Genomic DNA, 576716 nt, shown 5'->3' with positions numbered 1-576716 from the left:
CTTGCCAGCTGTGTGACTTTGGGCAAGTCACTTAACTTCTCTGTGCCTCATATACCTCATCTGTAAAATGGGGATTCAAACTGTGAGCCCCACATGGGACAACCTGATCACCTTGTATCCCCCCAGCACTTAAAACAGTGCTTTGCACATAGTAATAGACACAGCATGGTTTAGTGGAAAGAGCCTGGGCTTGGGAGTCAGTGGTCGTGGGTTCTAATCCCGGCTCCGCCACTTGTCTGCTGTGTGACCTTGGGCAAGTCACTTAACTTCTCTGTGCCTCAGTTACCTCATCTGTAAAAATGGGGATTAAAAAAAAATGTGAGCCCCACGTGGGACAATCTGATTACCCTCTATCTTCCCCAGCGCTTAGAACAGTGCTCTACACATAGTAAGCGCTTAACAAATACCATAATAATAAGTGCCTCCTGTTGGCTCCATATTGTCCTAAAAGCTTGAATGGACATAGTAGATAATAGGAGAAGCAGCAAGGCCTAGTGGATAAAGCATGGGCCTGGGAGTCAGAGGACCTGGCTTCTAATCTCTGCTCCACCACTTACCTGCTATGTGACCTTGTTGGGCAAATCACTCAACTTCTCTTTACTTCAGTTACCTCCTCTATAAAATAGGGATTAAGTCTGTGAGCCCTCTGTGGAACAAGGATTGTGGCCAAGCTGATTACCTTTGTATTTACCCCAGTGCTTAGCATGGTGCCTGACAAATAGTAGTCGCCTAACAAGAACCAAAAAACCATGGCATCTAACCCATGATACTTTGTAAAACTGGCTTAGGTGAGGCAAGCAATGTTTAGGACACCTTTTAAGACCCTCCTTCCCTGTCAGGGTGAGGTGTGTGTTCCTAAATAGGGCTGCTCAGACTCAGAAGCAAAACTCCTACAGGCAGCCAGAAGTGCCAAGAGGTTGAGTGGGGTTCTATGGGAGTTGAAGGAATCCCACTCCAGGTAGAACCATGGCTCACTGGAAAGAGTACGGGCTTTGGAGTCAGAGGTCATGGGTTTGAACCCCCGCTCTATCACTTGTCAGCTGTGTGACTTTGGGCAAGTCACTTAACTTCTCGGTGCCTCAGTTACCTCATCTGTAAAATGGGGATTAAGACTGTGAGCCCCACGTGGGACAACCTGATTCCCCTGTGTTTACCCCAGTGCTTAGAACAGTGCTCGGCACATAGTAAGCGCTTAACAAATACCAACATTATTATTATTATTATTATTAGAAGCCAGCAGTCTTGTGATGAGCCACCCCAGGTACTGTGCAAATCTGAGAGTAGCCAGCATGGGTCATCACGTGGCTAGTGTTGCTCATTAATAATAATTTTAGTATTAAGTACTTTCTTTGTGCCAAACACTGAAGTAGACACAAGCTCATAAGATTAGACACAGCCCCTGTCCCCGCTGGGACTTACAGTCTAAAGGGGGAAAGAGAACAGGTATTGAATCCCTGTTTTGCAGATGAGGAAACTGAAGTACAGAGAAGTTAAGTGATTTGCCCAAGGTCACATGGTAGGCAAGTGAGGGAGTTGGGATTAGAACCTATGTCCTATAACTCCTAGGCCCATGATTTTTTCCCTTGGGCCATGGTGCTTCAGAGTCTCAGAAGTTGAACAAAAGATCATCTTAACCTAAATCATCCTATCCTTGGAAAATCAGGCCAGAACTTTCCCAGCCAACTTCAGCAGGTAGGACTTTGGTTTTAATATGGCGGTTGAAATATATATCAATGCCCTTTTGTTTCTCTCCTCCTTCAGATTCTGGGGCTCTGAAGGATCAACATAATAGTGACCTCTTTGGGTTTTAGAGATACTCCTAGAGCACATCAGAATTATGTGAACAAAGATCCCCTTGCAGATATATATAATGGAATTAAAATGGAAGGCTTGTTCCAACAAAAGTAAGGCTTAGACTAGGAGAAAACAGTTGCTAAACACAATTAGTCTGCAGACTCTTGCTAAGATTCTGAAACTGGTTCATCCGAAGATGAGAGAGTATTCAGTTGGGTTTTCAATCAGGCACTTACAAGGAAAACAATATTTTGAATAGCTCCCCAGGGATCGAATTGTCAGAGTGACAACCAGGGCTAAATTATGTAAATTTACCCATCTGAAATAACTAGAATTGTGGAAATATAATGTCAAATGTCTGCATTTTTTTCCCTTTGTAATGAACTACACACCATAGCCTTTCTATTGAACTGTTCTGGGGTTTTTTCCTACCAACCTTGAGAAATGGAGCACAGCTTTGATAATCTTGCAACTACAAGGCAAAACCAGACAATGTTTACATAATGTGTGAGTTTGAGAATACATTAGTTTAAATCGATTTCTTTGTTCAAAATTTGTCCATTCAGATTGCTGTATAACTCCTATAGATGTCAAATATTGTTCAGCCAAACCAGAGTCATCCAGAAAAAATACTGTTAATTTCAAAAGATTGAATTTGATATTTTGGTATGTAAATCCTTCAATACGAAGACCACAAAGTGCCCCAGCCCACTCATAATGATTTAAAATTTGAATCAGTGTTTCTATCAGTGAAAATGTATGGCTGTTTGAATGATTTCTTGAGCTTTAAGCTCTGTTGAATCGTTTGGCAAACATTAATTTCACATGGCAATGGAGAGGGCACCCAAACCAGAAAATAGAATGTGTAAGATTTCTCTCTATGAAGAAAAAGTCTTTCTTGTGGCCACGCATTTTAAATTGAGTGCCACTTTGGATGTTCTTGCTATATAGTTTTCTTCTCTGTTTGACTGAAACTGGTGGCAGAAACAAGCAAGCAATTATTGAACAGCACACCAGCCTCCCACAACTCCATGATTTGTAACAGACCCTGTGGGCTTCCTAAGAATTCATCTCTCATGCCACTAGAGCCCCCAAGTGGGCTGGGGGGATTTCTTCATTCATTCAATAGTATTTATTGAGCGCTTACTATGTGCAGAGCACTGTACTAAGCGCTTGGGATGAACAAGTCGGCAACAGATAGAGACAGTCCCTGCCGTTTGACGGGCTTACAGTCTAATCAGGGGAGACGGACAGACAAGAACAATGGCACTAAACAGCGTCAAGGGGAAGAACATCTCGTAAAAACAATGGCAACTAAATAGAATCAAGGCGATGTACAATTCATTAACAAAATAAATAGGGTAATGAAAATATATACAGTTGAGCGGACAAGTACAGTGCTGTGGGGATGGGAAGGGAGAGGTGGTTGGTTATTGGTCTCCAAACTCTTATTTGGGGAGGGTCTTGTAGGGGATTCTGGCCTTCCCCTCCTCTTACCAGGACACCCAGAGCTGCCAGGAGCTCCTCTAGACTGTAAGCTCATTGTGGGCAAGGAATGTGGCTATCAACTCTATTGTATTGTACTCTCCCAGGTGCTTAGTACAGTGCTCTGCACACAGTAGGTACTCAGTAGGTACCACTGATGGATTGAGACAGACCAGAGAGTAGGGGAGAGAGCTACTGGTATTCCCAGCCCTCCCTATTCCACCTGTGTCACCACTGTGGCGTTGCATAGCTATGGAGAATATAATAATAATAATAATGGCATTTTTAAGCACTTACTATGTGCCAGGCACTGTACTAAGGGCTGTGGTGTATACAAGGAATAGAGTTGAACACAGTCCCTGTCCCTTGTGGGGCTCACAGACTCAATACCCACTTTACAGATGAGGTAACTGAGGCACAGAGAAATGAAATGACTTGCCGAAGGTCACAGAGCAGGTAAGCGGCATAGCATGGATTAAAATCCATGACTTTCTGACTCCCAGGCCTGTGCTTTATCCACTATACCATGCTGCTTCTCTTACTGTTTCTATAGCAGGGTCCCCCTGATGTGGGTTCACCCTGGGCTTCCTGCTGTAATAGCCCTGACTCCCACTGGTTCTTTGGCCATGGAGAGTTCAGGGGATAAAGGACTGGGGACTGAGCCATGATCCAAACTCTCTTCCCTGAATTGTGGGTCCTGGGACCCCATGGTTGGAGTCCCCTGGGCTAAAATGAGGCATTCATCATATCCATAATTTTTTTGAGGCTCCATTGGCTGAACATCAACAGACTGACCCCTCTCCCAGACAGGTGCTTAGCATCAACTCTTTCAGAGACTTAAGCAAACACACCAAAGAAATTTATGCCTCTTTTTAAACAAAAAATAGAATCCTGATGGATAAGCAATTTGACCATGTTTGCTTGATAAGAACCACTAGGAACGAAATGCTTTTGTCATTAGGGAAATACTGTTACTGAATTGAGACCAAAATCTCCCTGGGAGCAGTCCATCTGGGGAGAGTAGATCTATGGAACTGAAGATTCAAGGAGGAGGATGATGACAAGGGGAATTCATTTGTATCTGAAATCAGACACTGCCATGAAGTTTTGTCTGACAAATCTAATGCTTCCTCAGATCTAGTAAAAATTATACTTGGATTACTGGTTATGCACTTACTATGTGCAAAGCACCTAGATAAATGCTGGAGTAGAGAAACAATAATCAGGTCGGACACCTTCAATATCCCACATGGGACCCGCAGTCAGAGGAAGGGAGGGAGAACAGGTATTTAGCCTCCATCTTACAGATGAGGAAACAGAGACACAGAGAAGTTAAATGACTTGCCCATGGTCCCACAACAGGCAAGTTGCAAAGCTACTTGGACTAGAACCCAAGTCCTCTGACTCCCAGGGCCATACTCTCTCCACTAGGCAGCATGTGGTCTCTACTGAATTCAGCGAATCTCCTTGAACAGCTTACTTCCTTGTGTTTTAGCTGTTCCGTCTAAGGGTAGATGCTAGACATAGCAATTCTTTCTAACAGTAGTTTTTGGAGATCACACAAGTTTTAGTATTCAGAGACTGAATTCTAGATGGAAATATTTCCTTTAAGGTCTGCCCTTCTGAAGAGCAAACAGCTTAGCAGCACCCTGCAGGGAGCAAGAAAAATGGCATAAACATTCATGTCGAAACACAAAGATTCCCATGTCACAATGAAATATGGATCTAATACTGGTGCAGTCTAATAAATTATGTATTACAAATATAGATGAATGTCAAAGGTGCACCACTACATGCAGTGTTCCATCACAAGTAAATTTTGCAGTTTTCAAACCAAAATGTAGCTGGATTCATCCTTATCAATAATAAAATATCACATGGAATATTTTGCAATTCCTGAACAAATCTTTCCAGGAGGTAACCTTTAATTGCAGACTAAGGGCTAAAATGGAAGTCCTGAGTATCTTTACTTTGATCAATGTCAGTATGGTATCATTATGGACTTTATGAAAAAGGTCACTGTCTCTGGGAAATGTGATGATCAATAGAAACAGTGTGGTATAGTGGAAAGAGCCACAGGCTAGAGAGTCAGAGGAGGTGGCTTCAAATCCCAGTTCTTCCACTTTCCTGTTGGGTGACCTTGGACAAGTCACTTTGCTCCTCTGTGCTTCAGTTTCCTCATCCGTAAAAGGGGGAATTAAATCCTATTCCTCCTACTTAAATGGTGAGCCCCATGTGAGGTAGGGACTGACTCTTGTTACTACCCCAGTGTTCAGTTCAGGGCTGGAGCATAGTAAGTGCTTAATAAACACCTCTGAAAATAATTTGAACTCCAGTTGCTTTAGTTCATTTAATGAATCACATAGGGAAACACTGCAGTCTTTACAGGATTTGAGGGCAATGGGTATTGACTTCAAAATAAGAGTAACATCTTGCATATTTTGGGAGATTTAATTTTTCCAAATGCTTTCACATTAATTATCCCATTTTATCCTTACCACTTCCCTGTGAGGGGGAGAAAAGAAAGTATTATTGATCCCATTTTACAGATGAGAAGATTGCCAAAGTTACTCAGCAGTGGTAGAGGTGGGATTAGAGCTGTGATCACCTGACTCACAAAAAACATGTTCTTTCCAGTAGGCCCCACTAGCAGGCCAATGGGATTTCTTTGTAAGCTCATTGTCTGATTATGACCCTTTAAGCATATTTCTGCACCAAGACATGGACTGAAATAATTACAGAGAGTTTCTGCAAATTGACTTATCCCCCTTGTCTCATGGGGAGTGAGCTCTGTGTTGATTTTGAGCAGAACATAGATGTTAAACCAGCCAAAAGCTCTTGGAGCAAAAATAGAATGTTTACCCAGTTCCATAGACAAATAGGGGATAAGCACATAAAACTTGCAACAAAGAAATGAAAACACAGATGAAATATTAAACCAAAAAAATCAAAAGCCATCATTGCTATCCCCCTTTAGAGACTGATGCTATCTCTCTGCTCTTCATCTAGATAGCAACTGGACCAATTTTCAATTTTTCCTCTCCACCCTTTACTCCTATTAAGTTTTCACAGAAAACAAATTGACCATGTTCAGCCGTATTTCTGTTTGATCAGTGGTATTTACTGAGCACTTACTGGTTTGGTGGAAAGAGCAGGGACCTGGGAGTCAGGAGAGCACTATAATAAGGATTTGGGAGAGTTCAATAGAGTTAAGGCACGATGCCTGCCCTTACAGTGCAGTGAGAAGTTCACAATCTAGTGTTAGCTCTAAATGTTCCCTTTCCTTTATTAATACCAGGGAACGAATATACTCTATTTTTAACTGGAAATTAATTTTAACCCAAGTCATATTTAAGTGCATGCTCACTTCTTGCACTTTAAAATAAGAACTAATGGTATTAAGTGCTTACTATGTGTTAAGCACTGGAAGAGATACAAGATATTCAGGTCAGACACGGTCCTTGTTTTACTCACAATTCTAGTAGGAGGGAGAATAAGGCATTTTATCCCCATTATATTGATGAGAAAACTGAGGCACAGAGAAGTTAAGCGACTTGCCCAAGATCACTTATAGCAAGCAAATAGCAGAGCTGGGACTAGAATGTAGATCTCCTGATTCCCAGGCTACTGCTCTTTTTACCAAGCCAGAAAGAGAGAAGTCAAAGGTGGCAGAGTCTAGAGAGAGTTACAGTTTGGTGAGCTTTGAGAAGTAGAAAGTATGAGTCGAGGAGTAGCCGGTAAAGAAAGGTGATATGTAATCAATCAATCATTCGTATTTATTGAGTGCTTACTATGTGCAGAGCACTGTATTAAGTGTTTGGGAGAGTACTGCAGAAATAGCAGACACATTCCATAACAAGCTTCTAAGATGGAGAAAGCTGGTGGAGAGTCTTGAAGCCAATGGTAGGAGGTTTTTGTTTCATATGGAGGTAGATGGGTGTCCACTGGAGAGTTTTGAGGAGTCCAGATGTGTGCCAAGCAATGCATCAGGAAAGTCATCCATTTGACAGTACATATGAAAGACTGAAGCAGGGAGAAGTAGAGGCTGGGAGACCAGAGAGGAGGCTGCTTCAGTAGTCCAACTGTGAAATGACAAGAGCTTAGACCAGGCACCCAGATGGGTATGAAAGTTTTCTGAGTGATGGAAAGATGGGGATTTGAGATCCAGAAACTCTTCTTCCATCTAGGGTTAGATTTGTCATTTTGCATCACATAGGCTCTAAGCTTAGTTTTGCCCAGTCATAACAACAACATTAACAAAGTATAACCGCTGTTAGGGTGAACACTGGCACTCTCGTTTAATAATAGAGAAGGTTTTTTGTTCTTTTCCTGAAAATTTGCTGTCAACCTTCTCAGTCCAGGGTCTATAAACCGTCACTACACCCTGCCACTATCACTCTCTTAATAGTTCCATATCTATCAACTCTGTTAAATTGTACTCTCCCAAGCACTTAGTATTTTTTAATGGTACTAAAGTGCTTACTATGTGCCAGGCACTGTCCTAAGTGCTGGGGTAGGTAAAGAATAATCACCTTGGACACAATTCATGTCCCACATGGGGCTCACAATCTTAATCCCCATTTTACAGATGAGGTAACTGAGGCACAGAGAAGTTAAATGACTTGCCCAAGGTCACAAAGCAGACACGTGGCATTTGCAGGCTAGACCCCAGGTTCTTCTTACCCCCAGGCCTGTACTCTATCACTAGCCCACACTAATTAGTATAGCACTCTGCACCCGGTAAGTGCTCAATAAATACGATCAATTTAATTAAGCCGCATCTCTTAGAGGGCCAGTTCTGCCCTATCGTTGTTCAACTAAAAATCAAACTCTGTGCTCTGAGAGAACAATTTACCTTCGCAGCCACAGGAATGTTCCGTTTTAGTGGATGTCGTCAAAATTTGGTATTTCTTCAAGTAAACACTAGGGGGCATAAAAAACTCAATAAAGAGAAACTAAAATCAGCCTACGATATCAGATAAAAATCACTCAATTTGTGGAATTTATACATCTTAGTGTTTCAGTCAAACAGACCTGAGCTGGGGGTAGTGGCTGAGGTCAGTCAGGTTGAAGGTGCTCTGTTCCAGAATCATTCTTAACAATCAGTCATATCACTCACTGGGAAATTGATAGTGATAACTGGCTAGAGGATTTAATCCCAGAACTCTGCAGACTCTAGACTGTAAAGTCAATGTGGGCAGGGAACATGTCTACCAAATCTGTACTATTGTGCTCTCCCATGTGCTTAGTACACTGCTCTGCAAAGTGCTCAATAAATATGATTGATTATGTTTTCTTGAGTGAGGCTTGATAAACCTGATGCTAGAGTCCCAAAGATAGTCACTCCCAAAGCCAGATTCTGTAATAGGAAACATTCTGTTTCTCCATGTTTTTAATTTCTGAAATCCTGAGAGTCTTCCCCTCATACCTTCTCCAAGAAATCAGCCAAGAAAAGAAACAAATTCACACTCTAATCACTCTTCCCTGAAACATTCCCTGGGTAAAACTGCACAGTTTTCTTGGACATTTTCACTTTTAACAAGGCCCTTTTCTTTTGCCTTGATTGTAGTATAGTGATTATAAGCACAGAAGAGAGGAGGAAAAGGGGGCAATTTCAATATGACTGAGTGTGAAGAAGCCAGGAGCAAAGGGGCAAGGAGATACAACTAGAACCAGTTGATTCTATTGGAGACTTTGGAGCTTGGTCTCATTTCTGCTTTTCTACATCTCCTTTAGCTGATAATCTTTAAAAAAAATTTCCCCTGGAGGCTTCATTTTTCCTGACCTATTAACTTTCTGTGTTACACATGTCAGAGGAATGAAGATCTGCTCCATCATCTCTCTCTTTGGGAGAAAATAGGCACTGTTCATTCTGCCCCATATCTATCCCAGGTTACCCAAATGGGCACCTACCTGAGCTGGGGGTGGTGGCTGAGGTCAGTCAGGTTGAAGGTATCCCATCTCACAATCACTTTCTGAAATCAATTTCAGAAAGAGGCTTGTTCCAAACCCTGCAGTCATTTCTCTAAACCTCCCCCACAGAGTAAACACTTTTTCCCCTTAGTGTGGGCCAGCACCATGTGCCACCACATATGGTAATGTTCTTGAGTATCTTAGGTAATTTCTAAGGTATGTTAGGTAAATGTTACCAAAATATGGAACAGCTGTGTGAGGGCCTAGTCAAGCCCCAGGTGATCACATCTTCACCTGCTGCTATGCTGCCTGGGCCGGCTGGGGAAATCAGAACCTGACTTCAAGATTTTGTATTTTGGTTTAGCTTGAAAGAGGTTTTTATCTTAGGAAAGGAAGAGATTCCCACTTCATAGCTAATTTTCCTGCAGAGTGTTTTAGCTGGAAGTGCCAAAGCAGGGTCTGGTGAAGATTAAGTGTTGATTAGTAGATGCAATTAGTATCTGGACAGAAATGGCCCATGATGGCTCTGGGTTGTTGGCAGAAGCATCCCTATTGCATCCCTATTGGCTGCTAATGCCAACAGTGTACACACATGGGCCAAGCAGTACATTTTTCAGGACCAGCTCAGCCTGGTGTCAGTGTCAGTTCAACAAACCACACGGATGCAAACGGTTGTAACATCAATCCCAAAAATTAATTAATTAATCCTGATGCTTTCAAACTCCACAACATCACTAAAATCTGTCCTTTCCTCTCCAACCAAACTGCTACCACATTAATCCAAGCATTTATCCTATCTATCCCACCTTGCATCAGCCTCCCTGCTGTCCTCCCTGCCTCCTGTTTCTTCCCACTCCAGTCCATACTCACTCTGCTCCTCCTATCATGTTTTTATAAAAACATTCAGTCCATGTTTCCCTCCTCCTCAAGAACCTCCAGTGGTTGCCCATCCACCTCTGCTTCAAACAGAAACTTCTTACCATTGGCTTTAAAGTGCTCAATCACCTTGCTCTCTCCTACTACAACTCAGCCTGCACACTTTGCTCCTCTAATGCCAACCTACTCACTGTACCTCAATCTCATCTATCTCACTGCTGACCTCTCACCCACATCCTGCCTCTGGCCTAAAATGCCCTCCCTCTTCATATCTGACAGACAATTACTCTACCCTAACTTCAAAGCCTTATTAAAGACCCATCTCCTCTATGAGGCCTTCCCTAAATTCTCTTTTCCTTATCTTCAACTCCCTTCTGTGTTGCCCTTACTCCCTTTATTCATTCCCCCTCCCAGGCCCACAGCACTTATGTACATATCTGGAATTTTATTTATATTAATGTCTGTCTCCCCCTCTAGACTATAAGCTCACTGTGGGTAGGGAATGTGTCTATTACATTGTTATATTGTACTCTGTCAAATGCTTAGTACAGTGTTTTGTACATAGTAAGCACTCGATAAATACAATTGGCTGACTGACTTAGTCAGAGGACTCCCTGCTCTTCCACTTGTCTGCTGTGTAACCTTGGATAAGTCACTTAACTTCTCTGTGCTTCACTTACCTCATCTAATAATAATAATAATGTTGGTATTTGTTAAGCGCTTACTATGTGCCGAGCACTGTTCTAAGCGCTGGGGTAGACATAGGGGAATCAGGTTGTCCCACGTAAAATGGGGATTAAGATTGTGAGCCCCTTGAGGAACATGGACTGGTACATATGAACCGCTTAACAAATGCCACTAAAAAAATAATCATCACTGCCCCTATCGGGAGAAGAATGGAGTTCAGAAAGTGTATTTTGCCCTTGAAATATTAAAAGGGGAATGATAGTTTTGTAAACCAACAACCGTACAATGTACTGGAACTAGTCATGCCCCTTAGTGAAAGAGAGAAAACTGGTTTTGCAAAGTTGGAATTTCCACATCCAGATTTACACAAGTCCTTTTTGAGGTTCTGCTTTCGTGGCTGGCTAATGAAGCCTGTTTGAGATGTATTTGTGGAGCAACACCTAGTGGCCACTCTTGAGTTAACAGGTGGTTAAGATCCTCCAAATATCGTCCCAGAACTGCCAAGTCTAAATCTTTTTTCTTTAAAGATTAATTGAAAATGTTAATTGCCATTGAAGAGAATTAGAGCATTTAATTCTGGGGATTTTCATACTTACCAACTCCTTGATGGCTATCTTGAGGACTTCTGATGCTTGTAAACTATTGAAATAGAAGAGCATCAGAGTCCATTCTACCAGCTTTCAAGGTGCTAACTGTGGCACAAAATTGTGAAAAATGCTGAAGCTATTCCTCAACCATGCTTTGGTCCACTGGTGAAAATTGTAGTATTGGCAATAATAATAATAACTGTAGTATTTAGTATCGCTAAGGTCTTAGACTGTAAGCCCGTCATTGGGCAGAGATTGTCTCTATCTGTTGCCGAATTGTACATTCCAAGAACTTAGTACAGTGCTCTGCACATAGTAAGCGCTCAATAAATACTATTGAATGAATATAAAGCTCTAAGATAATCAGGTCCTGTACCACAGGGGGTTTACAGTCTAAGAGGGAGGGAAAACAGGCAACTTTATACAGAAGGCAACTGTTGGCACAGTGAAGTGACATCCAAATTCACACAGCAGTCAAGTGGCAGAGCTGGGATTAGAACTCAGATCTTCTGACTCCCAGACCTGTACTCTATCTGTGGGTACAGTGGGTCAGCACCTTGTCCTTAGCTCCTGGGAAAGTACAACAGAAACAAAAGAGAAATTACTTGCCCAAAGGGAGCTTACAATCTAATAATTATGCTTTGCATACTACTGAATTTAGGAACCAAAAGCCAAGAGTCCCCAGATTAAACATTTGTTAAACCATTTCAATAGGTATTTCAATTAGCCTGACCAACTCTGGAACATATGTTCAAAGTCCTCTGTTAGTACATTAAAGAATTTGAACAGGATCTGAAATTCAGTAAAGAAAATATTTGGAAAAGCATTACTTAGGCATGAGGGGTTGGGAGATTTAGTAAAATGTTACAAGTCACTATTTCTGAAAGGAAAAGGGAAATCATACCAAAAAGTCCAGAAATGTTTACAAAGTTGGGGAAAGAATAAGCACAAACTGCACCAGAAATTCAAGTCATATGTCATAAATAATTTTTGCACTAACTGAAGAGCTAGGTAAGGCAGTCTTCTGAGGTACTCTTTTTCTTTCTATTCATGTCTCATTTTTTACAACTACACTTTCATTCCTAGGAAGTGGTTCAAAAAGATATTACATACATATTTTTCTACTCAGTAAAACTTGTCCTCTTCATATTTTCTGCAACATTGCTCAATGTATACATGCAGGAGACTATTATGGTTTTTGCCTGTTCAAAGCAGATATAGACCAGGAATCAAGCTGTCATTCCCAGGTGGCATATATTAATTTCTCCTGGCTATACCTGACTCTGTGCTGAGGTAATTGAAAGTCTGACTGCCTCATGTGGAATAAAAATTTGTATAATTTTTGCTGTCAGATTCAGACAGCTAGTCACACATTCAAGGGTTATCAGCTGTCTGTATTTTCATTTTTAAGTCCTTAGCAATCTGATTGACTTTTCTTGCAATCTGATTGACTTATCAGTGTGAAGGTCACCTGTGCTGCCAAATGAATTTAAAATTTAAAAATCCTTATATTTTCAAACGTTTGGCCTCTCAGGTTATTTTTCTAGGCTTTTAGAAGTTTCAGATTTTGCCATTAACTTCTAAACAGCATCCTTAAATTCTAGATGTGGCCAACTTCCACTAATCTGCTTGGAGAAGCAGTGGAAAGGGCACCTGGGTTCTAATTCCAGCTCTGTCATCTGCCTATTGTTGTGATTTTGGGCAAGTCACTTAACTTCTCTGTGCCTCAGTTTCCATTTCTGTAAAATAGGGATTAAAAGTGGTTCTCCCTTCCCCTTCACCCGTGAGCCTCATGTGGGCCAGGGACTGTGTCTGACCCAATTATATTGTTTCTACCACAGCTCATAGTACAGTGCTTGGCACAGAGCAAACATTTCACAAATACAACAATAATTTACTGGATCCAACTGGATCCCTGGGTCACACATCATCCAAGGCACACATCCCTGCAAACTAAGGGGCAAAGATTAATTTGCACTTAAACTTTCAATGTAGTCCATAAAGCTCCATCCTCTAGGATGTATGTTAAGCCAAAGTTCCCAGGGGTTCAAGATATCCAGTAAAAAAGGCTGAGAATTGCCAAAAGCAGGAATGGAACCTCCAACCCTTGTTCTTTATTTTAACCTTTGCATATCCTTTCTCAAAGCTGTGTGGGAAATGTTGTAAGAAAAGTAGTGTGCCATTTAGCAGAAATGGCCTGATGAATTGTCAGAATAAAATACAGAGCAGTGCAAGTACTTAAGTTACCTTGAAAGAGAGGGGATTGCGTTTCTTCAAGGTGATTATTTATTATTTATTATTATTAGTAATAATAATATTTGTTAAGCACTTACTATGTGCCTGGCACTGCACTAAATGCTGGAGTGGATATAAGCAAATTGAGTAGAACACAGTCCCAGTCCAACATGGGGCTCACAGTCTTAATCCCCATTTGACAAATGAGGTAACTGAGGCACAGAGTAGTGAAGTGACTTACCCAAGATCACACAGCAGTTTGTCCCTCTTTATTGCTGTATTGAACCTTCCCAAGCACCTACTACAGTGCTCTGCACACAGTAAGTGCTCAATAAATATAATTGAATCAATGACTGAAGTGGCAGAGCCTGGAGTAATAATAATAATAATGTTGGTATTTGTTAAGCACTTACTATGTGCCGAGCACTGTTCTAAGCGCTGGGGTAGACACATGGGAATCAGGTTGTCCCACGTGGGGCTCACAGTCTTAATCCCCATTTTACAGATGAGGTAACTGAGGCACCGAGAAGTTAAGTGACTTGCCCAAAGTCACACAGCTGACAAGTGGTAGAGCCGGGGTTCGAACCCATGACCTCTGATTCCAAAGCCCGTGCTCTTTCCAGTGAGCCATGCTGCTTCTCAGATCCTGTGACCTTTTGACTCCCAGGGCTGTGGTCTATCCACTAGGCCATGCTGCTTCCCCCAACTCATTTCCCACTTCTTAGCTCCTCCGGGGCTTTGAAAAGTTCTTGGGTGACTTACTGTCAGCTCAAACAGGAGAAGCTGCCTGTATGTACAGTCATCGCTTCACAGCTCAGTAAGGGGAATACTACCACTACCTTATGTTATCAGCCAGTTACATTTGACTTGCTAATGTGCAGATCTACCCACAACCCTCCTTGCCCTAGGGGTAATTTCACAACCTACCACGCGTTGCCTCTGTTCAAGGCATCTTAAACTCCATAACAAAGCCAAGCGTAGACTTGAAGTATTTAAATACTGAGTGCTCTTCTGACTCAGTCCAGTACTACACCTTGCTGCCTCTGGTTGGACCCCGTTGTAAAGGACTCAAGAAAAGTGAGGGCAAGTAGGAGCAAACTATTTTCTCAGTTGACTTCTTTCAACAGTTGGAACATGTGGAAGGAGGCTTTGAAGTGAAGATTTAATTTTCAGCTTTTATTGCTGTCCTCTCCTATCCTCCATAGTGGAAAAAAAAACCAAAAACATGTGCTCCTCCCTGGATTTTAGAACAAATGTGTTGTGCTGTACTTCACTCCTTAAGGCTGTTCCAGATAGGGATCATTTTATTATTTGTCTTGTTCAGGGGCTGATGTTGCCAGGAAATGTGCTTTTTCATTGCAAACTAATTAAGAAATTTCATTAGATCCACATGATCGCTAACCATTAAATTCTTTCCTCTATCAGGAACAAAGAGAAAATCTTAAAACCATTTGGCGCAAAGGAGCCATTAGGGGAGGGGAAGGGGAGGAACACCAGTGGGGAAGAAGTTTAGCAGTATCTGGAATATGTGGAATGAGAACCATCTTCACTGGGTAGAGTTTCTTCTGGCAGTAAAAGGACTTGTGAAAGTCTAATGAAGACCTATCACCCCCTGAAGTGGAATTTATACGTGGAAGAGGTGGGTTGCAAGGGTTTTTTTTTCCTGCTACCTAGTGGCTAAATTGAATCCTCACCAGGGGTGGGCAACAGGCCTGACTTGGACGTCGAAGAAGAAAAATGAGAGTGTCCACCCTCTCTGGTGTGGGTGTTCATTTACCCGGTGAACCCACCTCCATCTCTCCCTATAGTCTACCCCTTTCAGTCCCTCCACTACCTGCACCTTTAAATAAAGTTGTCCCATTTTCCCTCAGTTCTCTCCCACCACTTGTCCCCTAATCTGCTTCCTGCTCCCCACCATCTCCCTGCCTACAGTCAAAAGATCAATCATATTTATTGAGTGTTTACTATGTACAGAGCACTCTACTAAGTGTATGGGAGAAGGTCGGCAAGGAGGCTGATGCAGTAATCAAGGAGGGTTAGGATTTGTGCTTGGATTAATGTGGTAGCAGTTTGGATGGAGAGAAAAGGGTGGATTTTAGCCATGTTATGGAAGTGGCACCAACAGGATTTAGAGATAGATTGATTATGTGGGTTGAATGAGAGAGGAGTCAAGGATAACACCAAGGTTATGGGCTTGTGAGACTGGAAGGGTGGTGGGGCTATCTACAATGGTGGGAAAGACAGGAAGTGAACAGGTTTTGGGTGAGAAGATTAGGAGTTCTGATTTGGACATGTTAAATTTGAGGCAAGGGAAGGACGTCCAAGTAGAGATGATTTGAAGGCAGGAGGACTAGGCTGAAGAGAGAGAGAGATATCAGGCCTGGAGCTTTAGACTTGGAAATCATCCCCATAGAAATGGCAGTTGAATGAGTGAATGAGTTCTAGAAGGGAGTGGGTATAGAAGGAGACTAGAAAGGGTCCCAGAACTGAACCTTAAGGGACACCCACAGTTAGGGGGTGGGAGGCAGAGGAGGAGCCTGTGAAATCAGTGGCCAGAGAGAGGAAGAAAACCAGGAGAGGAGAGTGTGGGTGAAGCCGAGGTTGGATAACGTTTCCAAGAGGAGGGAGGGGTCGACAATGTCGAAGGCAGCTGAGAGGTGGAGTATGATTAGGTTGGAAATACTTGTTTCACTGTCATGGCCACAGCCACCCTTCCCTTCTTGAGGCCTAGGCCTCTCTGAGGCACAGGGACAGAGTGACCTGGAATGAGTGAGGAGGATTGGAAGAAGCCTGCTATCCCCGCTCCCATCCTGCCCAGCCAGGCCCCCCCATCTGCGGTAGTCCTGGGGCTGCACAGGGGTCCAGCAGTGCTGTCAAGCAAGTAAAAAGAAAAGGGAAGAAAGGGAGGAGCAGGGGGTTGAGGGAGGCAGATCTGGGGGCCGGGGGAGTGCCAGAGTCAGAAAGAAATGAGGAGAAAAACAAATCCTTGGTGGGGCAAGGGGGAAGAGGTTTAAGGAAGTAGTGGACGGGGGCAATGCTGGAGGAGAGGGGGGTGGGGAACATCTGGGTTACCTGGTCAAAACAACTATTTTACTCCTACTAGGGAAAAGTTGGCTACATGACTGGGGAACTTCCACAGCTGAGTCTAATAGCTAGCTTGTTTTCATCTGGCACTCAGGCACACCCACTAATTTGCATAACACCCTCGTGCTCATTTCTCTGGACAATAGCGTCAAAACCAACAAAGGTTGAGGGAGGTGGGAAGAGGCTACCAAATTCTGAAGAGCCCTTTGCCCAGAGGGCATGAACCTGGAAGATGTGGGCTAAAATAACTCTAGAGTGAAAGATAAAAGAAATCACCTGAAGTGATTGGGTTGTCTAGAAGGGACTCATTCATTCAATCGGATTTTTTTTGAGTGTTTACTGTCTGCAGAGCACTGTACTAAGTGCTTGGAAAGCACAATTTGGCAAATGATAGGCCTGAGGAGGTAGAGACAGTGAGATTGTAGTTAATTCAGCGAGTTCTTTTTATCTATGAAGGAGTGGGCTGATTTTCAAGGATAAACCTATTTTTGTGGTTTGCCTCTGTGCTTGTAGCAAGAGAGTTATGTTAAGTGGTAGAAGTTCTTCCTCTTTTATCTAAAATCAGTCTCAGGGGATGGAATGAAAGCAGGGACTGCTATTCTGAGTTTGTGCTACCAATGGATTGAATTTATTGAGCCCTCACTGTGTGTAGAACACTGAACTAAACACATGGGAGAGTACAATATAACAGGTTTGGTAGACATGCTCCCTGCTTGCAAAGAGCTTAGAGTTGAGAGGGGGAATGGTGAAAAGACTCCTAACTGGTACCATCTAAGGGAGATCTGCTGCCACTGTGGATCCAGGACCCGTGCACCTGTTTAGAGGTCAGTAATGTGGTGGGTTATCGGTCCTGGGTGGGTGACAATTACTGAAGTTGTTAACTTTTTGACTTTACAGTCCTCTAGACTTTAAACTCATTGCGGTCAGGGAACGTGTCCATCAACTCTGCTATACTGTACTCCCAACCCCTTTGTCCAGTGCTCTGCACACAGTAAGAACTCAATTAATACAATTGATTGATGTAGGAAATGACTAGTATGGAGTGAGTATCTCACTGATTTTTGATCTGTTTTTTCTAAGAGCCAATAAGCCTTGGTTATTTCATCTCTGCAGTTGACGTGTGCATTGTGCCAGGTTTCTCAGTGGAGGTTTGCTCCAGGGGTCAGGAGGGACTCCAGGGTGAGGCCCAGCTCCTCCAGTGATGGCAGATGGGTTTCAAAGGCTTGTAATATAAACTCAAAGTCAGAATGTCATTACTACATGGAGATGATTAAATTTCTCTTGTGAATCCTTTCAATCTGGTGTGTCCTTTTTCTCAGGAGTTGCTCTCTATCCGGTGTCCAACAATGATCTATCCTGGATTGATTTTTGAGTGTTGCCTTCTCAAAGCTTCTATGTTTCCTCTATTTTTGTGGTAACCTGGGTTTTTGACAAAAGCTTAGCGAAAGATTCATTTTACTTAGTGAACTCGGTTTGAACCCCAAGCTCAGTCCACTAATTATTCTGCTGAAATTGGAGACTTTGCACTGATATTTCTTAACTTCTGAGCTTGTGTCATTCTTACTGAGTTGAGGGAGTGCCTGGGTGCTGTTCTGCTCTGTGCCCCACCCCCCCCAACAATTTCTGTCTGTTCTTATCACAGAATAAATCAGTTCCTGAAGCATAAGTGATAATGTTCATTAGCATGGTTTCTTCCACAATGTAATACTTATCATTCTCCCCCATATTGTTGCTATTTGATTTGCAAACCTAGTAGATAGATTCTTAATTTTTTTTAGACCTTCTTAATGTCCTCTTACAACATCAATTGCTCCTTTGAGCAAACTAAATCGCTCGGCATGTGCCTAGTTTCTAGTTTTATCATTCTAGAAGAAATAATTTTGCCAACATATTTCGTGAAATGGAGGAAATTTATCCAGCTTGCTAAGACAAACAACAAGCAACCTCAGTCACAGGAGGATTAGCATTTATTTATCAGTCACAGCTGAGGCACATAAGTGGCGTATGTAACCCATAAACTCTAGGGTTATTTAGGGGCTGAAATTCCTGTGGCTTTGGGGAAAGACGAAAAGGAAAATATTCTGTTCAGTTCATGGTTATGACACTCAGCATGAGAAGTAGGGAGGCCACGTGGAAAGAGCACAGACCTGGGAGTCAGAGGACCTGGTTTCTAATTCCTGCTCTACCAATTGCTTGTAATGTGATTTTTTTGGTGGGGGGAAACAAGTCATTCAATAATAATTATGGCATTTGTTAAGTGCTTACTATATGCCAGGCACTGTATTAAGCACTGGGGTGGACACAAGCAAATCGGGTTGGACACAGTCCTTGTCCCATGTGGAGCTCACAATCACAATCCCCATTTTACTGATGAGGTAACTGAGGCACAGAGAATTTAAGTGACTTGCCCAAGGTCACATAGCAGACAAGTGGCAGAGCCAGGATTAGAGCCTGTGGCCTTATAACTGCCAGGCCTGTGCTCTATTCATTATTTATTCATTCTTTCAATAGTATTTATTGAGTGCTTACTATGTGCAGAACACTGTACTAAGTGCTTGGAATGTACAATTCGGCAACAGATGGAGACAATCCCTGCCCATTGATGGGCTTACAGTCTAATTGACCATGCTCCTCAATAATGAAATGGGAAATTAAATACTTGTTCTCCCTCCTTCTTAGACTGTGAGCCTTATATGGGACAGGGACTGTTGTGCTCAACCTGATTATCTGGTTGCTACCTCAGTGCTTAGATCAGTGCTTGAAACCTAGTCATCATGTAATAAATAATAAGTAGACTGGGATTCTGGTACATCTTAAAAAGGAGTTGTGTGAGATAAATTCATATTCCTGGGCTTTCAATTAATCGTATTTATTAAGCACTTACTGTGTGCAGAGCACTGTAGTAAGTGTTTGGGAGAGTACAAAATAATATAATCAAACTGGTAGACATGTTCCCTGCCCACAACAAGCTGAGGGGGAGATAGACATTAATATAAATAAATTAAGGATATGTACATAAGTGCTGTGGGGCTGACAGATGAATCAAAAGAGCTAGGGCAATGCAGAAGAGAATGGGAAAAGAGAAGTGGGGGTGGCTAGCATGCTACTGATTATCCACTCATGTCTCTTTCTTTCTTTTGGAGCATCTGTGCTCTTTCAAGCATTCATGCCCAATTCCTATACATCCCCACCTACCCAATTCATGATAACAAGGAATTTCTGTGTAATTAATTTCAAGTACTGGATATTAAAAATTCAGAGAGATATTTCCTGGTAGAGACAACCCTAGTCAGTTAACTCCCAGATCACTCTCCGATGTTGTGCCTCTGCCTCTTTGGGGTTCTTATCACTGTGGCTGTCATTTCAGGAATAATAAATAACTACAATTGTGGGTTTTCCAAGACTGGTGGGGTACTTTCAAGATAATCAGGTTGGATACCGTCCCTGTCCCACCTGGAGCTCACAGTCTAAGGGGCAAGGGGAACAGGTATTGAATCCCTATTTTAGTGGTGAGGAAACTGAGGTATAGAGAAATTGTTATGCCCAAGGTCACACAAAAGACAAGTGGTGAAGCTAGCATTAAAACGCAGGTCCTCTGACTCAGGCCGGTGCTCTTTCCACTAAATCCTAATGCTCCTATCTCGGGACTGGCCACAGTGCCCCTGCTGCCTGAGAGGAAGGAGACAGGGTTTTGGGGTGACAGTGGCAACCCAGTAGAGGTATGTGAGGGAACAAAGCTTGGCAATTGTGCCATCTGGAGTCTTGGCCCCAATACCTAGGCGGACACTAGAGTTTCTTTCCAGTATATTCACTCGTGCCAGAATACCCATGTTTGAATAGATCATGGTGGCCAGACAGGAAACAGCGTGGGCCATCAGGAAATAGCTTAGGGTAGCCTCAGAAGAAACTGTGGGCCCGTGTACAGCCTGGGACACAGACTCAAGTGGAGTTCTCCTTAGTGGGGTTCTGTAAGAATGCCACCCCCAGGTTCTAGGAGAAAAGGGGTACCTGTGAGCCCAAGACTTTTAGTTTTCTGGATGCTCTTGCTGCTTTTATGGTCTTCAGAGGCACACGGGTGTGAGGGGTGAATCTGCCTGAGCTCAGTGCTGGCCCTTTCCCAGGCAGCACATTGCTGGTCCTGGGTCGCCAGGGTCTTTTTGTTTAATTGGTGCAATATTTTGCATCTGACATAGTTCCAAAAAGCCACTTTCCTGTTTTTTAAAAAAAGATTGCTCACATTAACCCAACACTTCCATTTCTCCTCTTGTCTTTGGGTCATTAGGAAATAAGGGCTAAATATTCAGGGATATGATTAAGATGATAACCTAAAGAGCCACAAACTCTGTGTTTAATACCTAGGTGTGTCTTCCCCCGCCTCTGAGGCTGATGGGAACTGATGACTTTGAGTACTGAACTTGAAGGTGAATCCTGGAGCTCCCTTTACAATGAACCATGTGGCGTTTTCCCTCCATCAGCCAATTGCCAGCAAGCCCATCTGTTTGTGTCTCTGCCACTTAGTGTCCGGCAATATGTGTAACACACTGAAGTCATATGACCTTCAGGCCATTTATATAGAAAAATTGGTAAGGGAACTTGAGTTCTTAGGGCCCCAGTGGATTGATTTGTGTTTATAAATTGGTCCCAGGGGCTGAACCGGACAGAGGCAGGACAGGCAGGGGTTACTGGGTTTGAGCCAAGCAGCTTTGGGCGGAAACTGGGTAGGAGCGTGTCGGCGAAGTGGAAATAAAGGATTTCTGTGAGCTGCTCAGCTGGGCACGACTGACAACCCTCTGGGCTCTGTCTAACAAAGATTCAGGGCTGGAACAGCTGCCCCCTTTTACACAAGGATTTACATCAGACAGGCGATCACTCTCTCCACTTTCAAATCATATGCACATCTCCACCAAGAGGCCTTCCCCAACTATGCCCTCATTTCCTCTACTCCATTTCCCTTCTGTGTTGCCCTTGTATTTGTACACTTTATTCACCCCACCCTCAACCCCACAGCATTTATGTACTTATCCATAATTTATTTATATTAATGTCTGTCTCCTCTTCTGGACTGGAAGCTTCTTGTGGGCAGGGAATATGTCTACCAACTCTGTTACATCGTTCTCTCCCAAGGGCTTAGTACAGTGCTCTGCACACAGTAAGTGCTCAGTACATATGATTGATTGATTATCCAGCCCTGGCAGGAGAGAAGACAGAGAACTCCCTCCCGACTGGAAGTGATCAAATAATTCCAGAGGGGAAATATGGTCTCAGGAAATGAGAGCTTCAGAATTCCTGAGCCCTAGCTAGTACCCCTTCGCATATTCACTTTAATTCCTTGCCCACTAAGTGTCCCAAGGTGACCCTGGGGTACCGACCATCTCAAGGTCAAATGCTATCTTGTGACCTCCTGAGCCAGCAGACGGAACTCGGAAGCGAGGGTGGGACACTGCCCCCACACTCGAAACTGCCAGATTGACAGCCTAAACTAGGAATACAGAAGGTGCCTCTCACCCCCGTGCCAATCAAATTAGGAATGGAGGAGGGGGGAGGGCAGAGATTGGATAAACTGAGGCCAGAAACTGGAATGGCATAAGGGCACAGGTGATAAATACCTGCCGCTTCTAACCTTCTGTGCAGAGGAATGGGACTTGCAGCAGCCGACCGCAAGTCGCCTCTGTCCAGAGCATGAGAAGGCCACTCTACCTGCACCAAGTGAGGAGCCGTGGGATGGGTGAGTGTCCTGTCCTGCTGGTTGGAAGCCAGATGCTTCACCATGGGTATGTAACGTTTAAATAGATTTGATGTCTAAGTGGGTGCCTCCCCAGTGGAGCGTGAATATGGTGGGAGCTAGCCGCCTCACCAAGTGCGAGTAACCATAAGTGGGTAATGCAAAACTGGATTTAATGCATAAGTGTATGTAACTAATAAGTGTATGTAACTCATAAGTGTATGTAACTCATTAGTGTTAAATGCATAAGTGTATTTAATGCAAAGGTGGATTCCTCCTGGGTGGGGTGAACACATGGTGGGAGCCAGCCGCCTCACCACGTTGTGAGTAAATCATAAGTGGGCTTGGGTGTCCGGCCACACGCAAGTAACATACCAGTGTATTCCTCCCATTAGGGAAGCTTTAACACCATATTTTTCCCAAAAGGGAAGGCTGATTTGTCTCGTCTAAATAATTAATTCAATTCGCCCTGAGGAATAAATTCTATACGAAACTCAGGTTTTCCATCGCTGGCCTCTCTCTCCCTCTTTCTCTCTCGCCATGCCAATTCTGAAAGAACCTGTCAGTGACGACAGGTGACACTAAGTCAATCAATCTTTTCCCCACTTTGTAAGATGAGTCTGTTGATTCTTCCCTCTGAGTTGCGCTGAGAATATTAAGGAAGTGATCCAACTGGTAAACTCTTGGCCCATGGAGAACTGGTAAAAGTTAATTGGGACGGCTTAGTTTTAAGGGTGATTCAGCTCAGGACCCTGGGGTTTCTACAACTTTGGCAAAGTTTCATAGGACTTAATGATGAAAATGGAGTACCTGCATGAAAGAATGGATTCTAGTTCCAGTGTTTAGGGGTCTGGAACAGTGACCTTAATTTCCCTGGGTGAGCCTGCGATCCATCCAGTCTCCCTGGGGTCCTCAATCCAGATTCTCTGAATCTGCTGGGCCCAAACTGATTCCAGGAAGTTTTGGTGGAAGTGGAGCTTCCTGAGGATCTAAACTGAGGAACACTGTGCTCAGATAAATTTCAACTAGATGTTTCTGGCTCCCATTTCAACTTTGTCTAGAAGGGCACAGTGAACTTGATAGAGTTTTCTGGAGTCAAACAGCCCCTTCTATGATTCAGTGATCATTACTTTATTTTGTGTTTTCACCCGTTTTTATTCTTGATCCATGTGTTTCTGATTCATGTAGTTTTGACTCACTAAACTGTAGTTTGTGGACAAGGATCCCTTAGAGTCCATCTTGTTTAACTCAGAACCAGATGCTTCATCTTCCCTGGAGGAAATAGATTTTGAATCTTAGAAGGTTGATTTTTTTTTGTTGTTGTTATTTGACATTCATTTCAGCAGTTGGAGGATTTTCAGGGTGCAAAATAGGCCCTCTTTGATTCTGGGTCAGGAACAACATATGGCGTTGGTAGACAATGTTCCCGGCCAGGATCCAGCATGACAGAGCAGACCAGGCTCTCGAATAATAATTATGGTACTTGTTAAGCACCTACTATGTGCCAAGCACTGTTCTGAGCACTGAAATAGATATAAATTAAGCAGGTTAGACACAGTCCTTGTCTCACATAGGGCTTACACTTTTAATTCCCATTTTACAGTGAGGCAACTGAGGCCCAGAGAAGTTAAGTGACTTGCCCAAAGTCACACAGCAGAAATGCAGCAGAGCTGGGGTTAGAACCATGTCTTTCTGACTCCCAGGCCTGTACTCTATCTGCTAGACCATAAGAGCCTCATCGAGGCTGAGTATGACCTGTGGAAGACTTAAGTTCCAATCATTATCATCAGTGATATTTATTGAGTGCTTACTGTGTGCAGAACACTGTACTAAGAGCTTTGGAGAATACAACACAACTGGATTTACAGTTTAGAGGAAGAAGGTTCCAATCTAGTGGGGTCAGGAGGATTGGCCAACCTGAGGTTGAGCCTGGCCCTCCATAGGTAAAGTGCCAGGGCATACACAGGCTTAAGTGTCTCCTCCAACTCTCTCCTTCTTTCTATTCTGCCTCTTATCTCGCTGAAAAGCAGTGCGGCCTAGTGGAAAGAACATGGGCCTGAGAGTTAGGGGACCTGATTCTAATCCTAGCTCTGGCACCTCTCTGCTCTGTGTCTTTGGGCAAGTCACTTAACTTCTCTGGGCCTCAGTTTCTTCATCTGTAAAATGGGGATTAAATACCTGTTCTTCCTTCACCTTAAACTGTGAGTTTCATGTGGGACAGGGACTATGTCCAACCTGATTATCATGTATTTATTCCAGTGCTTGGCACAAAGAAAGTGCTTTATAAGTGTCATGATCATTATTCTATGGCACCACCCCCAAACCCAAACCTCATCCCTCCCAAAATAGCCTGCTACCTGTACCTCTTTCATGACTCTTCTGTCTCCGACCTATTGCCCATGTATTTCCCCTGCATGGTATTCTCTCTCTTCAATCAATCAGTGATATTTATTGAGTGCTTACTAAGTGCAGATCACTGTACTAAGCATTGCGAGAGTACAATACAACAGAATTAGAAGACATGTTCCCTGCCGACAATGAACTTATAGTCTCCCTTCTCAACAACCACAAGCCATGTTCCCCTATCTTCAAACTCTTCCTTAAAAACATCTCTTCCAAAAAGCCCTTCCTGATTAATCCCCCATGGTCTGACTTAAACCTTCTAATCAGCTACCCTTAACATTCCTGAATATAAATCCTTACTATTTATTTGCCTATTTTTGTGTTTATCATTTTTATTTCTCTGCTCTTGCTCTTTTGTCTACTGTGTGTTGGCAATTTTGAGTCTGCCTTATCTTTCTCATTAGGGACTGGGCAGGCACAGTTGTGCCTTTTATATGGTAATGCTCATAAGAGCCTACTAAAACGGTCAGCAGCCAGGAGGTTCATTCATTCAATTGTATTTATTGAGTGCTTAGGGTGTGCAGAGCACTATGCTAAGCACTTGGGAGAGTGCAATATAACAAATGCTTAAGAAAGGTTCCTGTAGGTGATGATTTGTCCTTTGATCGTTGTGTCAGTAGACTTAAGTGGAGGAATATCAGGACCCCACTGGAAACACCATTCATATCTGCCACACCTTACATAAGAGAAGTGAAGTCACCTAGAACAGAGCTCAGGGCTATTACCTGTTCTAGCCCATTTCTGGTTTGATGGAGATCAAACCCCAATGTTCCTTGGACTCTTGATCTGGAGAAGCAGGTTAGAAGCACAGGGCAGTTTCAGGCTGCAACATTTTGGCTAGCCAGAACTCTAATGGGTTGCCCTCCTTCCTATCTGGGCTTCCTTGGGCCTGGGGTGGGGAGTTGAGATGGTGCAAGGAGGTGATCAGCAGCTCCCAACAAGCAGGCAGGGAAGTCTCTAACCCACCTGAGATTCCTGGTTCCAGCATTTCCTAGAAAGAACCATGCTTTGATCTTCCATCTGTAGCTGAGGTTGGCTAGATCAGGTTTTAGGCCAGTTGAACTGAGGCAGGTTGGTGGAGTACAAAGAGCATGATTCTGGAAGCTGGAGAACGTGGGGTTTAGTCCTATCTCTACAACTTTAGTTATTTAACCTCTCTATGCCTCGATTTCTCAGTATGTAAAATGGGGAAAGAATACCTGCCTTTCCCTACCTTAGAGGTGTTAGGAGGACAAAATTAAGTGACAAAGAAGCTAGGCATTTGGGAATAAGAACACCAAATTGAATGAAGGTGGCTATTATCATTGTTATTATTACTAATAATAATAACCCACACTTCTGTGGGTTGGCTCAAGCCAGGGCTCAAGATTTTGGCCTACAGTAGTCTTTGGGCTATAAGACTGTAGATCAAAAATATCTGTATTCAGTGCTTGGATTCCTCAGTCAGTGCTTGGATTCCTCAGTCAAGCTCAGAGGCAAGTGTTAAGAATCTCAGCTCCCCATTCTCACATTCTGTAAAGATTGGCTAGGCCTCTCCGTGCCTACTTCTACTGGAATGGTAATTGACATTCATTCATTCGATAGTATTTATTGAGCGCTTACTATGTGCAGAGCACTGTACTAAGCGCTTGGAATGTACAATTGGGCAACAGATAGAGACAATCCCTGCCCAATGACGGTCTCACAGTCTAATCGGGGGAGACGGACAGCAGAACAGCAGAACAGAACAAAACAAAAACAAGACAACATTATCACAATAAATAGAATCAAGGAGATGTACACCTCATTAACAAAATAAATAGGGTAATAAATAATATATACAAATGAGCACAGTGCTGAGGGGAGGGGAAGGGGGAAGGGGGAGGAGCAGAGGATGGGGTGGGGAGGGGAGGGGGAGCAGAGAGAGGGGGCTCAACTGAAGGGAGGGGAAGGGAGAAGGGGGAGGAGCAGAGGGTGGAGGGGGAGCAGAGAGGATAAGGGGGGGCTCAGTCTGGGAAGGCCTCTTAGAGGAGGTGAGCTCTCAGTAGAGCTTTGAAGAGGGGAAGAGAGTTAGTTTGGCGGACTTGAGGAGGGAGGGCATTCCAGGACAGCGGTAGGATGTGGGCAGGGGGTCGACGGTGGGCTAGGCATGAACAGGCGACAGTGAGGAGGTGAGTGGCAGAGAAGTGGGGTGTACAGAGTAGGCAGTAGAAAAGAGAGAAGGGAGGTGAGGTAGGAGGGGGCAAGGTGATGGAGAGCTTTGAAGCCAAGAGTGAGGAGTTTTTGTTTTGTGCAGAGGTTGATAGGCAACCACTGGAGGTTTTTAAGGAGGGGAGTAACATGCCCAGAGCGTTTCTGTAGGAAGATGATCCGGGCAGCGGAATGAAGAATAGACGGAGTGGGGAGAGACAGGAGGAAGGGAGATCAGAGAGAAGGTTTACACAATAATCCAGTCAGAATATTATGTGAGCAACATTATTATGAGAGCATAATATTATTATAATATTATAAAATAATTATAATATTATTAGAGCAATATTATTATACACATGGTATGTGTATAATACTTGGAGCAGTTAAGATGAAATGCCCTCTGGAATCCCAAGGTGGTATGCTGCTGTTCATTAAAGTGTCGGGTTCCCTAGAAATTGGCACTGAATCAGAGGCGTGTCCTAATATATTTCTGTTGATCTTGTTAATCCTATTGATTCTCATCTCACCCTAAGTCCCACAGCACTTATGTATATGGGAAAATCAGCATGGCTTAGTGGAAAGAGCACAGGCCTTGGGCGTCAGAGGACCTGGGTTCTAATTCCAGCTCTGCCAATTGTTTGCTGTGTGACCCTGGGCAAGTCACTTAACTCTCTGTACCTGTTTCCTTAACTGTAAAATGAGGATTAAATTCTACCCTCTCCGATGTAGACTGTGAGTCCCATATGGAGCAGGGAGTGTGTCCAACCTGATAAACTTGTATCAACCCCAGTGCTTAGAGCAATGCTTTGCACATAGTATGTCCTTAAGTACCATAAAAAACCATCATTGATATTAATGTCTGTCTCAACCTGTCTCAACCTGTCTCAAGACTGTAAACTTCTTGTGGGCAGGGAATGTGTATACCAACTCTGTTGTACCTTACTCTCCAAAGCACATAGTACATAGTTTGGCATCAAGTAAGCACCCAATAAGTACAATTGGTTGATTGATTAATATTATATTTGGGTCCCAGAGACTTGAGCTGAGAGCACAATGGCAAGATGATGGGAGTTAATTGAATCTGTTCATCTCCCCAGTGAGTTCGCTGAACACGGAAACAAGATCCATGAAGAAAAAATGAATAGCTAGGGCATCTGTTAAGCACTTATTGTATGTCAATCTCTCTTCTAAGCAATGGATGAGAAGTTATATTGGACACAATCCCTGTCCCACAGGGGTCTCACAGTCAAAGTAGGAGGGAGAACAGGTGTGAATCCCCATTTTGCAGATGAGGAAACTGAGACTCAGAGAGTGGTGGAGCCAAGATTAAAACCCAGGTCCTCTGACTTCCAAACCTGGGCTATTTCTACCCAGTCATGCTGCTCTTGATATTTTCTCCTATGAAGACAGAAAGTCTTTGTTACGGATGTTCAGAATTTTTGAAGTCTTTGTTCCTAGCTTCCTGTTTAGATGGCTTTAAGAGACTTGGAGCTAGATTTATTTGAGAAGTTACTGGGTGTTCTGTTATGGAAATTGGAAAAGATAATGATTATAGTAGCCATTTTACAAATACAGAACCTAGTCTATCAACAAGCCACTCCTCTTTTGTATAATAACTGTTACTTGGGAATAGCCTTGCATGAGAAGCAGCATAGGCTAGTAGAACTCGGGCCTGAGAGTTAGAGGACCTGAGTTCTAATTTCAGGTCCATCACTTGTCTGTTGTCATCCTTGCACTTGAATTTGTACCTTTAGCCACCCCTCTTAGCCTCACAGCCCTTCTGTACACATCTACAATTTATTTATATTCATAGTTGTCTCCCCCTTTAGACTGGAAACTCATTTTGGACAGGGAATATGTATACTAAATCTGTTTTACCATACTCTCCCAAGTGCTTAGTGTAGTGCTCTGCACACAGTAAGTGCTCAATAAATATGATTGCTGTGTGACCTTAGGCAAGTCATTTAACTTCTCTGTGCCACCATTCCTTCATCTGCAAAACAGGGATTCAATACCTGTTCGCCCTCCTACTTGCACTGTGAGCCCCACCGGGGATCTGATCATCTTGTGTCTACCCTAGTGCTTAAAACAGTGCGTGGCACATAGTAAGCACTCAAATAACACAGTTCTTATCGGATGTATTTCTATTATGTTTCTCTCTCTGCTGGTTATATTACTGGACTGGGTTTAATTCTCCCCCTCCTCTAGCTTTCCTGTTGGAAAGCCATTTGGACTTAGATTCTTCTAGCACTTTAGGGGATCTGGACAGGTGTCTCCACAGAGAGGGCTGTCTTTCTTCCTCTCTTTTGGATCTGAGGTTGTCTGAGGGGAGATGAGATCCCTGTACAGTCCTTCATGACCTTGGAATAAACTGGAATCAGCCAAGGGATCCCTGCTTAATGTTTCCGAGGTATCAAAATCACTCAGTGGAGCCAGGGTCCATGCTATAATGGGAGTCACCATCTTCCACAAGGTCCACAGGCAGGTCTCCTCGCAGGAATCCATTTCTCCTCCTTGCCCAATTGAGGCCTTGTCTATGCCTCAATTTCTTCATCTGTAAAATGGAGGATCAGTACCTGTGCTTCCTCCCTTTAAGAGTGGGAACCCCCATGTGAGACAGGGACCATTTCTGATCTGATTATCTTGTCTCTAATCCAGTACTTAGAACATAGTAACTGCTCAACACATATCACAATTATTATCAGTCACAAGAATGGTATCAAGTCCATCTCCTCTCTCTAGCCTGCCCAGTGGTTTGCCTTCCCCTTTATGGAATTTGGTATATGTTGTGAGTAAGGGACAAACATATCTTAGGGTGTTGAAATTGGGCCAATTCCTCATCCAAGAGTTTGGAAATGAAGGGTAAAAATTGCCATCCTAGCAGCCCAGCCTTTCTTGCCTTACCCCATCCACCCCCTGGTGGTAGGCTCATCTTGGTCTTCCCTCCTTCCCAAATTCTCTTCAAATTAAGTAATGACTTGTTAGAATAATGACTTGTTAGAACAATCAGTTATGCCAAGAATTTGTGAGCACCTGCATGGAAGTAGGTACTGCTACAGAGTGAAAAAAAAGCCACCATCGGAAATGGGTACTGTTAGGGGAGGGGGAAAAGAATAATTAAATAAGGAAAGTGGAAAATCTGGCCTCAAGTGAGTGGGAGGGCTACAGTTTTATGGAGTTAAGACATTTGAAAGCTTCCATGCCTCTGACCTGTTGAAGGATCCAGTGGCACAGAAATATGACTGTTAATAATTTGAGGTTATAGTTGGGTAACCCTGAAATTAAGGTTCTAGTAGAAAAATGGATTTGCTGTCCAGTTTAGTAATGTTTTAAAAATGTCTTCTTCTTCTTCTTCTTCCTTGTTTGATTCCTTCTGTTCTGCCCCATGCTTTAGTCTTACAAGTTTTCCCTCTCCTCTCCTACCCCCACCTCATGCCTGATGCATGAGACTGCTTTCCTGTTCTCTGTCAGATAAACAATTGGCACCTTGTAAGCCTCACTTGAAAGTTCATTTTTCTTTGTCAGCTGCAGAGAGATGATCCCTTTCTGCTTCAGACAATGAGTGAGGAGATCCTTTCTGCTGCAGAGTCCTCGGGGCCTCCTCTACTCCACCCCACGCTTCACTGACTCTACTTGTCAAACTTGAATTGCAGGAATAGTGTGGGAGCCCTCTCTTGGGTTCCGCCTCTTGGGCAGGATACTTTTGGCAGTGATCACATACACACACACACACACACACACACACACACACACACAGAGCACCAAGGTGTGCCTGGAGGCAAGGAGTTTCAAAGGAAGTGCAGCCAGGCAGGTTGAACCCACCCTAATCCTATGCCTCCTACCTTTGTGACCTGTAATCTGGGTGGCCATAGTATACCTATTTTTATTTATCTTTTGGGCCTGCTCTCAGATGAGGAATCAAAGTTAGAGCTGTTAAGAGGCCCGTGGAAAACTGAGGGGTTTTAGGAGCAGGCGATGTTCATACAGTTCCTACCCTGCCTGTACAGTTCCCAGAGGTGGGAAAGCCTGTGGAAACTGAGGCTTGGTGCTCCTGGAAATGTGGCCCACGGGCAGCCGCAGGATGGCATGGGCCCAGTTCAACTGTGACATGAAAGAGTTGCTTTTCTCATGCGCTAAATCTTCCTCTTCCCAGAAAAGAGTTTGTCCCTATAGACACTGTCCCACGAGGTCTTATTTGTGAAGTGGTAGTGTGACCTTTTCTGAGGCTGCATTTTGAAAAAAAAGGTAAAAAAATTGGGTTGTGATTAGCCAGATAATGAACACCATCTGCTTTTAATCAGCTCCTTCCTGTTCTCCCTGTCCTCCCCCTTCTAATATTAACGGAAACAGATTTGAATTCTGGAAAGAGGGATTCTGGAAAATGATTGGATATTTACTAGGTGAAAAGTGAAATTGCACAGGCATTTCATAGGGTTTGGTACTTGACAGGTGCAATTTTTCTTCCCCATGTGTTGCATGCCTCTGTTTTATAAACCAATACGACTGTTGGCATGGAAGAATACCAGTTGAGGGGTGAGGGGCACACTCAGGCATGAATGCTTAAATCTACTGGACTGAATTATTTGTAGCCCAATAAAGTAAATTGCACTGGGAGAAAGAGAACCAAGAGCCTGAAAGCATCTTCTACTCCCCAGTAAGCCTTGTGGAAATACTAAATAAATACCTTGCAGAGAGAGAAAAACGCCACCTTATTCTTCTTCAGAAAGGTTCTGTCAGAAAGTAACTAACCATTTGAAAGGGTGTCCTTTTGAAAAAGAATCCACCCATTCAAGGGCTCAAATATGGTTTTGTTTTGTGGTGAGTACACTTTATTCAGACCTATCAGTGATATTTATTGAGGATTACAGGTTGCAGAACACTGTACTAAGCACTTGGGAGAGTCCAAAAAGTTGATAGATATGAGCAGATCTCTGCCCTCTAGGAGCTTATCTGATGGACATTGATGGATAGTAGTGTTTCCAAACTTCATCAATCACTGTCACTCACTGTGGGGATTCAATACCCTGTTCATTCAATCATATTTTCTCCTTCACACTTAGACTGAGCCCAGTGTGAGACAGGGACTGAGTCTGACCTGATTATATTGTATCTTCCCCATCATCACTTCCACACTTGACCTCATGAAAATGCTGTAGCATATCATGTCTATTACCTTGCCATTGAAATGAGCATTGCTCAGTGACTTAGAGGGGAAAAGTTGACCCCACTGGATTATAAGCTAACTCCTTGTGAGTAGTGATAGAGTCTACCAAATTTCATTCATTCATTCAATAGTATTTATTGAGCGCTTACTATGTGCAGAGCACTGTACTAAGCGCTTGGAATGAACAAGTCGGCAACAGATAGAGACGGTCCCTGCCGTTTGACGGGCTTACGGTCTAATCGGGGGAGACGGACAGACAAGAACAATGGCAATAAATAGAGTCAAGGGGAAGAACATCTCATAAAAACAATGGCAACTAAATAGAATCAAGGCGATGTACATTTCATTAACAAAATAAATAGGGTAATAAATATATACAGTTGAGCAGACGAGTACAGTGCTGAGGGGATGGGAAGGGAGAGGAGGAGGAGCAGAGGGAAATGGGGGGAAAAGAGGGTTAAGCTGCGGAGAGGTGAAGGGGGGGGTGGTAGAGGGAGAAGAGGAGCTCAGTCAGGGAAGGCCTCTTGGAGGAGGTGAGTTTTAAGTAGGGTTTTGAAGAGGGGAAGAGAATCAGTTTGGCGGAGGTGAGGAGGGAGGGCGTTCCAGGACCAACTATATTGTAATTCACCAAGCGTATAGTACAATGTCCTGCACAGAGGAAGTATTCAATAAATATGATTGATTTAGCTCTACCACCAGTAGGACATGCTTTTGAGTTGTTTTTGCTGTGATGGTGACTGGTAACCCCTGCCTCTAGTGACACACACTGCAGGAATGCTGCTTGGGGAGGAAAGATGCACTCTGTGGTCCCAAAAGAGAAGGTCTAAGACCCCAATAATAGCAGACACCACTACTACTTCACCATTTTGCAGCTATCATTGAGTTTGATGCCATGTGGCTTATTAAGTTTTTTGGTTTTTTCAGGGTGAAGGGAGGGAAAAGCAAGCGCAAAACAGAGAACAACAGTACAATAAAAATTCTCCACAATTTGGCTGGTGCAAGAAAATCACGGGAGCATCAGAACTGGGTATATCACAGGCAAGGGGGGTAGTTTCAAAGAACTACACAGTGTCATGAGACTTCTACCTCCAGGCAAATTTCAAATGTCTGATCAGAATACTTGTTTGACTGGGAAACTAATCCATAGCCATCTGTCCTAGAAAGGCAGAAGTGGACTAGATGACCTCTCAAGGTTCTTTGTAGCCTAGTGAGTCCCACATCTAAGATTTACAGACAGTCTCTTAGAGCTGATTTGTGCTTCAGTATCATTTATTACAGTATGCCTTTCTTTCCATGACAGTGTAGTTTGCCAACCTTTCAAAGGCTTTGACTCAACGTGAGCTAAGCACATCTCAACCTGAGGGCAAAGTGAAGGCATTCCTTTGGACTACCAGTCAACTTGTTCCAGAGTGTCCACGGAGACCTCTTGCTATCTTTCTTATTCCTATTGCTCTAAGCATTCCCCCCACCATCCCCACAATGATCAGAAATTTTAAACTTTTAAAAGTCCTTTTTTTTTCTGGGTTTGGGTTATGCCCAGTCCAAGAGACAGGCAAAGGCTGGGAGCCGTGTTTTATAATTTGGCTGTAACTTCCCAGCAGTACCTCTGTGCCTCACAAATACTGGTGATAAGACTTTTATGATTCTGATGTGTCTTGGGTACAAGTAGTGAAGCCTCTAAAACCAGGGCCTGCAGAGCCTGAGAGAAGGATTATGGCTGCCATTTTTCAATGAAAAGGGACTGTGGAGTGTGGGAGCAGGATTCCCAGTGTGGTTTCTCCTGGCTGAGCCAAGGATGGAAAACTCTCACAGACTTACTCTGTTCTCCCAACAATAACTTGTGAGATTCATGAATTTTATTTTCAATCCTTTTCCTTCTGGTTTTAAGGAGACTGCTAACTACTCCAAAGTGTATTTTTCACTGGAAATTTTGAGGTTTCTTTAAAATGGATTGAGGATGAAAAACATTGTGTGCTCAAGTTTATCCCGGCTGTCTCCAAACCACATGCTTTGGAATTAAAACAAGTCAAGTCATTTTCTTCATACTTGGTATAAGAGTGGTTTATTTCAGGGTGATCCACAGTAGAAATCAAACTGTAGTGGAATGCTTTTTCATTTTTAAAGGGACATAGGTCTTGTGTATATAAACAATGGGTCATCATAATTTCCTGATAAAAGGGCCTGCCGCTTGAGTCCAAACTGGCTTTAGTGTCAGACAGGGTTGAGATTTTTTCCTTTTTGTTTATAATTTCCATTATGTAATGACATGAATGTAAACTCAAATTCTTGTTCTGATAATGGTCAGCTGCTGATAGACAATTAAGGAGAAGCAGAAGAATTTGTGTTTAAAAATGACAGGTTTGATTTTTTTTTTTAAAGCATAAAGTCAAACACCAGGAATGCTTGATGCTAACAACACCTTTTAAAATATCATCAAGTGAGCAAATCTACCCTAGATTCAGCTTCATTGATCTCCTAAAGTCAAGATAAACAAGATCAAGATGACGGCCACTTCTTTTTTTAAATATTGAAATTCTTTTCTCAAGGAATGAACTTTATAGAGTACTCTGCCCAGTTCTACACAAGTATTTGGAAAGCTGGATTCCACCCACCATAAGGTGGAAGAAGAGATGGGCAAGAAGGTTTGTGCAAACATCCCTTGGATTTCCCAGTGAGAATTAATGAGTACAATGGGAGAGCGTCTCATGTTTATCCTGTCATTATTGTTGTGGCTCCTGGAGAAGCAGGCCAATGAAGCCTCAGTAGTCACTGCCCTGGGAGGGGACACTTGCCCCTTTTTCCTCTTTTCTTTCATCTACATTACTTCACTCACACCTCAGAGGAGTGGAGTCAGCAAACATGGACCAACAATTATTTTCTAGGCTACGTTGGCTGACTGTATTGCACGCCTATAAATAGAGGCCTTTATCCTTGTTGTGTTGGATGTGTCTACAAAGTTGCTAGATTGGCATTCTATGGTTTGGTTGAACCCAGCTGGATTGAAGGATAAGAGAAAGAGAAGCAGCATTTAATGGAAAGAGAATGGGCCAGGAAGTCAGAGGTCCTGGGTCCTAATCCCAGCTCTGCTAATTGCTTGCTGTGTGACCTTGGCAAGTAACTTAATTTCTCTATCCCTCAGTTGGCCTGTTCTCCCTCCTACGTAGGCTGTGGGCCCCTTGAGGGACAGATTCTGTGTCCAACCTAATTAACTTGTATCTACCCCAGTTCTTGAACAGTATTTGTCACATAGTGAGTGCTTAATAAATGCCATTTAAAAAAAAAGAAGAAGGGCAGAGGGGGGCACTTTCCCCATCAGCATGAAATGCACACTTTCATTCAATTGGGGTATAATTACCAAAAAATTCACTACTTGGGGCACTAGGCCAAGAATCCATTGCTGTTAGCCAATAGTGCATGTCATTTTCTCTAAGAATATCTGCTCTATATAAATCAGATTGCATATAGACATAAATTGCTTTACCTATAAGAGATTGCTCTTTGGGTGTTTCTAGTTGTACACTGTTATAGTGCTTTGTCATCATTGATGGTATTTACTGAGTGCTTACTTTGTGCAGAGCACTGTACTAAACAGTTGCGGGAGTAAAATACAACCAAGTTGATGGACATGTTCTTTGCCTACAGTGAACTTAAGGTCTTGAGGGGTGTTTGAATAAAGGATTTGATTCCTTTGGGTTGGTCACATGGCTTTCTTCAGCCTATATCAGTTTATCTGTTTAGTTGAAAATGGTAAGTATTTATGAAAGCTTGTATGAATTTATATTTATAATGGTTATATTCTTCCCCACTTGAGCATTTTTTGTCTTGTTTAATGTGTTTGCAGCAAGAGCAGTCTTTATGAAAGCTCTCAGTGGGTGAGCCCTCAGAGTGAAGCCTTCTCATTGAGCCAGTAATTTTCTGGGCTTGGACTTTATCATCTTCAATACCTTTGCTGATATTTGTATGATATTTGCTAAGCACTTAATATGTGTCAAGAACTCTACTAAGTCCTGGGACAGGTGCAAGATAATCAGGTCAGCACAGTCCCTATCCCATATAGGGCTCGTAGTTTTATGGGGAGGGAGAACAGGTGTGCAATCCCCATTTTACAGATGTGGAAACTGAGGCACATAGAAATGAAGTGATCTACCCAAAGTCACACACTAATCTAACTAACTCAACCAATCAATGGTTTTTATTGAATGCCTGTTATATGTAAGGCATTTTAGTAAGCCCTGGAGAAAGGACAACAAAAGCAAGATGTGGTTTCCCTGTTAAATTCTGGGTTACCTACTAGATTCTGTAGGGGCAAGAAGGAGTTAGGGGGAATTTTGACTATTTGATTCTCTCCTCACATAGAAATTCCCACGAGGAAGAAACTAAGCAAGGAGATTTTGGTCCCTTTCCAGAGATTACCAACAGGGATCTTTCTAAGAAATTCTCATTGGTTCACTGGTTATCATAAATGCTAAATTATTGGCTGCTTTTGGTTACCATCCATTGTGCGCAATCTTTGGGCTCTCTGAAATCCCTGGGCTTTGACAGGAAAGGTATGCGGCTCAGTTAAACATTACTCTCCCAGGATTTTCCAGGTGACAAACAAATCAGACATTTTAGTTCTAACTCATGTAAAACTGATTATTTCCATTTAAAGTTGAAATCACCAATTTAGAATGTATTCCTCTGGTTTCATCAGTGGCCTGGTGGGATGAACATTCCATTATTACAGTGCTCATGGAAACAGTGAGAAGTCTAAGATGATATCAACTCAGGCCACATGGGAAGTGAATAGAGTGGACAAAACGTAGCAGATTTTGGAAATAATGCTGGCCTTGGCCGAGGCGATTATTTTATATTTGACCTTTCTATGATTATCCTGAAAGGTGTGGTAGGTGCTCTGAGGGCACTGAAGTTTCAATGAGTTCAAGGCCTTTCTTCTAAAATCTACTAGCTTATTCTAGCCTGCAAGATAGTCTTAGAAACAGTGAAGTAGAAGTCACATGAGAGACAATCTTGTGATATTATCCATTAGTTATACAATTGTGTTTAGAGTCAACACTGCTATGACTGAACAATGCTCTGTTGTTCTTAGAAAACAACTCTGGCAGAACATCTTTCACTTCCCAGAGAAAGTATCTGCAGTTAGCCGTCCATTTGTGGGTTTAGCAAGAATGTTTTCTGCAGACAGGGATGAAGTACTCAGTTCTGTGGTTTTGCAGCAAAATCCAAATTGTATATTCCCAGGGTGAGGGTTCCAAGAGGGCAACCTGGGGTGGATCTTGTCTGAACACTTCTCTGTACCCTTTTCAAGCACAGAGGGGCGGGGTGTGTGTGTGTGTGTGTGTGTGTGTGTGTGCGCATTTGTGTGGAGAAGAGGAATAATGAGAAAGGAAGGCGTGAAGGCAGTGTTAGTGTCACAGACTGATCATTTCTCTCTTTTTTGATTACAATTCCCTGGGGAGCAATATTGTCCCCAGACCATCAATGACATGAAAGCTTCAGTTTCCATGAGCCTTGCATCCTCCTCCATAGTAGCCCGTGTATGTTTTGGGGGTGGAACATTGTGGAACATTCCTGGTGATAGTGGGGGTTGAGAGGGAACACATTTCGGCCTGATAGCATTTGTGGCAGGGGACCGCGCCTTGAATCACCTGGCAGGAAGTTCAAGGTGAGGAGCCCCAACTCCTGAGGTAGTTGGGGAGCAGACCAAGAGGGGAATGACAGCACAGGATGCTGATTCTGGATTTCCAAGATCCATCTGCTCCTCATCCACAGAGTGACACTAATGTAGCTTGGGAAGAAGACTAATGTGACCTTCATTGACAGGCCTGGGTGAGAGAGAGAGAGTTCCAGAAAGAGAAATCAAAGCCAAGATGGGGAAAAAAGAAACCATTGAATTCTCTGCAAAATTGCCTTCCCCCAGAGGTGATAGAATATGGAATTCATTACTACAGGAAGTTGTTCAGGCCAAAAACAGCAGCAGGTCAAGAGTGTAGATTAACTCATGGATGCACATTCCATGGTGGATTTTTAGTGGGGGGAAGTCAGAGATGTTAGATATTATTTCTCAACAGGTTTGATATTAAATGGGGCAAACTCACTCTTCTGCTCCAACCACCCTGATGTTTGTGTTGGAGACAGAGTACCAGATGGACATTCTTTGTTCAGAACAAGCTAAGGGTAAAGATTTGATAGGGAATTTTTTTTCCCCTCTTGCATATTGTTGTTTCCATTGCCACAGCCTTTCACAGGAATTTTGATTCTGTAGATTCTCCGTGTCATTCACCACCCCCCCGAGACTGTTCTGTGCCCCCTTTAACCTTTAGGGCTTCCACCAAGTTAGAGTGAGTCCTATACACTTAAAAATTACATTGGTGCCTTTATTGGGCCACATCCCATTCTTCGGAATTCACCCCCCTACTCTGTGGCTCTTTGTTGGTAACACTGGATATCAGTTCTTCCTGCTCTCCTTTTCTGGATTTGAGCAGGCTTAGCCTGTGTTGGATTGAAACCTGAACAGCCTGCTATACCTGCCATCAGAATTCAGAAAAGAAGCCTCACCTGGTTGCGGTTAATCTCCCCCAATCATAACTAGACACTCTAAAATTAGTAACAAGGAAGTGTAGTATGGGGGAAAAAAGGGTGGAATTGGCCAACTGCTTTTCCCAGGCCCCTGAGCAAACTGGAATGGAACACAGACTGCTGCCTTTAATGAAATCTGAGAGAGCAGCTAAACAAATGTCAAGTTTAACATTAATGTATTTAGAAAACTCACAAGGATTATTTCTTTTAAATCTATTTTGTAAACTGCCAGCTAGATGGCCTCCCAGAGTTGTTCTTAATTCTTTCTGTATTGCAGATGATGATTATTCCCTGGAGAAAACAAAACATCCTCTTATTGATAAGCCAGAAAGACAGGTCATGAAAATGGACATTTAGAGGAAGACTAGAATTTAAGGGTAAACTAAAATTAAAAGAGGGTCTTGAGAAGCATATGGGAAGGATGTGACAATTAAACCCTTGATAAGTGAAATTCTCCTTTCTCATTACACTAACCCCTTACCGTCTCCTTTGTGAAGCTGGACAGAGGATCATCGAGACAGTCATAACCAATCGTAGGAATCAATTGCCTTCTTGTTGGCTGGTGATAGAATAAGTCATTATTTACAGTTTCCTCTCAGAAGAGTAAAGTAGCTGTGGTTCAACCTGATTATCTTGTATCTACTCCAGCACTTAGTGAAGTACCTGGCACATAGTAAGTGCTTAACAAATACTATTATTAATATTGTTCATGTTGCAGGGTATATTTTTTGCACAATTTAATCACATAGCTGATGAACCACAACTACTTTACTTTTCTGAGAGCCCCAAAAGATCCTGGACTTTTGTTACCCCAATAACAAGCTCCTGGGCTTGAAGGGAAGAAGCATGGCATAGTGGAAAGAGCACAGATCTGGGTTCTGATGTTGGCTCAGCACCTCTGCTTCAGTTTTCTCACCTGTAAAAGGGGTATTCACTGCTTCTCCTCCCTCCTACTTAGACTATGAGCCCTATCTGGGACAGAGACTATATCCCACCTGGTTAACTTGTAACTATCCCAGTTCTTAGTTTAGTGTTTGGCACATAATAAAGGCTTAATAATATTTTTATTAGTATTATTATATTTGTTTACTATGTGTCAAGCACTGTTATGAGGGTTAGGGTAGATGCAAGTTAATAAAATTGGACACTACCCCTGTTCTACATGAGGCTCACAGTCTGAGGGAGAAATAATTTTTTTAAAATTAATATTAAAGGATGTGTTGTTGTGGATCTGAGGAGAGAATGACAATCTTCATGCTAAAGCTTTCTTTTCCTGGAAGATCCTGAATTCCAAGGAAAAACTGTAGAATTAGATGAAGGTTTTCCCAGACACTTTGCATTGCATTTGACTTTAATTAAAGTCACATGGTTAAAACTCTCAACTACTCCTGGGAAACCTGGGGGCTAATGTTCTTTTCACATAGCTTTCTTTTTATGAAGTAATTTCCTGTTTCCCCCTTTAAAATATGATAATAAGGCTGAAGGCACCCTTGACCTTGGGTGCCTGACAGAATATCACCCACTTAGCAAACTAGTGTCACTTGACATCTTTAACTTGACATATGAATTATGTAGTGGGTCAAGAATTTCCTTTTCCTTTTTCCCACCAGCAAACATTCCCTGGATCCCAGGGACCACCTGCAGAATGTCTCCAGGGAGGGGAAAATGCAGTATATACCCTGAGAGCCAGGAGATGGTCATACATACTATTTCTGCCTGGGCTTGCATGGACTCGGTCTGCTGATTATCAGTGTTACCAAGAGGCCTCATGAAAGTCACAGACTTGTCCAGTTAAGGTTTTCTTCTGTACTCCAAGTTGCAAAGTTCAGTATGAGGTGATTATCACTTGGCTAAAATGCCTTTGGCTCATACTTCATAGTATGGGCATATTTTTTAAAAATGAATTTTCTAATAATAATTGTGGTATTTAAGTGCTTACACTGTGCAAAGCACTGTATGAAACTCAGGGGTAGATAAAAATTATTCAGGTCAGACACAGTCCCTGCCCTACCTGGGGCTTCACACTCTGAGTCTTTCGATCAGGGTGCATCCTGACTGTCCATAGAACCTACGTGATCGAAAAGAAATCCTGTCATTTGGACCCCGAGCCAATGCTTGTCAATCTCTCTGTGTTAGTTTGTAACTGAGAGAACTCTTTCATTTAGGTTGAAAATGAGGCTTTTTTTAAAAACAGTATTTGTTCAACTCTCACTATGTTCCATGCACTGTTCTTAGTTCTAAGGGAGATACAAACTAACCAGTTTGGATACAGTCCTTGGGGCTCAAAGTCTAAATCCCTATTTTACAGATGAAGTAAGGGAGGCATAGAGGAGCTGAGTGACTTGCCTGAGGTCACACAGCAGTCAAGTGACAGAGTCAATATTAAAACCCAGGTCATTTTGACTCCTAGGGTTTATCAATTAGTCCACACTTCTTCCTAATGTTTGATGTCTAACATTTAGCTCTGGCTCTTACATATGTGGATTTTTATTTATTGAGATTCATTGAGCTACTTTCCATTGTTTGATCAAAATCAAACCACTCCAGTAGGTCATTCGAGGAAAGGTGCCAGTTAGAGCCACCCACACCTGGTTTAAGACATAAAATGAATATTCGAACTTGGCCCGCTTCTTACTACCTGGTGACTTGGTAGTAGAATCTGTGCCTTCCTTCAGGAGATTTTGATTCCATGATGTTCAACCCATGAAGCAGGGTTTATTTATTAGAATGTGGTTGCAAGAAGCCACAATTCAAGGGCTGTTGAAATCTATTTCCTTGCTCATGGCACTAGCAGAAGTATTATCCTGGTCCTTATTTTCTACACAGTGCCAAAAATCACGGTCTGCTCCATATCACTCTGTTACTGGGCTGCCAATGGACCGTATGTCACAACCGATGATTTCTTTATGGTGTTTAAGCACCTGCTATGTACCAGCCACTCTACTAAGTGCTGGGGTAGATACAAGCTATTCAGGTTGGACACAGTCCATGTCCCACATAGAGCTCACAGTCAATCTCCATTTTACAGATGAGGTAACAGAGATGCAGAGAAGTTCAGTGACTTGCCCAAGGTCACAGAGCAGAAAAGTGATGGAGCTGGGATTAGAACCCAGGTCCTTCTGACTCCTAGGGTTGGGTTCTATCCATTAGGCCACACTGCTTTTCAGTGTTTCATCTCAGTGTGATGTTTCAAAGACACATTTAGGAACTTTACAAATGTTGGAAGAGCTGCTGGAGGATTTGCAAATCCATTTCCAGTGTAGATTTGATCATCTTGCCATTGGTCAATGGACGTACTCACTGGTAACAGCCTATGACTTTCATCTTGTACTTGATGCTTCATTCCAGTCTCTCCTCACTAACCCGCAGTGAAGCCAATTTAGGACAGTGAGGAAAAACTGAGTAAGGATACCCCATACCTTAGAAAATTGATAACATATGCAGATAGATGTTGATTTTCTTTTTTTAGCTTCCATTTATACAGCTAGTTGAAACCACACCCTTTGTTACATTCTTTCCAAAAACAATATGGCAGGAGAGAACTCAGAAATGATTGTACTGGGGTGTGGGGAAATGTCCTGAACAACTTATCACTATAAGAAGTTCAGAAAATAAGCTAAATCGTTTAGTCTAGCATGAGACTGAAATTGGGGGCTCCAGCTTTTGTTCTGAGCGTGGGAGAGGACAGGGGTCAGGGCTTTTGGGTTGGAGTGGGGAATGTACACGAGTAAAATGAGCCATAGTTACATCCAGGGACAAAGAGGTGTGGACACAGACATAGGGAGGTGGAGAACAGACACATACACAGCTGTGGTACTTAAGCACTTACTATAGGCTAAGCACTGGGGTAGATATGTTAGATAAAGGGCAAGCAGAGGAATTGTTTGAGATTTGGTGTGGAGTCCTGGCTGGGCCAGGTCAGAAGTACATACTGAGGCAGCTGGGCACAGGGGAATGGGGGCAGGTCTGGGAAGTGGGGACCCTGGAGTCCCCAGATTTATTAATAATAATAATAATAATTCTGGTATTTGCTAAGCATTTACTATGTGGTAAGCACTGTGCAAAGTTCTGGGGTAAGTACAAGTTAATCGGGTTGGACACAGTCGCTGTCTCACATAAGGCTCACAGCTTTAATCCCCATTTTACAGGTGAGGTAATTGAGGCACAGAAAAGTGAAGTGACTTGCCCAAGGTCACACAGCACACAAGTGGCAAAGTCAGGATTAGAACCCAGGTTCTTCTGAATCCCAGGCCCAGGCTCTAACCATTAGACTACACTGCTTTTTTATGCCACTTGTCTACTGTGAGACCTTGGGGGAATCATTTGCCCTTTTTGTACGTTAGTTATTCCATCTGCAAAATGGGGATAACTGCCTTTCCCTGCCTCCTAGGGATGTTGTGAAGGCAAAAATGACTGAAGTAATGTGAAGGTGTTTGGGAAATAAAAGCACTGCATAAAATCAAAGGTTTTGTGAGAAGCAGCATGGTCTTGTGGAAAGAGCCCAGGGCTGGATGGTTGGACACCAGGGTTCTAATCCCAACTCTATCATTTGCATGCTGTGTGACCTTGGGCAAAGACTTGCCATCTGTGTGTCTGTTTCCTTATCTGTAAAGTGGGCATTGATACCTGTCTTCCCTCACCCTGAGAATGTGAGCCCCATGTGGGACAGAGACTGTTTAACTTGATTATCCTGTGTCTTCTTATGGTATGTAATTAAAACACACATACTATATGATTATAGCTGGGGTTCTGTTGAAATTCAGCACCTTCCTTCCTGGGCACCTGCCTACCCACTCTGTTATATTGTACTCTTCTAAGCACTTAGTGCAGTGTTCTGCACACAGAAAGCACTAAATAAAAATAATTGATTGAAAGGAGTAGCATAAGGAGACCAAAAAGCTGTTGGAGATGAAGCTCATGTTTCCTCAGTTCTAATTTCATAAGGGTGAAATGCTGTCTTCTCTCCCCACCCCACCAAAGTGGTCCTCTCTGCCTGGAATGAATATTTGTCTTTCCTTTCTATTTTTCTCACCTTCCTACTTTTGCAAGAGAAACTTGTGAAAAATGAAATCGCCAAAAGATGGGCAATGCTGAATGGAGAAGGACACCCAAGGGGCATGAATAATGGATAACAGGAGAGTCAAGAGCTAATGTTTGTTTTCTTCCTCAACAGAGGAAATTAGAGGTTGAAATTCTCAGAGAGGTTTAAATATCTAAACAGTGCATGTGGTTCTGTTCCCTTAGCTGACCAAGTTAATGCAGGATGTTTGCATTTTTGTTGAAATATCTGCCAATCTAAGGTTCTTCTGCCTCTTATGCTTCCAGCACCAATGCTACCCAACTTCTTAATAGCCTCCAGACCTGAGGATAGAAGTGCAAATCTGTTATATTTACTGGGAAAGGCAAGCTTTAAAACAATTGTGTTAAAAACCTAAATTCTCCCTCATATCTAGTTTAGGGAAACAGGAATTCTTGGGTTGTGATTTTAAGAACCAAACCTAGAAAAAGTCAACAATCTGTTCTAAGACTAGAGGAGTGGAGCTTCCCTTTGGAGTAGAACTGATTTAATGAATAATTAAAATTAATCTGTAGAAAACCACAGGGCAGCAGATATCCCTCAGGACACTTCTCTTGTTTGCCCTGGCCTAGTCCTGCTGTTCCATAGGCAGACCTTGGGCATCAGAGTTCCATTTGTGTTCCCTCGCCTTGAACATTCCAGCCCTGTGGGAAACTAGGGAAGCAGTGTTGCTTAGTGAATAAAGTGTGGGCCTAGGAGTCAGAAGGACCTAGGTTTTAATCCCGACTCCACCACTTTCCTGCTGTGTGACTTTGGGCAAGTCACTTAACTCCTCTGTACCTCATCTGTAAAATAGGGATTTAGACCGTGTGCCCCATGTGGGACATGGACTGTCGACAACCTGATTATCTTGTATCCCAGTGCTTAGAGCAGTGCCCAGCACATATTAAGTGCTTAAATGCTTTTAAAAAGCAAAACAAAAAACAAAAGCTTTGCATGTTTTATGACTAATATTTAGGAAACACCTGAACTGCTGGAAGCAAAAAGTGGCCCCACTTAAATGGTAAAGCCCCAGGAATTACAGAACCCCAGCAACATCAGGGTAAATTTATTTTTCTGTTAGCTGCGCTACGGAGATGGCCAGAGAGAGCAATGCTATTGAAGTATGCCACAGGCAGGGCTGTGCAGCTCAACTAGGTGATTAGCACAAATGCCATAAAGTGTGATATACTCTTGGAGTTGGCTGAAGGCGGAGCTGGTTACTTTTGACCCCAGCAATCTGTTGATTTTCTTTTTTTAATGACATTTGTTAAGCATTTACTATGTGCTAGGCACTGTACTGGGCTAGATATAAGCTAAACAGGGTGGACACAGTCCATATCCCATGTGGGGCTCATAGTTTAAATCCCCATATCACAGATGAGGTAACTGAGGCACAGAGAAGTTAAGTGACTTGCCCAAGGTCATACAGCAGACAAGTGGCGGAGTTGGGGTTAGAACCCAGGTCCTTCTTACTCCTTGGCCCAGGCTCTATCCACTAGGCCACACTGCTTCTCCAGTTGCTTCTCTGTTGATTGTGCCGGGTCCAACAGGTCAGTGGGTTCCATTGGGGTGGGATGAAGATCCCTCCCAACAAGTGGCACTCCAGGCATCCCTGACTATCAGGAAGGTCAGGAAGGTTGCAATTTGCATCATGATTTCCCATACCCTGATCATAGGAGAAGAGTCAGAATCTGAAGAAAATAAACCTGAATGAAGCAGCTTGGCCTAGTGGAAAGAATACATGACTAAGAGTCAGGAGACCTGGGTTCTATTCCTGGACCCACCGTTTGCCTGCTGTAACCTTGGGTGAGTCTCTTTGAGTCACTTTGCCTCAGTTTCCTCATCTATACAATGGGGATTCAGTACTTATCCTTTTGACTGTGAGCCCTGTGTGGGACTGGGGCCCTTTCGATTTGATTATCTTATATTTCTCACAGTGCTTAGTAGAATGTTCATCACATAGTAAGTACTTAACTAATACCTCATTATTATTGTTGTTGTTATCACTGCTGTTATTATCTTGCGAGGTCCTATAGCATAACTACATAGGGATGTGGTCGGTGATGGTGAAGGAATGGATAAATAAGAGGAATAGGAATATAGTCTTTGATCAAGAACTGATGAATAAAGATCTTTTGTCTTGGGAATATGATACACCTCTGATGAACCCGAGAGTATTGATATGGACTATTCATTTAAATCGTATGCTCACAAAAGCTTAGTATAATAATCTGAGTATAGTGGGTGCTCAATAAACACCATTGATGATTAACCTATTTCTCAGATGGCTAAGCTCTGATATTTTTATTCATTTAGTTTCTGTTCAGCATTGAAGAGACCATCACCTGAAGCTATCCAGGGATACCTGTGTAACAGCTATAAAAAAAAACAGTGACCTCCCCATTACATTAACAATATGAAATGGCCGCATTGTTTACTAGCCAGACGGTCCTACACTGAACGTCCACGAGTAAATATCTAACAATGAACTGTACCAAGAATATGAAGCGCAAAATTTGTTTCTTAGCCTACAAAAATACATTTTGAAATAAATTGACCACATTGGTGGATGGGATGCTATACTATCTTTCTTCAGGCTGTTTCCTTGAATTACCACTAGGTGACAGTCAAAGCAAAACTATCTTACAATATGCCATCTCATTATTTATTATGTAAAAGTAGTTTAATGTAGTGGTTGTCAAGCAAATTTTGTATTTAAATTTTTAGTACCCTGAATACTGCTGTTCACCCAATAAACTAGAAGACTCCCTTCTGTACATGTCCATAAGGTATTTATATTAATGCCTGTCTCCCCCACCAGACTGTATGCCCCTTGTGGGCAGGAAACATTTTTACCAACTGTATTGTAGTGTACTTTCCCAAGTGCTTAGTACAGAGCTCTGCACAAAGTAAGTGCTCAAACACCATTGATTAATTTTAAATATAAATGGTCTTCCTTAAGAGAAATGGCTCTCACTTGATTGCCCTGATTGTGTGTGTTTGTGTGTGTATGTGTGTGTGCATGCACGTGTGTATGCATGCACAGTGCAGTGAGTGTGATGAAAAGGAATCTGCAGGTGTTCATGTAGCATCTCCAAATTCCTGATTTTTTTTCACCTAGATGCATAATGAGATCTTTGAATAGTCAGATTGGACTAATTTAGAGCTCCCCCTTAATTGGACAAATGGTGGGCGGCAAAGAGGGGATTTAAGGACATATCTAGGAAAGACGTGAGTGAGAAATGGTGCTAGCAATTTCAGAATAACTAGAATAATATAACAAGATATCCCCTTTATTCTGCTGCTAATTCAGAATACTGGCATTTCTGCTAAAGCAGGGCAGTTGTGTTCTTGAAGAACATACTGTTCCTGAAAAATTGTATTACATGAACCATTGATTCATTGGGATTTAGTGAGTTACATGGTAGGTGGTTTGAAGATTCAACCATGATATATCCTAGGTTAGAGCCACCCCATGATACAGCAAAAATATTTGATGCCTTACCCCATGCGGTCTCCCAACCAGCCCCAGTGACTGGATGAGCACTTCAGGTAAATAAATCCCTCCCACCTCCTCCCTACCTAGTCTGAGATCAATCAATCAATTGTATTTATTGAGTACTTACTGTGTGCAAAAAACTGTACTAAGCACTTGGAGGCGTACAGTATAACAGAGTTAATAGACACACTCCCTGCCCACAACTAGCTTAAGGTGTAGATCATTACGAGACAGGATCTTCAAGGAAATTGTGCTACAATGTGTGCCAAATTTTCTAAGTATTGGAGAGACCTCCTATACAGATAGCCAAAGAAGTGGTTGAACTTACTATAGAAATGGAAAATTCAGCTGTCAATACATTAGTTGGGCTCCATACAGAGAAATTGCCCAAGGATGACCTCATCAAATGTCAGCAATTGAATGCAATATTATGAGATGCCGAAACCGATGAAGAGATAATTATGGTTTCTCCACCACCCCAAATTATTGGGGTTTGAAGAGTCTTGCATAAATTTTCAAGAAAGCAGATGAATTTATAAAAAGATCAGAGAGAGAGAGGAGTTCAAAATTCCACAGAGGTGATCAGGAGTTTGCCAGCTCCATGATGATGCTTTAAGAAGCGCTGTTTGATGTTCAGAATACTTTTGGTATGTATTAAGCACCTACTAGGTGCTAAGTGCTGAGCTAGGTAGATGATAATCAGATCAGACAGTGTCCCTGCCCACGCAGAACTTACAACTTGAGGTAGGGAGGGCAGGTATTTATTTTATCCCCATTTTACAGATGAGAAATGGAGGCCCAGAAAAAGGATGGTGAAGTGACTTTGCTCAAGGTTGCATGGCCACCCAGTGGTGGAAATGGCATTCAAACTTGGGTCTCCTGCCTTTTTTCACTGAGACACGCTGATAACCTAAATTGAGCAGATTCTTCACTAATGTTGTAAAACCTCTACCACATCCAGCAGAATAAGTTCTTATTTCTGCAGCAGTAGTACAAATAGCATTTATTAGTCACTCATTGCAATGCACTATACTGAGCCCTTGAAAAGCAGCCCAGCCTAGTGGAAGGTCTGCCACTCACCTGCTGTGTGATCTTGGGCAAAACACTTAACTTTCTTTGCACCTTAGTTTACTCACAAGACTGAGCCCCATGAGGGATAGGGACTATGTCCAACCTGATTCATTCATTCAATAGTATTTGTTGAACACTTACTATATGCAGAGCACTATACTAAGTGCTTGGAATGTACAATTCAGCAACAGATAGAGACAATCCCTGCCCAATGGCAGGCTTACGGTCTTTGTATCTATCTACCCCAGTGCTTAGAATGGTGTTTGGCACATAGTAAGCACTTAACTAAAACCATAAAAAAGAAAAGGATTTCCTACCCACAAGAATCTTATGGCCTAAGATGAGGGGACCAAAAGTGTTTTCAGAGTAATCAAAATATATAATTAAATATACAATTGAATAAATCTGTGTATGTATTTACATACAGTTTGGCATATATACATATATGTGCTAGGCTGTAAGATCCTTCTGGGTGCGTATCGAGTCTGTCAACTCTATCCCAGCTCTGCCACGTATCTGCTATGTGACCTTGGGCAAGTTACTTTTCTGTTCCTCTGTTTCTTCATCTATAAAATGAGCATTCAATGCATGTTCTCTCTCCACTTTAGTCCTTGAGCCCCATAATAGACCGGATTATCATGTATCTGCCTCAGGACTTAATACAGTGCTTGGTACATAGTAAGCACTTAACAAATACCAAAGGTTTTGAGGATTGGAGAGATGTGTACTAAGCAGCACATCCAGTAGATGATTTGAGCCATGGTGGGTCATGTAGATTGGAGAAGGGGGAGTCTGGAGAGGGGAAGGACACTGAGTAGGCTGATATGATAGTCTTACCAAGATTTGACATGAGATTTGATTAGAGAGCTGTTTAGGTGGAGAGAAACTTCCTGCAGAGACTCAATCACAATTTCAAGTCAGACAAGTTAATAATAATTACTGTGGTATTTAAACACTTACAACATGCCAAGCACTGTACTGGTGTTGGGGTAGATACAAGCATATCAGGTCCCACATGAGGATCCCAGTTTGTCCAAGGCAATACTGGTATTGAATTCCCATTTTGCAGGTGAGGGAACAGAGGCATAGAGAAGTTAGTGACTTGCCCAAGGTTACACAGCAGACAAATGGCAGAGCTGGGATGAGAACGCAGGTCCTCTGACTCCTAGGCCCGGGTTTTTCACTAGGCCACGTTGCTTGTATGTTATGATTCAAAATAATTTAGTAAACATGGAACAACAGTCTAATGACCATTTGTACTGGGCGGCACCAGAGCCTGCGTAGACTACCTGTCCCCCTTATGTCAATTGTAACGGAATACCGAAGAAAGAGGCGGATATTGCCAGGTTGACAGTTTATTTAAAGTGGAGTGCAGTGGGGCTTACCTACAGAACAGTCCATGGCGCCCGGAGGACTTGGAGAGATCATACCTCACCCTCCCCCAGCATGCACTGCCTTATATCCCCTCTAGTTTGCCAAGAACAAAAGGGGCCCTGTTTAGGGGGGCATCGGCCACCTGGTTCAATGCTCCCTTCCAGATATCCCTGGGGCCTCAAGGTTCGCGAGGTGGTATGTCCTTGGCGGTGGGCGGTCATTCACCATACGGTCTTGTTAATGCCATGGTGCCTACTTCCTCCGGCAGGTCTGTCTTCCTCCCACCCAGGGTTGGCACTACGCCAGTGCTGTGCACTTAATAAGGCAGGATGGAGTGGGAGTCAGCCTTGACTGTGCTAGCCCAAATGTTTTCAATGGAGTCTGACCATACACCATTGCAGTACACAATGTTTGGGGATTCCCATATTACTTTTCCATGGGTTTTTGAATGGAAGGTGATTAATAAGATGGAAGTCTATGGGAAACATAACCCAGAAAGGGAATTATTCACAGTCCAACCACATTCTCAAGGACTGTAATCCAGTTGTATCATGGGGCATAGCTGTATTTTAATAACATCCAACATTAACTGAATGATTTGCATCCTTGTCACTCACGGCTGTTTTGCTGCATTAACTACTGAAAACACAAAGACCTCTGTGGAACAATGAAGTTCAGAAGGGTGATTGAATGGAGACTAGGTGGCACAACAGCATTATTGCCTTGACTAATGCCATATGCATTTGCACTACTGATTATTCCTTCACAGAATCTTTTTGCACCAATTTGTGGATGGTGCTAAATCAATCAATTAGTAGCATTTATTGAGCCCTTACTATGTGCAGAGCACTGTACTAAATGTTTGGGAGAGTACAATACAATAGAGTGAGTGGACACAATCCCTGCCCTGAAGGAACTTGCACTCTGAAGGCTCGTGCTGTGGAAAGAACTTTCTTTATTTCTTCCATTGTGTTGCATTCAAATTGTGTAATGAAATCATGTCTCGTTGATGAGCTATTTGTTACTATAAAAAAGCTGGCTCTTTAAGAAGAAAAACTTTGAGGAGGTCATCGCTTGATTGTGATGATTTTAGTAAATCAGACCACTTTCACTCCCCGCCCACCTCCATAATTCCTCTCTCTGTGCCATTTAATGAGTAAAAAGTAATACAGGCAAACCTCTTGGAGTCAAGAAAGATTTAGGTCAGACATATGATGGCTTTAATTATCAACTGTGCACATTTTCGGCTCTTAAAATCTTTTGTGAAATCCGCAGACTGACTGCCTCAGGTAACTACTTTATTATTGAACTGACTTGGAGAGGACCTCTACAGGGAGAAATTATAATTGGAAGTGTCATCCTAAACTTTTATCCTAAAAGACATGATCCTGGGCATGAAGCCAAGATCCCCATATATTTAGTATATTTTAAAATATTTGAACAAGGAAGGAGGCTGTGATGTCAAATTTAATGTGCAGTGCACTCTTGAGACAACATTTTCAAAGGTAAGGCACATACTAGGTAATAAAGATTGTTTTAATGATATTTTGGAAAAAATCTCATGAAAAAGTGCCTACTCAGAATGTCAGTGCAAGAAGAGGTGGCTTTTAATAAGCCACTGGTCAGAATTATTTGGCATTATGTGGGGGATGGACAGGTGGAATCGTGGCCTGTTTTTGGAAAGGGTACTAAGCATGGATTTTACAGCCTGTTCTCATGGAAAGAACATCAGTCTGGAAATTGGAAGACCTGGCTCCTACTATGACCTTGAGTGAGTTGCATCATCACTCCAGGCCTCAGTTTCCTCATCTGTATAATAGAAGCAATGATCCCTGCCTTTTCCTACCTCACAGGAATGCTGGGCAAATAAAATGGAGGTAAAAGCACTTTGGGAATGAAGCTATACTAATTCAAAGCATTAATAAAATATCTCACAGTTGCTATTTTACTCAGATAATTGGGTTATATAGATGAGTTCATTTGGCAATTTTGGTCTAGCTAAATTAAAATGTTTCCAAATAAGCCCACGACTTTATGGTGTTTTGAAGAGAGTTGGAACACAAGGCATCTGGCCTGCAATCCCAAGCCACCATGATCCGTCCAACTTCTCTGTGGGTTGAAATATTGGGAGACTGAGCCAGAAGGCAACGAATGAGGTTAGAGATGAACCATGAATTTATTGTGGATATTCTTTTCTGAAGCAGTTGACCTGATCCAACACAGGGGCAAAGGGGCCTGGGGAGAAGTGAAGGATGTCCTCTGAGTGCGGTGTCCCAGGCTTAGGTGTATGTGGGTCTTACACATATCTACATGCTGCTGGGTAGGGTTGGGCAACTGGCAAAAGAAGTAGAAGCTTTCTGTTTTTTGTGGGTGCTGTATAAAGTGCTGCCCAGTGCATGAATTTATTCTGGTGATTGGCCTGGCTGACTCAAACAGGGAAATGAGATGGAGGACCACCCCATAACTGGATTTTCCTTTCCTTTGCATAGTTCTGTTCCTTTTGGAGCCATCAGATAGGTGATTTTTAAAAAATGATACTCGTTAAACACTTTCATTCAGTTGTATTTATTAAGCGTTTACTGTGTGCAGAGCGCTGTACCAAGCACTTGGGAAAGTACAATACAACAATAAACAGTGACATTCCCTGTCCACAATGAGTCCACAGTCTTGAGTGGGGGATGGGAAATGGACACTTAATATATGCCAACAATGTATTAGTTGATTTGTACCTTACACAGTTTACTTGTCTCTATGTTGATGGATAAATAAGGGGCTTCCTGTCAAACAATAATATTTTTTAAGAACTTACTCCATGAGCAGCACTGTATTAAGCATTTGGGCAAAAGCTATATCATTAATAGACCTGTTTCCTGCCTTCAAAGAGCTTATGAACTAGTGGTTTTCCTGTTTATTATTATCTTTGGGTGATGACCGGCTTAGTCCCTAACTTTGAAGTTTCTCCTCTTGTCTCTGAATGTAGGGCTCTAATAATGATAACAATTATTGTGTTAAGTACTCTGTATGGAACACTATGCTAAGCATTAGGGTAGATAAAAGATAATCAGCTCTCACACAGTCCTTGTCCCACTTGGGGCACACAGTCTAATGGGGAGGAAGCGCAGGCATTTTATTCCCATTTTAGAGATAAGGAAGCTGAGGCAGAAAGTTAAATGACTTGCTCAATCACCCAGCAGACAAGTGACTGAAAGGGATTAGAAACCAGGCTTGCTGTCCACAGTGACCATTGAAGAGTGGCTACCACTAAGAGATTGAAAGTTACAACTCGAATAGTTATGGCTGCATTGCTGATAGAGAAGCAACAATGAAACCATGAAACTGAGCTACAGATAGAGAGGCTCAATGAGAGTGATCCCTGGGGAGGGAGAAATTGGAGAATGACAGAGCAAGGATGATGAAGGTGGACAGGAACCAGGACTCTGGCTGTGCTCAGCTAGGAGCAGGGTTGTTACCATCCCTCAGGGCAGCCAGATATTAAAGTGCCAGATGGAAGCCCAGCTATAGAGACTTCCCATGGGGACTTTCCTACCTTCCTGGTTCAGTCAATCATCAATAGTAGTTATTGAGCACTTACTGTGTGGAGTCCTCTGCACTAGGCACTTGGGAGAATAGGCAAGTTGCTTGACCTCAGGGAGTTTTCAGTCTATCAGGAAAGACAAATACTAAAATAAATTAATGGTAGGAGGAAGCAGTGAAATTCAAAAAACTGGACTTTAGTGCTTTTGAGGGATGAGTAGCCAAGTGCTTAAGGAGTGAAGATTCAATTTGATAGGTGACAGAATGGGGAGATGAAAGATTAGTCAGGGAAGACTTCCTGGAGGAGATGTGATTTTATTAGGGTTTTTGAAGGGAGGTAATATAGACTGCTGGAAAGAGCATGGGCCTGGGAGTCGGCAGGTTGGCGGGGGGTAGAGCATGAAGGTCTATGTTCTAATTCCGGTTTTGCCACTTGTCTGTTGCGTGACCTTGGGCAAGTCACTTAATTCCTCTACACCTAAGTTTCCTTTTCTGTAAAATAGGGAAGCAATATCTGTTTTCTCTCAGTCAATTGATCAATCACACAATGGTATTTATTGAGTGTTTACTATGTGCAGAGCACTGTACTAAGTGCTTGGGAGAGTACAATACAGAAGAATTAGCAGACACATTCCCTGCCCATAATGAGCTTACAGCCTAGAGGAGGAGACAGACATTAATATAGATAAATAATTTAAAATATATAGTTTATATTATAAATTCATGTGGATAAGGAATGTGTATACCCACTTTTTTGCATTAGTCTCTCTCAAATGCTTAGGACAGTGCTTTGCACACGTGAAGCACTCCAATAAATTCCAAATATTGGTTTATCTACCCCAGTGTTTAGTACAATGTTTGGCACATAGTAACCACTTAACATTATTAGTAGTAGTAATAGCAGTAGTAAAATAGGGGGAGTAAAGCACCCCTTTAGTAGAATGTGAGTTGTTCCTTGTTGAACTGCTTCAGACAGGTTTCGGGAGACATATTCACCATATTTCTCTGGGCATTGATACTTTCTACCTGACTCATCATCTGGTTCCATAGCTTTGTGGCCTTGTCCTGTAATTGTTGTACACAGCCTGGGAATTCTTTGTGCTCACATAGTGATGTAGTGAGAATCTGTGGTAATGGGCCCATTATTGTATTGTGCCCCTTGGGATGTGGTGTAAACCAGATAATTCAGCCATGCCTATTGGGTAACAGTGATGGTTTTAATAATTATGGAATTTTTTAAGCATTTACTGTGCACTTACCAGGCTCTGTTCTAAGTTCTTGGGTATATGCAAGTAAATCAGGTACACATAGTCCCTGTCCCACAAGGGAGAACAGGTCTTGAACCCCCATTTTGCAGATGAGGAGACAGAAGCACAGAGAAGTGAAGTGACTTGACCATGGTTACACAGTAGACCAGTGGTGGAGCTAGGATTGGAACCTAGGTCCTCTGACTCCCAGGCCTGGGCTCTCTCCCACTAGGGCATGCTGCTCCTCGATAGTATTTTTAAGTGTCCACTGTGTGCAGAGCACTGTACTACACACTGGGAAAGAGTTTAAAAGTAAGAGTAAGACATGTTCTTTGAGGTACTCGTAACTGCATGGTTTTGGAGTTCCATTATTCCCCTCCTGGATAATCAGCATGTTTTAAAGGTAGGACAGAACCCTACATTTCATGCCCATCCTATTCATTTCCAACTGTCTGATCACCTTAGCCCCAAACATGTTGGGATAAATTATTTATACTAATGTCCGTCTCTCCTAGACTACATGCTCATTATGGTCAGGGAACATTCTTGCTAATTCTGTTATATTGTGCTCTCCCAAGTGCTTAGTACAGTGCTGTGCACATAGTAAGCACTCAGTAAACACCAATGATTGATTGTTTCCTGGAGGTCATGGTTCATGTGCTTTTCAGCCATCTTTCTCAATTTTCTTCATGAAGATGGGTGATGATGGTGGCATCTCTATAATACTGTTACTTTCCTCTGCATTCTATATGATGAGGAAAAAATCCATTCAGTTGTCTGAACAAAGCATCATTAAGTCTCAGCAAGTGTGCCCTCAGGTCCAGGGACTAATGAGTTCCTCATGACTCTAACTGTGGTAGTAACTTTCTTGAAAACTGGAAGGAAGGCTGGAAAGCTAGGAGTTGTCCTGCCAAACTCTATTTGGCTCTTCTACTCTGGGGACTTGCTTTCATAGCATATTGGAGAAGCAGCATAGCTCAGTGGAAAGAGCACAGGCTTGGGAGTCAGCGGTCATGGGTTCTAAACCCGGCTCCACCAGTTGTCAGCTGTGTGACGTTGGGCAAGTCACTTAACTTCTCTGACCTTCAGTTGCCTCATTTATAAAATGGGCATTAAGACTGTGATGGGACAACCTGATAACCTTGTATCTCCCCCAGTGCTTAGAACAGTGCGTGGCACATAGTAAGTGCTTAACAAATACCGTCATTATTATATCTGACCACTGTGGGTGTCTAGGATCCTATTGGCTCCACAACTGAACCCCCTTGAATCAAGAAGGTTCCAATCCCAACACAAGCAAAGCGAGCGATGGAATCTTCACCAACTGGTCACTTAGTGTTTGACCTAACCCATATCTCATAATGACTCCATAACCAGGCAGATGGGACTCCAGACAGCACTTGTAATTCTGAATGTCACATATGAACTTGAAAAAACACACACACTGTTTTTCATTCTGATCACACCAGGTGTAATCAGCGGTAGACACTAATTCATGTTAAAGGGTTTTCCTTTTTTAGCAATTATTCCATGAGGTATACTTAGTACCTGTATCCCTTAATCATAAAATTATGTAAATGCAAGAGCTACTTTCCAGCCCATCATCTGTCTTTGAAGCTCAAGACCTGAAGCATGGGTCTATTTACCCCCTAAGCACTTTGATGCTCTTTCCATCCCCCAACCTCACAGCACTTACATAACTAGTCTTATACTTTGCTGCTTCCCCTATCTGTAATTTATTTTAATGTCTGTCTCCCCCACTAGATTGTAAATTCCTAGAGAGTAGGGATTGGATTGTCCCTACTGACATTATTTACTTTTCCAAGCATTTAGTACGGTACTCTGCTCTCAATAAGCACTCAATAAAAACCATTAATTGACTGATGCTTGAGCAGTGCCTTTCATTCAACCTCATACAAATGGAAAACTGTGGGTTAAAGGAGTTGATTATTAGGGTAGCATCATAAAAGAAGATTTCTTCAAACCAAGTGGAAAGAAAAAGCAAACACTTTTTAGTCTTTGAACCATCCTCAGAGACAGTTTTCTATTTTAATCCAACTGATTTTGAACTAATTGGCTACTTTTGAATTAATATGATGAATTAACTGCTGTTAACATTATAGATCTCTGCAGCATTGGGATTATGCAAATGTAATTACAGAATATGTCATTTCTAAACTTTTGGCTACTCTGACCTCTAAAAGTCATTTATATTTACTAGGCAGGGTCTTCAGGGGCCACTGCTCTGCCTTTCTCTTGCCTGGGTGGGAGGAGGAGGAAGAGGGTCACTTTGCCAACCCCAGGAAGGGGACCCAATGCCTTTCTTGATTCCATTAAAGCCTTGTGGGCTACTATTGTATCAAATTTAAGCCAGTTCATTCTTGCTGCTGCAATTCCTTTAACTTTGATTTTTTGAGCTCACTTCAGAACATTATATTCTCTGAAAGTTAAATAATGTATCAGCAAAGCTCCATGGAATGGATCACTCAGCCATGTGCAGGGAGATTTTATTCAGTCTTATTAAATCAAACAGTCAGAATGCCAGGTGTTCCTCAGCGTTGTTTTCTGCATGGATTGGATCTTCCAAATACTTATGGCTGAGTGCAGGGAGGCTACCTCCAACCAGGCTTGAATAACTCAGAGCACAGTTATATTCACTTGCAGAACTCTATTTCAGTCCTCTCCATCCCTCAACTCTTTCTCTCCTAGTCTCACCTGCCTTTTTAGAACCATATACATGTAAAAAATTGAATCTCACCTCAACCAACTCTACCTCTTCCCTGATTAAGGCAGACACTGGATCATAGGGGCCTGCCCACAAAGCTTAATCAATCAATCAAAGGCATTTATTGAGGGCTTATGGTGGACAGAGCATTGTGCTCAGTGCTTGGGAGAGTACAGTGCCACCAAATTGGTAGATGTATTCCTGGACCACAAGAGCTTATAGTCTAGAGCCTTTTGCACCTAAATTTAGAGGCTTTATGAGCATCTAGCCTAAAGGAATGATAACAGTCCTTGTTAGAACCACAAAATTCCTAATTTATCGTCCGATGTGAGAGGATGCAGAAACTGGGGCAGGCATTGAGTTTGGATGGGCTTTTATACCTCAGATGTTTTTGAAACTTAGAGTACCAGGAATACTATTTGGAGATTGGTCAGAATTTCTAAAACTGCACGTCTCATAAATGCTCAGGGGCAATGTCTGATTTGCTTAGAGTGTATCTACCCTATTTCTTGACTCAGTGCTTGGCTCATTATGCTTAATAAATACCACAGTTATTATTATGAACAATAAATAGTATTTTTGAACACCCTTGGATGTGTAGAGCACTGTACTTAGCTCTTAAAAGAATACAAAGGTGGTAAATACAAAATCCCCATCCATAATGAGCTTAAAACTAAATGGGAAGACAGACAGAAATGTTAATGAAGATAATAGCATTGAAGAAATATCATTGGAGAAAACATTTTCTCAGGTCTTCTTTCAAGCACTTGCTTGTCATTTTATACTTCTCAATAATGATACTGGTATTTGTTAAGCGCGTACGGTGTGCCAAGCACTGTACTAAGCACTGGAAAGTGCCTTGTGCATACATTGGGGCAATAAATGCTATGACTACTATAAAAAAGTATTTAGGAGGAAAAAGAGAAGGGAAAGATAGGTAACTAAATGAGTGCTTAGGAAGAGGATCCAGGATGCAGTGTATAGACTGAAGAGGTGGAAACTTGAAGGCAAAAAAATCAGTGAGGTGAATGATTGTCATTTTAGTCAGTTGTAAGGATGAGGGTTCTTTGGGTGGAAAGGAAGGAGCAGATCTGAGAAACATTGTAAGGGACCCAAAGCAAATCCAAGGGTGATTGGTGGAAGAAGAGCTAATGCATGGGACTCATATGGAATGGTCCAGAGGTGTTAGAAGAGAACCAAGTGCATCCCAGGTTAGTGAAACCAAGGCAAAATTGAATTTCAACCGATCAGCAGTATTTTTGAGGGCAGAGTACTGTACTAAATGCTTGGGAGAGTACAGTGGGAGAAGATATGATCCCTGTCCTTAATGATTTTATAATCCAGAAGGGAAGAAAGACCTAAAATAATTTACAGATAGGAAGAAGAAATACTCAAATGGTAGAGTAAGTGAAAGGAATATGTACAAAAGTGTCATGGGAACTAGTGAGAGCCAAAGTGCTCCGAAGGAACCAAAGTGCTGAGATTCATTCATTCATTCATTCATATTTATTGAGCACTTACTGTGTGCAGAGCATTGTACTAAGCCATGTGGGAGAGTACAATATAGCAATAAACAGAGAAATTCCCTGCCCACAATGAACTTACAGTCTAGAGGAGGGGACAGACATTAGTATAAATAAATTACAGATATGTATAGAAATGCTCTGGATCTGGGATATGGGGGATGAATGAAGGGAGCAAGTCAAGACAATGCAGAATGGAGAGGGAGAAGAGGAAAGGAGGGCTAAGTCAGGGAAGGCCTCTTGGAGGAGAGGTGCCTTTTAATAAGGCTTTGAAGGGGGAGAGAGTAATTGTCAGATTCAAGGAGGGAGGTCATTCCAGGCAGACATAGGATGTGGGCGAGAGGTTGGCAGCAAGGTAGATGAGATAGAGGTACAGTGAGAAGGTTAGCTTTAGGTAAGTGAAGTATGTGGACTGGGTTGAGTAGGAGAGTAGCAAGCTGAGATAGGAGAGGGCAAGGTGATTGAGTGCTTTAAAGCCAATGGTGAGAAGATGATAATTAGGGAGATGATAATTAGGGAGGATGTTTCTGAAAGTGAGGAGAGATCGAAAGGGTTTTGAGCATCTGAAAAATCATTTGGATCCGGGTGTGTTATACTGGTTGGGTTGGTCCCTTATGACCTTGACTTCATATTTAGTTTACTGCCCCATACGTTAAATCATAGCATTAAGTGGCTGCTTTTATTGAACAATGTAGGGGAGTTCTCTGGGTTTTTCATCTATGTTCTCTCTTTTCTAACATGTTCTTTTCTTCTGGGTTTCAGTACCCACGTTGGTCGATTTGCTTTTCAGCAGCAGTGTTATGTTCTACAAAAATCTATTTATTTCCTACTGATTATTTTTTTTTGGTGGGCTCTCAGCTAAATTTTCTTTGGAGTTTATCTACACACTCCATCTGGATTCGGTTGAATGCTGGAAACTATTAGTCTTAAATGGGTGACACCCTGTAAAACAGCAGTGAGCTTCAAAAACACCATTTGCTGTTCCATGTGAGCATTGTCGACATGCAGAGAAAATATCAAGACACATGGCAAAATACATGATTAGAAATATAAAGGTTGACTGAAGCAACATTACATAGCTGTGGAACAAATGTTGTCTGAAATTAGCCTCTGAGATCAACAGGATATAAATACTGTAAGTGCTTTGCTAGCTGGCAAAGTCTAGAAATTTATAATGAAAAGTGTTAGTTGTTCATGCAGCAGATTTTTTTTTTCTGAAGAATACTGTAGAGCCCCAAAAAGGAAATACACAATCAGCCAGTTAGGGTGTACCATCATTTGAAACTCTCTTGGTCTGGTTTGATTGCAGTTTCTGGAAGCCTCTTCTCCCTGGGTCAGTAAGAGTCCTTAATATAGCAAATATCAGCTCACCTGCTCTTTGCAAATTGGAGGCACTGCATTCAGTAAAGGTTTGCCCCTAGCATTTGTTCACAAAGGTTTTCTTTGCAATCCTCTAGTTCATTTGATGGTGATTGTTTTACATTCCTAGAAATGCTTCATGCTCAAAATGGCAAGAACCCAGAGGTTGTTTTTGTTTTTTGTTTTTTGTTTTAATCAGGAGAGCTGCAGAACCATTTCTGATTTTTTCTTAAGCAGGTTGTTGTGCAGCCCATAATGACATGGATGTAGACAGGAATCACATTTATCAACTCTGTTATACTTTCCCAAGAGTTTAGTACAGTACTTTGCCCGCAGTATGTGCTCAAAAAATAGTATCGATTGATTGATGGAGTGCAGGATTTCCTACAATAATGATAATAATTGTGGTACTTGTTGAGTGCTTACTATGTGCCAACCTCTTTTCTAAGTGCTGGGATAGATACAAGGTATCAGGTTGGATACATTCCTTGCACCACATGGGACACATACTCTTAATCCTCATTTTACAGATGAGGTAACTGAAGCCCAGAAAAGTTAAGTGACTTGCCCAAGGTCACATAGCAGACATGTGGTGGATCTGGGATTAGAACCCAGGTCCTGAACTCCAAGTCTTGAGTTTCTTGCCTCACAAGCTGCTTTAGGTATCCTACTGTCTTCCATTCTTTTCACATGAGTTACCCAGCAGGATGGTACACATTGCTGATTAGCTGACTGTTTCAGGACTTCATGGTGGGTAATTTTGTCCTGCCATTTAGTTTTGGGTATAATTCATAGATGGTGCTGGTGAAGCTGCTCCAGAAGCTGTATGTGTCTTCTGTACTATATGTCTTATCACCATATAGGATGTTGGATACAGCTTTATAGACTTCCCACTTAATAACTGTGATATTTAAATCCTTACAATGTGCCAAGCCCTGGGGTAGATAAAACTAATCAGGTCAGATACATTTTATTAGTACTTTTTAGAGTCCCAGCCTGTTAAATGCTTTGTTTAAGTGAATGAACCCAATATAGAAATTTAGGTGTTGCTCTCTGCCCTTTTCTTGAATTAGTCATCCTTCAGAGATCATATCTGAAGGGTCACACCTAGGTCTGATGTCACATTAGGATTCAGGTAGACAAAGCTATGTTCTTTAATATCCTGTTCAGAAGAATTCTGGCTAGAATCTCACCTGCAATGATAATAATAATTATAATAATGGTGTTTTTAGGTGCCTACTACATGCCAAACACTGTCCTAAGTGCTGGGGTAGATACAAGATAATTAGGTCAGTCACAGTCAAAGTAGAGGGAAGAACAGGAATTTCCTCCCCATTTTACAGATGAAGAAACTGAGGTACAGAGAAGTGAAGTAACTTGTCCAACAGATACAGTAGTGGAACCAGAATTATAGCCCAGATTCTCTGACTCCCAGGCCCAGGCTCTTTCCAGTAGGCCATGCTGCTTCCCTGGAAATGAGAAATGGAAAGCACATTCTCCTGTAGTTTCCAGTTAACTCACTCCCTTTATCTTCATGAAAATGGTGATTATAGTGATTACCCTGTATCTCCCCCAGTGCTTAGAACAGTGCTCTGCACATAGTAAGCGCTTAACAAATACCAACATTATTACTATTATCTTTGAAGTCTAGTAGCATCACCATTATGGTGGTATCTTTGAAATCTAGTAGTATCACCACAGTGTTTTATATGCTGAGAAAAAGTTCGTATAAGTGCTCCTGGAAAACAGAAATCCACGTGGTGCTCAGAGACATTCATTCATTCATCCAATAGTATTTATTGAGCGCTTACTATGTGCAGAGCACTGTACTAAGCGCTTGGAATGTACAAATCGGCAACAGATAGAGACAGTCGCTGCCCATTGATGGGCTTACAGTCTAATCGGGGGAGACAGACAGGCAAAAACAATAGCAATAAATAGAATCAAGGGGATGTACATCTCATTAACAAAATACATAGGGTAATAAAAAATATGTACAATTGAGCGGACGAGCACAGTGCTGAGGGGAGGCGAAGGGAGAGGGGGAGGAGCAGAGGGAAAGGGTGGGGGGAATGGAGGCTTAGCTGAGGGGAGGTGAAGGGGGTGAAGAGGGGCAGCAGAGGGAGCAGAGGGAAAAGGGGAAGCTCAGTCTGGGAAGACCTCTTGGAGGAGATGAGCTCTAAGTAGGGCTTTGAAGAGGGGAAGAGACATCCGGGAAGCCTAATTTGAATAAGGAACCTCGGCTACAAGTATAACCATACTCAACACATGGGCACCTGTCAGACTGTGGGTACGACCAAGAGCCACATCAAGACTGGTTTGACAAAAGTGGAAAAAAAATCTAATGAAAATAGAAACCAGCGAGACCCACAACAAGATGCACAACTTGGGCTAAGAAACTTATAAAGCTAGTGGCAGGATGCCAAAACTGAAGAAATCCAGGGACAATGCAGATCGCCACCAAAATAAGGACTATTCATTGCTGAAATCTGTGGCCCCATGTCTACCCTTAAAGACCACTGAAGAGTTCAGATTGAACCACCGTCATCATGGATAAAGAAGGGACCCTACACAGATTGGCAGGGGTGCTAATCTGAGCTCTTGCCCATGCCTTCCATCACTGAGATGGAGATCCTTCTGGACATAGAAAATTGGCCAAAAGTAAAGGTATGACCTTAGCCCCAACTTCTGAGGAAGTAACTCCTGCAGTCCAAGTCAAGGAAAAATGTGGAGCACCCAGAGCAAGGACGTTCCTATAGAAGTCTTCAAACATGGGATCCCAGGCAGATCCTACAGCCTACTTAAAAGGGAGCATGGGCCAGGGTGGAGAGTGGAGTAGTAGAAGAGCTCTCATTGGAGGAGAGTAAGGCGAGGCTCTTAAGCTTCTGGAGAACAGTTCCTGAAAAAGAAACCTCAGCTAACTGGGAGGACAAAATGAAAGCAATAAAGACCCATCCAGGCAAGTTGGAAAGGAACAGTAGGAAGAGAGAAGAGGGCCAACTAGGGAGGGGGTGAGACGAGAGAAAAACTAAAGATGATCATAAATTCACATAATATGAGGCACTTTCATACCCCTTTGTTAGGATGGAGAATATTGTTTTTTCCCCCAGGTTTCCTCATATAATTGTGTTTACCAGGCTGACATCCTTCAGTTTCCACTTTGGAAAGGAAAGTAGTGGATGATGTTAGAGAGGTGAATTAAGTCTCCTATATTGTGTTCTTCCTCTTGGGCTTATCTGTTTTAAAATTACATGATGGGGAGAGAAAGGGACTTTTTGTTTCTGAATTTTGAGCCTTGATTTGGGACATTGGAGATGTTTTCAATTATTATTACTTTTTTTTTAATTTAAGAAACTCCTGAGGGAAAGTCTGGAGAGGATGAGATGAAGACTGGCTGCCAGCCGTTCTCTGGGAGGGAGATGGGCTGCTGGAGCCTAACCAATAAAAGTGACCGTAAAATACTTTACAAAGTTAATGGGTTATAGGAATACCAAATCATAACACTAAGAATATTTGAGCTACCCAAGTTCTAGGAATTAGCAAACAATTCTTAAGTCTGCCTGGAACAGTAAACTGAACTCATACATGCTGAAGCTACACAGTCAAATGTGAAAGGCCATAGAAGAAATTCTTTTACTTTGGCAACTTGGAATTCAACAATTGGGATTTTTTTTTCTGAATGATATGGTCAGGAAAAATCTTCCAAAAGGCTTGGTCCCATTCTAATGGACCCTATTGTAAAACCAGTCCCTGGTTGATGATGAGGATAAAAAATGGGAACTTGGTTGTCTGTAAAACCATCATTAGCTCAGGCTCTTGTCTCTCTCCTCCTGTGAACAATCCTGATGAGGTTTTTGTAACCATATCATGATAGAGGTTGCCTCAGTTGCCCTTCGAGAGGCACGTTGAATATTTCTCCTTCTGGATTAGAGTGTGTTGGAAGGGGAGGGAGATAAATAGGTCAGTTTGGAATCCAGTGTAGAAGAATCCTTTTGTTTCATCCTCATCCTGGTGCTCTTTGTTGAAAATTGCTCCTCAGCCTACACAGCATCTGGGTAGCGGGTTGTGAAATGAACATCAGAGTATTCCAATGCATCTCAGTTAGTCTTACACCCAGAAGTTGCTTTTTTTTTTTTTGCTTTGCTTTGTTTAGTAGAACAGAAATTCATTTTTAGACATCCCATCTTGGAACATATATTTTCATTTCCATTGGGGAGGGAGGGCAAGATGTTCCCTAAGCACTTTATTAAGGATTCTTTCAGAAATGAGTCATTACTTTGTGTTTACCCTGCCCAATGAAGACCTGCACTGCCATGCTGCTTCCCCAACACCATGTTGCAGCGTGGCGCAGTGGAAAGAGCACGGGCTTTGGAGTCAGGGCTCATGAGTTCGAATCCCAGCTCTGCCACTTGTCAGCTGTGTGACTGTGGGCAAGTCACTTAACTTCTCTGTGCCTCAGTTCCCTCATCTGTAAAATGGGGGTTAAGACTGTGAGCCCCACGTGGGACAACCTGATTCCCCTGTGTTTACCCCAGCGCTTAGAACAGTGCTCTGCACATAGTAAGCGCTTAACAAATACCAACATTATTATTATGTGCTTCCTGGGGGAAACAGCCTTAGCTTAGTGGCAAGGGCACAGGCCTGTGAGTCAGAGGACCTGGGTTCTAATCCCAGCTCTGCTACTTGCCTTCTGTGGGACTTTGGGCAAGTCATTTAATGTCTCTGTGCCTCCATTTCCTCCTCTGTAAAATGGGGGTAAAATCCCTTTTCTACTCTACCCAGTTAGGCTGTGAACCCCATATGCATCAAGGAATGTGTCTCCCCAGGGCTTTGCACATAGTAAGCACTTAAGAAATATAATTATTATTATTGGGTGGGGGCAGGAATGCTCAGCCATCCATTTTCCCTGATCTTAAAGAAATACTCTAATAATAAAATTTTCCTTCCTGTGTGCTGCCTGCTGCCCTTCCTGTGTGTCTGCTTCAGAGCCTTAAAAAAGAAAAAGCAGCATGAAGTATCAGGCCTAAAAGTGGAATATAGCAAGATCCTCAGATGAAGCGATTTGTGTGAGCTTAAAGTGCTGTAAATGATCACCAACACTGATACCATCTGAGCAACTCACCCACCAAGTGCAACCCTCTTCAAATTTAACAGATTAATTATAGCCGCTCTCCTGGAATAGCAAATCTGAGAACTGCTGCAGACTCTTGAGTGATTTGAGATTTTTTTTTTTTTAGAAAGTTTCATCTCAGAAGAAAATAGCATGTCCTCAGGTTACCCATGGAGAAAGCTAGAATTAATTCCAGCTTGTTCTGGAAAATTCTTCAGCTGATTGGTCTCCCAGCCTATAAGCAGGTGTCCTGTCTGGTTCTGCAGGATGTAGTCAACTCTGAAGGGGGTGGTGAAAAACATCACCTGCTCCTCTTCCCCCTGCCAAGAACAAGAGGACACCCCATTAAGCCCAGGTCTAGCCGGCACTTTCTTCTCTCCCTCCTGTGGATGATAGAACATGGTCCTAGAGGCTAAAGGGACTTTCTGACTCTTTATTATCTTCCCAGGAAGCTCTGGTTTCTTGTCATTGAGGGAGAAAGAGTACCAGGTTAACCACTTTCTCTCCAGAATAAATATTCTGGACCAGCGGCCTAGTTTGTCCTACCTTGCGAGCTTGCATTTTAGGATTTCATGGTATGAAATCAACAATTTTATGGAGAGAAATAAAAAATTACGTTCTTAATGGTCACCTTGGTGCAATTTAAAGTCTAAACCAATGCCCCGGCATGCCCTCTGTGTGTGAGACCAGCAGATCTCTCTGCACCCAAGCTTGGCTGCAGAAGCGGAGGAGGATGGACCAAGGTGTGCCTGCTGATGCCTAGGTGGGGAACCCAAAGAGGTCTTGGGTCAGATAAGCTAGTGGGAAGTCTCCTCAGAATAGACCACTAAAAGGAGGAGAGTTAGGTGAGATGGTAACTTTACAGGGTAGACCTCTCTCCTTCCCTCCCTTCTTCCATCTCTCCCTCTTTCCTTTCCTCCCTTGCTCCCTTCCTTTCTCTTTCCCTTCCTTCCTCCCTCCCCCCACCCACCCACATCCGACAGACCACAGCTCTTCCCACTTCTTCCAACAAATCTTCCCTGATTAATGTCCCAGCACCCAAGCCATATAATCTCTTCAGTCAATTCTAGCCCTACAGACCTATTTATATTCTCCCTTGCCCTCCTCTATAAATGTTAATAGAGGTGGTACTCTAGACTGTAAGCGTGCTGTGGACCAGGAATGTGACCTTTAAGTCTCTCCTTAGGCCCCCTGTTCCTCCCCCTCCCCCATCCCTAACCCCCAATGATCTGGCCACCTACTTCATCACAAAAATTAACACAATCAGGTCTGAGCTCCCCAAAGTCACCCCTCTCCCTCCTGCCTCCCCCCCAACCCTCTCCCCTACTTTACCATCCTTCCCTGCAGTATCCTCAGAGGAGTTCTCCTCCCTCCTCGCAAGTGCCACCCCCTCCACCTGTGCCTCAGACCCCATTTCCACTCACCTTATAAAAAACATCACCCCTGCCCTCCTCCCCTCCTTAACTTCTATCTTTAACCACTCACTCTCCAATGGCTTCTTCCCCTCTGCCTTCAAACATGCCCATGTCTCCCCCAACCTAAAAAAACCCTCTCTCGACCCCACTTCCCCTTCCCAGTTATCGCCCTATCTTCCTACTACCCTTCCTTTCCAAGATCCTGGAACGAGTCGTCTACACCCGCTGCTTAGAATTCCTTAACTCCCATTCTGTCCTGGACCCCCTCCAATCTGGCTTTTGTCCCCTCCACTCTACCAAGACTGCTCTCTCTAAGGTCACCCATGACCTCCTTCTTGCCAAATCCAATGGCTCCTACTCTATTCTAATCCTTCTTGACCTGTCAGCTGCCTTTGACACTGTCAACCATCCCCTTCTCCTCCACACCTTATCTCACCTTGGCTTCACAGACTCCGTCCTCTCCTGGTTTTCCTCTTATCTCTCTGGCCGGTCATTCTCGGTCTCCTTCGCAGGTTCCTCCTCCCCTTCCCACCCTTTAACTGTTGGAGTTCCTCAAGGGTCAGTTCTTGGCCCTCTTCTGTTCTCCATATACACTCACTCCCTGAGTGAACTCATCCGCTCTCACGGCTTCAACTATCATCTCTATGCAGATGACACACAGATCTACATCTCTGCCCCTGTCCTCTCCCCCTCCTTTCAGACTCATATCTCCTCCTGCCTTCAAGACGTCTCTACCTGGATATCTGCCCGCCACCTAAAACTCAACATGACCAAAACTGAGCTCCTCATCTTCCCTCCCAAGCCCAGTCCTCTCCCTGACGTCCCTATCACCGTGGATGGTACGACCATTCTTCCCGTCTCTCAGGTCCGCAACCTCAGTGTCATCTTTGACTCGGCTCTCTCGTTCACCCCACACATCCAATCCGTTACCAAAACCTGCCGGTCTCACCTCTATAATATCGCCAAGATCTGCCCATTCCTCTCCAACCAAACAGCTATTTTACTGCTACAGACTCTCGTAATATCCCGGCTGGATTATTGTGTCAGCCTTCTCTCTGATCTCCCTTCCTCCTGTCTCTCCCCACTCCAGTCTATTCTTCATTCCGCTGCCCGGCTCATTTTCCTGCAGAAACGCTTTGGGCATGTCACTCCCCTTCTTAAAAACCTCCAGTGGTTGCCTATCAACCTCCGCACAAAACAAAAACTTCTCACTCTAGGCTTCAAGGCTCTCCATCACCTTGCCCCTTCCTACCTCTCCTCCCTTCTCTCTTTCTACTGCCCACCCCGCACACTCTGCTCCTCTGCCACCCACCTCCTCACTGTCCCCCATTCTCACCTATCCTGCCATTGACCCCTGGGCCATGTCCCCCCGCGGTCCTGGAATGTCCTCCCTCCTCACCTCTGCCAAACTAATTCTCTTCCCCTCTTCAAAACCCTACTTAAAGCTCACTTCCTCCAGGAAGCCTTCCAGACTGAGCTCCCCTTTTCCCTCTGCTCCCTCTGCCCCCCCTTTACCTCTCCGCAGCTAAACCCTCTTCTCCCCCCTTTCCCTCTGCTCCTTCCCCTCTCCCGTCCCATCCCCTCAGCACTGTACTCGCCCACTCAACTGTATATATCTTCATTACCCTATTTATTTTGCTAATGAGATGTACATCACCTTGATTCTATTTATTTGCTATTGTTTTAATGAGGTGTTCTTCCCCTTGATTCTATTTATTGCCATCATTCTTGCCTGTCTCCCCTGATTAGACTGTAAGCCTGTCAAAGGGCAGGGACTGTATCTGTTACCGAATTGTACATTCCAAGCGCTTAGTACAGTGCTCTGCACATAGTAAGCACTCAATAAATACTATTGAATGAATGAATGAACTCTATTGTATTGTACTGTCCCAAGCACTTAGTACAGTGTTCTGCACATAGTAAGCTCTCAATAAATGCCATTTATCTAAGAGCCTACTATATGTCAAGGACTGGGGTAAATGCAGTACAATCATTAATGTGTACTCAGTTATTTATTTTGACCACTCCAGTTGAATACCCTTTTATGTTTAGCTCTCCTGTTAATCTGAGCTCCTTCTGGGCAGGTAAGGTGTCACTCCTTTCATTTTCCTAGGACTCCCGATGCCTAGGACTTGTCACTATACACAGAGTAGGTGCTCAGTAAATGCTATTAATATAACTAGTACTTCAGTCTTCAAGGAGCTTAGAGCACCATTCATGGGTTTTGTACATGTAATTTTCACATGCTTTTTGCACTGGGCTGCACTCCTGCCTGCTTACTTGTGCCACCCATTATCCCAGAGGGAAGAACTCGGAGGCACCAAGAGTGCAGTGGCACTGCCAAAATCACCAGCCCTTTAATCAATTCCTTCATGCAAGTTTTCAGTCCCCAAATCTTGGTGATAGTAATTCCATTATTTAAGATGGAAGACTACTGCATCAGCATCATCAAGTTGGAGAACGTTTTATTTTAAGGAACTGAATTTGAATGTATTAAAGTTTTAGCTCCAAGGCCACTTATTGTCTAACATTGAAAATCTTTTGATGATAGAGACATTTACTCTGCTTATCTATTAGCATAGAATGAAAACTCTTTTTTTCTTCAGATAAGTGGTCCTCAGGCTTTTCAGCAGAACAGAGTCTCCATAGACTTCCCAGAAAGGGAAGAGATGGACGGGACAGTCACCCTATCCCTGACTGTGCCATATCTCATATGCTCCTCTGTCTATATGTCTGTCTCTCTCTCCCTTCCCTCCTACACTTCCTCCTCCTCTTCTCTCTTCTCAAAATCTTCAATGGCCATCATTTTCCTCCACATCAAAGCAAAAATTTCACTGGCTTCAAGGTTCTTCACCAATTGTCTCCATCTTACAAATCAGTTCTCTGCACCAGCAACTCCCCAACCCACACTCTCTTCTCCTCCCAGACTCACTTCCTCACTTCCCTCAATCTTGCCTCTCCTGTTCCCTGTCCTCCATTTATACCCTCCTCCTTTAAACCTGACAGATCACAACTCTTTCTAGCATCAAAACCCTCCTGAACGGCCACCTTCTTTGGGATATATTTTCTGATTTCTTCCCCACCTTGGATCATGTTTTTCTAACAGCACTTCTTCATTACAGTCCCCAAAGCACTTATGTACATATAAAATCTATATACTCTACTGTTTATTTACTTATCCATCTTTCCTTACTTTTGTAATTCTCAAATCAATCTGTTTTTCCACCCAACTATAGCTAATTTGCTTCTTCCTGCTTCATCTGTTGGACTGTAAATTCCTTGAGGGTAGGAATCATGTCCTTTACCTACATTATACCAAGCACTTACTTCAGTGCCCAGCACTCAGTAGGGACACAGTAATACTTATGATAGATTGATGTTAAGAGCAGGTGTGTATGACAGCAGCCCATCCTCAACACAGAGCCAGAAGTATGCCTGAGGACATGTGAGTTAAGGGAAGGGCTGAGGGCAAGAAATCTTACCTCCCTTTCCTCTCCTCAAGAGTGAAAGTTCCCAGAAGTAGCAAAGGAACCATATGTCATCTGTCAGTCCACTACAGTCCAGCTTGCCTTTTGAGGAGGGACCATTCAAATAACTTAGTGATATGGTGGAGGGAGGGGGTGGGGAGGGGAGGGGGGTGCCTAAGGGCATGTATTCCTGGTGTGTCTCCAAGAAATTCCACATGACTCTTTTGAGTAGAGGGCTAGTCCAAGTGGAAAGAGTTGGAATTTCTCTTCATAGTTCTTGTGTGACTGGATTTCTTAGGGTGGGTCAATTTTTGGAAGACCCCCACATGGCCAGGATCTCTGGGGTCCTCCATGACATGTGACACATAATATCCCACGTTTTGCAACCTTTGGAATCTGGGGAGTCTCTGATAGTTGGCACCAAGGCCTTTGCCTGGAGTTGTCTGACAACTCCTTGTAATCTAGGTGAGCACTATCATTTTAGTACGTTGACTCTGTTATTTAAGGAGGTTAATAATTCCTTGCACTGTGTGTAGATCTAATTATACTGTTTATCCCAGTGCATAGCACAGTGCTCATCACATGGATACCCCTTCATGAATTCCATAACTAACCTCTACTAGAGATAGAGAGACTGAGAACCTCCAGGTCTCCAATGACCAGAAGCATTAGGAAGCCTCAAGTTAGATGGACCAGTTGGGTACTCCAATGACTACACTGATCCAGGCTCAAGGACTGTGGAGAGGAGTTGGACCCAAACAAGGGGACTGCCATACCCACCATGGAAACCTTAAAACCTCAGTGTGACTTCCGAGAGTCTTTCATGAGGTGGAACACAGAGGCAGGGACCCATAGGTTATCCGTTAAAATATTTTGAGAAGGAAGAGAAGGGAAGAACATCGCTCTAAAAAATCCTTTGCCTGAGTCAAAGAAGATTTTGTCATCAATTTGTTTTAAACTGCACGGATGTGTTACACACACATATGCATGCTCACACACATATCGAAATTTATACAGATCTAAATATGTATTTCTTGGTAGTTAAGTGCTTAATATATATCAGACACACTACTAAATGTTGGTGTAGAGTCAAACTAATCAGGTTGGACACAGTCCCTGTCCTACAGGGGGATCACAGTCTTAATCCCTATTTTACAGATAAAGTAACTAAAGCACAGAGAAGTTAAGTGACTTGCTCATGGTCACACAGCAGACCAGTGGCAGAGCTGATAGAACCCAGATCCTCCCACTCCTAGGCCTGGGGTCTTTCCACTAGGCCATGATTATCACAAGCTCCTCTAGGTGCACCTATATTAAGAAATTGAGACTCCTTGATGAATAATAGTTGTGATAATGTGGCTTTTAATGCTTTTTTTTTAAACTCATGATGACTGGGAAAATACTAATGTAATACAGTGTTTTATGAACTAAAATTAACATAGGGGTTCTTAAAATTGAATCCTTCCCTCCTTCTTATTTTAAGTAGTTATTGATGGGGATTCTAACCATCTCCCTATCACAATCTACCTATACATTTATACTCAGGCAGGATTTTTCATGAACACTGCTGAGATAAAAGTCTGTGTCCTAAATGAGTGCTGGTAACTGGAGTGTTCTCTATTGAAATTAAATTTGGATGCTTAAAGGGAGGACAGAAAATCCACTGGATAGATTGTTTGCCGCATATCACTAGGTTGATTGGCGCAATTGCCCAGGACGTGGAGTTCTGGCACTGTACTATAAGTGTTTACTATGGACTTGATGATAATGCAGCTTTGCAAGTAGTACTGAAAACTAACCAGCCAATTTTCTCCTAGGACATATGTTGGTAGCAAAATGAAGGAAATCAGCATGTTTTCTATATGGCCAGTCAAACTTGTATTCCTGTAGGCTGTTTCTAGGGCTCAAATATTGGCATCCATTGTGATGTGGAGAAAATCAGAAGGTTAAGAACAGAACAAAGCTGAAAAGTTTTGTTTTTTTAAAAAAGACATTTTGAAATATATTAAAGATCTGTCCATAAAATACTTGTAAATAGTGCAAGATTCTTATCAGGAAATTATTCATTGGTCATTTTTAATCTTAAAGATCAGTGATAGGGATATTTTTAAGAAAATCAACTCTTGGGAAATGTATATTGGGAACACATGGAGTTTTTGTTCACCTTGAGGTTATTTCTTTGCCAACTTCATTAAATAGAAATATATTTTTGTCTGGATGAAGAAAATACATTCTCTATTCTGTGTGTTTTGTTTTCTTGGGGGGGGTTGGGGGGGCTTTTTTGGCTTTGTTCCCTGCCTACCCTTCCCCCAACAAGAGCAAAAGAAATCCACAGTCCTACTTTCAGACTTTGCGTAGGGTCTCCATTCACCTCATTAAGGACAAGAAGCAGAGGATGGTAATGCTTGATCTTTCAGGCCCTGACTTTGGCCATTAAACTTGATTTTCTTTAGCAGTGCAAGTTAATAACTCAAAGAATTATTTCTTGCTCTGTCTTCCAAGGTTGCGACATAACCCCACCCCAGCAGCAGAGGTCATAAATGTGAGTGAATAAGGGACTATCAGGAGACCAGATCTGTAGCTTGGCAGGAATGGATTGTGTTGAGAACAAATCTCTCACTGTGCTCTGCAAAATGAGTGAATCTCTTCTCCAGTGTTCCAGGGCCTCTGTGTGTAAACGACTAGTAACATCACTAGATAGCAGTAAAATCTGGCATCTCCTTTTTTGGTAGAATGAAACACCAAGCTTCCTTCCAATTTAAATCATCTGGGTGAATTTGCAGCTGAGCTGACACTGTCCATGAGGTGTTCTTCAACTTGGCAAGTTAAAGCAAAAACTCTCTACTCTTACATTACATGTACAAGCTCAAGATGAAAAAAAATCAGGTTTCTGCCAATTCTATGAATGTCGTGCTGTAGCATCTTCCAGTCTACTTAAATATATATCTGCCACCAAGGATCATTCCAGAAAAGGGAAGAAAAGTTAGTCATGTCCCACTGAAAATAATACCTTGTTTCTTCCCCTACCTGCAATTTATTTTAGTATCTGTCTACCCCACTAGATTATAAACTCCTTGAGCATACTCTTAGTACAGTATGCCACACATGGAAATTGCTCAGATACCACTGGTTGAGTGGAAGCCAAAAAAATCCAACACTCTATCCCCTCCCCTCCAACTTATGATGTTAATTTAAGTCCAATAATGAAGGTTCCTGATTTGGGTGCCCCAAGAATTATAATTTACTGAATCAATCCATTAGTCTTACACATTGAACACTTACTGTGTGCAGAACCCTGTTCTAAGCACTTGGGAAAGTACAGTACAACAGAGTTGACAGATGTAATTTCTGTCCCCAAGAACCTGACAGTCTTCAGGGGGAGACACACATTAAAATAGGGTGAGGGGAAATAGTAAATGACAGATGTATAATTAGCAAACTGAATTTGGAGGAAACAGGCCTCAAAATGAAAATAAATGAAAATACACATCTACTAAGCAGGGGTCCACATGTAACACTGCTTCTTATTTCTGTTTGCTTCTCTGACCCAAGTTCTTTCCCTTTACAGGACATTTTCCCCAAATGATAATGTTCAGCTAATAGAGAATTCCTAAGTTTGAAGGACAGTCTCTGATGCAGTCCATTGACTCCTGATTTCATTTAAACTGCAATTCATTATTTTCTTCCTGTGCTCATTCAAGAACCCATTGTTCATTACTCTTTCATCACTGTATGATTGGAACAATTTGTATCTGTCGCTTGTACATTGGTCAAATAATGAAATGATCATTTGTGCATCTACATGGTATTTTACATGTATTTTTCACAGTGGTAATTCTCTTTGTGGGGGTCATTTTTAGCCTCTGGGAACAAATGGTGATCTCGTTCCAGCATTTAGTAGTGGGTAATATTTTCAACTACCAAAGCCACTTGTTTCATTCCTGGCACCTGCACACACACAAGATGATAAAATCACTTGGTTCCTCTGTAAACCAAACCAGAACCTCTCATGAAAATGCTTTTCTGTTACAGAAAGAGAGAAAAGAAAGGAAAAGGAAGGATAACTTTCTAGTTACGGTGAAGGAGAGCAGAGCACCCAGCATAAAAATATTCAAGTGAATGTGAGCTCTGAGGAGGCTGGCAAGGTTATGATTTCCTTGAAAAGTCAAGAGTTGAGGAGAATAAACTAATTATTATGACATCAAATAGACAGGAACAAGACTGCTGGTTGGCAAATTCATTTTCTTTTTGAAAATCTCTTTCTATTCAATTAATTAAAAAGACATATATTTATGCTCTCCAAATATCACATATTATTATGTAAAGGTTGAGTTGGCCATTATGTTAGAAAAGGTCATAGCCTGATTTTTTTTAAATGCTGAAGTGACATACTGTCTTTCCTGGAATCTTCAAAATTATAATTTGATTTGAACTCTGTATCTTACCTGCACCCCAGATCAAAGCAGTACGTGCTGTACTTTTCAAAGGAGGTGTCCATAGGTGACAGTTTCAATTTACTCTTGTTCTTTGGACAGTTGTGCTGTGAATAATTTAGGTAAAGCAGATGATTTGGGACCCTTACTTCAGAAGAATAAATTTATTCTGCAAGGCCACTAAAGAAATTTTCCATAACCATTTATGAAGTAACTGGGGCAATCCTCTCAGGCCCACATGAGAGGACGTCATTTGGCAAAGCTGCAAAGAGTTTTACAGTTCAAAAATAGAGGTCGGCCAAGTTCCAGGTGAAGCCTTTTCAGGTGAATGTCAGAAATTGGCTAGTGAGGGAACTTTAGGGTTGGTACAGAGAAGCAATGTGGCTTAGTGGATAGAGCATGGGCCTGGAAGTCAAAGGAGCTGGCTTCTAATCCCATCTCCCCCACTTTTCTGCTGTGTGACCTTGAGCAAATCACTTCTCTGTGCCTCAGTTCCCTCATCTGTAAGATGGGGACAAAGACTGTGAGCCCTAAGTAGGGCAGGGACTGTGTACAACCTAATTAGTTTATATCTACCCTAGTGCTTAGTTCAGTGCTTAGCACATAGGAAGTGCTTAACAAATACCACAATTATTATTATTACTATTTCTAGTACCTCTTGTATTGGCTGAGATAGGCTGACCACTAAGAATCCAGATAGGAATATTGGTGAGGCTTTGCTTCTTTGACATACCTTTGTTCCAGCCTGCCCCGTTCCAGTTTCCCTTTGTGCCCACTTGCTATTCCTCTTCTCTTCCAGGTGAAGTGCTAAAATGAAGGCAGCAAACAGAACAATTTCTTTTCTAGTTTTATGGTATTTGTTATGCACTTACTATGTGATAAGCACCTTTATAAGTGCTGGGATAGATCAAAATCAATCAGTTCGGGCACAGTCCCTAACCCACTCACTGGAGCTCACTGTCTAAAAATCTTCTTTTTCTTAAGAATTGAAGATTAAGCGGGGGCTGCAGGTGGGAAACAAACTCAGTTTTAGAGCAGAAAACATTTGACCAGAAATACATCACTAATATCTGTGGATTAGAGATATGTTTGGGACTAATTATTTTTGAAAGCAGTGCTGAGCAGGGTGAATGGAATACAGTTTTCAGTGGATGCAAACATTAGGAATTTAAGCAGTCTCTATCCATTCAACTGATGACTAAAATAGTAGGGAAGCAGCGTGGCCTAGTGAAAAGAGCAAGAACCTGGGAGTCAAAGGACCTGGGTTCTAATCCCAAATCTACTATTTATATGCTATGTGACATGGGGCAAGCCACTTAACTTCTCTGGACCTCGGTTTCCCCATCTGTCAAATAGGGATTAAATCCTACTCTCTCTTATTTAGACCATGAGCTCCGTATGAGACAGGAACTGTATCCAACTTGAATATCTTCTCTGTACTATGTGCTTAGTATAGTGCTTAACACACAGTAAGCACTTAATACTATTGAAAGAAAAAGTCACTGAGGTTTATTTGCAGTAAATGTAGATTGAAAAGATGTTTACATTCCAGGTACCATCTCATTATTTAGGAGGAGAGGGCTAGTTTTTAGACCTTTCTACTGTAAAAAATGAAAAGGACAACTGTTCAGTTATCTGCATAATTCAGGATATTCAGGGAAAAAGATCTATTTTCCCTTCTTCATCAGTAGCCAGAGTAATACCATCGAACGTTTTGGAAAAAACCTGATTTTCATAGGTCAACACAAGTCACATCTGACTGCTAAGTGCCTATGTTTTGAGAGAAGGCAGTGAAAGTATTTTTAGTTTATTTTTAGACCTTGTATGCTTTTTTTCATGGTATTTGTAAAATGCTTACTGTGTGCCAGAGACTGTACTAAGTGCTGAGGTATGTACAAACTAATCAGGTTGGACACAGTCCCTGTTGCACATGGGGCTCAAAGTTTTAATCCCCATTCTACAGATGAGGGAACTGAGGCACAGAGTAGTAAAGTGAATTTGCCCAAGGTCACCCAGTAGACAAGTGGCAGAGCTGGGATTGGAACCCAAGTCCTCTGACTCCCCAGCCCATGCTCCTTCCACTAGGCCACTTTGTTTCTCACATATTAGGAGAAATTGTTTGCATCCCAAGGAAGAGGTGGCCCATGATTTGGTAAGGGATCTGGTAGCAAAATGAAAGACTGTATTCTGATGTTGATGACAATGTTCTAGGATATTTATGAATAAAAGCAAAACCAATATTTTTCAATCCCAGGGGATAAAGGCATTTAAATAAATTACAGATGGGAGGAAATAAAAGAGAATCTAAAAAAAACCCATAATCCCTCACTTCCTAATGTATTTAGGTGTCACAGAAATGCTGAAATGATAGTTGGAAAGAATAAAATGGTTGACTAGAGATTAATTGAGAAGATGTGATTTTGGAAGGGCTTTGAAGATGAGGAGAACTGTGGTCTGGCAGATATGAAAGGGAATGAAGTTACAGGTGGTAGGGAGGATGTGAGCAAGGGGTCAATGATAGAAGAATCAAGGAGGCACAGTGAGCAGGTTAACTTGAGAGGAATGAAGTGCATGAGCTAGGATATAGTGGAAGAAGAGAACTGATTAAGTGCCTTAAACCTGATAGAAGTGTTTGATGCAGAGAGGATTGGCCCACCATTGGCACGCTGCAGGCTTTCGAGGAGTGGGGAGATTTGTGCTAAACAGTATTCCAAATTATCCTGGCAGCAGAGTGAAGTAACCCTTTGTGTTATTCCAGTCTTTTATTGATATTGGAGGTCATGAGATTCTAAGGCATTTTTTTTGTTGGTGGTGGTAGGATGAGGAATTAAGTATGGTGAACTTACTAGTGAACAGGAGGTTTAGGTGACCATAGAAATAAATGGAGAAACTGGAATTCACCAATTTGCAAATCCTGTCATCATATTGGCCTGTTTCCTCCAGGGCCAGATGAACTATCTGTGGGCTTCAGGCTATGCACTTTCATGTGGTCCACTGACCTATGTGGTAACATTTCATCAGTTTGATGTCATGATGTCACACTTGATAGAATGCCATTGGATTGGCTAGTCCTTGAACTCTTTCTCAGCTCTTCAAGAGGATGAGGACAGGTGCTGGACCCCTCTTCTCCATCCAGCGTTCCCAAGGGAAACCTGCCTCGGGGCTCAGTGCTTTCTGGAAGCCCAAGTGCAGAGAGACACAGCAACAGATCCTTACTTCAGCAACAGCCAGAGACCTACCTCGGCAGAGCCTAGGTCCTGTGCGTCAGCTCTGCCCCAAAATGTGGCTCCTTCATCACAGATCTTCCTGCCCTCCTTCCCTCCCTCCTGGAAGAATTCATTACCCTTTCAACAGGAGAATGAATTGTTTCAAAAAAAGTCTATCCAATTTTCAAAAAGAATGTAATTGAGAATTTGAGCTTGCATTTTTTTATTTTGATGTATTACATGATGATTTTCACTAGTTGGAAGGGCTTTCCCCCAACTATTTCTCATAGATGTGTTCATTCTTCTTAGCTGTGCTCCATTAGGCAATAGTAAGTTAGCTTTGACACATATACAGATCATATTTATAAAACCAGAGACAGAGCACTACAGGAGACACACCGGTATTAGAGACATAAAGGCAGAATCTGCAGAAACATAATGCTTCTGTATATTAAAAAATCACCTTGCTCTTAAGGAGATGCAGCTGAGTAACAATCCATGAAAGCACACCACGAGAAAGTTGTATTGGCTCTTGAATTGTACGAGCAGCTGTCAGGGATCCCCTTCTCTGCTCTCTCCCAGAGATTGTGCTCTTGGCTATATGGAAGAACATGGTTCAGAAAAAGGGACAGAACTCTTCAATAAATTGTACTGTATCATATTAGCTTCTTTCTGATGTTAGCAATTTTCCAACATACTCTATTACCAATTACTGACACTAATATACCATGAAATTCAGTTGTATGATGTAGGGTACAACTCAACCCCCATTTCAGGGGTTTCTTACCTATAGTCCTGAATGAGCCATTAGCAGTGTCACTGAACAGAAGAAAACTCATTCACTTCTTGCAGTGTTTCCCCCTAACCCTCTGGCAATAAGTGACCTATTACATTGGGGCCCAGGTTGAATTCCCTAGATATGTCTGGTTACAGGTGTATGAAATGTGGCTTACTTTTAATGGACAAAATCAGGTCTCTATGGAGTCCCACTCACACCACCTCATCTGTTTTTTCAATTTACATTTCAGACTCCCTGCAGTTTCTCCCTCTTTGGCATGCCAAACACTGGCTGAAAGATCACTTGCCCAAGCTCCAGGTTCTATTTTCTAAAGCCACTCCATAGTAAAGGAGAAAGCAGTCGACACAGTCTCCTTTCTTGAGGATCACTCTGTTGACCCTACAAGATGACATCTTCTGTGACTTGTTTCCAAGGGACAGCTGAAACTCATTTAAGTGTCCACTATGTTATTTTGTGACTAAGGTGAGGGAGATGGACCACTTTCCCATGATAAGCAATCTGGCTTCATTTGCATGTCTGATAGCCCTTTTGTTGATGCCCGAGGTTTGCCCTCCTAAACAACTTGAGGTAGAATAAATCATACAATCTCAGGCAGATACCCATTTAACCTGCTTTGGGAGCAAGTTCACATGTATGTGCCAGCACAGGCCCTGTTCCTGTTTTGTTGCTGACCTGTCCAAAGGTCCAGTATATGACAAATGCTGGACCATTTCATCCCGATCACTCAAGCCACTGCTCCAGAGTTATACACTCTCTGTTTCCTGGTGTATCTGCCATTGAAACAGAGAGAAGGATGAACTAGGAGAATGTTGGGACCAGAAGGCAGCAGTATTGGAACCAACATGGGGTTTGGATTCACGGAATGACCTGGTCTTGAACAGACTAGTAATTCAGATAGGAAGCAGTGAGACATATAGGAAAGAACACAAGACTGGGAGTCAGAGGACCTGGATTCTAATCTCAGCTCTGCCACTTGCCTGCAGTGTGATCTTGGCTAAGTAACTTCCCTATGCTTTAGTTTCCTCATCTATAAGGTGGAGATTTAATACCTGGGTTTCTCATGGAGACCAATTCTGACACCTCAAGGAGTTCCATATGCATCCTGGACAGGTTAGGCTCAAACCAAAATGGCAAGACAGGATCACAGACAGTGAAGTCAGTCCCCTAGCACTGAAATCCTTCCAACTCCAGCACAATTCACTCTGTGGGATATGAGAAGAGAATGGACACCAGTAGGATATCCAAAAGTTTGCTTTATTGTGAGCTGAAATTGGGGTACTGAAAGCAAGGAGGAAAGAGGGATTGTTTTAAGAAAACAGAAAAAACAAAACCTCAGTCAGTACTGCCTCTCACCTGTAAACTGAGTCAGTTGCTGCAGATCAACAAATGTGGGGCACTGCAACTAAAGAAGGAGTAGCTCTTTTTGAGCAGAAACTTCTTTAGGATCATTAGGTATGAAGGTGAAAACAAAAACAACAAAATCCATCTTCGCATTAGGACTGTGGTGCCACGTTGGCCTTTCCAGGCACACACATGTGCCTGTAGCTAAATTTCACTATGAGTGGTTTCACTTTCAAATGAGAAGAATTACTACATATAAATGTATGGTTTTAAATGAGTACCAAGTACCAGCTACCTCCATGGAGCAGACTACAATAATTTGCTTTTCTATTCTGTGAGAAACAGTGCTTGCACAAAATGTTTGTTTAATAAATTGTATCATCTTGCCTTGGATATGTGCTGTCCTCTGATGATGAGACCCTATCCATGAGTGGGAGGGTGGCTGAAAAGATTGATGTGGGACAGATCTGCCCTCATTGTGGACTAATGTTTGGGTGCCACATAGGGCCAGTATCTATTTTTGAGCTTGCTTCTTACTCAAGGAAAGAGACCTTTATCTTGATTGCTGTCTACCAGGCTGTTTTACCTTCGGCAGCTGTCTCCCAGCTGCACACTTCTATGTCACGTTCTATCAGTCAATCAGCGGTATTTACTGAGTGCTTACTGTTTGCAGAGCACTATATTAAGTACTTGGAAGAATCCAGTTCAAGAGAGTTGGTAGACATAATTCTTGCCCACCAAGAGCTTACACTCTAGAGGAGTAGCTCAAACAAAGAGCCAGCAGCTACTAACTTCCTTTCATAGGTGTTTAGAGAGTTGTTTTGGTGAGACTGGAGGTGGTACTCCAGTTAAAAACAGTTTGCAGCTGGTTGGACCTGATTATGTGGGATGGGATATTATTATTAGTTATTATTATTACTGTTGTATTTGTTAAGTGCTTACTATGTGTCAAACACTAAGTCCTGGGGTAGATTCAAGTTAATCAGGTTGGCACAGTCCCTGTCCCACATGGGGCTCACCATCTAAGTAGAAGGGAGAACAAATATTTAATCCCCAATTTACTGTTGAGGAAACTGAGGCCCAGAGAAATTAAATGACTTGCCCAAGGTCACACAGCAAACAATTGGCAGAGTAGGATTATAACCTAGATGCTCTGACTCAGACCAGTGCTCTTTCTAGTAGGAATGTGTCGGTTATATTGTTGTGTTGTATTCTCCCAAGTGCTTAGTACAGTGCGCTGCACACAGTAAGCTCTCAATAAATGCACATATAGGCCATGTTGTTTCTCCAAGAGGAAATTTTAAGCAGATCCAGTATTAATTAATAATTCCCAATCCTCATTTCTATAGCTCCTAGGACTCATCTGTACATCCCCTAGGCCATCAAGAGGTAAACAGAGTGGTATTTTTGAAAAACTATTTGCATTGCTTCTGTTATGGCAGTGTTTGTTCAACAGCTTGTAGGGCAATTTTTAATAATTACTCCACCCTTCTTTATTTAGATATTGGTGAGTATTAGGAATCTGTCTCAGAATCCATGAAATCCACATCAGAGGTCTGATTCTTTGGACTTAATACAGTTATGTTATCTTTGGGGGAGATCTTGATTTCATTCAGTCACCAATCTAGGCTGCTGAGCCAGCAGGAACACTTCTCAAATAAACTTGGTAAGGCGTATAGAGGAAGAGATTAGGAGGATGCTTTTGTATTAGTTGCTTAGGGGCAGTGCTAGCCTCCAGCTAGACTGCAGGCTTCTTCTGGCAGGGGACATGACTGCCAACTGTACTGTATTGTACTCTCTCAAGCACCTAGAACAGTACCATTGATTGATTATAGCTCCCAAATCCAACAACATCCAACCTTACCGAGAATGAGTCCTGGAAATACCAGCCTGCAAAGTAGCGGGGTTAGCTGGTAAGAGGAAAATCAGTGATGGGAAGAAGTGGTTGTTGGTGATGGGTTTCATTATTGGGAGGGAACTTCTCCCAAACTTCAATGGGCTTCAGACATTCAACCACATGCATGAGGAAAAATTGGCCAACCCACCCCTGCTGTGTGGTCTCCTTATTTTAAATTGCAAGTACAAAAGGTGAAACAGTCATCATATACAAAATTATGTGGAAGAGCATTTCAATACAGTTGCCACCGTCTTACTGTTGGCACCCTGGGCAACTTAGCTCCAAGACTCCAACTTAAGCTTCCCTCTTTAAGAGGAGTCACGCAGTGTCATCTTTCGGGGGGCCCATGCCAGCAGCCATGAGGTGCCCTGAGGCAGTTGCTTACCTTGCTAATTGTCTGAAGCTGGTTTTGTCATAGTTCCGCAAGGTGGTCTAGTGGAAAGAGCACAGCCAGGAGAGTCAGAGGACCTGGGTTCTAATCCTGATTCCACCATGTTGGCTGTGACACCTTGAGTATGTCACTTAACTTCCTGTGCCTCAGTTACCTCATCTGTAAAATGGGGATTAAGATTGTGAGTCCCAAGTGGGACATTGACCAGGTTTGACCTGATTATTTCACATCTACTCCAGCACTTAGTTCAGTGAATGGCACAAAGTAAGCACTTAACAAAAACTGTTTATTAAAAAAAAAGTGAGAAGACCAAACTCTTAAGGCCAAGTCAGGGGCTCGGGAGGTAGGTAGTCATGGCCATTATGAAAATAAGAGATTCTTTTCTGTGGTCTAAAACAATTTGCTTATGGGCATGAAAGAGGGCTTTTATTACTAAAAGCACCTTTTTTAAGTCTAGAAACTCCTAGTTGGGTTAGAATCCAGCCATATGATGACAGAGAGTCCAGGGCAGAGTTCCTGGGATTTAGCACTGCCATCAGATCACTGTACGCAACCCTGACTTAAGATATACTGGGAAGCTGTATTCTAGGACCTTGTCTTTTAATTATTCATTAATGTCTTCCTTCTGTTCCTTATTTAAGTTCTTAAATATGCTTTGTGTAGATGTCACTTCTACCAAGATGATGAATTCCCACACTGACCATTATTCAGTTTTGTTGGAAATTAAGCTTGAGGTTAACTTTTTATACCCCAGGAGCCCTTCTTTCTCACAGCGGCTGTTTAATTCTTTCAAGTCCAATATCCATTCTAAAAATATGATTCCAGCTTGACCCAAGATGACTCTGAGACCAGCTCATTAAGTACTTGGAGATTTAATAGATGATTATCACTTTAAAATCATGTAATACCCATGTCTGGGAAATCTGAAAGCAGTTCATTTACACACTCCAAATTCCACCGCCCCCGATCTACTTGATCACCCTGCAGCCATGAATCTAGAAAGAAGCTGGATTTGTTGTGGACAGAGAATCTGTGTTGCTTCTATTTTACTTTCCCAAGTGCTTAGTACAGAGCACTGTACCCAGTAGGTGATCAATAAGTACCATTACTGCTGCTGTGGCCCACAGTTATAAGAAAGCTTTGGAACAGACTAAACTTTATGTTCCTTGTAAGCAGGGAACATGTTTACCATCTGTTGTTTTGTGCCCTTCCAAGTGCTTAGTACAGTGCTCTGAACACATTAATCACTCAAATATCACTGATTGATTGAACAGCTCAGCTGACCTCCTTATATCACCACTGCCAGTTTGTCACAAAATACCCTCAAACAGAGCAGTTGTCAGAATGATGATGTATACTTATTATTTCTCCCCAAATAACACGGCCAGGAAGTAGAGGATACTGCACCTGAGAGAAAACCCAATCAGACTTAACTCTCAAAACTTCATTGCTTTAAAAAACACGACTTGGCTAAAAAATCAAATTCAGTTTGGAGACTTAGAATAATGCACCCAGGAAGAATTATTTACCTCACACATGTGTGGTACTCGGGGTGCCACTTTTTTTTTGAATGTGGGAATGAATGGAAGCAGAGTTGGCAGGAGACAGCCAGAAACTGTGCTGAGACTGAAATGAGACAGACCCAAATGGCCAAGACAGCACATGCTGTTCACAAAAATAATAATAATAATTATGTTACTTGTTAAGTGCTTACTATGTGCCAAGCACTGTTCTAAGCTCTGGGGTAGAAACAAGTTAATCAGGTCAGGCACAGTCCCTGTCCCACATGGGGCTCGCAGTCTCGATTCCCATTTTACAGATGAGGTAACTGAGACCCAGAGAAGTGAAGTAACTTGCCCAAGGTCACACTGCAGACATGTGGCAGAACTGGTATTAGAACACAGGTCCTTCTGACTCCCAAGCCCGAGCTCTATCCACTAAACCACACCACAATGTAGTGGGGCCCTGACCATTTTTTTCCCCAGCTGTAAATTATTTTCATGTCTTTGGTATTGTGCTCTCGCAAGCAATTAGTACAGTGCTCTGCATTGTCAGATTGATTGGCAGGGATAAGTGTGACGTACAAATCATAAGCACTATAATCAATCATATTTTTTGAGCCCTTATTGTATGCAGAGCACTGTGCTAAGTGCCTGGGAGAGTACAATATCATATAACAGAAACATTCCCTCATTCCTTCAGTATAGGTTCTCAGTCCTAAATTCTCAGTCATTCCTCTAGAAGAGACTCTTATCATTTCCTCTACCATCTGTGGTATTTAATAATAATTGTGGTATTCATTAAGCACTGTGCCAGGCACTGTACTAAGCACTGGAGTAGATACAAGCTAATTGGTTTGGGCACAGTCCCTGTCCCTCATAGGGCTCACATTCTTTATCCCCATTTTACAGATGAGGTAACTGAGTCACAGAGAAGTGAAGTGACTTGCCTAAGATCACACAGCAGACAACTGGGCAGAGCCAAGATTAGAACCCCGGTCCTTCTGACTCCCAGGCCAGTGCCCTATCAATGATGCCACACTGCTTCTCTACCATTTAAGTACTTACCCTCAGAGCCATCTTTCTAGTCTCTTTTTCCTCCTATTTGTAAATATTTTTTATCTTTCTCCCCTGGCTAGAGGGTAAGCTTCCTTTCTCATATTCATCCAAGCACACAGCACAGGGCTCTGTACCCTGTCTGTGATGAAGAAATACTATTAATTGATCCATGTTTGGCCGCCCCTGTCATATACCAATAATGAAATGCTTTTCCTTTCCTGAACCTCCACTTTCCCCTTCTAGTATCCAGGATACAACAGCAAGCGGCGTAAAGCATCTCCTTCTAATGTAGACTGGACAACGAGTAGCACCTTCCAAATCATGATTCCCATGTTGAGTTTGTCACTTTTAATATTTGCTTTTTCCCCTTTCCCATCTGCTCAGTCTCTCCCAAACATTTGGTGATCTTGCAGCCCATTTTATTTCTATTTTGCTTTCCACCCGGTCCCTGGCTGAGCGCCTGATAGAAAGTGCCAAAAGCTCACTTTGATGAGGACTAACACATTTGCACATCAAATTTTGATTCACTTTTGATTTCATCACAACACATCATTAACAAAACCCACATTTTGACTTATAAAAAGAGGCAGGAAAAGCTTCGGGGAGAAAAGCCTTTCTAGCACTTAAAAGAGTCATAGGACATTTTGAGAGTGGTCTCAGTGGGTGGTGATGTCAGAGTCTTGGGGTGGGGGCTCCCTGTTGCCCCCTTTTCTCCCAGTAGAGCTCAAAGATTGTGAAAGGAAGACTGGTGATGACCATTAGTTTTGTCCCATTTGGAATCATGGCTAAAATGGAAATTTCTCCTGGAAAATCCCATTGGACATTATGTCACTTCGGGTATAGGCATGTCTGGTGACTCTTGAAGTGATCTGCCATCACGCTGTTGCTTAGCTCCTTAGACATTTGCTCCCCAGTTTTAAAAAATCATCCTCGTAATTACCATCTCCTCCTCCTCTTCTCTATTGATTTGCTGTAGCCAATGATGAGTAATACTGGAAGGGGGCTTTAGATGGAGGAAATACCCATGGAAAAATTTGTGAACGCACATTTCAATATCCTTCAGGGCAAACTCCACTGGCAATGCAACCTCTTGCTTCCAATGCTTAGGTCAGCATGGGGTCTTTTGGTGTTTGGGAGCACTCCATGCCATGTCTGTAAGGCCATCATTCCCTGGTGACACCCAAGTACTCCCGAGGCTAGAGATAAAGATGATAAACATTGTCCATCAGAATCTTTCTTGCATCAGATGCCTGTGAACGACCCTTTATTTATTTGTCCCCAATGCAGAAGGATATGTTGGTTTCCCGATGTGATTTTCATGTGTCTTAAATCCTCATTCACTGTTGACAGTTTCTAGGACTAGAAAAATGACCAGCTCATATACACAAACATAAAAGCAGTATGAATCAACGAGAAGCGACAACACTGTAGAGCAGGCATTCAGTCAGAGCATAGGGCTGATGGGGCCAACTCTAAGCTGCTAGGGTTATTGAGTGACAGCACCAGGGGAAGGCGATGAGAAGAGCTGAAACCAGGGATGATGTTTTCAGTGGTTGGAAGATAAGCACAATCTAGGAGAATAACATTCAGGCCATTTTGGTTGGGAGAACATTTTTCAGGGTTATATTTGTGATTCATTTCTTGCCAAGCAAGTAATGATGGTTTCAGGTCTGACTAAGTGATCTTTGAAAGAGACCTTATTTGATCTGCAAGAGGCCTCTTAGGAAGAGGGGAGGCTGCCCCAGAGAGTTGCTCCGTTTGCACTGGCAGGTGAGAAAGAGAGTCATTACTAAGAACCAATCACAGACAGCAGAGAGAAGCATGCTCTTTGTTTCTGATTCTGTGGCTTTTTCCTTGATCCTCTAAGATGGATGTCAATTACACAGTAAGGAGTCATGAATGGCACTTCATAGGTCAAGTGTTTCATCTTGTGGGATTCATCTTGTGGGATTTTCAAGAGGATTAAGTACCTCTGAATGGACATAGCAAAGGCAAATCAGTCAGTTGTATTATTGAGCGCTTACTCTATGCAGAGCACGGTACTAAGCACTTGGGAGAGTACAATACAACAGTGTTGGTTAGACATGTGCCCTGCCCAAAATGAGTTTAACAGTCCAAATGACCAAGTATCTTGACTTACCACACACTGTTGTGTACATGAATCTCCATTTCTTTATTTGTAAATAATGTGTAATTTAATGTGATGTAATATGTAATGTGAATAAGTGGGTGGAGTTTTTGTAACTGATCTAAGGGCTAGATCAGGGGCATAAGATAGAGAGAAATTGTAACTCTGCCCCAAGACAATGGGACCCTGAGGGTCTGATGCCCTCAGTAGAAATCAAACAGGTTCCTACACTTCCAGTGCTAATAATCAATCAGCTGTATTTATTAAGTGCTATCTCTGTGCAAAGCACTGTATCAAGCAGAGAAGCAATGTGGCTTAGTGGAAAGAGCACGGGCTTGGGAGTCAGAGGTCGTGGGTTCTAATACTGGCTCTGTCATTTATTAGCTGTATAACTGGGCAAATCACTTAACTTCTCTGTACCTCAGTTACCTCATCTGTAAAATGGGCATCAAGACCGTAAGCCCCACATGGGGCAACCTGATTATCTTGTCTCTAGTACAGCACTTAGAACAGTGCTTGGCACATAGTAAGTGCTTAACAAATATCATCATCATTATTATTGTCAAACACTTAATAATAATAATAATGTTGGTATTTGTTAAGCGCTTACTATGTGCAGAGCACTGTTCTAAGCGCTGGGGGTGATACAGGGTAATCAGGTTGTCCCACATGAGGCTCACAGTTAATCCCCATTTTACAGATGAGGCAACTGAGGCACAGAGACGTTAAGTGACTTGCCCAAAGTCACACAGCTGACAAGTGGCAGAGCCGGGAGTCGAACACATAACCTCTGACTCTGAAGCCCAGGCTCATTCCACTGAGCCACGCTGCACTTGTGAGAGTACAATTCATTAAATAACCCCTGCCCACATGGAAATTACAAACTAGAAGAGACAAACACTAAAAGAAATTATGGATGGATATGTTCATAAGTGCTGTAGGCCTGGGGTAAAAATAGGAGTGCTTCCGGGTTACAGATCCAAGTGCATAAGATGACACAGAAAAGAGGGTAAATAAGGAAATTGAATATTTACTCAGGGAAGGCTTCTTGGAGGAGATGTGATTTTTAGGATGGCTTTAAAGGTGGGAGAGTAGTGGTCTTTCAGACATGAAGGGGGAGAAAGTTCCAGGCCAGAGAGATGATATGGGCAAGGGTTCAGCCTTAAGAGAGACATGATGGAGGTATAGTGAATGGGTTTGTGTTATGAGAGTGAAGTGTGCAGGTTGGATTTTAATAGGAGAACAGGGAGATAGGATAGGAGGGGAAGAGCTGAGTTCCCTACCATTGGACAAGTTGGGTTTTTAATTTTTTTTTTCCATTTGGAAACTAGGTACCATTTCAGCACATTCCAAAGCACAATACTAAAAAAAATGCAGCATCAATAATAATTCCAGTCCTACTGATGGGGTCCATACTTTAATGAAGTTTAGGAAATCCACATAATAATGATGGTATTTGTTAAGTGCTTACAATGTGCCAAGTACTGTTCTAAGCACTGGGATAGATACAAGGTAATCAGGTTGTCCCATGTGGGGCTCACAATCTTAACCCCCATTTTACGGATGAGGGAACTGAGGCATAGAGAAGTTAAGTGACATGCCCAAGGTCACAGCAGACAAGTGGCAGAGCAGGGATTAGAACCCATGACCTCTGACTCCCAAGCCCCTGCTCTTTCCACTAAGCCACACTGCTTCATTTGTCTGCTGTTTCCACCACATCTTCAGGCCTTTGTAGTAGCCTCACATTGGAATTCTGCTTCCCTCATCAAGATGTGAGGTTTCCCAAATTTTAGCCATAGCTAGAAGTTCCTTTATGTATTTCCCCTTGTAAACATTGTTATTATTCAGCTCTCTCTCATTGGAATCACCAAGATCCTTTCAAGGTTCATTAAACTGTAATACCCAAATGTGGTTTGATAGAATAGCCACATCATATATCAAAGGATATGCAAGTTCCTCTGCTTTAGTTTATTCTTTCACAAAGTCATCAGAGCCATTAAGAAGAAAAAGTATCTGACTGTTAAATTAAAAGAGGATTAATCAATAATATCAACTTGATCTGTGTGTATCTTACTCTGGAGATAATGGGCTTTAGAGTAATTATTTTGTTTGTTGGGAGCCCAATTTTAATTGTTGCCTCTATTTTTGAAATAATCTCCTACTGTATGATTTTACTTACATCGATCAATTCTTTGGTTTGCCGTGAAATGACAACCCATTCTCAGGACTAGGACGTGGTTAATTAAATTGTTTTCCATTAGACATAAATGGAGCTGATTGATGAAGCCAAAAATGAGGCAGGATTTGGAACCGGAAAGGAGAGGCTTGAAGACTTGTTCATTTCAGAGAATAAAATGTGGATTTTGCTTGGGGAAAAATTGGTTATTTTTTTTCCTAAATACTTATAGGTCCAATCTTGGGGATGAGGGGATGGTTTTTGGTTCTTTTCAAATGATTAGGCCAAATGAAAATCATAACCTCGTAAGGTTTTTCCTGATTTGTTATAGCAGTGGTGAGACAAGAATAACATGTTTAGAGACTGGGCTCAGGTCAAGTACCACATCCAGCTTCCTGACCCAACCTGGCAGCATATTGTCTGTGTCATTCTGTCTGTCGAGTGGCAGACTGGGACATAAACAACCAAGTTTTGGAGTGGAATTCTGTCATCTAGTTTAGAAGTCCTGCTCACTTCAACACAGCTGGCTTCTACGTGAGAAGCATGGGGGACTGAAGCCTATCCAGACAGCTGCTGCATGGTGAGCTGAAATAGTCTGAGTTTACAGAGAAGGGATAGGGGAGATGCCTTATGTTTGATGTAGTAGAAAACCAGTTTGGTATGCTGCACTTCTCGAGCAGCACTTTCCACTTTTGAGTTGGAAGAGTATTGTGAGCGACTAAGGCAAACTGAAAATAGCTTCAGGTGTGCAAAAACAGGCATCTCATTACCACAAAGGAGAATTTTGTTTGTGTGTGGGGGCAGGGGGGAGACATGGATGGGACTGTCAAAACCGCATCTGCGACTTTAGCGCTCCTGTACATATGGATGAATTTCACCACTAATGGCACCATCTTTGAACTTTATCTTTCTTTTTCTCTCTCGATCACTTTCTCTTTCTCTTTTTCTCTCAATCAGTCAATGCTGCACATTAAGCATCACTGTTTGTAAATGCTTGAGAGAATATAATTGAGGAAGAAATTTAACACATAGTTCCCCCAAGAAACTTACCATGTAGTGGAGAAGACAGACATGAAGTCATGAAAAACCAGGAGGAAAATGTGGCCAAATAGTAGATTATTAAAATATGTACAAAAGGCTATGAGAAGTGAGTCCAAAAGTGTTAAGATGGTGCAGAGAGATGGAGGTGATAGTAGAGAGGATGTGACCTGGGGAGCAGAAAAAAATCAATTAGGAAATGCCTCCTGTAGGCATTGGGATCTCAGAAGGGTTTCGAAGTTGGGATGAGCTGTAAACTGGAGGATTTTTAAAGTGTGTGCGTAGGTGTTTGTGTGTGTGGGGATGTTACAGGAGCTACAGTCAGGAAGTAAGACATGAGTTAGGGTTCACACAGGGGACAGCAAGAGTGAGACCAGTGAGAAAGTGAGTTTGGGAGGAAGGGAGTGTTTGAGTTGGAGGTGTAGAAAGAGAAAAAAATGGTTAAGTGAGAGAGAGTAGGGAATGGGTGAGCTAATGGTGTGCCTTAGGGCCAATTGTAAAGGGCTCAGTGACCTAGAGGGCCATTGATTGCTTGAGAAGTGATGCTATCATTGGTTACTAGGGTCTTGAACAATTCTCCAAACAAATCAGATTAGGTTTGCCACATGGGGATTGGCCTGGGCAAGAGGCACTCTCATTTCTCTGCAACAGCACTGGTGACCAGCTAGTCTACTAAAAGGATGTATTTTTTTAGCCACTTTGGGAGTAGTCATTTGAATTTACATCCACATCTACTAAAACCAACTCCTGAATTCCAGAGGCAGGCAAATTACAACTGTTGTGATTTTTAAAAAGTGAAAGAACCCTTAGCTGACTCAATTGTCAAAACCCTCATTAGGGCATGGGTGATCGTTGATTGGACCAATCCCATCAAAGCAGAGATGATTTATCGATGACTGACCCTCAGGCATTTGTTGTAGATAGTTCCTATCCTCGTGGATCTTATAATCCCTTTGGCAAAACAAGATGAAAGCAAGTATACAATACACAAGCTAGCAAAAATAGCAGGCAACAGAGACAGAAACATATAGAATCTTTCAGTACAATCTCAAAAGTGATTAAATATAATCGAGATAACAAAGTACTGGGGGTGAGCTGGAAGCTATATGCTCCACAGCACTCAGCACATGGTTGCTTACTAATTCATTAACCAGTGATATTTATTGAGAGGTTACCGTATGCACATCCCTGCACTAAGCACTTGGGAGAGTACAAGAGAGCAAGTAGCTATGATCCTTGCACTCCAAGTTTTAATAAATTTTGAGTAATAACCTAGATGCATAGTTACAGTATATAGTGACATTTACTGTTTTGAAATAAGATGTGTGTTTTATATGGCTAGTAGTAAAGAAATTCATGTATTCAGAGCTTCTTTTTGTTGCCTTCCTTTAGGATGTGCATCAGTGTGAACATGTGAATGCTATTTGATCAAGATAAAATTATCAGTTAGGGATAGGGTTTCAAATCCAATCTTCCTTCCTAGCTCCAAGATGGTAGTCAAATATAGTTTGGAGAGCAGAAACAACTTCACTCCATGTGTGCACTAGGCAGGGAAACTGCCACTGGATTTTAAGCTACCAACCTGGTAGGACCACTAACCAACTCAAGCTCTCACTCCCTTCCCTCTCACTAGACTGACTGCAGCTTCATTCCTGTCTTTACTGCTTGGATCCCAGCCACGGGGGGTTTATCATCAGTCCAGATCTGACAGTGATCCCTAAAGTTGGAGTTGCTGATTTTCATCTGTGGCTGCAGCCAGGTTTAAATCTTTTCTGCATCCAGTGAGTCTCAGCACTGAGCATGCAGAGGCATTATTGGATTATTAAATCAATGACACTGAGGCCATTAGTCACACTTATCTGCATTACCTGACACTCTGATGATGTTCTATTTTTACTTTCCTCCTGATAATATCCCAGAGGAACTGAAATTATGGCCAGAAAATTAATTTCTTTGCATCTGGGCAAGGAGTTGGAGAACAGACAATCATCCTACACTGGACACTGTAAATCTCCAGTGTTGTTCGGCTTAACTATAAAGTAAAAGCTTGGACAAAACTTTACATTTCCCTCACTCTTTGTCTGCATTGTCAAGCTTCCTCACCAGATTCCTAGGAAATCCAGTGAGGTTTCTCCAGTGGGGCAAGACCGAGAAACAAAAAACCTAACAGCCAAAGGGCTCTGGTCTACGAAATTCAAAGAAGTGTAGCAGAGTGGCACCAGGGAAGATAAAGAAGTGCTAATATTTGGGATAAATTACCAGTGGGTCTTGTGGATCTCATCAAGACATCCTACACTTTTGCAAAATTCTCATTTTGGAGATGTGTTTCCCTCTGGACTAGTACAGTTTAGGAAAAAGGGAAAAGCCAAGGTAGTTGGAGATCCCCTTTGACAAGGAGGTTCTCTTTTGTGCAAGCAAATGAATACCTGGGAAACTAGTGGTTCACTTTTGAACATTCAAGCCCTGGTCACTACAGAGCATCATTGAAGCCCAGGCCCTCCCGGTAAATGTCAAAGTCAGTCTCCATACCTGGCTGACCAAAGATAAACCCTTCATGTTGGGCATGTTTCTGTCTCAGCCTCCACCATGCAGGTAGAGCCTGGCCTGTGAGTGGGAAGCCTGGGTCAGGGTAAACAAAATGCGAAATGAAAGTAGAAAATTATCCACTTCAGATAGCTGACTGTATGGTTCAAGTCCTGCCAGTTGAACTTACTTCCTCAGGATTAAAATGTCTCTTATTCAGAAATCATCCAACTCTCTGATAGAAAGTTAAGGTTGCAGGAGAACAAAACTGAGAGTCTCTTAACAAAGACGTCAGTTAGCAAAGTACTGGATCCCATTGGCAAACCCCAACTGGAACAACGGGGTTTAATGTTAGGCAAGCTTTCATCAAAAAGACTTCAATGAAACATATTCTCAGTTAAGAATGTTCACTTCAGAGTGCGGTACTCCCAAATTCACCCCGTTAATTAGTATGTTTTTCTCCCTGTCGCACAATTGCCTCTCCTACTTTGTTTTTAAAAAATCTATCATGGGTATGTGTGTGTGTGTATGTAAGTGTACAGAATCAGAAATTTCTTCAGATGCATCAACTGCCTGGTATAATAATGGCCACTCTTGCTAGTTTTTTCATAATCTAGAGTGAAAGGAGAACTATTTGCTCTTCAGAGGACACCTGCTTAGTGACCAACTCCTTGTACAGATTCTGTACAAAGTAGGGGCTAATAGACCAGAATCAGACAAATCCCTTCAGATAGCTCAAGCATGGGGCAATCTCAGATCTGAGTTAACATGGGCCTAATGATTCTAGTTTTATTTCCCTCAATAATCCTCATTTTTGACTTTCACTTTCTACATCCAGTTCTTAGTGTGTTCCTTCCACTCCAAACTTTTGCTTTACCTTGATGATGTCCCCTGGCATGAATATTATGTTTCAGATGGGTGAAAGCAATCCTGCTCCTTTCATCTCAAATTCTAAAGATGTTTACCCTCCATTTATAGTGTAATGGAGTCATAATAATAATTAAGGTATTTGTTAAGGACTTACTATGTGCCAGGCACTGTATTAAGCGCTGGGTGGGTACAAGTAATTCGGGTTGGAAACAATCCCTGTCCCATGTGGGGCTCACAGTCTCAAACCCCATTTTATAGATGAGGTAACTGAGGCCCAGAGAAGTGAAGTGACTTGCCCAAGGTACTATTTTACCAAGACTGAGGTAAGGTATTAAGGACAAGGCAGAATGTAGGCCTGATCCACGATCAACCAACTGATTGGAAAACTTTTGACTAGTGATGACACTAGATCTCTATTTGTTGAAAGGAGTTTCTCATTTGATTCGTCTGGAGAAAGACCGAACTGTGCAAATTAATCAGTGACATTTTTTGAGGGCATACTGTGTGCAGAACACTGCAGTGAGAGCTTGGAAGAGTACACTAGAGATAGTAGCATGATTCCTGCCTTCAAGAAGCTTACAATCTAGCTGGGTAGATTGAAATTAAAATAAGTTGCAGGTATGGGAAGAAACAGAGTAGAAAAATGTGAACATGAATGCTTTTGGGGTAGGGTGAGAATCCAAGTACTCAGTGGGGATGGACTTTAGTGCATGTGTGACACAGAAGAAAGGGAGAGTAGGGTAGAGAAATGAGGGAGGGAAGATAGGATTTTAGTAGGGTTGTGAAGGTGTGGAAAGTGGTGTCTGTTGGATATGATGGGAGAGGAAGTTTCAGGAAGGAGAGAGGACATGAGCAACGGATAGACAGTGAGAAAATTCAGATGGAGGGACTGTGAGTAAGTTGGTAATTGTCCCGTGGAAGAGAAGGATATTTTGAGGGGGAATCCGTCTCTCCAGTTCTGCCTTCTAGCTAAGTCCTGGAAACCAGGACATCAGGATGTTCTCTTTCTTGACAGATAATATTTCTGGTTCCCTGGCCCATAGTCACATCCTCACAATATTTGCTGCTGCTTAGAGCAGTTTCCAGATGCTAATCAAAAACTGGCAAGATGCGTAGCAGCAACATTGGTCCATCAACTAAACTCAGCTATAGGCATGCTGAAACATCCAGTCTCCCGGCAAAAAATGGTTCAGCAATCTACCAATTGATAATTATTCAGCACCTTCTAAATGCTGAGTACTGTGCTATTCTGTACTGTTCAGTGCTTAGAACAGTGTTTGGCACATAGTACGCTCTTAACAAATACCAGCATTATTATTATTACTAAGAGCTTAGGAGAGCACAATAAGTAGACCTGATAAACTGCACCACTGAGCACAAGGAGATTAATGTAATTTATTTTAGTGTTGCTCTTCCCACCTCAGATTGTAAGCTCACTGATGGCAGGGCTAATGTCTACTATCCCTACTGTACTCTCCCAAATACTTAAGGGAGTGCTCTTTGTGCAAAGTGCTCAATAAATACTGTTGAATGACCGATCATTCCCCCACCCTTCTTCCCTGGGGGCTTGAATTGGTTAAGATTTACTGCTGCCTTTAACTGACCTTTGCCCCCTTTGAGGTTTTGCTCTGGACTTGGCACCCATCAAAATATATTTATTTGCTCTCATTGTATGACTTTCATAGGCCAGTTTGGGGAAATTGCAGAAACCCCTCAGCTTCACCTGTCATTCTCAAAATCAGATTTGAAATCATGAAATAGCAAACAGGAAGCCTTTTCTCATCATTATTCCAGCTGCTCAATTACTTTTCTCGACAGGCCACATGGAGAATAGAAACCAAAAATCTGCTCATAATCTCTTTGCTGCAATGAATGGGTATGCTCATTTGAAAAAGGGCCTGAAAAAGAACAAATTTGGCAGAGAGAGAATAGGAGGGTGAATGTTCTCCAGGGAGAGAAGTGTGCTTTCCTTTCTGTTATTTGTAAGCACTTAGAAATTATCCATTACCTGACCCAGTGATAGCCAATGTTGCCTACTGTGGGAAGGTGGCTGTTTTGGAAGATGTGTCTTTTAGCCACGTGATTTGTTTAAGCTTCGTAATTAATTTTAAACTAGGAGCAAACATTCATGCTAAGTGTGCCAAAAACCCAGCAGGAAAGCAGAAAGACTCTAGGAGCCCAGCAGTTGAAAAACTTCCACTTAAAATAACATGTGACAATAATAGAGATCAAGCCCCAAGTCCTCTCAAGGCATAAGGAGTGCCAAGAGAATTCAAGGGATTAGTATTAAAATAGAATCCATTGTCGCAAATGTAAAGCTAGTGATGAGAATTATGAAAGAGGTCTATTTTGACAGATCTACTGGTAAAAAATGGAATAACTGGTAGTTGATGAAAATGAAGAGCTTGTGGTGAAGGCGATTCAAGTGTACATTTAAAGAGTTATGATCTGTTGAGGGTTATCTTACCCCTCCATTTTGTCTCTCTTGCAATTTTTAAAAGTAGCTTTTACCACACAATCTAATAGCTTTTTTTTTTTTCCCCGGATGGACTCCAGTGGTGATAGTGTAGAAAACAACAGCAACACAGTTAACTAATAAACTCTATTCCGCGCCCCGTCCTGACATCATTAATGGCACCTTCAGTCCTGCTTTGACAAACACACAAGTCTGTAACGGGTGTCTCATTCTGTGTAATGAGCAGAAAGAGAAGGGCACTTAGATGGAGACTTGGTGGGCAGGAAGAGGATAAGAGTGAGTCCAGGAAATTACTTTTTGTTACCTAGGCTAGGAAAAAACCTGAATATTTGTGAATTGATTTCTTCTAGGCAGAAATTACCAAAATCAAAAAGGTGCATTTTTTAAAATTAGAACTCCAGCTCTAAAAGTTTCTTGTGTTCTTCTCCAGGCAGCCACGTGTCCGGTTTCATTCTTGACCAGTTTTCAACCAGTCTATTTCCTAATTGGTGCTTTTTATACCTCAATCTCATCTTTGTCACTGCCAACCCCTTCCCCGTGGCTTCCCTTTGTCCTGGAACTTCCTCCCCCTTCACATCCAATAGCCCATCTCTCTTTGCCACCTTCAAAACCCTTCTCAAATCACATCTCCTCCAAAAGACCTACCCTGACTCTGCTTTCATTTCCCCTATCTGCTCTCTCCACTATGTCGCCTATGCACTTGACTGTGTACCCCTTAAGTACATGGATACTCACCCCAGCCCCAAAGAACTTATGTAAATATTTTTATACTCTACTCTTTCCCGTTTGCCTAATCTATTTTAATATCTGCTTCCCTCTCTAGACTGTAAGCCCCTTGTGGGCAGGAATCGGATCTGCCAACTCTGTTGTGTTGAATTTGAGAAGCAGTGTGGCTTAGTGGAAAGAGCACGGGCTTGGGAGTCAGAGGTCATGGGTTCGAATGCCGACCCCACCACTTGTCAGATGTATGACTTTAGGCAAGTCACTTAACTTCTCTGGTCCTCTGTTCCTTCATCTGTAAAATGGGGATGAAGACTGTGAGCCCCACATGGGACAACCTATTAAACTTGTTAACCTCCTCCAGCGCTTAGAACAGTGCTCGGCACTTAACAAATACCATCATTATTATTATTATTATTATTATTCCCAAGAGTTTAGTACAGTGCTCTGCACTCAGCAAGTGCTCACTAAATACCATTGATTGGTATGAATATGGTACTGGGAATCTTTGAGGCTGGTATTTATAATTACAGGGTCCAGGCTCCCTCTTTCTCGGGTCCTGCCCTTTGAGTCCCATGGTTCAGACGTGGCACCCTCTGTATCAAGAGACCCAGAAGGCAGAGGCCATGGTACTGCTGAGTTTCAAGGGTCCACATGGCATCATGTTCTGTGGCAGGAAGAGGCAGGCAGGAGCAGAAAGGGGGAAGCTGAGATTCCTAGACAATTTCTAGTTGACCTCAAGGACCCCAACACCCCTCCCCGCGCCCCTCTGCTCTTGGGTTTGCACACCGTTCAGGCATTGATCCTTCTGGCAGGACCTAGCTATAGACCAAACAAATGCTGCAACTAATGTCCAGTTATCTTACAGAATGTAAAATTGTCAATAAAAAGTTTGCAAGTCAATACATTTCTCATGCTATTGATAAAATCATTCTTAGCAGTTAGCCATGCCAGTGTCTTGTAATCCTATTGTACTCTCCCAAGTGTCAGGTACACTGCTATGGACACTTAGGTGCTGGATAAATGCCACTGATTGATTCCCAACGGGTGTGGTTTGCAGGGCAGGTCTGAAATAGAGGAGTGGACAGAGATATTAGGGGGAGAGAGGGGAAGAGATTAAAAGGGAAAGAGAGAAAAAAAGAGGAGGGAAGAAGGAATAAGGGGGCAGAGAGATGTGGAAAGCTGAGGGGTGTTTCACCAGGACACTTGTTATGCTGTTCACCTCTACTACCCTCCCACTGCCCTCTGGGCCACTGGTTTCCACTACTGTAAAAAAACCCCCAGCCATCCTTAGGCCAAAATGTAATAATAATGGTATTTGAGTGCTTTCTATGTTCCAGGCACTATACAATGCACTGGGATAGGTACAAGCTAATCACACTGGGCACAATCCATGTCCAATGAGGGGCTCACAGTCTTAATCCCTGTTTTATAGATGAGGTAACTGAGGTTCAGAGAAGTGCAGTGACTTGCCTAAGGTCACACAGCAGACAAGTGGTAGAGCTGGGATTAGAACCCAGTTGGTCTTGACTGCCAGGTCAGGGCTCTTTCCATTAGGTCACACTGCTTCCCATAGCACTTACTATGTGCCAAGTATTATCCTTCCCATCTCACAATCCCGCATCCTCGGTGTCATCCTTGACTCTGCTCTCTCATTCACCCCACACATCCAATCCATCACCAAAACCTGCTGGTCGCACCTTCACAACATCACCAAGATCCGCCCCTTCCTCTCCACCCAAACTGCTACCTTGCTGGTACAATCTCTCATAATATCCCGACTCGACTACTGCATCAGCCTCCTTTCTGATCTCCCATCCTCCTGTCTCTCCCCACTTCAGTCTATACTTCATTCCGCTGCCTGGATTATCTTTCTGCAGAAAGGCTCTGGGCATGTCATTCCCCTCCTCAAAAATCTCCAGTGGTGGCCAATCAACCTTGGCTTGAAGCAAAAACTACTCATTATTGGCTTCAAAGCTCTCCATCACCTTGCCCCCTCTTACCTCACCTCCCTTCTCTCCATCTACAGCCCACCCCATACATTCCACTCCTCTGCCACTAAGCTCCTCACTGTGCCTTGTTCTCGCCTGTCCCACCGTCGACCCCTGGCCCATGTCCTACTCTCACCTGGAATGCCCTCCCTCCTCACATCCGCCAAACTAACTCTCTTCCCCTCTTCAAAGCCCTACTGAGAGCTCACCTCCTCCAGGAGACCTTCCCAGACTGAGCCCTCCCTTTCCTTCTGCTCCTCCTCCCCTCCCCATTGCCCCTACTGCTCTACCCCCTTCCCTTCCCCACAGCATTTGTAAATATTTTTACATATTTATTGCTCTATTTATTAATGATGTGCATTTATCTATGGTTCAATTTATTTTGATGGTAGTGATGCCTGTCTACTTGTTTTGTTTTGTTGTCTCTCTCTCCCCCTTCTAGACTGTGAGCCTGTGGCTCAGTGGAAAGAGCACGGGCTTTGGAGTCAGAGGTCATGAGTTCGAATCCCTGCTCTGCCACTTGTCATCTGTGTGACTGTGGGCAAGTCACTTAACTTCTCTGTACCTCAGTTACACATCTGTAAAATGGGGGTTAAGACTGTGAGCCCCACGTGGGACAACCTGATTACCCTGTGTCTACCCCAGCGCTTAGAACAGTGCTCTGCACATAGTAAGCGCTTAACAAATACCAACATTATTATTATTATTGTTGGGTAGGGATTGTCTCTACCTGTTGCCAAATTGTACTTCCCAAGCACTTAGTACAGTGATCTGCACATAGTAAGTGCTCAATAAATACAATTTAATAAATGATTATTATGCTAAACTGTGGGGTAGATACAAGATAAACAGAGTGGGTAGACTCCCTGTTCCACATGAGGCTCCCAGTCTAAGAAGGAGGGAGAGCACATATTTAATCCCCATTTTACAGATAAGGAAACTGGGTCACCGAGAAGTTAAGTGACTTGTCCAAGGTCACACAGCAGGGAGATGGTGAGTCCCATGTGGGACGAGGACTGGGTCTAACCTGGCTATCTTGTAACTACCCCAGGGCTTAGGAAAGTGCTTGACACATAGTAAACACTTAACAAATATCATTATGATTATGATTATTATTAAGTAGTGAAGTCAGAATTAAAACCCAAGCCCTCAGGCTTCCAGGCCCATGCTCTTTCCAGCAGGCTGCCCAGTTTCTCTACTTCCAGGAATGGGCTGGAAGAATCAATTCTGCAGAAGGATGAGTGGAGGTAAGGAGTGGGTGCTGCCAACCACCCCACACCATCTCCTGAACTCGGTAGTTGGAGTCAGGGGTGGGGGTGTCCATCACTGCCCAGACACATGCCCCTTCCCCTCAAAACTGGTATGTAGTTGTCAGAACTCCCAAAAATTTGCTCTTAAAAAAGAGCCAGTCCTGCTGATAGTGGCAGCTGTGGCCATCGCAGCTTGTGCCCCCTCCAGAGGGTGGGAGAAGATGGGTGGCTTCCTTCCCCTCTGCTCCTCTTCCTGCTGCCCCATGGTGGCTACTAGCCTGCTGCTTTGAGGGTTCTTCCCTGCTACTCCAGCCAAAAGCAGGGTGCATGTCGGCCTTGCCTTAAGCCCTTCAAATGGCAGGGCAGAACTCCCAGAATCTTCCATCAGGTGACCCGACTAATACCCCAATATTAATTTGATCTTCTTGCAACAGTGAAATGATGTTATTCCTTGGATGTAGTAGGTATTGTATTTTTTAGTGCTTTCTGTGTGCACAGCACTGAATGAAGCACAGGGACAGAATACCCAGATGAAAGTTAGACATGGTCCCTGTCACTTGTGGGGTTCACAGTCTAAAAGTCTTTGTAAAGCACCAGCATTGATTCAAGATATTCAAGTTGCATCTGCCATGCTCCTCAAAAGGGAAACTTTACTCCTGCAATTCCCAGTCCCTTAAAAATAACCTCCAGTAAGTTTCTTTATGCAATATAACCTTGAGTTGTTTTGACTCCAACCTGAGGAAAAAGAAAAAAGTAGTAGGATTGGATAGTCAAGGGCTTCTGATTCAAAAGACCTTTGGTTGATGGACACTTATCTTTTCTTTATTAGAGTTTTCTGTTCTCAAACACTTATCTGCTCTTCAGAAAGATTTTGAACCATCTTTCGAGAAGTGTTTGATCAGGCAGGCCTGTACTGTGGGGAGATGAATGTAAATGTTCTTTTCTCTTCCCTCTTGTCCCTCCCTTCCTCTGTCCTCATTCACACCCTTTTCTCACCTTTCTTTCCATTTCTTTTCTTCTCCCTCCCCCTTCTTCCACTAGACTGTAAAATCCTTAATAATAATAATAATGTTGGTTTTTGTTAAGTGCTTACTATGTGCCGAGCACTGTTCTAAGCACTGGGGTATTCATTCATTCATTCATTCAATAGTATTTATTGAGCGCTTACTATGTGCAGAGCACTGTACTAAGCGCTTGGAATGAACAAGTCGGCAACAGATAGAGACAGTCCCTGCCGTTTGACGGGCTTACAGTCTAATCGGAGGAGACGGACAGACAAGAACAATGGCAATAAACAGAGTCAAGGGGAAGAACATCTCGTAAAAACAATGGCAACTAAATAGAATCAAGGCGATGTACAATTCATTAACAAAATAAATAGGGTAACGAAAATATATACAGTTGAGCGGACGAGTACAGTGCTGTGGGGATGGGAAGGGAGAGGTGGAGGAGCAGAGGGAAAAGGGGGAAATGAGGGTTTAGCTGCGGAGAGGTAAAGGGGGGATGGCAGAGGGAGTAGAGGGAGAAGAGGAGCTCAGTCTGGGAACGCCTCTTGGAGGAGGTGAGTTTTAAGTAGGGTTTTGAAGAGGGAAAGAGAATCAGTTTGGCGGAGGTGAGGAGGGAGGGCTTTCCAGGACCGCGGGAGGACGTGACCCAGGGGTCGACGGCGGGACAGGCAAGACCGAGGGACGGTGAGGAGGTGGGCGGCAGAGGAGCGGAGCGTGCGGGGTGGGCGGTAGAAAGAGAGAAGGGAGAAGAGGTAGGAAGGGGCAAGGTGATGGAGAGCCTCGAAGCCTAGAGTGAGGAGTTTTTGTTTGGAGCGGAGGTTGATAGGCAACCACTGGAGTTGTTTAAGAAGGGGAGTGACATGCCCAGATCGTTTCTGCAGGAAGATGAGCCGGGCAGCGGAGTGAAGAATAGACCGGAGCGGGGCGAGAGAGGAGGAAGGGAGGTCAGAGAGAAGGCTGACACAGTAGTCTAGCCGGGATATAACGAGAGCCTGTAGCAGTAAGGTAGCCGTTTGGGTGGAGAGGAAAGGGCGGATCTTGGCGATATTGTAGAGGTGAAACTGGCAGGTCTTGGTAACGGATAGGATGTGTGGGGTGAACGAGAGAGACGAGTCAAGGATGACACCGAGATTGCGGGCCTGAGAGACAGGAAGGATGGTCGTGCCATCAACGGTGATAGAGAAGTCTGGGAGAGGACCGGGTTTGGGAGGGAAGATGAGGAGCTCAGTCTTGCTCATGTTGAGTTTTAGGTGGCGGGCTGACATCCAGGTGGAGACATCCCGGAGGCAGGAGGAGATGCGAGCCTGAAGGGAGGGGGAGAGGACAGGGGCGGAGATGTAGATCTGCGTGTCATCTGCGTAGAGATGGTAGTCAAAGCCGTGAGACCGAATGAGTTCACCGAGGGAGGGAGTGTAAATGCAGAACAGAAGAGGGCCAAGAACTGACCCTTGAGGAACTCCAACAGTTAAAGGATGGGAGGGGGAGGAGGCTCCAGCGAAGGAGACCGAGAATGACCGGCCAGAGAGGTAAGAGGAGAACCAGGAGAGGACAGAGTCCGTGAAGCCAAGGTGAGATAAGGTATGGAGGAGGAGGGGATGGTCGACAGTGTCAAAGGCAGCAGAGAGGTCAAGGAGGATTAGAATGGAGTAGGAGCCATTGGATTTGGCAAGAAGGAGGTCATGGGTGACCTTAGAGAGAGCAGTCTCGGTAGAGCGGAGGGGACGGAAGCCAGATTGGAGGGGGTCTAGGAGAGAATGGGAGTTAAGGAATTCTAACTCTAATCTAAGGAATCTAAGCATCGATTGTAGACGACTCATTCTAGGATTTTGGAAAGGAAGGGTAGTAGGGAGATAGGACGATAACTGGAGGGGGAAGTGGGGTCAAGAGCGGGTTTTTTTAGGATGGGGGAGACGTGGGCATGTTTAAAGGCAGAGGGGAAGGAGCCCTTGGGGTAGATACAGGGTAATCAGGTTGTCCCACATGAGGTTCACAGTCTTAATCCCCATTTTACAGATGAGGTAACTGAGGCACCGAGAAGTTAAGTGACTTGCCCAAAGTCACACAGCTGACAGGTGGTGGAACTGGGATTAGAACCCATGACCGCTGATACCTAAGACCATGCTCTTTCCACTGAGTCACACTGCTTCTGACTGAGCCATGCTGCTTCTCCTTGTGGGCAGGTATTATGTCTACCAAAGCTATTGTGCTGTACTTTCCAAATGCTTAGTGCGGTGATGTGCACACAGTAAATGCTCAATAAAAACCATTGATTGATTGTTTCCTATCCCTTCCTTTTCCTTCCTTTTCTCTTGCACCTCTTCCCCTTCTCTTCCCTCCCCTCCATTGACCCCTTTCCTCACCTTTCCTTCTTTCCCTTTCCCTCTTCCACTGGCAGCAACAGGAAGCACAGTGTTATCATTTTATGCCTCCTTCCACAACATAACACACTGCATGCATCACATTATGCATACCCAATATGATGTCATGGTTCATAAGGGAGTCCAATAAAATGGAGTAGCCCTAAGTCCCTGGTGGGATGTGTGAGGGGAGTGGGGGTGTGGGGAGGAGTTAATTTGACCCAGTTGCTACCTAGCAGGCATACCCAGGAGGAGTCCATCAGTCAATTACATTTACTGAGAGCTTACTGTGTGCAGAGCACTATACTGAGCATTTGGGAGAGTACAGTATAACAGACACATTCCCTGCCCACAGCGAACTTACAGAGGAGAATTCAGTGTTTAAAGCCATTATCTTCATAATGAAATAATTCTATGAAAATGTGTTGAAATAGTATGATTGACTCTGTTCGAACTACTCAAAGGATTCATTTCTTTCGGCTCTTCTGTCAGAAAAGATTTCAGACCCCATTCCATACTATCGCCAGTCAGGAGACTAGTCTTTTCCTTCATGCCCTATTCTCCTCTCCTCCGGAGGGAGCCCGGTCACATGACCCATGTTCAAGCAGAGTATTCAAAATGGGGCCCCACTTACTATGGGCATTACATGGTTATTTCAGTTTAAAGTCAATTGGAAGCCCCCTCTTGCCTTCTGAAATCCATGCCATGATAGCAATCTTCACGCTCCAGCCCAGATCTGTAATTTCAAAGTTTATTAAATGACTGCTACTGTGGAGGCTCCTCACGGATACATTTCAGTGACCAGAGAGAGAGAGGGATTCGATCAACAACGGCTGTGGTTTTCCCACACATGAACTTGGAATGAAACTGCCTGAGGGAGACAAATGTTTTCTCTGATACAGCTGTTCCTCCCTTCAGGTAATTGCAGTTGTGCCAGGAAGCACTCCTGAGTGAATTGAACATGCAAATCTATGCACGTGGACATGCTTCCCAGGTGTGTGCAGTTAAAGAAAAACAGAATATTTGTATTTTAAAATGTGTCTTCTGTTACAGGACTGTTTGTAGGTTTGGCAGGTGAAATGGCTATAAGATACGTGTTGTTCTTCCCTCTGAGACTGTGAGTTTAATGTGGGACTGAGTCTGATCTGATTGCCTTATGCTGCCTCAGTGTTTTACATATAGTGAAGTGCTTAATAAATAGCACAACTAAATAAGTGGCAGTGTGGCCTAGGAGAAAGAAATATAATTGTGAGGGAAATTAACACTTGGATAAGCATATGAGGCTTTCTTCCTAGTATTTTTGAGAACATGAATTATTTTGTAAGCATTTTCAAAGTACACAACTCACATTGACACAAAAGGTTGTGATGGTTTGGAGCAATAATGGTCCAATAGGCAAACTTGTCCCCTCTCAGGATCGCACCTGGAGAGTTTTCAGTACTTAACTACTCTCAGCTACAGGAAGGAGAGTCAAGCAGAGGCATACCCATTCCACTCCTAGCTTAGGCAGTCAAACTCACCTGTGTTGGGCAGCTACAGCATGGGAGAGAGTCAAGCAAGGGCAGAGACTCAAGTTTAATGCACAGAAGAAGGCAGTGGTAAACCTCTTCTGTATTTTTACCAAGAAAACCCTATGGATACTCTACCAGAATGATTTGCAGGTGGGGTGTTCTGGGAGAGATATGTCCATGGAGTCACTGTGGGTTGGAGACAACTTGACAGCATAAGACAAGACAAGAGGCAAGCTTGTTACTGTCTAGTAAGTAATCTGCTGATGAGAGCTTAATAAATAAAATGATGACTTGATAGATAACCAGGGAAATTATTAAAGCTTGTCATGACAATAATACAAGGATTAAAGATTCCTAATAGTTCACAAAGACACAAAACATCCTGGAGAGTTAATGCTTTCAGGGAATGGGTCTGTCTGTACTGAGAAGCATGAGGAAATTATGACCATATAAATGCCAAATTAGGTTTATAAAACTCTTTACAAGGAGAAATCCTTCCTCAGCAATTCAGTGAAGGGGTTCAACAGCAGTTATTTCATTTCTACTGAGGAGGATCCTTAAATTACAGACTGTATCCACTCCAGAGTATTATTTGTTCCTCTCCCCTTATATCCGGCTCACCCATCTTACTCATTGTGTCTGGAACTCACCTCTCTCACCGCTGACCTCTTGCCCACACTGTCTCTTCTGCCTGGAACTCCCTCTCCCTTCAAATCCAGAAGACCACTGCTCTCCCTATTTTCAAAGCCCTTTTGAAATCACTGCTCCTCCAGGAGGCCTTCCTTGATTAATCTCTCATCTCCCCATTTGACATCATCTAAGCACTTTGATATTTTACCTCCTCTCTCATAGCACTTATGTGTACTTTAAATTCTATTGCTTCCTCCTACCTATGATTTATTTTGGTGTCTGTCTCCTCCACTGGATTATAGGATCCTTGAGGGCAGGCCTCATGTTTCCTAACTCTATGGTTCTCTCCCAAGCACTTGGTACCATGCTCTTTCACAGAGTAAGCATCAATAAATACTATTAGCTTATCATTAGTATTATCATTTTATTGGTAACATGCTGTAGCAGTACTCCCTGCTTCTGAGGAACACATTCCCAAAATAGCCCAAGATTTTCATTGGCCATAATGAACATTTTGTGAATCACTCTAATTTACCCCTTTGCTCTACAAATGGCAAATGGGAATAGAATAAAGCTTGTTCATTGGCAGAGATACCATAACCACAATCCTATGTTCTCTTCATAAATCCATTTCTTTTCTTGGCCAAGGGTAAGCATGGCCTCTGTGGCTATTTAACTGGCATTTGAAACAATAATTGGGAATAAAATCTCCTCAGCATTTTTGAGCCAGACTGCAGAATAAAGAGTCAGGGTTAGACATCCTAATTAATTTCCTTCCTGGCTTCAATATAGGTTAGGCCTGCCAGAGTGAAAACCTAACTTATATCGATCGTAAATTTTCTGCCACCTCCAATATTACAGCCAGGGTCTTAAATCTGTACTATTGTACTGTGTGCTACGCTGATGACTAATTATCTAGTTTAAAGATTTGGTCTAAAGTTGTTTCAGACACAAGGTAGAATGAAAGAGAAGCCTACAGAGTTACTCTCTTCCATTTTGAAATACTCACCAAGGAAGCAACCCCCGAATGGAAGTTTCTTACAACTCATTCCCTAGAAATCTTGCTTCCCTGGGTCTGGAAAAGTCCATTTCCTCTTGTCTGTAGTGGAAATGAAGATAGCAGCCAATTCCTTAAATAGAACTTCCCCTAATAGGTACCTACTCACTGTCCCTTACTCTGGTCTCACCCACCATCAACCCCTTGCTCACACTTTCTCCTACCAGAAACTCCCTCCCCTTGCATTCATTCATTCATTCAATTGTATTTATTGAGCACTTACTATGTGCAGAGCACTGTACTAAATGCTTAGAATGTACAATTCAGCAACAGTTAGAGACAATCCCTGCCCAACAACGTGCTCACTGTCTTAACCGGGGAGACAACATATTTAACAGACCACTTCTCTCCCCATCTTCAAAACCCTATTGAAATCTTATCTCCTCCAGAAAGACATCCGTGCCAAAACTCTCACCCAACCCCACCCTATTTTCCCTTCCTACCTCCTCACCTATGTACTTAGCCCACCCCCTGAACATTTAGACATCCCTCCATCCCCACCTCCAAAGCACTCATGTACATGTCAATCTCCTCTGTTAAATTATGAACTCCATGAGATAGAGTCTACCAACTGTATTGTACTTTCCCAGGTGCTTATTGCAATGTTTTGCCCATAGTAATACCATTGATTACCACTGAGGTCTCAGGAAGTACATCGTCAAGGTTTGTGGATTTGACTGTAATATTTAATTAAATAATCATTCTCCAGTTCTTTCCTGAATACTCTGTGATATACTGTTCTCCAGTTCCACATTTCTAACTCCTATTCTTTTTACCCAATATCCAATTTTACCCAATTTTATATCTCCAGAAAGTTAGTTCGGCTTTATCATTCCTTTACCACAACAGCTCTGTAGATATCTGGGATCTTTGTTCTGAAGTCTAAGCTCTCAGTTGTCAAAAAGGGCACATCTAATAAAATTCCTATCCATATAATGCTTAATTACTCTCATTTTCCAGCTGATCTGATGTGTTTAATGTGAGTTATGTAAATTTCTCATGTGAATGAAGGGGTTTTGACAGTCTGATTTACCTTCCAGGCATACTAAAACTAAATCATTTTCTCTTCTCATCTCTGGAAATTTTGACTGTTTGGGTGGCGTTCGATTATTAATGGCTGACATATATTTAAGCTCCAGGGTGAGTGTAAAGATATTTTAAATTTCACCTACTTAAGATGTCACTATTTCCACGCGGATGAATTTCTATTTGAAACCAGAAAAATTTACCAAATGAATGAATTATTTGTAGAGCCTAAACAATATTAAAACCCTAATATTGAGAATAAACAAATCCCAAACAAACCCTGGAATGGATAAATGAATGCATTTCTGAAGACAGATCAAATACAGATAGAAGGTACCTAGGGACTGTTTTACTGTGAATTTTTGCACTGTTTTCAATGGACCTTGTAATAGCGGAAAAGTATTAAATCTGATTTACTGGAGAGGATTTGTGTGTCATTCCGTCTCATAGGTTCTTCACACAGGGAACCACCTCCCCCACCTCTTTCAACCCAATAACAGTAATTCAGGACACAGTTTAATACTTGGTTGAAGAGGCTGCAGCTTCATTGAGGCATTTACAAGCAACCAAACAGTAAAATAATACAACCATGCAGCATTCCAAAAGGATTAACAACACAAAAATCAATTATTATTCTAAACAGGTCAGTAGAGTACAGCCAAAGTGCCTGGGGTGAATTGAGGATTGATTCTGCAGTGCACCCAGCCCAGACAGACAATTTTCTCCCTGTGTAGCTATGATTCTCAGCAACCCAGGTACAGCGGCGTGAACAAGCATTTGCTTCCTTAGTCTCCTTTCCCTGAATCTATTTGCCATTGTTTTATGCATTGAATAACACCTTAGCTGCATGATTATATGAGTGTAGCCCTTTTCTCTTCAAAGGTGTACTAGTGAGTATGCATGTATGTAGATAGCATAGCGTCTGAAATGAATCAATCGATCACATCCTCTAATCTGTAAGGTTCTTGAGGAATAGGGATTACATCTACCATCTCTGTTGTATTGTACTCTCCCAAATGATGACGATGATAGTATTTGTTAAGCGCTTACTACGTGCCAAGCCCTGTTCTAAGCCCTGGGGTAGATATAAGGTAATCAGCTTGTCCCACGTGAGGCTCACAATCTTAATCCCCGTTTTACAGATGAGGTAACTGAGGCACAGATATGTTAAGTGACTTGCCCAAAGTCACACAGCTGACAATTGACAGAACTGGGATTAGAGCCCAAGACCTTTGGCTCACAAGCCCGTGCTCTTTCCACTAAGCCAGGCTGCTTCAAGTGCTTAGTAGAGTGTTCTGAACACAGTAACCCCTAAAGAAATACCATTGACCAATTAATTGCCTGTGTGCAGAGCATTGTTCTAAGCATTTGAGAGAGTAAAAAAGTAGCATGGCTCAGTGGAAAGAGCCCGGGCTTTGGAGTCAGAGGTCATGAGTTCGAATCCCAGCTCTGCCACTTGTCAGCTGTGTGACTGTGGGCAAGTCACTTAACTTCTCTGTGCCTCAGTTACCTTATCTGTAAAATGGGGATTAAGAGTGTGAGCCCCACGTGGGACATCCTGATTCCCCTGTGTCTACCCCAGCGCTTAGAACAGTGCTCGGCACATAGTAAGCGCTTAACAAATACCAACATTATTATTATTATTATTATTAGAATACACAATCTGTGCCCTCAAAAGTTTACAGTCTAGCAAGGAAGATAGACTCCTAAATAAATGACAAGTAGAAGGAGGAAAAGGCACAAGTCTTATATGCTCTAAGTGCTTACAGGGGCTGTGGAAACTGAAGTGCTTAGGTTTGGGGGGACTGACTGAAGAGGCAGGTGGGGAGATCAGAGATTACTTGGATGTCTCCTGAAGGAAATACGATCTCAGAAAGGCTTTGAAAATGGAAAGAGTCATGATCTATCAGATATTAAGAGGGGGAGTTCCACGAAGCTCCAGGTCAGGAATGGGAGGGATGAGAATGAAGCACAATGAGTAGGTTAGTTTGAGAGGAACATAGGTTATAAGTTGGGATGTAGTGAACAAAGAGAATGGATAAATAGGAGGGAGAAAGCTGACTGAGTGGTATTTGTCAAGCCTTTTACTATGTGCTAAGCACTATACTAAGCAGTATGGGCAGAGAGAAGTATGAACTGAAAAGGGCAAAGGCTGGATGCAGGGAGATTAGTGAGGATGCTGAAGCAGTAGTCAAGCCAGTATACGAATAGTGCCTGGACTAGTGTGATGGCCATCTGGATGAAGTGAAAGGGTGGATTCTGAAAATGTTGAGGAGGAAAAAGCAACAGGATTTGGTAATGAACTGAATGTAAGGATTGAAAAAGGAGTCAAGGACAAGGTAAAGGTGCTGCTTTTAAATACGGGAGAATTGTCAACTCAATAGTCAATAGTCAGAATAGTCAACAGAATTTTACCATTAGGGGAAAATAAGGTGGAGACGATGATTTGGTTGGAAAGATTAAGAGCTCCACTTTAAATAAATTCAGCTTGAAACTGGGGTAGTGGACAAGCTCCCCAAGGAAGAGTGTGTAAATTCAGAAGAGAAGGGAACCCAGACCAGAATCTTGAGAGACACCCTCAGTGAAGGGGTGGGAGGCAGAGGAAGAGCCTGTGAAACATGAAGGATAGGTCAGAAGGATAAGAGGAGGGTGAGTCAGTAAAGTCAAGGTTAGAGAGTGTTTCCAGAAGAAGTGAGTGGTCTACTATATTGAAGGGCAGCCAGGAAGTTGAGGAGGATGAGAATGGAGCAGAGTCCTTTGGATGTGGTAAGAAGAAGGTCATTGATGAGCTTAGAGATAGCTGTCTTAGTAGAGTGGAGAGGGCAGAACCAGATGTATAGGAGCAAGAATGGAAATGGAGGAGTTAAATGGGAAGCAGCATGGCCTAATGGAATGACCACAGACCTTTCATTCATTCATTTAATCATATTTATTAAGTGCTTACTGTGTGTAGAGCACTATACTAAGTGCTTGGGAGAGACCAATAAAACAAAAAGTGGCAATCCCTGCGTACAATGAGCTCACAGTCTAGAGGTAGTGAGACAGACATCAATACAAATAAATAGACCTGGAAATCAGAGGACCTGTGTTCTAAACCCAGATCTACCACTTGCCTGCTGTGACCTTGGGCAAATCACTGAACTTCTCTGTGCCTCAGTCTTTTCAATTGTAAAATGGAAATGCAGTATCTGTCACCCTCCCACTTTGACAGTGAGCCCCACATGGGCAGGGGTGGTGTTCAACCTGATTATCTTTGCATCTACCCGAGGGCTTAGAACAGTGCCCAACACATAGTAAATGCTTAACAAATACCATGATAATAATAAAAGAAAGCAAAGGCCTAATTCTGAATGTGCCACTGATTTTGCGAAGTTATCTCAGTCTCGCTCTGCTTTCTCTGCTTAAAAATGATTTTTATGAAACCCTTTGGAATATAGTTTGATTAAAAATATTCCAGGTTTATACCATTATTGTGTTGTTTGGCTGAACACATTTATAATTTGTCTGATTAATTCATAAAGGATGTAAAGAAAACTGCAATTCTTGAACATGACATCACTTTGCAAAGGCATTCCTGGCTACAGTGTGTAGCAACACTTTCACTAATTGGATATTTTAGTGGGAAATCTTAAATTAGAAAAAAATTTAAAATTAAATTGCTATCTCTGCTTCAGTCTTAATTTCCACTTCATATTTCACTTCCATTGTAACTGTTTAAACAAGAAAGCTAAATTGTGAGTTATAAAATATTCCCATTTTCATTTATTATTATAAAATAAAAAGTCATCTGGCCAGACTTATTTAATAGATTTGGAATAAATAATATATTCCCCAAGTAACACCAACAAATCTACCAGTTTCATACTTTGACCAGTTAATTTTCCAGCTCCTCAATTCATGGCAATCTTGAGACAAGGGCATTTCTTTTTTTAAGTGTGTTGTATTGATATTTAAGGATAGAACCCATAAGAATCAATTTTGTCATTGTTCACCAAATTATGTAAATTATCCCTTTTGAAGTGTAACATAAATACCTATAGAAATCCTACCCCAGCAAAATGAGGTAAAGAACAATACTGAACCAACAATACTGAAAATGCCATTAAGCCTGACAAACTTGAACAGTTAATGCTGTTATTCATCAAGTAGCTCAGTCAATCAATCAATGGTATTTATTGAGGACTTACTGTGTGCAGAGCACGGTACTAAGCTCTTGGGGAGAGTACAACAAAATAGGCGTTGGTAGAAAGATCCCTGCCCTCGAGGAGCTTACAGTCTAATGAAGAAACTGACAAGGCAGTTGTTTTATGATTTTGTAAGACTGAGTTAAAGTGGGTCTGTTGGGTTCTAGCCTTGACTTGATGATGATGATGATGGAATCTTGGTCAAGGAGCTTCAGGGCAGGCTAATTAAGAGCCTTTATGAAGTTATTGATTACTGTGATAGTAATTAGAGCCACTAATTCTCTCTTATCCCTGCCAGTCAATTTCTTCCTGGGGCACAGAATGCAGCAAGTGAGTAGGCCGAAGGAGTGCAACCCGTTGCGAGGGTTGGCTCTTGGTCCCTGAATAAATCCCTGAACACCTCTCGTGCAGCCCCAATTTCTCCATATTCATTACCCTTCCCTATTATTTGGTGTTTTGGAGCTAAGGTACTAAATTAATCCAAAATAACTCCCGATTTTTTCCTTCTAGAAAGGGTCCCAGAATCAATTAACCATCCTCCATTGATGGTATTTTGAGCACTTACTGTGTTGAGAGCACCGTACTAAGCCTTTGGGAGAGTACAGTACATCAGAGTTGGTAGATATATTCCCTGCCTACAACAAGCTTACAGTCTAGAGGGGGACACAGATGTTAATACTCCAAAATTCCTGAGCTCTGTCCAAGACTACTGTGAGATGGAAGGATGGACTCTGGCGAGAATGGCAACATTCCTCAATGATATTGGACCTGGAGAGAAGAACTGGTGACTCTTCCAAAATATCGGGTGGTGATAGGGGCAGGATGACTTTTCAGAACTTTCTCCTTGAACTTTTCATTTCCTAACAAAGTGGTGGCTCTCTCTCTGATGACTACCGCCCGTACTGAAGGCTGAGAACACAATGAGGATGTATAAAAAGAGTAATCTGTCCATCAACAATAGTTAGAGGTTTACCACAGTAAAAGCTGATCTGTCTGGCAGTAGGCACTCAAATATAACAACAACTTCCAGTCAGGAGACTAGCCTGAAATAGGATGGGTGAGAAATGGGAAAAATAAAAGTATACTGCGTAAATAAGTCCTTATGTTGACAGACTATGTCCTCTGACCTAACAAAGGGAATTATGTCTCTTCAATAAGAATGTGTCAAGCTGCAGGGATGCCTATGTGCTGGTTGTCTGGACTGAGAAACCAGAGGCCGATCATCACAGCACAAGGGGTATCCCTCAAAGAGCCCCTTCCATGTGTTTTCCCCCTCACTGCCTTTAGACTGTAAGCTCATTCTGGGCAGGGAATGTGTCTGTTCATTGTTGTAGAGTACTCGCCCAAGCGCATAGTACAGTGCTCTACATACAGTAAGTGCTCAACAAATATGTCTGACTAACTGAACAGTGATCCCAATGCATTCCTATGCAAAAATACTCATCATGCACATATTTGTACAGATGCTATGGTATAGCTTTTCTCAACCAGCAATAGATGTAGAGACATCTTGCTTCCAGTTTCCTCTAGAGATATAGCTTGGGAATTTTTGACCCAGAGCCACAAAGATCTCATAGGCTTCCTTCATACCTACGTATCTGCCATTTCTTGTTCAAAGATCATCATCATTATCTCCTTCTATTACTGCCTACAAATCAATAGCATTGAACAAGATATTAGAACTTCAAAGAAAAGACATAATGTCTGCCCTTTTAAGGAGCTTACAGTCCAATAGAGGAAACTAGACCAGTGAACATAAATTCAACCTAGGTTTTATTTTCAGAATGATAATATGCTTTTCGGTGATTTCCTACTCTGGATGTAGGTTGTGACTGAAAAGATCAGTGAGTGACCTATGTACACATTGCTCTTCTACATATTTTGGTGTGTCCCTGCACTCCCTATTTACAGGCTTTGGCATTTATTGAAACTGTTTCACTCAAGCTTAGGTGAGTACAATACAATAGAGTTGATAGAGTCCCTGCCCTCGAGGAGCCTACAGTCTAAAAAGGTAGATCCCTGCCCCCTTTCTATCCATTGCATGCAAAATGAAAATTTGGCATTTATAGAGTCAACTTGTGCAGAGGCTTAGATCCAGTGGTGAGAAGCTTTTGTCAGATGTAAAGAGAAATGGGTAACCATTGGATGTTTTTGAAGAGGGGAGAGGTGTATTTGGAATGGTGTTTTAAGATGATAGTGAAGCAACTATAGGTAGAATAAGTTGAAGAAGGGAGAAGCTTGAGTAAATAACTAACTTTATCTATGCACCTCTCACTTGTGAATTTATCCAAACTCTTCTTGAAACTACTGATATTTTTGTCCTGCACAATACCCTAGGGAAATGTTCCATATTTTTGCCACCTGATAAGTAAAGATATCCTGGTTTTTTGTCTTTTTCAAGTGCTTGTTCATCCTGCTGTGGGATTCAGTGAACAAAATCCATAACCTTCGTTATGTTGCAGACTTCACTCATGCCCCACCCAGTCATTTTTCCAGCCTGAAGAGATTTGATGTTTTTACTCCAACCTCATATGAAAACTTCATCATTCAACTTATCAGTTTGTTACCTTTTGTGTTTTCTACATCTTTAAAACCTCTCTAGTTCTCAAGTTCAGAGATTCTTTGGAGCTTTGCTGATAGTGTTTCTACTGATGATGATGATAATTATTGTTAATAATGGTGGTATTTGTTAAACATTGAATATGTGACAGGGAGTGTACTAAGTGCTGAGGTAAATACCAGATAATCAGGTTGGACACCATCTCTGTCTCACAAAGGCTCACAGTCTTAATCCCCAGATGAGGTAACTGCGACACAAAGAAGTTAGATGACTTGCTCAAGGTCACACAGCAGACAAGAGTCAGAGATGGGATTAAAACCCTCATCCTCTGAATTCCAGATCTGTGTTCTTTCCACTAGGCCACATGGCTTCTCTGATTTTGATTATTATAAAGGCCCCTGTCAGGAATAATGGATAAGCTTTGGTCTTAGACTTCAAGGCCAAGAACCTGTGGAGAAGAATCAATTGGAATACTAGTGTTTGTGTGGCACCAGTTGCCTTCTCTGGTCTATGCAGGTCATGTTCCCACAGGCAGAAGAGGAACCAGAGAGCAGCACATTGCAAAGTATTTTTTGATTGGAGGGCCCAGTTATGGGCAAGGCAAACACAGCAAAGCACCAATGCTGTGCTGTGGACCAGGGACCAGGAGTTTGTTGCTTGGTAGCTGCTGCAGTTTTTGCTGCCCCTGTTAGCCAGAAAAATTTCAGAATTTCTCCTGGGTCTGTCCAACTCATGGAATGCCACGGGTGGTTCTTTGGTCAGAAAGTTTCACCGCTGATGGCCTAGCCCCATCAGACAAAACTGGGGGTAGAACCCAGGTCTCCTGATTCCCAAAACTCTGCTGTTTCCACTGGACTAACAGTAGAGTGAATTGTTTTTAGTAGGGACTCGTGATACATGACTATTTCCCAGGACAGGGCAAATTGATTGGTACAAGGTAGCACTGAGCTATTTTATAGCACCGGGTAGACCATTGACTGTATTTAGCTTTACAGAGGTACTTGAGCTGTCTGTCATTAGTAACATCTAAAAATAACAGAGCAGAGAGCCGAATTCCCTACATTGCCATAGATGGTGGTGGTGATAATGAAATGCTGCCAAGGAGATTTAATAGAGTGATCTTGGGTAGTGGCAGATAAGTAAAGAACAGAGAAATGGTTGCCCATTTGGGTTTGGCATGCAATTTTTCATAATGCTGAGCTCTACACATCCCCCAGACTCTGAATAGTTTGGGATTAAGAAGGCTGCAGTAGAACACACAACCCATTAAAGTAGTTGCTACCAATAGTTTTTTCTCTTGTTTAAACGGTTCTAACTTCTGGTTGCTAGAGATGTTTTATTTAATTCAACCATGTAAATTAGCAAGAGCCCAGAGCCAGGAAGAAATGAGGCTGAACCTAAAGGAAATCAGGAGTTGAGTAAGGACATGATTAGAAGTTCTGCAGATAAAAAGCTCAATAAAAAAATGGAACTAAAGTCAACCAGTAGTGCTGCTGCTTCTCATTACTCTCACATGCATCTTTTCTTTGTTATTGGCTGGATAAGCATGGAAGAAGTCTGAGATTCAGAAAAATCTCTCTGCAAAGCTGTTTTAGTTTGCATGAAGTAGGTTCTGATTATTTTCTCTCCTCCACTTTCATTCTGGGGGTCCCTGTTGTCTTTAATATCAGATTACTGTATAGTGTCTTAAAGAATGCATTGAATTGCAGTGTAAGCATAAACTCCCTCATTAACACCATCTACAACTCTGAAAATGTTTAGTCTCAGGGACAAAGTTAGTGATAGTCTGTTTTCAGTTCTATGTGCTATTAGACTAATCTACCGTACAGCATTAAATTTCACAGGGAAGAAAGATAAATGATTGGAAGTCCTGAGCCACCTATGTACAATATGCCTTCTGCCCAGGATTCTAGGTCACTATTTTCTTTTTCATAGTGACATTTTGGAAGTAGGAATCAAAAATCTTGAAGGAGAGTACATGAGAATGTTTGAGTGCCATGAGAGCAGAAATGCTGAAGTTTTTGTTGAAAAAGGAAAGATAAATAATCCATGAAACTGGGGCCTGCCAGGAGGATGGTTGGAGAGTTTATAGTGATAGCCCATGGAGTTGTTTCTCTGTTCTTTTCGGGGAGTGAGAGATAGGTTGAAGGGGTCTGAAGCCAGAGGCAGTCCTGCAGGAAACCCTAGAAGAGTTCAGCATGGGTAAGGCTCTGGGACACTTAGGCATTGCTTATTTATTATTAACTCAACTTTCCCTCCCTCTCACATGGATATTGAAAGGATTATGAACATGTTAGCATTTTAATTTCCTAATTTTCCTGCCTGCTTCCGGCTATTCTAAATAATGGCACCATACTTCTATAAAATGAGCATGAGGGAAGAAACTAGTATAAATCTCTAAAATGGATGTGGGAACATAATAATAAAATAGAGGTAAATAACGCAGAGGAGTTATATATGCCTTCCTGTTGGCTCTGAAATAAGATTCAGACAGCAAAAAGGGAATTATCAAGACAACATTTAGGAAAGAAGAGGAGGAACTGGTAAAATATCCAAAATTATACTGCAGAGTAAGTGTTCTCAGTAAATCAGCACACAGAACCTATCTAAGTTATGTACTCATTAACTATAACAGGCTCTCGAGCTTTAACAGACCAAAGCCCACCATATTGCACAAACATACATTAAGCTATTCTCTGCATGGATTAAGGGCCCAAAACTGCCCTGCTCTCAGATTTTGAATGAGCATCAACCAAGCAGCCTCCACTTCTCCGAAGGAGTCATGCCAGCTTTCTGATATTAATAAAGCTTGCTGACCATTTGGGGCCCATGTGCCCCCCTTTCTAAAAGGAGTACCTGTTGGGAAAAGTATCCTAATTATGATCATTATAGTGGAAAAGACAGTATGCAGAGGTCCTCTGTAATGAAGTTCCCATTCTAGCATCTGCCCCTCGCTTGCCCCACAGTCCTCTCTCATTCTTCTCTCATCACTACCCTCATTAACGCAGAGACAGGCAATTGGACAACAAATAGGTGGCCCACCCTGTGCTGAGAAGAATGTGGCCACTGGGGCAGATGGTAAGCAGAACAAACAGCTTGATAGGCAAAGGGACACAATACAGAATGGCCGTTACTCTACCTTAATTAGATGTAAGAGCTTCAACCTTCTTCTAGTAGAGCATCCAAAAATAGTATCCAAATGTCCTGAAAGTATGACAAGGCAAGTGATGTGCTGACTAATATGCTGTTATCACCCTGGTTTCATCTGTAAATGAGTTGTGCTGCTGCATCACCCTTCCAAGCTTTTTGAGTTTCATTTTTCCAGAAAGTAGGGGGCAAGGACATGCTGACCTATGGTAGATGAGGAGTCATGTTGTCCCCTGAATCTCCAGAGGAAGTGGGCCCTTCCGTAGCCCAAAGTCTCTCTGTGGGATGCAGGGCCCTTCTGCCAGAGGGGTTCTGCTCTGATCCTATTCGCCTGGGCTCTTTTCCTCCACTCGATACAAGCCTGGCAGAGGACCTAGGTTGCTTATTGATTTCTGTCACTATTGCCAGTGTGTCCGCTCTCACACATCAGCTGCTTTTACACACCTGGTGGCTTTTTGAAATACTTATAGAACTACTTATAGAAATGCTATCAAGTTCCCTTCTCCTTTGCTATCATCAAAGATTTGACCACATGATTCTTGAAACCAAGTTGACCTTCAAGTGCTGCATTCTTCCTATTTTAAAAGAGATTGCATTCTGAAAAAAGGAAAAAGCTCATCAAAAATGGATGATGGTAGTAGAGACGTGACCTCAGTATTTTCCTCCCAAACGTCACTCCTGGTAAGACCCCTGTCACTACAGAGGGCCATGGTGAAGCAACGTGATCTAGCGGAAAGAGCATGGCCCTGGGAGTCATGGGACCTGGGTCCTAATTCCTACTCTGCCATTTGCCTTCTGTGTGACCTTGGGCAAGTCACTTAACTTCTTTGTGCCTCAGTTTTCTCATCTGTAAAATGGGGGTTCAGTGCCTGTCCTCCCTTTTACTTAGATGATGACCCCCTGTGGAACAGGGATCGTGTCTGACCTGATGAACCTGGCCTAGTGCTAAATACAGAGCTTGCCACGTAGTAAATAACTAACTAGGGAACCGCCTAGTGGAAAGAGCATGGGTTTGGGAGTCAGATGACCTGGCTTCTAATCCTGGCTCTATTACTTGTCTGCTATGTGACCTTTGGAAAGTCACCTAACTTCTCTGAGCCTCAGTTATCTCATCTGTAAAATAGAGATTAAGACTGTAAGGCCCATATGGGATATGGACTGTACCCAACTTTGCATCTACTTCAGCACTTAGTACAATGCCTGACTCATTTTAAATCCTTAATGAATACCATTAAAAAAAAGCAACAAAAAAGCAACATGATTATTATTATTATAGTTACTGATATTATGGTGAAGAATCTTCAACTTCTACTTTAGAGCAAAGGTTCTTCCTTGGACTTTTCATGGCCCTTTTTTACCCACCTCTCCTTCCCCCGCAATACCTGTCCACCAAAACTAAGTGTGGCAAAATTCTTCATCCTATTGAGGACGGGAGAATGCTTTGTGTGGGAACAGAGGCTCACTGCCTCTGCTAAGAGGTAAAGTACTGTACATATCAACAGTCAGAACGCAAGATACCTTCCTGGCCTAGGAAAAGTCATGGCGAAGGGCTTAGAAAGATCAGCTCTGCCCCTATTCTCAGCAAAATGACTGTGCAGTGCTCTTCAACTCTCTTCTCCACAACCAAAATTGAAGAATCTTTCTCCCCATTGGTTCCTAAGTCTCCTGCCTCTGCCTCACAGAGAGGCTTGGGTCTGGTATCCAGCATTCCAAGATCTTTTCCATAGAAAAATGTCCTGATGGAAGTGACTTCACCTCGGCCAGAGGAAGAGAGGTTGAGAGAAGCTCAGAGGGTTGGGCAGGTGGGATCTAGGGATCATGTGGGGGAAAAGTTGGAAAAAGAAGTAGGCAGAGTCAAAGATAAGAGTCTAGAGAAAGAAGAATATGGTGCTGATCAAGTTGGGGAGAAGTTTTGCTGCTATCACCAACACCCCACAGTAGTTTGGAGCACTGCTGTTCCAGGCCTTATCACTTCCTGAGTCCCGAGATCTTCCCCATATACCTCTGGAGGATTTGAGAAACACTGCTGTAGAGCTTTATTGATCCAGGATTTGCTCATTTGCCTGCCCACTGGAGATGAGCAAATTTGATTTCCTGTTCCCTCATGAGATGAACAAGATTTTCTACATGATCTATTTTCAGGTTCTCTAAACACACTATATTTGAAATTTGAAAATGAATTTTGAGTCAACTAAGCTCTCTTGGATTTTGAATGCAAACCTCTCAAAATAGATTGATTTGGGCATCTTTTCTTTCCAAGGTTTAAGTCACTTACTAAGTCAGGAACCTGTTCAGATGCCAAGAAACATCAGAGACAAGTATATGTATTTGTTCCCTCATACCAAGTCTCACCTCTTTTTACTGTGCTGGATTGAGATGTGATAGCTGCATTTTATGGATTTGGGTAGGGTGTGAGGTGAGGGAGCAGGAAAGAGAGAGAGGAAAGATAGAGTGTAATAAAGACAGGTCAAAGAGTGGACGCACCATGGCCTAGTGAATAGAGCAAGGGCATGGGGGTCAGAAGGATCTGGGTTCTAATCCTGGCTCCACCCATTTGTCTGCTGTGTGACCCTGGACAAGTCACTTCACTTCCTTGGGCCTCAGTTACCTCATCTGTAAAATGGAGAATTAAGACTGTGAGCCCCATGTGGGTCATGGACTATGTCCAACTTGATCTACTTTTATCTGCCCCAAATGCTTAAAACAGTGCCTGGTACATAGTAAGCATTTAACAAATACCATAAAAAAATGACACCAGCAATGTTGAACTCTCCCTCTCTCCATCTCTCTTACCCATCATGCTTGGGACCCTTTGCGCTCTGGAAAGGAGCCAGATGCAAATGAGTTGGAAAGTCTCTCCCCCACCTTTGATTTCTCCTTTTGGTGCTCAAAGTGTTAGTCTAACTTTACCACCTCGTTCTGGCAGAAGAGGGTCAAAACAAAGTCTCAGATCCTGTTCTTCTCTCTCCAGGCTCAGTAGCAAAAGTGTAAAGAAACAAGAGAACATACCCACCATGGGTTGAGCAGCTGCCAAAAATGCTGGAGTCGCAGCTTGTCCCTTCTTTTAGTTTTGTTTTTTAAAAAAAATTATAGGTAGTCCTCATCCAGGAGTGGGAAAAAGATGGATTGAAATAAAAGAAAAAGAGAAATTAAAGCAGTTTGAGAATATAGTCTATGATTTCTCTGCCCTTTATTTCACATGGCAAACCCTATCTTTAGATGATATTCTTCCTTGGCATTTCACTACATAAAGAAGAGGAAGTAACATCACCAGGGAAGATTGAAGGGGAGTTTAAAGGACCTTCTTACCCAGGCCCCCTGTTTAAGCCAATATTACCTGTTACAGTATTGGCATAAGCAAATGTCTTTTGAGCATTTCCCAAGTGCAAAGAGAAGAGATAAACTGCTTTTTAATAGATTTTTTTAATTTACTTTTAAACCATGACTCACCAAGGGGAAATTTTAGGATTGTGTACAATTTCAAAGATGTCATTCTCATTGCAATTCCCTTCCTCTGAGGCTCTCTGCTGCTGCTGCTGCTGCTGCTGTTAGGGTTATGGGATCACACTCCCAGTCTTCAGGGTCTCATCGGCCTGGGAGTCAGAGGACCTGGGTTCTAAATCCAGCTCTGCCTCTGGCCTGCTATGTGAATTTGGGCAAGTAACTTGACTTCTCTGGGCCTCAGTTTCCACATCTGTAAAATGAGGATTAAATACCTGTTATCCTTTCTGCTTAGTCCCACATGGGGCTGTGTCTGACCCAGTGATTTTTATATCTACCCCAGTGCTTAGTACCATGCTGGGCACACAGTAAGCATTTCACAAATACCACAATTATTATTATTATAATATTTGTTTAGAGGACAACTTGGTGTCATCCTTCTTTTTAAAGAGTTGAAATAAATTGAACAAAATAATTCAACTCCACTCTGCTTCCTGTAATCACTATCTGCATTTTTCTGATGGATGCTTGTGTTTGTTTTCTGTGATTTACATGACCTGACACCTCATGTAATGAGCTTCCCAGTGCAAACGCCATTTGTGATATTCTGTGAAGCGCTCATCTATCATTTGAGGACCTTATAAGTGCTGGGGTCATGAATTCAATCAGTAAAATGTTGCAGGGTGTAATTAATTACATTTTTTTCCAAACTGCCGTACAACTCTTCTCTTAAAACGTGATGAAAGTGATATTTTTTCATAACACTTCTTCAATAAATACAGAGCTTATTTGTGTAATCAATCATGTTAACTTTAGAATGTTTTTAGCATATTCCAGCATGTCTCAGTTGAAACTTTCAAATGCAGACTTCTACCATACCGGCAGCTCCTTAGTTGCCTAGTTAGTCCTAGCTCTTTTGGAAGTTCTTTGAAACAGCATATTAGCAGCTGCATATGCAGTTGTCTTCCCAGCTACAGATTGTAATAGGTTGTTTAAGCTGATAAATAGCACCTGCATTTTCACACCCCACCTTTCCACACAGGGCAGAATCTGAAAGTTAGGTACTATAGCAACCTTAGGCAAGGTTAGTGCTTCTAACAGTCCTGTTGGGGTCATTCAGTTTTTCTTTGCACCCTTATGGTGCACAGATTCTATTTGCTTACTTAGCAGTGAATGGAAAACACATTTTGCATTTTCAGATTTTTGCAGACAAAAATGTAGTAACCCAGGTGAACTCCAATGTTTGGATCCAGCACAGCGCATCACATTTGGAGAATGAGGTTCATTATGTGGAGATTAAGAAATAAAATATACAGTATCTGGAATTTGGAAGGAAAGGGAAGCCCATAAATACCTTAGTGCAGAATGTATTACAGTGAATTCTTTAGTTGCTATTATTATGTTAATGAGTTCTCTGTTATCCTGCAAAGGTCTCTGAGAGTCTTTTCTATTGGCTATCAAGGCAAAGCAAAACAAAACATGCTGAAATGGTGAAGAATGCTCAATGATGGAAAACCTCTAATGTTAAGCGAATCAATTTCACTTCAGGTGAGGAAGATGAGTATTTCCTCAATACCATTTGTATCATTAAAATTCAGAAGGAGAAATAAAAGTGAGTGAAAGAGAGGAAACGGATGTGGACAAAAACATTAGAACGGGGAAACTATTGAAATTCCCACCTGGTGGACCAGTCCAGAATCGTTTCCTCTTCTATTAAGCTGCTGCGGTGGATGCTTGGAAATCTGGTCTTTACTTGGTATGAGTTCCTCAAGCCATGGGGGTCATGGTTGGTCCATTCCATTGATTATCTGCATGAGAATATGAAAAGGTCCCCTTTTCTTGACCAGTTCATAGAATATCATTACCATAATAGGTTTTTCTTTTCTCTCTGCCTGGTATATGTATTCTAGTGGCAAAATGGCAAATATCCCGATGTGGAGATAATGACCTCGCTTCTTCCATGCTCATAGGAATACCCATTTTCAGCTCCTTCTCCTCCTCCATGCTGATTTTTACTTACAGACTCCACGTGAACCCATACAAAGTGCTCAGTGACTATTGATTAGCAAGAGTGGGGATTGTGGTTAGAGAAAAATGCTTCTATGTCTCTCTTTCCGATCAAGAAAAAACAATGTAATCTTTTATTGGGAAGAATTTGCTGCTGGTGTAACTGACTGCCATATGGTATAAAAGCATATCAGAAAAAATCAATATGTTACAGTCCTCATCTCTATGGAAATTTTATCCCAAGGTGGTAATGGGGTAAAGTGAGAGGCACTGGATCATATCAAGGAACCAATCCTTGGTATTTATTGAGCGCTAATTGTGTATAGAGCACTGTACTAAGTGCTTGAGAGAATGTGAGCCTCTTGTGGGACAGGGACTGTGTCTGACTTTATCTTGTTTCTACCCCAGCTCTTAGCACAGTGCTTGGCTTGTAATAACCACTTAAATACCACAATTACTATTATTAGAACGATAGAATAGGTCGCTAAGCAAGAGATCCCAGGGGAGATGGACTGTAGAAATAAAAACTTTACCTAACCCTCTGACTTGGGCTGGCTCCTTGCTGCATAAAAGGAAGTAGAGGTTTTGAAATTATCCAACTAATTTGGTGTGGAAAGTCAGCTGTATTATTAACTAATCTAGGTGGATTTTTTTTTTTGACCTGAACTCTCTGGATGGGATGTTACATGAATCAATTTAACTAGATAATTGCTAGGTCTCCTCTTCACTTTGTGTTAGACTGGCATAGGCAGAGAGCAATGAATGTTGCTCTTGGCATATTCTGCCTATTCAGTCACATTCTCTGGATTAATTGCATGGACCATGACTTAACCAGATGTTGATAGGAAATAGGAATCTTCAAAGTGGTAGCAAAATAGGAAGGGGAGTTACAGAAACCATGACCATGGGACAGACAATCTGTAAGAAATCAGACCGAACGCTCCAAGCCTTAGGTCCAAAGAATAAAGCAGAAAAAATCATTCAGGAGACCAATTGGTCCCTATGATTTGCTCCACACTGCAGTGTCAGCTGCATCTGTGATTCCCCCCCTTCCCAGGACCCAAGGCAGCACAGCCTAGTGTCAGGAGCACGGGCTTGGAAGTCAGAAGACATGGGTTCTAATCCTGACTCTGCCACTTGTCTGCTGCATGACCTTGGGCAAATCACTTCACTTCGCGGTGCCTCAGTTACCTCATCTGTAAAATGGGGATTGAGACTGTGAGCCCAACATAGGAAAAAAGACTGTATCCAACCTGAGTATCCTGTATCTACCCCAGTGCTTCAAACAGTGCTTGGCACATAATAAGTGCTTAACAAATGCCATTATTATCATTATTAAGCAAGTCAGGTAAGCATCTGTGGTCCCATAGGCCCAACTAAGAACAGTTGAGCTCAGCTCTTCCCAGCTGGAAGTTACTTTTTGTCTGACTATTTCTGGCTAATCAGAGCCAGATTTTCTCGTCCATATGCAAGTGTGACTCTTTGGAGTCTGCCAAGGTCAGTCAAACCAGTGTAGATGTATGCAAATATCAATCACCTGCAGGCCTTCTTCACCAAGTTGCTGACTAGGGAGAGCCTAGCTCATGATGAGCTCACTGGGTTCAGCTTATCCCTTTCCAACCCAAAGAGGTAAGGAAAGCCTTTTTGTGGATGCTTGTGGTGTTTGTTAAACTCTTACTAAATGCTGGGATAAATATGAGACACAAGACACAGCCCCTATCTCACATGGGTCACAGTCTAAAGGGGAGGGAGAACACATATTGAGTCCCCATTTTACAGATGAGGAAACAGAGGCACAGAGTGGTTAAATGACTAGCCCAAGGTCACACAGTAGGCCAAATGGTAGAGCTGGGTCTGAGACCCAGGTTTCCTGACTCCCGGGCCCATGCTCTTTCAATTTCCTAAAACCTCTTCTAAGTCCACATCTTCCCTCTCCTCAGAAACCTCCAATGGTTGCCCATCCACCTCTGCATCAGAAATTCCTTTACATTGGTTTTAAGGCACTTAATCAGATCTCCTTGTCCTACCTTATGTTTCTTATCTCCTACTATAACCCCACCTACATACTTTGAGCTTCTAATACCAACCTGCTCACTGTACATCAGTCTTGTCTTTCTTGCCAACACACCCGTGCCCACATCCCTCCCACCCCAGCCTGAAACTCCCTACTTCTTCATATCCAACAGTTCACCACTCTCCCCAGCTGCAAACCCCTCTAAAATCTTATCTCCTCCAAGAGGTCTTCCCTTAATAAGCCCTTGATTCCCCTATTTGCCCTTCCTTCTGCATTGCCTGTGCACTCAGGCATGTATTTTTAAGCACTTGGATTCTCACCCCATGCCCACAGTACTTATGTACATATCCATCTATAATTTATTTTAATGTCTCTCTGCCCCTCTAGTCTGCAGGATCCTCATGGGCAGGGATTGTGTTTACCAACCCTAATGTATCTCTGCAGGATCCTCATGGGCAGGGATTGTGTTTACCAACCCTAATGTATCCTCCCAAGTGCTTAGCACAGTGCTCTGCCCACAGTAAACCCTCAGTAAATACCTCTGAGTGATTTCCACTATGCAATGCTGCTTCTCAGTGATTTGCAACTACAATTCCCTTCTCTTAATGGGACCATAAAAATAATTACATTTTCCTCCCAAATCCATGGGAAAATCTTTTTCAAAAGAAGCAAATTGAAACTCAAGGGATTTTTCTCAATCACAAGAAAATTGAGGAGTTGTGGATTGATCTAATTTACGGATAAATGGTCTCAAACAGGTGTTAAAGAACAACACTAACAGGCAACATTGTGTCTACCTACTGGGCAGCGACTTTGAATCCTCCTCTGGGGCACCATCTGGGCCACTTAAGACCATGATTTTTTTAAAACAGAAACGTATGCTTCTCTTCTCTGTTTTATCTGCAGGCTTTTAATCTATAACAAAGGTTTGAAATGGGTTGGCAAGGAAGATCAAGCAGTTGGACCAGAGAAGGAGAAAAGGAGCTGATTTTAGGGAGGAATGTTTATGAGTCAGGCTACAGGTTTACTGTGTTTGTAGTTTTACAATCCCATTTTGTAGTTAATATTGGAGAGCAGTTTCTTTTCTGCAGTGAAGTTTGTCTTTTAAGGTACTAACAGACTTATGGGAACCAAATCAGAGAGACACATATCAGAAAGAAATCACAGGACTAGAATTGCCTACAAACCATCCCAAACCAGTACTTGATTATTGTGGTCTTAAAAAGATCCTGAGCAGATTTTATAGCCTTCCCTGGAATAACTCATCTGAGGCAAAATATTCTGCCCAGCCTTTCCCAGTATCCAATCTAAGCACTTCCTTCACTAAATTCAGTCTGTTCCCTCTCCTGCTGAACAAATAGACTCCTTGAAGGCAGGGTTTGTGTCTAGCAACTCTATTTTATTGTCCTCTCCAAGAACTTGGTACAGTGCTCTACCCAAAAGTGCTCAGTAAATACCATTGCTTCAGTGATCATTTGCTCTAATCAGATCCATCCCCTCCTAGCCCTTCCTATTGTTAAGCCTGCTCCAATTCCCTCAGACATCTTCTCCAGTCTATAGAGTCCAAATCCTTTAACTTCTCATTGATATAATCATTTTTCTGTTCAATTATTTGTATGGTTCTTTTTGGACCAGCTCTCAGGTCTACATAACTCACTTTAACTTGGGCCTCCAACCCAGACATAATATTCTTATGTAAATCTGAACAATAAGAAGAATGAGAAGATAAACCATTTCAGCAGTAACATCTGCCACTGTCCAGAGAAGAGGTCAATGAAACACTGTTGCCTCACTCTTTCTGCCTTCAGTCCCTGCCTACTTCAATGCATACTCCATGCTGCTGCCCATATCTTCTTCTGGAAACATCACTCAACACATCTCTCCTCTTCTCAGAACAATTCAATTGTTTCTCATTTTCCTCCATATCAAGCCAAGATTCTCTACCATTGGTTTTAAGACTCTCCACCATTGGTTTTAAGACTCTCCATCAGCTCTCTTTCTTATCAGTTCTCCTCACCCTGTACCCTGCTCATTCTCTTCACTCCTCCCAAGTCCACCTCCTGGCAGTACTCTGCTCTTGTCTCATCTATCCTCGACAGCTTGCTCATGTTGTCCTCTGGGTCTGGAACTCCTTCACCCGCAAATCCTCCAGATCTTGGCGCTCACCACCATTAAAGACCGCCTGCAATCCTACAATCTCAGCTCCTCAAACAAGCCTTCCCTGACTTAGGTATTAATTCGTCATGATCCTGAGCACTTGTATATTCATACTGGATATTTTATGTCCATTTCCCCAATTAGAGTGATAGCTCTTTGTGGGGCAGAGAACATGCCTCATGCTTCTGTTGCATCTCCTAAAGCACTTTATACAGTGCACTGCCCTCAGTAGATGTTCAATAAATATCATTATTACTACTACCACCACCCCAACGTCAACAGGTGATGGTTTGTATTCATTCTTCCTTGGTAATAGTTCCAAATCGCTTCTGCCAGGTGGCACTTTCTAGGGCCTTTTAGTCCATTACTAAGGAGCAGTAGTGACCACATCACCCTTCCTGGAGATACCAAGGCACAGTGAGACTAAACCTAAGCATGGGGCACCGTGCTCCCTGCATGACGCGATGAGAGGACACTTGCTGCAAGGTGGAAGGTTGATGAGGCCTTGGGAAGAGTCAGTCAGCCCAACTCTGATTTATTTATATTTTCTATTTAAGGTGACCATTGCTGAAAATTCCAAGACAAGAAACCCGTAGTTAAGCCAGTCCACATCATCATCCTCCTACTGGGTCACAGATATGTTCGAAAATGTGGAGCATCAACCCCAAGTCACTTATTCAGGAACTGAACTCTGCAAGGCTGCCAGGAGTCGTTTAGACGTCCTAGAAAAAGGCATCAAGATATGGTAAGCTTTAATGTATTTCTAATTCCCCATCCCTATGTCGTCATCATGCATTTAGTGACTGACAGTGTGCATAATTACTAGCTGTACACAAGCTCATCAGTTAACAAACTACCAACACCTAAAAGGTCCTTTCAGTGTTTTGTACCCAAGAGATCCAGTGTCTCTTCCACTCAGGGCTCCAGATGATGGAAATCATTTTGCTTTGGGATGCAAACAAAAATAAACAGTGGAAATTACCTAAAACAGCTACATCAGAAAATCTTCAGTCCAATCCAGTATACACATTTGCATCGGAGAAAGCAGAGACTAAGGTTAAAATAGCACACAGGACCCTTCTGTCTCTTCGTGTCACAAGTGTGACTGGAATTGTTATCTAGGGAATAAAAGGAGCAATTGCTACTGAAATTTGGGGTCAGCATGATGAGGCTCTAAAATTTTGCTGCTGGTGGGAGGAGATTTTTAAGGTGAGATGTGTCCTCTTGATTGCTTGACTGGTCCAGGAGTCTGCTTGATGTCAGCTGTTATTGTTAATGGCATTTGTTAAGCACTTACTGTGTGCCAGGCACTCTTCTAAGCACTGTCCCCCTTTCGCCTGGGGACAGGGAGCTAGCCCCCAATCCTCCCCATCCTGGCTGGCCACCAACCTGCCTGAATCCTGGGGGCTGCTCTAAGTCACTCACTACCATGGTAGAGTAGGTTAACAGCTTGGTAGGATGGAAAACGTGGAGTTGCTGCTTCTTGGTCAGATTAATGTTAATGCCACATAGGCTGGGGATCCAGGGTTTGCTACAGCTCATTTTCCTATTGTCCTGGGAAGATCCTACTAGTCTGTATGAGCCCAGGATCAGTGTGTGAAAACTGGAAGTGGCTAGAAATTCCTTCTCAAAGCTCTCACAAATTGCCCCATAAAATAATAATAATGGTACTTGTTAAGCCCTTATTATGTGTCAAGCACTGTTCTAAGTGCTGGGGTAGATACAAGTTTTTCAGGTTGAACACATTAATCAAGTTGAACATAGTCGCTGTCCCATATGGGGCTCACACTCTTAATCCCCATTTTACAGATGAGGTAACTGAAGCCCTGAGAAGTTAAGTGACTCTTACAAAGTCACACAGCAGACATGTGGCGGAGCCGGGATTAGAACCTGGATCCTTCTGACTCCAAGGCCCGTGCCCTAACCACTGAGTCATGCACCAATCCCCCAAAATGCATTTCAGACCATTTCCAGATGGTTATACAGCACTTCTGTGTTGGCAACTCCATGAAATGGGTCACTTGGATCATCAGAGCCTGGCCCAGGGGGACCAGAGGTTCTCCTCTAAAACCAAACCCTAAGACAATGGATGCTGCCATCAGGGTTCTTGGGTCCGGCTCAGAGATGGAACTAGTGCCTCTTGGTTTCAAAAATATGAGTCTGATCTGTATAAGGCAATTCCTGTTTCAAATATCTGGGCAGTGAGAGGAAAGCCTGTCCAGGATCATGTCAGGAGGAAATGGAATTTTCTTCCGAAAATACATCTGCATAACCACCTGTGCTTCTTTCAGGAGCTGGGAGGGAGGGGTTTTTGAGCTCAAAAAGAGGTACTTGTGAGTGATGGTCCTTTCTCTTTATTCAGAAGGCATGGAGGAAAAGAATGAACTATTAATCAGCCCAGTCATAGATATATTCTCTCTCCTGCTCTCTCTCTGTATACTTAAAGAGTGATTGACAGATAAAGCAAAGGTATGCAAAATTATTCAACAGCTCTTCAGAACAGCAAACAGGTATTATTTACCAAATATCAGAGGTGTTTTGTTTACAGAGATGAAACAAGCCTGTGTGTTTTCTGAGTCATTTCCATTATGGAGTTCTTTTTAAATCCTTGACCACTCTAGGGATGACTTTGTTTTGCCACATGCACCATCAGTTATCTGGCCAAATCTGAATGCAATGCTACATTTTGGAAACCAAATATCATATAAAGAAGAAATCATGTACCATGGGAAATGCTGAAGTTTGAATCACTTTAAAACACTGAAAAGTCAAACTAAAAGTTCAACTAAACTCTGTCCTGAAACTCAACCCAACTAGCTTTTCCTTGTGAGCAAGGAGCATGTCCACCAACTCTGAAGTATTGTACTTTCCCAAGCACTTATTGCAGTGCTCTTCCCACCGTAAACACTCAATAAATGCCATTGAATAATTGATGATCAGTTTTTGGGTTATCCAGGGCCAGGTTGAACTCCATGTGCCATTGTTCTTGTCTGTCCGTCTCCCCCGATTAGACTGTAAGCCCGTCAAACGGCAGGGACTGTCTCTATCTGTTGCCGATTTGTTCATTCCAAGCGCTTAGTACAGTGCTCTGCACAGAGTAAGCGCTCAATAAATACTATTGAATGAATGAATGGTGGGGCAGTTGGCCTAGTGGAAAGAACCTGGGACTGAGAGTCAGAGGCCTTGGTTTCTAATTGCAGCTCTTCCACTGGCTTGCTGTGTGACCCTGGGCAAGTTGGTTAATCTCTCTGGGCTTCACTTTGCTTGGGAAACTTGGGTTGATAGATTGGTGAGTTTGGTTTGGGATAGGGACTGTACCCGATCTATACCTGTATCCACTTTAATCCACAGCACATTGCCAACATTTAGTAGATGTCATAATTATTACTATTGATATCATCGGAAGGCCTAAGGAAAGGTAACTAACCTTCTTGCTTTATCTGGCTCTCATTTCACCCACCTCTAATCCCTTGCTCACACCATTCCCCCTGACCTGGAGCCCCTGCCTCCCACAAATCCACCAGACCTCAGCAACTCCCTACCTTCAACACCCTCCTGAAATTCCACCTCTTCCAGCAAGGCTTCTCAATCAATTCCCTCTATCCTGAGTCATATAAACCCAACGACCCTCTGTACCACTTGTGCTTTTGTTCCCAACCCCTGGATTTATGCATATTCAGTTGTATATTCAGTTATTTACTCTGATTTGTTTTGTTATTTATTTCACCCCATCTGATGTTTGTTCTTCCTACTGCTCTGTTGGTCACAGTAGGTATAAATATGTCATATGCCTCTCCCATTAGACTGGAAGCTTCTTGTGGGTAGGGAATATATCAATTACTTCTGTTGTACTTTCCCAAGTGATTAATAAGGTGCATTGCTCCCAATAGAGACTCAGTAAATACTACTCTGCTTTATGCATAGTTTCTGTATATGGATCTGGTAACTCTTTGACAAGCTAGCTTGTATCTACCACAGTGTTTAGCATGAAGTAAGTGCTTACCTAATACCGTGGAGTATTCATAATGATAATAATCATAATTATTGATACTCCATGGTATTTGTTGATTATAATTGATTACCTCTCTGATTAGCATGTATAGTGAAGTTGCCCTTTAGTTAGATCACAATGTTAGCAGTGAGACTGCATTCATGAATGTGTATCTCTGCGAGAGAGTGAGAGAGAGAGAATCTCTCTCACAGGTTTATGTGAATGCCAAGATTAATATCAAATCTATATTGGTAAAATGACAGCAGGAAAGAAATAGAGACTCTGGGATTGAATGAAATGAAGTGAAAGTTGCAAATCTATAGTGGCTGCTATACTATGAGAAGTTAGTGAGTCTCCTTTCTTTACAAGGCTATAGAGCTTAAATCTAAGGTTACATAGAAGCATCTAGTCTTTCAGCTGGGGAAATGAACCTTTAAATTGCAGTGAGTGATTGTTTCAGTGCTGAAAAATCCCCCATGCAATAAGCAAGCCCGGCACCTATATTGTACTAGACATAATTTGTTGATATGTTGTCAGAAAACTCAACTTGAACATTTTTTTAGGATTTGCCATCAAGCACTGAATTTGAAAACCAGTCCTCCTAAACGGCATCCTAACCCTGCCAGAGTGGGAAGCCACTGAGTACCACCCTTGATTGGGCTGGACAACATTATGGCTCCCCCTTGTGTTGAGTGAAATCAAACACAGCACCCTCCTTTCCCTCACCAGGGCTGATTCTTTGCATTATACTAAAGCGGACCCACAAGAAATCAGTCAAAGATATTTGTTGAGCATTTCCTGTGTGTGAAGCACTGTATTAAATGCTTGGGAGAGTACAGTACAACAGAGTTGATACAAACATTCCGGCCCACATTGTGCTTACAGACTTTATTAAACCCCTGCTATAATAATGATGGTATTTGTTAAGCACTTACTATGTCAAGCACTGTTATAAGTGCTAGGGTAGCTACAACCTAATCAAGTTGGTCACAGTGCATGTCCCAAATGGGGCTCTCAATCTAATATCCCTGTTTTACAGATGAGGTAACTGAGGCCCAAAGAAGTTAAGTAACTCGCCCAGAGTCACACTGCAGACAAGTGGCAGAGCTGGGATTAGAACCTATGACCTTCTGACTCCCAGACCTATGATAGGAAACAGGGGGATTCACCCCAAAATTTCCATTGAGATCACTCTTGTCTGTGAGTGCAACAACTAATGCAGCGATGTGATCAGAGCAGGCTCCTGGGCCTGTAACAACCAGTCTTCCCTATGATCTTATTTATCACCTTGTAGAATTACCCCAGCACAGACTGGGTGGCCACCGATGGCCCTCCTGGATACCGGATGAAGAGGTGCTCAGGACATGGCAGTATAGCATAATGATGTCTTGTCTTATGCTGCCAAATCATCTCCGAACCATAGCGATTCCATGGACACATCTCTCCCAGAACACCCCACTCTTTATCTGCAGTTGTTACGGTAGTGTACCCATAGAGTTTTCTTGGTAAAAATATAGAAGTGATTTATCACTGCCTTCTTCCATGCGGTCAACTCAAGACTTTGCCCTCGACTCTCTTCCATGCCGCTGCTGCCCAGCACGTGTGAGTTTTGACTTGTTAACGGATTGCCTTCCACTCACTAGCCACTGGCCAAGCTAGGAATGGAATGGGTCTGCCTCTGCTTGACTTTCCCTCTCATAGCCAAGACTGGCAGAGTACTGAAAACTCTCCAGATGCAATTCTGAGAGGGCGATAATGATGTCACCCACACCATTTTACAGGAGTCTGTCCAAGGCCACCTGACACCCACTAGACTGTAAACTCTTTCGGGGTAGGAATCAGATCTACCAACCATTATATTTTACCCTCCAAAGAGCTTAATACAGTGCTCTGCACAAAGAAAGCACTAAGTAAATACCACTGATTGATTGATTGAACCTAGAGCCTATCTTCATTACTGCTACTGCTAACTAACTGCAGGGTCAAAGGAAGAGTTTTATCTCTTTAACTTTCAAGGATCACTGAATCTACTATAAAAGCAACACATGGAACAAAAGAGGGGAAGTTCGATGGCTGAATCATGTTGCTAAATGCATGTCCTGAAAGTCTGCATAAACAAGAAGCATTTATACTGACTCTGACTTGTGTGACTATGTTCATTAACTTTTTAAATCATGGAAACAGCTACCATACAGGCATATTGGTATGATATTGGCAAAAATAAAAGTAGTTTCAGTGAACAAGAAGTAAATCATTTCAGATGATAAAGATCCCAAGTACTGCAAAATCTCAATATAGTGTTCTCAAGGGACGACCAAAACCCATTTGCTATTTTGGAAGTTCTTAATGCTGATAATGACCTCAATTTGAACACACTGAGCTATGCGTCTATCCAAAACCACACATCCCATCCAACACTGCTATCTCTGTCCATATCCCCAATCCCCAAGCACTAATGCTGCCTTTTAAAAAGGAATACATGTAGCCCTTCACTCTCCTGTCTTCTCCTCCCACACTGAACACATCCATCCTACTCCTCCTTGCTAGGAAGCAAGATTTGCAAAAGAAACAAGTAAAGTTTCTGATTTATTCCCTTTACTTTCATCTCCATTTTATGAACAGGAAAAGTGTTGGTCTCCTGAGGTTGGTTTGAGGAGATTTGCCTGACACAAAAGCATTTTGTTTACCTAAGAGAGAAACTGAAATCCTTCTCAGTAGGGAGTATAGTTAGATGTTTAAGCACACAATCATTGGTGAAGTCAAATAACAGTTTCTTCCTGAGTAATTAAGAAAGAAACAAAAAAAAACTTTGTAAAGTGGAACTTAATCCATAGATGCTTTGATGCTTTATGCAGATTTCCTTTTTATTTACCGAAGGTGGCATGTAATTAGTGCCAAATTTCTGTGTCAAGTGTGATTCTTGCTTTGTTTCCAAGGCCCAGGTTGCCTGGTGATGCATGAGTATGGTTTTTTCATGTTGGAATATTCATTTTCAGGATTCTTTCTCCCAAACTAACATTGTGCTTTTATTAGAAGACAACATCGTGGATGATGAAATTCACTTATGAGTGTGTACATGTGGTCAAAAAGGCCAATGTGGGACCCACAATCCTGGCCACACTGTGCACACCAAAAAGCTGTCCCTCATTGTGTTGTCATGTTTAATGTTTGTTTGCTGAAGCTGATTTTTCTTTTGCCTCCTAGTTTCTTGTTCCTTATGAAGCTCTTTGCTCAAAATCAGCCATTTCTTCCTGGATAGCTAGGCACCCTGGTGATCTATCCTCTGCAACTGACTCCCAGTTTTCAGCAGAGATGCAGCATTATCTGAAGTTTTGTTTTACCTCCATGTTGCCCTTAAGCATTTCCTCTGCCTTCCTTGCTTTTGGTATACTAATTTCAGCTCTCCATCTAGTAGTTTGGGAATCCTGAGACTGCTTAGTCTTCCCACAGCTACACTGTGTTAGATAAGCATAGCTTTGATGGTAGGAGACTGACTACATTCCAGAACTTCTTGTCTTGACATTTGATAATGAATCTGACCCATATATGACACTGAAGGATCCAGTTGTGATGTCTATATGTTATCCAGCTCCCACAGCCATACAGAAGGTTGGACAACACTACCACCTTGTAGAGCTTTAACTTGGTCTGGAGCCTGATACCTCATTCATTCACCCATTCATTCAATCATATTTACTGAGTACTTACTGTGTGCAGAGCACGATACTAAGTGCATGGAAAATACAATTCAGCAACAAAGAGAGGCAATCCCTACCCAGAGTGGGCTCATAGTCTAGATCTTGTTGTCATCACACACAAAAAACACCTCCCGAAGGATGTTCTGAACTTCTTCACTGGGTTTTCTACTTTCTTGTCTATCATCGCGCTACCTCCTCATCTATCTTGGAATCATTGGTCAACACACTGCCTGTGTAAACAAAATGCTTTCGGAAACATTCTCTGCATTGCCAGTATGAATTTTTGGTTGTGTGGATGGCTTCCATGGTGCAGGTTGATCACCAAATCTCAAATATCAGTAGAAAGACCTATTTATTTTCAAGTTTTTCTTGGGTGATAGGAAGGGTACTGATCTGTAGGAGTCTGATACATTACCGTGGTCCACAGATGCAGTCTTGAAGTCTCTTCCACCTCTAAGAGCTAGGAGAGTGGTGGTGGTAGAAGAGGCCTGACAAAACAAGCTTGCTATTTCTGATGTGTTAATGTATCCAAAGTGAGTGTTGTCACTTCTAAAAAAGGCAGTGACTAAGGTCTTAATCAGTACTCTCCAATCAAAGCCACCAAAAGGCAATATTTCTTGCCTCCTGCTACTTAACCCTAGAAATCAGCAGGTAGAGGCAGGCAGTTAATGATCTGCAATCACCAATGGATTCTGAGGGTTTTCTTTATGGAAATATTCTGAGTGATTGGAAAAGACCATTGGGTGGAGATAGGGCAATCAGAGGAATTTACCCCCAAGGCCCAATCAACTAATCAGTCCATGATTCCCCACTAAGTGCTCAATACAGCAAGTAAAACTGGCTAGTCCAGCCCTCTGGAAGTTCAGTTTCCTAAAGGAACAGCACTGTAACAAACAATTCAGGATTGATTAAAGGACATAGTGACACTCTTACAAATCATCAAAACCCAACACTGTGTCGGGATGATCAGCACACAAGTAACCGATTTTTATGCATTAACTGTAGTATTTAAAGCTTCTCACAACTGTTAGGACTGAAGAAGACCCTGTAGGTTGCTGATGGCCATACATTACACTTAAATTTTTCCACAGAGGTACAGGAAAAAAGTTTTCATGCACAGAAATTTGTTCTCATGAGCAGTTAGGACTCTGAAGCTTTAATGAGAAACCGTCCTGGCGGGAGAGTTGACTAGTGTTTTTTAATGATGTCCTTAATAATAGAAAAACAGGATGCATCCCTTCAAAAGGTTAAAACTTTTTATTAATAATAATAGCACTTTTATTCCCCAAGAAATTTCATGTAACAGCTCATTTTTGTGGTCATAACATCTCTGTGAGGTATGGAAAGATGGATTGTATTATTCCCATTTTGTAAATGAGGAATGGATGCGCAGAAAGATTAAGTGGCTTATTCTAGATCACATAGGTGATGACTGGTAGAGGTGGTTCTAAGACTTGGGTCTTGGGACTCACTGACCCATGCTCTTTCCTCTTTACCTCTTGCCTCCCTAAGATAGAGTCCTATTCCAGAGGGGTGCATCTATTAGTTTAACAAAAATGTAGAAAACAATTTTCAGTAGGCCAATGTACAGATCCATTAGGCCCTGAGTACCCAGCATACCATGATGACATCAGGTTCCATTTGGCTGAAGTACACTGATCTCACACAATCCACTTGCTTCGGAGTTAGTTGTAGTATTTACTAGGCATGTAATAATAATAATAATAATGGTATTTGTTAAGTACTTACTATGCATCAAGCACTGTTCTAAGCGCTGGGGTAGATATAAGCTAACCAGGTTAGACACACTACCTGTCCCACATGGGACTCACAGTTTTATTCCCCATTTTACAGATGAGGTAACTGGGGCACAGAGAAGTGAAGTGACTTGCCCAAGGTCACACAGACAAGTGGTAGAGTAGGGATTAGAACTCAGGTCCTTCTGACTCACAGGCCCATGTTCTATCCACTAGGCCACGCTGCTTCTTGCTATGTGTCAAGCACTGTGCCAAGCACCGGGGGTATACAAATCCACAGAGGTGGAAGTAAGCTGGAATAGAACAGAATGGGGTTCTATTAAGGCACTAAGTGCCAGGATGGTGATCTGACACTAATTATGTGAAAGTTCTGAGTGGGGCCAGTGCAGTCAGCTGGACCAGATCTGAAGGAATTCTGGCACCACATTCATGCTGTGTAAGTTGGCAACAGGAGTCCTGGTGGAGGGAAGTGCTCAGGGCTGAAAATAAGAAGACAAAAGCATCCTGCTCCGTATCTCTTGCAGACAGGGGAAGACCTACTGAAATCCAGGCTGTTCATTGTGAAACTGGAGAAATGGCCACCCCCTAAATGCACCTTGTGTGCATGGAGAGAACTGTCCTTTGTATAGCAAAAGAAACAGCTTGACCTAGTGGAAAGAGTCAGGGCCTGGGAGTCAGAGGACTTGGCCTCTAATCCCAGTTCCTCCACGTGTCTGCTGTGTGACCTTGAGCAAATGACTTCACTTTTCTCAACCTCAGTTTCCTCATCTGTAAAATTGGGGTTCAATACCTATTTATCCTCCATATTTAGACTGTGAGCCCCCTGATTATCTTGTATCTACCCCAGTGCTTAGTACAGTGCTTGGCACACAGTAAGTGTTTAAGAAACCCACAATTATTATTAAGATATCCCTGTTGATGGTGAGATTACATTAATGGGTAGGTGTATTGTTTAAAAGCAGTCTCTTCCAAACTGCATCCATAAGAATCTAGTTACGGTCATTTTCTAGCCTCTTACCTCGTCATCTGAGCCATCCATCCTTTTATAGGGCCATTCAGATCCCAGGGGCTACTGAATGCCACTGCTGTCTCTTTTGCAGTAGCAGAAGGTCATTAGGTGGCCTGGCAGCATATGGGAAAGTGGAAGCCACTGTTTGGCTGCTCTCAGTTTACCATGAGACCCACCTTGGGACATGCTCTGAATGATCTATTCATTTCTCATCATTCCAATTGAAACTCAAGACCCTCTGGTTCCCAATCTATAACCTTCACGGGAGAATGAAATACCCATGCCAATTACCCGAGATAGGGCTTTATACACTCATTCCCTCTCAATATACTTTACAGTAGAAATAACTCATGAAAAAAAGATTCACCTTCCTCTGAGCAATGTCAGGAAAGTCACTGGTTGCAAAAAAAAAGCTGGATCCTAGCTGAAGTCAGAAAAAGACCAGTGCCTCTGAGCCCTCTTGGCTCTTGTGACCTTGGCCTCTCATCCAGGGAAAGCTCCATCCTAGCCATTATCTTCCTCAAAATTGCTTAGGCTAGAGAAAGTTAGCAAGACCTCATCTCTCCCAGAGTCAAAGAGCAAGTCTTAAAGAACATGTCTAGGAAGACACATTCTTTCTTGACTCAGAAGTAGGGTTCAGCTTCCAACAACCGCTGACTCCTCTACAGCTCTCGGGATTTCTGGTCATTTTGGAAGTTAGAAAGCCACCAAAGGATGGAAAATGACATCCTTTGCTCCAAGTCCCATGTGCAGATCTTTTTATTTTTAATTGGTATTTTTTAAGCACTTACTGTGTGCCAGGCACTGTACTTAGCAATGGGGTAGATTCAAGTTTAATCAGGTCACTGTCCATGTCCCACATAGGACTCTCTGACGTATTCCCCATTTAAAGATGCAGTAACTAAGAGACAGAGAAGTTAAGCGACTTCCCCAAGATCACACAGCAGACAAGTAGTGAAGCTGGGATTAGAGCCAGGTCCTCTGACTCCCAGCCCCATGCTCTATCCACTAGGCCATGCTGCTTCTCATGAAACATTTTAACAGATCATTGCAGTGCTTTATCACCTCCAATAATTGACTATTGCAATTTTCTCTTTTGGAAGAGGCTCAGAGGTCCTCAGCAAGGATAGAGTCAGTATAGAGTCAGCACCATTGTCCAGATGATAGCTATTTTGTCAACCCAATTTTCTGCCCACTGAATTGATTGGGAAGTTGAATTGGGTAATGACTGTGTGCTATATGCTCTTATAGCAGTAGTAGCCTCATGAAGGTGAGAGAGCATGAGCCTGGGAGTCAGAAGGTCATGGGTTCTAATTCCAGCTCCGCCACTTGTCTGCTGTGTGACCTTGGGCAAGTCACTTCACTTCTCTGTGCCTCAGTTCACTCATCTGTAAAACGGGGATTGAGATTGTGAGCCCCCATGGGACAGGAACTGTGTCCAACCCGATTTGCTTGTGTTCATTTATTCATTCATTCATTCATTCATTCGTATTTATTGAGCGCTGTGTGCAGAGCACGGTACTAAGCACTTGGAAAGTACAATTCGGCAACACAGTGCCTGGCACATAGTAAGCACTAAACAAATACAACTAATATTATTATTATTAATTGCTGATCTTTTAATGAAACTGATGGGAAACTGCTGGTTTTAAGTATGTGTCTCAGGTTCATCTAGCCCTAAGACTATAAGGATGGTTAAAAATGCCCCCTGCTGGTTATCTCCGTCAAGAAAATGCTGCTGGGATGTGCTTGAGTTTCACACTGGAGAAACTTAGGGCTGCTGCTGCTTCCAGCAAGAAACTTGCAGTCTCAGTCGGTTAGCTCCAGGTAAGCAGGATTTCATTTTGCTCTCCCTATCATCATCCTGCTCATATCTTTTTTTTAAAATTTGGATTGTTATCCCTGTCCCTTCTTCCACCACTGTCCCCACCCTCCTCCCTCTTATCTCAGGCCTGTCCACCTCACTTTGACTTCCAATCACTGAAAGTCCCCATCCCCACAGCCTTTGTCTTTGGAAGCCCCGGGAGTAGGGGCAAAGGATAAAGCAGTGGGAGAGAGTTGCAGGACAGGAACAGAAATGGAGCAGAAAGAGAATAATAATGATGATGATCTTTTATTAAGCACATAATACTTAATACTCTAAGAAGTGTAGGATTCAATACAAGATGATCAAATTTGACACAGTCCTTCTCCCCTATGGGGTTCACACCCTAAAAGGGAGGGAGAACATGTCTTGAAACTTCCTCTGACAGATGAGGAAACCGAGACACAGAGGAATTAAGTGGTTTGCCCACTGTCATACATACAGCAGGCAAGTAGCAGAGCTGGGATTAGAATCCTGTTTTTCTGACTCCCAGGCCCATTCTCTTTCCATAATAATAATAATAATGTTGGTATTTGTTAAACACTTACTATGTGCAAAGCACTGTTCTAAGCGCTGGGGTAGATACAGGATAATCAGGTTGTCCCACATGGGACTCACAGTTAATCCCCATTTTACAGATGAGGTAACTGAGGCACAGAGAAGTGAAGTGCCTTGCCCATAGTCACACAGCTAAGTGGCAGAGCTGGGATTCGAACCCATGACCTCTGACTCCCAAGCCCAAGCTCTTTCCACCGAGCCACGCTGCTTCTCTCTGGGACATGCAAGGGCCACAAAGGATTAGGGGACAAATTGCTAAAAAATTAAAGCAAGAATGATGGGGAAGATGAGGCATGTGGGGATAGGATCAGAGGGAACTGGGAAAGAAAAAGAAATACCTGAGGACATCAGACCTCTGCAGAGAAATTCTCCCTGGCAGAGGCAAGTCACCTGGTCTGATCTGGTACCTGAGGCTATGTATCTGCTGCTTGGATAATAACTGTGGCATTTCTTAAGTGCTTCCTATGTGCCAAGCACTTTATTAAGAGTTAAGGTAGATACAAGATAATGAGGTGGGACCAAACCCTACCCCCCATGGGGCTCACAGGTAATGAACCCCTATTTTACAGATGAGGATAGTGAGGCCTGGACTTGCCCAAAGTCATACAGCAGGCAAGTAACAGAGTGGGGTTTAGGAGCCAGGTCCTCTGACTCCCAGGCCCATGGTCTTTCCACTATGCCACGACCCAATCAATCACACTCTGAGGATTATTTGATCAAGCACAAACTCTGCTTTTTAGGTGCTTACAGCCAAACTTTGGCCTAGCCAAGGTATTTTTTAATCAGTTCCTTTTAGTTTAAGCTTGATTTTAGTGAATACAAAAAATGCCTTTCTGAACACATATTTCTTGGGGTAAATACCTAAACTCCTTCTCTATTTAAAAGTCACAAAAGTCTCCCTGTACTGTAATTTAAACTCTACTGCCACTCCAAAAGTGTATCAAACTTTTGCATATCTTTAGATATAACTGTACTTCCAAACTCTGTAGTTTTAACAACATTTCCTTTGTACAGCTCTTATAAAGGCTAGTGTATTACTGAGATAGAATAGTCAAATATTGTGCTTTCTGTGATGGAAGTAGGCCCTGATATTTAAAAAGACCTCAAGAACTACCATTTTTCTGTTCTCACAACTTAATCTTCTTTTCTTTTTAAGATATCATTTTCATGATGGTAAAATGGATGCATGGTATACTTTTGGGACTCTTAGAATGAGCAGCAAAGTTCAACAATGCCATGAGCTGCCTACTTTGCTAGCTGGGAGGTCTGGAAGATTGCAGGAGAAATTGATTCTACTCCCCACCAAGTCCCCTCTTAAAGTCCTTGACTGCCCACAGACCTACCCTCCCAGTAGTTGCCCTGGGTGTCAGAGGACTTGGGTTCATAATCGCAGCTCTGTCATATGCCTGCTATGTGATCTTGGGCAAATCATTTAACTTCACTGGACCTCAGTTTCCCCATCTGTTAAATGGGGATTCAATAACTGTTCTCCCTCCTATTTAAACTGCGGGCCACGTATAGGCCAGGAAGTGTGTTTGACATCTTGTGTCCTTCTCAATGTTTAGCACAGTGCATGTCACTTAGTAAGCATTTAACAAATACCACTATTATTATTATCAAGGGCTGAGAGGGCTTATGGCAAACTACAAGGGACTACTGAGCCCAGGTTTTCCGAGACACTCCTGCTAATCCAAGCAACTTCTGTAAATGAGTAAACCTAATCAGATTGCAGATATATTTTCTTCGCTGTTTTCATGCACTGTTGGTGAGTAGAGCAAAAGGTTGATAGATGACCAGGTAACTGTAATGCATGTAGACTCTGACCCCAGGGTAGAGTAACAACATCCATACAGCTGTAATTATATTAGAAAGATAAATTCTTTCTGATCAGTGATGACATTGTCCTTGGTCAAAGTATTCATTCCTATCAATTTATACACGCATGACCTATTCCGTTTCTCTTTCCTCACGCATGCATATTTATTGCAGCTATCACAACAAGAAATCCATCCTCTGTTATCTCTTCGTTTTGATGGAGCGCAAAACTTTAGGGTGCATCTTTCTTCTGAGAGTTCCACTGAGCAGTTCAATGTCACCGAGCACACAGGAATGTTTTATATTCTTCTGGCTCAGCACCTTAATCACTTGTGGATGGAAATCCTCAAGACTTGATGTCTCTGAGTGTAAGAGGTGATCAGTAGCAGATGTTCTACAGTATGAGTTTTTAAGGACCATTATGTCATACACACCATTGTCCTTTGCCCCCAGAGGTGAAGGAGGGGAGCACAATTCATCAATCATTCATATTTATTGAACATTTACTATGTGCAGAACACTGTACTAAGTGTTTGGGAGAGTACAAATCAAAAGAGTTGGTAGACATAGTTCCCTGCCCACAAGGAGCTTACAGTCTAGAGAGGGGGACAGACATTAAAATAAACTATAGATATATGCATCAGTGCTGTGAGGCTTAGGATGGGGTGAATATCAAGTGTCTAAAGGGCACCTATCCAGGTGCCTAGGTGAGGCAGAAGCGAGAGCGAGTAGGGGAAATGAGAGCTTAGTTGGGGAAGGCCTTTTGGAAGAGATGTGATTTTAAGAAAGCTTTGAAGATAGGGAAAGTGGTGGTCTGTCTTTTTATGAAACAGGAAGGAGTTCCAGGCCAGAGGAAGGACATGAGCAAGGGGCCAACTGTGAGATAGATGAGATTGAGGTACAGTGAGTAGGTTGGCATTTGATGGAGCAAAGTATGCGGGCTTGGTTGAAGTAGGAAATCTGCCAGGTAAGATAGGAGGGGGTGAGGTGAGTGGGTGCTTTAAAACCATTGGTAAGTGTTGGCACATACTAAGTGCTTAGTAAGTACCATTGTATAATAATAATAATAAGAGCTACTCAAATTTCTGTGCAGATAAGAGGCAAGAATGGCATGCAGGGAGGAATGAGTGGCCATATAGGTAGCCACCCCTACCAACATGTCCTCCTGGCTTCCAGCACTCCCTAGAGGGGCAGAAAGGTTAATGACTTCTCCAATGTCACAAAGAAAGAGGCAGCACTGGCATCAAAAGATCTTTTATTTTGAGTCCAGATAATTCTCAGACCTTCAGACAGCCCACCCTGCCAATTCTGTAACGTTGTTTTCCCACCTCAAAGGAGGTGTGTGAAACTGAGCTGAAAAAATTCTTCGAGATCTGAAGGTAAATGAAGCAGCTCCAGCATGGCCTAGCGGACAGAGCGTGGGCCTGGGTCATACAAGGTCATGGGTTGTAATATCCGGTCCACCACTTGTCTGCTGGCTGACCTTGGGCAAATCGCTTCATTTCTCTGTGCCTCAGTTCCCTTATCCGTAAAACGGGGATTGAGACTGTGAGCCCCGTGGGGGACAGGGACTGAGTCAACCTGATTTGCTTGTATCCACCTCAGCGCTTAGTACAGTGCCTGGCACACAGTAAGTGCTTAACAAATACTGCTATCATTATTATTATTATTATCGTTATTATTACATCTCTGCCCTCACGATCGCTGTTGGCTCCTACACAAGTGTGTCCACTATTAATATCAGAAAAAGTAATAATAATAATAATAATGTTGGCATTTGTTAAGCACTTACTAAGTGCAGAGCACTGTTCTAAGTGCTGGGGTAGATACAGGGGAATCAAGTTGTCCCACGTGAGGCTCACAGTCTTCATCCCCATTTTACAGATGAGGTAACTGAAGCACAGAGAAGTTAAGTGACTCGCCCACAGTCACACAGCTGACAAGTGGTGGAGCCAGGATTCGAACCCATGACCTCTGACTCCCAAGCCCGGGTTCTTTCCACTGAGCCACGCTGCTTCCCAGTGTGGAAGTATGCACTAGAGAAGTAGCATGACCCACTGGAAAGGCTTGGGAGTCAGAGGTCATGGGTTCTAATCCCGGCTCTGGCACTTGTCAGCTATGTGACTTTGGGTAAGTCACTTAACTTCTCCATGTCTCAGTTACCTCATCTGTAAAGTGGGGATTAAGAATGTGAGCCCCACGACAACCTGATTACCTCGTATCTCCCCCAGGGCTTAGAACAGTGCTTGGCACATAGCGCTTAACAAATGCCATTGTTATTATTATTATTTTTGGAGAGGAGTGAAGTTATCAAAGATTCTTGAAGAATAGGTTTTTTGGTAATTGTTTTTTTGAACATTCCAAGGCAAAGAAACTCCACACCAAGCTTATTCCCAATTAGATGTGGTGTATTGGGAACTCTGTAGTCACATAAGCCATTTCCTCAGGAAGACTGGCTCTTAATTTGCATTGCTTTTTTAACCTTATATGCTCAGTGGGCCTAAACGGGGCTTCTTTCTTTTTGAATTAAATGTAATCAGGCTGAGCAGTGAGGAAGAAATGATGAATGGGGACATCACTTTGGAAAACACGTATCTCATGACTGCTTATCTCAATGACATAAGAGGACTTAAATCCAGTAGGGGAAAGGAAATAGAGCCTCAGAAATTCTTGGAAAGGAACAGAAATTCTTGATCAATAACTGAGGTTGCTAAATTTGGTAAAACTTTGGTTCACATACTGGAGAGAGATGGAAATGAATAGGAACAATTAAGACTTCGCTTCTAATTTAAGGGGCATGGTTAAAGTCCTGATGTGGCATCTGCAGTTGGACAGTTATGGGCAAATAGTCGATTTTACTGCAATGCTAAAACATTTTTATATTTGGTTTCTCTTATTATATTTAGAATCTCAGTAGTAGTAATAATAATGCAGTGGAGGGCACTGTACTAAATGCTGGGAAAGAGTACAATGGTGAGAACAAGACATGGTCCCTGACCCTCATGGAGCTCACATTCTAACTGTATAAGAGAAGTGACTGGCAATAGTTACATGAGGAGAGATAAAATAATGAAATACAAAAACAACATAAAATGTAGGGACAACTACATACAACAATCCCTCTCAAGAGTGCACCTGGAGAGTCTCCATTCATTCATTCATTCATTCAATAGTATTTATTGAGCATTTATTATGTGCAGAGTACTGTACTAAGCACTTGGAATGTACAATTGGGCAACAGATAGAGACAATCCCTGCCCCATGATGGGCTCAAGTCTAAACAGGGGAGACAGACAGCAAAGTAAAGCAGAACGAAGCAAGTCAACATCATCAAGATAAATAGAATCAGGGGTATGTACACCTCATTAACAAAATGAACAAAATGAATAGGGTAATAAATAATATATACAAATGAGCACAGTGCGGAGGGGAAGGGGGAAAGGGGAAGAGCAGAGGGAAAGGGGGAGCTCAGTCTGGGAAGGCCTCTTGGAAGAGATGAGCCCTCAGTAGGGCTTTATAGGCATCAACGGGAGACAGTGAGGAGGTGAGCAGCAGAGGAGTGGAGTGTATGGGGTGGGCAGTAGGAAGAGAGAAGGGAGGTGAGGTAGGAGGGGCAAGGTGATGGAAGTCAAGAGTGAGAAGTTTATGTTTCTTGCGGAGATTGATGGGCAACCACGGGAGGTTTTTAAGGAGGGGAGTGACATGCCCAGAGCGTTTCTGTAGGAAGATGATCCAGGCAGCAGAATGAAGAATAGACTGGAGTGGGGAGAGACAGGAGGAAGGGAGATCAGAGAGAAGGCTGACACAATAATCCAGTCGGGATATTATGAGAGCTTGTACCAGCATGATAGGCATTTGGATGGAGAGGAAAGGGCAGATTTTGGAGATACTGTAAAGGTGAGACCAGCAGGTGTTGGTGACAGATTGGATGTTTGGGGTGAATGAGAGAGCTGAGTCAAGGATGACACCAAGGTTGCGGGCCTGTGAGACGGAAAGGATGGTCGTGCCGTCCACAGCGACAGGGAAGTCAGGGAGAGGACAGGGCTTGGGAGGGAAGATAAGGAGCTCAGTTTTAGACATGTTGAGTTTTAGGTGGCAGGCAGACATCCAGGTGGAGACTTCTTGGAGGCAGGAGGAACTATGAGCCTGGAGGGAGGAGGAGAGAACAGAGGAGGAGATGTAGATTTGGGTGTCATCTGCATAGAGATGATAGTTGAAGCCATGGGAGCAAATGAGTTCACCAAAGGAGTGAATATAGATGGAGAGCAGAAAAGGGCCAAGAACTGACCCAATACTGTACCAGGCTCAACTAGGGATGGAGAGTCAAGCAGAAGCATACCCATTCCATTCCTAGCTTGGTTAGTAGCTACTGAGTGGAAGGCAATCCGCAACAAATCCAAACTCGCCTGGGTAGCAGCAGCACGGGAGAGAGTCGAAGGCAAACACTCAAGTTTACCACCAGGTAGAAGGCAGTGGTAAACCACTCTGTATAGCTATCAAGAAAACGCTGTGTATACACTACCAGAATGATTGCAGATGGAGTTGGGATGTTCTGGAACAGAGGTGTCCTAAGAGTAGCTATGGGTCAGAGACAGCTCAACAGCATAAGACATACAATAAAAATAAAATCTGTAACATACTGTGACTAGAGAAACAAAATTTCAGGCTCCTTATGCCTCAGAGTCCATTTCACCCGTAGCCACAGCAACTGCTGCCATGCGAAGCTGCAGCCTTACTAAGGTTTTGTGGAAGCCGTGTGCTGCAGCTCTTTTTTGGGCTGCTTTTCTCTTTCCCATCAGGGTTAGTACAAGGCAACAAGTTACATGTAAATATGCAGAAGTGTATATGTATCTGTTTGGACAAATGGGGTAGAAGATAAATACTTTATACTTCATTTCACTGCCTTCAATCAGTTGATGATATTTAGTGAGGACCTGTTATGAACAAAGCACTATGCTAAACAATTGAGAGAGCGCACTAGAAAGGTCAAAGGCACAATCCTGGCTTACTTTGTTTGCAGCCCTAGAAAAACCTGAATCCTCTCAGAAATAGGCAAGTCTCCCACTCCTAATGTGTAGCCCTTTTTCCGGATTCTTAGTTCACAAATAAATATCATATCATTATCCTTATATTCATTCATTCAACCGTATTTATTGAGCTCTTACTGTGTGCAAAGCACTGTATTAAGCTCTTAAGCACTGTACTAATATTTGCAAGTAATTAGGAAGACGAACTTTCCATCTACAGCTGAGCAATCTGCCCTTGTGGCTTAGTGAATGTGTACTTCACTCAATTTGCACAAAGCAATGCTAGCCTCAGAGGTTGCATATACAGTTTCCAATTCCAAAGACCTGGCTTTGCTACTCTGCTACTCTGAGTTAATGGTGCCAAGTCAGTGTTATGCGCTTTTCATCATGCTGTCAACACACTCTTTGTCAGAGCTTCTGGTCGGTAGCGATTGCTTCCCCATTAGTTGGCTCAGTTGAATATGCTAGAAGAGTAGACTGGAGAGTTTGGGATTTATAGCACTCGAATGGCTGGCCTCATAAGTACTTGCCAGTCATTAGTTGTCCATAAAATACTGATTCTGGCAAACGGCCATCTGGCCTAGGTCCTAAGGCTCACTCTGGAGGAGTTTTGAATAGGAGAATGTTGCAGTGCTCAAGCTCTGACATGTGTTGGGAAGGTCCTCAACATCAGCAACCCCATCATCGTCATGTTGAGTCTCTTTTCCAGAGCTGCCAAATACACTACTATCCATCCTTGGGTGAAGTGATGGGGAAAGCACATGCTCTTAACCTCTGTTCAAAGAAGACACACAAGTACTTCAAACCAAAAATCTGTCCTTGGACAGCAGCAGCAGCTGGCCCTGTCTTCCCCTCACCTTCCCTAACTCCCCTCTCCCCTCCTCCATCCCATCCCATCCCTCTCTTTTGCCCATTCTCTCCCCTGTCCCTCCCTCCTCTCTTTCCCTCTCCCCCTCCCACCCCTTCCCTCTTCTTTCCCTATTTCCTTCTCCTCCTCTCCAGGACCTCTCCTTCAGGTGAAGTCAGAGGGGAGGCAGAGCAGATGGCAAAATTGACAATAGTAGGAGTCCTCCACCACAGCTATAAACAATACTTTTACCATTCCCCTAATCAATCTGTGCAAAGACACTATGGTAGGAAGAGGTAAAATATGCTATCACTACTTCTCAAATTAGGGATGACTCCCTGCTCCCAGCCTTTTCTTCATCATTGGAGAGTAATGTGCTGTAGCTGTGTTTCGTTTTACATCATTTTGTGTGTGGTTGAGGCTAGGATGTATCCCATTGTTAATAATATTACCTCAGTTACACTTTCTTGCATGTTGTGAGTTTCAACTGCCTTTTTCCTTTTACAGCATAAAGTATGGTTTAAATATCTCTTGGATTTATCAAATTAGGCCTCTCCCTGAATGGTTAAGGTAATCCATGATCTACTGTGCCTCTTCAAATGGAGTCTTCAGTAGCATCCTCAAAAAATGGAGCAGCAATTCCTAACTGGTATGCCACACCAACCTCTGAGACTTGGGAACCTTCTTGGGGGTCCCTGGGGATTTGGGGACACCATCCACCACCTTGGACTCCATTGGCCATTGTGCTCTCACATGGCTCCATAGCATCAAAAATGGGTTAGCACCACAAAGGCTTTTTGTCAACCAGTAGATTGCAGTCATTCTAGCAATAACATTTGAGTTCTTAACATGTGCAGAGCACTGTACTACACTTAGAATTACTGACATGCTTCCAACTCTCAATGAATTTATAATCTAATGAGGGAGACAGACTCCAATTTTACAACTAGGCAGAATGAAGAATACAAGATTATATATAAAAGTGCTGTGGAAGAGGTTGTGAGTCCCCAAGTACTTAGCTGGCCCAAAGTTCAGATGTGGAAGTTTAGAGACATAAGGTGGGGTGATTTGAAATTAACTGGTGAGGAGGTGTGATCTTTAGAAGGGCTGTGGAGATGGGGAGAGCTGTCAGATATGAAGGGGAAAGGAATTCTTTTCAGTAGAGAGAGCCTGAGGAAGAGTTCAGTGGCTGGAGGGATGAGGCAAAATGAGTTGTTTGGTTTAAGAGGAACAAAGAGAGTAAGATGGGGTGTAATGGGAAAAGAGAGTAGATAAGAAGGAGTTAGAGAGCTGATTGAGTATCTTAAATCCACTTATCAGTAGTTCCTGCTTGATGCAGAGAGGAATGAGCTATTGGAGGAATCTTGGGGTCTGGCAGGATCAGGCCTGCAGTGGGTCAGGCTGGGGATGCCCTGGGGTGCAATCCTACCATGTGGATACTCTCTGCAGGGTTTACAAGTGTCCTTTAAAAAGAGCCCAGAAAAGGACTTCTGCCATTAACCAGCAGGACACCTGCACCTGTAAAGAATTTTCTCTCTCATCCAGTGACGAGTCATATCACAGAGGAGAAAGAAGGGAGGGGACAGGAAGGCTTCTCTCACCTCTACCTCACTAAGAAGGGCAAAATGGAAGTCACTGAATTTTCAGTGTGCAGTAGTACCTGTTTTCTCCAAAAGAACTGATTTGGGCAGACTGTAAAAGAATTTATTCTTAACTTCCATAGTTGCGAGATAAGTTACCCTCCCTTCTCCCCATGCTGCTTCCACTCATAACCCCAGGAAGATGTCATTGTCTTCTTGAATACAAGACAGGGCAGAGATGAAAGTCACATCATATAATAATAATAATGGTAAGTGTACTTACTCCATGATTATATTTCTCCACATATGCACTTGTTCCATTAGGCTGCTGAGATTTGTAGGTCAGGCAGCTTATTGGAACAACTGGGCATGGGTAGAGCCATTCATGCCCATTGACTTCTAGAGTGGAATCCCTCAAACAAGGAGATCCAGGGGTGGGGCTGATCCAGCCCAAACCTTGGATGAGTTTGCATTGCTCTCCACTCAACCTGGCCTCCGTTCCTGGGGCTCTGGTCCAAAATGGGGCCAGCCTTCCCAGACCCTGCAGAGTTGGATTTGCCTGGTGCCGTCTGCTGCTACATGACCCGTTTCCCTGCCAACCATACAATGATGGCAGACTTTTTAGCTGTGCAGGACCCTAGCAAAGGCCATTTAACTGCTTATCTCCTGCTCCCCTGTTCATACAATTCCAGAAAAAGATCCTGGTTGGGAAAGGCAATGAATTGCAGAAGGAGTGTGCCACACTGGTGGCTGAGAGAGGTAACAGCATGTGTTGGTGACTCAAAAATCTACAACCACCAGCTCTAATTTCCCTTCTATCTCTCTGCCAGGTGAAATTCCACAATTCCTTTGTAACTGTTAATTTTATACCATTAGTTTTATACAATACCAACATATTTAAAACAGTGAGTGTTCTGACAAAAAGGAGCTGAATAGAGTTTGGTTGGGGATATTTTACTAAACAGCCCAAATAAAAAAATTAACCCCAGGTGTCTTCAAAAAGCCTCAATTAACATTTTATATTTAAGAATCCATTGCCAATTCTAGAACAGTTTAAGATTGCATCAAATATGTTTATTCTTTGCAGAAAAAGGCTTTGTTGCTGTAATATTTTAAAGTCAAACTTAGGATCTAACACTTAAATACTACTTAAACCCTGGAAGGTAGGCTTTGGTATTTCTCTTGCTTGCCAGCTACTGGGAGCCTACTTGTGTTTTCCTGAGGACACGTAAATTCTTTGTAGTAAGGCAGTGCTTTAATACGATGATGGTGGAAGATCCTGAACTGACAGAGGCAAGATTTAGGGTTCAGCATCAAGTGGGCTGGTGATACAGTGATTTACCTGGTGTTTGTTGTGTTTGGCTGATCAAAATCTTCATGGGGACTCTCTCAGTATGGCAGTGCATCCATCCATCCATCAGTCAGTGGTATTTATTGAGTGCTTATTGGTTGTGGGGAACTGTATTAAAAGCGCTTGGGAGAATACAGTACAATATAGTAAGTAAACACGATTCTTGCCCTTAAGGAGCCTATAGTCCAGTACAGCAGAAAAGGGATCATGGATAGTCCTACCTTGAGAGAAAGAATCTTTGAGGTGGAAGTTTCCCTTGAAACCTTTGTTACTACTGACATGTATTTTGACTGGACTACATAGATTAAAGTTTTTCAAACCATAATTTTCTAGTGAATAAAAAATGTAGTTCACGCCAGCTGGTAAAATGCTTTTTTTTAATAATGGCTCTCATAAGAGCAAAATGTTTTCAGTTTTAATCATTCCAAAGCTATTACTTTTTCACCTTTCTTGTTTCTTCTTTTTATATTTTTCTAAAGTAACAATAAGAATAGGTTTTTCATTTTATAATGGAAAATTCACCGGGAAAAGCTAGTGAGTGCTCCAGTCCCTTAATCCTTCCCTCTTTTTAGGAAGAAATTTAGGAATTGATGAGGGCCAAGCCTAGGCATAATAAGAGAGCCGAATTTGTCCTGCACCATGCATTTCGTGAGTAAAATCATTCAATTGTATTTGTTTAGAGCTTTCTATGTGCAAAGCACTGTACTAAGCGCTTGGGAGAGTGCAATATAACAATAAACAGACACATTCCTGGGAGATCCAAATCACTCAGTTCAGCATCTTTTGGAACTCAACTTCCACTGTAGCTAAGAACTCACATCCATTCATTTCTCACAACAACCCCGGAGCGTTGTTTCCTAAAAAAGAAGGACTCAGAGGAATGCAGAGTGAGAATTTTCCCTTTGCAGCTCCAGAGATCAGAGTAGGTACCGCAAAGGAAGAGATGGGAAATGTGCCCCCTCCATCCCTTTCTTGGCCTCCACTCTCTGAGTTGGTGTTGAACCTTGCCCAGTGTTCATGGATCCTTCTGCATGGCACATGGGGTAGCTTCTTAAGGAAGTGGAGGGGTGACTGCAATCCCACCAGCAGAATCACAGCTGTGGAAGCAGTTTGCCTTAGTGGATAGAGCACAGGTCTGGAAATCAGAAGGACCTGGATTCTAATCCCAGCTCTACAACATGCCTACTATGTGACCTTGGCCAAGTCACTTCACTTCTATGGTCTTCAGTTACCTCATCTGTAAAATGGGTATTAAGAGTGTGAGCCCCATGTGGGACAGGGACTGGGTCCAGCTGGATCAGAGGAGCAGCATGGTCTAATGGCAAGAGTACGGACTTGGGAGTCAGAGGTCATGGATTCTAATTCTGGCTCCACCACTTGTCTGCTGTGTGACCTTGGGCAAGTTGCTTCACTTCTCTGTTCCTCAGTTACCTCATCTGTAAAATAAAGATTGAGACTGTGAGCTCCACATGGGACAGCCTAATTACTTTGTATTTATCCCAATGCTTAGAACAGTGCTTGGCACATAGTAAGCGCTTAACAAATACCATAATTATCATTATTATTATTATTAATTTGTATCTACTCCAGGGCTTAGAACGGTGCTTGGCACATAGTAAGCACTTAACAAGTACTGTAATTATTAATCACTGGGCCCATGTATCCTCCAGCCCTCCTACCCCTTGTGCCCTACAGGGAGTGTGTGGTTTTCAGACATAGCCAGAATGCTCAAGTATGACTCTTTCCTCTCTTGTAATCTATTTAAATGTCTATCTTCCCCTGTAGACTGTAAGCTCCTTATGGACATGGATTGGGTCTAGTATTTTCCCAAGCACTTAATACAGTGTCTTGCACACAATAAACACTCAATAAATACCATTGATCGACTGATTTTTAAAAAAATGGTACTTGTTAAGTGCATACTATGTTCCAGGCACTGTTCCGGGAGTAGGTACAAGCTAATCAGGTTGGACACGATTTGTGTTCCACATGAGGTTCACAGACTTAGTCCCCATTTTACAGATGAGGTAATTGAGGCACAGAGAAGTTGAGCAACTTGCCCAACATCACAAACCAAACAATTGGCAGAGCTGAGATTAGAACTCAGGTCCTCTGACTCCCAGGCCTGGGCTCTTTCAATTAGGCAACATTGCTCTAAAAATACCAGCATTATTATCTTGACTGAGATATCCCTGGATGTTGGTTTAGACAAAGGGAAGCCAAAATTAACTTGGGGGTGGTCAACTGTGTTATGTTCCATAATGGGGATGGAGAGACTTGTTAAAGCCATTCACAATATTTAACAGTGAAATCTGACTGGAATGTCACTCCTCTGGACAGGGCCAACCCTCAGGACAGCCCGTCACCCTCACGGTGGCTTGAGATTGGGCTGTGCCCAGTTGGGCAGTTTGTAGTTAGTAAAGTGAGTTGTGGTCATTTTCTACCAGCAGTTCAGATTTTGTGACTGAGCACGATGGGGAAACACTCTCAACACCCCATTTCCTGAGGAAATTACAGACCAGGTCAGCAGCACCTCCAGTGTAGTGGTGAGCACTCAGACTTGGACATTGTGTCTGTGGAAGTTTTCTTGTTTTTCTCCTTTTAGCCATAGGATTCTGTAACAGGAGCATGATTTCTCCACTAGGTGAAAAATTCAAACTCATGTGGATATCAGAAATGAATTGGGAGAATTTGGGAGATTAAAAATATCTACCGTAATGTTTAGCAGTGGATGTATACAGTGTGTCTATTTGTCACCTGTTTTTGGGGTTAGGGAAGTAGCATGACCTAGTGGAAGGAGCATGGGCCTGGAGTCAAAGGACCTGGGTTCTAATCCTGGCTCCATAATTTACCTGCTGTGTGACCTTATACAAGTCACGATTTATCTTTGCCTCAGTTCCCTCATCTGCAAAATGAGAATTTAATACCTCTTCTCCCTCCAACTAATCAATCAATTCTATTTACTGAGCACCTACTGTGTGCAGAGTACTGTACTAAGCACTTGGAAGAGTACAATATAAGAATATAACAGAGTTGTTAGACACATACCCTGTCCAGAATGAGCTTACAGTCTACGTAGATTATGAGCTTCATGTGGGACCTGATTATCTTGTGCCAACCCCAGAGGGTAGTACAGTGCTTGGCACATGGTAAGTACTTAACAAATGCTACAATTATTATTATCATTATCATTAGAATCATTATTTTGTTGAGCACCCATGGGAATCTTGAACCTGCTTCACAACCAGTCCCTGAAATTCGACCTCTGGCCTTAGCTAAAGGCCTGACTCGACTATAGAAAGAAACAGTTCCAAGATTTTCCACAAGATACTTAAAGAAAGCAAACCATCTGTCCAAAGTAAGCAGGTAGCCACAATCCACCTCCACATTCTCAGGATGGAACTGACGGCTCCTGAGCAACAACACCCACCACAAGAGCCAGGGGCACAGAGGCCAAGTGAATTCAGCTCTGTATAAAGGGTTGTGTACAGAGGCCTTGGTGAAAGGCCTTTGAACAGCTTCTTGTTCACTGCAGTAGATGGGGCTGGGAACAAAATAAAATATAAGGGGCTTTATCCCAGGAAGCAGGAAGCCAGTGACCAAACTGTTCTTGTGAATTGCCCCCAGGCCTACTTCTCTTCAGCAAGTTCAGTCGTGATGGGGCACATGGCCATTTTTTTGTGATTGTGGCACTGCCTTGCTGTTCATAAGAGCTTGAGACATGCCATTTTATGTCAGACTGTTTGTCCACCCACACAATATTCTATCCCCAAGGGCTTCAGAAGGATGATTTGGAAGAACCAAGTTGGGGGGTATTTTCTAGCTGGCATCATGAATGAATCTGTGGGTACACCATCAGAAAGCTAAAAACTCATCATGTTTATTCTCAGAGTGTTGGGTTTGATCATTTTCCCTGAATATTTTTTTCAAAAATCTGAACTCGCCCTACATCTAATATTTGTGCTAAGAATAGTTGGAGCCCTATATGACTGTGGAGGAAAACGATACAATGCCTACAGAAGCAACAGGTGTTTAAAACAGTCCCGAAGGTCTTTTTAGGTAAGTGTGTTGGTGCACAATGATAAACCTGAGAAATGAAGTTGGGTTTTGGCAGAGAGAGCTGAAAGTCAGAAATGAAAAGTTTTAGAGATCAATCAATGACTCGCCTCCTGAAATAATTATGACCATTATTGAAAATGATTTTCCTTTCTGGGGCATTTTCAATCCCTCTCTTAGAAGCTTCTAATTTTCTTTTTTGCCCTTTTCCTTTTCATTTTACTAGCAATTATCTATAACTGCAGCTGAAGTGCCAAGAATCCAAGACATTATTCTTGCAGGTGGAAAGTACTCAATCTAAGACAGACACCCAAATGACTCGAGGCAGGCCTGGGCCACCCAGGTAGTGGTGGCTTTTGGAACAATTCTCTCCAAACTGTCTGGCATTGTGGTGCCCATGGGGAAGTCCTCCTTCAAACCCTTCCTTTTTCCTGATCCTTCTCATCCTCTCCAATGGCCATATGAGGAACTGTGGCTCCCATAGGGTCATGAGATGTCAGTGGCAGCAGACATGCTTCACTCTATGGATGTCTTAAGGTCGCCACTGTTGTACGTGGGTCTTCCTCTCACCGCAGTCATAAAAGGAGCATCCAATCTATATTCATCATCTCCAAGTTGGTCTTTTCTGTCCCTTGCACACCTGCACACCCTTGGTTTACTAAAACTACTCTTTGAAGCCTGCAAATTCCTTCTTGTGCTCCAAATAAGAATAAATATAACCCAGTTTGAAACCACAAAAATGAACTACCCTCCCCACCCTCTGCTTGCACACCCATCTTCAGATTGCTTCATATAAATCAGCTCTGCTGACTAAATGTGAAGTGTGTTGAAATAGTGTACTTGTTTTGGATCAGTTCACAACCAGATTGCTTTTATTTTCTTTCATAAGACGTTGAGATTGGAGATGTATGGACATGTTACCCTTTATGTTCACATCTGCCTTGCTAACAGGAGAAAAATGGTTTTTTGGCTTTGCAAGCATTTTCCCAATTATTCTACTAAAATGGTTTGGATGAGACACTGCCGCTTCAAATAATTAGCTGAAACATTAAACTGGCAAGAGCTTTTAGTTTGTTTGTTTCCTTGAGAAAAATCGGTGCCTTGAATTGATATCATGTAATGTAAGTTTTCATCTGATGAAATGTCCTGATTCTAGATTACACGATCCATTATGTGGTATTAGTTGCACTGGGCAAATTTTTTTAGCTGGTGAATGGGAGAGTACAGGGGCCATCATGGGCCATTGTGAAGTCATGTAGAGGCCAGTGTTCTTTCCCCTTTGTGTTTATAACTCCAATTATCCCTCTGGGAAATGCCAGGTTTTGAGGACACTCCTTGGTCAGCAGATGGGGGAAGACAAGGAAGTTTTCAGATTTTGCATACAATATCTCTGTGCAAAGTAGTTTTGTTCTCCCCAACTGAGACCCATAAAAAGTGGCTCCCTATTGTGACATCGAGTATATGACACCCCTCTCCTCCAATTTAGGTGAAGCACAATTTGTCAGAGGCTATTTTACCTGGGCAATTGATTACAGTTGCCCCTTACAACTTATCTGAGAGGCTGTTCCCCACTTTAACAACTGTCTTATGGCCTTAAGGGGAGCATGAAACACATAGGAAAATAACCACTGGTGACCAAGTAAGCTATTGGAAAAAGAATCTTCTTCCCTAGGGATATTTAAGAATGGAAGAGAGACCCTTCTCCCTGAGACATCTTAAGGGCAATCTGCCAGAGGCAGGCAGTTGAAGGAGTTTGTCCTGGAGAATTATAAAATCTTAGTATCTGAGGACTGAGATAAATCTCCAGATAGGAACTACTGCAACTGCCTGCTTCTATTGTAGATACTATCTGGAGATTCTTTTCAGGCTTTGGATCCTAAGAATCTATAATTCTTCTCATCCCTGCTCTGTGAGCTACTGGTTTCCTGACAATAGTTAAGGATAGGCCCACTGATATGCACAAGTTGATATAGTTCATATTTGAAAGGCTAAAGCCTTGCTAATAGAAGTGGTTTCTAAGCAGATAGATGCCCATCTAATTACTACTAATATCTTAACTTTAAAATGGTCACTATCTAAAGATATGAAACCCACTGCTTGAAATTTTGAACCCAAGAGATTAGCAATATTGGCTCAGTTAGTTTTCCCTTACAAGTTAATTCTAGGAAGCAGGGAGAACTTGTTCTTCATTTCTGAACCCTAAGAAGTTCTTTGATTTTCTTTTAGTTACCAAGATGCTCCTCTTCCCCTACATTTTCTGTTCCTCTATCTTGCACAAGTCATGTTCACTCGAATGGTGGATCAATCACCGTAATAGCAGTTGTCTCCAAGGTTTATTAATGTTTTCCAACTCGGTTTCTATTTTCCTACTAATAACCCTTCCTCTGGAGCCATTTGCAGGGCACTGTAATAATTCACTATGGCAAACTTTCCATCTGAATTCTGTAGAATAATTAGTAGGCTGTGTAGCCTGGTAGGAACAAGTTTTTTTTTTATCCTTTCAACCAGTTCCGATTGGAGTTGATTTCCCTGCTGGCCCGTCTTTATGAAGCAAGTACCAAAAAAAAAAAATCAAGGTATTGTATGTATAGAGCAAATGAAACTGCCTGCAGGTGTTTTGAAGGAAAACATCTACTTTGCTTCCTGTGTTGGTGCTTGGGCCTGCAATAACCATATTTCTCAAAGCTAATTGGAGAAGCTGAAAAAACTCAATTATCAGAGACTTTGCAAATCAAGACAAAAGATTGTCTCTAAACAGCACCCCACCCATTGGGAAAGTTTGAGGAATAGGTGGGGATGGAGAAAGGACAGAGGTGATTGGGGATTGGAGTGAACTTCTTCTCCACTAGTTTTTGGAAGGTTCACAAGACTAAAGTGGCTGAAATCTTTTCTTAAGATATATTGGAAATGGCTCTTCCAAAGTGGGGCACTTTTGCATGCACAGTGTGAACACTTCAGGGTGAGAGAATAATTGAGATTTATAGGGAAAAGGAGTGGGAGGATAGGTAGCAGAGTAATTGAGCTTTCAGCACTATCTGAAAGATAAGAGCGAGAAAGTGATGACAAGGGAATGGAGAGGGGGTGAAAATATTTTCAGAGTAGGGTAAAGAAGTTATTGCATTTGCAATCAGATACTGAAACTGCCCATAGCCCAATTAGTCTGCAATTCACAAGAATTTATTACCAATGATTGCATCAGGAGAAGATGGAAAGTGGGTTTGGGGGTCAGATTTAGTCCCCTCTAGGCTGCCTATACCATCTAAGATAACTTTGTTTTCTTACCAACTCTTCCTGCTATTAGGGTTGTGGAGATCACAGTTTAATTTCACCAACAGTTAAGTGCTAATGTTTGTCTTCTACTTATTGTTAGTGGATAATGGGAGAGTATGTCTTTGAAACACTTTCCTAGATAACCATTCACCCACTCTCCAATGGCAAATAACATTTTTTCCCTGACAAAGAGTAAAGATAGATTATTTCCACACTAGATGCCCATTTCTTCTCTGTTGGAAGGATAGGGAGTCTTGCAGATTCAAGTTTGTCCCAAGATCCTGCAGCATTACTATAAAATCCAGGAAAGGAACCAAGGAATTCATTTTTTAAAAAATGGTCCTTGTACAGATCCCATGGTGGGGCCCCACTTAGCTACAATTTTCCATCCTGAAAATAGTAGTTTATGTCTATCTTTAACTGATGTCCTATTTCTGTTCCTTTTCCTATTCCATTTTTGGTTTTGCCTCTATCTATGGCTTTCTAATAATAATAATAATTATGGTATTTGTTAAGTGCTTACTATGTGCCAAGCACTGTTCTAAACACTGGGATAGACACAAGATAATCAGTCCCATGTGGAGCTCACAGTTTTCATCTCCATTTTAAAGATGAGGTAACTGAGGCATAGAGAAATTAAGTGGCTTGCCCAAGGTCACACAGCAGACAAGTGGCAGAGCCAGAATTAGAACCCACGTCTTCTGACTCCCAAACCTGTGCTCTTTCCCCCGTTTCCTCCTGCCTTTTTCATTGTTGAACACATGCAGTAGTAGGTGGTTTGTTCAGAGTTCACACTTCCTTAAATCAGTCTTACACATGAAAATAATTGTGGTATTTGTCAAGTGCTTATAATGTACCAAGCATTGTATCAGGCACTTAGATAGGCACAAGATAATCTGGTTGAACAGTCTCTGTCCCACTTGTGCTCACAATCTAAGTGGGAGGGAGTATAGTCATTGAATTCCCATTTTCCAGATGAGGAAGCTGAGGCATAGAGATGTTAAGTGGCCAGGCAAGTGGCAGAGAGGGGAATAGAACCCTGGCCCTCTGACTTCTGGGCCCGTGCTCTTTCCATTAGGCCATGCTGTTTCTCTGCATATGTGCAGTAGATAGTATTTAGGGAAGAAACCCTCACAGATGATTTTGAAAGATGTATACCTATTGAAGAGAGGGCAAGTGGGTAAACATTTTGCATTTTATTGGAAAGATTATTTTAAATAGGTGATGTTTTATAAATTAAATATAATTTTATTATTATTATGAGGTACTTGTGGCAGAGTAAACATGCAAAGAGTTTTTGTTTCCTAAGAATTTCTGAGTAATACTGAGAACAATACTAAACAGTCAGAACATTGATGTTTGTACCTGAACAATGAAAGATTCTCTAAAGAATGGCTATGGCCCATTCTTTGCAAAGTTTCTATTTAAGAAGTTAGCCTTTTATTCTGGTGGAGGAGTCACACCTGAAAGTAGCATGGGAAAGAGATGAATAAAGGGCCAGATGAAAAATAAGGACTTAGTAATCGCATGAGTAGTGGCTTTCTTCAAACTTTACATTGTGTTGTGGAGCAAAATCATGTTAACTTATTTTGTCACCCTTTTTATTCTTATGAATATTTCTGGAGTTCCTTTGTCAGTTTTTTTTCTATTATTTTGGTATTTCTAAGGCACAGAATGTGCCATGCATGTAAGCCTATAGTCAAACAGTGAATCAAAATCTGAATAAGAAATAAGATTCTGAGCATTATCATAGAGAAGCTGTTGAGACCTGAAAGAATGTCTATCCAAGCCCAATATCATCACTCATCTAAGTTGCCATCCTTTGATGTAGGAATCTCTGCTATGGATTCCTGTTTACTTCTTATTCAAGTAAAAGGCATTTTAGTGCAACTTTCTAAATTAGTCTGCCTCTATAATAAGAAATTTTAATGAGCAATTGGACTAAGGCAGATAATGAACTGAGAGACAAAGACTTTTGAATCATGAAAGAGTAGGTTGAGATGGAAGGAGTATAAACCCTTACTTCTTTGTAATCAAAATAATTTCAGCTCCTCACTAGATTGCAGGTGTCTTGTCTACCAACTTCACTGAACTGTATTCCAAGTATTTAGTGCAATGCTTTGAACATAGTAAGTGTTCAATAATTATCACTGACTGATTGTTATTTGTTAAGCACGTACTATCAGCTAAGCACTGGAGTACCCACAATTCAATCAGATCAGACACAGTCCCTTGCCCACAGAGGGCTCTCTGTCCAAATTATTGAAAAACTGGAATAAGAAAGCAGGCCTTTGGTGTTCACTTTTTTGGGAAAAGCCATTATGGGCTGCCTAGAGAAACTTGAAAGGGTTACTACTTCTACTGTCGCTTCTACTATTATTATTGCTACTTTAGCATCCCAAGCTGTCTCTCCGCTGATAAATCTACCCAGCTATGCCAAAAAAAAAGACAGTGAGAATGAAGGGGCCTGGTGGCTTCCTTATAAGATAGTTCTCCCCTTGTGATGCAGGGGGTCCTCTAATCATTTTATCATTTTAATAAGAGCTCTGAGAGAGCAAGATTGGAGGGGAAGATAGGGCTAAGGTTAATATTCCATAAAATATTTAAGATGTTTTACTATTCTTGGAAGCCTTGTCCAAGCAAGAAGTATTTTTCCACCTCATTACAGCTGAGTTTGGTTGTAACACTCTACATAATCAAACAGGATATTCACTTGCAGAAACAGATCCTTATTTAGGAGTCCAGTGTAAACAGCCTGTGAAGTATGTGAGAATGTTGTTATTAAATAATAATAATAATAATAACTGTATTTAAGTATTTACTATGTTGCCAAGCACTGTATTAAATGCTGGGGTGGATACAAGATAATCAGGTCCCACAAGGGGCTCACATGGGTCTTGACAGGGTAAATGTGGAAACAAGGGGATAGAGCATGGGCCTGGGAATCAGAAGGACCCCTGTTCTAATCCCTGTTTTGCCACTTGCCTGCTGTGTGACCCTGGGCAAGTCACTTAACTTCTCTGTGCCTCAGCTACCCCATTTGTAAAATGGAGATTAAGACTGTGAGACCCATGTGGGACAGGGGCTTTGTCCAGCCTGATTAGCTTGTACCTATCCCAGTGCTTAGTACAGTGCCTGGCACACAGAAAGAACTTAACAAATACTTTAAAAGAAAAAAAAGGCCACAGCTATATCAATGGCATAGTTTTACAGCATCTTTTCTTAATGACTGTTGGGTTTGTTTACTTGCTTTCCTTAGCAAACTGTTCATTCATTCATTCATTCATTCATTCATTCATTCAGCCATATTTACTGAGCGCTTACTGGGTGCAGAACACTGTACTAGGTGTTTGGAAAGTACAATTCAGCAATAAAGAGAGACAATCTCTGCCCATACTGGTTTTACAGTCTAGAAGGGGGAAGATGGACCACAAAACAAGTAAAACAGGCATCAATATAAATAGAATTATAGATATATACATAAGGGCTGTGGGGCAGGAGGGGAGGAAGATAAAAGGGAGAGATTCGAAGTAACACGTAGTGGAGGAGGAGCTGAAGAAAAGGGGGCCAGACAAAGTCGGGGTACCTGATACATCAACCTGTTCAAGGAAACCAGTAATAATAATAATAATGTTGGTTTTGTTAAGCGCTTACTATGTGCCGAGCACTGTTCTAGGCGCTGGGGGAGATACAGGGTAATCAGGTTGTCCCACGTGAGGCTCACAATTAATCCCCATTTTACAGATGAGGGAACTGAGGCACAGAGAAGTTAAGTGACTTGCCCACAGTCACACAGCTGACAAGTGGCAGAGCTGGGAGTCGAACTCATGACCTCTGACTCCGAAGCCCAGGCTCTTTTCCACTGAGCCGTAGCTGGGCAGTGTGGCTTCTATCCATCTTCTACCACCACTTGCACCACTGCTTCCAAATTTCCTCTCCATTGCACTCTGACCTTCTGACTCTCTACTCAACAGAATCAGGAAGGATCCAGGGTACCAAAGTGGCATTGGAATGGGAGGATGGCATGAAGGGGATTCAGAATCCAGTGAGTTTTCCCTCATTGGATGGAATTCAAGTCTGCTTTGCTCCCTAAATAAGGACCAATGTCAGCCCTCTGGTATTTCAGACCACTAAAGGAAGGTGTGGAATGAGCTCTTTCCAGACTCAGTTGAGGATTCTGTATGGTCAGCTATGACTGAACCAAACTTCCAGAGTAAAATCTAACTGCTGGGCTAGTAAGGAATCAAAATTAGGATCTAATTAATAACATAAAAGGGAAGGATGGCAACAGAGAATACCAGAGACCAGCTGTGCAAAGTCACATTTACAACTCCTGAAACTGAAAACTTTCATGACCAAGCTCAAGACTTATGCCATGTTTGACCTGAGAATGTTGAGCAGGGAAGAAATTGAGAAACAGGGTATAGACTAAAATCACCTGTAGGTTAAGTTCAGACCCAAATTAACCCCCATAACTTCCTTTCAACCCCAAATATAGCTTGGAAAGAGAGAGAAATACATTACTGCATGCCGATCTTTCCAGCTGGATCTCTGGGAAAACCAATGGGATCTTCCCTATTTAGCCCCTAGTTTAGCCTAGTTTAGCTCTGCCTCCAGAGTGGGTGGCCCTTTCCACCCTAATGGTAATAGTTATGGTTCTTGTTAGTGCTTGCTATGTGCCAAGCACTGTTCTAAGCACTGGGGTAAATACAAGTTAATAAAAATGGACACAGTCCTTGTCCCACATGAGGCTCATACTCTTAATCCCCATTTTACAGGTGAAGTACCTGAGGCTCAGAGAAGTTAAGTGATTTGCACTTAGGGTCACACGGTAGGTCTTACTGACTGAGTGACCAGATCCCTCCCAAGATATCCCACTGACACTGGAGAGTTCTAGCAGGCCTGAGGAAGCCTGTGACTTCCTTCTTTAACAGTGGGATGAAAGCACACTTGTCTGCTGTGTGACCTTGGGCAAGTCACTTCACTTCTCTTTGCTTGTTACCTACTTAGACTGTGAGTCCCATGTGGGACAGGAACTGTGTCCAACCCAATTGCCTTGTATCTACTCCAGTGCTTAGTAAAGTGACTAGTACATAGGAAGCACTTAAAAAGTACCATAAAAAAGGTGGGGCAGAACCACACAGAAGTGAGAGAGGCAGGTTATGCAGGCAGTGCCAGAAGGGCTCCGAAATGTTTACCAGAACTTCCTGCTAAGAACACTTGAGAGTGGGAGTAGAGGAACCCAAGTTCCTTTACTTTCACTGGGTCACTTTCCTACTTGGCTCCGTGGAACTTCCGTGAGCCACGCAGCCCAGGTGCAGACCAGTCCACTGAGTTAATAATAACAGTGGTATTGGTTAAGCACTTTCAATGTGCCAAGCCCTGTAGTAAGCACTGGAGTAGGAACAAGGTAATGAGATCAGATGCATAGGACTTACAATCTTAAGTAGGAGGGAGAACAAGTAATGAATTTTCATTTTGTAAATGAGGAAACTGAGGCCCAGAGAACCTAAGTGATTTGTCCAAGGTCACAAAACAAGTGACTGAGTCAGGAGTAGAACCCAGTGCCTCTGACTTCCAGACGGATGCCTGTACTTGGCCGGTACTTAGTAAAGTGCTTGGCACATACTAAGCACTTAACAAATTCCACATTTATTATTGTTACTGTGGTTTTTAGCAACAACCCTTTAGACCTTCCATTACAGTGTTTCTATTTCAGAGGGGTTTATTTTATGTTTAAATTATGTTTAAATAATCCTGAATGATAGTTGCTACATTTAAATATTTTTATTGCTTCAAGTTTTCACCATTGGGTAATTGTAATTCACCATTGGATTAAAATAAAAGTAATTTACTTTTACTAATTAATTTGCAGTCTAAAACTCCAAAGGGATTTGGTGTGAGCATCTGACATAATAATAATAATGTTGGTATTTGTTAAGCGCTTACTATGTGCAGAGCACTGTTCTAAGCGCTGGGGAAGACACAGGGGAATCAGGTTGTCCCACGTGGGGCTCACAGTCTTAATCCCCATTTTACAGATGAGGGAACTGAGGCACAGAGAAGTTAAGTGACTTGCCCACAGTCACACAGCTGACAAGCAGTGTGACTCCACAAGGATGAAATTCAGACCTAAATCAATAAGGATTATTTGGTAGAAAGATGTGGATGAAATCCATAAAACAGATAAGAGTTCTCCAAAACAAGTAGTCACTAGGAGCTGGGTACTCCTATGTTTCATTCTGCATATATTGCTGAATAATATAAACGTGGAATGTATACAAAGATTTTTGAGAAGATAATTTGAAAACCTGTTCCCCCAAGCATTTTTAGGGGGGGTTACATGTATTCTGGCAAACAATCAAAGAAATTAAATATAGGACGGGGGGGATGTTTTATTAAGTCATTGTCTTGATTTTTGAAGAACTGAATTTGCTTTATTGTATGAGAATGATTTTGGGTGGCAGGTGGTTTGTGACTTTGATTAAATACTGCTGTCCCTAGGTTGAGTTTACCAAGTCAGTTATTGCAAGATCAATAAATATTAATCAGTTATCTCCACAGATTGCCCTTTTCAGCACCACTTCTCAAGAGGCAAAATGGTGAGATAGGCCCAGGGAGCACAACCTGAAGGAGAGAGGCCATCATGGAGGGAAGTGGGCCGGGGGTAGTGGTACTAGCCATCTCCTGGATATGAGGAAACAACTGTCTTAAGTCTAATTGGCTGAGGGAGAGAGCAGAGCTGAGGTCTGAGTAGCCTCCTCACCCTTTACAGAAGTTTCATGGGACAGAAGCATTATTTGAGAACTCCAGAGAATTTTTCAAATCTGCCAACCTCAGATTCCTAAATATAGCTGGGTGAGCACTCCTAAACTTTTCCTTCCTAAATGCAGGAGAGCCTTTTCTGAGTCCAAAAGTAACCTCTCGAGTAATTGATATTCTTAGGATTTTGGACAGAGCCTGGAGATAAAACTGTGCAGCACTCATGGGCGACTTTGTCCTTAATGCAAAGTCATAGGACTATCACTGACACTATTCCCTCAGGGCGGATTTAATATATGGTATAGCCAGAGTCTGCTGATCTTGGAGATATTTGGGCTGAGGCTCATTTTACATCTAAAAGCCCTGGAGGGCTCACTACTATGACAATTAGTCTTGGGGAAGACTCTCCAGGACAGACCAGGGGAGAAGCAGCTCAGTTGCAACATCTTTAAAAGCGAGATCCTGAAAATGTCATATCTAGTGGCCTAAAGAAAAATTCATTGCCATTAGCAAAACATTTCACTCTTTCCCATCTCTTTCGGGCCCATATCTTCTTGTGGGGCATGGAGTCAGAAGCAAAAGGCAGAAAAGAAAAGGCAGAAAAGAAAAGGCAAGAAATCAAGAAACCTGGAACTATTTAGATGATTTAAACCTATAATTCTTTTTCATAAATACTTTGAAGTTATCTACAAGAAATTTACTGGAGAAAACGTGGGTGAGTGGAGAAAATGATTTGTCGGTATATAATACTGTTTTTCTCAACCCCACCTGCAAATGAGAATTTTTTTTTTACCAGTTCACAAGATTTCCTTGGAGTTTTTTTGGCCAGGAATCTGCTTAACAAATTTCTTTAAATGACAATGAAGAGGAAGAGAATTTTGTCCAGTTGTGCCACATTGCAGATTTTTCTTGTCTGAGCAAGAACTAGAATGTATCCCAGAGAAAACTGTGCAGGGTTGTTTCTTCTTGGGGTTATTTGAGCCTTAATTCCTAAAATAAATACAAATTGTGACTTTAATTGCTTGTACCCGCTTTGAAGTCCATTTGGAAGTAATTGCACTCCATTTAACTAATCCCAAAAATTGAAATCAATCAGTCAATCAATTGTACTTATTGAGTGCTTACTGTGTATTAAGCATTTGGGAGAGTACAACACAATGACATAACAGACACATTCCCTGCCCACAACAAACTTACAGTCTAGAGGGGGAGATAGACATTTATATTAAAATAAATAAATTATGGATCTGTACATAAGTGCTGTGAGGCTGGGGCAGGGGAACTGGTGGTGAATAAAGAGAGCAAGTCAGGGCCATGCAGAAGGGAATGGGAAAAGAGGAAATGAGGACTTAGTCAGGGAAGGCCTCTTGGAGGAGATGTGCCTTTAATAAGACTTTGAAGTGGCCGGGGGGGAAGGAGGGGAGAGTAACTGCCTGTTGGATATGAAAAGGGAGGGCATTCCAGGCCAGAGGCAGGACTTGGGCAAGGGGTCAGCAGCAAGATAGATGAGATCAAGGTACAGTGAGTAGGTTGGCATTAGAGGAGCGAAGTGTGCGGACTGGGTTGTTGGATTGTAGTAAGAGAGTAGCGAGATAAGGTAGGAGGGAGCAAGGTGATTGAATGCTTTAAAGCTGATGGTAAGGAGTTTCTGTTCGATGCGGCGGTGGATGGACAACTGCTGGAGGTTCTTGAGGAGTGGAGAAACACAGACTGAACAGCTTTATAAAAAATGATCCAGGCAACAGAGTGAAGTATGGAAGCATTTAGTACAGTGCTCTACACATAGTAAGCACTCAATAAATACAGTTGGTTGATTGGAAGTAAACTGGTAATATGTATAGAATGTATGTTTGGGGGGGGGGTTTCAATGAGGGAGTGATGCACTCAAAGTGAAAGTTATCTGTATAGAGCATCTCATCCTGTTATGTGTCTGTGAAACTCAAGTCAGGGGTTTAAAATGACAGTGCTTCTCTCAGCTCACCTTAGGGACATTTTGCAGGAGACCTGCTTTTGTCTTTCATAACACTGAACATTTAGATCATCCCACAGATCATTAAATTACTTACTGGACTGTTATAATCATATTTGTATACCGATACATATGTCACTATTCTCTTTGGGTAATGGGCTTTAATGACACTACAGCTTCTTTCATAAATCATGGACGTTTATGAGATAATGGAGGAGAAACATATAATTTTGATCAAGTAAAATGAAAGGTGAATGTACATATTCTACAAAGCACGTCTAATGGTCTAAATTAATTCTATTGCTTTCTCTGCATATCCCCTAAATGATAAAATAAATATTGCACCTGGTCTTTAAAAAGCAAATAAACCAATAATAGGAGGAATTTCCAATAGTAAGCCATCAGCTCTAATGAACTGTAAACAAGTAATAAACATACCTCACTTCTTGTAGCCTTTGCACTAATATCAGATTTAATGGAAATCAATGTCCACTAAATGAATTTGTGATCTCCTCCTTAGACGTTGACTTGGAAAATTTTAATATCCTACGAATCTGATGCCCACCAGCAACACCTAGTTCTCTGATAAAAAGAGCAAATTAGGGAAGAAAGAGGGAAATTATTTACACCATGAATTATTAACTATTTCATGGTTTAAGAAGTTTATTCCCACTGAAACTAAAGAGTTCAACTAGACCACATCATCAATATTATCACCAATGTTGAAATATATTGAGTGGCTACTGTATACAGAACACTTTTACTGGGTCACGCACAAAGATGTGTAGGTTGACAATCACTGGAAATGTAATAGAGTTGATGGAAAATAATTGTGTTAGAATGAGCGACATATGAAGATGAAGAGAACCCTGGCTTTCTTTCTCTTACTGAACTTGCCTCAGGGTAATTAATGACAGGTTTTGTATCTGGATGGAAAAAGCACTGACATCTTACAATGTCATCTGAGGGATCCATTATCCATTTTACTGAGTCCCTTTTTGGACAGGGAATGAAAACCTGTGGACTCCAGGCCACTCCTTCATCCATTTCAGCCTTAATTTTAATGGACTTATTATATTACATTTGGAGTTCACTTCGAAGTATGAATACATCAAAAGGAATTCATTATTTTGAAGTGATAAGATAGGGCCTGGAAGAATTAGAGCACAGTGGTTTCCACGATTGGTGAGTGATATGAATGGGAATGTCAACGTCACAAATCACTTACAAGAGATATGGAGGTGCATGTTCTATTTCTCATCCAATGGGTAATATTTTTTTCCATTTTTTTTGAACCAATGCTATATAGTAAGAGTACTGAAGCAGCGTGGTCTAGTGGAAAGAGCATGGATCTGGGAGTCAGAGGACCCATGTTCTAATCTCAGCTCTACCTTGGTCTGCTCTATAACCATGGGCAAATCACTTAGCTTATCTATGCCTCAGTTTCCTCATCTGTAAAATGGGAATTCAATACCTGTTTTTCCTCCCGCTTGGACTGTGAGTACCAAGTGGGACAAGGACTGTGTCTAACCTGATTATTGTTTGTCTACCCCAGCATTTAGTAAAGCATTCAGCAAATAATAAGGGCATAACAAATGCCACCCTTATTACTGTAATCCTGAAATTGGCATTAAGTAAAGCCTTCACATCCCATAAAGAGTCCAGCCAAAATGAGTTTCCTGGTCAAAGCAGAGTATTTCTATTAAATGTCAAACCCAAGTGTCTGGGAAAGAGAGAGGCACTGAAATGGGGTGAGGCTCTACCCACAGAGTTCAGGCTCTGAATTTGACAGAATTTTGGATGGACTGGTCTTTGAATTTGACTGGCAGAACTAATGCACGATTTGGGGTTTTCAAGAAAAAGAGAAGGCAAGCTGTTCCTTTCAAACTGATTCCTAAGGTTGAGGTTAAGCATGTGGGAAGCAGAGGGTCAGATTCTCGCATCCCTCCCTCCATTTTTCTCATAACCCCTTGCCACTATTCCTTGGGAGCCTGCAAAACACTAAAGGCTGGCAGCTGCTGGGTAGGACTGGGGACAGAGTCTGTGAACCAGCATTATCTGGGGCAGATTGAGAAAACTGATTCATTGATTCACTGTCCTGTCTCTGTAGCAAAATCAAAATCTGAATCACACCCCTTATATGTCCTCATCAGCACAGCCCCAAGACAGGCAGAGTATTGAGTGTGCTAGAGAGACCCCTTCTAAGGCATTGTTTAGGAGGGAGTGCAAATTTAGCCACAGAGGGCACCGCTTCCATTTTTGAAGAGTATCATGAACCCTGTTCTCCCAAAATCCCAGTGTGGTTTTAGACCTTCACATGGCCTACTAGGTGTGATCTTTACAGCTTGCCACATCTAGGAGATGATCAGAGAACAAGGAGCAGGGCCTCTGTCCTGTTTTCCCAGACCTTCCAGAAGCATCTGTCAAGTCTGACAGCCCTGAGATATTTACCATAATCCTAGGTTTCTTCATGAGGATTTGGCTTCATGAGGGCTAAAGGTGGCTGATTTAACCTTTTCCTCATCCCTTTTGCAGTATACAGGGTCAGCCATATCAAAATCACTTTATACAGACCAAAGTGAGGGCACAAAGCGTCTAGAAACTGGTGTTAAAACATGTTTCTTCAAAATTAACAGGACCATGTTTATCCTTGAATGCTCAAGGAGCATCACAGAGGAACATCCTGATATTATTAACTGTGCTCAGGAAGCTTGTGGTTCCTCACGCTATCCCAGCCCTGAATATGAAGAGTTCATATTATAGTTATTATTATATTCATTATAACAATTATAAACAATTGTTTAAACAAAGCAAAACAATTATAATTCATGTTTCAGGATTAGCAAAGACCTATGGTCTAATCATAATCTTGAAGAAGATATTAGTTATATACGAGTCTGCATTTGGAAATCTCTATACAAACTCTGAAGTGCTAACTGGTGATGCAGATCTTAAAATTTTCTGAATTGTACTTCCCGGGCAACACACGGCCCACTGGTGCACAAATAGACAAGGAAGCAGAAAATGGAATCAAGAAAACTAGCATGTCCTTTGGAGCCTGACAGACAGAATCGAAAGTCTACAGGGCTGTTCTAAATGGCTAGGAGACCCACACCTGCACTAGATATCCCATCTGAGCTCTTGAGCGGTTTCATGCCACAGTCACCCTGAACAGCACAGTGAGGGATGAGTGCATATGATCTGGGCACAGAATGTCAGGGACTCTTTCCAACTATCCAGAATCCAAAAGATATCATTCCCAGAGCTGTATCTTCTCTGAACACCAAGTATATAGCTGTCCTCAAGTGAGAGGTGAGAAGCAGCATGGCCTAGTGGAAAGAGCATGAATCGGGGATTCAGGAGACCTGGATTCTAATCCTAGCTCTGCCACTTCCCTGCTGTTTAACCTTGGGTGAGTTATTTAAACTTCTTTGTGCCTCAATTTCTTTATTTGTAAAATGGGGATTAAATACCATTTCTTCCTTCTATTAGATTATGGGCTTCATGCAGGACAAGGATTGTATCCAACCTGGTTATCTTGGGTCTATTTCAGCACTTAGTACAGTGCTTGGCACAGAATAAGTGCTTAACAAATTTCACCATTATTATTATTACTGCTAATAATACTAATACTAATAATAATAAAGTGACCCCCCCCCAAATCTAAGGATTAACTTAAGCCACATACTTTTAGAGGGTCAAACAGAAGAGTCATGAGTGTTCCTAGTTTGTGAGAAACAGTGCAAGACACAAAATATAGTGGCTCTTTTGCACTCCTAGGGAATGCAGAGTAAACACTCACTGCTGAGTCCAGGACCAGGTCACATGAACCAGTGCTCAGCCAGCCACAGGGAGAGACAAGAACAGACCCAGAGAAAATACGGCCCATTTGTGGCCTTCAGCATTTTGGGAAGCTGCATATATTAACATTATTTGGCCTACTGTCTCTGTGAGGAAACTCTGGGGGACTATAAAGCCATGCTAATTTCAGAAAGCGGACCTAAAGTAAGGATAAGTTCTAGAAACAAAGGAAAATGTTTTAGAAAGATGCTCTAAATGTTCGAAGTAGAACAAAACCCCACTTCATTTAAATATTTCATGGACATTAGCCATAATGTTATGCAGTTAAGGGGAGGTTGAGAAACATCTCATTTTAAATTATTTTTGTTTCATAGCTGATAGCTTTAATCTATTTTATATATAAAGTAGTTTCAATGCCCTGTTTATCTGAGTTGACAACAGACAGAACAATAGAGAGTTTAGCCGAGTTTTGTGTTTGCAGACTACTTAAATTAATTAACAGTAATCTCTTTTCGATGTCTGCTAGAATATCAGCCTAGAGATGAGTCTCCAAGACTTAATAATGAACATGCATAATTAATTATGCAAAAGCACATGGGAAAGGAGATATCATCATCCAATCAGCATATGTGATTTGGACTTGTGTTTTTCTTAAGTGTTTCTCATTATTTAATCCTTTGGTGGCCTTTTCCAGGATTACAGTAGTGTCAACCTAGTCAAGGGCTTTTTAGAGAAATTTATTCTCAATATGTATCACAGACTAGCCACAAATTACCTTCTATATGCTTGGCTGGATAAAAATATTATATTAGTGAATAGTAGAATATTTTGAAGGCCAATAAGAACCACACAACTGTCATTTAGCTCCCATTTCTGTAAAGAATAATGATTGGATGGGATTAGAAAGACAAAAAGAGTGAAGTGTTGAAAAGATTCCATCTGTTTGCACTGTCTGCCATGACTTATTTTAACTTAGCTTTTTGATGGCAGTGGCCAAGGCTTTCATCAGTTCGTGTGGACACTAGTGCATTGAGGGTGCTGTGGATCGGAGCAAGTTTCCTTAGCTGACCAGATGCCACAGAGACTCCAGAGGAGAAGATGGTGGGGGGACCTGTGGGATGATGGGAAGGCCATGATAAACAGGCACTGCTACTTTTTCTTGCAAATAGAGAAGACCATTGCAGAATGCTGGGCTGTTATTTCACCATGATTAAGTTGAGTTGTGTGTCCAGTGTGGATTGAGTCCCCAAACACTTTCTTTTCCTTACCTGAGTATAACTCCATCAACCTTCCGCTCGATCCTCTCTTACCCACTTGTCAGCATGGGCATACACAGGCGCTTATCATCACTTGTCATGTTACTACCTCTAACTTCACCAATTCTGAAATTCCCCTCTCAGACTATAATCACCTAATTGGCTTTCTCCCCCCCACACACCTACCTTGGAAAATGGTCCACTTCTGCCACAAAGACCTTCAATCTCTTGAACCCCTCCCCAAAACCCAGACCATCCTGCTCTGGACTCCTTATCCAACCTCCCTTCTTTTGATGCAGATATCCACACCCTCAACTCCCTTGCTCCCCCTACGGCCCCTGTCAATCACACACCACAGCCAACCCCTAGCTCTGGATCACCTCCTCAGTACACCTCCCCTGCTCCTGTGCTTGTTCCCTGGAGTACTGCTGGTAGAAATAAAGGCATCAGGTCAACTCTGGCCATCTCAAATTCATCACTTGCTGTAACTCTGCTCTCTCTCATCTCCTCTTGGCAGTACTTCTCCACCCTATTGACACCCATGTCCAATGAACTCACAAACTATTCCAGACTTTAACTCTCTGCTGAAGTCCCCAATACCCCCACCTCGCTCCTCTCTAGCTTCTAATGACTTTGCCAACTACTTTCTTGACAAAATTGGAACCATCAGGTATCCAAAATCTCCCCCTCACTTCCCTATCTCCCTCCTATGTCCTCATCCACTCTCTCATCTTTCTTGGCCATCTCTCAAGAAGAGATCTCCTGTCTGTTTTGGAGATCTACCTCCTTCTCCATGTGTGCCTCCCACTCCAAACTTTCAAACCTTATAAAAACCCTCACACTTACTCTTCTTCCCTCCCTGACAATTATATTCAATAGCTCACCCTCTGATGGCTCCTTTCACTCTGATTTCAAACACACCTGTCCTGTCCAGGCTTCTTGTATGAGTTGTAAACGTCTGCTGCTTCCATTTCTCTCTTCTAACTCTCTCCTTCACCCTATACAATCTGGCTTTCAGGCAATTTCGCCTCACTCCACTGTGATCATTCTTTCCAAAGACACCAGTGATATTCTTCTTGCCAAAACTAGAGGACTCTATTTGGTTTTCACCTCTTTGATCCCTCGATTCTTCCCTCCTCCTGAAAACATTATTTAACCTTTCTTTTCCTGACACAAGCAGCGTGGCTCATTGGAAAGAGCCCGGGCTTGGGCGTCAGAGGTCATGGGTTCAAATCCCGGCTCGGCCACTTGTCAGCTGTGTGACTTTGGGCAAGTCACTTAACTTCTCTGTGCCTCAGTTACCCCATCTGTAAAATGGGCACTAAGACTGTGAGCCCCACGTGGGACAACCCGATCCCTTGTATCCTCCCCAGTGCTTAGAACAGTGCATTGCCCATAGTAAGCACTTAACAAATGCCATCATTATTATTATTATTTACCTTCTTGTTCTCCTCTTACTCTTCTGCACAATCCTTCTCAATCTCTTTGGCTTTTCCTCTGCGTCCCACTCCCTAACTGTGGGCAACTCTCAAGGGTCTGTACTGGGTCCCCTTCTCTTATCAAACTACATTCACTCCTTTGCACGGCTCATCCGCTCCCACAACTTCAATCACCCATATCTATGCAGATGACCTACAAATCTACCTTGCTAGCCCTGACCTGTCTCCTTTTCTTCAATCTCACATTTCCACCTGCCTTCAAAGCACCTCTACATGGACTACAAGCTCCTTATGGGCAGAGAGAGGGTCTACCACCTTTCTTATCTTGTACTCTCCCAAGCATTTAGAACAGTGCTCTGCACTCAATAATGCAATTGATTGAAATATGATTCATGTCCCAACAGCACCTCAAGATGAACATGTCCAAAGTTCATCTTCCCTCCCAAATCCTCTGCTCCACCTAATTCTTCCATCACAGTTGACAACACCACCATCCTCCCTATCTTTCAAGCTTGCACCCTAATATTTATCCTTAACTCTTCCCTCTCTTTTACCCCTCATATTAGTTCTGTCACCAAATCCTTTCAGTTCTTCTTCTGTAGCATTTCCAGACCCTGCCTCTTTCCTATCTATTCCAACTGCCACTACGGGGTCCACACACTTGTCATATCCCGCCTTGGCATAATAGCCATAATAGCCATACCGTAATCAGCCTCGTTGCTGATTTCCCTGCTTCAAGCCCCTCCCCTCTCTAGTCCTCACTTCACTGCTGCTTTGATCATTTTTCTACAACATGCTTCAGTACACATCTCCCCACTCCTCAAAAATCTCCAATTACTGCCTATTCATTTACAAATTAAGCAAAAATTCTTGACCATCAGCTTTAAGCTCCCTTCTCTTTACCTATTGTCACTCTTCTGTCCACAGCACTTGACACACTTCGCTTCTCTCAAGCCAACCTACTCACAGTGCTTTGTTTTCTCCTCTCCTGCAACTGTACTCTTAGTCGTTGTCTCCCTCCCCCCGGAACACCCTTTCCCTACTCTTCCCATCTTCATAACCATTTTGAAATCACATTTCTCCCAAGAGGTCTTCCCCAATTAATCTCTCATCTCCCTGCCTTTTATCCTTCCCAGCTGCACTTAATTCCTTGGAGAATGTATGTGCATATCTTTATATTCTGTCCCTTTATTTCATCTATTGTTGTCATTTATTTTAGTATCTGTCATCCCAGATTGTCCTCCCAGATAGATTTTAAACTTATTGAGGGCAGGAATCATGTCTACTGATTCTTTTGTATCTCCCTAGTGCTTAGTACAATGTTTGCAAACAATGGACAGCAAATAAATAATTTCACTAAGAATGAATCATAATTTAATGACCAAAATTTAGTGAGGCTTGGGAAAGTCTTAAAATGAGTTCACTGTATCAGTGCTTAGAACAGTGTTTGGCACATTGTAAGAGCATAACACATACCTTAATTATTATTCATGTACCATAAAATGCCTGCTTCATATAATTTTCATAGGGAAAATGGGATCTCAGTTCAGTAAAGGACAAAATGAGATCTTTCTGTTATTCCTCTGTCCCTCCCTAAGATAGCTTACCCAAGCTTGTTTCTATTTTCCCAGTGGGGGAATTACAGTTAGAACCAATTCACAGTTAGAACCTTTCTTTGACAGTGAGGAAATATCATATTAATTATGTTATTAATTGTTTAATCTGTGCCACAGAATGTGCTAACCCGGGGTAGATACAAGGTAATCAGATCAGGCACAGTTCCAGTTCCACAGAAAGTTCCCAATTTAAGAGGCAAGGAGAGCAGGTGTTTTCTCCCCATTTTACAGATGAGGAAACTGAGGCACAGAGAGGTTGAATAACCTGCTCAAGTGCAACACCTTTAAAACATAATCAGAGAAAGCTTCCCTTGCCTCAGCCAAAGGAAAAAAGAAATGACAGGGAAAGGGAAAGAGAAAGGAGAGGGGGAGGAAGAAGAGAGGGAGGAAAAGAACAAGTAAGGATGGAAGAGGAGGACAGAACATCTGAAAACAACACATTTCTGTAAAGCCCTGAAGATAGCAATGATATTCTGGCTTGAAATTCATCTTAATGAGCAAAATCCAACCATTGGAACAGGGTGCAGATGAAAGTGACAGATGGGATCATTTAAAGTTTAAGCTTTCCTCCTATGTTTCTCTGAATGAGAAAGATCCAACTTTTTGATCATTTATTTTTGCTCAGTTGTAATATTCTGTTGCCTAAAGAAGATTGAACATCTAATACCACATTAATATGCTATTGGCATCCTTCTTTTTTCATATCCTGTATATTGATTGTAAAGTCTTCCAGGGAGACTGATAGTTTTAATATATTACAGTTTCTCACCTTCAAATGAATTTGATAACAGTGACTTAGACCCAGATATTTTATTCTATAAGCAGGATCTGGCAGCAAAGGTGTATTATTTTGCTTTGCTGTTCCTGAAACTCAAGGTCTGGTGATCTTATTTTCAGAGAAAACTAATTATATCTTATTTAGGGGGGATTCATTCCCTGCTTGGGAAGATAGATCACTGAAACTATATCATCTCTAGGGAGAGAAATCAAACCTCTCTTCTCAACTCCCCAATCTGTTCCACTCCACAACACACCAGAGAGTGACACACTAGGTGAAGTTGTTAAATCTATAACTGATAGATAAATCAATCAATCATAAATGCCCCAAACCCAGGCTTTTTAGGTGTATGGCAAAGGAAAAATCAAACTGCTCCTCATGCATTCAACAAATCTGCAAAACTACCTTTCAGATAATTGTCTCAAGTACTGGCCATTGCCGAGTCTTAAATATTCACAACTATTCAGTAGTGGGTAGCTCATCTCAAAGCTGACCCTTGTCTTTTAAATGATTTCATTTTAATAAGGCCCACATTAAGGATGTTAGTATTTCTGATGGTCAATTAACCATAGAGGCAGAAGAATTTGATGGAGAATAGCAGTTCTTTGTGAAAGTTTGCTGAGTTTTATGGGTCCATGGGCTTTCTGGCTCACATCGCTTATTTTTGCTGGGCCCATTAAAAAGTTAGGAATTAAAGTTTATACCATAAAAGAAAGTTTCATCATTAAAATAATGATTTCAAACTTGGAGTTTGTTATTACAGCATAAGGTTAAAAGATTGTGGTGTGAATCTTAATGTTCTTCTTTCAGTTGGAGGAGTAAGTACGCTATCTCTCCTAATTCTCTGAACCCTGGAACTTCATTTGTCTCCATGTTCAATAATAAAAATAATGGTATTAAGTGCTTACTATGTGCCAAGCACTGTTTCAAGTGCAGAGGTAGATACAACATAATCAGGTGAGCCACAGTTCCTGTCCCTCATGGGGCTCACAGTCTAATGGGGAGAAAGAACAGATATTTAATCCCCATTTTACAAACGAGGAAACTGGAGGCCCAGTGAAGTGAATTGCACAAGGTCAAACAGCAGGCAGGTGGTAGAGCTGGGACTGGACCCAGGTTCTCTGACTCCCAAGCCTTTGCTCTTTCCATTAGGTCACACTTGTTCTTTGTTGCCCTTGTTTACCTCAGACAAAACCTTGAGCTGTAGCTGTCCCCAGTCTGATTTGGAGAAGGATATTACTGATTATGGAATTCTTATCCTAGCAGTATATTGCAGGTCATTCATGAGAACTATTAATTAGTATTGTTTTTACTCATGACCCTGTAAAGGAAATTTCCTCTAAATCTTTTTATCTTTTTGGGATTTCCCCATATTTTCTCTCTTCTTAATCTATTTAAAATAATAGTAGGATAGTGATACTTTTCTCTTTATAAGTAGGAAACTTTATGATCATTTCAGTGTTCAAGGTCTTCACATCTTCCCCTCCCCTTCTGACCCTTAAAGAGACCCTGGAGAACAAGAGAAGAAACAAATGGTTATTGCTAAACCATTTCCTGGCTTAATGTTCACCATTGGAGAGCAAATGTTTTAAAGCTGGGCTAGTATCCCAGTTTAAACATTTGTATATTACTTGCTTTCAGCAAAACATCTCAAAAGGCTTTTTTTGAAGGGTGGTTGGGGGTATTTCTTCTGTATTGCTCATTTATCCTTTTGTGCCTGGATAATCTGCATCTTAAACCTCTGGAAAAGAAATAAGGTTTGCATTCCCTAACCTTTTAAAAAGTAACATTTAATGTTTTGAGCATTACTACTATACTAGGACCTATAAAGAATTAATTAATTGGAATAAATATAATTGTCACTTATGAGCAAAGAAGAAAGTGGTTCCCGAGTTGGTTAAGAGTGTTGAGAAGCAATTTTCCCTCTGAGAGATTTATTTTGTGTTGTGGTATCAGAACCTTTCAGATGGCTCTCATTATCACTAACCACCCCCTTCCTTTCTTGAATGCACTTTGGAGATCTTCCCAATTGCAGAGACTGGAGTAAATTGGGTTCACCAAAAAACAGGATAAAGGATTTGGGGTGTTATTTACTGGCAAATGGAAAGGCTCTTCTGCTCACTGGTTTGATGGTCCATAATAATAATAATAATAATGTTGGTATTTGTTAAGCATTTACTACATGCAGAGCACTGTTCTAAGCGCTGGGGGAGATACAGGGGAATGAGGTTGTCCCACGTGAGGCTCACAGTCTTCATCCCCATTTTACAGATGAGGGAACCGAGGCACAGAGAAGTCAAGTGACTTGCCCACAGTCACACAGCTGACAAGTGGCAGAGCTGGGATTCGAACCCATGACCTCTGACTCCCAAGCCCGGGCTCTTTCCACTGAGCCACGCTGTCCATATTGTATCTACCTCGGCACTTAGCTGTGCCTGGCACATAGTATGTGCTTAATAATAATGTCGGTATTTGTTAAGCGCTTACTCTGTGCAGAGCACTGTTCTAAGCGCTGAGGTAGATACAGGGTGATCAGGTTGTCCCACGTGAGGCTCACAGTTAATCCCCATTTTACAGATGAGGCAACTGAGGCACAGAGAAGTGAAGTGACTTGCCCACAGTCACACAGCTGCCAAGTGGCAGAGCTGGGATTCAAACCCATGACCTCTTACTCCCAAGCCCTTAACAAGTGCCATTAAAAAAAGTTAGAAAGTTGTATGTTGGTACTGACGTTCTCTTAGTTCTTATGTTGTTCTTATAAATGGGGCTTGGTTCTTGAACAAAAGCTGGATACCCTATTTTTACCAAAATTACCCAGAATTGTGGCCTCAATCAATTATAAATAATAATAATAATAATAATGATGATGGTAAGTGCTTACTCTGTGCCAGGCACTATACTAAGGGCTGGGGTAGATACAAGGAAGTCGGGTTGGACACCGTCCCTGTCCCACTTGGGGCTTGCATTCTTAATCCCCATTTTTCAGATGAGATGAATAAGGCCCAGAGAAGTGAAGTGACTTGTCCAAGGTCACACAGCAGAGAAGGGGTGGAGCCGGGATTAAAACCCATGACCTGACTCCCAGGCCCATGCTCTATCCACTAAGCCAAGCTGCTTCTCCAAGTACAAGCCCAAAATCAATCATGTACCAATTTTGTGTACAAATATAAGCCTAGTGGGCTTACAATCAAAATAAATAGACCACAAACAGAAGGATCCATGCAATTGAAAACTATTTTCAGTGGCGGAAATGGCTTCAAGCCCAGGCTGATTCCAAGTTCTATGAAGACAAAAAGGATAGTTTCAGGAACAGTGTGCTACTTTGAAAAGCCATGTGAGATTATGTTGGCAGACGTTCAGCCCAGTAAAATCTAGCCACTGGGCTTTGGTTCTGACCTAAAAGAAGAGAAGGACAGGAGCAGCAGTATGGCATACTACCTTTGCAGTTGTTTTTAGCCTTTCGTGTGCTCCTGGGTTGGGTTCCTCTCAGAATGAACTCTAAGTGTTCCTGAGAGACTTGTTCCTCTTTAGCATGCTTTATTTAGGTTTGGTTTCAGGGTAGAAAACCAATCTTCTACTCACAGTATTTTATCTAAGGAGCAGACTATTCACTAGAGAAAGTGATAGACCTTGAAGGAAGATAAGAAAATGGAGTTTTTGCAAAATGCACAATGGGAAAATTCTTACGTTAAAGTAGTTTTTCCCCCTTGTTTCTTTTGTACTATCTGGCATTTTAGAGCATCGGGCATTTTATAAAATTAGTGTTGGATTAAACAGTGTTTTTCAGTTGATTTTGAACACGAAGTTATGTGGTGAAATAAGTGACTGATTTTACTTCAATATGCTAAGTTATTGAGATGGCAGATAATTCTTCACTTTACCATATTGCACCTGACAGAACTTATAGGATGTGTCTGTATGGGGCAAGTGTTTTTTGAAAGAGAAACTTATGGATGAAAAATGTGTTTTTACCCAGAATCTCCATGGGGCCCAGCTCATACTAAGTGCCTAATTAATATTGGAGGGGATTGGGCCATGTTCCCTGCCTAGGCAGGCTTGATATCAACATGCCTGCCTGGCAGACAGACAGACAGACAGACTGGGCATTTCAGGACTTTTCTCTTACTCCTCTTTGTGCCTGGATAATCCTCTTCATGACATGGGGAGAGAGGGAGAAAGGAGGGACCCTCACTTCTTGCCATCAGTTGACCAATCAATCATATTTATTGAGACACTTTAAAACAAATTACAGATAGGGGAAATAGAGTTTAAGATATGTACATAAGTGCTGTGGGACTGAGGAGAGTATCACAGTGCTTAAAGGATACAAAGCCAAGTGCATAGTTAATGCAGAGGTCAAGACAGATAGGGGGAATGAGGGCTTAGTATTATCATTAGGATTATTACAGTATCTATACAGCCCTAGAGTATTATAGCAGGGAATAGAATTTGCTTAGACAGCTGCCAGCGCCCAGGGAACTGGAGCCCGTGGGTTTTTTGAGGGAGAGTGCTACAAGAAGTGGATTCAATTGTTAAGGAGACCAGGGCAGGTGGAAATATTAAAATTTTGACTTCCTATACAGTTTTTGAATTCTCCAAGTGCTTTCACATGTCTTAGAACACTTTAGTCCTCCAACACTGGGAGGTAGGGAAAGGCACGTATTATTGTCCCTGTTGTACAGAGGGGGGAAACTGGGGCTTGTTGTGGTTAAATAGCTTGCTCCAAGTAGCCCAGCAGACATGTGGGAGAGGTGGGATTTGAACCTGAGTGCTCTGACTTCTAGACCCATACTCTTTCCATAAAGTTGAATCTTTGGGTCAGGGCTAGGACAGAGCAATGAGAAGGGAATGGAATTAATTCAGCTCAGGTTTTCCTCATTCATTTTGGTCCTGTTGTGTCAACCTTATTTACTTAAATGAACTAAGTGAATGAAGCTTCATGTAAAGGCCAACTTAACATGATTGGGGGTTTCCTCTGCAGCCCATCCATTTACTGTTAGATCAGGGAGGACATGGGTTCCCTCTTGGCCCAGGCCCCTGCTACCTTCCCCTCCATCTCCAAAGTGTAGCTGAGATGGGATCATCCTTTGAGATGAGGGAGAAAGGGAATGGCTCGTGGCTTAGTGGTTAAAACACAGCCTTGAGAGTCAGAAGTACTGGGGTTCTAATTCCAGCTCTGCTAAATGTCTGCTATGTGACCTTGGGTGAGCCACTTCATTTCTCTGGGCCTCAGTTACCACATCTGTAAAATGGGATTAAGAATGTGAGTCCCATATGGGATAAGGATTGTGTCCAACCTGATTGACTTGTATCTACCCCAGTACTTAGAACAGTGCTTGGTACATAGTAAGTGCTTAACAAGTTCTATAATAATAATAACTATTATTATTATATTGTTTTGCCTCAGAATAGAGTTTTTACATAATGTAAAAAGAAGGAGATTTTGGGTTTCCTTTTTGTTCAACTTGGCTCTCATCCTGGTCTCTGTACCAATGATTTAAGCTATTTAGGAATTACTTTTGAGAGAAGTCTGAACCCTGAGTTCTGGTATGTCTGGCCCCCTTAAAGTCCTGCCCTGTTGTGGTGATGGCAAAGACTATCTTTGACTAAGGAAATACAAATGTTTCAGCAGCTTCTCAGATCATTATGTTCTGGGGTAAGCCCTATTTAGGACTCCAGTGTATCCTGACTAGGATCACTGAATCCCATTTATTCAGTGTTGGATTGAATTGTGGAACTTTCACAAATATTAAAATGCCAACCTCATTAGGATTTACAACCAAGATATTCTTGATGAAAGCACAGTGTGGCATAATGGAAAGAGCATGGACCTGGGAGTCAGAGGACCTGGGTTCTAATCCTGACCATACCACCTATCTGCTGTCTCAGCTTGGTCAAGTCACTTATCTGTGCTTCAGTTTTCTCATCTGTAAAATGGTGATTCAATGTCTGTTCATCCCTCCAACTTAGAAAGTGAGCCCTATGTGGGGGACAGAAACTGTGCCCAACCTGATTATCATCATCAGTGATATTTATTGAGTACTTACTATGTGCAAAGCACTATACTAAGTGCTTCGGAGAGTACAATACAACAGAGTTGGCAGACACACTCCCAGCCCACAACAAGCTTACAGTCTAGAAGGGGAAGTGGATATTAATATAAATAATTTATAAATATAATTTAGAGATTATCCACCCCAATACTTGGAATGGTGCTTGCTTGACTCATAGTAAGTGCTTACCAAATATTCCCCCACCCCCCCCCAAAAAAAATACCCAAGCCACCTTAAAAAGGTGAGCTGACAGGTTCATTTTCAGCAAAAAATTGTCTAGGTGAAGGGCTGAGATCAAAGCCTTTTCATCTCCTGCACATTTAGGCATTGGCTGCCTCCCATTCAAAATCCCTGAACCTTCCTTTGATTCTTGTCCAATGTCTTTAACTCTAACCCGCTTCTTACATTTTACCTAGGTTCAATTAATATTTTTTTATCATGACCCTCTTTAGATTCTTCCTCAAAAGGTAGATCTCTTTTAAGGTGACTTTCCAGAGAAAAATATATCACAATTGTATTTTTCAAAGTTGATTTCTGTCAGCTAATTCAATTCTTCAGTCTTTGGAGTGTTTTTTAATGTCACCTTGGGAAAGAAAGTTTTTGAAAATGCACATAGAAAGTGCTACTTTTACTTTGACACTCTGACCTTATAAGGAATTTCATTATGCTCTCCCAAAGTTCTTAAAGTGTCCCATCTTGTTAAATATTAATTTTCATTTAGTATGACATGTATGACTCCCTTTAAATTCATTTCATTTTTTTCTCCAAATTATTTTTACAAGAAGGAATGAATCCCTCAAAGCCCATCTGCTGAAAGGAAATGTTTTTTCTTTAATAAAATTTGACCCATACATCTGCCTCCTCTAAGCCCTTTATGTTTGTTTCAAAAATGATTTTCAGTCATCAAACTTTATAATTCAAGGAGAACCAGGGCTCCCACAGTGTCTGGTGAATTGAGATTTCACTTTCTTCTCTTTTTCTCTTACTGAGTTTCGAGGAGACTCCACCGCCACCATAAAACTAGAAAAACATAAACCCAGCATGGAATTTTAAAAATTCAAATGAACGTGGGGACTTTTAGGTTAGATATTAGTCTGACATCACTTTTTCTGTCATCACTTTTAACCTCACTTTCATTCTACCAGAAAGCTTTGGGTGACTATTAAATTTTGAAGTTATAACCCTAATTCAAGCTCTTCCTTCTGGTGGTGGTTCACGTTGAACAATTGGTGTGGAGTTGCATGCTTCTTCAGCCTGTTCTCTTCCCTGAAATTGGGTGGAAGTTTGCTCTTGGGATAGTAAAGAGGGTAACCACCACACTCTAGTTCCTAGGACCTTTTGGTGCCCCTGTCACAAATCGGGTGCTGAGTTGGAGGGACCTTTGACCTCCTTATCTCTTTTCCATCCTCTCTAAATGTTCAGGATTCTGGCAGGACCAAAGGTTTAGTGCTAGAACCAAGACATTTTTCTGAGCCACCAATCTCAGTCAGAGAATGGGATTTAGATAGTAATTGTGGGGCTTATTAAGGGTTTGACATTAATAATCACCCCACTCTCAATCCCCCAGCACTTTTGTATATATGTGCATACTTATGCACTTAATAATAATAATGCTACTTGTTAAGTACTTACTATGTGCCAGGCACAGTACTAAACACTGGGGTGGATATAAGCAAATTGGGTTGGACACAGTCCCTGTCCCACATAAGGCTCACAGTCTCAACCCCCATTTTACAAATGAGGTACCTGAGGCAGAGAGAAGTGAAGTGAGTTGTCCAAGGTCACACGGCAAACAAGTGGTAGAGTCAGCATTAGAACTCATGACCTTCTGACTCTTAGTTCCTTGCTCTATCCACTACACCATGCTGTGTAAATATGTACATATTCATAATTTATTTATGTTAATGTCTGTCCTGGGCTCCAGACTGTAACTCCTTGGCCCGGAACATGTCACCAAATCTGTTGTACTGTACTCTCCCAAGTGCTTAGAAAAATGCTCTACACTCAATAAGTGCTCAGTAAAACCATTGTTTGCTTAATATGCTAAGCCCTCTACTTGGTAAGGAGCAGGGTAGATTTTGGTGATATTGTGAAGGTTGCATTGACAGGACTTGGTGACAGATTAACTATGTGGGTTGAATGAAAGAGATGAGTCGAAGACATCACCAAGGTTATGGTCTTGTGCGATAAAGAGGGTGGTGGTGTCTACAGTGATGGGAAAGTCAAGCTGGAGGATAGGGTTTGGGTAGGAATATAAGGAGTTCTCTTTTGGACATGTTAATTTGAGGTGTCGGCAGAGAATCCTGAAGAAAGACTGCAACAGGCATTAAGGGTCTTTTCAGTGCCAAAGATTCCCTTCCATTTGCATTTGCCCCCTTCTCTCCCAGTTGTTTCAGCTCTAGGCCTGCTTGATGGTCTCTGGATGTTCTTGATTACTTGATTAACTCAAGGCAAGCACTTCACAACACAACTTATTCCCTTATGTTCCTCCCTCCTGTCTTCTGAAAAAGTAGCTGAAGATAAAATGAAACTACTCCTTGATCTAATCAGGACCCCTGGCCCCACTGTTCAGTGAGATTTAATCATCTAAAGAACAAAGAAGGTCCAGGCCTAGATGGGAAAACCCCATTGGACTTATTGCTGCCTATCCTTCCTCTCCTGGTTCTCCTCTTATCTCTCTGGCCGATCATTCTCGGTCTCCTTCGCGGGCTCCTCCTCCCCATCCCATCCTCTAACTGTTGGGGTTCCTCAAGGGTCAGTTCTTGGCCCTCTTCTGTTCTCCATATACACTCACTCCCTTCGTGAACTCATTCGCGCTCACGGCTTCAACTATCATCTCTATGCAGATGACGCACAGATCTACATCTCTGCCCCGTCCTCTCCCTCTCCCTTCAGGCCCGTATCTCCTCCTGCCTCCAAGGCTTCTCTACCTGGATGTCTGCCCGCCACCTAAAACTCAACATGGCCAAAACTGAGCTCTTCATCTTCCCTCCCAAGCCCAGTCCTCTTTCTGACTTCCCTATCACTGTGGATGGTATGACCATCCTTTCCGTCTCTCAGGCCCGCAACCTCGGTGTCATCTTTGACTCTGCTATCTCATTCACCCCACACATCCAATCCGTCACCAAGACCTGCCGGTCTCACCTTTATAATATCGCCAAGATCCGCCCTTTCCTCTCCACCCAAACGGCTATCTTACTGTTACAGGCTCTCATAATATCCCAGCTGGATTATTGTGTCAGCCTTCTCTCTGATCTCCCTTCCTCCTGTCTCTCCCCACTCCAGTCTATTCTTCATTCCGCTGCCTGGCTCATCTTCCTGCAGAAACGCTCCGGGCATGCCACTCCCCTTCTTAAAAACCTCCAGTGGTTGCCTATCGACCAGCGCACGAAAAAAACTTCTCACTCTAGGTTTCAAGGCTCTCCATCACCTTGCCCCCTCCTACCTCTCCTCCCTTCTCTCTTTCCACTACCCACCCCGCATGCTCCATTTCTCTGCCACCCACCTCCTCACCATCCCCCGTTCTCGCCTATCCCGCCGTCGATCCTCAGGCCACGTCCTCCCATGGTCCTGGAATGCCCTCCCTCCTCACCTCCAAACTAATTCTCTTCCCCTCTTCAAAACCCTACTTAGAGTTCACGTCCTCCAAGAGGCCTTCCCAGACTGAGCTTCCCCTTTTCCCTCTGCTCCCTCTGTTCCCCCTCTACCTCCCCCTTCACCTCCCCTCAGCTAAGCCCTCTTTTCCCCACTTTCCCTCTGCTCCTCCCCCTCTCCCTTCCCCTCCCCTCAGTACTGTGCTCGACCGCTCAGTTGTATATACTTTCATTACCTTATTTATTTTGTTAATGAGATGTACATCACCTTGATTCTATTTATTGCTATTGTTTAATGAGATGTTCATCCCCTTGATTCTATTTATTGCTATTGTTTTTGTCTGTCTGTCTCCCCCGATTAGACTGTAAGCCCGTCAATGGGCAGGGACTGTCTCTATCTGTTGCCGATTTGTCCATTCCAAGTGCTTAGTACAGTGCTCTGCACATAGTAATCGCTCAATAAATACTATTGAATGAATGAATAAATGAATAATGTATTTATCCTGTATTGTACTCTTCTGATTAATTTAAATGCTGACCCAAATGTATATAATCACCCATCCTATATCGACTGGATTACTGCATCAGCCTCCTTTCTGCCCTCCCAACCTCCTGTCTCTCCCCACTCCAGTCCATACTTCACTCTGCTGCCCGGATTATCTTTCTATAAAAACGTTCTAGACATGTCACAGCCCCCCTCCTCAAAAATCTTCAGTGGTTGCCTGTATCAAGCAAAAACCTTTATATCAAGCAAAAAACTCCTCACTGTTGGCTTCAAAGCTCTCCATCACCTTGTCCCCTCTTACCTCACTTCCCTTCTCTCCGTCTACATCCCAGCCCACTCACTCCACTTTGTCACTGAACCTCGTTCTCACCCATCCTACCATCAATCCCAGCCCATGTCTTAGCTCTGGCCTGGAGCCCCCTCCCTCCTCAAATCTGCCAAACAATCACACTCCCCCCCTTCAAAGCCCTTTCCTTCTGCCCCTTGCCTCCAGGGATGTGAAAAGGTCATGACCTCATGGCTGGGCTTGGACAGCACTAGTGTGATACTTTTCTAGAGAGGGTTCCCCTCCCCTTGGGTCAGCCAGCAAAAGGAGAATCCCCGACCACCCCGAAGGAGGGAAGGAGGGAATTGATGGAGGTTAATCAGGTCACCCCTATCAAAGAACTTGAAGGACATGGCAATCTATATATATTTGTATCATCATATTCCCTGGGGATATCATTGCACCTGGAGAGTTTCCAGTACCTTATCAGTATGGATACACTTCCAGAACGGTTATAGTTGGAGAGTGGGGTGTTCTGGGGGAGATGTGTCATGAAGTCTCTGTGGATTGGAAATGACTCAACAGCATAAAACAAAAGATAGTGTCATATATATTTATATAGTGACATATATATTTATATAGTTATATATATTTATGTGTAGTCATATATTTACATATATACACATATAGTAAGGACAAAAGGAAGTAGGGGAATCTAACAAATCTATAATGCAAAACAGTGAAATGTATTGTTATCCTTTAGGGAAGATGTACCCTTACTGCATTTTCTGCATTTTTACTGTGCTTCTGAAACCGGGTGGATGTTCCATATTATTTACAATGGCAATGGTGGTGAATTTTTTTCTTGGACTGTGTCTAAAAATGTGAACTGGACAAAGCACTCTAGAATCTGGTGGTAAACTTTATTGTGTCAGTATGAACCAGAGGTGGCCCGACGCAGCTCCTGAGCCCTAGGCAGCTGTTTATCACTTGCTGGGTGGCTCGTACACCTTTGCTCCCTTATTTAGTTTCCTGGGGTGCCGGCAGCAGCGGGCCCTATGGTGCCTCTCTTCCAGCTATTTTGACAGTGGCGGTAATCCATCAATCCATTATATTTAGCATTTATAATGTGCCAAGCCCTGTGCTAAGCACTTGGTAGAGTACAGTAGATTTAGTAGACTCATCCCCTGCCCTCAAGGAGCTTACAGTTTAGCAGAGTGCCACCTCACCCTCCTAGCTCTGGTTTGGGGAGGGGTGTGACACCCAGTTTCCTGAGCCGAGCATCTATTCGCCATTTCACTTTAAAAAGCTTTGTAATTTGCAGCTCTTGACCATATTGTGGTTTTGGTTTATGGCTCTTCAGTTCATCATCAGTGATATTTATTGAGCACTTACTGCATGCAGAGCACTGTACTCAGTGCTTGGGAGAGTATGATGCAACAGCTTGGTACAATGAGGCTTGGTCACCTCTGGTACAGATGCTCAACCCAGTAGCTAAGGTGTAATTATCCTGCTACATCTGTTTTGTATTCCTATATAATTTCCTCCTCAGTATTATTCAGTGGAAAGAGCATGGGCTTGGGAGCCAGAGGTCATGGTTCTAATCCCAGTTCTGCACTTGTCAGCTGTGTGACATTGGGCAAATCACTTTACTTCTCTGGGCCTCAGTTCCCTCATCTGTAAAATGGGGATTAAGACTGTGAGCCCCATGTGGGATCACCTTGTATCCCCCCAGTGCTTAGAACAGTGCTTTGCACATAGTAAGCACTTAACAAATGCCATCATTATTATTAATACATGTATTATTAATAATAATACTTTGCTGTTATTATTATTTTTATTTTTATGGTATTTAAATGCTTACTCTGTGTCAAGCACTGTTCAAAGTAGTGGGGTAGATACAAATTAATTAGGTTGGACACAGTATCTGTCCAACAAGGGGGGTCACAGTCTAAGTAGGAGGAAGTAGGGTTTTAACCCCATTTTACATATGAGGTAACTGAGGCATAGGGAAGTCAAGTGACTTGTCCCGGGTCACACAGCAGGCAATAGCAATAACTGTGGGCAGAGAAAGTATCTGTTTATTCTTATATTCTACTCTCCCAAGAGCTTAGTACAATGCTTTGCACAGAGAAAACACTCAATAACTATGATTGAAGGAATGAATGAATGAATGAATTGGTGAAGCAGGGATTAGAACCCAGGGCTACTGACTCCCAGGCCCATGCTCTTTCCGTTAAATCATGCTGCTTCTCTTTACTGCCCCTAGATTTTGCCCTGTGGTTATTTTGCCTTGACTTACTGTAGTTTGGAAAGTAGTGTATGTCTTGAAACTGCTACTTAAGGGTGAAAAGGAACCAAAATGGGGAAAATCCATCATAAATGAAAGGATGATACTTGTTTAGAACATTCAGAAATAATGACTCTCTCGGGAACACTGTCTCTGTGTGCATCTTGTCTCTTTTAGTATATAATTCATTTAGAATATGCATTAGACTAACATTTATCATGTCTTTTAATTCTCCTATGGTAGCACTCAGGATCAGTTTTAGACCAGCACATGTCTTCATTTCATAAAGCAAAATAAATAAACCTGGGATGTAATTTTTAAAAAATTTATACTACTGCTGAGAGTGATGGATTGAACAGACCAAAATCCCTTTATAGTGTTAAAGCTGGAATTTCAAAACACAGTGCTTTCATTAAACAGCGCAGTTCATTCAATTTGGAGAGACAGACATAAAAAGAAACAAATTGACTCAATGGTTTTCATGCTTTGAATCACTGGGACAAAATTGCCTATTATTGGGAGTGTAAATGTCTTGAAAATATAAGATTCAGCTGAAAATATGGGGTGGAGGAAAATGGTCAGGATAAGTGAAGAAGACTTCAATTTGCTTAGGGTGATACGGCTCTGCATAAATAGCATCAGTGCTTGTGTCTCCAGCTTCCTTAGGCATTCATTTCCATGCTGTCGGCTTTTATTTTAAAGGGTCCCGGTCACCTTTGAAATACTTCCCAGGTATGTCCTAAATTGCACCTTACAGTAGGCACAGCCTCTATGGAAGATGAACTAGTATTAGAGTTGATTTCCCCTAAGGGATTCTCTAAGACCAGAGGCATTTTGCTGTTTTGTTACATAAGGAGATCATAAGAAATAACTGCTCATAATGCACTGATGTAATTGCAGAGCTTTGAACGCAAAGACAACTGACCTTTTAGTTTCCAGAATCATCAACTTTTCTGTGGCCACATTATCTGCATGGAAGGATGATTCTCAAAAAATTAGAAAAATCACCACCACTCTACTCTAGAAAAAAACAAAACCCCTGCTAAAGACTGCTGAGTCCTCCTCCTTTTCCAAGTTATTTCCAAATGATAAAAGTAAAAAAAGCTCTCCTTGTCTCGCAGAAACAAGTCAATAGAAAACTTAAGAACTTGCAATTCAGCAAATTACCTCCCTTCGTCTCTTAGCCCCTCATCTCCCCAAATTAGTGCCATCAATCCTCTAGCTTTAGGGTATTAGCTCATCAGCAACTGACAAGACCATGCTCTTTCTCTGCAAGTTCCAGGACTGCACTTTTAGTGGTCGAGGCTAACTATGAAGCAGCTAACATTAGCCACTGTCAAGAGGGGATGGCAGAGTGGATGACACCACAAGTCCGTTTCCATACACCAATTCTTATCTCCTGATTTCAAATTATCATTTCAACCTTTAGTGACAAATGATAAATGATTGCATTTCATTCTAAATACCCTTGGGGTTTATGGAATCTGGGAGGCACCAACTTATCTTTCACTGGGCCAACTTGCCGATGGAATGGACAGACCTGTAGCCTCCCAGTGATGTTTTATTTTTTGCAAGTAACCAGCACGTGAATGGGAGAATAAGCAGTCCAAGATGAGGTTTCCCTAACTGAACACTTCTGAACATTTCCCTGGGGGTTTGCCACGGTCACTTCATTATAATGGTGAGCTTTTTCCCTCTGGGTTGGTGCTACTTTCCCATCTGTATCAACTTTTCAGAACTTTGTTTTTCTCCAGAGTCTTTCTGGGCTTAAATTTTTCATTGAGCTAAAAAACACAGTTACCTTGTTGCTTTGGAACGATTCTATTTTGTAAATATGGGAGATAGTAAAAAGTAAAAAAAAAACAGGGCTGAAACAGCATCTGACCAACAATATTTGAAAATATCATAAAGTGGATGACCTCCTTTAGAGGGGAGGGAACTAGAATAAGACCTTTTCCTTAAAGGCAAAAGAACAAAGACATTTTCTCAACCATTGCTGGTTGGGTGGACCAGCCCTGAGGATGGTACTGAAGGAGAAGAGAAAGAAAGAAAGAAGGGAACCAAGGTTTTACAAGAACAGAAGGAGATACTTGCAGTTGGGAAGGGAAAGATCGATTTGTCCTCCTCCAGTCTACTGCTTCCTGCCCTCCCAAGAGCAGATAGTCTACCTGACTGACCTGATCCAGTGCTGGAAGGCAGAAGCTCTTTACACTTCTCCCTCACAACTTTGTTCCTCTTGGTTACTCTACAGGGCCCTGGATTGAGGAGTGTTGCAGGGAGGTGGTGTATGGGGACATGTCCTGAGTGGGAGTGGGTTCTTTGAATTAAGGCAGGAGGAATATATGAGGAAGACATATATGATTAAGAGGTCTTTCCTATGTGAGCCCTTGTGGAACATCAACATCATCATCCTCATCATTATGAGAAGCAGCATGGCAGAGTGGATCAAGCACAGGCCTGGGAGTCAGAGGTCATGGATTCTAATGCCGGTTCCGCCACTTGTCTGCTCTGTGGTCTTGGGTAAGTCACTTCACTTCTCTGTGCCTCGGCTACCTCATCTGTAAAATGGGGATTAAGACTGTGAGCTCTATGAGAGACAGGGACGGTGTCCAAAATGGATTTGCTTGTATCCTCTCCAGCGCTTAGTACAGTGCCTGGCACATAGTAAATGCTTAATGAATACCATAATTATTTTTATTATTATCATCATTAATGGCATTTGAGTACTTACAGAACACTGTATTAAGTGCTTGGGAGAGTACAACAGAGTTAGTCAGCCAGTTAGTCACTCGCATTTCTTGAGCGCTTATTGAGCACATGGCGCTGTACTAAGTTCTTGAAAGAGTACAATATAACTACAGACACATACCCTGCCCACCCTAGCATACAGTCCAGAGGGAGAGACAGATATTTATATAAATAAGGTTTAATATGTAATTTAAAGATATGTATGTAAGTGCTATGGGATTGAAGGTGGGAGAGGGCAAATATCAAATGCCCAAAGATCACAGATCCAACACAGAACACAGACGGGAGAGGGAGCAGAGGAAAAGAAGGCTTAGTTGGGGAAGGTCCCTTGGAGCAGATGTGACCTGGGAAGCAGCGTAGCTCAGTGGAAAGAGCCCGGGCTTGGGAGTCGGAGGTCACGAGTTTGAATCCCGGCTCTGCCACTTGTCAGCTATGTGACTGTGGGCAAGACACGGAAACTTCTCAGTTACCTCATCTGTAAAATGGGGATGAAGACTGTGAGCCCCACGTGGGACAAACTGATAACCCTGTATCTCCCCCAGCACTTAGAACAGTGCTCTGCACATAGTAAGCGCCTAACAAATACAAACATTATTATTATTAGAGGAAGGATGTGGGCCTTTGTAGAAGATTGGTGAGGTGAGTTAGGAGTGGCTGAGCTGACTGAGTGCTTTAAAGCCAAAGGTAAGGCTTTGATACTGAGGTGGATGGACAACTACTGGAAATTCTTGAGGAGACATTGGCTGAATTTTTTTTAGAAAAATGATCCAGGCAGCAGAGCGAAATTTGGACTGAAGTGGGGAGAGATAGGAGGCAGGGAGGAGGCAGAAGCAGTAGTCAAGGCAGAATAGGATGTGCTTGGATCAGTGTGGTAGCAGTTTGGTTGGACAGGAAAGGGCAGAATTTATCAATGCTGTGAGGATAGAACCAACAGGAATTAGTGACAGATTTGAATATGTGGGTTGAACGAGAGAAATGAGTCGAGGATATCACCAAGGTTATAGGCTTGTGAGACAGAGGATGGTGCTGCTGTCTAAAGTGATGGGAAAATTGGGGGAGGACAGGATTTGGGTGGGACTAGGAGTTCTGTTTTGGGCATGTTAAATTTAAGGTGTCAGGCGGACATCCTGTTGAGAGACTGCAATAAGTATTATAACATGACAATAGACATTAAGTATCTTTTCAGTGCCAAAGGTCTTGTTCCAATCAAGAACACAATCAGTAGACATTATTGGAAACCTTGGCCAAATACGGAAATGCCTCATTTTCCTTCTCTGTGTCTAATCTCAGGGCCAAGGTTTGTCAACCTTTTTGGGCAGAAGAGCCACACAAAATGCACAGTAACTCTTCAGAGTTTTCTAAGAGCCAGTCAAGTTACAGACATGTGTGATAGGGAGGTGAGTGGTATTGTCTACAGCAATGAGAAAGACTGGGACACATATTCTGTCCCTCATGGACTTCCTTGCTGGAATTAGAAGACAGTGCAGTGAGAAGCAGTGTGGACTAGTGAAAAGAGCACTGAAAGTGGAAAGAGACCTGAGTTCTAATCCCACCTTTGCCTCTCACCTGCTGGGTGACCCTGGGCAAGTCACTTAACTTCCCTGGGCCTCCTCCAGTTTCCTCATCTGTAAAATGGGGGTGAAATACCTGTTCCCAATTCTTTCTCAGACTGTGAGCCCCAGTTGGGCCAGGGCACTGTGTGTCTGACCTGATTAACAGGTAATGTGGGAAGCAGAATGTCCTGGTGGATAAAGCATGGGCTTAGGAGACTGAAAGACTGGCTGGGTTTTAATTCTGGCTCCACCACTTGTCTGCTGTGTGATTATGGGTAAGTCACTTAACTTCTCTGTACTTCAGTGACCTCACCTGTCAAGTGGGGATTAAGACTGTGAGCCCCATGTGGGACAGGGACTGTGTCCAACCTGATTAGCTTGTGACTACCCCAGCGCTTAGCGTGGTGCTTGGCACATAGTAAGTGCCAAATACAAATACATTATTATTAGCACCTAACAAATAATTAACAAATACAAATGTATTACATTTGTAAAAATGTAAAAACAAATGTATTAACAAATACATTATTATTAGCTACCCCATTGCTTAGTGCTGTGCTTGGCACACAGTATGTGCTTAACAAATACCACAATTATTATTGTTATTAAGACTGCAGGAGTAGAGCTTCTAAAAACCTAGGAAACTGGGGGACCCTGGTGGCAAGATCCTAGGACTAGTAATCTGGTGACTTAATTTCCAGTCCCAGTTCTGCCACTGGCCTGCTATGTGAATTTGAGCAAGTCACAGTAACAACCTCTCTGGTCCTAACTTTTCTGAGCTTCAGTCTCCTCATCTGTAAAATGGTGATAAATGATTGTGAGCTATGTGTCCCTCCCTCTGTTTCTTTGTGGATCACATATTGCAGTCTACCTTTAGCTACTCCAGCACAGCCTTCCCTAAATCCTTCTTTCCTCTTCCCCCACTCCCTTCTGCATCACCTTGATGTGCTCCCTTTATTTACCACCCCCTCCCAGCCCCACAGCACTTATATACATATCTGTAATTTATATTAATGTTTCTCCCCCTCTAGACTGTAAACTCATCGTGGGCAGGGAATATTGTTATACTATACTCTCCCAAGCTCTTAGTAGAGTGCTCTGCACACAGCAAGTGCTCAATAAATGATTGATCAAATAGTAAATGCTTAATAAATGCTGTATTATCATCATCCCTTTAAGGGTCATCCTATAGATAAACGTATCTACCCCAGTGTTTAGCACCTATTAAGTGTTTAATAAACACTTTAAGGAGTAGCTGATACTGATAGTAAAGTAGAGCAGTGTGGCTCAGTGGATAGAGCACAAGCCTGGGACTCAGAAGGACCTGGGTTCTAATCCTGGCTCGGCCATATGTCTGCTGTGCGTCCTTGGACAAGTCACTTAACTACTCTGGGCCTCAGTTACCTCAGCCGTTAAGTGGGGATCAAGGCTGTGAGCTCCATGTGGGACAGGTATTATATTCAACCTGATTAACTTATATCATTTTCCCCAGTGCTTAGAACAGTGCTTGGCACAGAGTAAGGGCTTAACAAGTACCATAATTATTGATAGATGACATTGTTATCTATCCCAGTGCTTAGCACATAGTGTTTAACAAAAGCTTTAATAATAATAATTATGGTATTTGTTAAGGGTTTACTACGTGCCAAGCACTGTTCTAAGCGGTGGGGTAGATGCCGGGTAATCAGGTTGTCCCACATGGGATTCACAGTTTGAATCCCCATTTTACAGATGAAGTAACTGAGGCCCAGAGAAGTGAAGTGACTTGCCCAACATCACACAACAGACAAGTGGCGGAGTCGGAATTAGAACCCACGACCTCTGACTCCTAAACCCGTGCTCTTTCCACTAAGCCAGGAGGCACAATCCCTTCCCATGGCTAAATGGACTCTGGATCTGCATGTACAATGAGCAGGGGATTAAGTCAAACAAAGAGGAGCCTTTAAATATGCACTGTGTCCATGTCCCTTACAGCCAGACCGTGAGCCAGTGTGGGGCAGGGATTGTCTCTATATGTTGCCGAACTATACATTCCAAGCGCTTAGAACAGTGCTCTGCACACAGTAAGCACTCAAGTGGCTCCGTGGAAAGAGCCTGGGCTTGGGAGTCAGAGGTCATAGGTTCTAATCCCTGCTCCGCCACTTAGCTGTGTGACCTTGGGCAAGTCACTTCTCTTCTCTGGGCCACAGTTCCCTCATCTGTAAAATGGGGATGAAGACTGTGAGCCCCACATGGGACAACCTGATTACCTTGTATCTACCCCAGCACTTAGAACAGTGCTTGGCACATAGTAAGCGCTTAACAAATAGCAACATCATTATTAAACACGATTGAATGAACAGCATGGCTCAGTGGAAAGAGCCTGGGCTTGGGAGTCAGAGGTCATGGGTTCGAATCCCGGCTCTGCCGCTTACCAGCTGAGTGACTTTGGGCAAGTCACTTCACTTCTCTGTGCCTCAGTTACCTCATCTGTAAAATGGGGATTAAAACTGTGAGCCCTACGTGGGACAACTTGATCACCTTGTATCCCCCCTAGCACTTAGTGCTTTGGGAAGCAGCGTGGTTGAGTGGAAAGAGCCAGGGCTTGGGAGTCAGAGGTCATGGGTTCAAATCCTGCTCTGCCACTTGTCAGCTGTGTGTCTGTGGGCAAGTCACTTAACTTCTCTGTGCCTCAGTTACCTCATCTGTAAAATGGAGATGAAGACTGAACCTCACGTGGGACAACCTGATTACCCTGTATCTTCCCCAGTGCTTAGAACAGTGCTCTGCACATAGTAAGCCCTTAACAAATACCAACATTCTTATTAATCTCCATTTTCCAGATGAGGTAACTCAGGCACAGAGAAGTGAAGTGACTCGCCCAAAGTCACACAGTTGACATGTGAGGGACACGGGATTAGAAGCCCGTGCTCTTTCCACTGAGCCACTGCGGAAGGTGGATTTCAACATCAAGGGGGAATGACATTTCATTCATTCAATAGTATTTATTGAGCGCTTACTATGTGCAGAGCACTGTACTAAGCGCTTGGAATGAACAAGTCGGCAACAGATACAGTCCCTGCCGTTTGACGGGCTTACAGTCTAATCGGGGGAGACGGACAGACGAGAACAATGACAATAGATAGAGTCGAGGGGAAGAACATCTCGTAAAAACAATGGCAACTAAATAGAATCGAGGCGATGTACATTTCATTAACAAAATAAATAGGGTAATGAAAATATATACAGTTGAGCAGACGAGTACAGTGCTGAGGGAATGGGAAGGGAGAGGGGGAGGAGCAGAGGGAAAGGGGGAAAAGAGGGTTTAGCTGCGGAGAGGTGAAGGGGGGTGGTAGAGGGAGTAGAGGGAGAAGAGGAGCTCAGTCTGGGAAGGCCTCTTGGAGGAGGTGAGTTTTAAGTAGGGTTTTGAAGAGGGGAAGAGAATCAGTTTGGCGGAGGTGAGGAGGGAGGGCGTTCCAGGACTGCGGGAGGACTTGGCCCGGGGTCGACGGCGGGATAGGCGAGACCGAGGGACGGTGAGGAGGTGGGCAGTGGAAAGAGAGAAGGGAGGAAGGTAAAAGCAGCGTGGCTCAGTGGAAAGAGCACGGGCTTTGGAGTCAGGGCTCATGAGTTCAAATCCCAGCTCTGCCACTTGTCAGCTGGGTGACTGTGGGCAAGTCACTTCACTTCTCTGGGCCTCAGTTCCCTCATCTGTAAAATGGGGATGAAGACTGTGAGCCCCACGGGGGACAACCTGATTCCCCTGTGTCTACCCCAGCGCTTAGAATAGTGCTCTGCACATAGTAAGCGCTTAACAAATACCAACATTATTATTATTATTAAAAAATGGTGGTATTTGTTAAACGCTTACTATGTGGAAAGCATTGGGGGAATACAAGGTGATCAGGTTGTCCCCCGTGGGGCTCACAGTTTTCATCCCCATTTTCCAGATGAGGGAACCGAGGCACCGAGAAGTGAAGTGACTTGCCCCCAGTCCCCCAGCTGACAAGTGGCGGAGGCGGGATTCGAACCCATGACCTCTGCCTCCCCAGCCCGGGCTCTTTCCACCGAGCCACGCTGCTTCTCGGGGCAAGGGGATAGAGAGCGTTTTGGGCGGGGCTGCAGGGTTGGCAGCTGGGGATTCGGGGGCGGAGCCGGGCTCCCTCCCGAAGCTCGTTGGGCCGCCGGGCGGCTTCTCGGTCGGGCAAAGGGCAGGGTTCGCCGGGGGCGGGGCGAGGAGCACGTGGGCTGCACGGGGGCGGGGCCTGGGCCGGGGGGCGGGGACTGGACACGAAGGCGTATCAGAGGCGGGGATGGGGGCGGGGTCTGGGCTCGGGGACCTATCAGAGCTCGGGGGCGGGGCCTGAGCCGGGGGCGTTGTCGGGGGCGGGGCCTGGACAGGGGGGCGTATCAGAGGCGGGTTCGGGGGCGGGGCCTGGGTATGAGGGCCTATCAGGGATCGGGGGCGTGGTTTGAGGGCGGGGCCTGGACACGGGGGCGTATCAGAGGCGGGGACAGGGGCGGGGCCTGGACGCGAGGACCTATCAGGGCTCGGGGGCGGGTCCGGGGGCGGGGCCTGGGCCCTCGGGAGGAGGCAATGGGAGAGTCGGGAAGCGAGTGGGCACGGGGATCGCGGAGCGGACCCCGCAGTAAATGAGCGAGGAGGGGGAGGGCGTGAGGGCAGGTTCCATCCGGAGGGAGCAAGGGCGGAGGGATTCTGCCCTCTCTCAATCTCCCTAAGTGGGTCCCAGCGTGTTCGGGAAGGAGGGAGCGAGACTGGGAAGAAGGGAGGGCGCTGCAGCGCTGAGGCTGCCGGGAAGGAAGGAAAAAGGGAAAGCGGCAGGAGCAGCAGGAGGAGCAGCAGCAGGAGCAGCAGCAGCAGCAGGAGTAGCAGGAGCAGCAGGAGCTGCAGGAGCTGCAGGAGCTGGAGCAGGAGGAGCAGCATTAGCAGCAAAAGCCGCGCCTGGAGTTGGAGCCACCGCGGCAGCGCAGTCCGCCCCAAATCATGGAGGCGACGGCCGAGCGGGGGGGTGGGGTCCCCCGACTTCTCCCCGAGTGGCGCCCCAGTTGGGAATCGGCGTAATGAGCCGGGATTCCCCCCTCCCGCCGGGAACATGGATGATAAATCCAACAAGCTGCTCCTGGCTCTGGTGATGATCTTTCTGTTCGCGGTCATCGTCTTGCAGTACGTCTGCCCGGGCACGGAATGCCAGCTCCTGCGGTTGCAAGCCTTCAGCTCCTCCATAGCCGACCCGTACCGGGCGGAAGACGAGACCCCGGCCAGATTCGTCCCCCGATTTAATTTCAGCGAAGATGACCTCCTGCGGAAGGTGGATTTCAACATCAAGGGGGATGACCTGATCGTCTTCCTCCACATCCAGAAGACGGGAGGCACCACTTTCGGTCGCCATCTGGTCAGGAACATCCAGCTGGAGCAGCCCTGCGAGTGCAAAGCCGGACAGAAGAAATGCACTTGTCACCGGCCGGGGAAACGGGAGACCTGGCTCTTCTCCAGGTTTTCCACCGGCTGGAGCTGTGGATTGCACGCGGACTGGACCGAGCTCACCAACTGCGTCCCCTCCGTGGTGGACAACAAAAAAGAAGTCAAGCTGAGACCCACCAGGTGAGCGCCCTCCCTCCCCCTCTCCCCCTGACGCCAGCTTTTCCAACTTTTCTGGGAGGGTGGTAGGGTTTAATAATCATCATAATAATGCTGGAATTTGTTAAGCGCTTACTATGTGCAGAGCCCTCTTCTAAGAGCTGGGGGAGATACAGGGTAATAATAATAATAATAATGTTGGAATTTGTTAAGCGCTTACTATGTGCAGAGCACTGTTCTAAGCGCTGGAGTAGATACAGGGTAATAATAATAATGTGGGAATTTGTTAAGCCCTTACTATGTGCAGAGCCCTCTTCTAAGCGCTGGGGGAGATACAGGGTAATAATAATAATGTGGGAATTTGTTAAGCGCTTACTATGTGCAGAGCACTGTTGTAAGCGCTGGAATAGATAAAGGGTAATAATAATAATGTTGGAATTTGTTAAGCGCTTACTATGTGCAGAGCCCTCTTCTAAGTGCTGGGGGAGATTCAGGGTAATAATAATAATGTGGGAATTTGTTAAGCGCTTACTATGTGCAGAGCACTCTTCTAAGCGCTGGAGTAGATACAGGGTAATAATAATAATGTTGGAATTTGTTAAGCGCTTACTATGTGCAGAGCCCTCTTCTAAGCGCTGGGGGAGATACAGGGTAATAATAATAATAATAATGTTGGATTTGTTAAGCGCTTACTATGTGCAGAGCACTCTTCTAAGCGCTGGGGGAGATAGAGGGGAATCAGCTTGTCCCACGTGAGGCTCACAGTTAATCCCCACTTTACAGATGAGGTAGCTGAGGCACAGAGAAGTTAAGCGACTTGCTCAAGGTCACACAGCTGCCAAGTGGCAGAGCCGGGATTCGAACCCATGACCTCCGACTGCCAAGCCCAGGCTCTTTCCACTGAGCCTCGCTGCTTCTCTCTCAGGTTGTCCCACGTGGGGCTCACAGCCTTCATCCCCATTTTCCAGATGAGGTAACTGAGGCACCGCGAAGTGAGGTGACTTGCCCACAGTCACCCAGCTGACAAGTGGCAGAGTCGGAATTGGAACCCATGACCTCTGACTCCCAAGCCCGGGCTCTTTCCAGTGAGCCACGCTGGCTGAACCCCAACTGCCTTTCCGGGGGGGTGGGGTGGGGTGTTCCAGTTTCCCCAGGCCTGGCCTCACCCCTGGAGACGTGCATCTTGCATCACATGAAAGATGCAAAGTCCATTTTACCAAAAGCAACTGCAGAGCTCCACGTGCTTGGGAAGAAACTGCTTTTAGACCACCGCAGTCATTGTTCCTGCTCTCTACTCTTGCCTCCCAACCTCCCGTTATCTCTCTACTCCCCCCGAAAAATACTCAGTTTAAAAGGCTGGGACCCGAGGGGAGGGAGAAAGATCAGCCTCATCTCTAAAACGATTCGAGCCTTTTCTTGCTTCTCAGTTGTCACAGTGACTTGTCACAATGTGATACTGCAGTAGAACAGCTACTTAGCGTAGAGAAGAGAGGGCTGTCTGAACGAGTTAAATGCCGTTGTGGCACAGCCTGACCCAAATTTCAGAGAACGTGTTTTTTTTTTAAAGGGAGCTTATCAGATTTTATGAAAAGCGTGGCCTCCCCCCTCCCCATAATTTGATATTTGCTGTAGGTGTTTCTGGACAGTGCTGAAAATAGCTTGCAGTTTCGGCCGCCCCTCATGCAGTGCTGCTGTGAAACCGTAGTTATTTGTCATAAAGCTTTTGGTCGTGATGCAGAAAGGTACCCAGATCTAAGCAAGCTTTCCTAAGAAACCACTAAATTATTTAGCTATGTTATATTTGAAAAATCTAGCACAACATAAAACTTTCAGTATGCCCTACTTGACGTACAAGCTCCATCGGGCCAATTGGGAAGGATGGGCAAGTTAGGATTCTTTGAATAAAGTTCCCCTCTCTTGTGAAAATCAATCGCATTGGAATTGATCAATGAAGAAATTAGGTAGTGAGTTGCATTTAAAGAGAATGGATTCCTTACACTCTGTTCCCATACTCATGTTCGACACGACTTCGGAAAGGTGGTTTTATATTGCTTGGTTGGTTTTTCCCTTTCGGAGGTTAGAGGATGTACTGTATTTCATGATGCCCATTGTTAGTGTTTTGCAAAACAAGCTCCCTCGGGAAAATATTTGCATGGTTGTCAGTGAGCTCCACGTTAGTATAGCTGACTGAGGGCCCAAGTGCCATGAATTTTTTGGCTCATTAGACTCATATTGGCACAAATGTAAGAAGTGGGGGGGGGGGGGAAGTGTCCTTTACCGGTAGCTCTAGTATTACCATCTTCCCTCCGTCTCGCCCTTTCCCGTTTGTTACTTCTCTTGTCTTGCGTAATGGTTCATTAGTTTACATAACAGATGACGAACTTGATATTCAGTCTAGGGTGAACCTTATTTTCCTTCTTGTGAAGTGATAGGGAGCTTTTGGGAAACTGAGGTGCTTCTTCCTCCCCTCCAGATTTGATTTCATTCTTTATATGATCTTAGAATTTTTCAGCGAGATTGGTTTTTGTCTTTTCAGCTAAGGTGTGGACACTTTAAATGTCTGTACCTTGCCCGTTTAAAATATTAGTAAATGATTGTCGTACTGCTCTGCCGAAACAGTCGCGTGACATGTCAGAAGTTATTAATTGTAAATAAAGTCTTTCAGGCAGAAATAGAGTTCTGCAGATATGGTCTTAGGAGAAAAAGAAAAATGAAACCTCAACAAAAGCAGCAGTGACTTGCAGCCTGGGTCACGTTTCTGTCCAAAGTGTTCTAATGCATTTAAACAACATACACATTAGCTTGAGGTATGTGTTGCAAATGCAGCCCCACATTATTCATATGACATATATTATTTATTAGCAGACCCAAGAAGAAATAAGGCAAACCCACAAATCTTTTGTTATGGTTAGTTCAACTGGTAGGGACCTTAAAGTGGAGGTGCTAATGGATAGCCCAAATCTAGGCCACAATTTATTTGGAAAGGAATTATATGAGAGTACTTCTTTTGTAAAGGGTGACCCGACACTGCCATCTAGTAGGGGAAAAAAAAGCTTCTATCATCTTCCTCTGTCAAAGAAGAACCCCGTCTAAAAATTGGTAGAGTTCACACTTTGGGAGAAAAGTTGAAATTTATAGGGAAAAACATCCCCTTCCAAGTTATGTTTTAAACTCTTGAGGAATATAATGTTACTGTTTGAGCCCTCCAGGATTCTGAAGCATTCTCCCTTAAGAAATTAATTTTATTTGCTCTGACAATATGTAAACCATACTCCTGGAACTAGAAATTGGAGACTAAGGGCTACCCAAATGTGCTAATTGGAGTCCTGACCCTCTAAAGGACCGAGAGCCCTACCGATGTAGAACAACAGAATAAGCCACTGTTTCCTCCTTACCCTGCAATTTCCAATATTTGAGCACCCTCACTTACTGTTAGCATCTTAGCTTCCTTCCTTGAGGGCACTGACTCTTCACCTAGATGTTTCAAGTAAATCAGGGGATAACCAAATCCTTAGATGCAAAATAAATGCTGATTGAAGACAGTGGTCACACTGCTTGTCACAGAGCATAGTGCCTTGCTGGCAAAAACTTCGAGACATTCATTGTGGATGCATTTTAAAACACATATTTAGAAATTGTAGTTCAGAGATCCTCCAACGTTATGTGGGATTGAGAAATGAGACCTGTTCTAATATTGGTCTTGAAAATATTTCTGAAAATCACTGCCTCAGTTCCCTCAGTTCAACAGTTCAACAGTTCAACTATTGTTAACTCTTGGAATGTGTGAGGACCTCAGGTTTAGGTGTGGAAACTTCTTTCATTCTCATGCTGGTTCTCCAGATACCCTGCTAGAAGACACCTACCCAGGTCATAATTTTTAAGGACTTAAAATGCACCTCATGTTAAATTCATTAAAAACATATAGTGCTCTAGTTAATTTCTGATCTACCAAGATTGGCCCTCCTCCAAGGAAAAGCAGAAGGACAGGGAGGAGAGTTGGACAGGCAAGGTTTGGGCAGAATCAATCGTATTTATTGACCATTTACTATGTGCAGTGCACTGTACTAAGCACTTGGGAGATTACAATATAACAGAGTTGGTAGACACATTCCCTCCCCTTGATGACCTTACAGTCTAGAGGGGGAGGCCGACATCAATATAAATTACGGATACGTGCATGAGTGCTGTAGGGCTGAGGGAGGGGTGAATGAAGCGTACAAATTCAAGTCTGAGGATGATACAAGGCAGTGGGAGAAGAGGAAATGAGGGCTTAGTTGGGGAAGGCCTCTTGGAAGAGACGTATTTTAAATAAGGCTTTGAAGGTGAGGAGAGTTAATGTCTGTCAGATATGAAGAGGGAGGGCTTTCCAGACCAGAGGTAGGATGTGGGAGAGAAACAACGGCAAGGTAGACGAGATGAAGGTACAGGGTGCAGGTTGGCATTAGAGGAGTGAAGTGTGCAGGCTGGGTCATAGTAGGAAAGGAGTGAGGAAAGGTAGGTTAGGCATTGAGTGCTTTAAAGCCGATGGTAAGGGAGAAGTGGTGGGAGACCCCATTCATGCTACCACTCTATTGTATACTCCCAAGCGTGTAGTACAGTATTCTGCACACAGTAAGCACTCAAACACCATTGATTGATTTTTTGATTGATCGAGTCCTTGAGAGAGGTCCAGATAGAGGCTGGTGTGGCTAGATCTTTCACTAACTCCCAGTCTATCCTCTCTCAGATGGTATTTCTTGAGTGATTACTGTGTGCAGAGTACTGTACTAAGCACACTGTAGAGTGCAATACAACAGAGCTGGTAAACATGTTCCTGGCCTCCCTCCTGCGATGACTGTGACCACTGGCTTCCTTTTCCCCTGTCCAACATTTCCTGTCCAACATTATCCAACATTTGATCGGGGCTCCTTAGACAAGTGTATTAAAGTGAAGGTAATTAGTAAACATATAGTGTCAGTTTGGCGGCTGGTATCAGAGAGGAGCTGAAACATCTCACATGGGAAGGAGCCACCTTTGCTTTTGAAAAGTTGGTTCCACTTACTTGATAAGGAGCAAAGGACACACCTACAACATCCTGATAAACCTCCAGCCCATCGTGTGTATTTTGATGACTGAAGGTGTAGCCGGCAGACTTGTTGGGGTTGTGGACCGTCAAAGGCAGGAAGGCTAGTCATGCAGTAGGAATGTCTCTCTGCCGACTGTGCATTTCTATTACTGTATTTGATAACAGTACTGTAGTCTCTTCTTTTCAGTGGTTGGTTGTCTTGGTTGAGGTGGAGCATTCACTTTGCACACATCTGTAAAGCAACAACATTTAGTATCACCTCATGAAAATGAAGCAGCTGAAACTGGCCATATTCAAACATATATTGAGTGCTTAGTGTGGGCAAAATACTGTACTGTATCTGGGAGAGTACAATATAACAACAAACACATTCCCTGCCCAGAATGAGCTCAAATGATCTTTTATCCCAAGAAGGGATCAACTATCAACTCTACGCAGATGACACTCAAATTTACATCTCCTCCCCTGTTCTCTCCCCCTCCCTCCAGGCTCGTATCTCCTCCTGCCTCCAGGACGTCTCCATCTGGATGTCTGCCCGCCACCTAAAACTCAACTTGTCTAAAACTGAGCTCCTTATCTTCCCTCCCAAACCCTGTCCTCTCCCTGACTTCCCTGTCACTGTGGATGGCACTATGATCTTACTTGATTCACAGGCCCACAACCTTGGTGTCATCCTTGACTCTGCTGTCATTCACCCCACACATCCAATCCGTCACCAACACCTGCCCGTCTCACCTTCACAATATCACCAAGATCCTCCCTTTCCTCTCCATCCAAACTGCTACTGTGCTGGCACAAGCTGTCATAATGTCCTGACTGGATTATTGTGTCAGCCTCCTCTCTGATCTCCCTTCCTCCTGTCTCTCCCTTTCATTCGTTCAATAGTATTTATTGAGTGCTTACTATGTGCAGAGCACTCTACTAAGCACTTGGAATGTACAATTCGGCAACAGCTAGAGACAATCCCTGCCCCAAAACAGGCTCACAGTCTATTCTTCATTCCGCTGCCCGGATCATCTTCCTACAGAAATGCTCTGGGCATGTCACTCCCCTCCTCAAAAACCTCCAGTTGCCTATCAACCTTTGTATGAAACAAAAACTCCTCATTCTTGGCTTCAAAGCTCACCATCACCTTGCCCCCGCCTACCTCACCTCCCTTCTCTTTCTAGTGCCCAGCCCATACACTCCGCTCCTCTGTCGCTCACCTCCTCACAGTCCCCTGTTCACGCCTGTCCTGCCGTCGACCCCTGGCCCATGTCCTGTCGCAGTCCTGGAAAGCTCTCCCTCCTCACATCCGCCAAATTAACTCTCTTCCCCTCTTCGAAGCCCTACTGAGAGCTCACCTCCTCCAAGAGGCCTTCCCAGACTGAGCCCTCCTTTCCCCTCTGCTCCTCCTCCCCTTCCCTTCCCCCCCCTCCCGCCCTCTGCGCGTGGCTCAGTGGAAAGAGCCCGGGCTTGGGAGTCAGAGTTCATGGGTTTGAATCCCGGCTCTGCCACTTGGCAGCTGTGTGACTGTGGGCAAGTCACTTAACTTCTCTGTGCCTCAGTTCCCTCATCTGTAAAATGGGGATTAACTGTGAGCCTCATGTGGGACAACCTGATGACCCTGTATCTACCCCAGCGCTTAGAACAGTGCTCTGCACATAGTAAGCGCTTAACAAATACCAACATTATTATTATTATTATTATTCCCCTCCCCTCAGCACTGTGCTTATTTGTATATATTATTTATTACCCTATTTATTTTGTTAATGAAGTGTATATCTCCATGATTCTATTTATCTTGATGATGTTTGTTTTGTTCTGTTTTGCTTTTCTCTCTCCCCCGTTTAGACTGTGAGCCTGTTACTGGGCAGGGATTGTCTCTCTCTGTTGCCGAATTGTACATTCCAAGCACTTACTACAGTGCTTTGCAGATAGTAAGAGCTCAATAAATACTATTGAATGAATTAGCCAGATGGCACAGAGGACAGATGGAATTAGTGGTTCATGAAAATCTCAGATTGGGACAGGCAGCCTGAGGAATTCAAAATGTTTTATTTTAGGTGATTGTTATTAATAGTTTTGTCAATGCAGCTAATGTTTCATCATGTGGAGTAATTAAACATTTTGCCTTTGCTTGAGGACATTAAAGTGGTCTGCTTTTTGAAGGTGTAGGTTGAAAAATGATTATTGGAGAAAGCAGTGGGGTTTGTTTCTGTGTGGTTTTCATTTGGAGGTTTATATGGTTTCTTTGGAGTGTATTATTTAGATTTACATTTGTGGGTGTGTGTGTAATACAGAGTAAACAAATTTATTGTCCAAAATTTTGGGGAGGTGGTGGTCCAGGAATTCCCTCTCTCTTCGACCTGGAGTGACAGGTGGGTGAGAGAGCTGAACCACTGCATTTCTTTTTTTCATCTCTTTTGCCCTAGGCTCAGAGCTGCGGTTTGGAAAGGGAATATTGGTATCCCCTCACTAATCTAAAGAGAAGTGCTTGGATGAGGGAGCCTGAACCCCACCCCAGACTCAGAAGTTCCCAGCATCATATCCCACATTTTTACTTCTCAGGAGAAAAAAATATAGGGCAACTGCAATTCAGATACTATATCTCCTCTGGCAGACGATCTCCCCTCACCTTCAAAGCCTGATTACGGGCACATCTCCTCCAAGAGGCCTTCCCTGACTAGGCCCTCATTTCTTCTTTGTCACCCTTGTACTTGGGTTTGCATCCTGTATTTATCCCTCCTTATGTACATATGTACATATCCATAATTGATTTATTTGTATTAATGTCTGCCTCTCCTTCTAGACAGTAAGCTCACTGTGGGCAGGGAATGTCTACCAACTCTTTTATACTGTATGCTCCCAAATGCTTAGTAACGTGCTCTGCATCCAGTAAGCACTCATTAAATTGAGTGATTGAGATAATATTCAAATATGTAAGAATTGTTTGGGGATGCAAAGGTATGGTCAAGAGCTATGTAGGTATTGCAAACATGAATTTATCCACCCAGAAATATGTTGCACCTGTTTGCATATGGCTTGTGGAAGGAGGAGTGTTGAACAGGTAGAGTTTAGTTGATATTTTAGCTAATCTATACCTACACTGTCCCATTTCATTGCACGATACATGAATCTGGTGCATGATACTAATCACATCCATATAACTACTGCATTAGATGCATAATGTTATCATTTACACCATAATGAAACAATGCAGCAGGTTAAAATGCTGGGCAGTTGAAAGACCATTGTTCAACATGCCCTAGGAAGCAAAATGTGCTCATTGATCTTTTTTGAAGTTACGGTTTAAGATCATTTTCCTTGATCTTTTCCATCTTAGTGAATAATAAACATGCTTAATAATACATCTCCTCTTACAGATTTACCTGTGGTTGCAATGGCAGTGTAGGTCTAAACATTGGTAAAATACTAGCAAAATAGCTTTTATAGGGATATTAGATATGGGACTTAAATTATTCAGAGCATCTTTATTTTGTTCCATTTGTTGTTTTTGCCATTTTCCATCCAAGAACAACATTGCAGTCCTTTGACAAATTTCAGCGAGCTACCGTTAAGAAATCTGTCTTGTATATTGGCCTCAATTCTCTTTGCTTTTTCGGAGTTATTACACATATTAAAATATATTCACAAGTGGTACTTAATAATTGAATTGCACTCGGGCAGACACCCTATAAATTTGTATCTAAATTTATAAACTTATAAATCTATAGGGCAATAGTTTTGAGCTTGTTGACTTATCAAATGAGTTCTGAGCCCAGATGTATCTCCAATTGATGTGTACTTTTATGATATAAAATGGGTAGAGCTTCCAAACTTGAGTCTCAGCTGTGAAGGATTTTAACCAAGATTAATTTGCTCCTTATTTATTTAATCTGAATTGTCAAGAATCATGTTCTCCACTGATGTAAATGTCTACCAAAAAGACTTATTAGTAAATGTGATTGCTTTTTAAATGTGACGTGCAGAGATGCCCTGGCATGCCTATGAGACTTGGTCTGTTTCTTGTGAACAGTTCACTGCCTAATGAATCACTTCAATGTACTTTTCTGAAGGAAAGCAGAGCAATTTAAATGTGCAGTGCATTGATTTACATCAAATGGATTAGGCCTCTGTGTGCAATCCCCTGCATTAATTTACTTTCCCCAGCAACTGTAATAATAAAGATAGCCCTTCAGTACCGTCTCAGTTCAAATTAACTCATGTAGATCATTGCAGTTTTACTAGAAACTGGAATAATACCTAGCTGCAGGAAATCAATTCCGGAGCGGTCCCCTTGAAAATGGTTATGTTTGCTAATATAGAGCCCATCTAGCTGGAGGCTTTGAGGAGGATCCCTGGGTAACAGAGGTTCTAGTCTATTTTTTTCCAAATGAGCTCCTTGAAGAATAGTATTGTCATTTAGGGTCTGGTAAAGAATACAGGGTTCAGCTCAATCAGTTCATTCAATGGAATTTCAATAGGGTCAATTTCAAACCCACTTTTATTCTGGGTGATCTGTGCCAGCAGAGTTTATAGAAGATGAGGAATTAACTGGGCATCAGCTAGGTATCAGAGATTTGTTTGATAAAGAACATTTGTTTTATGGTGTTTATGAAAGTCATTTTGAAATCTAGCAAACAAGACTTTTTAATTTCATACATTGAGATCATGGGCTTAAAGACATGAGGAAAGGGAAGTATGATGACCTCTTAATCCTGATTTTTAAAAACTGATGTTGGAAATTTAGTGTGACCTAAATAAAAATCAGAATTTTAGGAGTCTCTTAAACTTTTCCTGTTTATATATGTGGTGGCTTTGAGTTCTGAAATATATTGATGAGCTACATCCCAACATGACAGTCAAAAATATTGCAAGTTCTGAATATGAATTTCGTGCACCATTTGCATGTTCTCAATTCAGTAAGGAACAGTAGAAGAACTTGCTGTTAAATAACTGCAGCATCATTTTGTACAAATGTTTGACTTCCTAGCTGTTATTGTAGCAGGAAAGATTTTTCTGTCAAATTACCAGTATATATTTCATTAATATTTACGAAGTCAACAGACAAATATTACTAATAGGCAAAGACCTTTACTTTTGGTGTCTTTATGAGAGTGAATAGATTTGAAGAATTCTAAATTACCAGCTATTAATTGAGCAGTTAATGCCAATGAACTGTTTTATCACTATTTCTATTTGACTACTTTGTGCTAATGTTTTACGTTTAGTGATTTCCAACAGATACATACTGTCTTGGATCTGTTTTTTAAATTGAAAGCCAACTGCCAACATTCTTTTTCTTAGCATTTTTTTCTTCTCAAACCTTCACTTTATTTTTAAATGAAATTTAAATCACTGTGACTCTGTGAAAGTATAATTCTATGGCTGTTTTTTTCATTTTAGGACATATTCATGGACAGGAAAGATTTCTGGCTAATTTAAAGTCTTTGTAAAGATAAGACTAATAAGTGCTTACTATGTACCAAGCACTGAACTAAGCAATGGAGTGGATATAAGATAATCAGGTCAGACACAGCTCTGCCTTATATGGAGTTCACAGTCTAAGTAGGAGGGAGTAGGGTTTAATCCCCATTTTAAAGATGAGGAAATTGAGGCACAGAAAGATTAAGTGACTTGCCCAAGGTCACAAACAGATGAGTGGCAGAGCCATGATCAGAACCCAGGTCCTCTGACTCCCAGGCCCACACTCTTTCTACTAGGCCATGCTAATTCCCTAAAAAGAGTCATGTTGGTGATGGTTGGGTGCCACTGATACTTCTTGAGGATGCCAGACAAGGAGGTGCTCATGATGTCACTTGTTAGGCCGGGCATGAACTACCACTCCTCAGGCCATCTGAAGCTAGTGCATTTCTTTGAGATGATCTCCTCCCCGCTCCGTTCCCATTTGCTGTAGAGCTTTTGCATTCTGCTTCCAGATTTCTTTGAAAATGGGTACCTCTTTTGAGTTGCAGAACTCAGAAATGGGAGCTGGAGCCTTTAAATTTTAAAATACTGGATATAAGTTTCCAGGTCTGTATCCTTACCAGACTGGGAACTGACCAGTTGGAAACAGGGCTGTCTGATATAAAACCGGGTGACTGGCCATATTAGGGGGTAGGTTTTGGTTTGTCTCAAGTAAATGAAACTTTGTTTTATTTTTCATTCCCATTTAACAATCAGATAAAGCTTTGTCAAACCCATGTTTATGGGGGCAGAAATTTTTTTTCAGAATTCTTGGGTAACCCAGCTCAGTGAGGGTGGGGAATGTGCCCGTTATATTGTATTCTCCCAAGGGCTTAGTGCAACGCTTTTCACACAGTAAACAATCAGTAAAAATGATTAATTAGCAGTGCAAGTTGTACTTCTTCCATTGGTTGTCATTATTTTAACAGGAAGGCCCGTTCAGGTGTGAGAGAAGTAAAGAGGAATACTGACAGGAATAGGCAGCAGAAGGTAGAGGTCTCCCATAGAAAATCATCCCCAAATGCCTCCTATTCATATCAACAAAGATGCCCCTGGTACAGCAGGAGCAGCAGGTGTGAGGGTGATGAACAAGCAGCATGGCCTAGTGGAAAGAGCTGGAGGACTTGAGGATTGGAGGACCTGGTTTTTTAAACCTGGTTCTGAAACTTGTCTGCTCTGTGACCTTGGGCAAGTCATTTAACTTCCTTTTGCCAGTTTTCTCATCTGTAAGATGGGTTTTAAATACCTGTTCTCTTTAAAGTATATATTATGTTGTATTAATGCCTGTCTCCCCCTCTAGACTGTAAGCTCATTGTGGTCAGGGAATGTCTGTCAACTCTGTATTGAATTCTTCCAAGTACTTAGTACAGGGCTCTGCACATAGTAAGCACTCGAATACCATGGATGTTGTTCTCCCTCCTCCTTAGACTGTGGGGCCCATGTGGGAAAATGACTGCTTCCAATGTGATTATTTTGTTTTTTTCCTCCAGGGCTTAGTACAGTGTTAAACATAGCAAACAGCGTGGTCTAGTGATTAGAGCATAGGCCTGGGAGTCAGAAGGACCTGGGTTCTAATCCCAGCTCTGCCACTTGTCTTCTGCATGCCCCTGGGCAAGTCAGTTCACTTCCCTGTGCCTCAATTATCTCATCTTCAAAATGGGGATTAAGATGGTGAGTCTCTTATGGGACAGGGACTGTGTCCAACCTGATTAGCTTGTAACTACCCCGGCCCTTAGAACAGTGCCTGGCACATAGTAAATGCATAACAAATACCATAAAATAAAATAGCAAGCACTTAGCATGCAGTGGCTGTTGGAGTATTTAACACCCAGAATTGTTGTCAGAGATGAGACAGTTTATGGTCACCAGCTATTGTAATTCCATCCACCTGTGTCTTCCTAAAGGAAACAGAAGAATTAGCAGAAATACTTTAAAAAAAATCTGAGTGACATATTTTAATGGTGCTTGGGAGGAGGGGGCAACAGGGGATTCCGAGGACCCATTCCAGTGTCCAAAACTGGACCTAGAGGGACCCTTAGTTCCTTAAAACCCTTGTATTTGAGTGAGAAGTGGGTCTTGAAACCTTCCCCATTGGTTAGATGTGGAAGGCCTTTAAATAGCCCACTTCCCCTAACGCTTAAAAGTGAAATTTAACCAAGTGCAAGTAGTATTCATTCATTCAGTAGTATTTTTGAATGATACTGAGATACATCCAGCATGGAACATGATTACATTATATCTGTCCTTCAGCCAGTTCTGAAAGAAGATGCTTCAGATCACTGTTAATAGAGGTGAGCTGCACATTAGGGCCTGAAAGAAATTAAGTTGCGAACAATGAAGAATTTTAGTAAAAATTAAAAATGTGATCCATAAGACTTCTTCATTTCATTCATTCAATAATATTTATTGAGTGCTTACTATGTGCGGAGCACTGTACTAAGTGCTTGGAATGTACAATTTGGCAACAGATAGAGACAATCCCTGCACAATGACGGGCTCACAGTCTAATCTGGGTAGACAGACCACAGAGCAAAACAGAACAAAACAAAAACAAGACAACATTATCAAGATAAATAGAATCATTGATGTTCACTGATATCATCATCTGCATTGGTCAGTGCCAGAATAACTGTTTCATTTCTTGTGTGTGAATAGTTTTGGTACCTCTATGCAAGGCTTTGCTAAATGCCCAATTCTGGTTATTTGTATAATGGACCGTGGAAACCTGCTGCTTTACATACAGTATGTTAAGAGTAATGGGTAGCATCAGCTCATTCAGGCATTATTGAAATGAATCATATTGAAATGAGTAATATGTACCGGGCTGTTTATGAATAATTAATTCAGAGGTTTTCTTAAATGGACATGTAGAAATGATTTAATTTACTCCCTGAACACTCTGCAGAATTAATGGAAGATAATTACACTGACTAATATAGGACTGTGAAGCCAAAGCAGCATCTCCTCTTCAAGAATGACTATTTGAAGAATGTTACATGCGTATTTCTTTGTTGTATAGGATGTGGTTTGCATCCAACCCCATCGATATGCACTTTTTAGTTAGAGGTAATGTGAAAATTAATATAGAAAATTAGCACTTCTTGTACTCTTCCAGCAATGAATTGGCATTTACATATTTTGTGATTGTATATTCACTCTCTCTACATTTATAGAAGTAAATAGCTACAACTCTGGGATATTCAGCAGTTGAAATCTGAATCACTAGATAGGAATTTGTTAGAAACCAGCAAGGTAGCTTACTTGTTGGGGAACCCAGCCATTCCAACTTTAAACCACAAATGATGGCTGTGGGCAGGGAAACTCTGCCAACTCTGTATTATATGCTTAGTACAGTGTGAGAAGCAGCATGGCCTAGTGGGTAGAGCACAGACCTGGGAGTCAGAAGGACCTGGGTTCTAATCCTGGCTCCATCACTTGTGAGCTGTGACCTTGAGCAAGTCACTTCATTTCCCTTTGCCTCAGTTACCTCATCTGTCAAATGGGATTAAGACAGTGAGCCCCATGTGGAACAGGGACTGTGTCCATCCAACCTGATTTGCCTGTATCCACCCCAGCACTTAGTACAATGCCTGGAACCTTGTAAGGACTTAACACATACCACAATTATAATTGCAGTGCTTTGCACATAGTAAATGCTCAATAAATACCACAGCATGGCTCAGTGGAAAGGGCACGGGCTTTGGAGTCAGAGGTCATGGGTTCGAATCCCAGCTCTGCCACTTGTCAGCTGTATGACTGTGGGCAAGTCACTTAACTTCTCTGTGCCTCATTTACCTCATTTGTAAAATGGGGATTGAGACTGTGAGCCCCACCTGGGACAACCTGATTCCCTTGTGTCTATCCCAGTGCTTAGAACAGTGCTCTGCACATAGTAAGCACTTAATAAATACCAACATTATTATTATTGATAGATGGCCCAAACTGACTATATTTCAGCTGTTGCTGACATTAGGATAGATCTACATCTAGAAGGTATCATCATGTTAATGTCAGTATTTGGTGACAATAACAATTAAGGAAAAATTCTTGTTTCTTATGCAGTTGCTCGTGTATTTTTAATTTCTACTTTTAAAGAGAAAAGCCTTTTAAAAGATCACTATTTGCATATCTGCAGCATTGAGAATTTTTTTCCTGTTCCTTGAAAGATCATTAGTAAGATGCTCAGAAACCTTGGTGTCATGAAATCCATTAGAATGCAACTCAGATTGCAGCCCATCATCCCACTCAGGAGGAGGCATACTTTTGATGTGATAGAGCTAAATGGATGCAGCTAAAATAAGCTGTTTAATGCAGTAAAATCAGCTCCGCTCTTCTGTGAGGTTGGGCTAGATTTTGGAAATTTTGCCTAAACCCACTGTATCCACTGTACAAAGATGTTCATAATTTTTCACTGTCAAACGAAATGTTCCATCAGACCGGTGAAGATTTGTATACTCTGGGGGAAGCAGGGTGACCTGGTGGACAGAGGACGGTCCTGGGAGTCAGAGGGCCCGAGTTCTAATTCTGGCTTTTCCTCTTGCCTGCTTTATGACCTTGGACAGTGTGATTGAGTCTGTTTTCTCATCTTGAAAAATGGGATTCTCTACCTGTTTTCTTTTTCATGTAGACTGTGAGCCTTATGTGAGACAGACTGTGTCTGACCTGATTATCTTGTACCTAACCCAGCGTATATTATAGTGCATGGCACGTAGGAAGCACTTAACCAATACCACTATTATTATTATCATCAGCAACAATTTCATATCTCTTTTTGTAGTGATTGGTTATGAATAAAAGTGGTATTCTTCCTACTTCCATTTGAAAATACTGTTAATATTTTTATTCTTTTTTGTTCAAGGAAGCATGTCCAAATATCCAAGAATAGAATCTACGTGTCTCAGATCATGAGCTAAGGGTGGGGGGAGAAATTACCCTTAGAGATTGCTGGAATCGGTTTATCTCCTCAAAGGAATGGAATCCACTGAAAAATGAGGCTTTGAGAAATGCCTAGGAAAGAATTATGAGTAAGAGGGAGTGGCTGATTTTATTGTGGGAATTGTCAGCATCATACCCCGGCATATATTGAAGAGCTCTCTCTTCGTGCTGAGGTAGCGCTACTACATGAAGCTGTTGAAGCAGTCACACTTCCTTCTAGGAATCAACAGTATGATATGGACATTAGAAATTCTCACATGTTGCATAGGACTGCTCTAGAAAAGCTTCATTTTATGATAATGGTATTTTTAAAGTGCTTATGGCATGCTAAGCATTGAGGTTGATACAAGTTTTCTTTACTGCTGAGGGAAAAGCTATTCCGTGGAAGTCTCCAACATCCTGTCCTGTATGTAGATTATTCTAGGATTTTGGTAATAATACTGGTATTAAAACACTTAATAGGTACCAAGCACTGTACCAAGCACTGAGGTAGATACAAAATAATGAGGTCAGTCTCTGTCCCACACAGTGCTCAAAGTCTAAATAGGAGGGAGTACAAGTATTGAATCCCCATTTTAGAGAAGAGGAAACTTAGGCACAGAGAAGTTAAGTGACTGCCTAGGTGACCCAGCAGACAAATTGAAGAGCCAAAATTAGAACCTAAATCTTTCTAACTCCCAGGCCCTAGCTCTTTCCATTAGGCCACACTACTTCTCAGCTTTGATGAGAAAAATTGAAAGAGGATTTCAGAGGGAAGAAATCCCTAGGTTGACATTAGAGGAGCGAAGTGTGTCACACAGTGTGACACTACTGTGTCAGCCTTCTCTCTGACCTCCCTTCCTCCTCTCTCGCCCCGCTCCGGTCTATTCTTCACTCCGCTGCCCGGCTCATCTTCCTGCAGAAACGATCTGGGCATGTCACTCCCCTTCTTAAACAACTCCAGTGGTTGCCTATCGACCTCCGCTCCAAACAAAAACTCCTCACTCTAGGCTTCAAGGCTCTCCATCACCTTGCCCCTTCCTACCTCTCCTCCCTTCTCTCTTTCTACCGCCCACCCCGCACGCTCCGCTCCTCTGCCGCCCACCTCCTCGCCGTCCCTCGGTCTCGCCTATCCCGCCGTCGACCCCTGGGTCACGTCCTCCCGCGGTCCTGGAACGCCCTCCCTCCTCACCTCCGCCAAACTGATTCTCTTTCCCTCTTCAAAACCTTACTTAAAAATCACCTCCTCCAAGAGGCCTTCCCAGACTGAGCTCCTCTTCCCCCTCTACTCCCTCTGCCATCCCCCCTTTACCTCTCCGCAGCTTAACCCTCTTTTTCCCCTTTTCCCTCTGCTCCTCCACCTCTCCCTTCCCATCCCCACAGCACTGTACCCGTCCGCTCAACTGTATATATTTTCGTTACCCTATTTATTTTGTTAATGAATTGTACATCGCCTTGATTCTATTTAGTTGCCATTGTTTTTACGAGATGTTCTTCCCCTTGACGCTGTTTAGTGCCATTGTTCTTGTCTGTCCGTCTCCCCCGATTAGACTGTAAGCCCGTCAAACGGCAGGGACTGTCTCTATCTGTTGCCGACTTGTTCATCCCAAGCGCTTAGTACAGTGCTCTGCACATAGTAAGCGCTCAATAAATACAATTGAATGAATGAATGAAGTGTGCTGGCTGGGTTCTAGTAGGAAATCAGGGAGGTAAAATAGGAGGGAACAATGTGATTGAATGCTTTAAAGCCTGTGATAAGGAGTTTCGAGTAGAATTGTGAGTAGAAGGGATTTTATAAGCAAGCTTTCAAGACCTTTCAAATTAGTTGGATTCTTAAGAAGTGCAGTGGACAATATTTCTGAGACAGGAGTAAAGAGGAAAAATCTTCTGTTGTCCTTAATTGCAAAAGAAGCTTCCTGGGTGTGTACTAGATATATTGGATCAGTTTATAGTAAAGTATTTCTAGTAAGAAACAATGGAAGAAGTAAAAATATTTTCAAGGAAACAATAATTTGTTGTTTATATGGAGTTGACTATTTGAAGTATTTGAAGTATGCAGAAATGTGTGGGTGGTGGGAGGGGCTAGTGGGATTTAGCCCAATAATTTAGTATTTTAAATGTATTATTTGGCATATCTCGGTTTCCTTTGGCCAAGGCCTCCCTATACCCACATTTCCCTACTTCTGTGTCCCTATCTGCTTCCACTCTAAGCACCATCTTCCTAAAAGGGTCTGTGTTTTCTTGGATCCACCTGTTTCCTACTCTCTCTCTTGCACAGGTTACCAGCAGGTCTTATTTTCTCTCACATACTTAATGTCACCCGATTAAACCTGATTATTTTTTATCATGGTGTATCTTTAATATGTAAGGGAAACTCAAGTCAAAAATGTAACTCCAACAAAAACGTCTGAGAAGCAGCATGGCCTAGTGGAAAGAGCATGGGTCTGGGAGTCAAGGGACCCCACTTGCCTGTTATATGACCTTGGACAAGTCACTCAATTTATCTGGGTTGCAGTTTACTCATCTGTAAACAGGGGATAAAATGTCTTCTCTCCCACTCCTTTAGACTGTAATCTCTATGTGGGACAGGAACTCTGCCATATCTGTTGCATTTTATCTATCCTAGCACAGTATATAAGTGCTAACATTATTATTATTATTATTTTACCTATACATAAGGCAAAGCAAACTGAAGTGGCACTGGTAGTTGGGACTTTTGATTTGGACAGGGATTGTGTCTACCAACTCTGTTGTAGTGTACACTCCCAAGCTCTTAGTACAGTGCTCTGCACAAAGTAAGCACTCAATAAATGTTATTGACTGATTCATCATATTAATATGGTTGTGTTTGGGAAAGTTGAATGGGCTATTTGCAGGTCATAGAAGAGAAAAGTAGGTTTATCAAGGGGATGACTTCTCCATGTCCTAATTACCAGTTCTCCCTATGAGTTGAGTTGTGACAAACATCAGAGATAGTTATCTTACTGTCCTTAGACCTCTCTATCCAATGCTCCATTTAATTTTTTAAGACATGTAAGCCCTCTTGTACTTATCTGAAACCATCTCCATGACTAATGCTTCTAGAGGCATAGCAGAAATTAGGAGATGGTCCACAGGGACCTGGTATTAATCAGCAACAGGACCAAGTGAACTTTCTTAACCCTAGTGAGAAATAAGCTTCTCTTGGTTTTAGATATGTAAAATGCTCATTGATTTCTGAGAAGTTTCATGGGGCCCAGAAAGATACATACAGCATCTGTAATGTTACCCAAGTTTAAGGTAACCACCTTCTTAGAATTCTCCAAAACCTGATCCTTCCCAAGTATCTGTTTTCTAATCTTTAAATGATCGTAGCAACTTCAGACTCTTTTCAAGGTTGTAATAAGCTAGATGCATAGCTTGAATTCAAGGTGCCGAAGACACTGAGCCACTTTTTTTAAAGAGTTATTCGTCATTATATTCTTTTGAGAGTGGCTAAGTTTGGGTACTATTTCCATTTTACAGATGGAAAAACCGAGGTTCAGAAAGGTGAAATGAGGTATATCGAATGCTGTAGTTAGGAAACTAACTCATGCCTTTTGTTGTCCACTCCAGCAGAATCCCGGTGGGTGAGCTGTTAGCTTGAATTTTCTAATGCCCTTTGCAAATATGATGTGCTGTACAACTACTCAGTTGTAATAAGAATATGCTTTTTAGATTTTGGGCTAATTTGACATTGCTTTACTTCCCCAGCCATCAGTAATACTCAGATTTTGCTTTGGCCATTTTTTAGTGTCCTGGTTACCCGTTCTTCCTGTGAAGTGACTTAAGATGCAAACTCCAGATGGAGTCGTCATTTGTCCACAGCCCTATTTATCCACTGCTCCTTTGAAATTTTCCAATAAGAAAGATAAGCAGATATTTGTCTGAGTTTGGAAAGGGCAGTTGGACCAGTTGTGCAGTTGAGCCTTGGCACGCATGCACCAGGTTCCCATGAGTCTCAGACATTTAATGGTTACCTAACATTTGCATTATCAAGCTTTGGATATTCTGATGGAAGCCCTGGATTATTAGTGATCTTAATGTAACATCACTTCCCCTCCTAGTTTCTACCCTGATTTAGATTTGTAGAGTGGTGCTGAGGTTCAACTCCTATGTAATCCCTGTAGGATTTTATAAGGTCATAGTTTGCTTCTGGAGATGAAGGTCCACTGAAGAACGGGGCTTTAAAGCAGCAATGGGTTTTACCTGGGGAATAGTTACTGTAAAGATTCTTGTCATCTAGAGCTTGTGTATGCTATGCTTTGTGCTTTAGGGAAAACATTACAGTTTTGTAGAAATTCGGCCACCTCAGCATGAATGTTTTCTGATAAGAAGAGATGGGAGTTTTGTAGCATATTAAGACAGGACCTCAAAGGGACTATTACCTTCAGTGATGGTTTGTTTAGGAAATGACTGGGCTGGAATATGGAATGATGAGATGCAGTATCATTCCGCTCTCTGCATCAGCTTGCCCAGGGACCTTGGACCTTGGACAAATAATTAAATTTCTCCATCTCTCAATTCCCTTATTGGTGACATCTGCCTAATAGTACCGCCTTACTACCCACTCCTCAGGAATGCTAGGCTAATGATTAGAAATGACCTGAAAAGGATGTTGAGATCTCTAGAGAATATATATATCATTCAGATGAAGGCCTCTTCATCCACTCCCCTAGAGAAAACTTTTATATGCAATGAGAACCAACTATTTATAACCCTTTAAGGCCAACCCATTTGCGAGGAAAAGAACCATTCTAGTGTCAGTAGGGACAGGAGAAAGGTTATCAAAGAAAGAGAGTTTCTTCTGGTTGCCGGGAGCAATTGAAAATGCTGGTCCATTTTTGGAAAAATTCCATTGTACTGTGGCTTGAATTGTTTTGGAAAATGGTTACTTTAAAGATATGGGTAATTCATTGAGTTTGAAAAAGGAACCTGAAGAGGAACATATTCATAATAATGGTAGCATTTAAGTGCTTATTTTATGCCAAACACTGTACTAAGTGTTGGGGTAGGTGGTACGAGATAATCAGTTTGGACATAGTCCCTTGTCTCTCATGGAGCTCCCAGTCTAAGTAGGGAGAACAGACATTTAATCTTTATTTCATAGATGAAGAAACTGAGGCACAAAGAAGTTAAGTGGCTTGCCCAAGTTATAAAAAATGCGTTTATCCTCAGTTATCCAGGTAATTCCATGCAAAACTGTCTAGCGGTCAATGCTGCTTTTGGCTAGGAAAGATATATAGCCAAAGCCTCCCTAACTGGCACCTTCCCAATCAGAAATATCTAGAAACAGGCACTTCTGAGGTCCCTTTATGGTAAAACCTGGTCATTGGTCTTTTAGGAGAAGGAGTTACCAGTGACTGAGTCCTCGCCAGCCTGGGATACAGCTCCCATGAGGAATATGCATAAATTATCCGCTGAACTGATAAACTACTTGGCTTTCTGCTAATGTGATTAGCAAACAAAACTTTCCCTAATGTGATCTGTAAACTGCTTTCTTCCACTAACATAGACCTTTTTCGAACTAGATCCTTCTGTGTGATTGTGCAGCATTTGCTGACTCATTTTCTGACATATAGGACTACCTGCATTTCCCAAGCATGGAGGATGCCAGATAGAAAAATATTGCCCTCTTTTAAAAAAATTATGGTGTATGAATGGAGTCTATTTTTCTATGTAGAAACTTTTCTGCATTTTTCATTTCAAAGCCCCATCCATAAATTAGAACATAGAATGCCTATGTATATGTAATAATAGACTTGGGTTCTAATCCTGCCTCCACCATTGGTCTGCTGTGTGACTTTGGACAAGTCACTTAAGTTTTCTTGGCCTCAGTTTCCTCATCTGTAAATTGGGAATTCAATACCTGTTTTCTCTCCCAATTGGGCTGGGCTGGGAATCTAAGCAGCGTGGCTCAGTGGAAAGACCACGGGCTTGGGAGAGAGGTCTTGGTTTCTAATCCTGGCTCCACCATTTGTCAGCTGTGTGACTCTGGGCAAGTGACTTAACTTCTCTGTACCTCAGTTACCTCATCTGGAAAATGGGGATTAAGACTGTGAGCCCCACGTGGGACAACCTGATTATCTTGTATCTACCTCAGCACTTAGAACAGTGCTTGGCACATAGTAAGTGCTTAACAAATACCATCATTATTACTGAGAAAGCAGCATGGCTTAGTGGAAAGAGCATGGACTTGGGAATCAAATTGTGGGTTCTAATCCTGGCTCTGCCACTTACCAGCTGTGTGACTTTGGGGAAGCCACTTAACTTGTCTGTGCCTCAGTTCTCTCACCTGTAAAATGGGGATTGACTGTGAGCCCCACGCGGGGCAACCTCATTAACTGGTATTTACCCCCAGCGCTTAAAACAGTGCTTGGAACATAGTAAGTGCTTAACAAATACCATTATTATTACAGTTGTTATTATTAATGAACAAAATATGCACTTAACAAATACCATTATTATTATTATTGTTATTATTATTAACGAACCAAATAATTTCCCATTTTAAAATACTCTTCTACATCCAACTATGGATCAGTAGATTTTGGAGATAAGAGGATGTGAAATCTGGAATAATTTATTTACACATATGTCAAAAGGAAGATATATAACCTTTGCTGAATTGTTAAATTAGAGGGGATTGTCTAAAATTGCTGGGTTAGATGCTTTCTTCTAAAAGAAATCTTAACTGTGTTACTGAAAGTCACACAGTGAGAGAGGGAGGAAGAGTCTGTGTGCAGAGCCCCATGTTAAGCACTTGGCAAAACATGGGCAGGGTTGGTGGTGGGAGAGATGAGACTGAGGTACAGAAAGTAGGCTGGTGTTAGAGGAGTGAAGTGTGCTGATTGGGTTGTAGTAGGAGATCAGCAAGATGAGTTAGGTAGGGGAAGGACTGACAGAGGATTATTGTTGTTATTATTAGACTGCAGTATCAAAAGAAACTGGTGTGTGGTGTTGGTCCAAGTGCAATTGTCATAATTCTCATAATGTGAGTTTTCCTTAATGTAGGGTTTTTCAACAATAGTGTAGCTTCCGGGTTATTGGAGAACTGATCATAATTTACGCCTAGAACAAGTCAAGATAGCCAAATAAGCCATTTTCTGTATTCTAAAATAAAACCTTTATAACCAGTATTGGCTTATTCAAAATGGGGTATAATATAAAGAAACTGCTATTCTCTAAATAACTGTTGTTTAGTGAAAGCATTGGGTAATCAGAACCCAGTTAATTTCAAGATCTTTAGATCACCTGTAAATGACATTTACTTGACAAATCTTATTCCTATAATCTGGTTCTGTATTTCTGTTTTCTTTTAGTTGGCTTTTCATTACTTATGAAGACCCTCTAGGAAAATTGCAGATGGGATTTTGTACCCCAGTGCTTTCTACATTTGTAAAAAATGGAAAAAAAGAATACTTTCTTGTACAATTTTGTTTGGGTAGAATCATCCGTGACTCTTCCTGTGTTGACAGTAATACTTTTATGGACCTGTGACCGAAAGGGAAACTTTAAATGGTTTGGCCATTTAATTTCATACCTTTGACGTGGGGTGGCCTAGTGGAAAGAGCACTGGACCTGGGAGTCAGAAGACTTGGGTTCTAATCCTGCCTCCACCATTGGTCTGCTGTGTGACTTTGGACAAGTCACTTAACTTTTCTTGGCCTCAGTTTCCTCATCTGTAAATTGGGAATTCAATACCTGTTCTCTCTCCCAGTTGGGCTGGGAGTCCCATGTGGGATAGGGACTCTGATCAACTTAGTTTTCTTGTATCTACCACAGCACTTAATGCAGGGCTTGGAACATACTAAGCACTTAAGAAGTACTGTTATTATTATTACTAGATCCTAGACCAGCTCTGAGCTGGGATGATCTCATTTATTATTTCAAGGGAATATGCTTCCCTCTGGTGAAACATCTGTACTTGAAATATTACTTCTTTGCATATTTTTGAAACCCAGTCTCTGAGGACCTATTTCAGTTGGGGCTTGGCTGTATTTGGGGGATAATGCAGAGCCTAATTCTTTATCCTGACATTGGGTGGAGTATGTTTTCGTCTTCCTTCAATTTATCAATTTATATTAGGGATTACCCTTTGCTCTTCTTCTCAGAAGTTTTTTGTAAGCTGACTAAAATTCTGTGTTTAAGGCCTTAGATTCTCCAGAGAGGGATGCTGCAAGGATCAATCAAACATAAGCCAGAGATTTTAAGGGCTAAATTATGCCTTTCAGGGTGTTCAAGTAGCTTTCATTCATTTCACTAGGATGGCCTCACACCTGATAGACATTTGTTTGATGAAATACCACCCAAACTACTCACTCTTCCTCTTCATAGATGTCCTGAAATCTGAGCTTCAAAATTGCCATTTAGAAATTACTTTAGAAAATGGGGAAAATGGTATGACTTTGACTTTCCGGAATTTGCTGATGGAAGATCAAAGGCCTAAGACATTATGCCTTCAAGGTTGTTTTTGTTTTAGGGGGTGGGGACAGCTGGTTAAATAAATTCTCTTCTCTCCTCACTATATTTGTTTGCCAGCTCCCACAGAGGTCTAGAATTAGCAGTACACCAAAATTAACACTGGTATTCCAAGGGGGACTCCATGAAAAGACCTGAGCTTAAACAGAGATCTTTCTCTCTCAGTCCTGGTAGCTAATACTCACTGGACCTTCTGAGGAATACCAGAGAAGAGAGATTCAGAAGAAAAAGCAATTTGGAATAGAGCATAGGGATATCATGAGACTTTGTTATTAACTGTTTTTCTAGGAACTAGCTGTTTTTGGCTGGAAGGGAAGAGCTGAACTTTGGCTGGTTGACAGTTTGTTATATTGTACTCTCCCAAGTCCTTCAACAGTACTTTGCACACAGTAAGTGCTCAGTAAATATGATTTAATGAATGAATGAATACACACCCCTGTTGCCAGGGCAGCTTTAGGGTATCTAGGGACTTCCCTGGCAGTTTGGGTCATGCCACCATAGTCTCAAGGTTATCTGGTGTAGGTTGAGATAATCCTCCAGATGCTGACATGGTTCCAAAGTTCACCTAGCGAACCTGATGGTTTAGAGAAGTCCCAGGGGTTTTTGTTGAAAAAGGGCCTTATGTGGACTTCCCTAAGCTTTCCAGATCCCATGTGGGCTCAGAATGCTCTCTGATGTTGGGGAGGGCGGTGAACATGAGAGAGGGAACCACTGAAATAGGAGCCTCCTGGGTGACACAGGTTCTAAAACTGCTCAGGGATCCAGAGAGGGCCCTGTCGTGGTGGTCCAGCGTGATGAAACTGCAGCCTTCACACTGGAGCCAGTCTGTATATCATATGGATGATGATTTTGCCCCCTATGCCTGAAACATCTAGTTAAAAACACATGGATGACGATTTTGCACCCTACCCATGAAACATCTAGTTAAAACACTGGGTTTTATCGCATTGCATTTTGTTCTAATAGCAACAGTAGAAATGGTATTTACTAAGTGCTCACTGTGTGTGAAACACGTTGCTCAGTCCCGGATAATTACAACTCCCTACAGATTATACCAGTCCTGTTCCAGATTCTCAACCTAAATGGGGATAAACAGATCCAAAGGACGATGCTGGTGAAATACAAAGCCACAGTAAATAACAGAATCCACCACCCAAGATCATGTCAAACAAAGTAGCTGAAAGTTCCTCACCCTCTTCAGGGCTCCATCCGCATTCTGGTGGCTTAGTGGATAGAGCACGGGCCTAGAAGTCAGAAGGACCTAAATTCTAATCCTGGCTCCACCACTTGACAGCTGGGTGACCTTGAGCAAGTCACTTCACTTCTCTATGCCTCAGTTACCTCATCTTTAAAATGGGGATTGAGACCATGAGCCTCTTGTGGGAAAGGCACTGTGTCCAAACCAATTAACTTGTATCCACCCCAGTGCTTAGTACTGTGCCTGGCACATAGTAACACTTAACAAATACTAAAAAAATCCCGCAACATTCTTTGATTATGAAAATCTGGGATTAATGTCCATCTCCCCATTTCCCCTCTAGATTGTAAGCTCATTCTGGACAAAGAACATGTTCACCAACTCTTATATTTTACTCTCCCAGACGTTAGTATAGTACTCTGCACACAGTAAGTGTTCAATAAAGACTATTGATTGAGTATACCCGGCGTTGATTGGGGCTGAAGATTCCCATGGTCCAGTGGGGGTTCCGTTCCTTGGTGTGTTGGGGTACAATGAGGCTGGTTGGCTGCAGGGACCCTGGAGATCTTGGTATATTGGAGCTCTGCTAGTGCCCACCCCCACTGGGAACTTTAGGAAAGTGCCTCTTCTAGCCATCTGCAAATGTTTTCTACAGAGTGCTTAGCTTGTTGATTTTTTGGATGCAGTGATGGTATATGTAGATGTAGAAGTAATAATAATTGCAATATTAAATTTTTACTGCATTCCAAACTCTGGAGTAAATATAGGATTATCATGTCAGTTGCAGTTCCTGCCCTATGTGAGGCTTACAGTCTAAATAGGAGGGAGGTCATGTATGAATCCCCATTTTACAGCTGAGGAAACAGAGGCACAGGGAATGTTAAGTGACTAGTCCAAGGTCAAACAGCAGGCAAGTGGTAGAGCTGGGGTCCTCCAACTTCCAAGCTCGTGCTCTTTTCATTGTACTTTTCACTGTTTCTTCAGTAGCAGTTTGAAACCTCTATCTTCCTCAGTTCATTTCCATCAGAGTTGTCAACTTTTCTTTGGATTCAGGAAAGTAGACAGCATGATCTAGTGAAAACCTGTGATGGAAGGCAGAGGAGCGGCCCTTAATCCTGACTTGTCCTTAGTCCTGCTTTGTGAGGGTTAGGCAAGTTACTTAACCTTTCTGTGCTTTGCTTCCTCCATTTGTAAAATAGGGATGATGATGATACCTAGCCCTCTGTACTGTTCAGGAGGGGTGTGAGGATTCAGTGAGATGAATGATTTGCAGGTTGAGTTCTTTGGAAAGGCATGATTATAAATTCAATGGATCATGTTTAAGTTTTGCTAGGGTCGCAAAAGGTAGGGCCCTTACACATATGTAAAGACCCTGAAAGTATTGTCTCATGCTGTCCCAGGTGCCTAGTACAGTGCTCGTACACAACACTCAATAAATACCATTGATCAATTTATTACAGGATATGGTTGTGAATTTTAGACCAACCAGGAGACAACACAAACTAATGAAATTACAAAATCATTCATCTAGAGAGTGACAGTCAGTTTGAGCAACAAGATCAACCAAACTTGTGAATCTGATAACCAAATTATTTTTTTTTATTTTATTTTATGGCATTTAAGTGCTTTATCTTGTCACACACTGTTCTAAGTGCTGGGGTAGGTACAAGTTAATCAGGTTGGACACAGACCCTGTCCCGCACAGGATTCACAGTTTAGAGATGAGGTAACTGAGGCACAGGGAAGTTAAGTGACTTGCCCAAGGTCACACAGCAGACAAGCAGTAGAGTTGGGGGGCAAGTATGGTATGAGCGAGGGCACCACACATTCAACTCTTAAACCCTCCAACCCATTCCTTGCACCATCTCCCTTAACACTCAATCAATGGTATTTATTGAGCATGTACTACATGCAGAGCACTATAGTAGAAGCTTGGGAGAGTACATTACCACAGAATTAGCAGACCAGAATAGTGTCCTTACTGTACTTCTTTCATGTCAAATCTTTCTCTTATCTGCAGTCTACTCTGGCTCATCAACCCCAAGTTATTCTGGTCATACCATCCACCACAATCCCCTCACTCTCCCCTATACTTACACATCTGAAAGTTTAAGGCATTTAGTAAATCCACTGCCATTACCAAGAGACAGCAAGGGTTGATAGATATTTCATTTTATGAGGACAGAGATTGTGTCTTATATTTCCCCTCTATCCTCCTACACCTTGATCATCATTTGTGTACTTGAATAAAGCAGATGTTTGATAAGCCAAATTAGGGAACTTTACCTTCATGATTGGCATCTTTTAGACTGTGAGCCCGTTGTTGGGCAGGGATTGTCTCTATCTGTTGCTGAATTGTACATTCCAAGCGCTTAGTACAGTGCTCTGCAGACAGTAAGCGCTCAATAAATACGATTGAATGAAGTATTTTTAGTGCTCACTTATTTGTGTGGTTGTGTGTGCATGCACATATATACGTGCGTAGAAATAAGTCTCTTGGAGAGGGTAGCAAATGGCCCATTTTGAGAGGGCAAGGTGCCCCCCATCCTGAAATGTGTAGCCTTCCCTTCCTTGTTTAAAAAAAACAACACTTTTCTCTGCCAGGGTTCTTGAACGTCCTTCTTTTCTGGCTGTGAAAACTGTACCCCTGCCTCCAGGATGAAAAACTTGCTACCAATAATCCATGAGTTCATTGTACTGCTCCTGGATTATGGAAATGTGATCCATCTCTGCCCAGTTCTCCAGCACAATCCTACCTTTTGTTCCAGGAACTTCCATTGACTTCAGAAAGAGCTCTCAGCAGGCCAGTTGCAGGCCTATGGAACTCTGAACCTGGCAAAGATAGGTGGAAATTCCAGGCATTTAACAGTTTGCATGCCAGGATCAAACTGGCCACTTGGTTGAGACTCTGCTGAACCCCCACTCTGCAGCTACCCTGTCCTGAGATTGGTTCAGGGCTCCAACCTGTATTTTCAAGTATTTATTATTAGTAGTAGTAGTATTGTACTTGTTAAGCACTTACTATGTGCCAAGCATTGTGAGCAAGCAGCATGACCTAGTGAATAGAGCATGGAACTGGAAGTCAGAAGGTCCTGGTTTCAAATCCCGGCTTTGCCACTTGTCTCCTGTGTGATCTTGATCAAGTCACTTAACTTCTCATTGTGTCAGTTCCCTCATCTATAAAATAGGGATTACGACTGTGAGTCCATATGGAAAAAGGACTGTGTCCAACCCGATCATCTTATATCTACCCTAGTGTCTGGTACAAAGTAAGCACTTAACAAATATTACAATTATTATTATCATGCATGGTGGTAGATACAAGTCAGTCAGGTTGGACACAGTCCCTGTCCCACATAGGGCTCATAGTCTTAATCCCCATTTTACAGATGAGGTAACTGAGGCCCAGAGAAGTGAAGTGACTTGCCTAAGGTCACATAGCAGACATGTGGGGGAGCTGGGATTAGAACCCAGGTCCTTCTGACTCCCAGACCCCTGTGCTTTATCCAGCAAGCCATGCTGCTTTTCCTGAAGAGACCTGGATCTAGTTGTCTCAGGAATCCCCTCGGGTGCTTAAAGCCACCATGGGAATTCCTTGTAAAAGGCACACTGACTTTGCCAGAACCCAGAGGGGATCCAATCAGCAGCTCACTTTGAACTGACTCCTCACTGCTTGGGAACTTACTATTATCAGGAATCCAACTGATGCTACAGCAGCCTTATTTTTCAGACTGCCAAGCAGGACCCACCATGCTACCTAAACTTTTCTAACCCTGGCACTCAGGTGAATTAGGTTGGCAGGGAGATAAAGCTGGTACCCTCATTCCCATCCAATTGATGGTGTCTCCAGCAGAAAAGAAAATGGGGAACAGTATGTCTTACCTTTAGAAGGGAAGTTTAAATTTGCTTAATCAGGTGGTGTGAGCAATTAGGAAACTTAAGTAGTAGGGATTGAAAAAGAAGCAGCATGGCTTAGTGGGAAGAGCATGGGCTTGGGCATCAGAGGTTGTGAGTTCTAATCCTGGCTCTGCTGCTCATCAGCTGTATGACTTTGGGTAAGTCACTTAACTTCTCTGTGCCTCAGTTCTCTCAGCTGTAAAATGTGGATTAAGATTGTGAGCCCTATATGGGACAATCTGATTACCTTGTACCTACCCCAGTGTTTAGAACAGTGCTTGGCACATAGTAAGTACTTAACAAATACCATTATTACTATTATTATGAAGAAGAAGAATTGCCTCTCTTGGTGACTGAAATGAAATGAGAGTATATATGGTCAGAGTCTGTGCATTGTTTTACCTCAGTTATTAGGGGTGAGCAGCATTGCTTTAGAGAATGGAAGTAACACAATGGAGGAGGCAATCAGAAATTGGGGAATTGGGGGAGAGCAGTTTTCCTCACTCTGATAGTTTTCCGGATATGATTCTGGGGCTCCTTTCTGATCAGAAATATAGAATGGGCAATTTTCTCTCTGGTGGGTATATCTTTTACTACTGTATATTTATGTGGATGCGCCCAGTGAGTCAAGTAGAAGATGTGTGCCATTTGCTGTTTTCTTTCAGGCAATCTGGTTCCCAGAATGCCATTCAGACCAGGGTCAGGATGGACCTAAATGGTCCTTAGCTGGACCAGGTTCCCCCAGTTTAACTTCCACCCCTGGGTCTCCCTCCATCTTCTCCCAGCCCCCAGCAGATTCATCTGATCTAAGATATTGGGATCAGAGTAGGAGCAGCCTTCTAAACCTATCTTTTAAGGGTAAGCCTGGACAGGATTCTGTCTCAATGATAGCAATTATACTAATTATTTCAGGAGTTTTATACCGTGGATTATAGTCGTTTGCTGTTGATTTTTTTTTCTTTTAGTAGGCTTGACTGAAAGAAACCACTCATTTTGTTAAATGCCATGTCAATTTTGATAGAACAGAGAAACATTTGACAATGTTGATGCTGAAAAATTCTCTTGGTCCCCTCTGTAAAATGAATTGGTACCAGCTTGGCTTTCAAGCAAATGGCCATAACTCAGTTGGCTTTTTTCAAGTCCATTGCCCTAGAGAAGCCAGGGTTTTTGAATGGGCTCAAGCTGAGGCCAATTCATTTCACAGAGGGGACCAACAACATTTTTAAGCAGGTCAGGCTAGGGTTTTAGAATCATAACTGGTGGGGGGGGTGTTACTTTGCCATTCCCCTGCAGTATTTGATATACATACAGATTTTTTCAGCCTTGAAAGACAAAAACTATTTGGCAGATCAGGTTAAATTTCAGTTAAGCCAAAAAACAAAGCCATAAATAACTGAAAATGGTCCCTCCTCAGGTGAGCTTGGATTTTAAATAGTGCTGCTCTGTGATTTCTGTCCATGCTGGAGCCCACACATCTTTCAGAGAAGGCAGTAAGCTGGTTTATGTGTGCTTGTCAGCTTGGAAAAAAAAAATTGATTACTAGGTATCAACCCAGTGGATTTAATAATGCCCTGGTCCAATGGAGAAGTTGGGCATTTGTGGAAACACCATTGTTAAAATGATATCATGGTGGTATTAAGTGCTTTCTATGCGCCAGTCATTGTATTGAGTGTTGGAATCGATACAAGCAAGTTGGATTGGACACAGTCCCTGTCCTGCATGGGGCTTACAGTCTTAATCCCCATTTGACAAATGAAACTGAGGCACTGAGAAGTGAAGTGACTTGTCCAAGGTCACACAGCAAACAAGTGGCAGAGCTAGGATTAGAACCCAGGTTCTGCTAACACACAGGTCCATGCTCTATCCACTAGGCCATGCTATACTGTAAACTTGTTGTGGGCAGGGAATGTGTCTATTTTGTTATATTGTACTTTCCCAAGCACTTAGTATAGGCTCTGCACATGGTAAGCACTTAAAAAATAAAATTGATTGACTGATTGTGTGATGTCACTGTCATAAGTATGAGAATGGTGAGGTGATTAATAGCGCGTTTTCCTCAGGAAAGCAGAACTGTATAAAAACCCTTGTTTTTTCATTAGGGTGGATGATTCCATCTTTTTCTGAATAAGGTGGTGAGTCAAGCAATTTATTTTGTATAGTGAACGTGTTCCTTGAGTGATCTTAAATAACAAACAGTACCCCAGAAGAGCCATTTGCTACAAAATAGGTGTGATTCCAAATGGGGCTTTTAAAACTTTTTTTTATGTAAACCTTAAGCCACAGTTTTGAATTGGTATGATCAGTGTAGCACCCCTGTAATCGAAAGATCAAATTTCATTTTTTGGAGCTGGATAAAGCGTTTTACTTTGATTTTTACTCATCAAAATAAGTACTGCCCTGCCTCCCCAATGTGATGAAGTTGGAAATAAGAGAATAAGCTTAAGAGCAAATCCATTGGGAAGGAAAGGGTATGTTTCTGTTACTAGAAATAGGTGAACTATTTATGCACTATTTAATTTCAGAATTCTTGAATGAATGAGAATGTGTGATATGAATTCTGTTGCCGAATTGTACAATCCAAGCGCTTAGTACAGTGCTCTGCACATAGTAAGTGCTCAATAAATACTATTGAATATGAATGACTTTCGGTACCTGAAAAGGAAATTTGGAGTGACGATAATTCTAATTTACCACCATTCTTATAGTGGTTTGGATGTTAATCATACTTCGAACTGCTGAAATTCTGACATGTGGTGCATTGGCTTTCTAAGCACACTGTACAATCAATCAGTGGTATTTATTAAGTGCTTACTGTGGACTGTAAGCTCGTCGTGGGAAGGGAACATAATAATAATGTTGGTATTTGTTAAGCGCTTACTATGTGCCGAGCACCGTTCTAAGCACTGGGGTAGACACAAGGGAATGAGGTTGTCCCACGTGGGGCTCATAGTCTTAATCCCCATTTTACAGATGAGGTAACTGAGGCACAGAGAAGTGAAGTGACTTGCCCAAAGTCACACAACTGACAAGTGGCCGAGCTGGGAGTCGAACTCACGACCTCTGACTCCGAAGCCCAGGCTCTTTTCCACTGAGCCACGCTGCTTCCCAACATGCCTACCAACTCTATTATATTGTACTCTGCCAAACCTTAGTACAGTGTTCTGCACACAATAAGTGCTCCATAAATGCATTTGATTGTGTGCAGTATTGTACATTCCAAGCGCTTAGTATAGTGCTCAGCACTTAGTAAGTGCTCAATAAATTCTGTTGAATGAATGAGTATTGCACCAAATGTTTGGCAGATTAGAATACAGTAGGATTGTAGAGCGCAAAGAAGGTTGTAGGAAGCAGTTGCCTGTCTGCTATAATGCTAATTGCCAAGTTTAAACCACAAAATGGACAACAAGCATTTTTGTCTTTAGTTAAATTTGTTGCCAAGAAAAATAATGGAAACTACAGAAGAGCAAAAGTATTGCAGTTGGGGTGGTCTGGATTGCTCATTTGCGAGAAGCAGCAAGCCGTAGTGGATAGAGCATGCGCCTGGGAGTCAGAAGGTCATGGGTTCTAATTCCAGCTCCACCTCTTGTCTATGCCACCTTGGGCAAGTCACTACACTTCTCTGGGCCTCAGTGACCTCATCTGTACATGAGGGATTGAGACTGTGAGCCCCATGTGGGACAGGGACTGTGTCCAATCCAATATGCTTGCATCCAACCAGCATTTAGTACAGTGCCTGGCATATATTAAGTGCTTAACAAATGCTAAAATGATTATTATTTTAAACCACCCAGCACTACCACAACTTGGACTCAAAGGGCCAATCCATATTCACAAATTTCAGCTGAACAAAGCTTAAAATAGGTTGGGACAACAGAGCTGAGTAAAGACATATGGTGTTTGTTTCCCTTTTTAAATTTCAGCCGTGTGAAACTCTTTGGGCACCATTAATTCCCCTTTGGCATGCAGTGAATGTAAAGGTGACCAGAAGTCCCAGTTTGCAAGGGGCAGTCAGATCTGTGGTAGGATTGAACTCCTCAGCAGCTGAGGTGGCAGTTTTTACTGCTGAAGAAGAGAAAAGTTCAGCGCCTGATCAACTCACCTTGAGGTGGCCAATAGAAGTTTCTGGCACTCCTGGATGATGCACTGCCCAAAATTCCCACTGCCAAAGTTGAGCCTGGGTAGAACTGTGAGGCAGCTCTGGTGCGGAAGTTACTGAAGCCAGTAGCAGGGCCAATGTGGTACTGGGCCAAACAGCTATTCTATAAGAAAAGCAAAAATCAACCATTAATGAATTGAAATACCAATACTGGGATTTCAGGATCACAAGCCCCACAAAGTTCATTAATTTTAATTTTGGAAATCCTCAACAGAAACGTTAAATTTCTGGTCCTGTCATGTTTCCTGTCAGTGAGAGGGCTTTCCTGTTTTATTCCTGTATTAGAATGATTCTTTCTTAGGGTTATGTTTGTCTCTAGGATGGAAGGGAAAATATTTCCCTTTGGCAAGTTTCCCAGGATCCTTCGGCCTTTGATTCGGGTAAATACATTTTGTGTATTGATGCAGTTCAGTCAATTGAATAAATCAGCAGGTGTTTTGAATACTGTATTTCAGGCGTCTTTTACGATCGGCCCGTTAGGAAGGGAAAAAGAACGATTCTACAGAAACAGTACTGCTGCTTCCCAAAACTGGAGAGAAAAAATTGTGCTTGCCTAGAGGCACAGGGGTTGTGTCTGAATTGTTTACCTTGAATCTACCCCATAGTTCAGCCCACTGCCTAACTTGTAATAAGGGCTAAATAAATGTCATCATCATAATATAATAATGATGGTATTTAAGTGCTTACTATGTATCAAGCACTGTTTTAAGCACTGGGGTAGATGCAAGTTAATCAGGTTGCCCCAGGTGGGTTGCTCAGTCTTAATCCCCATTTTACAGATGAGGTAACTGAGGCACAGAGAAGTTAAGTGACTTGCCCAAAGTCACACAGCTGATAAGTGGCAGAGCTGAGATTAGAACCCATGACCTCTGACTCCCGAGTCACGCTGCTTCTCCATTTGTCAGGGTCTTTCATGTTCCACTGGAATATTTTTCATTTTAGCTCATCAGTGACAGAGTAGCTCTGATTTTCTCAGCGTGATGCTCCACGTAGTGGTTTAGGGAAACACACTGGGAAATCCCCAGCATTAAGGCTTGAGAGCTGGGTGGGAGTCAGGAGGCTTTAAGAGAAAAAGCTTGTTTATCTACAGAGGGCACAGACGCATACACGCCCCCTGCCCACCCCCCCCTCCCAGCCCCCCAGTTCATCGGGTTCTGGAACTTCTCAAATCCAAAAGACCTAACAGTTCCATCCCTTCCCTCTCCATTCAGTCATATTTATTGAACACCTACTCTGTTCATAGCACTGTACTGAGCATTTGGGAGAGTATAATATAGCAGTAGACACAACAGAACCCTGCTCCATCATTTGAGTATGTAATAAAAGTTGCTATGACCTCCTAACATCATTTAAAAAAACTGAAGAGACTTAAGGATCTAGTACAAGGTAATGAATCCTCTCTCGGTCATGCCTGGAGAGTTTCCAATACTCTGCCAGCCTCGACTATGGGAGGGAGAGTCAACCAGAGGCATATCCATTCCGTTCCTAGCTTGGGCAGTAGCTAATGAGTAGAAGGCAATCTTTGCTACAAGTCAAAACTCACCTGTGCTGGGCAGCAGTAGGGGAGAGAGCCGAGGGTGGAGACTCAAGTTTACTGCATGGAGGGAGGCGAAGGTAAACCACTTCTGTATTTTTACCATGAAAATTCTGTGGATACACTACCAGAATGATGGAGGTGGGGCATTCTGGGAGAGATGTGTCCTTGGTGTTGCTATGGGTCGGAGACAACTCGACGGCATAAGGCAAGGTAATGACTGGGATAATCCTCATGCTTGAAGACCTAAATCTGAGTACTCCTCTTTCACTTAGGTCTTGCCCAAGCAAGAAATTATGCTGATATTTTTCATCTCCTTTTCTCAACTCCTTATCTTCCTCTTAAACCAGTTTTTGTTCTTTGTGTCCCTTCATTCGTAATCAATCCCATTACTTCCCCTGCAATCAGTATGTAATCTCAATTAAAATCTTAAACTGGTTCCAGCTCCTCCATCCCATACAGGATACTGATGAACTAAACTTCTGCACCCCATTTTTAAAAAATAAAATAATTTATTTCCTAAATCCGTGGCACCAAAATTATATATGTGGTCAGTGTAAATGAACCAATTTAAAAGTAAAATGTAGCTGCAGCATTCCTCTTTGCCTGCTCTCCCATGTGATAAATTCAGGTACTTTTCAGAAAAGGTAATGAGTTGGTAGAGGGCACTTTTAAATTTCTTTGCTTAAAGTCCACAAGCCATTTATGTAGTGTAAAACTGAGCTGGAGGAGAATTGAGTCATTTTTCTTTTATATCTAAAGTCTGTTGTGCGTGCCAATAGTTTTCCCTTCACATTGATCATTGAAAAGCTTACCGCTTTTCAGTCTCAATGAAACTGGATCCTTGGGTTTCAAATGAAGTTACCTTCTTATATTGCTTAATAGCCCTTAGGAATACATAGGGAGGCATTTTCCTGTGTGGCAGTCTTTTGAAGCTCTCATCCGTGGATATCCTGTAATGGAACATGTCATTGGAGTTGATGTGAGTAGATGTCTCCACAGCTGCAGTATCTTTCCCGATGTGCTACGTGCTGTGTAGTTTGGTTCACACTCTTTCAGATCTGAACCCCACCCCACCATCTGTGGTTGTGTGTGAAGCACCCAGAAGGAAGATAAATGCCTGCTGGGACGCTGCCGTTACTAACTGCAGATTCACTCGTGGTATCTTGTGTGGTGGAATCCTAAAATTAGCTAGCTAACGTGAGCAGTGAGGATCGCAGTGGCTACGGAGTTGGCAACCGCCTACAGGTCCGTGATGCCAAGGCACGTGTTTTGCACTGTACCACTGACACGGTCATAAATGGGTTTTTTATGTTAAATCTTTGGTGCGTCTTGCAATGTGCTACATCCCTGCCTGCCCACAGTGGCACCCACTACCCCAGTGACTAGGAACTCCTCGAGGGCAAGGATCATGTCTACTTACTGATCTGTGCTCCCAAGCACTTTGTACAGTGCTCTTTACAGACTAAGCTCTCAATAAATACCATTGATCGATTGTTTGGATGAGTGGGTATAAGTGGTGCTGAGCAAGCAAATTGCTAGCTCTATAATCAATCCTCCATCGTTTACAGTGGAAAACTCCATCAAGATGATTGGGGAATTCCAGAGTTATGCTGGGTGTGCTGTAGAGGCAGTTGAACCCCCTAGTGGGATACACAAATTGATCTGACCTCCTTGAAGAACCTATACTAGAACCAGTTTCAACTCCCTGGCCTGTCCTGGTTCAAGTCAAACTGACCCAAACCCCTTGGGCTGTGGACATAACCATGTGGGTCACAGGTCTTTGTCATATATTAGCTCCATCCTTAAATGTGGCATGATAAAGAGCATGTCCCAGAAGAAGATAAAACAATCCATGAAATCACAGGCGTCCCTATTAACCGAGGTGCTGACTCTTTAATTGAAGCCATTTGAAGACATCAGTTAAAATATCTGCAATTAGATAAGAATAAATGCTTTCACACTTTCATATAATTTTCCTATTTCTATGGCATTTTTTCAGTCCTTTCCCTTGTAGGTCATATGATTATTATTAGGGCAGACATGAAATGCCCTGTACAGTTTACTTAGTCACTGGCAATTAAACACTAATGTTACAGTCAGTTCTTCTGAAACCAATGTTGCCACAAAAATTGTGCTCCCCAAAACAGGTCTTGCTCACTGGTAGTCACTTGAATTACAGGGCTCAAACTGGGTGTTCTCAGATCTAACATCTTTCTTCCTGTCTGCTGCCCTCCCCACGCCAACGTTTTTTTTTGGGGGGGGGGGGAGGGCGCGGGCAGAGTAGGTAGGTAGAGGGAAAGGAAGTAAAAGGCCCAGCAAGGGGGCAAAGGGATTTGGAAATACTTCCAAAGATGGCATTGTAAGGGAGGAGTATCCCGGAGCTCTCTTCCTTTTATTTTTCATTCCTCTCTCTCATTCATTGCTGACACAGCATAGGATTTTATTCAAGAGCAGCCAAGTCTTGATTTGCTATTTTACTTATCTGATGAACAGCAATAAAACAGAAGGGAGTGGTGAATGATTTTGTAGCAATAGAATCCATAATGCATGGGCCCATCTACTGGTCTACAATTTGTTTTCTCATAGGTTCAGAATGTATTGCTTTGCCAAATAGAACAGGTCAGCCTTTTACCAGGGTGCGGGAGGGTGCTGGGGAAGCAATTCACACCTCACTTTGCCTTCATCCTATACTGGCCACAGAGTGGAACCTGTTTGACTTCTTATGCGAGGAACCATGGTAGTATTGGAGTGTTCCTTGTGGTTAAAGCTAGGGCCGCAAAACTCTTTAGAGGTATCCTTTGGGATAGGAGGTTGAAGGCCAATGCCACAACCGTTAGGCATTCCACACTGATAATTAAACATCGCGGTGTATGCCTTGTACTCCAGGATTCTTGATTTGTATTGGTTTAGTGAAGCAATCTGTTAGGGAGCAGACAGCTGCTGAGGCATTGCCGTCTTTAGTGAAGTTTATTTAAATGCCTTTTTATGACATCCTTTATCTCTGAAATGGAGTTTTCAAATATTGCTTTTTGTGGTATCATTAGACATTTGCTGGGTTTTTATATCCGGATTGGGAATGGCCCAGGACCTCGATGAAACATTTCCTCGTTCTCGGTATTAAAGATGCAACATAAAAGTAAATTGTATTTTTATTGTACATGGTATTGAGCCTCTAGCACCTTATTGAAAATATTTTAGGATTCGACAATGGGATCGCATTTTCCCTCTTTGATATACATGTCAAAGATCTCATTTCATTTGAATTAACATTTCGTGCAGTTATTTGAGATGCCGTTTGGCTTCTAGTGGTATTGTAAGTGCCATCTGTATTTTGCAATCATTTCCAGTCATTATTTAAACAAACGAAAAAGAAGTAAGGACACACTATTCAAAGCCCAAGTGTGCCATCGCTTGAAAATACACATTGAGCATGAGCTATAAGTGATGGCTGCAGCTTTGGAAGCAGCAGTTATTTTAAAGAAATTCATTATATGGGGAGGAGAGCCTTTTGCTAGAGGAGTCTTTACCTCCCAACTCCCAAATAGATTTGGTTTTTCTTTAAGCTAACACAGTACCCTTCATTCCCAAGTATGGGACCTGGGAATAGAGGGGTTAAGTTGGTCCATTTCCTTATTGTTGACATGCTCAGTAAGAAGGCATTAATAATAATAACAGTAGAAATTATGGTATTTAAGGGCTTACTATGTTCCAGGCACTGTACTAAGCACTAGGGTGGATTCAATTGTTCATTTATTCATTAATTCAGTTGTATTTATTGAGCGCTTACTGTGTGCAGAGCACTGTACTAAGCACTTGGAAAGTACAATTTGGCAACAGATAAATGCAATTCTTACCCAACAACGGGTTAACAGTCTAGAAGGGAGAGACAGACAACAAAACAGAACAAGTAGGCAGGCATCAATAGCATCAAATTGCATCATATGCATCATATGGTGGATACAACCATTTTGGGTTGAACACAGTTTCTGTCCCACATGGGGCTCACAGTCTCAATTATCATGGCACAGATGAGGTAACTGAGGCTCAGAGAAGTGAAGTGACTTGCCCAGGATCACACAGCATCCAAGTAGCGGAGGCGGAATTAGAACCCATGACCTTCTGACTTCTAGGCCCTGCTCTGTCCACTGAGGCATGCTGCTTCTCTGCATTGGTTTAAACCAGTAGCCTGAGAACAATGGGTTGTTTTGAGTAGATAATCCTGATTGATTAATTTGAATTTCATAATTCTAAGTAGCCTCTCCAATCCAGGTAACACATTTTTGCCTATAAGGACTAAAATTTTCAAGTCACGTTTCAGAATTAGGGCTAATCTATATAACAGTATTAAAATTCCACTAAGCCAGACTGATGTTCTCTTCAGTTCAGTATGCTGGCTGTCTCCAACTGTGGCATCAGGACGCTTAAAGGAACAGAATGGTGACTACCCTTCTGGACCTCCATAATGATTAAGAAGGCCCATCCAACATGTGTAACTGTTTTTTTTTAATTTCCAAATATCAGCATATTCTCCATACATACATATTTATCATAACTAATAGTAGCTTTAATTTTTCCAACTTTTGTCCCTTAAACCACAGTCAACTTCCTTCCTGCCTGTCCAACTTACTTTGTTGTTGAAAAAAAACAAACAAAAAACCCCCCAAAACCCCAACCAAAAAAGGAACCCAAAACTTTTACATAGTGTTTTTGGAAAGTCACTTTTTAAGCTTCATTGTGTGGTCCCTCCTCCTGGCATTGGAGGATTGCTTGCACTGATTGTGTTGCCGTATCCATTCCCTTCTTGATTCTTTGAGCTTTAGTCATGTCCTTGTTTAGTCTGAGTCTTTCTAGTCTGTAAAGCCCTAATTTGTTCAGTTTGTCCAGCTAGAGAAGCTGTTTCCTCTTCCTCCTTCATCTTGTTTTTCTTTTCCCTGGACCATCTCTACAGGAAAACAGTGTGGCCTATTGGAAAGAGCCTCGATCCTCCTACTTAAATTGTGAGCCCCATGTGGTACTTGATTGTCTTTCATCTACCCCAACTCTTAGTACAGCGCTTGGCACACAGTAAGTGCATAGCAAGTACTACAATTATTATAATTCTCTCCAATTTCTCATGTTCTTCTGTCCGAGTGGCTACCTTAGCTGCAGTCTGTATATCAGGCATGGATATAGCATGGCAAAACTCATCCTTTAGTTTGTTTTTTCTCCCCTTACTGATGATGCCCCACATTTTGTTGGCCTCCTTGGCGGCTGCTGTGTGTGGGGTCAGTGATTTGAGAAAAGAGTTGACAATTACTTCATGTGGGGATGGTCTGGATGGCTTTTCCATCCATTTATTAACCTGTATTTGCTCATTCTGAAGCTCATCAGCCACTTTTCTGCCCTTTCAACTTCCCAAGCTATTCCCACAATCTATCCTTATCAGTACAGCATTTGGAAGAGCAGAGTGTCTTTCACCTGCAGACTGGAGAATTTCACAAGGTCTGTCATCTTCCCACCGATTTGAAAAACCTGAATTAATCTCTGGATACTCCAGATTAGCTGATCCAGTTCCGATCTTTCTATCTCAAATACCCTGACCTCCCCATATCCCAGCAATCAATCAGTAGTATCTATTGAGTGCTTGCTATGTACAGAGCACTGTACTAATCACTTTGGAAAGTACAGCAGTGTTGCCTAGTGGAAAGAGCACGGTTCTGAGAATGAGGACTTGAGTTCTAACCCAACTCTACTACATGTCTGTTGTGTGACCTTGGGCAAGTCATTTAACTTCTCTGTACCTTAGTTACCTCATCTGTAAAATGGGGATTAAGACTGTGAGCCCCATGTGAGACTGTGTCCAACCTGATTATCTTGTATCTACCCCAGTGCTTAGGACAGTGTTTGGCACACAGCAAGAGCTTAACAAATACCACAATTATTATTTTTATTTGTACAACAAAGTTGGTAGACATGGTCTCTGCCCACAAGGAGTTTATAGTCTATAGGGGGAGATATTGAAGGTATTTAATTTCTATTTTGCTGATGAGTTAACTGAGGCTCCCAAAGTCACACAGAAGGTAAGTGACAGAGTCAGAATTAGAACCCAGGTCCTCTGACTCTCAGATCCAGGCTCTTTCCAATAGGCCACACTGTTTTCCTGTGGAGATGGTCCAGGAAAGGAAAAATAAGATTTTTTTTGGATTTGGATTGGATTTGGCAATTTTTATGATATTAAAATACATTAGGAATAGAGGAAATAGTAGAGAATAAAACATCTACATAAGTATTGTGGGACTGGGATGAGTATCAAAGCCATTAACAGCCAAGTGTGTAGTTAACATTGGGGAGGGCAGATAGGGGAAATCAAGGTCTTAGTGTGGGAAGGCGTTTTGGAGAAGCTGTGATTTTAGGAGGGTTTTGAAGGTGAGAAGAGTGGTGGACTTTCGGATATGAAGGAGGAGGGATTTCTAGGCCTAAGAGAGAACATGGGCAAGGGGTTGATGGAAGGAGAGATAAGATCGAGGTACAGAAGAATACGTTGGTATTAGATGAGTGAAATGGGCAGGTTGGGTTGTAGTAGGAGATCAGTGAGATGGAGAAAGCTGGTTGAGTTCTTTAAAACTAATGGTAAGGAGTTTGATGTGGAGGTGGATGGACAATTATTGGAGGTTTATGAGGGGTGGGGAGATATGGAGTAAATCGTTTTTCAGAAAAATGACCTGGGCAGCAGAGTGAAGTAGGCACTGAAAATGGGAGAGATAGGATGTAGTAAGATTAGCAAGGTTGCTGATGCAGTGGTAAATATGGGAAATGGGTACTTGGAGAGGAAAAGGCAGATTCTAGAGATGTTGGAAAGGTAGATTCGACAGGATTTCTTGACACCTTGAATGTGTAGGTTGAGAGAGATGAGTCAAGGAGAATGCCAGGTTTCAAGCTTGTGAGACATGGAGGATAGTGGTAAGATGATAGCAAAGTCAAGGGGAGGACAGAGCTTGGATAGGAAAATGAGGTGTTCTGTTTTGAATATGTTTGAGATGTCAGTGGGGCATCCAAGGAAAAATGGCTTGAAGGCCGGAGGAAATGGGAGACTAGAAAGCAGGAGGGAGGTCAGGACTGGAGAAGTAGATTTGGCAGTCATCCACAAAAGAGATATTAGTTAAAGCATGAGAGCGAATGAGTTCTCCAAGAAAGTGAGTGTAGATGGAGAATAGAAAGGGACCCAGACCACCGTTAAAAGTTGGGAGGCAGAAGAGGAGCCTGTGAAAGAGAATGAGAAGTAGTGGTCAGAGAGATAAGAGGACTAGGAGAGGATAGTGTGGCTGTAGCCAAGTTTAGGTAGTGTTTCGGGGAGAAAGGGGTTATCCACAGTGAAGGCAGCAGAAAGGTTGAGGAGGATTAGTAGGAGTAGTGGTCATTGGATTTGGCAAGAAGGAGGTCATTGGTGACCTTAAAGAAGGTTGTTTCATGGAGTGGAAGGGGCCAAAGCCAGGTGACAGAAATTGAGAGAATTGGAGGAGAGGAAGTGAAGGCAGCAAGTGTAGACAACTCCCCTGAGGAGTTTGGAGAGAAATGGTAGGAGAGAGATGGGGTGATAACTGGAGGGTGCTTTGGGATCTTTTTTAGATTAGGGGATACGTGGACATGCTGCAAAGCATTGCGGAGGAAGCCATTGGAAAGTGAGAAGTTGGTGGTTGGGGCGGGAAGAAGGAAGGGGGCAGTTGCTCTGATAAGTCTAGAATAATAATTATAATTATGATATTCATTAAGCACTTGCTATGTGTCAGACACTGTACTAAGCCCTGGGGTAGATACAAGCAAATCAGGTTCCACAGGGATGGGCTCAGAAGCACTGGTGGAGGAGGTAAATTGAGAGGAGGCAAGAGTAGGAGTATCTTGGGATACTGCTGGGAAATATGGGAAAGTCAAGGAGGGGGCTGGAGAAGGAAGGGACTATAGAGGAGCAGGGGATATTGTAGAGACTTCGCCTAATGGTTTCAATTTTATTGACGAAATGCAGGAGGAAGAGTCGAAGGTGTGGAGGACAGCATTGTTTGAGGAGGGAGTTAAGAAGCAACTGCTGTGGGCAGTGAGCAGGGGAGTCAGTGAGGATGGAGAAGTCAAAACCTATTGTAGTAGCATGTCCTAGTGGATAGAGCACAGGTCTCGGAGTCGAAGTCCTGGGTTCTAATCCCAGCTCCTCCACTTGTCCGCTGTGTGACTTTGGCAAGTCACTTCACTTCTGTGCCTCAGTGACCTCATCTGTAAAATGGGGATTAAAACTGTGGGCCCCATGTGGGACGGGGACTGCGTCCAACCTGGTTATCTTGTATCTATCCCAGCACTAGTACAGTGTAGTAAGTGTTTAACAAATACCATTAAAAAATTAATTGTTGGAGTACTTCCTCTCCATTCCCAGCTTTTGTGTTTCACTTTATGCTTTTCTGGTCTCACGGACATCACTGCTTGGAGTGCCATCCTGTGGGCCTCCCAGGGGCAGTCTAGAGCTGCTCTCCTACCCCCTGAGCTGGTGGAGAAATGGTCAGGGGAGAACAGAGAGGGGCCAGAAATAGTCTTGTGGCAAAGAGAGAAGCAGCCAAAGAGAGAAGTGACCCAAAAAGATGGCCAGTCAAGCCACCCCACAGAGATGGCAGAGGCCCAGTCCTTCCTGCTTAATGAGCTGCTAATGACCTTCCAGCTGGACCCATTAGCTAGTCTCTCAACTTTTTTACCTTGCTCTTTAGAGCAAGCATTAGTGAAACACTAAGAGGGCCAAATGTAGCCTAGCATGATAAGGAGGTAAAGGCAGGCAGCCTGGAAAAACTGTTCCCCTTAATTCTGGGTATTCATTCAAAAATGATAAGCGCTCATTGTAATTTTACAGACAGAGTTTCTCTCTTTAGGGAATACAGTTAGGTTGATAGGTGTCTGCAGTTCTGTGTTCCAAACCATTGAGGGTAATGCTTAAAAACAGTTTGTCAGGGAGTATATAGTTAAGGGAGAGGAAAATATAGTGTGTCAACCCCAGTAAGACGAAAGTTCCATCAGGAGTGCTGTTCAGAGGTGTGAGCATCTACTTGCAGCTGAAACAGATATTTCTAATGAAAACTGAAATGCTTAATGTTAAAGATTGAAATGATTTTGTCCTATTAAGGAATTGGGAGGCATAAAATGGACTAGAGGATATTTTCTTATGTTTTTTTCACAGTGAGTATAAGATTTTTGAATATGTTTTGCAGCCAACAAATAAACTACTGACCAAATCAAGATGTGTGTAAGATGCAGGTGAGAGCACAATGCATGAGTTTTGTATCTGCATTTGTGTGAAAATATAAACCAACTTATTGTGTGCAGAGCACTGTGCTAAACGCTGGAGAGAATTCACTCTGAGTTGATAGACACATTCACTGCCTCAGTGAGTTTATATTGTGTGATTCAGAGTTTTCAAAGATTGGCACATTTTTCCAGGTGGTTTTATTTGAAAGCAACCAAAATAATCAAAAAGGGAGAACAGCTTCAGTATAAGGCAAGATGATAAAGTTTGGCATTTCTCAGGCTATAAAGATGAAGGGGCATGACAGAAGTTTATGAAATCACTAAAGATTTTGACCAGCTAGAGAAGCTACCCATTGAACTTGAAGTTGGTGTGTTGAAGATCATAGAGCCAAAAACTTGGTTTCCTGAAGATAGTAATAATAATAATAATGGCATTTAAGCGCTTACTATGTGCCGAGCACTGTTCTAAGCTCTGGGGTAGATACAAGGTAATCAGGTTGTCCCACGTGGGGCTCACAGTCTTAAACTCCATTTGGCAGATGAGTTAACTGAGGCACAGAGGCATAGATACATCAAGTTACTTGCCCAGAGTCACACAGCTGATCAGTGGCAGAGCTGGGGGGGTTAGAACCCATGATCTCTGATTCCCTACTCTATCCATTAAGCCATGCTGCTTCTCTAAAGATAAGAATCTTATCTCTGAAGATAAGAATGGCTGACTGTTTTCATTGGATGTCCAAATCTCCATTGTCCTTTTAACCAATCAATCATATTTTTTGAGGACTTACTGTGTACAGAGCACTGTACTAAGCACTTATGAGACTACAGTGTAACAGAGTTGGTAGATGTTCCCTGGAGAGAGGAAAATAAATCAGACAAATATACATGGGAGCTAAGAAGAGTGGTAAATTCAAAAATGATAGCAATAGGTGAAGGAATGACATGGATCAGCGTGCTGGAAAATTAATTAGGAAGCATGTTGGAAATGGAATTTTAGGAGGGATTTGAAGGTGGGGAAAGAAAATTACAAAAATAAGTTTAGATTGAAGGGTGGAGATGTGGAGTGAGTTTGGGATGTGGGGAAAGTTGGAGGGCCAGGAAAGACCAAACCACCCCAAATCTCTCCCTCCCAGGGCTCTGTTCCCCTCCCTCAGCCCAGAGTCCCTGAGGGACTGTGCACTTGGAGTGGGGAAATAGGACACCAGGTCATCAATGGGCAATCAGTGATAGGCTTTTAAGTGGAAAAGAAAGTTCATTGCAGGTGTGAATGAAGCAGTTGATACAATTGATGACCCCTGTTGAAAGGAAGGGGACAGGAATTTGTACTGAGCAAGTTGTTTCAGGCCAAACATCAGGTGTTTTTTTAAATTGTATTTGTCAAGCACTGTTCTAGAAGCTAGAGTAGATTCAAGTTAATCAAGTTGAACAGAGTCCTTGTCCCACAAAGGGCTCACAGACTAAATAAGAGGGAGAACAAGTATTTCATCCCCATTTTACAGTTGAGGAAACTAAGGCATGGATGGAGAAGCTAAATGATTTTTCCCAAGGTCAAACAGCAGACAAATAGAGCTGGGATTAGAACCCAGGCCCTTGGTCTTTTATTAGGTCACATTGTTTCCCTGGATTTGATTAAATTAATGGGTGAAAAGTTCACCCTTACTGTTTTAAAACAAGTTACCATTAAACGTATGTTGCTTGTTGAATCCATCTAAAGATACTTGTAAGCCAGGGGCTGGGAACAGCTTAATCATATTTCTTCTGCATGTTCTGGAAAGGTGGGTCAAAGATTGAAATAAACTTGGATTGTTGATTCTTGTTATCGATTAAAATATTCACTTGTTGCTGGGGAAGCTGAAGCATAAATTCCACTTGAAGGATTTTATGATATGTTCATTGTGTGAAAGCGCAAAAAGAGTTTTCAGAAGTACAGAGAAAATGCTGGGTCAGTGGCCGCTGCATTCATACACTGCCAAGAGTTCTTGCCCCTAAACAGCAGTATTTCTTTCTCAGTACATGAAATCAAAGGGCAAAAAAAGCCAGTCACTTGTATACAAGATATAGGTACATAAATAATTCGTGGATAGCCACATTTAAGAGGCAATTAAAAATACAGTAAGCAAATGCTCCATATGGTCCCTTCTGTGCAGGGGAAGGGTGGATTAGCATCAGGCAGTGGAGGGACACTGCTGCAAGCTGAGTGACGATAATAATAATGGTGGTAATTAAGCCCATACTATGGACTCAGCTATGAGACTGAAGTAGCTGGGCAGAAGGATAATACAGCCCTCGATTCAGTCCTGTTCCCGGATGCTTCCCTGTCTCCGGCACAACCTGAAAGAGGCTAGTGATTTTTCCTTAATGGGGGCATTGAGCTGAGTGATCATGGGCAGGAGACTGGCTGCCATTCAGCATCCCAGAAAGCCGTTGCAGGTCTGTTACCTCTGTTACCCTCCATCAAGACAAGGCTAGAATAACCACACTGGAAAGGATGTAGAGCCTTGTGGCCTAGTCAGAGACTTTCCATATTGTGCTGCTTCAGCTGGCCACTAAAGGTCAGGGAGGCAGCTTGCAGTCATTCACAGTGGTCTCAGAGTTGGCAGGCCTGGGCTCTTGGAGACATGGGCAACCCCCCAAGGCCCATCTGTGTCATCAACTTTTGAAGTTTGATAAACATTGCAGTCATCATAATTGTGATATTTAAGCACTTAATATGTGTCAAGCACGGTACTAAGTGCTGGGGTAGAGCCACGATAATCAGGTCCCAAATGGGGCTCACAGTCTAAGTAGGTGGGAGAACAGGTATTGAATCTCCATTTTTCAGATGAGGGAACTGAGCACAGAGAAGTTAAGTGGTTTGCCCAAGGTCACACAGCAGGCAAGTGGAGGAGTCTGGATTAGAACCCAGGTTCTCCGATGCCCAGGCCCAGGCTCTGTCAGCTGCTTCTCAATCCATGTGTCCCTGCTTTTGTCAGTTGGTACAAGTCCTCACTCTTCAGCCATATTCATCATATTTTGAGCTACTCTAGGGTTCAGCAGTGTTTAAAATAATCATGGTATTTGTTATGTGCTTAAAATCCTCCAGTGGTTGCCTATCAACCTCCGCATGGAACAAAAGCTTCTCACTCTGGGCTTCAAGGCTCTCCATCACCTTGCCCCCTCCTACCTCTCTTCCCTTCTCTCTTTCTATTGCTCACCCCGCACACTCCGTTCCTCTGCCGCACCTCCTCACCGTCCCCCGTTCACCCCTATCCCGCCGTCGACCTCTGGCCCATGTCCTACCACTGTCTTGGAATGCCCTCCCTCCTCACCTCCGCCAAACTAACTCTCTTCCCCTCTTCAAAGCCCTATTGAGAGCTCGCCTCCTCCAAGAGGCCTTCCCAGACTGAGCTTCCCCTTTTCCCTCTGCTGCCTCTCTGCCCCCCCTTCACCTCCCCTCAGCTAAGCCCCCTTTCCCCCCTTTCCCTCTGCTCCTTCCCCATCCCTCCCCTTCCCCTCAGCACTGCTCATTTGTATATGTTTTTATTACCCTATTTATTTTGTTAATGAGGTGTATATCCCCTTGATTCTATTTATCGTGATTAAGTTGTCTTGTTTTTTGTCCATCTGTCTCCCCCGATTAGACTGTAAGCCCATCAGTGGGCAGGGATTGTTTCTATTGGTTGCCGAATTGTAAATTCCAAGCACTTAGTACAGTGCTCTGCACATAGTAAGCGCTCAATAAATACTATTGAATGAATATGTGACAAACACAGAATTAGCACTGGGGTAAATACAAGGTAATCAGGTTGAGCACAGTCTGTCCCATCTGAGGCTTGAAGTTTAAGTGGTTGGGGGAGAAAACAGGTATTTAACCCCTGTTTTACAGATGAGAGAATTGAGGCGCAGAGGTGCAGAATGATCAGCCCAAGGACACACAGCAGGCAAATATCAGAGCCAGGATTAGAGTCGAGGTCTCCTGCTTCTCTGACTTTGCAAATAGGACTGCAACTAATTTCGCCAACATCTGAAATAATGTTGTTTTCTTTCAGTTTTCCAATCTGTGAGGCATGTAAACTGCCCTTAAGTCTTCTCTCCAAAGATTAAAAATCACCTGAAGGCAGGCTAAAGGTTTGACAGTATCTTTGTCCTAGAAACAGTTTGAGTTGCTCCAAACTGTAGATGCTGATATTCCTTCATTGAAAATACTGTTTTAGCTTGTCATCCTCCACCAGTGGTTTTGCAAGCAATGTAAAGATACTCCTGCTGCATTTTTTTTTATTTTTTACCACATTCTGGAAAAAAATTTGTCCCAGAAATAGCAGAACAAAGCTCTGTTTTGAGGCTTGTTTTCTGATCAGTAGTGATTATTTGGTAGTGGAAAAAATAAAATCACTTAGGTGAAGTCCAGACTTGATTTGTTGTGCAATTCACAGAAGGACTCTCAGAATTTCTGGCTTCAGTGGTCCCATAAGCCTCAATATGTGACACGGTTTTAGGGATGATTTGTACTCTCCCGAAAGCTTAGTACAGTGCTGTGCACACAACAGGTGCTCAATAAGTACAGTTGGTTGATCTTCCATGACTTCAATGGTACATCTATGTGAAGGCTTCCTAGATGATAAAGGACTTTAGAATCCCACTTTCCACCCGCAGCTACATCTAGGAAATGACTTTCAGGAGGTTGCAATCATCTCTCCCTGATCGCTTGAGTGTTCCTAGGAAGGCAAATTGGATTTTCACAAGCACCTGGAATGCTCTAGATTGAATCCATTTCTTTCCACTTGGCAACACTTTCTTGCCGAGCACTCATTGGCTGGAGTTGGTCTTGATACTTTGGGATAAATCATTCATGACACTGTTTAAATGGTTTTCTTCCAGTAAATAGTTTTCACCGTAAACAATCTTCACAGTGGTGAAAACACTATTTTGAATTACTCTGTTCATAAAATTGAATAAAAAAGTCAATAAGGAGTTGTATTGTCAGTGCTACCAACCAGTGGATGGGACATCTAAAAATTACCCTGCAACTATGATCCCAAGTATGTGGATGATGATGGTAATAAATAACTTGGGAGTCCAAGTAGGTGGATCAGGGACTGAAGATGAATTCCTTCTTTCTCCTTTTCAATTTCATTCATCATATTTATTGAGCTCTTACTGTGTGCAGAGCACTGTACTAAACACTTGGGCGAGTACAGTACAACAGTAAGTCACATTTCCTGCCCACAGTGGTCTTACAGTCTAGAGTCAGGGAGGCAGACATTGATACGAATAAAATAAATATGTACTTAGAAACAGCATGGCTCAGTGGAAAGGCACGGGCTTTGGAGTCAGAGGTCATGGGTTTGAATCCTGGCTCTGCCACTTGTCAGCTGTGTGACTGTGCGCAATTCACTTAACTTCTCTGTGCCTCAGATACTTCATCTGTAAAATGGGGATTAAGACTGTGAGCCTCAGGTGGGGCAACCTGATTACCTTGTATCTACCCCAGCGTTTAGAACAGTGCTCTGCACATAGTACGTGCTTAATAAATACCAACATTATTATTATTATTATTGTTACTTAAAGTGTTGTGGGGCTGGGAGTGGGAAAGATCAAAGGGAGCAAGTCAGGGCAATGCCGAAGGGAGTGGGAGATGAGGAAAACTTTCTCTCTCCCCATCTCTGACTTTGGCACCCCTTCTTCTCTAGGGTCTCTGGGCCGCGTTTAGCACAAGAAACTGGTTTGCAGATTTTTGGTGGGCTATGTCTTTTCAATGTATTCACTAAGCATAACCACTCAGAGAGTTGGGTGAGCTTGCAAAAGATTGAGGCTCTTCATTAGTCATCACTTATTTCAGGAAATCTGAAATTGTTCGAGAACATCCTAAGGATTTTACATTTCACTGAACATTTTGAAGCAGGAAGAATAATGGGAGGATTGGAAAAACTGAAAGTGCAATGGGGCTTTAAGTAGAGTTGTGAGAAGTCTGCAGAAGGCTGAGCAGGAATTAAGTGGTGTGGGCTATTTGCATATTGATCATGAGTGAAAGCCTAGCTGAGAATGCACTGCTAAATGACAAAATCAATCCTGCCTAGAGCAAGGAGGGTCTATAGTAATTATTCCAGCCAGCCATTTTGCCTTTCTCTCTAAAAATGCTTCTGGTGGTGGCATGTTTGATCCTGGGGCATTTCCTGAGCAGAGGTGTATACAACTTTCCCCATCTTCGCTTGAAACTTTCAGTAACATTGCAGGATGTCTTGGATATTTTACTCAGACTTCTTCATGGTTGGTTGGAGTTGTGGTGATGTTAATGGTCTCTTTGGTTGCGACCAGTGAATTAGCTTCTGTCCTGAGTCTTCATGACCCAGAACCTGAATGAAGAAATTGATTCTAGTACTAGTGGTTTGTGCAGCGCCACTTTCACTCTTGTACCCACTGGGACCTTCAGAACTCAGTGCCAGGTTTTAGAGTCACAGAAAGACGACAATGATGTCTCCTCACTAAAATGGACACTCAATACAAACTGTGGGATATGATGAGCTGATGCAGTCTTGAAGATTGGAAATAAATAAACCCACACAAAGAACTTTTTGCCACCTCATTGACTCTCCCTCTGTGCTGCTCACACTTAGTAGCAATGATACAACTGAGGGCAGTGAGTATTGAAAGAGGAAAGCATTGACTGCATTTTGGTTTTGATTAAGTTCTTATTTTCCTTCTGCCCGGCTTTTTTCACTTGGGTCAGAAGGGAGGGGAAATCTGACCTAATTTGTTTTATGCCTATGGGCTTGGGTTAATTTGCATGACTGATCTAATATGCAGTTCAGGGGCATCGAGCCAAATGTTTTCACAGTATTAGTTTCTTTGCAAAATGCTGTGTATGTGTTTGAATGCAGTGCCCACCACTTCGTTGTTATGGTGGTTAAGTTGCACAAAATCTAGTAAAATATATATATGGCACTTTATGGAATGTCAAGAAAACCCTATATGAAATATCATATTTTTGTCACCATGAAGCTAACTGGTCTCATTGCCCCTTTGGGAGGTTCCCAGCCTAACATAAAATGTGTTGCAAATGTTTCTGACTGCAAGGACCAGAGCTATGGTGCACTGTTGTGTGGAGTCATAGCTCTCAAGTCCTCCCCAAGGCTGAGGACATTTGGAAACCTTTGATCAAAGTGTGTAAAAAAGAGATATTTCATCGATCCCCTGGACACTTTTTGCTTTTTGAAGGAAAGGACTGCATGGGGGGCGGTGGGGAGTACTTCACTGGAACCTGGCTACCGCAACCCAAATTTATCTTAATACCTGTCTCCTCCACTAGAGAGGGTTGAGATTGTGTCTTCCAACTATCGTCAACATTGTCTTGGAAGATAATTTACATCCCGGTATATTAATTGCTGACTCATCTTGATCATTTCCTTTTGTGTCATGATAAACTTCCTCACTCTAGGCTTCAAGGCTCTCCATCACCTTGCCCCTTCCTACCTCTCCTCCCTTCTCTCTTTCTACCGCCCACCCCGCACGCTCCGCTCCTCTGCCGCCCACCTCCTCGCCATCCCTCGGTCTCGCCTATCCCGCCGTCGACCCCTGGGTCACGTCCTCCCGCGGTCCTGGAACGCCCTCCCTCCTCACCTCCGCCAAACTGATTCTCTTTCCCTCTTCAAAACCTTACTTAAAAATCACCTCCTCCAAGAGGCCTTCCCAGACTGAGCTCCTCTTCCCCCTCTACTCCCTCTGCCATCCCCCCTTTACCTCTCCGCAGCTAAAGCCTCATTTTCCCCTTTTCCCTCTGCTCCTCCACCTCTCCCTTCCCATCCCCACAGCACTGTACCCGTCCGCTCAACTGTATATATTTTCGTTACCCTATTTATTTTGTTAATGAATTGTACATCGCCTTGATTCTATTTAGTTGCCATTGTTTTTATGAGATGTTCTTCCCCTTGACGCTGTTTAGTGCCATTGTTCTTGTCTGTCCGTCTCCCCCGATTAGACTGTGAGCCCGTCAAACGGCAGGGACTGTCTCTATCTGTTGCCGACTTGTTCATCCCAAGCGCTTAGTACAGTGCTCTGCACATAGTAAGCGCTCAATAAATACTATTGAATGAATGAATGAATAATGTGGTTTGAAAATAACTTCGTCCTGTTTTTTATATTTTTAAATTTTCTTCTTTCTGCCTCAGTTACCTCATCTGTAAAATGGAGATTAAGACTGTTAGTCCCATATGGGGCAGGGACTGTATCCACCTGATTAGCTTGTATCTACACCAGTGCTTAGTACAGTGCCTGGCACATAGTAAGTGCTTAACAAAGACCATTAAATACCACCCCCCCCCCAAAAAAAACTCCCAAAACCAAAACTCAAAACCAAAAAAAAAAAAAGCCAAGGTCTTTATTAGCAGTATTAATTGGTCAAGGTCTTTCTCTGACAGTTGTTTTAGAAAAGTTGGATCCATCTACTTGTGGATTTTCAAATGTTTAAAATCCTGTAAATATTTTTATACATTTGAGACTGTAAAAATACAAATCTTTGTTTAGCTTCGGTCTCACAATCTAAGGTTAAGTAGTGTAACCATGGCCACTATCTTTTAGTGCATCATTATGACAGTTGAAGTGGATAGTAAATAAAACTGATTTTGTGAGGAAATGAGGGTGAGGCACATCTTAATAATAAATGTGTTTTTTCTTAGTGCTTACTATATGCCAAATACTGTGCTAAGATATAAGATAATCAGATCAAACACAGTCCCTGCCTTATATAGGAGCACAATCTTCCCCATTTTATAGATTAAAATGCTGAGGCACAGGGAAGGTAAGTGATATGCCCAAGGTCACACAGCAGATCTTCTGCTCTTTCCTCTAAACCGTGCTGCTTCTTGTGATCTTTAAATTGGTTATTTAGATGCAGCTGTTGTTGAAATGATGTATTTCCCTCAGAATCTAGTCCTCCCCAAGGCTGAGGACATTTGGAAACCTTTGATGAAAGTGTGTGAAAAAGAGACATTTCATCGATCCCCTGGACACTTTTTGCTTTTTGAAGGAAAGGACTGCATGGGGGGCGGTGGGAAGTACTTCACTGGAACTCGGCTACTGCAACCCAAATTTATCTTAATACCTGTCTCCTCCACTAGAGAGGGTTGAGATTGTGTCTTCCAACTTGGAGAAGCAGCCGTGGCTTAGTGGATAAAGCATGGGCCTGGGAATCAGACGGATCTGGTTTCTAATCCCAACTCTGCTACTTGTCTGCTGTGTCACCCTGGACAAGTCACCTCACTTCTCTGTGCCTCCGTTATGTCTCTGTAAAAGGGAGATAAACACTATGAGCCCTATGTGGGAAAGGGACTGTGTCCAACCTGATGAGCTTATACTTACCCCTGCACGTAGAACAGTGCTTGACACATAGAGTTTAATATGCCATCATTATTATTCTGTGCTCTCCCACTTAGTTCAGTGTTTTGCACACAATGAGCACTTGATAAATCCCACTGGGTGTTTGACACAGTCCCCAGAGTGCCTTCATTATCTTAGGGATGATCTTGGTCAAGGTCACCAGGAGTCCCAGAGGTGGCAGGCAAAGAAGGGGGAAGGCTGCAATGACTACTGCTCTAGGCTGCTTTTCAGGAGCAGAGCTTGCTCCTGCAGCCACAGATATTGTCCATGCTACTTTGGCCAGAGTGGGTTGTGACAGTGTATGTTTTGAGACAATTCCCTTGGCAGAATGGCGGTCAGAATTGCATGACCGCTTCCCCCAAATTAGGACATGTAGTCACCTTGGGCGGTGGGCAGAAAACCAGTCTCAACTTCACATCATATTCTTTGATCTGGTATACTTCATGATTTGGGGGAATGGAAATTTTGGGTGAGTAACTTGTGTTTCTTTGCCCTTGGGAACATTTCACATAGGGGGCCTGGATTCTATTTTCCACTGCCCTTTTTTCTTAATGGCATTTAAGTGCTTACTATATGCCAGGCAGTGTTCTAAGTGCTGGAGTATATACCAAGATTGGATACAGTCAGTGTCCCACATGGGACTCACAATCTTCATCTTCGTTTTATAGCTGAGGTAACTGAGGCGCAGCGAAGTTAAGTAACTTGCCCAAGGTCCCACACCAGACAAGTGGCAGAGCAGGGATTAGAACCCAGGTTGTGACTTCTGGACCTGTGATCTAGCTATTAGGCCACATGGCTTCTCTAGTCTTTTGCTGTCACCTGTGCTAAGTAGCCTACAAAAAGAAGAAATAATATATAACCAACCTTGGGACCTCCAAAAGCCCAGACCCTCCCTCTTCCCTCTGCCACTTTCCCCTACCCATGCACCACCCTTCTAGTCTCCCAACTACTCCTCACTCCACCTTTTCTTTGCAATGCCTCTTCACAATCTTCCCTCACCCATCTTCCCAGAAACCCTGAAGTGGAAGAACCCCAGCCTACAATCAGTCAATGATATTTATTGAGCACTTTGCACAGGACACTGTTCTCTGTACTTGGGAGAGAACAATAGAGTTGGTACACAAAGTTTGTCAGCCCATTTTTCACTCATCTTGTAGTCCATATATTTCACTTACATTGGATGGTCTTCCTTTTGGAGGTATGTGTTGTGTTGGTGTAAGTGTGAAGATGCATCCCCCAAGGACATAAGTTCCCCTTCCCCATCTCCATCAGCGCCCCCACCAACTTTCCCTCCATTGAAGATAATTAGTGAGTGCTTACTGTGTACAGAGCACTTTCCCAAGCACTTGGGAATACAGTACAGTACAGTTGATAGGCATGTTCCCTGCCCACAAGAAGCTTACAGTCTAGAGGGGTAGATAGACATTAAAATAATTTTCAGCTATGTATGTAAGTGCTATGGGGCTGAGGGTGGTGTGAATAAAGGATACAAATCCAAGTGCATATTTATATACTATTGCTGCCTTCTACCTGTAATTTATTTTAGCATTTGTCTGCCCCAACTGGATTGTAAGCTTCTTGAAGGCAGGGGTTATAACTACTAATTCTATTGTACATTCCTAAGCACTTAGTACCATCCTCTGCACACAGTAAGTGCTTAATAAATACTATAAATTGATTCTGTTTCCTGGTCATCCAATCTGAGTCAGTCCAACCATACAATTGAAATATTCCTCATGCTCTTTATATTTCTGTTTTTTGTACTTTTTGATCTCTTTAAGTTTCCTCTGTTGATGTTTTTGATAAACAAGGAAGTCCAATAAAAATATTTTTCACTGCACAGCTGTTGGTGCCTTAGGGGTGAGTAACTTATCACTGTGCTGAAGGAGGAAATATACCCAGATGAAGAGCCCAGCTCACCGGTACAATTTCAGATCTTGGTCCTGTAAAGGGACACCTCTAAACTAGTCAAAGGGGGTGTGTTTGATTTTTAACTGAACAAGGGCAAAAGGTGACTAGTTGTAGCTACCACTTTATCGGATCTCATGAGATGGTGACCCCCTGCATTCACTTAGAGAGCTTTCTCTTCAGAACATGTGTAAGCATCTGTCCTTTCATACACACAGATGGGCCTAAACATCCGTCCACTCCTTCTGAGGACAGATGCTCATTCCCCTGAAGGAGGATGATGTTGTAGCATTATTTATTTTACCGAACACGCATTTTTCTCATGTTTGAAAAACAGCTGATCCTTTTTTTTTTTAATGATACCAGAGAAGGAGATCTACTTTTTTGAGAAAGAGGGATAAGGCTGGAAGCAAATTACAATTGCTTCAAGGTCTGTTCCAGCATAAATTTTTAACTGATTTTTTTTTTCCATGTTGTGAGGGAAAACCTTGTGGCATTCCACCCACAGCAGCTAAAGGCTCTCTACTGCTAATTTTCTTTGCAGACCCTGTTCATTTTGTTATCCTTGGGGCAATAGGAAATAAACTTCCCATGTCCTATGTAAGATTTGTCAACAGACCTAATCCCCTCCCTGTAGGCTGCCAAGCTGTTGAGTTCCAGCATTCAAGTGCTTAAGTTTGTAATCTTGAACGTCATAATTTCCAGTTTGAGCTTCTGCAGGGACCTTTCTTGATTCACTTTTCTACTAAGACGGCATTTTCATTGGCCATATGCTCGTCCAGAAGGACTCGTGCCTCAGGCCCTTTCCATTCATCCCCATAAAGACATTTTAGGAGAGTGTCAGTTGTTTACTGAAGGTGGATTTGACTTTTAATTTACTAAGAAAAAATAAACCACTCTACTTTTGCACTTAGTGACCTTTCTGAGGCATGCACCCTTCAAATTCAAACGGAGAAGGAGCGTGGCTCAGTGGAAAGAGCATGGGCTTTGGAGTCAGGGCTCATGAGTTCGAATCGCAGCTCTGCCACTTGTTGGCTGTGTGACTGTGGGCAAGTCACTTAACTTCTCTGTGCCTCAGTTCCCTCATCTGTAAAATGGGGATTAAGACTGTGAGCCCCATGTGGGACAACCTGATTCCCCTATGTCTACCCCAGTGCTTAGAACAGTGCTCGGCACATAGTGAGCACTAAACAAATACCAACATTATTATTAAATTGTCAAGAATCATTTATGTATTGTTATACCTCACGCCCACGCTTTGTAGAGGTCATAAAATATTTGAAGTCACGTTAGGGATACCATAGAGGGAGGGGAGAACACATCTATCTGTGGAATGAGTGGATTGTCACTTTTGTCTGGTAAATTTACAGGTCTGCCATCAGTGTGTTGCAAAGTAAAATGTCAACCTTGTCAGAGATGGAAATGACTTATCCAAGCTGAATGCTCTCGTAGACCAGGAAGAGCCACTCTGAAGAATCAGAGGAGTCCCTGGCATTCTAGAAAGTGTCTCTTGGTAAATCAGTTATGCTTGCAACTGAAGTTAAAGAACTCTTCAACCCTCTCTGGTGGACCATTCCATCCTGAGTTTGATGGCCACTTGGCTCCCTCTGTACAAACTAGCCACCTCAGGCTTGGAGGGTGGATGCCCTGCTGGTGGACTAAACTCAATCCTTATCTTTTTCTCAAAAGACAGGTACTTTGAAAAATTTTGAACTTGAGGCTGGTGCAGACAAATGACTGACTTTTTTTTATCTGGGCTGCGAATCTTGATCCCTGTGATTATCTGTCTCTATCTCAGGATCTACTAGTATCAACAGAGAAATAACTGGTGCTCTAAGTGATCATGTTTTAAATAACTGAAATTTATTTCTTAAAAGCAGCACATAAAGCATTTCCCTGGTGATGGGAGAGTTATGAATAACATAAACTTGTAACTACAAGGATGGATGGGATCTCAAGAACCCACCTAGCATATTTCCCTGGCATCACGTACATCATCCTAGACATTTATCCTAACTGCAGCAGGGAATAAGATTCCACAACCGTCTTCATTCCTTCATTGACAGTCTTCGCCAATCCACTCTTAACAAGTGTTTCTTTTTCTAGTTGTTTTAAACTCTCTTCTTCATGTTTGAGCCTTAGAAAACATGGAGAACAGCAATTGTACATTATGATTAGACTATTATTCTAATTATTAGAATATTATTTCATATACTGATGTCTTTCTATCCCTAATTCAAGAGGTCTCTTTGCTGTCTTGGTTATCAGACATAGACTGTGAACAGAGCTTCCTCCAACATTGGTTCATTACTTATTGCTTTAATCCTAGTCCAGTGCAGAAGAGTTTAGCTTGTTGTGCACAGGGAATGTGTCTACCAATTCTGTTGTACTCTCCCAAGCACTTAGTACAGTGTTCTGTACTGCATTCAATAAATACCATTGATGATGGTATCACTGGGCCGGATCGTTGGGCCATGTCACCAAACAGTGTGTGTTCTCTCCTTAGGGTGGTTGTATCTTGGAGTAGCTTGTAACCTTGAATATATGAGTACTCTTGATATACAGGGATAAACAAATATATTTTTCTACTCACCAGTGACAAGTGAAAAATCCAAGTATATGAGCCTCCATTTTAATCTTAATCCCAATGTTTCCTTAACAAATCCAGCCAGTGTCAAAGACGATCAACTAGGAGAGTTGATTATCTCACCTTTGGTAATTTTATTTGCCTGATAACCTAAACCAATATTTATTTGTTGAGCCCTGTCAATATGTCACTTTAAAATTCAAGGCTTATGACATTCTTGTAAGCATTTGGTTAAGTGTAGCTATAGGTGGAATACTTTAAGACAATAATAATGTTGGTATTTGTTAAGCCTTTACTATGTGCAGAGCACTGTTCTAGGTGCTGGGGTAGATATAGGGTAATCAGGTCATCCCATGTGAGGCTCACAGTTAATCCCCATTTTACAGGTAAGGAAACTGAGGCACAGAGAAGTTAAGTGACTTGCCCACAGTCACACAGCTGCCAAGTGGCAGAGCCCGGGAGTCGAACCCATGACCTCTGACTCCCAAGCCCAGGCTCTTTCCACTGAGCCACGCTGCTTCCCCAATAATAATGTTGGTATTTGTTAAGCACTTACTATGTGCAGAGCACTGTTCTAAGCGCTGGGGGAGATACAGGGTCATCAGGTTGTCCCACGTGAGGCTCACAGTTAATCCCCATTTTACTGATGAGGTAACTGAGGCACAGAGAAGTTAAGTGACTTGCCCACAGTCACACAGCTGACAAGTGGCAGAGCCGGTAGTCGAACCCATGACCTCCGACTCCGAAGCCCAGGCTCTTTCCACTGAGCCACACTACCAGGACATGGTACTTTTTTAGCAGGTAAAGAGAAATTTTAAGATTACCAGAGTTAATTGAACTTGTTAGAAACAGAAGGAATTTCTTTTCCATTTACCATTCCATGAAGTAAATCCCAAAGAAGATTACTTACTTGCAGAATTCTCCGAGTATATCGGGGATTGGTTGATTTAAAGCGATGAATCTTCCAAAGGCAATTCCCAATTCTTTTCCCTCATAACCAATCAGTTGAATTTATTGAGCACCACCTGTAGTAGGTGCTTGAGGACCTGGGTTCTAATCCTAGCTCCTTCATCTGTGTGACCTCGGGCAAGTCACTTAACTTCTGTATGCCTCAGTTACCTCATGTGGAATATAGACTGGATCCAACCTGATTATATTGTATTTACCCAGCGCTGTGTACAATGCTTGCAACATAGTAAGTGCTTAACAAATGCCATTAAAAACAAACATATGTCCCATGCCCTCAAATTAAAGTGTAAGCTAAGTGCTTAGTATAGTGCTGTGGATGCAGTAAGTAGTTATTAAATGCCAGCAATTGATATAAACTCGTTATGATCAGGGAGTATGTTTTGTGGTTTTTGTACTTTCCCCAGCCCCTAGTTCAGTGCATTGCATTCAGTGGCTGTTCAATAAATACTAGTACTATTACTCAAGTAACTTACTATCTTTCTTGAGGGAGGAACAAACAGTGTTGGTAGCCCTCCTAAGAATTCAATTCAGACCATTTTGGTATAAATGATCAATTTCAGGAAGCCTGGACTTGAGTAGAACATATTGTTTCACATGTTATTTCACAATGGATGTCTTCTAGCAATAACTAGCCACTGGCATGCTTAGTGCAGTTATTTTTAAACTGCCAAATTAGCAATAACCTATAGTAAACCATTTATTATGCTGTGAAATTACATTGTTTATGCATTTGTTTTTAATATTACATTTCTATTATCTCCCAAAATTATTTTCTCAATATGGAAAAAATAATTTTTAATAGGTAGTAAATTCGGTTCTGTTTTGGGGTGATGTTGGGGTGATGGTGGGGAAATCTGGGAGATCTTTTTATTAAGTTTTTTGTCATATAGAAGACAATGTAACATGTTAAACACTAATTGTGATTTTTGATGTCATTTCTACTTTTCAGTTCAGAGAAGGGCTGTTTAGTTTTTCAAGGGAAGTGCACATTGAAATTCTGAATGTGGAAAAGCAGACTCTTGCCCTGTTTTGCTGCCATATTTTCAGTTCTTAATTATAGATACTTGATAGGCAAATGGTGCTTTAAATACTTTGTAAGTTATCTGGATGTGGCCTTAGGGAATAGCTTGAAGTGTAATGAACCACTTAATTCATACTGAGTTAAATTTAAAGGTCAACACCTTATGCGTTTGAAAAGAGGAATATTTACTAATCTGAGTATTCTCCAACTCCATGGAAAAAGAAAGCTTTCACTGAAGTACATATTGTAAATTGTAAATGATTTTTTTATCTTATTATATCTTTTCAGAGATGGTCCTTCCTCATTATTTTACCTTTCAGGTTTCCATCAGGTAATTTTATTCTGATAATTTACTTCTTTTTATGTTGAAACTTTGGATATGAGAAGAAGAGATTAGGAATTTTCTTTTGATGCCACAATACAAAAGAAGATCCAGTAGCAGTACTTACATGAAACCATTCTCCCTTCTTCTCTCCTTTAGTTTCCTGTCAGTGGACAGGAGAAGTGATTATGTCTCTTCCCCCCACTTCAATAAAGAATGAATCAGCAAAGCTGCTTTTGGCATTTATTACCTGGAGTTGGTCCAATGTTCACTCTGCTGTGCTCAGGCATCTTGGCCTTCCTAACTTTACTTTCAAAATTGCTGAACGTATAGTTTCCAGGCTAAGCATATCTGAGGTTCTAAAATTGGGGCAACCTTTTCCAATCTCTGTTATGAGGCCCCAAAATACAAGCGGTTTAATGGGATGAGCACTAAACAGGAATAAGAACCTCACCCTTTTGCTCCCAAATCCAGTTAAATCATTTTTATGTGTGTGTCTCCCCATGTTGTTTGATTGGGGGATGACACTGATCATCAGCACAGAATGTTTGAGATCACGGAAACCCCGCCATCAAATGCCACATGTCCAGGTTATTAGATAGTGACCTGTGAAATGTTTTACAGGGAGTCAACTGGTCCTTCTTTTGTATTTGATGAGGTAGGGAAGAAGGAACCTGGATCTTTGGGAATGGCTTAGGTATTGACTGTCTTGGGAATATCAAGGAAAAAGCAAGACTGGTGGGGATGTAGCAGAATTGGGGCAACAGCCAAGAAGTAAAGGCAAGACCGTACGTACAGCTGGTTCACAGAGAGTTGGAGGGGAATTGGAGAACATGGCTTTTTTCTTTAATGAGTGAGATATGCTTCTTGTGATCTTTCAATTGGTTATTTAGATGCAGCTGTTGTTGAAATGATGTATTTCCCTCAGAATCTAGTTCTCCCCACTGTGAACCTGCTGTAGTGGACTGACTTTTCCAGCTCTGCCTCTTGTTATAGTGGTGAATCTCTGCCTGCCTGCCTGCCCCCATATGGGACAGAGAGCTCTCCAGTGGATTTTATGACACTGTCCAAATAATAGCATAGTGACTACTGCTCTGTTTCTAGCAAGTTGCTAGGGGCAGGTAGCAACTTCTCATGTCTATCTCACCCCTGAGCCCTTTCCCACATCCTTCCTTTGACCTGGAAGACCCTCCTTCTCCATATACACCAGACCACCATTCTCCCCACTTTCAAAGCCTTGTTAAAATCACATTTCCTTTGAGGCCTTCCCCAATTAAGCCCTCTTTTCCCTGACTCCCTTTCCCTTCAGCCTTATGCACTTGGATCTGTGCGCATTGAGCACTTGATATTCACCCCACCCTCAGCCCCTCAGCACATATATATATATATATATATCCATAATTTGTTTATATTAATATCTGCCTCTCCCTCTAGGCTGTAAGCTCCTTAAGGAACAAGAGCGTATGTACCAACTCTGTTTTATTGACCTCTCCCACACACTTATTACAATGCTCTGCACACAGTAACCACTCAATAAATACCATTTATTGCTTGGCCTCTAGTGATGTGTACTGGAGGCAACACACTGCCTTGGACTTTTGTTTACGTGTGCACAGAAACTGAGGGGAAACATTCTGTACCTAACTTTTCCCTGCCACTTTTCTCTTTTTCTCCTGATCTCTTTTCCTCCCCCCCTTCCTCTTTTCCTCTTGCTCTCTCCTCGCCACCTGCCCCCACTATGTAAATCCCCAAACCCTGCACTTTGTAGGTTTATATCAATCTACTATTTAATCAAGAATGGAAAAGTGGGATCATTATGACTGGAGAACAGGGTAACTAATTATTTTAAGCTGTGATCTGTGGCCCATATATTAGTACAGTGTGTGGATGAGTTTATTGACATAGAAAGGAAACACATTCTTAAAACTGTTCATGATTTCAGTTTGAAAGCCAGGTGTATTCCTTTTGTCCACAGGCAGTGAATGGGGAAGAAAATCAAGTCCAAAGGGCGGCTGAGTGTGTGTTTTGAAGCAGGTATTAATGTGGACAGTGTCAGAATTTGGCAGGATGTCTGAACTGGTTATTTCCAGTATGTCCTGATATGCACCTGACTTATAAACTCCTTGTGGGACAAGATCCTGTCTTTCTCCTCCTTCCTTCTCTTCCTCACCTCTCTTCTTCCTCTTCCTCTTCTTCTTCTACTGTACTCTTCCAAGTGCTTAGGGTCTTGAACACCAGAGATGCTCAATAAACACTATTGAAAACATTAAAAATCTCTATGAATAGCTCTGGAGGTGGAGTCTGTATGATATTGTGGTTAAACTTTAAGGATAGAAAGGTTTCTTTTGTTCTGTTTTCTTGATTTATCTTGGACTCTGCTGTATGTCTTCAGGCAATCCCATTCAGCACAGGCCAATTATCATTACAAATGATGTATTCAGGAGATGACTCCTGAATGGCGAAAGAGCTTATCACATAATAATTTTGTCAGACTTCCCAGGGACTAAACCAAATGGTCTTAACTGTACATATTTCCACTTCAGATAGGTGGCTTTGATAACATATGGCTAGAAGTGTTGGAAAATTTCTAGAAGAGTATTTGCTTTCCTATTCCAACTATATTTTAATAAAGTGATAGCATACATTAAACTTGGCATTTTATGAAATTACCAGGGAAAATTGAAGATAGTTGCTCCCCAAAGCATTTGATAAAATATAAAAAGGCCAGAAGGAATGAATGATTCACTTCTCAACTGTCAGCCATGGGGAAAGAGGGGGTGAGGTGCTGTTCGTGATATAAAAATCTGTTCATCAGTGTTCAAACCTGTCAAAACAATCACTTCATCTTGTTAATTTTAGTGAGTTATTGAGTCAAAAGTAAATTATAAAGATTTGTATGGGAGAGGAAAATAGTATTTTTTTAATGAGGGCTTTTATTAGCTAGATTTTTTTTGGAGTGGATTTTCTATATTTCTGGTATGAAAAAGGGAACATGATCTAGTTACAGAACAAAGAGTGATAATGATCATTAGTCCAGTCCTGCTTAAATAGATTTTAATTTTGTAATTGAATTGTCGACATTACTATAGACCCTAGGTAGTCAGTTATCTCCCAAACATGTGGATATAGTAACTGCATTCAGTTATCTTGATTTAGCATTAATAGGCTAGCATTTTAGCCTTTGAAATTGGCAGCAAATAGTTGAGGGACATTTGCTGTGTTTTCAAAAAGATATGTCTAAAGGAATTAATGCTTCAAATAAAATCTCTAAGCACATTTTAGCAAAAATTGGTTCCACAATTAACAGAAATAGAAAGCTGGACTACTTATGCAGTCCCTGGAGTGTAGTTAATTTATCAGTCAATTCTTACTTCAAAATGTGATTATAATTGTGTATTTAATTGTGTGTGTGTGTGTGTGTGCATATTGGTATCCTGGGGATACCTGTGAACGTTTTATGGGCTTTGGTTTCACAAAACACACATTTGCCCATATTTGCATCCCAGTCACTGGATGGCCTTGACTTTTTCCATCTGGGATCTCCTATGTTGTCCTGGGCCAAGCTTCCATGAGCAGAATGACACTGCCTGGAGACCTTGGGAACCCAGAGATTTTGGAAACCCAGAGGTCGTGGCCTTTGCTTTTGGTGGGAAGTGGAGGTTGAGTTCCAGTGTGCCCTGGGACAATCCGAGAATGTGTGGTGATGACCCAAGATGAAAGCCCCCCAGGCCCAGCTAAGAGGTTCTGTTTCATGCATGCGCACACACAAATACACCTCCCCCCAACACAATCATTTTCCATCAAAAAACCAATGATCCAAACTAACCAGACTGAGGCTAATTTTAATGGTTGAAAATTTGAAAGATTGACTGTAACTGGACTATTTTAAGCAAGTCTGTGTAGAATTTTCCTGGGTTTCCATACCTTTTTCAGTGGGATGGAAAGCAGGAGAAAGGGAGATTATAATAATGTTGGATTTGTTAAGCGCTTACTATGGGCAGAGCACTGTTCTAAGTGCTGTGGTAAAAACAGGGTAATCAGGTTGTCCCACGTGAGGCTCACAGTTAATCCCCATTTTACAGATGAGGAAACTGAGGCACAGAGAAGTTGTGTCTTGCCCATAGTCACACAGCTGACAAGCGGCAGAGCCGGGATTCGAACCCATGACCTCTGACTCCCAAACCTGGGCTCTTTCCACTGAGCCACGCTACTTCTCTATAATGTTGGTATTTGTTAAGCGCTTACTATGTGCAGAGCACTGTTCTAAGCACTGGGGTAGACACAGGGGAATCAGGTTGTCCCACGTGGGGCTCACAGTCTCAATCCCCATTTTACAGATGAGGTAACTGAGGCGAAGAGAAGTTAAGTGACTTGCCCACAATCACACAGCTGACAAGTGGCAGAGCCGGGATTCGAACCCATGACCTCTTGACTCCAAAGCCCATGCTCTTTCCACTGAGCCACGCTGCTTCTCTCCCAATTAGCTCCAGGTTACACAAAATGTTAATTCATAAAACAGATATTTGGATGCTTATTTTTGTATTTACAGCATGTTTGCCATAACAAGTATTTTAATTATGTGTCTTGGATGGAGCATTGTGAGGAATTAGGGGTGGCCTTCCGACAGCACACGTCTGTTTGGACAAAGCTCTATGTAGCATTGGAAGGAATGGTTTTGTACACATGGTTTTGAAAGTATGGCGTGAATCAAGGCATGAATACTACAACAGTGCAATTTCTCCTTAACAAGAGGATTTTTCAGGATGCATTTTCTGTATTGTAGAACTAATGACAAGGAGTCCCATATCCATATTTACTATGTGCCTAATATGTGCAGAGCACTGTACTAGAGCTTGGGAGAGTACAGTCCAACAGAATTGGTAGAGACATTCCCTGCTCACAAGAAGCTTACAGTGTAGAGGGGGAGGCAAACAATAAGTAGAACTAAATTACAGTTGTGTACATAAATGCTGCAGGGCAGAGGGTAGGGCGAACTCTCTCAAGTTGAAAGGATACAGATCCAAGTGCATAGGTGATGCAGAAGGGATTGGGGCTATAGGGGAAAAGAGGGTTTAATTGGGGAAGGCCCTTTAAGGACCAGGTTGTTGACAGATTTTAAAAATCTGCAAAAAAGCAAAGTCTCTTGGATTCGATTGCAAAAGTTGAAAGTGGCTCGGTATAGTAAATGTACGTGTTAAGAAGTAACACAGAACAAAACAGATCCTTCAGCTTCTACAGTGAAGTGCTAACATTTGGCATTCACTCGGCTCCTGAAAAATAGCTTTAGTCCTTTTCAAATATATAAAATTTCCCTATAAGGAGGTGCCATGACTTACACTGAGCATAATAATTTCTTGGGGTGCTCAATATGTTTGTTGAAATCATGTTCCCTAACTCCCTCATAGGATTGTATCTCAGAGGAAACACACATTTTGGGAAGAAATGAATGCATTGGGTCCTCTAGTTTCTCAAATGTATGGTTTTGCTTGATGGATAAACATTGTAGATATGATTTATATACTCAGAGTTCCTGTTCAGTTAAAAAATACTCAAGTACTCCTTAGTTTTATAGTAAGAAGCATAGGTGATTCTGGTTATAATGAACCAGATTTGAGACAGTCTTTGAGACAGTCTTGTTATGGGCAGGGATTGTGTCTGCTAATTCTGTTGTATTTACTCTCAAGCACTTAGTACAGTGCTCTGCACATTGTAAGTGCTCAGTAAATACCAATGGTTGTCCATTATCCAGATCAGACCCTTTCTGCTATTGTTCCTTGTCTTCCTGCTTGAGAGATGGGCAGAGGTGTTTGTAACCTAGAATTATTTAGATTCCTTATAGTCAGGATACCTTCGCATTTCAAATTGGAGAATTATTCCTGTGTTGCCTAAAGGAATGAAAGCACAAATCATTTTGTAATCAAGAATCACTACAAGAAATTTATTGTAAATTATAGCTGAAAGAAAAACAAGGTCTGAAAGGCTATTTTTATCTTTAGCTCCGTTTCAATGACTTGCTGAGCTTTATCGGTGGGACTTTAATGAAGAAGGAAAATCTCATAAGAAGATCTCAGAATCCATTTGTTTTACACATATCTAGTTCCCAATTTTTTTTCTAGTTAGCACATACATCTCAAGGACAAGAGGTCTTTCTCTTTTCCTCCTTTAAGATGTGATAGTAGAAATATTTATCTGACTCATGTAAACAGAGACACTTGTGTACTTTGGAGAAGAAAAGACATTTCCAAAATGAATGCATTTTCCAAATTGCAGTTTCCCCTCTGCCTGTTGTTCTGACTGGCTTTTTGTTTGGTCTTGGATTTTGAAGAGGATCCTGCTCCAAGAAGATATGGGACTTGATACTATTTTAGGCTCATTTCCCAGATTCCTGCAGGTCCTCAGTGGCAATTTAAAGAGACAAGGAGTGTGTGAGATTCCTCTGACACTAAACTGTAAATGAATATGAGTTTTCATCTTGGATCTTGTATCTGTATTTTGGGAGCTATGAGGCTTATTCATCTTTTCAGTTCCCTGGAGCTTCTGGCCTCTGTTCATTGAAATAGCATTCCGACAATCAACTGAAATATACATCATAAAGGAGTAGAGCCAGGAATGGGAAAACACAGCGGTTGCAACTGTGGTATTTGTACCCACGGTGGTTTGCTAAGAATGATAAAGGAGACTATTGCTCTCTTCAGGTAGAAAGAGCCTGGCATTTCAAACAGAAAATCGTGCTCATTGTGTTTCCATTTACTTGGTAAGAAGCCCAATGCTGATGTCAAAAATAATCGTTCCACGAGCACCACCACCATAATAGCTACCTTAAAGAAGGAAGTCACATTGCAAGGGATCTGGAATTGAAGTGCTATTAAATCAGGCAGATATGAGGATAGATGACTTATGAACTTCTCATTTTCCAGGAAACCATATTCACCAAGTTCCTCAGCATAAAAACCGGTATCCCTTAGAGATGGTATGATGTGCAGATGGTATGAATAGCATAATTGGATTCAGTTATTTGTAGATTACAGGTGTTCAGAATCATCACTGAGGGAAGGATAGAAAGGAACAGAAGGTTGTTAGTGAGCAGCACGGCATAATGGATAGAGCACGGGCCTGGTAGTCAGTAGGTTGTGGGGGCTCCACCAGTTGTTGGCTGTGCGACCTTGGGCAAGTCAGTTCACTTCTCCATGCTTCAGGTATCTCATCTGTAAAATGGGGATTGTGACTGTGAGCCGCATGAAGTATAGGGATTGTTGTCTAACCTGATTTTGTTTATATCCACCCCAGTGCTTAGTACAGTGCCTGACACATAGTAGACACTTAACAAATACCAAAATTATTATTATTATTAGAATGTGACTTTCTTCTCCTCCGGTTCCACCATTTTGGGACAGAAGTCATGGCATTTCTTGATTTATCTTTGATCTTCCCACTGTAAACCCCCAGCAACCATTTCAGGCCTTCTGCCCTGCATAAGCACTTCAGTACTCATGACCCCCATAGCACCTATGTGCCTGTCTTATCTACTCTATTACTTTCTTCTAACTCTGATTTATATAAGTGTCTGTCTCCCCTGCTATATTATAAGATCCTTGAAGACAGGGATCTTGTATAATAATTCATTTTGTCCTCTCCTAAGCACTTAGTACAGCAGGCGCTCAATAAATGTTATCGATTGAATCTCTCCAACTAAAATGAGCCCCATCAGCAGCCAACACATCTGCTTTCAGTGACTGACTTCTCATTCCTCCACATCCTCAGAGGGTGTAATTAGAATAGGGAATTTTCCCCTATAGAGAGTTAATGAAACAGTCTCAGATCTTTTCTGGTATATGAAGCAGATTTACCTCTGAAGCAGGTTGAGTGTTTTAGACAAGTGGGTTGAAGAAGCAAGTGATCATTAGCAAGGGATGTGTTTTTCTTTTCTGTTTGCACCTTTGGCCTCCACTAATCCAGAACTGATGGGATTGGAATTGTATTCTGAGCCCCTCCCAACTCAAACAGAATCAGCGAGGGAGGCTTTAGGCAAGCATCACTGCTTTGAAAACACAATGACCAAATGGCATGTTGGCAGATGGACAAATATTGTGGGGGAAAGGCAAGGATGACTAGATTGCTGCTTGGCAAAATCCGTTTGCTACAAGAATTCCCCTTTACTCCCAGTTTACATGAGCTAGTGCTATTAGTTCCAGATTTATAATTAGAGCTGCAGGAGCATTGCTAATGGTGAACAAATTCTGCTTTCTCAACTGGGTTCTAATTCAAAGGAAATTTGTTTGCATCCCTTCTGTTTTCTGGAACAACCACATTCTTCTACATCCTTCATCCCATAGCACTTGGTGACACCCTCCCAAACCTCTACTCCATAGCACTTGGGTTCATATCGTCATCATCTATCCCTTTCTCCTATCTCTGATTTATTTTAACATCTCTTCCTCTCCCAACTCCCAAATGGTAAACTCTGGTAGGCCAGGAAGAGTGTCCATTAATTCTGTGGTACTCTCCTCAGCGCTGAGTACAGTGCTGTGCAAGTAGTAGGTATTATTGGTCATTGGCAGGACACAGGGGCCTGAGTGAGAGTGTGTGGACACTCAGTGAAAACTATCATCTAAACTGATGAGTGACTCAAGCCCTTGTTACGCTGGTGGTAGGATACTGGTGAGCAGAGCTCAAACTTCCAAAGGGTAGGGGGTCAGATATGGTACTCTGCTGTATTTTCAGGGAATATCTGTGCAAGAAATTCTCTTTCTAAGATACTCCCCCGTCATGGATGCTGCCTGGACAGCAGCAGCAACAGCATATTCAATCAAAGGCAGCCACCAAATTAGTGCCTTTCAGTCCACCAGGTAGATATAAATATTATGACCTTAATGCTCAAATTTTCCTTTTACTGCATTCCACAAGTGAACAAAGTTGGATTATTTTTTAATATAGATCATTTCTGTGATGGATAGTGTTTATGTATTTGCCTTTCAAACCTGGGCTGCAGCTTCTGAGGCTTGTCTGTGGAGTGGACTGCTTTATGGATTTGTCCATTTCATTTGTGAACAAACCCAGAAGCTAGAAAATTTCTTTTCTTGGAACCTTCTTGAAACCACAGGCTAGATTTTGCAGGCTCCTGGCTCAGCTTGCTCAACCTGACTTGCCGTTTGATGCCTTTTCCCTTACGGGCCATTTTTCTCTCAATGTTCACAGCACTTTACTCCGATGTGTTCAAAATTTAACGATGATTAATTTTTCAGATGCAGTACTTTAAATTTGAAATAAGAACCCCAAACTATGGAGCTTAGCTCACGATTTTTAATTTAAGTGCTGGTTTTGCAGCTGTGGTACACTTCACATTCTTTAACTGATGAGATGAACAAATGAGTTAACCATAAATCAAAGCACAGTACAGGAGGGAGAATGTGCTTGCTCAGGTGGGTGAGTATTTTATCTAGATAATCTGCTGATGGTTGCTGGAGTAGCTTGAAAAAGCCACTATTGCTATGCCGGAAGGAACAAGTTTGCTGAAAAGATTTCCCCAAATTGCAGGAATCTTACCAGTTCTAACAACGATCTCCCATTATCCCAGTAGCATTAGGGTTTATTTGATGCTCGTTATTTTTTCATCACAGTTCAGCTTCAGCCTAGAACTCAAAAGCTTCTCTGTGGGCTTATGCGGCAGAGCATGGGACTGGGAGTCGGGAGATCTGGGTTCTAGTAATAATAACTGTGGTATTTTGTTATGTACGTACTATGTGCCAGGCCATATACTAACTAAGCACTGGGGTAGATGCAATTTATTTAAAGTGGACACAGTCCCTGTGGCACATGGAGCTCACAATCTGAGTAGAGGGAGTAGGATTTAATTCCCATTTTACAGGTGAGGAAACTGAGGCATAGAGAAGTTAAATATCTTGCCCAAGGTGATATAGTGGATAAGTGATGGAGCTGGGATTAGAACCCAGGTCCTCTGACTCCCAGGCCTGTGCTTTTTCCAGTGGACCATGCTACTTCCCAGTGTGGGAATTTCACTAATTCCACTGGCCTGCCCTGTGACTTTGGGCAAGACTTGAAGCTCTCTGGGCTGCAACTACCCCACCTTTCATTCAATCAGTTGTATTTATTGAGCGATTATGTGTGCAGAGCACTGTACTAAGCGCATGTACACCTCTGAAATGGAGTGAAATATCTGCTTATTCTTCCTCAACCACTCCAAAATTTTTTTTGTTTGTCTCACACTGCTACTCCTCAAGCACCTGGTAGAGTGCACAGCACCAAATGGGTGTGCTTCATCTTTTAGCTTGTGGACTCTGGGTGGGTCAGAGATGGTGTCTGTAATGATGATCATATATTGACCCCAGCTGCAGCAAACAGCCATTATGTACCTCATGCCAAGTTCATTGTCTGGGTCCCCCATAGACTCTTGTCCCCCCAGTCTAGCAACCATCTCTCAGCATCCTGGAGGTGTCGGGGGCGGGGGGGGAGGGGAGTGAAGAGAGAGATAGAGAATAAATATAAATCGGTGTCAGCATCCTGCACTCAGGTCTCACATCTTATCTCTCAGGGTTTATGTGAGCAGGTGAGAGCAGTGTTGTTCACTTCCGTAGTAACCACTGGTATGTTCAAACCCTTGGTGTATATTTTCAAATGAGTCACTTGTCAAATAAAAATTAATGTCTTTGGTACTGCACATATCGGCTAATAGGTGGTCAGCTTCACCTTGATCTCCGTGGGGTGTTTGGACAGCTTTCAGTTGGTGCCACAAGTCTGCTTCACAATTGTGTCTGCTAGTCTCCACCCTTTACCCACCATCCCATCCCTGTCTTGGGGCACTGATTCCTCTAGAGAAAGTCCTCTATCAGGGCTGTGTCAACATTAACCCCTTCTCTCCCAAACTTAACAAATCTTCAACCTAGCTCTAGACTTCTCTGGACCTTGGCAGAGTCACAGAGTTCAAACATGGCATGATCTTGAAATAGAAATTTGCATGTTTGGGACCAATTCAAATTCTTTGTATTTGATCTCTTTGAAACCCACAAATTACAAGATTTGATAGCTGAAATGTCAACCAATGGTATTTGAGTGCTTACTGGGTGCACAGTACTGAACTGAGTATAGCAGTTGAAAGACACAATGCCTGCCCACAAGAAATTTGCAGTGTACTGTGGGAGATAGACATGAAATTAGACAAAGGATATGGGAAATAATAGCGTATAAGAGTATTTACATAAGTATTTTGGGGTTGGGAGTGAATATCCAAGTAGCTAAGGGGTACACAGCCAAATTCATATTTGATACGGAGATTAGGACCAGTAGGGGAAATAAAGGGCTTAGTCTGGGAAGGCCTCTTGGTGGAGATGTGATTTTAGTAGGGTTTTGAAAGTGGGGGTAGTTGTTGACGGTCACATATGAAGAGGGGAGGCAGTTCCAGGTCCAAGGGAGAATGTGGACAAGGGGTTGGGGGCGAGTCAGATGAGAGTAGGTTTGTGTTATAGGAGTGGAGTGTGCAGGCTGGGTTATATTAGGAAATCAGTTAGTAGGAGGGAAAGAGCTGATCCAGTGCCTTAAACACAGTGGTGAGGAATTTCTGTTTAATGTGCAGATGAGTGGGCAATCATTGGAGGATTTTTAGAAGTGGGAAGATAGAGACTGAAAAGTTTTTCAGAAAAATTATTGGGGCAGCAATGTGAAGTATAGATTAGAGAAGGGAGAGATAGGGTGCAGGGAAGTCAGCGAGAAGGCTGATGAAGTAGTCAAGGTAGGAAATGATGAGTACTAGTTTCAGCATGGTAGCAATCTGGAGAGGAAAGGGTGGATTCTAGAGTTGTTGTGAAGGGAAAACCAACTGGATTTCTTGACAGATTAAATGTGTGGGTTGAATGAGAGAGTTGAGGATAATGCCCAATTTACAAACCTGAGAGTCAGGGAGGCTAGTGGTGCTGTCTGCAGTGATTTGCTAAGTTGGGGAGGACAGAGTTTGGGTGGGAAGATGAGGCGTTCTGTTTGGGCATGTAAAATTTGAGGAGTTGTAGTGACAGTCGTGTAGAAATGTCCTTAGGGCAGAAGGAAATGTGAAACTGGAGAGGAGAGAGGTCAGGTCTGGAGATGTAGATTTGGGAACCATCCCCATAGGTATAGTAGTTGAAGCTGAGGGATTGAAAATGAGTTCTCCAAAGCTGTGGATGTTGATGGAGAATGTTAATGTGGAAGGTGAAAAATACACACAGTAGTGCTCGATAAATTTCAGCAATCAAAAATATACTTGGTTTATACCTGGGTTGGATCTATATTACATTGATATAAAAATCATACTTCCTGATTTATTTCTGAAATTGAACTTAAATTCATGTATGGGCTCACCATCCTCTTCAAATAAGAATATCTAGAAGAACTAGGTCATTTGGCACTGATCACAGTGAAGATTCATTATCTTTATTATTATATTTTATTTATTATTATTTTATTATCTTTATTCACTTGATGATTTGCAAAGAAATTGTATATCAAGAGGAGAAACTATTATTTCCATTAAATATAAGTGTAGTTAACTGTATCTGAGTTGCCATTCTTCATGAAAAAGTAGAATGGTATGAGTTATGATTGTCTTCTAGATAAGAATTTATTGTAGGTTCAGAGAAGGAATCTTTAAAGGAAAAGTGAATTCCCTCTAGTAGTTCAGGTAGGGAGTTCTAATGAATTGTGTGACATAATCACCTCTGGTGTGACAGAACCTTCCTAAGGGAATATGATCATCAAGGGATGAATCCCACAATGAGTTTTGCTGTTCAGTGAACTGTGTTTGTTGATATGTGATGACTTCCACCTGCATCTACGTAGCTAATTTATCTGGTTTAGGATAATAATAATAATAATGGTATTTGTTAAGCGCTTACTTTATGCCAAGCACTCTTCTAAGCACTGGGGTAGATGCAAGGTAATCACTTTGTTCTAGGTGGGGCTCAAAGTCTTAATCCCCAGTTTAAAGATGAGGGAACTGAGGCACAGAGAAGTTAACTGGCTTGCCCAAGGTCACACAGCAGACAAGTGGCAGAGCCGGGATAAGAACCTATGTCTTCTGACTCCCAGGCCCATGTTTTTTCCACTAAGCCACGCTGCTTCTTGTGTCTTTATGTGTCCTGCCTCTGGTCTGGAACACCATCCCTCTTCATTCATATTCAACAGACAATTACTCTGTCCACTTTCAAAGCCTTATTGAAGGCACATTTTCACCAAGAGGCCTTCCCTGACTAAGGACTCATTTTCTCTTTTCCCACTCCCTTCTGCATTGCCCTTGTTTGGTCCCTTTATTCACCCCTCCCTCAGCATCACACATAGGTAATTTATTTATTTGTATTAATGCCTCTCTCCCTTTCTAGACTGTGAACTGCTTGTGGGCAGAGACTATGTCTACCAACTATGTTATACAGTACTCTCCTAAGAGCTTAGTACAGTTCTCTGCTCATAGTTAAGTGCTCAATAAATATGATTGATTTGGTCAATTGATTCGATATATACCATTCAGTGTCAGAACTCTCCAACCCCAACCCTCTCTCAGTTTCTTCTCAGAGTTCCGGGCAATAGAAAGGATGATTTCCTGATAGTTTTGAACAACACTCAATTAGAAGTGATAATGAAAAGCCATTATGGTAGAAAAAATTTGGTTGCCATGTCAGATATGTACAGTTTTGAGGACAGTTAGTGAGAAACTGTTTGGTAATTAGGGTCCAATTGGCTAAAAAAAGAATGGTGCGAAAATACAGAAGTTGGAATTAAGTTTCATATAATTGCTTCAAAAATATCTAAATATCCGTTGACACCACAGAGATGTGAAAATCTGGGCAATTGCCTGCTTAGACGATGCATTGTACGTTTTCTAGATGCCTGATTTCCAAAATTTCCCAACTTTTATGCTGTCAAATTTATAAAAGGCAAAGAAAGTGAATTAATTTCTTCCTCTAACAATACTCTGATGTGCATAACACCCACACTCAGAAGGAACCATTAAAAGATGATATTTAAGGCTGATATTCAGTATTTATGGCTTTTCAAACACTGAATTTTTGCACTGTTTTAAGTTTTAACATGTTTCAATTCATGGCACAGCTTCAATTATAACATTCAGGAGCAGAATTCTTGGCCTCATAATATTCTTCAGGAAAATAGAATATGATTTTTGACAATATCCTTCCTTTGTGAGACATGTACCCAATTGCTGCAAATTGGGGCTTTTCAAGAGGATGTTCAGAAGTGTTAACAGCAAAAGAATCATATCTCTGGCAAGGGAAACCTGCATTAACAGGATCTTTCTTAAACAATGAATAATTATGTAAAAATTGCACAATCTCATTTGAGACCTTTTTTAATAAATCTAGCTGACTTGTTAATGCCCCATGGAATTTGATATGGTCAAGAGACTTCATGCATCTTTCTGCATAAAAGCATGGGCTCATTATTTCTGTTAAGTTGGGAGTTATATGAAAGTTCAATTAAAATCCCAGGCTTGAGACTTGGTGTGCATGTGCAGTGGTTTGAATAACTTTCCCATTTTTTAGCAGGAGTATCTAATCAAGAATATGTACTGCTGCAGGCATCAATATGGCTTTGTTCATTATCCAAGTGATAATACGAAACTAGCAAATCACGCCATCTTGTTGCCCACTTTGGGTTTACATTCTTTTAAGGCTTTGATCTGGCCTCGTATTGGGGGCTTCATTTGGGGCAGGAAAAGCAAGAAACATCCCCCAACCCCAGAGCATGTATATAAATGTTCTTATTCTTTACTATTTTAATATGTCTTCTGCAGACTGTAAACTTCTTGTATTGTACTTGCCCAAGCACTTAGTGCTCTGTACCCAGTAAATGCTCAAAAAATACAATTGACTTGGTTGATAAGAAAGGGTGAAGTGTGTGTGTCTGCCTGAGGAGTGCGTACAGTTAGCGCAGGACTTTTTTTTCTAGGTGCAGTGAAGAAAATGCAGCACAGAGTGGCAGTGAGAAGGGTTGGATTACCCTGGGGGCTCATGGGAATGAAGCCCAAGCACCTCAAGCTAAAAGAGAAGGAGCAAATCCTAGAGATATTGTGGCAGAAAAATTGGAAGGATTTAGTAACAGAATTGTGAGGGTTGAATGTGAGAAAGGAGTTGGGAAATGCCAAGGTTATGGGCTCAAGAGACGGTGAGGATATCGGTGTTGTTGGCTGTAATAAAGTTGAGAGAAGTTGGGTGGAATGATAAAGAGTTCTTTTATGGACTTACTGAACTTGAGATGTCAGTGGGCCATCCATGTAGCGATGTCCTCGAGGCAGAAGATGCAAGATTGCAGAGGACAGAGTTCAGGCCTGGCAAAATAGATTTGGAAGTCATCCCCATACATATGGTAGTTGAAGCTATGAGAGTTGGAGTGAGTCTAAAGTGAAAATAAGGGCATCTCGGATAGAGCTTTGAGAAACACCTGCTGTTAGAGAGTGGGAGAGAGAGGAGATGCTGGTGAAAGACACAGGGAAGAATTGGCCAGAGGGGCAGAGTCAAACCAGGAGGGAACTGTGTCACTAAAACCAAGGTTAGATAGTGTTTCTATGGGAAAGGAGAAATCCACAGTTTGAAGAAACCTGAGCGGTAAAGGACAGTTGGGTTACAGTCTGTAAGATTTGGCAAGAAGGAAATTTTTGGTGATGGTGGAGAGAACAGCCTCATTGGAGTGAAGAGGACAGAATTCAATTTTTAGAGTCGAGAAGGAGGTTGGCATATTCATTCATTCAATAGTATTTATGTGCAGAGCACTGTACTAAGTGCTTGGAATGTAAAATTTGGCAACAGATAGAGACAATCCCTACCCAGTGATGGGCTCACAGTCTAAACAGGGGAGACAGACAGCAAAGCAAAGCAAAACAGAACAAAACAAAACAAGACATCATCAAGATAAATAGAATCAAGGAGATATACACCTCATTAAAATAAATAAGGTAATATATAATATATACAAATAAGCACAGTGTGGAGGGGAATGGGGAAGAACAGAGGGTGGAGGGAAGGGAGGGGAGGGGGAGCAGAGGGAAAGGAGGGACTCAGTCTGGGAAGGCCTTCTGGAGGAGGTGAGCTCTCAGTAGGGCTTTGAAGAGGGGAAGAGAGTTAGTTGGGCGGAGGTGAGGAGGTAGGACATTCCAGGACAGCGGTAGGACGTGGGCCAGGGATCGATGGCGGGATAGGCGTGAACCAGGGACCGTGAGGAGGTGAACAGCAGAGGAGTGGAGTGTACGGGGCGGTCAGTAGAAAGAAGGGAAATGAGGTAGAAGGGGGCAAGGTGATGGAGAGATTTGAAGCCAAGAATGAGGAGTTTTTGTGTCGTGAGAAGGTTGATGGCAACCACTGTAGGTTTTTGAGGAGGGGAGTGACATGCCCAGAGCATTTCTGTAGGAAGATGATCGGGGCAGCGGAATGAAGAATAGACTGGATTAGGGAGAGACAGGAGGAAGGGAGATCAGAGAGGAGGCTGACACAATAATCCACTCGAGATATTATGAGAGCTTGTGCCAGCACAATAGCAGTTAGGATGGAGAGGAAAGGGCAGATCTTGGTGATATTGTGCAAGTGAGACTGGCAGGTGTTGGTGACGGATTGGATGTGTGGGGTGAATGAGAGAACTGACACCAAATTTGTGGGTCTGTGAGACAGGAAAGATGATAGTGCTGTCCACAGTGACAGGAAAGTCAGGGAGAGGACAGGGTTTGAGAGGGAAGATAAGGAGCTCAGTTTTAGAGATGTTGAGTTTTAGGTGGCGGGCAGACATCCAGGTAGAGACGTCCTGGAGGCAGGAGATACGACCCTGGAGGGAAGAAGAGAGAACAGGGGAAGAGATGTAGATTTGAAGAAGAAGAAGTGGCATGGAAGAATTGGAGGCAGCAGGGGTATTCATCCAGTTCAAGAAGTTTGGACAGGAGTAGGACAGTATTGGAGGGTGTAGTGGGATACCGAGAAATTTTTTTTCTCTTAATAGGAAAGGGGAAATATGGGTTTATATGAAAGCAGAAGGGAAGGAGCCATTAGAGCATGAATGGTTACAGATGGAAGTCAGAGTGGGAAATAGAGTGGATGCAAGTGGTTTTAGAAGGTGAAAGATTGGGATCAGAGACAGTAGAAGGGGTAGCCTTTAAAGTGGGCAGGAAATGTCTCTTTGAGATGGCTGAGGAGGATGTGGGAGTGTATGTGGTAGGTGGAAAGGAAGTGGGGAAGTGAAAGGTAAAGTTGGGACAGCTCAGACATGATTTCCATTTGGTTAGCAAAGTAGCAAAGTCATCAGAGGTGAAAGGACTTGGGGAGGTGGGAACGTCAGCACCTCAGGAAGGAGTTTAATTCTGGAACCCGTTCGGGGGCCATGGGCATGGGAGCTAAGGAAGTGGGAAAAGTAATGTGGCTGTACTTTGTCTTTCTCTTAGGCAATAGCTATATTTTTGTGAGACTCATCTTGCAGAGTGACATAGGATGAAGCTGATTTCCACTTGGCCAGTGAAGGGAGATTGGAATTAAATGTTTTTGACATTTAGACTAAGCCCAGTGGAATGCTAGAACACATCGGCTTTCTAGTTTTTCAAGCTTTCATCAGTGTCTCAAAAATTTGACCATAGGCGTTAGAGAAAAGTCTTTAGACTTCTAGACTTTTAGGCTTATGAAGACCTTTAGACTGTAAACTCTTTGGGCAGAGAATGTATCTTTTATATTGTTATATTGTACTCTCCCAAGTGCTTAGTACAGTGCTGTGTACAGAGTAAGCCCTCAATAAATATGATTGACTCACCGACTGACTGAAATGAGACCTTGAGTGATTTTCTCCCACCCGCCCAAAGCAAACAAAGTGGGTGAATTCTCACCAGCTTCCTTTGAGCAGGCTCTGGTTATCGAACAATACAGAGTAGAGAATCTTGAAGAATGCATTCATTCATTCATTCAATAGTATTTATTGAGCGCTTACTATGTACAGAGCACTGTACTAAGCGCTTGGAATGAACAAGTCGGCAACAGATAGAGACAGTCCCTGCCGTTTGACGGGCTTACGGTCTAATCGGGGGAGACGGACAGACGAGAACAATGGCAATAAATAGAGTCAAGGGGAAGAACATCTCGTAAAAACAATGGCAACTAAATAGAATCGAGGCGATGTACATTTCATTAACAAAATAAATAGGGTAATGAAAATATATACAGTTAAGCGGACGAGTACAGTGCTGAGGGGATGGGAAGGGAGAGGGGGAGGAGCAGAGGGAAAGGGGGGGGAAAAGAGGGTTAAGCTGCGGAGACGTGAAGGGGGAGTGGTAGAGGGAGTAGAGGGAGAAGAGGAGCTCAGCCTGGGAAGGCCTCTTGGAGGAGGTGAGTTTTAAGTAGGGTTTTGAAGAGGGGAAGAGAATCAATTTGGTGGAGGTGAGGAGGGAGGGCGTTCCAGGACCGCGGGAGGACGTGGCCCAGGGGTCGACGGCGGGATAGGCGAGACCGAGGGACGGTGAGGAGGTGGGTGGCAGAGGAGCGGAGCGTGCGGGGTGGGCGGTAGAGAGAAGGGAGGAGAGGTAGGAAGGGGCAAGGTGATGTAGAGCCTTGAAGCCTAGAGTGAAGAGTTTTTGTTTGGAGCGGAGGTTGATAGGCAACCACTGGAGTTGTTTAAGAAGGGGAGTGACATGCCCAGATCATTTCCCACTCTAGGAAATGCCCCCTCTAGGCTCCAGGCACCTGCTCCATGTGTAAATGTATGACTGCTCTGGGCACCTGATCCACATGTCAAGGTGCCTGCTGATGGGAAAATGCGGGGTTAGAGGAACAAAAGGACGATTGGGTGGTTAGATGAAGTTTGGGACAGCCCAACGAGGCCTGGGAAGGGCCGAACTCAGGGCCATTTCTCTGCCGTCTTCAACCTGGCACCTCCCCCAACACACCCATCTCCTATCCTGGAACTAGAGGCCTAGTCCCGAGCAGGACAGGAAGGGCCCAGGTCCACTGGGCTCTGTCTTGGGCTTCCTCCCTCTCAGCCTCTGGCCTCCCCTCCAGCCTGCTGGAGGCTTCTTGGGTTCCTGGCCAGGAAACCGTGAAGCAGTGTCCCAAGGAAGCTGGAGCTCCATCATCCCCAGCCGGGTCCTCCAGCCTTCCCAAGACCTATTCTGGGCCCAAGAATATTGTTGTATTATATTCTCCCAGGCGCTTAATATGGTGCTCTGCACACAGTAAGCACTCATTAAATGCGATAGAATGAATATGATTGAATGAATGAAAGTCATTGTTCCACACCAGGAATTGATGCAAGAAAAATAAAGAGCTTGCCTTCAGTTAGTGAGCTCAAAGGGTTCTGTAAACATCTGGAAAAAACTGATACAGAATTGAAGCGATTAGCTTCAGCAGTTAGCCTTTGGAGGCAGAGGATCCAGGCCACAAAGTAAGGCAGTAATCACTTCTCTTCTTTACCCTTCCTTCTAAAAGTTGTCCTTGATGAGCTGGATGTCAGCTGCGGAAATCTGAAGCTGAATCCCGATACTCCTAATGCAGGGGCAGTGTTGCAAATAACGATCATTACATGTTTGCTTGGTGAAATTTAAATAGCTGAAGATATTGTTCACAGAACAGTCTACTGGTAAAAGAATTTATGATAATGAAAATGATGTCTTTGTCTAAGTATGGCAATATACAGCAATAAAAACCATAATTACTGTAGAATAAACCACATTAGACCCAATAGTCACTTAATTATCGAATGCATATACTCGTCGTAAAAAAGCAAGTGCTTCCAGGAGAAAAATAGGTATTATCTCTTTTCGCACACATGTTAATTGCTCACAGTGAAGTCATTAATTAAACAATGAATCTTTACTGAATAGGGTTGGATTATTTAAGGCACAAAACAGACGTTTGAAAGTAGATAGCATGTATTCTGGAGTGGTGTGGGGAGAGGGGGAGAAGGATCTGTACAGGTGGTTTTGAGTCCATGCATCTATGGAACCCATAGACACGTCAGTCATAGTACAGAAAGTGTGCAAAGAGTTGACTGAAGGATAGGTGTGGATGCCTTCCTTCACTCATCCTCCCCTTCTCTCCCTGTCAGTGCTGCAGTGTGAGGGGCTCTACCCTGCCTACAGTAGAAGCACTAAAGGAAAAGAATAATAGTGAATGTAAGGACAGTCCCATAATAAAGCTTTCCTTCTCAAAATTATTGAATCAGCATCACTGCTTGCAGCTAAATCACAGGGAAGGCAAGGTATTTCCCATTAGATTATCTTGGCTAGGTGACACATCTGTCAGTATAGTGAAGTTCCACACAATGGCATCGAATGGGTCTTTGAGTTGGAAACATCTGTATTAGTAAGAACTGGATTATTTCTAATTTTTCCATTGAATTTTGATGCTATTGGAGAGAATATATACGTGTTACTTGAATTTCCTGAACGTAGTGATAATTTTTTGGCGTGTTTCTTGGGATGAGGTCAGTGGGGGAGAAAGAGGTGATTTTTTTTCTTCTCTGTTATTCAGGAGAGTTATTTTCAGGCAATTACTGGAGAAACAGTACCTGAATCGCAAATCACAATTATAGTTTGCCCATGGAATGAATTATTAGGAGTAATCTCATTTCTTAGATTTAAAGAGTTAGTGTTTCTATATGAAGCTAGATGATTTAAGAAATTGAAGCAGTAACGAGTAAATTGTCTTTTTCTTGTACTGTGAAGCGCTTTATAGGCATTTTAAGTTTTCCTTTAAATATGAATTTATAATGCTATTTCTGTGCACTTGAAGGCCCATGGACTTCTCTTTGCTTTGGGGAATACTAAATGACTGTTCATTTTTCACATACAGACTCTTCTAATGGAACTTGACATTTGGTTTGGATTCAATATTTTAAAAATCTAGAGTAAATATAGGATTACCAGAGAGAGAGAGGAATGTTGTTTCCATTTAGTTGTTTTTCTATCACCTAAGCATATGAGTCCTCACCCTCCCTCTCCTTCTTGCTCTGTAGCATTTATGTGCATCTCTGTAAATTCTGTTATCCCCCATCACAAACACACACCTGTAATTTATCTTAGTGTCCTTTTCCCCACCACATTACAAGCACCTTGAGGGCAAGGATCATGTGTAGTAACTCTGTACTCTCTCAATTACTACAGTGCTCTGCACAGAGTAAGTGCTCAGAAAATACTATTGATATCCTGTCTTTCTGTCAGTCCATTAACTGGTGGTATTTATTGAACATCTACTTAGTGCTAGGCACTGAACTAAGGCTTGGGAGAATATGGTGTTGGTATCTTCCATCGTGAGACTCTGGACCAAGAATCTGCACAGAAGAAATGATTATAGCGATAGAGGTATATGCAGCAGAATTCACTGTTTATCTTCCTGCTAGCTGCTGTGATGGCAAACTGGAATGTGCTGGAACTTGGTTCCTGAAAAAACAAAAACTGCAGGAACAGTTACTGTGTTAGGGAAATTAATTTGTGGCAGCTGTAGGCTACAGTTTGCCACTGTTCCACCCCATTCAGCTGGTGGGAGAAGGTGCCCCCCATTTACGCCTGCTTCAGGCTGTGGCGCCAACTCACCCCCACCATCTCTTGCTCTGTGACTGCCCAGCCTGGCTTCTCCCATTTTTGCCTATCCCCATTGGCTGCTGCATGCCTTGAGTTAGCCCATATAACTTAACAGACATCTCCAGTGGTCACCCTGATGGCCGGGTGAATCTTCAGAGCCAGTTTGAAAAAGGTCAGGAGTCTCTAACTACAGGTACAAAGGAGGGAAGGAATTTACCTCAGCTTTCTTCCACTGAAATGCTTCCTCAGAATACCTAGATATTGTTGTGATGAAGGGAATTTTCACTTTCACCCCTGCCTCTAGTTTTGTTCCCCCAGGGCATATTATAAAATGAACAAATAGCTGGGTGGGAACACAGCCTTTTGCCAAGTGGATGTGGAGGTGGTGGTGTTTTTTTTGCTTGTTTTTGTGTTTTTTTAAAGATGCAGGACAGTAAAAATAATTGTGGTATTGAAGTGCTTACTATGTGCAGTGCTTGGGAACTGCACCAAGATCTTGGGTAGATACAAGACATCAGGTCAGACCTACAGTCACTATTCCACATAGGGCTCACAATCTAAGTAAGAGGGAGAGCAAGTATTGAATCCCCATTTTAAAGATAAGGAAGCTGAGGCACAGGGAAATTGTGACTTGCCTAAGGTATCGCAGCAGGTACATGGCAGAACTGGCATTAGGACCCAGGTCCTCTGCCTCCCAGACCTATGCTTTTTCCACTAGGCCATGTTGGTTCTCTTTTTTGCATTTTCCACATACAGCTGACATTGTTATTGCACTGTGCAGTCAGTTAACCTGGTGGCCACTGCTGAAGTCTTTGCCACTCACGGTAGCCAGCTATTTTTCAGGATTTCTCCTGTACATGTCCTCTTTGCAGACCACCCACGGTGGTTCTCTGGTCTTAAACCTACACCACACATAGCATTGCTCCAATGGGCAGTTCTTGGACTGGAACCCAGCTCTCTTGATTCCCAGGGCAGTTCTCTTTCCACTGGACTACAGCAGCACTACGTAGGGGTGTATAGTAGTAAGACAAAGATTTGCTGCCCTTGAGGAACCTATAATTCAGTGGTGCATTCAGACAAAAAAGTATTTCCACATAGTGAAGCAGGAATAAGGATAAAAAGCAGGAAATAGTATGTACACATTAGGATAACGGTTGAACACATAATGGATTGCACATATAAATAAAATAAATACAGAAATGTGTAAGTGTGTAGATGAACACTGAGAGTAGGGAATTTAGGCTAACACAACTGGGGTGAGGTGAATTAATCAGGGAAGGTCTCCTGATGTTTTAAAAATGTATTTAGAAGAGCGTTCTTAAATGATACTGAAGCCAGGATAGTGGATTATTGGCTCCCGTCTGAGCTTTCTGGCCAAACCAGAGAGTCAGTGTTAGAGCTCACTTTCAACTTGTGTTTTTGGAGCAGTTTTATATCTAGGAGTGCCAGTTTATTCATTTACTAATAAAACATTGACTTGAGCATTCGCCACCCCATGCTAAGTGTCTCTACAATAATGCAGCCATCTATTTCCCCACGCCTCCTGGCAGAAGCTATGTTTCTAAAGTATAGATGTCATCAATTTGCCAAGACGTTTTAACTGCCCTTGATGGTTCCCAGAGGTTCCTCTCTCCAGGCAACCATGGGCTTATCAGTTTCATGAGGGACACTTACTAGAAAAGCTAATGAAGACACCTTCGCCTCCCATTTGATCACGGTGCCATGATCCCTTGAGAACAGCAATTACTTTTCACTGTGATTATCCTTTCACTTGCATAAGGCTTTATTAATTTATTAAGCTACTCTAATCTGTGGAGGTTGTAAGTGACCTAGAGCCACATGGAAGGTATAAAGCAGTGAAGACTGTATTCTGGAAAGATCCAGGGAAGATATTTTCTTCCTTTGGAGATATTCTTGCTAGAGTTGAGAGCTACTTGATAATATTGTAAAAAATGTGAGGTTGCAACAGATACAGTTCCATTGGGGCCAGAGTTTCCTCCTCAGTGAAAAGAGAAACAATTTAACAAATACACTTTTATGAGTATTGATTTTCCAGTTCAAATTTTTTTAGTTCAGGGAAATGTGATTCATGTTTAAAAAAAGGTCAAATATTTACCTTAGCTAATTTTTTTTGATATTGGGCCCCTCGCTCCCATCCCAAGAACTGTCAGTGCTGTGGTGAACTCAGATTTTGTGTGGCAAAGTGTATTTTAGAAGGGGAATTGGCTGAGCACCAATTAAGATGTTTACAACTTGAGGTTTCCCAGCATGGTTTGAGATTAGGTAACAGGGGCAGATGGTATTATTTAAAGGAATTAGGGGAAAAATCAGCCTATTTTGTTTTATCTAATTGCTGCCCAATTTTACTCTTCGCACTACCAAGGTAATACAAGCAATTTTACTTCTCGTATATTTTTCCACAAGAGTGGCCTTTGCAAGGCATAAATGACACAAGGTGAGCAAACTGCTTATTAAGGTAAGACCATGAAGGCCCAATTTTTAAAAGGTTAAGATGTACTAGAAAGTATCAGTGCATCCCAAAAATCATTAACAGTGTATGAAATGCGCAGACTGGTATTTTCAAAGGCCACACTAACCTTTTCAAGCGTGGAACATGTTAAAAGGAATAGATTTCCACCCCCATTTTAGGGGAAGAATTCTGTTGTAGACACTGAATTTTATTTGCTTAGAAGTAGCCTTTCTGCAGAGCCAAACCAAAAGAAATACAATTTTCAGTGAGTTTCTTAAAATATTTAGTAGGAAGCATTGTGGGCATTAAAAGAAGGACACAAATGACTGGAAGTGTTGTGGTGCTAAGGGCAATGATAGAGAAGGCAATATCCAGCTATTTGCTCCCATTGATTAGGTATTTTTATGTAAATTCTTCATTTTTAATAACTGAAGTCTAAATTTTGCCAATTTTTTTGTCCCCCCTTTCCATGTAATTAGTTTAACATTGCAATTTGCATAATTGTCACCATACTTTGTGCTTTCCGGTTGTGTGTTTTTCAATTGTAATGGTAAACAGCAAAGTTTCCATAAAGTGTGCATGCAAGTGTGTGATATAAAATTCTCAAATCATTTAGAAAACTTTGTCTTCACTTCTACAATGAGCTTATTCTGCAGTTGAAAACCCAGTGTTCCAAACCCATTTCCTCCAAAGATCAAATTAACAAGTGGTCTTCAGTTGACCAAAGAAGAATCCTATAGGCCTCGAAACTCAAGAAAGTAATGATGAAACCATTAAGATTGTAGAAAGAGGAACCAAATGGAGAAATCTCTATTAAATGTCAATTAATAATATTTCCCTTCCGACCATAACTTCCTACTTTAAGTAGGGGAGATTAAGGTATCCTGGCAAATGGGAAAAAGCCTCCACAGTCTGTTGGTCTTTGTTGTTGTTTTTAATGGTATTTGCTGAACATTTACTTTGAGTCAGGCACTGTAATAAACGCTGGGGTAGATACAAGATAATGAGGGTGGGCACAGGCCCTGCCCCACACAGGGCTCACAGTGCCAGGGCTTGAAGCAGCCACAAATATTCATTCATTCAGTCGTATATATTGAGTGCTTACTGTGTGCAGAGCACTGTACCAAGTCCTTGGGAGAGTATAATTCAACAATAAACGGTCACATTCCCAGCCCACAATGAGCTTAGAGTCTACAGTCCGGGAGGCAGACATCAATACAAATAAATAAAATTACAGATATGTACATAAGTGCTGTGGGGCTGGGATGGGGGGAAGAGCAAAGGGAGCAGGTCAGATCAACAGAAGGAAGTGGGAGGTAAGGAAAAGGGGGGATTAGTTTGGGAAGGCCTCTTGGAGGAGATGTGCCTTCAATAAAACAGGGAAGCGGGGAGGAGTAATTGTTGGATTTGAGGAGGGAGGGCTTTCCAGCCGAGGCAGGAGGAGGGCTAGGGGTCGGTGATGAGACAGGCGAGACTGAGGCACAGTGAAAAGGTTAGCACTAGAAGAGTGAAGAGTGCGAGCTGGGTTGTAGAAAGAGAGATGCAAGATGAGGTAGGAGGGGGAAAGGTGGTGGAGTGCTTTAAAGCCAAGAGTGAGGAGTTTTTGTAGGATTCAAATAAAATAGTGACTGTTATAATAAGCAGGCAAAATGAGGGAAAGGAAGCAACTGCAGCCTAGTTCTGGGTCTGGCGAGTCATTGGCGTTAAGATACCGGAAAATGGCCTGGTGTGGTAGTAGTCTGTTGCCCTGAATGAATGGGGGAATGGGTAGCTGCCACTGCAGCCATTAGGATATCCAGGTAAAATATGGGGCCGGGATTGCTTTGAGGCTTTGTATTATTCTTCTCCTGCTCTTTCTCATTTTCCTCTCCTTCCAGGCCCCTTGGACTGCCACCTCCTGCCCTGGCCCCCCCAGAGCCCTCCAGCCCTTGAGGGCAGGATTGCATAATGCAGGGAGGACTAGCGCTTGTGAACTGGGATGTGGTTAATAATAATAATAATGGTGGTATTTGTTAAGCACTTACTATGTGCAAAACACTGTTCTAAGCCCTGAGGGGATACAGGTGATCAGGTTGTCCCATGTAGGGCTCACAGTTTTAATCCCCATTTTGCAGGTGAGGTAACTGAGGCCCAGAGAAGTTAAAGTGATTTGCCCAAAGTCACCCAGCTGGCAAGTGGCGGAGCTGGGATTAGAATCTATGACCTCTGACTCCCAAGCCTGGGTGGATGGATGAGAGATTGGTTCGTAGATGGCCAACCTGACATAGAGACCTCTGGTATTCACAGGTTACCCATCCTGATCCCAAGTGTCTGCAGCAGTTGGGCAGGATGAGTAAGAGTTGATTGTGGTGGTGGTGACGGTGTGGTTACAGGGTAGATAGATCTGGATTTGGATCTGGATTTGTGAGGTCTCTGATCCTTGTCCTGGCTAACTCAGGTGTTATTCCTTTATGAGCCTTATGACTAGGTGTAGGCTTTCAGATGTTCATGCAGGTTATGCCTACACAGAACCTTTGTAGAAAAGATCTGTATAAGAGGAAGTTGTTATATGGTGATTTTCTGAAGATGTTTGCAGTACAGGCAAATATTTAGAAAATGTTGGCTGTGTTCTGAGTCGCCTGGAGTGGATTTGAGTCAAATTTTTCATGACCCCACAATCTGCCCCAGATTTCCTGTGGATTTCAATGGTTCTGCCTTCTCTGAAAGCTCTCTTGAGGTGTACAACATAACCCAGTGCAGACCTACACAAGCCCCTGGACCCTCAGTATCATTGAGCCAAAAATCCATGGTTGGATTTCCCCACTTTTGGAAAGGGGGCTGATTTCAGAAATTATCAGAATTGCACCTGATTGGTCTGTCTAAAATTAGGGCGAGATACAGGTGAGGAGAGAGAATACAGTAGAATGGTCAGGGAGAAGATGATAATGCTGGATGTAACAGGGCACCTGTGGGAGCAGACTGGCTGGGAGGAATTGCAGTTGGTTGTAGGAGCCAGCTGCACCTGAGTCAAGTCTCCACAATTCCCAGAGACTGTGGCCTAGGAGACCAAGCCCTGTGAGATAAGAAACCAAGGGAGTCCACTATTTTCATATAGTGGATGGGTATTGGTTACCAGAAACTCTTGTTTTTGGCCAAACAACACCCCTCTTGCTGCCTCTCTTTCAACTAAAGGAAGAGGAATTCAATAGTATTTATAGATGGGCGGTGAAGAGTGACAGGAGACTTAGTTTCTGCTTATTCCTCTCTCAGATCTCTGGACTGTGTCTTTTACCTGGCTATTTTGTGGACAATCTTGGTAACCATCACAACTAGAAATAGGGTGGCTCTGTCTCGGGGGAAATGGAGGACCATGTGAGAGTCAGATGCAAGAATCACCAACCTCTTTCTAGATGGAATAGTCTAGGGAGTAAATGAGTAGATGTCCAGTTAACAAGGGACATCTTTCTCTCTCTCTTTCTCTGTCTCTTTCTCTCACTCTCAGTATTCACACCTCTCTCCCTCCTATCTAAAACTTGCTGATTTGCTGAATCCCTACTACAACCCAACCCACATACTTCGTTCTTCTATTACTAACCTACTCTTTGTACCTTCACCTCTTCTATTCCTCCATCAGCCCCATGCCCATGTTTTCTCTCAAGTCTGGAACTCCCTTTTCCTTCATACCCTATAGTCCACCATTCTCTCCATCTTCAAAACCCCTTTAAATTCACCTCCAAAAAATCTTCCTATAGTAAACTTTAAATTTCCCCTACCTGCCCTCCCCTCTGCGTAGACTCTGCACCTGACTTTGAACCCCTTAAACATTTTGTTACACCAGGCCCGCAATATTTATGTAAATCTTCTTACACTTTACTTTTCCCCCATCCCCAATATATTTTAATATCAGCCTCTCCCTGTAGACTGTAATCTCCTTTTGGGCAGAGATCACGTCTACCAACTTTGTTGTATTGTACTTCCCCAGGAGCTTACTGCACACAGTTAAGGGTCAGTAAATACTGTTGATTGAGATTAATTTGCCTTTCTTAAGAAGCATACCTCTTGGACATGGTCTCCACTCCAGTCCCCCAGCCTGTTACCGATTTGTACATTCCAAGTGCTTAGTACAGTGCTCTGCACATAGTAAGCGCTCAATAAATACTATTGAATGAATGAATGAATAGTTCTCCCCTCACCTCTATTGAAATCAGACCAGACATTTCCAGGGAGAGGGATTAATTCCCATCCATTCCCACCACAGCTTCCCAAATACACACTTCAACCTAGAGGACAGTTAGTGAAACACTAGTTAGGTATCCAAATGGCTTATCTCTAGGAAATGTTTGTGTTTTTACCTCTACTTGAATTTTAAAGTCCTTTCTCATGAATTTATCACTAAATAACTCCAGTGCTGAGACTGCTGGTGGGAGTTGCCTATTTGTAGATGTTTGTCTACTTAAAGGAATCCTATTTATTCGTCTCCAAGCCCCTATGAATATTTTTGTTCTGTTTTTAGAATGAAAGGCAGGCAACAGCTGCTTAGCTGTACTTGGGTGCCCAAGTTGGTTGATTCATATTCAGCTTGTCACTTTAAGCATCTCTTGACAGGTAGGAGAGCTCTTTGTGAAGAGAAGCATTTTTATTGCCTTCCTCTACCTGTTGCAATCCTGACAAGGTAGCTTAAAGCTTGTGCAAACCCTATCGAGGAGCCTTATATTTATTAATATATATAGTTGATCAATCATAAACCTATTGTCTAGACTGTAAGCCCGTTGTGGGCAGGAATTGTCTCTATTGCTGTATTGCACTTTCCAAGTGCTTAATACAGTGCTCTGTACATAGTAAGTGCTCAATAAATACAATCAAATTAATGAAGGAAAGTGGCATTTTAGGTATGCCATAGAGAAGCAAACTAAGTGTGCTGTTTTCACTGGTAATAATAATGGTGTGGTATGTCAAGCACTTACTCTGTGCCAAGCACTGTTCTAAGTTATGATATAGACACAGTCCATGTCCCTCATTGGGCCCACAGTCTAAGTAGGGGGGAGAACAAACATTGAATCCCCAATATACAAATGAGGAAACTGAGCCCCAGAGAATTTAAGTGCTGTGTACAAAGTCACACAGCAAGCAAGTGACAGAATCAAGATTACAACCCAAGCTCTCCAACCTTTAGGCCTGTGCTCTTTCCAATAGACCATGCTACCTCCTAGCCTGTGAATGAATAATTTTGTCTAGCATCATGGCTCAGTGGAAAGAACACAGACTTGGGAGTCAGAAGTCATGTGTTCGAATCCCAGCTCTGCCACTTGTCAGCTGTGTGACTGTGGGCAAGTCATTTAACTTCTCTGTGCCAGAGTTGCCTCATCTGTAAAATGGGGATTAAGGCTGTGAGCCTCACGTGGGATAAACTGATTACCCTGAATCTCCCCCAGCGCTTAGAACAGTGTTCTACGCAGAGTAAGCACTTAAATAGCAACATTATTATACAGAAGCAGCGTGGCTCGGTGGAAAGAGCCTGGGCTTGAGAGTCAGAAGTCATGGGTTTGAATGCTGACTCCACCACGTGCCAGCTGTGTGACTGTGGGCAGGTCACTTAACTTCTCTGTGCCTCAGTTACCTCATCTATAAAATGGGGATTAACTGTAAGCCTCACTTGGGACAACCTGATTAACCTATATCTACCCCAGCGCTTAGAACAGTGCTCTGCACATAGTAAGTGCTTAACAAATACCAACATCATTATTATTATTATTGATGGACATTTGAATACGTTTAGTATGGGTCCTTATTCCCTTTATGGGTTTAAAGAAGGCCTATTATTCATAGGAGTTCAGCCTTCACTTGAAGACAAAAACTGAGCAATTAAGTCTGATGTGAGCAAAGTTGTAGGATAGTCTGGCTGGTGCAAATTGGCTGCTTCAGGAGGAAAGGGATCAGTCTGGGGCCATGATTAGGGCCTCATGTGCCTCAAGTGTAAAGCGGGTATATGAAGCAACGTGGCCTAGTGGAAAGAACATGGACTTGAGAGTCACAGGACTTGTGTTCCAATCCTGGCTCTAGTACTTGCATGCTGCGTGACCATGGACAAGTTACTTTTCTGTGTCTGTTTCCTCATCTGTAAAATGGGATTCAATACCTGTTTTCCCTCCCTTTTAGACTGTGTCCATGGGAGGGACGGGGATTGTCTGATTTGATAATCTTGTATCTACTCCAATGCTTAGAACCATGCTTGGCATAAAGTAATAAATGGCATCATTATGATAATCATTTTCATAGAGGACTGCCAAAGCCAATATGAGCCACTGATGCCAACTAGAACCAATAGAGCCAATAGCCGCAGGGGAAGAGGTGGAAGTACTTTGGTAGTCGTAGTCTGACCCAGGGCAGACCACTGAACCACCTGCCCTTGAATTGTGGCAACAGAAGATTTGTTGTTTTCCCCATCTTCCCATTCCCCCCACCTCCACTTTTCCTCCCTGACCTGTCCGTCTATCTATAGCCCCCTGGCCTCAATCATTTTACATCTTACTCCCTTTCAGTTCATGCCCCTAACCCACCCTAGATAACCAGACTCTAGTCACCATGGGGGAAGGATGCTCTCTTTTTCCTTCCTTCCTTATTGGCATGTTGTGATGGTTCTTTGGACTTAAGTCTTTAGGACTTTAGTTCCCTGAGTTCATGGGAGTCACTACGTTAACACAATCTGGTGATATTGTTAGTACATTTAATAAGCAACCACCGAAAGTAAAGTATTTACTGCTATTGCAAATGATGGTGTCTCCCAGATTAATCCCACTCACCTAGAAATTCCTTTTCTGATTTCAAAGAAAGACCATAAACAATATCCTTGAAATCTCTTGAATGTTGATTTTTGACTGGCCTGTAAATGTTCAGATTCAGTTGCCTTCATTTCTTTGATCCCAGTTTGGACAGAATGATTTTCTGACCTATATGCTGCCAATAGCTAAGGTTGTTATTGTTTAACTTCCATCTTCTAACTCAGAAAGCATTTTGTGGTAACCTGGGACGCTGGAATGCATGCAAATGGCTGGGAAGAAGACTGGAGTTGATTTGTCCGATTAGACTGTAAACCCATCAAAGGGCAGGGACTGTCTCTTTCTGTTGCCGATTTGTACATTCCAAGGGCTTAGTACAGTGCCCTGCACATAGTAAGCGCTCAATAAATACTATTGAATTTGCTTGCTTCTATCACAGGAATCAAACCTCACGTTGGATTCCAGCTTATTCTCACTCAATGACCTGATGTAACAATGTCAATTTATGTAGAGAATCAAGTTTTTGCGGTTATTTTTTATCAGGCCTGTTTCTTACTTGAAATTCTTAAGATTCAGTTTTTCTCTGCCAGTATTTTCAGGGCTGACTTGTAATTCTATTAGACTGTAAGCCCGTCAGTGGGCGGGGATTGTCTCTATCTCTTGCCCAATTGTACATTCCAAGCGCTTAGTACAGTGCTCTGCACATAGTAAGCGCTCAATAAATACTATTGAATGAATTTGACAACTCCAGCCAGACAGAGGTTGGTCAAGAGAAAGAGTCAGAAAGCGGAAGGAGTTAAGTAAGAAAGTGAAGTTCTAAGAATGAAATTCCTTAAGAAACACCTTGACAAATGTCCTCACAACCCCAAAGTTTAAGAACAGTGTTAATAGAAACACTGTGTAGTTTTTACAGTGTTTTGGAGAAGCAGTGTGGCTGAGTGGAAAGAGCACGGGCCTCGGAGTCATAGGACCTGGGTCTAATCCCATCTCTGCCACTTGTCTGCCGTGTGATCGTGGGCAAGTCGCTTCTCTGAGCCAGTAACCTCAGCTGTAAAATTGGGATTAAGACTCTGACCCCTATGTGGGACATGGACTGTGTCCAACCCGATGATCTTCTCTCTGCTCCAGAACTTAGTACAGTGCCAGGTACATAGGAAACTCTTAATAAATACCATTAAAAAAAATCGTCCCTAACAATGTGTTGCCTACTGTTTTGAGCAATGGCTGCTAAACACCGACAGTTCTTCAAGAGATTCTCTCATCCCCAAATTCGGAAGCCTCCAGTCTAGCATTCCTAGGACAGGGAGGTCTCTCCAGCCCTTTCCCAGTGTCTCCTTCCCAGCTGCCATGCCACATCCTGCCTCTATTCTTCCTGTAGCCTTAAGGTAACGCCTATGTACTGTCATTTTAGGCTTAATGAACAATTTGAAAGTTGTAGCTAGTTGTGGATCAATAAGCAGGGGAGGCAGAAATATAATGAAATTAGAGGAGTATAGATACAGAAGGTAGAAGAAAGGATTACTTGCTGTTTTTCATGTAAACTGACCTTAAAGTATGGCTAAGAGCCATTCAAATTCCATTTACAGGAGGATGTGGACTTTTATTTCTTTTTTTTCATAAGGACCACATGTAATGCGCACTGCCTGTGACTGTCAAAGCAAGATGAAATCTTCCTGTTGGGATTAGCTGATCAAATGATGTTTTGGTCGGTTTAATTTGGAATGTGTGTTAAGACTATGATTTCTTGCACTGTGTGAAGGATGATGATTCTGCTGTTAATCCACAAAGCAATTCTTATCACTGGTTTCCTGTGGGTGACTTTTTTTTTCCCCGGTACAGAGTTCCCTTTTACAATTGATATCTGATAATAATAAGGAAGCAAATAACTATTCACTATTACACACAGGAAAAGTGTTTGCATGCATACAAGATATATCACATGATATTGCAATAATGGTGAGCTGAATCACTGTTTAGATGCAAGTTGTTTTCAATGCAAATTGCAGTGCTTAGATTGGGCCGTGCATGGATGGGGCTTTAGAGCCTTTGATGTTGTAAAACGATCATCCACTGTGCATTGGAAGCTCCTGGAGGGCAGAGATTGGATTTGTATACCAACTTTGTTGTACTCTCCAAAGATTGTGTGTACCAACTTTGGTGTACTTTCCAAAGCCCTTACTACAGTGATCTGCAGACAGTAATCGCTCAATAAAGACCAGTGATTGACTGATCACCATTACACCCCTCATAGAACAATCAGATCTTTTTCTTTTTCCTCTTTTTTTGTCTGGGATGGAATAGAGCACTTCGACTGCAGGGTTTAACAGGCTTACAACAAGGAAATTAGTATTCATTTTATCCTTCCTTGGCAGCTTGGAGCAGAATGTGATTGCATACAGACTTTTCTTTTGGACTTTGCAAGAGAATTGATTCCAAATGTATTCAGTCCCCCACACCCACGTTTTCACACAATACATATAAGCCTGTCCAGTTGGACCCCTTTCAGGTGTGGGGTTTCTATGACAACCGTGGCCCTTTCCCAAGCCTCTGCCATTAGAATATTATGGGTTACCCATGCTGTCACCTTGACTTCGATTCCTTGCTTGTGATCATCTCATCATCCTCCATAAATCCCCTCCTCCACCTCACCTTCCTGTTACAGCCAGTAACACCACCATCCTTCACGTCTCTCATTCCCACTCACTTGGTATTATCCTAGACTCCTTCTGTCTTTATCCTAGACTCCTTCTCCTTGTCTTTTAACCACCCCCTTCTTTCATGCTACTGGACCTCATAATTCTTGATAGATAAACATTCCTATTACTAGGTTTCCTGTTGCAGGATTGTTTTCCAAGTTAATATCAGAGCCCAGTAGAGTCAATGCAAAATGCCTGTAATTGGTTTGGCTTCTGGCTTTGGGTCCATTTGAAAGGCAGATGGGTCCCATATGGGTATTCAGTGCCATCTACGCTGCTCTTATGGTGGATGTAACTTGACTTATGGTCATAGGTTCAGAAAACTAGCTACTGCTAGAAAGGTGCAAGAGGCTACAGTCAGAAGCATTAAAGACCCTTCATTATGTGCCAAGACATCATTTCAAGAGATCAGGTAGAACTGTTTCAGCATCATTGACTGGAAAAGAAGCTAGAGGATCATTACAAACTGCTGGCCCCTTTCAGGATGAAGCAGATGACTGACTGACTTTTTGCTATCATTGCTCAGTTAGGAACATTGTGAAATGCTATTTACCAAGAAGGCACATGTTTTTAAAAAGAATCAAGTACCACTAGATTGTAAGGTCCTTGAGGAGCTTACTCTATTATAATCTAAGTGCTTAGTACAGTGCTCTGCACATAGCAAGCACTCAGTGAATGCTGTTGATTTATTTAGAAGGCAAATATTTTTAAAAAGTTTCAAGACCCCTCTTCCTTCCAGTGTATATAACTCTGAGGTATTCTGTACCAAAAATAACTCCATCAAAACAGACTGCAAGGATCCTTTCCTGCTAATGGGCTCTGAGTCCATTACTAATGAAGGTCTGTGTATAATGCAGTTCCGAAACATAGGCCAAGCCAAAGCAATGTGGGCTAGTGGAAAGAGCGTGGGCCTGGAAGTAGAAGATCTGGGTTCTAATTCCTGCTCTGCCACTTAGTTGCAGTGTGACTTTGGGCAAGTCAGTTACCTTTTTTGTGCCTCTGTTCTCTCATCTACAAAATGAGGATTCAATACCTGTTCTCCCTCCTACCTAGCCTGTGAGCCCCATGGGGGACCTGACTGTCTTGTGTCTGCCTCAGTGCTTAGTACAGTGCTTGGCACATAGTAAGTGCCTAACATATACCATGATTATATTTTTATTATCATTAGATAAACTTATGGTAAGGTTGAACTGTTTAAATGTTCTCTAGCATCAGGGAAAGAAATGAGGGGACATAAAGTGCATCTTGATTATATAGAGTTGTGTATAAGTTAAAAGACGATGCTGCTGACAGTGGGAATGTCTCAATCAATCAGTGGTATCGAGTGCTTATTGTCTGCACAGCATCATACTAAATACTAATAATAATTATTATGGTATTGGTTAAGCGCTTACTATGTGCCAGGCACTGTACTAAGTGCTGAGAGTACTGCCCTCAAGGATCTTAAATGAGTGTCACTGTTAGGCTCGTTTGTACACTTACACACTGCCCATGAAACCCTGTGGTATACTTGGGGACAGATAATCTGCAGGGCATATGTGCATTGAGTGATTTTATTTTTTGGAGGTAATTTTACTGTAAAACTATTTTTTGTGGCCTGAATCTGCATAGTACACATTAACCATTAAGTACTGTTGGCACATTAGCAGGAATTGTACCCTGCAGATAAGATGAACAGACTTCATTTGAAGGCACAAAAAATATTTCTTGCCTCTATATTGGGCCCGGGAGTCCTGCTGTCGTCCCATTCCCCTGATTGAAAAAGAGAATCTCTAGAGTGTAAGTTTGTTGTGGGTAGGGAATATGTCTGTTTATTGTTATATTTTACTCTCCCAAGCACTTAGTACAGTGTTTTGCACACAGTAAGCACTCAATAAATACTGTTGAATGAATGAATGAGACGGATGACATTTCAGTGTTTTCCCACCTTGCCCCGGGCCTCCTACCTCCACTCTGGAGAATGCTCATGGAATCAGTACTCCAAACCCAGTTGGGAGATAGTGGAAGGGACAGTGAAACCCAGCATCAGCTGGGTAACTCATCACATCTGACCAATTGGGAAAGTCACCAAGGGCAAAGTCTCAGGGAAGAAATTTAAGCACAAATTGATCTGGACTAGTTATCCCCAAAAGTCTAGTTACTTTAGTTGCTCTGGAACAACCACAGGGTTTGCACATACCATTGGACCATTAAACTGTCTTGGCCAGTCTTTTGAACCTGCCTTTCAAATCCCCCTTATGTTAGGTAGCATTAGCACTGGGAAGGCACAAGTGAACCTGCTAGTAGTTTTGCCTCAGAGGAGTTTTAAGGACAACTAAATGCAGTCTGGAGAGTGCTCTGGGTACTGAGATTGCCACCCAATGTGGAGGTTCTAATGAATCTTGAATGTGTTCTAAACACATTTTTGACTGTAGTCTGCATTTGTAATATTTCAGTTAGCTTACTGATAAACTTCCATTTGTGATGTAGCCCACAAAGAGAAATTTCACCCTGGGATGCAGCCAGTAGCAGCAATCAAGAAGTTATTTCCAATTTTGGGGGTTTTTTTGTTTGTTTTTTTAAAGATACTGACTGGTTGGCTTATTGTCTTTGGAAAATTGGTCTATAGCTCAGCATTTTCCACCTCTTTTCTAAAGGAAAAACAAATAGCTTCCGTTTGGTATTTGTTGTCTATATAAGATTTAATATCCTTCAAGCAGTAGAACACCAAAGAAATAATGTTTTTGAAGAAACTGTTGAACTTATTGATGATTCCAAGGCCCAAGTTCTGTCCTTCCTGGACCCATACACAGGATTGCTTTAGGCTAGATCGATGGCATGGTGGATTCCATCCTTGTGGACAGCTATCCAAAAAAGACCTTATTTTTAGCTCACCCTTCTTCCAAATTAAGCACCATGATTCACACAAATGAACAAGGTCAATAATAGTGATGGAATCTCCTGTCATAAAAGATGGATGAGTTGAAGACCTTGGGACTGAGTATCTATGCAAGGACTTGGTTATAGTGCTAGTAGTCCTCTCTGACTCCAGCCAGAAGAGTTCTCACGGGGCACAGACAAGCAGTGAGTGGCAAGCACAGTTGCTGTGCATTGCAAAGGGCAGAAACAGATGTTTCTTGTAAAAGCCATTTATGACCAAAGTATCACTAGCCTCGTGCCGCTGCTGGGCAGGAGTGCCAAAAACCAATGAGTGGTTGCCAGGGTAGCCAGCTGGTTAGGTCTTGGCTGCCTATGTTAGCCGGCAATTTTCAGGATCCCTGCTGAGCCCATCCACCATGCGAGATGGCATAGATGGTTTGCATTTGGAAACCTTCACGACTAATGCATAGTGGGCATCTCGTCCTTCTGGGCTGGGTCCACCTAAAGTCAGTAATGTTTAAGTTTGTGTTTCCTGATGATGTTCCTGGCCCTGGGCACTTGGGCTCGGGGCAAAGTGCCAGAAGCCCTACATTTGTGCATCATACTTTCTGGGGTTCAGTCTTCCATCTTACAGACCTGAGGCATTTCCAGTAAGTGTCCTGTTTTAGGCTGAGGTGGCAGAACAGGAATAGCTGAGATGGTGGTGTTTGCTCATGGCCTCACCAAGAGAAGAGCCAGAGAGAGAATCCTACGCTCTGTCAGTGGCACCTGGAGCTACTGCTGTCAGCACTGCTGCAGCTGATGAAATAGTCTCTTCCAGTCCAAGATGGACTGAGTACCCATGAAGGCAGAAACACCTTTGTTTGGGGTGGAAGTCCCCACCTCAGAGGGGCCAATTTTGACACAGTTCCTTTTTTAAAAAATGCTATTTGTTAAGTGCTTACTGTGTGGCAAATACTGCTCAAAGTGCTGGACTAGGTACAAGTTAATTAGGTCAGACAACAAGTTTTGTCTCTTGTGGGGCTCACAGTCTAAAAGAAAGAACAGGCATTGAATTCCCATGCTAAATGCTAAGGTGGCAGAGAAGACACAAAAGGAAAGGAGGGAGAGAGAAGTGGATACTGCCCATCTCTATTTTTCTCACGCATTTACCCCTTACCCTCTCTTTTCTCTTCCCTTTCTTTCCTCCCCATTTCCCTTTACCTCATTATCTTCTTTCTCACCCTCCATTTTTCCTTTTTCCCGAGATCTCTGGCCCCATCTTAAGATCCTGTTCCCAGTCTTCCTTGAGCTATGTAATTCCACTCACCATAGCAAAAAGCACTTTTCAATTCTGGTTGTTTGCTTTCTTGGATAAGCCAGTACGTTAGCCATTGCTAACCAGACTCTTGTCATTTGGAGACAAAAATCCCAGAAGCATCTTCTATTCAATTAACAGTTAAAGAGGAGTGGTTCTAGGAAACAGATTCATTGCTGAAAGGTGAGGTGAGCTGAAAAGAGAAAGCAGTAGGCCCAGTGAATGTTTGTGGAATCACTATTTGATTTTTTTTTCCTGTTAGAAGCATCACACAGTAATTCAGAGCTATAAATCTGGACAGTTCATTTCTCTGAATTTCTATTGCATATTTTCCTCTGTTCTTCAATTCTCATACCCCTTCTCCCCTTGAGAAGGGCAATGAGGACAAACCTCAGAATAGCTTATTGAAATAGAACGTGGAAGGCAATAAAAGACTCAGTTTTGTTCAGTTGCTATAGATGCTGGGCTCCTACAAGAGTCGGGTGACATTGGCCACTGCCCACATTTAGAGCACTAATGAATATATAATACCCTTATTGAATGGGAAAGTAACTACTAATTTTGTTCAATAAAACATCCTTAGTTCCCCAGCACATGGGTGATTGTATTAAAATTAATATTAATATGCCACATCAAAGAAGCATCAGCTAGATTTTCTTACCTGTCCTAGTCACAGTTCAGTTATCTAAAAATTTACAGTATAAAAAATGCTAGCACATTTTTAGACCTGAAAGAATTTTACAAGTCTCTAGGAGCTTTTTTAATGATATTTAAGCACTTACTATGTGTCAAGCACCATACTAAGCACTGGGGTAGACTCAAGCTAATCAGATGGGACATAGTCCCCGAGAAGCAGTGTGGCTTAGTGGAAAGAACCTGGGCTTGGGAGTCAGAGGTCGTGGGTTCTAATCCCAGATCCGCCACTTATCAGCTGTGTGACTTTGGGCAACTCACTTAACTTCTCTGTGCCGCAGTTATCTCATCTGTAAAATGGAGATTAGGACTGTGAGCCCTATGTGGGGCAGCCTGATTACCTTATATCTACCCCAGTGCTTAGAACGGTGCTTGGCACATAGTAAGTGCTTAACAAATACAACATTATTATTATCTCACATGGGACTCACTGTCTAAGTAGGAGGGAGAACAGGTATTGAATCCCCATTTTGCAGTTGAGGAAACTGAGACACTGAAAAGTTAAGGACTTGCCCAAGGTCACACAGCAGGCAAGTGGTGGAGCCGTTTAAACCCCAAATCCTCTGGCTCCCAGGCCCATGCTTAATCCACTAAGCCATACTGTTTCCCTATGGGAATGACCCATAACCAAAAGAGTCCACTGTAGCTGGCTGTGTCATGATTCTGATTATAGGATTTAGACTTGAGGAGAGGAGACAGTGGGGAAGGAGAGATATCATTTAGTATCAGAAGGAATTGGTTGTGAAATTTTAATTTCAATTATTTTCCATGGTCGTTTGGGATCGTTTCTGGGATCTTCCTTTCCAGTTCTGCATGGTCAGTTTTCATTTAGGGTTTTATTGCCAGTGGAAAGATATCTATTTCATGTAGGTCTGAGGGAGCATTGGAGTCATTTGTCAGCGAGGGAAACAGGCAGGGAACTTTGTCCAGGGAATGTTGTCCAGGGAGGAGCAATGAATGGCAGGGAATCGCCAGCTGCCGTCTCCCTGCTCCCTTCTCTCGTTGCACTGCTGCTCCCTTCCTTTTTGGTGCCAAGAGTCATTGGGTGAGTAAATCTGTCAGTGTGAGTGTGTGTGTGTGTGTACATGTACATACTTCTGTCTGAGAGGAGATATTTGGCTGCAGTGATTCAAGGGTCAGGGGGAGGTAGAGGGCCAATTAACTGGTCACGCTTCCTGGCCTGAATTTAGTCTATCCTGCTCCTGCAGCATTCAGGGTTGGTTTTGGCAGGTGAGACCACTTTTGTTGCTGTTCTCCAGGAAGCAGGACTGTGATACTTGGGAGAGGGTTGCTTTAATCTGTTCATCCCAACAAACTTCATCCTGGGATTGTCACTAACTCCTCCAATTAGCTGAGGTGGAGACTAAGGAGGGAAGACGTGGAGTTATCCTCTAAAGCAGGGGCTGAAGGGCGACAGAACCCCATGTTAAGAAAAATCACATGGTCATTCTCTCCCATATCTGGCGTTCACAGTGCTCTGTGCACTGTAGTTGCTTAATAAGTACCATTGCTGATAGCTGTCTCCTCCCAAACTACATCCTGTTCTATCCAGCCAGTCACGGGTATCCAGGCATTGATGGAACAACGTTGCCTAATACTGCCTGGTGTTACCAAAATGCTTACTGCAAACATGTGTTTTGACAGAATCTGATGGATTGCCCAGTTCCAGATACTCAGCTCTGCCAGTTGGTAAGAATCTTGTTAGGGAATTAGAGAGCATTCATTCATCATGCGGGCCTGTTTGAATACAGTTGCCGCAGTGTCAGAAGAAATAGTTGTGTGCGGTCATGTGACATCAGAACGGATGAATGCTTCAGCATAGGTTTTCCTCGACATGGAATTTGCACTTATGCAATCTCTGGTTCTAGGAGAACTGGTTGTAGGCCTTCTGGGTCTTTGCTTAATAGCTTATATATATATATATATATATATATATATATATATATATACACACACACATATATATATTTATAGCTTAATGAGGTAGTATTTAGTTTTAAAGCCATTTGTTCCTTTGGTGATTTGGCCAGCGGCTCTTCGTGGGCAGGATCTCATTTCTTTGTATTCTGTGACTACTCATGAATAATCATGTTTATGTGGTACAACAGGATACTTTTAGAGAATTGTTGAACTGAGTGCTGAATCAGGCTACATTATAGAGATATCTTCCTTGCTTTCCCGCAGATTCCTTTTATAAAGTGTTTCATCAGGGAGTGTTCAAGTTCTTTTAAATGAAAACAACAAAAAAAAAGATTGAAAAGAAGAGAGCTAGTATGACAGTAATTCCCCTCATGTACAAATTCTTCTCTAGAGCAAATTCCCAATAAGACATAGTTGAAAGAACACATTCTCTCTAAGGTGAACATTTCATATCTATAGTGTTAAATTAGAACAGATGGGAAATTTAAAGAGCAAAACCTTTATGTGGAATCCTTGTGGAAGGAGGAATGATTCAATAATTAAGATGCATCAAATAATTTGCCTAGTGTGTTTCAAATTTTAAAAAAAACCCACGTTGTAAGCTGCAGGTGATTCTCTTAAGAAAATAAGGCCCATCTTCAGCCACAGGAGAGGTAATAGAGAGATAGCAAGCCCCTTTAATTCAGTAAACCAGACACTGGCCACAAAGAAGTGCTATTTCGAGAGTTAATGTAATAATGTTGTTGATGGTGATGGTATGATTAGTGGTGTTTAAGCACTTTGTGCCAAATACTGTACTGAACTCTGGGGTAGATAAAAGATAGTCAGATTGAGATAGAGATAAATAGAAGATAGAGAAGCAGCATGGTTCAGTGGAAAGAGCATGGGATTAGGAGTCAGTAACTTCTCTGTGCCTCAGTTACCTCATCTGTAAAATGGGGATTAAGACTGTGAGCCTCACGAGGGACAACTTGATTATCCTGTATCTACCCCAGCGCTTAGAACAGTGCTCCGCACATAGTAAGCGCTTAAATACCAACATTATTATTATTATTAGATTGGACACAGTTTCTGTCCCGCATGGGACTCACAGAGCAAGGGGGAGAGAGATCAGGTATTTAATCCCCTTTTTATGAATGAAGAAACCAGGACAGAGAGAAGTGGAGTGATTTGCCCAAGATCCCACAGCAGACACACTTTGATGATCACGTGGAGGCATGATTTAATTGTAAACTTCAAGTTGATGATATTAGAGCCACTGCATCCTTCTTCTTACCTGGGCACTCCAATCCATTTCTGGTGTTGCCACTCCCCTTCAGTACCCACCCACCTCTTCTGTAACATGGCGATTGCATTCTAGCAGAATCAAATTAACTGTGTTAAAATAAAAAACTTGTCTCAATTCTGGACAAGGCCAAGTGCACATGTGCAGCCATTTCTTCCTTCTCATTCATTCATTTGGTTGTATTTATTGAGCACTTACTGTGCGCAGAGCACTGTACTAAGCGCTTGGGAAGTACAATTTGGCAACAGAGACAATCCCTACCCAGCAACAGGTTCACAGTCTAGAAGGGGGAGACAGACAACAAAACAAGTAGACAGGCATCACTGCCATCAAAATAGATAAACAGAACCATAGATAAGTGCACATCATTAATAAACTAAACAGAGCCATAAATATGTCCAAATATATACAAGTGCTGTGGGGAGGGGAAGGTGATAGAGCAGAGGGAGGGAGTAGGGAAAATGAGGAGGGGAGGAGGAGCAGAGGGAAAGGGAGGGCTCAGTCTGGGAAGGCCTCTTGGAGGAGGTGAGCTCTCAGTAGGGCTTTGAAGAGGGGAAGAGAGTTAGTTTGGTGGATATGAGTGGGGAGGACATTACATGTCAGAGGTAAGATGTGGGCCAGGGGTACTCCTTTGTCATTGTGCCCTTTCCCAGCAGATGTATGTCATTGGAAACATGTTCCCCAGGTGTGTCCTTGCATTGTATCTCAACTATGTCATGAAAATACATGCTATAATGATAGTAAGAATTGTGCCCCTCTGCAGGGGGAGTCAGATCAGGCAAGTTTCCCCAATCCGTCATCTTGGCTCTCAGTTGTGCTCTTTAAGCACTTAGTGCCAAGCAATCTACTAAACAATGGGCCAGATACACGATATTCAGGTTGGAAACAGTCCCTGCCCCACATGAGGTTCTCAATCTAAGTAGGCTGGAGAATGGATATTGAATTCCCAATTTACAGATGAGGAAACTGAGGCACAGAGGAAGTGAAGCAACTTGCCCTAGGACACACTGCAGGCAAGTAGTGGAGTCAGGATTAGAAGTCAAAACTATCTCGTATCTACTCCCAGAGTTTAGGAGAGTGCTTGACACACAGTAAACATTTAACAAGTACCATAAAAAAGTAGGAATTATTTCAAAGCAACTTTACAAATAATTTAGTAGTATTAAAAAATCTGGTTTCCTGAAAATTAGTAGAATTAAGGATTTAGTTCCCAACAGACACGTTAGACTGTAAGTTACTTGAGTTCAGGGATTGAGTCTACCACTGTATTATACCTTCCCAAGCGCTTAGTACATTGCACACAGTAAGCATCCCCTTGACGCTGTTTAGTGCCATTGTTCTTGTCTGTCCGTCTCCCCCGATTAGACTGTAAGCCCGTCAAACGGCAGGGACTGTCTCTATCTGTTGCCGACTTGTTCATCCCAAGCGCTTAGTACAGTGCTCTGCACATAGTAAGCGCTCAATAAATACTATTGAATGAATGAATGAATACCATTGATTGAACATGGAACTTTTTGAGCAGTAGCTTATGTGCCTATGGTTTTGTACTCAGCTATTTTGAAGTTAGCCTTTTACCTGAATGTTGCTCTTGATTCTCCTGAATCCAACTCATTGTGCATGCTTTTCTCTTACTTCAGGTTCACTAAGCCATATGTCTCTTTCAGTCCAACTAAAAATGACATCTCCCAATCCCCATCTTCCCTGGCATATCATCTTATCATGTCATGTCATCTCATAATAGTGTATATAGCACTTCATACATTTTTGCTTACTTATGTTTTTATTTACTGAACTTATCACTTTAGCTTGTTCCAACTGGATGTATTCAGTTTGTATCTGACAGCCTCCACCATTAAATTGCGTGGTTTTCAATGGCAGAGATCATGCCCTTTTCTTGAGGGAGGGAGGCAGCGTGGCGCAGTGGAAAGAGCACGGGCTTTGGAGTCAGGGCTCATGAGTTCGAATCCCAGCTCTGCCACTTGTCAGCTGTGTGACTGTGGGCAAGTCACTTAACTTCTCTGTGCCTCAGTTCCCTCATCTGTAAAATGGGGATTAAGACTGTGAGCCCCACGTGGGACAACCTGATTCCCCTGTGTCCACCCCAGCGCTTAGAACAGTGCTCGGCACATAGTAAGCGCTTAACAAATACCAACATTATTTTATTTTGTGTCACACACTGCACTATGGTGCTTGGCACACAAAAAGTGCTCAAAGCCCACTTCACAATAAACAGAAACCCAGCTCTGCCAATTGCTTGTGGTGGTGACCGTGGGTAAGTCACATAACATCTCAGTGCCTCAGTTTCCTCCACCATAAAATGGAGATTAAACCTTACTCCCTCCTATTTAGACTGTTAGCCCCAAGTGAGATAGGGACTGTGTCCAACCTGATTGATTACCTTGATAGTGTACTCGTAACAAATACCATAATAAAAGTAATAATATTTGTAGTTTGAAGCCTATTAGAAGACAGCTCTGCTATTAGTCTAGTGGAGAGAGTGCTGCTCTAGGAATCAGGATTCCTGGGTTCTAGTCCTAGTTCTGCTTTCTGGTGCCATCAGTGGTGAAGATTTGTGAAGTCAGTCAGTTGTATTTATTGAGGGCTTACTGTGTACAGAAGCAGTGTAACTCAGTAGAAAGAGCCCGGGCTTGAGAGTCAGAGGTCATGGGTTCTAATCCCAGCTCTGCCACTTGTCAGCAGTGTGATCTTGGGCAAGTCACTTAATTTCTCTGGGCCTCAGTTTCCTCATCTGTAAAATGGGGGTGAAGACTGTGAGCCTCACGTGGGACAACCTGATTACCCTGTATCTACCCCAGCGCTTAGAACAGTGCTCTGTACATAGTAAGCAGTTAACAAATACCAACATTATTATTATTATTATTATTTTCTGAGGGGAGACCTTTCATCACTAGAGTACTCCACAGCTCTCTCCACCTTCAAAGTCCTATGGAAATCCCATCTTGTCTAAGTGGCCTTCTGCAATTAATCCCTCAGCTCCCTACTTTAGTGTCTTCCACCTGCCAATTCTGTACCATGTGGGCATTTTATGTATATCGAACCTCCTGTAGCATTTAAGTACATGTCTTACATACCCTATTATTTGGGTACATATCTCTCTTCTTTTTTCATCATATCTGTAAATTATTTCAGCATATGTCTCCCCTACTAGATTTTAAGTTACTTGAGGGCAGAGTTCATGTTCACTAACTCCATTATACTTGCCCAAAACACTCAATACTGCGCTTTGCTGTTGATGTCTTGATTGATAGAAGACAGGCATGAAAAAGATTTGAGAATTTCAGTGATTTTTTGCATCATAGCGCTAACCAAAACATCCCCATCTGAAAGAGGATAAACATTTTTCTTCTAAGAGAGAATCATGTACAGAGACAAGCACACATAAATAATTTACAAAGCAGTAATACACTGTAAATAACAAGCTTGATAAATAATGAATTAACCCAACTGCTGATTCATAGGTAAATATTTCTTGTAAAGCATAATTTTATGGTTTTTACAACTTAGTTAATATCCAGTCATATTTTATTAAGATTGTTCAGGAAAGTCATTGGGTAATATACAGATTTGAACATGATTAGGTACTGTGCATCTGTTGTATAACAGAGTACTTCTGCTGTAAGACTGCTATTTAATAATAATAATGGTGGTATTTGTAAAGCGCTATGTGCAAAGCATGGTTGTAAGTGCTGGGGGGGATACAAGGTGATCAGGTTGTCCCACGTGGGGCTTACAGCTTTGATCCCCATTGTACAGATGAGGTAACTGGGGACCAGAGAAGTGAAGTGACTTGCCCAAAGTTTCACAGCTGGCAAGCGACAGAGGTGGGATTAGAACCCACGACCTCTGACTCCCAACCCAGGCTCTTTCCACTGAGCCACATTACTTCAGACTGCTTCACGCTTGGTGAAAGACTTGGTGATTTTAAAAGGAGGCCACAACACCCCTCTTCTTTCTAAAATGCCTCTCTTCAGCTCCCCAAGCAATCAATTGTATTTGTTAAGAGCTTACTATGTTTCGGGCACAGTATTAAGCTCTGGGGTAGTTACAGGCTAATCAAGTTGGACACAGTCCATGTTCTACTTGGTGCTCAAAGGCTTAATCCCCATTTTACAAATGAGGTAACTGAGGCACAGAGAAGTTAAGCTCTCAAAACAGTGCTCTGCACACAGTAAGTGCTCAATAAATACGATTGATTAAATGACCTGCCCAAAGTCACACAGCAGACAAGTGATGGAAACAGGATTAGAACCCAGTTCCTCTGATTCCCAGGCCCATGCTCTTCCTACTGTGCAATTCTACTTCTGTGCTTCCTGAACATTTATTTCCTCATGAAAATCAACACAATCAGGTCTGAGCTCCCCAAAGTCACCCCTCCGCCTCTCCCCTCCCCCCCCACCAACCCCCTCCCCTACTTTCCCATCCTTCCCTGCAGTATCCTCAGAGGAGATCTCCTCCCTCCTCGCAAGTGCCACCCCCTCCACCTGCGCCTCGGACCCCATTCCCTCTCACCTTATTAAAACCATCGCCCCTGCCCTCCTACCTTCCTTAACTTCTATTTTTAACCACTCAATCTCCAATGGCTCCTTCCCCGCTGCCTTCAAACATGCCCACGTCTCCCCCATCCTAAAAAAACCCGCTCTTGACCCCACTTCCCCCTCCAGTTATCGCCCTATCTCCCTACTACCCTTCCTTTCCAAAATCCTAGAATGAGTCGTCTACAATCGATGCTTAGAATTCCTTAACTCCCATTCTCTCCTAGACCCCCTCCAATCTGGCTTCCGTCCCCTCCACTCTACCGAGACTGCTCTCTCTAAGGTCACCCATGACCTCCTTCTTGCCAAATCCAATGGCTCCTACTCCATTCTAATCCTCCTTGACCTCTCTGCTGCCTTTGACACTGTCGACAATCCCCTCCTCCTCCATACCTTATCTCACCTTGGCTTCACGGACTCTGTCCTCTCCTGGTTCTCCTCTTACCTCTCTGGCCGGTCATTCTCGGTCTCCTTCGCTGGAGCCTCTTCCCCCTTCCATCCTTTAACTGTTGGAGTTCCTCAAGGGTCAGTTCTTGGCCCTCTTCTGTTCTCCATTTACACTCACTCCCTCGGTGAACTCATTCGCTCTCACGGCTTTGACTACCATCTCTACGCAGATGACACGCAGATCTACATCTCCGCCCCTGTCCCCTCCCCCTCCCTTCACGCTCGCATCTCCTCCTGCCTCCAGGATGTCTCCACCTGGATGTCGGCCAGCCACCTAAAACTCAACATGAGCAAGACTAAGCTCCTCATCTTCCCTCCCAAACCCGGTCCTCTCCCAGACTTCTCTGTCACCGTGGATGGCACAACCATCCTTCCCGTCTCTCAGGCCCGCAATCTTGGTGTCATCCTTGACTCGTCTCTCTCGTTCACCCCACACATCCTATCCGTTACCAAGACCTGCCGGTTTCACCTATACAATATCGCCAAGATCCGCCCTTTCCTCTCCACCCAAACGGCTACCTTACTGCTACGGGCTCTCGTTATATCCCGGCTAGACTACTGTGTCAGCCTTCTCTCTGACCTCCCTTCCTCCTCTCTCGCCCTGCTCCAGTCTATTCTTCACTCCGCTGCCCGGCTCATCTTCCTGCAGAAACGATCTGGGCATGTCACTCCCCTTCTTAAACAACTCCAGTGGTTGCCTATCAACCTCCGCTCCAAACAAAAACTCCTCACTCTAGGCTTCAAGGCTCTACATCACCTTGCCCCTTCCTACCTCTCCTCCCTTCTCTCTTTCTACCACCACCCACCCCGCACGCTCCGCTCTTCTGCCGCCCACCTCCTCACCTTCCCTCGGTCTCGCCTATCCCGCCGTCGACCCCTGGGCCACGTCCTCCCGCGGTCCCGGAACGCCCTCCCTCCTCACCTCCGCCAAACTGATTCTCTTCCCCTCTTCAAAACCCTACTTAAAACTCACCTTCTCCAAGAGACCTTCCCAGACTGAGCTCCCTTCTCCCTCTACTCCCTCTACCACCCCCCCTTCACCTCTCCGCAGCTAAATCCTCTTTTCCCCCTTTCCCTCTGCTCCTCCACCTCTCCCTTCCCCTCCCCACAGCACTGTACTCGTCCGCTCAACTGTATATATTTCCATTACCCTATTTATTTTGTTAATGAATTGTACATCACCTTGATTCTATTTAGTTGCCATTGTTTTTACGAGATGTTCTTCCCCTCGACTCTCTTTATTGCCATTGTTCTTGTCTGTCCATCTCCCCCGATTAGACTGTAAGCCTGTCAAACGGCAGGGACTGTCTCTATCTGTTGCCGACTTGTTCATCCCAAGCGCTTAGTACGGTGCTCTGCACATAGTAAATGCTCAATAAATACTATTGAATGAATGAACATTTATCTTTATTATAAATTACTTATTCATATTAATGTCCGTCTCCCCCTCTAGACTGTGAACTCTTTATGGAAAAGGAAGTGCCTGCGAATTCTATAGTATTGTATTCTCCCAAGTGCTTAGCACAGTGCTCAATAAATACCATTGATTGATTATTGAGCACTTACTGTATGCAGAGTTTGCAGAAAGACATGCTTTAGAGATAGTCATGGGAAGCAGTGTAACCTGGTTGAAAGAGCACAGAACCGCGAGTCAAAAGACCTGGGTTCTAACCCCAGCTCCACCCCTTCCCTGCTGTACAACCTTGGGCTAGTCATTTAACTTCTCCGTGCCTCAGTAAAACTGGTAATAAATGCAGGTCTCTCTCCCACTAAGACTGTAAGCCTCATGTGTTTGGGGACTGGGTTTCATCTGATTATATCTACCCTAGCTCCTAGCACAATCCTTGACACAAAGTGCTTAAGAAATACCACTGTTATTATTGTTGTGGTGTTGGTGGTCTCTGAAGTGGGGTAGCTCCTGTAGTAGGGAGGTCAAGGTGGGGATGAGTCTGGAGGGATATTGCTTCAGAGAACTGAAGATTCACTTTCCCCCAGTTCCATCTGCAGTCTGTTATGAGAGATGACTTCCTGGTTTCCAGATATCTTTACTGGGACCCAATCAGTCCCCTGATGCTCTAGGGCATGTAGGTCTTAAAACTAGTGATGAATAAGTCCATGACACATCCTGCTTCCATCAATCCTTAAAACGAGAACCTTTGGTCCCTGTGAGCCTTTCAGTTTTGTGTGGTGCCTTTTTGTTTGTCCTCATGTAGACAACGAAATTCTAGGAGGAAGAGCTTTTCCGTGGACAAAGAAGCAGAAGCCGCTGGGGGAGGGCAAAAGAGTCTGACCACTCTTTCCTAAGCGTCTGGTAATAAACAATGTACCCAGCTGACTTTGAATGCACTGTAATCGCCCTGTGACTCTGTGTCTTCAAGGACAGGGGATTTGCAAAGCACCTTAAGAATGGTGGGAGGCGCTGCCACCCGCTGAGTTTGACACTCATGTCTGTAGCCTTGGTTGGAAAGGCCTTCCTGGTCATGATTATTATTTGCCATTAACCTCTCCAGCTAGTGAATTAGAAAGAAATACAGCCCAACATTCCCTTTCACAAAGTTTTTTTTTTTAAACTCTTCAGAAATAAAAACAGTTGCTTAGTTACCGGGTGGGCGATATCACAATGTTTGGTTGTAATTCCAGTATTACGAACTAGAGCAATCACAGAAAAAAAGAGAAAGGGAAAGAAAAACTCTTTAGTGGGCTCAATTGTTTTGTCAGTTAAAGCACTCTCCCCTGAATACAGATTATATTGAACATGGCACATTTACATCTAAGAAAGCATGAGTGAATTTCCGCCCACAAATAATACTGCCCCACCACCACCAAAGGAACTCACATCCCACTTGAGTTTCAGAAATTAATGTTGATTGTTAGAGGTCCTATTGGTTTTCTGTTAGCAGTAGGCGTTTTCTTGCAGAACAAAGTGCTTTGCTTTTTTTCCACCTGTAGTTTGCAATTGGTAGCACTGACAGTAACTTGCAAAAATCTACCTTTTTCAAGAAAGGTGTGGTCAGTGGAACATCTGCAAGTCCAACAATCCAACAATACCAACCAATAAATGGATAAATGCCTTATTTTTAGCTTCAACTAGAAGGTTAATCTTTTCTCAGCAGTGGTCGTTTTAGTCCTCATTTTCTACCTCCTGGGTGCACCTCACCATTGACTTTAAGGCACTCAGTCAGCTTGCTCTCTCCTACCATGGAGAAGCAGCATGGCCTAGTAGAGCATGCGCCTGGGAGTCAGAAGGTCATGGGTTCTAACCCCAGCTCTGCCACTTGTCTGCTGTGTGACCTTGGGCAAGTCACTTCACTTCGATGCCTCATTTACCTCATTTGTAAAGTGGGGATTGAGACTGTGAGCCCCATGTGGGACAGGGACTGTGTCCAACTCTATTTGCTTGTAACCACCCCAGCGCTTAGTACTGTGCCTGGCACATAGTAAATCCTTAACAAAAACCACAATAAATTTTATTATTACCTTACCTCACCAATCTATTACAGTCCAGTCCACACACTTACCTCCTCTAATGCCAGCCTATTCTCTGTTACCTCTATCTGATCTGGGCTGCTCCTGACCTTGTACCACATCCTGCCTCGGGCCTGCAACTCCCCACCATTCATATCTGTCAACCCACCACTCTCCCCACCTTCAAAGCCCTCCAAAGATCACATCTCTAAGAGGCCTTCCCTGACTAAGCCTTCTTTTCCCCCATCCATCCTTGCTTCACTGTTGACTAAATACCTGGCATTTCAGTACTCCCTCTAACCACACTATATTTGGGTAAATGTCCTTATAGTCTGCCATTTCTCATATCTGTAAATTGTTATAATATCTTTCTCCCCATGTAGACTTTAAGCCAGGGATTACATTTACCAATTCTATATATTGCACTGTTCCAAATGCTCTCCGCAGCTTAACCCTCTTTTCCCCCCATTTCCCTCTGCTCCTCCCCCTCTCCCTTCCCATCCCCTCAGCACTGTACTCGTCCGCTCAACTGTATATATTTTCATTACCCTATTTATTTTGTTAATGAAATGTACATCGCCTCGATTCTATTTAGTTGCCATTGCTTTTACTAGATGTTCTTCCCCTAGACTCTATCTATTGCCATTGTTCTCGTCTGTCCGTCTCCCCCGATTAGACTGTAAGCCCGTCGAACGGCAGGGACTGTATCTGTTGCCGACTTGTTCATTCCAAGTGCTTAGTACAGTGCTCTACACATAGCGCTCAATAAATACTATTGAAAGAATGAATACAGTGCTCTGCACACAGTTAGTGCTCAGTAAATACCACTGATTGATTACACATCCTTGCATTTAAGAATACCCTTATCCGTTGAGTGCAACGAGTTTAAAATGTTGTAATTTTCCCTGAAAACGTTTAAAGTGTTCCTTGAACCCTGAATTCCTTAATGCATAATTTTTGAAGTCTCCTTGAAGCCATGAAGCATAAAAATCTCAATTTAGAATAAGAAAAGCAACTTCCAAGATATGTAAATGCAGGTTGAACCATTCATAATAGACTAACCCACCATTGTATGTCTGTTTTCCATATCTAAACAATGGTAGAATTACCGACAGTTTGGTGTTTTTGTTTGTTGTTTTTTTATTGTCAGTCAAGTTGTTCTGCATGGAGTTTTAGGTTTCCTGGGTTTTCTTTTCAGTATGTTATTTTAAAATCGTTGTCAACTGGACCATATTTTGTGGTGAATGCAGGGAAAATAAATCTGAAATAAGAACCCAGGAAACTGTCTACCCCTTCACCTGTCACCATAACCAATAGACTTCTTAACACTATTCAACAGTCTATTTAATTAAATGACCTTTCGCTTGAATATGCACTGGATTGGTTGACAGTGCTTTTCACTCTTGATTTGGATGACAAAGGAAGTGGTAAGATTTTTCAGCAGGCCAGTGAAATGAAAAGAAAATGCTAATTGGTCACGGGTACACATTTCTCTTGGAGTTCTGCTGCGTTAGCTCTGGTAGCCTAGGACATAGATTGGCCTTGATTTGCCGAGACAGTTAGTGGACATCAATCTCTTGCCTTCGGCCCTTCTATAGAAACGCCAAGATTTTTATTTTGCACAGGTTTTCCATAAAATTAATAAAGATGAAGTTACCTGGAAAGCTTCAGGTGATTCTTTGGGGAATTAGACATTCAAATAGGCATTTGATCTTAATGCAGAACGCTTTTATTTTGCCTGTTTTGTGGGAGCTACTGGTTCTCCTTACAGTGATGGAAAGATTTTCAACACAAATACTCCATTTCCCCAGTTACTAAAAAATGCATGGCAGTTAGGACATGAGAAAAATACTTCGTTTCTATCTCTATCTCAGCATCCTTATTATGCATATTAGGACCCTGAAAAGGAATTGTAAAGATTTGGAAGCACGACTTGCAAATAGAAGTTAACTTATTTATAAAGTCTTAGGCCTCTTGTTGAAATAAAAGAGAAACAAGAACCTTTAAAGCGTCTCCATTTAGGAGATAAGAAAATTTAGGAAATATGGGAATGTAGTTGAGAAAGAACAGCAAATCAAGCTCATTAACCTGTAACCTTTTTTTAGAAATAACAATGATAAATGTAAAGTGGGGTAATACGTTTCACTGCCTCACAGTGTTTATTATGATGATAGATACCACAGTACATTAACTAAATCATTAAGAACTTGCCCTGACCCAAACCCTGTACAAAGTCTGGGGTAGGTACTTTAGAATCAGATCTGACATAGTGGAATGCATATTTTGGGTGCCTTTCTTGAAAAGATTTTAAGCCATTTTACATAAATCACGTTGTTCCTGACCATTATTTTCCATTTAACTATAAAAAAATCTGAATCTAGTAATATTAAATACAGTGTTGGTTACCTGCTTTCAAAAATGCACTTAAAGTAATTTGGCTTTTTCAGTTGTGAGCCCCTGCAGGGACAGGGACCATGTCCAATTTTCACTTATGTATTTCCCAGCATTTAGTACAGTGCAAGTACAGTTCTCTGCCCACCGTAAACACTTAATGAATACTGTTACTACTACTACTGGATGTCTGGATCCTGGCCAAATGAGTTAATGTGATGGAGAATACAGAAGTGGTGCTCCCATGCCCAAATAGGTATATGATCCCAGCCACAAATCTGCTCCATGGGTAAGATGGCAAAGTTTCTTCTCCCCTGCCATTTCAAGGGAGATGATGTGGGAGTGCAGATCCCAAATCTCAGAAGTCAAAGTGTTTTAGGGTTTTTTCATGGCATTTGTTAAGAACTTACTCCATCTCAATAGAGAAGCAGCGTGGCTTAGTGGAAAAAGCACGGACCTGGGAATCGAGGACCTGGGTTCTAATCCTGGTTCTGCCACTGCTGTGTGACCTAGAGAAAGTCACTTCACTTCTCAGTGCCTCAGTTTCCTATGCTGTAAAATGGAGACGCAAAACCTGTTCTTCCTCTTATTTGGCCTGTGAGCCATGTGAGACAGGGCTTGTATCTACCCCTGCACTTAGAACAGTGCATTTTTGTGGGATTTGTTAAATGCTTAGTATGTGCTGTACTAAGTGCTAGGGTAGATGCAAGGCAATCAGTTTGGACGCAGTCCATGTCACTCAATGGACTCACAGTCTTAATCCCCATTTTACAGATAAGGTAACTGAGGCACACAAGTTAAGTGATTTGCCCAATGTCACATAGCAGAAAAGTGGTTGAACTGGGATTAGAACCAAGGTCCTTCACTCCCAGGCCTATGCTCTATCCACTAGGCTGTACTGCTTCTCTGTTGACAGAGAGTAAGTTCTTAACAAATATCATAAAAAAACCCCAAACAGTTTAAGTTCTAAGTTATGCTCTAAGATATGTCTCCCCTTCTGAATTTTAAATATGATTCTGAATTTTATTTCTTGCTGTTGCTTTTCTCCAGGCTTTCAGAAGAAAGTGACTAAAATTGCCTCTGTCCTTTGGTGTAGTGGAAGGAGCCTGAGCATCAGAGCTCTATGTGTCCAGGGAACGTCTGCCAGCTCTGTTGTACTGTAGTCTCCCAAGGGCTTAGTAGAGTACTGTGCCCCCAGCACTCAATTACTGTTGATGATGATGTTCACGACCTGAGTTCTAATCCTGGTTCCACCACGTGCCCTCTTTGTCATTTTGGGCAAATCTCTGAATTTCTCTGGATCTCAGTTTCCCCATCTGTAAAATGGGGGTTCAATCCTGGTTGCCCCTCCTGTTTAGACTTTGAATCCCATGTGGAGCAGGAACTGTAAGACCTGATTATTTTGTATCTACCCCAGCACTTAGTACAGCACCTGGCACATAGAAACATGGAACAAGTACCAGCATTATTACCAAGCATTGTATAGTACACTGCCCCTAGTAAATGTTCAATATAATTTTTTTAAAAAATTAATGGAACTTGTTAAGGGCTTACTAGGTGTCAAACAGTCTACTAAGTGCTAGGGTAGATTCAAGACAAACAGGTTGGACATAGTCTCTGTTCCACATGGGGCTCACAATAGAAGTAGGAGGGAGTAGGATTTAATCCCCAATTGATAGGCGAGGTAACTGAGGCACAGAGAAGTTGAAACCTGCCCAGGGTCATGTTCTTTCCACTAAGCTGTGCTACTATCCTTTTGAAAATCAGTTGATGATCATACTTAGTGATGGCATAAAAGCTGGATGAAGGCACAGTATTTGTTGGTTGCTAGTGAGGTCTCAGAGATATTCTCTCTAGTCTGTCCCAATTTCCCTAAAGTAGCCATCTTGCAATGTGTGTCACTGGGCATGGGGGACGAGGTGAGAGAACTGAGGATGGTTCAGTGCAAGCCATTACCATTACTGCAAGTCATCTCAAACCCAAGTCCTGCTGATGGTAGGACATACCATTCCTTCTGCACCAGTGGCTTCTGAACAATACTGACTCAAATGGCCAGGGCCCAGCAGGGAGTATTTACAGTATTTTCACTGATAAAGTGTGCAAAAGATTCTGTGTGACCCTCATATCCAAGGTAGTAGTAATAATATTAAGCATTTAATTTGTGTAGAACACCATACTAAGTGTTGAGAGAGTAATAATGATGGTGGTATTTGTTAAGCCCTTGCTATGTGCCTGGTACTGTACTAAGCCCTAGGTGGCTACAAGCAAACCAGGTTGGACACAATACCTGCTCCCAGTTTCAATCCCCATTTTACAGATGAGGTATATGAGGCCCAGAAAGTGAAGTGACTTGCTCAAGGTCACTTAGTAGACAAGTGGCAGAGCTGACACTAGAACCCATGACCTTCTGACTCCCAAGCCCGTGCTCTGCTAGGCCATGCTGCTTATACAGGTGGGAATTAGACACGACCCCTGTCCTTCAAGGGGCTCATAATCTGTCAACTGTGACGTCTTTGAACTGAAGGACAACTCTCTGTACTAAAAGTGATTATTCTGGCAGTGACATTGTATTATCCTAGAAAATTTCCTCTGATGGGTTTTCATTATACTATGCAGCTAAATGAACAAAGTCAGTCATACAGTGAATATTTATTGCACTTGAATATTCTTTTCAAAACATACTCATACTTAGTCTGTAACTAAATTATTTGAAATCCAGCTTCATTTAAACCATGGTTGCTAAGTATCTATCTCCATAATAACTTGTAAGAATTAATTTAGGATAGATCCATTTATGTTTTCACAGATACAGAAATATATTTATTGCACTCAGCTTTTCATCATTTAAATGGATTACATTTGATAAGGTCTTTAAATTTTATATTTGTAGAAATTTCACATCCACATCCATAACCCACTTTAGAAATGATGTTGACAGTCTTTTTTCTAAAGCTGTTTCAACCTATTGAAATAGTTAATATACATTTTTATAAGGGCAGTAGTGACACTAATGGAATTCTTTTCCCTTTTAAAAAGCACTGAGTTGAATTTCCCATTACCCTCTTAATAAAATTCAGAAATGGAATGTTAAAGTGGTAAAAGTATTTTATTATTCTACTGAACAACTAGTAGTGTGTGGGTTTGAGGTTTTGGGTTGGTTTTTTTTAAGTTATTGTTAGCATAACGGGGAAACGGAATAGTTTGGATCAGATGCTGGTCCCAAACGGTTGAGACCAAACTTTCCTTTGCAATAGTGAAAGTCAGAGGGAAAAATCACCAGAATGACAATTGCTCTTGGATGTCATCCATTTTTTTTTAAATGAATTGTAATTTCAGCAGTTTTTGTTCATAGAAAAGGTGTGTCTAGAAGATGTTAGTGTGGTCTACTGGAAAGAGCATGAGACTGGAAGGCAGAAGGTTCAAGTTCCCATTTCTGCTACTTGGCTACTGTGTGACCTTGGGCAAGTGATTGAACTTTTTGCTGTCTCAGTTTCCTCATCTGTAAAATGGGGATTAAAATACTCAATCTCCCTCCCTTTTAGGCTGTGAGTTTTGTGTGGCACAGGGATCATGTTCAGTCAAGCAATCAATTGTATTTATTGAGCATTTACTACATGCAGGGAATTGTACTAAGCATTCGGGAGAGTACAACACAATATTACAGACATATTCCCTGCCTACAACAAACTCAATCTTATTATCTTCTATCTGCCTCAGTGCTTGGCACATAAGTGCTTAATACCATGATCATTACATCAGCTACTTATATTTAAAAGAATGGATTATTATAAACGCATTTGTTCCTGGGAATAAGGAAAAAATGCATTCTCCTTTGAAACATAACTACCTTTAAGTGTTTTTAGTAACAATAGAATATGGTTATATTTTATAAATGGATAATGTAGAAGCTATTAACTCACACCTATGTTTTAGGCCCCCAACACAACGATAAAGTATCAGCATTTTATAAATATAAGGGGGGATGCTGATCTATAGTTTAAATTCTATTTGATGTACCAAAATGCAATTTCAACCATGGTAATTGTAGGTATTTGCAGCTAAATGGAATTTTGTTGAAATTATTGACATGCCAGAATTGTTTTATGATTAATCTAGTTTATTAATAGTCAGAATGGAATTTCTGCCCATATATCTGTGCTTGCACATGAGTCAGGAGGCTTGGGTTTGAGTCCCTGCTCCACCACTGGCCCCCTCTGTGACTTTGGACAAGTCACTCAACCTATCTGGACTTCAGTTTCTTCACAGATAAAATAGATCGTGAGCCCCATGTGAGACAGGGACTGTGTCCGGTTTTGTAACCGTGTATCTACCCCAGCACTGAGCATAAGCTTGTCCTCTAGACTGTAAGCTTGTTATGGGCGGGGAATGTGCCTGCATAATAATATTATTATTAATGATAATAATAATAATGGTATTAAGCACTTACTATGTTCCAGACACTGTACTAAGCACTGGGTTGGATAGAAGCAAATCAGGTTGGACACAGTCCCTGTCCCATGTGGGGCTCACAGTCTCAATCCCCATTTTATAGATGAGGTAGCTGAGATGCAGAGAAGTTAAATGACTTGCCCAAGGTCATGCAGCAGACAAGTGGTGGAACCAGAATTAGAACCCATCACCTTCTGACTCCCAGGCCCATGCTACTTACCTATTTATTTGTTATTATTCATTCACTTATTCATTCAATAGTATTTATTGAGTGCTTACTATGTGCAGAGCACTGGACTAAGCTCTTGGAATGTACAATTTGGCAACAGATAGAGACAATCCCTACCCAATGACAGGCTTACAGCCTTCTGTCCCAGGCATTTACTACAGTTCTCTGCACACAGTAAGCAGTCCAATAAATATGACAGAATGAAAATACAGAAAAAAGAAAAGGCACAATTCCCTCTTTCAAAGATGTGATAATGCAGGGAGAGACATTTGCAATTAGGAGGTAACCTTTCACAGCTTCAGATTGGTATCCCAGGAATAGGGAATGCAGGTTTGAAAGTTATGCCTTGCACCATGACCTAAAACCTGCATTCTCTACCAGTGTTGGTGAACGACTGCATTCCAACTGTTTATTGAGGAGAACTGGATCAGTATACCTAAACAATTGTGCTCTGTTCCAGAAGCGATGGGGAAAGAGGTAGTCTGGGCACTTTCAACTCTGCCATGCTTAGCCTTAGGATCCGGATCAACCTTTCAGGGCAACAAATTGGCTTAGTAGTTGCCAAAGTCCAGGTCTGTACCAAATGCCTTTGTGGGATCTATAATGAAGTACTAGGGTCTTGGTGCTGTTTTCTGTACTGCAGAGCTCTTGTCTTCTGTGTTATATTTTGGCATAGACTGCCTGGTTAATTATATTCTTCAGTTTTCTTTCTGGAAGGGCTGTCTCTAAGATATTGCTCTCATTGTTGAGCAGTTAGATACCTAGAGAGTCAATTGTCTGACCATTCTGGTGTGCTCTCCAAAGTAGTGTTTTATTGAAGATCTATTTCATTTTCTCTGTATTCCAGGTGCTGAGTAAAAGCCATGCCCAAGGTATACAAAATAGCCTGTTAGGGTTTAAAACTTATTGAAGACACAACACGAGGACCATGTAATTTAAAATCTGTAACAACCTTAAGTCCACATGTTGCTTGATCCTAAGGATTTCAGTTTTTTTTGATCTTATACTGTATTACTAATATAATATTGACTATTAAGCACTTCTGTTTTGTAAAGGGCCTTTACATGATATTGTTTTAAAGTCACATAGTCTCCACTTAACAGACTGAGAAACTTAAGCATGAAGTTTCAGTGACTTGCCCAAGATCACATAACAAACCAGTGACAGAGATGAAACTAAAACCCAGGCCATTGACTTGTAGACCCAGATTTTTCCAAAAGACTTTGCCACCTCTCACCTCTCGTTCTGCCGAGCCCTGAGATTCTAGCTGTGTGTGATTTCCATGTCCATTCAAGAAAATTACTTCATCTAGAAACAATGTCTAAAAAAGTATTTATAAAGTGGGCTGAAGTTCTAGTTCATTGCAAACGTGAGACAAGTATCAAAATCTTGTGGGAAAGGTATTATAGGCCATTCTCATTGATTGTTGTTGGTTATACATGCTGCTTTTAATTCACTCAAAAGGACAAATTCTTCTTTGTTTTGAAGGTCCCCAATAAAAATGAAATTTGCAGACACAAGTGTTCCTGGAAGGGTTTGGTATCAAGATCTTCAAAGGTAATATGGAACTTCTTAACTTGTTTTTTTGAAATTCTTAGGCATATTGTCTCCTGTAATTCCACATTGAGAGATGATGATATGCTTATGGAAACATCTTCATTTCTCTAATTCTGGAGTAAGCAAGCTACTAATTCTGAGTATCCCATAGTTTTGAAAAGATAAGAAATAAAATCACACAGTGTATTCTAACTCTTTATGTTCTTCTCCCTAGTCCGTAAGATGCCTGTGGGCAGGGTACATGTTTACCAACACCGTTGGTACACTCCCAGTGCTTAGTACAGTGTTCTGCACATAGTAGGCACTCAGTAAATGCCACTCATGGATTAATGTGGGAGCACCTACTTGGATATTCCATCAGGCAACTAAATAGGAAGAAAATATAGTAAAAATCCATTTTGTGAGGAGGATGGCATTGGGAAGAGGGTCTCAGAAAATTCAATCTGACTAGTAAAGGAATACCTTGGTCAATGTCCTTCTTCCAAGGAGGTCAAAGAACTTTCCAATTATCCCATTAACCCTCAACTCTCCTGCAGAATAGGCAGGGGCCAGTGATTGCAGATTCATTTTTTCCGCTCAGGAAATCAAAGTACTGTAAAAGCTCCATGACCTTGTCTTGTCTGGATAGACATGTGAGATGATGAAGATAGTGTTCCCTGTTGATAGTTTTAAAGGTCTAGCAGAAACAGTTGACACCCCTGGTTCAGAAATGAAAAGATCTGCCTAAACTGCTATCTTGCAGAAGAGGTTTGGAGGGCTTTATTTACTGCTTCTTCTGAATGAACTAATTTGCAATTAATTTTTAATTAAGGAATGGAACTCTGTGTGTGTGTGTGTGTGTGTGTCAAAGAGAGAGAGGGAGAGCGTGTGTGCAAGGGAAAGAAAAGATGGTGGCTCTGGGGAGTCACTTTCTCAATTTCTAGTGTGCTAGGTGTGGGGGAAACCCCACTATAAATCCAGAAACTGCTCTTGACCCATTCCATTAGAATGACTTTCTCTGTACTTGATAATAATGACATTCAAGTTTTCAAATGCAGGTTTAAGGGGCATAGAGCACCATTCTCAATACTGATTATGTTGTTTTCCACAAACATCTTACTGTGCAATGTTGAAAGGCAAGCTGTGTAAGCTAAGTGGTGTCTGCCTTTTAAACAGGTTGCTGCAATTAGCCTTCTCACAGTAGGCCTGTGTGTTAAATTACTCATCAACTTACCCTGTAACTAGTTGTGTGGTTTCTATAATCTATTACAAAAGCCAAAGGCTTCAGTATTGGTAGCTTCTACCAGGGGTAGTCTCCCTCCTGGTAGGAAACAACAGGGTGTTCTTCACTCGCAATTAAGCAAATACAATTAGATTTATTTTTATTCTTTCCAAAAACTGCCAGTAATGACTCTAGAATAAAAGATGGAGTATTTTAATACAAAATGATAGTGCCAGCCATTTGAGATATGGTAATAGAAAAATATGCCCCATATGGAAATTGGACACTTTTTGGCAAGTCTTTTAAAAAGTTCCAGAGATGTTTTCCGGTGTTAATTCAAACAATGCTTCACACCCCCAGGAAGTGGTAACAAAGGTCAGGGAAGCATGGGTGAACAAGGACAGAATTCCACTAGAGTTAAATTATGGGTTCATTAATAACATCAACTCTTTTTATGTTACATATTTTACTTCATATCTCATTTTGTGAGTTCTGTTTTCCCTTGGTGTGAACAGACATCATCTCCATTGTCTTCCTTCTTCTATTCTGACATTGAACAATAGCCTGCTTCCACTGGGTGATGTTTTGGGATCCACAGCTTGCTGAAAGCTAAGTATAACGGTGATTTCTGTCTGCTTTCCATGTACTTACATTCACTTTATCTCATGCCGTGACTAATGCTGGAAAGGTTGGAGATACTGAATCAGTCAGTGAATAGTATTTGACTGCCCTCTATGTGAAGAGCACTGTAGTAAGCATTTGGGAGAGTCCAAAACAATGAGTAGATATGATCTTTGATCTAGGGAGTTTTCAGTGCTTCAGGGAAGATGGCCACTAAAATCAGTTACAGGTAGGAATAAGAATAGTGTATAAAGACATGTAAATGAGGGCTCTTGGGGCAGTGTAGAAGAAGGGATGAATATTTGATCTCATTTATCTCATCCCTGACCCCTTGCCCACATCCTCCCAATGACTTGGAGCTCCCTCCACATTCATATTCTACAGACAATCAGTCTCCCCACCTTCAAAGCCTTATTATAACCACATCTCCAAGTGTCCTCCCCTAAGTCTTTTTTTAAATGTATTTAAGTGCTTACTACATGCCAGGCACTGTACTTGGTGCTGATGTAGATAGAAGCTGGCCGAATGGGTAGAGCATGGGCCTGGGGGTCAGAAGGACCTGGATTTTAATTCCGGCTCCTCCACTTGTCTGTTGCATGACCTTGGGCAAATCACTGAACTTCTCTGTGCCTCAGTTAGCCCGTATGTAAAATGGGGATTAAGACTGTGAGTCCCATGTGGGATTTGGACAGTGTCCAACTTGTTTAGCTTTTATCTACCCCAGTGCTTAGTTCAGTGCCTGGCATATGGTAAGAGTTTAACAGGTGCCATAAAAAAATGGCTAATCAGGTTGGATCCAGTCCATGCTTCATTTCTGCTAGGAGTCTCCAGCTTCTTGTCTTTTATGATGATTTCTCTGTCTGCCTAGTTACTTTTTCCACAAATACAATACATATACATATAGGATTTTCTTCTCGCCATAGTTGTTTAATCTTTTCTGGATGATGGAAGTAGTTACATTTAGTCATGATTTCTATTAAGTGCTTATGATGTGCTGGAATAAATTTAATAGTATTTTGCCTGATTTTGTCATTGTTCCACTGACTCAATCTTTGATATAGCAGTTGGGGAAATAGATACTTAGAACAATAAATTGCAGTTTAATCCTAGATAAAAAATTCCTCATCCTAATCACAGTACCTAGTGCTTGTTTTTAAGTAGCCGGTTAGTCACCCTACAGGTCACTAGAAGGCATCACAGGGCAGGCAGGAGCTGCCTCAGGAGAGCAGAGGGCAAAGGGGGCAGAGAAGCAGCATGGCCTAGTGGATACAACACGGGCTGGGGTCAGAAGGACCTGGGTTCTGATAATCCTGCTCCATTACTTGTCTACTGTGTGACCTTGGGCCAATCACTAAACTTCTCTTTGCCTGTTTCCTCATCTGTAAAATAGAGTTTGACTATGAGCCCCATATGGTTTGTGGACTGTGTCCAACCTGTTTTGCTTGTATCTGCCCCAGTGTTTAATACATTGCTTGGCATATACTAAGTGCCTAACAGGTACCATTAAAAAAAAATTGTGAATGTTTTAGTAGTGATAGTGTTTCATTTCTTAAGTTTCTGTAAACAGCCTCCTTTCCCCCATTTATTCCTGTTAGCCTCTTGGGGACCAAGCACCAAGTCCATTTCTTAAACTTCTTAAACTTCCCAGCACTTAGCACAGTGCTTTGCACACAGTAAATACTATTGCTTCCCCTAAGTAACTTTCCCCTAAGTAAATTCTTAGGGGAAAGAGCCTTAGGCTCAGCAGCACTTCAGGCAACAGTCTTTGCTTACAGCTGCAGCAGCCTCTCCAGCGCTCTGTGTGTCTGAAAGCTTCAGACGTGCTGATGGTGGTGGTCGGGTGGCTGGTCCAGACACGGAGTGACCTTACAGACCCAGAGCTGGTTTAAAAGGGGCTCCAGGCTACAAGGAGTGGTGGAGATGGAGTGGGTCCCTTCCTGTTAACCACTGGAATCAGAAAACTGGTATTTCTCTTCTCTTCTAAGAAAAGTGTTTCTGGCAGATAATTTCTATAAAGGGAAAAGGTATAGTGTTCAGATCAGAAACATCAAGAGAGAAGGAGAGTATCCTAAGACAATAAGATTGAGTGTGTTCGATTAGCCATAAAATTAGTTCTTTAGCAGTTTTCAACACATATGTTGGAAGCTGGTTGAAGGATTTTTAAAAATGCACACCAATTCCTCAAAATATGTATTTTTTTCCCTCAAAATTAGAGTCCATAAGGACTCAACTCAGTTCAATTACCAGTATTTATTGAGCACCTAGTGTGTGCAGAGCACTGTACTAAGCATTTGGGACTGTGGATAAGAATTAGTAGGCATGATCCCTCCCTTCAGGATTACCTAACTTGAAGGCCAGTAGCAATACCACCCTTTTCAATACTTGTCCTCCCTCCTATTTAGATGTGAGTCCCATATGGGACAGGGACTGTGTCCAAGTGATTAATTATAACTACCCCATTGCATAAAACAGTGATTGACACATAGTAAGTGTTTAACGAATACTATTATGATCATTATTGTTGTTATTATTATTATTTACTCATTTTCAGATGTGGTTTCTCTCCATTTCACCCTTGAATAAATCAGGTTCAGAAATAGCTTGTCTCAGGGTAGTGCTGTAATGAAAATAGAAAACAGAGTTCATATGGAAGGCAAGTCAATACCTGGATCAGTCAAATACTAGATCTGTGATCTTTATAGAAGAGGGAGCCTGTGTCCTAATGTCATTGATGAGAGGCAGCATGGCCTAGTGAAAGAACATGGTTCTGGGAGTCCCAGTTCCACAGCTGCCCTACTGTGTGAACTTGGACAAGTCAGTTAACATCACTGGGCCTCAGATTCTTCATCTTTAAAATGGGAATAATATTGTTAGCCCCACTTGGGACAGGGACTATGATCTCATAACTCTGTAACTACACCCTGGTGCTTAACTCATTAAAAAGTGCTTAATAAATGCCATTCATTCATTCATTCATTCATTCAATCGTATTGAGCGCTTACTGTGTGCACAGCACTGTACTAAGCGCTTGGAAAGTACAATTCGGCAACAGATATAGACAATCTCTACCCAACAACGGACTCACAGTCTAGAAGGGTTATAACACTTCCCTTTAAAGACTTGGCCATGTCAAAACTTTCATTTCCAGGATGAGAAAGAAATTTGTTCTATTCAATGTGAATTTCATGTAGGTTTTTGCATATATTGTCAGTGGAGACATTCCCAAATAGCTAAAGTTGTGCTTTTTTGTTGTTGTTGTTACTACTTGTTTTTGAGAACTCACAGAAGTCTGGGAATGTGGGAAAAGTATCTAAGGATTGGAAAAGGTCAACTGTTGTGCCTATTTTTCAAAAACGAAAAAAAGGGAAGATAGCATTGTTATCTGATAGAATAACTTTCCCAAGCACTTTATTACAGTGTGGTGCATAAAGTGCTCAACCCATTGTTGGGAAGGGATTGTCTCTATTTGTTACCAAATTTTACTTTCCAAGCGCTTAGTACAGTGCTCTGCACACAGTAAGCACTCAATCAATCCACAACAAGCTCATAGTCTGTTATTATTTTGGCAGTTGAGGGGTCGAGACCAGTCGTAGGCCATATGGTCTAGTGGAAAGAGTATACCATTGATTGATTAATGGCCAGGATCACTTTGCTTTTAGCTGTGGGCACAGCAGCCTCAAAGGACTTTTACTTTTTCCTGTCCATCACTGAACTCAGCAGATGTGTTATAACTTGAATTTCTACTGAGGATAAATACTAATCCGGAAGTGACTCATTGTTGTTGATGAGTCAGCCTTTGTGTGGCAGGAGATTTATGTGTGGGTTTCCTATCATAACATGAGTTACAGGAGAGTTCGATTCCCATGGTGGTGATTCCCGAAAGAGTTCCTCCCACAATAATGTTGATTGAAACAGCTGTGGGCCAATTCTTTGCAAACCAACTGAGAAGTGTAACTGTCTGGTTTGGTGCCAGCAGGATCACAGTTTCTAGGTCCTGGCCGCCCCCATTTCTGAGAAGGCTAAATAGTACCCCTAGTGGGGTTGATGAGTGGAGACTGTCAAATTGAATTGATGAAACTTTTTCATCTTTTTTTATTGCATGTTATGAGTAACTATTTATGATGCTTATAACTTGTCCTCTAATTTGACACACTGGGACCTTATTTTACATTTCATTTTAAACTCTAATCACGGAAAATTATTGCTGGCAGCACATGCTGGCTCGGCATTCTTGCATCTTGTTTATGTTCATTTGGACTCAAGGATAGAATTCAGCATATCCGCCCAATTTATTTTTCTCCACAGCATCCTGAATTTTCAATGCTCTGGAACTTCATTACTCTTTGTTTAGAGTTAAATCCAAGGTTATTTACTTTGAGCTTTATTGTTTTTCCATGAAAAACACTTTAATTTTTGTTTCTGAGATTTTTTTAGCTGCATGGTTTATGATGTAGTTTGTATAGTTTTACCACACCATGAAATCGAAAGAAATGTGAAATATGCAAACCCCCAAATTTCTATTTGTAAGCTGAGATATGAGAAAAGAGATAAAACATTTGTGCTGTATCATTTGTGGTATCTAGCTCCTCTTTATGTTCCCTAGATATTTGTATTTTCTCAAATTGCAATTACCTTCCCTCAGAAATTGATTTTAAAATCACTTGTCTGCATTCATGCTAATCTTAAAGTTAAAAACTTTAAAAGTGTGGAAATCAGAAAAATGTAGGTAAACCTCCGGTTAAAACATTTAACCAGCCTTCGCATGGTTTTTTTTGCTAATGAGACAGTTAAATATCAAATTTTAATAGATGTAATCAGAAAAATAACCTTTTTAAAAATATACCCTGAATGTTATTTGGCATTTCATTTATTATTTTCTTTTGAAAGGAAAATAGATCTAATTCTCAGTTGTTGTCACATGAAAACTGTGTAGGCTTAAAGTTGACAATTCACTGATTTGATTAGGTAGCTAGAAGGTTGATTATAAGAGCTCAATAAATTCCACTGATTCATTGATTGATATCAGAGACATTGTCTTTCTGTAAATACCCTTTTCTTATTTTCTAAGCATCCAGAAGAGATGTGGGAGCAGGGGACATGAAAAAGGAAAAGACCATGTCTTTTTCTTGCTCACAAAACAACTTAATACCGAGGTTTTCAACAAGGTACTTATGGGCCCTAATTGTATAGTCATTATGGCAGATAATGGGAACTCCAGGAAGCCCACCCAGAAGCAGCAGCAAGTTAGATGAGAGTGTACCAAGACCCAGTGTCCTGAGGCTCTGAAGCAGAAACAGGAACTGTTTTTCTTGTTACTTCTCTAGCCACTACCACTGTCAACTCAACCATAATGACAATTTGAGGGATTGTTTCTCTGTTTTGTAGTCGGGGGTGGGGGTGATGGGGATGTGGAGTAGTTTAAAAGGATTGTGACGGGAGGGTCCTGAGAGGGGTGGGCACAATGTAATAGGAAGGAGAGAATGGGAGGAACCTGAAGTGAAGCCCTGAGACCTACCAGAGGTTTGGGATGCAGACCAGTTTACCCCCAGTCTCAACTTCCCTAATAGAGTGGCCCAGTGTAGGAGAGGGGACCTGTCAGGCTCTGAGAAGCCCAAACCAAAATGGTTTGTTTGTCGACCCCAGGGCCCGGCACTGGCCAATATCCAGGGGACTGCAACTAAGTAGAGAGATAGGGGCCCTGGGGCTCCCCATCCAGCTAGGTCCAGGGCCCCTCCATCTCACCCTTCCTTCCCTGCTTGGATGTAGAGTCCAAGGCTTCCCGCCCCCCCCCCCGCTGCCCCTCCCCCCCATGATATCATTTTTGAGCAATAAGGGAAACAAGAGTGGTGTTGATGAGTCAGCCAAGATTAAAAGAAACTAGTGTGGCCTAGGGGTTAAAGCATCCAGCCTGGAAGTCAGAAGTCCTGGGTTCTAATCCTGGCTCCACCACTTTCCTGCTTGTGACCTTAAGCAAGGCACTTAATTTATCCATGGACAACTCTGAGACAGCTAGGGAATAGTTCCCAGGGGGCCTTGGCCTTCCTTCACATCAGGTCCTCTGGAATCCTAATGGGAAGTTGCATCACCAGATCTCGAAGTTTGTGGGTGATGATGGGGCTCGTCACAGAGACCAACCTGGTTAACATCAATGGTTCAGAGTGCTTGGGGTTTCTTAACTGAAAGGGAAACTAGAAAGTCTTAAAAATAAGGACCTGAACCCAAAAGGGGAGTGTAACTGATTTTCTTCAAGATAAAAAATGCAGTTAAACAACTTGGTACAGGTGAAATCAGGATACCAACAAGAATGACCCAGAGGAAGATCTGCATTATTGCAGAGGGAAAAGAGACAGCAGCCAAGGAACTGGGCTGTAGAGAGTTCAGCTTGTTCACAATTGTGGCTCTGAAGCCTTCACTCTACAAAAGAGACTTTCTAAGCCAAGCCATTTGATGCAGCTATTTTTCTTTGTGCGGTATTGGAAGCCAGCCCTCCTCTTCACTTCTGCCCCCTACCCTGGAGGAGGGTCCTGTTCCTACTCCCCCCACAGGGGACTGTTCTGCTCCCTCCTGCCATCTGGGAGTATCTTTATCCTCTGGCCCAATCAGCTCCAGAGGCTTCTGTGGGAATCCTGAGGGCTTTCCATCCCGACAAACTGTTGAGACCCTTCTTTGCTCCTTGACTTCCGCTGCATGTGATGGGGGGGATTTGTGAATCCCATCTTTTCTCCTGGGAGCCCTCCCATGAGGGCTTCCTGCCCTTTGAGGGATTGAGCAACAACCGGGCTGGTGGTGTGTCATTCAGGTGTTACAATGTACAGATGTACAAATACCATGGTGGTTGTTATACTCAGCTTCAAATAGAAAAACAGGTTCACAAATAACAAAGTCAGTTTCTTAGCAGTGAATCTATGCTCACCTGAAAACTGCCCAGGTAGGAAGTGTTAGGGTAATTGACAATCCAAAACTTGTTATATGATGAGCTGTAATTGGGAAACCAAAGGCAAGGAGGACAGAGCAAATGTTTTAAGAATACAGTTAAAGGAAATGTCCGGCAATGCTGCATTTTAGCTGAAAACTTGATAATATATCTCAACATCTCACGGCTTTGAAAATTCTTCCATTTCTACCATTAATCCCTCCTCTTGTAGTTTAATCGCTTCTCCCTTTCCTCCCTGCCACCTTCCCCCTTACCAATGGCTTGTCCCTGCAGTATCCCTTTATATGTTTGGAGACTGCTCATTAATATCTTAGATTGCAAGAGGGTAATTCTTGCAAGAAGAATACCTCTGTCTGAAGTAAATGCCTATGTTCCATTCAGCTCAGTTTTCTAAACACTTCCAGTCATTACTTTCTACAAGAAGAGTGAAATTGAAATAAGCCTGATAAGATGCTACCTTTGAAAGCTGGTCAGAGAAGCGTATTGGTTTGTTTTGTGTTGCTGGTTTATAATACGCAACTCTGTCCTTCCCAGGGAGCTCATGATGATGGAATAAAACAACAAGGTGGTTTATGGGGCATATGATAAGATCATAAAGTCAGTGGTGCTGCTTGGTTGAAACCTTTTCAAATGATCCAAACAAGGAGGAAATCGTTACAGCAGAAATGGGTCAGCAGGTGGGAACTCCATTCATTTGACTGGCAGCCTTGACCAGAATTAGAAAGAGACACGCAGGATGATTAAATTTATGGTCATGGTTCCTGGTATAAGGGAAGGTGCCTGGAGCTAACAGAAAATAGTGATTTTTTAAAAATTGAGCTGGTATTTTATTTCTAAAGACATTTGTGGTTATTTAACATCTATTGAACAGAATATAGAATGTAGAAAACTTAGCCCCTCTGCCATTTCAAAGATGAGTAAATTGTGTTTTTATTCCACCCAGAATATTCAGAGGACAGGGCTACCAAGTTGAATGTGTGCAGGGGAGAAGAATGAGGATAGACTGAAGGGATTAGGGCTCTTGGCCTGCAGTGACCTTGAGTAAGTCTCCAAACTTCTCTGTGCCTAAATTTCCTCATCTGTGATTGGGGATTAAATACTTGTTTCTCCCTTCCCCTTAGACTGAGAACCCCAAGTGAGTTAGGGTCTGTATCCAATCGGTTTACAATGTATCTACCCCAATGCTTAGTGCAGTGTTAGGCAAGTATAAGCACTTAAGGCCAGAGTATTATTCTTATTACTAATGGACCTTCGGTCTGCAGGGATAACATTTCCTGGTAAGTATGACCTATCAATCAATAGTATTTGAGTGTTTATTGTGCACAAAGCACTGTACTAAGCACTTGGTAGAATACCAATGCCAGGAGAGTTGGTAGATACAATCCCCCGGGCCTTAAGGAGCTCACTATGAAACAGTGTTGCTTAGAGGACAAATTGGATCAATCTTTGGTGATGACTGAGCGCCTTCTGTGTACTGACCACTGAACCAAGTACTTGGGAGAGTACAGAAGAACTGATGGGCATGATCCCTGCCTGCTAGGGGTTTTTAATCTAGAATGGGAGGTGGACAGTAAGAGAAATTTCAGGTAGAGTGAAGCAATGGAGTATAAAGGTATATATACAAGTTTTAGAAGATGAATACATTGATAGGGTAGATTTTACGATTTATAGTATAAAAATATTGCCTTAATTTCATCAGCTAGACTGTTGGATTTTTTAAAAATTGACTTTTTTATTGCAGGGAAAAATTAGAAATTCTTTAAGATAATTTCTAGCTTCAGTAAAGCAACGAACTCCGTAAATTGCCTAGTACTATTTTTTTACTTTCACAGTCATGGTTGACCATGTTAGTTTTCTTTTAGTTGACCCCTTCTACCTCCAATCTCTGTGAATTTTGCATTAACTTTGACTCAGTTTTCTCAAGAAAACATTGTATGAATTCATTTTTTCCCATTGAATTTCAGTTATGATTACAAGATTTATTGTTTACTAAATCAATAAGAAATAATATTTTCTCCCTATGACTTCATCGTAGCCCTTCACTCCTTATGATGAATTCATGTAAGTAGGAAAAATAATATGAAGAAAAAGAACTTTCTCCTCCTGTACAGTTTACTGCATCCTCCTACTTGCTGAGTGGAAAATAGGTCAATCATATTTTTATCCTAACCTTTAGACCGTTTGAAAGGTAAGGTAGTCTATGGGCTGAAGCACCAGTGGTAGCCAAGGGGATTGATCCATTATGTCTGAAATAGAACCTTGTCCTTTTTAGTTGAAGAGCTTGAAGGCAAGCACAGTTGGTCCCAAGAAGCAAAGTTTCGTCATCTTTTCAGGATGCCATTTATGCAGTTCCCTATATGCCAGGGCTAGGACTAATCTAAAGTCATTTTCTTGGCCATATGGCTAGCAGTTAGAGGAATAACCCAAATTGCAGGCAAATTTCTAAGTATAAAAGACAAATTGGCCAATTTCTTCTCTGACAGGAAGAAAATCATGTTAATTTAAGTATCAAGTCTGTCATTTAGAAATGAGACACTGAAGTTTTTTGACATCTCTCTTCCAAAAAAAATCTTAATTTTTCTCACCCAACTCCTATTTAAATGGAGATTTTGCTCCTGGGGTGACTTTCCTAGAGAGGGATTTAGAAATGGAAAGGGCTGCTGTTTTCTCCAGCATCTCTCACATTTGCAAGATTTCAGAATACATAGGAAAAAGGTAGAGAAGTATTTTAAGACTGAAAGTTCATCCACATATATATGGCTGAATTGCCTCTATGAGTGCTCATATTTTCAAGAACATATCACTTCATGGCCAAATTACTTTTACCGTAGTTGTGTGAAGGGCAGTCTTGGCATTAAATAACAACCAAAAAAGGAAAACCTAAAAAGAATCCCATCAGCATAGCCTAGTGAAAAAACCATGGGCCTGTGAGTAAGAGGAATTGAGTTCTAATCCCAACTCTACCAATTGCCTGCTGGGAAATCTTGGACAACACACTTAATTTCTCGGTGCCCTAGTTTCTTCATTTGTAAAATGGAAAGTACACCCTACTCCCTCCTGCTTAGACTCATCATCTTGTAAAGTGCTTTGTACATAAGTGCTGACTAAAACCATACTATTATTATTATTATTAGATCTTTAACATTAGCAGCCAGGCTCCCTCCTAGAAGATTGGCCCAAATAAGTCAAATGGGCAAGGTTAGCTGCAGTGTTTTTGAAGGGATTTCTTCCCAGAGAGACTGGGGCTGTGATATCTACCACCCACTGTGTGTCCAGGTAAATAATGCCACCCCAGAATTGCCTTTACTTGCTGCTTCTGTGGCCACTATGGTAGCTAAAGAAAGGGACTAGGTTAGTACTGGGGAGAATGGAAAGAAGGGAGAACTATGGGAAGGTGAGGAGGCAGAAAACGCAGACTTTCTTTTTTTAATGATATTTTAAAAGTGCACAGAGCAGTGCCAGGCACTGTACTAAACTCTGGAGTAGATACAAGATAATCAGGTTGGACACAGTCCATGTCCCACAGTCTTAATCCCCATTTTACCGATGAGGTAACTGAGGCACCGATAAGTGAAGTGACTTGTTCAGGGTCACACAGCAGACAAGTGGTGGCACCTAGGTTAGAACCTATATCCTTCTTACTTCCAGGCCTGTTCTCTATCCATTAGGCAGATTGTTTCTCATGTGGCTATCATTCCCCCACCAAATATAGTGTATATCAGTAGAGATGAATGTCTGTTACCTTGCTCTCAGTTTTCTTCTCTGAGGACACATAATTGGCCTACTTTACTGTAGCTGAAAAGTTGCTGTTCATTTAAATTCTTGAGCTTTGCTCATCGTCTGTATATTTCAACTCTTGACCCCCCTCAACTTTAAAGTTACCGTACAGTTTTAAAATTCCAAATGTATTACCTTTTTCCTCCTGGTAGAATCTATCAGCTATTTCATAGATCATTTCCTTAATGTCATTTAAGGTATTAACATTTTCAATTTTGCTCTCTTCAGCAAATTTTGCTTCTCTGTGGGTCCTGCTTGAAAAGCTTAATAAAGAAATCATGTGGAGAATCCACAGCGGTAGCCTTTGATACAGCACTCTTATCCCATTGCCCCTCTTTTTCATTTTGAATGTCTTTCTGCTTACATCCATCTGAGTGGTTTTCTCTCCAACAAACCTTTATCAGTTATCTAGGTCAGTCATCTAGTATTAAGCATAGTAAAAGGTATGTAATATATATATATATATATATATATATATATATATAAATCTAGATAAGTTAGATGATATTATTTTGAATCCTCTTTTGAAAAGTGTTGCTCAAAAAGAGCTAAGTTAAGGCTAAAGTAACCTTTGCACCAAGCCATGGTCATTTCCATGGCTGGATTTCCAGACAGATTCCCCAGGGATTGTCATGATTCTATCCCTAAAATGATTTTTTAACTGTAGTACTAATTGTTGTGTATAGGTAGGTGTCCAATCCTTTTTTTGTGGGTTTTTTTTTTCCAAATTGCATTGGTGTGATAAATTCTGAATGCCCAGTGTCACTCCATTGCAAGGAATCCACAGCGTGGCATCACCATCAGTTCTGAATATTACAGGGAGTTGGAAGTGAGACGCCATGGAAGATGGGCAAGTAAAATTGACGGGTTTTCTATTTGTCACTTTAGTCATTGCTTTCTACTGCTTCCATAAACTGTACAAGAGCTGTTTATGAGTTTAAAAACTGGACAGAAGTTTCCCCCCAACTTCCTTGCCCTGTCTCCCTCTGGCAAATGTGCTAAGGGGCTCATCATTTTGCCCTTTCAACCTCCTCCACCTCCTCCTTCTCAGACACTTTGGGAAACACTACTATGAACCCAATCACCTGACTAAAAGCTCCAACAGCATCTTTGACTGCTCTTTCTCCCCTTATTCAGGTTGGTCACCAGATGTCAGAGGTCATGAGTTCGAATCCCAGCTCTGCCACTTGTCAGCTGTGTGACTGTGGGCAAGTCACTTAACTTCTCTGTGCCTCAGTTACCTCATCTGTAAAATGGGGATTAAGACTGTGAGCCCCACGTGGGACATCCTGATTCCCCTGTGTCTACCCCAGCGCTTAGAACAGTGCTCGGCACATAGTAAGCGCTTAATAAATACCAACATTATTATTATCTTTACACTTGACACATCTCTCCAAGTATTGCTTGGGCCATTTTTTTTCTTTCACTCCCAAAGCTCTGGTTTGGCATATCTGCCAGGAGAGGCTGTTTGCCTGATGAAGGATGTCTCAGGAGACTGGCACCAGGTGGACCTGCTGAGATGTAAATTCTGTCAGACAATTGGTGGGCTCAGCCCACCTAAATCCACCCAGCAATAGGATGTTGAGGAAAAAGTGACTGGATTTAGCGACAGGCTGAGTGGGAGAGTCAGTATTTCAGGGCTATCCCTTCATGGAAAAAGTCTGAACACTTGCCCCAGACCCCACCCTTCTTTCCCCAGAAGTGGGTCGCCTTTGAGAAGCAGTGACAACCACATACATCTAAATTCAAATGTTGCTGCATTTGGCTGCCACCTCGAGGGCCTGCTGGTGTTTTCATTTTAGGGTTATTGTGCTGACTTCCATCAACAGATTTTCCGGGCAGCCTGTGTGGTTAAAGGTTCAGGGAGTCTGCAGTCAGAAAAGCTATCTGACCTTTTCTCCTAGACAGTGGAGCATTACGTAGCTCCAAGAGCAGCAGAAAACAGAAAGGTGGCAGGTAGATGGGGTCTAGTTGGGGGCATTTAACAGACAATCTGGATGATGAAGTGAAAGAAGACTGTGCTTTGGAGATTTGACATAATCTGAAGTTTATGGTGGAGCTCACAGGGGTCATAAATTTAAATGTAATAAATTACCTATGTAAATTCACCAGCTTCTCTTGTTTTTCTTTCCTTGATGTTGCATGTTGTGAAATTTCACAGGGTTGATCAAGGAAGTAATTATCAACTTTGTTTTGTTAAAAACGAAGGCAGCATGGCCTAATGGAAAGAGCAGGGGTCTGGGAGTCAGAGGACCTGGGTTCTAATCCCAGCTCTACCACTTGTATGCCAAGTGACTTTGAACAAATCACATAAACTTTTCTGTGCCTCAGTTTCCCCATCTGTAAAGTGGGGATAAAATTCCTGCTCTCCCTCCCTTATGTACTGTGTCCAGTCAGCCTGGTCCAGTAGAATTATCTTGTACCCACCCCGGTGCTTAGCACAGTGCTTGGGCACATAGCCATTGTCTAACAAATACCACCTTCATCATCATCAGTAGAAAGGATGAAGAGCTCTGATTTTAAGATGGAATTTGAATAAATTATGTGGTGAGTGTCATGTTGAGAAAAAAAGCAGTTGATAGGATTTGTAAAAAAAAAAAAGTCATTAATGATATTTAAGCACTGTGTTTTTTCAAGAGTTAGGTACGATAACCCCAGATCCTGTGATTCTTCCTTTTTGTTAATGAGTGATATAGTAAAGCAGTGTCTACTTGGTCTCCTGGAGGTCTTTAAAACCAGGGTAGATACTCGCTCAACTGGGAATATTTCAGAGGAGTCCTGCCCAGCACTGAATCTCAGAAACCCAGCTTCTCTCCCATTGCTGGGTCACTTTTATTTCTCTTGGGTAGAAAGGTCTGGGGAGTTCTGGGGGAGGAAGAAACAGGGGGACTCTGAAGAGCGGAAGCTCCCTTGCCTTTCCATTCACTGCCCCCTCATTATTTTCTCTGACTCACCCCTCATGACTATTCTGATAGGGCCGCTCTCCTCTCCTCTCTACTGATAGGGCCGCTCTCCTCTCCTCTCTAGTTATTTACGGTGGACCTGGGGCTAGAAAGATGCGCACGGGACCCTTGCAAAGGTGCCAGAGAGAGCTGCAGCACAGGTCCTGTAGATATGCCAGCAGATTCAGCACTTTTCTCTCTCTTTGATCATCCTCGTTATAGACCAATAACTCACCCTTCATGTACTGAAATACCAATATTAAGACACCTTAGGAAAAGCAGAAATAGATTGACAAGATAAGTGATAAAACTCAGGATGATTTCAAAATACAGCCAGAACGAATGGAATTTTTTTGTGTTTTCTATATTTAGAAGTGAGGCAAAAGACAGACATCGCTTCTGCTCCGCACATCATTTTAGAATAGAAATTTAACTCTCAGATCACTAGGTCTCCCCCAAAAATGACAGCCAAAGAGGCTGGTTCTCTTCAAGAAAGAAGCTTTTGTTATGATCTGAAACCTGGTGGTCACTTCTGTCTGGTACATAGACAGTGCTACTCCAACACAAAATCATTGGTATATGGAATTCACAAACCCTTGGGCAAAATTCTCTCACACCAGTTCAAATTTGAACTGACTTCCTGGAAAAGTATTCAGTATTTTTCATTTTCTCAAAGACAGTAAGTCTTTGGAAAGTTTTACAATTCATCCTTTATGAAAGTTTTTGGCCTATGGAGGTTCTTCACTTTTATCTTCTTTTGATGTGTCATTTCATTTAATTTTCATTTTCGCTGAGCTGGTGAACAGAACCTTTTATTTTCAGAGCAGAACTCCAAATAAACAGTGATTGGCATGAATTGTGACTCATGGATTCCTAAAGGATGTGTTCTATAAATGGTAAACCGTTATAATTACTCTAAGATGAAAGTAATATATGGAATCTATTTTGTAGTTATTATAAAGAGAGGGTCTGTTCATGACCACAAATCAAATTGAAATGGCATACAATTCTTTAAGATTCCTGAAGATCTGTATGAAAGTTAGGGATATTCAAAATTAGTTCCATATCCAACACATTGAAACCTAAGTAGTTTCAGCCTCCAAATTATGAAAGAATGTGTTTCCAGAATGCTCAGTGGATTTTTGCACACAAAAAAGAAAATGCAAACACAGTCTGTGAAAGAGCTATGCCCCCTTTGATGTAGCAGTTATGAATGGTGGTATTTGTTAAGTGCTTACTATGTTCCAAGCACTTTCTTAAGCCCTGGAGATGCAAATTCAGGATAAGCACAGTCCCTGTCCCACATGGAGTTCACAGGCCAAATAGGAGCGTGGCGCAGTGGAAAGAGCATGGGCTTTGGAGTCAGGGCTCATGAGTTCGAATCCCAGCTCTGCCACTTGTCGGCTGTGTGACTGTGGGCAAGTCACTTCACTTCTCTGTGCCTCAGTTCCCTCATCTGTAAAATGGGGATTAAGACTGTGAGCCCCACGTGGGACAACCTGATTCCCCTGTGTTTACCCCAGCGCTTAGAACAGTGCTCTGCACATAGTAAGCGCTTAACAAATACCAACATTATTAACATTATTATTAGGAGGGAGAACAGATAGTTAATCTCCATTTTATAGATGAAGACACTGAGGCACAGAAAATTAAGTGATTTGAGCATGGTCACACAGAAGGCAAGTGGCAAAATAGGGATTGGAACCCAGGTTCTCTGATTCTCAGGGTTGTCCTCTTTCCACTAGACTAGACTTCTTCTCCAAAGCAATTTTAGTAAAGGAACATTGCTTCATCACATATCAAAGGTCTTTTATCTTCATTATAGCTATGTAAAATCTGGTGTGTTTTATTTAAAAAAATCTGAAAATTACAATGCACTGTCAAAGTCATAACTAAGGCTCAGGATAATACTGCCTTTGGAAGTTATTCACCAGTTTAAATTTCTTAAAAATTTGTAGTCATTTCTCCAGGCTAGCATGGCCTGCTGAGAGGAAGCATGATCTAGTGGAAAGAGCATTGCCACAGAAATCAGAGGACCTGGCTTCTAATACCAGCTTTGCTGCTTGCTTCCTATGTGACCTTGGGCAAGTCGTTTAACTTAATTTTTCATCCATAAAATGGGGGCCCAGTACCTGGTCTCCTTTGCGCCTAAATGGTGAGCCTCATGTGGGACAGAGACTGTCTGACCTGATTACCTCATATTTATCCCAGCCCTTAATACAGTGCTTGACATGTAGTAAGTACTTACCAAATACCACAATTATCATTAAAAATATAGAAACACTCTTGTAAAACTAACATCATAAATAAAATCTGAGTTATTTTCAGATGAGCATTTCTATTTCCTTTTTCTATTGAATTCCAAATGCTGTTAAATTGACAGACTACATAAATTTCATGTTTTAAAAAATGCATTATCAAATGCTTTAAAACATGATCAAAATTTTCAAAGTTTGTGGTTTGTGGGCAGTCCCTTTTACAAGTTAGGAGGCAGTAGCCACTCAAAATGTTCTCCAAATTTCAATCCCTTCAACTTCCTCCCCTCTTTTCCTGGGCCCTGCATATCTTTCCAGTGGAATTTATTGAATGTTTACTGTTTACAGAGTACTCTTAAGTACTTGGGAGAGTACAATACAATGGAGTAGGTAGGTAGGTTCCCTGCAACAAGGTACTTAGAGTCTAGAGGGGGGCACAGACAATGGAGATAAAAAATAAATTACGGATATGTGCATTAGTGCTGCTGTGGGTCTGATAGTGGGGTTAATATCAAGTTAAATGATAGATTCTGCAACCCTTCATGACATACTCCAATAATTTCTTCAGTGGTTAAATACTACCCCATGCTCCTCCAAAGTAGTAAGTCCCATACTCTTTTCAGCTGGCTCTGAATAAAGCTATTTTCTGAAAGCTGGTTATGCTATTCCTGTTTCTCAGTTGTCTCAAAACTACTCCTAATGATGGTGGTATTTGTGAAGTACTTACTATGCACTCAACTAAATATTGGGGTATGTACAAGATATTCGGATTGGACACAGCCCCCATCCCGCATGGTGTTAACAGATGAGAAGGGGAGCTCAATCAACTGTGGTTTCCCAGAGGTAAATCATGATGTCAAAATCCAGCTGTAGTGTGAGCCTTACTGGCTACTTCATCAAATTTTGAAGGGATGTAATGGGCTTGCGTTTCACAGAAAAGTAAGGGGACCTGTTTTGTCTATTGACATACAGGAATTCTGACTGCAAAGGAAAAATGCTACCTTAGAAATAAATAGGCCATAGCACTCTCCCTCTGAATAAATACCAGCAGAGTTCATTTTCCAAAATGCATTGATTTTTCATAGTGTGGCCCGTATGCTAACGCTAAGCATTCTGTTTGGCAGTCTTATGCAAAGGTCTTGTAGTTCTTTTCTTTCCCTGAAGAATAAACTGTTCTGGTGTGTTACCTTGCTATCCAAGTAGTTGCATTACTAGCTTTGATCTGTTTTGTTTAATTGAAACAATATCAATCAGTTAATGATATTTATTGAGCACTTGCTGTGTGCAGAGTACTGTTTTAAGTGCTTGGGAGAGTACAGTACAGTAGAGTTGGGAGATATATTCTCAGCCCATAAGGAGTTTACAGTCTAGAGAGGAGCTGACAATTTATAATTTTTTTAAAAAAATTAAGTTGCACTGGAAAGTAAGCTGACCCTGCTTTTATTAACAGTGGGGTGCACACTGGAGAAGAATCCTTTGGAACAAAATGATTTATTATCCCTTTGATGCTTGTGGGATGTTGAAGGCAGATTGTACTGGAACAGTTTGGGAGATGATTAATGTTAACTAGGTTTCTGAGGTACAGCTTAGCATTTTTTTTTTTGCTCTTGCTCAGGGTAGCTCTTTGTGCCTTTCTATTACCTTTAGTTTAGTTTTCACAATAATGTGGGAAAGACCTCCTCAATGCTTTAAGATGCCAATTAAGTATTATAAGCAGTGATGGCTTACTGAGTAGGTGAGGACACAGTGTCATCTCAAGGCTTAGTGGATAGAGCAGGGGCCTGGGAGTCAGAAGGTCATGACTTCTAATCCCAGCTCCACCACTTATCTGCTGTGTGACATTGGGCAAGTCACTTAAATTCTCTCTGCCTCAGTTGCCTCATCTGTAAAAAATGGAGATTGAGTGTGAGCCCAATGTGGGACAGGACTGTGGCCAACCTGATTAACTTGCATTTACCCTAGTGCTTAGAACAGTGCTTGGCATGGAGTAAGTGCTTAACAAGTACCTTAATTATTATTATAGAGAAGCAACATAGCTCAGTGGAAAGAGCCTGGTCTTGAGAGTCAGAGGTCATGGGTTCTAATTCCAGCTCCGCCACTTGTCAGCTGTGTAACTTTGGGCAAGTCACTTAACTTCTCTGTGTCTCAGTTAGCTCATCTGTAAAATGGGGATTGATTGTGAGCCCCACGTGGGACAACCTGATCACCTTGTATCCCCCAGCATTTAGAACAGTGCTTTGCACATAGTAAGCACTTAACAAATACCGTTGTAATTATAATCTACTTGTTAAGGTTTCAGAGTTGCTCTGTTCTGGTGCCACAAACACCACCAACCAGCCATCCTGCAGGGTATGTGGCTGAGCACAGGGGACCACCCCACTAAGAAAGGGTGGATGGCTAAGCACAAGTCACCACCACTACTGCAAAATCAACTCAAGCGCATATCCTGCTAGTGGTAGGGCAGATCTTTCTCCTCTTAATCTTTGCCTTCTGGCTGATGCTTATCTGAATCTCAGGGGGCCAGAAAAGGGGCAGCACTTAATTTGAGTAAGAGTAGTATTTATTTATTAACTGCTTACTCTGTGCAGAGCACTGTCCTAAGCACCGGGAGAGAATACATAGGTCGGAATTAGACACGGTCCCTGTGCCTCAAGGGTCTCACTATCTAAGAAGTTTTTATGTATAAAGTTGCAAGTCTACAAGAAAGTCTCTCTCAGATGGCAAAACACAAGGATCCAGTCTCACCTTTGGCAGTGTCATCTTCATTCATTCATTCAATTGTATTTATTGAGTGCTTACTAGGTGCAGAGCACTGTACTAAGTGCTTGGGGAAAGTACAATACAGCAATAAACAGTGACATTCCCTTCCCACAATGAGCTCACAGTATTGAATGGGGGAGACAGTCATCAATACAAATAAATAAAATTACAGATATGTATGTAAGTGCTTTGGGGTTGGGAAGAGCAAAGGGAACAAGTCAGGGCGATGCAGAAGGGAGTGGGAGGACAACTCCACCAGTGTACGTGAAAATATTGAGCTCAGTGAGTTTAGTGAAGTGAGCTAAGTAAACAATTGGTAAGTGTAACTAGATGTACATATGGGGAATTGGAGATAACTAATTAATGTACCAGAGTCATAGGGTTCAGCCCACAGGATTTGGCCATGCATTCATTTGTGCTTCACCGGTCAACCACATAATTTGATTCCAACTGGTTGCAAAACTTAGATTCAGTTACTATAGCATGTATCATTTCTGTTCTCCTCTTAGAAGCATGAAATACAGAAGAACATCTGCTGACATGATTATTTATTTCTTTATGATTTCTTAGGAACCTCCTGGAAAATATATTGGAATTGTGATATCTATATAATAGACAAGAAACTAAGACACAGAGAGGTTGAGTAGTTTGCTCAAGGTCAAACAGCAGAGCTAGAATTAAAGCTCATGCATGATCTGTGTTTAACTCAGTTTGTGCATATGAGATTGGAAAAAGGATGATATGGATAGTTGTGAGGAGTGAAACAGAGCCTTTTAATCTGAAAACAAGGTGCCTGAAGGGATAGGGTCTGAATTTTGGAATCATTCAATCAGCTAATTGCAAAAAGGAAATTAATTTAAAAGATCTTGTTTTAGAGCTAAATCTAAGAAACCTTTGGATCCTATCCAAAATTGAAGAGTAACAGTTGGTGCAATGGATCTCATTTGAAATGTATTAAATGTTCAAATTGGGTTAAAACAGCTAGGTTCCCTATAGTAAAAGAATTCGTAAAAATTCAATTTTCATTTTATGCAAATAGAATTGTTTCATTCCTTGCCAGAAATAGCACTGTAAACTATTAAATGTTTCATTATAGGAACATTTCATATTTGATTAATCTATTTTTTAATTTAAAAAATCCTTTAGATCAGCATGGCAAAATAAACCAGAGAATGCCAAGAAAATCCTTTCCAATTAAATAAAGATGGGGATTCAATATTTTCTGCAGTTGGGACTTGGGTTTTTTTTGTTTGGTTTTTTTTTTTTACCTTGGTCACTGGAGTAAAGTACCAGAGTAGCCTTAATTGGTGCATTAATTTCAGCTCCACTGGTGTTATTCTAAAGGAAATCTTACACTAACAACAGTTCCTTGATCAGCTCATTATTAGGACCTTATTATTCAGGTTTTTTTCCTCCTCTGGCCTCCTACCATTATACAGTTTGTTAATCCCTTGGGCAATAGGCAGGAGCTGGGAGAGCTGGTGGGTTTCATCCCTTGGCCAGGGTATTACAGTTATTATCTGCCCATTGAGGTTATTTGAACTGGTGCACACAAATCCATCATTTAGGAGGAAGCAGTGTGATTTAGTGGAAAAGAATGTAGAGCTTCAAAATCAGGAAGTCCGGATTATAGTTCTGGGTCCAACACTTGCCTACTGTGACCTTACAGCAGTTTTTTCATCGGCAAAATGGGGATTAAGCAAATCATATTGTCTGAGTGTTTACTGTGTGCAGAGCATTGTACTAAGCACCTCAGAGAGAACAATAAAACAAAGTTGAGAGACATTCCTTGCCTCCTGTCTCTCCCCACTCCAATCCATACTTCACTCTGCTGCCCAGATCATTTTTCTACAAAAACATCCCACCCATGTTTCCCCACTCCTCAGGAATCTCCAGTGGCTACCCATCCACCTCCACATCCAATAGAAACTACACTGTGGCAGTTTGGGTGGAAAGGAAAGGGCAGATTTTAGTGATTGAAGGTTGAAGCAATAGAATGAATATGTGCATTAAGTGGATTGATTATCAGTTTTCCATTCCTCTTAGACTGTGAGCCTCATGTGGGGCAGGGATTGTGGCTGATCTGATTAACAGCCAGGATAGATGCTGATTAAATACCATTCTTGTTATTATTGGTGTGCCACTTTGAAGCACTTCAAGCATATTCAGCCAATTCTTCTTTCTCCCTTCTTCACCCATGGTAGGTTTACATAGGGGTAGGGTGAGGCCAGTCTCTGCTTACCTTTTGAGGGCCAGTGCTCAGAAGAGGGCTGGGATGTGATGGAATACCATCCCAAGTCTTCTCAGGAAGGCCTGCAAGTATTCTGTCACGTTAGAGTAGATTTGAAACCAATTTGGCACTTGAGAATTGACCATGGATAAACCACTTGGAATGATACCAGATCCATTTCACACTGTTCGTTCTCTCACCTCAAGAGAAAGACTAGGCAGCTTCAAGGCCTAGATCAGCGACTCTCTGAAAGGTGTGGTGGCAATTCCAAGCCCAAAGTTAAGGAAGGTAGGATGCAGAGAATTTGCTGCTGGCCCTGGGATGGGGGCCAGGGAGTCTTGTAATTGTTGCCAGCTCTGCTGAGCCTCCCTTGCTGTTGCTCACCCTGCCCCTTCACCCAAGCCCCTCCCCACCCATATGCTTCCACTGCCAATCTTAGGATGGATGGGTCCTGTTCCCACAGATCCCTGTGTGACTATATTCTATACTCCTAGCCCCTGGCCCTGCCACTACAAAGCCACCCCTGGATCCTAACAGTAGTGATTGTGTTTATAGAGCACCTATAAGTTATCCTTGTTACAACTCCACTGACTGCAATATACACCTAGACTGTAAGCTCCCTGATGGCAGGGATCGTGATTATTAATGCCTTTCTAGTGTTGTCTCCCAAGCACTAATACAGTGTTCTGTACACAGTGCTCAATAAATACCATTGACTGACTGAGTGCATGTATGACTGAAAGGGCCAATTTGGGGCCCCCACTGCTGGCAATATTGTGCATTCAAAAAAAGTCATTCCTTGTGTTGTCACATGTGATGTTTGCACTGTGTTTTTCTTTGCCTCCATATTTCTCATTCCTAACACAGCTCTTGCTCAAAAAGAGCTGTTCCTTTTCTTGAGAGCACTGTGCCATGTAAGTCTATCTTCAGCAATAGCCTAATGGTTTTCAATTGAGATGCAGCATTGTCTGAGGATTTGTTTTACAGTGTCCTTAAAAGTTTTTCTCTGTTGTTGTTTTTTGGTTTCCCAATTTTAGCTCAGCATACTGCAGCTGTTGGGTATCCTGCTGTCTTTCTTCTCACATATCCCACCCCGGGGTAGCTCTGTTCAGGTGAACATAGCCTCAATTCCAGGAGACTCATTTCATTTCGTTTCAGACCTTCATTGTGATCCTGTTTCTCATTTAACATTTGATATTGGGCATGACTCATGGCACTGATGGAATTCCTCAAGGAATAAAGTACCTATGGTGTGCAGAGCATTCTAATTAGTCATTGGTATTGAGTATGCACTGTGTGCTGAGCACTGTACTAAATGCTTGGGAGAGTAGAGTAGAGTAGGTAGACACATGATCCCTTCAGGAGCTTACAATCTAGTTGGGGAGACAGACATTAAAATAAATTACAGAAAGGGGAAGCAACTGGGAATAAGACTGTGAATTTAAGGGCTGTAGTGCTTACAATACTTATAACTCATATAATTGTGTGATATCACTTTTTTTTTTAAATGGGATTTGTTAAGCACTTACTCTGTGTCAGGCGCTGTACTAAGTGCTGAGATAGATACAAATTAATGAGGTTGGACACAATGCAAGTCCTGCATGGGGCTCGAAGTCTTAATCCCCATTTTACAGGTGAGATAAGTAAGGCGCAGAGATGTGGAGTGATTTTCCCAGGGTCACAAAGCAGACAAGTGGCAGAGCTGGGGTTAGAACCCAGCTTCTTCTGACTTCCAGGCTCATGCTCTATCCAATAGGCCACATTACTTCCCATTCTTTGACACACCTAAATATAAATTGAACAGAAGCAGCGTGGCTCAGTGGAAAGAGCATGGGCTTTGGAGTCAGAGGTCATGAGTTCGAATCCCAGCTCTGCCACTTGTCAGTTGTGTGACTGTAGGCAAGTCACTTAACTTCTCTGTGCCTCAGTTCCCTCATCTGTAAAATGGGGATGAAGACTGTGAGCCCCACGTGGGACAACCTGATTCCCCTGTTTCTACCCCAGTGCTTAGAACAGTGCTCTGCACATAGTAAGCGCTTAACAAATACCAACTTTTTTTTAGTGTTTTATCACATTTATCATCAAGTATATTAGCACATAAAGAAATTTCATTTTACTTTTCCAGAGGCTCTGGAGTGAGTCCTAATTTGTAACATCTAAGTCCAAGGGAAAATGACCTCCACGATACAGCCATTCACAACCACATTTTCAAGGCTCATGTCCTTGGGTATTGAGGGCCGGTCCATTAAAAGCTACCTGAAATGAGCAGCTTCAATTGCTCTGTTGAGAGTGAAAACAGCAGAGTCAAGGCAATGGGCCAAAGTGGCAGAACTTAGGGAGAGGTTAGATAGTAGTGAAATCAGCATACTAGGTAACAATTGGTTTTGAAAAATGATTTGAAATGAGTGTCTTCTGTAGAAACGGAATTTGATAAACTATAGCTGCTTTGCAATTCCATCTCTGTTCAGTATGCACAGAAAGCAAGATTTGACAAATGAGTCAGAACTCAACTAAGACAACATGTTTTTAAACATCTTTACTGTATTAAATTAGAAACTCAAAAAATATAAACTATTAAAAAACTACTGGAGAGAGTCCTTTTAATTATTTCCTAATGTTGTAATTTAGAAGGACTTGATGGAAGATTGTAGGGGGCATTATTTTCCAGAGTTTTTCTTCTGATTCATATTATTGTAAAATTATAAGACAAGAGTAATTTGTCAAAATCCTGAATGATGAGACGCTTTCCTGAAAAATCCAAAGTATATTAACTGAGTCTTTTTCTACACTTACTGAGCAGAGTATAGCAAGGATATTGGATGATAAATGATCCCTGCTGCTGCCTTTTGTTTCTCTACAGCAGATCCATTGATCCAGGGACTGAGGTGTTCAGAAAGAGAGCCATATTAGCCTCAGAATGGAATCCCCTTCTGGGAAGGGCAGGCTCCAGTGGCACATACTCCAGTAAGCAAGTTGTCTCTTTTGTAAATGCTTAGACTACCCTTAGCTTCAGAGAGAGATTAGGAATACCCTTCCTTTTTTTGGGTTCAGTTAAACAATATTTATTGAGCACTTACTCTGTGTAGGGCACTGTATTAAGCCCTTGGGAGAGTAGTAGATCTGAGGGAGTTTATATCTAGCAGGAGAAAGAAAGACACTTTAGTAATTGGTAGCAAAAAAGTGTAAGATATGCCACAGCGGGAACTGAGTAGCCAGTGGTAAAGTGAGCTAAAATATATCCTCCTATTGGTCTATTTACCATATCGTTTTCAGGCCACAATAATTAACATGGAGAGGGAAGACTTTTTTTTTCCTCAGGAAAGTGACAGCTCTTCTCCCATGGCTCTATCCCCAGAGGAACTTGTTTCATCTAGATAGGAGATACCCCTCAAATCAGTCAATTTAGGGTGATAGGCCATTAAGTGGTTCTGCTGTAATTGAATAACACCAAACTACATTTGGTTTTAAATTATTGATGAGCGTAAACTATTTATGAATGCTGACCTATTCGAAGTGAGAGAGAGCTGTTGCCAAGAACCCTTTGCTGCTCCAGGGGTGCTCTGACCCCTCACATCTCTGGGGCCTACTCTAGCTTGGTGGTGCCCCTGGGAGATCTGATCAGGACTGGTTTCCAATTCCAAGCAGAACCTCTCGGGGGAGGTGGGAAAGCTCCATAGACCAGTCTGAAAGCACAGGGACAGTTCCAAATAACCAACCCCACCTCACTATTGGGTCCCTGTCCGAGCCTGACCAATAGGCTCTCCACAGTCAGAACTGGAGAGTTTTTTATTTTCCTCTTCTTTGCTCTTTAGATAATCTGAGTAGGGACCGTGTCTAATTATCCTTTAATTATCCTTTTGAGGGAAATCCCCATCACTTAGTACAGTGCTGTGCACACAATGGACACATAATAATTACCACTGAATGAATAATTTTAACTTTGGCATTTAAGTGCTCATGTGTTAAACATGGGATTAGACACAGGATAATCAGATCAGACGTACTTGCTATCCCACATGGGGCTCAAGGTGAGTGGGAAGAGAGAGAACAGGTATTATTCTCATTTTACAGATAAGGAAACTGAGGACCCGAGAAGTTAAGTGACTTGTCTAAGATCACACAGCAGATGTGTGATAGAGGTGGGATTAGAACCCAGGTCCTTGCACTTTTCACTAGGCCAATGAAGAAGTTTGTGCAGGATCCCGAGAGAAAGGAAATATGGTCAAAGTAAGATGTAAAAATAATGTGTTATTCTATTAAAGTTGGAACTTTCATGGATCTAAGTGACTATCAGTGCCGAAGGAGATTGAGGATTGAACCATAATGAGATTTATCTTTTAAGTACATCATCAATTAGCTACTCATAGAATGACTGAAACCTAGCAGCTTCTACTCCCATTTTACAGATCATTTAAAGGCATAAAGGGAGATGTTAATTACAGGACTTTTTAGTCAATTGCATTAATTTACTTCAATTAAAGGAATAATCAAGATGCCATAGAATTAAGTGATTACAAATTAGGGTTACTGGGCTTCCAGTGTTCTGGACTGTGTTGGGACTATCTGACTTTGTTTCCCTCAGTTTAATCCAGTTCACCCTGGTGGGTGGTCAGTCTCTGCATATGCATCTTTATCGACATTGTTGTCATCACCAGTATCAGTTTTTGTAACTCACCCACTGGATACCAAGTCCTTTACTCAGGTTTGTAGGAAATTATATAGAAATGAGAAGATGTAGTCCTTGCATAAACATACCCGAAGAGTAGAAGTGCAAGTGGCATAGACTTGGAACATGAAAGAGCTAATACAGAACAAACAGAAGTGTGTGTTCGTGTGTGTGCATGCATGCATTTTACAGAGCTGAATGTGCCTATATAAGGGCTGGCTGGTCTGTCCAAGTGACCAAAGTTGGATGGGGTCAGTCTGGGGAAATTCATGGAGAAAATGGTATTGGGGTGGACAGATGTGCTGTGGCAAAAAGGCTAGAGAAGAGCATTTCAGGTTTGTGCAATGGTCTGACATCAGCATCATTCACCACCTGGCAGAAAGCCGGCTACTTGTAAGGAAAATAAGAGCTGTGTGTGGCCTAAGACTCCATGGGTTGACCAGAAACTGATAGAGTTCAGTAGACACTGGTGGCCCACCTTTTCTCCACTGCCTGTAGAACACATTACCAAAGTGGGCGATATGACATTGCAAACTGTAAGGCCCAAAACTTTGGGAAATAAGCAGGCATTTCAGCATTAACCCTGCAGACTTAATCCATGGTATCCGGTTTTCTGCCTCTCCATTTAAAAATAAAGTTTTTGCCTCCTTGCCAGCAGGGCATGAGTGTCTGAGAACAACTTAAAGATAATTCTATATGTGTTACCAGGTGAGGTGCTGAAGGGCAGATAAAGGAATGAAAAACAATGCTGCAGATTAGATTTCAGGAGCATTTTATAGACCTGCTGTCAGTATTTTTAGAGATGATTTGATCAGGAAGAAAAACATATCTCCACTTCATCATTTTAAAGCAATTTCATGCTTCAGCTAGTCTTCCCAGTGCTCTCATTTCAGCACTCGGAGTCCAGAGTTGGGTCCACGCAACAGATTGCAGCCAGGATATAATTGAGACACAGTACTTTGGTTCTCTGGGGGCTATTTAAGGAGCTGTGAAATCAACACTTGACAAATGGAAACTTTTGATTCTTCCCTCCTCCCCTGCCCAAATTGAGTTTCAAAATCTAAGTAGCTTTTTAATGTAAAAGAGTTGTGCAGAATGTAGGCGGGCTAATTTGGCCCTTGTGACAATGTGCAATTTTATCCTCAAGACTGCGCAGTTCTGAGAAGTCGGCAAATTCAGATGTGATTGCAGATTTCCAGGTCTCGGCTGGAGGTAAGAATATCCCATGGTTCTGGCTTCTCCACTCCAGTGACAGTAGTAATGGTGGTGATAGTGGGAGCTGGGTTTATTGAGCACCCACTTGATGCAGTGCATTTTATTAGGCTCTTTCACTCTTAATGGTGTGAGACCAACGAGAAAATATTTGCGGAAGTAGTCAAATAATAGATTGTACAACTGAGTAGACAGATAAGAGTGCTGAGAATGGGTATAAAAGAAGTTCACAAGTGCTACAATTACCTGATGACCTCCTCATTAGATCACTAGAAAATTTGGGAGAAGGCTTGGATCCCTAGGGTAAAACCCAGTGGTCCGTCCATCTGTTAAAGGTGACCTGTTGTTGAATCAGTCGCGTCAGTCACAAAGAGGACCAGGTGATCCACTAATGAGAAGTACCAAACAGGCAAAACAATTAGATGGAAGGAAATGAAGTGACATTGCTTGGGCAAGTCTGCCTGATTCAGTGAGGTGAAAATAGTCTCTCCACTAAAATCAATAAGTTTTTTGTGTTTTTTTTTTATGTTGGTATTTAAGCGCTTACTATGTGCCGAGCACTGTTCTAAGCGCTGGGGTAGACACAGGGGAATCAGGTTGTCCCAGGTGGGGCTCACAGTCTTCATCTGCATTTTACAGATGAGGTAACTGAGGCACAGAGAAGTGAAGTGACTTGCCCACAGTCACACAGCTGACAAGTAGCAGAGCTGGGATTCGAACTCATGACCTCTGACTCCAAAGCCCATGCTCTTTCCACTGAGCCACGCTGCTTCCCATAGTGAAATTGGTCCAACTACTACACTGCTCTCATTCATTCACTCGCTTTTATTGAGTGCTTAGTGTTTGAAGAGTACTGTACTAAGTGCTTGGAAAGTACAATTCAGCAACAAATAATCCCTGTCCACAACAGGCTTCCTTCCCCTAGTGTGGCTCTGACCACAAAAACTGCACTACAACGCCACTCATACAAGCCGTAAGCCACATCCATATTCATTCATTCATTCAATCGTATTTATTGAGCACTTACTGCGTGCAGAGCACTGTACTAAGCACTTGGAAAGTACAATTGGGCAAAAAACAGAGACAATCCCTACCCAACAACGGGTTTACAGTCTAGAAGGGGGGAAACAGACAACAAAACAAGTAGTCAGGCATCACTAGCATCAATATAAATAAATAGAATTTTAGATATATACACATCTTTAATAAAATCAATAGTATAATTATGTACATATATACACAAATGCTGGTGGGGGGAGCGATGCGGAGGGGAGGAGGAGCAGAGGAAAAGGGCTCAGTCTGTGAAGGCCTCCTGGAGGAGGTGAGGTTTCAGTAGTATTCTCTTTCTCTTACCTCTCCCCCAGTTTCTCTCCAACGCTACCTAGGTAAATTTGGGTAGAATCAAAGCACATTAGCTTCAGAGTCTTCCTAAAACCCTACCTCCTTCAGGAAACCTTCCCCCAAAAATTCAAACTGCCCTCCTTATACAACCCAATAGTCACTCTTAGCACATGTGCATTCCTATTAAATTTCTTCCCCTAGCACTCAGGCCCACATTTGGATTTTCATTTGTAAGGTGGTTCTGTTTATCCTGATGTAGTTAAGTTGCTTCCCGTCCTTATCCTCTACTCACACAACTCGTAAATAGTTTTTGTCCATTTCCTCATTAGATTATGAGCTCCTTGAGAGTAGGGAATGTGCGTCTTAATTCTGCTGTACTATTTCAAGGATGTGGCATAATGCTTAGCACTCAATAAATATGATCGGTTGATTGATGGAGCTGAGTATCATTTCTCTTCTCCAAAGTCTTTTGAAAACTATCGACAATGTGGATTGTAAATATTTCATGTTCCCAGAGAATGTGTTGAAATATAAAGCAGATGCTTTTTATAGGGCCAGAGAAAACAATTCATCATCTTTCCCTCCCAGGTTTGCAGGTTTTTTACCATTTTGAACAACTTTGTAGGTTGCAAAATTATGTTTGCTCCAAGGACATATGTATTGTATCGTTCAATCCAGCTGTGAAATTGGGTTTTTTTCAAACAGTCAGTCAATGGTATTTATTAAACGCTTACTGTGGGCTGAACTAAACACTTGGGAGAGTATAAGTCAGTAGAATTGATAGACACGATCCCTGCTCTGAACCTTACAATCTTGTTTGCATTGCACTGTTTGCATTCCAGAGTTAGAATGTAACTTTGACAGACATTTTTGTGTCGTGACTTAGAAATTCACTCTTTCTCTCTGCTGTTTCTTTCACCCATTGGTTGTGCCTTTCCATCAAAGCACACATCACCTTGCAGGTACCTAATAATAATAATAATTGCAGTATTTGTTAAGCGCTTAATATGAGCCAAATACTGTACTAAGTACTGAGGTGGTTACAAGCAAATCAGGTTGGACACAGTCCCTGTCCCACATTGTGATCACAGTCTCAATCCCCATTTTACAGATGAGGTAACTGAGGCCCCGAGAAGTGAAGTGACTTGCCCAAAGTCACACAGCAGACATGTGGTGGAGCCTGGATTAGAATCCTTGACCTTATGATCCCCAGGCCTATCTCTATCTACTCTGCCATGTTGTGTCCTTCAGTATGCTATTAAGATAGAATGTTGAAGGAAATAAATGTCTCCTGGTTTGGGAGTCAACTGGTGGATATGTTGAAATTCTGTTATTGAAAAGTATTTCAGGATATTTGTACAAATGATTAGTTGCAGTTGAAATGAAATTTTTAATGGTTTGTAATTGAAAATGATCTTAGGGGAAGAAGAAGCAGTCCCACCCAGGGCCATCCTTAGGTTATTGGAAATTGAAATAATTGTTCCAAACCCCATAGTAAGGGGCTCCTTCCTTCCTGACCGGAATGACCTAGGAGAGCTGCTCATCTTGGGTGAGGAGTGGTTTCATATCTGAGTCAGTGGTGCCTGGCCACTCATCCTTCAGTCCTCCTGTCATCCTGCACAGTAGCAGCCCTTCCCATCCCTCTCACCAAGTCATGGGGAGCACCCCATCTCTTCTGCCTTGGGCATGGGGTCTGAGGTTTAGGCTATTTGCAGTCCTCTGGAGAGGTGACAACACAGTGATTTCAGGAGAGCAGAAAAAAGGTGCAGAGTTAGAGATTTGTTTTGTTTTTAAATGGTATTGGTTAAGTGCTTACCATATGCCAGGCACTCTTCTAAGCAATGGGGTAGATACAAATTAGTCAGGTTAGACACAGTCCCTGTCCCACATAGGGCTCACAGCCTTATTCCCCATTTTACACATTAGGTAACTGAGGCACACAGAGGTTAAGCTACTTGCCCAAGGTCACACAGCAGATACATTGTGAAGCTGGGATTAGAACCCAGGTCCTCCTGACTCAAAGGCCTGTGTTCTATACTGGTTCATTAAACCACTTGATTTCTTCACCTCACTCCCTTCTGCCATACTAAGATGATGCAAAACTGGGTCCCCCCCCTTTCCCCCCCACAAGGAGTTGAGTGCCCTGAGTCCCCCACACTCCTGGGGCTGCCTCTGGTCACACTCCAGAAAATCTGCAAAGCAAAGAATTCAAAAACCAAAAACCACAATTCTGACTTTTCCAAACAAGAGTCCTTCTCTCGGAATTTCAACTGCTTAATTTACAATCTTGGAAGTGTGAGATTTATTTTTGACAAGACCATATGTGGGTGGGTTGCCAGTCATTTGAGTCTAGTCAAATAATTATTCTGTGCCTTGTTTTCACACTGCCTGTTTTAAAATTAACAATTTCCAGAAAGCAAAGGGCTAGTTACGGTTCTGCTAGTTCTGCAGCATCTCATTCTATCGGTTGGCATATGTTGTGAACAAAATTAAAGAACCACGCAGTTTTGCTTCTGAGTAAGTAAATTTGAATGCAAAATAGTTGCAAAACTGGGACTTCTAAGCAACTGTTCATTTCAATTGTGCAACCCATCTTTATCAGAGAAATCTGCTCCTCTCTTGGCAATATGGTTTGGGAACTAAGCAGCACAACTGTGAAAAGTCCACTGCTTATGCACTTAAGTACTCCCACTCTCAGCACAGCACTTACATACATATCCTTATACTTGGTTTGCTTGCCCAACCTGAAATTTGTTTTAATGTCTGTCTCCCCAATAGACTGTAAGCTCCCTGTAATATTCAAGTGCTTACTATATGCCATGCATTGCACTAAGCACTGGGGGAGATACAAGATAATCATTTTGGACATAGTCTGCATCCCACATGGGGCTCACAGTCTGAGGAGGAGGTAGAACAGTACTAGTAGTAGTATCTGTTAAGCATTTACACTGTCCTGGCCCTCAAGGGGCTCGTAATTAAAAAATATAAATGAGGGAGAACAGGTATTAAATCCCCATTTTACAGATGAGGAAACTGAGGCACAGAGAAGCTAAGTGGTTTTTCCAAGACCACACAGCAGGCAAGTGGTGGATGATGGATTAGAACCCAGATCCCCCGCCTCCCAGGCTCTTTCCATTAGGTTCTTTACATTAGGCTATGCTGCTTCTTTACTTACAGTGTTATACAAGCACTTAGTTCAGTGCTGTACACAGAGTGAGTGTTCAGTAAATCCAGCGATACATTGATTGGTCTTTCACTGGCATTCCAAGGACATTTGGAGTTGAGAGATGACCGTTTACAAAGAAGCAGGGAGAAAAGACTAGAGACCCTGGCTTCTGTAGGGAGCAGCAGTAGGGCTGATGAATCTCCACTTCTCCCCCAGCATGTTTCTCGCTTGAGAGCCTTAAGCTTTCTGTCAAGAGCATCTGGTTGCTGACCTCCTTCTGAGTTAAGACTTTAGCAGTTGCTCCTTCTCACTCATCATGAGTGGTATTTATTGAGTGCTTACTTATGTACAGAGCACTGTACCAAGTGCTTGAGTACAACAAAGTTGGCAGGCATGTTCCCTGCCCCTAATGAGCTTCCCTCTATCATGTTCCCCTTGCTACATGGATCCTGCTTTCTCCCTCTTCACTCTAGCCACATTTCACGGTACCAAAACTGGACCCAGACCACACTGAGCTTTAAGTGCCTATCAAATATTTCAAATTCAATAAAAAATGTCTGAAACTTGAAATGTCTCAAAAATGGCATTCGCAGGTGTTCTGGTAAACTTAGTAGTAACTGCAAGAAAGCTTTTCTTTCTTAGAGAAGCAGCATGGCTTAGTGTAAAGAGCCTGGGCTGGGAGTCAGAAGGTCCTGGGTTCTAATCCCAGCTCCGCCACTTGTCCCCTGTGTGACTTTGGGCAAATCGTTTCACTTCTCTATGCCTCAGTTCCCCATCTGTAAAATGGGGATGAAGACTATGAGCCCCACGTGGGACAGCCTGATTACCTTGTATCTACCCAGCGCTTAGAACAGTGTTTGGCACATAGTAAGCGCTTAACAAATACCATCATCATTATTATTATATTCAATAAGGATTTTCCTTTGCCCATCCAGTGCACATCACACAAGGTGCATTGCAGAGGTTAGATCAGCCCCGTTGCTTTGGCTTACTCACTAAATGAGCCCTCTCATGCCAGATGCCAGTGTTTGTTTTTTTTGCCAGATAGCTGCCATTAAAATCAATGGGATTCTTATGAAGAAACGTGGAGGATTGTTCTGAAAATTGACCTTAAATAAATTTTCCCGCCTATGTCAATAAATCCACAAATGCAAGCCCTCTGGATATACAGTAAAAATAGCAGCTATTTTGGTTTGCTTTTAGACTTCTGAGGGAGGGAACAGATTAAAGAACTCCTTGAGCCAATTATCACCTCTTTTGTAAGTGACTCACCCATCATAGGAGGGTGTAATTCCCTTTCATGATTTCTTCTTTTTAGAACTAACATTAGAGAACCGAAAATACATTTGAACACAGGCCAAGGTGGCAAAGTAACTCAGAGGAATGGGCCCAAAGTCACAGGAATGTTGTTAGAGTGCAGGCTTGCCCAAGTGTTTTAGGGTGTTGTGTGATGGGTGGGCCTTTCATTTTCCTGATTGTTATTCAATCAAGTGTATTTAGGATATTTTACATATAGTCAGAATGATGGGAGCACTTGGCTGAATTTAAATAGAAAACACAGGTGACTTAAAGATTGTGCATACACCCATGCAAAAATCCATGCCTGAAAGCTGAGGTGTGACGCTTGGTTTTTCGGCTCATCTTTCTTGATGCTTTGTCCATCTCACTGTATCAAGGGAACTTAGTTGAATGAAAGCTCTGGAAATGGTACAGCCTTACACTTTATTACTAACTAATCTCCAGGCAGAGGTGGAAAACTTTTAATGTTATCGGTATCAAGTTGAACTTTAGAATTCTCTCTAATTCAAAATGTGCCCTTTGAACCCACAATTCTTACCTGCATTTTTGATTTTTTGTTGTTGTTCAAAAATTGAAAGAGCAGATGGTTGCTGTGTGTAGCTCTGAAGGCAGTGAGACATTCAGCTGGGGGAAAACCCCTAAATTTTAAAAAAAGCAGCAGCTGAATGAAATTTGGGCCTTGTACTTTCTACTTCTTATACGCATAGTTTTCTTGTGGGATTGGGTCTGGCTTCCCATCCGTACCCCGAGAGAGGAACTAAGCTTTGAAATACACTTGTTCTTGGTAGTGTAACTTTTCTCTGTGTACTTCAATCTGTGACTTTGAACATTTGATATTTTCCCCATCCCCACAGCATTTATGTATCTTTAAATTATATATTATACATTACTTATCCATACTAATATCAGTCTCCTCCTCCATTCATTCATTCAGTAGTATTTATTGAGCGCTTACTATGGGCAGAGCACTGTACTAAGCACTTGTAATGTACAATTCGGCAACAGATGGAACAGTCCCTGCCCAATGACAGGCTCACAGACTTTAAGCTTGTTGTGGGCAGGGAACTTATCTGCTAATTCTGTTGTATTGTGCTCTCCCAAGTGCTTAGTACACTGCTCTGCACATAGCAAGTGCTCAATAAATATGGTTGATTGATTGACTTGATATGGCAAGAGGTGAAGGGATCAGATGTCCCTTTTTGACACAAGCTTCGGGAAAATCTCAATTTATATTGCATTTGAACAGGTTTATTCTGGATTTTTGCTGAGCCACAAGAGAAGCTCTCTGGATAAGGGAAGCAGAGAGGTTCTGTGGGATATAGCATAGGAGAAGCAGCATGACAGAGTGGATAGAGCATGATCCTGGGCATCCAAAAGTCATGGGTTCTAATCCCGGCTCTGCCACTTGTCTGCTGTGTGACCTTGGGCATGTCATTTCACTTTTCTGCACCTCAGTTACCTCATCTGTAAAATGGGGATTGAGACTGTGATCGCCAGGTGAGACAGGGATTGTGTCCAACCTGATTTGCTTATATCTATCCCAGTACTTAATACAGTGCCTGGCACATTGTAAGCACTTAACAAATACAATTATTATTATTGTTGTTATTATTCCCTGGCAGTTTTGCTGGTTTGGCCACACTGGGCCCCACCTGTGTTTGTAAGAAGGGGCACTGCCTTCCTGAGTGAGTAGGAGAAGCCAGAGGGACCCTGGTCTCACATGTTCCTACCTCCTAAATACTAAAGTACTGTCCCTCTCTCCTCACCCCTCTTGTGCCCCCCTCTCCCTCATCCCTACTCCCTGTAGCTCTTATGTACTTATCTTTATTCTGGGTTGTCTCCCCTACCTGTACCTTATTTTAATGTGTTTCTCCCTATAGACTGTAAGCTCCTTGAGGGCTGGGATCATGCCTACCAACAGAGCTGAAGTCTCCCAAGTGCTTAATGCAGGACTCTGCACACAATTAAGCACTCAGTGAATACCATTGCATTGATTGGGAGAATCAGATGAGGGGAAACCAGAGAGATTTGCCACTGCAGTGAGGTTGACCGTGGTCTGTGCTGCCATAATTTAAATGCCTAATCACCTGGCTGAGTCACTGTGGAGGAAGACATCACTGGAGGAAGGCGGCACACTTATTTGTGATTCAGTAGAGTGGAAGGGGACCATCACTGAGTGTTTTATCTTTGCCTTTATACAAGATTGTTTTAATTGAGGGGAAGGAAGGGTAGAACATGACTCATATCTTTCCACTCTTCAAAACCCTCCACTGATCCCCTGTCTTTTTGTATCAGACAAAAATTTCTCACTTGGATCTGTACTGCACTTTAAGCTGTATACCTTTTGGGCATTTGGAATTCACCCCACCCTCAGCCCCACAGCATTTATATATATGTCTGTTAATTACTTATTTATATTAATTCTGCCTCCCCCTCTAGACTGTAAGATCACTGTGCTTAGAGAATGTGTCTACTGACTCTTTTGTATTGTACTCTCCCAAGTGCTTAGTAGTCTTCACATAGCACTCAGATACACTGATTTATTAATCTTGTCAGCTTAAAGACTCTTCAACATCTGGCCCCACCTTACCTATCTGCCTTCTTCTCCCATTACTACTCAACTCGCTGTCTTTGGTTCGTTCCCAAGCCAACCTTCTAGCTGGACCACACTCTCGTCCCTCTCACTTATATCCTCTCCCCCAAGCCCTTCCCCCACTTGGAACTCTCTCCCTCCCCACATTGGGCAGACCCCAGTTCTCCCCACATTCCGAACCCTCCAAAAATCTCACTGCCACTGACAAACTTTTTCTGATTAACGTTCCAGTACTCCCGAGTCAGATCAACCCTTTTCCAATAATACCATTTCAAAATGTATTTACATCCTCTCTAGCATGAATGTATATATGCTTGCTCAGTTCATTTTGACCACTCTAGTTGTAAATATGTGCCTGTTCGTTGCCTCCATCGAAGTGGGCTCCTTGTGGACAGGGAATTTGTCACTTAAATATTCCGGACTTCTGTAGAACTGCACCCAATAAATGCCACTATCATGGCTGCTGCTGCTGCTGCTGCTACTAATTACTATTGCAGTGGGAACCCTTAAAATGTTGGAGGGCCTGGGTCCTAAAATTGTTGGAGAACACAAGGTGTGTCTGGGTTAAACCATTGGCTCATTTAATCCAGCATTTTGTGTCTCACATTGGCAGTAGGGTATTTAATAATAATTATGGTACTTAAGTGCATACTATGTGCCAAGCACTGTTCTGAGCCCTGTAGTAGAATTGAGTTAAGCAGATTGGACACAGTCCCTGTCGCTCATGGGGCTCACACTCTTAATTGCTATTTTACAGATGAGATAACTAAGGCCCAGAGAAGTTAAGTGATTTGCCTAAGGTTACACAGCAGGCATGTTACAGAGCCCTATTAGAACCCAGGTCCTTCTGACTCCCAGGCCCTTGCTAAGTCATGATGGAGAATCATGTGAAATTTGTCTCCCCCCCCTTTTTTTTTTTCCACTCAACCAGTGGTTATAGTTACTATCTAACATTCCTAAATTTTATATTTCTCTGACTTTCCCTTTATGCATTAATTTATACCAACTATTCTTAAATAATAATTGTGGTGCTTAAGCACTTACTGTATACCAGGTCCTTGTCTCTACCGCAGCAAATTCCATGATTACCACCCACTGTGAATGCTGTGTTTGTTTTCAGTCTACACATTTGTTCTGATATTATGGGCTTTGATGAACAATGATTCCTTGTTCACCATGTTCAGCCTTTTTTGTTTTTGTAAACTTCAATCATCCTCCCTCACAGTCATCATCTTTCCAGGCTGAAAAGTGTTAATCTTTTCAGTCTGCCCTCACAGAGAAGCTAATCTTTCCCCCGATTATCTTAGTTGGCCTTTTTTGTACCTTCCCCAGCTTAAGTCTTTTCAAGCTCTTTTGTATACGGTGAAACAGGGAGATTCACAGTATCTCTTCTTTCTTCCATCTCCCTCTTCCCAAACACTTGTTCATCTTCCCCCTTAAACGTCCACAAAAAATGTTTGGTTGCCTATGGCTCAGGGAGATGATGATGATGATAGCGTTTGTTAAGTGCTTACTATGTGCAAAGCACTGTTCTAAGCACTGGGGAAGATACAAGGTGATCAGGTTGTCCCACGAGGGACTCACAGTCATTCATTCATTCATTCAATAGTATTTATTGAGCGCTTACTATGTGCAGAGCACTGTACTAAGCGCTTGGAATGAACAAGTCGGCAACAGATAGAGACAGTCCCTGCCGTTTGACGGGCTTACAGTCTAATCGGGGGAGACGGACAGACAAGAACAGACAAGAACAGTCCTAATGCCCATTTTACAGATGGGGTAACTGAGGCACAGAGAAGTTAAGTAACTTGCCGAAAGTCACACAGCTAAGTGGCAGAGCCGGAATTCGAATCCATGACCTCTGGCTCCCCAGCCAGTGCTCTTTCCACTGAGCCACGCAGCTTCCCTTGTGATTGGCCAGAGTTGAGTGAGGGCTTTTTGAGATTATTTTTCAGAAAAAATGTTTGGCTATGAGCCTCTTACTAAATAGCTATCTAATGTCAGCAGTTTTAGTGGTGGGCAAGAATCTGCCACCAGTCTCACATCTGTGCTCACTCCAGGGCTTCTGACTTCTCTTCATCTACCGGATGTTAGGGAGTTTGGCAACATCCAGCAGTGGCAGCTGCCAGTCATGAATGGCCACAGGGCAGTCAAGGGACATGTACATCTCATGCTTTATCTGACATTTTTTTGGCTAGAAGAGGCTCACTTGCAACTTAAGATAATAATAGCCAAAGGTTGCTTTTAAGTGCAATTTCAAAGAGTCAAGTCTATGCAAAAACAGAAAACGGCCGGGGGGAGGGACAGGGACGGGGGACTTTAAAATTTTTCCTAGCTGAAGTTTGTTTTGCTCTCATAATATCCCGACTGGATTATTGCATCAGCCTCCTCTCTGGTCTCCCATCCTCCTGTCTCTCCCCATTCCAGTATATTCTTCATTCCGCTGCCTGGATTATCTTTCTACAGAAACACTCTGGATATGTCACTCCCCTTCTCAAAAACCTCCAGTGGTTGCCTATCAACCTTCGCATGAAACAAAAACTCATCACTCTTGGCTTCAAAGCTTTCCATCACTTGGCCCCCTCCTACCTCACCTCCCTTCTTTCCTTCTACAACCCACCCCATACACTCTGCTCCTCTACTGCTAACCTCCTCACGATCCCTCGTTCTCGCTTGTCCCATCGTCGACTCTTAGCCCACGTTCTTCCACTGACCTGGAATGCCCTCCCTCCTCACATCCACCAAACTAACTCTCTTCCCCTCTTCAAAGCCCTACTGAGAGCTCACCTCCTACAGGAGGCCTTCCCAGACTGAGCCCTCCCTTTCCCTCTGTCCCTCTTCCCCTCCCCTCCCCATTCACCCTACTCCCTTCCTCTGCCCTTCCCTCTTCCCCTCCCCACAGCATTTGTTCATATTTGTATATATTAATTACTCTATTTTCTGAATGATGCATATAGATCTATGATTCTATTTATCTTGATGGTTTTGACACCTGACTACTTGTTTTGTTTTGTTGTCTCCCCCATTTAGACTGTGAGTCCATTGTTGGGCAGGGATTGTCTCTATCTGTTGCCGAATTGTACATTCCAAGCACTTAGTACAGTTCTCTGCACATAGTAAGTGCTCAGTAAATACGTTTGAATGAATGAATGAATGAATTTGTGTGATGCATATTCCTACTAGGAATAGCATTTGTCAAGCTCTTATTGTGTGCAGAGCACTGTACTAAGCCATTTATCAAAGGAACAACCAAACTCATCTAAGCAGGATTGGGAGTCTCCCTTTGCTGCTCCTTCTGCTATTCCAGTTGATTTTGTTAAATAAAGCATAAGTTTGATTTAGGAAGTTGGGGGAGAATTTTAGAAGAAAGACATGGCATATCAGAAATGAAAGAACAAAACATCAGAAATCTCTATCTGCTTGACATACTGGCCAGTTGCTTCTAGACTATATGTTCTCTGTAGACTGTGAATTCCTTGTGGGCAGGTATTTGTTACAAGCTCTGTTGTCCTGTACTGTCCCAAATGTTTAATATAGTGCTCAATAAATAATAATTATGGTATTTGTTAAGCACTTACTATGTGCCAAGCACTGTTCTAAGCGCTGGAGTAGTTACAAAGTCATCAGGTTGTCCCATGTGGGGCTCACAGTCTTAATCCCCATTTTACAGATGAGAAGCACAGAGAAGTTAAGTGACTTGCCCAAAGTCACACAGCTGAAAAGTGGGGGGAATCAGGATTAGAACCCATGGCCTCTGACTTCCAGGCCCATGCTCTTTCCACTAAGGCATACTGCTTTCCTATATATAAATACAATTGATGGATTGCCTTGGTGGCAGTTGCCAGCCCCAGGTCTCCTCTAGATTTCTCTGTGGGCCCTGTGCCACCACTCCACAGATTCAAAGTGTGTGAGGCTTGAATGCATCACTTTTCTGCACCTTTGTTTACTGCCTGTGTTACAGCAGCAAAGCACATGCCAAGCAGGAGTGGTGTACTGGACTGGGTCCTTGGTGAAAACCTACTGGAAATGTTAATGGAAAAGTGAGATCCATCTGCCCAGTCTCAATGTATTTACTATAGAGGGATTTTATGATGTTATAAACACTTACTGTTTCTGTTGAACTTTTGGAACCACCATGCTTTCTACTGTAGTGATACGGAACGTATCACTCACATCACTTCAGTTTGATTCCAGCCTTTATCCTGCTAACTGTGCCCACTCTGAAGTAAACAAATGCACACACACACACACAAACACACACACACACTCACCCCCACTCCCCTCTTTAGGCTCTCCTGAAGCTAAACTTGGATGCCCTGACATGCCTTTTCTGTGGCACCTCCAACAGCCTGCCCTACTGCTGTATATTGATGAGGACAGAGAAGGGGATGGTATCCTTTAGGTTCACCCTACGGTCGGTTGAACATGCATCAGTGCAGACTTGATGTGCCAAGAAAGGATCTTTGTGGGGAGTGAGGGAATGGATGGGGTCTTGATGGCCCAGTGTACCCTGTTCCCTGCCTGCTGCTCATGCTATGGCTGCCGGGTCCCCTAGGGATAAGGCAGATACTGAGAGCCCAGCCCACCACACCCTCCCATCTGTCTGAGCTCTAGGTTGAATCTACTAATCACATGTAATCAATCAGTGGTATCTGAGTGCTTACTGTGTGCAGAGCACTGCACTAAGCACTTGAAAGAGTACATTGTAATAGAGTTGGTAAGCTACTAATCAGTATTCAGACAGAAAAACCTGATTATAGTCTCCCCTTTCTCTAATAGTTGCCAAGCTCCTTTTTTCCTCCTAACCTTTCCTCCAACCCCCAGGAAGAAAGAAGAAAGTAGAGCTCCTTTTCCTTCCTCTCTGAATGTAAAACTGGATCTTTTCTGCTTCCTCCCCTCTATCCTCCTGGGCAGTCTTGAGTGCCAAGGGGGAGGTAGCGGATTTCTGTGACCCAAATAAAAGGAAAGAAAGAACAGAACTTCAGTGCTGTGCAATCAGATGGGATTTAACATAATCTATAGTTTAACTTCATTTTTCATAAGTCCTCTCCTCGCTCAGTTTCAGGCTGTTTCTATTTCCTTTCCTAACGAGTGAGAACAATTGAGGATAGTCAGGCTTCTCCAAGCCTTCTGAAGCCTAACTAGGGGTGTAGCATTCTTTATCGGAAAGTCAGGCACTCTGACTTCCCCCTCTGAGAGGATCAACAGTTCGGTTCATGTGGCCTTTTGGCCTGTTGAAAGACGAAGGAGATTATTCCGTTTTAGAAGTGGAGGGGGCCAGGGGATCATCATTTCCATTCAGAAGTCTAGCCTACATCCACAGTGGACCTTATTTATCGAATAGATTGTCTCACCGTCTCACTATTATTATCTTGGTAACTGCTACATTATTATTTCACATTTCGTCAACTGAGGCCATAACTGGGGCAGTGAGAGCAGAGAAGCCCCTGACAGAGCACAAAGGTGAGGGAAAAAGAAAAGTTATCAACCAGGATTTTGGTGCCTTAGGCTGGAGTCGGGGGAAAAGAAGAGTTAAAAAGCAGAATGAAGGCAAGGACCAACTCTATCCTCTCTTCTTACTGTATGCGCCACGTGGCTGGTCCAGTGCTCTGCAGCCAGTATACAGGCAGGAAGTTCAATACCTGTATTATTATGTGGGTATTTGTTAAGCGCTTACTATGTGCCGAGCACTGTTCTAAGGGCTGGGGTAGACACAGGGGAATCAGGATGTCCCACGGGGGCTCACAGTCTTAATCCCCATTTTACAGATGAGGTAACTGAGGCACAGAGAAGTTAAGTGACTTGCCCACAGTCACACAGCTAACAAGTGGCAAAGCTGGGATTCGAACACATGACCTCTGACTCCAAAGCCCGTGCTCTTTCCACTGAGCCACGCTGCTTCTCTAAATAATGTTGGTATTTGTTAAGCGCGTACTATGTGCAGAGCAATGTTCTAAGCGTTGAGGGAGATACAGTGTAATCAGGTTGTCCCACATGAGGCTCACAGTTAATCCCCATTTTACCTCTGACCTCTGACTCCGAAGCCCAGGCTCTTTCCACTGGTCCACGACTAAAGCCACCTGTCTCTAGAAGCACAGGGTGGATAAACTTGTGCTGCTCTTCCATCTGGCTGGCTCTGCTTGGCTCACAAGGTGCAGAGTGTCTCGAGCACGGACCTGGGAGTCAGAAGGTCATGGGTCCCTCCTCACCTCCGCCAAACTGATTCTCTTTCCCTCTTCAAAACCCTACTTAAAAATCACCTCCTCCAAGAGGCGTTCCCAGACTGAGCTCCTCTTCCCCCTCTACTCCCTCTGCCATCCCCCCTTTACCTCTCCGCAGCTAAAGCCTCATTTTCCCCTTTTCCCTCTGCTCCTCCACCTCTCCCTTCCCATCCCCACAGCACTGTACTCGTCCGCTCAACTGTATATATTTTCGTTACCCTATTTATTTTGTTAATGAATTGTACATCGCCTTGATTCTATTTAGTTGCCATTGTTTTTACGAGATGTTCTTCCCCTTGACGCTGTTTATTGCCATTGTTCTTGTCTGTCCGTCTCCCCCGATTAGACTGTAAGCCCGTCAAATGGCAGGGATTGTCTCTATCTGTTGCTGACTTGTTCATCCCAAGCGCTTAGTACAGTGCTCTGCAAATAGTAAGCGCTCAATAAATACTATTGAATGAATGAATGAAAGGTCATGAGTTCTCATCCCGGCTCTGCCACTTGTCTGCTCTGTGGCCTTGGCCAAGTTACTTCACTTCTCTGTGCCTCAGTTGTCTCATCTGTAAAATGGGATTTAAGACTGTGAGCCCCGTGCGGGACAGGGACTGTATCCAACCTGATATCTTTGTATCCACCCCAGTGCTTAGTTCAGTGCCTGGCATGTAAGTGCTTAACAAAATATCAGAATTATTATTGTTATTTCTTGCCTTAGTGCAGTAATGCCCAATTACAGCACTGTTAAGCACCTAAAATATCCCAGCACAGAAGCGGGACTGATTCCTAATGCATCACACAGTGACAGGTGCTGCTTCCTGCGTGTCATTTTCTGCATTCCCATGTGCTCTTCCTGGAGTGGGAGTTCAAGTATGGAGAGGATGACGAAGCCTCCTTTAAGAGGCCTTCCCCGATTAGGCCCTCATTTCCCCTACTCCCTCTCCTGTCTGTCACCCTTTACACTTGATATATAACCTTTATTCACCGTATTCTCAGCATTTATGTCCATATATGTAATTTATTTTAATATTTGTCTCCACCTCTAGATTGTGTCTTGTAAACAGGGAAAGTGTCTACCAACTGTAGTATATTGTACTCTCCCAATCGCTTAATACAGTGCTGTGCACACAATAAGCTCTCAGTAAATATGATTGATTGATTTTCAATTTACATTTACCTGCTTAGCAGGCTAGAGGTACAACTCCGTTAAAAAAAACTGGCAAGTGAACCTAGAATTTTCCTCTCTTTTTTCTTTTCCCCCCTTAGACTGTGAACCCTATGTGGGAAAAAGACTCTGACCTGATTATTTTATAACTCCCTCAGCACTTAGTACAGTTCTTGGCACAAAGTAAGCACTTAAATGCCACAGTTGTTATTATTATCATTGCTATCATTATTATCTTAACCAATGGAATTTGAGTCCATACTATGCGCAGAGCACATAGTACACTGAGAAGCAACATAGCCTAGTGGAAACAGCACAGGCCTGAGTGTCGGAAGACCTGAGTTCTAATCTTGGTTCTGCCAATTGGCTTGCTATGTGATCTTGGACAAGACACTTAACTTCTCTGTGACTCAGTTTCCTCAACTGTAAAATAGGTGTTAAATCCCACTCCCTCCTAGAGTGAGAGCCCATGTAGGACAGGGACTGTGTCCGACCTGATTAACTTGTATCTACACCAGCACTTAGAAGTGTTTGACACATAGAAAGCCCTTAACAAATGTAACAATAATAATCATAATACTAAGCACTTGGAGAGTACAGTATAATTGAGTTGGTAAACAATCCCTGTCCACAAGGAATTTATAGTCTATAAGGGAGACAGATTTAAATAAATTACAGATAGGGAAAATGGGAGAGAAGAAGGATATGTACCTAAGTGGTGGTTCCACCTCACACCTGGGGAGTTGCCGTCTTTCTCATACAAAGTTTGAGGAAACAAAACATTCACAGGAGGAGATCCAAAGGGATCTTAGCACTTTGGGCTCCAGAGTCTTGTATCTTCTCCATCTCCAGCAAGCAATAGCTCTTCTCCTGAGGGCAGTGAGGGAGCAGAATGATAAGAAAGGAGGTATGGGGCTCTGGACAGCTGAAGTATCACAGATTACTCAGCATAGGAGAGATTCATAGGTTAAAAAGCAATAGTGCATTTGTTTACCGCTCAGACCCAGCAGGATTTGAAACTGTGGATGTTGTACAACATGTTTTGTGGAATCATCTGGCAGGAGAGAGGGATCCCACTGGATTCAGAAACCTCTGGGCCACAGGGATCCAATTAGGCAACAGTGGGAGTCTCTCATTTTTATTGATAATAGTAATGGATCATCAGATGATAGAGTGCTCAAGTTTTTTTTCTTCTTGGGAAACACCACTATCAAGCTGTGAGGTAGAAGATGTATTATTTTTTGGAGGGGCCACAGATTAGTAGGAGATAATTAAGATGCTTTTTAAATGCAGAAAATTAAGCATTTTGAACCTGAAATAAAATGATTACATGGCAGGTGATTAATAACATTAGAAACTAATGAACCAAAATTCCCACAAAGCTGACAGTAAATATGTGTCCTGACTGCCTGGAGTACAGGTTGATCCATCTCCTTAGAGAAGGAGAAGGAAGGGAAGGGAAAAGAAATATCGAAACAAGTTTGTGGAGTTCCAGTTTGCAAGATGCATTTAAACCTTGTGCCAATGTGTCGGATGTCTGATATGCTGTAGCTGCTGGGAAGAAATGCTCACTAAGTAGTCCATCATGATTGTCGTCATGTGAATCTGAAGTGGAAACCCAGGGAAAACAAGTATATAAAACTATAACTATGGGGTAGTTTTTTTACACTGATGCCTGTTTACTATTGATACCTGTTTACTTACTTTGTTATCTCTCTCCCCCCCTTCTAGACTGTGAGCCCATTTTTGGGTAGAGATTGTCTCTATTTGTTACTGAATTATACTTTCCAAACGTTTAGTACAATGCCCTGCACAGAGTAAGCACCCAATAATTACGATTGATTGAATGAAAGAAGGAAATGGACGACAGGAAGTGATCATTCATTTATTCATTCATTTAACCATATTCATTAAGCACTTACTGTATGCAGTAAGTGCTTTGGAGAGTACAATATAACAATAAACAGACACATTTCCTCCCCACACTTAGCTTCGTCTAGAGGGGGAGACAGACATTAATATAAATAAATTACAGATATGTACCTAAGTGCTGTGGGGCTGGGAGTGGGGATGAGTATAGGGAGCAAATCCGGGTGATGCAGAAGGGAGTGGGAGAAGAGAATATGAGGGCTTAGTCAGGGAAGGCCTTTTGGAGGAAATATGCCTTCAATAAAGCTTTGAAGGTGGGGAGATAATTGTCTTTTGCATTTGAGGAGGGAGGGCAATACCGGCCAGAGGCAGAATGTGGGAGAAAGGTCATCGTTGGTGACTTAGAAGAGATCAAGGTGCAGTGATAAGGTTGGCATTAGAGGAGCAAAGTGTAGGTGCTGGATTGTAGTAGGAGAACGGTGAGGTAGGAGGGGGCAGGGTGATTTAGCGCTTTAAAGCCAAAGGAAAGGAGTTTTTGTTTGATACGGAGGTGGTTGGGCAACCACTGGCGTTTCTTGAGGAGTGGGGAAACATGGCCCGAACATTTTTTTAGAAAAATGATCTGGGAAGCAGAATGGAGGATGGACTGGAGTGGGGAGAGGGAGACAGGAGACAGGGAGGTCAGCAAGGAGGCTGATAGAGTAATCAAGGTTGGATAGGATGAGAGATTGGATTATTGTGGTAGCAGTTTGGATGGAGAGGAAGGAGCGGATTTTAGCAATGTTGTGAAGTTGAAATTAACAGGATTTAGTGATGGATTGAATTTGTGGCTTGAAGGAGAGAGAGGAGTCAAGACAGGAAGGATGGTGATGTCATCTACATTGTTGACAAAGTAATGAGCAGGAGAGGGTTTGCTCTCTTATTCACCCCACACATCCAGTCTGTCACCACAGCCTGCTGGTCTCACCTTCACAATATCACCAAGATCTGCCCTTTCCTCTCCATCCAAACTGCTACCTTGCTGGTACAAGCTCTCCTAATATCCCAACTGGATTATTGTGCCAGCCACCTCTCTGATCTCCCATCCTTCTGTCTCTCCCCGCTCCAGTCTATTCTTCATTCCGCTACCCGGATCATCTTCCTACAGAAACGCGCTGGGCATGTCACTCCCTTCTCAAAAACTCCAGTGGTTGCCTATCAACCTTCGCATGAAACAAAAACTCCTCACTCTTGGCTTCAGAGCTCTCCATCACCTAGCCCCCTCCTACCTCAGCTCCCTTCTCTCCTTCTACAGTCCACCCCTTACACTCCACTCCTCTACCGCTAACCTCCTCACGGCCCCTCAGTTGCGCCTGTCCCACCATCGACCCCAGGCCCATGTAATAATAATAATAATAATAATGTTGGTATTTGTTAAGCGCTTACTATGTGCCGAGCACTGTTCTAAGCGCTGGGGTAGACACAGGGGAATCAGGTTGTCCCACGTGGGGCTCACAGTCTTAATCCTCATTTTACAGATGAGGTAACTGAGGCACCGAGAAGTTAAGTGACTTGCCCAAAGTCATACAGCTGACAAGTGGCCGAGCCGGGATTTGAACCCATGACCTCTGACTCCAAAGCCCGTGCTCTTTCCACTGAGCCACGCTGCTTCACACCTGTCCTACCACTGACCTGGAATGCCCTCCCTCCCCACATCCGCCAAACTAACTCTCTTCCCCTCTTCAAAGCCCTACTGAGAACTCGCCTCCTCCAGGAGGCCTTCCCAGACTGAGCCCTCCCTTTCCTTCTGCTCCTTCTCCCTTCCCCATTGCCCCTACTCCCGCCCTCTGCTCTTCCCCTTCCCCTCCCCAGAGCACTTGTGCATATTTGTATATATTATTCATTACTCTATTTTGTTAATGATGTTTATATGTCTGTGATTCTATTAATCTTGATGATATTGATGCCAGACTACTGGTTTGGTTTTGTTTTGTTGTCTGTCTTCCCTGTTTAGACTGTGAGCCCGTTGTTGGGCAGGGATTGTCTCTCTATTGCTGAATTGTTCATTACAAGCACTTAGAACAGTTCTCCTCACATAGTAAACGGTCAATAAATACCGTTGAATGAATGAATGAAGATTCATTCATTCAAGTTCTGTTTTTGACATTAATTTTGAGGTGACAGGAGGACATCCAAGCAGAAGTCCCTTGGTAATCTTGTCTCCATGGGATGGCAGAGAGGACTGAATAATGTACAGGTCCCTGTTTTCCACAGTTAATGAGGGCAATCCCAGAGAGAAGCTGGGCCCTGGGACAATAGTCAGCTGGAATCAAGCCCTTTCCTATGCTTGAACATCAGGTGACGCACACTTTAGCCATTTCCTGCTCCCTGAGTAACGTACCATCTGACGTCTTTGAGGGATCGGGAGTGCAGCTCAGGTTACAACTCTGATTGTTTAATTACCAAAAACCGCCCTCTCTGGACAGTTATTAGAGTGTCTCTTGTACCTCCCCAAGGCTTCCATTGCAGAGCTATTTGGAAACAGATCTCTAAACATGGACGCTCCCATTTTGTGATTTGGTTGTGCTCAGTTGTTGACTCTGCAGCTCGTGGAGAGTTAATACCTGGGTGGCATCCGCATATATATGTGTGTCGGGGGGTGTTATGTAATTTTTTCTTATGGTACTTGTTAGTGCTGTTTGCCAGGCACTGTACCAAGCACAGGAATAGCTACAGTTATTTTCAGCAAGCCGTTTCTGTTTATAAATACCATGTGTTTTTCAGTAAAGTTGGAATATTTCAAGGCATCATTCTGGTTTTAATGATGCACCCACTTCCCCCAAAACCCAGGGGGTGATCATGCTGCAGCCCATGTCCCAACACCACAGCACGCTATATCCAGACAGGCTCACGCTGTCAGAAGAGCATTGCTTGATGGTGCTGTTGGGTTCTAGCCAAGATGTAGGGTGGAAGCTTGCATTCTGGCCTAACTGTGTGTACGAGATCCCATTACAATATTGGTGTCTGGTTAAAATTCAGTGAAAGGGGAAGCATAACAATTTAAGCAGTATCTTATCTATTAGATCATTAGCCTCAAGAATCTGCTTCGTGGGAGAAATCTGATGTCACTAAATTTGAATGAAAAGTGGGGCAGATTTTGCATATCCCAAGTGTGAATTGCACTTCCTTTCATACCCAGGACTGTGCTTTTTATTCATTTCTTGATGCTAAAATAGCATGTGCCACACATCTTATAAGGGTGTTGTACAAGCACAAAAAATTTTACCTGAAATATCATGCTGGAGGGATTTGTTTTACACATTGTTCCTTCCACAGGAAATCACAAGTCTTTTAATGAATAAAGTTTCAAAAAATGAAGTAGAAGAGGTAAAGGAATAAGTAAGAAAAAAAGTTTTCTGATGCAATGTAAAAATTAAGATTCCTGATAGGGAGAACCAGAAGCAAAATTAATGTCTAATGCAACATTACTAATGATCGGCCACATTTTCAACATATGATTTCACATTTCATTAAGACTGTGACTCTTTGCTGCCACATCAGACAGAAACTAGTTCTTCTCCCTCAAAGTAAAAGTGCTAATACTTGTTCCATTGTTTATTCCTATTCTGGTGGCACTACAAAGAGTTTTGCATTCATTTTAAAGTCACCAGGGTTTTGGGTCTCATTTCCTAGTAGGGTGGCCAGGGACAGCCCTTCTGAGCCGTGGATACCAGACGATTGTGCTGATGACGTACGTTACCCTGGGAATACAGAGTAAGAGTAGCATACTGACGTCACACACACCCATTTGCAGAAGTCTGTCTGTCCAAACTCACCTGAGCTTAAGTCTTTCCTTAGGAGAGTCCCCCCACCTCATGCACAACACACACACACAGACACACACACACAGAGTATATCTTTGTCTGTCTCGCTGTCTCTTACGTGCTGCCACTGCATTTTCCTCCCAGGTACTTGAATAGATATAGGTGCCTGTTCTAAGTCTAGAAACTGTGGCGGGAGCTAAGACAGGAAGATGGGGTGCTTAAGCCAGCTCCACAGCACTTATGTAGATATTCTTACACTTTACTATTTCTCCTATCTGTCCATAGTTTAATTTAATGTCTGACTCTACTTGTAGACTGAAAGCTCCTTGTGGGCAGATTGTGTCTGCCAACTTTGTTGCGTTGTACTTTCCCAAACACTTAATGTTCTGCACAGAGTAAATGCTCAATTGATTGATTAAAGTGCTAGTGCTGTATCTATCCTGGGCAAGGGTCAGACTCACCAAATAGGAAACTGGTAAAAATAAAACAGACAAGCAGTCACAATATTTCCTAGGTTCAGTCCATCAGTCAGTGGTATTTACGAGCACTTATTGTGTTCAGTTAGGCAACAGTAGTTATTGAGCATTCACTGTGTGCAGAGCACTGTTCTAAGTACTTGGAAGAGTACAGTGCAACAGAGTTGGTAGACACGCCCCTTTCCCTCAAGGGGTTTACAGTCTAAAGGGTCAGCCTAATTAGTAAGTTAAGTGATTTAACCAAAAGAGGAATCTTGAGGCCTAGGTATCTTGTTCTTATCATCCATTGCTAGTGGGCTTCCCCTCCCATCTCATAGAACTCCTGTTGTTACAAATAGGAAAGTAGTGAGGTGAGGTAGGAGGAGGCAAGGTGATTAAATGGTTTAAAGCCAATGGTGAGGAGTTCTTGTTTGATGCAAAGATGGATGGGCAACCACTGGAGTTTCTAGAGGAGAGTGAAAACATGGTCTGAACATTTTTGAAGGAAAATTATCTGGGCAGCAGAATGGAGGATGGACTGGAGTAGGGAGAGACCAGAGGCAGAGAGGTCAGAAAGGAGGCTGATTAAAATAATGAAGGTGGGATAAGTGCTTGCATTAATGGGGTACCAGTTTAGATGGAGAGGAAGAGGCTAATTTTGGTGATGCTTTGAAGGTAGAACTGACAGGATTTAGTGATGGCTTTAATATGTGGGTTGAATGAGAGGGAGGAGTCAGGGATAATGCCGAGGTTATAGTCTCTTGAGACAGAAAGGGTGTGGTTGCCATCAACAATGATGAGAAAGTGAGCAGAGGACAAGTTTGGGTGGCAAGATAAGACTTCAGTTTTAGCCATATTAAGTTAGAGGTGAAGGGAGGGCATCCAAATAGAAATGTCTTGAAGGCAAAAAGAAATGCAAGACTGCAGAGAAGGAGAGAGATCAGGGCTGGAGATGTAGATTTGGGTGTCATAAGCATAAAGGTGATAGTTGAAGCTATGTGAGCAAATTAGTTTTCCAAGGGAGTGGATGTAGAGGGAGAAAAGAAGCAGACCCAAAACTGAACCTTGAAGGGACACCCACAATTAAGAGGTGGGAGGCAGAAGAGGAGCCCATGAAAGAGACTGAGAATGAATGGCCAGAGAGATAGGAGGAGAACCAAGAGAGGACAGCATCAGTGAAGCCGAGGTTGGATGATGTTTCCAGGAGAAGGGAGTGGTTGACAGTGTCAACGTTACCTCCAACGTAATGTACGATGCCATCATTTCACAACATGTGCACAGTGCGACACAAAGAGCCTGCGTTGTAAATACACCTTTTCTACATATACCAGGGGAGTGGGGTTGGTCCCTCCTGACTTTGTTCCTGTGCCTCACTGCTGCTCCTTTGACCTAGTGCTGGTGGGCCTCTGCCTCTCATCTGCACCAATGTAGCCCTTGTGAGCCTCTGCCCTCAAACCCCCAATGATGTATTAATTTATTCAATTGTATTTATTGAGCACTAACTTTGTGCAGAGCCCTGTACTAAGTGCTTGGAGGAGTACAACAATGAACAGACACATTCCCTCCCCTCAACCAGCTTACAGTCTAGAGGGGGAAGACAGACATCAGTACAAATAAATAAATTACAGATATGTATTTAAGTGCTGTGGGGCTGGGAGGAAAGAGAATATCTTTGAGCCTCTGGTCCCCATCCCCCACCAAAGTAACTTTTGTAAGCCTCTGCCCCACCACCCACTGCTGTCGTTTTTGTGAGCTCCCCGCCCCCCCGGCCGCCCCCATCAATGTCCTAGCATGGCCTAGTAGAAAGAGCACAGGCCTGGGAGTCAGAGAACCTGGATTCTAATACCGGCTCGATGACTTGTTTGCTGAGAGACCTTGGGCGAGTCATTTCACTTCTCGCTGCCTCAGTTATCTCATCTGGAAAATGGGGGATTAAGACTGTGAGCCCTATATGGAACAGGGAGTGTGTCCAACCCGATTGAGTTGTATCTTCACCAGCACTTATACATAAACATAGCCTTTAATATCATTTTAAAAAAAAGTAAAGCTTGCAAGCCTCTAACTCCCCAGAAATGTAATGCTAGTGAACCTCACTCCCCTCAACACTTGTTGGAGTGCTTGCTTCCCTATTTGAATCATATGCAATATTCTACTTGGTCGCTGCCCTTGCTTAGACCCTGGCCCACAAGGGACTCTCTACCTGGTCTTGGTTGATTTTCTTGCTATTATTTCAGTGATTTGCACGATGTAAGTATTAAATGCTTGTGGGGAGGAATAGTGTTCCCCTGCTAGAACTTACTTTTATTATCACTAAATAAAAAGTGGACTGCTTCTTCATGAAAATCAATTGTAAAGTATATTTTATTTTATCTGTTCCTTTTTTCTTGCCTTCATTATAAAAATGTTGTTTTGCCAAGTAAGTGTGTGAAAATTTATGATTGTGTTTTTATCACTCCTGCCTTTGTCCTGAGACTTGGGCCAAAATGATTCGGTGGGAGTCACAAAAATGTCATCATTTTAGTTACAAATGAAATCACTAATTGCTGGGAAAGGGCAAACTCGAACCAGACCAACTCCTTCCCACCCCAGTTAAAAGTGGAATTGATTCTGGGATGCCCCGCTTGATTCTGTCAATGTGATATGCAGACACACACACTGTCACAACCTCCAGTCAGGTGAAAACAATTACCCAGATTGTTAAACTCACCAATTTATTAAATAATGGGCAGCAGAGAGGCCTAGAGGAAAGATTCCAGGCCTCTGAGTCAGAGGACCTGGGTTCTTATCCCAGCTTTGCCACTTGCTGGATGTATGATGCTGGGCAAGTCACTCCTCTGTGCCTCACTTTTCTCATTTGTAAAATGAGGATTCAATACCTGTTCTCCTTCTTACTTAGACTGTGAGCCCCCTGTGGGACAGGAACTGTCTGACCTGATTGTCTTGTATCCACCCCAGCACTTAGAACAGTGTTTGACACACAGTAAATGCTAAACAAATATCAGAATTATTACAAAGGACATAGAAATAGTTACTGTATTTAGAAGAAAAGGATTAATGCCCTCAGGCATTTTCCCTAGTTAAGTGCTTACTCTGTGCCAAAACCTTGTATTAAGCACTGGAGTATATACAATATGTCCAAATTATTGGTTAGTCAGGATATGGGTTATTGAATGTTATGCATGCTGGTTGCTTCATCTCTTTCCCCCCATGGACCATTTTTTTGACCGCCTTGTTGCGCATTAGTTGCTTTTTCATCAGAAGGGGTGGTAAAACAGTAGTAATCATTTTCCTCCTCTTTTGCAAGTGGGAAGGAATTGACAAGTGAGGTTTCTGAGTTTGACAGATTGGAATGTGGAGTAGTTCCTCAAATCCTTTCAGACTTCCAAGTTGACAGATGGCACTCATACCATATTTAAATTTGCACCCTCTTTTGACTTCACAACGTATTGTTTCTGACTTGTCAATACTAGCCTCCTTTATGGAACTAGGAGTTTCGGGGACCTGGACAACAGGCTTGGAGAGAGACCCGGGAACCTCAGGGAAATGGGAAACATAGTTAAAAAGTGTGATTGGAAGTCAAGGGAATGGGGAAGGAAGTTTAAAAGTGGCAGGAGGTGTGGAGAGCAAGAGCCCGGGGGGTGAGGGGAAGGGCTGCCTGAATACTAGACAGCATCATCAGGTAGGATCTGTATCATTTTTCTGAAAAACCATTCAATCTATGTGCCCCACTCCTCAAGAACCTCCAGTGGTTGCCCACCCACCTTTACGTCAAAAAGAAACTCCTTACCATCTGCTTTAAAAGACTCATTCAGTTCACTCCCATTTACCTTACATCATTGTTCTGTGGTAGAATATCAATCTGCACACTCCACTTCTCTAATGCCAAACTACACTGTGAACTTTGATCTCATCCAAACCCCTTGACATCTAACAGTCCACCACTCTCCCCTCCTTCAAAACCCTCCTAAAATTACATCTCCTCCCCGTCCTTTCCCTCTGCATCGACTATGCACTCAATTGTCTGTCCCCTAAGCACTGTGATACTCATCTTAGTCCCAGAGCACTATGTCCATATTCTTATATTATGCCATGTCCCCTATCTATAATTTATTTTAATGGCTGTCTCCATCTCCAGAGTGTAAGCTCCTTGTGGGCAGGGATCATGTCTACCAACTCTATTGTACTTTAACAAATGCTCAGTACAGCGCTCTGCACACAGTAAGTGCTCAATAAATACTGTTGATTGATTGGCTCACATGTCCATTTTACTTCCAATGAAGCCATACTGGTAGTAGTAATTGCATTTCAGCACCCACTTGGTGTGGTGCACTGTATTAGACACTTGGAAAGTACAGAATTAAGAAATGACACATTCCCTCCCCATAAGGAGCTTACACTCTAACAAGGGAAACAAACCTAACAATATACTCTCTCAAGGAACTTCCTGACTCAATATGAATATATTAATGTAGATGTATTACTCATCTATCTATTAACTACCCAATTCTGGGTACTTTTGATGGAAATAAGGTATGCCACCATAGTTCATGAACCATCCCCTCATTTATGACATTGTTCCTGTGTGAAAATAGGTTCTGACACCTTTTCAACTTGATGCAGCTTTCAGGAACCATTTTAATAAGTAAGGCTGCTATAATCTGACATATTTGGAAACAGAGGATGGTTTGGCATGTATTGCCTAGACAATTTGCTGTCCAGATAAATGGAAGGGGGCCCTGGACCCTTCCTCTCTCATTGATGTTTAAACAACAGCTTATTCCATCAGCTACTCGCCTGTTTAGGGTATTCTGTCCCCCAAGAATCCCTTTTGTTGACAAAGTTGGTACTGATCTAAAGTGAGACCCTCACTGGACATGGAAATATACAGCAAGGAAGAATTATGGACTGAAAGGTCTTTCCATCTCCATTTCTCTGCTTAAGTAGAAAAATGGGGATGGAACAAAAATATTTTTTGTTTTCTGATCTTGGAGAGCATTTTTACAGTTAATACTGCAGATGGCTGTCTTCCAAGATCTTTTGTTTATTAGAACAGAAATTAGGGGGGAAAAAGACAGTAGGAACCCCCAATCATTAGTGTTTCTATTTTTAAAATTATGATCTGTAAGATGTGCTTCATGTGCTGGAATCTCACAGATGGTGAGCAGTTCAACTTTGTTCGAACATATGTGCTCAGTGTCTGCCCTTGCTTGGGATTTGCCTAAGGATTGTGCTCTCTTGAGAACAGAGTGTTGGTGCTTTGTGACCTGGATGAAAGGCTAGATAAACCTTTAGTAGCATCTCCCATACATCTCACATCATGGGTATTAAATCATAGGCCTTGTGGACATTATTATGGCTGCTATAAACTTCAGGACTCCTTTTTCAATCATTCTGTAATTTGTAGTTGTTGGTAATTCTTTTTCCATCATCCTTCATTTCATTTGGCTACCCTGCACGTGTTCCTGTGAAATGATCAGCATTTCCAGGAATATCTACCCCATCCCAGTCCCTCCTCCACAACCTTGCCCCCAACACTTTTTTCAATCATTTCTGTTCTGTTGGTAAAATATAGCAGCCAAGTAACTAGGGCAGTAATAGAACATGTGTTATATTTACATGTCTCTTAAGAGTCATAGAGGAAAGGGTTCATTTTGAAAGGAGTTTCTCTGATTAAATACCTATTGACTTTGTTAATAAGAGTGACTATCACTGAGCCCCCATTCCCTCCAATCCCTAGATATACCCCCCCGATTAAGACCCTTTCAAGAGGAGATGTATACTCGAAATAAAAAGATAGTGATTTTTTTCTCCATTGGGTGAGAAGCAGTACGATGTAGTGGATAAAGCATGGGCCTGGGAATCAGGACGGCAGGTGTGCCGATCCCGGATCTGCCACTTGTTTGCTGTGTGATCTTAGGCAAGTCACTTCACTTCTCTGTGCCTCAGTTACTTCATCTGTAAAGAGGATTGAGACTGTGAGCCCCACATGGGACAGGAACTGTGTCTAACCCGATTTGCTTGTATCCACCTTAGTGGTTAGTACAATGCCTGGCACATAGTAAGCACTTCACAAATAGCATTATTCTTATATTAGTATTATTAGACTTTTGATGGATGACAAATTGAAGAATAACGTAATCTCCCAGCTGTGTGGTGGAGTCATACTTTCAGGTACTGGAGTCTGGCTCCCACAGTTATTAGCTCTGACAGGCAGCTCATATCCCTTAATGGTTCTGTCCTGGCCCAGCAGGAGCAGAAGTGCGAGAAATATGTCACAACAGCAAGGTGATTTGTAAAAATGGATTGCCTGCTGATTAAAATACCTGAATGCAAAAAGCCAATTAGAAAACCGCAATTATAAGATGTAAAGTTGGGCAATTTTAGTGAAACGTGCAACAATTCATGGTAGGATAGACACCTTTTTAAAGCTGAAGTACTCTCCTTCCTCCCCATGTAGTGTCATTTTTATAAAGCCATCTAAGTATCAGCTAAGCCTTTATTACGCCAATTACTAGGTCCCCAATCCAGATAGAAAGCCACCACATTTCACTCCACCACAGTCTTCCCTTTACTCCAAGGGGAATCACAGTATCCCTTCTTGGTAACTTTTTTTCCCAGATAAACATTCCAGGTTTGCCGTCGCCATACCCCTTTAACAAGAAAATGACCCTCATTGCTAACATTGAGTCAGCACCCAAGTGTTGAAATTCTAGAAAGTGTTAACCTTTCCTGACGTATTCAAAGTGGAGCCAAAAATAAGTTTAAACACTGTAGAGTCAGAGTGGATAGCTCCTAACCTACCCAAGCCCTACTGAGAGCTCACCTCCTCTAAGAGGCCTTCCCAGACTGAGCTTCCCCTTTTCCCTCTGCTGCCTCTCTGCCCCCCCTCACCTCCCCTCAGCTAAGCCCCGTTTCCCCCCTTTCCCTTTGCTCCTCCCCCTCTCCCTTCCCCTCCCCTCAGCACTGTGCTTGTCTGCTCATTTGCATATATTTTTATTACCCTATTTATTTTATTAATGAGATGTACATCCCCTTGATTCTATTTATTGCTATTGTTTTTGTCTGTCTCCCCCGATTAGACTGTAAGCCCGTCAGTGGGCAGGAATTGTCTCTATCTGTTGCTGAATTGTACATTCCAAGTGCTTAGTACAGTGTTGTGCACATAGTAAGCACTCAATAAATACTATAGAATGAATTGAATGAATATATCAATGATAGTATTTGCACTTTTGATTCTGCTTTCATCTTATTCATTTTCATAACATTTATTCTTTTCACATGGCAAGGTAACATCCATGCTGTGCATGTTACCTGTGGCTTCTCTCTCCAGCACACTCTAACTACATCCTTCCTATCACCAAAAGGTCCATTTAAATACTCCCATTAATTTTGCCACACATTTTGGAGTGTGTATGTGTGAGAGGGTCTTCTCACTGAGGCTTCAGATTGCTGTGTACCAAATAAAAGAATTATGGTTTCTCCTGGTAACCTTTTGAACTGCTGAATTGTGCTTGCACAGATAAAGGGCTTATTTTGCTCATTTTCATATGTCTTTACAAGGTTTCATGAGTCAGTTAATTTGCTCACTGCACTGTAAGTAAGCCTAGCAACTCCCCAGCTCAATTTGTGTCTATAGTCAGGTAGTCCTTAAAAGATGGAAGTGTTTTAAGTAAAAGGTGATTCCTCTTCACCTTTGTTCAATAATTTAATTATTCTGTGCTCTGATATAGTTTAGCTCATATTCTAGCAGTAAACATAAAAAAATGAATCACAATCTCTTTTAATGATGCTTTGAATAGTTCTCCGTCCTGCGGTCTCCTCCGGCTAAGGATAAAAATCTGGGTTTTTAGGCCCTTGAAGCAGAGTAACCTGTAAATACTTTCCTGATGTTCGGATAATTAGCACCTTGTGTTTGAGTAAAGGATCTTCTCATTTACCTTAAGTAATCGCTCTGAACCTCAGAGTAGTCTTTTCACAGAACTACTCAGTTTGGGATTTCATTGTGAGATATTCGAGCCAGCTGAAGGTGACAGTAAGTGAATCTGTTGGTTTAAAATTCTAAATGGTCTTCTATAAACTGTGGTTCATTCAGTAGTATTTATTTGTGGTTACCTAAATAGGAGGCAGGAGAGAAAACAGATAAAGGGAATGCTGAGATCCTCTTATGTTCAGAGCACTATACTAGGTTCTTGGGGTAGTACAATAAAATTAGTATACATGATCTCTGTCCTCAAGGAGCTTATTTTGTATATATGTGCTGGAAGTGAATGAGGGGAAGGTGAGGGGAGTGCTTAAGTGGAGTGGGATTTCTGAATCAATGGCATTTTTTGAGTACTTAACTGTGTGCTGAGCACTGTACAAAGCACCTGGGAGAGTACACAGTTAACATTATTGGTAGACATGTTCCCTGCCCACAATGAGCTTGAGTTGTAATTATGGGACTATAAAGTGAAGAGATTAGAAATTAGTTGGGGAAAAATCTCATGGAAGAGTTGCAGTTTCAGAAAGGTTTAGAAGATGGAGAGAGTAATGATCTGTCTGGGGAGGGAGTTATGGTTAGAGAGGAGGGCCTGAGCAAGAAGTTGGCAGGGGAAGTGACAAAAGTGTGGTCCTGTGGGTAGGCTGATTTGAAAGGAAGGACAAGTGCAAGCTTGGGTGTGGGATGGAAAAAGTGAACAAATAGAGGAGGGATGGAAGGAATGGAGTTGACTTCCTTAAAGGAAGTGGTCAGAAATTTCTGCATGACATAGAGAGGAATGGGCCACCTTTGGTCCTTTGTGAGGCGTGGGTAGATGTGTGCAGAATATCATTTTAGAAAAATTATATGGACAGCTGAGTGAAGTATGAATTGGAGAGGGGAGAGACCAGAGGGAGGGAGATGGGCAACAAGGCAGATGCAGTAATTAAGCTAGGCTATGAAAGTGCCTGGACCAGTATGACAAATGCATGGGTCAGTGCTGTGGGCATTTAGATAGAAAACAGATCCTGCAAGTGATGTGGAGGAAGAACCAGCAGGATATTTAATCCCAAGAAAATGGGGATTAAAAGAGAGGAGAAGAGTTGAGGATAATGCCAAGGGAAGATGGGGCTGTTGTCTTTCATTCATTCAATAGTATTTATTGAGCGCTTACTATGTGCAGAGCACTATACTAAGTGCTTGGAATGTACAATTCGGCAACAGATAGAGACAATCCCTGCCTAATGACAGGGGAAATTATGTGGAGGAGGGGATTTGGGAGGGAGGATGAGAAATTCAGTTTCTGTTTTATTGAGATGCAGTTGGGAAATCCAGAAAGAGCTGTCCTGAAAGAAGGAGATGTCTGCAAGATTGCAGAGAAAGAGAGAGTAGCTTTGGAAGTCATCTCCATGAAGATGTTAATTGAAGCTTCAGCAACTAGTAGATTGATAAGAGAACTGAACCCAGAACAGAACCCTGAGGGGTGTCCTCAGTTAAGGAGCGGGAGGCAGAGGAAGATCTGGGGAAAGACCCTGAGAAGATCGGCCAGAGAGGTTAAGCAATTGAGCAATCAATTAGTGGTATTTGTTGAGCCTTTACTCTATGCAGAACAATCAATGGATCAATCATTGGTATTTATTGAGCACTTATTGTGTGCAGAGCATGCACTAAGTGCTTGGGAGAGTACAACAGAATTCTTAAGCTACATCCTCTGCCCACAATGAGTTTATAATCTAGAGGGACTGTATTGAATGTTTTGGACAATACAGTAGATAAGTAGACATGAGCTTACAGTCTAGTGGAGAGAGGGAGGTGTGTGATGGGGGAGAGGGGAGACAGACATTAAAATAAATTGCAGGTATGGTTTGCAACTGCCTATAAGGAATTGTATTTGTGCACTGTTGGAGGAACTAAGGGGGTTTGGAATCAAGTACATAGGTAACATAAGAAGGGAGGGGAAGAGGGGGATGAGGCATTAATAGAGAAGGCTTCCTGGAAGAGATGTCATTTTTAATAAGGCTTTGAAGATGGGGAGAGTAGTTGTCTATCTTGTGAATGGGGGAGGGAGTTTCAATCAGGAAGGAGGGCATGGGCAAGGGGTCTGGTGAAAGAGACGAGATCTAGGTATAGTGAGTAATTCTATTTAGTTGCCATTGTTTTTACGAGATGTTCTTCCCCTTGACTCTATTTATTGCCATTGTTCTTGTCTGTCCGTCTCCCCTGATTAGACTGTAAGCCCGTCAAACGGCAGGGACTGTCTCTATCTGTTGCCGACTTGTTCATTCCAAGCGCTTAGTACAGTGCTCTGCACATAGTAAGCGCTCAATAAATACTATTGAATGAATGGTATTAGACAAGCGAAGTACATGGGCTGGGTTGTGGTGGGAGATGAGCGAGGCTAGGTAGGAGGGAAAGATTTGATTGAGTGCCTTAAAGCCAACAGTGAAGAGTTTCTGCTTGAGGTGGAGATGAATGGGCAACAATTGGAGGGTTTTGAGAAGTAGGGAGATAAGCACAGAATTTTTTTTAGAAAATTAGTTGGGCAGCAGTGAGAATGGGCTGGAGAGGCTGGAGGCAGGGAAGTTGAGGAAGAAAGGTGGGATATGATAAATGAGGGTAGTGAGGGAAGCAGTTTGGAGAGAAAAGAGAAGGTTCTGGAAATGTGAAGATAAAACCAAAAAGATTTGATGACTGACTGAATAGGCAGGGTTTGTTTTTTTGTTTTTAATGGTACTCGTTGGGCACTAACTTACTAAGTGCTGGGAAGGGCACAGGCTAATGAGGTAACTGAGGCACAGAGAAGCAAAGTGACTTGCCCAAGGTCACACACCAGACAAATGTTGAAGCCGGGGTTATAACCTGAATCCTTTTGACTCCCAGGCCTGCACTCTATCCATTGGCCACACTGCTTCTCAGCATGGGTGGAAAGAGGGAGATGAGCCGAGGAAAATGCAGAGGTTGCAAATTTGTGAGATAGGGACAGCGGTGGTGGTGTTGACAGTGATGGAAAAATAAGTCTGGAATGCAGGAGGTGGGCAAGGGGAGAGTTTGGGAGGAAAACTGAGGAGTTCACTTTTGGAGATGTTGAGTTTGAGGTGGTGGAGGGTGGGTCATTCAATTGGAGATATCCTGAAGTCTGGAGTAAATGTGAGATAGCAGAGGAGAGAGAGTGGGGCTGGAGGTGTAGATTCAGGAGTCATCTCCATAGAGGAACCGAGAGGTCAGATGAGCTCACTAAAGAAGTGGGTGTAAATGGAGACTAGAAGGGACCCATGACTAACTCTTGAGTCAGACCATATGCAATCTTAAATTAACCCAAATTTGAGCTAAGTCAGCATAGTCTTGGGCAGCTTGGGTGCTTTTGTGCAGGACCAGCAATCAAACTCAATTTGCAAGTTTGAGCAGTGCCCTTTTCAATACATGCAAATTCCTTTCAGGAATATACCTTTTGATGTGAGTGAAGAGCTGCTAAGCCTGCAAGAGAGCTTAATTAGCCTGCTTTGTAAATGAACGGTTTTCATGCACGGCAGATGTGACTGCACAGTTGACTGCACTGGTGGGTGTTAATGTCAGTGTGGGATGAGTCAAGAGAGACTAGACCATCTCTGAACAAGGACCACGTGCAGGTGTATTCAGATATGTTTCCCTCATCCCTCCATGAGAACAGAATGAACATAGGACAAACAGGACTGGGTAGCTCTCCTTTGAGACATGTATGGCAGGCTTAGAAGATTAGCTTTTGGGTTTTGGGTTTTGCTTTTTACTTTCTTTTGTAGATTTCATCATCTTTAATTTTTGAGACATTTGGTCTCCTCCAACTGGATGTGACAACTTCTCTGAATTATTTTATTTTTAAATTTGGGAGTAGTGTTTAGTAATAGCAATGGCAATAATCATAACAGTTGTGGCATCTGTTAATCCCTTATGGAGCAGATGGAGGTCTAAAGAGGAGGAAGAACCTCCTTTTTAGGTTTAGCATGGTCTAGAGGATCAAGCACAGGCCTGGGAGTCAGAAGGACCTGGATTCTAATACCGGCTTCTCCACTTATCAGCTGGGTGGCCTTGGGCAAATCACTTCACATCTCTGTGTCTGTTACCTCATCTGTAAATTGAGGATTAAGACCGTGAACCCCATGTGGGACAGGGACTGTGTCCAACCTGATTAGCTTTATCTCCAGCGTTTAGAATAGTGATTGGCACATAGTAAGTGCTCAACAAATACCATCAACATTAACCAGTATTGTATCCCCATTTTACAGATGTGGAAACTGAGGCACAGAGAAGGTAAGTGACTTGCCCATGGTCATTCATCTGGCAAGTGGCAGGGTCAGAATTTGAACTCAGGTCTCTCAATATCAAGCATTATGACTCTAAAGCCGCTACTTTCCAGGGAAGACTTGAAGCCAGCTCCAAGTTCAACTGTGGAAATGGCTCTAACTTCTTGGCATGAAGAGGTAAAGTGCATTAGGCAAGTTGTTTAAGTATCCAGGCAGTCTTCTGTCCCAGCCCCAAAGGGCCTGCTGAGCTTCCAGACAATATGACTTTAGCTCCAACCAGAAAGCTTGCAAAGATTTTTGCTTTTTGTTATTGTTTTATGGTATTTAAGTGCTTCCCAGTATCTAAGCACTGGGGTAGATATAAGCTAATCAGGTTGGATACAGTCCATGTCCTACATGGGCCTCACAGTCTTGATTCCCCATTTTACAGCCAAGGTAACTGAAGCACAGAGAAGTTAAGCGACTTGCCCCAGGTCACACAACAGACAAGTGGCAGAACACAGATTAGATTAGAGTTCTCCCTCTACATGTAGCTTATCCCGGTGTAGTAGTTGGCCTACAGGACCTAATAATAATAATAATAGTAATTGTGGTATTTGTTAAGCGCTTCCTGAATGCCAGGTACTGAACTAAGTGCTGGGTTGGTTACAAGGAAATCAGGTTGGACATAGTCCCGGTGCCACATGGGGCTCACAGTCTTAATTCCCATTTTACAGTTGATGGAACTGAGGCCCAGAGAAGTTGTCACTTGCCCAAGGTCACACAGCAGACAAGTGGAGGAGTCAGGATTAGAACCCAGTTCCTTCTGACTGCCAGGCCCGTGCTTTATCCAGTAGGCCATATGGCTTCTCAAAGAAAGTCATCCATGGCTGCCAAGAAAAATGCCATGGTAACCACCATCTTCCCTCCCCACACCAAGAGTCCTTGCTCCTGGCATGCTCCGAGTGTGTTGAATTGGGGATAAAAGCTGTTCCTGTGCACTCTTGGACTCCTCCATCCCCGTGGAAACTTTGAGCCCGTTGTGGGTATTTGTGTTGTGTATAAATGTTTCATTACTCCTCATGTATCTTTCTCCCACCCCTTTACCCCACTTAAACAATTAGATTGTGGGTCAGTTCCCTCCCACCCCAAAAAAGGGACATGGATGCTGTTTAATTCCCACCTGAATATTATCTGTCCCAGTGCTTAGTACAGTGCTTTGCACACAAATGCAAATATTATTGCTGCTACTATCAAAGCTAAGAGTTCCTTGCTAATGATTTATAGGACAAACAGGGAGTGAACAAAATTTTCAGGGACTATTAAAAAATGGCATCTGTAGCTGGATGCTACTTTCAAATCACTATTAATATTTCCTTTGCCATTTCTGTTTGAAAAGTCTTAACAAAGAACAATATCAGAAATTTTCAGTGAAGAGGACTAGGCTTGTGCAGCCCAATTTTATGCTTTTTTTCACGAAACGGTTTAATTCATTAGACTGAAGTCCCAGATGTGGTTTTCAGGTCAGCCGTTTCAGACTCTTTGGGATTAGAAAATGTTACCGGAAACCTGAGGAGCACTTCTTTAAGATGGAGACATTCTGGGGGTACTTTTTAGGTGTGTTGCATATATGTAAGTGCATTTATGTTACAGGTATCATATAGTTGGTTTGGGGTCACTCAGGAATATCCAAAATGAAAGAGTCTGTTCTCAAGTGTAAAGACCTTTCCATAAGTGTCCTTCAGTGCTTTTTACAGTGCATTGCCACTTTGTAAATGCTACTATCTTCAATTTCCCATCTTAAGGGCTATTTTATGCAGAATAATAATGGAAGAGAGCCCATCTTTGTGTCATCCAGAGGCCACCTACAGTAAACATCCTCTAATAGATAACGATTTTGACTGACCCACTTAACCAAATCTATCCATTTTCCACCCAACATCCAGCCATTCTCAAATGGGGAAAAAATGGTACTGGTGAGGGATGAGAAAGACATTATGTATTTGTGTTTGTGATGCACTTTGTCTTCCTTAAATAGAAGGTGCATATAATGGACCCCATATTATTACTGGTGTTACAAAGTATGTAAGATCCAGGATCTTTCCTTCAAAACAGAATGCTTTGTTGTATTGTACTCTCCCAAGCACTGAATACATCTCCTTTCAAAATACAAATAAAAACAAAGAATAGATGAGGAAACACATTGAAAAATTTCCATTTTAATATTGGATTTGATTCCAATTCTCCTTCTGAGTAGACATGTATTTGTGAGAGATAGCGTAATTACCAACTTTTGCTGTTCATGCACTGATAAAATTTTATGTATTTCCAACTTCATAGCCGGATGTCAGGAGTTCCTTTTTCCATCATCTTGGAACATTATTTTTCCATTCTACTATTGGTTTGTATTTTATTCGATTTTCTTGTAAAATTAATTATGCAGTGTGGTTTTTCAGCATTTTCCTTTTGTTCCTCTGTATAGATAATCAGTTAAAAGCAAGAAAACCTCTGTGAGTTCCTGAGAAGTGAGCCAAAATGATTACTATGTCATTCTGAAAGGACAATGATAAAAGAGTGTTAAGCAGGCGTGATGGTCAAGTTTGACCATTTCAAAGGAAACGAAGGAGGTGGAATATCTTACTGATACTAGTTTTAATTTAAACTGTGAATGACTGGAAAAACTCCCCAAATTACTTTTTTTAACAATCTGTACTAGAAAATTTGGCAATTCTGCTGGCTCTGATAAATATTTCAGTACAGAAATTAGTGGCACTTCTTTGTAATCCCTTAGTATCTTGTGGTAAAATTAATTCATTGTCCATTTGGAGAAGATTAGTTGATTTTTAAAGACTCCAAATGTCCTAATTTATTGGAAAATTAGTAGTGCAGATTTTTTAAAAATATTGCTTTGTGTTTCATAGCGATGTGGTGAGTTATGAGCAAATGAATCAGAAACATAGGAGTATTGATTGTGTGTGTCCTTAGGTGACAAAGTTTACCATTAGGAAAATATTCTGGACACTATGAGCTTGGTTTGGTGTATTGTATATATTTTTAAGATATTTTGAATAGTTTCCATAAAACAAGGACACCCATGAATTTATCCCCCCGATTAGATTCTTAGGCAATGAAGGAAAAATGTTCTGGTCAGTACAGGGGAGGACAGAGGGCACACATTTCTATGTTCTCAAGTTGCTTTCTCCTGGAATAGCTTGGCAGCAGGAACATAAGAAAGAAAGAAAATAGGAACAAATAAAATTGGGATTAATCAACCTCTCATTATTCAAACCTGTACTTATGCCTACCCCTGGCCAGGGAAGCTAAGCATCTCCACTCAGCTGCTGCCATTTGTTTTGTTGCCTCTTTTGTAATTTGATTAGAGAGAAAGGTCTTGTAATAATTTAAATATAAAGTAAGCACAAAAGGGGTGATGTCACTGGCATACCTGTTGTATATAAGCCTTTGCCTCATGAAACCAAAATGGCTCACTGAACTTTCAGCTTTATGGAAGGATGCTCTCTTGCCCAATCATTCTTAAACCCTTAAGAAGAGTTTCTTCCCTCTTCCCTCTCCCAAGCACTTATGTTCTCTCAGGTACTTAGTATGGTACTCTGCACACAGTAAGCAGCTTGGCCTAGTAGAAAGAACATGATCCTGGGAGTCAGAGGATCTGGGCTCTGCCTGCTGTGTGCCCTTGAGCAAATTAGTTTCTCTGTGCCTCAGTTTCCTCAACTGTGAAATCGCTATTCAATACCTGTTCTCCCTCATACTTAGACTGAGTCCCATGTCTGACAATCAACTTGTATCTACCCCAATGCTTGGAACAGTGCTTGACACATAGAGCTTAACTAATACCAGTGATTCACTGATTGCCACTTTGTGAGAAGATAAAATATCTATAAATTGAACCATTAAAAATTCCAGATTAATCTTTGCCTCCTTACATAGAAACATTATTTCTCATTTCATAATGTCATTTCCATGTGTCCTTAAGGCATAAAAGAAGGCCTTAAACAACTGTGACAAAAGAGCCTCATTCACTACTGTTTTATAATTTACACAAGGAACCAGCAGGATGGCTTTAGCAGACTTACTGTTTTCAAGGAGTAACTGCTCATGTCTCCCTCAAGGTGATTCTTTTTATGCCTCCTCCACTTTTACCCAACATGCAATTCTCTTATGTATCATCTTGACTCCAAAAAGTGTCCTAAAATTCTAGCAGGTCTTTCTTCTGTTTTTAGCCCATTGACCATTCTTCAGGTGGCCACACCTCCCAGCCTTAAAATCTGCATTTTCAAATCTTAGCCTCAAATAAACTTGTCTTCCTCACATGACTGGAAGCAGCATCGGACTTCCAGCATGGCCTAATGACAAGAGCACGGGCTTGGGAGTTAGAAAACCTGTGTTCTAGTCCCGGCTCTGGCACTTGTCTGCTGTGTGACCTTGGGCAACTCACTTAACTTCTCTGGGTCTGTTACCTCATATGTAAAATGGGGATTAAGACTGTGAGCTCCATGTGGGACAGGGACTGTGTCCAACCTGATTACCTTGTATCTTCCCCAGTGCTTAGGATAGTGCTTGGCATATAGTAAGTGCTTAACAAATACCATTACTATTATTATATTATTATTATTGCCCCTGTGCTACTATTTTGATGTCATCCATGTAAACCAGTACTGGCTCTAACTTTGTCCTTCCATCATCCTATTTCCACACCACAGAGGATATGGCAGCATGTGGCTCAGTGGAAAGAGCCCGGGCTTAGGAGTCAGGGGTCATGGGTTCGAATCCCAGCTCTGCCACTTGTCAGCTGTGTGACTGTGGGCAAGTCACTTTACTTCTCCGTGCCTCAGTTCCCTCATCTGTAAAATGGGGATTAAGACTGTGAGCCTCACGTGGGACAACCTGATTACCCTGTTAGAACAGTGCTCGGCACATAGTAAGCGCTTAACAAATACCAACATCATCATCATCACTTTTCAGTGCCTAATGGGAGGTAAGGGTTTCTTGCCCAGGGGTATAGCAGTGGGCTGCAGAAACAGCCCAGAAACAGCCTGTCTCAACCTCAGTCTCCCCTTCTGTCTGTTCACCTGGCGGATGGGTATGTTGTCTGTTAATGGTGATTTTGCCATATCCTAGTAATAATAATTGTGGTATTTAAGTGCATACTATGTGTCACACACTGTACTAAGCATAGGGGCTTAGCGTGGGAAGCAGCGTGGCTCAGCGGAAAGAGCACGGGCTTTGGAGTCAGAGGTCATGGGTTCGAATCCCGGCTCGGCCACTTGTCAGCTGTGTGACTTTGGGCAAGTCACTTAACTTCTCGGTGCCTCAGTTACCTCATCTGTAAAATGGGGATTAAGACTGTGAGCCCCACGTGGGACAATCTGATTCCCCTGTGTCTACCCCAGCGCTTAGAACAGTGCTCGGCACCTAGTAAGCGCTTAACAAATACCAACATTATTATTATTATTATTATAGGGGGTGAATTCAAACAAATCAGATTAGACACAGCCCCTGCCCTACATGGGCCTCACAGTCTGAATTCCCATTTTACAGATGAAGAATCTGAGGCACAGAGAAGTGAAGTGACTTGCTCAAGGTCACCCAGCAGACAGGTGGCAGAGCTGGGATTAGAATCCAGGTCCTTCTGACTCCTGGGCCTGTGCTCTACCTATTAGACCATCCTGCTTCTCATGCACTGAAGCTCACTGGCATAGTTACCAAGTCTCACCAGACTTTTGCTCCTCTTGTTACCTTTTCCATGTGTGGTGTTACACGAGACCTCACCACTGTTTCAGATCCTATTCCTTAGAACCTAGAAGAAGTGACACAGCCTTAGTGTACCTAGGCTAGATGCTGAGCAACTCAATAACATGGATGCACACTCCACTCTCTGTCCAGTGAATCTTAATGTGTCTCCCCCTCTAGACTGTAAGTTTGTTGTGGCAGGGAAAATGTCTGCCAACTCTGTAGTACTAACTGATTGATCCTCAAATCTTCCTCTAAAAGGTTCTGGCATCATCTTCCTACTTCCTACAGCCACTGATTTGAAGCAGATTCTCTTCCTCTTCGCAATTCTTCTTCCTTCTCTTCTGCTGTTGGTTGAGTGGCTTCTGTTAAGAAGAGCTGTTGATCAGCATCCATTCTTCTCTTTCCCCTTCCAGTCTGCTCCATCTGCCTTTCCACCTCCCCATGTCCTTCTGTCTTTCTTCCGACATCCTACTCCATCTCCCCACCACCAGCTGCTTGTTCGTGCCGGCCCCCCCTCGTCTTTTACTAGGAAGGAAAATACAGATTCTCATCAGCAATTCCCTGTAGCATGGCTTTTGCTGCTGCTCATGTCACTGCTGCATTCCTCCATTTGATTGTCAGTCCTCCCCATTACTTGGCTTCTTCCAGTTGCTTCACTTTCTTTCCTCTCTTCCTTGAGCCTGGCTCCCAACTCCCATCCACACGGCTTTTGCTCCTCTCCTGCCCGTCAGCTCAGAGAGCCCAAACTGAGAAGGGTGAGAAGCTGAGGTCAGCAAGCTCCCCACAGGGCAACTCAGAAGAGTAGGTAGCCCAGAACCTTGACATAACCTAGGCAATCTCTGGGAGACTTAGGCCTTTACTTTTAAATAAACTTGAGAGATTTTTGATCAAAAGCAGCAGTTCTCCTCCCTGCCACTACAGTATGCCATTTTTCACGTGGGAGATTTATTCTAATGGAGCATGCCTTGCTTATGCCGCCACTGATATTTATGCCATGTCCAGTGATTTCTGGCTGTTGTGCTTTCAGTCAATGCCCTTTTCCCCCCAGTGGATGACATTTCCATTGCTTTTCATTTTTATTATTGTTTCCCTGATTGTGTTCTGAACTTCTTATGATGACCCAAATAGGTTGCCTTCTCAGAGAACACATTAATAGCAAGTAAGGAGGCAGAGTAAGAAGTTGGCTGCATCACAGTGTTTCTTCTGTTGTCTGTATAATGTTGTCAGAAAACTATCAAGTGCATGATGGATATGATTATATTGGTCCAGAACTTGTTGCTCTTCCTTGGCCAGGCACAGAAGGGTAGCCAGATGGCAGAAACACTACCGAATGGGGAGACTAAAGGATCATGGGCTGACGAGGTAAAAGAAGTCAGCAGTCACTGGAGGAAAGAGAACTCTGGTCATCTCAGTTGAGGGATCAATAACTGAGTTAGCCAATTATGTCTCACCTCAGAAAGCTTTTCTGATGGGCACAGTCTAAGTCAGGTGCTTCAGAACTACTTGGTATTTTCTCCCAAAAAGCTCTTGTGTATAAATGAATGCCTCTATCGGCTTCTTATAAATGAGCACTAGATTGGCCTAGTGGAAAGATCATGGGCCTGAGAGTCAGAGGACCTGGGTAAATATGCCATCTTTGCCACCTGCCTGCTGTGAGACCTTGGGCAAATCACTTTACTTCTCTGTGCCTCAGTTCTCTCTTCTGTAAAAAATGGGGATTAAGACCCATATGGAACATGGACTTTTTCCAACCTGATTACCTTGTCTGCCGCTCCAGTGCTTAGAACAATGCCTGGCACATAGTAAGCTCTTAACAAATATGAAAAGAAATGGTCTGTGCCCCAGTTTCTCCATATGTAAAATGGGAATTCAGTACCTGTCCTCTCTCTTAAACCAAGATCCCCATGTAGGATGGGACTGTGGCCATCCTATCTTTTATGTCTCCCAATGCTTAATACAGTGCTTGACACATAATAAATGCTTATCAAATGCTGTTATTATTACTAGAATAAAAATAATAAAAAATAAGAACATGCAAGTACTGGGCTTTGGCACCTGAAATGACTGTTGATGAGAACTTTCCCCATTAGGGTGCTGAGGGCCTCTCTGCTTGTGGAGTCTATTGCATTGACTTTGATCTTTGCAGGAATTCCTATTTTGGGATGGGTAAGAAATGAAAAATACCCGGGGAACCATGGATTTCTCATGTGAGAGTATTGGAAGAGACAGTGCTGAAAACAGTGGTTTTATCAACTGGTGTTTTGATTTCTTTCTTCCTGTGTTTATGGGAACAAGGTTACCTCCAATCCAAGGAGAAATCAATCTTCATATGAAGAGTGGCTGTGCCCACTTTAGTGCTGTTATCTTGTCAAGCTGCAGATTCCATTTTTGAAGCCTGTAAAAGTAAAATGACATTCACCTGGCTTTGCAGCGGGTCACTCGAAGGCACTGGAGATGAGATCTAAACTTCCCTTTCCAGTGGAACGCTGTCACTCTCCAATGTGTAGTGTGAATTAATCGATAATATTTATTGAGCTCCTACCCTGTAAAGAGAACTCTTAACTAAGTGCTTGGGAGAGAACAATAGAATTAGCAGATGTGATCCCTGCCCTTAAGGAACTTACAATCTACTATGGGAAGACACACTAAAATAAATCCCAAGAAGGGGGAAATAATGGAGTTAAAGAGCCCCACATTATGTAAACACTCCCCAATTTCAGGTCTGATCCCCTCATTTGAAAATGGCTGGTGAGACCCCCTTCCTGCTTCCGCCAGGGTGATGCCGTGGCAGTGGCAGCAGACAGAAGCCCGGCGCAGGACACCCAGCCGACAGCAAGGGTTAGGAGATATGCTTTCCCAATCAATCTATAATATTTATGTAGTGCTTATTGTGTGCAGAGTACTGTTCTAAGCTCTTGGGAGAGTTCAGTATAACAGAGTTGGTAGACACATTCCCTGCCAACAAGGAGCTTACAGTCCAAAGGGGGAAGTGTTTCCTCAAGTGCTCAATACAGTGCTCTGCAAACAGTAGGCCCTCAATAAATACCATTATAGATGGATTGATTGAGAGAAAAAGGGAGAGCAAGAGTGGGGAAGAAAAATAAAGATAAAAGGAGGGAAAGAGAAGAAGAGAGGGAGAGGGTAGCGAAGAGGTTGGAGAGAGGTGGCCCAACCTGGCAGCCTCCCTGGAGTTTCTGGCACAGGGGAATCGTATATAGGGTGGCCAAGGATGGAAATTCCCAGGTAGAGGCCCTCAGCCCTGGGACAGGCAGGAGCTGCAGTCTAGAGCAAAAAGCTTCTGACCATGGCAGAAGAGGTAGCAGCAGTGGAAGGTTGCATGATTTGCTTCTCTGTACTGCTCACCACCAGCTCTGGTTAGAGGTGGTGTCGCTTTGTGCAGGAATGTGAAACTGTGTTTGTGTGAATAATATTCTTGCAAATGAATGTGTGATATGGGTTTGGATTGGCCTATTGTAGGGGAATGTGAACATGTGAATGTAAATGTGTCTTTGTGTGAGAGCACTTGTGTAAATGAATATGTGTGATTTGGATGTTTTTTAGAGACTGTGCACTCCTTGTGGACAGGGATCATGTATTGTACTCAAATGCTTAGTATTGTTCTCATTCTCTGCATTAGTAAGTGCTCAACAAACACCACTGACTGAATGACTTTGGTGTTTGGGGGCTTATGTGGCAGCGCGTGAATATTTGGGCCTGTTCAGATGAGTTACCCAGGCTTATGTATGGACCTGAAAGGGAATACTTTCTCTTTGAAATGGAAAAATTCCTTTCAGATAGGGAGAAAGACTAGAACACCCGGACCCAGCTCAAAGGCAGGTATTGCAATTCGTTTTACCTGTTCTCTGAACTACAAATAGTGTTAAGGATATTTTGACGTTGGTTTATTTGCTTACCTTTCAACTCTTCACTATTCATTTGCTAATATATAGTACTTTACAGTGTTTTTCTCTTTCTCTTTATTCCTGAGTTCTTATTTGCCACCTTCTTAAAACAACAGTCTTATGTAGTTTATTTCTGGAAATAGCTCACTAAAGCTGTTCTTTTCTTTCTTATGAAATCTGAATGAGTCAGTAATGTACTGTGATCTAAGCTCCTGACTTTTAATTGCCTTTTCTCAAATTATTTAATTATTTTAATTAATGTGCCCATTTGGATTGCTTCACTTTTGAAGCCTAATGGCCAGTAGTAAAGTGTGCCTGGCTCATTTCCAGTGTTGCTTGTTGAAACTTTGGTAGTCACTTGGAAAGGCGTTTCCCAGTGGGAAAGGGACTCCCATTAGTCCTGCCGTTTCTTTTTAAAGATCTGTCAGTCGTTTCTTGGTTATTCATCCTCTGTAAAAATTGTACTTCAGATTAAATGGATTTTTCAAGAGTAAGGCAAGAGGCAAAACTGATTACATGCCAGAAAAGCAGGCCAGCAGTGGAGTTGCATCACTGGTCAAAATGAGTCCCAACCAGCTGATGCCCTTCTATCATGATGTGTGAGCCGTGCTGTTGGCTGAGTAGAAAGAAGCCTGTTCTAGGAGTCTGGAGACATGAGTTCCGATTCTGGTTCTACCTGTTGGGGCTCTGCCATGAGTATGGAAGGTTTCTTAGTGAAGAACCACCTTGAGCATTCTGATAGGTGGACAGACCCACCAGAAAGCCTGACACATAACTAGCAAACTAAAGAAGTAAAGAGCACAGCGGATCCAAGGCAACTGTCTTCTGGATCATGGATCCTGTTTCAGGAAAAATGCCGTATGCCTCTTGGGCCAAACTTTATGAGGTCAGCCTAAAGAACCCAAGAGACTATCCTTTCCACCCCTCATCCAGACATACTCTAAAAACCTTGAAATTAATGTTGTAGCAATCAAATGTTTTCATGTGCTGATGGTTGCTAAGTAAATGCCTTTTGATCATTTGAAGATGGAAACAAATATGTTCAAATATTAGTTCCCCAAAGGCTTGTAACAAGCCAGTGTGTGTTTCCAGAACTTTACTTCATATCTAAAATATTTGGCCGGTGAAATTAAGCCTCTGCTTTCAGATAATAGAGGTACATGTAGCATAATGAATTAATTACCCATGCTTTTGAAGATGGTTAGTTCTGCTTTCTTCAGAAAAATAAATATTTGTTTTTACTTAAACTCAGAGGCCTGCTGGGATTTGCAATTTGCTTTAAGGCAAGTGAATCGCACAATTCAATATAAATTTATTCACATTCTGTGCCTTGTTTCCTGACTGCCTTTTCCCCCTCTCACAGAAGTATATGAGATTCCAGAGCATATTTTAATTCCTAGGTTAGCTGGGACATGAGTATGGCTGCAAAATGTCTGCCACATTTGATCAAGGGAGGAGTTACTTTGGTGCTTATTCATATGCTGGCAGAGGGAGTATGCATTGCTCCACAATACTGAGAATAGCTATACTAGAAAGAGCACAGGTCTGGGAGTCAGAATACACAGGTTCTAGTCCGGCTTTGCCTCTTGCCCGCTGTGTATCCTTAGGCAAGTCATTGAACTTTTTTTTAATGCTCCAGTTCTCTCGTCTGTTCAATGGAGACAAGATAATTGTCCTACTTCCATCTTAGATTTTGAGGGGTTTTGTCCAATGTGAGTATCTTGTAATTACCTGAGTGCTAGCATATTGTTTGCATGTAGTTATCACTTAATAAATCCTATTATTATTGTCATCATCATCACCACCGCCACCACCCATGAGGCCTCACTTTGGGGTTCCAAAGATCAGAGAAAAGACTGCATAACTCATAACAGGCTTTTACCCAGCCAGTGGCTTTCCAAAAGAAAAAGGAGCCAAGGACTAGGAGAAACCAACAAGCGGTTTTATACTACATGAACACGTTCATTTAATGCACAGTTTATTACAGCAGCTGCCTCATTAGGAATGATCTCCACTGTGCAGTCGATAATTGAGAGATTCAAGAAAGTGTTTATACCTGCAGGTAGATCACCTTTCAGTAAAATTAGTCTGTTCATTTCAAACATGGCCCCACAATGTTGGGTGCCATCGAAAGAGTTGATTTAAATATGCCAACATTTACTTTTTTAGCAAGGCTCTGATAAAAGCCAAATTACAAACATACCCAGTCCCCAGTACAGGCAAAGTGCTTGGAAATGACTTGAAAAGGCAGTAGAGCTGAAGGAGGGAAAAAGGGAAGGGAAGGATCAAAAGGCTCTTCAAAGGCAATGAGGTATATTTTAGTGGTTATAGGATTTTGAATGGCTTTTTACTGATTGGCAGACTTTAATTGGGGCTTTGTAATGACAAGCCGTATTGAAAACTATTTTTCCTTTAATGCTCCTTCATACATAACAGGATTTTTTTCCCACCTAAAAGCTGTTTATTAAGAAGAGAACATTTGACTTCTAATTTGCCTGCCGGTATATACATCGTTTCAGAAGCCCAGCAATTTTATTTGTATTTTTTTTAACCCAAAAAGATAAAGCAGACTTATTGTTCATAGCTGATCTACTTCCATGTGGTTTGTTTCCAACTTTAGACTGCATGTCTTTTTATATTTTAGTGAACAGTTAAATGTCAAGGAAATTAGCATCCATTCCTTTATCATCCTCCCTGTTGCCCAAGGTGAAGGTCGTGAGATAGCAGTTTACTTAGGTTTTGCAACAAAATAGGGGGAAACACATCAATCAATCAGTAATATTTGAGTATTTACTCTGTGTAGAGCACTGTATTTTGCACTTAGGAGAGTTTAATAGAGTTAACAGACATAAGCCCTGCCCTTGAGGATCTCACAGTCAAATGAGGGGAAAAAATTTGAAAGTGGGAGAAAAAAACAAAGAAGAAACTGAGCAGGTATGTGCCCCTATAATGTTCCACTCTCTGTAATAGGTTCTGCACAGACTGAACTTGTAGGAGACCCCCAGTCTGGACCAATTTGAACCTATGTCAAGGTCAATGACTTTAAGGCCAGTATCCATCCAGGCATCCATCTTTCCAAAATGGCCTTGCTGTCTGGGGCTGAAGAGACTTCGGGGGCTCCAGCAAACTCAGGGGAAACTGCCTCTATGGTTCCCTGAGGCTCAGGGGTTCACCCAGTCTGATAGAACAGACAGTAATGCCATTAAGGATCTTGACAGTCCACCTGTAATCACCACCAGGCATGTGCAGGATCTCTCCTAGGCCTGCATGAGCCCCCAAACTTGGAAGTCCTTTGGGTGCCTCGTGATGGGTTTGGGAGCACTGGTCTTGAGCCAAGGTCACACACATCTGGTGTTTGAGCCCAGCCCTAATCCCCCAGGCCAGGCCAGCCTCCTCCAGCAGTACTTTCCTGGCACTTGTTGATGGTGAAGGGCGCATGGAGATAACCAGAGTTAACCTTGAATGTGGAAGGGTGCTGGGGAAGTATTTCACAGAAACTGTTGCATTCATTGCCTCAATTCATGGCCTGAATAATAATAGTAATAATGAATAACTGGCATTTGCAAAGCACTTAATATGTCCCAAGCACTGTAGTAAGCTCTAGAAGATAATAAGGTTGGGCACAGCCCCTGCCCATAAGGGCCTCTGGTCCGTTTAATGAAGTTGGAAAGCTCCCATTTTAAATTTGACATACCATCTTTGCTCAGAGTCTGACTGGTTGAGAGTCCTGGAACCAAAAGAAAATGCTATGGGACTGCAGTACTGGCTTCACTGCCTGGCTACAGCTGCTGCTGTTCGCTGCTGCTGCTATTGCATTCATCATGCTGGACTCTGTCTGTCTTAATAACCAGCTCTGTCCAGGTTAAGTCATCAGGCTGCCACACAGCAGTCAGGGTTTTGCAGAACAAAGACTTGTTATGTGTTTTACATAGGGAAAAAGTCACAGACTTTATGACGTTAGGATGAAATGACAGATTGAAAAGCAATGATATGGCTTTCATTTAACACTGCATGATAGACTGCAATATTTTCTCTTTGAGACGTCAAATATAACACCACTTGCAAAAACAGAGGTAGAAAAAATGTAACCATTAGGCAATCCTAAAAATAAATTGTTCGTTGGATAAAGGAGACTCTAAAACAATAGCAGTATTGCCTATTGTCACTGTACTGTGGGAACTATGGATTTTTGTTTAACATTTTGGAGTTATGTGACTCTCATCCTATCTCCAAGCCTTGAATTTAGTACATTCATCTAACTGACAGGCTATGTTTCACACATTTCTCCCCGTCCCCCACACAACCCTGACCTCCCAACCCGCTGACACCCGGAAAGAGGAGAAGCAGGTAAACAGGGTAACACTGGCTGTCAATCAGGTGATCTCCTGGCCCAATCAGATATCTGACTCAAAGAAGCAATTTCCCCGAAAACATTTCCTGGGCATCAATTCAACCAAGCACTTTGAGTTTTTCAGTCTTGAATTGTGGCAAAAAGTACTGGTATCAAATCCTTTTGTCTTCAGCCACCTATCACTGAGCTATCATGCTGAGACACATACTGTGTTCAGTGAATCTTTTCAAGCTGCCACCAGATTGTCATCATCACCATTACATTTGTTGAGTGCTTATTTTGTTCAAAGTATTGGAGACTCTCCCAACTGCTTAGTAAAGTACTCTACAAACAGTAAGTGTTCAATAAATATGATTGTGACTGATTGACACAGTTCCAATCCTGGCTTCACCCCTTGCTTGCTCTGTGATTTTGGGTAAGTTACTAAACTTCCCTGTGCCTTAGTTTCCTCATCCATAAAATGAGGAATAAATATCTGTTCTCCACCCCCTGCAACCCAGACTATGAGCCACATATGGAACAAGGATCGTGTCTGATCTTATTTTCTCCTAGCTATCCCAGTGCTTAACACAGTGCTCAACACAGAGCGAGTACGTAACAAATATCACAATTGTTAATATTATTATTACTAAGTGTGCTAAGGGGAAAGATGCTAAGATAATCATTGAGACCCAGCCCCTAGTCCACAAAGGAACTTACAGTCAAATTGGGAGGCAGGTGGGAGGACAGACACACAAGGAAAGAAATCCTGTCAAAAATGAAAACAAAACCAATAAAGTAGTACTATCATAAGAATATAACTGGCATTGGTGCATCAGGAGGACTTCTTTCCATTGTCTTTCATCATGGAAGAGCAGTTTTCTGTGCGTGTCCTGGACCAGCCACAAGGACCTGAGTTTGGAGTGAATTCCACTCTTGGAAGGGCTCAGGATGGACTCTGGAAGTGTCCACTGGGAAACCTGTTTCTTTATGAAACTTTGTTTTCATAAACTGCTGGCTGTTCAACAGGGCAGAAAACAGCCTGTATAAGGTAGTTATTTGCTCTAAAATATCATTTTTGCTGCACAACTTCAATTTCACTGCAGTTCCTGCATTTCAATTAGTTTTCTAGGAAATGGGACACAGTAGATTAACTATTGATATCGAATTGTGGAATTTCCCGTATGGCTATCCTTGATCTTGCTCTGTGCTTTCCTCCCCTCTCCTTCCCTCTCCTCCCCTCCCACTCCTTTCCTTTCTCCCACTGTTTCTCCTTCCTCCCAGTGTAGGTCATGAGGAAACACTTATGTAATTCCCAAAGGAAGGCAGATTCACTGTTACATCAATAAGTAATAACTTTATTAAAAAGGAACTTTTTGCCATTTTCTACCAACTCTTGGAGTGCCTGTGAATTACCATATTTACTCACATAATTGCCTTCACTGCAGAATCCCCCTCTCCCTGATATTTGAGGGGGCAATAATTTTTGTTTTAAATTGTAAGCAGCTTTAGCAGTCCACGGCTGGGGTAGGAAGGTGAGAAGGGTGAGAAAACAATAACACCAAAGAATTTCATCTTTAAGATGTGTGCACTACAAGGAAGGAAGAAAAGAGAGGGTAGGTGGGACATAATTCAAGTATCTGTTCCATACAACCCATGGGAGAATGGAATAGAAGTAAGAGATGCAGTTTCAAGCGCACTCTGACATTTCTCTTTCTTCTCCTTTCCTCTATTTTTCTTCTCCTCCTTCCCCTTTTGCTATATTTTTAATTCCCTGCATAATAGCCCCTCCACTGTTTGGGGGTTGCAAAAGTGATGCAAAAATAGGAGCAGTTATGCAAGTAAGGTAACCGAACAGCTGAAGCCATGATGCCAGTAGGGCTTGGTTTTCAGGTTAGAGGTGTGCCTAATGGGCACCCCAGAAAAAGGAATAAGAGTTACTGGTGGATGTTAATACCATCACTCTTGAAAATGTCCTGCTGACTGAATACCTGAAACTCATAGATCATCCAGAATCCTCATTTTAGCTATCATTTCAATTCCATGCCAAAATTTGAAACCACCATTCCTTATCCTATGCACTTTCCATTATGAGCTGAGGCTTTTCCCAAGGCCAGGAGAGAGAATTGTGGGGAGCAGAAGGAGTTAGGGAGTTGAGAAGTTTCCTGGATTTTTTTTCTAAGATATTTGTCAAGCAGTAAGAACTGGGGAAGATACAAGTTAATAAGGTTGGATGGGTCCCACACATGCTTCACAGTCTAATTAGAGGGGATAATAGGTATTGAATCCCCATTTTGCATTTGAAGAAACTAAGACACAGAGGACTTAAGTGATTTGCCCAAGGTCAAACAGCAGGCAAGTGGCCAAGTTTGGGATTAGAACCCAGATCATCTGGGCCCCAGGCCTGTGCTTTGTCCACTAGGCCATGCTGTTTCCCTGTTCACTGTTAGCATTGTTAGTTGACACCCTATGTGGTTTGCACCCACACATCATCTTGCTGAAGGAGAAATGCTGTCTGTGTATTAAGTCAATGATCTACAGTGATACAATTCAAGGGGAAGACAATCTAGGCGAGAGCTCATTTTGAAAGAGCAGCACAAAACCAATAGCTGTGCAAGACAGTTAATGGAAACGGTGGTTTTTCCATTCATAAGGTGTGATATTACACAGTGCCCTTTACTCAGGGGAATGCATTTTTAATTCAAGCTTTGATTTACGTTGTCCTGGGCCTGTATCCCTAGATCGAATGGGACTAATTTGGAATACTCTCCCATCTGTTTGTTCTTTCCATCTTACTGTTGCTGAGGCCCTCAGGGCAAAAGTGAGGTAAACCCCAAGATCGAAATCCACTTTGTTTTCACAGCACTTTCATTCATTTAAGTCTTTCATTCAGCCATATTTATTGAGCCCTTACTGCGTGCTGAGCACTGTTCTAAGCGCTGAGAGAGTACAATGCAACAGTAAACAGATGACACCATTCCACTGAGAATATAATTGGACAACTTAAAAAGGAAACATCTTTTCAGAGTGACAGGTCATTAAATAAGTAACTGTATTATAGATACAAATCTTCAGTTAAAAATGAAAACTCAAACTGTCCTTTTCTGATAATTGCCTAACAAATTTTAATGCACAGAAATGATCAAAATCACTTGTCATAAAAAGTCAATATTGGAAAATCTGTGAAAACTGTCCCATTTTATTGGCTCAAAGTGGTGAGTCCAGTGCTATTGAGATGATATAGACTTATCAGCCATACACAATCACATTCTTATTTTGTGTCTGTGGCTCCCCTTTTTTCCTACAGGGAACGGACACGGAACTCTACCATATGAGTTTTAAAAGAACTAGAAAGGAAAAGGAGTCCCTCAGATCTATAGGTGCAGCTCTGTAGTTTAAGTGGAAGGGAAGTATTTTGGGAACTAATGCAATTAATAATGTTGGTATTTGTTAAGCGCTTACTATGTGCAGAGCACTGTTCTAAGCACCGGGGAATACAAGGTGATCAGGTTGTCCCATGTGGGGCTCACAGTTTTCATCCCCATTTTACAAATGAGGTCACTGAGGCACAGAGTAGTTAAGTGACTTGCCCAAAGGCACACAGCTGGCAAGCGGCGGAGCCGGGATTTGAACCCATGAACTCTGACTCCCAAGCCCAGGCTCTTTCCACTGTGCCACACTGCTAGCCCAGAACACTGAGCTAGGGGTGAGAGCCGGGGAGAGGGGAATCAGGCAGGCTTCCTTCACTTGCTGACTACGCCAACCAGGAATGTTGAACATGACCCATAGCTGGAAAAAATTCCAGCCAGCTTTGAGAGGGTAGGGGATGTATGATGGTACTAGGTACACAACCTCAGGCATTAAAATCACATCTCCCCCAAGAGTTCACATCTCCCCCTAGAGTCCTTTCCCTAATAAGTCTTCATTTCCTCTCCATTCAGTGTCACTTGTGCATCTGGATTTGTACCCTTTAAACACTTGATATTCACCCTACTCTCAGCTTCACAGCAGTAATGTACATATCTGTAATTTATTTTAGTGTCTCTCTCCTCCTGTATACTACAAACTCCTTGTGGGCAGGGAACATTTGTACCATCTCTGTTGTATTGTACTTCCTAAGTGCTTAGTTTCATGCTTTGCATACAGTAAGTGCTCAGTAAATATCATTAATTGACTAATGATGCCCTAGTGAAGCTTGCTTTGCCCACTTTTTCAAAATTGGCAAATTTGTGAAATTTTGGAACCAAGAACTGTTTGACCAAGTACAGTTTTAGTAGGATGCTTATTATTTTTGAAATGTTAATATTTTATATTAACTTGTTTTCACTGTCTTTAAATCAATCAATGCGGTCTCCATCTACATATTCACTTTCTTCGCCCATGACACTCATTAATTCAATCGTATTTATTGAGCGCTTACTGTGTGCTGTGCAAAGCACTGTACTAAGCTCTTGGGAGAGTACAATATAACAACAGACACATTCCCTGCCTATAATGAGCTCACAATCCAGCTTACACTTTGTTCCTCTTAAACGAATATATTATTTATTTATATTATTGTCTGTCTCCCCCTCTAGACTGTGAGTTTGTTGTAGTCAGGAATGTGTCTGTTGTTATATTGTACTCTCCCAGATGCTTAGGTCAGTGCATTGCATACAGTAAGCGATCAATACACACGATTGAATGACTGGAATGAATGAATATTCATGTTGCCTAGCTCCAGTTTCTCCTACCTTGCTCACATTTCCTCCTTCCCCCTTGCTCTCTGCCATTTCCAAGCGCTTCTGAAATCACATCTCCTCCAGGAGACTTTCCCTGATTGATTTCTCCTCTCCCCTGGTCTTATCCTTTCTAGACTGTAAACTTACTGTGGGAAGGAAATGTGTCTGTTTACTCTACCAAGCACTTAGAACAGCGCTCTGCCCACAGAAAGCACTCAATAAATATGAATTAATGAATTCATGAATGAATTAATTAATGAATTAATGAGCCCCTGCAAATATTTAATCAGCACTTCAGCCCCAACTCTGCACTTGTGTACTCACACCCACTTGTAGCACATACTCTGTCACCTAAGCACTTAATCGCCTATCACTCCACTTTCCTTCTTCCGATTTTACTATTTTATATATATATATATATATATATATATATATATATATATATATATATATATATAGTATAGTGGAAGAGTGGATGTAGATTAGGCTGGTGTCCAGGGATTACCATCAGCCCTACAAACAGGAAAACTACATGTGAATTTAGTGGAAAAAATCAAGGTAGACTAACTCTTACTTAGGTCAGCTTTGTTTTCCGTTCAACCTAAGAGGGATTTGGGCGGGCAGGGGGCAAATCGGAATGTGTCGTTTGAGAGGGACAGGCTGCACTTGTAGGGACAAGGCAGATCCAAGGAAACTTCTTTGTTCATGGCTCCTGATTGGCTTAGGAATACCCCCCAATTGCCATCTGATTCCTTTTATTCCCCATCTCACCCCGCTGCCAGTCTGTCTGGTCTGGGAACTAATGGATGAAGAGACACGGATGGGGGTGCTTAGCAAAGCCTGGAATCTTCCAAGATTTGGGTTGATATGCAGAGTCAAGGTTTCTAGTGCAGGCTGGGAAGCAGAGCTAGCAAGGTGGATCTAGGCTAATGTCTCACATGACCCGCTTGCCCCTGCTCATTTGTGTTGGGCTCTGAGTGCTGGCTCTTTTCCCTATGGCTCTATGAGAAATGCAGAGTTTTCTACACAACATTCATTTAGAGGAAACATCATTTCTCGGTGTGGTACTGGTGATCTGGTGTGTTTTTTCATTGCAAGCCAGTGATGGAATTTCATGTGATAGAACTTTTTGCAATCTGAGAGTTCAAAATTCTTCTGCATCCTTCAGGAAACACCAAAGATCCATGGCTCCTCCCAGTTGTTATATGCCAGGGGAATGGTGGGCTTCCGGACATCCTTCATACTTCCTACTCATGCCAGTTGATCCTGACAATAACAACCATAATAAAAATAATTGATATTTAAGTGCTCCCTGTGGACTCAACCAGTGTACCATGCTCTGGGGAAGATACAAGATAATCAGGTTGAACAATCTGAGAGGAGGAAGAATGGGCATATCATCCCGATTTTACAGATGAGAAAACTGAGGAAAAGAAGCTAAGTGATTTGCCCAAGGTCACACGATAGGCAAATGGCAAAGTTGGGATTAATCTCACATCCCCTGATTCCCAGGCCCATGCTTTTTCCGTGAGGTTACCCCGCCACCAGCTGATGAGAAGCAACTAGAGGTAAGACATTGAAGCCTCCTTGAGGCATGGGGCATTCTAGGGACACCTCCCTCACTCAGGTGCTTCTTCTTACAAGCCTCTTGGAGAAAGGGGTAATGGACTCTGGGTATCATGTAACGTCTTGGGAACTACAATCTATATAGGTCTTACTTTTCAAATGATCACGCGTGAGGATTTAGAACTCGTTAACCCAAGGGTCTTAAATTGTAAAACTGCCTCTTGGATCAAAATTGGCATGCTATTCCAAGTCTGATTCCAATCATCCAACTAAAATGCCATATGACACATTTAGCACTGTTAGTCTCCTTCGGTAGCTTTGTTGTGATTCAAGTGAAATGCAGAATGCTTGTAACGGTTCATATAGTTCGAGTAAAATTAACAGGCTCTAGAAATGAAGAGACTTGTATATTTAAACTGAAGGAAAATCAAACATTTGATTTTTCTCCCTATAAGATGGCTAACCTGTAGTCTCAAGTCTGCTTTGCTTGACCTTTTGGCTTTGATAAAGGCAACCTTTATTCATGATGTATGAGCCTGGTTCTTTGAAACCTACAAGAAATGGTTTGTTCATTGAACATGCAAACAAATTACTTTCTGTGGACTGAAATTTAAGCTGACATTAAGCTCTGAGAACATCTATATTTAATTATGTATCAGGGCCAGAAAACAATTTGTAACCTTAAAACAGTGTAATTAAAAGAGAAGTTCTTCCTATGGAAATAATTTATTCTAGTGCTGCTCCAACCCTTCACTTTGCTCATTGCCCATATATATCAGTCAGGTTCAGCCAATATTTACGAAGTGTCACTGAATTATAAGCTCAGAGCAGGAGCCACTCCCAGATGGAAGGCAAAGGTATTCAGGCAGCGGACACTGTTGAACAAGGAAGTTTTTGGTGTTCCCTACCGAGAACTTGCCCTTCAGGAAGTATCAGAGTTTTGCTGGGATTTGGGTGTATTCTGTGTCCTGCTGCTAACTAAACATTTTGGCATATGGAAGCAGAAACTGATTGAGATGACAGATCTCCTGCCTGTCTTTTTCAGTCAACATCGAGGTGGTGGGGTTCCCATAGTTTCCTGCTCCCCATCCCCAGGGCCCAGCCCTGTGGCAATTTTGCTGCCCTTCCTCCAGGACCTCGAGGTTCCCATATTTCCCTGCCCTGGCTCAGAGAATGAGTCAGCCACAGGCAACGTGCCTTCTGCACTTCGAGAAGATCACCAGCGTGGCCGCAGCTGGGACTTCTGTGACTATTGGGTTTGAGCTATAAGGAGGCTAAAATCCTGCTGCTCCTTTGGTATCTGTCATTATCTTTTGTATTTTTGTTGCCATATCTTACATGCCTGTTGGCAACCCACTCCACCTCCTGCCCATTCCTAGATTATGAGTCCCTTGAGACCAGGGACCTCATCTGTGTCTTTCTTTCCTAGCACTTAACTTAGTACAATGCTTCGCACATAGTATGCACTATGCAGATACTATTATTAAGTCTCTATGAAGCAAAAGGGGGCGGGAGAGCACTTTTCATTGGCCTCAACAAGCTAACAATCTAATAGGAGAAGCCTCTGCTTCTGTTTCACTCTCCCAAGAGATTAATACAGTGCTCTCCATTATGTTCAAGATGCTCAGGCAACATGAAGCAGCATAGCTTAGTGGAAAAAGCACGGGTTTGGGAGTCAGAGGTTGTGGGTTCTAATAATAATGTTGGTATTTGTTAAGCACTTACTATGTGCAGAGCACTGTTCTAAGCACTGGGGTAGATACAGGATAATCAGGTTGTCCCACATGGGGCTCACAGTTAATCCCCATTTTACAGATGAGGGAACTGAGGCCCAGAGAAGTGAAGTGACTTGCCCACAGGCACACAGCTGACAAGTGGCAGAGCCGGGATTCGAACCCACAACCTCTGACTCCCTAGCCCGGGCTCTTTCCACTGCGCCACGCCGTTTCTCTAATCCTGGCTCTGCCACTTGTCAGCTGTGTGACTTTGGGCAAGTCCCAGAGAAGCAGCGTGGCTCAGTGGAAAGAGCTCGGGCTTGGGAGTCAGAGGTCATGAGTTAATAATAATAATAATGTTGGTATTTGTTAAGCGCTTACTATGTGCCGAGCACTGTTCTAAGTGCTGGGGTAGACATAGGGGAATCAGGTTGTCCCATGTGGGGCTCACAGTCTTAATCCCCATTTTACAGATGAGGGAACTGAGGCACAGAGAAGTTAAGTCTAAACCCGGCTCTGCCACTTGTCAGCTGGGTGACTGTGGGCAAGTCACTTAACTTCTCTGTGCCTCAGTTACCTCATCTGTAAAATGGGGATTAACTGGGAGCCTCACGTGGAACAACCTGATTACCCTGTATCTACCCCAGCGCTTAGAACAGTGCTCGGCACATAGTAAGCGCTTAACAAATACCAACATTAATTAAGTCCCTTAACATCTCTATGCATCAGTTATCTGTAAAATGGGGATGAAGACTGTGAGCCCCATGTGGGACCACCTGATAACCTTATATCTATCCCAGTGCTTAGTACAATGCTTGGCACATATGGCTTAACAAATACCATCATTATTATTATTACTATTATTAAATGCTTAATAAATACTGTTGTACTAACTGCCAGAGTAGGTACAAGATAGTCGAGTCAAACACAGTTTCTTTCTCACATGGGCTCCCAAAAGCAATAGGAGGGAGAACAGGTATTGAACCCCTTTTCAAAAATGAGTAAACTGTGCCCAGGGTCCCACAGCAGACAAGTAAAAGAGTCCAGATTAGAACCCAGGTCCTCTCACTCCCAGGCCTGTGCTCTTTCCACTAAGCAATAATGCTTTTCCAAGAAGTGTTTGCCTACTTTTTTTCCCACTTTTTTTCCTCCTCTGATGCCTTCTCCTCTTTGAATATCCTTTGAGTGTCCTACAAAATGTATAGCCTCTGCTCTCCAATGACAATAACAGTATTTGTTCTGCATTGATTCTATTATCTCAAAGAAATGCCATGAGGATTAACGAGATGAGGTAACTTCTCACAGTGCATAAAGTGCTCCGTGGGTGTAAGTTACTTTTAAACCTGCAGTAATTTGATTTCAGGTCACTAGAATACCATTTTCAAAATTGTTGCCTTAATGGTCTGAAAAAGTTAAGACATCTTTCAAATCTCACTCTAAATCATATACATAAATTATATATAATAAATTGTTTATATTGTCTGTCTTCCCCTCCAAACTGGAGGCTCGTTATGGGCAGGCAACGTATCTATCAACTCTGTTATATTGTACTCTCCCAAGGACTTTGTACAAGTACTCTACACAAAGTGAACACTCAAAAAATATCACTGATTGATGGAATGAGTAGTTTTCGTATTGGGAGAAACTGCCTTAATGTTAGCCCTTTGAGTTCCTTGGAGAAAAGAGGACATTCTGCTCCTATAGAATTATCTTTCCAAATCTGTATATTCATGATTATTATTTGTGATTATTTATATTCGTATTTCTCTATAAAACTTTTCTTCTGAAGAGATGGTGCCTCATTGCATAGCAGTTGTTCACACCCCCTAATTAAATTTCTCCCAGTCCTTGTATAATAGAGAAGAACAAATTTCTCATCTCTCCGCAGGAGTTTTCCTGGATTGACCGGTATGTCTTTCCATAAAGCTTACTGGGCTTCTTTGGAGCACTTTCCCCTTGGCCCCTTCTCTTGCCCTGACTGTGCCTTCCCTCTAAGCAGGAATGTTCTGCTCATTGTCCAAGGAAAATTCTGCTGCAGGGAGCCCCATGAGGGGGAATTTTTTAAATATTGGTTTTTCTCCTGTATTAAACCTGGCAGATAAGGGACAGCATGTACGTATCTTGGAGCAAAAATCTTGCTCAAAGTGATGTTTAGGAAGTTTATATCTGTATTCTCCTTTCCCTGTCTACTGAGTGATAGGGAATCAGTGAACAGCAAGATTATACATTTTATGTGAATTTAGCAAATAAGTAAATCAAGTTTTAAAATTAGTATATCCTGTGGATATTTTCATTCACTCGGTGGTATTTATTGAGCACCTATTTAGTGCAAAGCACAAACTAAGAATTTAGAAAAATACAAGCGAGCAGAACAAATGTTTCTTGCTCTCAAGGAGTTTATAATATAATGCAGGAGACATAGATGAACAAAATTATTTGCAAATAATATTAGCGTAGTAATAGTAAGCACTTTGTGCAGAGCGCTGAACTAAGCCCTGGGAAAGAATACACAAGTAGGGATTAGTCACAGTCTGACATTGGGAGCAGTAGGAAAAAAAAGGATCATCAGATAGGTCTTAGTGTGAATATGCCAGGGTGAAATAGATTCAATTGGAATAACTAATTGAATGTAAAATGGGGAGAGAGAGAGAGAGAGCAAGCGAGAGCACGTGAGTTCTTGTTCTAAGGGTGACTTGTGCTGATACAGGTTGGGATTTTGGAAGTGAATTGAGGACAGCTTCTTGAAGGAGGTGGGATTTTGGGGAGGGCTGAGACTCATATTTCGGAGGGGAATGAATTCCAGGCTCTAGGAATACCATGAGCAAGTTGGAGTGGGGAGATTTGAGAGCAGTGGACAATTAGATAAACTTGGGAGGTGGGAAGAGTGTGAGCTGGGAAGTAATAATAATAATAATAATGTTGGTATTTGTTAAGCGCTTACTATGTGCCGAGCACTGTTCTAAGCGCTGGGGTAGACATAGGGGAATCAGGTTGTCCCACGTGGGGCTCACAGTCGTAATCCCCATTTTACAGATGAGGGAACTGAGGCACAGAGAAGTTAAGTGACTTGCCCACAGTCACACAGCCGACAAGTGGCAGAGCTGGGATTCGAACTCATGAGCCCTGACTCCAAAGCCCATGCTCTTTCCACAGTAATGGGTGAAAAAAGCCAAGCTGTAAAATGAGGAAAGCTGGTGGATAGCCTTGAAGCCAAAAGTGAGGAGTTTGTGTTTGATGCAGAGGAAGACAGCATTTGAAGGTTTTTTGAGAAGCAGAGAGATATGTTCTGAGAGCTGTTTAAGAGTAATGATCCAAGCTACAGCTTGGAGTGAACACTGAAGTGGGGTGGGTTGGGGAGGCTGGAGGCTGGGAGACAAATGGGAAGCAGCATGGCCTAGTAGAAAGGGCATGGACCTGAAAGTCAGAGGATATGGGTTTTAATCCCGGCCCTGCCACCTGCCTGCTGTGAGACCTTGGGCAAGTCACCTAACTTCCCTTTGCCTCCGTTTCCTCTTCTGTAAAATTGGGATTTACTACCTGTTCTCCTTCCTAATTAGAATGTGAGCCCCATGTGGGACAAGGACTGTGCCTGTCCTGATAACATCATAAGCCCTTAACAAATACCAACAGTTAAGGACCCTGATGCAGTAATTTAAACATAATATCACGAGAGCTTGAATCAGGGTGGTGACCGTTTGTTTGGAAAGAAAGGACAGATCTGGAAAATGTTCTGGAAGAAGAATTGGCAGGTTTTTTGCAGTGGATTAGATGTGAATGCTGAAAAACAAAGAGGAGATGAGGATGATCCCAACATCGCAGGCTTCTGTAACTTGCCCTTGACTCTCCCATCTCCACCTCCTCACTCATGCTGTTCCCTAACTTGGAACTCATTCCCTCCTGACATTACACAGACCACAGCTCTCCCCACATTCAAAGCCCTCTGAAAATTCTCCAACAAGCCTTCCCCTATTAATTTCCCAGTGCCCTGAGCCATATCATCCCATCAGGCAACTCTAGCAATTGTGAACTCATCTATATCCTCCTCAAGACTCATGGAGAAGCAGCATGGCTAGTGGAGAGAGCTCAGGCCTGGGAGTCAGAAGGGCCTGAGTTCTAATCCCTTTTCTGCCAACTGCTTGCTGTGTGACCTTGGGCAAATCACTTAGCTTCTCTGTGCCTCAGTTTCCTCAATTGTAAAATGGGTATGCTTATTCTCCCTCCTATTAAACTGTGAGTCCCATGCAGGACAGTGACTTTGTCTGACCTAATTAACTTGTACCTACTCCAGCGCTTAGAAGAGTGTTTGACACATAATAAGCGCTTAACAAATACCATATATATATACATATATATATGTATAGATATACATGTGTGTGTTTATTTTTATTTTATTTTGATCACTCTAACAGGGGAGACGAATGTAAAAATATTTACACCTCCTATTGGGCAGGGATTGTGTCAGTTCTATATTTTGTACTTCCCCACACCCTATCAATCAGTCAAAGGTATTTATTGAGCACTTACTGTGGGCAGAGCACTGTACTAAGCACTTGGTAGAAATCAACAGAGTTGATAAAATATACCCTGCCCACAAGGAGCTTATAGTCTGATGGGGGAGATAGAATAAGTTACAGATATATATATAAGTGCTGTGGGGCTGAGGGTGTGGTTAATGTTGTGTTTAATGGGTTTAATGGGTAATTGCTAAGTATATAAGTGATGCAGAAGGGAGAGGGAGTAAGGAGAATAAGGACTAAGTTGGGGATGGACTTTTGGAGAAGACAGTATAGTAAGTTGGCATTAGAGGAGCAAAGTGGGCTGGTTTGTAGTAGGAAGTCACCAATGTAAGGTAGGAGGGGGCAAGGTGATTGAGTGCTTTAAAGTCAATGATAAGGAGTTTCTGTTTTATGCAGAGGTGGATGGGCGCCAACTGGTGGTTCATGAGAGTTGGGATGACATGGACTGAACTTTTTTTGGAAAATGGATCCCGGCAGCAGAGTGGAGTATGGAGGTCAGTGAGGAGTTTGAGGCAGTAGCCAAGGCAGGATATAAGTGCTTGAATTTGCATAGTAGTAGTTTAGATGGACAGGAAAGGGCTGATTGCAGCAATGTTTTGAAGGTAGAACCACCACGATTTGGTGTCATATTGATGGTGTACCACTCCAGCAGGCACTCAGTAAATTCTACTAATACCATCACTGTATGGATTGTAGGGTTATTTATAGAGATGAGAAATTAGGAAAGTTATTTCCTCCTCTCACTACTTATGCATCTCATCTTCTTAAGTGAAGCAGCGTGGCTCAGTGGAAAAGAACCTGGGCTTCGGAGTCAGAGGTCATGAGTTCGACTCCCGGCTCTGCCACTTGTCAGCTGTGTGACTGTGGGCAAGTCACTTAACTTCTCTGTGCCTCAGTTACCTCATCTGTAAAATGGGGATTAACTGTGAGCCTCACGTGGGACAACCTGATTCTCCTCTATCTACCCCAGCGCTTAGAACAGTGCTCTGCACATAGTAAGCGCTTAACAAATACCAACATTATCATTATTATTATTATTATCTTCTCCCATTATAATTTATCATCATCATCAGTGGTACTTATTGAGTGCTACTATGTGCAGAGCACTGTCCTAAGCACTTGGGAGAGTACATTAATGGATGGTCATGTTCATGCAACAGGTGATTGTTGATTTTACAGACTAGTGGGAGGAAATAACTAGATGGTCAGAGGCTGGATTGTCTTCAGTGTTATTTCTGCTCTGAAATTCTACCACACTGTTGGATCAGATTTACCTCAAAGTAGGATTATTTCTGTGGGCTCCAATGCTTATTGGAGAAGTTGGCCAGGGAATGGAGGGTAAAGAGAGGGGGCACAACTGAGGCCTTTTGCTCTGGGTTCTGACAGAGCCCATGAGCTGTCTAGTAATCAATCAGCCAATTAATATTGAGCATTTACTGTGCGTAGAACACTGTACCATGCACTGGGAGAATACAATATAATTTGGTAGACTCAATCCCTGCCCACAAGGAGCTAGCAGCCTAAAGAGGGAAACAGTCATTAAAATGAATTAGGTAGGGGAAATGGCAGAATGTAAGGATCTGTACGTAGGTGCTGTGGAGCGAGGGTGGGATGACTATCAAGTGCTTAAGGGTTACAGACCCGAGTACATAGGTGGGCGCAGAAAGGAGGGTAAGTAGGGGAAATTAGTGGGGAAAGCCTTTCAGAGGAGATATGATTTTAGGAGGGCTTTGAAGGTGGGGAGAGTGGTGGTCTGTCAGATCTGAAGGGGTAGGGAGGAACCATTGTTGACTTGCAGCCACTACCATCATCAACATCTGATTTAATCAGCTGAGTGCTTATTATCTGCTCCTTTTTTGCTCTCTCAAAATAGCAATGGGCCGACTGCTGATGACTTACATGCGGCATATCCCGGCTATATTATTTCTAAAGAACGTAGGCAGATTTTTCATTGTTGTTCTTGAAGGAGAGAATAATTGTTAGGTTCTTTGTTCATCTTGGACTTTTATTTTGGCCACCTGGAACAGTAACATTTTAGAAACTGCAGTAAATCCTATTGTTAAAAGCAAGGAATCAATATGATTCCCCAGGATCTGTGCAATTCTTCCTCCAAATGAGCCTTTCAGATGTAAATTTAACCAAGTGCTTAGTAGTCTCATGGTTCTACGTTGAGAGACCCAGCACTTGGCTATCAATTGAAAGTCCAGGAGAGACACCTTTGTAACCAGGAGAATGAGAGTTCTTTTTTTCTTTAAGCTCCGAGAAGCCATCAAGTGATTGGGAGAACCATGAGCCCATCAAATAACTCTTTGGGATCATTATGGCATTATGTGTAAACTCAGGTCTTGTTGAGAAATGGGTTCGAATTATCAGCTGCCAGCTTTGAAGCCAGACATTCTCATGACTTTATAAGGCACCAGAATCAACAAAGTGTTCTCGAGATTTACAAGATCTGAGATTCTCTGAGATCCAACTTGATGTAAGGCCTGGAGGGGAAGCATAATAAGGGTAAAAGATTAATAGAGGATTTTCATGTTCAAATCAGGTTAAAATATGACTCCATGACACCGGCTGTACATTCAATTGCTTTATACCCGTAGGTTGAGTATATAGTGTAATTCAAAATAAAAAATTATACAATAAAGAATGGAGTCAAAGAGCTACATATATTGATTTCATTTTAAAATGTGCTTGTGGATCCGAGGCAGCCTCTGGTTCCATGGAAGTGTTTTATGTATGTTTTATAGGCATGAATAGAACATAGATAGTGTAATCTGTTCTTCCTCTGCACTACCTATTTTATTCATTACTCCTATTGTTTCCCCTTATGGAATCTCCATTTGTATGTTTTTCACACTCAAGTAATTTGAATGCCCGTAACACCTAATGGTGGGTCCCAGCCTAGACTTGTCTCCTTCCCCAGTGCACCCACTCTTTCCCTCAAACCCAGAGATTTTTGCTTCAGTTTTCATGCTTTTGAAAGGAAACTGGCTGAAAGAAATTAGCTAAAGTTAGGTATAAATAGGAGAGTCAGGAATGTTTAGCACTTAGTACAGTGCTCTGCTCCCAGCAGATGCTCAATAAATACCTTTTTTGAAAGGATCCAAATATCAAGTCCCCGGGCCAGACGGTCAGCAGCCCCACCCCGGGGCCGACTTCAGACAGAAGGGGAGGTAAGCAGCCACTTCAAGGTGGGGGATGAGGGGTGGTGGCGGGAGCAGCAGAGAGGGCATGAGCCGGTCCAGCTGGACATGTAAAAGCTCCCGGCCTGAGTTGGAAGCAGGCTGGGATGGCTCCACAATGGGTCTGAAGTAACGCGGTTGGGTCAGGGGTCACCCCAGAGAAAGGCTCTATTTTCTAGGAGGACAAACAGGATTCAGCACACTGTCATTATGTTACACTGCATGTACAGGAAACATAATGTGATGTCATATAGAGTGCAATGAGTGAATAATGTAATGTGATGATGTTGTAAGGAACAGGAAGGGTGGTGGAGGCGGGAGGATGAAGGTGGCGGGAGGATGAAGGTAGCGGGAGGATGAAGGTGGCGAGAGGGCTAATTCCTCCCTGAATCAGGTGGCCTTGGTTCTGCCCACAGGCCCTAAAACAGCAGCTAGACAGTTAATTTCGCACATGACAACCTTAAAGGGGTCAGGCTCCGCTCCCGCCCAATTTGTAGCTTACCGTACAGCCAGCTCCTTCCCGCACTGTTTAAACAATGGGATTTGAAATAGCCCAAATTTGGACTTTAAATTTGGAAACATGAATTTACACATCATGATTTCATACCCAATTATAAGGTGTTACTACAGTTCAGCTGTGTACAATTTCTGAAAGAGCTGTTCAGCATGTGCAGCAGCTGATGATCAGTTTGAAGAAGTTAGATTTGTCAATAGTCCTTTACCATTCTTAAATTGAAGAATTTCTCAAATTCCCTATGTAAAAGGACACTGCCACCAAATCTGTGATTCAGCAATTATTCGTATACCATCTTTCTCTCTGGTAGAGGCAGATTCTCCCAAGTTGGAGCTGGCCACTCAGAATTTATTTATGCAGATGGAGGCAATACATTTATTCTCTGTGGAGAACTGTGGTGTTCCCTCAGAGTCCCTTAGCACCTGCACCCCCAAAATGCCATCTTGGAAAGGAGGTGTAGGCCAAGGCAGAATTTTCAGCCACATAATCAGCCCCCTTCCTGGCTCCTCATTCCATGGAGGAGCATCACTTCACACTCCATGGTCCCTCCCCAGAAAGCACACAGTCCAGCAGTCGGCAGGAAGCAGTTGTGAAAGGGGAGGGGACTGTGGACAAAAAAAGAAGGGGAAAGAGCAAGGAATCCATGGTGGGAAAAATGAGGACAAGGCACAGCGAGTAAAAACTGTCTAGGGAGTAATGACGCTGACCTTCCAATCCAGCAGACCTCTGCTCTCCCTGTCTTTGAGGCCTTCTAAAATCACATCTCCTCCAAGAGGCCTTCCTTGATTAATCATTCAACTCCACAAGGTATACCACATCCCATTCCCCCCCTCCCCCACCAACTTGACACTTCAGAGCTTCCCTGTCATCTCAGCACTTGGGTACTCACCTACTCCCCATAGCATTTATGTACATATTTTTATACTTTCCTCCTACCTCTACATTTATTCTAGAGTCTGTCCCACTAAATTATAGAACTTCTTGAAAGCAGGTATCATTTCTTCTAATGCTGTTGTACTCTTTCAAACAAGCCATCAGTGGTATTTATTGAGCACTTACTGGTGTGCGGTGTTGGTATTAAGTGCTTGGATGGGTAGAGTAGTTGGCATGATCCTCGCTCCCAAGGAGCTTACAATCTAGTAGGGGGGACGGACATAAAGATATACCTGCCATGGGTGAATGGGAACTCCACACACAGTAATTACTCAATAAACACAGTTGATTGATCGATAAAGACGCCTTGCTGCCACTGAGGATGGAGAATTTATCGGAATGATAGCCGTTAAGGATAATGGCATCCATGCTCTGAAGATTGCTCAGACACCTCAGAATTGATGTACCAAAAGTCCTTTTTAAGAAGAAGGAATTCTCTCAGAAAGCACTATGGTAAAAACCTGATGAAAATATTACATTTCCCAGCTTAAGAGAATTGTTTAGAGCTCTTCTCTGACATAGCATTCAACATTAGGTTCAATTGATGCACATATTGAAAAAGACATTTGGTTGTTTCTGGCGGTTTTTCTTCCATTTATCACACCTGTAAAATCCGTTAAATGTTTATTGCATCAAATGAGTACTCTGGATTTTAAAGTAGTTTGAAAAGGTATGCTTATTCTATGTTCTAAGCACTGGGGAAAATACAGTACATTTAGATCAGTCTGATCTGATTCTTTAAATTATTAATTTTGGAGTAGGAAATTATAAAATTAGTCTACTTGCAGGGAATGGGCTTAAAGTAATTTTTCTGCTTGTTTTCAGCACTGAGTCAAATTATTCACAGAATGGAATTTCTCATGCTTTGCAACTATTTTGAACATTAAGATTTCAGTGAAGAGATTGTATCCCTTTTTGGCTGTTTGCCATTTACTGTCTAAAGTGTCAACATAAAATGGTATGGATGTGATCTAGAAGTAACCTCTTGCAAAACAGAATGTAAAAATGGTGGTATAAAGCTGCTTCACATACAAAAGGAAAATCATCTGTCAAAACTTCAAATGGGTGACATAACGTTAACACAAAAATCTGTAAAGCCAAAACATTCTAAATATACAGTTTTAATTTTTATACTAAACTCATGTCAATTTATAATTTCCATTTAACGAATGTGAATGTTAGCTATCATAAGAGAAGCAGCATGGCTCAGTGGAGTGTGGGCTTGGGAGTCAGAGGTCATGGGTTCTAATCCTGGCTCTGCTGCTTGTCAGCTCTGTGACTTTGGGCAAGTCACTTAACTTTTCTGTGCCTCAGTTACCTCATCTGTAAAGTGGATATTAATAATAATAATGTTGGTATTTGTTAAGCGCTTACTATGTGCCAGGCACTGTTCTAAGTGCTGGGGTAGATACAAGGTAATCAGGTTGTCCCACATGGGGCTCACAGTCTTAATCCCCATTTAAGACTGTAAGCCCCACGTGGGACAACCTAATCACCTTATATCCCCCTCACCTTATATCCCCCCAGCGCTTAGAAGAGTGCTTTGCACATAGTAAGCATTTAACAAATGCCATCATTATTATCATTACTATTATATTTCCGGAAAAGCAGCATGGCCTAGTGAAAGGAGCACAGGCCTCGGATTCTAGGGACCTGAGTTTTATTCAGTCAATCAATCAGTAGTATTTTATTGAGCACTTATTAGTCATTCATTCATTCATTAGTATTTATTGAGCGCTTATGTGCAGAGCACTGTAGTAAGCGCTTGGAATGTACAATTTGGTAACAAATAGAGACAATCCCTGCCCATTGACAGGCTTACAGTCTAACTGGGGGAGACAGACGGACAAAAACAAGACAACTTAATTGCAATAAATAGAATCAAGGGGATGTACACCTCATTGACAAAATAAATAGGGTAATAAAAATATATACAGATGAGCACAATGCTGAGGGGTGAGGAAGGGAGGGGGAGGAGCAGAGGGAAAGGGGGGGAAAGGGGGCTTAGCTGAGGGAGGTAAAGGGGGGGCAGGGAGGGAGCAGAGGGAGCAAGAGGGAAAAGGGGAAGCTCAGTCTGGGAAGGCCTCTTGGAGGAGGTGAGCTCTCAGTAGGGCTTTGAAGAGGGGAAGAGAGTTAGTTTGGCTGAGGTGAGGAGGGAGGGCATTCCAGGGCAGCAGGAGGACGTGAGCCAGGGGTCGACGGCAGGATAGGAGTGAACGGGGGACGGTGAGGAGGTGAGGGGCAGAGGAGTGGAGCATGCAGGGTGGGCAGTAGAAAGAGAGAAGGGAGGAGAGGTAGGAGGGGGCAAAGTGATGAAGAGCCTTGAAGCCCAGAGTGAGAAGTTTTTGTTTGGTGCAGAGGTTGATAGGCAACCATTGGAGGATTTTAAGGAGGGGAATGACATGCCCAGAGTGTTTCTGCAGGAAGATGATCCAGGCAGCAGAATGAAGAATAGACTGGAGCTGGGAGAGACAGGAGGAAGGGAGATCAGAGAGAGGGCTGATACAATAATCCAGCCGGGATATTATGAGAGCCTGTACCAGTAAGATAGCCATTTGGATGGAGAGGATCTTGGCGAAATTGTAAAGGTGAAACCGGCAGACATTGGTGATGGAATGGATGTGTGGGGTGAATGAGAGAGCTGAGTCAAGGATGACACCAAGATTGCAGGCTTGAGAGACAGGAAGGATGGTCGTACCATCCACAGTGACAGGGAAGTCAGCAAGAGGACAGGACTTGGGAGGGAAGATAAGGAGCTCAGTTTTGGACATGTTGAGTTTCAGGTGACGGGCAGACATCCAGGTGGAGACGTCCTGGAGGCAGGAGGAGATACAAGCCTGAAGGGAGGGGGAGAGAACAGGGGAGGAGATGTAGCTTTGTGTGTCATCTGCATAGAGATGATAGTTGAAGCTGTGAGAGCAAATGAGTTCACCAAGGGAGTGAGTGTAGATGGAGAACAGAAGAGGGCCAAGAACTGACCCTTGATGAACTCCTACAGTTAGAGGATGGGAAGGGGAGGAGGAACCTGCGAAGGAGAGCGAGAATGAACGGCCAGAAAGATAAGAGGAGAACCAGGAGAGGACAGAGTCCGTGAAGCCAAGGTGATATAAGGTGCAGAGGAGAAGGGGATGGTCTACAGTGTCAAAGGTAGCTGAGAGGTCAAGGAGGATTAGGATAGAGTAGGAGCCATTTGATTTGGCAAGAAGGAGGTCATGGGTGACCTTGGTAGAGTGGAGGGGACGGAAGCCAGATTGAAGGGGGTCCAGGAGAGAGTTGGAGTTAAGGAATTCTAGGTAGCGTGTGTTGATGACTAGTTTGAAGAGTTTGGAAAGGAAGCATGGGGGGAGATGTGCGGAGAATTGTACTAAGCCTTTAGGAGAGTACAAAGTGAACAGACATGTTCCTTGCCCACAACAAGCTTAATCCCAACTCTGTCACTTGCCTGCTGTGTGACCTTAAACAAGTCATATAACTTCTCTGTGCCTCACTGTCCTCATCTATAAAATGGGGATTCAGTTCCTGTTTTCCCACTTACATGGGTAGAGTGTGAGCCCTAGTTGGGACAGGCACTGTGTCTTACATCTATCCCAGGGCATATTACTACACTGCCATGGACATAAGAAGCACTTAAATATCACCATTATTATTATTTGCATATAAAGAATTCCTCACAGATCTTTACAGTCTTTTTTTCCCCAAGTCTTCAGACTTTGTTTTATAAGCATTTTTTCTTGTGTGTTTTATATTCTTAAAAGGGACATAAATGATTTAAACTCCCTTCCCCGAAAAAGAATGAAAGTAGCCCCTTTTAAAGCTTTAATAGGATGACTTTTCTCTTAAGTGAATGTACTATCACTAGTGTAATACAGGCACACTTAAGCACACACATGGAAGCATACAAGGAATTTGGGGTGACTTTGACAAACCCTTGTTTTAATTTCCTATTGAAAAATTGATATGACCCAATGGATGGTCTAAAGAACACTTCTGTAAAGAATAGCTCCCAAGTTGAATAATTCTATGCAAATTGAATTCATGCAAATTACAGTCAAGTAAATCTTATTATTCCTTATGATATTCAATAGTAGTGATACTTGTCCGTAAACCTTCTTGTGTGGCCACCAACATACTCCAGAATACTGGTCACACCTTTGTCAGTCCAGACACAACAGATACTTGTCTGTAATCCGTCTTGTATGGCCACTGACATATTCCAGAATACTGGTCACATCCTTGTCAGTCCAGATGGAACAGACACATGTCGTGGTACACATATTACTACATAGAGACACACAAAGATGTTCTTGGTGGAAATTCAGAGAACCTAGAGTGGTGGGGAGGCCCTGACTTCCTCCATTGCTCTAGAGCCATTCCATTTCCCTTACAAAGCCCCTGTAAAGCAGCATGGCCTACTGGATAGAGCATGGACCCAGGAGTCAGAAGGTCATGGGTTCTAATTCCAGTTCTGCCACTTGTCTGCTGTGTGACCTTGGGCAAATCACTTCACTTCTCTGTGCCTCAGTTACCTCATCTGTAAAATGGGGATTGAGACTTGTGAGCCCCACGTGGGACAGGGACTGTGTCCAACCTGATTTGCTTGTATCTCCCCCGGTGTTTAGTACACTGCCTGGCGCACTCATGGGCACAGCTTGTTAGCTACAGGGCATGCCAGAAAGGAGCAGAAGCGATGGGAGGCTGAATGTTTAAAACTTGAATACTGGATATGAAGGCCTCTGGTGCCCTGTCCGTACCAGGCAGGGTAAAATCCAGCTGGAAACCAGTCTAAGGGCCACCCTTGAAATGCCTGTACTTTTAAAAAAGGAATTTGTCATAGAAATCTAAGTTGATCCTTAAAGAAATCTGCTAGAGGGCGCTGTTATAATATTGAAATGACAAGATTTTACTGAAATCTGTTCATCACTAGGGAAAACAGGAAGTAAATCTCTACATCTTGCAGACGAGATGCCTTGAGAATATTAGCAACTCTGTGAGTTGCTGGTTCCCCAATAGGAAATAAACACTGTCTGCAAAAGATAGTTCAACAGTTCTCATCATCAGGTCCACTCTGTTTAAAACATCTGATTGGTGCCTGGGAGATACATTTTTTTAGTGACTGTGTTTTATTTCTCTAAGGGAAAAGAATGGAGGAACTGCTGATGTTTATCACTTGAAGTGGTAAAATAGTATTTAGCTAGAAAAAAAACTTTCAGAAATGAACTGAAGGAAAATATGTTTGCAATTTAGCAGCTCTTAAAAAAATAAGAAATTTGAATGCTCTGGTCTCTTCCCAGCAAAATGACTTTTTCTGATCTGTGGTATTTGTTAAGCTCTTTACTATGCTTAAGCACTTTACTAAGCACTGAGGTAGATAAAAGATAATCAGATGGGATACAGTGGGACTCCTAGTCTAAGAAGGAAAGAGAACAGGTATTGAATCCCCATTTTACAGGTGAACTGGTTATATGTGCTGTCATAATCATGTGGTACAACAGTGTGGGTCTGGGGGATGTCCAAGAAATGACATCTGTGGAAGAGGAACAGTGAGAGGCATTTTTCAGTAGGAAATCTTGTCAAGTAGAAGCTGCTGGTTTGGGATCCTGTGTGTATTGTGTTCTTTTTTAAAAGAACAGGAAACTAGCATGGCCTGGTGGGAAGAGCACGAGCCTGGGAGTCAGAGGACCTGGGTTCACCATTTGTTGCTGTGTGATCTTGGGCAAATCACTAAACTTCACTGTGCCCCAATTACCTCATCTGTAAAAAGGGGATTAAGACTGTGAGTATCATGTAGGACAGGGACTGTGTCCAACCTCATGACCTTGTATCTATCCCAATACTCAGTACAGTGCCTGGCGCATGGCCTAGAACAAATACCATTAACAAAAAATAAAACAAAGCAAAAAATTCTTGTCCGCTTCATTCACATCTTGACAACTTTCCCTAAAGTCCTAAGCACTGTTACCATTTTCATTACCTGTGAAAATAACTGTCTGGTTTTTGTCCTCTGAGATTCTTTTCTAAGATTCACCAGTTTACAAGGTCTAGACTTCACTTTCATCTGAAGGTTGGTCCTTGACTTACTAGTTCAAACTCATTAAAGAAGATGTTGAGTATGTCATTGATTTTTCCATTGTCGGTTAGTTCACTTGAAAGGACCCTGGGGGGATAATAAAGTAGCAATTATCAGAAGGCTGTAACTTTTGAGGAATGTGATGCAGTATAAGGCCAAAAAATGAGAAACCATATTTGGGAACTTACCCATCTAACAAATGAACTTGCTGAACAGTCACTTGCCCATTCAACTACTACTATCTTAGAGTGACTTGACTGTAATTTGCCTTCATTTACTTTGCAAAGACCAATTCAACGTGAGAGCTATGGTTTTCACAACTATCAGCCTGGCCTAGTGGAAAGAGAGTGCGACTGGGAGTCAGGAGACCTGGGTTCTAATCGCAGCTCCACCCTCCCTTCTACTCTGTGATCTTAGATTTATTTCAATTTATATGACTTTGTAATAGAAGGATTTCTCAAATTCTTGAAATTAAATTGCTCTCCATATTGTAAATGCACAAGGCAAACAGCAGAAATAGCAACTTTTAACTACGATTTTAAGTGGACTTACCAGATTTTTTTAAAGGTATTTGTTAAGCACTTACTATGTGCCAGGCACTGTTTTAAGCACTGGGGTAGATACAAGTTAACTAGGTTGGATACAGCCCATGTTCCCCATGAGGCTCACAGTCTTAATTTCTGTTTTGCAGATGAGAGGACAGAGGCACAGATATGTGAAGTGACTTAATAACGTTGGTATTTGTTAAGCGCTTACTATGTGCAGAGCACTGTTCTAAGAGCTGGGGGAGATACAGGGTAATCAGGTTGCCCCATGAGAGGCTCACAGTTAATCCCCATTTTACAGATGAGGAAACTGAGGCTCAGAGAAGTTAAGTGACTTGCCCACAGTCACACAGCTGACAAGTGGCAGAGCTGGGAGTCGAACCCATGACCTCTGATTCCAAAGCCCAGGCTCTTTCCACTGAGCCACGCTGTTGCCCAAGGTCACATGGCAGACAAGTGGCAGAGCTTCCCAGGTCCTTCTGACTCCCAGGCCTGTGCTGTATCCAGTAGGCCATGCTGCTTCTCAACATGTTGTTGTTTTGATGTTGTTTTGAATAACTCCCTCTGTCATCTCAGAGGTGGCAGGGCTGAGCAGAGTCATCAGCAGGCAACTGACTGGAAGTTCTAATCCCCAGCCTGACACCGACATGCCCTGTGACTTTGAACAAATCATTTATACTCCATTTTCAGTTAACACTCTCAGTCTTCATGTTGGTAAGAGGGAAGAGGCCATAAGGCCAAGATTTAAACACTTTGAAAATATCCAACCTTAGAAACCACATGATATATTCGGTCTTTTTATTACCTCTGAATGGGTAAGACTCCTGCCCAGATATATTCATTTCTAACTGCTTGCTTTCTGCCTTCATCTGCCTCCACATATACTATTTGCATTAGTAATGTAGAGGGTGCCCTAGTGGAAAGAGCACGAGCCTGGGAGTCCAAGGATCTGAGTTTTAGTGTTGGCTCTGCCATGTGCTTGCTGTGTGATCTTGGGTAAGTCACTTAGCTTCTCTGTGCTTCAGTTTCCTCATGTGTAAAATGGAGATTAAATCCTACTCTGTCCTACTTAGAGTGTGAGCCCTATTTGTGACAGGGACTGTGCCCAACCTATCTTGTATCTACTCCAGTGCTTAGTACACAACAAATACCACAATTGTAATTATTATAAACAAGTTCCATCCTTTTCCAGGACTTTCTCTGAAGATCATAGGGGCTGAGTGATTCAGAATAGGAGCAACACCACTCCCTCTGAGTCCCTCAAATCTTACCATTGTGTAATGGTAATGGTGATGGCCCCCATTGCTTTCTGCCCTGGACTCCCAGACTGGCTCAGTCCATGGCTCTGACAAGACCTGAGAGTTTCCATTCAGGGCCAAAAAGACCCCGAATGGTGGTTTTCTGGCCTAGAAGCTGTTGGAAACCTGTCCCAACCCATTCCTCATTGCCCTTGAAAACCTTGCCGCCTTTTTGCCCCTGCACTTAAAATGACAAGTGGCCACATATTTCTAACACTGACATTACCCAAGCATCAATATGGAAAGCACTGGGGTGAGCAAATGCTGATGGGCAAACCCTGTAGAAATGTGTGGGCAAACCTGGTAGAAGCCAAGTATTCATTCATTCATACAAATATATTTACTGAGCACTTTCTGTGTACAAAGCACTGTTATAAGCATTTGAGAGAGTACAATACCCCCCACTCCCAGCACTTGTGTATATATGAATATATTTATAATTCTGTTTATATTAATGATATGTATATATCTATAATTCTCTTTGTTTATATTGATGCTACTGGTGCCTGTTTGCTTGTTTTGATGCCTGTCTCCTCCCTTCTAGACTGTGAACCCATTGCGGGCAGGGATTGTGTCCATTTGTTGCTGAATTATACTTTCCAAGCACTCAGTACAGTGCTCTGCACATAGTAAGCGCTCAATGAATACGACTGAATGAACAACAAATGGACACATTCCTGCCCACAGTGAGCCCCCAGTCTAGGTGTGGAGACAGGCATTAATACAAATAAATAAACAGGTAAATAAATCAGATATATGCAGATATATGCATATGTGCCATGGGGTTGGGAAGGAAGATGAATTAAGGAGCAAGTAAGAGCAGCACAGAAGGGAGTGGGAGAAGAGGAGAGGAGGGCTTAGACAGGGAAGGCTTCTTGGAGATGTACCTTCAAGTAGTCTTCATACAGGGCATTAGGGAACTGGAGGGAAAACAGTTATATGATGGAAAGTCTGGAGAGTGGGCTGGGACGGTCAGGCTTCTTGGGCCAGAGGGAGTACCATATCCTCCCATAGACTGTAAGCTCCTTGTGGGCAGAGATCATTTTTACCAACTCTATTGTATTATACTCTCGCAAGCCCTTAGCACAGTGCTCTGCACATAGTAAGCATTCAATAAATACCATTGATTGATTGATGGTAACGAGAGACAGGGTTGTAGCATGCTGCCCACATCCCCAAAGCATTTTAACTGCATCCGATTCACAAGCCACAACAATTAGTACTTTCCAAGTGTTTAGTACAGTGCTCTGCGCACAGTAAGCACTCAGTAAATATGATTGAATAAATGCATAAATTATTTTTGTACTTGGATCCCCCAACCCACACAGATACCATTGCATTATCTGCTTATGTTAGTTTATACTGATGAAAGGCAACTGAAGACTCCACAGGCTTCAGACTGATAAAGGAACTGTAGTAGCAGGAAGAGAAAACCAGGGCCAGTTGTTCATCCATTAGATTTTCCTTGTTATTCTGAATTAACTTTCCTTCTATGGTTTTTCTATCATAAAGAATGAGCGGTTCTGTTTTTCAAATAAACAGAGCTGTTTCTCTTCAGAGTGATGTTCAGCTGCATTTCTAAACAGCTATTAAAGTCATTGCCAAGCTCTCATTTACTCCTCAATTCTGAATTCTGAGTCTAGTTTTCTGTCCTCATCCTGGTGCCTAGTAATAGGTATATAGCTCAGAAATTATTTCAGTTGGCTTGTCAGAGTTTGATACTTGTCATTGGCTTGGAAATGAGACACATGACATTTTTTTTCCTTGGCAGTTAGATTTCTTGTAATTTTTTATGTTTAAAATTCAGGACTCTGTAGTATTTACCCTTTTTCTATCTAATTTGCTCTGATTTTCAGTTCCACAACCTTAACAAAACTCCCTCTCCCAGCAGCCTGAGCTGGTGCCTTTTTGAGATCCCACGCATCTGGAATAGATCGTTGAGGAAAGTCATTCTGGTTGTGAAGCCAGCCTTCTTTTTCCATAATGCAATATTAATACTATTTTTTTAAAGTTTTTTTTTACTATGGTATTTGTTAAGCGCCTACTATGTGCCACGCACTCTACTGTGTGCTAGGGTAGATGCAAGCTAATCAGGTTGGATACACTCCCTGTCCCACTCACAGTCTTAATCCCCACTTTTTACAGGTGAGGTAACTAAGGGCCAGAGACGTTAAGTGACTTCTCGGAGGTCACATAGCAGACAAGTGGCCGAGAGAGATTAGAACTCATGTCCTTCTGACTCCCAGGCCCGTGCTCTATCCACTAGGCCATGCTCCTTCTCCAGAGCCCACCGGTGCAGTGAACTATCTGACATGTTTGAGATGGCACAAAAGAAGCAGGAGAAGCATTCCCCTGTCAGCATTGCACGTAGTCATTCAATAGTATTTATTGAGTGCTTAGTATGTGCAGATCCCTGTACTAAGCACTTAATGTTTTAGGGGAGGAGGCAGACATTAAAATATTACAAATGGTGGAACCAGAAAATATAATCTTATATATTCTTATAATAAATTATCCAACTTCTTCTCCTACTCCCTTCTGCAACACCCTGACTTGCTCCTTTCATTCATCCTTCCTCCCATCCCCACAACACATATGTATAAATCTGTAATTTATTTATGTGTGTATATTAATATCTGTCTCCCCCTCTAGACTGTGAGCTCACTGTAGGCAGGGATTGTGTCTGTTGTTGTACTGTACTCTCCCAAGCACTTAGTATAGTGCTTTGCACACAGCAAGCACACAATAAATCCAATTAAATGAATGGATGAATAAATTACATTTATTATATAAATATAATCCAGTGCTGAGGATGGGTATAAATAAATTTGTGTGTTCCAGAGGTGACTTGGATTGATAGAACTTGGGGTGTTACTAGTAGTGATGATATTTATTTAGCATCTAATTGTAGCTAATTCTGCTTTACAAGCAGCTATAGCTCCCCCGAGAATGATAGTTAGAGGTTGGGTGCACTGTGTCTTAAATTTCACCATCTCTACTGCCTAGGCAAAACACTTTATCATCAGACAAGAGAAACTCTGAGGCGAGGTAACTATGGGCTTGAGTATTATAAAGGAATGTTTTATGGAGTTCTTTATATTACAGCTTTGCAAGGTCGGATCACATAAAGTTATATGAACAACAAACGCAGCATGGCTGAAATGAAGCTCTTCTTATGGCCTTGTTTTGATTTCCACAAGGAAAAAGAACAAATTTAAAGCATACTTTGCAGTTGCAGATAGAAATCTTTCTTTTAAAAAATGCTTTATTTTAAGCCATTAGGCAATTGCTTCATTCAAGAAACCACAACATATTTTACAGGCACCTTGTTAAAGTTTTTCACCAATATTCTGTAGGCTTTCAATGTCAATAGCCTAAATAGAGCAGTTTCCACTTTCCAGAGGCTCTGGGTTCAAAGGAAACTCTGTCAAGAAGCAATAATATGTTCCCTAAATGAATTCATTTTGTTAATCATCATTTTTCTCTTTTCTCTTTATATCCAATTTCCTTTGCTTCACTTCTAATTAACACCATCCTCAATGTGTGTTGGTGTCCATGATGGTTTATCATTGAAATCTTCTCCTCTGGAAACACCAACTACAGGTAAGTCACTTTTTACCTCCTAGTACTTTGGCTCTCTGCTCCAGGTTCAGTCAAGGGGAACCACCACTAAATGAGACTGAACAGCATGCTGAATTTGGCTCAACCACTCTATATGAAGCCATTTTACCCATAGTTATATTATTCAGGGATTAAAAGGCCAATGCAGTGGAAGGCAGGCATTTCTGACCATGCTCCTTGATTATGCAATCTGACTTTCCCAATTTTGATGATTAATAACATCTTATGTATGTTTTCTAATTTCATTGAGAGCCATTTTCTTAGCTGACATGGATTTGGGTTTTATTTCAACATTTGATTTTTATTTTTATGGAGTTTAATTCCCATTCACTGAAGTAGATGATACATATTTATATTTTCAGTTGCGAGAAATCGGGTCGAACATACTGGAATGTGGGTCCAGGCTGAGCCAGTTCCATCAGAATGAAAAATTTATATTTAATGCCATGTTTTAACAACCATGCTGGACAGGCTTCCAGGGAAACTCTCTTCTACTTCTGCTGCTCCAGTAGGACTTGGAAACAGTATCCAATCCATTCTAGTCACTTTCATTGAAATGCCTAGGTGCTAAAATGCCCCAGGGATGGGCTGATGAAGGGAAGGGGTGTTAGAAGATGAATGGAGGCAGAGGGATGGACCAGATGACTTCATGTGGGATCCCCCCACTTTTCTAATTCTATTACTTACATTTTTACGGGCCACAAGAGTCTGAGCTGAAGCAATGCCTTATCAAAAGACTACAAATATGTAATCTGTTTGCTGTAAAGAGCATTTGTCAAGGGAGCTTGTCAGGATCCAGGAACTCATGTATTTGATTCAATTAGGGCTGTCAAACAGGCAATCTGAACATGTTCAATTGTAATGTGCCTTTCTAATGGAAGACTCCCATTCGCTGTGAATCCCATCTTGTGACCAGCAGTTACTGTAAAGTAATGATGAGTTGGGAATTCCATGAATTTTTCTGATTTTGACCGAGGTGAACGATAGTAGATCAAAGGTGTCTCGAGTTTATTACTTTACATATTTTTTGAATTTTAGTATTTCTCAAGGTGCACAGCTAGTGCTTGGTGTTATTCCTTTTTTTTTTTTGGTCTGTTTTAATGTCTTTCTGACAGGTTGAAAAATCCCCTGGCTTTTTCTCCATGGTCCTTTGTCAGTCTTTTCTCCTTCCATGATGCAGCAGTTTTGTTCATCAGGACATGTATTGTCATTTTTTGTGCAAAAGGAGACTTAATTAGAGGCATCCATCATTTCCAATTCAGAGCCTATCTAGAGGTTCTGCTATTAGAGTTGGGTATATGAAGCCTCAGCATTTTGAGGGAATCTGTTTCTGATTCTCTACTTAATATACTCATTGAGGGACTAATTAGGATAAAAGTAGACCCTTTCTTTCAAAATTATGGAATCTTAAAACGTTTTTAAAGTCAAATATGAAATAATCTTGACTTCCTCTCCTCCAAATTCCCAGACAGTGGCAGGTTTACTATCCCTTGGAGGAAGTCCAGAATTTAGAACTGTCACTGCACCTAATGACTAAACTGTCATGATAAGAAAAAATAGGAAGCCTGCTCAATTGTCCATCCTTCTAATGCTGTAAAATTAACAGTAGGTTTGTAGGGCCAACAAAATTAATTTAAACAGCTTTTAATTGGGTATGTGGCTACTAGCCAGAAGGACCTGGGTTCATTCATTCATTCATTCAATTGTATTTATTAAGCACTTACTTTGTGCAGGGCAGTCTACTAAGTGATCGGAAAAGTACAAAATCACAATAAATAGTGACAACCCCTGACCAGAATGAGCTCAGTCTAGAGGGGGAAGACAGACATCGATACAAATAAACAGACATCAATACAAATAAATAAAATTACAGATATATACATAAGTGCTGTGGGGCTTGTGGGGGCAGGTCTGGAAGAGCAAAGGGAGCAAGTCAGGGTGATGCAGGAGGGAGTGGGAGATGAGGAAAAGTGAAGCTTAGTCTGGGAAGGCCTCTTGGAGAAGATGTACTTTCAATAAGGCTTTGAAAATGGGGGAAAGTAATTGTCTGGAAGATTTGAGGAGGAAGGGCATTCCAGGTGAGAGGCAGGACTTGTGCCAGGAGTCAGTGGTGAGACTGGTGAGATCCAGGTACTACAATGAGAAGGTTAGCACCAGAGGAGCGAAGAATGTGGGCTGGGTTGTAGAAGGAGAGAAGTGAGGTGAGGTAGGAGGGGTCAAGGTGATGGAGTGCTTTAAAGCCAGTGGTGAGGAGTTTTGTTTGATATAGAGGTGGCTAGGCAACCACTGGAGATTTTTGAAGAGGGGGGTGAGGTTCTAATCCTGGCTTTGCCACTTGTCTGTTGTGTGACCTTGGGTAAGTCACTTACCCTCTCTGGGCCTTAGTTATGTCATTTGTAAAATGGGGATTAAGGGTTTGGGCCCCATATAGGACAGGGACTGTGTCCAACCTGATTAGCTTTTATCTATCCCAGTGTTTAGAACAGTGCTTGGCACATAGTAAGTGCTTAACAAGTACTATTAAACACCATTCTAAGTGCTGGGTTAGATACAAGTTAATCAGGTTGGACACAATCCCTGTCCCACATAGGGCTCAAAGTCTAAGTCCCCATTTTACAAATGAAGTAACTGAGGCACAGAGAAGTGAAGTGACTTGCCTGAGGTCACACAGCAGACAAGTGTTGGAGCCGGGCTTTGAACCCATGGCCTGCTGATTTCCAGGCCCATGCTCTTTCCACTATGCCATGCTGCTTCTCTATTCTACTTTAATGTCTGTCTCTCCCTGTAGACCATAAACTACAGGGAATAGGGATTGTGTCTTCCAACTTTCTTTCACTGTACTATCCCAAGTATTCAGTACCATGCTTTTCACACCATAAAGGCTCAGTCAAGTACTACTGATTGATTAACAAATTCCATAATTATTATTCTGAGATGCTGAAAGCTTTAATCTCACAGTTCCCTGTCTGCACTCCTTCCCCCCACCCCCACCCCCCCAATCTCCACCTCCTGCTCCGGCCTCCTCTCCTCCCTCCCAGTGCTCACAGTCACAGAGGGATTGAGGCACAGGGCGGCAGAGACATGTAGCTTTGGATAGAGACCTGATAGCCTAGTATTCATACAGAACAGTATGGTCAGCCTTCATATGCCATTTGTGATCTGGAAATTCCTGGGGTGTTGACTTGCAGCTATGTCATTTTCAATATGTCATTTTCTCTCTCTCTTCTGATTCAGAAAGATTGTACAGTTCCTGAGGAAGTAAAATGTTTGCACTGCCAATATAATAATGTTGGTATTTGTTAAGGGCTTACTATGTGCAGAGCACTGTTCTAAGTGCTGGGGTAGATACAGCTTAATCAGGTTGTCCCCCATGAAGCTCACAGTCAATCCCCATTTTACAGATGAGGGAACTGAGGCCCAGAGAAGTTAAGTGACTTGCCCACAGTCACACAGCTGACAAGTGGCAGAGCTGGGATGTAGGACTACCAACAGTCAATCACTACTACTTACCGAGCACTTATTCTATGCAGGGCACTGTACTAAGCACTTGGAAAGGTATAATAGAGTTAAAAGACATGATCCTTGCCCCCAGGGTGTTTACAGTCTAGCAGGAGAGGCATGTTCCTCAGGCGTGAAAGAACTCAGGGAAGTCTTACTGAAAATCAAGGGCTAGGCCTGAAGGAAACTATACTGACAGCCTAAAAGAAATGTAGTAAACTCAGCCGCTCTGTTCTATTTCCAATTTTCTTGGTTTTCATGGAATTGTGTGTTTGTGAAGAAACTCCAAATGCAACGGCTGCAAATGCCTGTTCTTTTAGCCTAGTGAGATAGAAATAGAAGAGAATGGCTAGGGGAAAAGAGATAGCAAAGGTAAATAAATTCAGACAGGAATAGTGAAAACTGTTATGGTAAAGGTGAATCTGCAGGCTGACTGGCTTAAGAGGAGCTGGCATGTCACCCAATCCTGATTTTTAAAAACTACAAATAAAACAATAAGGTAACTGGTTCTTTGCCTCACCCTCATACATGTGGCTGCATAAATGTGTGAGATTATGATTATCTCTGCCTCATAATTAGCAAATTGCAGAAGTGCTCGCTGTGAACAAGAAGTCCCATCAGTATTATGAAGGATTTATTTAGCTGTCTGACACTATTTTTGTTATCCAGAGCAGAAGAGAACAATCGAAGTGGAACCCATCCCAAATGCCTGGTGCTATTTCTACACATATGCATAATTAACCTCAATACAAATTGTTCAAAACCAAAAACTCATTTGTTTTCCTATAGACAGGAAGAACACTAATTGCCAGTGTGATTGTCTCACATTTCATTTTTCAATAGCCAGCAGGTCCAAAACCTGCCATTGGTTGTAGCCAGATGATTTTGCAAGTATTTGCAGTCTATCTCTTGTGATAGGATTTCCTATCTACTGTCCAACTAGTAAGTGCAGGGCCAAAATATGAAGCAGAGTGGCCTAATGGAAAGAGCACAGGCCTGAGAGTCAGAAGGACCTGGGTTCTAATTCTGCTGCCGCCACTTGTCTACTGTATGATCTTGGGCAAGTCACTTAACGTCTCTGTGTCTCAGTTCATATATGAAATGGGGTTTAAGGCTAATTAAGAATACAAACCCCTTGTGGGACAGGGACTGTGTCCAACCTGACTAATGAGATGTACATCCCCTTGATTCTATCTGTCTATATGTTGTCTTGCTTTTGTTTTGTTTTGTTCTGTTTTGCTTTGCTGTCTCCCCCAATTAGACTGTGAGCCCATTATTGGGCAGGGATTATCTCTATCTGTTGCCGAAATGTACATTCCAAGCACTTAGTACAGTGCTGTGCACATAGTAAGTGCTCAATAAATACTATTGAATGAATGAATGATTAGCTTGTGTCTACCCCAGTGCTTAGTATAATACCTGGCACATAGTAAGCGCTTAACAAATACCATAAAACCAAATAGCCACAGCCAGTTTTCCTAATCACAGATCAATAGGTTGTTAAGGATGGGTATAAAATTGCCTCTCTCATATCATCCAATTTTATTGCTTAAAACATCCCTTCCCATGCCCGTTATAACTGCTAATTGAGCTTGGTAACTTCGTGGTAGCTGTCAGCATATTGTTGTATCCCGGGTTGTTCCTCATCAGAATTAACTCTCCTCAAAAACTGCATTTCTCTTTGTTTTGCTGCCCACTATTGAAGTTATTAACTCACCAAATTTTCCATTTTGAATTTGTGAATCTGTTAGAAATGATGTCTATCAAAATGCAAAGCGTTGATGAAATCCAGCATTCCATTTGCCATGAGCTTTGACCAGGCCTGGGAAAGGGGTTGAGCAGATTAATCAATCAATGATATTTATTAAGCACTTACTTTGTGCAGAGCACTGTACTAAGCACTTGGGAGAGTGCAACAGAATTAGCAGACATTTTCCTGCCCATAACGAGCTCACTGGGCACTTACAGTTTCTGTGGAACTTCCCAAGGTGAACTTGTTGATTTATTTCAGTCCGAAATACGAGGCTCAGGTAGAGTTAAACTTTTGAGGTGACAAGCCCTAAATTAAATAATTTGTTTTCTAGCCTTCAGAATTAATTCTGCTATTAAAATGCAGAAAGTATAGCAAAACCTTGAGAACTTCACAGCAGAAAGGAAATGGAAAAGATTGGAGTCAACTGGAATGGCATAATTAAAAGCCATCAAAATCCTCTTGGCAGCAAATATATTTTTCTGTTTAGTGGTACCAAAGGCAGGTCTTCTGTTTCATCCCCATTTATGTAAAAGCAATTTGATGGCCTCCATATGCTTTCCTTAGAGCATTATTGCAGGTATAGCAGAATGACTATTTGCTTATGCTCGATGTAAAAAACCATCAAATTAAAACAGTTTTGGCAGTCTGTCCAACAAGTAATTTGCAGTGTTGGGAATTGTAACTAGCAAGGGACTGTGAACAGGCAAGTAGAGAAACTCATGGAGGATCAGTGAAGGTGACATGGGAATGGCCACTGAATAATAATAAAATAAATCCTCTTTAAAATGGTTCATATCCATTCATGTTCTCTAGTGAAAGCTAGCTGCTTGGAAAGACCTCTAGATCCCCATTTTGACTTTCTTTTTTTGATTTGATTTGATTTGAATTTTTTTTCCCTAAAATCAAAGTGTGTTTACTAAGAATCAGGCAACCTGAATTGCAGTGCACAAGTGTTAGTTTACGACATACTGGGGAAGAACAGAAGTGAATACAGCAAAAGTGTATGCTCTTTGGTTTTCTGAGGAAGATGGGAGAGAAGAGTTATCCAAGGGATAGAGAATAAGGTAGCTGATGGCTAAATTCAGGCAGTTAGTTGAGATTCAGCTCAGGAAATAGAGCACTGGCTTTTGGAAGACTGTTTGCTGATCAGATTAACCAAACACTTCATTACTGTTTAAGAAGCAAGGTGGCCTACTTGAAAGAGCCCAGGCCTGGGAGAGAACCTAGGTTCTAATCCCAACTCTGCTATTTGTGTGCTGTGTGACTTAATTTCCCAGTGCCTTAGTTTCCTCATCCTTAAAATGGGGATTCAATTCCTGTTCACCCTCCTACGTACACCATGCGTCCTATATGGCACAGGGACCATGTGACCTGATTATCTTGTATCTCCGCAAGCACTTAGTACAGTGCTTGGCACACAGTAAATGCTTTATATATATATTATTTTTATCACAGATGGAATACAGGGTGACTTGCCCCTTCCCCTTCTCCACTAACACCAGTGAACTCACAAAAGGCTATTGAAATCTGAGTGGGATCAAGAGCTAAGAGAAAAACAATTCCATGTAAGAGGAATTGGTGAAAAGCTTTCTAGTTGTAGTAGCTGAGAGCATTCATTAATTCATTCAATTGTATTTATTGAGTACTTATTGTGTGCAAAGCACTGTACTAAGCACTTGGGAGAGTACAATATAACAATAAAATACAGATTCCCTGCCCAGAATGAATTTACAGTCTAGAGTTGAGTCCTGGAAAGAGGCTGAGGAAGGTGAATTCTGACCTGCCTGGGTTTGACTCGCTTGGTATGGACCTTGGTTTGAGCAACATTCTCCAGTGCCTTGAGTCTCTCTCTACATAACCTTCTGTTTTGAGCTGCTGGTAGTTCGAGTTGCTCATCCTTATATACTTTTTGTGGTTTTACAAGTGCTTATGTTTGATTATTGTTGGTTTCGCCTCATTGTCCCGTCCGTGGCATTTGCAGTGCATCCATATTTCAGACTTGTTCTTATGGGCCTATAAAACCGGAAGCACTATTTCATGAGTTAGAAATTATTAGATTATTTCTGATCTCATTCTGCAGATGAAATATTTTACTGCTTGTTAAATGGCCCTTCTCCAGGACCTAAAAGAGCATTTGTCAAGAAAAAACTGTAAACACAGCATCATGGAGTTACTTATATATATACATCCTCTTCCACTGGTTTAGTGTCCAATTTGCTTCAATGATTTTTCCAGGCAGCTCAGTTTTGCTTCTTCAGCTGCCCCTGTGAATTATTATGTATATTCTTTTGCCAATATTATTTCCAATAAATAATAGATATTTAACTATCAACATCATGGTGATGGATGGGGCGAAAATCAAGACTACCTTACCTCATTGAAGAATGTTTGCAAAACAAAGGGAGTAAGAGATATGAGAAAACAACTGCAGTAGAGAATGATAGATGAAGACATTTTTATGACTTCCACTAAAATTTAAATTAAGGCCAACTTTTAAAGTAGCTTTGAAACTACTATCTTAACAATCTTCTAAGAAGTCGTACATGTCTGATTTAGAATGGTCAGTGAATTCCATCGGTAAGACATCATCTCTACCGATCTTATTTGCTGATGTGAAGTAATCTGAATTCAAGAAAAGGAGCACAAATGTTTGCTGAACTGTATAAGGCGCAAATAAATGGTGCTTAGCATATCTAAAATCACACCGTTGCAAACATTGATGTGTCTAATATATGAAACTTAAATAGAAGGAGCAAGGAGGAAGTGACTTTGTGAAGATTCCCTTGAAATAGCGTAATACGACTTAATTGAAGAGCCAGGAGATTTAATATTTAGTGAACATAAAATCTCATTTAAAGGCAAAAGCCGGTGGAGCACCATATACATAATTTACTTGTTTCTCTATGAATATCTTCAACACTTCTCTTATAATGCTAATAAAATATGAACTATTAAGGGGGTTTTAATACAGTCTAAATTTATTAGAAGTTGTGTGTGTGTGGTTATAAATAATGCAGACTAGATGTAGGGTCTATAATTTGATTGCATGGCTAAAGAATAAGGCACTATAACTTGAAGTATCATTTCTCTCTCAACCTAACTTCCCGGGCAGTGCTCTAAAAGCTGGTAAGGCTTATGCAGACCTAGATCAACATCCTCATCAGGATTGAATTGAGACCTTTGATTAGAAGATATTTTATTGTCAGAAGTCAACAGAGCTATCAGTTTATTTCGGGTCTGCCTTCCCAGGCGAGATGATTTGTGTAAGCTTGGAAAGGAGAAGTTTTGTTTGGAAGCTTCCTCAGGCCCTCCAAAGCCCGCTGTCAGAAACACCGAGCCCAAGTCTGTCTTTCCTGGAGAATGGCCCTCAGCTACCCCTCACAGGCAACCACACTATGTAATGAATAATAATACAATGAATTTGTTTTACCATTTAGATTTACTAGAGCAGTTTCAGTTCAGTTTTCTCATTTGTCCTCCTATCACCCGTATGAGGTAGAAAGGGGCAGACATCATCCCCATTTTACAGATGTGAGGACTAAGGCACAGAGAAGTTAAATGACTTTCCTACAGGTTAGAGGAAGAAATAGGACCAGAACTGAGGTGTTTTCCCACCCAAGTCTTTCAGCTTGGATTGTGCTTCCTTTCTCAAGAAAGGATGTGTTCCTGTCAATCCTCATCAGGAGGAAAAGTTTGGGTTTAAACATTTCAGCTGGGATTGGAAAACGGGATGCTCTCCAGTTTCCATGTGCTAATGCAGGAAAATTGAAACGGTTAAAACTGAATTCTGCTCATCTGCCACTTCAAGGTTGAGTGTATCTGAAAGGTAAACACGAACACCTAGAGAGTGACTGAAAGAAGAAATCACTTCTCCAAGACTACTTATTTTTCCCTCTAAACTCACTCCATATAACTTTATCCTCTAAGTCAAAACACCACCATCCTCCTTTTCCCTGAAATCCACAGCCCCTTTGTTGTCTTGGGTGCCTCACTACTTTCTAGCTTTAATAACACCAATAATAATTGTGGTATTTGTTAAGCGCTTACTATGTTCCAGGCACTGTACTAAGTGCTGGGGTGGATACAAGCAAATCAGGTTGGACATAGCCCATGTCCCATGTGGGGCTCACAGTCTCAATCCCCATTTTACAAATGAGGAAACTGAGGCCAGAGAAGTAAAGTGACTTGCCCAAAGTCAAACAAGCAGGCAAGTGGCAGAGCCAGTATTAGAGCTCATGACCTTCTGACTCCAAGGCCCGTGCTCTGTCCATTAGGCCATGCTGCTTTACTGCCCAATCCCGGCAGTTCTTCCAAAACAGCATTTACCAGATCAGCCCCTTCCTCTCTCCCCGAACAGCTACCACCTTGGAACATGTCATATCATGGCTAGACTGTTATATCAGTCTCTCCTCCCCACCTCAGATCTAAACTCTCTGCTGCTGTACAAATCATCTTCTTGAAGTATGGCTGCATTTCTCCTCTCCAGACCCTCCACTGACTTCCTGTAACCCTCCAAAGCAAATAAAGAGAAGCAGTGTGCCCTAGTGGGTAAAGCACCAGCCCCGGAGTCAGAAGAACCTGAGTGCTAATCCCAGTTCTGCCATTTGTCTGTTGTGACCTTTAGCAAGTCCCTTCACTTCTTTGTGCCTCAGTTACCCTATCTGGAAAATGGAGATTAAGACTGTGAGCAAATACCACAAAACAATAAATTAACAAATTTAACAAACTTAACAAATACCACAAAAACAAAAATGAAAGCTCCTCACAGTCAGCTTCAATTTACCTCACCTTCACCTGCTCTTCCTCAGTTTGCTCTCTTTCTTCCTCCCAAGCCTTCCTTCCAATTGCACCTTGTTCACAACTCTCCTGCTTCCTTCCCTTTGCTCATGCTCTTTCTCCAGCCTGAATCTCCTTCCCTCCCCAACCGTGACAGACCACAACTCTCCCCACATTGAAAGCTCTCCTAAAATCCCCAATAAAGTCCCAGGCCCCTAAATCATGCAATCAAAAAAATCAATCAGTGGTATTTTGAGCAGTTACTGTGAGAAAAGCACTGTACTAATCAATCAGTGGTATTTATTGAGCCCTTACTGTGTGCAGGGCATTGTACCAAGTGCTTAGGGGAGAGAGAGGTCAGTACAGTAGAGTTGGTGGGCACAATCACACTGTTTCATCTCTACAGTGGGAGAGAACCCATGAGCCATCTCTAGCACCTTTCTACTCAACCTCTGCCCTTTTACTTGCACATTTATTCAGTTGTACATTCATTCATATCTGTCATCCCCTGTTAGAGTGTAATCCTCTTCTATGCAGGGAATGGGTCATTTCTTCATTTTGTGCTTCTTGAGTGCTTAATAGAATGTATTGCATTAAGTAGGTGCAAAATAAGTATTATTCCTAGCACTACTGCTACAGTATTGCCCCCAGCATTTCCCCCACCTTCAGGGGTTTTCTAGGCAGCACTCTGTTAGGCACTTGGAAGAGTACCATAATGTTAGTAGAACTGATCACTGCCCTCAGGGGGCTTACAATCTAAAGGGAGATTCAAAGAGTGAGATCATTAACAGACATAGAAAAAGCTTAAACACCATCGTTATTATATAGGAGCAGCATAGCCTAGTGAAAAAAGCCCGGGCTTGGGAGTCAGAGGTCGTGGGTTCTAATCCCAGCTCTGCCGCTTGTCTGCTGAGTGACCTTGGGCAAATCACTTCACTGTTCTGTGCCTCAGTTACTTCATATTCATTCATTCATTCATTCATTCATTCAATAGCATTTATTGAGCGCTTACTATGTGCAGAGCACTGTACTAAGTGCTTGGAATGAACAAGTTGGCAACAGATAGAGACAGTCCCTGCCGTTTGACAGGCTTACGGTCTAATCGGGGGAGACAGACAGACAAGAACAATGGCAATAAATAGAGTCAAGGGGAAGAACATCTTGTAAAAACAATTGCAACTAAATAGAATCAAGGCGATGTACATTTCATTAACAAAATAAATAGGTGATGAAAATATATACAGTTGAGCAGACAAGTACAGTGCTGAGGGGATGGGAAGGGAGATGGGGAGGAGCAGAGGGAAATGGGGAGAAAAGAGGGTTAAGCTGCGGAGAGGTGAAGGGGGAGTGGTAGAGGGAGTAGAGGGAGAAGAGGAGCTCAGTCTGGGAAGGCCTCTTGGAGGAGGTGAGCTTTAAGTAGGGTTTTGAAGAGGGGAAGAGAATCAGTTTGGCAGAGGTGAGGAGGGAGGGCATTCCAGGACCGCGGGAGGACGTGGCCCAGGGGTCGACGGCGGGATGGGCGAGACCGAGGGATGGTGAGGAGGTGGGCGGCAGAGGAGCGGAGCGTGTGGAGTGGGCGGTAGAAAGAGAGAAGGGAGGAGAGGTAGGAAGGGGCAAGGTGATGTAGAGCCTTGAAGCCTAGAGTGAGGAGTTATTGTTTGGAGCGGAGGTTGATAGGCAACCACTGGAGTTGTTTAAGAAGGGGAGTGGCATGCCCAGATCGTTTCTGCAGGAAGATGAGCTGGGCAGCGGAATGAAGAATAGACTGGAGCGGGGCGAGAGAGGAGGAAGGGAGATCAGAGAGAAGGCTGACACAGTAATCTAGCCAGGATATAACGAGAGCCCGTAGCAGTAAGGTAGCCGTTTGGGTGGAGAGGAAAGGGCGGATCTTGGCGATATTGTAAAGGTTAAACCGACAGGTCTCGGTAATGGATAGGATGTGTGGGGTGAACGAGAGAGACGAGTCAAGGATGACACCGAGATTGCGGGCCTGAGAGACAGGAAGCATGGTCGTGCCATCCACGGTGATAGGGAAGTCTGGGAGAGGACCGGGTTTGGGAGGGAAGATGAGGAGCTCAGTCTTGCTCATGTTGAGTTTTAGGTGGCGGGCCGACATCCAGGTGGAGACATCCTGGAGGCAGGAGGAGATGCGAGCCTGAAAGGAGGGGGAGAGGACAGGGAGGGAGATGTAGATCTGCGTGTCATCTGCGTAGAGATGGTAGTCAAAGCCGTGAGAGCGAATGAGTTCACCAAGGGAGTGAGTGTAAATGGAGAACAGAAGAGGGCCAAGAACTGACCCTTGAGGAACTCCAACAATTAAAGGATGGGAGGGGGAGGAGGCACCAGCTTTGTAAAATGGGGATTCATTCACTCATTCAATCGTACTTATTGAACACTTACTATGTGCTTGAACACTGTACTAAGTGCTTGGAATGTAAAATTCAGCCAATCCTTGCCCAACAACGGGCTCACAGTCTAAACGGGAGAGTCAGACAACAAAACAAAACAAGTAATCTGGTGTATATATCATCAAGATAAATAGAATCATAGATATATACACATCATTAACAAAATAAATAGAGTAATAAATAATATATACAAATAAATCGGGGTATTATAGGATTGAGACTGTTAGTCCCTTATGGGACAAGGTGTGTGTCCAACCTGATTAATTTGTATCTACCCCAGCACTTAGAATGGTGCTTGGCAAACAGTAAGTGCTTAACAAACACCATAATAATAATAATAATATTTACCATTATTATTATTATATGGGGAAGAAGGAGAAGCAGCATGGCTTAGTGGAAACAGCATGGGCCCAGGAATAAGAGGACCTGGGTTCTAATCCCAGATATCCCAATTGCTTACTCTGTGACCATGGGCAAGTCACCTAACTTTTCTGTGCCTCAGTTACCGCATTTGTAAAATAGAGGTTAAATCCTCCTCCCTCCAGTTTCGGCTGCCAAGGTCTGAGTTCAACTTGATAAACTTGCATCTATCCCAGCACTTAGAATAGTGCTTGACATATAGTAAGTGTATAACAAATACCATTAAAAAAAGTGGAAGTAGACATGTATATGAGTTAACACGTAAATAGTAGGATGTGTAAATCGTTAGGTTCAGAAGTGCTATATGTGGTTGGAAGAAATCAAGTGCATAGTTGGGGCGGGGGGGGGGGGGGAGAGGGAGAAAAGAACCTGGGGGGAAAAGAATAATTTATTGGGGAAGGCTTCCTGGAAGAGATGAGATTTCAGAAGGATTTTGAAAATGAGGAGAGGTCTGAAAGTTAACGAAGATATTCAAATACCATTTCAGATGAAAGGGCTTTTCATTGTGGGAATTAACTTTAACTGCTTTTCCCACAATTTGAGTCAGACTAGGTTGAAGTTCCACGTTCATTCTGTCCTACTGAGAAACTCTTTGAGTAACTTTTTTTCCAAACTGTAACTGAAGCAAGTATTCACATATGTGCTTACTTTCTTTCCCTTCCCTGTCTCTCAAAAAAAGTTAAGGTAGAAAATCCAGTAAATAATGGAAGTTCCACAGGGCTTTGTAAAATCTCCTATACACTATTATTTCTGTTGTGATTATGTCAGGTCGCAAGTGATTTGTCAGTGAGTATATTATAATTTCTTTGTTACAGAAACCAGTGCTTGGCACATAGTAAGTGCTTAACAAATACCATAGTTATTATCATTATTAGAAACAGAGTTAAAGTGCCTGAGATTAGCCACCAGTGATGATTTGGATTAGAAGGCACAAATCAAATTCAGTGTGGTACCGAACTCAAAATGCCTTAACTTGTTAATGGAAATAGATACCTTATTTCAAGTACAGTACAGTCAGTGGGTAGGAGAACTGTGAGAATGAGGATTATTTTAAGAAATTGACCTGAAGAAATGTACTAACTTTGGCCTTTCTCTAGGTGACTAAGGTATCTCTGTGGTAAAACTAAAAACATATGTTAAAAATTTTTAAGCAAGAGGATTTATTCATAAAGACAGCTCGTGCTCGTAGCTAAGGTAACTCAGCAGCCCAGCAATGAGTTATCCTGCATGCTCGAGGAATTAAAGGGAAGGGGAAAGAGGAGGAGGGGAAAAAAAGAGCAAAGGACACACAATGATATAAGAACTAATAATAATGTTGGTATTTGTTAAGCGCTTACTATGTGCAGAGCACTGCTCTAAGCGCTGGGGTATATACAGGGTAATGAGGTTGTCCCACGTAAGGCTCACAGTCTTCATCCCCATTTTACAGATGAGGTAACTGAGGCACAGAGAAGTTAAGTGACTTGCCCACAGTCACACAGCTGACAAGTGGCAGATCAGGGAATCGAACTCATGTCCTGTGACTCCCAAGACCGTGCTCTTTCCATTGAGCCACGCTGCTTCTCTTAGCCAAACCCATTTCCAAGTCCTTGTGGTAAAGAGGGAGAGGGGGAGAACAGTGACTCTGAGACAGACTGTGTCTTTAGCCCATCACATGAAGCATATTGCTATGGCAGAACATGATTTGTAGACAGATCTTGATTGAGCTGTTTCATTTCCCCTGTCTCCTAGTCTGCTTTTTCCCTAGAGAAATGACTTGTCCCCTCTGATGGCCTTATTGACTCAATCGTGAATGAGAAATCCAAGTCAGTCAACGGTATTTGAGTGCACTTGGGTGAATACGATAGTCAGGAGGCATGATCTCTGCCCTCAAGTTGCTTACGAAAGATATGAAAAGAAAAGGTGAACAGCAATGAAATTTCAAAAAGAAAACGTTAACAGATCTCTATTGTCCTCAAGAGCTCTTGCATTTAGCAACTCTATTTTCAAACTAACCCAGGAGCCTGAGCAGCTATCATTTTCAGTACCAACACATATTAGGGCTCTAAAGGGGAGACAATGTATTTCTGCCTTATGGGGGCTTCCTGATGGGCAACTCCTAACTGGCCCATGGGTTCTGTTTGACAACAGCCACCCAATGGATTGATGGCTTGCTCTGCTTCCCTCCACCCCTCTGTGCTGCAAACCTGCTCTCGCTGGCCAGCCACTAGTGGGTGAGGGGTGGGGAGGGAATAGGGGCTTGGATGTCTCAGGTCAGCAAAGCTGATGAGGTGATGCCAGGCTCAGAAGAGGAACTAGAGCTGGGTGTTTCCCTGTCGTCTGTTATACCCACTGAGCTCTGAGGCTGCTACCGTTCTGTTGGCCCTGAGTATTAGGCAGCTCTTGATTGGAACCACCACCAAACTGATATTTTGAACCAAAAATGTCTCTCCTAAAACATCCCTTTCTTGAAGAGATGCATCCAGTGGTTCATTATTTTTTTTTGCCAGAAGGAAATGGAACTCACATGTTCTATCTTGTGCTGGAGATGTATAATTTGAGAGGAATGGTTCCTTTGGAGGAAACTAAAAGGAAGGCTTGGGATTACCTAGTCCAGTCCCCTTAGCAGAATCTGTATTTATATGATGGTGAGATTATAAGAAAGTCATTTTTTAAAAAATCTAAATATTCTAACCTGTAACAGTTTTAGTTGCTCCCTTTATCCAGCCCTTCCATTCCCAAAGCACTTATGTTCATACCTATAATTTATTTATATTACTGTCCGTCTCCCCCTCTAGACTGTAAACTAATTGTGGGCAGGGAGTGTATCTGTTTGTTGTTATATTATACTCTCCCAAGTGCTTAGCATAGTGCTCTGCACACAGAAAGGGCTCAGTAAATGCGACTGACTGCCAGATTTACTCCATCGGGTGGGGGGTGAGATAAGAAACTTCTTTGGGTAAATTTAGAGAAACCACCACTGCACTGGCTTTCTAGTTTTTCCTTATCATGGACTTTAGTTGTGTTGGGGAATTTACAAGACTTTATAGCAGAATTTTTTCCTTCAGATGATCTTATGGTCGAGCCAACTTGTTTAAAGAACTGTAAATGCAGTGAACATTTGAGGTAGACAAAGTCAACCTCTAGACTGTACACTCCTTGTAGGCGGGGAACCTATCTACCAACTCTGTTGTACTTTCCCAAGTGCTCAGGACCCAGTAAGCAGTCAGTAAGTACCATTGATTGATTCATGTTTGGCCGGTCACACCTTAATTGGTTTTATGAGGAAATATTTTGCCTTTTTGCCCCAGTGCGTACTGTTTTCCAAGCCTGAAGTTTAGAGGAGTTTAGACTGATGATATAGGTGTTAAAGTTTGTGATTTGTTCCAAGTTGTTATTTAGGAGTTCAGTAACTGTTCTCCATCAAAAAGACTGTTTTGCCTTGATGTATACAACAATCAATCAGTCTCTTTCTAGAGCACTGTAATAAGCACTTGGGAAAGGACAAAGTAAATATGTGAAATCCCTGCCCTCATAGTACTTAGAATCTACCTGGAGAGACAGACACTGAGATAAATTACAGGGAGGAGATGCAACCAAGTCTAAAGATGAGTGCATACGTGCCACTGGGGTGGGCCCAAGTTAAAGGGGAAATAATTAATTTGGACCTTAGGCAGCCAGAAAAAAATTTATTTGGGGCCTAGTTTAATTGTCGACATTGATCAAGTTAAATAATTGCCAACACTTGTCAGTCTTTACCGCGAACTGTAGCTAGGGCAGAAGGCAGAGATTAAGAGAAGAAAGTCAATGGTGCATTCAGGCAGGGGAGCCAGTTTCACTTCACCAACATGTCAGCGAACACAGGATCTGTCTTACTGACACAGAAGACTCAGGTAAGGTTCCCATCCAGAACAACAGAGCAGTATTTGGAAATGCCTACTAGGCGAAGGCTTCATTTCTCAGATGCCAGGATGCTATTCCTCAGATCATTAGTCTGCAACAGGCTGGGGCTTAGAGGTATGTGTGTGATGGCTAGTGAGTGAAAAAGATCACACTGTGTCTTCAGGGTTATATGTAGAAGTCTTCAGAAGTGTGTGATGGTTAGTGAGTGTAAAGAACCATATTGTGTCTTCCAGGCTGTGCGTAGAAGTCATCAGAGGCATATGATGATTAGTGAATGCAGGAGACCATATTGTGTCATAGGAACAATGTTAGAAGCCATTGATTTGATGGCCTGCATTAACCATAAATTACTTCAGTTTTAACATCCTTTCATGCCTCTGCTTTAAGTTGATTCGCGTGTTCTGATTGAGATTTCTCTAATCCTCTTTGGTTAGAATCATGAATTGGTGCTCAAGCTTATTGGCTGAAAGTGATCTTTTTAATCTGTGAATTATATTCATCTAGAAATAAATGCCTGGGATTCCAAAAATCCAGTGTTAATACAGTCATTCATAATATTAACTTACTAATGCTGTTAGAAATAATTCATGATACTAAAATGATTAATGTAGTTATTCCTGCAGGAATATTCCTACATTAAGGCCTCACCCAAAGTGGGATAAGGATGGTGTCCAATCTAATTGTCTGGTGTCAGCTTATTTTGGGCAGGGAGCATGTCTGCTAATTCTGCTATATTGTACTCTCCCAAACACTTGGTACAGTGTTTTGCACATAGTAAATGCTCAATAAATACCATTGATCAATTGATTGATCTACCCCAGCACAGTGCTTGGTACAGAGAAAGTGCTTAATAAATGCCCTCAACATCATTATCATCATTTCAATTATTTGTTCATTAGTGTTAATGTAGTACAGCTAGTAAAAAGAGCTTATTAATTCTGTAGTGATTAGTAAGGTTTACCTTTGTAGGAACCCTTGTCCTCAGTAAAAATAATATTTTTTTTCCATACATAAAATGCATCCAGCCTCTGGAAATTCAATTCAACATCATTTTTTTTTTACAATACAGTGCTAATGTCTAAGCCAAGAAAGCTACAGGAAAAGCTTTTGAAAGACAATCTTCTGCACCGTGATATCAAATGATAGGGGGTGGGGATTTTTGCCAGTTTGTATCAGAGGGCACAATGATGAAAGATACTGCAGAAAGTAACTGCAAGATATTGCAGACATGCCCAAGGTGCACTTTGCCCCATTTCATGGATTTTATTTTGAGTAACTCATTGTTTCTTAACCTCTGTTTGCTTTTTTCTTGGTGGGCAATTAAACTTATCATTTACATTTGCTAGTGCAAATTATTTGAATGACTCAGCTTCCTTGAAGCAAAGTATTGGCTATAATAATGGCAGAATTTTCATTACCTCTCTGCCCTCCCAGAAGGGCAGAATAGACTGGAAAACTGCTTAGAGCTGGTTTGTGTAGTTTAAATAATTAAAAAACACTATTTGGGTCATTGTTCTAGAGAGCTTTTACCCCAGTCTCTTTGGCTAAGAGTCAAGGATTTTTCACAATGGCCAAATTCGGTTAATTAGATAAGAGACTTCTATTCATCACCACTGGCCCACTCCTCAAATCCCCACCCTCCTGTGTCTTCCCACCAATTCAGCATCTCAGCTTTATTTACACAACATGGCAGGTCCCAAAAAAGCTGCATGGCCTAGTGTATAAACTGCAGGCCTGGGAATCAGAGGGCCTAGGTACTGATTTTGGCTCCACCACTTGTCTGCTGTGTAATCTTGGGGTAAATCATTTAGCTTTTCTGTCCTCCGTTACCTAGTCTATAGAAAGGGGATTAAGGGTGTGAACCCCATGTGGAACATGAACTGTGTCCAGTCTGATTATTTTATATCTACCCCAGGGCTTAAAACAGTGCCTGGCACATAGTAGGCGCTTAACAAATACTATACACAAACACACACACACACATATGTGTAGTGTATATGCACTGCAACAACACTGTGTAGCCAAAAGCATTAATAGGGAACAAAAGCATTCTTTGGCTATGCTTGGCAAGAGAGCAGGGGTAGAAAACTTTTCTTTCTCTGGAATATACCAAGGGTAATAGATACTAAGAAATGGCAGAAGCTTATAATTTTTTTCTTTGTTGGTCTACAAGAAATGTAAAAAAAAATCTTTACCAATAATATCATTACAAAAATTATCAAAAGAAGACAACTGACCAGGGCAAAATTTTCCTTGGAATAGATGTTGAAAACCCAGGTTAGAAGCTGATGAGATACCTCCTAGAATACTTTAAGGATTTGAGGGATGTGATTGCAGAGTCAGTAGTTATTGGTTTGTGAGAACTCAGGCACAGATCTGGGGGTTAGAAGACCTGGGTTCTAATCCCGGATCCCTCACTTGCCTGGGTAAGTCATTTAACTTTTCAATGTCCTCATCTGTAAAGTGGGGTTTCAATACCTGCTCTCCTTCCATCTTAGACTGGGAGCCCCATGTGGCACAGGGACTGTGTCGAATCTGACTGCATTGTATTTACCCAACTACTTAGTATAGGCTTGGCACATGGTAAGCACTTAACAAATACCACAGTTGGTGGTGGTATATTTTCAAGCTCTTACTATGTGCAAAACACTCTGAGAAGTACTGATTTGGATACAAGATCGGAAAACATCCCTGTGCCATACTAAGAGGGAGAGAAGGGGCAGCAACATGGCTTACCGGATAGAGCATGGGGCTTGGAGTCAGAAGGATCTGGGTTCTAATCCCCGCTTTGCCACTTAGCTGCTCTGTGATCTTGGGCAAGTCACTTGACTTCTCTTGACCTCAGTTACCTCATCTGTAAAATGGGGGTTAAGAATTTGAGCCCCATGTGGACCAGATACTCTGTCCAACCTGATTAATTTTTATCCTCTCCAGTATTTAAAACAGTGCTTGGCACATAGTACGCGCTTAACAAGTATCATAATTATTATTATTAGAAGTCATTGAGGAGTGGAAGAGGGCCTTTTTTTTTAAAAGGAGAAATTGTTCATTTATTGAGGGCTTATTGTGTGCAGACCACTGTACTAAGAGCTTGGGAGAGTGAGATTGAGTGATTCATTCATTTAGTCATATTTATTGAGCACTTACTGTAAGCAGATCATTGTACTCAGCACTTGGGTTTGAATGAGACATAGTATCCCACAGCGAATATTTCTAAATTTCTTCAGAATGTATTAGATATCTTAAGCTGATTTTAGTGGCCAAGGTAGCTTGTCTAAAGACAACCCTCCTGGAAAAGGAGGGGAGCATATCCAAGCTACTTTCCTTTCAGGTGAGGCCTGGAGCCCTCAGATTCAATAACTGGAAAACTAAAAGCCAGTATGGCTTGGGTGGTAGACTGAGTCATATGTATGTGGCACACAGCCTGGGGGGGGGATTTTGAAGTGATTTTTCTGGATACCAGACATTTTGAACATGCCTGTTCCCCATTTCCTGAGCAGCCTTTCTAATCTGGCCCCCTTGCACAGGCACACTGTTGATTGGGTGACACAAACAATCTTTTTCCTTTTTCAGGTATACGTAAATGCTTAATATGAATAATAAGGAATGGAGATCATGTGTATCCAAGAAAAAGTGTCACTGTTGACCAATAAGAGGACCAGACCTCTTTAGAGACTGTCAGCTCATTATTCAGGACTGACCCCATTATCCAGGATTCCTACTCAGGATCGGATGGCAGGGGATGTGACTTGGTAACCTCAACCTTGGAAATGTGAGCCTTTTGTCCAACAACAAAATCCCTGCAGTCAATCAATCAGTGGTATTTATTGAGCCCTTATTGTGTGCCGAGCAATTAGCATGGCTCACTGGAAAGAGCCTGGGCTTTGGAGTCAGAGGTCATGGGTTCGACTCCCGGCTCTGCCACTTGTCAGCTATGTGACTGTGGGCAAGTCATTTAACTTCTCTGTGCCTCAGTTACCTCATCTGTAAAACGGGGATTAACTGTGAGCCTCACGTGGGACAACCTGATTACCCTGTATCTACCCCAGCGCTTAGAACAGTGCTCTGCACATAGTAAGCGCTTAACAAATGCCAACATTATTAATTAGTAAAGCACTTAGGCAGGTACAGTAAAGTGGTTGAATTGAAGAGTACCCTCAAGGAGCTTACAATCTAGTGGGAGAGGTGGGCATTAAATTACACAGCTAGAGAAAGCAAAAGAGTATAAAGATATGTACATAAGTGCCATGGGGTGTGGTGAGTACCCAAGTGGTTGGAGAGTTAGGACTCAAGTACACAGGAGACAGAAAGGAGAGAAAATGGGAACAGGAGAGATTAATCAAGGAAGATTTCTTGGAGGAGATATGATTTTAGTAGGACTTTGAGGATGGGTTGGGTGGTGGTCTCTTGGATGAAAGGGGGGAAAGGGGGTGTAAGCAAGGAGTCGGTGGCAAGGGAGAAAAGATCCAGGCACTGGGAGTAGGGTGGTATTAAAAGAGCTAGGTGTGTGGTTTGGGTTGATGTGGAAGAGGAGCAAGACTAGGTAGCATGGAAAATGCTGACTGAGTGCCTTAAAGCCAATGGTGAGGAGTTTCTCCTGGATGCAGAGATGGTTGGGCATTCGTTTGAGGTTTTTGAGGAGTGCGGAGACATGTGCGGAGACATACACAGACCAATTTTTTAGGAAATTATCCAGGCAGCAGAGTGCAGCATGTACTGGAGAGGGGAAAAGCTAGAAGCTGGTAGGTCAGCAAGGACCTGCCCACCTTGAAGGTCTGAATTGAAAATAGCTTATCCCAATTGATAAATTGGGACACTGATTTCAGGATAAGATGTCTGGTGATTTTAGGACGGTGTTGCCTTAGACTCTTGAATCAAGAAAGATCATCATAGTTTCCAACACTTGTAAACAGACCTAAAGCAAGAACTGTTTATCCTACTTAGATGTGTTAGGCCCTCCCATAGTAACTACAAAAACCAAGCTGTGAGTCATATTAAAGTTCTCCATGATACAGTTGGAGACTGAATCTACTGTATCTTCTAAATGGTTCTACTAACTTTATTGTCCAAGATGTTCATATTTTGTAACTTAATTTCTTACATTAAGGGAAAATGATGGGAATTTATTTGAGAAATGTTTTGCCCCTCCCCCTTTAGTAGGTGAAGGAAAAGAGCAGAAAAATCCATGGGAACCTGTCAGGTATATCTTCAGCGGTAAATGGAAATATCAAAATACTGGACCTGGTCCCAGTAATGGAGGGGGAGGTTATTGCTTGTTAAAAGTGGATTTGAGTTTGGAGAGTTTAGATGTGAGAAGGGCAGTGGGAACTACCTAAGCCAACACCTAGTCTAGGGAACTGGGGAGAAATTAAGTGAGAGGATCCAGGGATAAGGTATAAGGGCTAGGAGAAAGATATGGAGAAAAGTTGATTCCGGGAGTGAAATTTCCATCTCAAGCTTCCAGATGCTGCTACTAACTGAGTCTTGTGCCACTGAAATAAGGCAATCCAGGAGACTCCTAGATTTCACAGAGTTCTGGTTGATTTGTTGGATCTCTTGTTTTTCCAGACCCTATTTGGTGACTAGTCAGATGTTAAATTCAAATTGAGCTCTTCCAGCCAAGCAGCAAAATAATGACTGAATTTTCAGATAAACATCACCGGGCAAATGAGAAAAATTTTTGTATGTTTTGTAAGAAATTTTTTCCAGGCAGAACATTTATCTTCATCATTGCTTTTTAAAATTATGTGGGAGTTCAAGAAAAGACTTCAGGTTTTCTTTTATTCTTGTCTGCTACTCCCTCTCGCCAGCATTGCTTTGTGAGTTCTTTAACAGGATGAAAGTTGCGGATAAGGTTGGCCTTCCCCTGAGTTGTTTCATTACACTGTTGACATGAGCGGTAAATCCTGCTTTCCTTTGCTGCATGCTGAAGGTCACTACTGCAGTATGATCATAATGAGCCTCATAAGCCAGTGTCTCATCTCGGCAGGGCTCTCCGAGGATTGCCAGAAAAAACACCATTCATTCTTTAACCTTATCAGTCTGCAAATGCCAGAGGCAGAGTGTGAACCTAAAGCCCTGTAGCTCATGGTTGTCGGGTGATGCTTTGATCCTGGGGAACTGAAGAAGTAATCTGGAGGAATGTAAATACTCAAATTTGCTAGGTTTTTTTAAAGGATTTTTAGGACCCAAAAGAAATAGTCTCAAGTCTAGGACTTCCATATTTATTGTTTTTCTTTTTGTGGTTTTGTTTTCTTTTACCTCTAAAAACAGATGACAGAGAACCACCCCCATCCTGAAGAAAACTGTGCATTCTTTCTACAACAATCCCCATTGCCTCCCTCAAAACAGCTACCATTTGGGGAATGAGTACCAAACACTCTGGCTGTACATAGCTGCTGCAAAGATATGAGACCTCACCTATCAAACCCTAGATCTGTCTCAATCTCCTGTTCCTCCCCCTTTTGCAGCTAAACCATTTCTTGCCTTGAGGAAATTTCTGAAGGAATCAATCAGTATCTTACTGTGTGAGTACTGTACTAAGCACTTGGGAGAGTACAATATAACATAATTGGTAGACACATTCCCTGCCCACAAAGAGCTTGCAATCTAGAGGGAAGAACTGTGCCCAACTTCTGAACAGACCCACTTGCCATCTCCCTTCCCCATTTTTGTGCTCAGTTTGTAAGTGAGCACCTGTACTTTTTAGAACCTATTAAAATTATAATTTCACGCTGTAGCAACTTGGCACACATTTCCACTGCAGGAGGATGTCATGGGAACTCTAAAGCAACATGCTTGTTCAATGCTTGTTACAACATGAATTGACATCAGGAGGCGCCATTGTTAAAAAGCATGTGTTTCATTCCACCGTAAAAAATGGAATTGGGCTTATTCTCAGGAAAGACTTGGGAAGCATTTGTAGCTAAGTGTTAAAATTGCCAACTGTAAGCTTACAACCTCTCTGGACTTTTGTGTTAGGTGAGAAAGGGTCCAGGGGAGATGATATGCATCAGTAAAAATCATGGCTTCCTGGTAACTATATGAGGCTCAGATTGATCATCCTTGCTAGTGTAATTTTGTTCCATCTCTCCAAAATATCCCTTCAGCTTTTAGGTTGTATTTTTTCTCCTCAGGTACTGGGGTGATTTTTTGGTTGCAGTCAATCCCAGTATTTGGAAAAAGCAATCAAAGTCTGAAATGCTTTGTTACCAAGAATCCCCTTAGATTTTAGAAATGTCTTTTCTGTGATATTTAAGAAGTCCCAACAACTGGCCTTGACCCCTTCTTTCTCATTCTTGTAAAAAATCTTAAATTTTAAGAGAGCTACTGGGCAGTAGTAACACTTTAACTTTATGTCAAAGCTGAAAGCTGTGTGTTCATATATGTCATTGAAGTCAGGGACTCCAAAGTAGCCCTGACTTTCAGGTAGGATTTTGCTGAACAATATCCTCCCATCAGGCACCATAATCTCTGCTTTGTCTGCTTTAATTCAAGATAGAAGCTCAGAAAGGGACAAGGATACTAAACAGTATTGCTGTATCCTTGGATTAATAGAGAAGCAGCATGCCATAATGAATAAAGCATGGGCCTGAGAGTCAGAAGGACCTGGGTTCTAATCCCGTCTCCATCATTTGTCCACTGTGAGACCTTGAGCACGTCACTTAACTTCTCTGTACCTCAGTTACCTCATCTGTAAAATGAGGATTAAGACTATGAGTCCTATGTGGGACATGGACTGCATCCAACCTGATGAACTTGTCGCAACTCCAGTGCTTGGCACATAGAAAGTGTATAGTATAACAAGAATAGTGTATGTGTGCTAGTTAGAATAATAATGTTGGTATTTAAGTGCTTACTATGTGCAGAGCACTGTTCTAAGCGCTGGGGTAGATACCGGGTAATCAGGTTGTCCCACATGAGGCTCACAATCTTCAGCCCCATTTTACAGATGAAGTAACTGAGGCACAGAGAAGTTAAGTGACTTGCCCACAGTCACACAGCTGACAAGTGGCAGAGCTGGGATAGTATCTCCTCATCTACTTCTTGTGTCTCCCTGAGAGGAAGGAAAATAGAATGGGGTGGAGAAAGATCCTAAGAGGATCAAGACTGTTTCTTGATAAGCCTCAAGCTGACTCCATAAAGCTCAGTCCACTGCTCTCTTTACTCTTGGTTTGAGTGAGAAGCTAGGAAATTCATTCATCCGTACATGACTACTGAAGAAACTCTGTGTGTTTGAGAGAGACAAGAGAACCACCCATTGGCTGCCTAGACAACTTAATGAGGAAAAAAGCATTTAAAGTCTGAATAAAAATTTGCAGCATGAAACACACCTAGTCACCCATTTAATACTTTCATGAGAATTTGGCATCTCTGACCTCAGACAAGCATTTAATAGTCTCTTCTTAATGAATTTTAGCAAGCTCTTTGAATTGGTTTAGTTAAGGCAACATTTCCATTGTGGAGCCACTGATAGTTGGAAAAGCTTTGCTATTGAAGAAGCACTACCCACCTGCTTGGGGAAGGCTCACGTATTTTATGGTAAACACTAAGTCTATGCACATATGAAACACTGTCATATAGGAACACCCCTGTATCGCTTATCCTATTCCAAAGGGGGATAGTTCAGTTCAGAGATTAATTTAGTGATAATGGAATCTTATACATAATATGTGGGTGTGGCTGAAGAGAAGGATGTAATAATTATTGTATTTATTAAGTGCTATCTTTGTGCTAAACTCTGGAATAGATCAAAGTCCTTGCTCCACCAAGGGCTCACCCTCACAGATAGGAAGAGCAGGTATCTGAGTTGCAGTTTATCAGTGAGGCAACTGAAGCACAGAGTGGTTAAAGTGACTTTGCCCAAGGTTACCCAGCAAGCAGAGCTGGCACTAGATTATGGTCTCCATGCTCTTTCTACTAGAGCATTTCTCCCCAATATGCAGCTGGTCATTCCCTTCAGGGTTATTGCCTGGGCTTACTCGCCCAAGCACTGGGTCTCAAATAAACTTGGGTCTTCCTCATGTGACTGGAAGCAGCATGTGACATCCAGCATGGCCTAGTGAAAAGAGTACGGGCTTGGGAATCAGAGGACACAGGTTCTAATCTCGGCTCTGCCACTTGTCTGCTGTATGACCTTGGGCAAATCACTTAATTTTTCTGTGCGGCAGTTATCTCATCTGTAAAATGGGGATTAAGAATGTGAGCCCCATGTGGGACAGGAACTGTGTTCAATCTGATTATCTTGTATCTACCCCAGAGCTTAGAACAGTGCTTGGCACATAGAAAGTGTTTAATAAATACCATAATTATTATTATTACCTCCTTGATTTCCTACTACAGTCCAGCCCACAGACTTCACTCCTCTAATGCCAACCTACTTATTGTATCTAGATCTTGTCTATCTTGCCACTCATCTCTTGCCCATGTTCTGCCTCTGCCTTGGAACTCCCTCCCTCTTCAGATCTGACAAACGATCACTCTCCCCACCTTCAAAGTGTAATTAAAAGTGTATCTCTTCCAAGAGGCCTTTCCCACAATAAGCCCTCATTTCCTCTTCTTCCATTCCCTTCCATGTCACCCTTGCATTTGGATTTGCACCCTTTATTCACTTTATCCTTGGCCTCACAACACTTACATACATATCAATTACAGACATTAATATATATACAGTATAAAGAGTGATAAATAATACAGTCTAAAGAGTGAGACAGACATTAATATATATTTATATTATAATATTCATATATTATATATATATATATTAATGTCTGTCTCACTCTTTAGACTGTAAGCTCCTTGGGGGCATGGAACATATCTTCCAACCTTGCTAGAGTGTACTCTCCCAAGTGCTTAATATAGTGCTCTGCATACAGTAAGTCCTCAAGTATAATTGATTTTATAATTATGATTAGTAGTAGTAGCAGAATTTAAGAGATCTGGGCTGGGTGTTGATGAATTCTCATCAGCCACATCCATGCTTTAGGCTGTCTCTGCCCATCCAACCTTAGACAAGACAAACATTTAATACTTGTGCACTCCTGTCCTTTAAGTTTTGACAGTTCATAAATGAGTATATAGCTTGAGGTTGGTGAAGAACAAATGAACCCTACTAGAATTTATTGATACCCTAGAAATATGCTATGAGGATTTTACTTTGGATGCCCCCAGCAATAACCTTTCATCCCAAGATATTCAGGACCTATGAGCCATAATACCCAAGCAATATGTTTTATTTAAATTTAGAGAGCACCTGATTTTTACAGTGAAGGGAAAAGATCCAGCGAGTTCTAGGATTGGCTTCAATTCAGTCTGCCATTTATGGAAAATGCCCATCACAAAGCTGGCTTGTGTAATCAGATTCTCTCTGCTGGAGTTCAAAATGAGTCATTTAAAAATCCAGTAATAGACCTCTTGGAGACTATCAGATGGGGTTGTTCAGTCCTCCCTTGAAATATTGGATGGAAATATATTCATTACTATTGGTTTCAACTAGGCAATCACACACCGGGTGGGTATAGAAGAGAAAAATCTTCAAACTAGGTGCTTACATCCATGTAAAGAAAGATGTGCAAAAGACCCTACCCCGTGGATTGCCAAATATAATCCAGTCGGCTAGGACAAGATCAGATAAATGTTGGTCAGAATAGATATTTCAGAAAACGTTTCCTGGGTAGTAGTGCAAATCTAATTTAGGTTTATTGATGTACTTTTGGAAACGACTGCACTCTGGTTGACCTTCCAAAAATGTAAAGAATAGCCATAGGGCAAACCCTATTTTAAATTTCGTTTCTGAAAAATTTTAGAGGAAGCCTAGAAAAACACATCAATTAGGTTAGTGTGCATTGGAGTTTCTAACTACCATTTCGTGTTCTTTGGCAATGCACCAGAATAATTGGCCAGCTGCAGAGTGAAATATTCCAGCTTTGTCATCATTTATCTAAAGCTGCTACTCTCAGGGGACAACAAACTGAATCTCATTCCATTTCATTCTAGAATAAAGAACTGAATGGGAGGAAATGAGCGATCAGTTTGGTGGAATTTTTGCCCTCTGAATAGAGTTTAATTAGAGCACTGAGTTAGATCTGATTATCTTGTACCTATCCATTTAGCAGAGTGCCTGACATAGAGTAAGCACTTACCAAATATTATGATTATTATTATTATTGTACTTTCTCAAGTGCTCAGCACAGTGCTCTGCACCTAGTAAGTGCTCAATAAATGCTAGTGATAATCATTATTATTATTAGATTTCTCTTATAATTAAAAATCATTTGCTGTGGATATTTTAATTTGCTACCCATAAAAGCACCTCTGAAAAGTAAAGGTTTTACAGATAAGTACATGATTTGTGTCACTCTTCTTTAAAATTGTCTACATATGTGCACACATATCTAGCAGTAGAATGTAAGCTCTTAGAGGATAGGGAGCTTGTCTTGTGTTTGCAAGTGCATAGCGCAGTGCACTGAATGCAGTAGGTTCCTCAATAAATATTATTATTACTATTACATCTCCCTCTTATCTACATCACACTTATCCTTGACTAAAATTTAGCCCTTTTGGCAGATACATCAGGGCACGATTGACTGTGCTCCTTTGTGAAGAAATACACCTGGTTACCTGATTATTAAACCAGTACCTATCCCTTTTACTACATTAGCTAGGAGTCTGTAGTGCTCCACATCATGTTGCAGTCTATTTCTACAATCAAGCAATGGAATTTATTAAGTGCCTACTATGTGCAGGGCACTGTACTATGCGTTTGGGAAAGTGCTACAAACACTTTATCTGGTTTTCCAGTTATTAGCATTTCACTCTGGTTAGACAGGGTTATGCTACAAATAGTGGAAGGGATCTTTCTGTAATAAATGATTTAAGTTAAAAATCAATAGCAGGGAAAATGATCAGTTTATGTTTAGAGAATCGTGTTGAATGTATCCTAGTTCAGGAGACAAAGCATTGTGGCTTAGTGGTAGAGCATGGGCAGGGGAGTCAGAAGGTCACTGGTTTTAATCCCAGCACCATTTGTCTGCTGTGTGACCTCAGGTGAGTCACTTCACTTCTCTGGGCCTCAGTAACCTCATCTGTAAAACGGGGATTAAGAGTGTGAGCCCTATGTGGGACAGGGACTGTGTCCAACCTGACTACCTTGTATCTACTCCAGCACCTAGAACAGTCCTTGGCACATAGAAAGCACTTAACAAATACTATAATTACTATTATTATTACTCTACTGCAATTGCCTGTTTTGGTTTTCACTTTCTAATCCTTTTTCGACATAAGATTGTGATGATATGTGGCCAGTGAAAATGGATTTTCAAACTCCATCCCAAACTATGTTATGAATTACTCCTAGCATTTCACTCAGTGCACACTCCTCTAGCACCAGCTTTCTCACTGTAGCTCCATCTCATCTATCTCACCATCGGTCCCTTGCTCATATAATAATAATAATAATAATGTTGGTATTTGTTAAGCGCTTACTATGTGCCAAGCACTGTTCTAAGCACTGGGGTAGACACAGGGTCATCAGGTTGTCCCACGTGGGGCTCACAGTCTTAATCCCCATTTTACAGATGAGGTAACTGAGGCACCGAGAAGTGAAGTGACTTGCCCAAAGTCACACAGCTGACAAGTGGCCGAGCGGGGATTCGAACCCATGACCTCTGACTCCAAAGCCCGTGCTCTTTCCACAGAGCCAAACTGCTTCTCATATCTTCCCTCTGTCCTAGAATTCCCTCCCTCTTCATATCTGACAGACAACTTCTCTGTGCATCAGTTCCCTCATCAGTAAAATAGGGAATAAGACTGTGAACCCCTCGTGAGACAACCTGGTCACCTTGTAAACCCCCCCCCCCAGCACCTAGAACACTCCCCACTTACCCCACCTTCAGAGCCATCCAGAAATCACATCTCCTCCAAGAGGGCTTCCTCATTTTCCCTACTCACTCTCCCTTCGATGTTACCTATGCACTCAGATCTGTATCTCTTAAATACTTGATACTCACCCCCACCCTCATCCCCAGAGCACTTATGTACATAGTCATACACTCTGCCATTTTCCCTCTCTCTATTTTAATGTATGTCTCCCCTTCCAGACTCCAAGCTCCTTATGGGCAGGGATAGGATCTACCTGCTCCTTTGTATTGTACCAGCGCTTAGAACAGTTTTCTGCATACAATAAGCATTCAATAAATACCATTCATTGATTATGGTTCAGTAGAGTTAATTCACTAATCCCTTTAGAACTTTTAATAATCTGCTAAAGAAAAATATAAAACCACATCTTTAAAACATTAGTCAGAAAAATGAATTCCAACCCCGTTAGCTTAAGATCTGTATAACAATTGAATATCAAGCCAAGGTTTAGACTAGAATCTCTAAGATGATAGGCTTCAAATAAGATCCGTATTATAAAATGATATAAAAATTTGAAATCACCAGGACACTTACCTTAGGAGAAGCAGCATGGCTCAGTGGAAAGAGTACGGACTTGGGAGTCAGAGATAATGGGTTCTAATCCCAGCTCCGCCACTTGTCAGCTGTGTGACTTTGGGCAAGTCACTTAACTTCTCTGTGCCTCAGTTCCCTCAACTGTAAAATGCGGATTAGGACTGTGAGCCCCACGTGGGACCACCTGATCACCTTGTATCCCCCTCAACACTTAGAACAGTGCTTTGCACATAGTAAGTGCTTAACAAATACCGTCATTATTATTATTATTGATTTACACTTCATTGTCATCGTAATTGACAATAGCCTTTGTTAAGCCAGAGCACTGAACTAATAGTAATAATTGTGGTATTTGTTAAATTCTCTCAGCATAGAACCCCATGGGATTCTCAGTCTAAGTGGGAAGGGAGAGCACATATTTAATCCCCAATTTATAGATGAGGGAACTGAGGCCCAGAGAAGTTAACTCAGTATAATGGGCTTTATTCTTAACACTCCTATTTTAAATATTTAATTAGAAAAATGAACTTCATATGTGGCAAGCTCTGTAATAAGTGCTCAGGTAAATACAAGATAACCAGGATTCATTCATTCAATCGTATTTATTGAGCTCTTACTGTGTGCAGTGCACTGTACTAAGCACTTGGAAAGTACAATTCGGCAACAGACAGAGACAATCCCTACCCAACAAAAGGCTCACAGTCTAGAAGGGGAGACAGACAACAAAACAAAACAAGTAGACAAAATCAGTAACATCAAAATAGATAAACAGAATTATAGATATATATACAACATTAATAAAAGAAATAGAATAATAAATATGTACAAATATACACAAGCGCTGTGGGGCGGGGAAGGGGGTAGAGTAGAGGGAGGGAGTAGGGGCAATGGGGAAGGGAGGAGGACCAGAGGAAAAGGGTGGTTCAGTCCGGGAAGGCCTCCTGGAGGAGGTGAGCTCTCAGTAGGGTTTGAAAGGAGGAAGAGAGCTAGTTTGGCAGATGTGAGGAGGGAGGGCATTCCAGGACAAAGATAGGATGTGGGCCAGCATAGAACCCCATGGGATTCTCAGTCTAAGTGGGAAGGGAGAGCACATATTTAATCCCCAATTTATAGATGAGGGAACTGAGGCCCAGAGAAGTTAAATGATTTGTCTCAGGTCACACAGCAGGCAAATGGCAGAGCCAGGCTTTAGTCTCCTGACTCCCATGCCTGTGCTCTCTCCACTAGGCTATGCTCTTCCAGTACTAGACACAAGGATGGAAACCTTTTATAAGTACCTGACCTTGAGAAGCTTGCTTACTGTTGGTCACGGAAATCATTTCCAGATCAACAAATTAGAGCGCATGAGTGGCTCTGAAATAACCCTGTTTAAGAGTATGGGCTTTTTAAAGCATTTTTTAAAAGCACACCAGGCTGTCTTTAAAACACTTAAACTGTTTTGTTCTAGCTCCTCTTAAACTGCCCAAGTGGCTTATTAGAAAAGGCAATGTGTGCCAAAATTATATTCTCCATTTTACCAACAGGGATCATCTTCTGTGGTGGTTCAGACCTCTACATTTGGTGCTTCAAGTTGATTTCAGTGTGACCATTCAGAGTGGCATGCCTTCTTAGCCATTAGAATTATCGACAGTATTCTCTAATTACTTTCAAGGTTGTGTATTAAATAGCAGGGTTTCTTTTGCATCCAGAAGATGTGTAAGTAAGAACTTTCCAATGTACTGAGCATTTGCTTCTCAGTGAAATCACATCAAGGAAATAGAGAACAGTTGTGGGAGGAAAATACTAGGACAGAATGGGTCAGAAGGGAATTCTGAAAATATACTTCCAGGCTCTCTCTGAGAGTCTAAAAATACCATGAAAAGAAACCTCTATTCTTGAAAAAGAAAGGGAGAGGGAAAGTGGGAGATGGGAGCAGGGGGTTAGAGAAAGAGAAAATGTTACCTGGTCTCCCTCTGAAATTAGACTCTGAGCCCCAGTGGGACAGGGACTGTGTCCATCCTGATTAACTTGTATCTATCCCAGCATTTATAACAGTGTTTGACACATAGTAAGCATTTAATACCATAATCACTAGTATTAGAGAGAGAGAGGTATCCTCCACCACAAAAAATATTTCATTGTATTCAGTTTTTCTGTAATCAGGGGGTTATGTCCCTGACTAACCTTGCTATAAGGGCCCCTTGATCATGCTATACCTGCCCACAGCCATCCTGATATGGCACTGTGTCCCGTCCAGATAGATATGTGTCATTGAGAGAACATTTCCTGATGGTATTATATCCAAAATGCATGATGATGGCAGTTAAGTCCCTACCCTATGCCAATCACTGTATTAAGCACCAGGATAAATACAAAATAATCACACCAGACACAGCACATGTGCCACAAGGAGCTCACCGCCTAAGGGATAAAACTACATTATAGAGGAATTGAGTGTACTTGTTTGTGGTTTGAACTAGTAGAAAATATCTGTTGAGTCCCAAATCTATGCCTTGGTGAACCTTCAGAAAGTATTATAACTCAGTATAATGGGCTTTATTCTTAACACTCCTATTTTAAATATTTAATTAGAAAAATGAACTTCATATATGAACCATTTTACTTCAGAACTCTAAAATATATGCTACAGGGACAAATCATATGTTTAAGTGACTTAAAATGTATTACTAAATTTCCAAGTAATTCTAAATGAGCTCAGGGGGAAGTTTCATCATTTGCCCTTCAGAATGACCTGAATTATATAAGCAGCAGCAGCAAGCAATTTTCTGGATACATACTGTTTAATAACATACTTGATATTGATTAGCTGTAGTTTAAGCCACTATGGTTTAGTCAGCAATTTATTTTATTTTATTTTTTTATGAAATCACCCAATATACTTTGGATTCTGGTACATATGGTTTCTCATTTGGGCACTAATTTAAATTTAAATGACTTCCCCCATAATCACATTTTACTGAGTTTTCATGTGGTTAAATTTTGGTGTGCGACTTTAGCAACCTGAGTGCCCTAGACCTCTCAAACCATCATTTAGTTGATAACCTTGACTGACTTCCAGTTTATCGTGAAGAAGTGTCACTTTTGATGCAATTCATTCAGACAAGTATTGATTTGTTAGACATCACAATCCATTGGCTGTCATTTATCCAATAAAACCACAGTAAGTGTGTGCTTCTTGGTGTTTAAATGTTCATCCTGCCTCCAGTTACTATTGTTTATTCTATAATGGCACTCATTATATTCCCATGTGCCAAACTGCTCCCTTACTTGTATGAATAATAACAGTCGTTCAAGCATCTGAAATGCCAGATGGGCCCTGCTGCACAGGTGCTTGAATTCCATTCACACACAATCCGCTCCCATAAACCCTGAATCCACAATGGATAAAGACTTTAATGGTAGATGGGTTTATCTTGCTAATCTAGGAAGTTGTAGAAAACCATGCCATGTTGTTTCAGTGTGCAGAAAAATTGTTTTATGATAAAAGAGAAGTGACCAAATTTTCTAGTCATCTTACAAAAGCTAGAACAAAATCTCCAACTTCACAGCATCTGTCTTCTAATCCTCAGCAGCCACTAGTGACTATCAGGCTGTGAGGAAGGTTTCAGGAGAGTAATATGCTGTTTTTTAATGTTGTTTGCTAAAAGTCAAGGGATTCCATTTCTTGATCAGGGTCAGCAGTTTCAGTAGAAAAAATATCTCAGTCCACAAGTGATCGTATTTGATATGGTTGATTGCCAGTTTAAGGCATTACTTTTACTGAAGGATCATTTTGGTAGGCCTTTAAAGCAATTAAATGTAAAGCAGCATTATCTCTCATATTAAACTAGCTTTTCCCCCCAAAGATTGAATAACGAGTTCAAAAGGAATAAGGGAGTGGATTGAACCACCTGTGATTTATCGGTATATTAGGTCTGAGTATTTAGGTTTCAGGATAATAATTTGTGAATCACTGTGCTTCCATAGCGGTAGTCTTCATGATAAGGTCACTGATGGTGAGGTTTCTCTGAGGAAGGGTTGCTGTGGTCAGCAAGGCAGAAAAAACCACTACCGGACAAAAGGTCCAGCCACATTTTATGCACCCAAAGCTGTCTCTTCTTGTATTGACATGTTCACAGTTTGCAGGGCCACCTAGCACTGTTTTCAGGTTTTCCTCTTTGTTTCATGATCCTCTTGAGTGACTGACTGTTACTTTTTCAGCACTTGTTAAAATGTCTAAAATACTGGTAATATGTGAAATTTCTATATTGTCTATTGAATGGGTGATGTTTTCTTTTAAGATCAGTCCATGGCAATTTTTGAGCACTTGGTGTTTTCAGAATACTGTATGCTTGGGAGAGTGCAACAGAATTGGTAGAAACAGAACCTGGCCCTCAAGGAGCTTAAAGTCTGAAAGCAGCCTGGCCTGTATTAGAATCACCGGCAGCTCATTTCATCCCAGAGTTCAGCTGTAACCATAGCAGCAGTTGGGCTTCCCCCTGAATAACCTTCAAAGCTGCAGGTATTAAGGGGGGCTTTTAAAAATCCAACTAATTCTGCACTTTTGAGACAGCTTTGAAGAAACCCCCCAAACCTGAACTCCACTCCCATTTTTCCTCACTCTCTGAAAGGTTTATTAATAATAATAATAATGATGATAATAGTTTTGGTATTTGTTAAGTGTTTACTATGTGCCAAGCACTGTTCTAAGCACTGGGTAGATACAAGGTAATTAGATTGTCCCACATGGGGCTCACAGTCTTAATCCCTATTTTACAGATGCGGTAACTGAGGCACAGAGAAGTTAAGTGACTTGCCCAAAGTCACACAGCTGATAAGTGGCAGAGCCAGAATTAAAACCCATGACCTCTGACTCCCAAGCCCGTGCTCTTTCCACTGAGCCATGCATGTGACCTTGGGCAAATCACTTAAATTCTGTCTCAATTACCTCATGTGTAAAATGGGGATTAAGACTGTGAGCCCCTTGTGCAACATGGACTGTGTTTTTGAATCTACCCCAGTGCTTAGTGAAGTGCCTGGCACACAGTAATCGCTTAACAAATACCATACAAACTAAAAAGACATTGGGATTCAGTGGGAGGGCTACCGAGGGTCAAGTCAGTGCAGGAGACAGAACACTGGCTTTAGTCCAGTCACCCACATAACCTTTGCACTGGAACAACACTTGGATTAGGATAACATTGTAGTTGTACTTTTCAAGGACTCACAGCTCATCTTTACTGATGAGCCTTTGATAGAAGTGCTAGCTGGAGTTGGCTTTTATTTTAGCAGAAGAAAAATAACCCTATCTTCTCGCTGGGGCTCCCTGGCCTTCTATTCCAGAGTTTCCCACCCCCACCCCAATCCCTCTTTTAACTTTCTTCCCCATTGCTTTTACATTTCTTCTCCCATTTCCTTGGGTTCCTGCCTACCTTCTTATCTCTCTCATCCACCTCTCTGCAGCCTTACATCCCCCTCCGCCCTTTTTTCTGTCCATTCCTACCCAGAACCACTTAAAAATTTTAAACTTGTTTCACCACCTCACGATTTACCCTTTCCCCACTTATACCCAGGGTCCATCCTAGGCGTGGGAATCGGGTTGGAAGGGAGGGGAGTTGGGGAAGAGAGAGATAGAAGCAATTCCCTCACAGGGCCTCCTCCCCTGCTGGGGTTTGACCCCAAGTCACCACTGTAGCCGTCTCAGAACAAGAATAATGAAGAAAGTGGCACCGGGCCCCTCTGATTCTATAGGCCGCAGGGACAAATGAGGGACTTCAAGAGACTAGAAGTGAATTACTGGCCTAGTAGAGATCCAGCCAAGGGTGGAAAGCATCTTAATAGGCTTGAGGCCGGAATAGTCAAAGGGCAAGGGCTTTAATGTGGATTCTAATTCTCTCACACATGCAAAAGCATTCCGAGACCTCCATTATTCTCCAGTCTACTGAACTGACCTAGTTGATGTCTGACACTGGTTAGGATGTCTGATGTGCTTTTAAATAACATAATGGTTAATGGACCTTAGAAGACACTGAAGTTGGAATCCATTTCCTCACCTGTCAGCAGAGTTATTTCCATTTAGGAGTCTGTGAGTGCTTAGACAGTCGAGGAGGTTAAAGAAGAGACATTTCTGGGGAGTTCCTGGTTCTTTTCCATTTACCCACTAAGCTTGGGAATCTAAAGCTCCACAGGAGTACCTAAACCAGCATTCATATCCAGAGAGCCCTCTCCTTAGTCTCTCTCCAGAGATTATGGGAAAAGCTAAAAAGTGTCACATATTTGTCATTTGCATAGCAAAAGTGGCAGTGTCTACATGGAACAAACCAAGTGGCAGGTTGAAAATTCCACAGGATGTACCTGTTTCTTAATGGCACCGACGGCATCTGACTTAGCAGCCAGCCAGAAGCAGTGTGGCCTAAAAGAAAGACACAGCACCTGGATTCTAATCCTGGCTCTGCTATTTTCCTGCTTAGTGACCCTGGGCAATCAACTTCGCTGTGCTTCAGTTTCCTCATCTGTAAAATGGGGTCTTATACCTCTTCTCCCTCCTCCTTAGACATGTGAGTCCCATATGGGGCAGGGACTGTGTCCGATCAGATTACTGTGTATCCACCCCAGTGCTTAGTATAGTTCTTGGCCCCAAATCAGCACTTAACAAATATCACAGTTAATAGGGGCAGGCCCAGTACATGAAAGGGAAGAAACAAAAAGTAATGCCTAAGGAATGAAGCTTCAACCTCATCCCTTCAGAAGTGCCTCCCCTAGCTTGCAAAGTGTGAAATAATGAAAGGAGAGAAGCAGATTAGACTTGGGAGTCAAGCATGAACTTCCAATTAGATGCAGATTTCCCAGTGTGATCATTACTAGGGTAAGAGTCTTTATTGATCCTAGTATCTGAGGGTATTGGACCCAGCTTTAGATTTGGAGGGTATTGCTTGCAGACATTTGAAAATGAGTTTTGCTTTCTTGAGCTGCATTTCTTTGTTGATAGAAATGTAAAGTTCCCATTAATGTCTCAAATGGTACAGGTACAGATGCCACAAAAGCAAACAGGTGTACCTGTACCATGATCTCATCAATCTACCACCAACCCCTTGCCCACTTCCTCTCTCTGACTTGGAACTCCCTTCCCCTTCATATATGATAAAGCACCACTCTCCCCACCTTGAGAGCCATCTGAAATCACTTCTCTTCCACTCTTCCAAGAGACCTTTCCTAAAACCTCATTTTCACTACCTGCTCTCTCTTCTGTGTCTCCTGTATACTTGGATCTGTTCACTTTAAGAACTTGATATACACCCCATCCCCAGCCCCACAGCACTAATGTACATATCCATAATGTATATATTCATATGTGTCCATCTCCCCCTCTAGTCTGTAACCTCCTTATGGGTGGGGATCATTCATGTCTACCAACTGTATTGTATTGTACTCTTCCAAGAGCTTAGTACAGTGCTCTACACACAGTAAGTGCTCAATAAATACCACCAATTACTTATTATGGGCCCTTTCAGCTAGATCAGCAGTGAGCAAGGCCATAGTGTATCAACCATGTTGATTGAAATCTGCTTGCCAACTCTGCAGCTTCTGGAATCTTGGATGGTTGGCATTGCATTTACAGAATCTACAGGTTATCAATTAATGGTATTTACTGAGCGCTTACTGTGTGCAGAGCACTATATTAAGCCCTTGGGAGAGTACAATATAACAGAGTTAGCTAACACTTTTCCTACTCACGATGAGCTTACACTCTAGAGGGGTTTGGGCAGAATTCTTGGTTAGAGGTGAAGAGATCCTTGCACATCAGTCAATCAGTGGTATTTATTGAGTGTTAACTGTGTGCCACGCATTGCACCAGGCACTTGGGAGAGAACAGACTAGTAGAGTCATCAGACATGTTGGAAGGAAGATACAGCATGTAACAGCAGGAATGACTCTGGTCCAATCAGGAGTGAGGGTTCAGTAATCACATTGTGATCCCCTTCATTTAGCGTGGCCAAAATAATTTGTGATGATGAGCTTTACATTCATTATTGTGGTTCCGTTGACCATGTTTGGTTAGGTTGGTTTTCTGCCTCTCCATTTTACCAAGCCCATGCACAAATTACCATATAGGATGAGGTCTACAACATGATTGCAATTTTGTTGGATACAGCAGTGAAAGCCTGCCAGATTCTAACAGTTTTCAAGTGTTCATTAAATAGGAAGTTGATTGTTTAGTGGTTGGGAAGAACCACAAAGCTGTCATTTTGAAGGCTTGAATTGTGTAGTATAGCAACAACTGTGGCTTTTTATAAGTCATAACAATGTTTAGGTTAGAACAAGTGAGTTTTAGAGAAAAGCTAATAAAAGTTATATTAACTTTTGCCCCAGGATCACTTTGGAATTAGGAAAATGGAAAAAGAGGAGGAGAGTGATAATGTCCACTCTGTCTTTGTAGATAATATAGGCAGCAGACATGAGAAAGATAATCAAGAGGAGATTTAGATGTTGCTTTGGGAGATTATGCTTCAAGGTTATGCAAATTTGCTGTATATAGTTTATGAACAGAAATATATTTTCTTGTTTTATTGGCCTTTGTTCCAATAAATAAGACCAGACCAAGAAATATATCTAGAGCCTATAAATACGGATTTGTTTGGAGCAAGATGCTTCCTGGGCAAACTTGGAAGCATCCTTGCCAGTAATTTATGAGAACAGGTTGCATGTGATCCTGGGAAAGTTTCTTCTATCAAATGCTCTGGGCACAAGATGCCCTAACAGTCAAAATCTTAGATCTAGTAATAAAATGGCCTGGAAGAAAGGATCACTTAAAACCTGTCTGATATCACCCCCTTTCTCAGGGTCCCCCAATTTCTCTCCATTACCCCACTTTTGTTTTTGCCCCATGCCCTGGACCAATTCCTAGAGAACATGTCATGATAAGTGCCCCCCCCCCCCCAGGTTGACTCAGAGCCTTTGGTGATTACCTGTTGGGGGTGGGTCAGGCCAACTCTCACACCAAGACCATGTTTTCCTAATTGGACTAAGAGGGTACCCCAGGAGCAGAATCAAAAGCTGGATAGATTGTAGCTATGACTTCCCCTTGATGCCCGCCTCTCATTTGTAAGGAGAAGGTGAAGTTGGTTTGCTCTTCACCAAGCCCTAGTTGTTATTCCCTGGTAGATGGTTGCAGACTGGCTCTGAACATTTGTTTAGGCATCTTCCCAAGGATTGATATTAAGCTGAAAAATCTGTAATCCCTAGAGTGATCTTTATGTCTTTTATAGTAACGGACTGACATTTCCTTTTTCCAATCTCCAGGGACTTCCCCTGTTTTTCATGTACCCTCAGAAATAATAGCTTGTGTCTCCAAATATATCAGTCAATCCTTTAAGTGTCCTAAGTTGCTATCCGGAACAGGCCCGGCTGATCTAAATATATCCTCTTCTGAAAATACCCCATCACATCCCTGTTCATCCCACTGGTACATGTCATGAGAATAATAATAAGAGTATTTGTTAAGTACTTACTATGTGCCAAGCACTTTACTGAGGGCTGGGGTAGATACAAGGTAATCAGATCCCACAATGGGGCTCACAGTGGAAGGAGTAGTGGGTATTGAATCTCCATTTTGCAGATGAGGGACCTGAGGCACAGAAAAGTTAAGTGACTTGCCCAAGGTCACACAGCAGGTACGTGGCAGATCTGGGATTAGAAGTCAGATTCCCTGACTCCCAGGCCTATGCTTTTTCCACTAGATCATGCTACTTCCCTACAGATAAGCACATTAGTTCCGTGGGTCTTAGTGGGGTTAAGTGTCCAGCGTTTGGAAGGGTACAGATCCAAGTGCACAGGAAATGCAGAAAGAACAGGGAGTAGGGGAGATAAGGGATAGTTGAGAATGGCCTTTTTAAGGAGATGTGATTCTAAGTTGGCTTTGAATGGGAGAGAGTGGTGGTCTGTTGTACATGAAGTCAGGGAGAGTTTCAGGACAACTGTCTACTTTGAGCATTTATTTTTATAGGCAGAAGTGAAAAAAATTGTAAAAACGTCTACTATTTCTCAGGCAGCTCTTCTTAGCTTTCCTTTCCCACCTACCAAGGGGACATTGTTTCCCCTGGCCCTTCCACTCTGCGTAATGGCCCTGAAGAACCTTTTTTAAACTACATTTGTTGTAGTTCCTTTCCAGTTTTTACTTTTCTAATCTTGTCTCTGCACAATTGTGCTATTCCTTGATACGCCTCTCTAGTTCTCCCATTTGCCCTTCAGGTCTCTGGAGTTCTGAGTTTTGCCAGCTTGGCATCCTGTAACCCATCTTATTCTTCCTACGCATTAGCGTTGTTTGATCCTGAGTCTGCAAAACGGCCTTTTTGAAGAAGGGCCAACTTTCTCAGACTTCTTTGCCTCTTAGACGATTCTGCCATTGGGTATTTCTATTAGTGCCCTAAGCCTGTTAAAAGGTGTTTTCTTGGCATTCATTTTCTTTATCTCTCTGACTTCCCTCCCCTCTGAAGTTCCTCTCCTCCAGTTATCTCCTTGACCCCCTCCAATCTGGCTTCCACCCCCTTCACTCCACAGAAATGGCCCTCTCAAATGTCACAAATGATCTCCGTCATGCCAAATCCAACAGCCTCTATTCCATCCTAATCCTCCTCAACTTCTCAGCCACTTTTGACACCATTGACAGCCTCCTTCTCCTGGAAACATTATCCAACCTCGGCTTCACTGGTACTGTCCTCTCCTGGTTCTTCTCCTATCTCTGTGGCTGCTCATTCTCAGTCTCTTTCATGGGCTCTTTCTTTGCCTCCTAACCCCTAACTGTGGGTATCCTTCAGGGTTTAGTTGTGGATCCCCTTCAATTCTCCATCTATACCCACTCCCTTGGAGAACTCATTTGCTCCCATGGCTTCAACTACCACCTCTATGCAGATGATTTCCAAATCTGTAACTCCAGCCCTGATATCTCTCCCTCTCTGTAGTCTCACATTTCCTCTTGCCTTCAAGACATGTCTACTTGGATATCCTGCCATCTCCTCAAACTTAATGTCTAAAACAGAACTCTCTATCTTCTTACACAAACCCTGTCCTTCCCCTGACTTTCCCATCACTGTAGACAGCACCACCATCCTTCCCATCTCTCAAGCCCATCTCATGTTTGCTTGTCAAATACAGCTCTGCAACACTGCAGCCCAGCAGTGACCATTCCCTCCAGCCTCTGCAGGCCTACTGCTCCTGGATTTTCATCTTGTCTGACTTTCTGGTGCAGTAAGGTTAGCAACCCCTGGCCGAGGACACACAGGCCCAGGGAGAAGAAAGACTCCTCTCTTCCATCACCCCCAGTCTCCTCACATGAGGCCTTTGTGGGGAAAAAAGGAAAATTTCACTCCTGGTAACTTGCAGTTTATAATGTTGGTTGCAGCAGATTTCCCCTGTGCCAAGGGAATCCCTAGTTTAAGCTGATTTCCTCTGGAGGCTGCATTTGTTATGTGAGGCATTAGCTACTGCTTCTATGTACTAAATCCCGGCTCTGCCACTTATCTGCTGTGTGACCTTGAGCAAGTCACTTCACTTCTCTGGGCCTCAGTTACCTCATCTGTAAAATGGGGATTGAGACTGAACCCCACATGGGACAGGGACTGTGTCCAATCTGCTTTGCTTGTATCTACCTCAGTGCTTAGTACAGTGCCTGCCACATAGTAAGTGCTTAGCAAAAACCATAATAGCTCTACTGGTCAGATGTCATTTCAGCACTGGGAAAACAAGTGTCCCCAACCTAAGTTTGCCTCAGTGAGAGTAGATATAAAGCATGTCTTATTCGATATTTTTGATCTTCACATAAGCATGCAGCAGCCACCATTTAAGCAAGTCATTGCCAGAGAATCTTTGCCCCATTCTAATCCGATGCATACAGAAGATGAGCTAGCTGCAGAGTATTTTTTCAGGCCCACTCTTGCTATACTCTTCAAAAGTCTGAGGTTTCCCCTTTCTAAAAATGCCCAGATTCCTTGACCACCCTAGCAATCTTCCCAGGGATTTGTTCCCTGTTTATTAAACCAAAGCGTCTGTTATTTTGTAATACTAGTCTCCAGTCAAAAGAGGAAGAAAACAGCAATACACCCTATTGCTTTTTGTGATCCCTGCCCTCAAGGAGCTTTACAGTATGAGTAAGGAGAGAGACATTAGAATAAATTACAAGTAGGGGGAAGCAACAGTTTAAAGGTATGTACATAATTGCAGCAGGTGTGGGGAATAGGGGAGTGAATCCCTAAGCACTTACAATCTGCTAGATTGTATGTTTCTTGAAGGCAGGGATCAATGCCTACTTTATGGTTTTCTCCCAAGAGGACACTTAGTATGCTGTGAATGGTAAGCATTCAATAAACATCATTGATTGATTGAAGAGCCTAGGTAATTTCTCGAGTGCTGAAGTGGCAGTAGAGGAAAACTAATGTCTGTTGTTGTTTTGTACTCTCCCAAGTGCTTAGGACAGTGCTCTACACACAGTAAGCACTCAATAAGTACGATTGAATGAATGAATGAGGGTGAGGAGAACTTCTGAAATAGGAAGATCAGAAGGCAAAATCAGACTTCATTGGGTGACTCCTTATTTGTAAAACATCACTATTAGCATAGCTGTCACATCTAATGTGCACATCTAATGTGCAGTAGGTGAAGTAGCCTCATGCAACTGAAACTAATATTTAGATAAAATGTCAAGTTCCTGTGCAGGTTCTTCAAATAAAATTCCATTTAGGTAATTGGTTCAGGAGCCCCATTTTTAGGTTACAAAATAGTTTTCTAGAAAGCATTTTCTTCATGGTTCAGGAATATATGTGTGTGTGTGTGTATAAATGCTAGTGTGATGACTCTTTTCATTAATGAGTGTTGATGATTTCTGGCCTGTGTATAAGGTGGGGGCGTTTCAGTGGGTTGTGGATGGCATGCCAGGGGCTGCTATAATTGGGGCACCCACTCTACTATTCTGCCACCTGTTCCCTCCTGTGCCTGTGTAACAGAGACCTCAGGATGGTCATTAATGCCCCAGAGAAGGAATTGCAGCAGCAAAGCTGCTCTAAACCTGGTGGTGGTAGACCTCACTCAGTCCTCGTCTCACCCAGTTGTCCTAAAGATGAGCACAGTGAAATAAAATGCCTGGCCGATGCCCAATTCATTCATAAATTTCATTTCTTTATTTGACTTCTTCTGAGAAATGAAGTATAATACTTGTGCAAACATCAGATCATAATAGAGAATAGAAGATGACTATTCATCATATAAGTGCATATATCTATAATTCTATCTATTTTGATGCTACTGATGCCTCTCTACTTGTTTTGTTTTGTTGTCTGTCTCCCCCTTCTAGACTGTGAGCCTGTTGTTGGGTAGGGATTGTCTCTATCTGCTGCTGAATTGTACTTTCCAAGCACTTAGTACAGTGCTCTGCACACAGTAAGCGCTCAGTAAATACAATTGAATGAATGAATGAATGCACACCGACACAGATTTTTCCAAATGCCTTTGATTCCTCAGTCATACAATTTTGAAATACTTCACTAGATACCTGACATATTCACTAAAAAGAACAGTGCGCTTCTGTCTGTATTTACATTTTTACCAACGTAACCTGCCCTGCCCCTCTGTCTCTTTCCTGAATACAGATGAAGAGAATGTGAGGTAGTTGAGATTTTTATGTATAGACAGGTTTGGCAGTTTCCTCTTATTTACTGAGCTGTGAAACATAAATCAGACTTGGGCTCCTTTCTCCAGTTCAAAGTTATTCATTATCTGGGTGGGAGTGGATCCATTGCAGGATTATTCCTATTTGAATGGGGTTGAATGAGATTTATATTAGTCCGTATTTCCATCCTTTTCTATTTTAAGTCATTTTTCCAAGTGGTTCACATGATCATTTTGTATTTTCTTTTAATTACATGGTCCCATATCAGTGAAAATGCTAGGAAGCAATGAAATCACTTTATACATCTTGCCTTTGCCAGTTTGGGAAAGCAGAACTTTATGGCCAGTTTTCAGAGCTACATATTCCCTCAAAAATGAAGAGCATTTCACTTTGAGGAGTTGAATGTGCAGCAACAGAAAGACCAGTGCTCCCCCACCTAAGCTCTGGAGCCATCAGCTACTGCTACATTAGGCCTAGAGGCCACCTACTACATGGCTCTGGGCCTAGAGGCAGTAGCAGGCTCTATGCTTCTCCTTCTGCTCCCCCTTGACCTCAGATTCTCAGCATCCTCTAGGCTCCTTGAGTAGTGCCTAGAAGCAGGGTGGCTCAGTGGAAGGAGTCTGGGCTTGGGAGTCAGAGGTCCTGGGTTCAAATCCTGATTCTGCCACTTGTCAGATATGTGACTTTGAGCAAGTCACTTCACTTCTCTGTGCCTCAGTTACCTCATCTGTAAAATGGGGGTGAAGACTGTGAGCCTCACGTGGGACAGCCTGATTACCCTGTATCTACCCCAGCGCTTAGAACAGTGCTCTGCACATAGTAAGCACTTAACAAATACAAACATTATTATTATTATTCCTCAGTGAGAGCCCAGAGCTGCTATTGTCAGCCCTGGCTTCTAGAGGGAACAAATGGCCTGTGGCTCCTTTCTGAAGTCAAAATGCTCAAAAAGAGTTGATGTTCCTCTAAGAGAGTGAAAATTTAAGTATATTAACTGTAATGTATTTTTTGTTAGATCCTTTTTCCTTATTATCAAGAATTAATGTTTGACATTTTTCTATTAGGAGGTCAAAACATGCCACATCAAATTTCAGGATCAAATAGCCAGCATGTGCCAAACACATAGTTTACACTGGGAGGAAAACAGTCTTAGAATTAGCACTTTTCCTAATGAAGATTAGTAATATTATCACTTTAGCATTAATCCTTACATTCAGCCCCAAATATGTATATTTAGCCCTCTAATGTATATAGGAGACATTCCTCCTGCTCACGGAGTGAGTGAATTCTCAATACAAAAATTGAACAGACCAACATACCTAAAATGAGCACAACCAAACAATAAAAAAACAGGTGTACAGAAACAACTATGTTGGCCTTCTAAATTGCTAATGATTAAGACTGTAGACTGTAAGCTCCTTGTAGGCAGGGAACATGACTACCAAATTGGTTATATTGTATTCTCCCAAGCACTTAGTACATTGTTCTGCACACAATAAGTGCTCAGTAAATATGATTGACTAAGGAATGATCCATTCTTCATTTCTCTGAATTTCTTCAGAATCCAGTTCTGATAAGACTCTTGTGTGCAATAAATTATTATCAGAATATTATAAATGGAAAGATGCATGTTACTTTAAATTATACAAGGTGTATAATTTAGCAGTGATTAGTGGGTGTATGGGAACTGAATGTGCTTTGTTGCCTTTGCTTGTAAGGATTCTATTCCTCTGTGAACTCTCATACTAATGTTCAGTTTTCCAAACTGCAACACACTAGAGATTAGCATGTTTTCTGTGTCTAATTTGCAAAAGAAAATTAAAGGTGAGCTTAAAGTCTATTAGGGAGAGCATTTGCAAAGTTCATTGAGGTAATGTAGGTTTAAATGAGTTTGTGGTCCTTGAAAAGTTTACATCTAAGGATTTTTAAACTTAATTTTTAACGTTACATTAAAAAATGGAGATAAAAATTAAAATATATTTGCTTTGGCGATTAAGTTTGCAACTAACTGATTCCCACTGGATCATTTTTGAAGAAAATGTATTTTTATAACCACGCTGCAATTCAAAACCATATCTCAAGTTTTAATAAGCTTCTCACACTATCAATCTCTTAGGAATCTGTTTCCCTCTTTTCATTCTATATTTTCTCAGAGGGAGCTCATCTGCTCCCATGGAATCAGATACTACCTCTGTTCAGATAACGCCAGCCCCATCCTCTCCCCTGCTTTTATGCATGCCTCCTCCTGTCTTTCTGGATGACCTCCTGCCCCTGGAACCAAACGCCTCATCTTCCTCCTAAACCTGCTTTTCCCAACTTGCCTAAAGGTTGGCAAGTTAAGCCACTAAAAATTACCCTGGCCTGAAAGTTTACAAATTTGGTGTCATCACTAATTCCTCCCTGTCATTTATCTCCCAAATTCAGACTGCCTCTAAATCCTGCTGATTCTTTCTCTCTACACTTACTTCCATCTCCATGATTCAAGCCTTCATCACCGCCTGGCTCCTTAGTCTCCCTGCCTCAAGTTTCAGGCCTCTTTCATCTTTCAGAAATACTGCCTGGAACACACAACCCCCCCTCAAAAACCTCAGTGACTGCTTTTCTTCTTGCATAAAGACAAAAATTCCTGACCATTCTTCAAGGTTCTCCTTCAGCTGGTTCACCTTGACCCATTTTCGTAGGCAGAATCCTTCTCCTACAGCTCCAGTTGGACCTTTTGACTTCTTATCTAAAATTCACTGAGTCTCTCCTGGAGTACCTCAGAAAACCCATAATGTATAGTGTTCACCACAACTAGTCTCCAGTTGTGAATTTTTAATTGTGCCAGATCATTTTCAGTAAATGGGACTTCAGGCTCAATTAGTGCTGTCAGATCCAATTTTTCACTCACCTGCTATTGAGCCCTGTTCTGTGGTGTTTGCAGTAATTGCCAAATCCACAGGAAAGATGAGACTTGCACAAGATGAATGTCTGCGACATTTCCCATTTTCTTCTCTGTCTCTGGCTAGCAAAAGGGATACTTAATCTAGCTGAAATTAAGATGTGGAGAAAAAACATTGAGCATTTAACCATTTAAAAATACTCTCTGTAATAAAGCATCTGCTGTTCTTTTCGTGTATCTAAGCAGTTTTTGCTAAGTGCTGCCATTCTCTCTGCCTGCTCTTGTAGTGGTTTTACTCCTAGTTTGATGATCAATTCTTTCTCTCTTGCCGAAATTGTAGATCCCGAATGTCTGTTTTCCAAATTACCCAGTAGGAAAGCAAATTTGAGAATAAAGCACAGAGACAGTTTACTAATCTCCCCTGGGATACTTTTCCTCTAACCTTCTCCCTTGAACCGGATTAATGTGGATGAGGTCTATTTTTTCTTTAATTCTTGAGCCATCCCAAAGGCAAACTAGCAAAGCTTTACTCTGTGGGTTGTCAAGGCTGAAGCGCCTGGATTTACCCATTCTTGCAAAGTCAGCCAGGTATCTGGCATTTATGGATTTATCTGTACCCAGCCTCAACTCTGCTGTATTTATGTTTTTTTTCAAATGTATGTTGAGTTATTTAATCCTGACTACTGTCTTTGAAAATATTGTTATGTCTGGCTACCCCATTGATAAACTCCTTGTAGGTCTGGAAGTTATCACTTCTTTGTTTTGTACTTTATTTTGTACTTCCCAAGCATTTGTGCCAAATGGGCACTCAATAAGTACTACCACTTTGCTGGGGGCCAAATGACTTTATTACGGTGCAGAAGGAAACTGTCATCATGCCTTGGGCTGCTGTACCAATGGGGACAGTTAATCAATCAATCAGTAATATTTATTGAGTGTTTACTGTGGGCAGAGCACTGTACTAAGAACTGGGGAAAGTATAAGGCAGTATTGTTGGTAGATTGCAATCCTGCCCAAGAGGAGCGTCTATATTCTATCTTTCCCTACTCTATATTTCTGGGTGTCTGAGAGCCCAGTTCATCTTCCCTTGTACCCCAAGTCATGCAAGTGCAACTTATTCTGTCTCTAGAAATGATTTATAACTTGCCTGCAGAAAGGAACTCAAATCCCTTCCCATTTTACTAAACATGAGATTCTTTAAAAGAAGAGTAAATAGTCTCCTTTGCTCACAGCATTCTTCCATATTTTGTTGCCAAATTTTCCTAGGGATTTTTTTCCCCTTCCTAGATTTGTAGGCTCTATGTGGGCAGGGATTTTATCTACCAACTCTATTGTACTCTCCCAAGCTTAGAGTACAGTGCTGTGCACCCATTAAATGCTCAATAATTGCCATTAATTGATTTAGAATGATTCCCTGGTTCAGCTCCAAAACTTCAAATCATTCAAGACACCACCCATAAATTCCACCCAGGTACTTTTATAGTTTTTCTCCTTATCTCATGCTAACTCTCCCCCTATCCATTATCCCCCAGTTTTCTTTTTAACATTCTTGTCACATCATTTCTTTAAAGAGCAAATGTGCAGTTTGTTTTCTTTCTAAAAAATGAATTTCACATCTCTCTTGTGGAACCAAATACAGTGTCTTTTCTCTAGCCCTTGCCTGCCCTCAGTGCCAAATAGTAGGGGATGGGACTGGGAGCATTTTAGCAAAATCTAATCATTGTAATAAAAGGAAGTCAGGCTGCCAAGGGAGAAAGTGATTATGAAAGCAACTGGGAATGTGCACCTGCCTGGAACTGAATAGGTAGCAGTGTCCAAGTGCTGAGGGGAGAGTCCTGCAAAGAGAGGGAGCCAAACCCTTTAGGGAAAGTGACTTCATGAAGTATTAGTCAATCAATCAATCATTCATTGGTATCTCGTGTGTGTAGAGCACTGTACTAAGGACTTGGGAGAGTGCATTTCAATATAGTTGGTAGACATGATCCCTGCCTTCAAGGAGCTTAGATTCTCACCCATGTCCTGCCTCTGGCCGGAAACAACCTACCTCTTTATATCTGACAGACTATCACTAGCCCCACCTTCAAGGCCTTATTGAAGGCACATCTCCTCCAAGAGGCCTTCCCAGACTGGGCCCTCATTTCCGCTTCTTCCATTTTCTGCATCACCCTTGCACTTGGATTTGCACCCTTTATTGACTCCTTCAGCCCCATGGCACTTATGTACATATTTGTAATTTATATTAATGTCTTTCTGCCCCTTTAGATTGTAAACTCATTGTAGGACAGGAATGTATCTACCAATTCTGTTATATTATACTCTCCCAAGTGCCTAGTACAGTGCTCTGCCTACATAAATACGATTGACTGATTGATTTATTGGAGGAGCCATCTAGAAGGGTCCTTTGGAAATGGCCACTTCTCCCACCTCTCCCTACCTCTCCTTGCTAACTGGGGAGCCCCTGGAGTCAGAGAGAAAAGCCATTGGAAATTGCTTGCTCCAGTCTTTTACCTGGAGCAACACAGGGTCAGACACACAGCTTCTCTAGGAAAGGAGCTTAGTGCTGTTCCTGTGGGGCAGGCCAGAGAGGGGCTCAAGTCTGCTTCACTGATTAGTGCTTCTTATTCAATTTCTTGGATTCCCCAGTACTGGCTCTATCTTTCCTGTTCAGCTTCTTTCTTTGAGCAAAAACAGATCCAGTCAGATCTGGCTCCATTCTTCTGCACCCTGAGGGAGCAGCCCCTTGGGGAGATTGAAAAGAGCATGAATCGGATTGAAACCAATTAGAAGGGGTCCGTTGGAAGCAGCCTTTGCTGCTTAGTTCCCTCTGAGAAATCAGTCTGGCTGCCTCAGCTTCTCAAATTGCAGGTTTTGGGCTGGATTTAAATGCGAGCATGGGACTGTGTACAGACCTCAGTGCCCAGTGAAAGCCCTGGTTACCCTAGGGGAGACAAGCTGGCTGGAAGCTCCCCAGTGAATCACATTCCTCCCCAAGATAGCCACCCAGAAAACCCTTGCACATGTTAAGTGAAATGCAGGCAAAATGCAGTATTCTTTTCTGGAAGGGTGTTTCCTTTCCACATCATGCAAGAGTTGGTTTCTGTGGAGCTTCATTAGGGATAGCCCAGAATCTACATGAAGCTTTGCACACAGTTCAGTGGGGAGAGTATTTGGGTCATTTTGATTGAACCAAAAAGTGCTTGGTGGGGAAAAGAAATGGAAAAAACCCGAAGGATTTTTTGTGCCTGGCTAAGAAGGTGAATTGCATTATTTGAATATATCTGTGGAATATGAAAATCTGACATCTTGTGTTTACTGTGGTATTTGATAAGTGCTTACGATGTGCCAGGCACTGTACTAAGTGTTGGGGTCTATACAAGTCTTAATCCCCATTTAACAGATGAGATAACTGAGGTGAAGTGAAGTGACTTGTCCAAGGCCAAGAATTTACAGAACTGGTGACTCTGTGGGGATATGTGTCAATGTTTTGGGTCGGTTCTGACCCTTCCTGAACTGGCTTTGCCTCCCAAAACTGGAATGCAGCTCTTTGAAAATATGGTGCATAACAAATGCAAACTTCTCTTGCCAGCCATGGTTTTGAGCTTTCATTCTTAATATTCTCTTTACCAGTTTGCTTTCTGTAGTGTATAATTGAGTATCCACAGTTTTCACTGGCCATGTGTACACTATTTGTCATTTTAAGCTGACTGCCCTGTCATGCCAGACTGTAAACTGTAAGCTCATTGAGGGAAGGGTTAGAGTCTACCAACTCTATTAGAGGCACTCAAGTGTTTAGTGCTCTGCACACAATAAATACATTGATTCATTGTGCCCATACTTTCCAGTAAAAAAGACATCACACTGGGAAGTGGGAAACCTGGGTTCTAGTTCAAGTTCTGCAAGTAGAGCAATGCTTCCTCGGGCTCCCCTCTCCTCCTTTTTATTTTTAGATGGTGAACCCTGAGAAACAGGGACCCATGTAATTCCCACTGTGTATTTTTTCCCAGTGCTTGGTTTAAAAACTGCCACTGACCCTGCTGGTTTGAATCACCCTCTGGTGGGGGACAGGAAGGGGAGGTGCTTTGCCCACAGTAAGTACTTAAAGCATTGTATTATTACTACTAGGCCATCAGTTGAAGGTTTCTAACCACATCTAGCATTCCCCTGATATACAAAGGCCCATCATGATGCTGGAAAAATCTCCAGCTAATGTGAACAACGAATGCTAAATTACAGCACTAGAGTATCGGCACTGTGCTGCCATAAGCTCATCGTGGGCAGAGAATGTCACTGTTTATTGTTGTAGTTTCCCAAGCACTTAGTACAGTGCTCTGCACACAGTAAGCACTCAATAAATACAACTGAATGAATGAATGATATAAAAACGGCATAAACTCACTGAAACAGTACTGGTAGTCAGGAGATTTGGGTTCTAATCCCGGCTATGCCACTTCCCTCATGTGTCCATAGGCACATAAATTCCCTGTGCCTCATTTGTAAAATGGGAATTAAATGTGTTCTCCCTCCCGCTTGAACTGTGAGCCCTGTGAATGAGAGACATTATCTGATCTAATTGTACTGTATCTACACCAGTACTTATCATGTTGTTTGGCACAAAAGTGCTTAAATACCACAATTATTATAATTATCATGGTTGCTATAAGACTTCTGTCATAATGTGAACAGGATTAGAATTAACCTTTGTGCTTAGAATGTGTATTCTTTGTCCCAAACCTTGAAATTTCACCTGGAGGGATGGAAGTCACAGAATCCCTAACCCCCACTGCCCCTTAAGCATTATGGTTTTAGCAACCATGGGGATTGCAACCCTGATGGAAAGGGAAAGCTGTTTAGGACAAGCACATGACCTGTTCTCCCAGTCATGTGATCCTGCTGAGGGTGGTGGAATAGCAGTGCTAATCTGTATGCCATTATTCATCACTCTAGTGGCTCTGTGAGCTGCAGGGGTGAGAAGCTAATGGGAGGGGCAAAATAATGGGTGATCATTGTCTCTATTTTCTAAGAGCCTTAGAATTACAAACTAATCAAGTAATGCCCACACTTTCCACCAGAGGTTTCCTTCCTCCCCTTTTGCAGATGAAATGCAGAGGCACAGAGCCATTAAATGCCTTGCCCAAAGCCACAAGAGCAAGTGAGAGGTTTCAAGCCTTCTGAATTAGAGGTGGTCTATGCAGTTGTTGCAATGCATCAGGAAGGATCACAGTTACATTACAGGTCCCAGAGGTGACTTTGAGATTTCTTCCTCCCCCTACCCCCAACAAAAAAATACCTAAGCAAACTATTATCTTCATTTTGGTAAGGATGAACTCCAAGCAGGAAGTCCATGTATGTTGTTTCAGATTCAAAGGAGGTAAAGGTAGAAACTCCATGTAAGCAAAGAAAGTGATTTATCTCTGGGGTCACAGGATATGGAGGCCAGAGGATCCCCTACCCCTGGGATACGCCTCATGGTCCCTCCCACCTAGGGACACCTTCCCTGGCTCTGCACCCTCCCTCTTACCCCCTATCCACTGTGGTATTTGTTAAGCCCTTACTGTGTTCCAGGCATTGTACTAAACTCTGGAGTAGAAACAAGCTAATCAAGTTGGACACAGTCCATGAACCACATGGGGTTCACAAATCTTAATCCCCATTTTATTCATTCAGCTGTATTTATTGAGCCTTACCATTTTCAGAGCACTGTACTAAAGGCTTGGAAAAGTACAATACAACAGTAGTCACATTCCCTGCCCACAAGAGATGAGGTAACTGAGGCACAAAGAAGTTAAGTGACTTGCCCAGGGTCACACGTCAGACAAGTGGCAGAGCTGGGATTAGAACCAGGTCCTTCTGTCTCCAAGCCCCATGCTCTATCCACTAGGCCATGCTGCTTTTCTTCCTAATGCTCATTATAGACAGACCCAACTAAGGAGAGAGAGGCACATTTGAAGCTAGAAAGCAGGGCCATTTGCAAAGTCTGGGGACAAGAGGCAGCTCTGAGGGGGTGGAATCAGTGGTATTTGGGACTCCAGCCTCACAACTAGTTAGGTAAAATGACAGTCTCGGTCTGAATTCATCACAGTCCTCAGTGAAGAAGTCGGTGCCTGTGTTTCAGTGAACTTTCTTTGCTACAGGTTAACAGAAATGGGACAAAATAGATCATGGACAGAGGCTCCTTGAAAAATCTGCACAGACTCCAAGATTAAAACACACAGAGAAAACTGGGGAAAATAGATTTGCTACATGGCCAAAAAATGAAAAGAAAAGAAAAAGAAAACTACTCAGGATATAACCTAGCTGGGGAAGAAAATGAAATAAAGAGAACCCATCAGCTCTAATTAAAGAAAATCAATATCTGAAGCGCTGCCTTCCTCGGTTTCAGAACAAGGGGAAAAATACTTCAGAAACGTTGCTTCTCCCAGAAAGGTGTTGTAAAAGAACAATAGAAAGGTGAGCAGGAAGAGAGAAAGGGGTCATGTATGAAGCTGGAACTGCCATCTTAAGAACAATAAATAATTGTAGTATTTAAGTATTTACTATTTGCCAAGCACTGGGCCAGATACAAGATAATCAGATGCAGTTGATGTTTCCATTGGGGGTCACAGTGTCGGTAGTAGGGAGAACAGGTGAGACCTGTGTGGGACAAGATGGTGTCCAACCTTTTTGCCTTGTATCTACCCTAGTTCTTGGTACAGTGCTTGGCACGCACTAAGCACTTAAGTACAATTTAAAAAACCAAGTATTGAATACTCATTCTCTAGATGAAACTGAGGCCCAGAGCTATAAAAAAAGCTCCCTGCCTCAAATTTCTGCCAGCCAAGATGGTGAATGGTAGGTAAGAAAATAAAGTTGTTTGGCAAAACCGTTTAGTTCTTGGTTTAGATAGGTTGTGTGACCAGCAATTTAAAATTTCATTCTCTTGCTAAACTGGGCGCATCCTCCTGAATGCTTAGGTCCAGGGTATGAATCTCTCTGTGGTTGACTCCAGGAGAAAAATCAATGATTTGGGCCAACCCAGGAGATCCCTGTCTCAGTAGTGACATTCATGTTCTCAAACAACCACATAGAATTGACCATTTTCAAGGGATTTTTCAGTCTCTGCATGCCCCCGGAGAGCCTGGAAAGTCTTTATTTTTCCCCACTTAAAAAGCACAAAGGAAATAATTCTCAAAGTACCCTTTCCCCTTTTGGCATTTGGTATTCACCCCACCCTCAGCCCCAAAGCACTTAAGTACATCTCCATAATGTATTTATTTATTTAGATTAATGCCTATCTCCCCCTCAACACTGCAAACTCATTGTGGGCAGGGAATATGTCTACCAACTCTGTTGTATTGTACTCTCCCAAAAGCTTAGTACAATGTTCTGCAAACAGTACGCATTCAATACATACCATTAAATGATTGAAAGTAAGCCCTTCTGGTCATTCCTGGTCATTCCTTCTAAATGGTGTTACCACAATTTGGTGATGGGGTTTAAACTCCTCAGGATAATTTGAAAATTACAGTTGACTTGTATTTTAGATACCCATATAGTATCCTTGACGTGTAATATGAATAATATTCATTCATTCAATAGTATTTATTGAGCGCTTACTATGTGCAGAGCACTGTACTAAGCGCTTGGAATATACAAATCGGTAACAGAGACAGTCCCTGCCCTTTGATGGGCTTACAGTCTAATCGGGGGAGACGGACAGACAAGAACAATAGCAATAAATAGAATCGAGGGGATGAACATCTCATTAAAACAATAGCAAATAAATAGAATCAAGGTGATGTACATTTCATTAACAAAATAAATAGGGTAATATGAGAAGTGTGTTGTTGTTGTTTTGTGTGTGTGTGTTTGTGAGAGAGAAGGAGAAAGAGAAGGAAATGGTAATGGGAGTACTGAAATTGAAATCCTGGTCAGGGTGGATTTGATTGCAAATCTTCAAGTTTATATTCACTGACAATCATTTCAGCAATGTATCATAGATTTAGCTCTGCCTTGAAAATCTTAGTGATAATTATTATGGTATTTGTTAAGTGCTTACTATGTGCCAAGCACTGTTCTAAGTGCTGGGTTAGATAAAAGGTAATCAGGTTGTCCCACGTGGGGCTTACAGTCTTCATCCCCATTTTACAGATGAAGTAACTGAGGCACTGAGATGTTAAGCGGCTTGCCCAAGGTCACATAGACAAGTGGTGGAATCGGGATTAGAACCCACATCTCTGCCTCCCAAGCCCATGCTCTTTACACTAAGCAACGCTGCCCTTCAAACTATCAATCAGGTGTATTTATTGAGTACTTACTATAGTAATGATGGTATTCGTTAAGTTCTTACTATATGCACTCTTCTAAGCACTGAGGGGATACAAAGTAATCAGGTTGTCCCACGTGGGGCTCACAGTCTTAATCCCCATTTTATAGATGAGGTAACTGAAGCACAGAGAAGTTAAGGGACTTGCCCAAAGTCAAACAGCTGACAAGTGGCAGAGCTGGGATTAGAACCCATGACCTCTGACTCCCAAGCCCGGGTTCTTTCCACTAAACCACGCAGAGTACTGTACTAAAGCGCTTAGTACAAGAGAATAAGCAGACACATCCCCTGCCCACTTCCCCCACCCCTCCCCAGTACAGTGGGCACGATCTTTCTTAGAACCACTCATTTTGACTGAATGACTCACTTTCATGCCAGTGATACTATAAACTTTAATCTAGTAATTAGAGAGAACTCTGCTTAACACATTCAGACAGACAGTGGTGAAGAGAGGCAGAAGAGTTCCCCTGCATTAATGAACTCATCCAGCCAGGAGCTGATATTGATTTGTTTTTACAGATCTTTGATGAGGCTTGATTATTATTCAATGGAGGTAGGAAGGCTTCCTGCCCTCAGAAGGCTAAAGCAACCATAATTATAAAATAATAATGCTTGTTTTCCTCTAAGGTAGTATTTTGTTATGTGATGAATCAGTTGTTTGTAGTTGAGTAGACAGTTCGGTTTACCAAATTACTTCATAACAATTTCCGCGCCACACCTCTAATATATTTTTTTCCTTCTGGTCTGCCTCCTTATGAAAAAGAGGTCAGCCTGATTTTGCCTCTAATTTAGTGCTGGTCAGGGTGGCAGAGAGGTACTGAAGTTTGTAGCTGTAATTCATCTATTGTGCTTTTTTGTCTTTTTTTAAAAAATAAGCTTTCTTGCAATTCTTGCTGTGCCTGCTGTCCTGCAGTTTTCCCCTTCCTGGGTTTATCTTTCTTCATCAGAGATTCAATCAGCAGAGGAGTAGCTGTCAGTTGTGCACAATAAATAGCCCCAGTACCGATTCTTCAGGGAGAGAGTAAGCTCTCCAGTTAGCTGCTGTATCCCTCCCTCTAATGGGAGGAGCTTCCGGGCCAAGGCAATGGGCTTTGCACCAAGGTATGACTTCAGTCTGTGTCACAAGGCGGCAGACTTATGCCCACAGTTTCATGGATGGCGTGAGCACTGTTCAGTTTGTGCTAGTCGTAAGGATGTCATCACTTTCACTGGCCCAAGCATAGACATTGGTTCTAAAACTCAGACTCTTGGTTCTCTTTAATCGTCCTTGTCTACGAAAACTTGCGCATGCTGACAAGTAAAACCAGACAATCTTGTGCGCATTAGGCCTGAGCTATATTTCTGTGGAAAGAGTTTTGTAATGACTTGTCCCCTTTTCTTAACTAAGGAGTGGTAGTCAACGTTTTCCCCTCCACTACTGCTTCAAAGCAAGCTATAGAGGGAAATCACAGATGGTTTCATCCCCATCCCTTAACCGATACTGACTCTGTTGAATGCTCATTGCATTCATTAATCGTATTTATTGAGCGCTTACTATGTGCAGAGCACTGTACTAAGTGCTTAGGAAAGTACAGTACAGCAGTAAAGAGAGACAATCCCTGCCCACAACAAGTCATTTGTGCAGTCAACAAATGCACAGTCCCCTTTGGACTGTAAGCTCATTGTGGGCAGGGAACATGTCTCTCGTACTCTCCCAGTTTCTTAGTACAGGGTTGTGCACACAGCACTCAGTCAATACCATTGATTTACTGATTAATTGTGCAAGTGTCTTTGAATAGTTTTTCATGCTGGAGGAGAGTGATTTGTGCTGTTTTCCTCAGTGGGGTGGCTTGCACATACAGTAACTGTAAAGAGAGGCCTTGTGTGTTTTTTAAAGAGAAGATGATTGCTTGAGGACAGGAATTGAGGTTTGATTTGCCCATGTAGTTGTGATTATCAGGACTTGACAAAGTTGCAGACATACAACTTAAATGGGAAAAATACCATATTACAGACAAAAGGGCCAATCTAGCTCAAACTTCATCAAGAAAAGCAACTGGAACTTAGCTCCTCACCTTATCTAAACTGGGATAGGCCAGAAAATTCACGATCCCTCTAATGGTGGAACCCATGTGCCAGTGGAGGTCTTATTAGTAGTAGTAGTTTATTAGTATTATTAGTAGTTTATTACTACTAATAATAAGAATCATAGTATTTGTTAAGTGTTTACCCTGTGCTAAGCACTGTACTTAGCACTGGGTTAGATACAAGGTAATCAAGTCAGACACCATCCTTGTCCCATATGGGGATCACAGTTTAAGAAGGAGGGAAAATGGGTATTGAATTCCTATTTAACAGAGAAGTTAAGTGACTTGCCCGAGGTCACACAGTGGCAAGTGGCAGAGCTAAGACTACAACCCAGTTCCTCCAACTCTCAGACCCGTGTTTCTTCCAGTAGGCCACAATGCTTGGCTAGAAATTCACAGGCCTCTCTGAAGCGCTCAATAAATACTACTGAATGAATGAGGAAAACTGAATCTCTGCCTTACACCCAAAATGGACATTTTCAGGTACTCAATAATATTTATTATGTGGCTATCGTGGGTAAAATGATGAACTAGGAAATGTGGGAACACAGGAAGCCTACATTGTTCTTGCCCCCAAGGACCAGGACTGACCCAGTGCTGAGCCAAACATCCCAAATTGAAACACAAGCTCCTGTTTTGTTTCTAGCAACCGGGACTTAACGGAAACAGCCTTGGGAGATTGGGAGGTGGAGAAGGGGGCAGATCATACAGAAAGTCACATTCCAGATTTCTATTCCACTGTCATTCACTTGTTCTTGTATGGTAGAATTTGGCGAATCCTGGAAGTTATTTGGAACTAGGAACAGTGGTTAGGAGGATGTGAAATCTTCCCAGGCCAGTAGAAGAACTAGCAGACAGCCATACCCAGTACTGGATATGAGGAATAAATTGCATTTCCCCTTTGCTTGTATTACAAGCATCATGCATTTGATATCACCCTTGGAAAAATCCTAAAATTAACAGGAATTATGTCTTTACAGTGTTCTAATTTGCCCTTAGTAAAGCCTAAGAGAAACAAAGTTGATCTATTTTGAGCGAGAGTTTTTTTTTTTTTTTACAAACCAGATCATCCCCATAGGTCATGGATGTAGTGCCAAGCATTTTGTGTTCTACCCTGCTGATTCCACATGAGCATTTCATGAATTTGATTAATTCTGTATGATTACTATTGGCTTATGATGTTTCCTTTGACCCAGGTCAAGAATATTAGAAACAAATATGAGCTTTTGCTAATATTAAATAATACCTATAAGACAACTTTCAAAGTTCCTTGGATGACATGTCCTAGGGATAGCAATCTTAACCCTAATTATTTTTGACATCTGGAGACTGGAGATTTCTATGCCTTGGAGTGCAAGTTTTTTTGTTTTTGTTGTTTTTTCTTTTATGTATTTTATTTACAAAGTGCCTTCTACCATCTTTGAGTCTAGATATACTTTCTAGATGAAATTTTGTAAAGTACTCCCCTTTAGTACTAGTTATTTTCTAATCACTCAGGTCACAGCCCTAATTTCAACCCAATATCTGCATTTCTAATAAAACCAGCAGCACTGACTGCCTTTTCCTTATAGTGGTTTTCTCTGGATGGCAAGGGCAAGACACATTCCTGCATTTTTTGAGTCATTCATTCATTCAATCGTATTTATTGAGCGCTTACTATGTGCAGAGCACTGTACTAAGTACTTGGAGTCATCTTAATCCACATAATTTATTGGATGGTATACCAAAAGCTGCATGGCCTGGTGGGTAGAGCCTGGGCATGGGCATCAGGAGGACCTGGTTTCTAATCCCGGCTCCGCCACTTGCCTCCTGTATGACCTTGGGCAAGTCACTTAACTTTTCTGTGCCTCAGTCACCTAATCTGTAAAATGGAGGTTAATACTGTGAGCCCCATGTGGGACAGGGACTGTGTCCAACCTGATTAGCTTCTGTCTACCTCAGCGCTGGAATATTGCTTGACACATAGAAAGCGCTTAACAAATACCATCATCATCATCTCAACAACCCAAAGAGCTTGGATGTCTTCCACAGGGTCTCTCCTTTTCCTCAGGCCTTAGTGTATTCACTGGGCAGTAGGGTTCTACAGGATGGTGGTCAAAATCCTGACCCTTGGGGTGATGGTCTCAATTTCCCATAAATTCTAGATCTTCCTCTGATTACTTTGCCCTTTTACCTACACATGTCTGTACTACCCCACCCATTATGCCTTACGCACAAATTCCCCACACTTTCATTCATTCAGTTCAATCATTTGATCACATTTATTGAGCGCTTACAGTACTAAGAGCTTGGGAGAGTAGAATATAACAATAAACAAACAGTCCCTGCCCACAAGAAGTTTACAGTCTGGAGGACATCTACCCTGGCCCCCTCAAAGGTTCCATGAAAGGACCTTGAGATCTGACCTAAAAAATTCCGTGCAAGAGTGGCATTCTGTATTGAAATTGAAAGATGAGGTTACTTTTCTATTCAGAATCATCCTTCGACTCTTCTGAAAGGCTACATTTATAGTAGATTCTACCAAAAAAGAATCTTGGTAATGAAATAAAATAAATCATCCTTATACATCAAGTGGAGGGAAAGGCTTTGAATTAGTTCCCATGAAACTCTGCCGCCGGGGAACAAAAAGTAACAATTTCAAGGCAAAACATCTGAATTGGAAGATATGACAGAGTAGTTTGATAAAAGGAAATAGAGCAAAGTCATCAGAATGACTCCAATCAATTACTTTTTTGTTTACATTAAATTGATTAATACAGCTGAGATATCATTAACCTGATGCGTATTAGGCAGACCTTCCCTATGATTTATTTAGTAATTGTTTCAAAGGTTTGACGTAAATGATAGAGTTATGAAATGGGAAGATTTAAATTCAGTTACTCAAAAAGCAGCTGTGCTTCTCCAGAAAGAATACCTAAATTTATGGCCTTCCTATGTTAACATTGAGGGGAAAAATATGAATTCACCTGATAGTATTGCCCAAAAGCTTTTAAAGGTCACCTGGCAGCCACACATTTCAGCAAAATTCAACAGCTTGAGAACTGAATTAAAACCAAATTTGAATATGAATGGTTCAGATGAATGGAGGAAAGGGATTTATTGGAAAATATTGGTTATTTTGGTAGCAGTGATATTTCTGAAACCCAGACTCCATTCACCAGCTGGTGATGCTGGGTCTCTTTAAAATTTAAGAAGAGTCACAGTCTCTCTGGAATTATTCCATTCAGACATCCCAAACTGCAAAGGCAAATGGTATTTAATGAGTGCTTACTCTGGGCAGAGGCGTCTTACCTCTTCTCTGGCCACTGTTTGAAAATTCCTAGTGGTAGAATTGAGAAAGTAGGAAGCACAATGGGGAGGACTTTGGATTCGAACCCCCAGGTTCCCACATCTCCAACTTATCCTGGGCCGTAGTAGAAGAGGCACTGAGTTAATAGGGAAAACAGTTATGCGGTGCTTGGATCCATTTTGGGGGATTTTGAGTTGTACTTTAGGGACAAGGGCTGGGGAACCGCCTAATAATACTTGTGGTGTTTGTTAAGCACTTGCTATGGGCCGAGGCTTAGTTCAGTGCTGGGGTAAATGCTCACTATTTGTGAAACTTTGATAGATGTTGATCTCCATTCGGAAGTCTATTAAGGAGAATCTTTTCCTGCTGAACCCTTTCTGAATCCACAGTTTGAAAGATAATTGAACTATCTGAGCAGCTTTGTAGCCCTAAGGATTATTGAGCATCACATGAGAACTGACTGCGGGTGCTGCGGTTGCCAGCCATTTGTCTTCTTTCTGCCTGGGATCTGTGCTGGTGCAAGCAATCAGCTTCACCAACTGTGTAACCATTTGGCCAGATCTTGAATATTAAAAATAGCATTATATCACCACCCTAGCAAAATGGGAACAGCTCTTTAGCTCCTACCTGTTTTCTGTCCTTCCAATTTAAGATACTTCTTGTAAATAAAAATGCACTGAAACTTTTCCGGCTTATTATGTTAGTTTATTTACCTTTTGGGGAAAAAGCCAGGTTGTACTTTCCTGAGAAATCAGATGATAAAAATTATATTTTAAATAAGGAAAAACACCAAATTGTTTTGCACTGAATGTTGTGAGTGCATTTTTTAAGGAAAGCCCTTGCTAGAACATAAATAGTTCTTTATGTTTGTTTTTGTGGGGGTTTTTAATATACAAAGACTGCCCAGCCTTCTCAACATTACAGAGCAGGAAAATACCTTAGATTTGGTCTTTAACCCTTTTAAGGTGTTTTTGTTTTTGTTTTTTTTGAAGCTGAAACAGCTATTTGATTTTCTAATAACTTTATGGCACTGGACACAGAAATCCATTCATGGGGTTTTGTTGACAACACTGTTCAAGGTAAACCTCCAACAGCTTTTTGATTAGTAGTTGGGCATTCCAGTGTGTTTTTATTTGAACACTTAACTCCTCTTCAGTCTGTCAGTTTCAGTGCTAGGAGAAAGTTCAAGGCTGTAGAGGGTCTGCTGCTAGCTGCAGGGAGAGATCGCTTAGCAGCCGAGGAGGTCACCTAGCAGCAGCAGCATTCATTCATTAGAGACCATCATTGCCTTGTGCCCTAGTCCAGAAGTTGCTCAAGAAATATTCATTGACAATGAAGACTAGTCACAGAACTGTCATCCTTTAGAGGCCCATTAGGCAAGTCACTAGCATTTTGGTTTCTTTTCAGTACGCATCACTGGAATTTTACCCAAGTAACAAGAACAAGAAACCCTTTCAGGTATCCTTGGGGTGCATATGAGCTCTGTGATATCACTGTTCCTAAGGAGAATGGGTCAGAGAATTCCAAGGGTCTTTCCTAAGGATCCTCCATTGGGCTCCCAATGCAGAGGCATCAGTTGGGCCAACAAACCCTTGTCTCTCAGCCAGCTCAGACCCAAGGACCAAGGAACTATGTAATTATGGTGGTCCCTGAGGTGGGGCTGTGATCACATGGGGTGGGATGAGGGTGGAGGAACAACACAGGACACAGGGCATGACAGAAGATTAGGCAGCTCTAAAATAAAAAAATAATAATCCTTTGTCCTCCACTTACCTTGCCAAAAAGAAGGGGTTTGTTTCTCTCTGATTTGGGTACTTACAAAGTACATAACATTTTCCCCTTTAATGGAGAACCAGAACTTGGTCCCTAGGTGTTTCTACAGGAAAAAAGGCCCTGATGTGTGCTTGAATATGAATTCTGAGGGTCTTGGGAACCATTCTGTGCACTTTAAGGTCAGTGCATTAAAAATGCCAAGCTTTCCTCGGGAACTGTGATTTGCCATGTTTATTTTCAAACCAGTTTCATTTAAATGCAGCATGCTTTTCACGAAACCATTATATATTTCAGAGCACTGTATTATAAAATATTAGTGATGCTGAATTTTCTTTTTTGGCATATCAAGGAAAACAGAATCGAATATGCTATTCATTTGGATTCAATCGTGCATGACAAGTGAATCCAATTTGTTCAGATTTCGATGACATGCCTCCAATTATGTAATTCTATTAGGAGGGGCCTGCAGCCATGCCTGCACTCACGATCTCCGCAGATATCACTGTAATGGGACACGCTGCACTATTCCTGGGTGGTAAGCACAACACTGATAGAGAGCATGACCTGTCTCTCTCAGCCATGTTTGTGATAAAAGGGAAAATGAAAAAGTGGTTTTGCAGTACTAAGGGTTCTAATGTGGCAGTAAGATATGTCAGAACAAGAATAAAGCATTGCCGTGAACTGGAAATTGCCAGTTTTCATGTGTTCAAAATTAGACAAGTGCACAATGAAAATGATCTTATGATTCACAACTATGAGTAAAAGATATTGGTTGAAGTTTTTCTCCTCATAACCTTTTAGTGCTCCTAGATTGTGAAATGTGGGCTTTTGAGAGTATAAAGCAACGATGAAAGCACAGGACAACCTCACAGCAGTCGTACCATGTTTAAATTATTAATCTTGGAGAACCACAATCAGAATTCTACTGTGTAAATTATGAAGGAAGGAAACTGATGCAACATTTACCTCTAAGCTACCTGAATAATGTTTCTAAATTAGCCCAGATTAATCACAGCTTAAAATTTCTATACACAGCAATAAGGGAAATAATGGTAACTCCATGTTAGTACAGCATGGGCAACATGGCTTTGAATAGATATATTTTTTCAGCTTTGCCACACATGGAGATCATGCCCATAAACAGCTTTATATCAATTATGAGTGGATGCAATTTGACTTTTTTTCATTGGATAATTCTTTAGTTGAGGATCTAGGTTAGGCTATTTTATCCAGTTAGACTTGAGCACTTCCAAGGGAGCATTTGGTAGATTTCTGGAATTTGTGTTAAGACATTACCAGGGTCAGATTAAAGCTCTCTGGGTCAGGAGAGTCAGGTAAAAGTTCATCTTCTCTAGGCTGTAAACTCGCTGTGGACAGGGACTGTATGTGTTTATTTTATATTTGCACTCTCCCAACCACTTAGTAAGTGCACACATTTAAGTGCTCAATAAATACAAATGACTGACTAACCCTCCCAATCAATTAATCAGTGGTGTTTCAGTGCTTACTGTGTGCAGAGCACTGTACTAAGTACTTGGGAGAGTACAATGCAACAGAGTTGGTAGATAAGTTCCCTGTCTATATAGAGCTTTCAGCCTAGAGGTACATGCAGTCCTTTTGGGCACTTGCTTCTAGTAGTAGTCGAAGCAGCATTTATTGAGCACTGACTTGGCATAGTACACTGTCCTAGACACTAGTTAAGTACATAATAGCAACTGAGATATTCCTTGCCCACAAGGAATTTACACTCTAATGGTAGAGACACATATTGTTAAATCAATTAACTGTATCTCACCTCGCTACACTCTTACTACAACCCAGTCTGCACACTTTGCTCCTCTAATGCTGATCTTCTCAGTGTGCCTCGATCTCATCTATCTCACCATCGACCTCTCATCCACCTCCTGCCTTTGGACTGGAATGCTCTCCCTCCTCATATCTAATGGACAATTACTCTCCTCCGACTTCGAAGGCTTATTTGAAGGCACATCTCCTCCAAGAGGCCTTCCCTGACTAAGCCTCCCTTTCCTCTTCTCCCATTCCCTTCTGCATCACCCTGACTTATGATTTCTCTTTGTTCTTCCCCCACTCCCAGCCCCACAGCACTTATGTACACATCTGTAATTTATTTACTTATATTAATGTCTTTCTCCCCCCCCCCCCCCACCCCGTCTAGACTGTAAAGTCGTTGTGGACAGGGAATGTGTCTGTTTATTGTGGTATCATACTCTTCCAAGTGCTTAGTACAGAGCTCTGCACAGAGTAAGTGCTCAATAAATATGATTGAATGAATGAATGAATGAATGACCTAGGTCAATTCTCAACTTCTCTGTGCCTCAATTTCCTCATCTGTAAAATGGGGATTAAATACTTGTTCTCCCTCCCTAGACTAATGAGCTCTATGTGGGACAGGGCCTGTACCCCACCTGATTATCATGTATCTATTGCGGTGCTTAATACTGTTCTGGACACATAGTAAATGCTTAAAATACCACAATTATTACTACTATTATTAGGAATACATAGCCTATATTTTTTATAATATTCAGAAACCATGTTGCATTTCCAAATCTCACATCGAGGAATGAAAACTGCTTTAAACAAAAGGTGAATAGTTCCACAGTAGAGAAGATAGCACTGATTTGGCCCTAACCATCCATTTCAAAAGCAATTCTCAAATACGTTTCTTGCTCTTAGTGACTCCACTAGAAAATGGAACACAAAGTCCACGGGTGAAATCTCATCGAGTAGGTGCTGTGTGATTCAGTTTCAGTGGAGGGGAACAGATTGGGTTAGCCCTTTGGGCTCTGTATTTGTCAAAAAAGGAGAACTTCAGTGTGAAATAGCTGACCTTCACCTGGGAGAGTGTGGGTTCAACTAGTGCAGTCTCTCTGCATCTTTGCCCAGTGCTTTGAAAGGTTTTGAGAACTCTAACCATAGTAGATACATTGGCAATATCATTATAGGCTCCTGTGTGCCTCTACTAAAATAACTTTATGGAGAACATGCCAACTGTTTCACAGTTCACTAGGCTCCAGCTGGCATATACACTATACATGAATTTATAGTTTTTATTTTACAATTGCAAGTGTATTTTTCCTGGTCTTTAAAATGTAAGTTGAAATAACTTACATGGGTCTATTTGCCTGGGAGGTTGCAATTTTCATGTTCTACTTCATATGATATGATATGAGAATATAAGTGCAATCCCTTTAGAGTTGTGTTTTTCTCCTTAAAAGGCTTCACAAGAGAAATAATAATGTATAATCTGAAAACATTTCTAGAAGGATTATTCATATTTGCCATTTCAAAATATCTGAAAGCGTAAGAACATCCTTCTTTTCCCACTGGGTAAATGAAGACTGAGATTCTCCAAGATCCAGGACAAAATCTATGCTAAAAATAGGTCTGAAGTGGTCTAGAAGATTTTTGACTGTTAGGTGGGGTTTTTGTTGTTGTTGGGTTTTTTAATAAAATAAAGAGCCAAACAACAGTACTTCATTAAAGTTTAAAACACGCTTTTAAAGTTTAAGCTAGGAGTAAGAGAACATAGGAAAAATAGCAAACACATAGAAATAAGAGCAATCAAAAAGCTTACAAAGCACACGGAAGTAGTTAATGACAAGTCATAAGAGGATATAGACATAAACAGGAGCATATATTTCAAAGCAAATAGAATGTTTCATAAATGGAAAATGAGTCTAGTAGGAAAACCTATAAATTGAAGAAAAATTCATGAATCCATAAATAACACAGACTCTGCCAAACAGGAAACCGGGCAGATCTTTTCCTTTGCAAAGGCCTGACTGCCAGAGCTCCAGGGCATCAGCTACCAGACTGCTTGCCTGGTACCAAGTTGCTAGACTAATACCTCTCTAGTGCCAGCCTCTTTAATGGTAAATTGCCAGGTTCAATCGCAGGGAGTTGTGCTGCCATTGGGGACCAGCCTCTTTCAGCGATTGGTAGAAGCCCTACTGCAGAGTTCCAGTGGAGCCCCTGCTTTGCTGGAAGGAGGAGGGGGTCTTCACAGGGATGTACCACAGGGAGAAATGGAGGCTTCTTTGCCCATTTAAAGGGCAAGAGATGCCTTAAGAGATCATTTAAATACCGTTTCTTAAATCATTATTATTCTGTGTCAAGCACTGGGGTAGATACAGTCAGGTCAAACACAGTCCCTGTCCCATACAGGACTCAAATTCTAAAAAGATGGAAGAACAGGTAAGCTTTAGACTGAAAGCTCCTTATGGACAAGGAATGTGTCTGTTTATTGTTGTATTGAATTCTCCCAAGCGCTTAGTACAGTGCTCTGCGCATCTGTAATTTATTGGTATTGATGTCTTTCTCCCCTCCGTCTAGACTTGTAAGTTCACTGTGGGTAGGGAATATGTCTTTTTATTGTTATATTATACTCTCCTAAGCGCTTAGTACAGTGTTCTGCACACAGTAAGCACTCAATAAATTCGATGGAATGAATGAACAGGTACTTAATCCATTTCACCAATGAGGAAACTAAGGCCCAGAGAAGTCAAGGGACACAAGCAACTGATCATCTCTTCTTTTCCTTATAGCACAGCCTTTATATCTGAATCTGAGTTTGTGTTGCTGTCTTTGACCTGGCATGGTGCCATTTTGGTTTGAAATGTGTGCTGCCTTTCAGGAGCTGAAACTGTGTACTTTATTCTCTTGGCCATTGGATGGCATTATTTTCACAAATGAGCTGCTGTTGCCTTTGAGGATCTTTGGCCTCTTTGTAAACCAAAAATAAAAACAAAGCAGGACTCACCAGTGAGAAAACTGTAAATTCTGTCTGGGAAACGCTGACTGTGCCAGAAAATTCAGGACACCATCTGTTTCACAGTTTGGTTTGTTTTTTTTGCATGAAGTTTTGGACTAGATTGTTAAAATATCACACTCATTTTGAGCCAGAGTAAACCAGGCAAAAGTAGCCTAGAATCTTGACCATTATTTTTTTTTTCTGGGGCGTTTGATAAATCACCCTGATGATTCATGTGCATTTCTGGATCCTACTCAGGTTGTAGGGAATTTGTAAGTCCTATAGTCGTTTGCCAGTGAGAATTGTACATTTTCTATATGGAAGGGATTTTTGTTGCATTGGGACTGGCCTTGGATCAGCTTGCTTGAGGGCGTTTGATAATACAGTGCACTCCAGAGATCAGAAATACTGTGAATGCTCTGGGCTTTTTTAACATGGGTTTTACCTTTTATTAGGTAGAGTAGGAATCTATGCACGTGAGGCTATAAAGGTAGTAGCAGAAAGCAGTGAAACTGAAATTTCTATTGTGAGACACCTTGTCATTATTGCCCCGGATAACCTTGACTTTGCAGCTAGCCATCACTGATAAGGGTGCCAGTAGTAAGAGCCTATTACGGTTTGGGTTCAGCCCACTCGACCCATAGTTATGCATGAAATTCCAAGCTGAGAAAAAAGTCTCTGCTCCTGTGGAGCTTATGGTCTGGTCTAGGTAAGGCTTATTATAAGCACATCTCCTCCAAAAGGCCTTCACCAACTAAGCCCTCATTTCCTCCTCTCCCACTCCCTTCTGTGTCGCCCTCGCACAAGGATTTTCACCCTCTATTCACCCCTCCCTCAGCCCCATAGCACTTTGTACATATCCATAATTTATTTATTTTAGTGTCTCTCTCTTCCCACCTAGAGTGTAAACTCGTTGTGGGCAGGAAACATGTCTATCAACTCTTGCTAATTGCGTGCTTTTAGTCATTCGTATCTATTGATTGCTTCCTGTGTTCAGGGCACTATATTAGGCGCTTGGGAGAGTACAGCACAACAGTATAAAAGACACATTCTCTGCTCATAATGAGGTTAGAGTCTAGAGGGAGAGAACAAAGGTCCCACCAATATAGGAACTTGGATTGCTGCATTCAAAGTCCAAAGCGCTAACCATTATACTCTCCCAAGTGCTTACTTAGTACAGTGCTCTGCATACAGTAAGTGCTCAATAAATTCAGTTGATCGATATGAACATAGCTAGGATGGTTACATATAATCTATTCAAAGGTAAAGAGATGAACATAGGTCTGTGTATCTAGTTCCAGATAAACAACTACAGGGTGGTGCATTTGCATCGTTGTTTCTTTTGGGTGCCTGGGAAATTCCAGTCGGGGAGGGAATTGCACTCTTGGCATTTCCTTGAGATGGGTGATTTCCTTTACTGGGCTGTTCACTACAACTCCCATTTTGCTGACCTCTCAAGCCCCCAGCAGAAACCCTGGAGGAAGAGTATCTCTCGGACCAGAGCCTCCAGAACCAAGGGTGGGGAAGGTGGAAGAGGATGAGGACTGTTCGTCCCCAGTGGAACAGAGAGGGGTGGCGACTCTGTTCCAGTCACTCCCCTAATTGCCTGGTTAAGTCAGTGAGCGCCCCAGCTCATGCCGCTCCTTGGTCAGGAACAAAATGGACCATAGTGTCCAGACATCCTGGTTTCACCCTTCCTCCTCTCTATCCCCAATTCTTTCGTGAACTGTCCTCTTCAGCATCCCAACTCCACCCACCAGTTTCCCTCCCACTGGTCTCCCAATCCCATGGCAGTGTCACTCTTACTGCCGACCCCTTGTTCACATCCTCCCTCTCTCCAGGAACGCCCTTCCCATTCATCCCCAACAGATTGCCACCCTCCCTGTTTTCAAAGACCTTCTAAAATCATATCTTCAGTCAGTCAATCAATGGAATTTATTGTGTGCTTACTATGTGCAGAGCACTGCACTGAGCTCTTGGGAGAGTACAGTTCAACAGAATTAGCAGGCACGTTCCCTGCCCGTTACGAGTTTAAAGTCTAGAGGACTTCAAGAAGCCTTCACTGACCGTCTCATTTCCCCACCCTATTCTCCCTTCCTTCTATCTTGCCTTTGATCTTGGGTCTGTACCCCATAAGCACATGGATACTTATCCCCCGGCCCTTATGTACATAGACATTCAAATAAATTACACAGAGGAGAAGACTATCTCCCCAACTAGATGGTAAAATTGCCTTTAATTCCATCCTACCCAATCAGATGATTGCTTCTTGACATTCCACACTGAACTGTTGTAGAACCCTAAACATTTAAGAGGGAGAAGTATTTTTACAGCCACTGCACGGTTTTGGTAAGCCAACTGTTGCTTAGAAAAATTAATCAACATATGCACTTTCCCCCACCACACTTCAAGTCAATCCCAGAAGAATTCTGAGTGTTCACCAGAACAAGAGGAAGGTTCTGGACTAGTTTATCCGAGCTTAAAGTGGTTGCTCTTGCAAAATGATCAGTGGAGTTTGAAAGTATTAGATTTTACGTATCTCGGTTATTTTTATCTGCTTTGGTCAAACTCAACAGTGCTTGCACCATATTTCTGTACTTTCATACAATATGTGGCCAAATAGGTTATTCGTACTGCAGTATTGCAAAAGGCAGAAAGGCTATTGTGATGGACATACGATGGAAAAAAACCTATTACCCTGTTCATCCAAACGTGATGGCGGAGAAGAGCAAGAATCCAATGTGTCGTAAATTAGCAGGGGATAAAAATAGGCCCTGGCTTGCAGTGTGGCGAGCACTCAGTTTCCCCATCTGTAAAATGGGGATGATGATAATAATACCTGCCTTGTGTCCCTGCCTCACAGGGTTGTTGTGAAGGTTAAAATGAACTAATTAATGTGAGACAGCTTTGGTACTAAAAGTGTATTGACCAAGTTTTTCAAGCACTTAGTACAGTGTTCTGCACACAGTAAGAACTCAGTAAATATAATTAAATGAAACTGCAGAAAGCGGAGGACTAACAGCAGGCAGCTGAGTTGTGGGGCATCTTTGCCAATACTGCCGCCAGTTCTGGCCCTCTATCCTTCCAGTCAGCTCCAGGAAAACTGTGGGAAGATGCAGGACCTAGTGGATAGGGCACAAACCTGGGAATAAGTAGGACCTGGGTTCTAATCCTGGCTCTGCCACTTGTCTGCTGAATGACCTTGGGCAAATCACTTCACTTCTCTTTGCCTCAGTTCCCTCATCTGTAAAATGGGAATTAATACTGTGAGTCCCATGTGGGACATGGACTGTGACCACCCTTGTATCTACCCCAGTACTTAGTACAGTACCTGGCACATAGTAAGCGCTTAGCAAATTCCATAAAAAACCCAACTGTGGCGTAGTAGGAAGATCTTTCATGAATAACCAATATGTCTAGCAATTGCATTTATTAAGCACCTGCTAGGTGCGGGGTAGTATATAAAGTGCTTGGGTGAGTACACTAAAATTAGTTTACATGATCTCCACTCTCAATTCAGGTGGAGGAAGAGGAACACTTAAATTACAAAGAGACAGGGACCGTGTCTACTACCTTTCTTGTTCTCTCCCAAGTGCTTAGTAAAGGAGTTTACCAACTGGTTGGGGAGAGGGACACTTGGGTGTTGTGCCCACATTAAGCACTCAGTAAATACTACTGATTGATTTTTAGGAGGTAAAGTATATATGTTCATAACTGCTACAGAGGTGACGTTCTGAAGTTTAAGTGGTATGGAAGGACTGAATGGCAGTTGAGGGTTATAAAGTGGGGGAAATTAATCAGGGAAGGCCACAAGGAGGACATGTGATTTCAGAGGGATTCTGAAGCTGGGGAGATCTGTGGTCTGTTAGATAGGAAGGTGGAGTAAGTTCCAGGCAGAGTAGAGGGCATATGAAGACACAGGAGTGTGAAAGTGAGTAGGTTAGCTGGAGGGGAATGAAATGTGCAAATTGGGCTGTATAGCAGCAAGAGAGTAGAAAAGTGGAATGGAGAGAGCAATGGAGAGAAGCAGTGTGGCCTAGTGGATAGACTATGGACCTGGGAGTCAGAAGGACCAGGGTTCTAATCCCAGCTCCACCACTTGTCTGCTGTATGACCTTGAGCAAGTCACTTAACTTCTGTGTGCCTCAGCTACTCTGTAAAGTGGGGATAAAGACTGTGACATGGACTGTGGGACATGTGGGACATGGACTGTGCCCAACCTAATTAGCTTTTATCTACCCCAGCACTTAATACACTGCCTGGTATGCAGTAAACATTTAACAAATGCCTTTAAAAAAATCATTTCAATTCATTGTAAACTGATTTGTGTCTGGGTTAGATCCTGTGGTCAAAAGCTGAAAATTTAAACATGCATCACTAAGGTGATGATCCTACTACATTGTCCTATTTGTCTTTCCTGGCTTTCTCATTTCTTCTTTAATCATTTTCTATTCTCTAATGAAACATCATGTGAGCCATAAAATGTTTTTTAAATTTATATTAATGTCTATATACCCCTCTATACTGAAGCTTGTTGTGGACAGGGAACATGTCTACCACCTCTGTTGTACTGTACTTACAATTATTGCACACAGTAAGCACTCAATAAATAGAATTGATGATGATAAAATCCTTGTAGATCAGCTACCTTCACTCAATTGTATTTATTGAGCTCTTACTGTGTGCAGAGCACTGTACTAAGTGCTTGGAATGTCCAATTCAGCAACAGATAAAGACAATCCCTGCCCAACAATGGGCTCACAGTCTAAAAGGGAGAGACAGACAGCAAAACAAAACAAGTAGTCAGGCATCAATTCCATCAAAATAGGTAAATAGAATCATACATATGTACACATTAATAAAATAGAGAAATAATATATACAAATATACACAAGTGCTGTGGGAAGGGGAAGGGGGTAGAGTAGAGGGAAGGAGTAGGGGGAATAGGGAGGGAGGAGGGGCAGGGGGAAAGGGAAGGCTCCTGGAGGAGGTGAGCTCTCAGGGCTTTGAAGAGGGGAAGAGGGTTAGTTTGCAAGGTTGTTTTTTTTAATCCCATTTTGTAAAAGCTAGAGTCATTTTTCTGTACCCTCATTATCCCCAGTTTAGTAAGCAAAGTCATACCTGACATCTTAGTCAAGTTCCTGCCACACAGAGCAATAGATAAGTAAGACAATTCTGAAGATAATTCAGGGGAAAGGGTTTTCTGTTCATTGTCTCCTTTCTTCTTTTTATAGTCACCCTACCTGTCCAAAAAAACCCCAAAAAAACACCCAGGGTGCTGTTTTGTTTTTAATCTACAGAGGAAGACACTTGACAAAAGGCAACAGTAAAATTCATCAGAAGTTGTTTGTTCTTTGGTATTTACTTAGATGAAACTTTTCTATGACGAGATCTAGGTTATCTTTTTAGGAATTAAAATTTTACTTAAAAATGGGATTCATTTGTACTGAATTACTTTATTGCAATATATAAAGAATACAGTCAAAAATCAGTCATTGATTCTCAGACAAATTTGATTTAAGTTAAGCCTATGTAAAAGTCATGGAATCTTTGAATATCCTGTTGTTTTTTTATAATGTAATAACTAATAATAATAACGTTGGTATTTGTTAAGCGCTTACTATGTGCCGAGCACTGTTCTAAGCGCTGGGGTAGATACAGGGTCATCAGGGTGTCCCACGTGAGGCTCCCAGTCTTCATCCCCGTTTTACAGATGAGGTAACTGTAGTCAAGTGCATTACCCCATCCGATATTTAAAATGCCCAGCTTCATAGGGCCCGACTAGACAATGTTTCTGAGAGCTTCAGCAAAGAGATTAAAAGAGGCGTAGCTTAGAGAGCAGTAAATATTTCAAAAAATACTTGCCAGAAAAGACAATTACTTGCTTCAGCTCTTAAGATTTAATGTCAGTAATACTGTGGAAGCATTTTTTTTCCAAAATAAAGAATTGTTTTACATTTTCTAATTGTCTACTCTAAAATTCCAAGTTTGGATCCCTGGAGAAGGGAATGGAGTTTAAATCATTAACACTGCAAGGCTCTGTGATAATTATAGAATGTTTTGCAAGTGACTTAATCAGCATAGTTTGTCTGAGTGGCCCATTTTAATTTTATTACACTGATTAAGTTTCTTTAGCTAATATATGTTGCACTTCCAATTCAATTAAATGAGAATTCCCTTCCATTAGTAGATATTACCAGTGTGCCCTGGTGGGTGGAGACTGCACATGGTATTTTCAATTGAAACTGATTGATTGATTATATAATCTTTCTAGTAAATGAAATCAGAAAAAGCAAATTAAATTGCAGATTGAAGAGGTATGTTTTTCCCTATATTGTTGGCCCATTGTCACCTAGAGGTGTGAATGCCTCAGTTTTAACTTGTTGCTTACTTCTGCTGATAGTGAATGACATTTTCTGGGTGGCTGAACTAAGCACCCAAGTAAACTCATTTGGAGTAAGCTCTAAGCAATCCATCTGTTCATCATTGAACGTTCAATTAACATATATTATTATGTTTTGTCTTTGGATAGTAAAGTAATATCCTTTACTAAACTTATAGATGATATAAAAATGTATAAATTCCTTAGAATTGATTTTTACATACATTAGACTCTAAGATTAAAAAGAGCAGAGGGGGAGGAGACGTTTTGATTTGTGATTAAGAATATTTTGACTAATGTCTGACAAAAGTTGAGTTTCCACAGGCACAAAAAAAAGCACTTAATAAAGGCTAGCTTCCTTTTCAATTTTTAAATGAATCAATGTAGCCTTGGAAATTGATACAAACTGTTATAGATCCCTAACAATACCTTTCCTGTCCTATAAAATAAAGTGCTCAACAGAGCAATAGTTAACTGTCAATCAGTGGTATCTACTGAGTGCCTACTCTGTGCAGAGTACTCAACTAAGTGCCTGGAAGAGTACAAATTCACAGAGCATAGGTAGTAGGCATGATCTCTGCCCTCAAGGAGCCTACAGCCTAGTGGAGGAGACAAACATTAACATAAAATTACAGGTAGGAGATGTGGCAGAGTTTAGGCATATGTACAGAAATTCTGTGGGATTAGGAGTATGGTAGGGAGTAGGGTATGGAGAAGCAGCATAGCCTAGTGGATAGAGCACGAGTCAGAAGGTCATGGGTTCTAATTCTGACCCTGTCACTTGTCTGCTGTGTGACCTTGGGCAAGTCACTTCACTTCTCTGGGCCTCAGTTCCCTCATCGGTAAAATGGGGATTAAGACTGAGTGGGACAGGGACTGTGTCCAACCCAATTATCTTCTATCTACCCCAGCACTTAGAACAGTGCCTGACATATAGTAAGTGCTTAACAAATGCCATAATCATTATTATTATTAACAAAGTGTCTAAGAGGTACAAACCTAAGGTCATGGCAAAACAGCAGAGAGGGCAGGCAGGAGGGGAAACGAGGTTAGTCAGGGAATGCCTGTTGGAGGAGATATGATTTTAAAGGGATTTCAGAGAGTTGAGTTTTTTTCAAATGTGATTAGTTGTAGACCTCATTCCTACAGGTAAAATATTTATAGCTTTGATGTTTTAAAATGGAAACATTTACACCCCAGATACAGTGGTTATCCCTGCTTAACTGCTCACTCTCTAAGTGAGCCTCCATCCAGTTAAAAACAAGACTTAGTAAACTGACCGGTAGGTCTACAGACTCCTGCACCTAATCCAAATTGGCACTGAAATGTACACTTAGCCAGCTAATGGAGATGTGATGTTTGGTTTAAAATATCACAGCTTTGAAAGGTAGGCATTGATATTAAACAATCTTTTCTTAAAAATGTTTTTTCCTATATATGGTTGGAAGTTCCCTCCCATCCTGTGCTATTTTGTAGCTTGTTAATTTTTCCTTCACATCTAAACTGTTACATTCAATGAAAAATACCTGCAGGTGTACAGTAGAATTCCCAGCCTAATTTTGTTTTATTCCAATTTAATGGCACCAAGACTATTACATTTGGGAACATGTAGATGGCTTGTAACCTAAGGTGTAAACTAGAAAGTCTGGGTGGATCACTAACTTTCTTAAACTGCAGCAGGGTAAAATGGTCCAGTGAAGGAGTCCTATTGTCTGACACCCTAAAATAGTGGCAGCTAAAACTGATAACAGTTCTGTGGTTTTTCATAAACTTAACTAATGTTTCCAAAAAGATGTTGTGTTAGATAATAAATATTTTAGCATAGTTATTCTGGCTCCAGGAGAGCAGTGAAAATGTTAGCCTTGGCATATCAATCGTGTTTTACAGATGACTGTAATTTCCTGAATGTCAAAACTCCAAATTTTTCTACTAAGCAAACTTTTCAGTGGCAAAATAGATTGCCTCCATAATATATCACTGTGTGCAGGAAAAATGAAATCTTTATGTACTGTATTATGAATCAATGAGGCATTAAGATTCTTGGAAGGGTGAATGGACTCTAGAAAATGAAAAACCACCCCTATTCCATCTCTGCAAACCACTGCTTATGGAGTTGTAGGCTTTTGAAGCTTACATCTTGTACGCCACAAAAATATCAGTTACAAGCTGAAACCAATTCCTGCAACCACATTTAGATAGAGTAAATGTTGCCGTAAATACAGTCTGATTTATGGCAAGATCCCATGGCATTTCACTGGTTCTTGCACAGTTGCCTAACAACATTATTCCCTTTGCTTTGGGAGAAGGGCAGCATTTTGTTATTTCTAAAGGAGGACAGAAATTGCTTCAGGTTTCATTTCCAGGTTCTCTTAAAGCAGTTTTTAGAAGTGCTCCAGCTGTTTTCCAGAATTAGAGTTTTAATGTAGCATTGCGTGCTGTCTGTGAAAGTGGTGTTGTCTCATACTTATAGTTTAAGCCTATTCTGTACAGGGGAGGCTTCTCTGGAACCCTAAATGTGGCTAAACTAATAGCAGTCTTGTAAATCTTCACCCCCATTATTTGCTTCAGTTGTTAAGTTGGGAAATATTTTCATAAAACTATTTTGAAATGTAAAATACTACAGTCAGTCAAACCCAAAATTCACTGATTTAATAGTGAGCCTCATCTCCTGTTGTTTTGATTGTTCAGTGAAAGGCACTCTCACTGACTTCCACAAAATGCATATGGTTTCATTTGAGTTGCTAACATGGACTGCTTTCACTGCTGCATTTTTAGTGTTAACATCATGATGAGAATGGAGAGCAAGAAAGAATCCAGACTTTTAAAACAGACCTGAGGAAATTTAAAATTTAACATATGTTAATGACTAATTCTTGGCTCTAAAACCTTGCATCTGTTTTCTTAGTTTAAAAAAAATCACCAGCTTTATTTTTCATTCTTGTACCTTTAAAAGGGAAATAAACAGGCTTCCTAGTTATTAATACTGCTGTATCTTGCTAAGCTGTAGGTGGGGAAAGTGCCACATGGTATTTCCTACTCATCTTTTCTCCTCAGATATTTATCCAGGACCTTGTAAATAACCGTAAATATCAGCAAGTTACTCCGACACCATTCCTTTCCTCTGGGTGTAGTAACAGATGATGCTTGTGTAAAGTATTAATTATGAACTGCAGGGACAAAACAGAAGTAGGATTGAACTATGTTCTCAATCCCTTCTTCAATATCTTCCCCACAGTCTAGAGTAGAAAAGAACCTCCAGTCGAATTTAATTTAAACGTTAAAACTACAGCAGTGTTTATAATTTATGAATGCCAACTACTGCTTTGATTAAGGTTGCATGTAATTTTCCAAAAGTGTGTTACTGTATTTCTAGATTAGAAATACACCTTGCAGCTGTTTTGAGTGACAAATTCAATTCCTTTGTTTTTAGCATTCAGAAGGGCCATGGTTTAAATTGTTTCTCAGATAAATGAATTCTGCCCCAGATTTTTAAATTGCCCTCATTTTCTAGGCTGGTTATATTTTTTAATTGACAAGTTATATTAGAATTGTTTAAGTGAATTCTTCCTGGGGCCAAAAAAGAAAACCTCCTAGTTTATGGAAGTAACCCAAGATTAAGTATAGACTGTCATGAAAATGCTTGGGCATTTTTATTTAAGAACTTTTTTTACTCCAAAATTTAAATTGAAAGTTACGTGAGCAGAGTTCAAAACATAAGCGAGACTGAGCAATGCCAGTGTCAGGACTAGGAATGATAGAGAAGCAATTAGGAGAACAGATTAAATTGCAATACCCAAAATGAAAATTAAACAACAGCTATAACTTTTGTTTTAATCAAAGGAAATCTATGAGCTAACTCAAGAATTTAATTTGACTGACCTGGCATTTGAACAGTCATGTTCCGACTTTAGCGGATTAGTGGTTTTTGCTGAAGCCTCAGCCTGGGCTGGAGTTGGAAGACCATCTCCCAACCAAGCAATGTGACCTAGTGGATAGAGCATAGGCGTGGAAGTCAGAAGTACCTGAGTTCTAATCCCATCTCTGCCCCTCGCCTGCTGTGTGACCTTGGGCATGTCATTTAACTTCTCTGTGCCTCAGTTTCCTCATCTGTAAAATGTGGATTAAGATTGGGAGCCCCATATGGGCAGAGACTGTCTGATTATCTTGTATCTACCCCAGTGGTTAGTATAGTACCTGGCACATAGCCCTTAACAAATGGCATAAACCAAACAAAAAGACTCAAGTCAGGTGCTAGCTAGGACCTTTAGATCCTCCCATAATAATAATATTAATTGTGGTATTTGTTAAGTGCTTACTATGTGCCAGGCACTATACAAAGCCCTGGGGTGGTTATAAGCAAATCGGGCTGGACACAGTCCCTGTCCAACGTGGGGCTCACAGCCTCACTCCCCATTTTATAGATGAGGTAACTGAGGCCCAAAGAAATTAAGTGATTTGCCCAAGGTCACACAGCAGACAAGTGGCAAAGCCAGGATTAGAACCCATGACCTCCTAACTCCCAGGCCTGTGTTCTATCCACTACGACTTGCTGCTTCCCATTCTGTACCTCCAGATGTGGGTTGCCTGGGAAGGTGAATGTAGCTTTGGTTTCAGGCCAGCAGACTTGCCTCAGAAGAGCATAGTGCCTGCAGAGACTGAAATGTCTCCTCTTCTGGAAAGAAGGCAGAATACTAGAAGGACGGGCCTTAGGGAAGCCCATCTGTGCTCAGCTTGATCCCACCTCACCTTGAAAAGGAGAATTAAGCCCAAAGAGATTGTGTTTCCCCAAATTATTTTTGTGCTATGGGCTTGGGCCTCTGTACTTCCTAAATGCTTAGTACATTTTGTTGCATTTGGCAGGCCATCAGTAAACACCATGACTACTCCCCACAATAGAAGAGGACATATAACCAAGTTCTCAAATGCAACATAACTGGGGTACGTGCTTTTTGTCAGTTCAGATAGACAAATTAAGTAAACAGAATCATCCAAAGTGAGGGGGAAGGGTATAAAGATCCTAGATACAAAGGGCAAACATTTTTTTTTTCATTGAAATTTTTACAGCAGACTTGTGCTTTCTCCCTACTTTTGAAAGAATGCATTAGAAGCCCAGGAGAATCAGTCTTAGAAAAGTCATTCAGTAATTTGGTTCTACCTCAAACCATTCCTCCATGAATCCTCTATCTCACACAGAGCATCGTCCATGTATTTCCTGCCTATAAGATTGTGAGACCTATGTGGGACAGTGAGTCTGTCCAACCTGATTTGCTTGTATCCACCCTAGCACTTAGTACAGTGCCTGGCACATATTAAACACTTAACTAATACCACTCTTGTCATTATTATTCTTATCCATAAGACACAGCATTGCAAGGAAATTTACCCTGGAAGAATCATCTGTAAATTCTGTCTGTTGGCATCTCCCTCACCTCTGGTTAGAAACTCCAACCCATAGTTATGTACTTCACTCTAGGTTGCTTTTGGGAATAATTGAATTTGACATCTCATTGACATGATGACAAATGACAGATTAAATGGGAGAAACCAGCAGTATTACTTAGCCTCAAGCATATGACTGGGTTTGCCATAAGTCGGAAACTGTAGGTCAGACTGTCTTCACCTGGATGGTGATGTCTAGGTCTTCTTTATTGTTTGGTTTTTACAGTAGAAAATACATTTCAGAAGTAAGCTTATGTCATTTCCAGACATTGATTTCCAGCTATGATTCACAGTCATATGTAACTGCTTTATCTATAGCAGTGTTCATTGTGTACAAATTTTGCCCCATTACCACTAGGGAAATAGTTATACACAAATGTATTTCTCTCTAGAGGAAAAAAACGTTAAAAAAACAAACACTAAGCAGATCCCACAGATGAGTACTTACTCCATGCTTACCAATTCAACTGCCTGAGAGATGCCTTGGCCCTTTTAGGCAGTGAGATACCCTAAAGACTGAAAGGCTGAAACCATCACCCAGAGGCCCAAATTTACATTAGGATGCAGCTGTAACTTCTTGGTCCACAGCTATTAGAAGCCTTAAAAACATACACTTCCTTTAGACGCTCCAGTACAAGCCGTCTGTTGTGATAAGCATTGAGGGTGTAAAACTTTGATTTTCAAAAGGACAGAGACCTCAAAAGGACCTCTAAAGTGGTGTGATGCAGTGATCAATCAATTGTATTTATTGAGCGCTTACTGTTTGCAGAGCACTGTTCTAAACACTTGGGAGAGTACAACACAACAAAACAAACTCATTCCCTGCCCATAATGAATTGATTGCCCTCCAAAAATTTCAGAAGGATTGGGAAAGAGGGTGGATTAAGGGGTGCAAAGCAATTCTTACACAGAAGGATTAGTAGTTGCCCATTGCTAAGTGACCAGCTCAGCTGAGAGAAGAATCCAAGATTTTGAAAACTAGTTAGTGGGAAAAAAAAACCCATTAATTTTCCCATTCTGTCATCTGAAATACAAATGATTTTGGGTGTAGCAAGCTAAAAACTCTCTCCTAAATCTCAGAAAAAAAAAAACCATTAATTTTCCCATTCTGTCATCTGAAATACAAATGATTTTGGGGGTAGCAAGCTAAAAACTCTCTCCTAAATCTCAGACACCAACTAATTCTTCATTAGTGCTTTGCACACAGTAAGCGCTCAATAAATACAATTGAATGAATGAATGAACTGGCATGTGGCATTCACTCAAATGCAGTGAGCTATTTAGGGAAAAATACCCTTTAAAAAAGATGATCTTTGGATTTTTGGCTGACTTTGTCTTTTCTAAGATTACAGTTGAGGGCAAACTATAAACTCTGATTTTTCTCACCAGGCCAAATTTTTGATTTTGAGTATTTTCCTGACTCCAAGGTAGAACTTGAATCCATTCCTAAACATTCCCCATGGACTCTGAGACCCCTGTCTGTAGAATTAGGGAAAGGAGAAGTTTTCCATCTGTTTACCACATGTGGCAGTTAAGGAATGGGAATGTACCAATTTCTTCTAAATTCAGATTTCTCTGACCTGATCAAAAACTAATCATGACTTTGGTAGCCCAAATACTTGAAGAAAAATTCCTAGGAAGAAAAAAAAATTAATGGCATTATAGATAGCCTCCCATAAAGTGTTCACAGCCTGAATTGGTTAAGAATTCTACTGAATAGAAAAACCCAGTGTTTTGGTTTCATCTCTCCCAAAGCTTTAAAACATTATTGTGAGTCATAAAAATAATCTTATAGCTCCCAAGTGGGTAGCCTTAATTTAGCAGAAACAGAAGCATTTCCTTGTGCTAGTCCTAAAAATAGGCCTAACACCAAAAGAGAGCATTTGTCTTAACCTCGTTTCCCCACACTGACTTAACTGATATGTGTAGGATGCCATTTATCTGATTTTTGACCTGTCCATCCCGTCTGGGTATTGCATTTTCATTTAAACTTTGAGCTTCCCTCCTGTTCGGCTGCTGCCACCTGGTTCTAGCAGTGGCATCTCTGTTCCTAGGAACCAAGGAGGAGAATGCAAAGACTCCAGAGTAAGTTTGAGCACTGCCTAAATTTTCGCTGGCCATAATGCCTCCACCCAGGTGAGCAAGTGGAGACTTTAGATCCAAGGGGAAGGAAGGGGAGGAAGAAAGAGGAAGGCATAGACTATAAACCTGTTGTGGGCTGGGAATGTGTCTGTTATTTTATTGTATTGTACTCTCCCAAGTGCTTAGTACAGTGCTCTGCACACATTAAGTGCTCAATAAATTTGTTGAAATAGGTTTTAGGAATCATCTGTGTGCAGAAGTGGTTTAAAGTACAGATGGTAACCCAAGCCTGGCTCTCTTAATTTTCCCCCATGGTACTAGATAAGCACTTACTATGTGCCAGGCCTGGTCTGGTGGTGAGATACAAGCTAATCAGGTTGTCTCATCTGAGGCTCAAGGTTTAAATCGGAGATGTTAATCCATTTTACAGATGAGGTAATTTAGGTCCAGAGAAGTTAAATTACTGCTTCTTTCATGTTTCACGCTGCTTCTCATTGTTTTATTTCTAAATTAAAATGGGAGTTTAAATTCTATTCAGTCAAAGTTACCAGTGATTGGGTCAGTGTAGAATAAGCAAGTAACCAAGGGATCAAGTTCTGGAGTGGGAAACGTGGGGGGGGGCAGGAGGGGGAGATGGGCAGCCAGAAGGTTCCCATAAAACTGCAGTAATTTTTGCAGCTGCTGAATTGTATTTCCAGAAAAGCCAAGAGCTAAAACTTGAAACTGTGTCCAATCTGATTACCCTGTATCTACTCCAGGACTTAATACTGCATTTATTATTATTACTGAAAAAATCCTCCTGAAAGCGTCAGGGCTTGTGGGCAGGGTATTCATTCATTCAATAGTATTTATTGAGCGCTTACTATGTGCAGAGCGCTGTACTAAGCGCTTGGGATGAACAAGTCGGCAACAGGTAGAGACAGTCCCTGCCGTTTGACGGGCTTACAGGGTAGAGGGTTGGAATTCAGAGGATCTGAGTTCTAAGCCCAGCCTTACCACTTGGGCAAGTCAATTAACTTCTCTGTAAAATGGGGATTTGATACCTGTTCTCCTTCCCACTTTGTCTGTGAATTCCATGTGAGACAGGGACTGTGGCTACCCTAATTATGTCTACAACTCTATTGTACTCTTCCAAGCACTTTCATTCATTCATTCAGTTGCATTTACTGAGCGCTTACTGTATGCAGAGTACTGTACTAAGCGCTTGGAAAGTACAGTTCGGCAACAAATAGAGACAATCCCTACCCAACAACGGGCTCACAATCTAGAATTGGGGAGACAGATATCAAAACAAGTAAACAGATACTTAGTATGATGCCCTGCACAGTAAGCACTCAAATACCTTGTAGCAATCCCAGCACTTAGGACAAAGTAAGCACTTACAATATCACAATTTTACTATTATTATTACTAAAAATACTGTCCAGTCTTTCCAAGAGAAATGCTGTCTGACTTTGGGGTTTGCATCTTTAATGGCCAACTTATACGTAGAGCTGTGTTCACTGCAGAATTTGAGCCCCGTGATCGCTGATCTAGCTTTTTAAACTAACTTCACTTGCACCCCGCAGAAAGTTCTTTAAATACTAAAATCATCTGCTCAGCGCCAATCTCTCCTCATTCTCCTGAAAAGATAAAGGCATCTCAGAGCCCATTGCCATCAGGGTGAAACATGGCTTCCCTTTTCCCTCTTTCCTAGTCCTTCCCTTGCTCAATGTAGCAGTGCACTGCACTAGAGAAATATCCCCCTGACTAGAGTACCAGCACCAGAGGCCCTGACTCAGCCACAGAACAAGTACTGTACAAGAAAGCTCTCTGTGGGCAGGGAGTGTGTCTACCAACTCTGTTATATTGTACTCTCCCAAGGTCTTAGTACAGTGTTCTGCACATAAGAAGTGCTCCACAAATATGAGTGATTGATAAGAAACAGGAATTTCCCTTGCTGGGGTATGTTTCTTCAACCTTGACCCAAAGGACCGGCTCAGGGTCTGAAAGAACAATTCAGGCTCTGCATTAATCATCATATATGCTAGGAGCTTAGCACCTGCCTGTCTTATTCCAAGGGACTTCCATTTAAATGGAAGAGTCTTTTTTCCCGGATTTTAACTGCACCTTTTAATGTAATCACTGAGAATCATGTTGGATTTCCTTATGAGTTATAAATACATATCTGGTAATGTGTTTTGTGTGCAAAAGGACCATTTGCTCAGTAATCTCATCATATCCCCCTTTTGCAAGTAGCAAAATTTTAGTCAACCCAGTCAGAGCATCTAGTTTCTTATTAAAAAGATTCTTTCAGCAAGAATAATACCCAGAGTGCCCAAAAAGAGGAAGTGGGAGAAACCTTGATTCTCAGAGGGCAAGACCCTCTGGCTTATCCCAGCAACCTCTGTTTCCTTGCCCTCAGCCCCTGTGTTTCCTCTTTTCAATCCAGAAAAACATGGTTGCAACTTTGTTAAAACAGGGCATTTTCAATTAACATGATAAAATTTAACATTCTTGCTGGACAGAAGAAGCCAAAAAAAGCCAACTACCGGATATTAAATTTCAGAAAGTGGAACTAGAATAAAATGCAAACCTTGGTTTGGAAAAAAAGTTGCAAGTAGTAGCTACTCTACAAGAAGCTGGGAAACTATTTAAAAACAGCTTAATACAAGTCCCAAAAAATGTTGGCTGCAGAACAATAAAACCAAGTGAGCAAAGAGCTTTGCAAATTTCCCAAGTCATGAAACAAAAAATGTCAGTGGTGGAAAAAAAGCTATCCTTTAAAACACCTAAAGTTAATTAAAAAATGGTGGGTGTTAGATGCAAAGAGAAAGTTAAGTAAACCAAAGGGGAGACTGAAGAAACCCTTCCTTGGGTTGCCAGAACTAATAATAAATGGTTCTGAAACAGATCTCAGGAGGAAGCCAGCCAAGGAATCTACGACCATTTGTTGGCCGTGGGGTGAAAGATGCCATTCAAGAATGACAAAGAGAGAAAGTGTGAGAGGTTTAATGGATTCCTTAATTCAGTCTTCATCTGGGGAGGTGTTTGCGCCCTTTCCTCATTCAAGCTTTATAGCAGACAGATGATGGATTCAATTGTGAAGCACCCAGGAGGTTGCAAAAAACTTGGTGAGCTAGAATCCTACAAAACACCAGTGGGATAACATCCTCAAGAATTCTGAAGGGACTCAGAGAAGAAGTTCCAGGACTGCTGGCCCAGGGTGGATCACCTGTTGTTTGAAAAGGCCACTTGAACTGAAGACTTGGCAGTGAGCCAAAGAAATGTCTTACAAATAAGAAGGGCACCAAAGGTGACTTTGGGAATTAGACTGGTGAGTTCCTCTTCTATTCCTGGCCCACTGGAAGAATCTATAATTAAGCATAGGATCACTGAGCAAATCACAATATGGTTTCTGTAAGGGGAAAATCATGTCTGACTAATAACTGTGGTATTTCTGCTGGAGTTCTTTGAAAGGGTCAGCACGCATGTGGTTAAGGGTAAACCCCGGGGATACAATATATTAGATTTTCAAAAGTCCCCTGTTAAGGTTCTACATCAAGGGCTTTTAAAACAAATCTGAGTTTATAATGGGATTGGAGGCATTGTTCAGCTGTGGATACAAAATTGACAGAGATGTGAAACAACAAAGTAGAGATAAATGGCTGCTTTTCTAGGTGAAGAAATGTAGAGAGTGGGGTGAGTTCTTCGATTGGTTTTAGGAAAGCAGTCTGGCCTAGTGGGAAGAGCACAGCTCTGGGAGTCAGAGTACCTGGCTTCTATTCCCAGCTCGGCCACTTACCTGTTATATGACCTTGGGCAAATCACTTAAACTTTTCTGTGCCTCTGTTTCCTCATCTGTAAAATGAGGATTAAATTCTACTCCCTCCTACTTAGACCTGTGAGTCCCATGTGGGATAGGGACTGTGTCCAACCTGAGTATCACGTAACTACCCCAGTGCTTAGTACAGTGTTTGGCACATTCTAAGCACTTAACAAATGCCACAATTATTATTTTAGCTAGTATTTGATACATTTAGATGAGGAAGTGCTCAGTTTGTTTTCAGATGACACTAAAATTTTCCAAGTTGTGAAACTGATGGGGATAGCTTGCAGAAACAATGAGCAAGCAGAAAAATGTCAGCTAGACTCTAAATGCGAGGCAATGAATCTAAGGAAAATAACCCAAAGTATGACAACTTGACAATAAGCTCAGAGTTAGTTATAACTCAGGGAAGAGATTCTGGCCTCATTGTCAATTGCCCCTCAAATCTTTGGCATAGTTTGAAGTAACAGCCAAAAAGCCCCATAAGGTACTTGGCATCATCTGGAATGTTATAGAACACACCCCCAGTGCCTGGATTTATTAAGATATAAATTCTGTGCAGTTACAGTGCAGTTCTAGAGAAAGGGGAGGGAGCTGGAAGAGGAATAAAGAAGAGCAGGAAGGTGGAGAGAGGCTGTGATGTGGTGTCACAGAAAAGAGAGCATCTTCAGCTTAAAAAGGGAAAGCTGAGAGGAGACAGGTTTGCACTCTATGAAACATTAAGGGTATGGCCAGGAAGAAGCCGAGTCTCAAAACATTAGTACCTAGGGGACACACGTTGAAGCTTGAAAGTGATATGTGCCAGAGAGTAAACATTTGGAATTTTTTACTATATGCAAAATGGGATAGGTTTCAGGAGATTTTACAAAATAAATCAATGATTTATTGAAAGCTTACTTATGTGCAGAACACTGTACTAAGTGCTTGAGGGAGTACAATACAACAGAACTAGCAGACACATTCCCTGACGATAACAAGCTTACAATCTAGAGGGGAGAAAGACATTAATATAAATGTGATATGTAATACACAAATTTTATAAATATGTAATATAAAATTTAAAGATATGTACTTAAGTGCTGTGGGAGTAGGGCAAATATCAAATGTCCAAAGATTCAAGTGCAGAGATTACATAAATTCATGGACAGTATGTCCTTAATATGGTGTTAGAAAAAGGATATCTCTTACTCAAATTTTCTTACTTTGCATATGTTTATTTTTAAAATTTTTATTCCACAGGGCTGAAATCCCTTTATGTATACTTGCCTTTAAGTTAGCGCTACATGTTTATATTTAGCCTTATTCATCAACAGCAATCAATCATTGTATTTATTGAGCACTTACTATATGTAGAACACTGTACTAAGTGCTTGGGTGAGTGCTACACAACAATATAACAAACACATTCCTTGCCCATATTGAGTGCTGAGTCTTCAAAGATTTATTTAAAAAAAACCTCAAACACCAAAAGAAACCCATCCAGGAATATAAAAGTGTTTTTGCTGGTTTACATTAGTGCAAAAGGCCAAGGTCATAGTACTTGTGTAAGTAGAAACATATACATAAGACTCCCAGGAATAACATCACCTAAATTTGAATCTCATTTTTTTCTTCCAAAATATTTTCCCACTACTTATATCATTTTGTCCTCATATCTTGTACTGTTATCTCCTTTTAGCAGTTGAGGAAACTGAGGCCTTGAGCGAGTTTAAGTGGCTTTGCCCTGACATGACAAAACTTGCCATGCATCAGAATCAACATAAGAACTCAGGTCCCCCTGCCTCCCAGATCTGGCTATGTGCTGTTTCCACTAGCCTATCTTCCTATGTCTAGGTGTTGAGGGAACTTATTCCTATATTAAGCCTGTTGAGATTAAAGCCCATTCATTTATAGAACCATTCCTACCATGTTTTCATTCAATGGGAAACTGACTGAGCTGTCAAAGGCTTCATTAGAAGGCAAAGGGCACAAACCTCCTTAACGGACTTGAGGCCATTTCCATATGCAGAGTTTCTTTGAAAAATCATTTATTTTCCAACTGACTGGTATGGTAACTCGGCCTTGTTCTTAATCACTGGTCATAACTAAAGAATACAAAGTGAAAAGGCTGAACTCCAAGTATAATTTAAAAAAAAGTGTGCTCATATTGATTTTGGCTAAGGATTTGTTTCCTTTCTTACATTAACTTTGTATTGATTTCTGCTATAACCTTAGAGTTTACAGTTGTGCTGGCCTTCTTCCTGTAACACAGCTTTGATATTTTCTCTTTGAGTGAAAAGCTGGGGATGGAGAGGAGGTGGGAAGGAGCCTTATTGTGGTATTCAGTGAACCTGTATCCCCCCAAAAGATTGAAATTTATTGATGTCCTCTAAAAGTGCCAAGACATAATAATGTCACCCTCAGCCAAATAAACCCACCTGTCTGTAGTTCTCATCTTTTTTTTATAGGACTGGGAGACAAATCCTGCCACACTTAACTGAATTTGAAGAAAATTGAGGTGGGAAAAAACAACCCAACTCCTCAAGCCCTGGGTGCAATTCAAGCATAAATAAAATATTGCCATTTAATACAAAAAAGATTCACAAATGTGCTAAATAGAAACTCTTTCAAGAAAAGATAAATTCTGATGAAAGGAAAAAAGATTTACCAAAAAAGTCCAGCTATATGAAGAGTCCCTATAACAGTGTGCCTTAATTGAATCAGTCAATGGTATTTGAGTACTTCCTGTTTGCAGAGCACTGTACTAAATACATGAGAAACAATACAGTTGGTAGACATATTCCCTGACCACAAGGATCTTACAATCTAGAGGGGCAGACAGAAGTGAAAATAAATTAGAGCTAGGGAAGATGGCAGACTGTAAGGATATGTATGTCTTCAACCTGTATGCTGCAGGTTGAGAGTGGGGTGTCAGTTTTGTTTTTTATAATTGCAAGGAGTTTGATTGCCCCAGAGGTGTTTGAGGTGCTAAAGCTCTGGTACTTTTTTTTAACTTAATGCAAGTAGAACCTCAGTGAATCTATGACTTCAATCAGTCATATATATTGAGTGCTTACTGGGTAGAGGGCACTGTACTAACCGCTTGGGAGAGTACAACACTCTCCCAAGTAGTAGAGAGGTAGCGTGGCTCTGTGGAAAGAGCATGGGCTTTGGAGTCAGAGGTCATGAGTTCGAATCCCAGCTCTGCCACTTGTCAGCTGTATGACTGTGGGCCAGTCACTTAACTTCTCTGTGCCTCAGTTACCTCATCTGTAAAATGGGGATTAAGACTGTGAGCCCCACGTGGGACAACCTGATTCCCCTGTGTCTACCCCAGCGCGTTGAACAGTGCTGTGCACATAGTAAGCGCTTAACAAATGCCAACATTATTATTACAACACAATAGTATTACAGACACATTCCCTACCCAAAATGAGCTTACAGTCTATGGCTTGTTGGTTATTTAGATAACCCTTGCCTCAGCCCTGATCCACCACACTGTATATCAGATACTATTCCATGATTCCTTTAATTCATCTCAATTAAATGTCCTTCAAAATCGCTTTCCTGAGTATTTGAAACGGGACAGTGCTAAGATGTGTTGAGATGTGCTAGGCCACGCAACCAGAAACCTTTGGTTGAACAGTGACATCTAGTGGCCTATGAGTTGGAAGACCTGGATTTTAATGTCAGCTCTGCCCCTAGTCCCGTGTAAAAGTGCAATGGTAGAAAGTAACCGAATAATACTTATACAAAGCCCATTACAGGCCATGGTCTGCATATAGAGAGTCTAAGATGAACATCGTCAATTTCACTTGCAGTGAAGACTGAATTTGCTCTGCTGAGGCTTTTGTTTTTAATTTTGGAGGATCCCACTCCAGAGGGATTTGATTCTCTATTGACAGCACTTAGTGGGACATAGTCCACTTGAAGGTTAATGGGCTTTTTAATGGTAAGGCGGGTCAATTATCTGATTGTCTTCAACCCTCCAACCTCTTAGGAAAGGAAACATTATAGGAACCTAGTCTGAGTAATGATAATAATACTATGAGGCCCTTTGGAAATCACCTCTCCTCCAGAAGGCCTTAATTGTGATATTTACTAAGCGCTTACTAAGTGCCAAGCATTGTTCTAAGTGCTGAGGTGGATGCAAGGTAATCAGCTTGTCCCACGTGGGGCTCACAGTTTTAATCCCCATTTTACAGGTGAGGTAACTGAGGCACAGAGAACTTAAGCGACTTGCCCAAGGTCACACAACAGACAAGTTGAAGAGTCGGCATTAGAACCCATGTCCTCTGACTCCCAAATCCGTGCTCTTTCCACTAAGCCACACTGCCTTCCATGATTAACCTCATCTCCCACTCCATATTCCTCCCGCCGCCCTCCACCATCCATACACACACACACCCACTGCATTTTGTATACATCTTTGTACTCCATAGCTTCTTACAACCTGTAATTTATAAGGATCTGTCTCCCCCTGCTAGACTGTAAACTTCTTGAGGGCGTGAATTATGTCTACTCACTCTATTGTGCTCTCCCAAGCACTTAGTCCAGGGTTCTTCTGCGCACAGTAATTGCTTGACAATTTGCTTGATAAATACCACTGATTGATTGATTCAGTGCATTTCATTCAGGGAGCGCTCACTAAATACACATTTAAAAAGAACATACATTGCTTGAATACAATAAGATCACACTCTTTTATAACAGAGACAGTCACAAAAATACTTCCAAGTAGTGGAATCAGATTAAATAACAATGCATAATTGCAAAAGGATATATATCCTTAACTCCCATTCTCTCCTAGACCCCCTCCAATCTGGCTTCCGTCCCCTCCACTCTACCGAGACTGCTCTCTCTAAGGTCACCCATGACCTCCTTGCCAAATCCAATGGCTCCTACTCCATTCTGATCCTCCTTGACCTCTCTGCTGCCTTTGACACCGTCGATCATCCCCTCCTCCTCCATACCTTATCTCACCTTGGCTTCATGGACTCCGTCGTCTCCCAGTTCTCCTCTTACCTCTCTGGCCGGTCATTCTCGGTCTCCTTCGCTGGCGCCTCCTCCACCTCCCATCCTTTAACTGTTGGAGTTCCTCAAGGGTCAGTTCTTGGCCCTCTTCTGTTCTCCATTTACACTCACTCCCTCGGTGAACTCATTCGCTCTCACGACTTTGACTACCATCTCTATGCAGATGACACACAGATCTACATCTCCGCCCCTGTCCTCTCCCCCTCCCTTCAGGCTCGCATCTCCTCCCGCCTCCAGGACGTCTCCACCTGGATGTCGGCCCGCCACCTAAAACTCAACATGAGCAAGACTGAGCTCCTCATCTTCCCTCCCAAACCCGGTCCTCTCCCAGACTTCTCTATCACCGTGGACGGCACGACCATCCTTCCCGTCTCTCAGGCCCGCGATCTCGGTGTCCTCCTTGACTCGTCTCTCTCGTTCACCCCGCACATCCTATCCATTACCAAGACCTGCCGGTTTCACCTTTACAATATCGCCAAGATCTGCCCTTTCCTCTCCACCCAAACGGCTACCTTACTATTACGGGCTCTCGTTATATCCCGGCTAGACTACTGTGTCAGCCTTCTCTCTGACCTCCCTTCCTCCTCTCTCGCCCCGCTCCAGTCTATTCTTCATTCCGCTGCCCGGCTCATCTTCCTGCAGAAACGATCTGGGCATGTCACTCCCCTTCTTAGACAACTCCAGTGGTTGCCTATCAACCTCCACTCCAAACAAAAACTCCTCACTCTAGGCTTCAAGGCTCTACATCACCTTGCCCCTTCCTACCTCTCCTCCCTTCTCTCTACCACCCACCCCGCACGCTCCGCTCCTCTGCCGCCCACCTCCTCACCGTCCCTCGGTCTCGCCTATCCCGCAGTCGACCCCTGGGCCGCATCCTCCCGCGGTCCCGGAACGCCCTCCTTCCTCACCTCCGCCAAACTGATTCGCTTTCCCTCTTCAAAACCCTACTTAAAACTCACCTCCTCCAAGAGGCCTTCCCAGACTGAGCTCCTCTTCTCCCTCTACTCCCTCTGCCACCCCCCCTTTGCCTCTCCGCAGCTAAGCCCTCTTTTCCCCCTTTCCCTCTGCTCCTCCCCTTCTCCCTTCCCATCCCCACAGCACTGTACTCGTCCGCTCAACTGTATATATTTCCATTACCCTATTTATTTTGTTAATGAATTGTACATTGCCTCGATTCTATTTAGTTGCCATTGTTTTTACGAGATGTTCTTCCCCTTGACTCTATTTATTGCCATTGTTCTTGTCTGTCCGTCTCCCCCGATTAGACTGTAAGCCCGTCAAACAGCAGGGACTGTCTCTATCTGTTGCCGACTTATTCATTCCAAGCGCTTAGTACAGTGCTCTGCACATAGTAAGCGCTCAATAAATACTATTGAATGAATACACAAGTGCTGAGCATGGGCATAAATAAATACACCTGTGCTGAAACTAACCATCAAGGAAACTTGCTGGAGGTGATTGGGAGCACTCTGAAAGGAGAGAGGTGTTTGAGCCAAGGTACACCTCTCGAACTGAAAAATCACATTATTGCAAAATGAGAGTGCACTATCTCAAAAGAGTGATAAATGAAGATTATAGCAATAGAGCCCTCATGAAGAAGACCCACAGAAAAAGAAATTCAATCTCAGAGAGTTTATAGGCATATACTGCCCTCAGGCCCCTGTGGCCCAAAGCCTTCTCCTTAGTCAGTGGTATTTACTGAGCACTTAGTATGTGCAGAGCATTGTACTAAGCACTTGGGAGACTACAATACAACAGAATTAGCATTTTCCCTGCCCATAACTTACACAATAGTCCCCCTGACAACAGAGGAAGCACATAACTCATTTGTTATCTGCTCGGTGGTGTGTTTAAATTATTTCTTGCTTATGCCCCCAAGAGAACAATGTTATTATCTAAACAGAGTAAATACAGACCAAAATTCCCTTTCTAGCATGTTTTGAAGGTGCTTGTAAATTCAATCTGAGATCTTAAATGATTTTTATTTTATTCTGCACCTCTTTCTTCCACCCTCTTTTGGCATTTAACAAAGGGGATCAAAAAGGCAAAGGTATATTTAAGCTGAAAGAGCTGCAGCTTTTCATACAAGACCCATACAGTAAGCAAAGGCAGGCTCTATGTTTACACAGCCAGTGCACAGTTGGGTCATTTCTCCCAGACAGATGCCAAAGCCGAGGTTAGGATTGTTTCAACATGAAGTGACACCATAAGGGATTTTCATTTCATTTTGAAGTGGCCAAATTCATTGTTTACCCACATCCCGCTCCCTTCAGCACAGTCTTGCTTTACCATGGCCATCTCCCAACTGTGGACTAGTTCAAGACCGCATAGGAAGCATTTGGTCTTCCAGGTTTGTATCTGTTAAGTGCTTACTAAATGCCAGGCACTGTACTAAGCTCTGGGGTGGATACAAGGTAATTGGGTTGAACACCATCCTTGTCCCATATTGGGCTCACTGTCTTAATTCCCACTTTACAGATGAGGTAACTGAGGCACAGACAAGTGAAGTAACTTGCCCAAGGTCATACAGCAGACAAGTGACAGAGCTGGGATTAGAACCATCACCTTCTGACTCCCAGACCGTGCTCTATCCACTCCATCATGCTGCTTCTCATGTAAAGGAGGAGATAAACCTGGAAAAATAGCTGGGAGGCAGTGTGACTTAATGGAAAGGGCTCAGGACTGGAAGTCTTGAGCCCTGGGTTTTAGTCCCAGCTTAACCACTGACATGCTGTGTGACCTTGGGCAAGTGACTTAACTTCTATGTGCCTCAGTTTCCTCCTCGGTAAAATGACAACAAAATACTCCCACTTAGATTGTGAGCCCTGTGGGAGACCAAGACTTTGTCCAGTTTTATGATCTTGTATCTAACCCAGGAAGTGCTGAATAAATATGATCATCATTATTATCTCAAATTTACAGAAGCATTTATCTGTGGAAGTGAGACTCTTAAAACAAAGAAGGATATTGTCTCCTGATTTTCACAATTAGGTATTCTTACATAGCTGATTTAAAACCTCTGAGTCTCTTTTACCTAGTATTTGTAAGGAGTTTGGGGATATGAGCAAATAGTTTGTATTCTTCTCATCCCTTGTGATCGATTCCTGGCAGGAATGATTGAAATGTGTTACCATCTAATCACTTTGGTGTTAAATGAGTGACTTGCTACCTATCATGGTTTCCTTTTTTTAGCAACGATAATAACAATGATAGTAATATTTGTTAAGGACTTACTATGTGTCAAGCACTGTTCTAAGTGCTGAAATAGACTGTGATCCCCAAGCGGGACAGGGACTCTGTATGAACGGATTCACTTGTATCTAAATAGGAGGGAGAACATGTATTGATTCCTCATTTTATAATTAAGGAACCTGAGGCATAGAGAAGTTAAGTGACTTGCCAAGGTCATAGAGTAAGCAAGTGGCAGAGCGTGGCTCAGTGGAAAGAGCACGGGCTTTGGAGTCAGAGGTCATGGGTTCGAATCCCTGCTCGGCCACTTGTCAGCTGTGTGACTTTGGGCAAGTCACTTAACTTCTCGGTGCCTCAGTTACCTCATCTGTAAAATGGGGATTAAGATTGTGAGCCCCAAGTGGGAACACCTGATTCCCCTGTATCTACCCCAGCGCTTAGAACAATGCTCGGCACATAGTAAGCGCTTAACAAATACCAACATTATTATTATTATTATAATCCAGGTCCTCTGACTTCCAGGCCTGTGCTTCTTCCATTAGGCCATGCTGCCTTCCCCCAGCCAGGACAGATACCATATTTACCCACATAACTGTCATGTTTTTTGCAACCCAGGAATAGGAAGGGGCTTTTATGTGGGGAATTAAGTCTAGCAATAATGGAATTAGGAGAAGAAAAATAGGAGGAGACAAGCAGGGGAGAAGGAAGAGAATGGTCCTTCACTCCCAATCCACCTTCTTGCCCTGGCATATGGGCACATTTCAGAAATCTTCACAGCTTAGCCTGAATGCCACAGCATCCTGACGTTTCCTTTCTTCCTTCCCCATGCAAATGCTGCAAAAGACATATTTTCTCCTCAAAAATTGAGGGGGGCAGGGCAGAAACTTTGCAGTGGAGGCAGTCATGCAAGTAAATACAGTATTTATGTTACAAAAAACAAACGGGAGTTATCAGGAGAGAACTACCCTTCCAGGCCTAGGAAAGCACATTCTCAAAGAAAGGGGTTGTAGAGAGGAGGGCTATCAGTAGGTAAAAAGGGCAGATGGATCAATTATAGTATACTTTCCCAAATGCTTAGTAGAATGCTCTGCAAACAAAGCACTCAATAAATACCATAGATTGATAGATCAATCAGGCACCCAGCCATTAGTAGGGCAGTGGCTTTTCATGTCAAAGGTCTCAGATCCCAAAACAGCCCCAGGATCTTCGAGTGGCAGCTCAGGATTTTATCATAAGAACAGTGTGGCTCATTGTCAAGATCAAATTATGAGGACATGTGTGACAATGACAGATTGAGAGATGAAACACTGGAAAAAGTTATTTATGCAATGTACTCATCTGTGTCTTGTGGTATGATGGTCACTTCCTCCAAGGGAAGGCTTGGGAACGAGAGTGAACCTTAGAGAGGACCAGGAGGTGATGGGTCTCTGCGAAGGGGAAGGTCATTCCAGGTGTGGGGGGAAAAAGGTACAGTCAAGACAGAAGATTGAATCAAATAAGTTGAGCAAGGATGCATTCAGGTAGACTACTGAGGATAGCAGAACTTAAGTAAGTGAGAGTATAAAGACTTGACTGATGAAGGATCTTGAAGCTGAAGGAAGTGAGCTTGATCTTTAAGAGCAAACTGATGGGAGTCATGATCGGGGTTTTGAGTAGAGGAGTGTGAAGGGATGGTAAGTGACCCCTTGAACCTCTTTGCCCCCTTGCTGTACCCAGCACAGAGTCTTTCTGCCCATGTGTAGGAGAGGAATATTCCCACCCCTTTCTTCAGGTCATTCAGGGTCCCAGAGCCTCCCTCTGGGGAGCCGTCATCTTCCACACCCATTCTCCTGGCAGGGAGTCAGACATAGCGAAACAAATTAAAACTAAAAAGTCCTGCCAGATCACTGAGACGGTTAATCAGTCAATCAGTGGTATTTGAGTGCTTACTCTGTGCCGAACATTGTACTAAGTGCTTGGGAGAGCGCAGTACAGAGGTGATAGACACGTTCTCTGGCCATAATGAAATTATAGTCTAGATAAGACTATAGATCTCTTATTTATATGTACATAAGTGCTGTGAGGGTGAGGTATCAAGGGCTTAAAGGGCACCAATAGATCCAAATACATACATGACGAAGAAGGGAGAGGCAGTCGGGGAAAAGAGGGCTTACTTAGGGAAGGCCTCTTGGAGGAGAGGTGACCTTAATAAGGCTTTGAAAGTGGGGAGGGTGGGGGTTGGGCATCTATAGAGGGGAAGGAGTTCCAGGCCAGAGGAAGGATTTGGGAGATCGGGGCACAGAGAGCAAGCTGATGCTAGAGGAGTGAAGTGTGTGAGGCAAGGTAGGAAGGGGCAAGTTGAGTTCATTAAAGCTGATGGTAAGGAGTTTCTGTTTGACATGGAGGTGGATGTACGGTCCCCACGACCATAAGCAATTAAAAGTGTGCTTTCTCCATTTTCCCCCTTAGGAACTTTTACTACATCACCATCCTTCGAGACCCTGTGTCCCGATACCTGAGCGAGTGGAGGCACGTCCAGAGGGGAGCAACGTGGAAAGCGTCATTGCACGTGTGCGATGGAAGGTCCCCCACAACCGAAGAGCTGCCCAGTTGTTACACAGGGGATGATTGGTCGGGTTGTTCCCTTAAGGAGTTTATGGATTGCCCCTATAATTTAGCCAACAATCGCCAGGTCCGCATGCTGTCTGACCTGAGTCTGGTCGGATGTTACAATTTGTCTGTCATGGCAGAAGAGCAAAGAAACAAAGTTCTTCTAGACAGCGCAAAAGAGAACCTCAAACGCATGGCTTTCTTTGGGCTCACTGAGTTTCAAAGGAAGACTCAGTACCTGTTTGAGAAAACTTTCAATATGAACTTCATCTCACCATTTACACAATATAATAGCACAAGGGCATCTAGTGTGGAAATAGATGAACAGACTCAAAAACATATTGAGACCCTCAATTTTTTAGACATGGAATTGTATGATTATGCAAAAGACCTTTTTTTGCAAAGGTACCAGTACATGAGACAGAAAGAGCATCAAGAAGCCAGACGGAAGCGTCAGGAGCAACGTAAGATCCTGAAAGCAAAACAAGCTCACAATAGAGAGCAGACTGACAATACAACTACTGATTACATAGGGAATGTAGAGAAATGGCGATAATAGAAGCTTGAAAATTGATGAAGATTAGTCCAAAAACGCCAATAAAACCATAACCAGTCTTAGAAGATGAAATAGCTCAAATTCTGCTTCTTCAGTATTGGAAGCAAAAAGGTTAAAATGTTGCCTTTGCAGTTGCCTTTGCATTCATGTTATACTGTATGTGGGTAAAATAATCTCAATGTGTAATTCAGTTGTCCTTTTTTAGGTTTGTTGGACTATTTACAAAAAACAAAAGCCAACAAGGTTCACCCAAAATGGATGCTTAGACATTTCAAGAAGTTTTTAAAGTACTTATAAAATAGCCTGAAAGATAAAAATGACCCTTTAACTTATGGCTAATAATTTATTCCTGATGCACTGTTGAAATTCCGTCGTCATTCTTTTTCCATGCTGAGCATTAACCAACCCAAAAGAGAGAAAGTTAAACATAAAGTCTTTCACTTTCTTATTAACTTGAATGTGAAAAAATGAGAACATCAGCTGCTTGGAGCAGTTTACCAAGCTGTGCAATTTTAAAAGTGTCTCCCCCAAGAGAAATTGCTGGTGTATAAATATTGGCTTAAAAAAAAAGGTCATGCATCTTGTGTAAAGAACTAAAAATTTTAACTTATTATACCTGTTTTGAGAGTTTTAAAACTGGATTTCCCTTGCATTGAGGCATTTTTACATACTAAAAGCTAAGGGAAAGAAAGTTTCCAGAATTGCAGGGCAATATAATTTCAAACATTCTCAAAGAGTTATAGCACATTCAGCGAAGACTTCTCCAAATTGTGTTTGTTCAAAAATCAACTAATTTTAGTCATTTTTCTCATACCTCTAAACTTCTGTTGCTGAATTTACTGTGGTTAATACATGATTAAGCTAGAAAAATATCTATCTCTATGATGTTGTCCTATCAATGTTTGTATAACAATGCCCTAATCAAGAAACTCTCTAGTAGTGACATTGTGTTCTTCCTTAAGATTACTGAAGTTATTTTTGATCAATTGGAAGTCAAATTTACCTTTGAACTGTTGTTTGCTTTCTGAATCTTTTCTATAATGTTGCAAATCAAGCTTGTTCATTTTAAAGCATTAGTCCTTCTTAATGATGATGGACTGTAGGTAACTGTTATCATAAATATTAACAGCCATAGTTATTCAATAACACAACTTGTCCTTTAAAAACAGGATCAAGTAGCTAAATGAAATAATCATAATGGGATCTGGATTTAAAGAACTGCCTAAAATGTTCTTGGGTAAGTGTTACCATCCTGTGTGCCATGGGAGTTAACTCTGAAAATGAAGAGCCTTTTACTTTTTTGCTGGACCTTCTGATGGCTTGGGGTAAAGAGGAATGGGGTGGGGAGTCGGGGGGAGGGCAGAGAAAGAAAACTAGAGAGAGAGAAGAGTTCTGTAATAGCACTTAAGATTTCATAAGGAGAATGAAGTCTCAAGAAAATAGATTAGTGGAGAAGAATGATTTGATAGGATATTCTCTATGCAAAAATACTGTAAAGATACCAATTATAAGTTCAGCAAGTTCAGAAATTTTGTATGTAGCCCACTACGCTACTAATGCATTGGAATTACTGGCAATTTCAATTTTACATGCTTTGTTACACTTTGTAAAAGACTTAACCAGCCAACTGACCTTCTTGTCACCAGTAGGTAGCTGCAGGCATCTGAATGTGGCATTCCTGTTCTTAATACAATGCTCATTTGCACTATATATTTTCATCCGTACTATTATGTAAACATCTGGGGCAGAAAGCAGAAAATAGGCTTTAAAAATGCATTCTTATTACTCTGAGCCTGTGTCGGCAATTAAAAGTCCCATTACATCTGACAAATGATATTGGCAATCCTGGGAGTTCTATGAATTGAAAAACTAGAAAAAAAACCTCCACAAAGTCAAATGAAGACAGTACTTTGGAGAAAATGAGAATCATTTCCTGTATAGTGGGGTTTTTTAGTTTGTTTTTTTTTGAGAAGCCCAAGCACCAATGTGGTGTCTCAAATGTATTTTACTTTTTATTAAAGAAATTTGCTCTTAAAACTGAAAGGCAATGCTGTACACAGGACAAAACTCTAAACCAGTTTAAGAGCCCATTGAGAAGATGCATTTTGTGTTTATGCTGTGGTGTGCATGGTTTACAGAGATTAGGTACATTTTATTTGTCTATACTGTTTATTGTATATAGGGGGGTGTATGAATATAAGGATACAGTTTTGTCATAACCATATAAATTCTACTGATTTCCACTTGTAGACCTCTGTCTAATTGTGTAGATCTACAAACCATTCCACTGACTTTGATTGTGTAATTTAACAATAGAACTGAAATAAAATTTAACTACAGTCTTGGATTTAGTTCATTTTTTCTTAGTTTTTAAACCCCTTCACCATCATGGCTTTACCAACTCTCAAATAATTATTTTCTCTTTAAATTAAAAGTCTTCCAGAGTCATTGTGGACCTGACCCAGCTACACCAAAAAGCCTGTCCATTCTCCACCCCTGTGCCTAGGCAAGGATTCAGATGACCCCAAAGCTATTTCAGCCTAAAATCAATCAAAGGTATTTATTGAGCATCTACGGTGTGCATAGGACTGTACTAAGGGCTTGGGAGAGTATAATAGAATTGGTAGGGTTGATCCCTGCACACAAGGGAAATGAATCAAAATTGCCTAAGAAGGACTCTGCAAATGATCCAGGTTTTGTTCTTTTTATAATTGTTGGAGAGTCTGGTCATTGGAAAAATTATGAAAGCCCTTTCCATTCACTATTATTATTATGGTATTTGTTAAGCTCTTAGTAGGTGTCAAGCACTGTTCTAAGCACTGTAGTAGACACAAGTTAATCGGATCGGATACAGTCCTTGACTCAAATGCGGCTCACAATCTAACTAGGAGGGAGAATTCCCATTGAATTATTTTATTGAATTCCCATTTTATTTTGAAGAAACTGAGCCCCAGATAAGTTAAATGACTTTCCCAGGGTCACACAGCAGGCAACTGACAGAGCCAGGGTTGGAACCCTAGTTCTCTAATTCCCAGCTTGTGCTCTTCCCACTAGGCCACGCTGCTTCCCAAAAATGCAGTTAGGACTCAGGTCCAAAATTATTTTTCTTGGTAGGTTTAAGGGGTTTTTACTTTAGATTCCTTTAAACGATAAAATCATGCAGAAACCATATTAAAATCCTAGGTCATGTATATTAGCCACAATGTATAACTACTATACTTCTATTAAAAGATGTTTGTTTTAGGATATTTTGTCATATAAACATCCATAGAGTAAAATCAAATACCGAGGAAGAAGCCCTTTAAGGTTCCACAGGATGAACTAGCTAATAATAGTTATATTATTATAACCTCATATGGAGCAGAAGGGTGTCTAAGGTGGAAGTAATAAGTAATTGCACCACTTGGGAGAGTTGACCAGGAAAAAGAAGCACAGAGAGGAATGAAAGAGTAGGCAGATGGAAGTATTGGAGACAGAAGAGGGCAGTTCAGGCTGATGTTGAAAGGGATGGGAGTCACTGAGCTGTTTTACAGGGAGGGCTTACATGAAGAAGCAGAAAAGGAGGAACTAGGAACTAATAATAATAATAATAATGATGATGATGGTATTTGCTAAGCGCTTACTATGTGCCAAGCACTGTTCTAAGCACTGGGGGGGATACAAGGTAATCAGGTTGTCCCACATGGGGATCACAGTCTTAATCCCCATTTTACGGATGAGGTAACTGAGGCACAGAAAAGTTAAGGGACTTGCCCAGAGTCACACAGCCACGTGGTGGAGCCAGGATTAGAACCCATTACCTCTGACTTCCAAGCTCATGCTCTTTCCACTAAGCCACGCTCCTAGGGACCTAGCTAAGAGGAGGCCAGTGAGGATGATGGAGGCAGCCAGGAATTTTGAAGGTTGCAAACTTATAGCTGATGAGCAATAGATTTAGTTCATTTGTACTCTCTTGGAAAGCAGTTTTTTGTTTGTTTAATTTTGATGGGAAGACAACACGATATAGACAAGATTGGGAATCAGGAGACCTGAGTTCTAGTCCCAGCTCTGCCCCGGCTTGCTGTGTGACTATAGACAAGTTACCTAACCTCTCTGGACCTCATTTTCCTCATCTTCAAAATGGGAAGGAGCTAGATTGTAAGCCCCATGTGGCACAAGGACTGGGTCTGATCTAATAATCTTGCAGCAACTCCAGTGCTTAATAAAGGGTAAACATTTAATGTCATAATTGTTATTATCGGACTCCATTCCTTGTGAGGGCCTAGCGCAGGTTGGCCATGTTCCTGGCATGCCCCAAGCTAGACAGCTGGGGAGTCTGCAGAATTCTTGGAAAAGAATCTTACAAATGGCTTACCTGCTCCGGCCCCACTCCTGCCTCCACCTGCAGCAGCCAGGAACATCCCTGACCTGAACCACCTAAAAGGCACCTAGTTGGTTTGGAGTTCTGCCTTCCTGGAAGTGGGTTTGTGGGGGGGGGGGATGGTTCTGAATCCCAGCCCTTCCCTCAGTAACGTCCCAGTATGGAGTCACAGAATGCAAAACACAAACACACACAGCGCTCCCTTTCCCCCTCTTTTCCTCTTCATATTAGGAAGAAATAAAGTTTGACTAAAGGTCATCCTGGTATCAAAATTTGATTAAACACTGTCCCGATAACAAAAAATATCTTCAACAATAATTTGGATGGAATGGGTTTAAGGGAGATCATTCAACAAATGGTATGTATTGAGTGCTTACTGTGTGCACAACACTGTACTAAGAGCTTGGAGAATACAATATAACAGAATTGATAGGCACATTCCCTGCCCACCACAAGCTTAAAGTCTAGAGGGGGAGACTTCAGGGGACTTGTAGCTGTATTCAACTTTACCTTACCCCTTGTAATATTTGTAACTATAGTCCAAAGTGTCTTACAGAGTCCTCTACTTCCTGCTTGTGTATTTGTCATCTCCTACCTTAGCCATGTGTCAACCGAAGAGATGAAAGGTTGCATGAGTCTAAGGCTCCACCTCCTACTCAGGTTTACTAATGTACCTGTTGGAGGGAGGCGTCAGGCCACCCTATAGGGCTTCCTTCAGCTCCTCTGGAACAGAGGCCTTTCCACATTTCCCCCCGACACTGTTAAAAGTCCCAGCCCCTCTCTGTTAAAAGCCCCAGCCCCTCTCACCAGGTGTTTTTTCCATTCTTTTCAACACCCTGACCCATTTCCCAACCTCAAATCAGTCCATTTCTCAAAATATCATCACTATCTCCCTCTGCTGTTCCACCCCTGCCCCACTCAACCAACTAGACTGTGAAGGGAGAGCAGAGGGGCGGCTACTACTGTGTCTGCTATTTCTTTTCAACAGGCTGGTCCTGGAGAGACAGAACGGCTCAAGAGTGAGGTTTAGAGGTCACTGTTTCCCATTTTTCAGACATGAGGATGTAAGTAGGCAGAATCGTGGCTCTTAGCTGTCTGGTCAAGCCTCTATCCTTCAGAGTTGGATGGCATTCTCCACCCTGGGAAACCTTGATCTCAAGTCTGAATGCCTCTTCATCCCACCCCCCCCATCTTCATGTCATATATAAGGCCCAGAGCAGTGTGAAGTGTATGATTTAAGGACCCAGGTCACATATAACATAATCAATCCATAATGTTTGAGCCCCTGCTGTGTCTAGAGCATTGTACTACATGTTTAGATAGTTCAGTAAAGTTAGAGGACATGAATTCTGTTCTCAAGGAGGTGACATTATAGTGAGGGAGACAGACACTAAAGTGAGGAAGGAATAGATATAAGTAGTATGAGGGCTAGGTCGTGAGTACTTATGTTATGAGAATTGGGGATGGATATAAAGTAGAGAGCTTAGAAATTAATCAGGAAGACCAGGAGGTGATGTGAGTTCTGAAAAGCTTTGAAGACAGGGAGAATGGTGGTCTGTCATATATGAAGGGGGAGGGAGTGGGAGAGATGAGGACAAGGCACAGTATGTTAGCTGAAGAAGACTGAAGAGTATGAGGTGGGGTGAAGTGGGAAAAGAGAATGGAAAAGGAAGAAGAAAAGAGCTGATGGAATGTTTTAAAACCAACAGTCAGGAGTTTTTGCTTGATGCAGAGAGAAGTGAGAAACCATTGGAGTTTTTAAGGAGTGGAGATGCATGTGCAGATAACACTTTAGGAAAATGATCCACGCTTCAGCAAGGGCTAAAAATGGGAGCGCCTGCGGGAGGGAGTTCAACAAGTACAGGGCAGCAGGATATGGCAAGTGCCTGGGCCGGCATGGTGGCCTTATGAAAAAAGGAAGGGGTGGATCCAGGAGATGTTCTGGAGGAAGAAATGACAGCTTTTGGCAATAGACCAAATATGGGAGTTGAAAGAGGGAAGATTCCAGGTTAAAGCCATGGCTACAGATTGTGAGAGGGTGGTCACATTGTGGACTGTGATGAAAGTTATGTGAAGCACTGGATTTGGGAGAGAAGAGGAGGAGTTCAGTTTTTAACATATTGAGCCTAAGGTGCTGGAAGAACTTTGTATTTTTAAAGCCATCAAATGAGTTTAGATTGGGTAAGGAAAGAAGTATTGGACCTATTTCAGCTTCCCCACAGAGATCTGAGGAAATGGGGGAGGTTCCTGGGGAAAGCAAAATTTTCTTTTCCTTTTTTTAATCCTTCCCTCTCCAACCCACCCTGTCCAGTTTCAAAATTTCCAGAGACTTTGCAACTTAATGGCCCAAGTCCTTTGTCTTTCCAAAGACACAAGGAGCAGACTGTGGTTCCTGCCCTTCTACCCCACACTGGTCCCCAGAGACCAAAAAGTGAAGGGGTAAGTGCCCCACACTGTCTTTAGTGGTTCTCAGAGCAAAAATAGTTGAGAGGTGCTGCACAAAAGGATGGAAAGTTTAAAAGACCACCACAAAGCAATGGGAGAGAAACTCATTGTGATAAAGACAAGTTGATCCTGACAGATGCCCTCCTGAAACTGACCAGCTTTAACCAATGCTAACTTCTGATTTTTCACTTTTAGGGACCTAGAAAGGAAGGCCAACTTCTCCTTTCAGGGGATTTAGGGTTTCTGCCTGTCTGGAAATTGAGTAAATCAAATGGACAGGGAAAGCCAAGCTGCACAGCAGTCCCTGTCCCCTCAGCCTGCGTGCTGCCAATTTTAAACTCCCCAGGCTTCATAGAGAAGTGAAAATTAAATAAAAGTAGCATCCCACTAACTCACCCCCAGACTTCTGGAACTCCTGCTGACGTGGTGGTAGCCTCTCAACAAAGGATTCCAAGTGATTCCGGTTATCTTCATTCCCGCAGCTCATCCTCTTCCCCCTGCTTATTCCCCACACTTTCGCTGAAGCTGGGCCTGACTGCCAATTGCCAGTTAACCCTAGATGGGTACCATGCTACTCACCTAGAAGGGAAATTATAGATTATTAACCAGTGTGAGTGCCAGAAAAATAGATTCTCTTCCCTCTCCAGGAGTATGTAGGAGAGAACACTCTCCCAATTCCACCAGCAGGGCTCCTATCCTCTCCTATCTACCACACATACATTACAAGAGGAAAACAGCCAAATAGCAGAGGAGAAAATTGAGGCTATCAACTTCAAGTGTCTAATTGCATGAGAGGCTTCCTATTGACTTGCACACTGAAAATAGCCAGCTTGGAATGGCTTTCTCGTTCTCTATGGAAAACCCCCATTTTTAACCTAATTGGCAAAAGAGATCCACCCCACGCCCAGTTGTCACTGTTGCATGAAAGAGAGATAGAGAGCTGACAATTTTGTCAATACAATAAGGATGTGGACTAGGATAGACAATGTAGAAGTAAAAGGAGGAGTCACCTTGGATCAGTTGGTACCCTCAGACATAAGGTTGGTTCTCCACTGCCAAAGTGAAACATATGCAAATCTTTTGTAGAAAATGGGAAGGAATATGGCCTAGTGGACATAGGATGAAGCTGGGAGTCAGAAGTACCTGGGTTCTAATCCCAGCTCTGCTGTAGACCTTGGGTAAGTCACTTCTCTACGCTTCAGTTACCTCAAATTAATACTGTGGACTAGACTGTGTCCAACCCGATTAGCGTGAATCTACCCCAGTGTTTAGCACAGTGCCAGGCATATAGTAAGTGCTTAACAAATACTTTGCAAAAAATGGTGCTTTCAAAATGCACAACCAGTGAGTTTAACTTGAGAAATGACCATGGGAACACCAAAGACAGGACAGTACTCTGCGCTGCCTGTGCTATTGATGAATATATTTCTCCATAACTCGATAAAAATAGCCTCCATGCCCCAGCATCTGTGGGCGCTAACTCTATCCCCTATGGCTACAATCAGCCTCCTTCCCACTTTAAATCACTGAGGAAGCACCTATTCCACACACAAAGCATGTGGCAGAAAAGTCAATATATTCAGATAAGTGTCTTCAAAGTAATAATCATTTAACAGATTTAAAACTCCAAAAAAATGAGAATCTTGCCTTCTCCACAGTAGGTAACTTCCAGAGTTATAAATACTGGTGGGATTCCCAGTAAATGTTTATTTCAGATGAAAATGAGAAACGGAGACAATGTTATCAGTGTTATGTGGTATTTCTCTGTCTTCCCACCAGAGGGAGCACCATCACTGACTGCAACTAGGTTATGGTTTGTTTTTGCAGGTTTGAAAATATAGTCCAGAAAATAACACTCTGGTTTTAATTTTTAAGTAAAAATCAAAACCCAATTAAAAATTTAAAAAATCCTCATGTTATTTTAGTTAATGTGTAGATAGACATAACATCTAATACCTTTGGGCACTTGATATTCACCCCGCCCTCAGCCCCATTTATGTGCATATCTATAAATTATATATTGCAAATTATTTATTTTTGATAATGTCTGTCTCCCCATCTAGACTGTAAGCTCACTACAGGCAAGGTACAGGTCTACCAGCTTTGTTGCATTTTTCTGTCCCAAGTGTTTAGTACAATGCTGTGCTCACAATAAGTGCTCAATCACTGGCCTGGGAGCAAGAGGAGCTGGGTTCTAATCTCACCTCTGCCACTTGTCTCTTTGTGACCTTCGGCAAGTCACTTCACTTAGAGAAGCAGCATTGTCTAGTGGAAAGTGCACGGGCTTGGGAGTCGGAGATTGTGGGTTCTAATCCTAGCTCCACCGCTTGTCTGCTGTGTGACCTTGGACAAGTTGCTTAACTTCTCTGTGCCTCGGTTACCTCATCTGTAAAATGGGGATTGAGATTGTCAGCCCCATGTGGGATAGGGACTGTGTCCAACCTTATTGCTTTGTATCTCTACCAGTACTTAGAACGGTGCTTTGCACATAGTAAGTGCTTAATAAAATACCATTATTATTATTATTCTCTGGGCCTCAATTCCCTCATCTGTAAAATAGGGTTTAAGACTGTGAGTCCTAACTGGGACAGGGACTCTGGCCAACTAGATTACTTTGTATCTACCCTAGTATTTAGTAATAATAACAATGGTATTTGTTAAGTGCTTACTATGTGCCAGATGCTGTACTAAGTGCTGGGGTGGACACAAGCAAATCATTCAAGAGTATTTATTGAGCACTTACTATGTGCAGAGCACTGTACTAAACACTTGGAATGTACAATTCGGCAACAGATAGAGACAATCCCTGCCCAATAACGGACTCAGTCTAAATCGAGCTGGACACAGTCCCTGTCGCACGTGGGACTCACAGCATCAATTCCCATTTTACAGATGAGGTAACTGAGGCCCAGAGAAGTGAAGTGAGTTGCCCTAGGTCATACAGCAGACAAGTGGTGGAGCCAGGATTAGAGCCCATGACTTTCTGAATCCCAGGCCTGTGCTCCTTCCATTCGGCCATGCTGCTTCTTACTGTTACAAGAAAATAATGAGCACTTGACAAATACCATGAAAAAAAAACCAACATTGATGATGATGATGGCAAATATTTCTTCAGCAATATTACTCTTCTCTGCTGTGTTGTTTTTTTTTAAATGGTATTTGTTAAGCGCTCTCTGTATGTCAACTGCTGTCCTGAGAGCTGGGATGGATAAAACTGAATCAGGTTGGGCACATTCCCTGTCCCCCACATGGAACCTCCAAACTAAGTTGGAGGAGAACAGGAGAACTGAGGCATGAAGTTAAGCGACTAGCCCAAGATCACACTGTATGCATTTGGTAGAGCCGGAATTAGAAACCAGGTCTTTTGACTCCCAGGTCAATGCTCTTTCCCCTAAGCCACGCTGCTGTTTCATTGATGCCACAACATCATGGCTCCCTACTGACATAAAAAACACATTTGTGGCAATCTTGCTTCATTAAGGTCATTTTACTGCAAATCCATTCCCGATTTGACAATACCCAAATCTTGGTTTGAAGTGTGTACTCTTTAACTTGAGCAAGAATAATAAATTCACACACAAAATGAGCAAAAATTGACCCCAGCTGACAATTACACAAGCAAGATTTTTTTACAGAATCAGAAGAGAAATCACCATGAAAAAAATATTTGCGAAAACTTAAAATGACTAAGCGTTCCAGATAAAGTATTGATTTTACTGACAGTGGAATTAACACAAATATGCCAAATTAAATTGTCTAGTCTTGGAGAATTAGGATAGAGTTATAACTTCACAAGTTCACTTTTGGTGAAAATATTAAGAAAAACTTACCTTTAAAATTTTCAGTTGGGAGTTTTGGGGGGTTGTTAACACTAATTTAAATTTTTTAAAAGATTTGGAGGATAGAAATTATGCTATATTGGAAGGGAAAAAACCTACAAATCTGCACTGTGACTTGGACAGTTTGGTTTGTCAAGTCAATAAAATATTATTGCCACCCCTGCGATTTCATGGGAATCATTTTCAAAAAAAGAGACATTTGGCAACATAATGCTGCCTCGCAGAATGTTTTAAGCAAAGAAATAAATAATTTTAATGATAAAATCTCAACATGTTGAGACTAGGAGCACTAACCGTGATCCGGAGAAGGGTAACAGTCTTGGTGGGGCTGGAGGTCAGGGGTGAGGCTGGCGAGTTCAGCTAATGCCTTCGGGCTCACTAGGCAGGAAGAGGAGGAAACCTCGTGCTTTCCCGGACTGTAAAAAATCTCGAGGGGGCGGAGAGGGAGGTGAAGGTAGAGGAGCTGCCGGGGGCTGTCCTTAAAGACAGGACAACTCCACAGCAAGGTGACTAGCCTCATGGGATGGCCAGTGGGCCCCAGACTGCAGTGAAACCCAGGGAGGGTTTGTAGATGTTGTTTTGAAGTAAACAAGCATTGTTGTTCTAAGAATTTTATCCTGAAAGGCTTAATAGCTTTACATTTGCAAATCAAAGCCATGAGTCTAGAAACCATTGCTATTCTAGGCATTTGGGGCAAAAATGGTGAGGAGGGAGGTGTCTTATTTTGCCAGCAAAGTACACCTTGCAGGGTTTCTTCATAAGTTTTCTGTATTGTTATGCTCGGCTGAGTTGTTTTAGGGGACAGGAAACCAAGCTTAGTAGGCAAAATAGTTTAAGTCCTTTAGGAGAGATAAATCTCTATAATTTGGCCCTAGATGATTGTTGAGGTCTTTAAGGGCTTGTGATGCATTTATACTTTTCTGAGTTGTTAAGGACTATTTAAAACTAGGGCAGGGAATGTATCTGCCAACTCTGTCATAGTGTACTCTTCCGGAGAAGCAGTATGGCATAGTGTATAGAGCAGAAGCCTGGGAGTCAGAAGGTCATGGGTCCTAATTCTGCTGCCACGTCTGCTGTGTGACCTTGGGCAAGTCACTTCACTTCTCTGTGCTTCAGTGCATTTTAAAAATGAGGTTTGAGTCTGTGAGCCCCGTGGGACAAGGGACTGTGTCCAACCTGTTTTGCATGTATCCACCCCAGCGCTTAGTACAGTGCCTGTTGCGTAGTAAGCACTTCACAAATAGCATAATTATTATTATTATCGTTACAATGCTCTGCACACAGCAAGTGCTCAATAGTGATCTCAGACTTTTTAATGTGTTGTTAACCAATTATCCCAATCAGCCTCCATAAACGGTCTCATTGGTTAAATTTGCAAGAGACTTGATTTAGATGAGGCTAATCCACACTAGCCACTGTAGGGCGTTATCATTGTTAATAATAATTGTGGAATTTAAGATTTTACTATGTGCCAAGCACTTTAGAGAAGCGGCGTGACTCAGTGGAAAGAGCCCCGGCTTGGGAGTCAGATGTCATGGGTTCGAATCCTGACTCTGTCCCATGTCAGCTATGTGACTGGGCAAGTCACTTCACTTCTCTGTGCCTCAGTTCTCTCATCTGTAAAATGGGGATGAAGACTGTGAGCCTCACGTGGGACAACCTGATTACCCTGTATCTACCCCAGTGCTTAGAACAGTGCTCTGCACGTAGTAAGTGCTTAACAAATACCAACATTATTATTTACTAAGCACTGGGGTAGGGTAGCAGGTCAGACAGTCCCTTGTCCCACAATCTAAAGGGGAGAGAGATCATTTTTCAAATGAGAAAACTGAGGCAAAGAGAGGTTAAGTGCCTTGCTGAATGAAGGTCATACTGTAGACAACTGATAGAGTTTGGTTAAAAAAAAAACCCAGATCCTCTCACTCTCAGGCCCTTTCTCTTTCCAGATAGCTAGCATCTTTTTATGTTGTAATGCTTGTTAGCCCTCCTAAGGCTCCTTTAGTTGTTGACATTTGCAAAGCTGGCAAAGTGCTCAGACTGGATTCAGTTCGTTAAGCACTGTTAAACTTGGTTAACTCATCTTCAGGATGGACGTGTCACATTAACACTTGCTAAGTCTTATTATACTTCCTTAAGCCTGGTCAAGACCTGAAAAGCCCGGGGAAAGACCCATTAATCCTCATTAACGCTCATCAGGCCCCATTGACTCTGGTTAAGCTTCATTAGATCTCATCTCTGAGCCAGTTTTAAGTTCTGTTACAGTGTATGAAGCTTTTCTAACCCTCCTGTGAAACCACAGCTAGCCCTCCCAGGATTTGCCAAAATCAGCTTGCAGTCTCATTAAGCAAGAACTTGCTTGTTAGGGTTAGTTAAACCCTGGTAATGATTGTTAAAACTTGGTAAGCTTTGTTAAGATTCATCCATAGCTTAACTTCTTAGCCTAATCAGATTTTTTAGTGTTTGTCAAGGCATATTATGAGCCTGTGAGCTTTCTTAAATTTTTATATTTTGATTAACTTGTATCTACCCCAACACTTAGAATCAGTTATTTTTTTAGCATTTTCTGTGTGCAGTGCTAAGCACTTGAGAGAGTACAACAGAATTGGTAGACATGTTCCTTCCTCAAGGAGTTTAGGGTCTAGAGAGTTTAGCATTTACCCCTGGAGCTTAGACAAGTGCTTGAAATATAATAAGCAATTAACATCCACTATTATTATTCTTATTATTATTAGGAATTGCCCTTTGTATTCAAATAAGACAACCCCTGATGTTGAAATTCACCTGACTGCATTTGGGGATAACTGTTTTATAAGGTTGTTGTAAACTATTAGTAATCCTGGAAGCTTATTAGCATTATTAAATGTGGTTATTGTATTTTTTGAGCACTTACTAAGTATCAGACAATGTACTAAGCACTGGGATAGATACAAGCTAATCAGGTTGAGCACAGGCCCTGTCCCACATGGGGCTTACCGTTTTAATTCCCATTTTACAGATGAGGGAACTGAGGCATAGAGAACTGAAGTGACTTGCCCAAGGTCACACAGCAGACAAGTGGTGTAGCCGAAAGTAGAACCCAGGTCCTTCTGACTCCCATGCTGGTGTTCTATATACTAGACCACACTGCTTCTGAGTAAGTATTAAGTGCCCATCTTCTTTAAAGGGGAGTTTGGCAAGAATGCAGCCTCTGTAGTATAGAACTGGGTAGTCATTTATTATGTCATAATCAAATATTACTAATGACTAGATGCATTAAACGATAGAATTTCCCTGAGCGCAACCCAAGTGGGTTTAACTGCAAAAAGGCTTTATTTGGTTGTCTATGTAGTTTTCGTTCTTGCTCAAAGGAGCTGCAACTAGCAGTGAAATTTACCTACACACACTTGCATCACTAAAGAGACTAATGTGGAACCCAAAGTCCCAGCCACCCTGTGCATACACAAAAACTGTCCTTTATTGTGCTGTCATGTTTGTTAGCAGCATCTGGCACTGTCTACACTTGTGCTCCCTAGTGTGATGATCTTCACAAGGCTTCTGTTTTAAAAAGAGCCACCTTTTCTGATTGCAGTGCCCTATGTAACCCTCTGCAGTGCCCAGTGTAGTTGGGCATTTGACTCTTAGTTTTTAGTGATATACAACATTGTCTGAGGTTTGTTATGTTTTTGCTGCCCTTCCAGCTGGGCTGTGTTGGATAAATAAAACATCCTGGTTTTAACCTATTGGTGCTGAGGAATGGATCGGACAGGGCACCCCCCAGCTCTAACCTGACCAGCCATGAGGTAGCTGCAGAATGCTGATGAACTTTCTGAAACAGACACATTTTCTAAGAAATTTCCAGAGTTCAAATTCACTAATGGAGTCAAATCTTTTATACCATGTATAAAAACTAAATAGGGGTCTTGGGGAGGCTCTCTGACCTGCTACAAAATTCAAGTTCACTGTGACACACTGTGATCTGAAGCCAGATTGTGATTTTTTTCCAGGAGGTTCAGTCAGTGATATTCTCCATTAGACAAGAGCTTGCCATTACAGCAAAATGTTTGGCATATAGCAAGAGCTTACTTAGTAAAAAGACTTCAGTTCTCATCCCGGCTCCACCACTTGCCTGCTATCCCTCAATCAGTTAATGGTATATATTTAGTGCTTCTTTTGTGCAGAGCACTGTAATAACCACTTGGAAGAATACAACACAACAGAGTTAGCGAACACACCCTCTGTTTACAACAAGCTTATAGTCTGGAGGGGGAGATAGACATTAATATAAATAAGTAATTTATAATATACAATTTAAAGATATGTACCTAGGTGCTTTGGGGTTGAGGGTGGGGCAAATATCAAATGTCCAAAGGTCACATGGATCCAAGAGAATAGATGACACCAAAGACAGAGGGAGTCAGGGCTTAATCAGGGAAGGCCTCTTGGAGGAGATGTAATCTTCATAATACTTTGAAGGTAGAGAGGTTGGTGGTCTGGCCAGTATGGAGGGGAAGGGAGTTCCAGGCTAGGTGGAGGACATTGGAAAGGGGTGAGTGGTGAGATAGACAAAATGAGGGTTCATTGAGTAAGCTGACAGTAGAGGAGCAAAATGTGCAGGCTGGGTTGTAGTAGAAGATCAGTGAGATGAGGTAGGATGGTGCAAGCTGATTGAGCACTTTAAAGCCAATGGTAAGGAATTTCTGTTAGCAGAGGTGGACGGGCAGCCATTGGAAGTTCTTGAGGAGCCAGGAGACGTTGACTGAACTCTTTTTTTTGAAAAATGATCCATGCAGCCGAATGAAGTACAGACTGGAGTGGAGAGAGACAGGAGGCAGGGAGGCAGATGCAGAGGTCAAGGTGCAAAAGAATAATTGCTTGTATCAGCATGGTAGCAATTTGGATAGAAAGGAAAGAGCGGATTGTAGCAGTGTTGTGAAGGTAGAACCTACAGGATTTGGTGATATTGAATAAGTGGATGGAATGAGAGAGATGAGTCGAGAACAACGCTACTGTGTGACTGTGGACAAGTCATTAACTATTCTGTCCCTCATTTTCTTCATCTGCAAAATGAGGACTCAATACCTATTCTCCCTCCTATTAGGACTGTATCAGATCTAATTATATTGTATTTACTCCAGAGTTTAGTACAGTGCTTGGTTCATAGGAAGCATTTAACAGATACCACTATTATTACTATTATTCATACTGTAATTATTTTAAATGGAGAGCCATGAGTTGTCTTGCTAACTGCCAGAGTCTGATTTTTCACTCCTCTTCTTGAACGTGGTGGGGATGGTGGATCTGCTTCAGTGTTCTGTAATGTCAAGGAAGATCTTGGGTAAGTTTCTGAGACGGGTGCTTTTCTGGGCTTGCAGAGCTCAGCAAGTATGCCGCTAGGTTCAGATGCTTTGCCATTTATTATCTGGACTTCTGCAATGATGCTTCCTCATTTGGGAATCATACCAAATCTTTGCACGTTGGGTGATTTCTATCTTTCGAATGGCCTCATTTCCAGTTGTAGGTGGTGTTGAGAAAAAAATACCAAAACTTTGTTGCCACCTCTCCAGGATCCCTTTCTGGTCTATGATCAGGCTAAAGCCACCTTCAATTTTCAGAGGTTCTGTGAAGGTACTGTATCATTCGTTGAAAGTTTGGGTTTGGTGGTGGTGGTCAGAGCTCTGAAAGTTTTGATGTCCCACCTCCTGTAATGTCAGATCCATTCTTTAACCTGATCTGTACCATTGCTCACAGGTTTCCATAAGCCCCAGTTTGTCAAGGGGTGACAAGTCTAGGTATCCCTTGAAAAAGGATGAAGCTTCACTTTTTTTTTTTTTAAAACTCTGGTAAGATCAATTCTTTGAAAGATGTATTAAACCAGATGACATTCAGTATAATTAAACCTCAAAAACATTAAGTCTCATTTTTCTGGGTTAAACTTTAATAAAATTAGTGAAATCACAAGATTTCACCGGGCTTAATGAGAATATATGTAGCTAAATGAGAATTGAGGAGAATTGTTGAGCCTTATCTTGTCTATAATGTGAAAATGAAAACTTTGAAACTCAAATGATAAAAACAATTTTGAGCAACGTATGTATATGTGAAATGTTTTCAACTAAACACACGATTGATGTATTAAGTGAGCCATCTAGATTTTTATATTTGTTATGTTTATTCTTTGACATGCAATATTTTTACTTTCTAGAGCTAAAAATATGCTAATCACTTTTCTCTCCACATGACCTTTCATTTTTTCCAGTGTTCAAATGATATGAAATGTATTTCCAAACAAATGAAAAACGTACCTTCTAGCAAAATTATGGGTGAAAGAAGGGTATCCAGTCTCTACTTTTAAATTTTGGTAGTCCCAAATAGTAATTGAGTAATCCATCATGCTGCTAGAAAGTTAACCCTAAATTGTGGTTGGATTCTAGTAGAGTGGGGCTCATTGCTGAGTGTGATGAAGCTAGTTTCCAGTCAGGACATGTTCAGGGAATACTGTGTCCAGCAATGAAAATGTTTCTCTGTCTCCCTGGGCATTTTACAGATTGGATCTTTCAAAAATTTTTAAATAACTCTGTTGTTAGGACTTAAATTGATGAAGTCATACACATCTGTTCTCTGCGAAAAGTGACAGCTGGAGTGAAATTGTCTCTAACAATGGTCTCCCCTGACTGTTATTTCTAGGAAAACTGCATGATGCTGGGCTCTGAGCTATTAGCCTGACTCAGGAGTGGTCTTTTGGAGGCATTGCTGACTGACTGTTGAAGTCATAGATAGGTCCAATATGAGGCAGCACTGAGGAAAGCTAGAGCAGTGTCGGCATCTTTGGGATGAGAAAAATCAAACAAATGGTAGAGTTTTGTCACAATGCCAAATCATGGCATGCCAACTCTTGGAAATACCATGTTCAGTTCTGATATCTCAGCTTAGAGAGGATATAATGCTTGACCAACAAGCAACATGGTTCAGTGGAAAGAGCACAGGCCTGGGAGTCAAAGAACCAGAGTTCTAATCCCTGCTCCACCACTTGTCTGCTGTGACCTTGGTTGGGCAGTCATTTAACTTCTCTGGGCCTCAGTTTCTTCATCTGTAAAATGGGGATTCAGTATTTGTCCTCCTTCCTATGTAGACTGTGAGCCCCACATGGGACAGGGACTGTGTCCAAACTGATTACTTGTATCTGCCCCAGTGCTTAGAGTAGTGCTCGACACATAGAAAGTGATCAGCAAATATCCTCTTCATCATATAATATACCAGTTTTAGATGAGGGCCTCGAAGATGGTCAGAGGGATGGAGAAGTCCTACTGAAATCCAGAGCGGTTATGTCTTCCTTTGTCTCTTGGACTAAACCACTCACTTTAATGCAGCTGACCTTCGTGAACCACTTTCTAGTCCCATTTTCAGTTATCCTTGAATTGGGGCCCAATTCGACACCACCTAATTCACGTTACATTTCTTCATATCTCTTCCCCTTCCTGGGCCCGCCCCTGCCTCACAGTCTTCATCCCTCATTCATCCCCGTCCCCAGAGAGGTTGAGTGACTTGCCGTAGGTCACACAGTAGGCCAAAGGCATAACCGGGACTAAAACTTGGGTCTTGACTCACAGTCGTATGCTTTTTCCACTCGACAAGGCTGTACTGCTTCCCTTTCTGTAACTTTTTGTGGCTTCCACCCATGGGATTAGTTAGACTGAGGAACAGTAAAAAGGCCTAGCTGCAAGATCCATAGGAGGAGGTGTGGTAGAAGAAATTGGCATTGAGCCCATTGGTAGTATCATTGGGACTCGACTCTTCTGACAAATGAAGCAGATAGTGTAGACAAGCCCCATGTCTTCCACTGGTGAGAGTTTCAGCTTCCTTCACCTGTATTATACAACCAAGAGCTGGAGTAGATAAGCTAAGAATAGCTTTCACTTCCTCTGAGAGTGGGGCTTACTCATGTCCTAGAGACAAGGGGTGGCAGGGCCCTAATCCAACCCACAGGGGCTCTAGGATTCCATCTTTCCCAACCAAATGGGTCTCTATTCTCTATTTCCATCACTGGGTTCCTTTGTTATCCCCTCACTCTTTTATTTTTTCCTTCATGATTCTCCTGCCTTTTCATTTTCAAGTTAGCACCACCCCTGAGCACAGCCCTGATGTTTTCCCATATCTTTTTTTTTTAACAAACAAGCAAAAAAAAAAAAGCAGTTCTAGTCAGACCTTTTGACATTAACAGACCTCATTACTGGGAGGGTTTGAGTGAAATGGGATTCCTCTTTAGTTTACCTCTTATCTCAGGCCTCTATACCCTCGGGGGGGTCTCAGTTAGTACATGCTAACTGACATGGGTAAGAACTGAATTTGGGGAACACCTAAATCAGCCTCCCCATCTTCCTTCTCATGGGTTAACGATTGACGGAGGGACTATGGCTCTGTAGGTTACTGAAAATCAGACTTGTTGTTTTAAAGGCTCAGACCAATTTGCCATTTTGTTTGGTATTTGCTGCTTCATTGCCTTGTGACCACGCTAATTGCTTCCACTGCTCCCCTGGCAGCTTACAGGTGTTCCTCTATGCCCTGTGGGAGGCTCACACTCCTTCTGACCAACCATTACAGAGGGAACATCATTTGAGGTGATTAAGAAGCTGCCAAGTGCCTGGCTCTTTCCTTTGCCCATACGGCTGGTAGTCTCATTAGGGTTGGCACCAGCTCTGTGTTGACAGCTGGTTCTGTAAGCTTTTTGGACTACTCAGCATCCTCTTCACGGTGTGCAGAGCTATACTGACCCATCTCTTAGGTGTGATGCCAAGCTAGTTTGCCCCTGCCTTCTTTCCCTGTCTCAGTTTATTTCGCTGGGTGTAGGACTTCAATCTGACTCTTTTAGCGAAACAGGCAATTTGTAGCCTTAACAACAACAATAATAATAATAATGATGGTATTTGTTAAGTGCTTACTATGTGCCAAGCACTGTTCTAAGCACTGGGGTAATACAAGGTAATCAGGTTGTCCCATGTGGGGCTCACAGTCTTAATCCTCAGTTACAGATGGGGCAACTGAGACACAGAGAAGTGAAGTGACTTGCCCAAAGTTACCCAGCTGAAAAGTGGTGGAGCCTGAATTAGAACCCACAACCTCTGACTCCCAAGCCCTGGCTCTTTCCACTAAGCACGCTGCCTTGAGACATGTAAGTGGACCTGCGCTAATGGTTTCCTGGGCCCTCACCAACACATTCAAGCATTTATTGGTAGCCTATTCCAAAACTGTTCATACTGTGGAGCCATGCCCTGTTCAGACTAACCCAGCAATACCAGCCAGAACCCGTTGCCCTCCCTCCTCAGGCAGCTCAGGGTGTAAGCAGAAGTGCGGTTTATGGAAAAAACACCAGGCTGGCAATCAGGAGACTGTGCTTCTAATCCCAGCTCCATCACTTGCCTGTTGTGACCTAAAGCAAGTCACTTAACTTCTCTGTGCCTCTAGGCCTCAGGTTCCTCGTCTGTTAAAGGAGATTCAATATCTATTTTCCCTCCCCTTTAGACTATGAGGCCTTTGTGGGAAAGTACTGTCTGAATTACTTATATGGTACTAACTCTAGCCCTTAAGCATGGCCTAGAGGATAGAGTACAGTCCTGGAAGTCAGAAGGAACTGGGTTCTAATCTCGGCTCCTCCACGTGCCTGCCGAGTAACCTTGGGCAAGTCACAGCTTCTCTGTACCTCAGTTATCTAATCTGAAAATGGGGATTAAGATTGTGAGCCCCATTTAGGACATCGAGTGTGTCCAACCTGATGAGCTTATATCTACCCCAGCCCTTAGAACAGTGCTTGACCAAATGCCATCATTATTATTACTAATACAGTGTTTGGCACAAAGAAAGTGCTTAAAATGTATTATTATCAGTATTATTATCATCATCGTTACTATTATTGAGAATTTCCCCAGTTGTCCTCAAGAGTTGAACTGGAAACCTCTCCCTACTGGGATATAAATTGGATTTGCAATCTTTGTCCAGAACTGAGCCTACCATATGCTTGACCAGATGCAAAGTTGATGTAAGAGGTTTAGGTTATTTTAGGGTTGTTTTTTGTTGTTGTTTTTTTACTAGCATCACATCTTGAAAGTGATCCTGAAGGGAGATTTTTCATACACATTGATATGTAAAGCAGTGTACTGGGAGGCAGTGGACCTGGGTTCAGTTTCCCCTTGCTGAAAGATCTTTACTGACTTTTCCCACTTATCACACTGGGAATAGTTCAGAATGGGATGACCATTTTGGAGCAAAGCCCTTATAACTTCAGTCAGGGTATCACAGAGCCATCATCAAACTCCTCCTTAGGGAAAGAGTTAGGAATAAAACTATTATTATTATTCCTATTCCATGGAAAACTCTTTATTGATTTGGCTGAAAAGAGATATAGCTTATCACTAAGTCTCACCTCACCTCTTCACCCTTAACTCTCTGTCACCAGGGATATCCCCAGGATTAAATCTATACACCCAGAATTTTATAACAAAATTTATATCTGTCCCAGTTCATAGAACAGTGCTTAACACATAGTAAGTGCTTTTGAATGAATGAATGAAATAACATAATTATGAAAACCTTTTGTTTTTGTGGATTTGGCCTGGAACTTTCCTTAAATGGACAAAATAGAAGGAATTAGGAGAGTCACTCAAAGGGTGAGGAGTTGAGGGAATCTTGGGCTGGGCCCAGAGGGGTTTGGGGGGAGGGTGTCCTTTGCTGGCAACAGAGTCAGGAGACTGGTAAACATGGCTTCCATTTCCACAGCCCAGTAGCTTTTTCCTGTATCCCGGAGGCCCTGGACAACACAACTCGACAGTCTACCAGTCAGCGGAGCCCTGTGCTTTTAACATTGTGAAAGTGATTGATTAGGGAAATACCCAATCGGACTCCAGATGGCTCTGCCTCTCTGTCCCTACCTGACTCCTGTCCCTCTTTTTGACTGTCAGTGATCCCATTCCGTGATATCATTCCCCCACCCACACACACCCAGACACATATATCCCCTCTCTCTGTCTTTGAGCTGATTCTGTGGCTCTTCCTCTTTCTCTGAGAACTGGTTCTGCCACTCTCCCTTAGTTATCCTAATGGCTCTGGCTCTATGCTTTCAGTACTTAGTCCTCCTGGCTGCCTGGCCTCCTCCCTCTACTTTAAAAATTTTTTCACCCTCTTTCCCTTCCCTGTCACTCTGCTCTGTCTCCAGAGTCCGCCCTTGTTCTGGACCCTTCTCTGCCTTTTCCCATCTCTCCCTACCAATTGCTGTCAATGACCATCTCCAGCCCAATCACTGAGGACCCAGACAGCATCTACTTTACAGACAGAAATCATAAATCAGGAACAGTCTGGAGACCTTTCACATTCTTTTACATATGTACATATCTTTAAGTTATATACTATAAATTACTTATATAATATCTGTCTCCCCCTACTGTAAGATTTTTATGGGCCAGGAATGTCCCTGCTAATTCTGTTGTATTGTACTCTCTCAAGTGCTGAGTATAATGCTCTGCACACAATAATAGAGAAGCAGCATGGTCAAGTGGATAGAGCATGGGCCTGGGAGTCAGAAGGACCTGGGATCTAGTCCCTGCTCTTCCACCTGTCTGCTGTGTGACTCTGGGCAAGTCACTTAACTTCTCCATATCTCAGTTACCTCATCTGTAAAATGGGGATTAAAAATGTGAGCCCCATGTGAGACATGGATTGTGTCCAACCAGATTTGCTTATATCTACCCAGCATTTAGTACAATGCCTGGAACATAATAAGTGCTTAACAAATGCCACAATTATTGTTACTATGAGCACTCAATATGATTGATTGATCGGTCCAGCAGGCTGTTACTCTCGCCATCTTCAAAGCCTTACTGAAATCACAACCTTTCCAGGAAGCCTTCCCTGACTAATCTCTCACTGCCCTACGGCCTTATCTTTGAACTTGAGTCCTTACCCCCTAAGCAGAGAAGTAGCGTGGCTTAGAGGAAGGAGCATGGGCTTGGGAATCAGAGGTTGTGGGTTCTAATCCCGGCTCCACCACTTGTCAGCTGTGTGACTTGGGACAAGTCACTTAACTTTTCTGTGCCTCAGTTACCTCATCTGTAAAATGAGGGTTAAGACTGCGAGCCCCACATGGGGCAACCTGATTACCTTGTATCTACCCCAGCGCTTAGAACAGTGCTTGGCACATAGGAAGCACTTAACAAGTACCTTTATTGTTATTATTATCATTATTATTACTACTACTACTACTCATCCCACCCCCTTGCAGAGATTAATGTCCAGGTCGATTCCCCTACCTGTAATGTATTTTAATGTCTGTCTCCCACACTACATTGTAAGGTCCTGGAGGGCAGAGATTGTGTCTCCTTGCTCTGTTGTGCTCTTATTAGTTCTTAGTTCAGTGCTCTGCACAGATTAAGTGCTCAATAAATACTATTAATTGATACTCATATTTTGAAGAGAAATCTACAGGTCCTGTTTTTGGGGTGAATTATGCAATTTTGTGATCTGGATAGATAAATGTTTCTTTTATATATTAATCTGATTACTCTCTCGGGAGTCTGAAAGAAAAGGGTAAACCCAAACATTGAAGCATTTACAGTGTGTAGACATTTATTTATAAAATGCTGTTGCGGGATACATATCCAGGCCGCTAGATGTCAGTCATCTCAAAGATAATTAAAGCAAAATCACCTGATCAACAATGCAAAGCCTAATCTTCTTAATGAATGTTCTGTTGAAGTATAGGAGAAATTAAGTAGCCAGTTTAATTTTCACTGTCTGGGATTATAGGGTTGTTTGAACACAGCTCTGCTCTCCTATAATGGGAGGGTTCTACCTCCATCGGTGGCCACAAGGTTGCTTGGGGGACAATGTTCCTGCTGTTAGAAATAGTAATGATAATAATTATGGTACTTGTTAAGCGTTTACTATGTGCAAACAGTGTTATAAGCACTGGGTTAGATACAAGGTAATCAGATTGGACACAGTGTCTGTCCCACGTAGGGCTCACTCTTAATCCCCATTTTACAGATGAGGTAATTGAGGCCCAGAGAATAATAATAATAATATTGGTATTTAAGTGCTTACTATGTGCCAAGCACTGTTCTAAGCGCTGGGGAGAATACAAGGTAATCAGGTTGTCCCACGTGGAAAAAGTGAAGTGAATTGCCCAAGATCACATAGCAGACGTGTGGTGGAGCCAGGAGTAGAACCCATGACCTTCTGACTGCTAGGCCTGTGCTCTATTCACTTATTCAAGAGATGATTCTAGGAATTTGCAGAGTTGATTTTGGTAAATCTTTCAGCTAGTAGTGTGAGCAACTATGCAAACTGAATACAGAAAGAAATACCTACATAGTATGGCTCACTCAGGATCAAATTCCTATTAAAGCCATAACAAGAGGGATGGAACCCCTTCTTTTCATTTGAAGTAGGCATACAGAGCTCACTATTCCTAGTTAAAAGCTATCAGTAGCTACTCTGGGTTACATAAGCTTTAGTAATTATTACCAAGAGGACTGACCTTTTACATTCTGAGCTAGCAGTGCTGGATGTAAGGTTTGGAAATATAAACAGCATATAGGACTGAAGCTAACTAGCTGCAGTTATGGGTTTTGTCAGAGAAGGGCACCCAGGTGCTACATTTAGAAGCTACATTCAGTAAACTTAACTGGTGTTTTAGGATTCCAGGAATAATTACATGCTGGACTCTATTGAAATACATATAGAACAGATTGATAATTCAGCTTGAAAATATTAATGGAATTTTAAATGTCCTCTTGTAATCAAAATGTCATCAATGAAATTTACTGAGAATTACTGTGTGCAGAGAACTGAACTAAGTGTTTAATGAAGTACAAAAGTTAGAAGGCATGTTCCCTATCTTCAAGAAACTTACAGTCTAGCATCCACAGGAACTCTTTTCATTAAGCCAGTTGCTGAATTTGGAGCAGCTTGGAAAAACTTCTGTTATTGATAACAACAATAATAATTGCAGGATTTGTTAAGTATGTATGTTATGTATATGTGTGTGAGTATATATATATATATATATATATATATATGCATGTATATATATATAATATTACAATATACACATAAGCAAGCCCTGTACGAAGTGCTAGGGTAGTTACAAGGTAAGCAAATCGAACAAAGTCCCTGTCTACGTAGGGCTCACAGTCTAAGGGGGAGACCAGGTATTTCCCATATTACAGATGAGAAAAATGAGGCACAGAGAAGTTAAGTGACATTCCCAAGGTCTCACAGTGGTTGAAGCAGAGGCAGAATTACAACCCAGATCCCCTGACTCTGTGGCCTGTGCTCTTTCCACCAGGTCACGCTGCTCTAAAATTTTCTCCTGTTTGCCTCATGGCCTTGACCGTCCTGTGGGGGAAGAGAGGAGTTGGGTAGCCAGGGCATTACTAGGGTTTGAAACCTTCATTCTGGATGGACTCCCAGGAGTCCAGAGGATGAAGTCATTGCCATTTTATTCACAAGTGCAGGTTAAGAGAGGTGGAGCCCTAGTGAGTCCCTGCTGAGGTGGGCACACTTTATCTGGCCCTGCTTCAGATGGGGAAGCAATGAAAGATTTATTCCAGCAATAATAAGGGGCACCAGGTTTGCTAGCCATTCTTAAGGGGCTTCTGTTACAGGTGACCTACTAGGCAGGAACAGGGTCAGCAAGCTTGTGAGCCTCCTCTCATTCAGTATCTGGAGGGATTAAACACCTGACTGGCCATTTGGGTGCTTTCATCCTGGGGCTCTAATAATAATAATAATAGTAGTGGTATTTTTTAAGCACTTAGTTTGTGCCAGGCCCTATACTAAGTACTGGATGGTTACAAGTAAATCAGATTGGACACAATTCGTGTCCCAGATGGGGCTTGCAGTGTCAATCCCCCTTTTACAGATGAGATAACTGAGCCACAGGAAGTTAAGTGATTTGCCCAAGGTCACACAGCAGACAAGTGGCAGAGTCAGATTATAATCCACGACCTTCTGACTCCCAGGCCTGTGGTCTTTCCACTAGGCCACGCTGCTTCTCTCTGATGCTGGGGTTGGCTTAAGTTTCCACAGAAGTCCAGGAATCATCGTCCGATGCCTCAGCATAGGCTCCAGCTGTGCCTATTCGGTGTTCAAATGTAGAATCCATCAGGAGAAAAGAGAAGCTTGGAGAGAAGCAGCATGTCCTAGTGGATAGAGCATGGGAGTCAGGAGGACCTGAGTTCTAGTCGTGGCTCTGCCACTTGTCTGTTGTGTGACCTTGGGCAAGTCACTTTACTTCTCTGTGCCTCAGTCACCTCATCTGTAAAAATGGGGATTAAAACTGTGAGCCCCAAGTGGGACATGGACTGTGTCCAACATGATAAACTTGTATCTAACCCAGTGTTTAGAACAGTGCCTGGCACATAGTAAGTGCTTAACAAATACCATAAAGAAAAAAGAGAGAAGGCCTGGAGTTCTGATTGGGTCAGCAAGACATCCCAGTCTTACAGAAAAGGCTGCTCTTCTTTTGAAAGTACAAATAACTGACCATGAAATGACTAGGGTGTTTTTCTACTGAGCCACAGGACTGGGAGATGAGCTGCTGGAAAGGTCCTTTTTTAAAAAATGCATTCTTTGCGGGGTTCTGTCATGGAAAATATTTGAGAGGTAGAGCTGCAGAAGAAGATTCCAGATGGTTCACTGAACAAGAAACTATGGCCAGGCTGGGTCCCCTGCCCCTATGAGAGGCACTGGAGAGGAAACAATGCTCCCAGCTGGAGGTTGTTAGGAAAGGATCCCAAAGACCAGTTGAGAATGGGGAGGGAAGGGCAGAAGAAAGAGAAAAAAAGAAAGAGCACATACACTCGAGAGAGAATGAGAACGTGACCAACAGGGAGTGGGCCTTAGTGAAGAAAGTCTAAGCCAAATTTTCCAAGAGAAAACTAGAATGTTAGGCTGCTGGAGACCTTCATGCCACTTGGCCAGAGGGCAGGAGGGAATATTTATGGGTGAACGCTAAGGAAGTTCTTAAGTCCTAAAGGTAGTGAGAGAGAAAATAGGCAAGCCCCCTCACAGGAAAACCCCAGTTATTTTTGGAAAGAATACTAGTGTCCAGATAATAATACTAATAATATTGGTATTAGTTAAGTGCTTACTATGTGCAGAGCACTGTTCTAAGCACTGGGGTAGATACAGGGTAATCAGGTTGTCCCACATGAGGCTCACAGTTAATCCCCATTTTACAGATGAGGTAACTGAGGCACAGAGAAGTTAAGTGACTTGCCCACAGTCACACAGCTGACAAGTGGCAGATCCGGATTCGAACCCATGACCTATGACTCCCAAGCCCGGACTCTTTCCACTGAGCCACACTGCTTCAGATCTGCTAATGGAGCCACTATCAGAAATGGCCAGAGTTTTTGTGTTGCCTGGGCATATACAGTAGCACTGTCCTTGGGTTTGAGAACAGTGGTGTCCTTATCTATAGAGATGGGGGGTGGGGGGGCAATGAGGGGCCACAGGAGGAATATCAGTGTTCGGGTATCTCTCTTGTGTATGTGGAGGTGACAGGTGGCTTACAAATGACTTCCACGAGAAGCTTACCAGTATTTGCCAAAAGGGTAGCATTGCCTACTAGAGAGACCCTGGGCCTGGTAGTCAGAGGACCTGAGTTCTAATCCCGGATCTACCCTGTTCCTGTCAGGTCCAGTCACTGCCTTGCTCCTTGAGCAGCTGCCACTCTGGACCCATCCCCACCCATGGCCAATGTTGGTAGTAGCCCATGGGCACCTTTCCAGGAAGAGGGACACACACACACACACACACAATCTCCACCAGCAGGGGATTAGAAGAGGAAGCAGCAGCTTCTCTTCTGGCCCCTTTCTGACCTTCCCAAAAAGCTGTAAGGGCAGAGCTAATACTAATTACATCACTATGGTATTTGTCAAGCACTAGACCAAGTGCTAGGATAGATACCATCAGACGTGGTCTCTGTCCCACGTAGAGTTCACAGTCTAAGGAAGACAGGAATTGAATCCCCATTTTGGAGATAAGGAAACTGAGGCACAGAGACATTATGTGACTTGCCCAGTGTCACACAGCAGGCAAATGGCAGAGCTGGGATTAAAACCCAAGCCTTCTGACTCCGTGGACCTTGCTCTGGAGGCTGGCCAGTTTTGCACTGAGTCTCATCAACTGAGAAATGACTACAATAAATAATAAATACTATTATCACTACATCTTCTCTTCAGCACTGCCTCTGTTGTCATGGTCTTCTTTGTGCTGAGCAGTAGCTTCAACCTTAACTAGATTTTACGATTTTCATTGGCAAAGCCTCCCCTTCTTCAGGAGGTCAGAATTAAACAAAAGGCAGGCCAACCTGAGAAGACCAAAGGAAACCTCCTGGGCAATTTACACAAATAAGAAGTTTGAAGAACTATTTTTACTGGGCCTTGGGCAAGTCCCAGCCTCTCTGTCCCTCAGTTTACTCGGCTATGAAATGGAGATAATAATACTTTCTGTCTTCCTACCTCACAGGGATGATGTGAGGACATAATGTGATAATGTCTGTGAAAGTGCTTTGGAACAAAGCGTTTTTACACGTACAGGGTATTATCTATATTTTATGGGTCCACATGTTGGTACACCTATCTGGCTAGCAGTGCTCCAGACAGTGATTGATGTCAGGCACCAATGAATCAGCAGCAGTCGCTCGTGCCTTCAGCAGATCTGCACACAGAGCCAGAACCAAGAAGGGCAGTGCTCAGCTGAGCCGTGCAACAGGCCCAGCGGCAGACTCGGCAATAAATTCTGGGACAGAGAAACAGGGGTCTGGGAAGACAAAGTCACTGCAGATCAGCAGCCGTTTGGCCCAAACCAGCAGCAAGGGGGAAGTGAGAGCTTAGGAAGCCCGGACTAGGAGGACTAGGGTTGCTGGGGGAGGCGGAGGTAATGAGCTGCATGAAGTGATGGCTAGAGTCTTTCCCCAGTCCCCTTAGTTTACATATTTTACGGGGACACATGGGAGGAGGTTTGCATGTCTGGTTGGCATGGCAACAGGCCATGAGCATCCCAGAGGCCATGTCTCAGTAAGCCCATGCCATCACCCCGGACTGTAATTTATGGCCAGCACTGTTAGCCGCAAGCCCTCCTGCTGTGTGGTCCGGTCTCATTGCTGTAGCCACAGCCGGGTCTTCTCAGCACCCTATTCCATCGGAAATTACCGAGCAGAATTTGTGTTGTGATCTGTGTCTGCTCTTGCAGAAACGCTCCAGAGACCTCAAGAATGATAAGCAGTCACGCACATAAGTGGAGTCGCACATATATTTATTCTTACTGCTTTTCACTGCTCCCACTCTCCACCCACTCTCCTTTCTTTTCCCCAGGGATTTTTCCTACATTGCCTCTTTTGGGCTCTCTGCTCCGGGTTAAAGCCCTCCTGACCTGCCTAGAGGATTCCTTCTCTCAGGGCAATAGTTGACGTTAGGCTGCATTTAGGCACTTTTCAAGAGCCACGATTATATAGCTAGATGCTTGTGCTATCTAAGTAACTTCTTGAATAATAATAGTAGTATTTGTTAAGTGCTTGCTATGTGCCAGGCACTGTATTAAGTTCTGGGGTGGATACAAGCAAATCAGGTTGGATACAGTCCCTATCCCTCATGGGCTTACGGTCTTAATCTCCATTTTACAGATGAGGTAACTGAGGCCCAGAGGAGTGAAGTGACTTGCCCAAGATCACACAGCACACAAGTGGTGGACCTGGGATTAGAACCCATGACCTTCTGAGCCCCAGGCCTATGCCTATCTACTAAGCCATGCTGCTGCTCTAGGTATGTTAGGCTTTTTTGGTGTTGACCTTGGGAAGATTGTGGCATGACCCTCAGACAGGTTCACGTGAACTGGGATCTGTGAGAATAAGGATATACACATGGTCCCTGCCCTCCGCAAACATTTTATCTAAGTGACTCTTGGAAAAGGCCAGTCTTTCAGAAGTAGTTTCCCCATGTTGGTGCTTACTGACTGCTAAACCAGTTTACCATATGATAAGTCCGATGACAATCTACTAGGTATGTGTAGGAAATTTGTCTAAGCCTTTGTCAGTCAGTTGTATTTATTGAGCTCTTACTGAATGCAGAGCACTAAGCACTTGGGAGAGTACAATATACCAATATGCATTCCCTGCCCAAAATGAGTTTACAGTCCACAGGGAGAGAGACATTAATGTAAATAAATTATAGCTATGTACACAAGTGCTGTGCGGCTGAGAGTGGGGAATGAATAAAGGGAACAAGTCAGGGCAATGCAGAAGGAAGTGGAAGAAAAAGGAAAGAGGGCTTAGTCAGGAAAGGCCTCTTTGAGGAGATGTGCCTTCAATAAGGCTTCAAAGGTGGGGAGAGTGATCATCTGTTGGATATGAAGAGGGAGGATGTTCCAGAAGCAGGATGTGGGCGAGTGGTCAGTGGCGAGATAGGCAAGATCAAAGTACTGTGAGAGGTTGGCATTAGAGGAGTGAAATGTGTGGACTGGGTTGTAGTAGGAGAGTAACAAGGTGAGGTAGGAGGAGGCTAGGCTAAGGATTCTTTTGTCTTTGGCAACGTGGAACACAAATCTAACACACCACATGGACGGATTTAAGATCTCATTGAGCGGCACCTGTGGAGAACTTCAAGGGTACAATTTTACTGTGAAGGGCTGAGGCTTCTACACCGCTGTCATGTGAACAAGGATCCCTTTCTCAACTACATTTTGCTCCCTTTAACTCTGGGTAAGACGAGCTAGCGTATCAGAAACAGCATGGGCTGAGGGTCAGAGGCCCTGGGTTCTAATCCCAGATCAGCCACTTGCCTGCTGTGTGACCTTTGGCAAATCACTTCACTTCTCTGGGCCTCAGTTTCCTCATCTATCAATCAATGGTATTTATTGAGCACTTCCTATGTGCAGAGCACTGTACTTAGCACTTGGAAGGGTAGAACAGAATTAGCAAACATGTTCCCTGCCCACGACGAGCTTACAGTCATCTGTAAAATGGGGATAATATATCTGTTCTCCCTCCTACTTAGACACTGAATCCCATTCAGGACAGAGATTATGCCCAGCCTGATTAGCTTGAACCTGCCTCAGGGCTTAGTACAGAGCATGGCACATGGTGTGCCTCTTTATAAAAGCCACAGAAATTATGATTAGACATGAAGAATGCCAAGGACTAACAATAATAATAAACTAGAAGGCTCAACTCACAGTGCACAGCAGTCTTAGGGCCCTTTTCTCTCCCTTGTCAGTCGACTGGAGCACCAGTGTGTTAGAGAGAACATCCCACCCAGCAGAAAGTGAGACACCACCACCCCCTCCGCCCCCTCCAACCCCAGCCTCCCTGTGTGGCCCTCCCTGTGTGGTTGTCCCTGTGTAAGCCTGGATCAGCCACAGCCTTTCCCAACCAGTCCAGTCTCAGGAATGGAAGCATATTTGTTCCTCATTTCCCTGATGAAAAACCTTTGCACCGCTCCAAGCAGCATGGCCTAGTGGTTTGAGCACAGGCCTGGGAGTCAGAGGACCTGGGTTCCACTCCTGGCTCTGCCATTTATCAGCTCTGTGACCTTGGGTAAGTCACTTCACTTCTCTGTGCTTCGGTTACCTAAAAAATGGGGCTTAAGTCTGTGAGCCCCATGTGGGACATGGACTGCGTCCAACCTGATTAACTTGTATCTACCCCAGTGCTTATAGTACATAAATGCATATTAAGCATTTGACACGTGCCAGGGACTATGTCCAACTTGATTTGCTTGAATCCACCCTACTGCTTAGTACAGGGCCTGTTGCACACAGCAAGCACTTAACAGATACCACAATTACTATTATTATTATTTTTACATGGTTGCATACCATTAAAAAAAAAACTGGGAATAGCTGCTCTACTTCTCACACCTACTCCAAGTTATCTAGCATACTATACCTCCCAGAAGGACTCCTTTGAACCTTTTTTTCTGCGTAAGTAGAGCTTTGCTTTTCCTCCTAATCCCTTCCCATTTCAGACTGGGAAAAGCTCCTCATGCACCTGAAATATTTTTTATGGGATTGGTGTGTTTTCCCCACTTCCCCCCACTTTTTGTCTGCTGCTCTTTCTCAGCTCCCATTGTTCCAATTGCAATGAATGTGTTTTCTTAGTATTGTATGTTAAGTATTTAATATGTGTGTCAAGCACCAGGGTAGATGCTGATTAGGTTGGACAGTCTCTGTGCCATGTGGGCCCACAGTCTATGTAGGAGGGAGAGCAGGAATTGAAATCCCATTTTACAGATGATGAAACTTTGGTAGAGAGAAGTTAAATGACCTGCTCAAGGTCACACAGCAGGCAGCTGGCTGAACCAAGAACACTGTGAAATCTTGCAGTTTCCAAAGCTTAATATGAACACATTGGTATTTTCAGCTCAATTTACGCATTGATATCCTCAGTCCAGTCATGACCCAATCCTGGCAGTCAATTGTGCACGGGACATTCATCCCGCTGCCTATTTTTTCCTGCTCATTTTTTTTTTGTTGCTTGTTACTTTAAGCGTTTACTTTATTCAGAATAGTTCTTCTAAAGAAGGATATCAGGATAATGCTTCAGGCACAGTACCTTCCCAAGTGTAGTTTACAATCTGAAAAGGAAGAACTGAGAACAGATACAAAAGAAAATAAATCACAAGGTAATTACAGTAAAACAATAAATCAACAACAGTAATAAGAGTTACAGTGCATTACTGCTAAGAATAGTTTCCAGGCTCCTTGCTGCTCAGGCTTTAGACCCACAGTGCCACCTTTGCCACTGTCTAATAATAATAATGGTGATATTTAAGTGCTTACTATGTGTTATGCACTGCTCTAAGCACTGAGGTAAATACAAGTTAAGCAGTGAAGACACAGTCCCTGTTCCACATAGACTTCACAGTCTAAGAGGGAGAGAGAACATATTTTATCTCCATTTTACAGATGTGGAAACTGAGACCCAGAGAAGTTAAATGACTTGCCCAAGGCCACACAGCAGGCAAGTGGTGGAGCTGGCATTAGAACTGGATGGGACTTCATCCCTGCCATGGTGAGAGGGAAAGAGAACCCTAAAAAAAATCAAAGATGTGTTCTGCTGTTAAAACCTCACTAGTGACTAGGCCTAGTGGGAAGAGTAGGGGCCAGGGATTCAAAGGACCTGCGTTCTAACTCTGGCTCTGCTATGTGCCTGCTGTGTGATCTTGGGCAAGTCATTCAACTTCTCTGTGCCTCAGTTCCATCATTTGTAAAATGGGGATAAAATAAGTGTTCTTCCTCCACTTTAGACTGTAAGCCCACGTAGGGCGTGGTCTGTGTCTAAACTGCTTATGTTGTAGCTACCCCAGTGCCTTATAAAGTGCTGGGCACCTAATAGATGCCTAACATAGCACGACTAATATTAGTTATTATTTTTATTATTGATTCTCATGCCAGAAATAGGAAAATGGAAGAAGGTTCTAGTTGATCCCCTACCAGAAATTATCAGTGGATTTTGTGGATGCCTTTTTAGAAGGGTCACTGCAAGGGAGAAATCCTGGTAAAATAATAATAATGTTGGTATTTGTTAAGCGCTTACTATGTGCCGAGCACTGTTCTAAGTGCTGGGGTAGACATGGGGGTAAAAGTTAGTTTAAACTCTGTTGGAGTGTCACCAAGAAAAGAACCTTTTTTGAGCTCTTTATTAAACACATAGAGAAAATGGGAAAACACTATTTTCAATTGAACAAAAAAGAACTAAGCATAAATAAATGTATATCTATATATCTTATAGTCTAAAATGTACCAGTATTTGCTTTGTTTTCTTCATATTGGGTAAGATAAATATTTAACCATTGCATCATGGAATACTAGAACACTTTGAGATTAAGGACATGCAGTCTTCCAGAAAGATTGATAGCACTTGCTACATGTAAATTGGCCAGACCAAGTCATCATGCAGGCACAGATGAAATCAGAGATCCTGAAGGACATTTCTTGGAGAGAGGGACTAGCGGCACCTTGTTTCAGAAAGTCTCTCCTCTTCAAAGACAACACTTTCATGTATGGGAAAGTCCTCTGTCTCAGACCCCCCAGGTTTTCCCAGAGTCATGTGACCAACTGATTTTCTCTACCTTTAAAGCAAAAGTGCTTTGACATCATCATTGCATATGCCCTGGTGATTAACGATAGAGACAGAGAGAGAGTTTCTACAAGGATCCAGACAGACACAGAGCAAGCTAATTACTGTGAGGCCTTTCACCTCAAGTGAGCCATAGTGCTGAAACATGGGAAGCAGGGAACTGAATTACATAGATTCTGTCCAAGCCAAGATTCCTCAGAATTCAGAAAAAAGGGTCTTGTGTGGATCTGTGTGAGACACTTCAGGGAAGAGCGATGCCACAGTGAAACAAATCCAGCAGCATCCAGCAGCAGGTTTAATATTATCACTGCATCTGGAAAAACTGGTTCCAAAAAGGTATATTTTGCATCTTCCCCAAAAGTTAACATGCTGGGACTTGGGCTCTATATTTCCTTCCTCCTAGTAAATTATCTAGATATGACAAGGATTGAATACTGTAAATTCAGCAGTGGCCCAAGAGGCAATGCAAACTTGCTAGCTCATCAATTTTCTGAGTGCTTGGTTGAGGCAAATTCCAGTGAGTGGCTCTACTGACTTGGGGAGGAGTTGGGAGCCGGGGGGGCATTACCTCTATGGGTGATTGTGCAAATTCCTCACCTCAACCTCTCCATCTGTACTTCACTACTTCATTAGGTTGGCATGTGGAGAAGTTCATCAAATGTATTAAAAGGTATACTGTAAAAATAAAATACTGTGGATATGCTTCATGACTATATATACAAGTTGAGTCAGGATGTGGTTAACCAGGGTTTTTTAGGCAAACATAGCAGCAGCAACAGTAGCATTTATTGAGTGCTTATTGTGTGCAAAGCTTTGTACTAAGCCTTTGGGAACCAAAAGATATGGTTCCAGCTCTCTGGGAGTTATTGGAAAGCAAGTAAAAGGGCTTTTCAAAACCAGCCAGAATTTTGCATCCCTGAAGTATTTGTAAAACCATGCTTTATGTTCTTAGACCAGAGACAGGCCTCTCCACCCCTTCCTTTCAACCCTTTATATTTCAAAAGTCAAATTCCCAAGGGCACAACAAGCTGGTGCTAAATTTGTAATCTCAGAGTTAACCTTTCAGTCTTCCATAATTTAAATATTAATTCCAAACTTTTTTTAATAAAAGAAGCTTAGAATGAAAGCTAAATAATTAAAGAGAAGTGTTGAATGGGAAAGCCAAGATCCCAGCCTACAAGAACTGGGGATATTCAGGCAACTATGGAATATAAACTGACAACAAGGAAGGAAGCAAGGAACAGAGGTGAGACCCTGACACCTCCGAAGAAATTTAAAGGTTGATTACTATGACTCAGTTACTTCCCTAGGTGACTTCCTTCATGATGGCTGAAGAGCCATCTTTTGATCAGGGCCAACTCTTTGTTATTTATTTCTGCTGTGGGTCCCTTCTCTTCCTGAGGGTTTGCAGAATTGTCCCTGTTTGCTCATCAAATACTTCTCCATAGCTATGTCATGTCTATCGCTCTATAATACTCTCCCGAGTGACTAGAACAGGGCTCCGAACACAGTAGGTACTCATTAAATAGCCTGCTCATAGCATAAATATGAAAAACCCAATTGAGAGCTTGCAGGATTTCAGGTAATAACGGACAGTTTTTTCTATCTGATTTCATCATCTGCACTGAGAACTTTGAAGGGAATCCATTCAAAAACTGGAAATTTTAGAAATTCATTCATCCATTCATTCAATAGTTTTTATTGCGCACTTACAATAAATACTAAGCGCTTGGAATGTACAATTCGGAAACAGAGACAATCCCTGCCCAATGATGGGCTCACAGTCTAATCGGGGGAGACAGATGGCAGAGCAAAACAGAACGAAACAAAAACAAGACAACATTATCACGATAAATAGAATCAAGGGGATGTACACCTTATTAACAAAATAAATAAGGTAATAAAAATATATATACAAATGAGCACAGTGCTGAGGGGAGCAGGAAGGGGAGGAGCAGACAGAGATCTGAGTCATCCAGCCCATCCACGAAAGGCCCTTTAGATCATTGAAGATCAAATGAATATGGATGAGAGGCGTCTAGTGTATGACTGCTAGAGAGAGAATGTGCCTGTGTGTGTATTTCACATTCTAGACTAATTGCTCATTTTGAATGCAGGGGCAAAAGAGGAGTTTGGCTCTTTGGGGGAGAATAAGACCTGATTTTGGGGTGATCTTAGTCCTTAAAGTCCTGGGGGCCCTGCCCAAAGAAGATCACAAGAGTTCCAACCCTGTACTTGGAAACACATGGTGGGGAAAATGTCCCTGATTGCTCAATCATTCAGTGGTATTTATTGAACACTTTCTGTGTGCAGAGCACTATACTAAGCACATGGGAGAGGACAGTACAGCAGAGTTGGTAGATACATTCCCTGCCCACCAAGAGGTTGCAGTCTAGAGGAACTTAATAGTAGCAGTAGTACTAATTGTGGTATTTGTTAAGTGCTTATTATGTTTCAAGGGCTATGATAGATTCAAGGTAATCAGGTTGAACACAGTCCCTGTTCCACATGGGGCTCACAGTCTTGATCTTCATTTTACAGATGAGGTAATGAGGCACAGACAAGTTAAGTGACTTTCCAAAGATCACACAGCAGATGTGGAGAATCGGGATTAGAACCCACCTCCTCTGACTCTCAGGCCCATGCTCTTTCCACTAGGCCACGCTGCTTCTTGGCAACAGCGTGTGTGGAAGTGTGTAATACACAGTTCTTAATTGCTTCTGTTGGTTCCAGGTTTGAGAATTACAATCTGGTAAATATTTGATGAGCAACTTTTTCTGACACCTATGGAAACTACAACTTGGTTTTCTACCAGTTGTTCTTAGTCTGGTCATAAAAATGCTCCTGTCATCTTAGATAATTCCTTTCTCTTCCTCCTATGTATACCTCTCAAACACTTTCAGACCCTTATCCTCAGCCTTGCTAGGCTATATTTAGTTATTTTAATCTTTCTAAATCAACCCTTTGCCCTTTAACCATCTGCTTAAGTGTTCAGTTTGAAGAACTAGAAGGTATTAATGAGAATCCCTGTCCAGAAAGCTCTCACTTTTTCTGTATTGTGGATATAATACTAGTCTAAATCCATTAGCTAGCTGTTATTTGCTGCTATTTGCTAGGATAAGGTAATGGTCCTTCCTTAACTTTGACTGGCTAGTTTATTCAGTAGTAGTTTCTGTGGTCCTCAGGTGCGCCTTGTTCTCCTATAATATGAGGATTGTGTTAGGGAAAACTTTCTCTGTTGTCCTCACTTATTCTCACATCACACCCAAATGGTGACTTCAGTAATGTAGTTTGCTGAGCCTCTGGCAGAAGAGCATTCTCTAAATACCAAGACACCTTCTAGCCAAAACACCCACTGAAAACTTGCTTTATGCCAGATGTATTTCAGAATATACCCAGAAGTTGGGGAAATAACTGGAAAAGGTCCTTTTTTGGCTCTGATGGAGAGGGCATTTCCAACTGAACATCTTGGGTAGGTTTTGGGCAAGTTTTAAAATTGGCCTAGCAATGAATTAATAATGTAGCAGCCTTAGCTCAAAAATGAACGTGATTCAGCAGTGAGACTAAGCGGTGAAATAAAATGATTTGCTTCATTGTGCGACAGTAGATTTGAAGTATTTTAAATTGCCGCTGTATCTGCTTGATGATGCTGATGAGCCCAAATCATGCCTCCATTTGTAAAGCCATAAAGCTTCCCTTAACTTCCTGGGCAAGAGGGAACTGAGTTTTTTATGATGTAAGGGCAGAGTTCAGTTGAGCAAACAAAAACTGCTTAGAGATTTGAGCTGAGTAGCACTGTAGCCTTGAGCTTTGGCAGTTATGCCCAGCAAAATGTTCTGATAACATTAGCGGGTGCTACACTTGAGTTAAGGAAAATGCAGCTTTTCTCTTCTGAGTTCCATCATTATTCCTGAGAGTGTTTGCATGTAAATTGGTTCATTTTTGTCTTTCAGGAGTTCATCTGCTCCTACTTTTTATTTTTCACCTACCCAGTTTCCTTTTTTATGAGACTCCATTTCCCAAAGCAACCAAATACTGTTCCAATTATTCTCCTAGTGAAAAATAAGTATTCCGAGAAGGGCATTATATTTTTCTCACCATTTGAATTTTAAGAACCTAATCTATAGCCAAAGCCAGAAACTCCTGAGGTGTAGTGGAGGAGGATCATTTAAAGTTGTAAATTAAACAGCCTACTTTTTTTTACTGCAAATGGAATCCATGAAACATGTCACAGGTAGAATTCTATCTCTCCCAGGTCTCAGTTACTCCACTCTTATACCTCTCCGCACCTTTAATAGCTCAAGGGAGCATGTGGAGCTGTGGCCTCAGGCTATGGGGGAGGCTTTCTCCCTTCCTCCAGTGGGTAAAATACAGAAGTAATCAAATCTGTCATATTAGCGGTATGCTGGCTGTTTTTTCCAACATAGTGTCCTTTTGGGGTATTTGTCACTCAGAAGTTCTAGGAAAGGTTTAGGGTGTCAGTGGGAGATCCAATTCTGTCCAAACCTCTCTCTAGGATGCTGTCCTACCCGAGACAACCCCAAAGGGTGGGGAAAAGGCAGAAGTGTTCCACCAACCCCTCCCCCCCAGGATCAAACCCTACATATTCCAGAAGGATATCTAGATTCTAGGGTGGGTCCTCTCACACTGCCCTGAGTCATTCCTAATGATAGCAATAGTAATATGATTAGACTGTAAACCCATCAGTGGGCAGGGATTGTCTCTATCTGTTGCCGAATTGTACATTCCAAGTGCTTAGTACAGTGCTCTGCACATAGTAAGTGCTCAATAAATACTATTGAATGAATAATAATTATGATATTTAAGTGCTTACTATGTGCCAGGTACTGTACTGAGCACTGGGGTGGGTACAAGGAAATGGGGTTGAATACAGTCCCTGTCCCACCTTGGGCTCACAGTCTTACTCTCCATTTTACAGATGAGGTAACTGATGCCCAGAGAAGTGAAGTGACTTGCCTAAGGTCAAACAGCAGACTACATTTACAGGGCTCCCAGGGACTCCTCCAAGTCATCACAAGACGTGAGTAAAGGGTGGTGGCAGTGTCAGAAACCTGCCCCACATCAATGTCCACTCTCTGTAAAACTTTGCCAGCTGCTCTCCTCCTGTGGAGTGGGCAGACATAAGAAGTAGTGGGGCTGGAGAATGGGAGTGTCAGAGGAGACTGAGGGGTAGGGGTTCATGATGAAAGTGACTCACTTGGCTCCTCCTCTTGGACACCCTCTCTTCCCCGAGAGGGCTGAACTTTCCCCATCATTCCCCACTGTTCTTCAGCATCATTTCTAATTTCTGTAATTAGATATCAGGTAAACAGCCATCATGCTGGTTCAAGTCCTTGTTGTATCCAAATTGACTATTGCATCAGCTCCTCACCAACCTCCCTACTTCCCAGACTCTCTCCTCTGTGGTCTCTGCCTCACTCTGCTGCCCAGATCATTTTTCTTTAAATACTATTTTTTCCATGTCTCCCCACTTCTTAGAAACCTCCAGGAATTCCCCATTCCTCTCCACATCGAGGAGAAACTCCTGACACTTGGTATTTAAGATTCTCAAAAGATCATTCTGTCTTTATCCACACTCTTCTTCCACTATGCCCCAGCTCACACTTTGTTCCTCTCAAGCTAATCTACCATCTGGCCTCATTCTCACTTTTCCCACCTCTGACCTCTTGCTCACACCCTCCCACCTCTCTAAATCCCTCCTTTTCTATATATATACTCAATGTGGGCAGAGAATGTGTCTACCAAGTCTGTTTTATTGTACTGTCCTCCAGCACTTAGTACAGTGCTCAGTACACAGCACTCAATAAACATGATTGGTGGATGGCAGACCCCAGCTCTCTCCATTTTCAAAACCTTTCTGAACTCACATCCCCTTCAGGAGGTCTTTTCTCATCAATTTCTAATCTCTAATTATAATCCCCTCTAGTGCCACTTAACTACTCATAAGACCCCATAGGATTTATGTACCCATCTTATATGCTTTGTAATTTCCATCTGTAATTTATGTTAATGTCAGCCCCCACTAAGCCAAGGATCGTGTTTACTAATTCTGTTATAGTCCATCAAATGTTTAATATAGCACAGAGGAGGCACTCAAATGCTACAGATAGCCTAACGAATTTCATCTGCTCTTTTTAGACCATTTTTCTGATATTTCAAGTTCCCTTGGAAATTTATTCCTACCTTCTGGCTTTAGCAATGTGACTAAAGTTTGATGATCATATTATCAATTTTTTTGTCAGTGATCTCGATAAAGAAATTAAACAGAATCCACCTTCGGACCGATCCCCGGAGGACACCATTTGATAAGACCTTCCCCCACCCACAGGTGAGCACTGTGCCACCCCTATCAGCCCTTCTGGGGCATTCAGTCAGTGGTATTTATTGAGTGCTTACTGTGAGCATAGCACTGTACTAAGCACTCAGAAGTGTACAATAAAACAGAGTTGATAGACATGTTCCCTGGCCACAAGGAGCTTACAGTCTAAAGGGAGGGACAGATATTATGAACAAATAAATGGTGGATATGTTCTTAAGTACTATGGGACTGAGGGTGGGGTGAATATAAAGTGTTTAAAGGGTACAGATAGGCAATGCAGACAGAATACTCATTTCATTCTACATTGGGTCAATCACACCGATCAAGTAATCCTCCAGAACTTTCTAATTAAGATTCAAAATGCAGACTTTCAGTGCAATTGTGTATAATATTTATAAAGGCTCTGATGTTGCAAGACTAGAATCTGGACTTAATTGATGGCAATACCATCAAACGGATCCAACTCGGGGAGTTGCTAGAAAGTTTGTTTTGTCTGAAACAATTTTGCCATGTGATTTCCTTCTGTGGCATAGGGGAGGCTTCAAGAATAAATTGCTACTGAACTTTTCTCCCAAGTCTCGTCTTGGCCTTGAGATATTGGGTGGGTCTGGAACTTGCATGTTGGCACTAGTGCATTTCAAGCGTTAATGGCAAAGGATTGAGAAACCCTGACTCATGGGGCTAAAGAATGAACAGCTAATCCTTCTGCCAAAAATGTGCCTTTATCTCTGATCTCAGTGTTTTTGAGAATCCGTTTCACTAAAGGGTTTTTGTTGGAATCTAACTGGAGATGACAAAGCCTTTCATTCTGCCTTTCAGGCTTCTGTTCCAGCTAATACCAAAGTGTAAAATCATGTATGATTTGACCCTCAAAAATGTTGAATTAAATTTAGGATGTATGCTGTTCAGGCATAGAAGTATGTCAGATCCAGAACCCTGCATGTGGAAATTAGACAACTTAGTGTTCTTCAGCCCCATAAAATATGTGCCATCTATATTCTTGAAGTACGTTTTAAAACTATTTAAAACTCTCAGTTTGAACCAGGCAAATGGGCCCAATTTAGTCCCATTCCTTGATTTCCAGACTCCTTTCTTTGGAAACTTACAGCAGTGAGAGAAGGAATCAAAGTAAGAGGAGGAAAGGACAGCCCCAGGGCAGAGGCCTTTCTTCCTCTGTTTGCTCTTACTTTGCCTTTCTCCCTTCTGCCCCTTGATTCCTCCTTTTCCTTCTCTCACTACATTGTTGCTTCCCCACCCATTGGTGAAGTGCCTGAAGGCTCTGAACTTAGGTTCTGCCTACTACAGAGATGTACTATCTAGATAAATGAGAGATGGCTATTTAACTTGATATTTAAAGAAGCTCAAGAGAGGTCCCCGCATGGTTTCCATTTGCTGGATTGAACAGTTCATTTGCTCACAAATCATTCCATGTCTCAGTAAACCTACCTGAAATTGAGATCCATCAGAGTGCTTTCTACTTCTTGCTCTAAAGGGCAAGGTAAAAATGATGTCTTGATGCAATGGACTTCTGAACTAAAGCATTGATCTCTTCATTAAACATTAAACTAAGGGGATCAGGCAATCTGTAACTTTGGGTTGTAACCTGCCTGTGCTTTAGTCAGGGGTGCCCCCAGAGAAATGGTCCAGGTGAGAGTGGGTCTAGGGGCACTTTGAGAAAATAGAACATATAATAATAATGATAACTGTGGCATTTGCTAAGCACTTACTATGTGCCAGGCACTGTACTACGCACTGGGGTGGATACAAGCAAATCAAATTGCTCTCCCATGTGGGGCTCACAATCTCAATCCCCATTTTACAGATGAGGTAACTGAGGCCCAGAGAAGTGAAATGAGTTGCCCAAGGTCACACAGCACACAAGTGGTGGAGCCGGATTTAGAACCCATGACCTCCCAGACCCAGGCCTGTGCTCTATCCACTGGCTGTATTAAGCTGTCTTGAACGCCAGGCAGGTGATGTCATAGAAAACTCCTTGTCTGGTATTCGAGAGGGCTGTCAGCGACCACCCTACTTATCCACAGGCACAGACTCAACACCCAACCCCCTCTCCACAGGTTGTCACAAATCCTCCGCCTCTGTGAACATCCGCACGTAGTTTTTGCTTCCAATTTGAACCCCTTTTAAGGTAATCCATTGCTCAATTTGGGATTTACTTCAAGCAGAAGGTTTGTGTACACTAATAGCCAAGTGGAAGTTAATGGTTGTTCAAAAAAGTTCAAGTTTATCGTTAAGGAGCGAGGTTCACTGGGTTCTCCCAAAACATGGAGATTGTGTTCTCGACTGGGCCTTGCACTAAGGAAAAGTGGTATGTAGTATATGCTCCTTAATTCATGCCATGTGCATGTGCCCAAGTGTGTCTTTTGACATTCCATCACGTTCTATTGAGACAGATTTTAGAAGAATGTTCCCTAATTTCCCAACAGTGAGTAGGTTGGCCCTCAGAAAAGTAAAGGTCATGAGCTGGTTTATAGTGGGAGATGAGGGAGGAGAAATAGTGGGGAGGGAGCTAATTGGATGTCTTAAAACCAGGGTGAACACAATGAAAACATATATTGAAAGAGAGCAGACTGTATTTATCTTAGAGCTAAAATAATTTGTGAGCTAGGAGTAACAAACGGTGCAGCTCTCCAGCATGTAGCATTATGGAACAGGAGGAATAGAGTTGTTACAAACAGTCAATATCAAGCATCAATAATTGTTACACCTCCCTTGTACTAGAGAAGCAACGTGGCCTAGTGGATAGAGCGTGGGTTTAGGAGTCAGAGGGACCTGTCTTCTTATTCTGACTCTGCCACATATCTGCTGTGTGACCTAGGGCAAGTTACTTCACTTTTCTATGCCTCAGTTACCTCATCTGTAAAATGGGGATTAAGACTGTGAGGCCCATGTGGGACAGGGACTGAGTCCAATCCAATTTGTTTATATCTACCCCAACACTTTGTACAGTGCCTGGCACAAAGTATGTGCTTAACAAATACTATTATTACAAAATTATTATTATGATCATGAGCCTTGTTTGGTTTTAATTTGCTGGTTATCAGGTGCTAACTACTAAAGCAGCATGAAGCAGTCCAGTCTAGTGGATAGAGCACAGGTCTGGGAGTCAAAAGGACCTGAGTTCTGATTCCAGCTCCGCCACTTGTCTGCTGTGTATCCTTGGGCAAGTCACTTGACTTCTCTGTGCCTCAGTTACCTCATCTGTAAAATGGGGATTGAGACTGTGAGCCCCATGTGGGACATGGACTGTTTGCAACCTGATTAGCTGCTATCTATCCCAGTGCTTAGTACAGTGCCTGGTACATAGTAAACGCTTAATAAATATCATAAAAAATACAATTAAGTGACCTTGTCCAATCTTTTTTAGTAATATGTCCCCTGTATGCCGAGGTACGAAGTTAACCAATGTAAAGGAACAGCTGTGAGACTGTGAGAGACCAGGTTGGAATGATCCTTGTGCTGGCACAACTACAATCAATATGACTTAATAAACACTATGACTTAATAAACAGTGCTGGACACTGTTCTAAGCTCTTTGGAGAGTTCAGTAAAGTGAATAGACACAACCCCTGCTGTCCAGGATCTTACATTTTAGTGGAGACGACCACCACTGACATAGGGCAATGCGACAGAGTTTAAAGATATGTACTTAAATGCTGGATGGGGAGAAAGTAAGAATCAATCAGTGGCATTTTTTGAATACTTACTCTGTGTTGAGCACTGTACTAAACTTCTGGGAGAGCACAGTTCCAGAGAGTTGATAGACATAATCCCTACCCTAAAGGAGTTTACAGTCTTGTGGGGGTGGCAGATATTAAAATAAATTACAGATAAGGGAAAGGGCAGAGTTTAGAGATATGTACATAAGTGCTGTGTTGTGAGAATCAAAGTGTTTGAGGGGTACAGACACAGGTAACACAGATGGAAGAGCAGATAGGTTGGGGAAATGAGAGGTTTATCAGAGAAGGCTTCTTGGAAGTGATATGATGTTAGTAGGGCTTTCAAGATGTGGGGAGTGGTAGTCTGGCAGGTGACTGAAAGTGCCGAAGGGACTACAATGGGGGAAATAGGGTAGAATAATGAGAAATTCATCATGGAAGGCCTCCTGGAGGAAATGTGATTTCCTAAGAGCTTTGACATTGGGGAGAGCAGTGGCAGCAGTCTGCCAGATGTGAAGGGGTGAAGGAGCATGGCATAGTGGATAGAACATGGGCCTGGGAACCAGAAGAACCTGGGTTCTAATTTCAGCTCTACCACTTGTCTGCTCTGTAATCTTGGGCAAGTCAGTTACTTCTCTGTGCCTCAGTTGCCTCATCTGTAAAATGGAGATTCAGACAGTGAGTCTCACGTGGGACAGGGACTGTGTCTAGTCCGGTATGCTTGTATCCACCCCAACCCTTGTTACAGTGCCTGGAACATAGTAGGTGCTTAACAAATACCATTAAAAGCAGAAGGGAAAGCATGAGCAGAAGATTGACTGAGAGAGATTAAATGAAGCACACTGAATATGTTGACCTGAGAGAAGTAATGGGTGTGAGTTTCATGGGTCTGAGGTGGGTTATATTGGGAGTGAAGTGAGAAGTAGTGGGGAGAGACCTGATTGGGTGCCTTAAAGCCAATGGTCAAGAGTTTCAATCAGGATTAAAGTAAAGGAGGATGGTTCTAGCTAACTGTAAGAATATTAGGGTGGCTTCAGGCTAAGTGAGAGTGGGTTGGCTTCATGCACACTTGAAAAGAGATGGAAACTATCTTTATATCATTCAAGTTTTATTCTCATACTCTTTATCCCTTTCCTATAATTTATTTTAATGTCAGTCGCTCCTGTGGGTAGAAATTGCATGTACCAACTCTATTGTATGGTGCTTTCCCAAGCACTTAGTACAGTGCTTTGCACACAGTAAGAGCTCAAAAAATACCACTGGTTGATCCTGGCCCCCTCCAGCCACTGCTTAACCATTAGGTCGAGTGAGAGGGTCTAGTCTAGCAGAAAGGCAAGGGATCCTCCTCTTCAGAAGACACCTGTCGCTTCTGAACTCAAAGAAAAGTACTGGTTAACAATTGGAATTTTGGATAGTGTAAGTGATTGTAGGTCTTTTGAATTTTTGCTCCGGTGATTGTCAAAAGAAAAAAAAATTGAGCTAAATTGGGCGTTTTCTTGCTTCCATTTGCAAAGATAAATTAAAGACTTAGTTAAACTCTTGCTTATGAGAAACATGAATAAATCTGTTTACCTCCTAATTGGATGGTTAGTCATATCTGAATAACTTTAATATCTTTTGCAGCAAGACCTGGAAAACAAGGTCATTATCTGTCCGATAACATTCCAGCTAATTTGGATCATTTCCTGAATGTTGTTCAATTAAGGTAATTTTGAAGAAAGAAAATAGCCCTTTCCCATCTTCAGGATACACTCAAGAAAATGATCTCAGATGGTCCATAATAAGGATAATATGGATATATAAGTGCTTACTATGTGATGAGCACTGGGGTAGTTGTAATCATATCTGATATTCTCTCTGTCCCACATGGGGCTCACAGTCTGAGGGAAGAAAAACAGGTTTTTAATTATCATTTTGAACCATCCCTAGGAGAGTGTGGGGCCGTGGGGGTGATTAACATGGGGTGGAATCCAGCTGGTCCAGGGTGAGAAGGGGTTTTTTAAAGGTGGAAGTTTGGCTTTTAATTCTCCCTGTTCCTCCTCTCCTCCTCCCCATTTCCAGGCACTTGTGAGGTCCTGCATACTGCCTGGAAATGATGTGGGGGAGGAGAGGAGGAACAGAGAGATTTAAGGTGATCTCACCCCAACCAGGGAGTGGGACTCAGGAGAACTGCTATAACACAGAGCAGTAGCCGGAGAGTGGGAGTCATTGTGGGCCTAAGTTTCTTGCTGACCCCTCCCCTGTTGACCCATGTGAGGTGTCTCAAGCCTCCCTCTCCTAGTGGGGTTGGAACAAAGCTGGCTTCAGACATTCAGCAAAGTGAGCCATTGCCTCAGGGCACCTCATGATAAGGGCACCTGTACCAGTTCTACCAAAGATCAATCGATCACATTTATTAAGCATTGACTGTGTGCCGAGCACTGTACTAAGCACTTGGGAGAGTACAGTATAACAGAGTGGGTAGTCACATTCCCTGCTCACAAAGAGATTACAGTCTAGAGAGAGCAGTACCACTGCCCTTCCCAAAGATGGCAGTGGGACAGAGGTGATCCATTTGTGAGTCAGGGTGTAGGAGCCAAGATGCCAGCTGCTCGGTTGAGGTGTGATTACAGTGAAGGGGCAGTTATGGGGAGCAGTGGTGGAGAAACGCTCCTCCCCAAAATATTGTGTATGATGTAATTATGTTACACTGGGTATACCATGTGACATGATGGCATTGAGTGGATTGTTGGGGATGGTTGCTTCCCTGGATCAGAGCCACTGGGATGTCTGAAACTTTGCCTGCTTGGGACTTCCGGGGCCCTTGGGAGAGTCAGGAAATAAGAGTGAATCAACCAATAAATCAGTGTATTTTTTGAGCCCTTTCTGTGTGCAGAGCACTGTACTAAGCTCTTGGGAGAGTTCAATGCAACAGAATTGGTAGACACATTCCCTGACCACAAGAAACTTACAGTCCAGAGTGGGAGAGAGATACTAATGGGAATTCATTCATTCATTCACTCAATTATATTTATTGAGCACTTACTGTGTGCAGAGCACTGTACTAAGTGCTTGGGAAAGTACAGTACCACAATAAACAGACACATTGCCTGCCCACAATGAACTTACAGTCTCGAAGGGGGAGACAGACATCAGTACAAATAAATAAATTATTCATTCAATGGTATTTATTGAGCGCTTACTATGTGCAGAGCACTGTACTAAGCACTTGGGATGAACAAGTCGGCAACAGATAGAGACAGTCCCTGCCGTTTGACAGGCTTACAGTCTAACTGGGGGAGACGGACAGACAAGAACAATGGCAGTAAATAGAGTCAAGGGGAAAAACATCTCGTAAAAACAATGGCAACTAAATAGAATCAAGGCGATGTACAATTCATTAACAAAATAAATAGGGTAACGAAAATATATACAGTTGAGCGGACGAGTACAGTGCTGTGGGATGGGAAGGGAGAGGTGGAGGAGCAGAGGGAAAAGGGGAAAATGAGGGTTTAGCTGCGGAGAGGTAAAGGGGGGATGGCAGAGGGAGTAGAGGGAGAAGAGGAGCTCAGTCTGGGAATGCCTCTTGGAGGAGGTGAGTTTTAAGTAGGGTTTTGAAGAGGGAAAGAGAATCAGTTTGGCGGAGGTGAGGAGGGAGGGCGTTCCAGGACCGCGGGAGGACGTGACGCAGGGGTCGACGGCGGGATAGGCGAGACCGAGGGACGGTGAGGAGGTGGGCGGCAGAGGAGCGGAGCGTGCGGGGTGGGCGGTAGAAAGAGAGAAGGGAGGAGAGGTAGGAAGGGGCAAGGTGATGTACATGAGTGCTGTGGAGTTGGGAGTAGTGAAGAACAAAGGGGGCAAGTCAGGGTGACTCAGAAGGGAGTGGGAGAAGAGGAAAGGAGGAGCCTAGTCTGGGAAGGCCTCTTGGAGGAGATGTGCCTTCAATAAGGCTTTGAAATGGGAGAGAGTAATTGTCATTCCAGGCCAGAGGCAGGCTGTAGGCCAGGGACTGGCGAGGAGACAGGCAAGATTGAGGCACAGTGAGGAGGTTAGCATTAGAAAAGCAAAGTGTGCCAGCTGGATTGTAGAAGGAGAGTAGCAAGGTGAGGTAAGAGGGGGCAAGATGGTGGAGTGCTTTAAAGCCAAAAATGAGGCATTTTTGTTTGATGTGGAGGTGGATGGGCAACCACTGGAATTTTTTGAATAAATTACAGATAGGTACATAAGTGGGGGTGAGGGTGCTGTGAAGTGGAGTTTAAATCTTTACCCCTTTACCCCACTACCACAACCAACATCCACTGTTGCTTCGCGGCACAATTCAGAGATCAGAACTCAGGAGAGCCAACTCTTTGAGATGGCCATTATGGCTGTTGCTATAGCATTGGCTTGGCTTTGCAGGCCCAGAAAACATTGAGAAATTCTGTTCTCTAGCCCAATTAAAGGGTCGTATTTAGGCCATTAAAGGTGGGAATGAGACTGCTGTGGAACCTGAGTAACAGAGTTGAACAGATTTTGGTGTTGATCAGTGGGAAGAGCTGGGAATGGTAGATAGTGCTTCTGGGAGTCCTTCTTTTCTTTGAAAAGGTTGGAAACTCGGGCTTAGGATTCTTAGGAAACTTGGGCTTGGATATATCCTTTGTCTTTCTGTCCAGATGGAAGCTCAAATTTTGTGAAGACTTAACTGTTTCTTTTGCCCTTTTGGCTCTGCCCTCATACTTGGCTGGAGAGTTTAGTGGGAAAGTGGTGAAGTGGTGATGAGTTGGATTAGGTCACTCTGTTTATCAGCCATATATCTCATCAATTGGCTTTTGGGAACATATATTTACATCTCAATGATTGTAGACAGAATGCTAATGAAATACAGGAAGGGACAATGATCTCCTGTAGGGGATCTAGCACTGGGCTAGTATTCCAGAAAGCTGGCTGCTGTTTGTAGTTCTGCCTATGACTCACTGGCTGAGTCTGAACAAGGGCAGTCACACTGTTTGAACTTTCAGCTCTTTCCAAGAAGAAAAATCTGACATTGACCCAAATTGGCCTGGGACACACCTGACCTTTGACGTCAACCCTACATTGCCTGGTCACCTCCATGCAGACGAAGGAGAGGGTTGTGGAACTAGGAACCATCAGCCCCACCTCAGAGCTAGCATGTGAGCACACTACCTTCCACCTGTCCAGCCCTGTTTTTTCTCCACCTACATCAAAGCTTCCTCTAACTCATATGGATCCCTGCTGCCGCTTGGTGCTAATATCACTAAATTGCACATCCTTGGGAGGTAGGAAGACAAGGCACATTTCCCCCTTTTCTAATTCCAAAGATCCCCCCTTGATTGAGAGTTGCTGCCCGGGGCCTAAAGACTACTTCTAATAGGACAGTTTCAATGTAAACTTGGCATTTTGGCAAATTAGCAGCTACATATGAGGATGCAACATCACCAAAAAAGGTTGTACAAATCTCAAGCAGATGGATTTCAGTTGAACAACAACACCACCCCTGCTCCCCTCAACAAAAGCCATCAGAGTAAATACCCCACCACTCTCTCCAAAATGTGTGTGATGGGTTATGTTTGTCAGCACAAATTTGGGGTTCAACTTGAGAGAGAGGTATAATAATAAGTTTCAAGGGTGCCATAACTCAAAGTTATTTTTATTAGTTGATAAAACCTGCTGATTTGCTTCCAAGCAAGCACAATATTTGCATCCCAAATGAGTCTAAAATTATTGGCTAGTTGACACATCAGCAGAACTTTTTTCTCACAGCCTTAAACAGGTAGGGTAAGTGCCTGGGTAGTCGCTGACACATAATGTGAGAAGCTGCCTTCGGGGCCTAATGTCATACTTTTTGTATGAAATAGTTTTCCTTAGGCAGATCTATCTGCCTCAGTAATCTGAAGAACCACTCCTTCTACATTCTAAGTAGTAATTACCCATTGCTTTCTGCTTGTCCAACTTGCTGCACTTGTTTATCGTCATGGTTGCCCTGGCAAGGGAAAAGGGAGGATTATTCCCGATGACAGATGCTTTTGGATGGGATGCTTCCTCCTGTCCTTCTTCCACTTAGTCTATCTCGCTCACTTTTTGTCTTTCACCCACATATATGAAGAGGAACGTTACTGCTTGGATTTTGATTGGGTGTAGTGGCCTCCCTAACTACTGCCCTGCCAAAATTCCATCTGACCTCCAAAACTGGCAATGTCCTGCCCAACTCCACATGGTTCTACCACTGTGGATGTGTTGAAGACTTTCATGAGGGTTTTACACTTAAGCCTTTCTGATTAAAAGTCATAGATCTTACTGTCCTGATGAAGCCTTTCCAAAATACCCTGGGATTTAGAATTGTATTTTTACTGACTCTCATTCATCATTGTCATCATCACGATGATTTATCAAGGGTATGAAAATGTGCCACAGAGAATATCAAATGGTAGAGAAAACACAGAAAATTACCAAGCAGGATTCTTCCTTCAAAATGCTCATAAACTAAAATCAGGCCATCAGCCAATGGTATTTACTTGCTTTGTTGCCAGTCTGCTTGTTTTGACACCTGACTACTTGTTTTGTTGCCAGATTACTTGTTTTGTTTTGTTCTGTTTTGTTGTCTGTCTCCCCTGTTTAGACTGTGAGCCCACTGTTGGACAGGGATTGTCTCTATCTGTTGTCGAATTGTACATTCCAAGCGCTTAGTACAGTGCTCTGCACACAGTAAGCGCTCAATAAATATGATTGAATGAATGAATGAATAAAGAGGGCTTACAATGTGCAGAGTAATGTACTAAGCACTTGGGAGAGAACAATGTAATAGAGTTGGTAGACATGATCCCTACCTTCAAGGAGCTAACAGTGTAAAGGGATGGAGGTGGAAGTGGGGCAAAAAGACCTATCTAGCTCTTAGGAGCCAACAAAGAAAACAATAAAATTAATATGGAACTTGAAAAAAATGCAGATTCCTTCCTTTTCAAAAAGTCTGATGCTCCTATAGAAAAATCACAAATTTTTAAGCAGACCTGAAGATGTTCTTCATGTAATCTTTCCCATCTTCCATAACCTAGGTACTATTTACTTGTTTACTATTTCATGAGGCAAAAAGATCAATAAATAGTTTCTTAAGAATTTTCCACTGGAGTTTGTTCCTTCATGTACTATTCACCCCCTTCAAAAGTAGACCAGCCAAAAGACCCTGTCAAATTACACCGGGGTGGGGAGTTGCAATTGGGGGTGGAGGGAAGGGCAATGGGAAGTGGATAGGGGCTTGCTGGGACTAGGCCAGTAGACAGAGATATACTTGCTTAAGCATTTAGATACTCACCCACTCCCATCTCCCTCAAGTACTTATGTACCTTTATACTCAGTTGCTTCCCCTTTCTGTAAGGGAGACAGACATTGAAGTAAGTCCTTCTCCTTGAAGTCAGAGATCGTGTCTATTTACTTTGTTGTGGTGTCCCAAGCGCAGATTAAACACTCGATAAATACAATTGATTGACCTGACTGTGGTGTTGTAGTAGGGGAACCTCAATGGCTTTGGAACTCCAGGAAAAAGGGATCAATGGCCATTTAAAAAAGAGAAGCATTGGGGGAAAACTTCCCCCCTAAAAGATGGATATGCTTCCTAAGCTTTTTGGTAATACAGAATATGTCTCAGAATGGCCTTTCACAATAAATGTTTCTGTGGAATTTTTCATTTTTAATTGCTCAATACAATTATGGTTTTCCAGATTGCTTTTTATTGTAAACTAATTGTAGGCAGGGAACATGCCTACCAACTATATTGTACTGCACTCTCCCAAGTGCTTAGTACAGTGCTCTGCACACAGTAAGCACTCAGTAAATACCATTGATGATTGTTCATATTATTTTATTACAGTCTAGATTACCTGGTGGCATTTTTCGTAGTCTGGTGGGAACTGTTGCTGTTGTGAAAGGTGACAGTGCCCAGATGGCTGGCAGTTTTCCCAGGATGGGATCGAATAGCATTTGTGCACATGCAGTAATTGTACATTGATTTACCTATTGTCAGTCTGATTAAATGTCATATTCAGTGGTGAAGAGGTAGGCAGTAGAATGTTTTAGAGAATGATGAAAAATCCCAGGCTGGCAAATCATGACACAAAGACTGGAATTAATTATCATTATCATTTGTCTGCCTGGAAACAAGATTTACAGTAGGAATGTGGTTGGGTCCAAGCAAAGAGTATTTAAGTATGTGCTCGAAATTCATCTGGTTTTGCACTAGGTAAGGGCTCTCTGTTTTCATTTGGGCAGCAGTGAATTAGAAACCACCGTGGCCAAAGCTATTCCCACTCGGGGAAGAAATGCCTCAGAAACCTGCATGTCAGGACTGGGGTTCAACACCCGTTAGCGTTCTTCCTTTTGATTTTTTAATTAGAATGATGAGTAACCTTTGGCTTTTCACTAGCATCTGGATAAACTGTCATGGCATGGCACTTTGTGTTCTGGAGGCTGACTGCCTGGCATATCCTTTGTTCTTTGGTTGGCTAAAAGTAAAAATCACAGATTCTACACTCTTGGTATTTTTAGCTTGGCAGATCAGGAACTATGCAAAAAAAAGGTCCAATCAAGCAATCGGTAGCATTTACTGAGTGTGTGCAGAGTACTGTACTAAGCTCTTGAGAGAGTAGAAAAGAATTTGTAAACATGATACCGGCCCTCAAGGAGCTTACAGTCTAGCAGGAGAAGCAGACATACAATCAATTATGAATAAGGACAACAGGCCTGAAGTGACCTTTGCAAAGCCTACATTAGTGACTTTAGATACCACAAAGTCAGTATTTATTTTTGAGAGTTGTATGTGTTGCGAAAACTGAATTTTGCATTGCGTTCTCAGGCAAGCCGATAATGCCACTCTAGATTTCACAAATAGCCAGTTGCTAGAGGAGGCAGAGCAGCCTCAACTCCAGGTAGCACTTTGCCAAGTTAAAGGTTGTTATTTTCTTGTCAAGAAGCTTCTCCTATAACCCTTGGGCTCTGTGATTGCTTTCTGGCTACCTTTTGCAATCACAGAAAGAGAAAGGGAAGATATAGATAGGTTCAGGGTCTCCTTAAGGTTCCAGCAGACATGCGCTGTGCATGCCAAAAGTACGATGTAATCAATTAGCAGAGACATAACTCATCGTTTTTTGAACTCCCTCTGCTGGAAACTGGACAGACTGACATTTATTTCAAAATTATAATAACGTACTTGACGCACACTGAACCATGATCATTCTAATTCACACAACCATAAACTTTGTAATTCACCCGAACAAAAAGCCGTGGTGATCTCCTTTTTTTAAGCCCTTTATGAAAGCAAATCGAATATGAAGAGTGTAATAGTGAGAATTTATTTTGCAAATGTTTCTATCATTTACCAGTATGCTATTCTAAATTGTCTTATGAAAAACAGAGGACTTTTGAATGTAAGGAAAAGATAACTTTTTAAATGTAGTTCCCTGCATGGCTTAATAGTAACTTGCTCAAGGCTTCAATATAGAGAAGCATCATGGCGCAGTGGATGGAGCATGGGCCTAGGAGTCAGAAGGTCATGGGTTCTAATTCTGACTCCGCCACTCGTCAGCTCTGTGACCTTGGGTAAGTCATTTCACTTCTCTGTGCCCCAGTTACCTCATCTGTGAAATAGGCATTGAGACTGTGAATTCCATATGGGACAGGGACTTTGTCCAAAGCAATTTGCTTGTATCCACTCCAGCACTTAGTACAGTGCCTGGACATAGTAAGAGTTTGACATATCACAATATTATTATAGTATTCAATTCCTGGATATAATGGTATTTGTTAGGTCCTTGATATGTGCTAAGCACCAAGGTAGGCTACATTTGTGTCCATGTCCCATGTGGGGCTCATTGTCGAAGAGAAATAGAGAACAGATATTTAATGTTCATTTTACAGATGAGGGAACTAAGACACTAAAGTTAAATGACTTGAAGCAGCTTGTCCTGGTGGATAGTGGAAATCAGAAGGAGTCTGCCACTTGACTGTGTAACCTTAGGCAAGTCACTTAACTTCTCTGTGCCTCAGTTACCGCATTTGTAAAATGGGGATTAAGACTGTGAACCCAATGAGGGACATGGACTGAGTCCAATCAGATTGGCTTGTATCTACCCCAGTATTTAGTACAGCACCTACTCAACATTTAGCACATCTCATAAAAAAGCACTGTTATAAGCACTGTACAATGCCTGGCATATAGTAAGTGCTTAAATACCATTTAAAATTAAAAAAAAAAAACTTGAGCACAGTGTCACACAGTAGGGAAGTGGCAGAGCTGGGATTACAACCCAGGTCTCCTGATTCCCAGTCTTTTGCCCTTTAGCCCATGCTACTTTCCTGTATCTGATCTGTCTTCTGATTTTGAGGCTTCACCTTTAGGTTTAGATATCGTATTTTGTAAAATATATAAAGGAATAAAATGTCCATGTTTTCTCGAGTTCAAAATGGAGAAATGTGTGGGCTTTCTTGGGGGTCAGCTATTGTTTCAAGCTTCACAGCTGGATGGGGAAAGGCAAAAAAGAGGCAGAGAGAGATGAGAGATTCAGATAGAGATGAGAGATTCAGATAGAGATGGGATTGTCAGACAGGGTAGAAAGGTGATAGGTGAGATGCAATCAGAAACCCAGTCTACTGGTTCTTTCACTGCCCTCATGGATTTCAAATGTCGGGCTGCCTGGTCTAATTCTGAATGCCTGACCATTCTAATTGATTTTAATTGCAATATGAAAAATCCTGGGAAAACCAGGGATTGGAAAGCTGTAAAAAAACCATCCCTGAACAATTTCTAATTTAATATTAAAAAGTAAAGTACACATTCTGGATGTTCATTTTAAATAGCAAAAAATAACGCTTAAGAAACTGCACTGTAAACAGTGTATGGTCCAAACCATCAAGAAAGGAAGAGGTCTGAGCAGAGGTATGAACTCTTGCTATAACATATTTCTTTAAGATGAATAGCATACAGACACAGTATTTTATTTTTACCCTGACAGTCTTCCCTTCAGGGACCAGCTAATGCGGTCTCCGTAAACTGGTATTGACATCATTTGTGGTTTCCTCTCATTGGTATGTCAAATCCATAAAGTTTCATTTCCATAAAGTTTCTTTGACATAGTTTTAACATTGCTTTAGGGGAGCAATGGTTCATTTTGCTCTAATGAGTTATCTAACTGGAGCTTGATTATTCTCGGTAATTGGAAACAAAAACTTCTTGCACCTATAAAATGGGGCTTGTTCATTGGAGGGTCCCTAGGTGTGTTTCAGTGCTTGTTTGTTTGTGTTTTAAAAGCTTCCAGCACCTTGGCCACAGTTTGGAGCAAGTCCCTGCCAATCAGAAGTGGTCTTTTAAGGGGAAAATCAGAGGGCCTTGGACTTTTGGGGCCCCACCCAGAAAGCACCCTTGGAAGGCAGTACTGGTGAAAGATAGAGATATCCTTGGCAAGACCTCAGGTCAAGAGGGAGAGGCAGGATCCAAAATTTCCACATTTCTTTTCTTGGGTGGACTAGGTGGTTTCTGTGGGGTCCTGTTCCAACACCACCCCCTATTTTTGCAGGGAAAGGAAGGGGAGACAGGAGACTACCACACTGATGTACAGAGATTTTATTTCTTCAAAGCATTCATGTTATTTTTCCCAATCCATCCCACACCATCCCTTTGAGATAGGGAGAAGAAGGTATTTTTAACCCTCATTTTTCAGAAGAGAAAATCGAAGCCCAGAGGAACTATAGGTCACAGTCAACCAGTGGCAGAGCTGTGCCCTTCCCACCAGATCATGCTGATTTCACTAGGGCAGGAGCCACAAGCCAAGGACCTCCCAATCTTAGCCATTGCTGCTACTGATGCCATTAATGTAGAGGGTGCCAGTAGATGACTTCTAGTTCAATGGCAAGGAAGGTGCCCAAGTGCCTGTTTCCCTATCATAGGGATGTTCCTGCTCAGATGACCCTGCTTGGAGAACTGTGCATTTCCAGCCCCAGCCCCAGCCCTGCCTGATCTCTGCCCGCTACCTCTCAAGAACAGAATGGGTCTTGAGAAGTGGGTCTGGGTATCCCTTCTCTGTTTTAACTTTTCCTTCCTAGTTCACTAATCTGCTAATAGGATAATTTAGGTTTATCTGCATAGGCACATCCCAGATTCCAGGCACCCAACAAAACAGGAAACATACGTATTTCAGGATTCACCAGCCCCATAGTGTTTTGCAAATAGTAAGCACTCAATAAACAGGACTGAATGATATTATGTCCAATTGCTTCACAGAAGCCAATCCCCTCCCCACTGCTTACCCTCTCCCTTGCTCTACCCTGTTATGAGCAGTTTTTCTGCCCATCCTGCACCTTGAACTTTAGCTCTCCTTCTCTATCTCCCCACATGTTCCACTATTTTTCAACTAGTGATGCCCGCAGTGCCACTGACAAAACCTTGAGAGCAGTTGCTGGAAGGATGTCACCTCCCCTCTTCCTGTTTACTTTTCTGATCCCCTATGACCCTCTTCTCCCTCACCCTCCACTTCACAAGCCTCTTTTGCCATCCTTCTGGAAGCAAGTGGGTCATTCTGGAGGTGTAGGCCTACTTGCTGTGTACAGGGGCCCCAAAAAATCAAATGGTGTTGGCCCACAGGAGAGTTTATCTGGCCCTGCCCACAATACAGCCCTTCATGGCACAATCACATTTTCAGGAAACGCTCCATCATTTATTGTAGGGTAAACTGGTACTCTCTCACCTTAAAAAAACCCTGACAAAGCTTAAAAGCTAAAGTCCCTGTATCAGTCATGGATAGGGTTCAGGTGACTTCTAATCGCCATAATAAATAGAAATAGGACCAAGCATCAATGAGGCTTCCTGGAAAATAAAGTGTTATGGTATTTATTAGTTATATTTTTAATGGAAAACAAAGTTTGCTTATACAAGTAGTGGCATTAATTATTTTTCATTATCCACTTCTCGATAGTGTTGCCATAGAAATGTGGTAATTGGAGGTTTGCTGCTATGAATTGAGCCAGTTGCAAAATTCAAGTCCCCATGATTCTAGAACATTTAGAAAGTGTTTTAGAGTCTGGAGGTTTTGTGACCATATTTTTGGAGTAGGTGATGCTGTAACACCCCCATAAGATCTTGGCTTGCTTAGGTAAAGGAGCATACCCTGATTTTTGTGTGTGTTTGTTGTGGTGGAAAACATTTCGAAAATTTGGGGAAGAAACTGCAAAATTCATTGGAGAGATTCTAAGTTCAACCTTGACTACCATTATTTTAGGAGGGCTTAAATAAGCGACTCCAGGATTGAGTTGGAGTTCTCTGAGCCAGAATATGAAACAATAAATCCTCATCCAGCTCATCACAAAGTATGTAATGTGAAAGTCACTGCTGGAAGTTGTCAGTTAAAAGAGCATGATGCAATGAAGTAGGCCTAGGTTTTGTTTTAAATCATCTGTCATCGTGAATGTATGAATCATTGGCATTTCTCTATCTTTCCATTATTATAACTAAAAATACTTTCCCCAACAGGGCTTGGAGTTTGGGAATCAGATGCCACTTTTGTCTTCTGAAGGAGTTTCACTAATGTCATTTCTTAAAGAGGCAAGCAACCGATACCTTTCTTTTTGTTCTCTGCCAGTTCTTATCTCTTCCCTTCTCACTTCTCTTTTGCTTAAAGGACATTGTTGAAGAGGACTAGTTGTGAGCAGGGATTGTGTCTACCAACTCAGTTATACTGTACTCTCCCAAGTGCTTAGGACAGTGCTCTGCACACAGTAAGAGCTCAATAAATACAATTGATTGATTGACTGACACTAGGTGACTAGTGTTTATATTCTGTTAGAATGTGTTAAGATTAAATTTTCTTTCCATCTAAAAGAAGTGGCAGCATTTGCTGTAAATTTACTCCCTTTCACTCACCTTCCATCATCCTTCTCTTTTCACTTGTGATTCTTCTGGCTTGCTCTTGTCTCTGTTCCCTTAAGGTGCTTAAAATGGGACCTAGTCCAAGGGTTTGATGTGATGACCTAGTGCTCCTGTATGACAGAGGTGTTTCCTTCCCTGGAAAAGTAGTAACATTCTGTAATATTTACACAGCAGTGTTCACATCAAAGGCTCCACTAAAAATCACCGAAGTCCTAGAATATCTATTCATTATAAACTTTAAAAATCTTGTACCATGTAACCTGTGTACTTTTATGGACTCGAGTTCCTCCTTCTTCTATTAAAAATGAGGGTGGGGAGTTGACTCTTGATCTTGACTGTGATTAGCATCTTATTTTGACCTACTTTGGAACAGAGCCTACACTGAATTTGGGCTACAGTGAATGGATGCTGATTCAAGCTTTCCAGGTCCAGTTTTCTAGCTTCTACATTGCATTCCCCTCTGTTGGGTTGTGCTATGTTATGTCCCAGTAAAAAATGCTTCATTGGCTTTAGATCAGTGCAAAGTGGTGCATGTGGAATTTTAACTCCCCCTTAAAAATACTTCAGGAACATTACCTTGCTTTTGAGGCATATCCATTGGCTCAGTGTCAAATATCAAATTGATTTTTTAAAAGCTTTCATGCCTTTCAAATAGATCTGAGATTTCTGTTTCTGTTGGAGCTGTCATCTTGCTTAGTGCGTGAGATTTTTCTGAAACTCTTCTACAAGCTATTTTGCAATATACCAGCAAGGTTTATGGCATATTTTCATATTATCCTGCATGTCTGATCAATACAGTAGATTTTAAGGTTCCTTTTCCCCAGGAGAGCAGAGACACTTGGAAGAGAGGCCAAAGGGACCTTTTTATTTTCTTTCCTCTCTGCCATCTGAGACATTCTTCTCTAAGAATTGCCTCATGCAATGGGCGAGTTTTAGGGGTGGGGACTAGAATTCTCTACAAGGACAACGGTTGTGGAGAAACA

General features: G+C 42.2%; 1 protein-coding gene and 1 non-coding gene across 2 annotated transcripts; one reads left to right on the top strand and one right to left on the bottom strand.

The window, feature by feature from the left end:
• Positions 1-132582: 132582 nt before the first annotated feature.
• Positions 132583-132721, bottom strand: LOC114813099. Its single transcript, XR_003760710.1, has one exon. It is a non-coding gene; the product is annotated as a small nucleolar RNA SNORA7 (small nucleolar RNA).
• A 64269-nt stretch (positions 132722-196990) lies between these two features.
• HS6ST2 (heparan sulfate 6-O-sulfotransferase 2) lies at positions 196991-520430 on the top strand. Its single transcript, XM_029067743.2, has 3 exons — positions 196991-198032; positions 316665-316733; positions 517387-520430. Exons 1-3 carry the CDS (start codon positions 197524-197526, stop codon positions 518081-518083), a joined length of 1275 nt encoding a protein of 424 aa, XP_028923576.1. The 5' UTR covers positions 196991-197523; the 3' UTR covers positions 518084-520430.
• Positions 520431-576716: the final 56286 nt, after the last annotated feature.

This window comes from Ornithorhynchus anatinus, chromosome 6 (genome assembly GCF_004115215.2).
Source record: "Ornithorhynchus anatinus isolate Pmale09 chromosome 6, mOrnAna1.pri.v4, whole genome shotgun sequence".
Lineage (NCBI taxonomy): Eukaryota > Metazoa > Chordata > Mammalia > Monotremata > Ornithorhynchidae > Ornithorhynchus > Ornithorhynchus anatinus.
This window is presented reverse-complemented; position numbering and strand designations above follow the sequence as displayed.

Coding starts and splice junctions, on each gene's coding strand:
- HS6ST2 (XM_029067743.2), top strand. CDS start 197,524: ATGGATGATAAATCCAACAAGCTGCTCCTGGCTCTGGTGATGATCTTT. Junction 198,033..316,664: donor GTCAAGCTGAGACCCACCAG/GTGAGCGCCCTC, acceptor TTTGTTTTGAAG/GTCCCCAATAAAAATGAAAT. Junction 316,734..517,386: donor TGGTATCAAGATCTTCAAAG/GTAATATGGAAC, acceptor TTTCCCCCTTAG/GAACTTTTACTACATCACCA.